Source organism: Podarcis erhardii, assembly GCF_964252035.2.
Source record: "Podarcis erhardii genome assembly, chromosome: 7".
Lineage (NCBI taxonomy): Eukaryota > Metazoa > Chordata > Lepidosauria > Squamata > Lacertidae > Podarcis > Podarcis erhardii.
The window spans coordinates 21,670,361-22,243,625 of NC_138511.1; the positions used below are offsets into that span (position 1 = coordinate 21,670,361).

Here is a 573,265-nt window from a genome sequence, read left to right on the forward strand (position 1 = left end):
GGTAAAGGGACCCCTGACCATTAGTCATGGCCGACTCTGGGGTTGCGGCGCTCATCTCGCTTTATTGGCCGAGGGAGCCGGCGTACAGCTTCTGGGTCATGTGGCCAGCATGACTAAGCCGCTTCTGGCGAACCAGAGCAGTCCACGGAAATGCTGTTTACCTTCCCGCCGGAGCAGTACCTATTTATCTACTTGCACTTTGACATGCCTTCGAACTGCTAGGTTGGCAGGAGCAGGGACCGAGCAACAGGAGCTCACTCCGTCACGGGGATTTGAACCGCTGACCTTCTGATTGGCAATTCCTAGCCTCTGTGGTTTAACCCACAGCACCACCCGCGTCCCTTGTGAATTTGGTAGGTTCCCCTTTAAATGCCAAGTGAATTCATTCTCTTCCCCAAACTCCACCAGGGAATCCCTTTGCTATCATCATAATCAGCACAAAAACCAGCTAGAGAATTTAACACATCTCCATAGGAAACTGCCATATACTGAGTCAGACCACAGGGCCCACACTGAGTGGCAGCAGCTCGCCAGGATTTCTGTTGGGGGTCTTTCCTAGAGCCCTATCTTTTGCCCAACCTGGCAAAACAATCACCAGGGCTACTGATGTGTGTAGCCTGAGGAAAGTGGGTGTGGTTGGTGAGGGGTGTGGCTTGAGGAGAGAGGGCGTGGTCTTGGGAGGGACTCAATGGCCAGCAAGAGAGACTTGGGGGCAGGTGTGCTGTGCTCCACCTCCAGAGATCGCCTGGGACTACACAAAGCTATTGCCTCTCCCTTACATTTCTTTATTTATTACAGGCTTCCTCAAACTCCAGATGTTTTGAGACTACAATTCCCATCATCCCTGACCACTGGTCCTGCTAGCTAGGGATCATGGGAGTTGTAGGCCAAAAACACCTGAAGGGCCGAGTTTGAGGAAACCTGATTTATTACATTCACACTCTAGGAGGCCTACACAATTCTCTTCCTCCCCGTGTTATCCTCATAACAACCCTGTGAGGTAGTTTAGGTTGATGGACTGGTGACTGGCCTAAGGTCACCCAGTGAGTTTCATGCCCTTGGGGTAAAGTTACCAGATTTTTTTCAATGAATCCGGGGACACTTTTTGATTTCCTACTAAATAGATGGATTTTGTTAGAGGACTGATTTGTAAATCCAGGGACTGTCCCCAGGAAACGGGGACGTCTGGTAACCTTACCTTGGGGGGATTTGAACCCTAGTCTCCCAGATTCCCAATACCTGAAGGAGCATCTCCACCCCCATTGTTCAGCCCAGACACTGAGGTCCAGCTTCGAGGGCCTTGTGCTGCTTCCCTCATTGCTAGAAGTGAGGTTACAGGGAACCAGGCAGAGGGCCTTCTTGGTAGCGGCACCTGCCCTGTGGAATGCCCTCCCATCAGATGTCAAAGAAATAAAACAACTATCTGACTTTTAGAGGGCATCCAAAGGCAGCCCTGTTTAAGGAAGTTTTTAATGTTTGATGTTTTATCGTGTTTTTAATATTCTGTTGGGAGCTGCCCAGAGTGGCTGGGAAAACCCAACCTGATGGGTGGGGTATAAATAATAAATTATTATTATCATTACATTTTAACTGCTATACCCGACTGGCTCTCATACACCCACCCACCAGTACTGTACCGATGTTACAACTGAACCACTGTACATCAAACCATAAATAACAATACTAAAAAGGCAAGCATTTAATATGTGATCAGACCAGGCTGAATCAGGAGGCTATAGAGTTACAGGAGGGGGGAGACTGAGGCGGCCCAGGGTCCTCCAGGCTAGGGATGCCTCCAGGACTTGTCCTCTCTGAGATCAGCTCCTGTGCTGTCTCCTTCCACTGAGTCCTCTGGAAAAGGCTTGCCCCCTTTGCCAGCAAGAGTTCCATCAAAGCAAAGTGCCCTTTCTCTGCAGCCAGGTGCAAGGGGGTTTTGCCCAGCCAGCCAGCGGCGTTGACGTCTGCCCCCGCGTCCAGGAGGAAGCTGACGACGGCGATGTGGCCGTGGCTGGCAGCCCGGTGAAGTGGAGTCAGGTTGAGGTGGTCCCTCCCATCGATGCTCGCAGAACCTTCCCTGACCAGGGAGGAGACAACTGGCAGGTGACCCTCAGTCGCAGCTTTGTGGAGGGCAGTGCAGCCGTAGCGGTCAGTCAGGTTCACAGCTGCTTGACTCTGGAGCAGAAGCTTGACCATCTAGCGAAAAAGAGGAAAATACAGCAAACAATGAGACGCTCACGTAAGCCCCGGACACCACTTTATCCATAAGTTTCGAGGAGTCCTGAGCTGCCATAACTGGCCTGCACGATAGGGGAGAGACTAAGGGGGAGGGAGTAGGAGGGAAGCAGACACAGAGAGACGCAGGCAGAAGAAAAAGGCTGGAATGGACTTGTAGCTTCTGCCTACATCTCTCTCTGGAAGCAGCTCAAGTAGAAGCTGCAGGTCCATTCCAGCCTTTTTCTCCTGCTTGCATCTGTCTCTTCTCTCTCTTTTTTTAAAAAAAATAATATTTATTAAAGTTTCAACAATTACAAAAAGAAAAAATAAACATACCACATTAAACAAAAACAAAACAACACACCACAATATAAAATAAAACAGAGAAATAAAACCCATTAAACAAAAACAAAAACGCAAAAAAGAAAATGTATCCGATCTCCTCATTACCATTCTTTCATTAGCTTATTTCCTTGACCTCCTCACACCTCCCTTTTTTGTATTCTAGGTCTATTATCTATTTCAGCAAATCCTTTCCCTCTTTTAAAATCTTCTCATCACCTTTTTGCTCATTCTCTAGGACAGGAAGATGAAGAAACCTTGATCTGCTTTGGTCAGTTGGGGTGAGCTCATTATCTGGTTAGATCATGAACATTGGCTGTATCTTTGTAAAGTCCAGGCAAAAAAAAATTGGTGTTTTGTGTTTCATTTTTTAAGTTTGTATTTTTTAAAATTAAAGTTTAGTTGTTATTTCTTTTTCTGAAAAAACAATCAATAAGCAAATTTAAGTTTTAGCTTCTTTGATGAATAAAAAGAATGTTTTTTCTGATTGAGTATGAGTATGTACTCAATACATGTTTGGCTTAAAAAAAAAAATCTCCCCCAAAGCCTAGATTAGCGAAATGCAAGCTTATGACTTTTCCACCATACTGTAGTGGCAAAACCAAAGTACAGGATCCTTCCCTCATAGCCATGCTTCCTCACCGCCATGTCCCCTTCAAAGATTTTACAGCCTTAGAAGGGGACAAACTCTAGCTCTCATCAGCCTCAGCCAATGTAACCAGGGATCATGGGAGTTGTAGTCCATTAACATCTGGAGGGCATATTCCAATATTTGTGGAATATTGATTTATAACCAATTATTTTTGTGGGCTGACAAAGTGAAGAATAACTCTACTTGACATGTAATACAGTGGTAACTTGGTTCTTGAACTTAATCCGGGAGTCCATTTGACTCCTGAAACGGTTTGAAAACCAAGGTGTGGCTTCCAATTGGCTGCAGGAGCTTCCTGCACTCAATCGGAAGCCACAAAAGCCATGTTGAACGTTCAGCTTCCGAAAAGCGTTCGCAAACCGGAACACTCACTTCTGGGTTTGTGGTGTTCAGGAGCCGATTTGTTCAGGAGCCAAGCCATTCGAGTACCAAGGTACCACTGTAGTTATATAAAAGTCTAAGCAGAAATTGAAATATGTACTGAAGAATATGTAATGAAGAAGGAGGAAAATGAATGATAAAATGTTAAAATATTTTAAGTATTGCAATGGAATTAGAGGAAGTAGGTAACATTGAACAGCAAGTAAAGGAGGGAAGAGAAACATCATGGAAGCAGCGTAGCAAGTCAACTTTAAAATCTGTATTAAATTTGGATTAATTTGCTAAAATCTTTGAAAAGCAATAAGAACTCATTGGCTAACATCTGGAGAACACCACAGGCTCCCCCCCCCCGTGGCTGTATAAAGACAACAAACAAACAAATAATCTAACCTCATGATGGCCGTTGTTAGCAGCAATGGAGAGTGGTGTTCTCCCTAGGCTGTCCTGAACATTCACGCTGGCTTCTTTGGCAAGCAAGAACTTCAGAGCTTCCGTTTTTCTGCTCTCGGCTGCTACGTGCAGTGGTGTGACACTCCTTCCGTTTCCTAAATTCGGGCTAACGCCCTGCGATACCAGCAGGTCCACAATGTGCAACCGGTTGTTGGCCGTTGCCCAATGCAGGGCCGACCACTGGTGACGATCGAGGCCGGCCGGGTCCGTTCCATGCCGCAAGAGGAGCTGTACCACCAGGGTGTGCCCGTTGGCAGTTGCGAAATGGAGCGGGGTGAGGCCTCCTTTGGTCGGTGCCGCCGCCACTGCACCCCGGCGCAGGAGGAGCTCTACCACTTGGCTGTGGCCGCTCCAAGCGGCGCAGTGGAGAGGCATGTAGCCGGAAGCGTCGCTGGCGTTGGCCAACGCTCCACGCTGGATGAGAAACTTCACCAACGCGGCACTACCGTTCAAGGAGGCGGCATGTAAAGGCGTCCAGCCATTCTCATCTCTGAAAGGGTGGTTTCCCATTACTTATTTGTTTTGTAAGATTTATATACTGCTTGGTTGTGAAACCAGCAACCTCGACGCAGTTTGCAAGGAGAATGAAACAAACTGTTGAAAACAACTATAGTCAAACCTCAGTTGTCAAACGTAATCCATTCTGGAAGCCCATTCGGCTTCTGAAATGTTTGGCAACTGAGGCGCGGCTTCCGATTGGCTGCAAGAGCTTCTTGCACTCAAGCGGAAGCCGCGTTGGATGTTGCCTTCCAAAAACGTTCAAAAACGGGAACACTTACTTCTGGGTTTGGGGTGTTCGGGAGCTGAAACGTACGATAACGGAAGTGTTCAGAAACCGAGGTTTGACTGTATTTAGAACATTCAAAAATTAATTGACACTAACGTTAAGCTTTCAAACTGGGTTAAAACACTCACCCACTTTCTATGTGAATAGGTTTTCCTAAGCTAAGACGTTTTTAAGCAGGTGAGGGAGCCTGCCTGGTGTCAATCATTTGACGCTCCCCCTGCAGCCCTTGTACTGCCTTCTCAAAGCTGGGTAAGTGAGGCACTGGGCTTTGGAAAGGAGGCCTAAGGGATCTGACAGAGTCCTTGAGTCCTCCTGCCTCATTCCCAAAGCCTGGTTAGTGCTTTCCCAGCTTTGGGAAGGAGGTAGGAGGGCTCTGGGACCCTGCCAGAGCCTTCTGCTTCCTTCCCAAAGCCAGTTCCTCACTTAGCCAATTTTGGGAAGACTGCATGAAGGGGTTTTTTTTGGGTGCTGGTGAATTAGGGTCTCACTCTCCCCCTCCCATGCAACAACGCAGCCTGCAGCCTGCAGGTTTCATGTCGAATTACTGTTGCGGCCTCCTTGGTTTCAGAAGTTCAGATCCTCCAAGTGTCCCTATTTTCCTGGATTTACAGCCAGTTGTCCTGGTTTCTGATTAGATCCTGGAATGTCTCATTTTTCCCTCTTTGGAAGTCCCTATTTTCATTGGAGAGATGTTGGAGGGTATGGGGTTATGAGACCCCCCCCCCCGAGCTAAGGAAAGTTTTTAAATGTTTTTAAATGCTTCATGTTTAATCACATTTTTATATATGTTGGAAGCGTATAAATATTCAGTGCTTTTTTTCTGGAGGGGAAGCAGGGGTACACATACCCCTAAAAATTTTCTGATTCTTTGTACTTTTGTCCATTTACTGTATTTATTTTTCCCGATTTGAACTATAAAGTGGTGAGTTTCTTGAGTCAAAATGAAAGTACCCCTAAACATTTTTTAGAAAAAAGCACGGACTATAAATATAAATAATATAGATATAGATACAGATACAGATATAGATATATAGATATAATACTATAGGACGTCCCTATTTTCATCAGAGAAATGTCAGAGGGTATGGAAGTTGGACCTTCCGGTTCTTAACTAATAGCGTTGCTGACTCATAGGCAGCGCTACCGCAGGCCCAGTGCTTGCACTTCCTCCAGGAGACCAGAAGGGGCAGCAGAGGGCCCTCCCCTCTCACCTCACCTGCTCTCTGTGTCGGCCCCTTGCTTCAACAGCTGCTTGACCAGGTGTGTGTGTCCATTCCGGGCCGCCCGGTGCAGCTCCTTCCAGCTCGGTTGCACAGCAGTCGGGATCAGGTGATTCTCGGGGATAAATTCGTGGCTGTGCTCCCCTGTCAGGGTCCCCTCCTCAGCATCCTCCTCCTCGCTCAGCACCATCCATTTCCTTGCTGCCTCGGCCTCGACTCTGGTGCCTCTCGGGAGGAAGGACAAGAAACCCGTTAAGATGCTCTCAATCTTGACAATACATATTGGCCATAATATAGACATGGGAATGATTGTGGAATATGGATATAAAATTTACAGCGTGTTACAGTTTAAGAGCAAATTACAGTTGTACCGCTGGATGTGAATAGGATCCGTTCGGGAGCCCCGTTCGCATCCTGAAGAAAACGCACCCCGTGTCTGTGCGTGCGCAGGTTGCGATCCGTTGCTTCCGCGCATGCGCGTGACGTCATTTTGAGCGCCTGCGCGGGTGGCAAAACCAGGAAGTAACACGTTCCATTACTTCTGGGTTGCCGCGGAGCGTAACTTGAAAACGCTCAACCTGAAGCATATTTAACCCAAGGTATGGACGCGGGTGGCGCTGTGGGTAAACCACAGAGCCTAGGGCTTGCCGATCAGAAGGTTCGAATCCCCGTGACAGGGTGAGCTCCCGTTGCTCAGTCCCTGCTCCTGCCAACCTAGCAGTTCAAAAGCACGTCAAAGTGCAAGTAGATAAATAGGTACCTCGGGTTACATACGCTTCAGGTTACATACGCTTCAGGTTACAGACTCCACTAACCCAGAAATAGTACCTCGGGTTAAGAACTTTGCTTCAAGATGACAACAGAAATCTTGCTCTGGCGGCGCGGCGGCAGCAGGAGGCCCCATTAGCTAAAGTGGTGCTTCAGGTTACGAACAGTTTCAGGTTAAGAATGAACCTCCGGAACAAATTAAGTACTTAACCCAAGGCACCACTGTAAATAGGTACCGCTCCGGCAGGAAGGTAAACGGTGTTTCCGGGCACTGCTCTGCTTCGCCATGACCCGGAAGCTGTACACCGGCTCCCTCGGCCAATAAAGCGTGATGAGCACTGCAACCCCAGAGTCGGCCATGACTGGACCTAATGGTCAGGGGTCCCTTTACCTTTACCTTTATGACTGTATATGAAAATGATGTATCGATGGGATCTAACACCAAGTAAATTGGCAAAAACGTGTCAATATAAATCAAGTAAGTGTTGGAAATGTAAAGAGAAAGAAGGTTCTTTTTATCATATGTTGTAGGAAGGTTAAAGCTTATTGGGATATGATATATAATGAATTGAAAAGGATGTTTAAAACAACGTTGGTAAAAATAAAACGCCAGAAGCTTTTCTTTTGGGAATTATAGGGATAGACCTAAACTGTATATAAACTTATTCATGTATGCGACTATAGCGGCAAGAATGTTGCTCGGCCAAAAATGGAAAGAAGCAGAAGTCCCAGCAAAGGAAGAATGGATACAAAAACTTATGGAATATGCAGAAATGGCGAAACTTACAAGAAGAATAAGAAATAATAACAAACTTTTTATAAAAGAATGGAAATGGTTTATTGAATATTTACAGATAAATTGTAAACAGATAAGAACATTGGCAGGATTATTGCAATAACCTGCAGTTTTATAAGAGTATATATTTAGAGTGCATGAATAAATGAGAAAATTAAGAAGATATTAAAAATAAATTTAAGGAACCGCAGAAAGAGGGGGAAGGAAGTCAGATTTTGAAGTGTCAAAATGACTGTAAAATCGGTGAAATGTATAAACCTGAAAAGTATAAATAATATTTTTTTTTAAAAAAAGATGCTCTCATTCTTTCTGGGAGGACTGTGGAAATGTCAGCCGTTGGTGGGGCTGAAACTAGGCGTTCAGGTGCCGACAAACTTTCCAATTTGCACTTGAGCAATTGGTTGCCAGAGCAAAGTGACCAGGAAGGGCCAGGAAGGATCCTATTGACTCTGTTAACGGAGAAATTCGAGGGCTCCCTTGGACAAAAGAAGAAGGACACCAGCCAGGAATATCAGAGCAAAACAGCAGCCAGTAGGCTTGGTCTTTATTGAAGACTGTCGTGACAGGACTCCCACCTGCCACCAGGTGAAACAAAATGGAATCCCCAAACAAAAGAGCCCCAAAACTTTTATTAGTTACTAAACTACACCCCTAGAACTACATCATGACTACATCATTGACACATCACAGAAAGGAGGGGTTGAGGGAGGAGTTGTGGAGGTAACCTGAGTGTCTTGTCACCTGGCTGGTTCCTCCTTTCCCCCTCCCCATGAGTCACTTCCAGGAGACAAAGGGGAGTTGGCAGTTTCCTGCCCCCAGAGGGAAGATCTGATCATTGTCCTTCGTTCCAGTCCATGTTGAATCCACTCCTATATGCAAGTCCTTTGTGACCTTGATGGTCTTCTGTTTGGGACCATCAAGGTTGTCATGCCAACTGGGTAGGGCTCCTGTGTATGTGCTGGTATGGTTAAGGGCTGTCCTGTATCAAACCATCCCCCTTTGATAGTCCTTCCTTCATGGCGTAAAATAAAAGTGAACCGGTGTAAATCCGATGTATGGTTGATTTACTATGAATTTATAACAGAAACGTCGCGTATGTCGTGTGTGAGTGTGTGTGTGTGTGTGTGTGTGTGTCGTGTTTGTACAAACTGAATGATGGGGGGGGGGGTCCTGCAACAACTTCCCCTGTGTAGCTTAGTCTCTGGCTGAATTGGTAGCCCTAATACAGGAGGGTGGCCCTCCAGGATTCTTTTTCTGGCCCCTGGAACTCTCCTTAAGCCACACCCCTTTCCCAAGGCCACACCCCTCCCTGCCCCTGCTTTGCATCCTCCTAGCTAGGATGTGTCCTTGAGCTCTGATAGTTATTCTTGCTTGTCTGCGGGACAGAGAGCGGTGGTGAGTGAGTGCAGGTATTACTGTAAACAAAATGTGCCCTTATCCCCTTATGGGGTATCCAAGAGCCCATCTAGAGTCCTTACGTAGGTTCCCTATGGGTAGGAGAAAATAACAGAGGCCAAGCAGAGAATATTAAGAAGCAAAGCAGCTAGTAAGCTTTATCTTTATTGATCTGTTGTAACAGGGTGCGCCCCTCACATGCAGGAGGAGGAGGAACCCAGAACAATGGCGCGCAAGGCCTTATATAGACTTTTGAAATTGCCACCCTGTAGATCAAGACCACCCCCAGAAACATCATACATACATCACAGAAGGGGTGTAACCTAAGACCACCCCCCAGATACATTATACCTACATCACAGAAAAGGCGGTCTAAAACAGAAATTTGAATGTTGTTTTTCCTGTCTACCAGGTTATCTGATTCTGCCAGGTTATCTGATTTTCTGATAGTCTGTCACCCATTAAAATGCTGATTACTCAATTCCTGAGGCAACGGGAAGGCTCCCTAACCCCCCTCCCTCCTTGCAGGGAAAACATTTGGTCAGTTTGGGAATCAAAATGGTTTCAGGTCGGTCTTCCTGTACTGATCTATGTACGTGCTTGGTTGGTACACTTACGAACATTACCATATACGGTAGCTAAGACCTCAAAATTACTATCACAGTATTAGCCTCTTATAGATGGGCAAAATTTACATCCATTGCTCCACCCACTTCTGCCTTTGGCCCCGCCCCATGCCTAGCATGTGACCTTCTGATATCCCAGGGCATCATACTGAATCTAGAAAGTGAGGGGGGGGGGGTATCATGTTTCTGTACATAGCAGCCAAGAGTGGAGGAACTGAACCTCCCTTTTGAGAACATTTATCACTTAATGGAGAGAGCGAGAGAGAAATATATTTTTCTTACCAGTCATTTCTCTTCCACGGCTGACAGGCACTCTTTTATTTATTCTGAGGTTGCTCCTGAACAAAACGTGGGCGGTTCCCTTATCCCGTGGGTTCTGAGTGCGAGGAGGCGCGCACGGCTGTTAGCTCCCCAACACTCAGCTGTCCTCATGCCCCAAGGTCGTCTCTCCTGCTTCTTGGAGGATCCTCGGAGCAGCAACTCTCAGATTTGTTTGCGCAAGCAAAGCTTCGATTGAACACACAAATGGACCATTCCTATGGAAAGGAAACCGGCTACCAGACCATATTTTAACCCCGAAAGCCTTTGCCCCCCGTTAATATCCAGCCCGTTCAGAAGCAGAGCCAGCCAGCCAGCTCCCTTCGCCTCCTTGTTTTGTTACGATCCGTGCATTCTGGAGTGTACCCAGAGCTGTTTATTTAATGACTAAATGGATTCTAAGAAGAGGGAGGGGTGGCTGACCGCTAATGGTTAATAGGATATTGGCCTGACAGACTTCTTGGCTCCCTGCCTAGGGCACATTTGTGAGCTCTTCCAAGTCGAAGTTCTGAAACTGTAGATCGGGGGGGGGGGGGGAAACCTTTCTCACATGGAGGCCCTTTAAAAAAAAAACACAAAAAAAACCTTCTCCTCATAACTGTGTGAACATCCAGTGTAGCGGGATATTGGACTGTTCAGGACAGTTAAAAGAAGGTACTTCTTCAGGTAAAGGTAAAAGGACCCCTGGATGGTTAAGTCCAGTCAAAGGCGACTATGGGGCTGCACCGCTCATCTTGCTTTCAGGCCAAGGGAGCCAGCGTTTGTCCACAGACAGTTTCCGGGTCATGTGGCCAGCATGACTAAACCACTTCTGGTGCAACAGAACACCGTGACAGAAACCAGAGCGCATGGAAACACCGTTTACTTCCCGCCACAATGGTACCTATTTATCTACTTGCACTGGCATGCTTTCGATCTGCTAGTTTGGCAGGAGCAGGGACAGATAACGGGAGCTCACCCCATCGCGGGGATTCGAACTGCCAACCTTCTGATCGGCAGGCCCAAGAGGCTCAGTGGTTTCGACCACAGCGCCACCCACATTCCACTTCTTCATGTAGCACCCAGTTAAACTACGGAACTCGCTTCCACAAGAGGCAGTGGAAGCCACCAAACTATATGGCTATAAAAGAGGACTGGACAAATTCATGGAGGGCTGGGCTAACGAAGACTAATAACCATGATGGCTATGCTCTACCTCTGTGATCAAAGGCAGTAATTGATTTTGAATGGGCTCTTCTTACGTTCCTGACTGTAACCGAATCCTGAAAAGACAGAGGTGTTATGTATACTGAGTTCTGGTGCCCAGGAGGTGGGGAGATGGCCTGCCCTGGACAGTGTTGCTTCCCCGGGACAGCGCAGGTGAGCAGCTTGGGGATGCTCCTCCCAGAATCAGCACTGTCACTAGAGGTGCCTCGCTTCCCCATGCTTTTCGAGCAGAGATGTCTTGGCCACTGTACTCCATTCTCTGCTAACTTCCAGATCGGATTACTGCAGTGCATTCTACATGAGGCTTCCGTGAGTTCCCCCCTCACAGTGCTGCATTTCCCAGCACCGTAAGTGAACTACAGTTCCCAGGTTTCATGTCTCTCTTTCTGTGTGTATATGAGAGAGAGAGAGAGAGAGAGAGAAATGCTTGAAATGTGCATTGGATGTGCTTTAAACACACTGTGGATCTGCAGGGCCACCCCTAGTCTAGCTGTAAGTAAGCAGGCTGGCAGGGGGCTGGGTGGGCAGACTAAGATTGGTGGGGCAGTGCCCTGTTTGCCCTAATGGACCATCCTTCACTGGTTCAGAAGCAAGAGGGATTAATTATAGTGTCATCCGTGGAAGGCTGGTGGATTCTTTGGAAAACCTGGACAGAGGCAGAACGGGATGGAGTATCCTGTCAATGGGCTCTGTGCTGGAACACTGAGTAGCAGGTCCTGCTTTGACTTGCTAATGTTGTAGGTAGGATGCAATCCAGTATCACGCCGCACCTGTTTCTGCCTTCTGATTTTGGTGTGGGCAGGGGCACTGAGAAGGAGGGGGCGTCAAGCCATTTCCCTGGTCTTAATGACTCTCTTGAAGCTGCTACAGTGGTGCCCCGCAAGACGAATGCCTCGCAAGACGAAAAACTCGCTAGACGAAAGAGTTTTCCATTTTTTGAGGTGCTTCGTAAGACGAATTTCCCTATGGGCTTGCTTCGCAAGACGAAACGTCTTGCGAGTTCTTGCGAGTTTTTTTCCTTTTTCTAAGCCGCTAAGCCGCTAATAGCCGCTAATAGCCGCTAAGCCGCTAATAGCGCTAATCCGCTAAGCCGCTAATAGCCGTGCTTCGCAAGACGAAAAAACCGCAAGACGAAGAGACTCGCGGAACGAATTAATTTCGTCTTGCGAGGCACCACTGTATATTCATCCCACTGGGGGAGGATGTCGGGCAGATGGGAATTGAGGCAATCAACAAAACAAGCAACTTGTTCCACCTGATTGTTGGTAAGTTGGCAACAACAAGAGCAGCAATAACTGAGCACTGGTACTCAGAATGCCAGAGGTTACCTTGTTGGGCCCCAGTGGAAAGAGGTTTATGATTTAAATCCCTGCTATTGCATCCCTGCACCTGAGCCCTGAAGCACGACCCCTCTGAGAAGATCAAGTGCTGTGAGGAATAGCAGGTCGCTGCGCAACATGCCTCGCCGAGGAGGCATGTCGGAGCATGCCAGACTGTCTGTAACAAGATCTCCTGGTGTTGTTTTGTTTCGTTCTGCTAAAGTTGGCATCTCTCTGGTCCCAGGTCACCCACCCAGAGCTTTCTGGGAGTGACAAGACATAGCCTGGCAGATCAAGTCTGGGCTACGGGGGTTGTTTCGTAGTTAGTGGTTTAACAAACAAACAAACCCTCAGCACCTTCAACAAATCACTGTTTCCCAGATTTTTAGTGGGAAGCCATGACGGTTTGAAGTGGTATGATACGACTTCAAATCTATAATGCAGACAGGGCCTGACACAGATACATAGATACATACAGATACATAGATACATACATACAGATACATAGAAGAAGCCCTCCATAAGACTCCCTTCTCAGCAGAGTTAACAAACGGCAGCAGCTCCTCTTTCTGTTGGGGATATTTCAGACAGAAATTCCCAGGTGTCAAAAAAGTTTATTTACTGTGGTCCGTGTTTTGTTAGCCCCCAAATGGAAAACGAGTGAGGTCCCAACTGAAGAAGAATGGCAACTTAAGCTGACGGAATATGCCCAGCTTGCAGACCTAACATATAGAATAAGAGAACAAGAAGAACATACGTTTGGAGAAGATTGGAAAACGTTTATTGAATATCGGGGCGTGGGGCGAATTTTGAACACTTGAAAACGTTGGCAGCATTAAGATAAATTCAACAGTGTAAATAAGTTTTGATGGCTGTACTAATGGGATACTGAATGGTTTCATTTATGTAAAATATGCAGGGATTTGTGGTATGCAAAATGAACCATGGAAAGAGAAGAAGGCAAGGCATTGATATTTTAAGGATGTTTAAATGAGTATGTAAAATTGTAAAACAGAAAAATTTAATAAAAATTACACACACACACAGTGTGACATCATAGAGCTTTAAGTGTATGGTGCGAATGGCGCCCGAGTCATCACCATGCCCCTGTTGTAAAAATAAGGACCATTTATCCAGCTGCCCACAAAACCCGGTTTCTAGATGGGTTGGCGGTGTTGGCCTATTGTGATGAAGATGGTCTTGCAGCACCAAGAAAGACCAGCACATTTATTATGGAATAAACTTGTGCATCAGAGCCCACCATCAAGTTGCATGAAGAGTTACCCACAGTTGGCAGGTGCATATACAGAACCATAGAATTGTGGACTTGGAAGGGACCCTGAGGATCATCTGTTCTGACCCCCTGCAGTGCAGGAATAGGCAGCTGTCCCTTATAGGGATCAGACCTGCAACCTTGGTGTTACCAGCACCACGCTCTAACCAACTGAGTGATATATAAAATATGTGCACCTAATTCAGGATCTTAGAGTTGAAGCCCGGTCAGAGTAGACACATTGAAGTTAACAGACAGGACCAACCGAGGTTCATGCATTTCAAAAACTTAACTGGATACGACCCCCAACAATAAGCCTCAGAGATGTCATGTGTGGGCGTGACACTCAAGGGCACATCATGTTTTGTTTAACGACAGCAGAAGAAGTAATCCCTTTCTTTTTAAGATTTAGATAACCTGGTTAAGCTTTAGATGAGCTGTCAAGAGTCTTTAATTTCTCCCGGCTTTGGTCTGGTTCGAAGCCCTTTCTGATTTTATTGTATTTAGAGCTGGTTTTTATTGCATTTTAATGTGTTGTTTTTTTTATATTGTGATACTCTTTGAGGGCTGCTTTTATGGCTGAAAAGCTGCATATAAATGACTTTATAAGTGAGCAAAAGCAATCAGTAAGATCCACATATACTGTAGTTGCTTTGGAAGATGATAATCAGGCACCCGCACAACATGACCAGTCCAATGAAGCTGATGTTGAAGAACTATTGCTTCAAAACTGGTGATCTTTGCTTCTTCCAGTACACTGCTATTAGTTCACCTGTCTTCTGTGATAGGAATTTTGAGGTCTTAGATATATGGTAATGTTCATAACCGCACATACATAGATCAGCACAGGAAGACCAACCTGAAGCCATTTTGATTCTTAAACTGAGCAAATGTTTTCTCTGCAAGGTCAAAGTGGAAAAGCCTCCCCATTGTCTTTTCCTTCACAAATCCTGTCTTAAGGGTATGTCTGTGTTTGAATAGGGTGTGAGCCTGTGACTTGGCCCAGGAACTAAATATTTATCATTACAAAAGATTGGCCAGGCTCCCCAGGCAATCCAATCAAGTAACCTGCCAGACAGGAGATAAACAAGGACAGGAGAAAAACATTCAAATTTCTGTTTAGACCGCCTTTTCTGTGATGTAGGTATGATGTATCTGAGGGGTGGTCTTAGGTTACACCCCTTCTGTGATGTATGTATGATGTTTCTGGGGGTGGTCTTGATCTATAGGGTGGCAATTTCAAAAGTCTATATAAGGCCTTGCGGCCATTTTTCTGGGTCCCTCCTCTCTCCTGCGGGTGTGGGGAGCACCCTGTTGCAACAGATCAATAAAGATCAAGCTTACTAGCTGCTTTGCTTCTCAATATTCTCTGGTTGGCCTCTGTTATTCTCTCCTACCAATAGGAAGGACTCTATATGGGCTCATGGATACCCCATAAGGGAAAAGGGCAATTTTTGTTTACACTTCCCAAGTGATGTGTAAAAATTTTCAGAGACACCCTTGATGGATTCTTTTGAGGAGCTGGAGATGGCATTTATAAGTGGTCCATGTTTCACAAGCATACAGTAAGGTTGGTAGTACAATAGTTTCGTAAACAAGCATTTTTTGGTTTCCCTGCGAATGTCCCGGTCCCCAAACACTCTGCACTTCAATTGGGAGAAAGCAGCACTCACAGAGCTCAGAGGAAAATCTCTCTTCTTGAGCTATGCCTATGGAGAGGGTGGTTGTTTTCTCCCAGTGCATGGAACCAGCTTCAGAGAAGAGATCTTATTTAGAATTGCAGCCGGGGGAAGAAAGTGTTAAAATGCCCCTTGATGTCTAAGAGACCCACATTACCTGCAAGAAACCGCCTCGCCCCTAGTTATACCACTGGTGCAACATCCACTTGAAAGGCTGACCCATGCCAAATTTTCCTTTCCAGTCCCACCCCTATTAAGGTTGGCACTGTTCCATCACCTTATGAAGGACCCGTGGAAAAGAAGCTCAAAACAGACCCAACCCATCTGTATAAAACTTGCTTCTGGGAATGCTCACAGATAGCTGGATCTTATCAGCCTTTGAATGTATTCCGCTAATCTACATTAATGATTACCCTTGTCAGCCAAGAATCCGGTTAGGTTTTCAAGGGAAGGCAAACTCACTGCTGTTTACAACTCTCCCAGCCTCATTTGCAATGCTAAAAGGCAGCTGGGAAGGTAATTAAATGATCCGTCTTCCCTCCGAGGTGCATCAGTGTTGCTGCGGGTGGGAGGTGTCAGGTATGAAAGAGGGGGAAGCTGGGCTGTTAATATTATCTCTCTGCCTTCATGAGATCCGGTCTAGTGGTGCAGCTACCACATTACTAGGTAGGTGTTAGAAGAAAAACTGCTCCCTTTCCCTTATGGGGTAATTCTGGAGCTCGTATAGAGTCCTTACGTGGGTTCCCTATTGGTAGGAGAAAACAGAGGCCAACCAGAGTATATTGAGAAGCAAAGCGGCTAGTAGCCTGATCTTTATTCAAGCAGCTGTTGCAACAGGGTCCTCACTCACCACATGCAGGAGGGAGGAGAGAACCCAGAACAATGGTGTGCAAGCCCTTATATAGACCTTTGAAATTGCCCGCCCTGTAGCCCAAGACCATCCCCAACATCATCCATACATCACAGAAGGAGGCGGTCTACAGCAAAAATCCTGTCTGCCAGGATACCTGATAATGGTCACTGATTGCATTACCTGGGCAGCCTGGCCATTCTTTTGTGATGGTTAATGTTTTAGTTCCTGAATCCAGGTCACAGGCTCACACTATTTATACACAAATACACCCTTAAGACAGAATTTGCAAGCAAATGACATTGGGAAGGCTTTCCCCATTTGCCTCCCTTTCTGCAGAGGAATATTTGAGGTCACTGGGAGAGTCAAAATGGCTTCAGGATTGCTCTCCTGTTCTATTTCAGACACATGGTTCATATACTTAGATATGTGTGCATTCATGAATATTTATTCTACATTTGAGACCTTAAAATTCTTATAACACAGGGTTCCACTAGGAACTCATTCACCCAGTCGACCCAAAAGGGGTTGAATTCGCCTCCCAGGGCATCAGCTCTGACCCTATCTGCATATTACATTTTAAGCAGTATTATAGAATCGTAGAGATGGCAGGGAACACAAAGGTGATCTAGTTCAACCCCCTGCAACACAGGAATCTTTTGTCCAATGTTGGACTCGAACCCACGACTGTGAGATTAAGAGTCTTAGGCTGCATCTAAACTAGGCTGCAACCTGACAATTTGAGTCTAGGTGTCCTGGGTGGGAGGGATGGGTATACCAGAAGAGTGATTTATACAGCACTATAAAATATAATTGACTTATACGTTTGCCTTCCACAGCTGTCAGCTGCCATTCCAAGCCGGGGAGGTGGGGGCTGGCTGAGCAAAATTGATTCAGAGCAGAGGGTTGGGGGATCGCTCTCTGTCTAAACACTAGATAAGGTTCATTACCGCTTATCCTTTTTCGAAAGCCACCTAAGGGAATGAAAGTCTTTATTACACAAGCTGGTAGCTCGTTTTTCTTCCCTCCTGAACATTTGGCTCTGAAATGTCCTTTCTTTTATTTGTATTCCGGCAAAGAGCATTCATCACACCTGCTTTTCGTTACAGAGGTGGTGCCATGGGGGGCCAGGGTGGGTAAAGGCCCCTGCCCCTCAGAGAAGCCGGTTGCCCTCTATCTTCACCCCATGGCTTGAAGGAAAAGCCCCTTTCCCATATAAACCATAACTGAATTGTAAACTATCATGGAGAATAAGGTTATCCATGGCTACTAGCCACAATGCCTAGGTTCTCCTTCCACTGTCAGAGGTGGTTTGTCTCTGAATTGCTGGGAATCACAAGTGGGGAGAGTCAGTGGCGTAGGAAGGGGGGTGCAGTGGGTGTAGGCCGCCCTGAGGTGGGTGACAAAATGGCAAAAATGTGTGTTTAATTTTTTTAAAAAAATGGGCTCATGACACTTTATATCATTGCATTTTGTACGTTTTGCAATTCTAATTACACTCATTACAAAATAGCTCAAAATTAAAAAAACACAAAACAGAAATAGGTATAGGGACCCCTGACCATTAGGTGCAGTCATGGCCGACTCTGGGGTTGTGGTGTTCATCTCGCTTTATTGGCTGAGGGAGCCGGCGTACAGCTTCCGGGTCATGTGGCCAGCATGACTAAGCCGCTTCTGGCGAACCAGAGCAGTGCATGGAAACACCATTTACCTTCCCGCCGGAGCAGTACCTATTTATCTACTTGCACTTTGACATGCCTTTGAACTGCTAGGTTGGCAGGAGCAGGGACCGGGCATTGGGAGCTTGCCCCGGGGCGGGGATTCGAACTGCCGACCTTCTGATTGGCAAGTCCCAGGCTCTGTGGTTTAACCCACAGCGCCACCCGCGTCCCTAAAAACAAACAAACATAGAAAGGTAGAAAACTTCTCATTACAAGATAACCCTGCTAGTGATGGCTTATGATAATCTTTCAGATATCATATAAATTTACTCCAGTGCTTTTGGAATACTTGATCACTCTGGTTTCGGATTTTTCCTGTCAGCTTCGCCAGTTCTGCAAAGTCCACCATCTTCATCTGCCACTCTTCTTTCGTTGGTACGGCAATGTTGCTTTCGAACTCGAGTCCTGCTTCTGAGTTTCCCTCAGGGATCTGGTTGGCCACTGTGAGAACGGGATGCTGGACCATTTGGGCCACTGGCCTGGTCCACCTGACTTTTCCTACATTATTATGCAGCCACTTCCCCCTCTGGCCTAGGCTGTCATGGCCTAGGCACTCTATGGATTCCAGTCACGCAATGAGACCAGGATAAGCTCCGGGAAGCGGTGGCATCAATCTTCTTGCAATAGCAGCTGCTCTTGACAGCCGCCGTTTGACAACATGCGTTGCCATGAATTTTATATTCCACCTCTCCCCCCTCTTTTAGAAAAAAAACCACAAACCTATATTTCACGGGAGAGGAAGAAGAAACTCTGAGGTGAATCATGTCAACGTTACATTTCACCTTCAAGAACGAAGGTGCAGAGCCGAGGTCGAATCCCTGCCATCAGATCTGATCTGTCCAAGATGGGTATTGCTCAGGCTGGGTGAAAATCAATATCAGGCTGGCGTGGGAGGCAATAACAGGTCTTTTAGTCTAGCACAGAGACAGGGAAACTTTTTCCAGTCCCAAGACTACGCTCCTTTTGTGGGCAATGTTTTGTGGGGGCAGAGGAACACAGGCAAGTTTGACTTTTGTACAGTAGGCTAGTTTCTACAAATACAGTGGTACCTCAGGTTAAGACGTTAATTCGTTCTGTAGGTCCGTTCTTAACCTGAGGTACCACTTTAGCTAATGGGGCCTCCTGCCTCCGCCACGCCTCTGCCACACGATTTCTATTCTCATCCTGAAGCAAGGTTCTTAACCTGAGGTACTATTTCTGGGTTAGCGGAGTCTGTAACCTGAAGCGTTTGTAACCCGAGGTACCACTGTACTCACAACATACCTTCTCTATTCTCCACCCAGGCAGGCAAGCAGCACTCCTCAGAGTTCAAGGAAACCTTCTGGTCAGTCAAAAAGCATCCTCTGAATTTTGCAATGCTTTTCTGAAACCAAAGGATGTGTACAAAAACACGTACATTCGTGCAAAGTGCATACAGAAAATATATCTGAGGGCAAACAGTGCATAAGAATGCCTTCTACTAGGGTCCAAATAGCTTCGGGGAAATGGAAAACAGGGCAGATTGTCACAAAGGTAGCATGCCAACCCTCCACTCTCTGCCAAGTTGCAGCAAGATTCCAGGAGATTTCCAGACTCTCACCCAGGATCTGCATTGAAAATTGCTGTAGCTAATAATAATAATAATTTATTTATTTATGTACACCCAGTTTCCCCCCCCTTTTAATTTTTTGGGGGGCCCCCAAGAGAGTGGGGCCCTAAGCTATAGCTTGTTTAGCTTATACGTAAATCTGGCACTGGGCTTTGCTTATCTGCAGCTAGCCGTGTGAAACTGCCTGGGCTTGTGATCCGAAACTGAAGGCAGCAACAGTGCTTGGCTTGCTTTTAATTAACCAAACTTTTTACTTCATGGAATTTATGAGCTTGCTCAAAGTTTAGCTCTTTACTGAATATAGAGATTATGGCGAGTTTGCCCCTCCCGGAAAACCGTAACATCGTATGAGGGGGAATGGATATGAAGATCCGCACAATTTTTCCTGTGAAACTCAAAATAATAATAAAAAATAAAAATCTCAGATCTGTGCACAAGAGGGGTGCATTTGGACATAAGATATTCATCCATTCCTAGCTGGTGTGGTGTAGCGGTTAGAGGGTCAGACTAGGACCCAGGAGACCAGGGTTCAAAAACCTCAGTCAGCCATGAAGCTCACTTTGGGCCAGTCACTGACTCTTAGCCTGGCCTACCTCACAGGGTTGTTGTGAGGATTAAAAGATGAAGGGAGCACCCTGTACCCCACCTTTTGCTCCCTGAAGAAAAAGGTGAGTTATAAATACAATACATAAAGGTAAAGGGACCCCTGACCATTAGGTCCAGTCGTGGCCGACTCTGGGGTTGTGGCGCTCATCTCGCTTTATTGGCCGAGGGAGCCGGTGTACAGCTTCCGGATCATGTGGCCAGCATGACTAAGCCGCTTCTAGCGAACTAGAACAGCGCACGGAAACGCCCTTTACCTTCCCTCCGGAGCGGTAACTATTTATCTACTTGCACTTTGACATACTTTTGTACTTCTAGGTTGGCAGGAGCAGGGACCGAGCAACAGGAGCTCACCCCGTCGCGGGGATTCGAACCGCTGACCTTCTGATCGGCAAGTTCCAGGCTCTGTGATTTAACCCACAGCGCCATCCGCGTCCCAATGCAATACATAAAACACAATAAATAGTCCGGAGGGCACTGGGTTTGAAAAGGTTGGACAACAATGTTTAATACAGGATGAGATAATTTCCTGGGAACATGGTGACCTTAAAGAGCTCATCTTTGCCACTTCCCTTCAACAGCTTTAGGTTTGCTTGGTATGGGTTGCTGTTATTTTGAAGCTCACCTTCTCACTTAAATCATCCTCTTCCAAGTCACAGCTGCTCTCTCTCTGTGTGTGAAAAAATAGAATAGTGAAAATAAAATTAGATCTGGCCGCTGACAACTTTAAAAAAAAAAAAAAAAGAATGCCAGCATTACATACTTTGAGTGTAGGAGGTGAGAAAGGAAGGCTTGAGAGCAAACAAGTCTGTGTTTGGGATTGTCTGGGAGAAGGAGGGAATTAGAAAGCGTGATGACTTTAAGAAATATGGGTGGTGGCAAAGTCTTGGGCAGTGACTGGCTGAGCTGCTGGGACATCACAAGAAGACAAGGAGATATATATATATATTCTATTTTACAATTTAGAATATTCATTTATACAACCTTAAAATATCTATGACTTCCATGAAGGCAGCCATGTTTAGGGAAGCTTTTAATGTTTGATGTATTACGGTATTTTAATATTTTGTTGGAAGCCACCCAGAGTGGCTGGGGAAGCCCAGCCAGATGGGTGGGGTATAAATAAATAAATAAATAAATAAATAAATAAATAAATAAATAATAAAAATAAATTAATTATTATTCTCTTTCCATGGTTCATTTTACATAGTATAAATTTCTGCATATTTTATATAATCTAAACCATTCAATATTCCATTATTACATCTATAAAACTTATTTACACTGTTGAAATAAATAAATAAATAAATAATAATAATAATAATAATAATAATAATTTATACCCTGCCCATCTGGCTGGGTTTCCCCAGCCACTCTGGGTTGCTCCCAACAGAATATGAAAAACACAATACAGCATTAAACATTAAAAACTTCCCTAAACAGGGCTGCCTTCAGATGTCTTCTAAAAGTCAGATAGTTGTTTATTTCCTTGACATCTGATGGGAGGGTGTCCCACAGGACGGGCGCCACTACCGAGAAGGCCCTCTGCCTGGTTCCCTGTAACCTCCCTTCTCGCACTGAGGAAACCGCCAGAAGGTCCTCGGATCTGGACCTCAGTGTCTGGGCTGAACGGTGGGGGTGGAGACGCATTATTTTAATGCTGACAACATTTTCCAGTATACACAATTCCCCCCCATATATTCAACAAACATTTTCCAATCTTCTTCAAACGAATGTTTTTCTTGTTCTCTTATTCTGTACGTTAGATCCGCAAGCTGCGCATATTCCAATCAGTTTAAGTTGCCATTCTTCTTTGGTTGGGACCTCATATTCCACCTCTAGTCCTATGATTCCTTTGCTCATTTGGGAGTATGGCAGAGTGAACAATGCAGCTATCCCCTGGAGATGAAAGTCACACACACACATGCAAACACAAACACTTTAATCCTCAAATGTGGGCGACAGAGAACAAGTGTATCCCGAAGGAACATTTTGTGCGGTCTATTTCCTGTTTATCACGCTAAGGATGCCATATGGGGTTTTTCTGTCATTCTGGACTATATTAAACACGGCAGCTGTGGAGAAAACTCACTTGGAAAATTCCCCTTGGAGGTCTGGCAACCTCATCACCCCATAGATCATAGAGTTGGAAGGGACACCAAGGGTCATCTAGTCCAACCCCTACAATGCAGGAACCCTGCGCACCTTGAACCACCAACCTTCTTGTTCACAACCAGATGTACAGACCCATTGTACCACAGGAATGCCTTGCTGCCTTCTGCTTCTAACAGTTTGGAAACCCAGAAGGTCATCTGTCAGACGAAAAGTGGGTGGTGATGTCACCTGAAGGTTTTGGAAGCCTTGGCTTCAAAGACCGACCATGAGTTGTACACCTGTGAGCGCCATCCTTGTCAGACCTGACCCGTAGTCCAGTGGTGGAGCATTTGTTGTACATACAGAAGGTCTCAGGATCAATCTTCAAGCAGAAGGTCCCTGCTTGAAACCTTGGAGAGTTGTTGCCGGCCAGTGTAGACAATACAGAGCTCAATTACTGAGCTCGATCCTGACTCTGGCTCAGCCCTTGGTCCTGCAAGCAAGGTGACAAAGTGTCTTAATGGCAAGCACGGTTTGCACCTCAAAGAGTGCCAAGCTTCAGGGAAACAGCGTCCTCCCTCCCTTTTGCCGTGGATAAGCAGAACAAAGGAAAAATAGTCTCTTACCACTTAAAGAGATTTTAATGATCACAGCGAAAGAACAAAGAGTCCATTCTCGGAGTAAAGGTGCTCCCAATTAAGGTTTTCACCCACTCCCCCCCTCGATTCACCCTCGTCTCTTCCTTTCTTGCAACTTGATCTTGCAACCACTGTGCCTTCTGTGCAGCTGCCTTATCTAATCTCCGTGACCTTGGACTGATCGGCTATGCAGCAAACCAGAATCTCTCCCGGTTTTTCTTCTCCTAGCTGTTCACCACCCTGTTCTTCCCAGCTTCTGCCTTCTGAACTATGTCCCTCTGCGAACCGCTGTTCCAAATCTATACTGTGCCACTGCTACTGATCAGGTTCATCTGTGCAGCCCTCCTCAGAGGGACCATGAAAGTCCCTCCATATATTTTCTTGTTCTCTTCACACAAGTCTGGCAGGAACACTTCCCACGCTCCCAGAAAAAGCGTCTTTTTACTCTCTCCCCTCTAAAGGTGCCTCCTGGCAGGTTTGCAAGCTGCATTCCCACCCGCAAAACTTGGCAATCTCCACCGCCATAACTTGATGCTGGAGGGGAAACAACACTGAGATGCAAAGGCAAAAAATGGAGCGAGATTCTGCAGGCATGGTGGGATCCAAGACTCCATTAGCACCCCATTCCCTGGATGCATTTCCTTCACCCCATTGTCAGCTCGACATCCTTGTTTTGTTTTGTACACTAGGCTGCTTTCTGCATGCACTCACGCATGGCAATACTTCCCTATCAGAGCACCTGCTTTGCATGCAGAAGATTCCCAGGTTCACTCTCTAGTTAGGAGTGCAGAAGACCTCTGGTCTGAAACCCTGGAGAGCTGCTGCCAGTCAGTGCAGGCACTATGGAGCTAGGTGGACTAATAGTCTGAGCCTGGAGAAGGCACCTTCCTATTTTCCTTTGAGAAGGGCCATACTTGCATGGCAGGGGATCTGTTTTGCATGCAGAAGGTCCCAGACTCAATCCCCCAAAATCTCTGGGCAGGATTGGAAATGTCCCTTGCCTGAAACCATGGTGGACCGCTGCCAGTCAGTGCGGAGAATGTCAAGCTAGTTGGACAGTGTGCTGGTCCCTGGGGATTACCCTGCAGCATGGTCCGAGTCCAGTCCGAGGGTGTGGTATGGAGGCTGTCTGTCAAGGCTGAAGCGGGGTCCAAGGCAAGGAGTCGGGTGAGGTCAGGAACTCTGGCAGAAGAGCAGGACAGGGTGCCAGCAGGAACAGGTTACCAGCGATGTTGCTCCCGTACCTTGGGACTGGGGCTGGCTGGCTTTTATCTGCCCCAAGTCATAGGGCGGCCCCGGTCCACAAGTGACTCGCCTCTCCTGGCCTGGAGGCGAGCACTCCTCCTGCGGGAACTTAGTTCCCTCCGCCTCTCTGCCCTGAGCCTCTGCAGCTCAGGAGAGGCTGGAGGGTTACCGGACCCAGAGGCAACCTCAGCTTCCTCTGATGGGGCTGAGAGTGGAGCACCTGCAGGCAATGGGTCCTCCATCACCTCAGGAGCCAGAGCAGATTCAGCTGGTGTCTGCTCCTGAGGATCCGGCACAGGTGAGGACCCTTCAGGTTCAAGCCCCAGCCACGTCTCAGCTGGTCCTGGAGGCGGGGAGTCCTGTGCAGGCTGGGATTCCTCAGGTTCAGCATCTGAATCCGATTCCCAGGCCATCACAGACAGCTTCTGTGCTGCCAAATATAGCAGTTCTTTCCAAGGATGTCAGGACAAAAGGAATGAGGAGGTGGAAGGGGAACCAAAACAGTTTTATTAACAAATAAACAGCAGACATGCAAAGCATAAAATAAAACATACCTGACAGGGCTACCCAATCTCCCTTTCAGCTGCCCAGAGCTCCAAGTAAACCAGCAAAAGAAAGACCCTGACCGTCAGTCTCCCAGCATCAAGTCCTTTGATCTGGGTAGAAGCTCTCCTGGGCCCCTCCCACCTATGGCTTTTATAGCCTGCCTTGGTGTAATCAAGTGCACCTGACATTACTCATGATTAACTCAGGACCCTGAGATGGAATTAATACAGAGCGGCTGAGAGTCTCCCACTACCTGCAGTTGGGCATCCAGCCGGCACTTGCAACACAGAAGAAGCCAAGAAACTCCCCACAGGTGTGTGAAACACAAGAATCCAGCAGACCTCAAACTGGGGATGCTAAAGGGAAAGGGACATGCCACCTAACTCCTCAAAATACAATTGTCTTCCGCATTTCCACTACAGCTTCCTATGTCCCTGTGTTCTCCCTCCTCCTCCAACCCAGTCAAGCCAGAATTATTATCAGAGTTCAAGGACACATTCCAGCCAGGCAAAAACACTCAATTCTATCTTATAATCAATTTCATTTGGATATCTATTTGGACACCCACCTGGCACTCAGTTCGTTTTGCCACAGTCTGATGATGACTTGGTAACTCTTTCATTGGTGGCACCATTGCTGTGGAATGCCCTCCCAGCTGAAATGAAAAAAGCCTCATCAGTATTGGCATTCCACCGGCCCTTAAAGACACGCCTGCTTATTTTCTTCTTTCCTGACTTGAATCTTTAGCTGTTATTCCTTCATTGCAGGGAGTTGAACTCGGTTTGGGTCCCTCCCAGCTCAACCATTCCACTATTCTGTCTCCTACTTTGTCTGTTAACTGTTACACTGTTTTTTAATGGACAGGTTTTAATTATGGAAGTTGTAAAGTAGTTTATTTTACTAGATATTTTATTTACGGGTAGCTGTATTTTCAGAACTGATTTTACCCTTGTTAGTTGGCTTTTATTTGTTTGTGAACTGCTGTGATATTTCTTCTTGACATGAAAGGCAGCAAATAAATTCTAACAGTAATAATAGTAGTAGTAATAATAGTTTAAATTTGGATTGTTGGATTATTCTTACTGTTAAGGCAAGCTGGTGTTAAGGCAAACATAACTGACCAGTTATGCAAGTGCATTTTGTAATTTTATAAGCTGTGTGACTTGGTTGCTCAGCTCAATTTTTTTACATGATCTTTTATGTGCTGTGGTCTTTTAGGTCTTGTGATTTTGTTGTTATTTTCATTGATTACAGTCTAGTAATTGTTGTAATCGTCGAGGGTGAATTTCTGTTTCTTATTTGCTGGTATTTTGAGAGTTAATGTTCTTGTGCAATATTATATTTGAAATGAATTGTTGAATGTTGCTTTATTTGATGTGCGTTTATTTTAAAGTCATGTGACTTATTTGCTTTGGATTGGATTGTTATCAGACGTGTGACCTTTGTATATTTTGCGGCTTCAACGGCTCGTACGCTGCCTTGTGTACAGCAACATGGAAAGGCAGCGTGCAAATTAAAAGTGAAATGAAAATGAAATGCTGGTCTATTTATTTTCTTTCTGCAATATGTATACTTGAGTTCATAATGGCCTGGTTTGATGGCACTGTGTTTAGTAAGTGGTGCTGATAGGGGAGGGGGGGTTGAGGAGCAGCTCTTGCCAATGATTGGCTAATGTCGGGGGAGAGCGAGAGAGTCAATGAAACTGCCTGCAAACCCTGAAGCACTGCACAGCGATCGGAGCCGGCTAACAGCAAGGAAGCATCTGATGTAGACTAAAGCCAGGGAGATGCAGCACCCTCCCATTAAACTCAGGATCTGTCCTTCTGCGCTCACTGCTGTGCATCCCTGGGATCCTTGAACAAAGCAAAGAATCTGGTCTGCTGATGTTTCTGGGGGATTTTGGAAAGAAAGAGAAAACTTTGGCAGAGAGAAATTCTGCCTTCCAGAACTGCAGAAGAGAGAGAGAGAAGGAGGAGGAATGATTCGAAGTCCAAAGATTGATTCTCGCAAAGGTGACTGCTAGATCGCTCCTTCTCAAGAGGCTGTGTGGAAGGTGATTTGAGCATCATGGGTTGTCCCAGAATAGGGCAGGGACTCCTGTAGAACGAGACATCCCAGCGGAAAGCATGCCTGCAACAACCCACGTTCAAATGTGTGGCTTCTCTTCCCAAACTTCCAGCTAGAGCATCTCTGCTGGAACAGAAGATCTGGACAAAGCCCAGGGCGAAGATCAACTTCTGTGAGAAGGAGGCTGGGGGACAACCAGACATTGGAAACGTCCACCAGGACTCTTGGGAGGTCTTCTCCACCCCATTCCATTTAATGCTTGGTGTTGGCCAATTGTGTAGAAGTGCAGCATTGCTGGATCAAACCCAAAGCCCATCAAATCCAGCAGAAGTCAGCCAGATCCTGCAAAGAAGCCTACACAGATTCTTTTGAGAAGCCTACATTAGCAACAACCTTCTCTGTTCCAAAGGCGTTCCAGGGCAGATAAGAGCAAGGGGATTTTTTTAAGAGAGAGATTTTTCGGTGGCTGGAAGCCCTGTTTGATCCCTTCAATAATGTCTGATCAGGAGATGGATGACTATGACATGGACAGCCTGTCTGACACATCGCGGATGATCAAGGGACTTCCGCCTTACAACATGGATGATCAACTGCTGCCCATGGAGCGCCGTAGCACCTGTGGCTGCTGGGCCTGGACATGCCTGGTGGCATCAATGAACTCTTTGGCCTTCCTCTTGAACTTCCTCTTGATGGCCGCCATCTTTGCCATCGTGCTCCTGCCCACCATCGTGGTGGTCTACTTTGGGTTCCAGTGCCATTCCCGGGTAAGTGACATGCGACTTGCAGATGCTTCTGGTTAGGAAGCCCAATCCCTTACCTTGCATCAGGGGGTTAGGCAACATGGTGCTCCCCTGCCCCATATAGCTGGACTAGGGATGCATGTGGCACTGTGGTCTAAACCACTGAGCCTTTTGGGTCTGCCGATCGGAAGGTCGGCAGTTCGAATCCCTGCAACGGGGTGAACTCCTGTTGCTCTGTCCCAGCTGTTGCCAACCTAGTAGTTTGAAAGTATGCCAGTGCAAGTAGATGAATAGGTACTGCTGTGGCAGGAAGGTAAGTGGCATTTGCAAGCGCTCTGGTTTCTGTCATGGTGTTCTGTTGCGCCAGAACCGGTTTAGTCATGCTGGCCACATAACCTGGAAAGCTGTCTGTGGACAAATGCTGGTTCCCTCGGCCTGAAAGCAAGATGAGCACTGCAACCCCATAGTCGCCTTTGACTGGACTTAACTGTCCAGGGGTCCTTTACCTTTACTTTTATAGCTGGACTACAACTCCCATCATCCCATACCATGGGCTCTGCCGTTTGGGGCTGATGGGAGTTGTAATATGAGAGGCACAGATTTCCCACCCCTGGCCAACTGTTCTTAGAATGGCTGATAAGATCATAGAGTTCTCAAAGCATTTTTTCCTAGGGTGGTATTTTCCTGCATTAACTTTACCTGTACATTTATAAAAGGATGGATGAAGCGGGCAGGATGTGATTACTAAATGATGAAAGATGTCACCTCTGCACTCCCAGATGCCCCATAGTCTGTGTTATTCTTTCACGTGTTCCCAGGATGAGTCTTTGCATTCAAACAAAGAGGCTCCAGAGATAGTGGGAGGCCACATACCTTACTCCCCAAAGTGGCAGCAACTTGGCCCCACTAGAGGTTTGTGGACTACAAATCCCATCACCCTCAACTCACTGGCTATAGTGGTTAGAACTGATGGAAGCTGTAGTCCATTAACATAATGGTGGGGGAAAGGACCACCTCTTTCTGTATGAACCTACCCAGACCATGAGATTGTCTTCTGAGGTCCTCCTTCATGTGCCTCCTCCTTGAGAGGTCCAGAGGGTGGCAACACGAGAACAGGGCCTTTTCTGCAATGGCTCACCATCTGTGGAATGCTCTCCCCAGGGAAGTTCACCTGGCACCTTCATTATACACCTTTAGGCACCAGGCAAAAATGTTCCTCTTTAACCAGGCCTTTGGTTAATCCTATTGACATCCTATGCCCTTTTAAAATGTGTTTTTTTGGGGGGGCGGGTATTGAGTTGCTGTTTTTATATTTATTAGGTATTTTGTGGTTTTATATCTTGAATTTATTCTGTGAACTGCTCTGAGATCACAAGGTATAGGGCAGTATAATGATGATGATGATGGTGATGTGGTGGTTTCATTTTCCTTGTATTGGCAGGTTATGGTGGGTCTTGTATAAAAAAAATAATATCTTCTGTAAAACATTTTTTGTGTGCTTTCAGTTTAGCAAGACGCTGTTTTAGTTTAGGAAGAACATGTTGGGTAACGGGAGGCATCATAGAGGCATATCGATCATGGAGAAAGCAGCATTGATGGCATTGGGCTCTTCCTTTGCCTACAACATGCTCGGAGGCAGTGCTTCTTAAAACAGGAATGGGGAACTTCAGGCCTGGGGGGGTGTGTCAAGTGTGGCCCTCCAGTCCTCTCCAGCTGGCCCTTGGAACACTCCCCAAGCTACACACCCTAGCAGCCCTGCCAGGCTGGACCTTGATAAAGCCTTCTGCTTGCCTGGATGGAGGCTAGAGAGGGGTGTGTTAGTGTGCGCAGAAATGGCAAAGATAAAAGTTATATTTGTGCCCCTGCCCACTTTTGCCCCTGGCCCTGCCCACCACTGCCATGCGGCCCTTGGAAATCTTCTAGAAGGGAATGCAGTCATCCAACCTCTGCTTTAAAATGTCCCTTCAAAGAAGGAGAGTCCCTCGCCTTCCAAGTTATCCCATTCCACTGGGATGGGATAGCTCGGAAGACAGCTCTTGCTTTCATAAAGTTCCTCCTAATATTTAGTTGGAATCGCCTTTCCTGTTACTTGAAATCCATTGGTTTGGTTCCTACCCTCTGGAGCAGTAGAAAACAAGCTTGCTCCACACGGCAGCTCTTGAGATACTTGAAGATGGCTATCATATCACCTCTCAGTCTTCTCCTCTCCAGGCTAAACATAACCAACTCCTTCAACCCTTCATCATATGGCTTGGTTTCCAGTGTGTCACATTTCATTTTGTTAACATATCATTATATGTGTCATTTTGTATGTTTATGCTGTAAACCACCCTGTGATTTTTGGATGAAGGGCCGTATATGAATTTAATAAATAATAATAAATAATATAGAAAACATTGGCTGGGGCCCATTGTGGGCTGGTAGGGCAGAGTGCAGGGAGCCCAAACAGTGGGTGGAGCCAGAGCCAATAATTGGCTGAGTCAGAGCCACTAATATGCAAAGGCAACTCATTCTAGTTCTTCATCTGCTCAAGGCAACATTGAAACTAAGGAGGTCAAACAGCACCCTCTTGGTCTGGATGCAAGTAAGAAGGCGAGCAAATGGGGGCTGGCCAAGGACAGACTGAGGTTGGTGGATCAGTTAGCCATACTAAGGGGCCAGTCTCCATTGGAAACCAATGGGCTTATGAAGTAGCTTTCATGGTCAGAGCTCTGGAAAAAAGCCAACGCCACTTCAAATTTTCAGCACCAGCTAGCAATGGACAGCGCCAATTTGCCAGTACCTTTCTCAGGATGTGGCTTTGATATTTCTCACTCTGTGGCTTTACACTCTTCTGTTCTAGCAGTTCATTAGGTTGCAGAAACCTGGCTGGACTAAAGCTCTGGCTTAGATGGGGTGTGAGAAGCTGAAACATGGCCAAGAAGAAGGGTGTGTGCACACTCACACACAAAAATTTGGCTCTGTTCTCATTTTAGAGCCACTAACACAGGTGAACTTTCACAAGGACCTTTTGTTTTATTAATTGCAAACTGATGCAAAAATCTGATGAACTAATTTAAGGCTGGGAAAATGAGAAACGGAAATGGATAGATTTGTCCATCCTTATGCTGAGCAGGATTCCCCTTTTATTGGTGAATAATGCCACTGAAATCATCAGGGCCCAGGAAAGCATTAGTAAACACACCAAATCAGTGCCGTCCTATGCATGTTGATTCGGAAGTAAATCCCCACTGGGCTGTATCAAATGAAGAGTAGAGTTGGAAAAATTAATGGACACAAAAAGAGCCTGTTGAATCAGGTCAGTGGGCCATCTAATCCAGCATTGTGTTCTCACAGTAGCCAAACAGATGTCCTGATGAGAAACCCTCCAGCAGGACCCAAACACAAGGGTCCTCTCCACTCCTGAGCTTTCCAGCATCTAGTATTCAGAAGCCTCCAACTGAGCAGGCAGAGAATAGCCATAATGGCCAGTAGCCACTGATAATAGCTTTAAAGTTGCCCATCCAGGTTGGTGGCCCTTCACTGCTTCCTGGGGGAAGCGAATTCCATAGCTTAACTACGCACTACGTGACAAAGTCCTTTCTTCCGTTTGCCCTGAAATCTAACGTTCTAGGGAGTCTATGAGTTCTAGGGAGAAAAGCTTTCCTCAATCTATGTTCTCCATGCCATGCATAATCTTATAAACGTCTATCATGTCATGGTCTAGGATGCATGTGTTGGGGTACGGCGTTTATCCTTGAATACTCTAGAATCCTTTAACATGAGAAGAGCCATAATAATAATAATAATAATAATAATAATAATAATAAGTTATTTATACCCTGCCCATCTGGCTGGGTTTCCCCAGCCACTCTGGGCAGCTCCCAAGAGAATATAAAAAACATGATAAAACATCAAACATTCAAAACTTCCCTAAACAGGGCTGCCTTCAGATGTCTTCTAAAAGTCAGAAAGTTGTTTATTTCCTTGACATCTGAAGGGAGGGCATTCCACAGGGTGGGAGCCACTACCGAGAAGGCCCTCTGCTGGATTCCCTGTAACTTGGCTTCTCACAGTGAGGGAACCACCAGAAGGCCCTCGGAGCTGGACCTCAGTGTCCAGGCAGAATGATGGGAGTCAAGACGCTCCTTCAAGTGTAGATCAGGCCAAAGGCCCATTGAGTTCAGCACACTCTTCTTGCAGTGGCCAAGCAGATGCCTCTGGGAAGCCCACAAACAGGCCCTGAGCACAACGGCAACTCTCCCCTCCTGCAGTTTCCAGCAACTGGAATTCAGAAGCGTTACTGCCTCCAACCGTGAAGCAAGTGCATAGCCATCAACTCCCAACATCATGCTTGCTGGGTCAGATGAGAGTTGTAGTTCAGCAACATCCCGAGGGCCAAAGTGTCCCTACTCCTGCTGTAGATTTATGAAAAGCAAGCGTGAAAGTTGGAGCCAGGAGATGTGGGGAGGAAAGCAAATTATTATGCATTCTTTTTTTTAAAAAAAAAAAAGCCCACGAAAATAGCTTTGCAGTAATTACCAAACCTCTGTGACAATCTGGATAAATACAGTAACGTCTCGGCTGACAGAGGATCCTTCCCAGCGCTGATTACTCACCGCAGTTTTTTATTTTATTGTCACAATATTTCTCTCCATTTCATCGCCACCCTCGATTCCCTCCCCACTTCTACCAACAGCTCTCCTGCTCTCCTGCTTTTGTCTGTGCTTGCCTTCACGCAGGCTGAAATCTCTTTAATTTCATTTTAATTAAGGCTGCTCCCTGCTAGACGCGGCCTCTGCAATTCGTCTATTCAATTAAACAGAGAAAGGAAGAGTGTGTGTGTTTGTGGGGGGGGGTATCTGACCACCAGCAGCAACCGTAGAAACAGAATCCACCCTACAGCCGCGGATCCCAGAGCGCTGTGCGGGCTTCCTTCCCAGCCTCCGCTGGACAACCTGCAATTTATTCAAATTGACAAACTAATTTCGTTCTCATTAGGTATTCCGCACATGGGCTGTGCATGGATGCACTGCTCTCTGATTCTTCCGTTAAGGGGAGAGCTGAGAATATTTGGCTTCGTTTCTCCCTTCATCATTCTGCCTTGGGGCTGCTGAGGAGCTTGCGCTTACTGACTCAAGTTTTGATAGTTCTCAGATTCCCCACCCCTTGTACAACAGTTGCGGGGGAACATCAGGCTCCTCTACAAATGTGGCCCTCCAATTTATTTCTCTCCCTCTGGCCCCTGGGATTCTCCCCCAGGCCCCTCCCTTCTCTCTAGGCCTTTTGGCGGTTCCCTCACTGCGAGAAGGGAGGTTACAGGGAAGCAGGCAGAGGGCCTTCTCGGCAGTGGCCCCCAAGCTTTGGAACACCCTCCCATCTGATGTCAAAGCGATAAATGTTATAAGACCTTCCATAGAAATCTGAAGGCAGCCCTGTATCGGGAAGCTTTTAATGTGTGATGCTCTGTTGTGTTTGTGTATATTCTGTTGGAAGCCACCCAGGGTGGCTGGCGCAACCCAGTGTCAGGGACCATGCTGAGGAGAGCTGCACTGAGGAGGAATGGGGTGTGTGACTCCCCCTCCCCCTCCCCTGCTCCTGATCAGGATCCTGAATCTCCCCAGGAGCAGGAGGACAGTATAGATTTGGAACAGCGGTTTGCAGAGGGACATAGTTCAGAAGGCAGAAGCTGGGAAGTACTGGACGGGGAACAGCTAGGAGGAGGAGAACTGGGAGAGAGAGGGTTAACAGATTCACTGTCTCTGGAAAGTATTCATCTGCTCAGCGCAAGGTCAAGAAGGGCAGAGAAGGTGGCAGCCTAGAAAGCACAGTGGTTGCGAGATCAGGTTACGAGACGCGGTAGTGATGTGGGTGACTAGGGAGGAAGTGGGTGCAACCCTTAATTGGGAGCACCTTCATTCTGAGGAATGGATTCTTTGTTCTCTCACTTTGATCATTAAAGTTTCTAACTGGTAAGAAGACTCCTTCCTCTTTGTTCTGCTTATCTACTGCCAAAGGGGGCGGGGAGAGAGCTGATTCCCTGAAGCCTGACTCCCAGTCAGATGGACTGGGTACAAAAAACTTATTATTATTATTAGCCACACCCTTCACTGGCTCTGGGAGGTTTCTGTTCCAGCTTTCCCCTCCTTCAGGTGCCCTTTGCAGCGTGACTGTGCTGGCAAAACTGGGGTCCTCTTCCAGCCTCTCACCCACCCACAAATCCTCGAGCCTCTGGAGCTGCCCTCGGCTCTTCAATGATTAAAGGCTTCCTTTCTCCTTTTATCTTTTTGGTTACTCTTGAACTGATTTAAGAGCGTCTGCGCTGAAGCAGCTTCGAGGCACTAACTTACCGTAAATAAAGTGCACAAACGAAGGCGTTCAAATGGCCTCGGTGTGCGGTTTTGTTTCGTGATCAAACCCTGGGATCAAGGGGGGGGGGGTATAAGGCAAAGCCATTTGTGTGGCCCCGTACAGCTCAAAAAGTAGGCTCTCCTACAATTTGTTGATCGGGAGATTAATTGCGCATTGATTGCTGCTGCTGATCCAGCCCTCGCCTGGGAGATGGTTGTGGTTGTTTGCTTGAGATGGCTTTGCCATCATTGAGGAGGCAGCTTGCTCAATTGGGCATCCAAGACAGTCGCTGGCTAATAAAATGAACAAATGAGATGGGTTTTGCGGCAATCAGTCCCTGCAGAGAAGGGGCTGCATGTGTTGCTTGTTTTCCACGCGAGTGGAAATTTCCTTACCATAACCAAACCATCCATTTCTGATTATACACGGGGTTTACAAAGGGAGATCTCTATTCCCCTGATTCAGTGCCATTGGAACATGAGAATCTGCCTTATTCTGAGTTGGTCTATCTAGCTCAGTATTGGCATCTTCAAATATGGGACACTCCCAGCCATACCGGGAGAGGCCGGGGATTGCACCTACAACCTTCTACATGCAAAGCAGATGCTCTGTCACTGAGTTCGGCCGTTCCCTGAAGATATGGGAACATAGGAAGCTGTTGTATATTGCAGTATCTCAGACCCTCCATGTTCCTATTTTCCAGGGACAGTCCAGGATTTACAGAAGCCATCCCGGTTTCTGATTTGATCCCGGAATGTCCCACTTTTCCTTAGGACGTCCCTATTTCCATCAAGCCAAGGAGATACGCATAGCTGTCAAAGTTTCCCTTTTTTAAAGGGAAATTCCTTTATTCTGAATAGGATTCTTCACAAGAAAAGGGAAAAGTTGACAGCTATGGAGATAAGTAACTATACAACCTTTAGGAGACATCTGAAGGCAGCCCTGTATAGTTTCATTAGGTTTTTATAGATGTTGGAAGCCACCCAGAATGCCTGTGGCAATCCAGTCAGATAGGCAGGGAATAAGAAGAAGAAGAAGAAGAAGAAGAAGAAGAAGAAGAAGAAGAAGAAGAAGTAAGGGTAAAGGGACCCCTGACCATTAGGTCCAGTCGTGACCGACTCTGGGGTTGCGGCGCTCCTCTCGCTTTACTGGCCGAGGGAGCCGGTGTACAGCTTCCGGGTCATGTGGACAGCATGACTAAGCCGCTTCTGGCGAACCAGAGCAGCACACAGAAACGCCATTTACCTTCCCGTTGGAGTGGTACCTATTTATCTACTTGCACTTTGACGTGCTTTCGAACTGCTAGGTTGGCAGGAGCAGGGACCGAGCAATGGGAGCTCACCCCGTCATGGGGATTCGAACCGCCAACCTTCTGATCGGCAAGTCCTAGGCCCTGTGGTTTAAACCACAGTGCCATATATAGGACATCCCTATTTTCATTGGAGAAATGTTGGAGGGTATGGTATCTAGCTCAGTAGCGTCCATGCTGACTGGCATGTTCAGGATTCCAAGCAGGGAACATTCCCATGCCTGTCTGGAGTTCCTGGGATGGAACTGGGTCCTGCCACATGGGAAGCAAATACTTTACCACTGAGCCGTGCGATGTGTGATGTGGAAGAGTCCTGAGTGCCAAACAGAGAGGCTTGGGGGCCATATTGGTTCCTGCCCTCTGTGTGTGTGTGTGTGTGTGTGTGTGTGTGTGTGTGTGTGTGTGTGTCTGTGCTGGATTTATGTATAAGCTAAACAAGCTATATCTTAGGGCCCCACTCACTTGGGGCCCCCCAAAAAAATTAAAGGGAAAAAACCTGGATGCACATTTCCAAAATATAAGATAAAAAATAAATAAAATAAAACCTACATACAGCAACAGCGGTAAATGGCTTTAGATACCTATTAGGTCCATAAATTACCGTATAGGATATATTCAACACCAAAAACCAGTGACAATTTGTTGTTGACGAAGGACAGCTGGACATATAAAGGGCCCCATTACCTTCAGTAGCTTAGGGCCTCATCAAACCTAAATCCGGCCCGTGTGTGTGTGTGTGTGTGTGTGTGTGTGTGTGTAGATAACTAGATAGATAGAGAGAGAGAGATAGAAAGCACCTGTCTCCCAATGTGGGCTTTAAGGCAGCTTACAACATTGAAAAACAACAATACAAAGTAATAGGAGCAAATTAGTGATAAAGAATGAATAAAATACATAGGACACATTTAGAACCAGCAATTAAAATATAGTTTGTCCTGGCAGCAGCCCATCTTTGGTGCTTTGGTTTTTTAATAATAAAAAGTTGCCAGTACTCACCAAGGCGTTGTTAGAGTAAGTGCCACACTTTAACCTTTTTGGGGAGGAGGTGCCAGTACTGAGTACCCATGAGTACCCCACACATCTTACTGGGTTGCCCCAGCCACTCTGGGCAACTTGCAACATAGATAAGAACGTAAATCCCTATACAGGATTGCCTTCAGAAGGCTCGGGGATCAGATAGCTCCATACCCTCCAACATTTCTCCAATGAAAATAGAGATGTCCTAAGGAAAAGCGGGACATTCCGGCATCAGATCAGAAACCGGGACGTCTTCTCTAAATCAGAGACATCCCTGGAAAATAGGGACATTTGGAGGGTCTGCTATCTATCTAGCTTTCCACCTACCTACCTACCTACCTACCAAATCTATTTATGCAGGGGTCAGCGAACTTTTTCAGCAGGGGGCCGGTCCACTGTCCTTCAGACCTTGTGGGGGGCTGTCCTATATTTTGGGGGGAAAAAAGAACAAATTCTTATTCCCACAAATAACCCAGAGATGCATTTTAAATAAAAGCACACACTCTACTCATGTAAAAACACACTGATTCCCGGACCATCCATAGGCTGGATTGAGAAGGCAATTGGGCCGGATCTTGCCCCGGGTCTTAGTTTGCCTACCCGTGTTTTATGTCTCAAGAGAGAAAGAGAAATATGTTGATGATGGCAAGTTTAATTTCCCTTTTCCCTTCCCTGCAGAACTTTCATACTTTTGCCTTTGGCTGAACAGGTTTGTCAGGTTTGTCAGCTGCTTTAAGAACCTGCTGTGCCTCTTTGACCTGCAGGAAAAGTGGGTGGACAGAACAACAGGACGCCATGCCTCCCTCAAAACACAATTACCTCTTCTAAAAACAGCTCCCTCTCTCTTCCCTCAAAAGAGAAAGGGAATAGCTCGATGCTGTTTCAATCTGTACAGTCTGTGTGTCCCTCACTCCCCCCCAATTTTATTTTATTTTTTTAGCTTCCTCCTTCCGGATATTTGTTAGCGCTGACATTTTCTCAGCCACAGAGGAGCAAGACTGCCTACCTCATTGGGGTTGTTTACTGTCAGTGTTCCAAGGAACGAGGAAGCTCTCCAAGATTTTATAGGTCCTAATTACCTGCCATGCAGGAGATCTCCCCATCCACCATCTCAGCACATCCGGAAAGCCAGAAAGATGTGGAGAAATGTTCAGCGGGGCTGGAGCAACTTCCTGGAGAAGAGATGGCATGATGTTTGGGGGAAATAGGAAGCTGCCTTATACAGAGTCAAACCGGGGGGTCTGTGTAGCTCAGTATTGTCTACACCGACTGATAGAAACTCTGCAGGGTTTCAGACAGGGATCGCACCTCAGAAAGGACCATTAAAGGCCACGTATTTGTGGGATGCGGGTGGCGCTGTGGGTCAAACCACAGAGCCTAGGACTTGCCAATCAGAAGGTTGGCGGTTCAAATCCCCGCGGCGGGGTGAGCTCCCGTTGCTTGGTCCCTGCTCCTGCCAACCTAGCAGTTCAAAAGCATGTCAAAATGCAAGTAGATAAATAGGTACCACTCCGGCGGGAAGGTAAACGGCATTTCCGTGCACTGCTCTGGTTCGCCAGAAGTGGCTTAGTCATGCTGGCCACATGACCCGGAAGCTGTACGCCGGCTCCCTCGGCCAGTAAAGTGAGATGAGCACCACAACCCCAGAGTCGGCCACGACTGGACCTAATGGTCAGGGGTCCCTTTACCTTTTATTTGGACTGGATAGTCTTCCTAGCTCTGCTGTGTCCTTTAGATCTAATATTTGGTCCTGATTTCTGGATTTGCCTCCCCCAGGCTCTAAATCACGGTTTCCCCCCTTTGCTCATTCTTCCTTGTCCCTTGTCTCCTCGCTCCTTACTGGGCCGTGCAAACTGTTATTCTGAATAATCTGTTTTTATTGGGTAGGGGGCATTGGCTGGAGACGAGTTTATGGAGCCAAGGGGTCAGTGGCACCCAAATGTTTGGGAACTGCTGGTTTCTTTTCTTTTAGGCTTGCCTGCTGCTGAGTTTTCCTTCTCCTTTTTATTTTTAAAAAAGCCACTGACCACTTTAGCGAGGAGGGGGGGAACGTCAACCAAAGCCCCCTCTCCATTTAGCAGCTCCGCTCTCAAAGCCTGCCTGGTTCTCTCTCGAACAGACCACCCTTCTCGAAAAGGGTTATCCAAACCTTTGCTTTTGTCCACTAAATAATGTTCTCTCTATGTGCTTTCGGGCTTTTCTTTTTTTCTGGGCCATTTTCAAAGCCGAGGGTGGTGAAGAAGGAGAAAGCTTTCCTCTCTTCCTGCATTAGGGCTCTGCCTTATGAGCAGATCCTTTCGCTGGACTAATGGCTAAAGTAGGCAGCCTTGAAAAGGAATCAGTCACGATGCCTGCAAGGCCGCCTTCTCTCCTCATCTGTCCTTTTTTTGTTCTGGCCGCCTTTCCAGACCCATTTCATTTCATTTCATTATTTAGATATTTATAGACCACGATGTTCAGGAAAAATACAGTGAGACAGCATAGAACGTGGAAAATTACAAGATGATCATTAAAAAAAAAAAATCAATTAAAAACTGGTGTTGGGGGGGGGGGAGCGGAAATCACATTTCAAAGTCCTGCCTGAGTAACACAGTTTTCCGAGAGAAGTGAAAAGGTAAGGCAAGGAGCGTTCTTGCCCAGATTCAATTGGCAGGGAGTTCCACAGGGCAACGCCTTCCACACTGGTAAAGGCCGACTGAACCTTGGGAGTGTGGGGAGTCAGAGGATCTCAATGACCAAGGTGGAGAATAAGGAATCGGGTGGTCGTTGAGGCACCGCTTGGGCCCAAGTTGTTCCAGGCTTTGTGATTAACACAAGAACCTTGAACCTGCCGAAAGTGATGACCAGCAGAGAAGTAACATGCCACCAGCAGCCTGCTCCTGGGACCAGTGTGGCCCCTACATCCTGCACTATTTGCATCTTCTGGCATGGATACAAGCAGCAGAAGTTGGATGGCCATCTGTGTTGGATGCTTTAGCTGAGACTCCTGCATTGCAGGGCATTGGAATAGATGATGCTCAAGATAATAATAATAATAATATGAATATGAATATGAATATATGAATATGAATAATTTATTGTTTGTACCCCACCCATCTGGCTGGGTTTCCCCAGTCACTCTGGGCGGCTTCCAACAAAGATTAAAAATACATTAAAATGTCACACATTAAAAACTTCCCCTCCAACCCTAGAATTCTATAATTCTACTGTCGGAATCTCCGTTTGACCGAGCTGATAAGGATCATCTTCGGAATCGCCTCCCCACGATTAATTGATGACCTGATCCTTTGATAAGGCCTCAGGCACGTCGTCCCAGCAGAGCATCAAAACAGCACGCGGAAGGATGAGTTAGTATGAGCTACATTGCTATGCTTTATTTTCTAGCTACGCAGAGAGCAAAGAAATATACATCCTCTCCTTGTGAGAGCAGAGAGCAACTGAACAAAGGAACAAAGGAAACAGGAAACCACCAACGTCACATCCCGTCTCCTTTCCCGTGAGACTGGAAGGTCTCTGGAATGTAAACAGAGTCCTGTGACTCCCAGCAGCTGCTCAAAGCACACCCGTGTGCCTTTGGGGTGGCTTGTGCTCATGATGTTATTGGGGTAGCCAGGGGTCAGCAAACTTTTTCAGCTAGGGCCCGGTCCACTGTCCCTCAGACCTTGTGGGGGGCTGGACTGTATTTTGAAAAAAAATATGAACGAATTCCTATGCCCCACAAATAACCCAGAGATGCATTTTAAATAAAAGGGCACATTCTACTCGTGTAAAAACACACTGATTCCTGGACCGTCTGCGGGCTGGATTGAGAAGACGATTGGGCTGGATCCGGCCCCCAGGCCTTAGTTTGCCTACCCATGTTATACACAATCGCACTTTTGGAACATTGGATTCTTATCTCATTATACATGACAAAGCCATTTTTCACCTTTTCACCCCTTGCTTTTTCCTGTAAGACCTATTGCAGTCGTTAAGAGTCGTCAACAGGCTCATCACAGCTATCTGCCAATCACCCATTCCCACCACCCTTGTGAGTAATACCCCTCCCCACCTTCTCACTATATAGAAGGGTCAGGTGACTTCTGTTTCAGTGTATCTGAAGAAGTGTGCATGCACACGAAAGCTCATACCAAGAACTGACTTAGTTGGTCTTTAAGGTGCTACTGGAAGGAATTTTTTTATTTTGTTTTGACTTTTGGAACTGTCTGCCTTGACCTCAGAACTGTCCCCCGGCCTCACCCTTCACTGGCTCTGTTTCATACCCTCCTTGAGTGTTTTGGCCTGACTGGAATATGCCTTTAAACCCCCACAATGCCTCTTGTTTCCAGGACAGAGAACAGAGAAGGCATTTGTAAGCATAGTGTGGAAACCAGTCTGGTATGCAAATGGAAATTTCCACTGAGAGCCAATGAGAGCCGATGTGGCACAGTGGTTAGAATGCCAGACCAGGACTTGTGAGAACAGAGTTCAAATCCCCACTCAGCCAGGAAGCTCACTGGCTGACCTGATGCAAGCCTCTCAGCCTAACCTACCTCACAGGGTTATTATGGGATTAAATAAGGAGGGTGGGGGAAAGCATGTACCCCACCTTGAACTCCTTGGAGGAAAAGGTGGGATATAAATGCAATAAGCAAGCAAACAAATTAATTAATCTGCTTGGTCACTGTGAGAACACATTGCTGGACTAGATACAGCTCTTATCAGGGTCTTATATGTTTCCTCCTACCCCCCCCCCAGCAACCTATCTAACCAAGTCATGCCCCCAACCCCCCCACTCCCACCGGATTTCCAGAAAAGCTCACAGTTTGTGCAGGGGTTTAGCTGCTGAGACATTTTCTCAAGAGAAGTCTCCTCAGGAGAACTCAGGGAAAATCCAGCTGCGAGCTGCTCTCCTCTCTTTGGGGTTAGTTTTTGCAATCTCCCAGTGCTGCAACACTCTCATCCCACCCAATAAAATATCTGAGGAGGCCAGAATCACGTCTTGTGATCGATTATGTGCCCCCCCTCCATATTTTATTGCAGTTGGCACCCTGAATAAAATCAACAAGTAACAGAGGAATTGACCGGAGCCACCAAGAAACTGTTGATGCAGGTTAGCTGAGGAAAGAAGCAGCGGAAACACGAGGAAACAGGATGTGAAATAGGCATTTGGGCCACATCTGCCACTGGTTATGAATTTGCATCATTAGTAAAGTGTCGCTGAAGCGCTGCCCCTTCTCACCAGCTGGGGGCAGACGTTCGAGTAGCTTGCCCTGCTGCTCCTACCTATCAATCAAGTCTAGCTTTGATGCAGAATTCAGAGTCTCAAGGGGAGTTCTTCTGAAGCGGGTCATGGCTGTCTACTCTTAAGGATGCTAGCTTGCCCTTTCGCATTTCAGTTTGGCTTTTTGTTCTTTGATCCTGCCCAGCACAGCTAACAAGGGGGAAAGCAGTCATCACCGCTTGGCTTTTTGAAAAGGGCTCCCTTTTGGCTGATGGCTTTCATCCTTTCCCCTTTCTAGCAAGGGCAGCTCATCATAGCTGTTGACGAAACCTCTTGCCATGATGAATGGCCTCGACGTCTGTTTCTCAAACATGCAGTGGAAAATAGTTCTCATTAGACGTTGCGGCATCAGTAAGAGAACATTGAAAGCTGCCTTGATGGACTCGTGGTCCATCATGCTAGTGTTGTCAACTCTGACGGGCTCTGACGTTTCCGAGCACAATTCAAAGTGTTGGTGCTGACCTTTAAAGTCCTAAACAGCCTCGATCCAGTATACCTGAAGGTATACTGCGTCTTCACCTCCACCTTCCTTCGCTGCGAGAAGCCAAGTTACAGGGAACCAGGCAGAGGGCCTTCTCGGTAGTGGCACCCGCCCTGTGGAACGCCCTCCCACCAGATGTCAAAGAGAAAAACAACTACCAGGCTTTTAGAAGACCATCTGAAGGCGGCCCTGTTTAGGGAAGCTTTTAATGTTTAATAGGTTATTGTATTTTAATATTCTGTTGAAAGCCGCCCAGAGTGGCTGGGGTACCCCAGCCAGATGGGCAGGGTATAAATAATATATTATTACAGTGGTACTTCGGGTTAAGAACGTAATTTGTTCTGGAGGTCTGTTCTTAACCTGAAAGTGTTCTTAACCTGAGGTACCACTTTAGCTAATGGGGCCTCCTGCTGCCACTGCACCGCCGGAGCACGATTTCTGTTCTCACCCTGAAGCAAAGTTCTTAACCCGAGGTAATATTTCTGGGTTAGCAGAGTCTGTAACCTGAAGCATATGTAACCCAAAGCGTATGTAACCTGAGGTACCACTGTATTATCATTATTATTATTATTGTTGTTGTTTTTGTTGTTGTTGTTGTTGGTTATTTTTTCTAGTAGGGCTGTTTCCCATACTATTTGGTACCATTGGTCCATGCTTACTCCTGACAGGTCTCTCCAGTGTCTAACATCTTCCAAGACAACAATGCCCATTATTATTATTATTATTATTATTATTATTATTATTATTATTATTATTAGCGCCTCCACGGTTGGAGGCAGAAATGCTTCTGAATAGCAGCTGCTGGAAACAACAGAAAGGGAGAGGGCTGTAATGCTCATGTTTTGCTTTTGGGTTTCCCACAGGCTTCTAGTTGGCCGCTGTGAGAACAGGATACTGGACTAATGGGCCATTGGCCTGACCCAGCAGGTTCCGATTGCATTCCTATGGGCAGGGGCTCCAAAAAAGGGAGAAAGTTTGAGAAATGGCTCCATTAAGTTGTTTTCATTTCCTTCTCTCTAAGCTGAAAAGGCACAAACGCCACAACCTTTCCGCACCAGGGGGTTGCTCCAACCCCTTGATCCTTTTCAGCTGCCCTTTCCAGAATTTCCCCCCTGCCTTGCAACATCCAATATCCTGGCACTGCCGACGCCTTTCAAATCAGCGCCAGCCCATTCGGCAACCTCTCCTGCGGTAGTAAAGGAGGACAAATATTGCGGCCCTTTTTCATTTGTTTTGGGACAAGACAAGAATTTCCATTTCTCGCCGGCCTCTTGGGTGACAAAAGAAACAGCAGCAGCAGCAAGCAGCCGCGTTTGGACTCAGACGGTTTTAATTTCAGGCTGAGTCATAAAGCGCCACTCATAAAGCCGGCATCTGTTTCTTTGCTCTGCGTGATTTGCAGCCGAAGGCGAAGCGAAGGCACGCTGGCCACGGAAAAGAGAGCAGGGAAGACAAAAGGTGGACAGGCTCTGATGGGCAGGGCATCAAACCTTTCAGTTAGCAAGCAGCAGAAGGCAACACATAGAGTGGTGGTAGTTGGAGAAAGGCATCCTTTTCCATTCGTGACACAGAGCAGCGTTTCCATTCCGCTGCAATCCGCCTTCTGCCAAAAAAGCCGACTGTTCACTTCATTGTTGGCTGCAGCAAAGCCATGTGATTAATTATGTAGCCTTTACATTATTCCACCCCATTCATCTCATTGCAAAGGAAACACGGTGCAAATGGGTAGCGAGGGGGAGTGCAATCCATTATGTACTATTTGCATGCTGGAACGAACAATAACAGTGGTCACCGATTGTATTTGCTGGATTGATTTCTGGTGCAGACATGGAACGAAGAAGTGAAAATCAGATGTTTATTTACTTAATGGATTTACAGCCCATATTTTCCCCCAGGGAGCTCAAGGTCGTGCACATAGCTCTCCCCCCCCCGCCTGTTTCTTCTTCATACAGCCATGCAAGGTAGGTCAGGCTGAGAGACTGTGACTGGCCCAAAGTCACCCAGTGAGCTTCATTGATGAGTGAGGATTCGAACCCTGGTCTCCCAAGTCTTGTTCCAGCACTCTATTATACCACACTGGCTCTCTGTTTCTATTGGGATTCTCCATTATCCCTTGTGGTGGCAGAATCATAGAATTTTAGGGTTGGAAGGGAGCCCAATGGTAATTTAGTCCAGGCATCCCCAACCTTTGGCCCTCCAGATGTTTTAGATTACAATTCCCATAATCCCTGACCACTGGTCCTGTTAGCTCAGGGGTCAGCAAACTTTTTCAGCAGGGGGCCAGTCCAGACCGTGTGAGGGGCCAGACTATATTTTGAAGGGGGGAAAAGGAATGAATTCCTACGCCCCACAAATAACCCAGAGATGCATATTAAATAAAAGGGCACATTCTTGTTGTTTAGTCGTGTCCGACTCTTTGTGACCCCATGGATCAGAGCACGCCAGGCACTCCTGTCTTCCACTGCCTCCTGCAGTTTGGTCAAACTCATGTTGGTAGCTTCGAGAACACTGTCCAACCATCTCGTCCTCTGTCGTCCCTTTCTCCTTGTGCCCTCCATCTTTCCCAACATCAGGATCTTTTCCAGGGAGTCTTCTCTTCTCATGAGGTGGCCAAAGTATTGGAGCCTCAGCTTCACGATCTGTCCTTCCAGTGAGCACTCAGGGCTGATTTCCTTCAGAATGGAGAGGTTTGATCTTCTTGCAGTCCATGGGAGTCTCAAGAGTCCCCTCCGGCACCATAATTCAAAAGCATCAATTCTTCGGCGATCAGCCTTCTTTATGGTCCAGCTCTCACTTCCATACATCACTACTGGGAAAACCATGGCTTTAACTATAAGGACACATTCTACTCATGTAAAAACACGCTGATTCTGCAGGCTGGATTTAGAAGGCGATTGGGCCGGATCTGGCCCCCAGGCCTTAGTTTACCCCTCCTTGTGTTAGCTAGGGATCATGGGAGTTGTAGGTCAAAACATCTGGAGGGCCACAGGTTGGGGTTGCCTGATTTAGTCCAACCCCTGCAATATAGGAATAACATCTAAACAATCCCTGACAGGTGGCCATCCAGCCTCTGTTTAAAAACCTCTAATGAAGGTGAGTCCACCACTTTCCGACCTAGACCATTCCACTATCCAACGGCTCTTGCCACCAGAAAGTTCTTTCTAATGTCTAATCAGAATCTCCTTTCTTGTCATTTGAATCTGTTGGTTGGGGTCCCACCCTCCAGAACAGCAGACCAATCTTGCTCCATCTTCCATGTGACAGCTCTTCAGATAATTTGCAGATGGCAATCATATCACCTCTCAGCCATCTCTTCTCCAGGTTAAATGCACCAACTCCTTCTCACTGCTGTGTCCACCTCACTGCCCTGACCCTGCGGGGTATCCTGACTTTTCCTCCTGGAAACTCAAACTGTTACTTGGAAAATCAAACTCAAAACTGGAGGTTTGGATAGTTTTACAGCAGGTAAAAGCACAGCAGAGAACGTTTATGTTGCTCCAACACTCAACATACCCCCTGCACTCTCTTTTAAAAAAATAAAATATCTTTATTGAATGTTCAAAAAGTACATAACCATATGTGCACCAGACATGGTGAGACACAAACAAAAAAGAGAAAAAGAGAAACAGAACCCATTCAGAAATGAAAACATTTGGGGGGGGGGAACCCCCAAAACTGTATATTTTACAAGGTTGTTACTGTACTTCACCAGATCTTAACCTATTAACAGTATTTGTAAGAATGGATTCCAAATATCTTTAAATTTGTCCATGGCAAGTGTGCGTTTTATATGCAAGTTGTTCATATGTTGCGAGTTTGTATAAGTCTTCAATCGGAGAAGGGAGCCGCATTTTTATTTTGCCAGTTAGTATCAGTCTTTTTTCTGTGGTATGGCCACAAAGAGCCCATTCGTATTGTCCTTTTGAAAGGTTGCATGTGCTGGGTATATAATTCAAGAGGATATTTTGCTCTGTAAATGTAAGGTTGTTCCGTACAGTTCTGTTGATGGTTTCAGTTACCTCCTGCCAAAAATCTGTCAATATAGGACAATGAAAAAACATAGATTTTAAAGAAGCATTATCCCTATTGCATGTCCAACAGTTAGATATCCGCACTTTACTTTTTTTGGGGGGGGGCAGCTGTTTGCAGACCCAGTATTGCCTACTACACTGACTGTCTGCAGCTGTCCAGGGTTTCATGGACCACATATAAACTCCATCTCCAACTCCTTGAAAGATTCCATTAACGGCGTCTCCCAAAAATTTTACACATCACTTGGGAAGACAGGTGAACTAATATCAGTGTACTGGAAGAAGCAAAGATCACCGGTGTCAAAGCAATGATTCTTCAACATCAACTTTGTTGGACTGGTCATGTTGTGCGGGTGCCTGATGGTCGTCTTCCCAAGCAACTACTCTATTCCGAACTTAAAAATGGAAAGTGTAATGTTGGTGGTCAACAAAAGAGGTTCAAAGACTCTCTCAAGGCAAATATAAAAAAATGTAGTATAAAAACACTGACAAATGGGAAACACTGGCCTGTGAGCGCTCCAGTTGGAGAACAGCCTTTACCAAAGGTGCCATGGGATTTGAAGACACTCGAACTCAGGACGCAAGGGAGAAACGTGTTAAGAAGAAGGTACACTTGGCAAATCCACACCATGATCAACTCCTGCCCAGAAACTAATGTCCCCACTGTGGAAGGACGTGTGGATCCAGAATTGGCCTCCAAAGTCACTTATGGACTCATTGTTAAAACCGTGTTTATGGAAGACAATCTTACTTGGCTACGAGTGATAGAAGAAGAAGGAAGGAAGAAGATTCCCCAGCCCTACCTGGAGATGCTGGGGATTGCACCCGAGACCTTCTGCATGCAATGCAGGTGTTCTATCACACAGAGACTTTAATGCCATTGCTGGACATTTCTCAAACCCTTTTGAGAAACCCCCAAGTCCCCTTGAGCAGAACTGGGAAGCCATCCAGGTGAGAGCTGTCACCTTCATCTCCCGCCGGCCTGTTCCCTGGGTAAGAGCTTGAGGAGCTGTCACCAGGCCGGGCAGACATAATGGATAATTAAACCTTTAATCTGATGACTGCTAGCTTCTCTCGGCAATTTATCAGGGCAGGCTGGCAGGCTGGAGATTGAATATACAACAGGGGAAGAAGAGGCAGAGCAGCCACATGGGAACTCAATCTGTAGGCAGTTTCATTTTGTCATTTCATTTCCCTTTATGAGATTGAAGCCGATGGATGAGCCCAAGGAGCAATGGCTCATAGAAGCTCACTTATTTCCCCCTCCTGGTTTTCTTTTTGAACGAGGAATGTTTGTCATGCTGAGAAACTCGACGCCATGATGGCAGGCTTGTGGTAGGATCCTGGAGCATTGAGGCAGGGGTGGTGAACCTCAGGTCTGGGGGTGAGGTCAAATGTGGCCCTCTGTCTGGCCCTTGAGCCTCCCTGCCCAGGCCATGCTCCTCAAGGGGCCTGATTTGACCTTTTCCAGAGGTGGTTCCTCATTGGGACATTGTCAGAGAGTCAGCCAGCAATAAATCACACAGCGTAAATAAGGTTAACTCTTTATTGAAAAAAACCAAGGCTGCTTAGGGGAGCCAAGCCTAATGAGCACAACAACTCTTATCAGTAGGTCTTGCCTCAAGGAGACAGTTATGAAGGCTGAAGACAGCTGCCTAAATTCCCTCCTCTCCCAGGTACCTTCCCAAGCAATCTGAGACTCCTGTCTCTCCTCTGCCCTCTTCATACCTCTTCTGGTCCTGGGATACCGGGGGGTGGGAGGGGAACTGGTCACAGCAGGAGGGGGAAACGCCCTGGCGTCTTCACCAGCCTGATTCATCTCTACCTCTTGGTCTCTCGCCTCTCTGGTTTCTGATTGTGGACCTCTCTTTGCCACCCAGCAAGATTCCTGGTTGGGGTGGGTGGGATGAACCCATGACTCCCAAGTTCACGCTAACCATGACATCACACTGGTTCTTCAGTACGGCTGGGAATATCCCTTGCTTGAATCCTTGGAGAGCCGTTGCCAGTTCAGCTAAACAGACTGATGATGGGCCATGGCCAAAGGTAGTCTCATGAGTTTGCTAGGACCATAGGAACCTCAGAAATTCTTGCTGGTTCAGGCCAAAGGCCCATCGAGTCCAGCATCCTGGGGTCACTGTGGATGTCCCCAGCAAATAATATTCAGAAACACCCCTAGTTCCACAGTATGTAGAGCATCAGTTTTGAGCTGGAGCAGTGGTTTGTTACAAGCTTGTTTCATTTCTAATTTCCTGCTTGGCCAAGTATAAATGCTACCTCTTGAAGCTGCCTTTTCATTGGCAAAAGTGAGGGATGGGGTTGGCTCAGGTTGCCCCTCACCATTGCTCATCCGCTGAGTCTCATCTATCCCCTCCAACATCAAACTCCATTTCTTTTCCTCCCCTCTGGCTCTAACAGTATCTGTTCAGTATTAATTAACCTAGAGAGGGCGTCGGATACAAATAACATCACCTTTTTGACATCAGGGTGGGGAGAACTGAGTGAAATGAATGCTTTGCAAATGGTGAACGGCTGAAAATTAATTTTCGGTGAGCACAGTGGTGGCTATTAGACTATTATCTGCTCAGGGGCAGAGTGTCTGCTTTGCATGTAGGAGGCCCCTGGCATCTCCTGGTAGGAGCTTATAGTTATCCTCCTCCCTATTTCCTCATGGCTGAGTGGGGATTTGTTTGTTTGCTTGTTTATTTATAGACGACATTTTTCTTCCAAGCTTAAGATGGTGTATGTGGTTCTCCTCCTCCTCATTTCATTCTCACAACAACCCTGTGAGGTAGGTTAGGCTAAGAGATGGCCCAAGGTCACCCGGTGAATTTCATGGCTGAGTGGGGATTCGAACCCTGGTCTTCCCCAGGTCATAGTCTGTCACTCTAACTTTTACGCCAAGCTGGATTTGAACCCTGGTCCTCTCAGGTCTTAAGCAACAAACCCAGAACAGCCAAGGCTGTTGGAAGTGGTACCCTTCCCCGCTTTAAATGTATGGTATGAATGTAGCCAATAGCAAGTTGTAGAAGTGGAGCACACATAATTTGTTGTGGTAATGATTTACTTATTCGTTTTGTATAATTTATACACTGCTTGACTGCAAAAAACAAAAAACCAACCAACGAACAAACCTCTACAAAAAAACAAAACAGTAAAAGTCACAGCCGCACTTCAAAAATTAAAATACTAAAACAGATTGAAATTAGCTTAACTTTCTAAGCATCTGGGAAGGCTTGTCTAAACAGGAATGTTTCCAGCAGGCGCCAAAGAGAAAGTACAGCGAAGGTGGTTAGAGAGTGCAAGGTTGCGGGTTCAATCCAGGTCACATATTCCTGCGTTGCAGGGGGTTGGACTAGATGACCCTAAGGATACCTTCTGTTATAAGAAAAAAACCCTGCTCCTTTTCCCTTGTGGGGTTTCCAAGAGCCCGTATAGAGCCCTTAAGTGGGTTCCCTATTGGTAGGAGAAAACAGAGGCCAACCAGAGCATATTGAGAAGCAAAGCGGCTAGTAAGCCTGATCTTTATTCAAGGAACTGTTGCAACAGGGTCCCCACTCAGCAGACACAGGAGGGAGGAGAGAACCCAGAACAATGGTGTGCAAGCCCTTATATAGACCTTTGAAATTGCCCGCCCTGTAGCCCAAGACCATCCCCAACATCATCCATACATCACAGAAGGAGGCGGTCTACAGCAGAAATCCTGTCTGTCAGGATACCTGATAATGGTCACTGATTGCATTACCTAGGCAGTCTGGGCATACTTTTGTGATGGTTAATAGTTTAGTTCCTGAATCCATTCTTTCATACACAAATATGCCCTGAAGACAGAATTTGCAAGCAAAAAGACAATGGGAAGGCTTTCCCCATTTGCCTCCCTTACAGCAGAGGAATCTCTGAGGTCACTGAGAGAGTCAAAATAGCTTCAGGATTGCTCTCCTGTACTATTTCAGACACGTGGTTTATATACTTACGTATGCGTTTGCCTTGCACATTTATGAATGTTTAATTTATATTTGAGACCTTAGAATTCTGATAACACTTCCAACTCTACGGTCCTATGATTCAATAGGCCGCCTAAGTAACAATGAACTGGTCCCGATTCTTTCCCCTTCCCACGATGTCAGCCTCAGCTTCTGACTCGCTCTCTCTCCACCCCCTTGCAGGTGCTCCACTCCACAGCCTCCTACTGCAAGACCATCTTGGACGACAACAGCTCCTCCGCCCTGATCATCCTCGGCTTCGTCATCATGTCTCCGCTCATCGTGGTGGCTATGGCCATCTACTGCGGCCTGGTCAGGCGTCTCCGCCTCTTCCTGTGCTTCCAGCCTTGGGCCCGGGCCACGTACAAGGGCGTGAAGTGGCGGTGGTACGAAGACGGGGGGCTGTGCGGCTGCGCCAAGGAGTGGAGCAGCCAAGTCAAGGCCTGGGTTTAAGCGCCTCACGCGCCTTGGTCTGCCTGCCAGCACACCCCTCTCTCCAGTCCTCCAAATCTCATTTTCCCCATAAGGGCGCCATGAAGAAGCAGGCAACGGCTAAACCCATCTAGAGGAAACTTCCGTGGCTTCTTCTCCTTCCACCAGGGGGCGCTGGGCCTCCCATTGATTCTGGAACTTTCCGTGAGATGGCTCATCTTGCTTTCAGCATGAACTCTGAGGTTCATCTTAGGGCGTGAGTGTGGGGGACATTTTCAGCCAGAGGGCTACATCTTCTGCCGGGCAACCTTCTGGGGTGGGCGGAGCAACAAATGGGCGGAGCAACAAATGCAAATTTTACTTTTGGAAGGCGGCCTACACATACACCTCCATTCAGGCAAGCAAGAATCAGAATTCAAGACCACATTCCAGGCCAGGCAAGAACATTTGAGGAGGATGCAAGGCTCAGTTGGTACAGTGTGTATGGCAGTGTTTATCAAGGGCTAGATAGAGAAGCCCGAAGGGCCACATGCTGACCTTGGTCCTGAGGTTCCCCACTCTCACCTTAGGGTAGTTACCACTCTCTTCACTTCAGCCCCCCCCCATGTAAGGATAACAACTTACCCTCCAACATTCCTCAGATGAAAATAGGGACATTCTATTCTATATTGGTGGGATGCGGGTGGCGCTGTGGGTTAAACCACAGAGCCTAGGACTTGCCGATCAGAAGGTTGGCAGTTCGAATCCCCATGATGGGGTGAGCTCCCATTGCTCGGTCCCTGCTCCTGCCAACCTAGCAGTTCAAAAGCACATCGAAGTGCAAGTAGATAAATAGGTACCACTCCGGCGGGAAGGTAAACACCGTTTCCGTGCGCTGCTGTGGTTCGCCAGAAGCAGCTTAGTCATGCTGGTCACATGACCCGGAAGCTGTACGCCAGCTCCCTCGGCCAATAAAGCGAGATAAGCACCACAACCCCAGAGTCGGCCACGACTGGACCTAATGGTCAGGAGTCCCTTTACCTTTACCTTATTCTACATCATATCACTGATGTAGCATTTCCTCCTGGTCAAGTACTAAAGTTATTAGAGGAAACACACCAATCTGCAGTATTTTAAGCACAGAAATCTTTGAATTTATGTACTGCATTTAGGGAAGCCTAATCAATGAATACAACTAACTGGCAATGGTACTGATGTAGAATAGAATGTCCCTATTGTCATCTGAGGAATGTGGGAGGGTATGTAGCAAGAATATTCCGCCTTGCAGGGCTGTTGTCACAATTTCTGATTTAAGTTCTATCAATGGGCTGCATCAATAGGAGTATAGCATCTAGATCAAGGGAAGTAATTGTGCCACTGTATTCTGCTCTGGTCAGACCTCACCTGGAGTACTGTGTCCAGTTCTGGGCACCACAGTTCAAGAAGGACACTGACAAACTGGAACGTGTCCAGAGGAGGGCAACCAAAATGGTCAAAGGCCTGGAAACGATGCCTTATGAGGAACGGCTAAGGGAGCTGGGCATGTTTAGCCTGGAGAAGAGGAGGTTAAGGGGTGATATGATAGCCATGTTCAAATATATAAAAGGATGTCACACAGAGGAGGGAGAAAGGTTGTTTTCTGCTGCTCCAGAAAAGCGGACACGGAGCAATGGTTCCAAACTACAAGAAAGAAGATTCCACCTAAACATTAGGAAGAACTTCCTGACAGTAAGAGCTGTTTGACAGTGGAATTTGCTGCCAAGGAGTGTGGTGGAGTCTCCTTCTTTGGAGGTCTTTAAGCAGAGGCTTGACAACCATATGTCAGGAGTGCTCTGATGGTGTTTCCTGCTTGGCAGGGGGTTGGACTCAATGGCCCTTGTGGTCTCTTCCAACTCTAGGATTCTATGATTCTATGAATGCTAAGCAATATTATTTCTAGTGCTCCTCTGGCTATGATGAACAGGACAGCTGTCTTCTGAACCCACTGCCTTTTGGAGCTCCCACAACCACTAACAGACCAGACTTTTGCTCCCATGGCAGCTACCCTTCAACTACAACCTGACAGGACCCTGACAGCTTCCCTGCCCCCTTAATGGTAGTCACCCATATTTTGAATCATTATCATATACCAAAGATCCTTATCTTTGGGTTGTACCCCATTAAATCCTGCTCAGAGTAGATCAATCAGAATCAATGTACCTACGTTATGCCACATTCACACCAGACATTTAATGACACCACTTTAAACATTAACAGCTTCCTTCAAGGAGTTCTGGGAGCTGTTTTCTATTAAGGGTGCTGAAATTCATTCAGTAAAGGTAAAAGTAAAGGGACCCCTGACCATTAGGTCCAGTCGTGGCCAACTCTGGGGATGCGGTGCTCATCTCGCTTTATTGGCCAGCATGACTAAGCCACTTCTGGTGAACCAGAGCAGCGCACGGAAACGCCGTTTACCTTCCCGCCGGAGCGGTACCTATTTATCTACTTGCACTTCGATGTGCTTTCGAACTGCTAGGTTGGCAGGAGCAGGGACCGAGCAACGGGAGCTCACCCTGTCATGGGGATTCGAACCGCTGACCTTCTGATCGGCAAGTCCTAGGCTCTGTGGTTTAACCCACAGCGCCACCCGCATCTATTTTCTATTAAGGGTGCTGAAATTCATTCAGAGACCCTCCTATTTCCCTCACAGAACTACAATTCCCAGAATTCCCTGGGAAGAGGAATTGATTGTTAAACTTCTCTGCAGAAGGTATCACTCCCATCTACATGGCTTATATGTAACTGGGACGCACCTAGTTTAAACAAACCCATCTGCTGCCACACAGGTCATATGAGTCTCAGGTTTGGGGAAGAACCAGAATATCCAAGTAGGGGTTACCAGCTGCCATTTTGGAAAAAGAGAAAGCCACTATATTTCCCACGTGCTTTGTCTTCATCACTGCCAGGCATGCTTGGTGTCAACGTAGCTACCTTCATGAGGAACAAAATGCACAATAGCTGTGAGGATGTGATTAAACCGACGTTCTTTCCCCTGAAAGTGCAGAGATCCAGTTCCAATAAACTGTGAACTGCCATGGTTTTGCAAACACTCTTCCTTGAAGGAAATGTATGCTGGTCCTGTGGGTTACCTGAGAGGCGTGGTCCAAGTCTGGTCCGTGGTCAAAGGTGCAACGTGGAGGCAGTCTGTAGTAGCTGAAGCTGGGTGCAGGGCAGGGAGTCGGGTGAAGTCAGGAACAGGCTTGCAAGCAGGGAGCCAGGGTGGGTCAGGAGCTCAGACAGGAAAGCAGGATAGGGTTCAGGCAGGAACTAGCAACCACAATGTTGCTCTTGCAACTTGAGACTGGGGCTGGCTGGCTTTTATCTGCCCCAAGTCATAGGGTGGCCCTGGTCCACAGGTGACTCGCCTCTCCTGGCCTGGAGGCGAGCGCTCCTCCTGCAGGAACTTAGTTCCCTCCGCCTCTCTGCCCTGAGCCTCTGCAGCTCAGGAGAGGCTGGAGGGTTACCGGACCCAGAGGCAACCTCAGCTTCCTCTGATGGGGCTGAGAGTGGAGCACCTGCAGGCAATGGGTCCTCCATCACCTCAGGAGCCAGAGCAGACTCAGCTGGTGCCTGCACCTGAGGATCCAGCACAGGTGAGGACCCTTCAGGCTCATGCCCCAGCCCCAGCTCATCTGGTTCTGGAGGTGGGGAATGCTGTGCAGGCTAGGATCCCTCAGGTTCAGCATCGGACTCCGAATCCCAGGCCATCACAAAATGCTTTCCTGGTAGATGTCTTAGGAGGACATCCTGTCCCAGAACCCATGAGACATGTCCTCAAGATGAATGATCCATTCACACAGGCATCAGGCCTGCAAGTGTGTCCAATGGCCGGATGGATGATGGGCATTGTAGTTCAGCCACAGTTTTAGGGCCAAAGATTCCCTATGCCCTGCTCAAAGTAGACCCAGCTTGGCAGGAGGCTTCTCCTCTATCTTCACGCTACCTTTTAACAGAAACAAATGTGCACCCAGTATTCTATGATCCATTTGCTCGCCTTCCACAAATGCATATTATGTGCAGAACCTCTGGCTCATTTAAAGCGCATTTCTTTAACCTGTTTACAGTGGGTTGGAGAGGAGCGACAATCTCAACCCTCTTCTTTGAAATGGTGTGTGAAACTCTGCTATCTGTTCTCTGTAACTCTTCCAGCTCCTGCTCCTGATGTATAAATATGTGGTTATTCTGGACTCCACCTGTACGATTTCCATGTGATACCTGATGCTCCTGCAATCTCTGCCTATATATTAAATATCATTTTTATACTAATAGATTTCCATTATTCTCTTTTTTAAAAAACACCACTTTTTTATTTGTTTTTACAAATATAAATTTAAAACCAAACCAAATACATATCCACATAAAGAGATTTCCCTGAATCTTGAGACTTCCCCATATCCCCTCCATGGGTCCTAATGTCAACATTTTCAACTGTGTATTATATCATAGTCTATATTTTATATCTATTCATATTGCCCATAGTGTTTGATACATTACAAGTGTTGTTAAAATCCTGCTAATGTTTTAATTTGCTTTCCGTGGTCTCCTAAATAAACTGTATTCCCCCCCCCCATTCTTTCTTTAAAATTTTGTCTTCTTGGTCCCTGAGCTTTCCGGTCAGTTTTGCCATTTCAGTGTAGTCTAACAGCTTAGTTTGCCATTCCTCTCTGGTAGGGACTCTTCTTTCTATCTCTGGGCTAGTAGCATCTGTGCTGCTGTTGTCACATACATAAAAAGTTTTTTCTGTTCCTTTGATATGTTGGTACTTACTTACAATTCCTAATAAGAAGGCTTCTGGGTGTGTGTGTGTGTGTGTGTGTTTTACAAAAGTTATTTCAAAGTTATTTTTCAGTTCATTATATATCATTTCCCAGAAAGCCTTTATTACTTTACATGACCACTACATATGTGATAAAAGGTATCTTCTTTTTCTTTACATTTCCAGCAGGTATTCATACTTGTTCTATGCATTTTTGCTAGCTTACTAGGAGTCAAATGCCACCGGTACATCATTTTCATATAATTTTCTTTCAGCATACAACATGCCATAAATTTCAGATCTGTTTTGCATAACCTTTCCCAATCTGCCATCTGAATATTATGCCCCAATAGATTTCCCTTATTCTCATCTCCCTCCTTCCCTTCCAGTAAATTCAGGACAACCAAGGAGGCAAGAGGATACAGACATGGCTAGAGGAAGGGCTGACAACTTTTTGAGGCTCATGGGCACATTTGGATTTTGGAGCAAGGGCCATGCGTGACACACCCCCCCCTGATCACTTTTCTCACCTCCTCAGGATCAAACCCCTGTCTTCAGAGATATATATATATATAAATAAACTAGAAAGCATATGTGTGTACATGCACATTTCGCCTTTTAAGGAATCTGGGTAAAAGTCAGACCCAGTAGAATTATTCTGAGCCCTGAAAAGCACATAGAGCTGAAACAGGAAGAGCATCACTTTCCCCACTTCCTCCTTCAGCATTATGCAGTTTTCAATGCAGCTCGTGACCAAGTGGGCAGTGAGCCCCCTTTGTGGGCACCAGGGCAAGACTTCAAGGGCACCATTATGCCCACAGATATTATGTTGACGAACCTGGGTTGAGAGAAATGTCAGCTCCCCCCTAGCAATATACCCTGATTATAGTCCATTAAGAAACTACGGTGTTAAGAAGTTTATAAATTGTGTGTGAGTGTGTGTGTGTGTGTGTGTGTGTGTGTGTGTGAGAGAGAGAGAGAGAGAGAGAGAGAGAGAGAGAGAGAGAGAAAGAAAGAAAGAAAGAAAGAAAGATGTACACCATGGGTAGGCAAACTAAAGCCCAGAGGCCCAATCGCCTTCTCAATCTGGCCCACGGATCAGTGTGTTTTTACACGAGTAGAATGTGTCCTTTTATTTAAAATGCATCTCTGAGTTCCCAAGAGGAAGCTGTTATGCTGGTGTCTCTAAGTCACCTTCAGAATCAGAATTTGCTGGCTGCATTCCATCATTTGGTGTCATTTTATAAATGTGGATGCCAGACCAGAGAACAATGTTCCTCCCAAATCTCCAAACACATAACATTGCTATTTTATCAATGCTGTGGCTTTTCCATCAGCGATAGCAAAGAAACAAGCCCTCTTCTCCAGAACAAGCCTTGTTAATAATGTCAGCGAAGATTGAATTTGCCCTTTTTTCTATTATTTCCCCAGATGAGAGGTTTTAATATCATTAACAGAAAAATGAAATTGCTGGGGAACCACCATTAACCTTCCCGCAGCACAGGAGAGGCTTTCAGGGGTGAAATAAATTTGGATTTCATTTCCCACATCAGGTAGCTAAAATGCCTTGATGACTTGGCCTTTTCCATGCCCTCTGATTCCCTGGACTGGCAATCTGCCAATGTCGCCATTAAAAAGTTGTCGTCTATGGAGCCAGGCTATGGCCCCATCTAGCTCAGTACTGTTTACACTGGCAGGCAGAAGCTCTCCAGGGTTTCAATGAGAGGACATTCCTAGCTGTACTTGGAGATTTTGGGTCTCGAACCTGGGACCTTTTGCATGCAGAGATGGTGTTCTGCAAGATGCTTTCTTAATTGCCTGCATAAGCTCCCCAGCACAGAAAAGTTTCAGCAGGTGTGCAGAGCAGTGTTTCCCCACACTTGAGTCTCCAGCTGTTTTGGGACTACAATTCCCATCATCCCTAGCTAGTAGGACCAGTGGTCAGGGATGATGGGAATTGTGATCCAAAAGCAGCTGCAGACCCAAGTTTGGGAAACACGGGTAGAGGTGAAAGCGGAAGGTGCCTGCCAATTTTTTTATTGGCAGAGCATTTCACTGGGTCGATGACATGGTCGGTGACACAGTTTCTTGTTGCTGTCAGATGAGCCTTGGCAACTCACCAATGGGACTCCTGTGGATAAGCTCAGTGTCTGAGCCAGGAATAAGGTAGGCTTCCTCAAACACAGCCCTCCGGATGTTTTGAGGCTACAATTCCCATCATCCCTGACCACTGGTCCTGCTAGCTAGGGTTCATGGGAGTTGTAGGCCAGAAACATCTGGAGGGCTGAGGCTGAGGAAGTCTGAGATAAGGGTTTGGTCCCTAAGTTACCTTGGACCTTAAGTTGCTCAGGGCTTTGTAAAATAAAGCCAAACGAGAAACCAAATTTGACAGGTTGGGCTATTCCTGAGCATAATCCAATCTAAATCTCAAGGATCAGGTCTAATTGATCCAGATGTGACCTTTCATCTGTCTTATCAAGGGGGGGGGGTTACTTGGCTGTGCTGGAGGCAGGGGACTGTTGGTTACCATGGAAATTCAATTCCCCCATTAACCTGATTGGGGAAGACAAGTGGGATTTTCCTGCCAATTGCCTCTCTGATTGAGCCATTGAGCTTTGAAATGTGAAGGGGGGAAATGCGAGGCAAGGGTCAAGCTGAAAGCTGAGTCCAAATCGCAGCAAGAGGATGTGCTTGGAATGCAGAAGGTCCCAGGTTCTCAACTGCTCACTGTGAGTTGCTGCTGAAAGAATTGCAATGAACTACCGAGCCAAGTTCAAGGTGTTGGAAGTGGTGTACATGTAGCAATGGGCTTAGGTACTAGGAAAGGGTATATTGTTTAGTTATTATTCTTCCTTGCTCACATTAGTGAGATCAGCAGAGTGCCATCCTTTGCACCTTAAACTTGGAAGCTGAGGCGAGGTTGGTTTAAACTTCAAGAAACAATAATCCAGGTTGCTTTAAGGCAGACTCGATTTTCCCTGGTATGACCCCTCTTCTCCCACTTAGAAATAACAATCATACACACATTGTTTTGTGAAGAAATAAAAGTAGTATTTACTTACATAATCTAGCAGCAATTACAGTCGCAAAATGAAGGCAGGTTATAACCACTATCTAAATCACAAAAGGACAAAATGTAAGTTCAAAAATGGTGTCTGACTTGCATTGCGCAGGCATGCGCATGTGGTCAGTTTGGAAGCATGATGAAGAAAGAGGAGGCCGCCCAGGAAGGAAGGAAGTATGCCACGTTACAGCTTCCTGCTAAGGCAGACAAAGGAAGTGATCTCACATAGTTCTCTCTAAAATAATTTACATGAAAGCTCTGTGAGCTTCAGCCCCTTCATGTGCCCATCTGGCAAAGCATGAATTGTTGGTTTGACTGCAATCATGTCTCACTGTACAAAAGCCCCATACAGCTTAGGTCCTGGATACCTGACAGGTAATCTCTTCCCTTGTATGCCCAATTGATCCCAGAGTAAGACAGAAGAAGAAGAGGAGGAGTTTGGATTTGATATCCCGCTTTATTATTACCTGAAGGAGTCTCAAAGCAGCTAACATTCTCCTTTCCCTTCCTCCCCCACAACAAACACTCTGTGAGGTGAGTGGGGCTGAGAGACTTCAGAGAAGTGTGACTGGCCCAAGGTCACCCAGCAGCTGCATGTGGAGGAGCGGAGGCGCGAACCCAGTTCACCAGATTACAAGTCCACCGCTCTTAACCACTACACCACACTGGCTCCTGAAGATGCCATTTCAGCAGGTGGTCAATTCCATGTGGTGTAGTGGCACCAACCCTCCTGTCACTCCTCAAGCAGGCACTATCTCTATTGCAGGCCAGGCCAGCGTGGCTTTTCTGTTATATCTTCTGGGGTTGATGAGGCATGTGATCCTCACCTGCCCTGAGCCTGCTCCAGCTGAGGAATCGGGCAACTCTTCCCAAAGCTAACAAGCCCCACCTGGCCTGCGAGTCCTTGCACTCATTCTATCCAAACTGACAGCTGTTCCTTCTGGAATCCTGAAGTCATGATTGGTACGTCCCATTTTCCCACTTGAGGCAAAACAGGAAGTACCACCCTCCTCTGCCACACCACTACCAGGTGCCACATTCACCACCACTTAGCCTCCTGCCCGTGGCACTGCATCAGTGCTTATCTCTGGGAAATGTGGTGTTTTCATCACCAGACATTGCAAAGGGCCTTTTCAGGGTGTTTGGCGCCATTTTGGAGTGAATCGGATGGTGTCGGACTTTTGGCAAAATCCTGACCCTGGGGTTTAGGGCATTGAGGGCTGTTTGTTTGTTTTGTCTCTGGGAAAAGTAGTGTTTTCACCACCAACCGTTGCCCAGGGCCTTTTCTGGGTGTTTGGTGCCATTTTTGAGTGAATGTCAGATTTTTTTGCGCAATGCGCCCCTCTAGTCCTCTCTACGTGGCCCTCAACTTTCTCCAGAACATCCCCTTTCTCCAGGCCAGGCCATCACAGTCCCTGCTCCACACCCTTTCATGAGATGTATGAGGTGAACTCTGATAATTTTGCTCACCTGGATGGAGGATAGAGAGGTGTCTGCATTTGTGTTAATTTAGCCTACTGTGCAAAGGTGATGTTTACATTATTGCCCTAGCCACTTTGGCCTCTGGCCACTGGCAGGTGGCCCCAGTAGATGGCCCAGAAGGGAAGATGAAAAAGCTTCCCCAACCCTGATGTAACAGAAGAAGAGTACTACCACTACTAGGCCTGCAGCTTAACTCTCAACAAGATGGCAAGGTACGTCTTGCTGCGGCTAGCTCTGCTTTAGAAAAGCCTCCTGATGGATTACTGCAGTGTGTTGTTATTCATTGGGTTGCCTTTACAAACAGTTTGTAAACTCCAGCCGGCCCAAAGTACGGCAGTGAGGTTATTAATGAGGACTGGTAGATATGCAGAACCCAAAGTTCCTTGGGGAAAGAGGTGGACTCTGAATATTGTAGGGGAAAAGGGGGGAGTCTCCTAATAACTCTCAGCACCCTTAACAAACTACAAGGCAGCAGATGGGACCCATCAGTGTTGTGGCATCTGCTGCCTCTGCCTCACTTGGCCTAATCGTGAGTCTGGCCGTACCACCGTGACAGATTTCTCCCAAAGTATTATCAAAGTGATAAAGTTTCAGAGACCAAACCAAATCCGCACAATTAATCAACTCCCAGAGGTTGTGGCTTTCTCAGAGCACGTGCAAAGACTTGTTTTGGAAGTTAACTCCTGGCTGGAGAAGGGTTCGTCGAAGAAATGCCGCAACTCCCCTGCCTGTAGCCTAAAGCAAGTTTGATACAGCTTTCTGCTGTATCGTTTTATTGAGCTCCGTCACCAAGATTAATGGGGCGCATTTGCATGCAATGCGGCGTATCATATCCAGGGTTCTCCTGCAGAGATGTGCAAACCTCAGGTCAGCTACAACAAAGCTCAAAAACGTGAAAAAAGCAAAGTAGAGACAAGTTAGTGCAGGGTTCATAAATATCCCAGAAGTGTCTGTTTGCAACATTAAAGTCCAGTGACCTTCATGAAGTCAAACGGGTGTTCAGTCTCGGCTATATATTTTCCTAACCAGACCTCTGCAAAACGGCAGGCACATATATATATATATATATCTAAGGCACTTACAGAGCTTCTTCAAAGCACACAGTAAAAAGCAGTAAACGTTTTAAAGCAAATGGGTACAAAGTGCTTCTCTGATCTGATATTGGGGCCCAATTGCTTGCAGTTAAGCAAGATGTGTTTGGCTGGAGGATCTTAGGACCAAACTCCATATTATAAGAACCTAAAAAGAGCCCCATTGGATCAGCCCAGTTGGTTGCTGGACCAGCCTATCTGGTCCAGCATCCTATTCTCACAGTAGCCAATCAGATGGCTCCAGAAAGTCACCTGGCAGGACATTAAAGCAACAGCCGTCCATCAATGTTATTCATAAGAGCCCAGGAAGAACCTGAGTCAACCAGCCTGCCTGGTCCAGCATTCTGTTCTCACATTGACCAACCAGATAACCATTATAAGAGAGCCAGCATGGTGGGTGTAGTGGTTAAGAGCGATGGACTCGTAATCTGGTGAACCGGGTTCGCTTCCCCGCTCCTCCACATGCAGCTGCTGGGTGACCTTGGACTAGTCACACTTCTCTGAAGTCTCTCAACCCCACTCACCTCACAGAGTGTTTGTTATGGGGGAGGAAGGGAAAGGAGATTGTTAGCTGCTTTGAGACTCCTTAAGGGGAGTGAAAGGTGGGATATCAAGTCCAAATTCTTTTTCTTCTTTAAAAAGCTCACCAGCAGGACCCGAGTGCAGCAGAACTCTCCCCACTTGTGATTCCTGGCTATTGGCGTTCAGAGGTGTGCTGCCTCTGACAGCGAAGGGGGAACATAGCGTCAGGCTTCAGGGAATCTGACCCCCCCTGCCTCATGGCAGGCTGCCAGTAATGGAAAAAACAAGAAACTCTTAGCAAGGTATTTTATTCAATATTCACAGAGAGAGACGTAGGAAGCAGTGTCTCAGATAATAGCGTTGCTCCAAGTCCCCCCCCCCTCCGTCTCTCCTACTGTACGTCATCCCTGCGTCTGCTGATCTGTGCTTTCTGCCTCTGAGCTTTCTGTTCTACTACTCCCAATGCTCACCTGGTCCTGGGAAGAAGAAGAAGAAGAGGAGGAGGAAGAGGAAGAGGAAGAGGAAGAATTTGAATTTGATATCCCACTTTATCACTACCTGAAAGAGCCTCAAAGCGGCTAACATTCTCCTTTCCCTTCCTCTCCCACAACAAACACTCTGTGAGGTGAGTGGGGCTGAGAGACTTCAGAGGAGTCTGACTAGCCCAAGGTCACCCAGCAGCTACATGTGGAGGAGCAGGGAATCAAACCCGGTTCACCAGATTACTAGTCTACCGCTCTTAACCACTACACCACACTGGGAGGGCAGGGGTCAGGAATACTTTCTAAGGATGCTGAGTCTGTCAGCTGTCTATCCCCTGGTGCTTCTTCTCTCCCAATATTTCCCAGCTTCTCCCTTCTGCAGCCTCTATGACCTTCCGCAAACCACTGTAGTAGATCTATACTGTCCTCTTCTCGGGAAGGTTCAGGAAGAGGGGGCGGCGGTCCCTACCATTCCTCCTCAGTCCAGTCCCTGACACATAGTCATCATAGATCAATGGCAACATTCTGAGGGATTCCTCAAGGCCAATGACTCTGCAGAACTTGGTCCTGATGCCATTTCACCGGAACAAGATCTTGGCTTTCCAGAAATAGGCACTGGTGACAAACCAGGGATGAGCAAAGTACTCGGTTGAATGTTATCCATTAACTCTGTTCTATCCCGTTTTCTCTTTGCTATGGTTATTGTTTTTATTTAAACCACGAACCAAGACAATGTACATTGACCACTAACAACAAAACATATGTTGCATATATTATTGCCAATTTATTGTGCTGTTTTTGTGACGTACAAATGGCATGAGAAGACTTGGTCTATTTACTTGTAACATTTATCACACCTATGATCCCTGTTTATAAAACCCAGTAACAAGTTGATTTAAAAAAACTGAGTGGCAGCCCTCCTTCAAGTGAAGAAGAAGAAGAAGAAGAAGAAGAAGAAGAAGAAGAAGAAGAAGAAGAAGAAGAAGATTATTATTATTATTATTTGTGGGCCTAGAGAAAAGCAGCACAGAGGTAAGGGAGAATTCTTCTTACTGCTGCTTATCTGTTCAGCGTGGAATTTGCTTCCTCCCACTGGGCTTAGCCACAAACTAAGTGTGTGTAAGTAAATGATGCAAGATGAACTCATTACACGGCTGACATAGCAGCAGCTACCTGTGATTCCTTGGTGGGACGAGACCCTTAAGCCACCAGAGAGCTTATGTAAGAGATATTTTGGTTGACGTGGCACCAAATTTAATTTTAAAATTGTTTCTAGCCAATAGCACACGAGAGCCAGCCTGGATCAGTGGGCACAACCCCCTGATTGGTTGGAATTGTTTCAAGAAGTCATTATAGTGTACAGATCAGAAAACAGAACTGTGATCAGTATATGAACAAGGAAAGTGGTCTCTGTGTGTGTGAGAGACAAATTTAATAAACTACTACTACTACCACCACTTTTCACTCTCTGAAGCCTCTTGATTCAACTGGAGCAGTTTCCTGAGTGAACATTTGGCTCAGCCCTTAAATAAACAAAGAGATTGCACAAAAATTGCTGAGGGTTGAATTATTCACTTTTCCAGCTCATGGTTTTCTAGGATGCTGAACGATGCATTTTTGACCCCTGCAGAACATGCCATTTCTAATAAGGAAAACAAAGGGCTGTATAATTTTCCTGATGCTGACATGAATGTAAAACAACAACTGGATGATTTAATCCAAATATATATTCATCGAGTTTTAGGGAAAAGATGGGATAAGGGTACATACTGAATAGCAAGAGAAGAGGTGGCAGAGAGAAAGGACGAGTGAATGGTTTTCAAAGGCATCTGGATATATGAAAATCAAGTTTTCAGCACGACCTCTCTAATGCCACCGTTGCGAAATTAGCAGCTGCTGTGACGTCAAAGGAAGGAACTTGCTTTCTGCTGTAGAGCTGCATGCCTTGAATTCACAATGACTGACTAGGCTTGTGTTGTGTTGTGTGATTGCCTTGGGATTCCTTCTCCGATTTCTACGTAAGGCAGTAAAAGTCTCTGTTGGGAGGAAAGCAACAAAAACATGCCAGGAACTACCTGAACCAGTGGAGGGTGATAGTCAGAAAGGCAACAGAGGACTCAGCTACACAGCTGCAAATAATCAAAACAAAATAAAAAAATTCCTTCCAGTAGCACCTTAAAGACCAACTAAGTTAGTTCTTGGTATGAGCTTTCGTGTGCATGCACACTTCTTCAGATACCTGCAAATAAAACGTTTTGAATGTTTGTACATTGAGTGCAATGTACAATTGTGACACTAGATGGCGACGGTGAGCTATAGCAAATTCAATGCATTTTTCAAAACGGTTTTTTTTAAAGCATTTTAACGTTTTCAGCATGTGTGTAGATTCCACCCTGTTCTTCCCTCGCTGATTCTTTCTCATGTCGTGTGTCCTTATGCTTTCCTTCCTTCCTCCTCCTTCTCCAAGCCACTTTGCTTTGGATCTTTTGTTAATCTCTTGACCTGATGACTCTATGATGGTCCCATATAAGCTTCTACTCAGAATGGCTTTGTTTGCCAGGAATAAAAAACACCTTAAGTTCCTTTATTCTTTCTTTCTCCCCCCTCCTTCCCCCAATATTATTATTAGGTTTTACAACAAATTTTAACATATTCACTGCTGATAATATAATCACAAAATAAGTTTCCAAATTGCCCCCCCCCCACGACTTCCCCCAACTTCCCTTTCTGGTTTATAATGCATTTGCTTCTCCTGCATATTATCTTATTCCCTAATATAGTAGAGTTAAAATTATAGATCATTATTATATTTTATTAGTTAATTGTAAGTGTCTAATCAAACCCTGCAAGTGAGTCCATTTCCTTACGTTGTTTCTGTATATACATCATAAAAGGTTCCCAATCTTTTTAAAAAGTCTCTATTATCCTAAGTTTCTTTGTTCTTTCAACCAGCAGTCTTGCCAGAATATTTATTTCTGCACTCTGCTGGTGTGTGTGTGTGTGTGTGTGCACGTAACCCAAAAGGTCCCTGTCTCCACCATCCTAGAGTCACCCGACCAGCATGTTGTTAGCATCCGTCTCCTATTCAAGAGACAATGGAGTGCACCTCCGGGGTGAAGTCAAACTGCTCCCTTAGCAGCACCCAAGTGACTTCCCCTGGGCTGCCCAGACTACAGGACTCCCCTCTCAGCCTTACTGATGTGGTCCAAAGGAAAGCAGAGCAATACAATGCAGGCAGCTCATCAACTGTAAAATTTTATTTTCAGTTTATGAAGCAATTCTATATCCTCCCACCAAGCTGACGAAGAATTCTACGAAACAGTAGCCAATATCCGGAATCACTGTTCAGTGTTGGACATCATATTTGCTGAATACACAAAGCTTCACAGCTTCTCTTTCATCGTACACAGTCTGGTAAAGGTAAAGGGACCCCTGACCATTCTAGGGTTGCGGCGCTCATCTCGCTTTATTGGCGGAGGGAGCCGGCGTACAGCTTCCGGGTCATGTGGCCAGCATGACTAAGCCACTTCTGGCGAACCAGAGCAGCGCCGTTTACCTTCCCACCAGAGCGGTACCTATTTATCTACTTGCACTTTGACGTGCTTTCGAACTGCTAGGTTGGCAGGAGCAGGGACCGAGCAACGGGAGCTCACCCCGCCGCAGGGATTCGAACTGCCGACCTTCTGATCTGCAAGTCCTAGGCTCTGTGGTTTAACCCACAGTGCCACCCGCGTCCCTACACAGTCTGGTACCTCACTTCATTTAAAGATTTTCAGAGACTTTGAGACTAAAGATTTCATTTTGTACTTGTGATGGTTTGAAGGAATTCTATAAAGATTGTCTGTTGCGTATGTACATGGTCATCGTGTTGCCTAGACATTGCTGACGTTCTCTTTGCAACACAGTGGTCCAAAGGAAAGAAGAGCAATACATTTGGCACCAGCTTGGCTGCCAGAGTTGCCAGAAGGAGGCTTACAAGGTGCCACCCAACCATCTTAGGTACTCCACTCCAGATTTGTGTAGGGTATACTCCTAAGCCTTTTCTTTTCCCAAATATATCCTGCAAGGCAGTAGAGGTTTAGGATCAGAGTTTTCCTTCTCCTAGATGGGCTACCTTCCCAGGTTGACAAGCACCATCTGCCCCTCACTTCCCTTTACAGCACATGCAGAAACCACCTTCTTGACCGCTGGACCCACTATTGGTCTCATCTGCTCAATCCGCCAGAGCCTGTCTTCTCATGCAAGGGAAATCCCTAACAATCAGCATGGAAGTGGAACTTTTTAGTCACTGAAAAAAGTATTCTCGCCCTTTGTGCCTTCTGGAGCCAATCAGAGTAAAAGGGAGACAGGGTCACGGGTGGCGCTGTGGGTTAAACCACAGAGCCTAGGACTTGCCGATCAGAAGGTCGGCGGTTCAAATCCCCGCGACGGGGTGAGCTCCCATTGCTTGGTCCCTGCTCCTGCCAACCTAGCAGTCCAAAAGCACATCAAAGTGCAAGTAGATAAATAGGTACCGCTCCGGCGGGAAGGTAGATGGCGTTTCCATGTGCTGCTCTGGTTCGCCAGAAGCGGCTTAGTCATGCTGGCCACATGACCCGGAAGCTGTACGCCAGCTCCCTCAGCCAATAAAGCGAGATGAGCACCACAACCCCAGAGTCGGCCACGACTGGACCTAATGGTCAGGGGTCCCTTTACCTTTACAGAGTAAAAGGAGGTGAGTCAACCACTGAGGATTGGCTCTCAGAGTCACTCTGGAGAAAGGTTGTGGGAAGAGCACCAAGGAGGAGTTGTTCTGCATGCTCCAAAGCTCAGCTTTTAGGAACACTGAAAGCACAATTTTCAGAGAATGGTGTGCAAGTTCTTTTACGTACAATGGGACTTCAAGGAAAATGCAACTTGATCCACTCAAAAATATTATACTGGAGCACTCAGAATGATTCGCCTGTGTATGTGCCCAGAAAATAGTAGAAACAGGCAGAGGTCTGCATTGATCTCTAATTATTATTATTCCATAATTATAGGATTATTGCATAATCTTAGAAGGTTGTATGTAACAGAAGGGGGCATGGCTATTACTACCATGAAGGAATGCTGCACTTCTGAATTTGCCACTACTGTAGAAATATATAGCCAAACCCCAACAGTATCAGCCTATAGACTCTTGAAATATTTGTATGGGCAAATCTGACCGGTTGCACGATGACATAGTAATACCTCATTATACATGGTGATCCCTGATTGGGTAGAAGAAGCCCCCAAAGTTTGGCAGTTTCCCTGAGCTAAAGATTTTGTGTGTATGTGTCTGTTGCCATGGAGGGAGAGGAAGGGGAATAAGATCATTAAGTCTAGAATCGAAAATTACCTAACGCTTTCACTGTTATCTCTGATGAACAGAGAACCACAAACTGGCCACCGGCCACTGTGTCCGTAGCTTTACTTAAAGAGAGAACAAAATCCAGACCTACAAAGGTCCCTTATGCAACTCTGGCTTTTAAAAAATACCCCGTTAAATATTTCATGGTTGCTGCGGGCAGCATTTCAGGGCTCTCGTCGTCGTCAGGCTTCTTCTGCGTTATGAAACATTTATCAGCCCAAGCCAGGAAGTCAACATCGCTGGCTGAGAAGCCTGAAATTATTTGCAAACTGAGATGGAGCGAGTGAAAAGATATGTAGCACATGACCCTGAGGATTATGCTAAGCAAAAGAGTGAAGCAGAGGAGGCTGATCCGTTATAGCAGATGGGGCAGTGCCCCACAAACCTCCGTCTGCCCTCATCTTGATTCCACTTGCCTGATTTCCTAGTTCCATCCGGTCCATGGGGTGGCCCTGCCTGTCAGTTTCCTCCTCCTCAGCCTCAGTGTCGCCCTTCCCAGGAGGGAGGAGGATGGGGACAAAACTAGAATCCTTTGGCTCTGCCTGCCATTGGCTCTGGCGCCACCTACTGTTGGGCTCCTTGCCTTCTGCCCTATCAGCTGTCACTGCCTTCCAGTACTGTCCTTGTTAAGTTGTGGGTGAACATATCAGACGACACAGCGATTCTTCAAACAGCTCTTGTTTATTCACAGACCCAGAACAGAACTGAACTGAAGGGTTCAGCCAGCCTGCTTATATAGAGCTCCACTACAACGCAACAATAACAACTTTCTGTAACTATCCAATCACTGAACGTCACTTTCAATTCCTTATTTGCATATATGGACCTGAGTGAAAACTATCTACAGTATCTCCTTGCTGGCCCAGGGTGAGAACTTCAGTACATAACAGTCCTGGCCCTGAAATGGCAACTAGGTGGCTGGGCAAGGGAGCTACCAGAAGAGAAATAGATGGTTATTTCAAAATAAGCAGGCAAGGATGCAGTTTCAGTTTTCAAACAAGCTTTCTGTGTCTGTTTGCCCCAGAGACCTGTCAGGAGAAAAGAAGCAAGGATACCTCTCAATAAAGATGAAATCAATCTAGACTACCCACAGGCAGAAGTGGGGGTCTGCAACAAAATGTTACAGCATGGAGTGCTCCTGTCTAGGACTTCAACCAGCCAGCCACACCCCTTCCTGAGAAAGGATTTCAACCTTCATTTTCTCATAATTTCCAACAGTTAATCAGCACCTACCAAAGGAATGTGGTATTGAAAAAGAGGAATGCTACCTACGTAGGGAATATGCTGAAAATGTGATTTCATCTACTTTAAGGAGATTTTCCAGCTTAAACTGGCCCCTCTCGTGACTGCCAACTGCACTAGGTAAAGATTGCAGCCCAGGGGGCTGAGCCGTTCACTCAAACTCGATATTAACTTTGGAAAGAATGAATGGCATGGTGGCGATTCAAGGAAACATTTGTTCTGAAATAATCATGATGGAGACTACCCGATTTCAGGTTGTTCAAGAAGATCCTTGCCTCAGGCTTACCCCAATCATATCCTACAGGCCACGGCAAATCACGAGCAACCATCCCAGCCTATTCTTCCTTCCTTGGGACAGGTAACCATTGACGTCTCACTGCCACCTGTGACACCTCTGTCCCCATTTTCTAAATGTGCCAATCCCCTTTGTCTAGCCAGGACTGTTTCTTCTTCTTCTTTGGCAATCACTCGTAGCCAAGTAAGATTGTCTTCCATATACACGGTTTTAACAGTGAGTCTGTAAGTGACTGTGGAGGTCAATTCTGGATCCACACGTCCTTCCACAGTGGGGACATAGGTTTCCGGGCGGGAGTTAATCACAGTAAAGGTTTACTAAGCATGCCTTCCTCTTAGCATGTTTCTCCCTTTCGTCCTGAGTTCGAGCGTCTTCAAAGCCCATGACACCTTTGGAAAAGGCTGTTCTCCAGTTGAAGCGCTCACAGGCCAGTGTTTCCCAGTTGTTGGTGTTTATACTACATTTTTTAAAAAAGATTCGCCTTGAGAGAATCTTTAGACCTCTTTTGTTGACCACCGGCATTACGCTTTCCATTTTCAAGCTCGGAATAGAGTAGTTGCTTTGGGAGACGATAATCAGGCATCCGCACAAGAAGAACATAATAAGAACCTGGCTGCTGGATGTGGCCATGTGGCCTATTTAAATAGTTGTTTTTACTGATTATTTTGTTGTCCTGTTCTCTTTGTAAACTGCTTTGAGGTTGTCGGCTTTCCCCACCATCTAGCAGTGTACAGTCATACCTCGAGTTGAATGCATTTCGGGTTGAGCGCATTCAAGTTGCGCTCCGCAGCAACACGGAAGTAACGGAGTGCGTTACTTCCGGGTTTCGCCACTCGCACATGCGCAGACGCTCAAAATGATGTCATGCGCATGTGCGGTAGTGGCAAAACGCGACCCGCGCATGTGCAGACGCGCCGTTGCATCTTGCGTTCCGTTTGGGAGGCAAACAGGGTCCCGTTCGCATCCCAAGGTACCACTGTATAAACGTAGTGAAATAAATAATATAAATAGTCAGGCATCCTGTTCTCACAAGTGGCCAACAAGATGCCTGTTGGAAGAAGGCAAACAGGACCCTGAACACAAAAGCCCTCTCCCCTCCTGTCATTTCCAGCAACTGGTATTCAGAAACATGATTGCCACGGACTGTGGAGGCAGAACATTAACATGGTGTCATAGTGTTTTAAATGCATGGTGTGACTGTGGACACCAATAATAATCAATTAGTGGTGGATCTATACTGCCTTGGGCTCTGAGGTCTTCAGGGGAGGTCATCCTCTCAGTTCCACCACCTTCACAGATATGTTTACTGGGGCCTTCTTAGTAGTGGCTCCCAGACTTTCGAACTCCCTCCCTAGAGAAGCTAGACTGGCTCTCTTGTTGTTGACCTTCCACTGGAAGCTGAAGACCTTTGGTTCCAACAGTCTTTGGGGAACTGACTGACTTCTTCTTCTTCTTTTCTTTTAAAGGGCTTTTAATAGTGTTGTGCTGTATTTATTATCTATATTTCAATAAATCTGGTTTTTTTATATTGTTTAAATCCCATTAGCATTCAGTTACATTCTCATCATTGCCTTTTATATGTTTTCAGCCTTGTCATTTTAATTTGTGTAAGCTTCCTTGAGTCCTGGTCTGGGGAAAAGGCAGGATACAAATAAATGGAGTAATTATTATTAGAATCATAGAGTCATAGAGTTGGAAGAGACCACAAGGGCCATCGAGTCCAACCCCCTGCCAAGCAGGAAACACCATCAGAGCACTCCTGACATATGGTTGTCAAGCCTCTGCTTAAAGACCTCCAAAGAAGGAGACTCCACCACACTCCTTGGCAGCAAATTCCACTGTCAAACAGCTCTTACTGTCAGGAAGTTCTTCCTAATGTTTAGGTGGAATCTTCTTTCTTTTAGTTTGGAACCATTGCTCTGTGTCCGCTTCTCTGGAGCAGCAGAAAACAAGCTTTCTCCTCCTCTATGTGACATCCTTTTATATATTTGAACATGGCTATCATATCACCCCTTAACCTCCTCTTCTCCAGGCTAAACATGCCCAGCTCCCTTAGCCATTCCTCATAAGGCATCGTTTCCAGGCCTTTGACCATTTTGGTTGCCCTCCTCTGGACACGTTCCAGTTTGTCAGTGTCCTTCTTGAACTGTGGTGCCCAGAACTGGACACAGTACTCCAGGTGAGGTCTGACCAGAGCAGAATACAGTGGCACTATTACTTCCCTTGATCTAGATGCTATACTCCTATTGATGCAGCCCAGAATTTCATTGGCTTTTTTAGCTGCCGCGTCACACTGTTGGCTCATGTCAAGTTTGTGGTCAACCAAGACTCCTAGATCCTTTTCATATGTACTGCTCTCAAGCCAGGTGTCACCCATCTTGTATTTGTGCCTCTCATTTTTTTTGCCCAAGTGCAATACTTTACATTTCTCCCTGTTAAAATTCATCTTGTTTGTTTTGGCCCAGTTCTCTAATCTGTCAAGGTCGTTTTGAAGTGTGATCCTGTCCTCTGGGGTGTTAGCCACCCCTCCCAGTTTGGTGTCATCTGCAAATTTGATCAGGATGCCCTTGAGTCCATCATCCAAGTCATTGATAAAGATGTTGAATAAGACCGGGCTTAAGACAGAACCCTGTGGCACCCCACTAGTCACTCTTCTCCAGGATGAAGAGGAACCATTGATGAGCACCCTTTGGGTTCGGTCAGTCAGCCAGTTACAAATCCACTGAGTGGTAGCATAGTCAAGTCCGCATTTTACCAGCTTCTTTACAAGAATATCATGGGGCACCTTGTCAAATGCCTTGCTGAAATCAAGGTAGGCTACATCCACTGCGTTCCCTTCATCTACCAGGCTTGAATTTCTGTCAAAAAACGAGATCAGGTTAGTCTGACATGACTTATTTTTCAGAAATCCATGCTGACTATTGGTGATCACAGTATTCCTTTCTAGGTGCTCACAGACTGTTTGCTTAATGATCTGCTCCAGAATCTTCCCTGGTATTGATGTCATACTGACTGGGCGGTAATTATTTGGGTCCTCTCTTTTCCCCTTTTTGAAAATAGGGACAACATTTGCCCTCCTCCAGTCTGCCGGGACTTCGCCTGTTCTCCAGGAATTCTCAAAGATGACTGCCAGTGGTTCTGAGATCACATCTGCCAGTTCTTTTAATACTCTTGGATGCAGTTCATCTGGCCCTGGAGACTTGAATACATCTAAACTAGCCAAGTATTCTTGTACTATCTCCTTAGTTATTCTGGGCTGTGTTTCCTCTGCTGAATCATTTGCTCCAAATTCTTCAGGTCGGGCATTGTTTTCTTTATTGGAGAAGACTGAGGCAAAGAAGGCATTGAGGAGTTCAGTCCTTTCTGTGTCCCCACAGGACTGCCCACACATTCTGCATCATTTGCTCTGCAAAAATCATTGAGATTAATGATCTTAGGTTAACCATGGCCAGGGATACAACCCTACAGGATTTTGTTCTTTTTTAAAAAATATGGGTTGTATCCAGCACTGGTTCTACTACTGTAAATAATGGACATGATTAATCTAGGTGCCTTGCTTCAGACCCCCCAAGTGTCCCTATTTTCCAGGGATGTCCCTGATTTAGAGAAGCCATCCCAGTTTCTGATTTGATACCGGAATGTCCCACTTTTCCTTAGGACAGGGGTAGGCAACCTAAGGCCCGTGGGCCGGATGTGGCCCAATCACCTTCTCAATCTGACCCACGGATGGTCCGGGAATCACCATGTTTTTACATGAGTAGAATGTGTGCTCTTATTTAAAATGCATCTCTGGGTTCTTTGTGGGGCATAGGAATTCACTCATTTCTTTTCCAAAATATAGTCGAGCCCACCTCAAGATCTGAGGGATGGCGGACCGGGCCATGACTGAAAAAGGTTGCTGACCCCTGCCTTAGGATGTCCCTATTTTCATTGGAGAAATGTTGGAGGATATGGAGTTATCCGACTCCCGAGCCGTCTGAAGGTAATCCTGTACAGAGACATTTTTTAATGTTTAATGTTTTATTATGTTTGTATATATGTTGGAATGAACTGATGTAGTAGTTACTGCGGGGTTTTTTTTGTTATAGCTGAACCCTAAATAAAGTATTAAAAAGTAAAAATTAAAATTAAAATGTTTATATATATGTTGGAAGCTTCCCAGAGTGTCTGGGGCAACCCAGTAAGATGTGTTGGGTATAAATAATAAAATTATCATTATGGAATCGGACGTCCCTATTTTCATCGGATAAATGTTGGAGGGTATGCTGTTTTCAATGGGTCTACCCCAAGTAGGACTTAGTTCAATACAACCCTGTATTTCCTTCCTGGGCAGGGGGGATGCTCCAGTTAATGGAAAACAAATTTGTTTTGCATTTCGGCATCGAAAAGCCACAGCAGATGTCTCGTTGACATGCTTAATGGGTTTACAAGGCAGCCTGCTTAGAAACGGAGGTCCCCCACCCTTGTCAGAAACAGCAGGTTGTTTGTAAGCCAAGGCAGGAAAGCGAGCGAGAAGAAAAGCCCCAAACAATCTGTTTTCTGGCTGCATTGAAAACAGCACATCATAAGCTCACAACAGGACCCTCCTGGCTGTTTTCTGTTTATTACATTGAAAAATGAAAGCGTAGGCCGGCTGGCCGACATTAATTTTGTCACCCCTGCAGGGAATCACCCATCTTGACTGCCTGCCTTTTGTTTGGCTTCGTTTCTCGGGGGGGGGGGGGAATAACTGGCGCCTGTCGAGTTAGCAAAAATACATCCCCATTGGCTGCTTGTGGAGGGGTGCTGGTGACTGTCTCAGCACCGCAACAAAATGGCACTGGAGCTCCATTTACAAGAGGTCATTTGGGCTATTCCAGGGGTAGGCAACCTAAGGCCTGTGGGCCGGATGCAGCCCAATCGCCTTCTCAATCCGGCCCACGGACAGTCCAGGAATCAGCGTGTTTTTACATAAGTAGAATGTGTCCTTTTATTTAAAATGCATCTCTGGGTTATTTGTGGGGCATAGGAATTCGTTCATATTTTTTTTTCAAAATATAGTCCGGCCTGACACAACGTCTGAGGGACGGTGGACCAGCCCACGACTGAAAAAGGTTGCTGACCCCTGGACTATTCTCATGCCTGGGGGTGGCAAACATGCAGCATTTATCCAGCCTGTGGCTGCCATTTTGTTATTGTTCGGGAGCCAAGCCGTCCGAGTACCGAGGTACCACTGTCTATGTATTTCTATTTGGTTGAAGAAGTGCATCGCAATGTTCAGGAAATTTTCAGTTTGCATATTGTATCCAGAATTGCGAATCATGTCAGTCTGTGTTACAGTCCAAACAGAACGGACTTCTTCCACATTCTTAAATACTATACAGCTGGTTTCGTTCCTTGTTGGCTGGTTTCAGAAGGGGTTTGGGGGAGTGCTTCTCAATATGGAGGGGTTTAGGCTAAGACCAACCACAGTTCCCACAATTCTTTGAGGGCTCTGAAAATGAGGGCTCTAGGAATATGTCCTTGACCTCTGACCACGCCTCTTGCTTGCTTGGAGAAGAGGAAACAGAGGGTGTGTGGATGCGGAAACTGCCTTAATGTACAAAGGCAAAATTTGCATCTGTTGCTCCTCCCACTTTGCCTTTGGCCCCACCCACCACTAGTGTCTGGCTCTGGAAAGGTTGCTGAAAAGGGAAATGTGGTCTTTGCGTTGGAGAACTGCTGAGACCTCCAGGTATAGGGCGGTACAGTGGTACCTCCGTTCTGGAGCCCCGTTCACATCCCGAAGCGAACGTAACCCGTGTCCGCACGTCTGCGCATGCATGGGTCGCGTTTCGGCACTTCAGGCATGTGCGTGACGTCATTTTAACGGTCTGCGCATGCGTGTGCGGCAAAACCCAGAAGTAACACGCTCCGTTACTTCTGGGTCAGCGCGGAGTGCAACCCGAAAATGCTTATCCTGAAGCGTATTCATCCCGAGGCATGACTGTACCGTATATAAATTCAATAAATAATAATAAATAAATAAAAAGTTTTCCCCACCCCTCAGTTAAATTGTGATTTCTTCCCCTGAGCTATAACCATTGGTGACTGGTGCCCATTGGGACTAGCAGGCAGAAAAATGCAGTTAAGTGAGGTAGTCACAAGAAAAACCTGCATCCCACCAGGAGAATTTCACTAATAAATAAATACATCCCTTCCCCTTTCATAATTTTTAAATGGCATTTCTTGGATGGTAGCAGGGAAAATACAGAGGAAATGTTTGGCCACACACGAACTAGAGCTTTTTACCAGTTGATACTGGAAATATAATTGCTGGACTAGGCAGGTCCTTAACCTGATCCAACACGGCTTTTATTTTCAGTCAGAAAACAGCAACCAGAGTAACCTTGGCAAAAGAATTTTGAAGTGCAGTGTAATCTATACACCCAATTAACACAACCATTTTCAGAAGCGACATTGTGGTTTTGCTGCATTTGTCCTTCAAACAAATCAAAACAAAACCACAGACAGCATCAACTGGAATATATATTCAGTATAAATATTGGTTCCTATCCCACTCTCTCTGCACTATTAGGACAGTCACATCCACAAGGGCCCTAGCCTACCCAGTCTTTGGGACTTCCACAAAGGATAGGTTTGGATCCAATGTTAGTCCTACTCAGAATAGACACATTGAACTGAACGAACCTTTGGGGTGCAGCCAATACTAGTCACTCACAGAAATTATATTCCTTAACTTCAGTGGGTCTACTCTGAGCAGGGCTAGTATCGGATGCAACCATAGGTGTGTGCATGGGGTGTTTAAAAGACCCAGAGATTGTGCCAAAGAGGAGAGATTATGGAGCAGCAACCCAGCTCCTTCAGCTGCCACAGGGAAACGGTGAGAGAGACAGAGGCAGAAGAGGGGAGGAGGGAAGCAGGGAGAGATGCAGGCAGAAAAAAAAGCTGGAATGAATCTGCAGTTTCTGCCTATGTCTATCTCTGGAAAGGATGGTGGTGTGACTGGCAATAAGGGAAGAGGCTGCTTCTAGAGACAGAATTTGGTACTTGGATTCTCTCTCTTTTTAGTTTGTATTTCTTGAAGCAAAGTTTAGTTGTTTTGTTTTTTAGTTTAGGTTCCTTCGTCCATTCGATGAATGAAAACAATGTCCTTTACGACAATTGTTGTTGTTTAGTCGTTTAGTCGTTTAGTCATGTCTGACTCTTCGTGACCCCATGGACCAGAGCACGCCAGGCACTCCTGTCTTCCACTGCCTCCCACAGTTTGGTCAGACTCACGCTGGTAGCTTCGAGAACACTGTCCCAGCCATCTCGTCCTCTGTCGTCCCCTTCTCCTTGTGCCCTCCATCTTTCCCAACATCAGGGTCTTTTCCAGGGAGTCTTCTCTTCTCATGAGGTGGCCAAAGTATTGGAGCCTCAGCTTCAGGATCTGTCCTTCCAGTGAGCACTCAGGGCTGATTTCCTTAAGAATGGATGTGTTTGATCTTCTTGCAGTCCATAGGACTCTCAAGAGTCTCCTCCAGCACCACAATTCAAAAGCATCAATTCTTCAGCAATCAGCCTTCTTTATGGTCCAACTCTCACTTCCGTACATCACTACTGGGAAAACCATAGCTTTAAGTATACAGACCTTTGTTGGCAAGGTGATGTCTCTGCTTTTTAAGATGTTGTCTTTACGACAGAGTATTCAACAAATCTTTGCCTTTAAAAAATAAATTAAATTTCCCTGGACGCTCACCCTAATAAAATGTGTTGTGCACGCCTATGGATACAACCTTCAGAACTATTTTTAACTGAAATGCATGCAAATTAAATGAAACGCACACAATGACTGAAGGAAAATGCCTTCCATTGGGTGACAGAGCTAACAATTACAAACGAGCTTGAGGAACATCAAGCGTAAAAGACGAGAAACAAAAGCCCAGCCGTCGCGGGAGACAGCTCTGTCCTGCGACGACAACAACATAACAATAGCTACTTTCACATTCCCATGTCTGGTGTCATGGATAATTTCTAGCTTCCTGATAGAGCAACTATTGCTCAGGCAACCACTGGAAACGTGTGGGCAGTTGGGGAAGAGAGGTTTTAATTTTGCCTCGGTCGTCTCACAGTGAATACAAACAGACACATTCTGTACTGTCAGTACTCTCCCAACCTGTCTCGAAAAGAGTTATTGAAAACATTGTCATTCTGCATCTCCTTAATAGCTACACTGATGGTTATGGGTTATTATTAGTGCATTTAACAAATCGTAGTGTGATGGCAGCATGATTATTCTATTTTGGGGGGCAAGGCGGACTGGGATTCTTAACGTAAGAAGCAGAACAACATTAAGAAGAGCTCTGCGGGATCATATCTCTTCTTTTTTTGAAATATTTTTTATTTGATTTTAGATACAAAAGGTTATAAGAAACTCAGATATATAACCATAAATAGAGATTTATCTGAATCTCCAGACTTCCCACCCTCCCCTCCATGGGTCCTATTGTCAACATCTTCAACTGCGTATTATTTCACAATCCATACATTGTATCTCTCCATATTGACCACAGTATTTGTCACATTACAAGTGTTGTTAAAATCCTGCTAATGTTTTCATCGGCTTATAGTGATCTCCTAAATAAATTATATTTCCCCCCCATTATTTCTTGAAGTTTTTGTCCTCTTGGTTCCTGAGCTTTCCGGTCAGCTTTGCCATTTAGGAGTATTCCAACAGTTTGATCTGCCATTCCTCTCTGGTAGGGACTTTGTCTTCTTTCCATCTTTGGGCTAGTAGCATCCGTGCGGCTGTTGTTGTGTACATAAAAAGTCCTTTCTGCTCTTTTGGGATGTTGATACCTACAATTCCTAATAAGAAAGCTTCTGGGGTTTTTTTTACAAAAGTTATTTTAAACATTTTCTTCAGTTCATTAAATATCATTTCCCAGAATGCTTTAGTTATCATACCAAACATCTAGTGCAGCATCCTGGTTCTGGGGTGACCATGTACCCTACTGTAAAGGGGAAGTGCTGTAGCTCAGTGGTAGAGCATCTGCTTTGCATGCAGAAGGTTACAGGTTCAATCCCCAGGATCTCCAGCTAGGACTGAGAATGCTTCCTACCTGAAAACCCTGGAGAGCCACTACTGGTCAGTGTGGACAGTGCTGAGCTAGATGGACTTAGTGGTTCAACACAGGCTGTAGCTCTGTGCTAGAGTCCCTGCTTTGCTTGTAGAAGGTGCACCTGAACTCCCCTGCTGCTTGCTGGGAGGGGCGGGGAGGAGATGGGATCATTGACCATCCGCATAGTGCCTGTGGCCAGGGATGCTGGGAACTGGAGTCAAAAATTTCTGGAGGGGCCACCAGTAAGGGGCAATTGTCCATCCTTGAGTGAGTAAAGCGCCATTGGGAGGACATGATGCAATATTTTAATGCATCGTGGACTCAACAAGCTGACTTGTGGTCCACCTTGGCAGGTAAAGGTGGAAGAGAGCCAGCAGTGGAGCAGTAGGCCCACCAGAGAGCGCTTTGCCTGGGGCATTGCCAAACATACCAGCAGCCCTGACAGCGGGAAGGATGTAGGCAGGCACACTGCTGCCTGTTGGGATCTCAGCCAAGCTGATAAAGCTCATTTTCCTCCGGAATCGCCCCTGACGATAATTAACGACCTGAGCCTTTGATGAGGCCTCAGGCGCATTTCTGATTCAGCAGAGAATCCAAAGCAGCACACGGAAGTGATGAGATTCATGGCTACATGCTATGCTTTATTACTAAGCTACGCAGAGAGCAAAGAAATATACATCCTCTCTCTGTGAGAGCAGAGAGCAACTGAACAACAAAGGGACAAAGGAACAGGAAACCAATAACGTCACATCCGTCTCTCGTCTCCCGTGAGACTTCCAACAGTATGGAATGTGTCTGGAATGTAAACAGAGTCCTGTGACTCTAAGCAGCAGCTCAGAGGCAAACAGAAACTAACTTCCTCCCCCTTTCTGTGAACACCGCTGGGCAGCGTGTCAGTACAATCTCAGTACAAACCCAATTTCTGTACATAGGTACAGTGTTGATCCTTCGGAACAAGCTTGGACAATAAATCAGCAGGAATTTCATTACCTGGCATGTAGGACATCGTTACGAGTCCTTTCTGAACACATTCTCTAGCATGTTGCAGCTTCAATTGCAAGTGCTTCATGCTTTGCTTACAACCTTCCAAGCCAAACATGCTTTGTTGTCCTGATAAACCTGGATTGGACATTTGACAGGAATTCTCATGTCTTTACACAACTGCAGAGCCTTGGAGAGCTAGCCCTCTGGCCTGAAGACAACACTCCACAGCTTCCCTCCTGATGTGCTCCTGGCACTGCCAGACTGTTGGGATGGGATAGGAGGAATCTGGTTCTTCAGCACCAGATGTCTGTGAAGGTCCAGGCCCTGAAAGCCCTGGTGGTCTGGGAATTCCTACTGGGAGTTCTTGTCCAGCTTCCTCAGGTGCACTGGTCTCCCTGTCTTTTGCAGTCGTCTCTGAGCCCTGGCTGAGACCCAGCCTCCAACTCTGTATTCCAGGGCACCACTGGGTACAGGAGTCGTGACGCACTGCGACTCGGTCCAGTCACTGTCTCTCAGACTTGCCTCCCTCACAGGGTTCTTATGTGGATAAAATGGCAGTGAAGCAAAACTGCACTTGGAGATTGAGAACACCAGCATGAAACGGATAAGATTTGCCAGGGCAGGAGGTAGGTTGGGGAAAAGTTTTTTGGCCACCCCCGCACATGTCCCCTTTTCTGCATTGAGGTTCAAACCAGGAGAAAAATGTGCTACAGGCAGCTGTAGGCTTTCGCTGCATTTCAAACCCCCCCCCCCCCCACAATAGATGTTATAAAAATTGAAAGATCTACAGTTCACTGGTTTTTATTTCTAGGGCGCCTTTATGCCGACGCTCGCAAATTGGCTCATTTTGTAAGCTCAGCAAGCAGATTCCCTCTCAAATAGGGTCGCCTGAACCCCATTAGACCGAAGCAGTTGCATTTCTGTCAGCCGTGCTGGTTTCGCTACGAAGCTACTCATACATTGCCGGAGGTAAGCTTTCTCTCTCTGAAATGAAGGGTGCTATTATAAATGAGATAACCCAGTTCGAGTGAGTATTTGTTCTTTTGGGGTTTTTTTTTTAATATAAAAAAACCCATCCTGTTTTTGTTGCTTAGTTCCAAACCAAAGAAAAAAAAGGAGGGGGGGAAGGAGGAGATTAGGAGCTGGTAAACATGAACTGAATTCATTTCTTGCAGGCAGAAAAATAGAAACCTAAGATTTTCTTAGGTATTTTGTGAACATGTCAGCTGTATGGGTTTGGACGATTTGCCAGTATTCTGTGAACACACCAGTTATCTGGGTTTGCACAACTGAAGTGGGTCCAAGCAAATTGGTGCAGCGAGTCCACATAAAAGCAATCCACTTTCTGAGGTTAGGAAAAGTAATGGGGAAATACATAGGAAAAGTGTGGGTGAATGAGAAGATATGTAAAACATCCCACAAGCAAATTGGGGTGAATGCTAATTGTTGTATAGCCACACTATACAAATGAGAACAAATCAGAACAAGTGCTCAATAAAGACTGGACATGGTCACATCCACACAATACACTTAAAGCACATGGCTTGAGCTGGTTGCTCCAGCTCAGCCGCATGGCTCTCACAAGCCACACAATGAGTTCCTATACCAATAATCTAGGATCTTTCACCACTTTGTAACTAAGCTGAGTTTTACTGCCTGTGCAACTTTTCTGAAGCCTATGAACCTGACCTTTGCAGAGTTTGTAAGTAAACCATTTTTTAACTTACCATCTGTGTGGTCCTTTTCCTATGCTGGGGGAAGAGGGAAGATTTGGAAAGAAACTTTCCAGGGGGAAATTTTGGAACTCATTTGGAGTGGCACGTAAAGGTCTAACAGTCTATTTCCACACTTTACTTTGCTGCATATTTAGTGACTTTAAATCTCTGCTGGGGTTCTTTCACCAAAGAGTACTGGCTCCAAACTAGGGTCTTGGCATCCAGGAATTCTCATATACGAGTTACAAAGCAACACGAGGCGCTTTGTGTGGTCCTTGATCTGCCCTGCCATGCCACATGGGAGCGCTGCTTCTCTCTGTCAGGGCACAGGTCCCCCACAAATAACTCCCACTGACCCTTGTGATTCAGTGTTTCTAAAGGACAGGTGCACATTCTTGGTTATGGGTAGAGTGGAAGATTATGGGGAGAGCTTGTGCTGTAAGGGCCTTTAGGGAAAATGGATTTACAGTGGTACATAATTTCAATTGCATTAAGCATAGACTGTGCCAACCTGACACCCTCTAAATGTTTTGGACTACAACTCCCATCAGCCTCAGCCAACTGCTGGGAGGTGTAGTGCAGAACATCTGCAGGGCGCCATGTTGGGAAAATGCTGGACTACACACACGCAGACCCCACTGAATTTGATTTTTGCTGGGAAAATCTATGTGGGAGAAGCTGGGGATCAAACTTTCATTACTCCTTTATGAGGCCAGGTCTCTTAGGACATCCTGACCAATGAACTTGACGTTCTGCCTCTTCAGCGTATGGCGCTTTTAACCCTCAGACCTGGGGGGTGGGGTGGCCCTATGGAACCTTGCTGAGCTGGCTCATGTCATTGATGCAATATTCAGGATTCAGCATCATGACTCAACCCCAGCAGGAACTGTCCATCACAGAAATTGGGGGAGGGCAGAGTGAACCTCAAGAGCTGACTGCCAGATGGTTAAGGCCCAGGACATTGCTTAAGGGATTGTCGTGGTTTGGGCAGACAACTGCTGTGGCTTTCTGGAGAAAGACCCACTGGCAGAGGAAGAAGAGTGCGGGGGGAGTGCACCGCCCCTGGCAGCGCGATCCCAGAGTGGTGCCATCGCGGCTGCGCCCTTGCCTGCCCTGGGTGCCACACCCCAGGACGTGCGCCCCTGGGATGCGCACCAGCCCCGCACCACCTGCTCTCCACAACCCCCAGTGCCGGAGCATGAAGCTCCACCACTGGAAAGACCATCAGCATTAAAAGAGGATACATATTGTTGCCGCTCGGATGCTACTAGCCCAGAGATGGAAAGAAGATAAAGCCCCTACCAGAGAGGAATGGCAAGCTAAGCTGATGGACTATGCTGAAAATGGCATGCCAGGACGCAGACTCCAGCAGAGAATGAGTGTGCCACTGTTTGCCACAGTCCTCATATAAATCCCACCCTTGTGGCTGCTTATAGAAGTGGCGACAACAGCAAAAGTTGGGAGATACATTAGCAGAGTTCTGACATCACATCTAATGCAGCCTTTGATGTTACCTGCCCCCTGATGGACTATGCTGAAATGGCAAAGCTGATTGGAAAACTCAGGAACCAAGAGGATGAAAACTTTTAAAAAAGAATGGGAAAATTTTTATAACTTATCTAGGAGATCACTGCAAGCAGATTGAAACATTAGCAGGATCTGAAACCCACCTGTAATGTAAGAAATACTATGGACAATATGGATTGATATAAAATATAGAATATGGAATAATCTATGCAGTTGCAAATGTTGACAATAGGATCCGTGGAGGGGGTGGGGGGAAGTCTCGAGATTCAGAGTAATCTCTATATATGGATATGCATTTGGAATGCTATAAATTCATATTTGTAAAATCAAATAAAAATTATTTTAAAAAAGAAAGGAGGATACATTCTGTTACAGAGACTGCATAGAGGGTACAGTAGGATGTCCTTATTTTATCCTAGAAATGTTGGCAGGTATGGAGTTATCCAGCCCCCGAGCCACCTGAAGACAGCCCTGTATAGGGAAGATGTTTTTTTAAAGCCTAATGTTTTACAGTGGTACCACAGGTTACAAACACTTCGGATAACAGACTCCACTAACCCAGAAGTATTACCTTGGGTTAAGAACTTTACCTCAGGATGAGAACAAAAATCATGTGGTAGTGGCACGGCGGCAGCAGGAGGCCCCATTAGCTAAAGTGGTATCTCAGGTTAAGAACGGTTTCAGGTTAAGAATGGACCCCTGGAACGAATTAAGTTTGTAACCAGAGGTACCACTGTATTATGTTTTTATATAGGTTGGAAGCCGCCCATAGTGCAACCCAGTCAGATGGGTGGGGTATAAATTGCAAAATTCTTCTTCTTCTTCTTGAATAGGGTGTCCCTATTTTCATCAGGGGACGCGGGTGGCGCTGTGGGTTAAACCACAGAGCCTAGGACTTGCCGATCCGCGACGGGGTGAGCTCCCATTGCTCCTGCCAACCTAGCAGTTTGAAAGCATGTCAAAGTGCAAGTAGATAAATAGGCGGGAAGGTAAATGGTGTTTCCGTGTGCTGCTCTGGTTCGCCAGAAGCGGCTTAGTGCTGGCCACATGACCCGGAAGCTGCCCGCCGACTCCCTCGGCCAGTAAAGCGAGATGAGCGCCGCAACCCCAGAGCCCGCCATGACTGGACTTAATGGTCAGGGGTCCCTTTACCTTTAACTATTTTCATCAGAGAAATGTTAGAAGGTATGCTGTAGATTCTGTCTTTGGGATGCCAGGTAGCACTGGGATTGTACCTGAACAGAAAAAAGCAGCCATTATAACCAGTTTTTGAACATCAACACAGTTACAAGTTGAAAGTGGACATGATCATCCTTGAGGAAGTCCACACCATACCTCAAGGTGGCGCTGTGGGGCCATGTCTGGGTCTCCAGCAGCCTCACTGTTGACATCTTTCTAAGGAGAAACCAAATGTCTTCTTTGCCGATGTTACCCCTACGAAGGCTAAATCCAGGGTGTGGTGTTCACAAAGTGGGCTGTCTTCCAACTGAGTTCTACTCAGAGTATAGGCCATTGAAATCAATAGGTCTAAGTTAGCCATGTCCATTAACTTCAGCAGGTCTACTCTGCGTGACGTTAACATTGGATAGCACTAATTGAGCCAACATAACCTAGTGACCCCAAGTTACCACACATACAGAGATCAAATTCAGAAACAGAGTTGTATCCAATGTTAGCCCTACTTAGAGCAGACCCATTGAAGCTTTGTGGCTGTGTTTTTGCACACCGCTTAAGGATTCTGAAATATTAAGCGGTTTAGAAATGCTTTTAAACAGACCAAAAATGTGTTGCATCCCATGCCAGTCCTACACAGAGTAGACCCACTGATGTTATCCGGCATGGCTAACCCTAAGTTCCCATAATATAAATTGGTATGGATGCTTTATTGATGTTTTGCACAATGTTTCCCAGACATTTATTGACTGCTTTCGTATGTTTCGCAAGCCACCTTGACATATTTTATTATTACTATTTATTTATTGTATCCTCGAAGGAGCTCAAGGCAGTGTGCATGGTTCATCATGGTTCAACAACCCTGTGAGGTGAGGTTAGGCTGAGAGGATTGATGCCCCAGGTCCTAGTCCAACTCTCTAAGCGCAGTATTTTATGAAAGTATGGATTATGCATAAATTGAAGCATTGTGATGGCCTGGGACTTGGGCTCGGACTCGGAACCAGAGGAGTCGCAGTCTGCACCAGATCCTTTGCCTCAGGCATCACCTGAACCAAGTCTGGGGCTTGATCCTGAAGAGTCCCAATCTGCACAGGTTCTCCTGCAACAAACACCAGCTGAGCCTGACACTGCCCTGGCTCCAGATGCGGGGATTACCTCATTGCCTTCAGCTGGGCCATCACTTACAGTTGCTCCACTACCAGTTGGGTCAGGGGAGGCTGAGGCAGCCCCTGGGTCTAGTAACCCACCAACATCTCCCAAGCTGCAGAGACTGAGGTCTAAGAGAAGGAGAGACCTGAGTACTTGCAGGAGGAGTGCTCGCCTTTGGGCGAAACAGGGAGGTGAGTCGCCGGGGGATTAGGACCGGCCATTACCCCGACAAAGATAAAAGGCTGTCGGACCCTGCCCCAGGTTACGGGAGCAGCATTGCTGTATGCAAAATCCTGTACCTGTCCTTGCCTGGTTTCTTGCCTTGATTCTTTCAGACTGACTCCTAGTGGAACCTTTGGATTCTGGACTGGACCTGGACCATGGTTCTCGGGTTACCCCTGGGCCCAGCACAAGCATACAGAACTGGATTTCTCCCGTATCTCCACTGCTGACCTCTCCGTTTGGCCACGACCCAGTTCCTTGTCATTTGTAGTCCACCCACCTTGCTGATGCCTCGCTGAACATCTCCAACTGTTCCCCCTCTCCCACTCCTGTTGAAGCTGCTCAGCAGAATTTCCACCCTCTCCAGGGCCAGATGAGGGCATGGGCAAATTGAAAGCGAAAGCTGCCAAGAATTCCCTGGAGGCCTAAACTGGTTGAGAAAACCAGCCAAGTGACATCTAGGAAGGTGACTTTTGTGTGTGTGTGACAACTGACTTCAATTTTCCACTTGCTCGTTTGTTTGTTTTTCAATCTCCTGCCTCCATCAGATTGGGGATTGTGGCGCGTGGAGCTCAGTATTGTCTGGCAGCGACTCTCCAGGATTTTAGACCGGTGTTCTCTCTCCCAGCCATACCTGGAGATGGTGGGGCTCAAACCTGGGACCTTCAGCATGCAAAGCAGGTGTTCCACCACTGAGCTACAGGCTCAAGGGCAGGCAGCAGAGCAAAGGCCTCTTAAGACCCAACTCACACAGGGAATAAGATGGGAGCCGCAGTGCCTTCTGGGGAACCTTCCAGAGGCCACATACTAGTGGTGTGTGGAGCCAGAGGCAAAAGTTGGTGGGACATCATCACATCTCCTGGTATGCCCTGCAGAGGACATTAAGGTCCACAAATGACAACATTTTGGAGGTCCCGAGTCGCAAGGTGGTTTGATTGGTCTCAACTAGGGCCAGGGCCTTTTTAGTACTGGCCCTGACTTGGTGGAACGCTCTGTCACAAGAGACTAGGGCCATGCGGGACTTGACATCTTTCCGCAGGGCCTGCAGGACAGAGCTGTTCCGCCTGGCCTTTGGTTTGGACTCAGTCTGACCCTTAGGTTTCCCTCTCCTTATGGTTTTGATCTATGGGCTACTTTTAAAATGAGGCTGCATTTTAAATTGCACTTAAACCTGTATTTTAAATTGGTTCCCCCCCCCCCTTATGATTTTACTGTAATTTTACTGGTGTTAGCTGCCCTGAGCCCAGCTCTGGCCGGGGAGGGTGGGATATAAATAAATTATTATTATTATTATTATTATTATTATTATTATTATTATTATTATTAAGCTGTGATTCCTAGAAGGCCAGGGGTTGGACTAGATGACCCTTGGGGTGCCTTCCAACTCTACGATTCTATAATTTTTTTCCTTTGCACAGTAGACTAGTCTCAACGCACACTCACACCCCTCTCTGTCTTCCATCATGACAAGCAAGATGCATTATCTGAGTTCAGGGTCACATTCCAGCCAGGAAAAAAACAACAGCACTTGGGGTGCAAGGCACGTGACTCTCCCCCCCCCAAAAAAAATCCTGGGTACTACAATTTACACCTCACAGAGCTACAATTCCCAGCACCCTTAACAAACTACAGTTCCCAGGATTCTTTGAGGCAAGTCATATGCTTCAAATGTGCATTATTATTTTTAATTTTTAAAATATTTTATTTTTTACCAACCACCAAAACACAAACAGTGAAACCCCCCAGGCGGCTGATACATTGGGTATAAAGGTAGAGGTAAAGGGACCCCTGACCATTAGGTCCAGTCGTGGCCGACTCTGGGGTTGCGGCACTCATCTCGCTTTATTGGCCGAGGGATCCGGTGTACAGCCTCCGGGTCATGTGGCCAGCATGACTAAGCCACTTCTGGCGAACAACAGCAGCACACGGAAATGCCGTTTACCTTCCCGCCGGAGCGGTACCTATTTATCTACTTGCACTTTGATGTGCTTTCGAACTGCTAGGTTGGCAGGAGCTAGGACTGAAGAATGGGAGCTCACCTCGTCGCGGGGATTCGAACCACCAACCTTCTGATCGGCAAGTCCTAGGCTATGTGGTTTAATCCACAGTGCCACCCATGTCCCTACATAGGATATACATATTCAGTAATATACATATTCACTAATAACATATTCAAATCAACCATATGTACACTTTTAACATTTTAATTGCCCCAAATTGTTCAAACCTACCCAAATAATTCAATATCTTCTCAAACCAATCCTCTTTCTCACTGACCTCAAACCCTTTCATTCTACGTAGCTTCAAATGTGCATTAAATGTATAGTGTGGATCTGTCTAGTAACATCTGAAGAACCACAGATTCCCCTCTTCCTGTGTTAGATCAAAAACTAGTCTTCGCCACTTCTCCCATCTGCTTTAAAAGCTTGCATGGGAGGAAATATCTGCATGGAAGGTTAAAAGCACCTGTCATTGCAGCTGCTGACCTGTACCTTCCCATTCTCTTGCTTCGATGGTAGATGGATGGCTCCCCTGTTATCTCCACAGGTAAGGCCGTGCCAGGGTTATCTTCTTAGGAATCCAGAGCGGGGTGAGTCGACTCCAGCTAATGGCTTGCATCAACCTGAGGCCACGGCAATTCCCCCGAGAGACAAAAGTTTACATACCATCAGTAAAAGGCATTAAAATATCCATCATTCTGCCAACACTTCTCCAACACAAGAAACAATCATTCCCCCTTCCTGGCTTTAATGGGTAACCCTGCTTTATATTTTCCCTCGTGATCCTTCCAACTCTACAATTCTATGATTTTATGCACTGAACTGCATTTGGGAGAAGAGAACAAATAATCTGGGCCTCTGTGAAGTTTGCTAAGGTTCCCTACACTGACTGTAAAGGGGGAAGTGACGCAAAAAGACTTAGGACTCACCTATCTGAATTATTATTATTATTATTATACCCCGCCCATCTGGCTGGGTTTCCCAGCCACTCTGGGCGGCTCCCAACAGAATATTAAAAACATGATAAAACATCACACATTTAAAACTTCCCTAAACAGGGATGTCTTCTAAAAGTCAGATAGTTGTTTATTTCCTTGACATCTGAAGGGAGGGTATTCCACAGGGCAAAAGTCACTACCGAGAAGGCCCTCTGCCTGGTCCCCTGTAATTTCACTTCTCACAGTGAGGGAACCGCCAGACATCCCTTGGCGCTGGACCTCAGTGTCTGGGCTGAACGATGGGGGTGGAGATGTTCCTTTACATATTCTGGGTTTTAAAGGTCAGCACCAACATTGAATTGTGTTCAGAAATGTACTGGGAGTCAATGTAGGTCTTTCAGGACCGGTGTTATATGGTCTTGATGGATCCTACAGATCCTCTTGGGTGTTAACATCAGCAGAGGGGATCCTCTGCTGCCCTCAGAATTTCAGGAGCTGGTGACCTGGGAGAGGACCTTCTCCATACCCTCCAACAGCCCACAGATCAAAATTAGGATGCTCGCTTTTTGGTCCTGAGCTCTTGCAGGAGCCAGGTGTCTTGCTCATGACCAAAAGAATAAGTGTCTTTTGGTCCGGTGCTCTGGTGTAAACCAGCTGACTCACGCTAGATTGCCGGACCAAAAAAACAGGACAGTCTGGGATCCAGTCAGAAGCTGGGATGGCTTCTGGGATATACATACATACATATATATATATATATATATATATATATATATATATATATATATAGACCCACCCTATTCCTGTGACTGTCATTTGTTCTAAACTGTTTTTCACATTGTATTTTTAAATTGCTGTAACCCCTTCTTGGGACCTTATGGTGAAGGTTCAAAATAATTATAATTTAGGGTTGCTAAATTAGCATTTAGGGTTGTATCCAATGCTAGTCCTAGTCAGAGTAGACCCATTGAAGTTTAGGGGCATGTCCAACCTTGGTTCATTAATTAGTTCAGTAATGCTTACACTGACTGGCAGCAGCTCTCCAGGGGTTTAGGCAAAAGCCATTCCAAGCTCTTTGTGAAGATGCCAAGGATTGAATCGAGGACCTTTTGCATACAAATCATATTCCCTACCCCTGAGCTATGGCCCTTTTCTCCAATGTAACCCTTGGTAACAGGCTGTGTACAGAAAAGAGTGATGCTTACACCCCAACTATCTACATCCTTTCACCTCCCCAAGGCTTCTCTGGGAAGCCAAGATCAGCTTGGAATTGTCTTCTTCTCCAGATGAAAGGAATGACTTCAGATGTCCCAGAATCTATCCAGGCTGAATCCATAGGGAAGAGTTACTTTTAAGGAAAGCCCTGCTGGATCAGGCCAAAGGCCCATCTAGTCCAGCATCCTGTTCTCACAGTGGCCAAGCAGATGTGCGTGGTAAAGGTAAAGGTAAAGGGACCCCTGACCATTAGGTCCAGTCATGACCGACTCTGGGCTTGCAGCGCTCATCTCGCTTTATTGGCCGAGGGAGCCGGCGTACAGCTTCCGGGTCATGTGGCCAGCATGACTAAGCCGCTTCTGGCAAACCAGAGCAGCGCACGGAAACGGCGTTTACCCTCCCGCCGGAGTGGTACCTATTTATCTACTTGCACTTTGACTTGCTTTCAAACTGCTAGGTTGGCAGGAGCAGGGACCGAGCAATGGGAGCTCACCCCTTCACGGGGATTCGAACCGCCGACCTTCTGACCAGCAAGTCCTAGGCTCTGTGGTTTAACCCACAGCGCTACCCGCGTCCCAGATGTACGTGGGGAAACCAGCAAACAGGGCCTGAGCACAGGAGCTTTCTTGCCTCCTGCGGTTTCCAGCAACTGGCATTCAGAAGCACCTCTGGCTCCAACGATGGAAGCAAGAACATAGCCATCACAATAGCCATTGATAGATTTGCCCTCCACAGATCCGTCCAATCCTCTTTGAAAGCTGTCCCTGTGGGAGAGAGTTCCACAGTTCAAAGATGCACTGTGTGAACAGTCTCAAAACCCTTTGGGGTTTGGAGAACCCATTTAGTCAGAGATCCTTGAGCAGGTGTCTCCTTAAGCCTTGCAGGGAAAGCGTGGGAGGAGCTGTCCAAAGAAGCACAGCCTCAGGAAGAAGGAATTTTGTTTTCTTTCCCCATCCACAATAGGATAGATTTCGGCCAAGGAAGTCGATTCCAGGAATGATATCATGAGCCAGACGGACTTATGGGAAGAGTTTGCTGGTGCAGGGGGTGGGAGTGGGTCGCATTCTGAGAGACAAATCTCTGGGGTCCGACTGATGCTGCAATGAGACATCCGTTCTGGGCAGCAGCAGCTGCCGCTTCCAGATTGTAGACCACAATGGAGCATTGTCTCCTCAAATCCTGTGTTGCATGTGCGGCGTTTGGTATGACATGATGCTGGCTGGTGGCCGTCCAAGCACAAAAGGGAGCTGGGAGTCTGAAATCGAGACAGTTCGAAAACAATACCAGCCACAACATCCGGAGAGAGAGCCCTGAGGGGGACAGGAGAGAGCAGGAGGCAAGCGAGAAGGCCTGGGATGGAGGAGAACGCATCACCAGTCGTGACTGGCAACCAGTCCAAATTGCAAGGGAGGCTGGTCCATTGGGGCTTAAAGGGAACTGCCCCACCAATCAAAACCTGGCACCTTCATGGGGTATATTTGGGCAGAGGACAGGGACCTGAGAGCCTTGGAAGCGCCCACTTTTTTGTGTGTAGGAACCAGTGAGAGCTTGTCCGCTAGGGCAAATGGGGGAAAAGAGAATGTTAGCCGCTTTGAGACTCCTTTGGGTAGTGATAAAGCAGGATATCAAATTCAAACTCCTCTTCTTCTTCTTCTTCTTCTTCTTCTTCTTCTTCTTCTTCTTCTCCTTCTTCTTCTGTTCTGTCCTAGTTGAATTACATTTTAACTCTTATATTTTATGTGTTTTAGCTTTCTGTATTTTATCCATATGGTTTTTACTTTTTCCTGGTCTGTGAAGAAGAAGACAGGAAAATAATAATAATAATAATAATAATAATAATAATAATAATAATAATAGTAAGATTTAAATTAGTCAACTGTTTAATTATTTTTACATTATTTTATTCTGCCTAATTCACACTTTGTGTAATGTTACCTGAATCAATACGCAGGCATCCTTTGAAACACGTACTTCTCCAAACTGTGTGATATGGTTCACCGAGCAAATGACATGTACAAAAATGTGTGTACCGAGGGGAGAAACTGCCTTTAAAAATGTTTTTGTGGGTGAAAACAACATGCAAAAAGGCATTAGGTGATGGGAAATTGCCTCTCCCCACCCCCATCGCAAAGATTGTAAATTAAGCAAAATTCCTTGCAAATGTGTATGGCAGGGGAAATGTATGCTAAAATACTGGTGGATTTCTTAAAATACTTAAAACAACAACACTGTCTCAGAATGTGAAGGGCTGAACTTAAGCCTAGAAAGAAATGAGAAATGGAGGGAAACCAACATTGACGAATACATCCATCCCTAATTGAGGGATTCTTCAGACATCGCCCAAGGTGAAGCAAGGTAATTCCTTCCTGAACCCAAATCTTAATAAGCACCAAAGAACATCTCACCCTTCAGGTGAAGAGGCAGTGTTGTGCAGTGGTTAGAGTACCAGGCCGGGACTGGAGGACCTGTGTTCAAATCTCTGCTCAGGCATGAAGCTCCTTGGGTGAACTTTGGACCCACCACCTAGCTTATACCACAGGGTTGTATCCAGGATAAGAAGGGTGAGAAGGAAACAATGGATACCACCTACATGTTCTGGAAGGAGCTATTCACTGAGTTCATCCTGGTTTGGGGAGGGCTAAGATAAATCTGGGTCTACCTTTTAGGGCATGGATGAGGGAAGCTGTGGTCCTCCAGATCTTACTGGACTACATCTCCCATCATCCCTGACCATTGGATATGTGGGCTGAGGCTGATGGGAATTGCTGTCCAACACCACCCAGAGGACCACAGCCTCCCCACCCTCCCTTTAGCATCTCTTTCATTTGAAGCTGTGTTTTCGTGTCCTGTTTCCAGCTAGGCCCAGGAGAGGAAGTCTAAAAATAATCCGAAATGGGCTGTTTGCATGGAACTTGAGCCCAAGAGGAAACATTTGGGGAGAGTTTCTGGGTGGAGAACATTACAACATTTCCATCCTGAGTCGGGAAGACCAGAGAACTTGCCCCATGGGGCTTTGCATTGAAGTGAACCAATCTCTCACTGCTTACGGAGGATAAAAGGCTACCAGCCATGAAGGCTAAGTCCTCCCTCCAACTGTCAGAGAAAAGGTGCCTCTGAATACCATCTGTTGGAAATCCCAAGTGGAGAGTGAGGCCCTGTGGAATTCAGGTCCTGCTTGGAGGCTTCCCATTGGGGCAACTGGTTGGCCAATGAGAGAACAGGTTGCTGGACTAGATGGGCTCTTCTTACATTCACAAGGTCTATAACTATTGCGATCGAATCATTGTTCCCAACTGCTTCTTCCATCTCTTTGGAGACCTCAAAACTCCAACTTTCCTTGCTGCTGAAAGAATGAAATACCAGTTCAAGGCATTGATGATGATGATGTATTATTTATACCTCACCCATCTGGCTAGGTTTCCCCAGCTACTCTGGGTGGCCCCCAACAGAATACAGTGGTACCTCGGGTTACGTACGCTCCAGGTTACATACACTTCAGGTTACAGACTCTGCTAACCCAGAAATAGTACCTCGGGTTAAGAACTTTGCTTCAGGATAAGAACAAAAATGGTGCTCCGGCGGCACAGCAGCAGCAGGAGGCCCCATTAGCTAAAGTGGTGCTTCAGGTTAAGAACAGTTACAGATCTCCGGAACGAATTAAGTACTTAACCCGAGGTACCACAGTATAAAAAATACAATAAAACATCAAACATTAAAAACTTCCCTAAACAGGGCTACTTTCACATGTCTTCCAAAAGTCAGATAATTGTTTATTTCCTTGACACCTGATGGGAGGTCGTTCCACAGGGCAGGCGCCTCCACTGAGAAGACCCTCTGCCTGGTTTCCTGTAGCTTCACTTCTTGCAGTGAGGGAACCGCCAGAAGGCCCTCGGAGCTGGACCTCAGTGTCCAGGCTGGATGATGGGGGTGGAGACGCTCCTTCAGGCTTTGAGGAACTTGAACTTGAGGATCCAGCAGTATTGCCAAGGTACCTCGATCCGCACACCGGGAATAGGGAGCCCAGGGCCTTCTTTTGAATCTGATCTTTTAAAGCCTGAAGACCACAGTCCCTTTGGGGCAACCTTCCAGGGGCCTCAGGCCAGTGGTGGGCGGGGCCAGAGGCAAAAGTGGGTGGAACAACGGATGCAATATTAACCTTTGTGCAGTAGGCTAGCTTCTTCACACCCACCCCTCTCCATCCTCCATCTCAGATCCACCAACATTCCTCAGATGAAAATAGGGACATTCTATTCTACATCAGTGTCCCCCCACCCACCCTATGCATCTTCCTCCGCAGAGGCCAGGGCAGGGGATGCAGAGACAGAGCAAAGCAAGCCGGAGTCAAGTCTTTCTTAGGGGCATTCAAATGACCTGGATTATTTTTTTTAATAGATTTTTTATTAAAAATTTAAACAGAAGATATTATCTTAAAACATATCATCCTTAATTTCCCCCCATTCCCCCCTCCCTCCCATAAAACAACCCACCCTCCCCACCCCACCCTGACTTCCCTCAGTTCCAATCACTGGTTTCTCTGTTGTTTAGTCGTTTAGTTGTGTCCGACTCTTTGTGACCCCATGGACCAGAGCACGCCAGGCACTCCTGTCTTCCACTGCCTCCTGCAGTTTGGTCAAACTCATGCTGGTAGCTTCGAGAACACTGTCCAACCATCTTGTCCTCTGTCATCCCCTTCTAACTGTGCCCTCCATCTTTCCCAACATCAGGGTCTTTTCCAGGGAGTCTTCTCTTCTCATGAGGTGGCCAAAGTATTGGAGTCTCAGCTTCAGGATCTGTCCTTCCAGTGAGCATTCAGGGCTGATTTCCTTCAGAATGGATGCGTTTGATCTTCTTGCAGTTCATGGGACTCTCAAGAGTCTCCTCCAGCACCATAATTCAAAAGCATCAATTCTTCGGCGATCAGCCTTCTTTATGGTCCAGCTCTCACTTCCATACATCGCTACTGGTTTCTCTATGACTGCTATTCTCTGCATGTTACAGATTTGTATAGATCCTTAATTTGTCTAGCTGTTTGTTATCAATAAAAAGTTTGTGATTGTTTATTCCAAACCTGCAAAGGAGCCCAATTCACTTTGTTGTGTCTTTAAGTACTTTGTAAAAGGTTCCCATTCATCTTTAAAGTCACAGTTATCCTCGTCCTGTAGTTTATGTGTCAGTTTTGCCAATTCTGCATAGTCCATCAGTTTCTCTTGCCATACTTCTTTCGTCGGAGTTTCCTCCTTCTTCCATCCTTGTGCTATTAAGACTCTCACCGCCGTCATCGCATACATGAAGATGTTTTTTTTTTTTAGCTTCTTTGGCTGGTCTTTCCCTACAATCCCTAACAAAAATGCTTCAGGATTTTTGACAAATGTTAGATGGAACGTTTTCTTCAATTCATTGTATATCATTTCCCAATTTTTTAAAATCACGTTACAATCCCACCACATATGATAAAAAGTCCCCTCCTTTTCCTTACACTTCCAACATATATTTGAGCTAGTTTTGTAGGTTTTCCCTAGCTGCACTGGTGTCATATACCATCTATACATCATTTTCATATAATTCTCCCTCAGCAAAGAACAATGTTTGCATAAAAACAGGAAGCTTTGTTTATTGAGTGGGGACGCGGGTGAAGGAACAGGAACCATAGCTCTAAGAAATGTGTTAGAGGGACACGCGGATCTGATCTTCCAGTAACATGTTGAAACACTGTCTTGAAGGGAAGGCCCCTTGGGAATTCAGGACTCTGTGTGACAAACTGAGAAGCTGTGATGGTCCCGGTCAGATAGGGAGTCTTGGAAGGTTGCATCTAGTTCCCAGGCTTGGGATTCCTCCTCTCTGCTATACAGAGATGGCCTTACCCTCGAGCTGCAGTTAGCAGTCGGTAGGTTTGGCGCTCAGCAGGAAATCTTCCTGCTCAAATCAGCAGCAGCTTCACGAGACCACGAGGTGGAGTGGAGTTGTGAACTCTCACCGGGCCTTTTGGCCACATCAGATTTTGCCATAGTCATGCGCAGGGACAAGGAATTCTTTAAAGGTTGCACATTCCAACCAGATTATCTGCCTTCACTGGATGAGACATCCATGGGTTATGTTCAAATTGTGAATCAGAGGAATGGGATGCTAAAACCTTTCGCTGACTCAGGAACATGTTATATACATTCCCCATCTTTGCAAAATCCATCTGGCAAACATACCCTCACTCCCACCCCGTCTAAATCAGTCCCCTTTCAAGCTTGCTGCTTTTTCCTTTTCTTTTTTCACAAATTTGTCTTAAAGACTTGGGATAAACAGCTTTTATGGAAAGAGATTCCTTCTTCAGAAGCCCAGCTCACTTAAAGTAAAGGTAAAGGGACCCCTGACCCTCATGTCCAGTCGTGACCGACTCTGGGGTTGCGGCGCTCATCTCACTTTATTGGCCGAGGGAGACGGTGTACAGCTTCTGGGTCATGTGGCCAGCATGACTAAGCCGCTTCTGGCGAACCAGAGCAGCGCACGGAAATGCCGTTTACCTTCCCGCTGGAAGGGTACCTATTTATCTACTTGTACTTCGTGCTTTCAAACTGCTAGGTTGGCAGGAGCAGGGACTGAGCAACGGGAGCTCACCCTGTCGCAGGGATTCGAACCGCCGACCTTCTGATCGGCAAGTCCTAGGCTCTGTGGTTTAACCCACATTTATTTGGATGTGATTGAAGCGTACGTACATAGCACCCTGCTACCTGTTTTAACCCATAGCCCAATTTAGTGGTTCATCACATCGGACAGTAGCCTGTAGATTATATGTTCTCCACAGCTCCTGGTTATCCATTCCAGTTGTCAGTGACTCTTTGATTCTAGCCCTTCCCTTCCCCCAGAAAAAACATTTCCAAGAAACCATGCCAGTCCACTTTGCTTAGACTAACAAGCTATCCACAGCCTTGGAGAAGCCAAGTGGGAGATGAAATGAGGAATAAACACTCCTGGTGAGATAACCTCTTTGAGATGCTTTCTTTGCAGCCATTGATGCAAAAGGTTTTCTGTGTGCACATACAAGGTTTTCGTCCCCCTCAGTAGCAACTGATTAGCCAAGCGGAGGAATGTGAGGGAGGCTGTTTTGCATAGCGGCCCCCAGAGAGAGAGAAAGAAAACTATAGAGAGGAGGGTTTTTTTCCTAGGTGCCAAGAGATATTTAACTCTTTCCTGTTTGGAGTTCGCCCTTTGGGCTAAACAGGGAGATGGAGGACTTCAACTCCCTCCTGCCCCGGCCAGCATGCCTAGTGGTCAGGGACAGTGGTAGGCAACAGGGGTTGTTAGATGACAACGGGAGAGATGGAGAAAATTTGTTCCCGTGCACCTTTTAATGGGAAATGATTTAATTCGCACTTCTTGAAATGATACATAAACCAGAATGAAGCCACTCTTCCAAACTTGCAGTTCTCTGAATTTTGCAATGCAGTTCGCGAACCAAGGTATGTGTTCAAAAATTCTTATTCTAGGGTAAAGCATGCTTGAAAATAACTGACGGAAATGCCTCACATTAAGGAAAATTGCCCTCCAATATGGGTACATTGGATAAAGCTTGCCTACAAAAATGTATAGTGTACAGTGGTACCTCAGGTTACATACGCATGAGGTTACATACGCTTCAGGTTACAGACTCCGCTAACCCAAAAATAGTACCTCAGGTTAAGAACTTTGCTTCAAGGTGAGAACAGAAATCGTGCTCCGGAGGTGCAGTGGCAGCGGGAGGCCCATTAGCTAAAGTGGTGCTTCAGGTTAAGAACAGTTTCAGGTTAAGAATGGACCTCTAGAACGAATTAAGTTCTTAACCCGAGGTACCACTGTATATGGAGAAATAGGCACTAAAATGCTGTTGAATTTTTGTGAGGACTTTTGTTTTTTAAAAATAAAAATGGCAAACTAATGTAGAAATGTGGAACAACTGAATTTAAGATGGGGGGGGGGGAGATGAGAAATGGAAGCCCCATCATGAAACAGCTATGGCTTCCCCCAAGGAATCCTGGGAAGTGTAGTTTGTTGAGTTGTTAGAAGGCCCCTGTTGCCCATCCATCAGAGTTCCCTGGGAAGAAGCAGTGACTGTTAAACCACTCTGGGAACTGTAATTCCCAGGGAACTCTGGGAATTGTAGTTCTGTGAGCTGAATAGGGGCCTCTTAAAAACTCTCAGCATCAAGCAACAGTTCCCAGGATCCTTTGGGGGTGCCACGCCCATTTAAAGTGCTATCACAGTGCTTTAAATGTATGGTGTGATTGCGGCCTGAAGGAAACCGAAATGGACAAGTTTGCCCACTCTGAGCTGTGGCGATCCTTTGAGTAGCCGTGCTTAGTTGTCTGTGTAGGATAAAGATAAGTGGTTGATCCACAGCGTACAGTTGTCACGCATTACCTGCACACTGAAAGCTCAAGACTCCCCGCAAAGTATTCTGGGAACAGTCGTTTGTTAAGGCTGTTCAGAATTGTTAGTCGGGGGGGGGGGGGGAGAACCTGCAAATCACAGGGTTCCTTGGGGGAAGTCACATGCTCGAAATGTGCATTGAATGCACTTTAACTGTACAGTGGTACCTCGGGTTACATACGCTTCAGGTTACAGACTCTGCTAACCCAGAAATATTACCTCGGGTTAAGAACTTTACTTCAGGATGAGAACAGAAATCGCACGGCGGCAGCGCGGCGGCAGCAGGAGGCCCCCATTAGCTAAAGTGGTGCTTCAGGTTAAGAACAGTTTCAGGTTAAGAACAGACCTCCAGAACGAATTAAGTTCTTAACCCGAGGTACCACTGTAAGATGTGAATGTGTGCTAAAAAAGGGACCCTTTTGTACACTCTCGCCTGCCGCGTTTTGACGCCGTGTTTGTCTCAAACTAGCAAACAATTTGCTTTGCAGCTCGAGGGGCGAAATAACTGTTTTGCTTCTCTTCCTTTCATGCCTGAGGTTCTGTTTACGGCTCCTTTAAAAAATCTCCCCCGGAGTTTCAGACATTGAACAAAAAAGTCACCGCCTGCAATCTTCCTTTTTGTGTGTGCCTGTTGTTTGTTTGATGGCTTCAAGGATGTCTGGCGAGAACACAAAAACCAAGTGCCTTGTCTTGGAAAGAGCTTTTTTCCTTTCCTTTTCTTTTCACCGTTCAGTCTCCAGACGAGTTAAGTAGCATTGGGGAAGTCTCTTTCTTTTCCTAGCCAAGAAAGCATTTAGATGCTTAGTTCTTGCAATACATAAAATCCCGATTGGATCTGAGGCGAGAGGAGAACGCTTCCAGGGAGCAACTGCTCTTTCTCAAAGGCAAGACAGTCAGAGCTGCTACTGCCATTGAAGAGGAAGGAGATTGCCACCTACTATGCTCCTGGATCTCATGGCGAGAGGAGTTAGCTTCAAGGGAGGCACTGCTATTAAGGGCAAGAGAGCCAGAACCACCCCTGACATCATCTGTAACTTTTAATCATCATCATCATCATCATCATCTGGGCGGCTTCCAACAAAGATTAAAAATACATTAAAATGTCACACATTAAAAACTTCCCTGAACAGGGCTGCCTTCAGATATCTTCTAAATGTTAGGTAGTTGTTTAATCTCTTTGACATCTGATGGGAGGGTGTTCCACAGGGCGGGCACCACCACCGAGAAGGCCCTCTGCCTGGTTCCCTGTAGCTTTGCTTCTCGCAATAAGGGAACCGCCAGAAGGCCCTCAGCGCTGGACCTCAGCATCCAGGCAGAATGATGGGGGTGGAGACGCTCCTTCAGGTATACTGGACCGAGGCCATTTAGGGCTTTAAAGGTCAGCACCAACACTTTGAATTGTGCTCAGAAACGTACTGGGAGCCCAATGTATGTCTTTCAAGACCAGTGTTATGTGGTCTCGGCGGCCGCCCCCAGTCACCAGTTTAGCTGCCGCATTCTGGATTAGTTGTAGTTTTTGGGTCAACTTCAAAGGTAGCCCCATGTAGAGCGCAGTGCAGTAGTCCAAGTGGGAGATAACCAGAACATGCACCACTCTGGCGAGACAGTCCGCGGGCAGGTAGGGTCTCAGCCTGCGTACCAGATGGAGCTAGTAGACAGCTGCCCTGGATACAGAATTGACCTGTGCCTCCATGGACAGCTGTGAGTCCAAAATGACTCCCAGGCTACGCACCTGGTCCTTCAGGGGCACAGTTTCCCCACTGAGGACCAGGGAGTCCCCCACACCAGAATTGTAATTTTAAGGACTTGTGTACGAGCTTGCTTTTTCCTCTGCCCTCCCCTTCATTGTTTCCTTGTATGCCATCACTTGTAAATTTTATAATCTAGAGGGCAGGGAGTAGTCATCTTAACACTGATTTTTCAAAAGCCCCTCTTGAGAGCCTTTTGGGCTAAAGGATGTGGTATAAATGCCATAAATAAAATAAAATAAGAAATAAAGTAAGTGGGCTTTCACTGCTGATTCTTAGCTCACAACCCTTCTCCGCTGTTGCTCCCCACCCCCGCAGCTGACCTGACTTTCCTCTGGGTTCTTTGCTGCAGCTCAGAAAGAAATGACCCCTTGGCTATGACCCGGTTCATGGGAGTTTACCAACTGCCCGCTCCTACAGCTTGCTGTGCAGTAAGACAGAAATGCCTCAAATGGTGGAGAGTGAGGAGGGATGTTATTATTATTGGGGCTAAGCCAAAACAAGGAACGCAGGTGGCGCTGTGGGTTAAACCACAAAGCCTAGGACTTGCCGATGAGAAGGTCAGCACTTCGAATCCCTGCGACAGGGTGAGCTCCCGTTACTCAGTCCCTGCTCCTGCCAACCTAGCAGTTTGAAAGCACGTCAAAGTGCAAGTAGATAAATAGGTACCACTCCGGCAGGAAGGTAAACAGCGTTTCCGTATGCTGCTCTGGTTCACCAGAAGCGGCTTAGTCATGCTGGCCACATGACCCGGAAGCTGTACGCCGGCTCACTCGGCCAGTAAAGCGAGATGAGCCTCAACCCCAGAGTCCGCCACGACTGGACCTAATGGTCAGGGGTCCCTTTACCTTTACCTTAAGCCAAGACAGGGGACATATTTCCCTGAACATTTACACATGCCCAGAGCACCAATGCCCATTTTAAGCCTATTGCTCAAGGGGAGCAATCAGAGGTGGAGATAGTCTCCTGTTCAGAGGGATGGAGAATGGCCCTCACTCTGTTTTGGCTTTGTGACATCCACATGCAGCCAAATCTGCGTTGACCACCAGGAAGTGAATCCAGAACAAGGGCAATAAAGTTGTTGTTGCTGTTATTTTTAATCACACCAAAACAGCTGAGTGGACCAGGACAAATAAGGTGGCGGTGGTGGGAGCTTTCCTTCAGAGAACATTTGAGGTGTCTCCTCTTCCCATCAAAAATGTATTCCCGGAGAACTCCTCCAAAAACAAACATCCCATTTCAGAAGAAACCCGATTTGTACCCTTTCTCTTCAGAAAGTTGAAACGACACCGTCTAAGCCAGTGACCCTCACCGTTTCTGGTGGCAGTGAGTTCCGCAAGTTAACTCACCTTCCTTGTTGTAGCTGACTCTTAACCCGCTTCCTTTGGTTATCCCCAAACACCAGTTAGGGACAAAGGGGAATAAACCCCCTTCTCTCCTCACAGAAGGGATAACCGCGGGGTGAAAGGGAAGGGAGGCCAGAAATGGGTCCAATTTTCTCTTTGGACAGGTGCCTTTCTTTAGCATTAGTCATTGCCATGAATATATGTGTGTGTATATATACACACACATATGATATATAATGACTTAACAGGCTGTGTGCCATTCATGTGCTTTTCTCTCCATAGTTTACATTCGGGGCTTGGAACGGCTAGTGTTTGCTTAGCATTTAAATGGCATCATTAATTCCAGCACTGGATTTCTCCTCCCTCCCTCTCTCTTTCTCCCTCGGCCTCTGTGTGTGTGCTGTGCAGTAAGTAACCCCTCCATCTCCATCCGTCAAACGTTGCTCATGAAAATGCCGTCACGGACAGGCCTCTGGCCAGAACCGAGCGCTGTAATGAAAACACCATTCTTCTCCGCTCAGAACCTTGCCTCCCTCCGGTGCCTGGCTGATGCATTGGCTCTGACTGAACTCGTTTTCCAGCTCAGATGGGGGGGGGGGGAACCTGCCATGACGAGCGAGAGGTGACAAGACAAAAGTTCGTAAAAACCAGGCGTAGATTAAACTTGAACCTCCCTTTCTCCTGGTGCTAGAACTTACAGGCACCCACTGGAAACAGAGTTGTTAGAACCCAAAACTAAGAATCTGTCAAAAATGTATAACTTGCTGTTGAAATGGAATACGCAGGATGAAACAGTTAAATCAGCTATGATTAAGTGGGCACAAGATATTGGTCATAACATTATGTTCGCTGACTGGGAAAGGTTGTGGACCACCGGTATGAAATTCACGGCATGTAATGCCTTGAGAGAGAATATTATGAAAATGATCTATAGGTGGTACATGACCCCAGGCAAGCTTGCAAAAATTTACCACTTATCAGATAATAAATGTTGGAAATGTAAAGAAAATGAAGGTACATTCTTTCACCTCTGGTGGACATGCCCAAGGATTAAGGCTTTCTGGGAAATGATATATAATGAAATGAAAAAGGTATTTAAATATACCTTCTTGAAGAAACCAGAGGCCTTTCTCCTGGGTATGGTTAGCCATGTGGTGTTAAAGAAGGACAGAACTTTTTTTATGTATGCTACTACAGCAGCAAGGATTCTCATCGCAAAGTATTGGAAGACACCAGATCTACCCACCCTGGAAGAATGGCAGATGAAGATGACAGACTACATGGGATTGGCAGAGATGACTGGCAGAATCCGAGACCAGGACAAAGAGACAGTGGAAGAAGATTGGAAGAAGTTTAAAGACTATCTTAATAAATATTATAAAATTAATGAAGGCTAGAAAGATATGGGTTTAAAAATTAGTGGTTTTCAGGGGCGTTGATTAAGGAAAAAGAACAGAATTATTAAAAATTATGGGAAATAAGGGAATGGATTTGCTGATAAGATAAATGAGACTAGAATACAGAAGGGGGAGGTGTGAGGAGGTCGGGGAAATTAGGTTTAAGAAAATAAGGTTTGAAATTATACTTGTTTTTGGTTTTTTGTTTGTGTATGTTTTTATTGTTGTCTGTGTTTATATGTTTTCATTGGAAATGTTAATAAATATCATTTAAAAAAAAAAAGAACTTACAGGCACCCGAGGAAGCTGAACACTGGGAGGTTCAGGGCAGACAAAAGAAAGCCCTTCTTCACACGCCGTGTGAAACTGTGGAACTCAGTCCCACAAGAGAAGCAGTGATGGCCGCCAACTTGGACAGCTTTAAAAGACAAATTCATGGAGGAGAAGGCTCTCAAAGACAACCAGCCCTGATGGCTATAATGCTGAGGCAAGAATGTATGTCAGGATTCAGCTATATTAGAAAGAAACAGCCATTTGAAGGCACTATAAACATGCAACACCAGATGGCGCCAGAGAGCAAGAAATTTTAAAACACGATTTTCCGTAAAGATTTTTTTTTCTTTTGTTATAACAATCTAATTTCTGTTTTATTTATAGCGGGGTTTTCCCCTCTGTTTAAATCCATCCCCAGTTGCTGGAAACCTATCCATTTACGTTGTCCCAGCTACTCATTTTCCTAATCTTAATTCAGTTTTCCACATTGCCACACAAATTTGTGGGTTTTTTTATTTTATAATAAATGGAAATTCATTAGCATTTTAGTGTCAATTTATCACAATTAACATTTTTTTGTATGCTGTTTTGACTAATATTCATACACCTCTGCGTGCAATCTCCCTGAATACATTGCACTTTTGCATGTTATTTCCATTAATATAATGCATGTTTATGCCCGCTTTACCCTAACGTATGCATTCCTGCACACATGACTAGAAGATGCATTGCAACATTTGGAGGAGCGTGCATTTTAAAAGATCGTTGCGTTGCACTTCACACATTGTTGCAAGACATGTGAGTTTTGGTAGGTTTGCCTTTAAAATCTGAACATAATCTAATTTCCCCCAATCTCAACATCTCAAGGGTTAACGTGTGTGTGTGTATCCAGAATACTCATTAAGGTGTGGGGTTGTTTTTTTTTTTTTTTGTCCTGTTCAAGACTTGAACAGAACAAAAGATATAGCACAGATTAATAATTATAACTCACTTCCAGGAGGTTCTTCTTCCCTCCCCCGCCACCCCAAAAGTAGCCCATCAGTAAGAGAACAATTAGAAACCTGTGAAGCCATGTAATTAAATAAGCCGTAAGTGCTTTTTCTGCAATTAGCTTCCCTGTTATTATGAGGGTGGTAGTGTCATCTGTTTTCAGAGACTTCTTATATGCTGGATGTCAGGGGTTCAGGGAGAGAGACGCAGAGTGAGGGGGAAGGATTCCAGACTGACGAGGAAGAGGATGACAATGACCCAAGATTGTCCATGAGTCCGTCCAGTGAATCGGAGGACTCCCAAAAGGGAGCCCCTCTGGTCAAGCCAAGGGGAGCTAGAGGGGGAAGCAGTCAGGAGCAGGGAAAGGAAGGGGGAACCCCCAGTGGGAGTTGGAGAGCGAGACCGGCTGCTCCGCTGGAACGGAGTGAGGGGGGAGGAGTGACCAGTGTGTCAGAAGGAGCAGAACAGGAAGCAGAGAGGGGAAGGAGATCAGGGCAAAACGTGCTGCCGGAAGGGGAGGAAAGTAGTATTGAGGGCAATGTAACGGTCGAAAGGAAGGTCAAGAGCAACGTAAGCGCGCCAAGTTCAAAATGGGAGGCGCGCGGAAATGAAGAGAGTCCTGGGGAGGAGCCTGGTCCCAAAGCCCGAAGGAGGGGGGAGGAGGCGGCAGAGGATTCAGCCTCGGGAGAGTCCCGAAGGGAGAGAACACAGGGGGGCAGAAAGACCCTGCGGAAAAGGAAAGAGAGAAAGAGGTGGACCAGTACAAGCCTCTTAAACTGGTGTCGAGGGGGGAGCGAGTCAGAGGGGACTTCAGCGGTCTAAGGGTAACAGACGTAGGGTCACGGACTTCGGATCTAAAGCTACTGATGTTCTTGAATAAAAGCTTTTGTACATAAGCTGGAGTGGACTTTGGTCTCTTGTGAGCTGGGACCACGGGTGACTCTGACAGTAAGTCCCCTCTCAAAGAACGCAAAATTTTTTTTTGCAAAGCTCACGAACGGTGGCAGCCATGAGTGCGGAGGAACAGCTGACAACACTGCGCAACGCAGTTACGGAACTCACCGCTGCAGTCATTGCATCTCAGAAGAAGAGTGATGAAGCGGAGAAGCGCTGCCAGGACCTGCAAATAAGGTGGGAGCGTGCTAGCAAGGAGGGGTTCCCAGGGTCCAGATCAGAGGGAATTGGACTTGGAAGGCGGGGGGGCAGTCTAGTCACCCACTTCGATGGGAACCTAAAGCACTACCCAAGTTTCAGAGCAGACGTCTTGTATGCACTGCATTTGCTTCGTAATGACTTTAAAGATGAAGAGGAGAAAGTGGGGTTTATTGTGTCTCATTTGCATGGGGAGGCAAGAGCTTGGTTGCGCAATTTGTGGCGCGAAGACGGCCCTGCCCGCCGCGATTCTGATGAATTTATTAAAGCGATGGATGCTTGTTTCCAGTCAACCGTGGATCTTGATCTTGCACGCAGGGAAATGCACGGGTTGCGGCAAGGGAGAGCCACTGTGCGTCAGTATCATTCGCGATTTTTCGCCTTACTGACTGTATTGGGCTGGGAGAAGCACTGCAAACCAGTGAGAGATTTGTTCTGGGAGGGTCTCAGCGGCCCCATAAAAGATGAACTTGCCAGGGGAGACAGACCTCAGACCCTGGAGGACGTCGTGCAGAGGGCTCTTGCAATAGGGGTACGCCACGAAGAACGTCCCTGGCACAATGAGGAGGGACGCCAGGCGCGTGCACCGGCAAGGACGCCTCCTTTTCTCCCCAGAGACTTCAGCCAGGCGAATCTGTAGAGCAGTCCCCAGTGCCTTTGCAACGTACAGACCCTTTACCACCCAAGCCAACAGTGCAGCTCACTGCAACACTCCAGTTGCCGAACGGAACCACCCTGGAAGTCCCCATCACGATCGATTCTGGGAGCAACGCGGACTTTGTGGGGGTGCAGTTCGTCAAGCAGCATCGCATAGCGCTTCTGCCCGCGACAACGCCTCTAAACGTAGTCACGGTTGATGGCAGGAAATTGCTGGGAGGACAAGTTGTGCAACAGACGCCTCCCATGGAGATGCGGATTGGACATCATAGAGAAGTCATCAGCTTCAATGTCACCCGCCTGTCGGACACGCCTATAGTACTAGGCATGAGTTGGCTGGAGAGACACAGTCCTGCGATAGCGTGGTACCAACGGCAGATCACCTTTTGCTCATCGTACTGTGCTCAACATTGTATCCAGTCCAGCCAGGAGGAAGGGGCGGAGCAGCAGCTGCAACTTGGCATGGCGCAGGCAGTTCCTCGCAAGTACGAGAGTTTCCTGGAGGTTTTCTGCGAGAAGGAAGCTGACCGGCTGCCGCCCCACAGACCTTACGATTGCGCGATCGACCTGTTGCCGGGGGCGCAGCTGCCGACTGCGAAGCTGTATTCCATGTCTGAGGACGAGATGCAAGAACTCAGGGAGTTCATAGAGCATAATTTGAAGCGTGGATTCATCCGGGAGTCCAAAGCAGTGGGGGGCAGTCCTGTGTTTTTTGTAAAGAAGAAAGACACGCCCCAGAAAAGACTCATTGTGGATTTCAGGGCCATAAATTCCATGACCAAGCCCAAGGCCTTCCCCATGCCCAAGATTGATGACCTCCTAGCGACCGTGCGGAAGGGGAAGATCTTCACCAAGTTGGATCTGCGTGGAGCGTATAATCTCATCCGTATCCGGGAGGGCGATGAGTGGAAGACGGCCATGTTCACGCCTCTGGGCACGTATGAATACAGAGTTATGCCGTTTGGTCTCCAAAATGGATCTCACGTCTTCCAAGCCTTTATGCATCACGTGCTGGCGGGGCTCCTCTACAAGAAGTGTGTGTGTTTCCTCGACGACATCCTGATCTTTTCGGAATCGCAGGAGGCTCATGAGAGAGACGTGAAGGAGGTCCTGCAGAGACTGCGAGAACACAGGCTCTACGCCAAGTTGGAGAAATGCCAGTTTGATGTGACGGAGGTGGATTTCCTCGGCTACAAGCTGTCTGACAAGGGGCTGGCCATGGACAGCGTCAAGGTCCGCGCCGTGTTAGACTGGAAGAGCCCACGCAATCGGAAGGAGGTCCAGAGATTTGTCGGGTTCGCCAATTTCTACCGCAAATTCATCAGGGGTTTTGCAAAGGAGACAGCAGCAATCACGGACACCCTCAGTTCCAAAAAGAAGAAGTTCGCTTGGACGGAACAGGCAGAGCGCTCTTTTAGGAAGCTTAAAAGCCTCTTCGCTTCCGAGGAGCAGCTGCTGCACGTGAATCCGGGCAGACCCATGCGAGTAGAGACCGACGCCTCAGAGCGGTGGGAGCCGTACTCCTGCAAGAAGATTCCCAAGGAGATTGGAGACCCTGTGCCTTTTACTCCCGAAAGCTCAGCAAGGCGGAGCAAAACTACACCATATGGGACAGAGAGCTGTTGGCCATCCACGCTGCCTTCAAAGCATGGCGACACTTCCTCATAGGTGCCAAGCACACAGTGCAGGTCCGCACAGATCACAAGAACTTAGAGTATTGGCGCACGGCGAAGCTCCAGAGCCAAAGACACATGCGCTGGGCTGAATTCTTCGCGGATTTCGACTTCAGGATAGAATACATCCCGGGAGAATCCAACGTTATAGCCGACGCGCTCTCCAGGAAACCGCAATATCTCGAGGAAGCAGCGCCAGTGGCAGCCAAGCACATTTTCGCACCGCAGGCGTGGACGTGCGCTACCATCGCAGTCGACCTGGACGCGGTGCGACGTGCGTTGCAAGTAGATCGATTTGCACAATCCAAGATGGAGGCGCTGCGCAGGGGTTCGCAGAGAGAAGATGAGTTCCAATTACGCGACGGGCTGTTAACTCACAAAGGTGCCCTCTACGTACCGGGCGAAGAGCTCCGCGCGAGGGTTCTGCAGCAGTTGCACGACGCCCCCAGTGCGGGCCACTTCGGCAAGGAGAAGACAATAGAACTGGTGGCCAGGGACTTTTGGTGGCCCCAGATGCGGGGAGAGATAGCGGATTACGTCGCCAGGTGTGACACTTGTCAGAGGTCCAAGCCAGTGCACCAGAAGCCAGCGGGGTTACTGGAACCACTGGAGACGCCACAGCAACCGTGGGAGAGGGTGGCGCTGGACTTCGTCACTGACCTGCCCAGCTCCAGAGGCAAGACGGCGGTGCTGGTGGTGGTGGACTTGTTCACCAAGATGGCGCACTTCATTCCTTGCGCGAAGGTGGCGACGGCGGAACAGACCGCCAAACTCTTCATCGATCACGTGTTCAAGGTGCATGGGCTGCCACAATCCGTCCTGTCCGACAGGGGGCGCCAATTTGTTTCTACCTTTTGGCGGAAGCTTCTAGGTATCCTGCATGTCAAGATCAACCTAACGTCGGCAAGGCATCCGCAGACCAACGGCCAAGCAGAGAGAGTCAACGCGATCATGCAGCAGTACCTGAGATGTTACGCCAATCAGCGCCCGGCGGCGTGGGTAGACTACCTGCCGACGGCGGAGTTTGCCTACAACAACACGAAGCACGCGTCGACGGGGGTGACGCCGTTCTTCGCGAACAATGGTCGTCATCCCAGAACCTTCCCGGGGTTCGTAACACCGGGAGAGGGGCTGATGCAAGAGGCCGACCAGTTCGCAGCAGAGCTGCAAGAGGTGCACGAGGAGCTGCGGAGACATTTGGAGCTAGCCAAACAAGCATATAAGGTGCAGGCAGACAAAAACAGGAGAGTGGGAGAGGACATCCAGGTGGGGGACTGGGTATGGTTAGCGGCCCAAGCGATGCCAGCCAGGTCGTTGGCTAAGAAGAAGCTGGGACACAAGCAGCTAGGGCCATACCAGGTGGAGGCTAGGATTAACCCTGTAGCTTTTCGACTGGCCCTCCCCGAAGGTTCCAGAGTGCACCCGGTCTTTCATATAATAATAATAATAATAATTTATTATTTGTACCCCGCCCATCTGGCTGGGTTTCCCCAGCCACTCTGGGCGGCTTCCAACAGAGATAAAAAATACACTAAAATGTCACATATTAAAAACTTCCCTGAACAGGGCTGCCTTCAGGTGTCTTCTGAATGTCAGGTAGTTGTCCATCGCCTTGACATCCGATGGGAGGGCATTCCACAGGGCGGGCGCCACCACCGAGAAGGCCCTCTGCCTGGTTCCCTGCAACTTGGCCTCTCGCAGTGAGGGAACCGCCAGAAGGCCCTCGGAGCTGGACCTCAGTGTCCGGGCAGAACGATGGGGGAGGAGACGCTCCTTCAGATATACTGGACCGAGGCCATTTAGGGCTTTAAAGGTCAGCACCAACACTTTGAATTGTGCTCGGAAACGTACTGGGAGCCAATGTAGGTCTTTCAAGACCGGTGTTATATGGTCTCGGCGGCCGCTCCCAGTCACCAGTCTAGCTGCCGCATTCTGGATTAGTTGTAGTTTCCGGGTCACCTTCAAAGGTAGCCCCACGTAGAGCGCATTGCAGTAGTCCAAGCGGGAGATAACCAGAGCATGTACCACTCTGGCGAGACAGTCCGCAGGCAGATAGGGTCTCAGCCTACGTACCAGATGGAGCTGGTAAACAGCTGCCCTGGATACAGATTTGACCTGTGCCTCCATGGACAGCTGTGAGTCCAAAATGACTCCCAGGCTGCGCACCTGGTCCTTCAGGGGCACAGTTACCCCATTCAGGACCAGGGAATCCTCCACACCTGCCCGCCTCCTGTCCCCCAAAAACAGTACTTCTGTCTTGTCAGGATTCAACCTCAATCTGTTAGCCGCCATCCATCCTCCAACCGCTTCCAGACACTCACACAGGACCTTTACCGCCTTCACTGGTTCTGATTTAAAAGAGAGGTAGAGCTGGGTATCATCTGCATACTGATGAACACCCAGCCCAAACCTCCTGATGATCCCTCCCAGCGGCTGCATGTAGATGTTGAAAAGCATGGGGGAGAGGACAGAACCCTGAGGCACCCCACAAGTGAGCGGCCAGGGGTCTGAACACTCATCCCCCACCACCACTTTCTGAACACGGCCCAGGAGGAAGGAGCGGAACCACTGTATGACAGTGCCCCCAGCTCCCAGCCCCTCAAGACGGTCCAGAAGGATGTCATGGTCGATGGTATCAAACGCCGCTGAGAGATCCAGCAGAACTAGGAAACAGCTCTCACCTTTGTCCCTAGCCCGCCGGAGATCATCAACCAGTGCGACCAAGGCAGTTTCAGTCCCATGATGAGGCCTGAATCCCGACTGGAAGGGATCCAAATGGTCCGCTTCTTCCAGGCGTGCCTGGAGTTGTTCAGCAACCACTCGCTCAATCACCTTGCCCAAGAATGGGAGGTTTGAGACTGGGCGATAATTGGCCATCGTGGCCGCATCTAAAGATGGTTTTTTAAGAAGCGGTTTAATAACCGCCTCTTTCAGCGGGTCTGGGAAGGCTCCCTCACGGAGGGAAGCATTCACCACCCCACGAAGCCCATCGCCCAGTCCTTCCCGGCTAGCTTTTATAAGCCAGGATGGGCAAGGATCCAGGAGACAGGTGGTTGGCTTCACTCGTCCAAGCAGCCTGTCCACATCCTCGGAGGTAACAGATTGAAATTGATCCCACACAACTTGACCAGACAGGACTCTAGCACTCTCCCGCCCCGGCCCTGCTCCCACGGTGGAGTCTACTTCTTCCCGAATCTGAGCGATTTTATCTGCAAAAAAATTTGCAAAATCATTGCAGGAGAACATGTGGCCCGTACTGGGCCCCGATGTTACAGGTGGTTCCGCTAAATTGCGAACCACCTGAAAGAGTCTCCTGCTGCTGTTTTCTGCAGATGCAATAGAGGCGGTGAAGAAAGTCTTCTTCGCCGTCGCTATCGCCACCTGGTAGGCTCGACGTTGAGCTCTAACCCGTGTCCGGTCAGATTCAGAATGAGTTATCCGCCACCGGCGCTCTAGCCGTCTCAACGATTGTTTCATTGCCCTCAGATCCGTGGAAAACCACGGGGCTCTCCGGGCTTCATGCAATCGGAGAGGGCGCTTCGGAGCCAAACAGTCAATAGCCCTGGTTAACTCCACATTCCAGCGGGCCACCAGGGAATCGGCTGAAAGGCCATCAACATGGGATAAAGCATCCCCAACCACTCTCTGGAAACCATTTGGATCCATTAAGTGGCGGGGGCGGACCATCCGAATCGGTCCCACCTCCCTGCAGAGGGGATGGGTCGCGGAGAAGTCCAGTTGCACCAGGAAGTGATCTGACCATGGCACTTCTTTCGTTTCGCTTTTACTTAGTGTCAGATCACCAACATCCGTAGAGGTAAACACCAGGTCCAAGGCATGTCCGCGGCTATGGGTTGGGCCAGACTTATTCAGGGACAGCCCCATGGAGGCCATGCTTTCCACGAAGTCCCGAGCGGCCCCTTGTAAGGTCGTGTTGGCATGGATGTTAAAATCCCCTAGGACGACCAAGCTAGGTGTCTCCAGGAGAACATCCGCCACGACCTGAAGCAGCTCGGGCAGGGAATCCTTGGTGCAGCGGGGAGGTCGGTACACCAAAAGGAATCCTGTACTGCCCCTATTGCCCAACTTCCAGAACATGCACTCAGAAAACTGGGTCTTCCCAATAGGACGCCTGGTGCAAACTAATGACTTCCTAAAAATCACTGCAACCCCCCCTCCCCGCCCACATGACCTGGTTTGCTGTGCGTAAGAGAAACCTGGTGGACAAGCAGCGGCAAGGACAGGCCCATCTGCTTCATCCAACCAAGTCTCTGTTACACATGCCAGGTCAAGTCCTCCATCCATGATCAAGTCATGGATGGCAGTGGTCTTATGAATCATTGACCTGGCATTGCACAGCAACACTTTCAGGTCGGTGCTCACTCCCTACAAGACCCCGCACAGGTTTCAGGAGTCTGACACAGTACCGCACGCACGCACTCAGTCACCCGAGAGGGAGGGGGCGCCCAGGGCCGAACCACTCAACGAGGTCACTGAGATCCTGGACTCGAGATGGGGGGTAGAGGGAGTAGAATACTTTCTAGCCAGAGAGGGTACCCCGGCCAGTGCCAATATTTGGGTGCCGGACTACGCTTTAGACGAACCTCTTCTGAAAGACGAGTTCCATGCACTTTTCCCGCATAGACCCATGCCAGCCGAATATTTTGATGACTGGCTCTTTACGCCCACACTTTCAGACAGTACTTTCAGGGGCTTTTCTTCCGCCGAGGAGAGAACGCCAGAATCAAGCCCGCCCAGGGGATCGAGTTCGGGGGTAGACACAGAACCCTCTTACTGGTGGGACGAGCAACCAGAGGACGACTGGCGCAAGAAATGGCTGACGGGGCCTTGGCAGGCAGCACCAGACGAAGTAGCAATGGAAGAGGGAGCCGAGAACACCTTGGGTGAAGAACCCGCATTCGAACACACATACACCGAGCTGCTAGCAGAGGACATTGAAGCAAACGAACTGTATCCTGCATCTACCTCCGAGGAGATGCGGCTCCCACGACCTGCCTCCGAGGGCCGGGAGGGGGGAAGGGGGGGCTTCGAGGGGGGGATGGATGTCAGAGGTTCAGGGAGAGAGACGCAGAGTGAGGGGGAAGGATTCCAGACTGACGAGGAAGAGGATGACAATGACCCAAGATTGTCCATGAGTCCGTCCAGTGAATCGGAGGACTCCCAAAAGGGAGCCCCTCTGGTCAAGCCAAGGGGAGCTAGAGGGGGAAGCAGTCAGGAGCAGGGAAAGGAAGGGGGAACCCCCAGTGGGAGTTGGAGAGCGAGACCGGCTGCTCCGCTGGAACGGAGTGAGGGGGGAGGAGTGACCAGTGTGTCAGAAGGAGCAGAACAGGAAGCAGAGAGGGGAAGGAGATCAGGGCAAAACGTGCTGCCGGAAGGGGAGGAAAGTAGTATTGAGGGCAATGTAACGGTCGAAAGGAAGGTCAAGAGCAACGTAAGCGCGCCAAGTTCAAAATGGGAGGCGCGCGGAAATGAAGAGAGTCCTGGGGAGGAGCCTGGTCCCAAAGCCCGAAGGAGGGGGGAGGAGGCGGCAGAGGATTCAGCCTCGGGAGAGTCCCGAAGGGAGAGAACACAGGGGGGCAGAAAGACCCTGCGGAAAAGGAAAGAGAGAAAGAGGTGGACCAGTACAAGCCTCTTAAACTGGTGTCGAGAGGGGAGCGAGTCAGAGGGGACTTCAGCGGTCTAAGGGTAACAGACGTAGGGTCACGGACTTCGGATCTAAAGCTACTGATGTTCTTGAATAAAAGCTTTTGTACATAAGCTGGAGTGGACTTTGGTCTCTTGTGAGCTGGGACCATGGGTGACTCTGACACTGGATTTCAGCCAACCCATTTCCATATACTACACAGCCTTTGCTTTAGCTCAGTGTTCCTCAACCTTGGGTCCCCAGATGTGGATGGACTACAAAGCCCATCATCCACAGACAGCTTAGCCTGATGCTCAAGGATGATGGGAGTTGTAGTCCACACTCACCTAGGGACCTTAGTTTGAAGAACATTGTTTCAGCTTGAAGTCAAGGCTCCTTGTTGGCTGCTTTGGTTCACCTTCCCATCAGCAGTCTCTGCAAATGATAGCTTTACTATCAGCTATGTTGGGCAAAGGTTTATGAATGGCCCAGAAAAACCTTTAGCCTGATTGGGGGAAGGGCCACAGCTCAGTGGTTAGAACATCTGCTTTGCATGCAGAAGGTCCCAGGTTCAAATCCCAGCATCTCCAGGTAAGGCTGAGAATGTCCCCGGCCTGAAAGCCTGGATAGCTGTTGCAGGTCAGTGTAGACCAGAGTTTCCCAAACAGGGGTTTCCAGTTGTTGGACTACAACTCCCATCATCCCTAGCTACCAGGACCAGCGGTCAGGGGTGATGGGAATTGTGGTCTCAAAACTGCTGGAGACCCAAGTTTGGGAAACCCTGGTGTAGACAATACTGAGCTAAATTGATGGTTGTTCTGACTCTGTATAAAGCCGTTTCCTTTGTTTATGTTTAAAAGTCTCTTGCGGTGTACCCCGAAAGCATGCAATATAGTCCTTTCTGGCCTTTCTCAAACTAGACCACTTCAGAGTAAATGCTGCAGACCGTGTTTTTCACATTTTCTCTGCTTGTGAAATCCTCTTCCTGTGGAAGGCCCTGCCATCAATAGGACCCCATCCTGATGCCAAAGCTCTCAAATCCATTACGTCTGCCCTGGTGCCTACATATAACAACAACAACAACGACTTATTATTCATACCCCGCCCATCTGGCTGGGCTTCCCCAGCCTCTCTGGGCGGCTTCCAACAAAATATTAAAATACAGTAATGCATCAAACATTAAAAGCTTCCCTAAACAGGGCTGCCTTCAGATGTCTTTTCAAGATAGGATAGCTGCTTATTTCCTTCACATCTGAAGGGAGGGCGTTCCACAGGGTGCGCGCCACTACCGAGAAGGCCCTCTGCCTGGTTCCCTGTAACCTCAGTTCTCATAGGGAGGGAACCACCAGAGGGCCCTCAGAGGTGGACCTCAGTGTCCGGGCTGAACGATGGGGGTGGAGATGCTCCTTCAGGTATACTGGGCTGAGGCCATTTAGGGCTTTAAAGGTCAGTACCAACACTTTGAATTGCGCTCAGAAACGTGCTGGGAGCCAATGTAGGACTCTGGCTTGGTGACTCAGCCCTCCCTCACTTGGCTGGTAGTTTTAAAGTCAATAGCTAGCATGGGCTAGAAGCAGGCAGAAGTCTGAGAGTGAGGGCCATGGTTGATTTCTGCTTGAATCCAAGGCTGTTGCTATGGGAGAAGCAAGACCTTCTGGGGTGCCAATGCTGTGAGCCCTTGAATCATAGGCTCAGGTTGTAAAAGGTAAAAAAGGTAAAGGACTCCTGGATGGTTAAGTCCAGTCAAAGGCAACTATGGGGTTGTAGCGCTCATCTCAGGCCGAGGGAGCTGGTGTTTGTCCACAGACAGCTTTCCGGGTCATGTGGCCAGCATGACTAAACCACTTCTGGTGCAACGGAAACACTGTGATGGAAACCAGAGCGCACAGAAACACCATTTACCTTCCTGCCGCAACAGTACCTGTTTATCTGCTTGCACTGGCGTGCTTTCAAACTGCTAGGTTGGCAGGAGCTGGAACAGAGCAACGGGAGCTCACCCCATCGCAGGGATTCGAACCGCCGACCTTCCGATCAGCAAGCCCAAGAGGCTCAGTGGTTTAGACCACAGCGCCACCCGCATCAGGTTGTATAGGTGTGTAAATAAACTATAGAGCATGAAGACACCACAGTCTCTGTTGTTCCTCATTCCAAGGAAACCAAACCCTGGGTAAATACTTGGAGCCCGTAAAATCTCACACCACTTTGAGATTGGAGTGGCATACAACAATATATAAAAGCTATGCTGTGAGTGATACACACACACACACACACACACACACACACACACACACACACACAGTGGTACCTTGGGTTACAGATGCTTCAGGTTACAGACTCCATTAACCCAGAAATTTTACCTCGGGTTAAGAACTTTGCTTCAGGATGAGAACAGAAATCGTGTTCTGGCGGCGCAGCAGCGGCAGGTGGCCCCATTAGCTAAAGTGGTGCTTCAGGTTAAGAACAGTTTCAGGTTAAGAACGGACCTCCAGACCAAATTAAGTACTTAACCCGAGGTACCACTGTTTGTGTGTGTGTATAGTGTCCATCCTGAATTTACCAACATTCAGCTTCTTTGTATGTTCACAAATTCTAGTGTTATGAGAGAGGGGGAAAATATTCCCTCTGTCCACTTTCACCATGCAAGGCATCTAGTCTAGCATTTCTTTCTCATAGTGGTCAACCGGATGGTCCTCTGAGAAGACCAAAAGTGGGGCCTGAGTGCTCCTGTGCTCTCCCCACTTGCGATTCCCAGCAATTGGCATTCAAAGGCACCTTTCTCTGTGAATACCCTCCCTCTGGTTATCTTCCGCCCCCCCCAAACCCTACTGCATTTATTCTCCTCGCTCCCCCTCTGGAGGCTGCATCTCCAAGCAGTTCTGGGAACCCATGGCATGAACTACTGGCCTCATAAATATTTGGAGAATAACAAGCAGCCCACAAGTAGGTGAAACTCTCTTTCCTTGCCAACCTGTGTCCTTGTGTTTTATCAGAGATCTGGCTTCTTGTTTCGCTGCTGAAGTAAACAAAAGCTCCCTTGAGATCTTCATGCTCGCAGGCTGTTTTGTAGCAAAAAAAAGAGGAGTGGGGCCCGCTCTCTCCGCAAGCTGCGTCATTTGTAAGGGGGTGGATGGAATAGCTCCTTCGCCTCATTGACATTTCCTTTGGGGGCCAAAAATGACCCAGAGAGGCTCAAGAACAACAGATGCTTATGAGCAAAAGAAGCATGAATTGTCTGGCTTTTCCTTTGTGGGTGAGGTGGGGGCACCCAAAATTTCCCCTTCCCTGCCAAGAGAATGGGAAACATTTTTCCACTATGACATGGGTGAAAGTCAAGGTTCTTGGTAAAAGGCGAAAGATTTATACGATCTGAAGAGAAACCAGAGTATCAAACAAACTAACAGGAATTAGACAAACTAACAGGAAGGATCCGAGACCGGCGGAACCAGAGGTTTACTGAAGACTGGACTAAATTTACTGAGTATTTGAAAAGTATTTGTGATGATCAGATTACGTTTGTAGGACTACAAAAAGTTCTGTGAGGAGTAATTTAAGAAATATTGTAAAAATGGAAAGGGAGAAATGATTTGTTAGAAAAGGTAAAGGCAATATTAAGAATTGCAGGAGAAATAATCAAGACGGAAGGCTATCAGAGATGCTGAAGGAAGTCCAAACAAGGACATATGTATAATAATTTGTGTGGTATGTCTTAAAAAATTTTGTATGCTAAAAATAATAAAAAATATTTTTTTAAAAAAAGAAAGTCAAGGTTCTTGGGAAGTTTGTGGTTTTGCGTTCAACATTGGTCCTACACAGAGTATACCCACTGAAATGAATGGGCACGGCGAACTTGAGCCCATTTTCACATGTAAATAACTTCTTCTGTCTCTCTAGCCCCAACGTCAGCTTTAAGAGAACCCGTTTGTGGCAGACGTTGCTTCCCGATTCGGATTCCCTTGGACCCTCTCTGGAGACATAGACTTAAATGCCCCATTCAGGGGAAGCGAAGGAAGTCACAGTAGCCTCTCTGAAGGTACTCTTATTTTTAACTTTTTGCAAGACTCCTTCCTTCTCAGCTGGGCTCCTGGTTTTGCCAAAGGAAACACAGAAACTGTGTTGCATGCATCCCTCTGGGGCTGGTTTGAAAGTGAGTGAACAGAGTCTGAAAAAGGAACTGGGCATGCCAGCCTAATAAAGAAAAGTTCCAGGGTGGCAGCAGAAAGCAAACTAAAAATGCTTTTGCAGTTCGTCAAAACTATCCAGCAATATCAAGTTATAGGAAAACTGGTGATATTAACAGTAATCCTTCTAGTTGGTTAATTGGTTCGGCAACTTCCATGCACATGATGAGGGATGCTAATTATTTCCCCCAAGAGTTAGGTAAAGGGACCCCTGACCATTAGGTCCAGTCGTGGCTGACTCTGGGGTTGCGGTGCTCATCTCACTTTACTGGCCGAGCGAGCCAGTGTATAGCTTCCGGGTCATGTGGCCAGGCCGCAGTTTTACTAGAAAACCAGAGGTTAAACTTTCCAGCCCCGGGAAGAGCGTGGGGAGTGTTTGTGCGACACACGTACACCCTGCAGTTGACACACTAATGTGTCATGACCTCTCTCCCTGGTCCTAGGTGACTCTACCCAAATCAAGAGTCCCACTCCAAGCCACATTAATAATAATAATAATAATAATAATAATAATAATAATAATAATAATAATAAAATTTATTTATATCCCGCCCTCCCCAGCGAAAGCCGGGCTCAGGGCGGCTAACAACACTAAAGTAGTACAACATTATAAAAACATTATAAAAATTAATTAAAATCAAAATTGATGGCAACCATAAAGTTTTGTAAAGATTGCCAAAGGAGGGAGTCAGGCTGCGCCCTGACCAAAGGCCTGGTGGAAGAGCTCTGTCTTGCAGGCCCTGCGGAAAGATGTCAAGTCCTGCAGGGCCCTTGTCTCTTGTGACAGAGCATTCCACCAGATTGGAGCCGCAGCCAAAAAAGCCCTGGCTCTAGTTGAGGCCAGCCTAACCTCTCTGTGGCCTGGGACCTTCAAGATGTTTTTATTTGAAGACTGTAAGTTCCTCTGTGGGGCATACCAGGAGAGGCGGTCCCGTAGGTACAAGGGTCCTAGGCCGTATAGGGCTTTGAAGGTTAAAACCAGCACCTTAAACCAGATCCTGTACTCCACCGGGAGCCAGTGCAGCTGGTATAGCACCGGATGAATGTGATCTCGCAGCGAAGACCCCGTAAGGAGTCTCGCTGCGGCATTCTGCACCCGCTGGAGTTTTTGGGTCAGTCTCAAGGGCAGCCCCACATAGAGCGAGTTACAATAATCCAGTCTGGAGGTGACCGTCGCATGGATCACAGTGGCTAGGTCAGGGCGAGAGAGGTAAGGAGCCAACTGCTTAGCTTGGCGGAGATGAAAAAATGCCGCCTTTGTAATAGCTGCAATCTGTGCCTCCACGGAGAGGGAGGTATCGAAGATTTCACCCAAACTCTTAACGGACGGTGCTGGCACTAATTGCAAGAGATGGGAGTTGCCCCCTCAATCCCATATCGTCCCGTCCCAGCCAGAGGACCTCTGTCTTTGAAGGATTTAACTTCAACCAGCTCCCACGTAACCATCCAGCCACAGCTTCCAAGCATCTGATCAGTGTGTCTGGGACCGAGTCAGGATGGCCATCCATCAACAGATAGAGTTGGGTGTCATCAGCATACTGATGGCAGCCCAGCCCAAAACTCTGGACAAGCTGGGCAAGGGGGCGCATAAAGATGTTAAAAAGCATCGGGGAGAGAATCGCACCCTGAGGCACTCCACACACCAAGGAGTGGCGCGATGACAATTCCCCCCCCCCAAGCGCCACCCTCTGTCCCCGACCAGAGAGAAACAAGCGCAGCCATTGAAGGACTGTGCCCTGGATCCCCACGTCGGCAATGCAGTGGTCCAGGAGTTTGTGATCGACCATGTCGAAAGCTGCTGACAGATCTAGAAGAATCAGCAGCCCTGACCCGCCTCGATCCAGCTGTCTACGAAGATCATCTGTTAGGGCAACCAGAGCCGTCTCGGTCCCAGGACCAGCGCGGAAGCCAGACTGGAATGGATCCAGAGCCGATGTTTCATCCAGAAACCTACCAAGCTGTTCAGCAACTGCTCTCTCAATCACCTTACCCAGGAATGGAAGATTCGAAACCGGGCGGCAATTGGATAGATCTAAGGGATCTAATGATGTTTTCTTTAAGAGCGGGCGCACCACTGCCTCCTTCAGTTCCCCTGGGAATGTCCCGGTGCCAAGGGACAAATTGATTATTGACTGGCTCTCCTTTGCACCTCACCTTGTGTGTTCCTGCCTGGTTGAAATGTGTCCTGAGAATACCTCTTGCTCGTTTGGATGGAGGATAGAGAGGGGTGTGTGAGCGTGTGTAGAAACTTGCCTCCTGTACTAAGGTGAAATTTGCATTCCTTCCTCCACCCGTCTCCTCCTCAGGTGCCGCTTGCCACTGGCATCTGGCCCTCAGAAAGTCGCCCAGAAGCAAATGCAGCAGCCCTCATGGTGGAAAACGTTCTCCCACCTGGAGTCATGGAGAAGAGTGGGGAAAGACAGAGGAAGTTCCCATCAGATCCAAAAGAAAAGAAAACAAAAGCCTTGGCCTCAGACAGCTCAAGAAGTCGAGCCTCAGACGCCCTGGAATCTTGGCTCTGATCTAATGGAGTTTCTGAAGCGTGAGGGGAACTTGGCTGTGCCTGAACAAGCGAGGCTCACCTGAGTCAGGTGCCTGCCTTTAGTGTTCAGCACCACAGCCGCACACACCCCTTGTCCCCGGAGGGGATTTACCTCATGCAGTTTCCATGACGCTCCCTGCTCGGGCCTGGGCACACAACCCATGTGCCTTGGCTTGGCTGCTGAGGAACAAGTTGGCCATTCTATTTTCATCCTGGCTGGGTCACAGCCCTGCTAAGCGGAGCAGGTGGGGGGAATGGGAGAGAGCATGGAAAGGGGACCTTTTGCCCAGCCAAGGTCACACAGGGCATAGAGAGAGTTTCTGTGGCGTTTGAGCTCTGGTTTCCCAAGGGCATTATGTGGTCAGCTTCCAGAGCCTCCCTCTTCTGAGCAGAGCAATGACCAATGAGTAATAATAATAATAATAATAATTTATTATTCATACCCAGCCCATCTGGCTGGGTTTCCCCAGCCACTCTGGGCGGCTTCCAAAAGAACACTAAAATACAATAACTTATTAAACATTAAAAGCTTCCCTAAACAGAGCTGCCTTCAGATGTCTTCTAAAAGTTTGGTAGTTATTTTTCTCTTTGACATCTGGTGGGAGGGCATTCCACAGGGCGGGTGCCACTTCCAAGAAGGCCCTGTGCCTGGTTCACTGTAACTTGGCTTCTCACAGCAAGGGAACTGCCAGAAGGCCCTTGGCCCTGGACCTCAGTGTCCGGGCAGAATGATGGAGGTGGAGACGCTCCTTCAGGTATACTGGACCGAGGAGTTGCTCCTCATTATGGCCAAGCACTTACCTGCTGTTTATCCACTCTCTTTGCATGCAGAAGGTCCCAGGTTCAATCCAAGGAATATTCACGGCTGGGGGGAAATTCATACCCCAAACCCTGGAGAGTTACCACACAACAGAGAACTAGGTGGGCCAAGGATCTGACTCAATATACTTAATTAATTTTTTCCCCACAAGATTTATATGCTGCTTGATTGTACAGTGGTACCTCGGGTTACATACGCTTCAGGTTACAGACGCTTCAGGTTACAGACTCCACTAACCCAGAAATAGTACCTCGGGTTAAGAACTTTGCTTCAGGATGAGAACAGAAATCATGCTCCGGCGGTGTGGCAACAGCGGGAGGCCCCATTAGCTAAAGTGGTGCTTCAGGTTAAGAACAGTTTCAGGTTAAGAACAGACCTCCAGACCAAATTAAGTACTTAACCCAAGGTACCACTGTGTGTGTGTGTGTGTGTGTGTGTGTGTGTGTGTGTGTGTGTGTGTGTGTGTGTATAGTGTCCATCCTGAATGTACCAACATTCAGCTTCTTTCTACGGACCTCTGGAATGAATTAAGTTCTTAACCTGAGATACCACTGTAGTAAAAACCTTGAAGCAGCATACAAAAAGATAAAACGACGAAATCAAGAAAAAAGACCACCATGCTTGAAAGTATACGGAAGTTAAAATACTAAAACCAGTTAAAATTACCTCATCTTTCTAAGCATCCAGGGGGGCTTGTCAAAACAATCTTTTTAGCAGGCGCCTAAAAGAGTAGAGTGAAGGCACTCAATTGGCAGGGGGTTCCAGTGCCGGTGCTGCCACACTAACCAATCAGATTCTTACATGTGGCATCTTCCTGTGTTTCCTATACTCAGTGGGACTGGTAGGGCAGAAAGCAGACCCAAATGATAGGCAGGGCAGGGCCAATGAATCCTAGTTTTGTCCCCATTCTCCTCCTCCCTGTCGGTGATCATTAGGACTGGTAGGGCATAAAGGCAGGAGGCCAACAGCAGGTGGCACTACAGCCAATGACTGACAGAGCCAAGTAATTCTAGTCCCCCCTCCTCTACAAGGGCAACACTGAGGCTGAGGAGGAGGAAGCTGGCAGCCAGGGCCAGCCCTTGAACTGGATGTTCGTAAGAAAGCAGGCCAGTGAGGACTGACTGAGGGCAGACTGAAATTGCTGGGGCAGTGCCCCTTCTGCCCTAACGTTCCAGCTTTCACTGCCGGCACCATAGAAATGGGAGAGCAGAGCAGGCAGGGAAAGAAAGGAAACATTAACCAGTAAACTGTGGTTGGTCCACACGTTTGGGAGCTCTGAAGACTGTTTGAGTGCTAAACCATGGTTAGGGAAACCCATGGTTTGCTGTGTTTTCTGAACTAAGCCTTTAGGCAGCATCTTAAAAAAGCAGAGACATCACCTTGCCAACAAAGGTCCATATTGTTAAAGCTAGTAGTGATCCCAATAGTGATGTATGGAAGTGAGAGCTGGACCATAAAGAAGGCTGATCGCTGAAGAATTGATGCTTTTGAATTATGGTGCTGGAGGAGACTCTTGAGAGTCCCATGGACTGCAAGAAGATCAAACCAATCCATTCTGAAGGAAATCAGCCCTGAGTGCTCACTGGAAGGACAGATCCTGACGCTGAGGCTCCAATACTTTGGCCACCTCTTGAGAAGAGAAGACTCCCTGGAAAAGACCCTGATGTTGGGAAAGATGGAGGGCACAAGGAGAAGGGGACGACAGAGGACGAGATGGTTGGACAGTGTTCTCGAAGCTCCCAGCATGAGTTTGACCAAACTGCGAGAGGCAGTGGAAGACAGGAGTGCCTGGCGTGCTCTGGTCCATGGGGTCACGAAGAGTCGGACACGACTAAACGACTAAACAACAACAACAGATCTTTTCTGCCATTATTATGATGACTTGTTGGTTCCCTGACACCCACCACCGACATTTGAGCCTCACAGCTAGCTTGGTTGCATGACATGGGGAGGCAGAGTTCAAGCAGCATTCCTGAGCCTACTTCCCAGCTGACCATCAGTCAACCAAGGCATCCGTTTACATTCTTACGGCCCCGGTGCTGAGAAACATTCTCTCAGAAACGGGGAGCCTCCTGCCAAGAATAAAGTGACACGCAGGAAACATTTCCTGTCGAGAGAGCCTCGGTGCTCATCAGCCCGGCAATTAAAACACGCAGATGTTCACAGCCTCGAGAAATTATGAGATGGGCCCTGCGACAATGAAATGCAAAACCAGCTTTGATTTTCACAAGGGGTTTCCCAGCATCAGATCGAGGTCAAGGCTGGGACTGAACAGGGCACCCTTCCCTGAGCCAACCCTGAGCCAACCCTGCTTTGGGAGGCTGGCATCCTTCCAGCCTTGCAAAGCTGCTCAGGTCTGACATCACTTTGGTGGCCAAGGCTGGGCTGGCGTGTGGCGGGCTCTCAGCCACAGTGAAGGCCTGCTCCACCACTGGACGGAAGTGCTCTGGGATCCTGCTAGAGCCCATTGGGTGCCTTCTTGCCTGCAGCTGGAAAGACAATGTGAGTGCAGGGGTGGTGGTGGGCAAATTTTGGACTGGCACATGGCGCCATAGCATACCTGCCATCCCATTTTTTCAGGCGAGAACGCAGTGGCCATTTTGAGTGCTGTGATCTTGCCCCCCCCCCCAAAAAAAAGCTCTTTTGGGGAAGACTGTGATCTCGCACAGCTCCCCCTAATGCACAGCTTTGGGTTCCATGTGGGATTTTGCCCCGAGAAAAGCACTTTTTTAAAGGCAAGAGCAAGGCGCAGGTCACGTGACTCGCCCAGGGGCACGTCCCGGAAGACGCACATCCTAGTTTTGGGTCTGAAAATGTTGGACGGTATGCCATAGTACCCAAGTCCACCACTGCTTGGGGATCCCTCTCTGGGAACCTAATGCGGAGGCAAGACTGTTGGAGGGTTAATGCTGGAAGCCCCTTCACCCTGTGCTCAGGTATTTTTCTATGTGTGTAAATAAGACCATATATCCTGTTATAAGGAAAACTGCTCCCTTTTCCCTTATGGGGTATTCCGGAGTCCGTATAGAGTCCTTAAGTGGGTTCCTTATCGGTAGAAGAAAACAGAGGCCAGCCAGAGAATATTGAGAAGCAAAGCGGCTAGTAAGCCTGATCTTTATCAAAAGAAATAAACTGTTGTAACAGGGTCCCCATTCACCGTACACAGGGGACGAGGAGAATCCTGAACAATGGTGTACAAGCCCTTATACAGACCTTTGAAACTGCCCAAGACCACCCCCTGAAACATCATACATACATCACAGAAGGAGGCGGTGTAAAACAGAAATACTGTCTGCCAGGATACCTGACAATGGTCACTGATCGCATTACCTGGGCAGCCTGGCCATCCTTTTGTGATGGTTAATGCTTTAGTTCCTGAATCCAGGTCATAGGCTCACCCTATTCATACACAAATACAGCCTTAAGAAAGGATTTGCAAACAAAAAGACAATGGGAAGGCATTCCCCATTTGCCTTCCTTGCTGCAGAGGAATATTTGAGGTCACTGGGAGAGTCAAAATGGCTTCAGGATTGCTCTCCCATACTATTTCAGGCACATGGTTCATATATTTAGATATGTGTGCATTTATGAATAAAGGTAAAGGGACCCCTGACCATTAGGTCCAGTCGTGACCGACTCTGGGGTTGCGGCGCTCATCTCGCTTTATTGGCCGAGGGAGCTGGCGTACAGCTTCTGGGTCATGTGGCCAGCATGACTAAGCCGCTTCTGGCAAACCAGAGCAGCGCACGGAAATGTTGTTTACCTTCCTGCCAGAGCAGTACCTATTTATCTACTTGCACTTTGGCGTGCTTTCGAACTGCTAGGTTGGCAGGAGCAGGGACTGAGCAACAGGAGCTCACTCCATCGCGGGGATTCAAACCCCGACCTTCTGATCAGCAAGTCCTAGGCTTTGTGGTTTAACCCACAGCGCCACCCGCATCCCTCATTTATGAATATTTACCCTATATTTGAGACCTTAAAATTCTTAAAACAATCCTAAACAGATCACAGCCTCCATTGACCTTCGTTCCAAGGAAACCAAACCCTGGATAGACGCAGGAACCCTTTTCACCATTTGAAGATTGGGATGAGCGCAACATTATATTCTCTCTAGGCGTTTGTGGGACTGCGCGAAACACACAGCCCTCCTGGAACAAGAGTTCAATGCGCGCGCACAATGCAGCTAAATCTTCCTTTGCCAAGAAGACAGAGGAATAAATAAGGAAGGCTGATCGCCAAAGAAGGAAGCAGACCCGGCAGCATCCCAAAAAAATCCCCATCTGGGAGAAAAAAACACAGTGAGCTGAGTCACTGCCGTAAGGCACAGAGCGAAGAACAAAGGATCCTGTCCCAGCTCTTTTGAAACTCCCTGATGTCTGGAGTTCGCTGCCCTCCTCTCTCAGTGTGGTTCCTGGTTTTCCAGGGTCCTGAAGGGTCTTGAGGAGGCTTCTTTCATCTTTGATTTATTCCTTATCACAGCAAAATGACAATAAAATAATATTTTTAAAAGAAAAACAGAAGGAAAAATGTAACAGTCACTTTTTGTAGGACCTGCCGATTTCATCCCCCGGGGGTTGGGTAGGGGCTAAATGAACCAGCTGCAGCTGGGCCTCATCCAGCCTGAGTAAATATTGAATCTGGCTGGCGAAAAGAGAGATTTCTAAGGTGTAGGTTGTTTAGTTGGCTAAATTGGGATGTGCCCTCATGCCCTCTGCTTTCTTGGTTTTTTAAAAAAGAAGAAGCCTTTTTTTCAGCCCTAGGATATTAAAGGCCCTTATTTGTCCATATCATGGAACCAAAGAGATTTGGAAGATATGTGAGAGATATGAGAGCCAGTGTGGTGTAGTGGTTAAGAGCGGGTTCGATTCCCTGCTCCTCCACATGCAGCTGCTGGGTGACCTTGGGCCAATCACACTTCTCTGAAGTCTCTCAGCCCCACTCACCTCACAGAGTGTTTGTTGTGGGGGAGGAAGGGAAAGGAGAATGTTAGCCGCTTTGAGACTCCTTCAGGTAGTGATAAAGCGGGATATCAAATCCAAACTCTTCTTCCTCTTCTTCTTCTTCCTCTTCTTCTTCCTCTTCCTCTTCTTCCTCTTCCTCTTCTTCCTCTTCCTCTTCTTCCTCTTCCTCTTCTTCCTCTTCGTGACATCCTGCAGCTCCCTTCCCATCCTAATCCTTGGAAGACCTGCTTATTGGCCACACGTTAGCCAATCACATTGGAAAACTGCAGTGTGGTCACCGATAAGATCTATACCACCGTATGGAATCTGCAGAGGCTGGTCCATTAGGCTGAAAGGAGCACTATCTCACCAACCCGTCTCTGACTCCACTATCACAGTCCCTCGTTGAAATTAATGGACCCAAGGTAGTTATGTCCATACTATCCACTGGGTCTGCTCTGTTACAGCCATAAAAGGATTTCAGTGGATTTTGACACTTACAGTCTACAGCTATTCTTATGGTTTTTAATTTATACATGACTCAAAGGGACTTGCAAACACAAGAGAAACACTAAAACCAATTACAATAAAGACAAGCGATAAAAAACCCCGGGGGGAAACCAACAACTATACAAATAGGCTTAGCGTATTGTTCCTGGCAAATGAGTCCACAAGGCCACTTCCGCACTAAGGAGGAGGTGGGGTTGCAGGCTTCACGGCCCCCCCCCCCACGCGTGCAGTGGCCCCACGTGATTGGGGGGATTCCCGGCCGCATCACCCCCTAGCCAGCCAATCGGCAGCCGGGGATCTCCCTCTTTGCCGCCCGCCAGCTGTTCCTGTTTATTTAAATACCCTTCAAATGAAGAGCCAAAAGCCCAGGTAGAAAGGAAAGTTTTCAGCTGGTGCCTAAAACTGGACAAAGAGGGTAGTAGGCAAACCTCCCTGGGGGGAACATCCCATAAGTTGGGAGCTGGCCCTGAAAAGGCCGTCTCTCGTGTTTCCATGGAGGAGGCGCATAGAGAATGGCTTTAGGTGATGATCCCGGGGTCTTGGTAGCTTCATATGGGGAGAGGCAGTCCTTGATGTGTTGGGGTCCTGAGCCGCATAAGGCTTTATAGGTCAAACGGAACACTTTGAACTGGGCCCAGAAACTAACAGGCAGCCAGTTGGGCCAGGATTGGCATTAGGAGCTAAGACTGTCTTGCCAGGTGAGAAACCCGGCTGCTGAATTCTGCATCAGCTGCATTTTCCGTACAGTCTTCAAAGGCAGCCCCATGTATAATGCACTGCAGTAATCTAACCTGGAGGTTACCAGAGCATAGGCTAACTCCGCACCGGTTGGGGAGTAGCTGAGCCACTTGTCTAAACTGATGGAAGGGACTTATGTCACCAAGGCAACTTGAGCCCCAAGTGATAGGGAACCAACCAAACTATATTTCTTTGGAGGGAATATAACCGCATCAAAGCCTACAATGAATGAAACCAGTCTGAAACCCTGAAGAGCTAGGGCCAGCCAGCACAGACTGCAATGTGGTACCCCTCCAGATGTTGTTGGGCCATTGGCCATTCTGGCTGGGAATGATGGGAACTGGAGTCAACAACATCTGGAGGGCACCCTGGTGGACAATTCCATCCTAGATGGTCCAATGGTCAAGAAGTTTCATTTAAAATAACTTGAAAATATGGATGAGAAGAAGATACAGCAGTAGTTATGAATCCGATCATGGTTCCTAATTTGGGAGAATTACATAAGGAGAGAGAGAAAATTCTATTGGGCCCATCTAATCCATCCATGTTCGTGGTCTGCTCACCAACTCTTCTGGGAGCAAATCCCATCGTTTCCAGAAAAGGACAGGCAGCTGCCTGTGACTCCATCTTTTCCCTTCTCTCCTCTTTTATCCCGAGTTGGCCTTCATTGTCACCACTTTACCTTTGTACACAATGCAGTGTTTGTCACAGGAAGTCTCTGTCACCAGCTTCCTCATATTTGAGGGCTGCCGGAGCACACCCAAAGGAGTAAACATCACACAGTCATCCCTCGATTTGTGCCACGTTTCCCGACATGGCCGGGTCATTTGTTGCCGTAACATCCGAGAAGGAGAACAATACCCCAGGATTAAAATCTGCCCTCCAGGCGACCTGCAGAGGCCGGATGTGCTGGTATCCTGATTCTATATCTGCACACAGAGCACTGGAGGCTCAGGAGGTCTTCCAGGGTCTTCTAACGGTGGAGTCAGAAGATGGCACATCCTCAGGCACTGGCCCTTCCAGCTTCGTCTGGTAGCAGGGCCTCTGAGGAATAGGGATGGGAGGTCCTCACCCTCAGGTCTGGAGCCCTCACAGGACAAGGAATTTGACCCCTGACTCCTGATGCTCTCTTTGCATCATCATGATCATTAATTTATCTCCTGCTTTCCCCCCCCATAACTCAAGGCGGCTCACCAAGGCACTCTACTTGCCGTTGCTGCTGCCACCAGGGCCACACAGTAGCAGGAAATGAGACATCAGTTGGGGGCGGTGGTGGGGGCACCTTCCTGTTTCACCTCAGGCACTGGAACAGAACAGGACAGGCCATATGATGGCCTGGGATTCGGACTCAGATGCTGAACCTGAGGGATCCCAGCCTGCACAGGATTCCCTGCCTCCAGAACCAGCTGAGCCAGGGCTGGGGCATGAGCCTGAAGAGTCCTCACCTGTGCTGGATCCTTAGGTGCAGACATCAGCTGAGTCTGCTCTGGCTCCTGAGGTGATGGAGGACCCATTGCCTGCAGGTGCTCCACTCTCAGTCCCATCAGGGGAAGCTGAGGTTGCCTCTGGGTCCGGTAACCCTCCAGCCTCTCCTGAGCTGCAGAGGCTCAGGGCAGAGAGGCGGAGGGAACTAAGTTCCCGCAGGAGGAGTGCTCACTTCCAGGCCAGGAGAGGCGAGTCACCTGAGGATCAGGTCCGCCCTATGTCTCAGGGCAGATAAAAGCCAGCCAGCCCCAGTTCCAAGTTGAGGGAGCAACATTGTTGGTTGCTAGTTCCTGCCTGAACCCTACCCTGCTTTTCTGCCTGAGCTCCTGACCCGCCCTGGCTCCCTGCTTGCAAGCCTGTTCCTGACTTCACCCGACTCCCTGCCCTGCACCCAGCTTCAGCTACTACGGACTGCCTCCATGTTGCACCTTTGACCACGGACTGGACTTGGCCCTCGCCTCTCGGGTAACCCACCAGACCAGCACAGGCCACCTCTGAGGGGCCTCCTTAACAAATGACACTTCCCAAGATTCTTTGGCGGAGGCCATCACTCTTCAAAGTACAGGGCCAATGGGGCCTTGTTTTAACTTCAGCCAAATTCCCGTCTCATCTCCTGGCCCCTGTTTTTTTGTTCTGAAGAGTTTGGCCCTGTTTCGGGAGCCTTTCACTGCCTATTTTATAGCCTGTCGTCCTCTTTGACCACAGGCATCTCATTTATCCCTGGGAGAGATACCAAGATTTTTTTCTTACTCTTGCAAGTTGAAAGATTTGGACATGATCCCAGGGAACAATGGTTTGGGCTGCTGAAGAGGAAAGCATCCCTGAAAGAAGCTAGTCTGCTATGTGCTTATTTCAGAATCTATCTCCAACACCCCAGACAGCTCTTGAAGACACACACCACTCCCCCCCCCTTTAAGTTACATCAAGATCATCCTTTAAATATGTTCAAACACTCAAGACTCACCTCCAAGGATCCTGGAAACTGTAGTTTGTTAAGGGTGCTGAGAGTTGCTAGGAGACCCTTATGAAACTACAGTACCCAAGATTCTTGGACCTGGGAGCCATGACTGTTAGGTGGAATAAGACTGATTTAAATGGATGGTACAGGTATAACCTTGAGAACATAAGAACATGATAGCTCAGCTGGCACGGCATGAGACTCTTACACCAGTTCTGACCTTTAAAGCCCTAAACGGCCTCAGCCCAGTATACCTGAAGGAGCGTCTCCACCCCCATCATTCACTGAGGTCCAGATCCGAGGGCCTCCTGGCGGTTCCCTCACTGAGAGAAGTGAAGTTACAGAGAACCAGGCAGAGGGCCTTCTCGCTAGTGGCACCCGCTGTGTGGAACACCCTTCCACCAGATGTCAAAGAGAACAACAACTACCAGACTTTTAAAAGACATCTGAAGGCAGCCCTGTTTAGGGAAGCTTGTAATGTTTGATGCATTACTGTATTTTATTATTTTGTTGGAAGCCGCCCAGTGTAGCTGGGGAAACCCAGCCAGATGGGCAGGGTATAAATAATAGTAATTATTATTGTTGTTGTTGTTGTTGTTGTTGTTGTTGTTGTGGGTCCAAGCCCCACATTGGGCGAAAGATTCCTACAACAGATTCTCCTTCCAACTCTATGATTATATGAGAAGAGCCCTGCTGGATCAGGCCAATGGCCCGTCTAGCCCAGCATCATTTTCTCCCAGTGGCCAACCAGATACCCATTATGGGAAGCCCACAAGCAGGATCCGAGCACAAACACCTAACTCCCCACTTGCATGTTTCTATTTACTTACTATTTTACTTACTTGGGTCAAGTTAGCCATATTGTGCTGGAGGAGACTCTTAAGAGTCCCATGGACTGCAAGAAGATCAAACCTATCCATTCTTAAGGAAATCAGCCCTGAGTGCTCACTGGAAGGACAGATCGTGAAGCTGAGGCTCCAATACTTTGGCCACCTCATGAGAAGAGAAGACTCCCTGGAAAAGACCCTGATGCTGGGAAAGATGGAGGGCACAAGGAGAAGGGGACGACAGAGGACGAGATGGTTGGACAGTGTTCTCGAAGCTACCAGCATGAGTTTGACCAAACTGCGGGAGGCAGTGGAAGACAGGAGTGCCTGGCGTGCTCTGGTCCATGGGGTCACGAAGAGTCGGACACGACTCAACGACTAAACAACAACAAGCCATATTGATTTGTATGCTGTTGGTGGATTTCTGTCATTGTCTTGTTGGGCTGTGTGTGTGATAAAATGGAGCCATACCCAGGTGAAAGTGTCTTCTTCTATTTGTCCCCATGTCAGTTTCAGTTTATTGGTTAATTTTTCTAGTAAGGCTGTTTCCCATACTATTTGGTACCATTGGTCCATGCTTACTCCTGACAGGTCTCTCCAATGTCAGGTTATGGTGTTTCTGGCTGCTGAAAGTAGGTGGGTTATGAGTTCTTTGTGGTGTAAGTGGGCATCGTTGTCTTGGAAGAACAACCATACGAGAAATAAGTAAAATAACCAAGCAAGTATTAGAAACCACTCCAGAACTGGCCTTACTAAACATCTTCCAAAAATCTTTTAAAGCCATCCAAATTGGTGGCAATCACTGCCTCCTGTGGGAGCAAAGGCCATAGTCTGATTATGCACTGTGTTCTTTTATCTTTCCTAAATCTTCCAACATTCCATTGCATGTCCCCGAGTTCTAGTGTTATGAGAGAGAGAGGAAAACTTTTCTCTATCCCCGTTCTCCATGCCATGCATAATTTTATAAATTTCTAGTAGCAGCTGCTGGGCTGAAGGAGAGAGAGGGCATGCCCCCCCTCCAATTTGGGGCCCCCAATCTAACTTTGTTATTTTGGATGTCAGTGTGTGTTGTGGTTGCTACATTCCAACGTATCTGGGGTTGCAGCCCAACTCAGAGCAGACCCACTGAAATTAATAGGCATGACCCGTTGATTTCAGTGACCCTACTCTGAGTAGAAATTCGCTGGCAACAATCCTTGGAACCCATTTTTGACAACTGCGGGGAAAGTGTTAAGGGCGATAAATTAATTCTGATTCGTACCTCGCCTCTTTGTTTTGTTTCCACGTGTAATTTTGAGTTCCATCAGAAACAAAACACAACTTTTTTTGTTTCTGGAATACTTTTATGCTTCGTTTAGATGCATGTTATTTTGATATGCCTTAAGGGCTAATTCAATAAGATTCTATTCTATCCAATGCTATTAATAGAAGGCTGTCATGTTAATTTTGCAGAAGCAAATTAGAATGTTTAGAGATAGATGCTGGAAAATAGCCAAGAAGGAAATGGTGCTTGCTGTTGGTTCAGAGCAGAAAGTTGGTAAGAAGTTCAGTTCAGTTCACAATTTAATGCAAACTAATTCACATTTCTTGTTTTTTAAAAAAGGCTGGAGGGAGGATATGCTCCTGAGAGAATTGTTTAGCTCAAATCCTGCTTGATGATGCCCTGTTCTTGCTGTAATGTTTACAGCTAACAATGCTTAATCTAACAATGTTTATTCTTAGGTTAACTATCCTTGACACTCTTTTAAAAGATCAAGTGTTCAAAATATCTTACATCCATTATGGTAATAATCCTTAAAACAACATTTTACGCTGAACTTGTAGTATCATACCCACACTGCAGACTAGAGGCTGTGCCTCTGCTCACATTGCTTGCCAACCTTACCTATCCCCCACCAATGTCAAACCCCACCCCCTTACATCTCACCAAACCCCATACCCCTCCCCTTACAGATCGCCCAAACTGCGCTCCCTTCCCCTACAGATTACCTAAACCCCCATCCCATCCCTTCACGGGTCACTCAAACCTTCACTTATTGGTGGCTATGTGAAATGCAGCGTGACAACAGCCTTACAGTTTTATTATTAAGTAACATAGGGGGACTGAGAAAATACCATCTTCATAGAATCACAGAATTTGGAAGGAGACCTTGAAGGCCATCTAGCCTAGTGAGGGAAAGCCAGTCTATTCCTCTAGGGTGTAGAGGGGAACCTGTAGCTCTTGACATGTTGTTGAACTCCAACACCCATTAGCCCCAGCCAGCACATCCAATAGTCAGGATGGGAACTATGGTCCAGCAACATCCAGAGGACCACAGGCTCCCCATACCTACTCTAGGGAATTGGTTCCATAGTCCAACTGCTCTTACTGTCAAGAAACATATCCTAATGTTCAGTTGACACCTGCCCTCCTGCAGATGAAGCCCATTATTAGATCTAGACCTGCCCCCTGAGGCAAGTAGCAAACAAGTCACAAGAACATAATAAGAACCTGCAGGAGCATGCCTGTGCTGGTCCCGAGGGTTAACCGTGCAGCGAGGTCCGAGTCCAGTCCGAGGTCGAGGGTGCGGTATGGAGGCAGTCCATCAAAAGTGAAGCTGGGTCCAAAGCAGGGAGTCAGGTGAGGTCAGGAGCTCCGGCAGAACAGCAGGACAGGGTTCAGGCAGGAACTGGCTACCAACAATATTGCTCCCACAACTTGGGACTGGGGCTGGCTGGCTTTTATCTGCCCCAAGGCATAGGGTGGCCCCGATCCTCAGGTGACTCGCCTCTCCTGGCCTGGAGGCGAGCACTCCTCCTGCGGAAACTTAGTTCCCTCTGGCTCTCTGCCCTGAGCCTCTGCAGCCCAGGAGAGGCTGGAGGGTTACCGGACCCAGAGGTAACCTCAGCTTCCTCTGACGAGGCTGAGAGTGGAGCACCTGCAGGCAATGGGTCCTCCATCACCTCAGGAGCCAGAGCAGACTTAGCTGGTGTCTGCACCTGAGGATCCAGTACAGGTGAGGACTCTTCAGGCTCAGGCCCCAGCCCTGGCTCAGCTGGTTCTGGAGGCGGGGACTCCTGTGCAGGCTGGGATTCCTCAGGTTCAGCCTCTGAGCCCGAATCCCAGGCCATCACACCTGCCCTCCTGCAGATGAAGCCCATTATTAGATCTAGACCTGCCCCCTGAGGCAAGTAGCAAACAAGTCACAAGAACATCCTAAGAACCTGCAGGAGCATCCCAATGGTCCATTTAGCTCAGCAGTCTGCTCTCACAGTGGCCAACCAGATGCCTGTGGGGAACTCTCAAGCAGAATTTGAGTGCAAGAGCCCTCTCCCATCCTCGGTTGTCCAGCAACTGGTATTCAGAAGCATTACTGCCTCCAGTCATGGAGGCAAAGCCAAGCTATCGTGTTTATTGGTAGCCCTCCATGAATTTGTCCAACCCTCTTTTAAAGCCATTCAAGTTGGTGGCTCATCGCTTTCTCCTGCGGGAGCAAGTTCCATAGTTTAACTATGTGCTGTGTGGTGAAGTAATAGTAACAGTAATTTATTACTTGTACCCCACCCATCTGGCTGGGCTTCCCCAGCCGCTCCGGGCGGCTTCCAACAAAGATTAAAAATACATTAAAATGTCACACATTAAAAATTTCCCTGAACAGGGCTGCCTTCAGATGTCTTCTAAATGTCAGGTAGTTGTTTAATCTCTTTGACATCTGGTGGGAGGGTGTTCCACAGGGCGGGCGCCACTACCGAGAAGGCCCTCTGCCTGGTTCTCTGTAGCTTTGCTTCTCTCAGTGAGGGAACCACCAGAAGGTCCTCTGCCTGGTTCTCTGTAGCTTTGCTTCTCTCAGTGAGGGAACCACCAGAAGGTCCTCGGCACTGGACCTCAGTGTCCGGGCAGAATGATGGGGGTGGAGACGCTCCTTCAGGTATACTGGACCGAGGCCATTTAGGGTTTTAAAGATCAGCACCAACACTTTGAATTGTGCTCGGAAACGTACTGGGAGCCAATGTAGGTCTTTCAAGACCGGCGTTATATGGTCTTGGCGGCTGCCCCCAGTCACCAGTCTAGCTGCCGCATTCTGGATTAGTTGTAGTTTCTGGGTCACCTTCAAAGGTAGCCCCACATAGAGTGCATTGCAGTAGTCCAAGAATTGCTTTCTTTTCTCTGTCTTCAACTGTCCAACATGTCCAACTGTCCAACATCCAATCATTGGATGTCCGCAAGACTTTTAGGTTCCCCATCGCTTCTCTAGCCTTTTCCAGCAAGGTTCCCAAGCATCCACTTTGCTCTCTTGCGGTATACCTTCCTTCTAGAAGGTAGGAAAACACAGCCTTGCCAGGCATTCGCTTGGCTGCCTGCACCTTCTTGGGAGTCAGCCTAATCTATTCAGACAACGACTCGCATCTGCGGTGAAGAAGAGGAGGACATGGATCTGTTCTGACAGCAGGGTCCTTTACATGTTCTACCCACTCAACAGGGCTTTAAAAAAAATTAAAAATCACATAGATGGGAGGAGGCGAGAGCTTCAGCGAAGCAATTCTCTAGCTGACCTGGAGAACAGAGAACCTTTCAACTGCATGACTTGAGTTCTCTTTGCTTTTCGGCTCTTGCTCATTGTTTATTTCTCTTGATTTTCCTTAGTTTTGCAATAGCCCTGCAAGCATCACAGAGCTGGACCCCAGCTCTCCTGACGATGTAGCCACCTTCATTTTTGGCAAACCATTGGTTCATCTGGCTCAGTATTTGGGGGACCATTTTCTAGCCCAAGGGCCAAATTCTCTTCTGGGCAACCTTCTGAGGGCCACATGTCAGGGGTGGGTGGAGCCAGAGCCAAAAGATATTGGGCATAATATAAAATTTTCATCTTGGGAAAGGTTATGGAGGGAAGATTTAAAATCTACAGCTGTACGTTGAAAGAAAACTATATAAAAATGATGTACCGTTGGTATCTAACACCTACTAAATAAGCAAAAATGCATAGAACTGCTTCAAATATTTGTTGGAAATGTAAAGAGAAAGAGGGCACATTCTTCCATATGTGGTGGATGTGCAAATTAACAAAAGCATTCTGGGAAATGATATATACTGAGCTGAAAAAAATGTTTAAAATAACGTTTGTGGAAAAAACCAGACGCTTTTCTATTAGGAATTTTAGGTGCAGAAATACCAAAGGAACAGAAAAGACTATTTATGTACGCGACAACGACAGCACAGATACTTTTGGCCCAAAGGTGGAAGGAAGATAAAGCCCCGACCAGAGAAGAATGGCTGATAAAGATGATGGACTACGCCAAAATGGCGAAAATGACTGGGAAGATCAGAAATCAAGAAGATAGAAACTTTACTAAGGAATAGGGAAAATAGGGATGCGGGTGGCACTGTGGGTAAAACCTCAGCGCCTAGGACTTGCCGATCGCATGGTCGGCGGTTCGAATCCCCGCGGCGGGGTGCGCTCCCGTTGCTCGGTCCCAGCGCCTGCCAACCTAGCAGTTCGAAAGCACCCCCGGGTGCAAGTAGATAAATAGGGACCGCTTACTAGCGGGAAGGTAAACGCCGTTTCCATGCGCTGCACTGGCTCGCCAGAGCAGCTTCGTCACGCTGGCCACGTGACCCGGAAGTGTCTGCGGACAGCGATGGCTCCTGGCCTCTAGAGTGAGATGAGCGCACAACCCTAGAGTCTGTCAAGACTGGCCCGTACGGGCAGGGGTACCTTTACCTTTTAGGGAAAATTTATAACTTAGCTCAGAGAACATTGTAAACAATTAAAAACTTTGGCAGGACTGTAACAACACTTGTAATGTAACAAGAACTATGGGAAGATAGGGAATTTTAAGAAAATGGAGAATACTATAAGATGCAGTGGGAAAGGGGAATTTAAATGGAACCCATGGAGGAGCAGAGGAAAGTCCAAGGATTCAGGGAACCCTTTATGTGTATGATTATGATTATTATTTGAATATAAATGTAAACTGCAAAAATCAATTAAAAAATTGTAAATTTAAAAAAGGCGGCAAGAGGCATGCTCAGAATTTAAGGGTGTGTTTCAACCAGGCAAAAAATACTATCATGGTAGAAAGTACAGTGGTACTTCGGGTTAAGAACTTCTGGAGGTCTGTTCTTAACCTGAAACTGTTCTTAACCTGAAGCACCACTTTAGCTAATGGGGCCTCCTGCTGCCGCCACGCCGCCGGAGCACAATTTCTGTTCTCATCCTGAAGCAAAGTTCTTAACCCGAGGTACTATTTCTGGGTTAGCGGAGTCTGTAACCTGAAGCTTCTGTAACCTGAGGTACCACTCTAAGGCCAGTGAAGGGTCTGTCCTGGATAATGTTCTGAGAGGTAGAGAGGCTAGGAGGATTTTGGCCGCTAGCCTGGGGCTCCCTATTCCTGACCTAAGCTGACTGGCCACATTCTTTCCCATCGTTCCCAGTTCTGTCTATAGATGCCAGGAATAATCTGGGGTTTTCTGGGCACAAAGCATGTGCTCTTCCGCTGAGCTTAGAGCCCCCTCCTTACAAATGTAGCAGCACCCATTCTCTTTCGCCGCTTCATAATCCTTTCGCTTCTCTTTAGCAACAGGCTGCGGAGGTAAAAATGAAAGCGAGGAAACGACAGAGCGATGTAAGAAGAACCCCGCTGGATCAGAACAAAGGCCCATCTAAGTCCAGCATCCTGTTCTCACAGCAGCCAGTCAGAGGCCCACAATGGGAAGCCTGCGAGCATCAATAAGCAAAGAGATCACATCCAGTTTGCCTCGCCTGTTTTCTCTAAATGTCCTTCAGATTTACAGACTCACAGAAGTCTCTGACTTCAGTCAAACTGACTGATTCACTGAGCAAGGCAGGAGAAAAGAAGCAAAGGGGAGGATAATTTATATATAGGACCAGTGCTTTTTTTCTTAAAAAATAAATAAATAGGGGTACTCTCATTTTGACTCAAGAAAATCACCATTATATAGTTCAAATCGGGGAAAATAAATACAATAAATGGACAAAAATACAAAGATTCACAAAATGTTTAGGGGTATGCGTACCCCTGTGTCCCGCCAGAAAAAAGTTCTGTGCAGTGGTACCTCAGGTTAAGAACTTAATTTGTTCTGGAGGTCGGTTCTTAACCTGAAACTGTTCGTAACCTGAGGTACCACTTTAGCTAATGGGGCCTCCCACTGCTGCCGCACGATTTCTGTTCTCATCCTGAAGCAAAGTTCTTAACCCGAGGTACTATTTCTGGGTTAGCGGAGTCTGTAACCTGAAGCGTCTGTAACCTGAAGCATCTGTAACCCAAGGTTCCACTGTATAGGACCATCACAGTATCTCACCCAGACACAATCCATACAAACTGATGATGTTGCCCTGTCAAAAGGCTCTGAAGATTCTGCCCCAAACTTTCAGAAGAGGTGTGGTCTTCCCCACTTCGTTGGAACTGAATGTGTCAATTTAGGTTTCGCTCAGTTTTCCATTTTTCCATTCTGAAGTTGAGCTCTCGACACCTCCACAACAGTTTGCAAAAATTATTATTTTTTAAGTCCTCATGAAAACTCACCAGCACTTTTAAGATAGATTTCCCCCATAATATAAACATTTTGGGATACAATTTTGCCTAAAGTGCACATTTTTGCAAAGCGATTTCCACTAAGGGGTGCCCATTCAATTGCTTTGATTGGCAGAACTGGCCCTCCTGCAGCTGCCACATAATACCCGTTCCACATCTGTAAGAACTCAATCATTTAGTGTGGCAGCATCTACTCTTTGGAACTCCCTGCCCATTGAGATCAAGCAGGAACCTTCTCTGTACTCTTTTCAGAGCCTGCTAAAATCATTCCTGCTTAGAAAATCCTACCCAGATGCTTTGAAAGTTGAGGCAATTTTTTTATTATTATTATTAATTTTTTAAAAAAGATTTTTCTTTTACAAATTTATATAAACACATTCATATCCAATATAATACGAAATTCTTTTAGACTTCCCCCCGCTCCCTCCGCAATCCTCATAATTTTAAATTTAGTTCACATTTCCTTTATAGTTGTATTGCCAGTTTATAAATCTTTACAGCTCTTTTCCCTCTTACAATACCCTTTCTCCTCACAAAGCCTCTTTAAATCCAACTAGCGTTGTCTGTTCATCACAAATGTTTTCCAGATAAATCGTAAGCTTTCTCCAGTCCTGAGTGAACTTGTGATCTTTTTGATATCTGATTTTTCCTGTCAGTTTATCTAATTCAGCAAAGTCTATCAATTTCCGTCTCCATTCTTCCAATGTTGGTAATTCTTCTTGTTTCCATTTTTGAGCCATTAAAATTCTTGCCGCAGTCACTGCATATTGAAAGAGTTTATGATCACTTCTGTTAATTTCTCTTCCTGTGATTCCTAACAAAAAGGCTTCTGGTTTCTTCACAAACGTATATTTAAACATCTTTTTCAGCTCATTATATATCATTTCCCAGAAGCCTTTTACTTTCTTACACTCCCACCACATATGGTAAAACGACCCTTCCCTTTCCCATTTCCAACATTTGTTACATGTCTTATACATTTTTGCTAGTTTAACGGGAGTGATGTACCATCTATATACCATTTTCATAATGTTTTCCTTTATCGTCATACATGCAGTGAATTTCATATTTTCCTTCCATACCTTCTCCCAATCTGCTAGCTGTATATTATAACCAAAGTCCCTGGCCCAATGTATCATAACCGATTTGACTTCTTCGTCTTTTGTTTGCCATTCCAATAGCATTTTATACATTTTTGACAATACCTTGTAGTCATTGTTTATTATCTCTTTCTGAAATCTAGACTCTCCTTCAATATATCTCCTCTCTTTACAATCCTTTTTAAACATTTCATTTGTTTGGAAGTAGTGCAACCAATCATATACATATTTTTTAACTTGTTCATATGGCTTCAATTTCCATTTCCCCCCTTCTTTAATTACAATATCTCCATAAGTCATCCAGTCCTTTCTCATGTTTGTCTTTTTGACACTCATGACCTCCAGTGGGGATAACCAATGAGGTACATTTGGTTCCAAAATATTTTGGTACCTATCCCATATTTCTATTAGGGCACCTCTAAAAATATGATTGGCAAAACTTTTATGAGCTTTCTTCTTCCCCAACCATAAGTAGGCGTGCCAACCAAACCTGTTGTCAAACCCTTCCAAGTCCAATAACTTATTATTTTTTAGTGTTATCCAGTCCTTTATCCAACAGAGACAAGATGCTTCATAATAAAGTTTCAGGTCTGGCAGGGCGAAGCCACCTCTTTCTTTCGCATCAGTTAGTAACTTAAATTGTATTCGTGGCTTTTTGCCCTGCCAGATATATTTTGAAATCATTCTTTGCCACTCTCTGAAGATCTTTGTTCCCTTGATTATTGGAATCATTTGAAATAAAAACAACATCTTTGGAAGCATGCTCATCTTAATTGAAGAAATTCTGCCCCCAAAAGATAGTTTCATCCTACTCCACACTTCGAGGTCTCTCTTAATAGTGTTCCAAGTTGTCACATAATTGTTTTGAAATAAATCAATGTTTTTTTGGGTTAACCATATTCCTAAGTATTTTACCTTCTTCGCCACTTCCATCTCTGTTTCTCTTTGCACTTCTTCTATCAAACTTTGGTCCAAATTCTTCACCATAAGTTTAGTTTTCCTCTTATTTAATACAAATCTGGCCACTCTTCCAAATTGGTCAATTTCTTTTATAACTTCTTTTAGACTACTTGTTGGATCTTCCACCGTAATTACCAGATCATCGGCAAAGGCTTTAACTTTGTATTGGTTTTGACCTACTGTTACCCCCCCTTTTTAGTTCATTTTGCCTAATTGAACTAAGCAGGACCTCCAGAACCGTAATGAATAACAGTGGTGAAAGAGGGCATCCCTGTCTTGTACCTTTCTTTATATTCACATCCTCTGTAATTACATTATTTACGATCAATTTTGCTCTCTGTTCTGAATATATTGCCTTTATGCCATTGTAAAAATCTTCTCCCACTTCCATCATTTCCAAATTTTTCAACATAAATTCCCATGAAACATTATCAAACGCTTTCTCTGCATCCACAAACATTAAAACGGCTTGTCTCTCATTACAGGCAGTCAAATATTCCAAAATATTTATTATGTTTCTTACATTGTCCTTCATATGTCTGCCAGGAAGGAAACCTGCCTGATCTTTATGGATATATTCTTGCAATATCTTCTTGAATCTTGTTGCCAAAATACCCGAGAAAATCTTATAATCTGTGTTTAGCAGAGATATCGGTCTGTAGTTCTTAACTTGTGTGAGATCAGAGTCTTGTTTTGGTATGAGGCTTCTTTCCATGTTTCTGGTATATCCTGTTGTTTCAAAATATTATTCATAACTTCTTTAAGTGGTACCGTCAGGGAGTCCCTCATTTCTTTATAATAAGTTGCTGTAAATCCATCTGGTCCTGGTGCCTTCCCTTTTTTCATCTGTTTTATAATTTCTACTATCTCCTCATTCTCTATTGGGGCATTCAGTCTGTCTTTCTTTTCTGTCGGGATCTTTTGCACCTTTTTTTCTTTCAAAAATTTCTCTATCTTCTTTATATTGTTTTTCTCTCGTTTTGCATACAGATGCTTGTAGAAATCCAAAAATCCTTTCCTGATACCTTTTGGGTTTTCTATTTCTTCTCCATCCACAATAATTTTATTAATTGTGCTTTGCTGTTTCCTTTTCTTAATTTGCCATGCAAGCCATTTTCCTGGTTTATTTGCGAATTCGAAATTCCTTTGTCTTAATCTTTTGATGTTCCATTCAACTTCTTTGTTTATGATCATGGCAAACTGTGTCTGCAGAACTTTAATATTTTGTTTTATTTTGGTATTATTTGGCTTTTTAATTAACTTTTGTTCATTGTCCATTATTTGTTTTAGGATTTCCTTCTTCCCTTTCTCTCTGTTCTTATTTTTGATCGCATTCTGTTGGATGAAAAATCCACTCATTACCGCCTTGCTTGCATCCCATACTGTGCTGATCTTTGTGCCTTTATTCATATTCTCTACAAAGTATTCCGTCAATTTTTTACGGGCTTCTTGAATGATTCTTTCATCTTCCAAAAGGTAATCTTTCAATCTCCATCTGAATGTTCTTTCTTCATACACTTTTATCTCCATTTTTATCGGATTGTGATCCGAAATTACTCTGGGTTGGATTTCTATTTGTTGGATTCTGGTGGTTAGTTCATTCGAGATCCAAATTTGATCTATTCTTGACATGGACTGATTCGGTTCCGAATAAAATGTGAACTCTTTTTCTAATGGGTGTCTGAGTCTCCAAATGTCAATTCAATTAAAATTTTGCACCAATGCGAAAAAGGTCTTCGGTAGTTTTCCTTCTTTACTGTCACTTTTTTCTCTTAATCTGTCCATTTCCGTTGATGCAATTTTAACCTGCTTTAGTATTTTAATTTCTCTATGTTTTAAAATGTACTTGATTTTACTGTCTTATCTTTTGCAAACCACTTTAAGGTTGTTGTTGTTTACAATAAAGTGATGTATTAATTTTATGAAAAATTAAATATAATATAATGCACTTTTGTAGGTTGTTTTCAGCAACATATGCATTTGTATGCACACATTAACCTAGAATTGTTTTTGTATGCCTCACTGGGCTGTAGAACTACATTGGAAATTCAGAGAAGTGTGAATTTTAAAAGATGGCTGAGTTCAGTTTGCAAATCATTTTGGAGACCGCAAGTCTGGTAGGTTTGCCTTTAATACGTAGGTTTGCCTTTAATACGTAGGTTTGCCTTTAAATCAAATTTCTCCCCCACCTCTCATTGGAGCCAAGGCCTCCAGAACTGAGTAGGGCACATTTAAGAACCAATAGCCTTTCGGGTAGTGCTGTGGTCTAAACCATTGAGCCTCTTGGGCTTGCCGATCAGAAGGTAGGCGGTTTGAATTCCCATGACGGAGTGAGCTCCCATTGCTCTGTCCCAGCTCCTGCCAACCTAGCAGTTTGAAAGCACGCCCCAAAGTGCAAGTAGATAAATAGGTACCGTTCCGGTGGGAAGGTAAATGGCGTTTCCATGTGCTGCTCTGGTTTCAGTATTCCATTGCACCAGATGGCCACATGACCCAGAAAAACTGTCTGTGGACAAACGCCGGCTCCCTTGGCCTGTAAAGTGAGATGAGTGCTGCAACCCCAGAGTCGACTGTGACTAGACTTAACTGTCAGGGGTCCTTTGCATTTTACCTTTTTTAGCCTAAGCACTGGAGGTGGAGCTAGAAACCCTGACCTCCCTGCAGCCTGTTTACTGCCTCAGTCGGTTTCGAACCTTTGCTGAAGCAACATCTTAAGTCTGCTGCTCTTGGCTGCCTCCCTCCAGCCCAACTCCTGCACTGCTTTGCTTGGAGCTGTCCATGGTCCTAAGTGGCCTCCAGAACTTTGCTGAAGCAACATATTCTACCTGCTGCTCTCAGATGCCTCCCTCCAGCATGATTCCTGCATATGGAGCTGTCTGTGGTCTTGTTCCCTCGCCTGAACTCTTTCTTCAGCTTCCTAGTCTTCCCTGAGCACTCTGCCAAGAACAGGATAACAACACAGGATGTTCACATGAATGCTCTAATACAGATATTGTTAGATTACAGCTCCCATCCTCCCTGACCATTGGCTATGCTTGCTGGGGCTGATAGGAGTTGGATGTCACCTATGACTGGGGAGTACCACATTGGCTATCCTTAATTTAGATCACAGTCGTCCAATGAAACCATTTGGTAGAAGATTCGGGGCAGAAAAGGGAAACGTCTTATTCATACAGCACGGAGTTAAACTCTGGGATTCGCTACCATGAGACGGGGTACATGGGTTTCATACACACAAGGGAACTTACTTTTTACAGTGTATGTGGTTTCCCCTTTTCTCCTCACAACAACCCTAAAAGGTAGGCTAGGCTCTGAGAGAGAGAGACTGGCCTCAGATTACCCACTAAGGGATAGGGCCAAATGCAACCAAGAGGATTCAATTGTCTCCCCCACCCCATTATTTTATGTGTTTAATTAGGGTTTAAAATCCAGGATTAGATCTGGGACAGTTGTCCTCGTAGCAGGAGCTGGCTGCAAACACTCTGGCGGGGATTTGCCTTCCTCCTCTCCCAATTAACCTCCATCTCCAGGGTCTGCCTCCATGACATCACCAGGGGCCACCCCTAGGTTTCAGGTTGGGCTCTGAAACTTCAAGGCCCAAGATGCTCCTCATCTCACAAGCCTAGCTGCACATTCCAAGACAGTGTAATCCTCACACTGGTTTAATGGCAAGCCAGTGATGTGGGAAAACTTCCTCCAGTGTTCACCCATCCAAGAAGTAGCGAGATCAAGTGTGACAACCCCAGCTGCCATCCACAAATCCAAGGCCTCATTTGTTCCAAACAATTTGCAAAAACCCTGGATCTTCTTCCAGGCTCTGCTCAATAAAGCAAAAAACAAAACCTTATTCCAGCATGTTCAAATTCCAACTCATATAGACTCTTTGGAAGTTCTGGAAGCTGTTTTGCTCTGCAGACGCAGCATAAACTTGGCACAGAGAGGCCTCCTCTGATTTGGGGTTTTGTTTTCTTCATAGGTCTGTTCCCCCCTCCCACTTCCTCCTCCTCTGTACAAAAAGCCCATGGTGTCCTTTCCAGCTCGGAATGAAATCATGTGTCGCTCGCTCGCCTGCCTTCAAGAGAAGCCAAGAAAGCATCTGTGTCTGGAGGGGATCGTAAATATCGCTGGGCACGTCCCTCCCTGCTTTTGCCAAGCTCCTCTTTCTCTCAAAAGGACACAGATGCCATCCATAAATGCACATAAATTGCTACAGGTGGCGACCGGCCAACCTTGCTGCTGGAAAGAGACAATGGGGATGTTCTGGCATAAAAGGAACAATCTACACGCACAGGCCCCCAACAGCGGCAGACACTCTCCAAGTGCTGCAGTGATGGGGGCTTCAGCAGAGATGAAATACTCCACAGTACTCCATTGTGAACCAATCAGGGACAGAGGGGAAAAACCAGTTTAGTTCACATTTAAGGGTGCAACGAACCTAATTTGCCGAACCTCCAATTGTCCTCATTTTCCATGGGCAGTTCCGGATTTACAGAAGCCGTCCTGGTTTCTGATTTGATCCTGGAATGTCCCACTTTTCCTTAGGATGTCCCTATTTCCATCAGAGAAATGTTGGTGGGTATGGAGTTATGTGTCCCCTGAGACAAGGAGATAAGTACAGTGGTACCTGTGGCTGCGAACAGGATCTGTTCCGGAGCCCCGTTCACATCCTGAAGCAAAGGCAACCCATGACTGCACGTCTGCGCGTGCGCGGGTCGCTTTTCGCTGCTTCTGTGCATGCGCGTGACATCATTTTGAGCATCTGCACATGTGCAAGCAGTGAAACCTGGAAGTAACACATTCCATTACTTCCGGGTCGCTGCGGAGCGCAACCCGAAAACACTCAACCCAGAACTACTTCAACCCGAGGTATGATTGTAACTATACAACCTTTAGATGACATCTGGAGGCAGCCATGTATAGGGAAGTTTTTTATGTTTACAGTGGTACCTTGGTTTAATAACAGCTTAGTTTATGAACAACTTGGATTAAGAATTCTGCCAACCCGGAAGTAGGCGTTTTGGTTTGTGAACTTTGCCTTGGAAGCAGAACATGTTTGGCTTCCTGTTGAGTGTGTTCCATTTGTAAATTGAGTCCCCCGCTGCTGTGGGAAAGCACGCCTTGGTTTGAGAACGCTTTGGTTTAAGAAGAAGAAGAAGAAGAGTTTGGATTTGATATCCCGCTTTATCACTACCCTAAGGAGTCTCAAAGCGGCTCACATTCTCCTTTCCCTTCCTCCCCCCACAACAAACACTCTGTGAGGTGAGTGGGGCTGAGAGACTTCAGAGAAGTGTGACTGGCCCAAGGTCACCCAGCAGCTGCATGTGGAGGAGCGGAGACGCGAACCCGGTTCCCCAGATTACGAGACTACCACTCTTAACCACTACACCACACTGGCTCTCAACGGTCTTCCGGAACGGATTAAGTTCGTAAATGAAGGTACCACTGTATTATGTTTTTATATGTGTTGGGTGCCACTCAGAGTGCCTGGGGTAACCCTGTCAGGTGGGCAGGGTAGAAATAATAAAATCATTATCATGGAATATTACATCCCTATTTTCACTGGAGTAATGTTGGAGGGTATGAATTTGCAGCTCCCGAAACAATATACAAAGGCAGGTCCTGTGGAAATAAAATAAAAAACCAACCGTGCACAGATTCACCTTAGCTCTTTACTCAGGTACCTGAGAGAGTGGTCTCCAACCCTGTGGAAGTCACAGAGTCCTCGGCACATGTAAAACGCAAGGAAGATTTTGTAGATTGTTTGACACTTTTGCTTCCCCAAATTGTGCTGGAAAAGCACAAAGCAAGTTTCAACTCACTTTCAACCTTTCCTTTAAAAAACTGTTTGCTCTGCATAGCAATCGCCTTCCTGTTCCAGGCAGTTTGCGGTTACACATGTAAGAACATTATCCGCAATATTTGTTCCTTTCACAGTTAAGTGGTCAACTCCACCTTTTGTACCAGATCACGCTGCTTCACATTTTAACTCCCCGTTTTAACTGGTTCAGTATCTTAAAATCCTCAATCCTAAACCAAATTGATTGATTTCCCTGACATAAGTTTTCAGTGTTGCACCTCCAGTCAGGAAGCTCTTTGTTCTTAAATGGTTCCTGCTCAGTTCTGGAGACCTTGGCTTCAATCAGGGCTGGGGGAGAAGTTTGATTCCATTTGCATTTTCAGGCAAACCTACCTAAATCACACTGTCTGAAATAATACATGAACGAAATGGAATATACTCGCAGTCAAGTGTGGATTTCATGCTCTTTATTCAGCTCATAGTGGTGAGGAGGAATGGAAGTTCCCCTAGAATGTCTGCTTTATATACATTATTTACACAATGGGCCCCATGTGATTGGCTAATTCCGGGATTCACCTGTAGGCCAATCAGGTTGCGGATTCACTACCACCTGGAGCTGGATTGGGTGGCTCCTGTGGATCAATCAGACTGCTGCATTCTGAATCCTATTATTCTAGGACCAATCAGACTGCTGCCTTTTGGATCCTATTCACCTCAGAACATAACACAAAACATAGCCATTCTTTGAAATCTGCATTTCTCCAAATTTTGCAGCGCAGTTCTGCAGCCATGTGATGTGTGCAAAATTGCATATACTGGGGTAAGGAATGCTTGAAAATACATCGGTCAGTGAAAATAATGTACAAAAATGCAATATGCTGTGGGAAAATGGCTTTGCAAAAAAAATGTGTATCTGTTACGGGGACGGCATAAGAAAGAAATATGCATGTTGGCAGTATAATACTGGTGAATTTTCATGAGGACTTTTTTTTAAAAAAAATGTCATGAAACTGATGTGGAAAAGTGGAAAATTGAACTTAAGGTTGGAAATGTGAGAAAGTGAGAGAAAGTGAAACTGACAGATTCACCTGTGCCCAAAATTAACCTTACCAATGGATCTTTGGGCTGGTGGATATATAGTAAATAGATATCATCTCTAGTCTTTTCTTCACTTGAATCAGACCAATAGCATTCCTGCTACTTTCTATAATCTATCTATCTATCTATCTATCTATCTATCTATCATCTATCTATCTATCTATCTATCTATCTATCTATCTATCTATCATCTATCATCTATCATCTATCTATCTATCTATCTCTATCTCTATATCTATCTATCTATCTACCTATCTATCTCTATCTATCTATCTATCTATCTATCTATCTATCTATCTATCTATCATCTATCTATCTATCTATCTATCTTTCTATCATCTATCTCTAACTATATCTATCTATCTATCATCTATCTATCTATCTATCTATCTCTATCTCTATATCTATCTATCTATCTATCTATCTATCATCTATCTATCTATCTCTATCTATCTATCTATCTATCTATCTATCTATCTATCTATCCATCTAATGTCAGCCAATTAAATAATAATAGGCTGTTTGTTCATCCGACATTCAAATTAAATGCATTTGCATATAGTCAAAGCATCAGTGTGGCTGCTCTTTTTGAAATCTGGAAGGGCCTGTGCAATCAGATGGAGGCTGTTTTGCCTAACACACCACTGGAAGGTCTGCCTGATCCAAAACTCTCCCAAAGGGATCGCTGCAGAATTGTTTCCTTGCCAGCTGTAAACATCTGTCTTAAATCTTGCACAGAGGGCAGCTGTTGAGGTCAGTCACAGCTAAACACTAAAACCCTTTGGACTTGTCAATATTGTGTCTTTTAAAGTGTTGGAGGATTAAGCTTCTCTCAGTAAGTGATTATTTTCCCTTGGCATTTTTTTGGGCTACGATCGCAGGCCGCTGGGATGGGATGGGGGAGAGGATGTGGCCTTGCAGATGTGGTCAGACTACAACTCCCGTTGTCCCTGAGCGTTGGCCATGCTGGCAATGGGCTGATGAGAGCTGGGGTCCGATCACATCTGCAAAGCCACAGGTCCCCCATGCCTGTGCTACAGGAATAATATGGTCTCCTGAAGTCCAGGGATTATCAAATATCAGAATGTAAGAAGATTGATTCTGGACCGGAGCAGAGGCCTGCCTAGTCAAGCACCCTGCTCCTCAGCCTTCATCATGTGAAGCCAGAACTGACATAAATATGCAATATTTCTCATGGAAAACAAGCAAGGTCCCAACTAAAGAAAAACGGCAACTTAAACTGATGGAATATGCACAGCTCGCTGACTTAACATACAGAATAAGAGAACAAGAAGAACATAACGTTTAGAGAAGATTGGAAAGCGTTTATTGAATATATGAGGGGAAATTGTGTGCGCTTGAAAACGTTGGCAGCATTAAGATGAATTCAGCAGTGTAAATAAGTTTTGATGGATGTAATAGTGAAATACTGAAGGGTTCCGTTTACGTAAAATATGCAGTCATTTATGATATGCAAAATGAACTGTGGAAAGAGAAGAAGGCAAGTCATTGATATTTTAAGGATGTTTAAATGAGTATTCTAAATTGTAAAAGAGAAAATTTAATAAAAATTATACATATAATAAATAAATATCCAATTTTTCTCGGCTTGTCCGGTCATCAAAGCAGGATTGTCCGCTGCTATGTTTTCAGGACCAGATTCAGCCTCCAGCAGCTACATACGAACCCTGCAATGGTGTGCAGTGAAATTTTTCGTAGAGGAACAGTTAGGGTCAGAGGCACCAGCTTCTGAGGGCAATGGGAGGTGATGTTGTGGTGAGCTGATGTTGCATGTGTGAGCATCGTACCTTCTTCCCTAAGCCAGGCAAAGCTGCCCAGGCTTTGGGAAGGAGGCTCCAGGGGAACATTTAAGGAATCACCTAGTCCCCCTAGTCCACTGACCATCCGCCGCTGGAACCCTGGATTGTTGATAACACATGATATGGGTCTGGATCCAGCCCTGGCTCCATCCTGACCCTAACAGAGTGAAATCTAGACCAGGTTTCCTCAAACCCGGCCCTCCAGATGTTTTGAGACTACAATTCCCATCACCCCTGACCACTGGTCCTGCTAGCTAAGGATCATGGGAGTTGTAGGCCCAAAACATCTGGAGGGCCAAGGTTGAGGAAGCCTGATCTAGACAAAGCAGGACCACAGTTACTTAGGGGAAAGGCTGTAGCTCATCTGCCCTGCATGCAGGTCCTAGATCAAATCCCTGGGTTCTCCAGGTAGGGCAGAGCTGGAGACAGGACTACTTCTTAATACCCATTGCTGAAAACCACAGGAGGGGGGAGAGTGCTCTTGTGCTTGAATCCTGCCTACAGGTTTCTCATGGGCATCTGGTTGGCCGCTGACAGAACAGGATGCTGAACTAGATGGGCCATTGGCCTGATCCAGCAGGCTCTCCTTTCAGCTGGGGATACCCTCTGGTACGAACAGCTTCTCCCTGTCAGTGTAGACAGTAGTGAACAAGATGGACCAATGGCTTGACTCAGTACAAGGCAGCATCCTGTGCTCCTATGTCTTAAGGGACAGGCTGTCACTCAGTGGTAGAGCCTCTGTTTTCCATGCAGAAAGCCCCAGGTTCAATCACCAGATATGGCCAGAATTGCTCCCTTCTTGAACTCCTGGGTGCCATGATGCAAAACTCTGCTGAAAGTAGTGAATTCTCTGCTCACAAGGTGGTGCACATTCCATCAACGGTGTCACTGAAAAAATCTCTGAAATTTTTTTACACATCACTTGGGAAGATAGGCAAACTAATGCTAGTGTACTGGAAGAAGCAAAGATCACCAGCGTCAAAGCAATGGTTCTTCAACATCAACTTCATTGGACTGGTCATGTTGTTCAGATGCCTGATTTGTTGTTGTTGTTTAGTCGTGTCCGACTCTTCGTGACCCCATGGACCAGAGCACGCCAGGCACTCCTGTCTTCCACTGCCTCCCGCAGTTTGGTCAGACTCATGTTTGTAGCTTCGAGAACACTGTCCAACCATCTCGTCCTCTGTCGTCCCCTTCTCCTTGTGCCCTCCATCTTTCCCAACATCAGGGTCTGTTCCAGGGAGTCTTCTCAAAGCAACTACTCTATTCTGAACTTAAAAATGGAAAGCGTAACGCTGGTGCTCAACAAAAGAGGTTTTAAAAAACTCTCTCATGCCAATCTAAAAAAAATGCAGTATAGACACCGACAACTGGGAAACACTGGCCTGTGAGCAGTCCAGTTGGAGAACAGCCTTTTCCAAAGGTGTCATGGACTTTGACGACGCTCGAACTCAGGATGAAAAGGAGAAACATGCTAAGAGGAAGGCACACTTGGCAAACCAAACCCTCACCTTGATCAACTCCCGCCTGGAAACGTATGTCCCCACTGTGGAAGGATGTGTGGATCCAGAATTGATCTCCACAGTCACTTACAGACTCACTGTTTAAAACCGTGTTTATGGAAGACAATCTTACTTGGCTATACGAGGGATTGCCAAAGAAGAAGAAGCACATTTTGTGGAATGTGTGTTTGAGTGCAAAACTGCCCACATTTCCAAGAACATAGCCATTGCCTTCCTCCTTAGGTTTGGAGAGAGCCACCTGACACTTACTTCACCCTGCTTCTTCTCATTATCGGTCTCCTAATCTGTTCCAGCTGGTGGGGGGGGGGACAGAGAAAAATCAGGCTGTCAACACACTACTCTTTCCTGGCCTCCTCACAAGCTTCTGTCTTGGGTTGTAAATATCCCCGTCTATTTTGAAATGGAAATAAAAAGCTTTTGCATTATTAATTTTTTTTCCAAAAAAAAAATGGTGCGAAGGGGAGGAATGCACTCATCACAACCTTCCATTCCGTAAATGAAACATCATAACTTAAATCAATGTATATATTTTTCCGTTGCTGGGCCCGGAGGGGCTTGTGGAAAAATGTGATCATTCTATATAGGCTGTGTGACTGCACAAGACTCTCTCAGCAGGCTGCAAGGAAGAGAAGTTTGGGTGGAACTTCGAGAATTTCTCTCCATAGGCAACAAAATAAACCTTAGGTCACTTCCTAGCCTCAGGAAAAGAGACAATTTGCTTGGCTGTTGCACCTTGGGAAGCCAAACTGAAATGTGGAGTCGATTTGGAAGCACGTAAAAATGAATCAAGGTGGAATGGAACAATAAACACGGATCTCACCATTCAAAGCTTTCTGTAGCCAATATTTCTTTCCCCCTGCACTGAGACGTTAGAACTTGAGAACAAAGGTCCACCTACCTCAGAGGTGAGAACTGTGTGCTGGACTACAGCTAGGAAGGGGGAGGCAGATTCGATTCAGCTTCCATTTAAAGGCAAACCCAAGTACCGTATTTTTTGCTCTATAAAACGCACCAGACCACAAGATGCACCTAGTTTTTGGAGGAGGAAAACAAGAAAAAAAATATTCTGAATCTCAGAAGCCAGAACAGCAAGAGGGATCGCTGTGCAGTGAAAGCAGCAATCCCTCTTGCTCTTCTGGCTTCTGGGATAGCTGCGCAGCCTGCATTCACTCCATAAGACGCACACACATTTCCCCTTACTTTTTTGGAGGAAAAAAGTGAGTCTTATAGAGCAAAAAATACGGTAATTCACACTTTCTGAAACAATATGCAAGTGGAAATGCACATTGCAAGAGGCCTGGCCTACAGGGCCTTTCGGTCCCTTCCAACCCTACATTTCTATGAAACACAGCTATCCTTTGAAATTCACACTTCTTCAAATTTTGCAGCCAAACAAATGGATGCAAAAATATACCAGGGTAAAATGTGCATATAAATTCATCCATTGGTGAAAATAACATACAAACGTCCATTGTATTAGGGGACATTGCTTTGCAAAAAAAAATGTGTGTGTATTAGGAAAAAAATGCATACAAAAATTTGTTGCTGTTGGTGGTGGTGGTGGTGCTAGGGTGGGTGAAAATTCAGAAGAAAAGCAAATTACAGCCAAGGGAAAGGGGTGGGTCCTGAAAACACCTCTTGGGTGTCAAAGGCCAGGTTAAAGAGGTGCATCTTTTTAATGAGGACTTCTTGTTGTTCCTTTGTCTTAAGGGGAGGGCTGTAGAGTATCTACTTTGCATGCAGAAAGTCCCTGCTTCAGTCTCCGACATCTCCAGGTATGGCTAGGAGCGAGTCCCTGTCTGATACCCTAGAGAGCTGCTGCCAATCAGTGTAGACCAGGGTTTCCCCAACATGGGTCCCCAGCTGTTTTTGGGGTGTGTGTTTTTTTAAAAAAAATTATTCATTTTATAACACAAATAAAGAACACAAACAGAAAAACAAACAATACAAACAAATTCTTGTCATATCCTTATTTTCCTAAACATTGTTAAGTGGGCTTCCCCAAGTCCCACCTATCTGATTTTCATTTTACTTCACCTTTAGCAGTTTACAGTGGCACCTCAGGTTACATACAATTCAGGTTACAGACTCCACTAACCCAGAAATAGTGCTTCAAGTTAAGAACTTTGCTTCAGGATGAGAACAGAAATTGTGCTCTGGCGGCGTGGCAGCAGCGGGAGGCCCCATTAGCTAAAGTGGTGCTTCAGGTTAAGAACAGACCTGCGGAACGAATTAAGTACTTAACCTGAGGTACCACTGTAGATATATCATAGTTTCTAACCATCTTTTTTATTATACTTAAATTAACTTCACATTTTATCACTTACAAATAATATCATTTTAAAATACACTATCTTCTGCTTCTAACCCTCCAGCCTATATCCACTTCCAAAGCTATTCTAAGATTTAAATATTAACATATTTTTTTCAAATATTCCTTACACTTCTTCCACCATCTCTTCTCTCTGGTCTGGGAGTCTCCCGGGCAGTTTGGCAAGTTCCATATAGTCCACCATCTTCACGTGCCATTCTTCAATAGTTGCTAAATCTTGTTTCTTCCAATTCTTCGCTAGCAATATTCTCACAGCTGTTGTGGCATACAGAAAAAAAGTAACATCCTTTTTGGGGATTTCACTCCCCCCCCCCACTATATCAAGCAAAAAGGCTACCGGTTTTTTAATAAATGTGTTTTTCAGCACTTTTTCCAGTTCATTATAAATCCTTTCCCAGAAGTCTTTTTACCTTGGGGCACGTTCACCACATTCCAGCTGTTTTTTGGACTACAACTCCCATCATCCCTAGCTAGCAGGGATGATGGGAATCATAGTCCAAAAAACAGCTGGAGACCCAAGTTGGGGAAACCCTGGTGTAGACAACACTGAGCTAGATGAACCAACTGTATAACTCGGAATAAGGCTGCTTCCAATGTTCCTAGGGAAAGACTCTTCCTTGTACAGTGGTACCTCGGGTTACAGATGTTTCAGATTACAGACGCTTCAGGTTACAGACTCCACTAACCCAGACATAGTACCTCGGGTTAAGAACTTTGCTTCAGGATGAGAACAGAAATCGCGTGGCGGCAGCGGGAGGCCCCATTAGCTAAAGTGGTACCTCAGGTTAAGAACAGTTTCAGGTTAACAATGGACCTCTAGAATGAATTAAGTTTTTAACCCGAGGTACCACTGTTCCTGTCGATTCCTTCTCTCTGTGTGCTTATCCCACCTCCATCCCAGCGACTCTGGCGTTCCTTTGCGATTCAAAAGTGGAACGTGAATTCTCTCTCTCTCTCTCTCTCTCTGTCTCTCTCCGCTTCCCCATTCTTCTTCCCCAGCTCCCTCGGAATGCCACGTCACTTTGGGTTTTGCCACTCGCCCTGAGTGGTTGGCATGGTGCGACAAGCTGGCTGCCCTCGGGCGTCCTCAAGTGGCTGGCACTCTGATCCAAAGCGATTTTGCGGACCCGCCACCCGGTGCCAAAGGCAAACAGGAGACAGGAGTGTGCAGGCCTCTGTTCACTTTTCTTTGCTAGGGAGTCACTCAAGGGGAAGCAGAACTGTAGAAGTGTCCACCTAAGATAACCCCCTTTTCAAAAACTATGCATCTTATTACTGCTTCCTTTACGAGGAACCAAAACCCAGGTGGGCTTCCTTAGTAATTTTACAATACTTCTTAACCCCTACCCTGAACCATTAAGCTCACGGAATGGGTTGTAACTAAAGACAGGGGAATATGCCAATTTCAGCTTTTCATTTTTCCACCCTTAAGATCATAATTTTGCTTTAAAAAAAAAAGGTTCGGGAAGTCTTATGGACATAGAAAGTTGTCTTCTACTGAGTCAGACCTTTGGACTATATACCTCAGTATTGTCTACACCAAGGCCACATTTGTGACTAGACATTTAATGCAGTATCTTCTTCTTTCTTCTTTGGCGACCACTCATAGCTGAGTAAGATTGTCTTCCATAAACACGCACTCCATTGTCTTTCGATAGAAACAGGTGCCAACAATACAACTTTAAACAGTTATGGCTTCCCCCCCAAAGGACCATGGGAGCTGTCCTTTGTTAAGGGTGCTGAGGGTTGTTAGAGGACCTCCATTCCTCTTGCAAAAGTTGTGTACACACTATACATTCAAAGCAAATTCTTTCCTTCAGAGAATTCTGGGCACTGTAGTTTGGTTAAGCTGTTGGCAATTGTAACTCTGTGAGGGGTAAACTACAGCTCCCAGAATTCTCTGAGGGAAAGAATGTGCTTTAAAGGTAGAGTGCATAGAATTTTCAATGTGGTTTAATGATCAACCCCTCTTCCAAGGGAACTCCAGGAATTTTGGCTCTGTGAGAGTGAACAGGTAGCCTCCTAACAATTCTCAACACTCTTAACACACTACACTTCCCAAGATCCTTTGTTGGAAGCCATGACTATTTAAAGTGGTATGATACTGCATTAAATATATAGTGCAGATGGGACCTACGCAGGCCCTCCAAGTGTCCCTATTTTCCAGGGATAGACGCAGATTTGCAAAAGCCATCCATCCCAATTTCTGATTTGATCCTGGAATGTCCCACTTTTCCTTAGGACGTCCCTACTATGCAACCTTTAGAAGACATCTGAAGGCAGCCCTGTTTAGGGAAGTTTTTTTTAATGTATAATGTTTTTATATATAGTGGAAACCACCCAGAGTGGCTGGGGCAACCCAGTTAGATGGATGGGATGATGATGATGATGATGATGATGATGATGATAATACAATAGGATGTCCCTATTTTCATCGGAGAAATGTTCAGGGTTCTCTCCTAGCCTACTTAGATACACTGAGAGTCGAACCTGTGACCTTCTATGCACAAAACAGATGCTCTGCCACTGAGCTACAGCCCTTCCCTTATGACATCGGAAGACAGGAAGTTGCCTTATAGTGAGTCAGAGGATTGGTCCACCTGGCTCAGTATTGTCTGCTCTGACTGGTAGTGTTTCAGGCAAGAGAGTCTTTTCTAGCTCTGCCTGGAGATCCCGGCAACTGAACCTGGGACCTTCTGCACGCAAAGCAGATGCTCAGTCACCACCAAGTGACGGCACTTCCCCCCAGTAAAATCAGCCATAAGGGATGTACAACGTCATTATTTGGCTTGGAGGTGTCTCGCGGCATCCGCAAGCAATTAAAAATAACTTTGGTGGACCAGCCCAAGAGTGAGATCAGAGTCAATGCTGTTCTGATGGTCTGAGGTGTCACCTTTCAAACTGGTGCCCCAGTGGCTTGTGGGGGAACTTATTTCATTATTTACGGCAGAGTTGGATTCCACGCGAAAGTGATGACAAGTGACCTGTCTGGACTTCGACACTTGCTGCCAGAAACATTGCGACCTGGTTTTCACCCTGCTGTGTCACTCCCTGGGTGATTAGTTTACAACTAGGTTGTCCATCATTAGATATATACGGACGGACGATTTATTTCGTATTTATTTCAACAATTTATACGCCAACAGAGACTCCATCTCCTTAGAGTATTGCGAAAGAATGATGTCAATCAACATTTGATGATCTCCTTCTACCGGTCCACAATAGAAAGTGTCCTTTCATACTGCATCATGGTGTGGTACGCTGGTTTGACATCAACTGATAGGAAGTGGCTACAGAGGGTGGTGAATACAGCACAAGATATTATGGGCTGTCCCGTGAACCCACTGGATGAAATAGCGGAAGAACGTTGCCTCAGGAGAGTGAGGAAAATTCTCAGGGATGATTCACACCCTGGCCAGCACTTTCTTGATCTCCTGCCCTCAGGCAGAAGATATAGAAGCATGATTAGTCGCACCAACAGGGTAAAGAACAGCTTCTATCCCTGGGCTGTTAGGCTGCTGAATGAAAAGATAACAACAGGGCAACTGACTTTCGGTTTTTGTGTGCGTGCAGCAGTAAATGAGGGGAATTAAGACTAAGAGAGCTGAGTGGGGGGTGTTTGTGTAATCTCACTGTACACAAGTTGTACAAGTGACAATAAAGTATTTCAATTTCAATACTGCTTAACGCCAGCGTCTCTTGGCTCTGCATGATAAGGTAATGGGAGATACAATAAAGATGCAATCAGTTAAAATCAACTAGAAGATCAGAAAACTTGCTTTTAATGCCTGCAGAAATCAAAGGGCCCCTACAGACAGGTCCAGATTGCCTGGAAATGGGATTGCATATCTATATAACCAATATACTGGGTATGTGCCTTAAAGGTAAAGGGACCCCTGACCATTAGGTCCAGTTGTGGCCGACTCTGAGGTTGCGGTGCTCATCTTGCTTTACTGGCCGAGGGAGCCGGCGTACAGCTTCCTGGTCATGTGGCCAGCATGACTAAGCCGCTTCTGGCGAACCAGAGCAGCGCACGAAAACGCCGTTTACCTCCCTGCCCGAGCAGTACCTATTTATCTACTTGCACTTTGACGTGCTTTCGAACTGCTAGGTTGGCAGGAGCCGGGACCGAGCAACGGGAGCTCACCCCATTGCGGAGATTCGAACCGCCAACCTTCTGATCGGCAAGTCCTGGGCTCTGTGATTTAACCCACAGCGCCACCTGCGTTGTACCCTGTTGTAAAGCGTGGAGGAGGAGAATTATGTGTGGGCCACCTTGAGCTCCTTAGAGGAGTGGTCAAATATAAGAAATAAATACCGGTACTACATGTGAGATTGCCTATTTCTCTCTCCCCTGTTTAACCCTCTCTCGATAGAGTGCTTCCTTAAATTTGTGGACTTATTTTGGCTGGTCTGAATGAATGGGCATGTGAGTCTGAGTCACTCAGATAGTATTACTGAACTCAACATTTGACCGAGCCAGCTGCAACCCTAGGCCAACTCTGCAACCTGCGATTGACTTCATATCATAACAACCAAAGGACTTGAGTGCCACGATTATTTGGTTTCCATCTTTTATGGGCTGCCTCAGACATGCCCATGAGAAGCTTGGGAAAGATTTCGGCGGCTCAATCTCTGGCACTTAGGCTGCAATGAAAAGCTGCGGTTGCCAACTTTTCCACTGGACTGAAATTGCATCTCTCCCTCTCTCCAGAGCAGGTTGCGTTGTTCTCTGTATCCCATCCAGGAATCTGGATTTGGCAACCCCTACCTGGATCAGGCCACGGATAGCTTGCAGATGGCACTGTGTGTTTGCCAGTTTATTTCCAGGGACATGCCCTGGATTGCAATCCAGTGCCTAATTTTCTAGAAATGTTCTGGTGTTGGTGTTTACTAGCAGATCCCCCAGGGACTGCCCAAACTTCCACCCTAAAGTCCAACCCATACTTGAGGGAATTTAAACACTTTAAAAAAAACAAAAACACCCTGAAACAAACCCTTTCATATTCTCAAAACCAGAAGGCTTTTAAAGTCGGTTGTTAAAATTCCTCTGGAATTTAATACCAGGAAGTTTGTGTTGACAAAAATGCCATTGGGGTGTGTGCGAAAATATGATCCGTCCGAAAGGCCTTGATATGTTTTTATGAAGGGAGGAGATAGGAAATTATGACAACTCTTTCAATGCCCAGGATGGATTTGCGTGGGCTGTGAGCAGAGTTTCTTTTAATGGGTTTTCCACTGGGGAAAAGTAACACGGAATAACAAGCCGCAGATATGGAAAGATTTCTCTCCTTTAAAAAGGAAGTCAAGGGCCTTGGGATATATTGGGAGGAAAGGCAGAAGGGAAGCGGAAGGGAGCCAGGCTTGACTTCTCCCAGGGAGATTATCAATTTTGCCCAAAATTCTACCAGCTTTTTTTCAGAAAGGGCTCCGGTGCATTAAGGCAGCTGTAGGTGGCGCTGTGGGTTAAAGCCTCAGTGCCTAGGGCTTGCCGATCGAAAGGTCGGCAGTTCGAATCCCCGCGGCGGGGTGCGCTCCCATCGTTCGGTCCCAGCGCCTGCCAACCTAGCAGTTCGAAAGCACCTCCGGGTGCAAGTAGATAAATAGGGACCGCTTACCAGCGGGAAGGTAAACGGCGTTTCCGTGTGCGGCTCTGGCTCGCCAGAGCAGCGATGTCACGCTGGCCACATGACCCGGAAGTGTCTCCGGACAGCGCTGGCCCCTGGCCTCTTAAGTGAAATGGGCGCACAACCCCAGAGTCTGTCAAGACTGGCCCGTACGGGCAGGGGTACCTTTACCTTTACCCTTATTGCAAGCAGAAACCCATCCTGTGCCCTCCCTGTGTCTCCATGCCAGGAAAGGCTTCACCTGATGAGTAACACTGACTTCCCTAGGTGCTGAAGGCATAGGAGCTTTGCCACAGGGGATAGTTGGCAACCCCAGGACCGTGATGACACGTGTAGTCTCTTGGGAAGTAAAACCCCACTGAAATCAGTGGGGATATACCTCCAAGAGAAGAAACACTCTCTCACACACACACAGGTTTCGGTTGCACCAGGTCATGTTGTAGGTTTGCCACCTTTTTTTTAACCAACCAGGTTCCTGTGTATTTAAAAGTACCTGATAGAAGTGTAGCAGGTAGAGTGGTATGAACAACACCAGGGAATTTCACCAAAAAAAATAAAAAATAAATCCCTGTGCGTCTTAAACTTTTTCAGTTGCTAAAGGCACTGGAGCTTTTCCAGAGGAAAAAGTTGGCAACCATTTGTGAACCTTTCTTGCAGAGGAACAACAGCGTTTAGCAGGTGATACTTAAAAAAAAATGTAAAGTTTTTCCTAATGCAATTTAAGTCCCCCCCCCAAAAAAAAAACCCCATTAAAACAACCCCTGAAGCACAGACATTAATTGCCTATGAATGGCATCAAATCGAGCCGCTGCTCCAGACACAGCTACAGAATCCAGGGGGGAAGTTGGCAACTCTACTCAAAGCGCAGGAACTTTTTCTCTTTTTCCTTTTTCCAAGGCTAGCATCCCAAGGTTCTGGCCAGACCATGCCTGCTTTTTAGCTGTCCGCAATTCCGCGGAGGCTGGCCTAACTTAAAAAAAAAAAAAAAAGTCAGCAGCACCCACAAGAGGAGAAGGAGGGAGGTGTTGTTCTGCAAGCCACTCCTGTCAGAAAGGATTTACGACTTGGGAAAAGAAAAGGGGAAGAGAGCGAGGGAGAGACGGAGGAAAAAACTGACTTGGATATTTCGCAAGAGAGCAGGGAGATTTTTCTCCTCTCTCTCTCTCTCTCTCTCTCTCTCTTTCTCTCTTCGCAAAGTCTGGGGAGGGTGGGCATCTCAGCTCAAGGCGAGAGTGGCACAGCAAGCACCAATCTGAATTCTCTCTGCGTGGTCCTCTTAACATGACTGCGCCCAGACTTCCCTTCTGTCTCTCCGGCGGCGTCAAGGTTCTGGGTTTAAGGTAGCTGCGCTCACAGGAGTTGCTATGAGTTCCAGAGCTCTGCTCTTCCTTCTCTGGCTTCATGTTGCGCTGGGACAAACCCTCCTTCAAAGAGGTGAGTGAGTGGCTGGCTACGGAGACAGTCTGTTTTCCTCCAGCTCTGAGTTTTGCTGCTTCTTTACTTCTTTATTATTGTTTTTTATGTTTTTATTTTAAAGAAAAAGGTGCGTTGGGTGTTCTCCAAAGTCAATATTAACTGGAGTTGCTTTCGCACACACAATTGAATTTGTGCACTTTCTCTCCTAAGAAATGCCAAGGGGAAGAAAGGGTGCATAACTTCTATTATTTATTTGTTTATTGCATTTATATACAGTACCCTCTTTTCCTCCAAGGAGACCAAAGTGGTATGCATGGTACTTCCCCCTCCTCATTTATTTTATTTTTCAATTTTTTCAATACTTTTCATGTTTATACATTTTTCAATCATTTAAACATTTCAAAACTTGACTTCCTTCCCCCTCCTTGTGCGGTTCCTTAAATTTATTTTTTAATATCCTCTGCATATCCAAATTAACTCAATTTGCTCATTTATTCTTCTACTTTAAATATATATTCTTATAAAACTGCAGGTTATTACAATGGTAGGATTATTCCCCCTCCTCATTCAATCCCCACAACAACCCTGTGAGGGAGTTTCAGCTGAGAGGCAGTGACTGGATTCCAGTGAGCTTCAGGTCTGAGTGTGGATTTGCACCCTGATCTCCCAGGTCCTGGGAATTGTAGTTCACCCCTAACAGAACTGCAATTCCCAGCACCCATAACAAACTACAGTTCCCAGAATTCTTTGGGGGAAGCAATTAACTTTCAATGTGCTGTACAGTGCTACCTTGGGTTACATACGCTTCAGGTTACAGACTCCACTAACCCAGAAATAGTGCTTCAGGTTAAGAACTTTGCTTCAGGATGAGAACAGAAATTGTGCTCATGCGGCACGGCGGCAGCGGGAGGCCCCATTAGCTAAAGTGGTGCTTCAGGTTAAGAACAGTTTCAGGTTAAGTACGGACCTCCAGAACGAATTCTTTAATCCGAGGTACCACTGTATTTGTTTATTTCATTTATATCCCATCTTTTTCTCCAAGGAGCTCAAAGTGGCATTTGTAGTTCTCCCTCTCCTCATTTGTCCCCCACAACAACCCTGTGAGGTCAGCTGGGCAGGGAGTCTGTGATTGGCTTCCAAGATTACACTCAGTGAGCTTCATGGCTTAGTGGTGGGATTTGAACCCTGGTCTCCCAAGGCCCTAGTCTGACACTCTAACCACTGCACCACACTGCCTCTTCTTGAGACAGCCTCTTCTTATTTTCCTAACGCACCCCCCCTCTCACTGCCCCTATGCTCACATTTAGGAGTGTAACGCTCTCAGAGAAACCGAGATGAAAAGATGCTGTCCGTTATTTACGCAGCGCCGGCCACATGCGCAATGTTGCAGAAAGTCACGTAGGCAAACAAACAAACAAACAACAAATCTCTGCCCCAGTGAACTTACAGTCTCTGCTTCCTTGGTTCCCACCACCAGAGGAATGCAGGCCAATGCAGTGACATGTATTTTACAACTTTGTTTTGGTGAGTGAGCATTAAGAGGGTTGTGTCTTGATGGGAGACTCAAGGATGCTTCCAGACACGTGATGCTATTTTGCAGGTGTGATTTCATCACGTCCCAGGAAATTTAGGCTGTGCCATGAAAGTTGCTTTGGTATTTCCCCACCAAAACTGAATTTATTTATTATTTTGCAATAAGGAAAGTGATGGGGAGATGTGCATTAAGGTTTCTCGAGGCAACACCGTTGAACCCCTGTGCAAATATATCTGGAATGAACGCTCGGTAAATCGCCAGCAAGTTTTGTGCAAGCGAATCGGGCTGAATTCTCAGTCAACAGGTCGTTCTGAAGCACTAAGGTGCTTTTTAACAGGCTAATAAGGCAGTTTCTGAACATTTGGCAAAGTCCCTTTCAGTTAGTCCAAGCCAAACAGTTTGCTGCTGGAAGATAAGTCCCATCTGCTGTGGAATTTGACATGGCCACATGTTGTTTTGTGGGTAAACCACCGACAGCACCACAGCTACTGGTAAACAAGACATCCCTGCTGGGATGGTTCCTGCTAGGAATTATAGCCAGTGTGGTGTAGAGGTTAGACTGCTGGACTAGGACCTGGGAGACCAGGGATCGATTCCCCACTCAGCTGGGAAGGTTGGGCCAGTCACTATCTCTCAGCCTAGTCTTCCCCACAGGGCTGTTGTGAGGATAAAATGGGGGAGAGGGAGGAACTCATTTGCACTCACTGGAGGAACGATGAGCTATAGATATATTGAATCAAAATAAATTAGGAGACATCGAGAATCATAGAATTGTAAAGTTGGAAGGGACCCCAAGGTTCACCTAATCCAACCCCCTGCGATGCCTGACTGCTTGAACGCATAAAGAGAATAATATCAATAATAATAAATGTTGTTAATAATAAATATAAGTCATAATAATGGGTTACAGCCGATGCTAGTCTTGCTGGGAGTAGACTAATTGAAATAAGAAACCTTAGTTAGTAAGGACCATTGATTTCTATGTGACTGAAGCTGATCTCAAACTGATTTTAAATAGAATGGGTTGCATTCTGGTCCTAGTCAGAGTAAACCCATTGGAATTAATAGCTATGACTCACTTAAGTCTGTTGATTTCAGAGGGCTTTGTTCAGACATTGGATACAACCCATGTAAGAATAATGTAATAATGTAATAAAAATAAAACAGAAGGAGACTCTGCAGGTGGTGGTGGGAATTGAGAACAACTCGTTGAATGTGTAAAGTTGGACAGGAAAAGTTCCTGCTAACTCTCACCATTTAGAGAGGGCTTTTTAATTTGGCATTCTATGCATTTTGTTCTCCGTGGTTCTCAAAGACTTTGAGGCCACTCAGCGCTATTTTTCTGGAAAAAGAGGTGCTGAAACTTTTCAGGAACACCTCCCTTGCTCTTTTAGAATGGCAATGGCGCCCACCTGAGAGGTGCCGGAACTGAGTTCCTGTGAGTTCCGGCTGACAAAAAGCCCTGGGGCCGCCACCCCCTTGGTGCACTGCCCCCTACCCTATAAATTATTATTCAGAATTGCAGTTTGGACAACCTGCTGAGAAAGATAACAGCACAATAAAATTCAAAACAGTCACAGTTAATTGCACACTTATTCAGAATCCAATTAAAACTGTTAATGAATTCAGCTCAACTGAGGGACTTGATCCAGTGATACATGTTTTGCAAAGTCTGATAGTCTTTTACACCTCCAATGCCCCCCTGCCACCTAGCTGCCCCCTAAATAACCCCACTGCCCCCCAGCAGGTAGTACTGCCCCCTTTGGGAAACACTTCCCCCCCCAAAAAATGTTTTATTCATTTTATAACACAACTAAACAACACAAACAGAAAAACAAACAATACAAACAAATTCTTGTCTTATCCTTCTTTTTTCTAAACATTATTAGGTGGGCTTCCCCAAGTCCCCCCATCTGATTTTCATTTTACCTCATCTTTAGTAGTTTACATATATCATAATTTTGAACCTTTTTTTTATCACGCTTACTTTTACCATAAAATCTTCACATTTTATCACTTACAAATAATAGTATTTTAAAATACACTATCTTCTGCTTCTAACCCTCCAGCCTATATCCACTTCCAAAGCTATTCTAAGATTTAAATATTCACATATTTTTTCAAATATTCCTTAAACTTCTTCCAGTCTTCTTCCACCGTCTCTTTTCTCTGGTCTGGGAGTCTCCCGGTCAGTTCGGCAAGTTCCATATCGTCCATCATCTTCATCTGCCATCCTTCGATGGTTGGCAAATCTTGTTTCTTCCAATTCTTTGCTAGTAATATTCTCGCAGCTGTTGTGGCATACAGAAAAAGTAACATCCTTTTGGGGGGATTTCACCCCCCCCCCGGGAAATACTTCTTGATAAATAAACATGTGGTCATTTAACTGGAGATAGCAAGGAATGAATTGACCTTGGGGCCTTCCTTTTCCAAAGCATGGGCTCTATCACTCAGCAAAATCCTTCAAAGGGGTCTGAAAGGTCCTCAGATTTATCAAGGACTGACCTGGAGATTGTGACCCTGATGCAAGGCAGGTCAGTTTTGCACACAAAGCAACACTGGTTCTAATATGCAGCCAGACTCTTTATGTGTTAGTGTGGAAATTCAACTTATTTTGCAACCAGTGATGTGAATCACAAGGAACTCGGTTGTGTACTTAAAGCAGACTTTGCCAATCTGGTGCGTTCCAGATATTGAGGAGTACAGTTCCCGAAATTTTTTCTGTTCTCCTGCAAATCTCGGGGGCTCCTCCTGTTAGCAACACCACTTAAATAACCCAGACAGTGCCCAGAGAGAAAAGAAATCCTGACAACGATTTACTGAGGAAGCTGAACAAAAACAATATATACTGTGAGGGGAAAGGAACAAAAAAAGGGTTTGCATTTCTTAGCTCAGGCCTCGTACATAGCTGGGAGACATTCAGAGGAAGGTTGCAGTGCAATTATTCTCCATTCAAGCAATGTGTACAGAAAAGTATATATTAGGGGAAAGTGTGCATATAAATTAGTGAAAATAGTGAGGGGGGGAATGTGCATATTTGTCAAAACTGCGTACAAAAGTGTGTTTATCTGGAGAAAATTGCAATAAAATTCTTAAGAATTGCAGTCGTCATCATTTTATTATGTATACCCAGCTTTTCCTTAACATGAAGCTTCACTTCACAGATGAGGAACCTTTCTTAGACTGAGGGCCACATTTCCTTCTGGGTAACCTTCCAAGGGCCACATGCTGGCAGTGGGTGGGGCCAGAGGCAGAAATGGGCGGAGCAACGACTGTGAAATTCTTACCTCTGTACATTCCTCTCTCTCTGTCCAAGGAAGAGTTCAAGGGCCCATTCCAGCCAGGCAAAAACCTTCAAGGAGAGTCCGGGGCAAGGCGAGAGGTGTGGCCTGAAGAGTGTGGCCGAGGAGGGGGTGTGGCCTGGGGAAGAGTCCTGAGGGCCAGCTAGAGAGGTCTGGAGGGTGTCATCTGGGAGCTAGGCCTGAGTTGCAAGGAAAGGCCAACAGAGAATGAGGAGAGGGTTAGGGTTGAATCCTGACAAGAGAGAAGTACTGTTTTGGGGGGACATGGGGTGGGCAGGTGTGAGGGACTCCCTGGCCTGAATGGGGTAACTGTGTCCCTGAAGGACCAGGTGCGCAGCCTGGGAGTCATCTTGGACTCACAGCTGTCCTTGGAGGCGCAGGTCAATTCTGGGTTCAGGGCAGCTGTCTACCAGCTCCATCTGGAATGCAGGCTGAGACCCTACCTGCCTGTGGACTGTCTCGCCAGAGTGGTGCATGCTCTGGTTATCTCCCGCTTGAACTACTGCAATGCGCTCTATGTGGGGCTACCTTTGAAGGTGACCTGGAAACTGCAACTAATCCAGAATGCGGCAGCTAGACTGGTGACTGGGAGTGGCTGCTGGGACCATATAACACGGGTCTTGAAAGACCTGCATTGGCTCCCAATACATTTCCGAGCACAATTCAAAGTGTTGGTGCTGACCTTTAAAGCCCTAAACGGCCTCGGTCCTGTATACCTGAAGGAGTGACTCCACCCCCATCCTGAAGAAGTGTGCATGCACACGAAAGCTCATACCAAGAACTTACTTAGTTGGTCTTTAAGGTGCTATTGGAAGGATTTTTTTAATTTTGTTTCCACCCCCATCATTCAGCCCAGACACTGAGGTCCAGCGCCGAGGGCCTTCTGTCAGTTCCCTTACTGCAAGAAGTGACATTACAGGGAACCAGGCAGAGGGCCTTCTCAGTATTGGCGCCCGCCCTGTGGAACACCCTCCCATCAGATGTCAAGGAAGTAAACAACTATCTGACTTTTAGAAGACGTCTGAAGGCAGCCCTGTTTAGGGAAGTTTTTAATGTTTGATGTTTTATTGTGTTTTTAATATTCTGTTGGGAGCTGCCCAGAGTGGCTGGGGAAACCCAGCCAGATGTGTGGGGTATAAATAATAATATATTATTATTATTATTATTATTATTATTATTATTATTATTATTATTATTAGGTGCCTTGGAAACCGAGCTGCTTCTGTGCTTGTTTTCTGACACCCAAGAGGGGATGGAGCTCACAGCTCTGGCGCTGTGCCGGGATTCCTCCGGCCTCTGGCTGCCCACATTGCTGTTGCATTGTTGATTGCCCTCTGCCACCCATTTGCCTGCTATTATGGAAACGCAGAGCACTGGGCTGACGCAGCTGTCTTTTGCAACAGAAACCCTTAGCCGGGCAGCAGAAGTACATTACAGAGAGGGGGAGAGAGACAAAACTGAGTTGCTGCACCAAAACTATAAGGGCTAAACAAGACTTCTGTAGCAGCAGCTACAAAATTACTCAGCACTTATGTGAGTGGAATTGACTGCAGGGTTTTTTGTTATGTAAACTTCAGCTGCTGGGGAAGCCTGAGCACCCTCAGGACTATAGGGGTGGGGGGGATGAAGAGGGCTGAATTTAACTCTTCCTTTCCTTTACATGGTCACAACAAATATTGCCTCTCCAAAGCTACTGTCTGCACTTCTTCCCACATGCTTGAAAGGCAGGCAGCAGGTCATGGAGACAATTGATAGTGTGTCTCCCTGGCAGGTAGAGAGATCTGCTCAGATTTCCTCAGGACTATTTCTGTGGTGGTTTACAGCGCTGGACTAAGTTCTGGCAGATCCCCCGCCCAGCTGGGTGACCTCGGGCCAGTTGCGATCTCTCAACCTAAACTACCTCACAGGGTTGTTGTGAGGATAAAATGGGGGAGTGGTGGGAACCATGTACACCACCCTTGAGCTGCTTGGACGAAAGGCAGGGTGAAAATGTAATAATAAAAATAATAATTAAAAAGATTACAGGAAAAAGCAACACATTCCTGCAGCTAATGTTGTGTCTGGATGTCAACTAGAGAAGCCACCCGTCTAAGGTCCACTTTTAAAGTGGTATCATACCACTATGAAAAGTCATGGCTTCCCCCCAAAGAATCCTGGGAACTGTAGTTTGTTAAGGATGCTGAGAGTTCTTAGAGCTACAATTTCCAGAGTGGCTTAACAATCAATCCCTCTGAGAATTGCAGTAGTGTAAGGGGATTGGTGGGGGGAGGTGTATCCTGACCAGCAGAAATGAGAAAACAAAGGATGAGTACAGCCCTCTGTGTCTAATTGAGCTTCGATGGGTGCCTGGATGTCTACAGCTTGTCTTTCCCCGGGCACTGGCAACCCACGCTATGTCACTGAACAAGAGTCCTGCTGGATTAGAGCAAGTCTCCATCTCCTCCCAGTGTCCTGTTTCCCACAGTGGCTTCCACGAAAGAGGCCATGAAGGCAGCCACCCTCTCCTGCTGTTGTTCTCCAGCAATCAGTATTCAGAGATAGGCTGCCTTTGAACATGCAGGATCTATTTGGCCATACCTGGCTCACAGCCAGAGGTGCACTTTTCATCCTCTTTGCTTTCCTCTGCTTGATCTCGGTCACTTTTGCCACGCATCGCAGCAGGGAGGCCCACAAGTAGATAAATTATTGTTCCATCCGCCTCGCTCTTTCAGATCAGCTGGCAGCATCGGATCAGATCTGGCTCTGCTATGAGATAGTTGTCAGCATCAAGCATCATTAGAACAGACACAGCTGCTTCTGTTTGGGGGGCTTTTTGGAAAACCCGACCGTTCCTTCTGGCAAGGCTGAAGTCCAGGACTCAGATCGTAAAGCACAGCTCCAAAAAACACCAAGAGCCAATTGGCTCCAGGCGCACTTCGCAGAGCAAAAGACCGCTTTGCCCCCTCTCTATATTATTATGGGGAATGTGACGGTTTAATTGGCAGCTAGCATCCTGGAATCATAAAGCTGCAAAGAGATGGAAAGCCAAGACATTAATGAAGTGGGCTTTTCATCCTCCAGAATATCCCCAAATTAGGCCCGTATAGCAGCTTCTAGTCAGCAAGTCTGGGCTTCCACCCTATAAAAAAGAAAAGGAAAAGGAAACTCTCCCTACTGGAGCCACAGAACAGCTCATCTCCCCCAACTGGGGTCTGTTTTGCTTACAGCATGTTTACATGGACAGATGTACCACTGCATCAGCTGCAGTGCATCTGCTTTGCATGCAGAAGGGCGGGGGTTCAATCCCTGCCATCTCCAGGTATGGACTAGGAATGGTCCCCTCTCTCAACGTCCAAAGAGCTCCTGCCTGTCTGTGTTGACAGTACTGAGCTATCTGTGTGATGTTGGCTACGACTTGCCGTGTTAACCCACAGACACCTTCGTTCAGTAGATGAATCAATTAACCCACTAAGCCTTGCGGAATTGGTCAAACGATCTTTCATCCGTCCTGGTTTTTAAAGCACGTCATTGTATTGATCGGGGAAGTGATGGAGGTTTGAGGTAGCTTTGGATACGACAGAACAGGAGCGGGCCACCTTTTATAGACAGGGGGCCACATTCCCTTCCAGACAACCTTCCAGGGGCCATTCACCGCTGGTGGGTGGGGCCAGAGGAACAAGTGGGCGGGGCAGTAAATGTCAATGAAGGCTGGTTTCTACGCACCCTTCTTTCTATCCTTGCAAGCAAGCAAGAGGCATTTAAGGACATGTCCCAAGCACTCAAGTGGGGAAATAAGGCCGTACCGTAAGCGGTGGGCCACGGGGAGAGTCCTGAGGGCCAGACAGAAAGCCCTAGAGGGCCAAACGTGGCCTGAGGTTCCTCTTCCCTCTGACAGAACACAAATTTGAATTGTTTTTGAGTCACCGCTTCAAACAGACTCTGCCTTCCAGCAGGCAGAGGTGGCTACGATAGCCCGAGGCAAGGAAGAAACAGCACCTTCTGAGGTTCCACGATGGGATATCAGGCAGTTTGTTTTCTGTTCTTCCTCCTCCTCTCCCTGCTGCTCCCTGCGGTGCTTTGTCACGTAGCTGGTATGCCTTCCTCCCCATCCTTTGATGATTAAGAGACCCAACCTGGAAAGAGGTTAATTAAATGGCTAGGTGGGGCAGCTTCCATTGCCTGAGGAGGGTGTGCCATTAACCGGGGTGGGGTGAGGAACGCCATTGCAGTGATCCCAAAACAGCTGTGCTTTTGGGTTGAGTATTAGGAAGAATTTTCTGGTGGTGAGAGCTGTTTAACAGTGGAGCAGATTCCTTCGGACGCTGGTGAACGCTCCTCCATTGGAGCTATTTTAACAGAGGTTGTATGGCCACCTGTCAGGGATTCTTTAACTGCAATTCCTGCATCACAGGGGGTTGGACTAGATGACCCTTGGTGTCTCTTCCAACTCCATGATTCTGTGAATAGGCTTTTCTTTATTCCAACTGCAAGCTCCTCACCTAGAGCAGCCTTTGTGAGCCTGGTGGCTTCCAGATGATTTGGGACCTCAATGTCCGTTAGACACTCAGGCTCCTCTGTAGATTAGAGCTGCAGAACCTGAAGAGAAACTCTTTGGAAGAGAATTTGCTCTACAGTGGTGCCCCGCAAGACGAAAAACTCGCTAGACGAAAGAGTTTTCTGTTTTTTGAGGTGCTTCGCAAGACGAATTTCCCTATGGGCTTGCTTCGCAAGACGAAAACGTCTTCCCGCTAAGCCGCTAATAGCCGCTAAGCCGCTAATAGCCGTGCTTCGCAAGATGAAAAATTCGCTAGACGAAAAAACTCACAGAACAAATTAATTTCGTCTTGCGAGGCACCACTGTAGCTGGTTTTGCCTGAATTCAGTGAGTCTGCTTTGGGCAGGGCTAGCATTCATTGGACACAAACTACTGCCTCCAACATTGCTTAGATCCTGCTTGGTTGGAGACTACGTGGGGCTGCTCTTGAAACTGACCCAGAAACTCCAGCGGGTGCAAAATGCTGCGGTGAGACTCCTTACGGGGTCCTTGCTGTGGGATCACATTCACCCGGTGCTATACCAGCTGCACTGGCTCCCGGTGGAGTACAGGATCAGGTTCAAGGTGCTGGTTTTAACCTTTAAAGCCCGATACAGCCTAGGACCCTCGTACCTACGGGACTGCCTCTCCTGGTATGTCTCATGGAGGACCTTATGGTCTTCAAATAAAAACATGGAGATCCTGGGCCACAGCCAGAGCCAGGGCTTTTTCGGCCGTGGCTCCAATCTGGTGGAACGCTCTGTCACAAGAGACTAGGGCCCTGCGGGACTTGACATCTTTCCGCAGGGCCTGCAAGACAGAGCTGTTCCACCAGGCCTTTGGCCAAGGCACAGTCTGACCCCCTCCTTCGGTAATCCACACAGAACTCTAGCCTAATGGTTGCCATTAATTTGATTTTAGAATGAGTTGATTTTAGAATGCATTTAAATTAATTGATTGTGATTTTATGTAAATTGTGTTACTTTTATTGTTGTTAGCCGCTCTGAGCCCGGCTTCAGCTGGGGAGGGCAGGATATAAATAAATTATTATTATTATTATTATTATTATTATTATTATTATTATTAGGTTGGCCACTGTGAGAACAGGATGCATGGCTTGATCCAGCAGAGCTCGTCATATGTTCTTATGAAACTGGAAAGAGAGCAAAGCCATTGCCGGTCTCTTAAGCAGAACAGATGAACAGGGCCTGCTTCCCTATATTTCCTTTGTTGCCAAGCCTGATGGAATAGCTGCTGGTATGGCCACATTCTAAACATGCAAAGGATTGCGATGATTTAAAGCTGAAACTAGCACTTTAAATTTTTCTGGCAAACTGATAGCTAGCAAATGCAGATCTTGTAAGACCAGGGCAATGCGATTTGATCTTTGGGCCTCATGTAACAACGTGCTGCCTGCATTCTTCACCAAGTTGACATTTCCAGGCTACTTTTCAAGGCAGCCCTACAAGAAAGCAGAGAGGTCTTATCTTTGAAAGGTCAGTCACACAGTCTGAAGAAAGATCGGGGTGGCTGGGCAGGCAGGGAATGCAGGCAGGTTGCAAATTGGGTCAAACTTTCAGCAATGGGTGGTGCAGAGGAATGGAATTTTGGGCTCAGGGAATGGAGGCACCCCCTGGCCTCTCTTTCCAGATCTTGGGACTCCCCACAAGCAATGCTCCCCACAAGTCTCCTCAAGTGCTTTCCACCTGGCTGGAATGTCTTTTGAACCACAAAGTCCCTCGCTTGCTAGAACGAAGGATGGAATAATGTTTGTGTGCGCGAGAAGTTGTGTAGCAGCTTCTGTCTTAAGCATGGTCTGCCATACAAGGCAAGGGCAGAGAATAAATTCAGTTCCATTCACACTGAAAACTGAATCTCTCAAATTCACACTTTCCGGAATAATATATGCACAGCCCTCCTTCGAAATTCTCACTCATCTGAATTTTGCGACCCAATTCTCCAACCGAATGATGTTTCTAAAGGTGCATCTTTCAGGGGAAGGCCTGCAGAAAAATGACAATCTTAGTGAAAATAACTGAGAGAAGTGAATTCTATCAGGGGAAATTGCTTGCAAAAAGGTGTACGTGAATCAAAGCCACCTCTAAAAATGTGTTCATTCGGCAAAATCTGCATGAAAATTGCTGTAGGAATACGGAGAACTGAATTTAAGATTGGATGAAAATGAGAAAGTGGGAGAACTGAAGCCAAAAGATCCTTCCATCCCTTGTACAAAAAAGAGTTGCATTTGTAGTTGCTCCACCCACTTTTGCCTCAGGCCCCTCCCACCATGGACGTGTGACATAACAGTGGACGTTGTCCCAAGAGGGTCACCCCCTGCTTCCACTTGTGAAAGGTTGAAGGGTATATTGCATTTCTCTTTCCCCCTTTCTTCAGGTGCATTTTTTCCCTCTCGTAGTTTCTCCATCAAATGTAATTTAAGGTCCCTGAGAGAGTCTGAGGGTTTTTTTACAGCTGCATACAACCAACCATCCATTTCACAACCGTGGTCAGTTTCCTTCATCTTCCTCCTCCCAGCACACACATTCTTGGCGTGGTAAACCTGAGTCAGTTGCAATGCCAGGGCTGAAACAATATCCCTGTTTTCCTTCTCTCCATCTCCTAGTGAGGGGTGAATCTATCCGTGTGTGTGTTTGTGTGTTTCTGGGCTTTCCGTTCTTCTAGTTGTAAGTTCCATTTTGCACACCAGCTTGCAATTTTTCTGAAAAGTCCTCATAAAAATGCAGCAGCATTTGAGTGTGAATTTCTCCCGGTATGCATAAGAAGCTACCTTATACTGAGCCAGACCATTGGATCCATTTGGTTCAGTATTATCTACACCAGGGTTACCCAACTTGGATCCCCAGCTGCTTTTGAACTACAATTCCCATAATCCCTGATGACTGGTCCTGCTAGCTAGGGATGATGGGAGTATTAGTCCAAAAACAGCGGGAGATTCCCAGGGTTTGGGAAACCCTGATCTACACTGACCAGTAGGAACTGTCCAGGGTTTCAGACAGGCGACATTCCTGGTTCTAGCTGGAGATACTGTGAATTGAACCCGGCACCCTCTGCATGCTAAGCAGATGCTCTAACACTGAACATCCTCCCCCAAATTCTTCTGTGCAGTTTCTTTTAACAGGCTCATTTTTGCAATCTATTTTTTCTAGTATAGACGTCTGCCTACACACTTTGCCCTAGAAATATGCATTTCTGTACATATTACAGTGGTACCTTGGTTTAAGAACAGCCCTGTTTACAAACTACAGTGGTGCCTCGCAAGACGAAATTAATTCGTTCCGCGAGTTGTTTCGTCTTGCGATTTTTTTCGTCTTGCGGAGCGCGGATTCCCTGGGTATTAACGGTTGTAAGAAAAAGGAAATAAACTCGCAAGACGTTTTCGTCTTGCGAAGCAAGCCCATAGGGGAAATCGTCTTGCGAAGCAACTCAAAAAACGAAAAACCCTTTCGTCTTGCGCGTTTTTCGTCTTACGAGGCATTCGTCTTGCGAGGTACCACTGTATTCGGTTTACGTACTCTGCAAAACCAGAAGTAGTGTCCTGGTTTGTGAATTTTACCTCCGTCTAAGAATGCCTCATTAGGGAAAGTGTGCCTTGGTTTAAGAACGGTTTCAGATTAAGAATGGACTTCCGGAGTGGATTAAGTTCGTAAACCGAAGTACCACTGTACTTAACTGGAGAACTGCACTGCAAAATTCAGAGAAGTGCAGAAAGGTGGCTGCTTTTTGGTTCGCTTCGCTTGCATTGTTTCAGGAAGTGTGGGTTAGGGAGGTTTGCCTTTTTTATCATCTTTTTTATTTGATTTTTCAAATACAGCTTTATAACAAAAGCAAATACATTTCCGTATACAGAGATTTCTCTGCATCTCATGACTCCCTCCCCATCGCCTCAGTGGGTCCTAATGTCAGCGTTTTCAACTGCATATTGTATCGTAATCTACATTTTATATCTACCCATATTATCCATATTATCCATCGTATTTGCTACACTACAAGGATTATAATAATCCTGCTAATGTTTTCGTCTGCTTATAGTGGTCTCCTAAACAAATTATATTAAAAAAAATCCCAATCTTTCTTGATGTTTTTGTCTTCTTGGCTCCTGAGCTTTCCAGTCAGCCTTGCCATTTCGGCGTAGTCCATTAGCTTAGTTTGCCATTCCTCTCTGGTAGGGACTCTTTCTTCTTTCCAACTCCTGGAGGTTTGCCTTTCAATAGGATCTGAATCAAATTCCCCCTCCCCCCGATCCCTACTCTTAGCCAAGAAGGTCTCTGGAGTACACCCCAGTGCAGGTAATACCTTTTGAGTGTCTTCCATGTCTGGAGGAAGGAATTACAGTGGTACCTCAGTTTATGAACGATTCGGTTTACAAACTCTGCAAAACCGAAAGTAGTGTCTCGGTTTGTGAACTTTACCTCAGACTAAGAAAGGAATCCGAACGGTGGAAGGGCACCGGTGGCAGGAGGCCTCATTAGGGAAAGCACGCCTCGGTTTAAGAACGGTTTCAGTTTAAGAATGGACTTCCGGAACGGATTAAGTTCGTAAACCAAGGTACCACTGTACTTCTATTTCTCCGAGAGCCAGTGTGGTGTAGTGGTTAAGAGCGGTGGACTCGTAATCAGGTGAACTAGGTTCGCGTCTCCGCTCCTCCACATGCAGCTGTGACCTTGGGCTAGTCACACTTCTCTGAAGTCTCTCAGCCCCACTCACCTCACAGAGTGTTTGTTGTGGGAGAGGAAGGGAAAGGAGAATGTTAGCCGCTTTGAGACTCCTTCAGGTAGTGATAAAGCGGGATATCAAATCCAAACTCCTCTTCCTCTTCTTCCTTAGAAAACTCAAGCAAAACCTAAAAGAATCCTGTTTTGACTCTGGCATTTCGACTTCCACAGTTGGCATGCAATGTTCGAAATTCGCCCGGCTCCAGGCGCATTTTGAGCCTGGCTACTGGCCACTTGGGACGTGGGTGGCGCTGTGGGTTAAACCACAGAGCCTAGGACTTGCCGATCAGAAGGTCGGCAGTTCGAATCCCCGTGACTGGGTGAGCTCCCATTCCTCGGTCCCTGCTCCTGCCAACCTAGCAGTTCGAAAGCACGTCAAAGTGCAAGTAGATAAATAGGTAACGCTCCGGCGGGAGGTAAACGGCGTTTCCATGCGCTGCTCTGATTCACCAGAAGCACCTTAGTCATGCTGGCCACATGACCCAGAAGCTGTACGCCGGCTCCCTCGGCCAATAAAGCGAGATGAGCGTCGCAACCCCAGAGTCGGTCACGACTGGACCTAATGGTCAGGGGTCCTTTTACCCTTTACCTTTATTGGCCACTTGCAACCCCCGGATGCCGCCTGACATCTTCACCATCTGGAGACGTATGCCTGGGGGTCCTTGGATCTTGACTGTTTTCACACACTAACAACACATCCTATAGTATTCTCTCCATGATATTTTATCTGCACAATCAGAACGGATTTCAGGAACCCAAAAGTCATATTGAAAAATAAGACTTTCAAACTGTCTGGCCCCAAAATGGCAACTAGATATTATTCCAGTTTGGCACCTGTAACTCTGGTTTAAGGAGCCATTTGGTGCTTAGCTTATATCTGAGTTTCTCACACTGTTGACATGTGGCCTCCAACAGAAAACAAAGTTGCCCACCCATAATCTAAAGCAGCATTTCCCAAATATTCCCTGGGTGGAATGAGAGAGTTTCAACTGGCAGAAGGTGGAATAATTTATTTATTTGTGTTTTTAAGCTGCAGAAAACAATTCACAGTATTATTAGAACTACCCCCAAATGTTGGTGACACTACCCCTTCTCAGGCAAATATAATTTGGGGGTAGGTTTTCCCATATCCCACAGCAAACCCCGCTTACAACTGGAGCAAATTGACTTTAGCTGCTTCTCTCCCGTTGACACACAGGATGAGGGAACATATTCCCAGCTCGGGACAGTCCGTGGCCCAGCCAATTTCTTGCCTCCGGCAGAGTATGTGAGAGGATATATGCCAGGAAGTTTACGGCTGGAGACTTAAATTGCCTTTCATCGCTTCCAGGCACGATTGTCTAGCACAGAGGAGGAAAGGGATTAGCAAAAGCAAGGCACCTGTGGACACGACTTCCTTCAGACTCTGTCTGTTATTCATTGACAAGGCCTCAGTGTTGGCTAAGTCATGAGAGCTATATTGTTCTGCATGGTTCTCCATGAGGCTATACCAGATCCATTTCCTTGTGAGAAGACACGTGCTGGATATGTGTGGCCCTTTTTTGTAATATTATTTTTATTTTGAATAATAGATATTTATCAGAGGTGGGAAACTTCAGTCCTGTGGGGCCAAAGGTGGCCCTTCCAAGTCCCTCGATCAGGCCCTCAGAACCCAGCTCACACCTAAATCCCATTTTGTACCCTCTCTCAAGTTTTTTCCCACCTGCCTGGTGAACTCTAGTCATGTCTCTATCCTCTTGGATAGAGGATAGAGAGGGATGAGTGAGTATGGCTGAAGAAACCAGCCTAGAGGGCAAAGGTAAAATTTGCATTCATTGCTCCACCCATTTTGTTTGGTTTTTTTTTAAAAAAAAATTTATTTGGTTGTACATATTTAAAATTATAATCACACCACAACATATGCACATATAAACGATTCCTTCAAATCTCTGGACTTCCCACCTTCCCCTCCATGGGTTCTCTTGTTAAACCTTTTCTACTGCATCTTTTTTCAATAATCCAAGTTTTTTATAACTCCACTATGTCCACAGTTCTTTTTACATTACAAGTGTTATTGCAGTGTGCTTGTGTTCTTATCTGCTTACAGTGGTCTTTAAGGTAAATTATAATTTTCCCCCATTCTTTGTTAAAGTTTTGGTCTTCCTGGATCCCAAGCTTTCCAGTCAGTTTTGCCATCTCGCCATAGTCCATCAACTTAATTTGCCATTCTTCTCTGGTAGGGATTTTATCTTCCTTCCATTTCTGAGCTAATAACATCCATGCAGCTATCGTCGCATACATAAAAAGTCTTTTCTGCTCTCTTGGAATTTCAGCACCTACAATTCCTAATAAAAAGCCTCTCTCTTTTTTTTAATAAAAGTTATTTTAAACATTTTAAAAATTCATTATATATCATTTCCCAGAATGCTTTTATGACACGTCCGCCACATATGATAAAAGGTGCCTTCTTTTTCATTACATTTCCAGCAGATATTTGTACCTGTCTTAAACATTTTTGCTAACTTACTGGGAGTTAGATACCAATGGTCCATCATTTTCATATAATTTTCTTTCAATGTACAGCATGCTGAGAATTTTAAATCAGCTTTCCATAACCTCTCCCAAGATGAGAGTTGGATATTATGCCCCAAATCCCTCACATTGCTCTGCCCATTTTGACCCATAACCCTGCCCACTGCCACCATATGGTCCCCAGAAGTTTGCCCAGAAGGGAATGTGGACCCCAGCCTGTCAGAAAGTTCCCCACTCATGTTTCAAGGGTGAGAGTTGGAGAGGAGAGAGATTTTGTCCCCCGCTTTGCCCCACTCTCTATCCCTGAGAGCTTTCATGAGGGAAAACGCTTGACGGGACTTTCTGGCTTATTGGGCTGAAGCTTAAAAGATTTTCTCTCTCCCAATGCAGTGTCCTGACTCTCTGTTGATGCAACATGGTGTCAGAAGTGGGATATGGCTTGGGGAGGGACGTGGCCAGGGAAAAGTCTTGAATGGCCAGGCAGAGAGGCCTGGAGGACCACATTCTGCCCCTAGGGCCTGAGGTTCCCCACTCAGAAACAATAATTCCCCCCCACACACCGTAAACAGTCAGAGAGTATGATGTGGCGGGGAAGGAGTTAACGTTGCCTGGAATGGCAATATGTCCAAGGGGGGAAAGGCAGATGGGATGGGAAGCCTGGCTGATTCTCTAAGGGGGAAAAGAAAGGACTAGGTAAGGAATCACAGCAGCAGCAAAGCATCCAATCACTGCAGCTGGGAATGACTTTTTTGGTAAACATTTTTTATTTCATTTTATGATGTACATGCGTAAGACAGAGAGAACAATTATAACAAGAGATGAAAATCCAAAGACCAAACCTAAAAAATATGCACGTATAATAAGTGCAGTTTCAACATGGGTTAAGTAATGGAGTCTGAGCAGTGAAAGAATAAAGAAGGAATATTTGTGTTATTTGATTGAGTACAGTTCCAGATTTTCCAGACTTGCGACGGGGGCTGCCTTGAAAACGACGGTTCCGCTCTATATGTGATAAAGCAGTCATATTTTAAAAGCATCTGGAGGTTCCAGTCCTTGTTGAAATCTAAAATTATGTGTCATTTTCTCCATTATCATTATATCCCAAAGTGAGTGGTAGCTGGGAACGATTTGACCCAGGCAGACCACTTTGCAACAGCAATGATGAAAGATTGTATTACATTTAATACAAGAATTGAGGCAACCAGGAACCTCAGATGCTTGGATATTTTTTTTCCAATCCCTAACTGAACTTCAGATTGAGTGGGTGAGGGAAAAGTTTTGATTTGAGGCCCAAAATCGAATGTGCAAAATTTAAGATTTGTTGCTCAAACAGGGCAAAGGCCCTGCGCATGTTTAGTCAGATGTAAGCCCCTTTGATCTCAACAGCTCTTACCCCCTAGTAAGATTAGAGCCTACATGTATTTTTTTCTTTATGTTCTGCTTCATTAATTCTCTTATTATGATTATAATTATGATTACCGGTATTTGTAAAATCTTTTTTTATTAAGTTTTACATTACAAATTTAAATTCAAGCATTAAACACCAATACCGTCATTTAGGATTCCCTGAATCCTCCGCCCTTCCACGGTTACTATTATCCATCTTTTTTCAGCTGCTTCACTTATTTTCTCTATTTTTCTTAAATAACCCATTTTTACCTGAATTTTTAGTACATTACAAACGTTACTCAAATCCTGCCAAAGTTTTTAGTTGTTTACAGTGTTCTCTAAGACACATTGTAAATTTCCCCCGTTCCTTCTTAAAGTTCTTCTCTCCCTGGTTTCTGATTTGCCCGGTCAATTTCGCCATTCCTGCCCCATTAATTCTCATCCTGTGCCTGTTCTAGGTCCTCGTCCCATCGCTCCAGATTTAGAAGGGGACCTTCTCTTCCTCCTGGACAGCTCCGGCAGTGTCTCCTACTACGAATTTTCACGGGTCAAGGAGTTCATTGCAGACCTCCTCAGGCCATTTGCCTTCGGCCCGCACGATGTCCAGACTGGGGTTGTCCACATCAGCACCACGCCCACGATGGAGTTCCCCTTTGACCGCTACCTCTCCACCGGGGCGGTCCAGCATGCCATTCGCAGCATCCAACAGGTGATGGGCGACACCAACACAGGCAAAGCCCTCTCCTTTGCCAAAGACATGCTTTTCAGTGGGAAGGCCGGGGCGCGGGCTGATGTCCCCAAGGTGATGGTGTGGGTGACCGACGGCTTCTCTACAGACGACATCTCCCAGCCAATGCAGCTCCTGAAGGACATGGGAGTCACGGTTTTCATCGTCAGCACGGGGCGTGGGAACTACTTGGAGCTGTCCGCCGCTGCCAGCCAGCCTCCAGAGAAGCACCTGCATTTTGTGGACGTGGACGACCTGACCATCATTACCAAGGACCTGAGAGACTCCATTGCAGGTAATTGGGAGCATGTCAAAACAAACAAATGCCGGGCCAGATCAGAACTAGATCCGTTGGGTCTTGTCTCTGGCCCGCCCAAGTCCCAGAATGCAGTACATTAAATTGACACATACACAAAGCCTCCTATAATACATAAAAGGTTAAAAGGTAAAGGACCTCTAGACGGATAAGTCCTGTCAAAGGCGACTATGGGGTTCATCTTGCTTTCAGGCCAAGGGAGCTGCCGTTTGTCCACAGACAGCTTTCCAGGTCATGTGACCAGCATAACTAAACTGCTTCTGGCACAATGGGACACCGTGATGGAAGCCAGAGCACACAGAAATGCCGTTTACCTTCCCACCTATTTATCTACTTGCACTGGTGTGCTTTCGAACCGCTAGGTTGGCAGGCGGTGGGACAGAGCAATGGGAGCTCACCCCGTCGCGGGGATTCGAACCGCCGACCTTCCAATCGGCAAGCCCAAGAGGCTCAGCAGTTTAGACCACAGTGCCATCCAGCTCCCTTGGCCTGAAAGCAAGATGAGCGCTGTAACCCCATAGTCGCCTTTGACTGGACTTAACCGTCCAGTCCTTTACCTTTTTTTATCTTGTAATACCTAACTATGAATTAAGAATGACTCTCTCAACTTCATTCCTGCAGTTCTGCTTTGAGAGAAGAATCCCATTAATGTCATCTACTTAGAGGTAAATTCCACAGGGTTATCTTCAGTTAAGTCCAACTCAGAGCAGACCCATTGAAACAGATGAACCATTATTTATTTATTTATTTATTTATTTATTTATACCCCGCCCATCTGGCTGAGTTTCCCCAGCCACTCCGGGCGGCTTCCAATCAAGTGTTAAAAACAATACAGCATTAAATATTAAAAACTTCCCTAAACAGGGAACCTAAGTTAGTCATGTCCATTAACATCAATGGGCCTACTCAGGATCAGCATCCGCTATACCCCATGGTTTCCAAACTGTGGGTTGTATCCAATGCTAGACCCATTGGAATGCCAGAGTTAGGCCATATTCACACCATACTATTATGCCACTCTCAACAGTCACCTTCATCATCATCATTTCTACCCTGCCTATCTGACTGGGTTGCCCCAGCCACTCTGGGTGGCTTCCAACATATGGCTTCCCCCAAAGGATTCTGGGAGCTGTCATTTGTTAAGGGGTGAGGAGAGCTGTTAAGAGACCCCTTTCCCTCCCCTCCCAGAGCTACAATTCCCAGAGTTCCTTGGGGAAAAGGAAGGATTGTTAAACCACTGAGGAAATTCCAATGGAAACAAAAGCAGGATTGGAAATGGCCAGTGTTTGTGTATTTGCGCCATGCCCAGAATGGAAATAAATTCAACAAACATGATCAGCAATCAATCTTGTCATTGCTTTTAGTCCGCAAACAAGGCACCCACCCACAATTTGAATTTGCTTTGAAATGAATGGGGCAGAATAGCATGACAGTGTCGCTTCCATGATCCGTTACTTGAGTTACATGATTTCAGCACAGCAGATGATGACATGAATAACCTAGCTTTTGGCAGAAGACAAATTGCAGCAGAATGGAAACTGGGCGCTGAGCGCAGGGCAGAACAGGAAAACGATGCCTTCTTAAATCCCTGTCTCTTAAGAGGTCCATCTTTCGAGAAGGGAATCCAGCGTGCTCCAGATCACAAGCCTCGTTCCCCAAGCAAAGGCCGAAACCCCTTGATTCAGCTTGCTTGCATGTCTATTACCCACAAGGCACCTCTTTGCTTCTTTATTGCTTTCACTCTGGCCATTTTCCCCGCAGCTGCAGGCAGTTCTTGGGGCTGCTAATGGTTTGGAAACTCACGAGGGTTACTATGGAGCTGGGAAAGCTTCCACCCATTCCTTGGCAACTTTGCACTCCTTAATCTTAGGGGATGGTTTTTATTTCATGTATTTTTATTTTATTTTTAAGTCCCTTCTGCATCTTGAATAGTTGCTTAGCACTAAAGTCTTTCCTCAGCCTTGTTTTGCTCCACAGCTCTGGCACAAATTCATTTTGCCAGGAATAATAATAATAATAATAATAATAATAATAATAATAATAATAATATTTTTATACCCCTCCCATCTGACTGAGTTTCCACAGCCACTCTGAGCGGCTCCCAACAGAATATTAATAATGATGATGATAAAACGACAAAACATCAAACATTAAAAACTTTCCTAAACAGGGCTGCCTTCAGATATCTTCTAAAAGTAAGGTAGTTGTTTATTTCCTTGACATCTAATGGGAGGGCGTTCCACAGGGTGGGTGCCACCACCAAGAAAGCCCTCTGCCTGGTTCCCTGTAACTTCACTTCTAGCTGTGAGGGAACCACTAGAAGGCCCTTGGAGCTGGACCTCAGTGTTCGGGCTGAACAATGGGGGTAGAGATGCTCCTTCAGGTATACTGGGCCAAGGCCGTTTAGGGCTTTAAAGATCAGCACCAACACTTTGAATTGTGCTCAGAAACATACTGGGAGCCAATGTAGGTCTTTCAGAATTGTTATATGGTCCTGGCGGCCACTCCCAGTCACCAGTCTAGCTGCCACATTCTGGATTAATTGCAGTTTCTGGGTTATCTTCAAAGGTAGCCCCACATAGAGTGCATTGCAGTAGTCCAAGCAGGCGATAACCAGAACATGCCCCACTCTGGCAGGACATTGCGCAGGCAGGTAGGGTCTCAGCCAGCGTACCAGATGGAGCTGGTGGACAGCTGCCCTGGACACAGAATTGACCTGTGCCTCCAAGGACAGCTGTGAGTCAGTCATGGGCCAATTGGGGCCCACTAATCTTTGCCTCTCCAACCGTGTCGCTGGATGATGATGTCACTGGGTGATGACAGCCAATGTGACATCAGCTGATGGGCAGGACTCACTCCTGCTTGACCAGCAAGTTTGGACTCTCCTCTCATCAGCTGGGTAGTGGAGGGTCTAAATCCTGCTGGGTACTGTGGGAAAAGCACTTGGGAGTTAGACCCCTCCATCCGTCCCTTGGGTCAAATCTAACAGATGAGCAGGAGTGCCCACTGATTAGTCAGCCAGCCAGCTGACATCATGTGGCCCTCCAAGTCTCCCTCTCTGGCCCTCAGATCTGTACCCAGGCCGCACACCCTTCCCCTCGGCTCCCCACACCCTCCTTGCCCCACACCTCCAGTATGGCTTTCATGAGTGTCCCGGAATTCTGCTCCTTCTTGCATTCAAAGCACTTATAAACCGTTTGAGATTTAAACATCTCTCAGCAGCGTACAGCATAAAAAGAAGGAACGGCGTCGTTAACACAGAATGACAGCAAAAATACCAGCAAAGTAAAATCATGCAAGAATAAAATGAATTGGAATTTAAAAGGATTAAAAAAAAAAAAAAATCTCTTGCTTGTTTGGATGTAGGATAGAGATGGGAGGGGGGGGTGTTAGTCTGTATGAAAAGCAGCTTAGTGCCCAAAGGTAATAATCAGATTTCTTGCTCCCCCCCGCTCCGCCTTGGATGGAGAAAGGTTCCAGGAGACTGTTCTCTGTCCATTCAACCACTCTGTTCAAAAAAGGTCAGGCCTTAGGAGGTTAACAATCTCCACTGCCATGGAAACCTCTGTGGCCCTTGACTCCTTTGCGGCACATGGCTGCGGCCTTCAGAGCAATGCGGGGAGCTTCCATTTTTCACCCTAAGGCCATTCGCCATCTTGCACCCACTGGCACCCATCAGGACTCTTCTGAGCAGATAAAGCCAAATTGGTGCCCTCCAATGTTTGGTCTCCCGAACCCCCTGGAGGGCACTAGGTTGGCGAAGGCTGCTGCAAAGCCACAGATCAGAATGATGACCAGCTTCTGAGCTGCGGGACTGGGAGGGCATCCGAACCACCCAGACTTGGCTGCCTGGGAGGACGCCCAGAAGTTGCACTATGATATCATAGGAGGCCTTTTTTTCAAAGGCCCCCTTTGTCAAGAGGCACAAGACGGGCATTGTTCCGCCGAGCTGGGATGGTTTCTCCTTGAATTCCCCGCATCTGCCAGCAGCTGGTTGGCATTGCCCGCAGGGCTGGCTCAGCTCAAGCCAAAGCAATGCTTCCTGGCTGCCCATCCCTCCCTGCCCCGCCTCCATGGACTCCCTTAACCTGGAAGAGGAAGAAAGGAAGAATTCTCCTCGGCTGCATGTGATCTGCGCAAAGCCGAAAGGGCAGCTTGTGCTTTTCAGAGACAGACACATCATGGGGTTTTAGCCTTCGATCAGAGCTGGATTTCGGAGAGCACAACCAGTTTGCCCGTACTGGGTGCTGAGCTGAGATGGCGCTGTAACAATGACAACAATGGAAGGCAAGAGGCAGGGGGCACCAAATTTTGGCGTCGCAAAGCGAGCTGCTGAAATTTTCAAGCCCAAACTCCGTCATTGCTTCCAATCCAGGGTGCAGGATTCCCCCAATACTTTCTTTTTGCTGTCCCACAGGTGCAAAGAAAGAGAGGGAATGACAGGGCAGGCATAGAATACAGAGGGTTGTTGAACTCACAGGCTGAGATATTATTATTTTGAGATCTGGGCAGTGGTGCCCTTTGGGGCTGGTAGGATGGAAAGCAGGGAGCATGACAGTAGGTGGCGCCAGAGCCAATAAAAGGCAGAGCCTACTGGTTCTAGTGTTGTCCCTCTCATCCTCTTCGCTGCTGAGTTCCACAAGGGGCAGCACTGAGACTGGACAACATCTTGGACGGGTTGTAAGAAGGCAGGCGGGTGAGGTGCTGGCTTGGTGGTGCAGAACCTTTAATAATAATAATTTTAAAAAAATTATTTATATCCTGCCCTCCCCAGCTGAAGCCAGGCTCAGAGCGTCTAACAGTAAAAGTAACACAGTTTACAGAAAATCACAATTAATTGGAATACATTCTAAAATCAGCCTGAGGGCCACATCTCCTTCCAGGGGCCACATGCCAGTGTGCAGAGGGCCAGAGGCAAAAGTGGCAAAGCAACCAATATTGCAGCTGTCAGTCAACCTGAACAACTGTGAACGAGGTGCCCTTGACGAGGTATTAGATCAGATCTATGCCTTAGATTCGTTGAAAGCATGTGGCTTCTCCCAAAGACTCCTGGGAACTGGATTCTAGGGATTGGAGCTCCAGGCATTTGCAGGTTTCTAAAGGAGCCATGGGACGCGGGTGGCGCTGTGGGTTAAACCACAGAGCCTAGGGCTTGCCGATCAAAAGGCTGGCGGTTCGAATCCCTGTGACGGGGTGAGCTCCCGTTGCTCGGCCCCTGCTCCTGCCAACCTAGCAGTTTGAAAGCACGTCAAAGTGCAAGTAGATAAATAGGTACCGCTCTGGCGGGAAGGTAAACGGCGTTTCCGTGCGCTGCTCTGGTTCACCAGAAGCGGCTTTGTCATGCTGGCCACATGACCCGGAAGCTGTGCGCCGGCTCCCTCGGCCAGTAAAGTGAGAGGAGCGCCACAACCCCAGAGTCGGCCATGACTGGACCTAATGGTCAGGGGTCCCTTTACCTTTTTAAAGGAGCCATTTCCTCAGTTTGTGAAGACTGGCTGCAAGCAGGCAAGCAGGCTGCTCACATTGTGTCCGGGGCACCTGCCAAGGTTTGATCACCAAGTTGACAGGGAGCCAGGGCGAGTGTCATGCCGAGAATGAGGTGCAGCAGGAAGGCATGGTCTGAGGCTCACATGCCAATTGCACGTTTGACAACCTGGATTCCACACACTCCCACACACTTGTAGCTGCTTCTTCTCAAGCTGAGTGATGACACCTTTCTTCCCTGGGACTGTCTGTGTCTGCAGCAACAGACCAGGCCGAGCGAACACAGGCGGCAACGGTGCAATCTCTGGTTTGTTTGTTTTTTTAATAGATTTTTTTAAAATAAATATTTATTAAAGTTTTTAAATATAAATGCACAAATAATAAACAATCTTACTTCTGTCACAAACATAGTTTCATCACTTCTTTGGACTCCCTCGCGTCTCCCGCTCCCATTTACATCGTTAAAAGTTTTTTCCAAACAAATTATCAACTTGTTTACAATCTCATATCCACTCATTCAAATATAATCTAGCAATTCTTCCCAAAAATTTTATATTTTCTTTAATCTCACTTATCATCAAATTTAAATCTAATTTAGTGGTGGCCAATTTTTTGTAATCTAGCATCCTTCTTAACATTCAACCAAATTACAATGTTTTTGTAGATACATCTTAAATTTCTTCCAGTCTTCCTCCATCTTCTCTTCTCCCAGGTCTTGTTTTTTTTAATAGATTTTTATTAAGATTTTAAAGGTTACAGAAAAAAGTAAAAATATAAGTAACAATCAGAAAAAAGCAACAACAACAGAACAATACATAAAAAACAAACATCATCAAAAAACAAAAAGAAAAAAAGAAAACAAATCAAACCTTTACATAACTTACTTTCCTTTGCTTACTTCCTTGACCTCCTCACACCTCCCTTTTTTGTATTCTAATTCAATTAGATATTTCAGCAAACCCTTTCCAGCTTTGTTTTTATCCTAATAATTTATCTTGGTATACTGTAATTTTACATTCTCTTCTTTCACCGATTCATTTTTACTTAATCCTTTATATCATTTCTGCTAAAACCACATAATTTTATTCCAACACTTTCTAACATTCCTTAATTTTACAATGTTTCTGAAGATAGACTTTAAATTTCTTCCAATCTTCTTCCACAAACTCTTCTCCTTGGTCTCGGATTCTGCCAGTCAACGGTGCAATCTCTGTTCCCCTTTCTTTTATAGCAGGGGAGCCCTCTTCATGCTGAGAGCCACCTTCCTTTCTGGGCAACCTTCCGTGGGGGGCGGGGGATGCCAGTGGTGGGTGTGGCCAGAGGCCAAAGTGGGCAGAGCAATAAATGCAAATGTGGGTTTTAAAAACATGGTAAACTACCGTATTTTTCGCTCTATAAGACACAACCAGACCACAAGATGCACCTAGTTTTTGGAGGAGGAAAACAAGAAAAAAAATATTCTGAATCTCAGAAGCCAGAACAACAAGAGGGATCGCTGCGCAGTGAAAGCAGCAATCCCTCCTGCACTTCTGGCTTCTGGGATAGCTGCGCAGCCTGCATTCGCTCCATAAGACGCACACACATTTCCCCTTACTTTTTAGGAGGGAAAAGTGAGTCTTATAGAACAAAAAATACAGTAGTTTCTACACACACGGTCCTTCACTCCTCCTTATTCTTCAGCCAGGCAAGCGAGGGACAGGATCAGAGTTCTAGCCAGGAGAAAACACTCAAGGAAGTTGCAAAGCATGTTTGGTGAGGGGGCGTGGCCTGGGGAGAAAATGGGTGTGTCTGGCGAGGGGTGTGTGGCCTGGAGAGAGGGGCGTGGCTGGTGAGGAGCCATGGCCTGGGTCAATATTAACTCAGCGGCAAGAGGGAGGGAATCTGAAAGCCATATAGAATGTCGAGAAGAAAATGCCCTAGAGTTCGGTTTTTTAAGATGCTTTGGAAACAGCTACTTCAAGGGGAGAGAGCTGCTCACTAGCTCAAAGAGGAGAAAGGGCACAAGTAAGCTTTAAGACAATGAGGGTTTGAAGCAGAAAGAGAGAGAACTCTTTCAGGCAGTGGTGGTGAACCTCAGTTGTTGTTGTTGTTTAGTTGTTTAGTCGTGTACAACTCTTTGTGACCCCCTGGACCAGAGCACGCCAGGCACTTCTGTCTTCCACTGCCTCCCGCAGTTTGGTCAAACTCATGCTGGTAGCTTCGAGAACACTGTCCAACCATCTCGTCCTCTGTCGTCCTCTTCTCCTTGTGCCCTCCATCTTTCCCAACATCAGGGTCTTTTCCAGGGAGTCTTCTCTTCTCAAGAGGTGGCCAAAGTATTGGAGCCTCAGCTTCAGGATCTGTCCTTCCAGTGAGCACTCAGGGCTGATTTCCTTAAGAATGGATAGGTTTGATCTTCTTGCAGTCCATGGGACTCTCAAGAGTCTCCCCCCAGCACCATAATTCAAAAGCATTATGGTGCTTTTGAATTATGGTGAGCCTCAGTCTGAGGGGCCAAATCCGGCCATCGGGACTCTCCCCAAGCCACACTCTTCACTGGCCTGGCTCAGCACCCTCCTTGGGTGTTTTTGCTTAACTGGAATGCATGCTTGAACTCTGATCATGCCTCTCGCTTGTTTGGACAAAGGTTAGAGAAGGGTGTGTTTAGAAACTAGCCTATTAAAAACTTATATTCATCGCTCCATTCCTATTGCCTCTGGCCCCTTCTACCACTTCCACACTTTTCAGTGCAATTCCCTGACGCATCCCTTCCAACAAAAAATAAGGCAATTCCCCCACCCACCCACCCAAAGCATTTTTTTATTTTGATCTTTTTTGCACAAGAGCACCAAACCCACTTTAACTGAGCAACCTGCATTTATTTGCCTGTAGGCAGTTGACTCTCATCTGCAATGCAACCACAGTGTGGGTGTACCCATGTTGCAGATGGGAGGACTTAGGCTAAGAGAGAGGAGAGGGACAGGGAGAATTTATGCATCGCCTACAGCTAGCTAGGAAGCAATTAAGATCCGATTTCCAAATCTCAGCTACAAAAATGAATGAAGCTTTCAACGTTCTCAGGTTTGTCAGAGGGCTTGCATCTGTCTGGACGCTTTGGGCGGGGAGCGACGTGGTCCTGCGCGGTTCTAGCAACCTGGTGGCCCTCTGGGGTAATGTCTGTACAGTTTCAAGGCCTGCCAAGCATGCTAGAGAGCTTTCCGTGCCTTGACAGGGCCTGGCTTGGGATGGGCTGCAGCCTGTCTCTGTACAGTAGCGAGCAGAAAACTGGCCAGGCCAAACGCAAGGAGCTCACACGCCCCTGGCCTGCCTGGTGCCTGATTTTTATTTTTTAACTGAAGGCAAAGCAGGCTTAAAGCTTCCTCCAGAGCTGCAGCAAGCCCCTTCCTCCCTCTTATCGATTTCCCTCTTTCACTGACAGCCATCAACAGGCCTGCTTAGGAGCCTGGTAGCTAAGGGGGGTGGGGTGAACAGAATATGTCCTTTAAGGGGCACCATAGGGCAGGAGTTTGAAGCATGAAACTGGGTCTCCATTCAGCAGAATAAGAAAGACATCCCACCTGCCACTATGGCAGGGCTGCCTTACCATGTATGGCATAATAAACATTGCTTTGTTGTATCCAATGCTAGACCTTCCCAAAGTAGACCCATTGAAGTGAATGGGCATGCCTAACAGAGCTCCATTCATTCAAATGGGTCTACACGGAATGGAACATCCCATTGCCACCTAAAACAGGGGTGAGGGACCTTTTTCACCCCTGCGGATCAGGTCCTTTTCTCTCCCACCTCACCTCTCGAAGGCCGAGTGTCACTGGTGGGCTGGGCTGCCCACCAGTCAATCAGCTGGTGTCGCACTGATGTCAGCCGACCTTTTCGGCACATTAAAGTCTGGTTTGCTGGACTCTCCTGGTGCCGCCCTCATAACCAGGAAGGGATTTAACCTGGGGGTTAATCAAGGTCTTGCTTGGGTCTGCAGGGAGATGTTCATGCAATTGAATAGGAGCCAAGGATGAACATCTGGCCGTTCACTCCAGGAGTTGGGAACATCTAACCCTCCAGATGTTGCTGAGCTGCTGTTCCCCATAAGCCCCTGCTATCGAGGTCCAAGGCCAGAGGGATGCTGGGAGTTGGAGTCCAGGAACATCTGGAGGACCACTGGCTCCCCAACCCAGTGTAGTGTAGTGTAGTGTAGTGTAGTGGTTAAGGGCGGTGGACTTGTAATCTGGTGAACTGGGTTTGATTCCCCGCTCCTCCACATGCAGCTGCTGGGTGACCTTGGGCCAGTCACACTTCTCTGAAGTCTCTCAGCCCCACTCACCTCACAGAGTGTTTGTTGTGGGGGAGGAAGGGAAAGGAGAATGTTAGCTGCTTTGAGACTCCTTCGGGTAGTGATAAAGCGGGATATCAAATCCAAACTCCTCTTCAAACCTATCCTAGACCCAAGACTGAAATGGCAGTGATTTAGGAGTAGCTCACAGCCCCGAGAATAGACCCTAAAATCCAATTCTTGGGCCCAAGCTTAAGATCTGCAAACCCTGCCCCCTGGAATATCCCCAGGCGTTTATTTATTTTTATTTCATTTGTTGAATTTGCATATTGGGCATTCTCTCCCTAATAAGAAGGGAAGAGACCCACCAATTTCTAACCTTCAAATTGCTCACACTGATGTAGATGATGTTGTCTCTGCTTCCACCTGCTGGTCTTGGGGGAGAGATGCAGAGAGCAGAAACACACTTGGGGGGGGGGGCATGTTTGACTCAACCTGAGCCTACCCTCCTCCTTAATAAGTACTTTTAATCTAAACATAATATCAAGTTGTGGGGCTGTCTGCAGCACTAGTCCTATTCAGAGCGGACCTACTGAAGTTCATTGCTATATCGGGGTCTGGAAATGTAATTGAATTGGTTTCTTTAATGCAGTGGGTCTCGCAATATTTTTTTCTCTGGGTCACACTTTAAGAATAAAAATTTGCTCACTCCACACCAACGTTTTTATTGATAAGAAATACATTGGAAAACAGAAAGAAACGACTCCCAGCAGTGCTTGATTTATAACAGAATACAACTACAGTACTTTACAATATGATCATGGGACATCGATAAAGTATAAAGCAATGCAGTTACATAAGAACACAAATCATTCCCAAAATATAATTATAATCAAGCCTCTTACATGTGCACTTTAGTATGTATACAAACTCAAGGAGATGTGTGAGCTTGATTTTGCTGGGTAATTTCATTTATATTAGGTCTAATTTGAAACAAGCATCTCCTCATCAACAGAAAGAAACCTTTCTTTTTTCTGATCTTAATAATAGTAGTAATAAGTATAATAATTTATTAATTGCATGCCACCCACCTGACTGTTGCCCCAGGCGGCTCCCAACAAATTATAAACCAAAGTAAAACATCAAACCTTGAAAACTTCCCTATACAGAGCTGCCTTCAGAAGTCTTCTAAAAGTCAGATAGTTGCTTATTTCCTTGATACCTGTCAGTTTGAAAATCCCTGTTCACAACAATATATCATGGGAAACTGCAGAAGAATAGCCAATGTGTGGGTGCTGTTTCTGGTTGTAAATCCAAACAAGATTATTTTGATACTATAGTATCAGTGTAGTAACCCTGAAATGTTTAAAAGTTTCTTTGATTGTCCTTCAATTTTTCCACCACACTTTCCATCCTCTCCTTTGAGAACCACTGGTTTAATGGCACAGTTAATTGGTTGAACAAATGGTGGCTGAGAGGAGCAAGTCAGTTTTCTTTTGCCTAGTTGTCTAATCATATTATTTCAATACTCTCTTGTTGATTTTCATTTGTCACATTTTACAGCTTGTTTTGAGGGTGTTTTCTTTCCTTGTTTGCCATGAATTTCCCTTGCTTTCGCAGCCGATTCTTACATGCAATGTTTCTTTTCGTACAAAAGAAGATGCTGTACTTAATTGTGATACACGAAATGTAGAAACCATCTGATATTTTTGGATGTTTGCTGTTTATTTAAGATACCTTAGCCTATGTTGCAAACTGCTCAGAGTTTTGTTTAAACAGAAGCAGTGTGTAAATCGTCTAGATAGGAAAATACAGTGGTACCTCGGGTTAAGAACTTAATTTGTTCCGGAGGTCTGTTCTTAACCTGAAACTGTTCTTAACCTGAAGCACCACTTTAGCTAATGGGGCCTCCTGCTGCTGCCGCTGCGCCGCCGCTGCATGATTTCTGTTCTCATCCTGAAGCAAAGTTCTTAACCCAAGGTACTATTTCTGGATTAGCTGAGTCTGTAACCTGAAGCGTATGTAACCTGAAGCATACGTAACCCGAGGTACCACTGTAAATCATTTCATAGACATGTCTAACCCAGAGAAACTGGAATGGATATATTCACCCTTCCCTACCTAAGAAAAAAACATTGATCAATGAATCACTGTGCCTTTCTCCACTCCAGGTGTCATCCAAGCCAAGCGTCTACGTGCGACCGATATCTCAACAAGCAGCTTCCGCCTCATTTGGCCCAAGTTTTTGACCCGGGAGACGGGTTATTATGTCCTGGAGTATGCCCCGACCGGAGACCCCAGGCGGAAACTGACCAAGCAGCTGACAGGTGACCACACCAGCTTCCTGGTGAGCCACCTGGAGCCCCAAACCACGTACGAGGTCGCCCTCATTCCCGAGTCCAACGAGAGATACATGCCACCCCAAACCACCAGGGTCACCACCTTGGAAGGTAAGACAAAGAAGGTCTGGAGGGGGCGGGCACAATGGAAAGCCATCCTAGCTCAGCCAGGGGCCAACTGAGAGGCAGAAGTTCTCTGGCCATTTTGACTGCTTGGCTCCTTGTTCTCCTGTCTGTCTTCACTGTGGTCATGCAGTGTGGCATAATGGTTAGAGCAGTGGTTCCCAACCTTTTTTTGGCCATGCCCCACCTAAGCGTCTCTAAAATCCTGATGCACCCGTCCCCCTGATATATATTCTTCTTATTCAAAAAGTGAACTCCTATTCATGTGGTAAAGGTAAAGGGACCCCTGACCATTAGGTCCAGTCATGGCCGGCTCTGGGGTTGCGGCACTCATATCGTTTTTTTGGCTGAGGGAGCCAGCGTACAGCTTCCAGGTCATGTGGCCAGCATGACTAAGCCGCTTCTGGAGAACCAGAGCAGCGTATGGAAACGCCGTTTCCCTTCCCGCCACAGCAGTACCTATTTATCTACTTGCACTTTGACGTGCTTTCGAACTGCTAGGTGGCCAGGAGCAGGGACCAAGCAACGGGAGCTCACCCCGTCGTGGGGATTTGAACCACTGACCTTCTGATCGGCAAGTCCTAGGCTCTGTGGTTTAACCCACAGCGCCACATGGAGGGAGCCTAAAAGGCCATTAACTGTTAATAACTCATTATTGAATTGCCCCCCCTTAAAAATCAAATTGCCCCCTTACGGGGCGTGCGCCCCACATTGGTAACCATGAGTAAGAGTGTCCAGCTAGGACCTGGGAGACCAGGGTTCTAATACCAACTCGGCCACAAAGTTTGCTGGTCACTGCCTCTCGGCCTAGCCTACCTCACCTTTGTACAGTAGGCTGGTTTCCACACAGAGAGAGACCCCTTTCTTTCCTCCATCCAGGCAGCCAGGCATTACCTCCTATCCCTGAACTATGAAAGCTGGTCTTTCGAAGAACAACTGCTTAAGAACTCGTGCCCATGTTTGATTCCCTTCCTTTTTTCCTTCCTTGTCGGTGGTTGTTGTTGTTTAGGTAGTAAGTCTGCAGGAAAGGTCTGCCTCGTTTTAATTGCATATCAGCTAGGGCTGCCATATTTCAAGAAGTCAAAAATCCAGACACAGTTGCTCAGCTTTTCTGAGCAACCGTCCAAAGTCATTCAGCTATTTTAGGGTGACCGGCAGCAGCGGACGGCAGGGTGGCGAGTGGGCTTATGAAATCGCAGTCTGGGAGACGACCAGGAAGCAATCGCTGCACAGCGCTTCCTCCTGGGAACAGATGGTATCCCAGACATTTGTTATTAAATTAAAAATTCTCCCTGGGCATCAATTTTGCTCCCACCCCACCCCAGACATTACTGGAATTTTCCTGTTTATATAGCCACCCTATGTAAGCCAATCTGGGAGCCTTTGGGGCTGAAGAGCAGGGTTCAAATGCTCTGAATAAACGTTGTTGTTGTTTAATCGTTTAGTCGTGTCCGACTCTTCATGACCCCATGGACCAGAGCACGCCAGGCACTTCTGTCTTCCACTGCCTCCCACAGTTTGGTCAAACTCATGTTTGTGGCTTCGAGAACACTGTCCAACCATCTCGTCCTCTGTCGTCCCCTTCTTCTTGTCCCCTCCATCTTTCCCAACATCAGGGTCTTTTCCAGGGAGTCTTCCCTTCTCATGAGGGGGCCAAAGTATTAGAGTCTCAGCTTCACAATCTGTCCTTCCAGTGAGCACTCAGGGCTGATTTCCTTAAGAAACGTTTGATCTTCTTGCAGTCCATGGGACTCTCAAGAGTCTCCTCCAGCACCATAATTCAAAAGCATCAATTCTTCAGCGATCAGCCTTCTTTATGGTCCAGCTCTCACTTCCATACATCACTACTGGGAAAACCATAGCTTTAACTCTGAATAAATAGTAATTAATAAAATAAATTGTCAGAGTTCAAGGATATATTCTAGCCAGGTAAAAATTGTCAAGTAGGAGCAAAAGAGAATCAGTGAGGGTGTGCAGTCTGGGGAGATTTTCAAGGGCTACTCAGAGAAGCCTGTTGGACACATTTGGCCTCCAGGCATGAGGTTTCCTCCTGCCCCAAAACTAGATGGTCACATTATCTGATGGGACATAAGGCCCTTCCAATGTTCCTATGGGATTAAAAAAAAATAGCTTCAATTCATCCTTCCCAATGTTTGCTGACCCACGCAATAGATATGGAAGCGATTGGTCATGTTTTCCTTTCATTCACTGCAATGACAGCTCCAGGATTTTAAGGGCCGAGAAATAATTACCTCTGCTTCTACCGGGATAAGCAAGTTTTCATGTCAGGCACCTAATTCTTGCCATTGGTGAAACTCCTCTCAGTAGGGAAAAAAAAACCCCAGGAAGCAGATGGTGAGATGAAGTTTGGCACGGCTCAGTCTCTGCATTGTGTTGGAAACGGCTCTTAAGGGGGTTATTATGGGATGCTAGTGCCATTCCACTTTGGTGAAGCTCTTACACTTTGTTCGCTTATGTCACAGCTGGGATAGATAAAAGGAAGGCCTTCTTCATGCAGCCAAGAGCCTAAGTATGGAATTTGCTCCCATGAGAGGCAGTGAAGGCCAATAACTTTTGGATGGCATTAAAAGAGGGATAGAGAAATTCACGGAGGAGGAGGAGGCTGTTGGTGGCAGCCAGCCACAATGGCTATGATCTGCCTCAACTTTCATTTATACCTAGTTTGGGAAATAAGTTAATAATAATAATAATTTTATTAATCATGCCCCGCCTATCTGGCTGGTTTCCCCAGCCCCTCTGGGGCAGCTTCCAACATGTACAAAAACATAATTAAACATCAAACATTGAAAACTTCCCGATACAGGGCTGCCTTCAGGTGTCTTCTGAAAGTTGTGTAGTTCTTAATCTCCTTGACATCTGGTGGGAGGGCGTTCCACAGGGAAGGCGCCACTACCAAGAAGGCAACTGCTGAAAAGTTGTCACAGGAACCCCAATATCAGGAGTCCTTGCTGCAGGTTCATATTCTACGCTGTCATAGATTCCCTGAATTCTTCGCTCCTAGAAGCTGTCAGCATGCAGCAGTGGCCACACCCTGGAAATGGCTTTGACTGGCTGGCTAAACCAGATGAGGGCACCCTATGGGTCTCAAACCCAAGGCTTGGTGAGTTAGAGATCTTGACTGTCTGAGAAGACAGACTCTGGGGGATTGAGCAAACAAGACCAATAGTGGGTCCAACGGTCAAGAAGGTGTTTTCTGCACATGCTGTAGAGCAGTGGTTCTCAACGTGTGGGTCCCCCAGATGTTGTTGGACTACAACTCCCATCATCCCTGAGCTCTGGCCTTGCTAGCTAGGGGTGATGGGAGTTGTAGTTCAAGAACATCTGGGGACCCACAGGTTGAGAAAGGCTGCTGTAGAGGGAAGTGAAGGGCAGATGGGGCTCATCAACCTGGGAAGGGAGCCCATCTGAGAGAAGGAAGACTCAGGTTCTAAACCTCCACTGCCTTGCGGGATATCTTTGGGAGAAGAAAAGTCTAAGGAGTAAACCTTACACAAATCCAGAGTGGAGTCCCTAAGATGGTTGGATGGTGCCTTGTATAATACAGTGGTACCTCGGGTTAAGTACTTACCGGTAATTTTTTCCTGAGGTCTGTACTTAACCTGAAACTGTTCTTAACCTGAAGCACCACTTTAGCTAATGGGGCCTCCCGCTGCTGCTGCATGGTTTCTGTTCTCATCCTGAAGCAAAGTTCTTAACCTGAGGTAATATTTCTGGGTTAGCAGAGTCTGTAACCTGAAGTGTATGTAACCTGAAGCGTATGTAACCCGAGGTACCACTGTAATAATAATAATAATAATAATAATAATAATAATAATAATAATTTATTACTTATACCCTGCCCATCTGGCCAGGCCTCCCCAACCACTCTGGGTGGCTCATTCTGCCCAGAGTGTATACCTCATTCCAGCCAAGCAGATGCCAAACATATTACTCTGCTTTCCTTTGGTCTACATCACTGAGGCTGAGGGGAAAGGCTTGTTTTCTGGGCAGCCCAGGAGCCCCTTACACTGCCCAGGCTTGTGCCCTGCTGGGGTCACTAATGCAGGTTTGACTTCACCCCCGGAGGCGCACTCCATTGTCTCTCGAGACAAGACAGGTGCCGAGAACAATAGGCAGGGAGTGGCCGAGGTTTGAGCCCTACTTCTGTTGTTGTTGTTGTTGTTGTTGTTGTTGTTGTTGTTGTTGTTGTTGTTGTTCGGAATAAAATCTTATTCAATTGATACTACAGATATGGCCATGATTGCCCTGCTCCCATCTGAACTGAGGGAGTGTGTCAGAAGTTGCCTTGCACCAGATTTATCTGTGCCTGTCAGGCATGGAGAGTCCTCCCCTCCCTTCAATAACTTCACAGATCAGAACTAACGAGCAGTTGATAGGTTTTAAAAAAGTAAAGGGACCCCTGACTATTAGGTCCAGTTGTGACCGACTCTAGGGTTGCGGCACTCATCTCGCTTTATTGGCCGAGGGAGCCGGCGTATAGCTTCCGAGTCATGTGGCCAGCATGACTAAGCCGCTTCTGGTGAACCAGAGCAGCACACAGAAACGCCGTTTACCTTCCCGCCAGCGTGGTAGCTATTTATCTACTTGCACTTTGAGGTGCTTTCGAACTGCTAGGTTGGCAGGAGCAGGGACCGAGCAACGGGAGCTCACCCCGTCGCGGGGATTCGAACTGCCGACCTTCTGATCGGCAAGTCCTAGGCTCTGTGGTTTAACCCACAGCACCACCCGTGTTCTTTTATTGCAGCATCATTTTGCGAGCACAAATACATAGCTCTCCACAAAGAGGGCAGTTGGCTAGTCTAATCCGACTTCCAACTTCCGCAGCATTTTGGGCTCCAATGAAAAGTTCCTCCCTCCCTCTGACTCCTTTGCTCTATGATACATTTGGACCACTGAGTCCGTGGTGAGTTGGGGGGTCCCCCACGCTCTCAAGAGACGTCTCAACTAGCTGCCCCCTCCCTTCTGGTTCTGTTGTCATTATCTCATAACTGGGTAACTCCTCTCTTCTTCTTTTCGTTAGAACGTTTATTAATTTTCCAATAAAAGGCATCCAATTAACATATCAAATCATAATCCAATAAAAATAAAAAACTAAAATAAAAAAGTTCAAATTATCTTCTGAATTGTAATTTTTAATTTTACAACTTCCCACAGTCTGAACCTTGAGCATGTCCAAATCTCAGTCTCATCAATATTTCCATATTTCTGTATCTCGATTTTATCTCTCCAAACTTCTTTGGCTCTGCGATCCTCAATCATGTCAGAAATCAGATAACCTTTCGTCCGTTGAGTGCAGATTTGTTTGTGTAATGTACCATTACAACTGTTTTTTTACCTGAATTATTGGCACGGCTGGGGTCTGGTCTTGTGGGAGTCAGCCATTTCCCACCACCAGAAATAGGAACTCCTCTCTAAGCTGCTCAGCTTCTGTCTCTCTCTCTCTGCTTCTGAACATGCTGTGGACAAGGAGGGGGCCAGCTCTCCATCAGAGAGAAGCTGGTCTTCATTCCCCAGTCCTCGTCTTCAGACCATTCCCTGACACTGCCCCCTTTTCAGTCTGTCTACCTTCTCTCCACAGAGCCCATCAGCCCAGCAAGAGTCCTCATCTCAGACTCCAGGCCCCACAGCATCCGGGTCAGCTGGGCCCCTACTCCGGACAGCGTGTCCGCCTATCAGGTCCTATACGGGCCCCTGCCTGGGAACGCAGTCAAGCTGGTGGAGGTCGATGGGAGCCTCAACTCCACCATCTTGGATGACCTGACTGCCAACACCACCTACTTGGTGACTGTGTCTGCCATTTATAAATCGGGCAAGGAGAAAGCGCTGTCGGCCAAGGCATGCACGGCAGAAGGTGAGGCGGTACCCACGCCCTCCACAGGGACAAAATTTGGAGACAAGGGAGGAAGGGTAGTGCTGCCGAATTAAACTTGTGGCACAGGTGCATTTTCTACATGCTCGGAGGCCCCAAACCAAAGAGAATGTGTCTCAAGATGCTGAAGAAATGTGGATTTTCCCCTTTCCAAAATAGCCCAACGTGTTCTGTTTAATATGTGGCCACCAAGGCCATATAACACCAGTCCTGAAAGACCTACATTGGTTCCCAGTATGTTTCCAAGCACAATTCAAAGTGTTGGTGCTGACCTTTAAAGCCCTAAATGGCCTCGGCCCAGTATACCTGAAGGAGCGTCTCCACCCCCATTGTTCTGCCCAGACACTGAGGTCCAGCGCCAAGGGCCTTCTGGTGGTTCCCTCACTGCAAGAAGCGAAGTTACAGGGAACCAGGCAGAGGGCCTTCTCGGTAGTGGCACCCACCCTGTGGAACGCCCTCCCATCAGATGTCAAGGAAATAAACAACTATCTGACTTTTAGAAGACATCTGAAGACAGCCCTGTTTAGGGAGGTTTTTAATGTTTGAATTTTTATTGTGTTTTTAATATTCTGTTGGGAGCCACCCAGAGTGACTGGGGAAACACAGCCAGACGGGTGGGTTATAAATAAATTAATAATAATAATTATTGTTGTTGTTGTTGATATTGACAGATCTGCTTGTCCCACGGCAAAATGGGTGTGGTTTATGAGAAGGGGCGGAGCTTTGGGGACCTGGCTGCCAATAGCATACAGTTATTTCTGTTGACATTTGCTGATGGAAATGCACTGTCTTTATGCTCTCTTTCTTCCCGCTGAGCAGAGAACTCCAGGATAAAGCACCTGCGCTTTGAAGACTTGAGCCCCACCACCGTGAAGGCCTCATGGGAGCCTGCCGACGGCAGCGTCCTGGGCTACCGGGTGAGGTGCCGGCGGCAGGCTGGTTCTTCGACTCTCCTCAGCGTCTCGCCGCAGATCCACAGCGTGCTGCTGTCAGACCTGGCGGAGGGCAGCACCAACAAAGTGTGTGTCAAGCCTGTGTACAGGAACCAGCAAGGGAAAGGGGTGTGCCGGATGGTCCACAAGCAGCCGGGTAAGCTGTGGGGAGACTGTGACACCTTCCAGCGTGGATGGCCTTGCCTTAGAAGGGGATAAGATGGGTCCATGGAGGAGAAGGCTGGCAGCATCTACCAGTTGTAGATGCCATTGTTGGAGGCAGTTATGCCTCTGATCACCCGTGCCTGAGGAGTCACGATTTATTCATTCATCCCGTAAAATTCACACACCCCAATTTGCTTGGAACTTTGTGATATCAGTATATTAGGTTTGATTTTGGTATGGAAATCTGTTCCTATGTGCTTAGCTCTAGAGATCCCCATTTACTTAATTTTATTTGGCATCTGTTACTATACTTTGTTATGGGATGCGGGTGATGCTGTGGTCTAAACCACAGAGCCTAGGGCTTGCCGATCAGAAGGTCAGCAGTTCGAATCCCCGCAATGGGGTGAGCTCCCGTTGCTCGGTCCCTGCTCCTGCCAACCTAGCAGTTCGAAAGCACCTCAAAGTGCAAGTAGATAAATAGGTACCATGCTGGCGGGAAGGTAAACGGCATTTCCGTGTGCTGCTCTGGTTCACCAGAAGCGGCTTAGTCTTGCTGGCCACATGACTCAGAAGCTGTCTGCGGACAAATGCTGGCTCCCTCGGCCAATAAAGCGAGATGAGCGCCGCAACCCGAGTCGTCTGCGACTGGACCTAATGGTCAGGGGTCACTTTACCTTTAGCTTTACTATACTTTGTTACACACATACATAGGTATAGATGTACATACATGTTTCACAAAGAGAACAAAACAATAAAATTATCAGTAAAATAATAATAATAGTTTTATAATTTATACCCCACCCATCTGGCTGGGTTTCCCCAGCCGCTCTGGGAGGCTTCCAGCATATATAATAAAATGTAATAACATGTCAAGCATTAAAAACTTCCTGGTACATGGCTGCCTTCGGATGTCTTCTAAAAGTTCTGTATTTCTTTATCTCTGTGACATCGACAGGGAGGGCGCCACTGCCAAGCAGGCCCTAAAAACCATAAAGCAAAAGATAGAATCAGCAATGAACTAAAAACAGATTAAAGAGTACATCCGTATTCTACATAGTCTGCATAGGTTGGTCTAAGCAAAAACGTTCTGGGCAGGCACTGAAAAGAGGACAGGGGATGTGCCAGCTTGGCGTCAATAAGTAGGGAGTTCCAGAGTGTGGGTGCTGCCACACTAAAAGATTGCTTTCTTACAAAAGTGGAAAAGGTATTACGTGGCAGTGACAGTTCCGCCTGTCAGCATGACAGAAGTCAGGGACCATGGGAGTTGTAGCTTAACATCTGGAGGGCTACAGGTTGCCTACCCCTGTAGGCCAGAAGAGCCAAACAACTACCTTTCCTTTTTCATTTTACAAAAGGTTTTGGGCCTTATCGCCTGCCTGTCCCTTTTGCTCGCCCCAGGCGAAAGGCCGAATAGCTGTTTTGCATGTTTATTGACTGCCAGAACTAACCTCCTGCGCTTTCTCCCCCGTTTCCAGCTTCGGCAGTGGGAAGCTACAGGCACAGACAGAGAGCGTGAGTGTTAAGAGACTCGAGGAGCACCTCTGCAGAGCAGAGGGAAAGACTGGACAAGGAGGAAGGCCGGAGGAACCCGTACGAGGTGGTCACCCTCCCAAGCCTGCTCAAGCCCCCCCCCCCCCCGAAGCACTCTGGCTCCCTCCCCCCTGCAGCCATCTTGCCTACAAGTTCCCAAGCTCCGGTTTGGTGTTCAGAAAAAGGGCTCCACCTGGAAGATGAGATTCTGCTGCGGGGATGAGCCAAAAAAAAGAGACTGGGACTCAGAATTCCTCTTTCCTTACTGTATTCTATTTATTTGTGTTTTAGTATGTGCTGTAGCTGGGGAAGAATGTCACAGGACACCCATCCCCTCCCCTTTAAGCCAACACTTGCTATATGATGTGCTCCTTAACTGATACAGCTGCAATTCAGTCAGAGGCACACAGGGTAGAGGTGCGAGGAAGATAAAAATGGATTCCACGGGGACCTAGTTAAGGCCAGAGTTAATTAAGGATGGGAGAAGGCATCGTTTTCCATTCCGCCCTGTATTCATTGCAAGCAGCACTGTTTTCCTTTTGCCGCGGTTGGCCTTCCTCCAAACTCTACATCATTCATCTCACTGTCTGCTGTGCCGAAATCCCGCAACTTCCCTAATTCACGTAATTAATCATTACATAGGTTACATTGCCGTTACTTTATCCCACTCTGTTCATTTCAGTGCAATGGAAACACAATGCAAATGGGGGAAATGTAATCAATTTCATACAATTTGCAGACTGAAAGCAGCAGCAACAGCGAATGCCTGATAGTATTTGCGGGATCAATTTCCATTCTGGCCACGGGATGGATAAGAAGATGTCAGGCCTCCAAGGCAGATGTAAACCCTCATAGCATGTATTCCACAAGAACTCTTTGGAGAGGACGACCTGGATTTTCCCTGCATCAAAAATGTCCCCTTCCTTATTCTTCCTTGTAAGCCGGAAAGCATTTCACTCTTTTGCACAACTCTTCCATGTGTTGTTTTGCTAATGTGGTAGAGATTGCCTCTCTGTCTCCTTATAATGCATCCCTTTGGAAGTCAGTGAATTAAACAAGAGAACAAATGATCTGTTTGATTTGGAAGGCATTTACAATTGGGACCTAAGCTAAGTGTCTGCTGGTGTCCCCCCCCCACTCTAGCTTTCAAATCCAGTGTTTGACTCTTAGGGAAAATATATTTTGGAACAGCATGGTCCATGAAAAATGATTAGTCCAGGGCTCTTGGATGGTGGCAGACAGGGGCAAGGAGACAGAACAGGGCCAGCCCAGATTACAGTAAAATCCCAGATGAATAAATTGCTGCACTCTAGTGCCACCACTGCAGGTGGCCACAGGGTGGTATTGCAGGTACTGAATTATTACGATTATGATTTGGGTACAGTGGTACCTCTGGTTGCAAACGGGATCCGTTCCAAAGGCCTGTTCGCAACATGAAAAGCCCGCAACCTGAAGCGCCGTATCTGCGCAGGTGCGCAGCGTGTGCGCATGCGCAAAGAGCGATTTAGTGCTACTGTGCATGCACGAGCAGCGAAACCCATAAGTAACCCTTTCCGGTTCTTCCGGGTCGCCACGGGACGCAACCTGAAAAAACGTAACATGAAGCAAAACATGAGGTATGACTGTATTTATTACCCATCCTTTGTCTAAGGTCCCAGGGCAGGTTAAAGCATTAAAACACATTATTAAAAAACACTTTAAACAACTTACAATCACAGAAATAAGGTGGGTCCTAAAAATATACACCTCAGGTGACAAAAGCCAGGGTAAACACGTGCAGCTTCAGCATTTGCCAGGAGATGTATAATGAATGTTCTATGGGGAGGGAGTTCCACAGGTTAGGAGCTGCCACTGAGAAGGCCCTTTCCCAAACCACGGACACCCCTGAGCCTCTGAGGGCAGAACTGCCAAAAGGGCCCCCTCTGGCCATCTCAGCACCTGAGGGTCTGCAGAAGTTGTTCTTTTAGAGATTTAACAGGGATCAGGTGATATGAAGTACCAGTAGTTCCAATAGTCCTATAAAGCTTCTGCTTTCAGCCTTGTTCTTCAGTGTGCTCAGACAGAGGCTGGACAGCTGGGCTATCCTATCTGCTCAGTCATTCATCTAATGAGTGATTTGCCCATTCCCCTGTTCTGTGGCGTTACTACTTGCCGAGTAAGGGGCTGTGGGTACCTGTTTCTCTCCTGACCATCGCTTCTCAGTGGAATGGGTATAAAATATAAGACAACTGGTCAGACTATTTCAGGTCATTATTTTGTTTGCACTCTTTTGGGCTGGAAGGTTCGTCATCCAAGTCGCCTTTCCAGTGGTTCAGGATGAGATCAATGCGTGTGAAATCCCAGTGAAATGGAGGACTGGCTTCTCAACTCAACAAATGTGAGGTGGAAAGGGAACAACCACAATTATTCAACCAGAAATCTCAACTTTGGATGAAACTCGGCTGACCTGTTAGCCCTGAAAATAATTGACTTGCACAGTGCTGCTACAAAGACACCTTGGGGGGGTCTCAAAAGGCACATTAAAAGCTGGCTTGCTCATTTGTTTATTTATCTGGAGAAACTGTACCCCGCTCTTCAGCCAAAAAGGCTCCCAGAGCAATTGCATACAATCAAAACAAGGCAGTCCTTACCTGCAGGCTTACAAGCTTAATAAACACACACACACATACACCTCAACATAGAAGGGGAAAGGGACAAGAAGGGAGGAGGAAAATGAAAATGAAAAGCTCTGGCAACCATTTCTGAACAGTTCTCATAGAATTGTAGAGTTGGAAGGGACCCTGGGGATCATCTAGCCAAGGGATCAGCAAACTTTTTCAGCAAACTGTCCCTCAGACCTTGGGGGGGCTGGACTATATTGGGGGGGGGGATGAATGAATTCCTATGCCCCACAAATAACCCAGAGATGCATTTTAAATAAAAGGACACATTCTACTAATGTAAAAACACGCTGACTCCCGGACCGTCCACGGGTTGGATTTAGAAGGCGAATGGGCCGGATCCGGTCCCCAGGCCTTAGTTTGCCTACCCATGAACTAGCCCAATCCCCAGAAATGCAGCTGTCCCATGTGGGGATCAAACCTGTGACCTTGGTGTTCTCAGCACCATGCTCCAACCAACTGAGCTATCCAGCAGTAGTCAAGTTGTTCCCATACTGACCAGTCTGTACAGTTCAGGGGCAGGAGGTGCCTGGTATAGAAGGAGCTCCATGAAAGCTGATGAAATGAGCCTTCTGCTTCCTATCTCTCCCACAGAGGCAGCCTGATGGCATGGCTGCCCCCAAGTGACAGGGAAGGGGAGGAGAGGCCCGATGGGTCTGGCCCGTTGATGCAGAGTCGATGCAGAGTGTGACTCTTCTGGTATCACCCTCATAACCAAGGCTACATAAACACTAACCGCTTTGCTGCACAAAAATGTAGCTTTGCGCAATCCAAAATCATTTGTGCTTGACCTCAACCTGCTGCTTTTAATCAAAAATTGGTCATCCCGCCAAAGTGGGTGTGGTTGCTGAGGTCAGGCCAAGGCATTAGCTGGTTCCCCCAAAGATTAATTTTGTTTGCCTATCCCAACTGGTGGGCCTCTAAATATTTTGGACTCCCACCAGCCAGCATGGCCAATGGTCAGGGATGATGGGAACTATAATCCAAAACTGCACCATTCAACACAGTCCCCTCCAGGAGCTGCAGACTGCAACGCCCATCCTCCCTAACTGTGGACTATGTTGTCTGGGGCTGATGGGAGTTGTAGTCCTCAACTTCTGGAAGACACTTCATTGGTCCAAGGCACCTGGAGGGCACCAGTTTGGGGAAGGTTGACTTGCCCACTCACCGCTGGACCTCCACCAGCGACAAGGAAGAGAGAATCAAGATCCTCACCCAACAATGCAGGTTTATGAAGACTGATCTTTATCCATGGGACTCCAGGTGGGTGGAGCAGGGCTGCTGCTGGAACTCTTTGGAGGCTGTTGCCAACTCGTGCCTGTAGTCATAGATGGACTGTACATCCTGGCTGTTTCTCAACAGTTCGTTATTCTTGCGGGCTTCGTAGTGGAACTGAGAGTTCCGCATCTCATACCTTGAGACGGGGTGGCGGGGGGGGGGGAGAGAATTGGGTTTCTTAGTCTGATCACAAATTGAGGTTTCCTGAGGTTAATACAGGCAAAGTCTCAGAGTCTGGCTGATGGTCAGGGAGGCAACCATGCAGGTGGGAGGCATGGAAAGGAAGCCCAGATCATTATACCCGTCGGGTGTCAAAGGAAGCCACACAAGTCCAAGCCACAACAGTTGGAACAATAAACCCACAGAACCAAAGTTCCAGGAAAGGCCTGGTACTTTGATGTAGGGAGGACCAGAAATGAAAAAGGCTCCTCATTTGCATAGCCCCGCCTATGAAGCAAGTGGGAGGAGCAACCCATTGTCCACCACGGAAAGAGAAAAATGGAAGGGATCACAGAGGCTCTGGCTACACGTCTCATGGGTTCTTAAAAAATAAATCAATCTATGCTTATATTCTCACTCCATCATCATATGCATCTAATCTCTCTAATTCAGACAAGAGAAAGAACAGGGGCAATTAGCTACGAAAGTAAATAAGGATAGCATAAACTGGACATGGGAAATGGTGGCTCGTGGCTCCAAAATCTCCACCAGATTTCTCTGCCTGCCTCTTGGGTGGCCTTACAATTCATCAAAGGCAAAACCTGACTTAGATGCTGCTAGGCTTTATGTGACTTACGCCAGCCATCACCTAGGAATTCTAAGAAACCAAAGAATCAGTGCAGTTTTGAAAACAGAGGTTCAAATCAGTAAATCAGTGGAGTTTTGAAAAGTTCAGTCTGCTGTCTTAATTCAAAATGGCACCCAATTGTATCCAGGCATAGAAGAAAACCTGCTTCTCAGGAACCATCACACACAATTTCGATTACAATATCTTAAGTGGTGTCCAAATGCATACTGTAGTGACCAAAACAAATACACTGCAATCTGTATGGTAGCTATAACAATGAACCTCAGTCAATACCCAAAAAATAAGTTGTTCTGAAATGAAGAACCAGTTAGAACCTTTATAGCTCCAAGTTGCTTTCCTGCAAAACGGGAAGCCACAATAAAACTGTCCTCCACGGCAATTGCAGCAGAGAGCAAACCAATAGCTGCTGCCCAGTGATCTACCTGCCAGATTCCCTGCTTTTAGACTCCCCACACCTTAGAAGAAGAAGAAGAAGAAGAAGAAGAAGAAGAAGAAGAAGAAGCGGAGGAGTTTGGATTTGATATCCCGCCTTTCACTCCCTTTAAGGAGTCTCAAAGCGGCTAACATTCTCCTTTCCCTTCCTCCCCCACAACAAACACTCTGTGAGGTGAGTGGGGCTGAGAGACTTCAGAGAAGTGTGACTGGCCCAAGGTCACCCAGCAGCTGCATGTGGAGGAGCGTAGACGCGAACCTGGTTCCCCAGATTACGAGACTACCGCTCTTAATCACTACACCACACTGGCTCTCAGCCCCACAGCCCCACCCCACAGCTTGACAACCCCCACTTACCATTTAGGCTTGGGACCTCGGGTCCGTTCCAATTCCTGCTGCCTCTTCTGCTCTAACAACCACGCCTCTTCCATACGCAGACTCTCAAGCCGGAGGCGAGCCAGCTCTCGCTGGTACGGAGACATCTCAACCAGGGCTCTGCCGACATCACCTTCAGCAATAGTCTGCAGGAACCTGTGGAGCCAGTGAGGCCTTGTTATGGTTTCTGCAAGGCCTCCCTCCAAGCAGCCTTGAAAGCATTTGGCACAGATTTGCCAGGCGAGTGACTCTTTTCAAGCCTGCTTTCAAAGCCATCTCCTAAAAGCAGTGAGGCGGGGATATTTTGCAGGGTGAATTGTTTGTTTCTTGTGGACGATAAATGACTACTGCAAGCTAGTGGTTTTTCTTGGGGTTGCCAGACCCTCCAAGTGTCCCTATTTTCCAGGGACATCGCTGATTTAGAGAAGCTGTCTCAGTTTCCTGGAATGTCCCACTTTTCCTTAGGATGTCCCTATTTTCATTGGAGAAATGTTGGGAGGATATGGGCTGCTGGGGGGTAGTCAAATGTTTTCAGGCCTAACAACCTATTTGCTATGCTGTCTGCAGGGTTGAAAAGACGTGAGTATTTCACAAATCAAGGAATTCCCCAGGGGACTTTCCTTTCATTAACATCATGGCTCTCTAGGGATCTCTCTCTTTGGCCCTTGGGACTATCACTGGCCTTGCTTCACACCCCAGGTGTTTTTGCCTAGCTGGAATGTGTCTGTGAACTCTGATAATGCCTCTTGTTTATATGGATAGAGAATGTAGGCACAGCCAAACTTGGCCCTCCAGATGTTTTAGAACTACAACTCCCATCATCCCTAGCTAGCAGGACCAGTGGTCAGGGATGATGGGAATCGTAGTCTCAAAAATATCTGGCAGGCCGAGTTTGGCCATGCCTGGAATAGAGTGAGTGTGTATGTTTAGAAATCAGCCTGCAGTATGAAGGTAACATTGGCATACATTGCTCCACCCACTTTTGCCACTGGCCCCACCTAGAACTGCCATGTGGCCCCCAGAAACTTGCCCAGAAGGGAATGCAGCCCTCGAACTGAAAAAGGTTCCCCAGCCCTGGTTATATAGCTAGATAATTCCCCCTCTGAACCTCTCAGGGAGCAGGGACATAGAGATGGGCCTCAGATGACAAGCACAGAGTCCGGGTCAGTTTGTATACAGAGAGGCGGTCCTTAAGGTATTGAGGTCCTAAGGCAGGCTGACTGCAGATGCTGACTGCTGCTACCATCAGCCAGGATGGGCAACAGTAAGGGATGATGGGAAATGTAGTCCAGCAATACCTGGATGGCCACATGTTTCCTCATCCTTCCTTTAGAGCATCATAATCTAGACTATCACAAGAGCAGAATGGAGAATTGTTGGGGGGTGAAGCCGACTGGGCGTCATGGCAAAGATTTCCACTTACCGTTCATTGAGCTCCTGGGCTGTGGGTGAGGAAATGGCAGCAGACGGCAAGCTGTAAGGAGTCCAAGGATTGCTCCGAGCTCCCCTCTCGATTGCCTTGCTGGGAATCCAGGATCTGGAGGCTAATGTCCCTGGCCTGTATATCCTTGACCGTGACCGCCTACTTGACCCACTTTTGCTACCATTTTCCCCGGACTTGCCAAGCTGAGGCGGGGGCTGCGCACAGGCATTCGCCTTGGCTGAGTTGGGTCTCCAGGCGGGCTTTGGAGACTGAGATCGAGATCGGAGCCAGCGGGTGCGTTTGTTAGCAGGCGAGAGCGAATGCTCACGGTTGCTCCCAGAGGAACCGAGACTGAGCGAACGGCCTCTGTCGAGGGAGGAAGAGGTCCTTTTCAGCAAGGATGCTCTAACTGGGGTCTTCGGAGGCAACAAAGACTTGACACCGATCACATGAGGGGCACCGAGTTTCAGAGGGAAAACGAAATCCGCTGAGGGGTGCAAAGAGTTTTGACTTGCAATCTCGCTCCCCAGCAGCCCTGCCAGCCGGTTCACTGGGGACGTGGTAAAGGTTGGAAGGCCCAGACTCGTCAGGGCTGAATACTCTCCTAAGGATTTGACCAAGTGTTTTGGCTTCAGGAACCACTCCGTTTCCACCGGGGTCTTGGCTGGGCCTCCAACGCCTGACTCCATATAGCTCCCAGCAGGAGCCGCTGGCCACCTGGAACTGAAAGGACCTGAGTCAGCTGCAGGGTGCAGGTCAACGGTGCGTTCATGATTTGGGTGTGAGCGGAGACTGGAAGCCAAGCTATCCACTTGGAGCTGAAGCTTCCGCAAGCTTTCTTCCAAGTTGTCAATGCTGGGGATCTCCCCCTTGCGGTGAGATGAGTAACTGCCTAGGTGGAAGGAAAAACCATTTATTTAGAAGAAGCAACAACCAAGAAACGGTCAGCAGAGCAAACCTGACACTGCCCCAAAACACCTGGTTTGCATAACACCTAAGCCATGGTTTATAAAACACGGTTTAGTTAACCACAGTTAAAAATTATTGTCCAAACCCAATGGCTTAACTATGGTTTACTAACTGTGGTTAACTGGCATTCATTAACTAAAGTTTGTAGTTAATTTACCCATTTTTATTCAACAATGTGAGAGGGGAAATAATTTTTGATCACAGTTTTGCTTGTAAAGGAATATGTGTGACACTACATGTTAATTTCATAGATGTTTTGTTGCATCATTACATCAGAGGTGAGCAGGTTACAAATTGGTTTAAAGAGGTATGGCAGATTGCACTATTACAAAAATTGACAAATAATTCAAGACTTGCATGAGGACAAATAAAAAATCACTGCAATTTGGGTTAACTTTATAGATTTTATGAGTGTAGTCGAACATGGTAATCTTCTGGCATCAGCTCTTCATATTGTGTGGTTGACATAACATTCCTAACTTCTGCTTCTTTGGTGAACTAGGCTCACCTATGGAAAAAATAACATCTCTTATACCTCTAGGTGGTGCTATAGTTATGTAAATATTCTGAATTAAGGTTTCATTATTTTTGTTACTTCAATCCATCTCAAAGCATTTTTTTATTTTAAAATTTTACACTATGGTTTGGTTTGGTTTCATTTTCTATGTGTATCGTGATTTAGTATATAATATTATTAGTTTGATTAGTTTCTCATATTCTTTTTTATTTATTTTATAAGCTACACTGGCTTAACAACAAATATGGTGTATGTTACTACTAGGGAATTCCCAAATAAGTTTTTCCCAGCTCCTATTTTTGATATATGATGTATTGTTAAGAATTTAATAAAAATATTTAAAAATACAGTACAGTAAATATATTAAAAAGTTAGTGTGAACTCTAACGTAGCCCCAAACAAAATAATCAATGCATAAGAGAGATCAGCAAGCTTGAGGGAACCCCAGTACAGTGGTACCTCGGGTTAAGTACTTAATTCGTTCCGGAGGTCCGTTCTTAACCTGAAACTGTTCTTAACCTGAAGCACCACTTTAGCCAATGGGGCCTCCTGCTGCTGCCGCGCCACTGGAGCACAATTTCTTTTCTCATCCAGAAGCAAAGTTCTTAACCTGAAGCACTATTTCTGGGTTAGCAGATTCTGTAACCTGAAGCGTATGTAGCGTATGTATGAAGCATTTTCAATCCGAGGTACCACTATATTTGTGGAAGCAAGGCGGGGAGGGACTTTAGCAGGGGAAACCCTGAGGGATGATGACCCAAAAACAGTTAAAAGGAAGACTGTGAATTTTCATTGGCAAAGAACTGAGTTCATCTAACTCACTATTGTCTATAGACTAGCAGCAGCTTTCCAGGGCTCTCTCTCCCAGACCTACCAGCAGATGCCACTGGGAACTGAACCTGGGACTTTCTGCATGCAAGGCAGATGCTCTTCCAATGAGCTATGGCCTTCTCTCCTATCAGGCTAGAAGAATAAACTCCACCCCCTTGACTTTTACAAAGCAGGCTGGCAAGAGATGGACCCCCACCTCAGTTTGTCCTCAGCACAGCTCTGTGGTTAGGTTAAGAGATGATGACTAGCTCATGCTCATCCAATGCCCTTCATGGCTGAGTGGGGGATTTGAACCTGAGTCCTAGTCCAGTCTTCTTACCATTTTCTCCTTCAACCGGTGATGATCTTCCCTGCTTATCAGGAGCCTGGTATCTCCCTAGGCTTGAGAAGCTAAAGTTCTGTGTAGTGTTGGTTCTTTGGCTGTTGCTAAGGCACACTTTTGGCACCTCCCTTTAAAAGAAAAAACAAACACTGTTCACCAACAAAGTTCACCAACATTTCCTGTCATTCTCTTGTCACCGTAAAGAAACTACTATTTGTATTAGTTTTTATAGTGCCTCACATACTTGCCCCATCTCCATGGGGTACAACTGAAAAAGCCAGCCCATGAGTCCCCAGCCGATGGACTACTAAAAGGGTTTACCTACAGATCTTTAACACAGTGGCAGGAGGATATGGTATTTCATTTACCTTGGACCTAGTTCATTTAGAGCTTTAAATGACAACATAAGCACCTTAAATCTGGCCCTGGATATCCGTATTTAGACCATCCCAATTTAAATTCTGAGTAGACATACACAGGACTGCATCACAAGCCTTGGTGTACTCTGTAGGTTGTAGCCAGTGTTAGTCCTACTCTGATTAGACCCAGTGAAATTAATGGAAACGGCTCATTTTGGTCTATTAATTTCAATGTGTCTACCCTGTGTAGGACTTAGTTGGCAGCAACTGGGATTTACTTCTAAGTAGATGACATACACGGGATTCCACTCTCAAATCGGAACTGAAAGAATGGGATTTACTTTTAAGTAGATGCCATACACGGGATTCCACTCTCAAATAGGAACAGAAAGAATGGAGCTGAGAGGTCAATTCCCAGAAATTCCCCTTAGATTTAAAACCTCAAATTGGGATAATGTATCCCTCCTCCCTAAACCAAGTCCCAGCTTCTTTTTTTTAAAGGGGGGGTGTCTTTGCTTGTAATTTTGAGAACTTAAGGGCATGTGTTTGAGTTTGCTTTTCCCTCTGCCCTCCTATTCCTATTTTCCTCATGTGTCATGACTTTTTAAGACTGAGGGCCAAAAACAGACCCAGGAGCTGATTTGTAATACATCCTGAGAGCCTTTTTTTTGGCAAATGCAGTAAATATACATAAGAAAACAAAACATACCCGCCTCCATTTCTCCTATTTATTTATTTAAATACATAAATAAAACATACAATAAATAAAAGATAGCCTTCCCAGAATCGCCCGTCCCTGTCCCAGCACCTGAGGGTGACTCCACTGCCCCGCACCCGCAAAGCTCCAGCCTCCGCCATGCGCGCCCTTCTCTGCAAAGCATCACTTGGCATCCTCCTTAGCGACAGCCTCAACATTCCCGTTGCTAAGGAGAAGGACCGCCTCCTTCTTTGCTACAGGTTGAATTCCCCTCCCTCCCTCCGCCCTTCTTTTCAGATCACCCAATCGTATCACTGCTCTCCACGGGAAGGGTGGGTTCACAGTGCTGGGAGCCAATAAAAGACGAGAAGAGTCAAAGGCACATGATTTGGGAGTCCCGCCTTCTGCTTCTGCCCAATAAGCATTCCTGAAAGGGAGAACCCGCAGAGATAGTAAAAGTATAGAGCAGGCATCCCCAAACTCAGCCTTCGATGGGCTACAATTCCCATCATCCCTGACCACTGGTCCTATTAGCTAGGTATGATGGGAGTTGTAGGCCAAAAACATCTGGAGGGCCGAGTTTCGGGGTGCCTGGTATAGAGTGACATGTTGAATAAATTGCTACGTTGCTGTTTAGTCGTTTAGTCGTGTCCGACTCTTCATGACCCCATGGACCAGAGCACGCCAGGCACTCCTGTCTTCCACTGCCTCCCGCAGTTTGGTCAAGCTCATGCTGGTAGCTTCGAGAACACTGTCCAACCATCTCGTCCTCTGTCGCCCCCTTCTCCTTGTGCCCTCCATCTTTCCCAGCATCAGGGTCTTTTCCAGGGAGTCTTCTCTTCTCATGAGGGGGCCAAATTATTGGAGCCTCAGCTTCAGGATCTGTCCTTCCAGTGAGCACTCAGGGCTGATTTCCTTCAGAATGGATAGGTTTGATCTTCTTGCAGTCCATGGGACTCTCAAGAGTCTCCTCCAGCACCATAATTCAAAAGCATCAATTCTTCGGCAATCAGCCTTCTTGATGGTCCAGCTCTCACTTCCATACATCACTACTGGGGGAAAAAATGCTATAGATATATCTATATTTCTCTCTCTCTCTCTCTCTCTCTCTCTCAGAAAAACCTGGTGGGGTACACATTCTCCATCCCTCCCCTAGCCGTTGCTAGATTCCAAGTCCCACCAGCATGGCCAATGGCAAAGGATCCATGGGAGTTGTAGTCCAGCAAATACTCACAGGACTTCCGCTTCTGCGTCCTTGGCTCTAAAACGACACTGTACGGATGAAGCAGGAACGAGCCTGTCTGTCCCCCAACTCTATGGTTCCTCACGCTCTTTTTTTTTTTGTGCGCGTGTGTTTCCCACCAATGGCAACGCGCCGAAAACCGGAAGGGGCGGCGACGGCGCCTGCGCAGTGTGAGCGGCGCTGGGTCCGCGTGTGCGCCGCTGCTTGCTGCCTGCCGGCTGGGCTGCAAAAAGCAGAGCGGCGCTCATGTCGTGGCTCTTCGGGCTGAACCGCGGCGGCGGCGGCGGCGATGCGGGCCTGGGAGCTCCCCCCGGGGCCCCGCCGCTGCCGCCTTCCCCGGCGGGGGCCTCTGGGGAAGGGCCGGGCGAAGGGGGCCGCCCCAAGGACAAATGGAGCAACTTCGACCCCACCGGCCTGGAGCGCGCGGCCAAGGCTGCCAGGGAGCTGGACGCCTCCCGTGAGTCGGAGGAGGGAGGGGAGGAAAGCCAGGGCGCGGGCAGGCCTAGGCCCTACTCAGGAGTAGACCCGCTGAAGTTAATGGAGGCACGGCTAACTGGGGGCCATTGATTTCAGTGGGTCTGCTATGAATAGGACTTAGTGGGATGCATACACAAGAAACCCTTTTAATACGTGGAGCATGAATGCTTGAGCGCGTGGTGGGCAGGTGCTGGGAGTGTATGGGCTCCAGATGGAGCAGGGAGCTGACTGTAGTGTAGAAGGAAGGTCATGTGTAGTAGTAATAATAATAGTAATAATTATTTATTTATACCCCGCCCATCTGGCTGAGTTTCCCCCAGCCACTCTGGGCAGCTCCCAATGAGATGTTAAAAACAGTACAGTGGTACCTCAGGTTAAGTACTTAATTCGTTTCGGAGGTCCGTTCTTAACCTGAAACTGTTCTTAACCTGAAGCACCACTTTAGCTAATGGGGCCTCCTGCTGCTGCCGCTCCGCCGGAGCACGATTTCTGTTCTCATCCTGAAGCAAAGTTCTTAACCTTGAAGCACTTATTTCTGGGTTAGTGGAGTCTGTAACCTGAAGCGTATGTAACCCGAGGTACCACTGTACAGCAATAAATATTAAAAACTTCCCTAAACAGGGCTGCCTTCAGATGTCTTTTAAAGATAAGATAACTGCTTATTTCCTTCACATCTGAAGGGAGGGTGTTCCACAGGGTGGACGCCACTACCGAGAAGGCCCTCAGCGCTGGATCTCAGTGTCCAGGCTGAACGATGGGGGTGGAGACGCTCCTTCAGGTATACAGGACCAAGGCCGTTTAGGGCTTTAAAGGTCAGCACCTTTGTAAGGGGTGGTGATAGGGCTGGTTGGATCTACAGGGCTGGAGCGCTTTGAAAAGCAGGGTGTGAGGCAACAAGTGTGTGTGTAAAGGGTTAACTGGATCTAAAGGATGCTCACCCCCCAAAAAATCCCTTCTTTAAAACGCTAGGGAGGCAAGAGCCACATGTGACCTGCATCCGCAAGGTCCTCTCTCGTGTGCCGCAGAAGTTCGGTTTTTACAGGATAGAAGTGGGAAAGACATAAACCAGGCTCCAGAAACTACTTCAAAATGCCAGGAATATGAGTCTGAGGGCACATTTCTGAAGCGGCGTTTGTGCCCTCATGTTTCAAACTCTGGAGAGCCGTGTTGCAGTTTCCCCAACAGTGGTTGCATCAGTGCTCAGCCGAGGGAGGGTTGCCCTTTGACCTTGCAACAGTCATGTGACTCCAGCAGGCTCTGTAAATGTTCAGCAGCTCTAAGATCTCTTTGTTACAGCAGAGGGGCTACGTCGCCCCAGAGTTATTGTTGTTATTATTTTATTTATTTACTTTCACCCTTCATAGGATCAGAGGGCAGTTCACCATATAAAAACACAAAAGCACGTAGCATAGTAACAAACAAAAACCCAAAAGGTTGTATAGAAGAGAATGAGGCCCTCAGGTCAAAAATTTTCTGAAACTCCTGATTTATAGGTTTGGTCCATACTTAGTCATGCTTAGAGTAGGCCTATTGAAGTCAGTGGGGCCTGGGAGAAACCTGCTCCGTCTTAACCACAATTATATTTGAGAATTATTTATTCCTTGTTATTTGTGCTGCCTGAAAACTCTGCCTCAATGTCTGAACTGCAGATGAGAGACAGTGTTACAACTCCGCTCACCTGAAGCCCAAATAGTTGACCATTTGCAGTACCTACCTTGAAGGGGCAGCGCAAGCTTCGCAGAGGAGCTTTTGTTCCTAAGAGAAGACTGTGAGTTAGGCTCAAATTAGGCTGTATCTGCACCTTACATTTAAAGAGCATCATGCCACTTTAAACAGTTGTGACTTCCCCAAAAGAATCCTAGGAGTTGTCGTTCATTAACGGTGCTGAAAATTGTTAGGAGACCCCCTATTCCCCCTCACAGAGCTACTATTCCCAATGTTCCCAGGGAAGAGGGATTGATTAAACCACTATGGGAACTGTAGCTGCTTGGTGGGGGGGGGGTCTCCTAACAACTCTCATCTCCTGTGGGAAGCCATGCCTGCTTGATCCAGTGTTGATACTCCTTTTAAATGTATAGAGCAGGTGGCTTGTAGGAATTGAACTGTTGAGGGTGGGGGGTCAGAACCCTTGCTGTGCTCACACTAGGCTGTGGTCACCCAGCTCTTGTACAGAAGGATGCCAGGTGGTGGGGGGTCAATTTCTTTACAGCTTAAACGGACTAACTGGGACATACTCTTTTCTAGGACATGCGAAAGAGGCCCTCCACATGGCCCAGATGCAGGAACAGACCCTCCAGTTAGAACAGCAGTCCAAACTGAAGGTAAGCCCAGTTCTGGAAACCAAATTGCACTGTGTGATTGCCTTTACCTTTTGTTGTTGTTTCTTTGTGACGTCGTATCTCCGTGCTGGAGGCCATGCTCCCAGATTCTGTGTCTGGCATCTTCAGTACCAAAGATCACAGCATGGCTATGGAAGACCTTTGCTTTAGCAGACAATAATAATAATAATAATTTATTATTTGTACCCCGCCCATCTGGCTGGCTTTCCCCAGCCACTCTGGGCAGCTTCCACAAAGACCAAAAATACACTAAGATGTCACACATTAAAAACTTCCCAAAACAGGGCTTAGTTGCAGGGCGTCTGTTGATGTGCAGAAGATCCTGGGTCTAATCCCTGGCATCTCCAAGTAGGGTTAGGAAAGATCTGAAACCCTGGAAAGCTGCTGCCATTCAGCATAGACAATCCTGATTCAGTATAAGTCAGCTTCCTACGATTCGACCCTCAATCGCTTTAAATTTTGGCGGAAGGGCCATAGCTCAGTCTACGGTTTAGTCCCCGCATCTTCAGGTAGGAATGAGAGAGACTCCTGGCTGAGATCTGGGAAGATGCTGCGGGTCAGCGTATTCAATGCTTGAGTAGATGGACAAAATAGACCAGGCATAGGCAAACTCGGCCCTCCAGATGTTTTGGGGCTACAACTCCCATCATTCCTGACCGCTGGACCTGTTAGCTAGGGATGGTGGGAGTTGTAGTCCCAAAACATCTGGAGGGCCGAGTTTGCCTATGCCTGAACTAGACCAATAGGGGAAGGGCTATAGCTCAGCAAAAAAGCACCATGTTGCATGAAAAATGCCTCAGGTTCAGTCCCGGACATTTCCAGGTAGAGCTGGGAACATGCCCTGTCCAAAGTGCTGGAGAGCGGCTAGCAGTTAGTGCAGACTATACTTGGTGTAAGGCAGCTTATCCTGTTCTTGCAGAAACCTTCAGAGCTTTTGCCAATGAGAAAAGACAGCACACAGTCTGGTTGAGGATAAAGCATTTTTCATTTATTTCGCTCAGCTTTTGCAGAATATTTTTATCTCATGTTGCTTACTCTGCCACCAGTATTTTTGTTTCGTTTTTAAGTTGGCTTCATTCGTTTTTTTGTTTTTTGAAAGGTTTTTTTTTTTTAGTGGATTAAATGCGTTAATGTATTTTATTATTTCTGCCTGTGTTTGTCGATTTGGCACACTCGTATCCTGCTGTCGAAAAGCCTTGCATGGCAATTACCTAAAGCAAGACAGCCCCTACCCTCACCCCGGCTTAACAGACTAAAAACTACACAACACTAAAGGAAAAAGGAATGAAAAGGAAATAACCTTTGTCCTAATTCTTAAAAGTTAAAACAGTAGTTATTTAGTTATTTTAATGACTGGGTGGAATGGATATAGTTCAGGGACAGGAGGAATCTGATAGGACTGGACTTTTTCCACTGTGGCAGCCTGCTGGAATTCCATATTATCATTTATATGATATATAAATGAGGTTCCTTCAGCATTTCAAAAGGAAAGGCGGCGGTGATGACAATGTATTAACTTAAGATAATTGGCACCTATATAGGGTGCTCCAGTTTTCAAAGCCCTTCTGGTGCATTATTTGGTTGTAATTCTTACAACAACCTTGTAAGGTAGATCAGTATTATCTCCCCATACTGCAAATGGAGTGACTAAGAGAAAGCGAGAGCACTTTTCCTATGACCACCTAGAAGAGCAGGTGTGGAGAAACCTTTGACCCATCAGACCTTTTTTGCTAAACCACAACTTCCATCATCCCCAGCCATTGAATAGGCTTGCTGGGGTTGATGGGAGTTGTAGTCCAGCGACATCTGGAGGGCCAGAGGTTCCCCACACCTGACCTAGAGAATTCATGGCAGAGGCAAGATTTGAACAGGGAACTTCCTGATTTACAGCTCGTTAGCCTCCAAAATTATCCCTTTTTTCCAGTGAGGCACTCCTCCCCAACTGGAAAACTCAAAGAATCCTTGGGGTCTTTTCAGAGGTTTGTCATTGACTAGGACCATAATAGTAGACAAGGTTCCATGAACAGGCAGTTCATCTCCTACTGATCTTTCTCTTACTATCCTAAGGAATATGAGGCTGCCCTAGAGCAGCTGAAGAACGAGCAGATCCGCGTGCAAGCTGAGGAAAGGAGGAAGACGCTTACCGAAGAGACAAGGCAGCAGCAAGCGGTACAAGGCTGGCTCTTGTTTTTTATTTCTTTAGCAGCATGGATAAACTTTTATATTTGTGTGTGTGTGTGTGTAAAATCAATGTGTAATATATTTATACACATGTTTGTTAAAAAATACAGTATCGTTAACTAAAATGGAAAAGCAGATGGGAGTAAAAAAAAAACATTGACAGGTATTTTATTTTATGATGTAATGGCTGTGAAGTCGGGGTTTTTGTACTTAACAAAATTAATTCATATTAATTCATATTGCTATTTTAATTTCATTGTAAAGGTTTGAAAAATTATATATAATTTCATAATTAAAGTTTGAAAATTTATTTTACCTTCATAAAAAACATTTGAAAATTATATATATTCCATTGTTCCAGAGGTTACTTCGCAAAGCCCTGTTTGCTTGGTTCATTGTGTTCTTGTGTATGGAATTGATTTTCCATGTATGTTTTTTTTTTTTCCCTGCCACCATGAAGAGAGCGCAGTACCAAGACAAGCTGGCCAGGCAACGCTACGAAGACCAACTGCGACAGCAGGTCAGTCCCGTCTGTCTCCTGAAAATTTCCTCCCATTTTTCCGTTTGTGCTTAGACTGCCATGAGTTGCAGGGACAAAATCAAAGCTTTCATTGCCGGAAAAGGGGGAGGGTCTAGAATTCGTAATTGAAATATGTCTCTAGAGCTAGCAACCCTGAACCCATCTACTTCTCCTTTGAAAACATTGTACAAATAGGGTTCTCTGCCATTTATCAGCATTCTTTGAGTCATTCAGTCACTCACGCAGAGATGCGGCAGACAGCCTCCTTTCTGAATGCAGTGTTATTTGCAGGATTTAGATGCTGTTTCTCGGGAAGACTTCACAAAGAAGTTTCACCAGATTACGAAAGGAAAGCATCAGTTTTTTGTTTTTTTTTAAAGAAAGTTGCAAAAAATGGAAAAGATAAGTTGTTTGTTAAGAAAAAAGCTTTTACTGTTGTTGCTTCTCAGGGAAGGACAGTCCTTCAGGTGGCAGTTGGGTGAAGAGAGAGGCCACGATGGGAACTGGTTAGCAACAGTTCCTGCTCCCATTAGCCTTTAGTCCAGGGATAGGGGAACCCTTGCCCCTCCAGATGTTGCTGGATTCAAACTCCCATCATCCCTGACTCCAGGAGCCATGCCAGCAGGGGCTGATGGGAGATGGAGTTCAACAACACCTGGAGAGCAACAGGTTAGGAACATATGAAGCCCCCTTTTGCAGAGTAATGCCTGTCTACACTGACTGGCAGCAGCTCTCCAGGATTTCAGAAAGGAGCTCTCTACCAGCCCTACTTAGGCATAGTGTGGATTGAACCTGGACCCGTCAGCATGCAAAGCAGATGCTCTACTACTGAGCTGTGTCCCTCCCCGCCCACTTTAAATGGAATCCATTTAGCGCCATTCCCTCCTTCAGTCTTTGAAACGACACTAAAGGCTCCCATCTTAATTCAGAAAATATGTGCTTCTGCTGTCAAGAGTTTGGGTAGCCCTGGATTCACATTTTCCACTGACTTTTCAACTCCTGTGACAAACTTAGAACACACGAACAAGTGCGTATAAACGTAGACTCGCCATGCACAAATTTAACAACACTTGGAATTCATTTTTTATAAACACTGTATTAGGTTAGCAACCCTTTTCAGCTGTGGGCCGGTCCACCGTCCCTCAGACCTTGTTGGGGGGCCGGACTATATTTTGAAAAAAAAGATGAACGAATTCCTATGCCCCACAAATAACCCAGAGATGCATTTTAAATAGAAGCACACATTCTACTCATGTAAAAACACACTGATTCCCGGACCGTCAGCAGGCTAGATTGAGAAGATGATTGGGCCAGATCCAGCCCCCGGGCCTTAGTTTGCCTACCCCTGGGTTACGTTTAGGTAAACTGCAATAACAATCATGTAATGTTTATAAGTCCGTCCCCTCCTTTTTTCACATTTTATTTTACCTTGTGCCCTTATAACTTTGTACTTCTTATTTCTCAATATAGAATATAAAAGAAAACCTCTTGGTTGACCCCATTTTGTGATTTCTCTCCCTCCCTTCAGCAACTCCTAAATGAAGAGAACTTGAGGAAGCAGGAGGAATCGGTTCAGAAGCAGGAGGCAATGAGGCGTGGTAAGTGTCAAATCTTAGGAGTGGGTCCCCTTTTGCGGCTACCAGTCACAATGGCTATATGCTTCCATATGCTAGCTGCTGGAAACCACAGGCGAGGAGACTGCTCTTGTGCTCAGGTCCTGTTTGTGGGCTTCCAATTAAAGGCGTCCAGCTAGCTACTGCAAGAACAGGATTCTGAACTAGAGGGGCAGGGCTAGCCTTTCATTCTGATGATGCTGGAAGCAAAGCAATAGACTCCTAGAGCCACACAAAGCGACACACCATTTGCTCTTTCAGTTACGGTTTGGGGGCAAGGGTGTGCCACCCACATTTTCTGAGCCACGAAGAGCAAAGAGCCTCCCACAGGCCCAAGGAAGGCAAAGCTGTTTCCTTTTTCTTTTCCAGGTCGGGGTGGGGGTGGGGAGGGACAGCTCACACAGGCTAGTAGTTGAAAAACCACCTTTAGCATCCTTGGTGGATGAAGGCAGAGTCCCCAGATGCTAACGGTGCCTCTGTCTGCCATTCTTCCAGCTACCGTGGAGCGGGAGATGGAGCTCCGGCACAAGAATGAGATGCTGCGGATCGAGGCCGAGGCACGCGCCCGTGCAAAGGCCGAGCGAGAGAACGCCGACCTCATCCGGGAGCAGATCCGGTTAAAAGCAGCCGAGCATCGCCAGACGGTGCTTGATTCCCTCAAGTACGTTTGAACAAACCCATTTCATTCCGTTCCATGCAGGCCTGTGGTTTTGCAACTCCGCCTTCTTTCCTCTCCAGACTCCCCTCCTTCCTCTTCCTGCTCCTCCCCATCTCCCATAATTGGGAGCTGCCCCCTTCTTCACCGTCAGACTCTTTACAGTCATACCTCAGATCCCGAACGCCTTGCGAGTCGAACGGTTTGACTCCCTAACACCGCAAACCCGGAAGTGAGTGTTCCGGTTTGCAAACGTTCTTTGGAACTAAAACATCTGACGGGGCTTCCGCGGCTTCTGGTTGGCTGCAGGAGCTTCTTGCAGCCAATCGGAAGCTGCGCCTTGGTTTCCGAACATTTTGGAAGTCGAACCGACTTCCGGAATGGATTCCGTTCGACTTCTGAGGTACCACTGTATTCACTATTATTGATTAATTAAATTTGTATACTGCCCTGTACTCACAAGTCTTGGGGCAGTTCACAACATAAAATCACAAGATAAAAACACAAGATACGTAATAAAAAATAAATAAATGTACAACCCAAGATTCAAACCCTTGACTGAAATGAACTAATCAAGCCACCGAGTTTATTTATTTATTTGATATATTTATATTCCACCTTTCTCTCAAGCTTGGATTCAAGGCGGCCTACAGCATTTAGGAACACTGGCTATAAAATGCAGAGTAATGAAAAAGAGCTAGTTGAGAACAATAATCAAAGTAGAGTACGACGTATCTGATACCAGGGATTAAAATGTAATTTGCCCTGATAGCAGCCCAGAGACCAGCATCGTCTGAACCTTAGTTTCCCATAGGACTGTCTGAACAGGAAGCTCTTAGGTTGCCAGTGGAAAAAATGACAAAGAAGGAGCCAGTCTTAACTGTTCTCGGGAGGAAATTCCATGTTCTGGGAGCGGCCACAGAAAAGGCCCTGTCTTGTGTCATCACCAACCGTGCTCCTGGTGTCGATGGGGCCGAGAGGAGGTGCTCATTTGAGGATCAGTTCCAGCTTGCGGCCTGATGTGAGGGTGATGGTAGCTCTCTTTGCCTCCTTCTTGACATCTCTTGCTCGTTTGTCTCCCTAGGACTGCTGGGACGTTGTTTGGAGAAGGGTTTCGTGCCTTTGTGACTGACTGGGACAAAGTAACAGCTACGGTGAGCCAGGGTCTGGTGGGCAGAGGCACTGTGCAAAGGTGCAAATACTTGGTTTCTCTCTCCGTGGCCTGGGAGTGGGAGGTGACCAGGGAGCTGCTGAAGTAGAGAGAGAAGGGAAGCAGAAAGAAATGGGGAGGGGACGTAGCTTACTGGCAGAGCACCCGCTTTCCATGCAAAAGGTCCCAGATTCAATCCCCGCAGCATCTCTCTAAGTAGGGTTGGGGAAAGCTTCTCTGAAACCCTGGAGAGCTGCTGCTGGCCAGTGTAGACAGTACTGAGTTAGAGGGTATAATAAGGTACAAGAACACTCATATCAATATACTTCACTGGGAATACTTTGAAACGTTTATCTAGTTAAGTTCAGTGTAACAAACTTTATTCCTTCTTCTTTATCTCTCTGTTTAGTTTTTGTTTTGCATTGTCTTTGTATGATTGCAAAACAATTTCATGGTGGGTGGGATACAAAATGCCTTTATTTTAGAATATATACCATTTATTGGAACATATAAACACACACACACACAAATGCACAAGATATGACAGTTTTGCACAGAAGGTAGGCCATGGCTGGCCCTCCCATTGTAAGAAGAGTAAAATCTTCACGCAGAGAAATAAACAGTCCATCTGTTCTCAACCAAAGTCTTTCCCACTTCTTCCTTTGGCTTTTCTTTAACTCATCACACAGCATTAATTCCAAGCTTTAGCATAGGCTAATGCAATATAACAGTTTCACCAAAACATTGAAACACACGCAATTAAAATGTGCAATAAAAGCCAGCCCGTTGCAACAGCGCAAGGGTTTAGAACAGCAATTAAAACAATTAAAGCAGGAGGATTTATGTTGGGAGATCAGGGGGATGCTTGTCTGAACAGGTGCATCTTCAAGAGCAGATGGGATGTCAGTAATGTATTTTCAGCCGGGAGAGCTTAAAGAGCCTGTTTAAAAAGATGTAAAAGGCTAGGACAGTCACAGGATCAAGTGTTTCCTTAGCGGATGTATAGTTCTGGGTTTTTCCTAGCATGCTGCCCTTACGGTGGAATGAAGTCAGCCTTTCCAAAAGGGGCCTTGAGTCTTCCTTGAGACGACATTCTTTATTTTATATCCTGCCTTTCTCACAGTGCAGAACCCAAGGCGGTTTGCGGTATAAATTAAAACGAATACAGCTAAAGGCACATCATACATATTTTAAAAGCAATAAAATAAGTAACTCTCTGAACAATAATAACCATTGGAGCAGCACCCAGGTAAGGCCTAACAATGAGGGCCTGACTCTACCAGGCCTCAGGTATTGGCCTGATCAGAGCCAGAGTAAAATTATCTTTTTACAGATGGTCACTGATAAGTCTTGGACAGAAAACATACCTTGCCTGCCGTCTTAGCATTTATTAAACCACAAACCTCACATATTGGACTGATCAAAGCAGGCATTAGCCTGAGAGCATAGGAGCCAACTCCTAGGGGCCGAGGGGTTTTCATCCCCCCTAATATATTTGAGGGGGCCAGCGCCTCCCCAAAGTTGATGGGCGTTGCTATTCAAATAGTGTGTGTGCACTGCATCATGTGATTGATTATGTGGGGTGGAGCTTACCTGGCCCCCTCCCCCAATATTTTATTCAGCTTGGCACCCCTGCCTTAGAGTAATATACAGTCTACAGGATAGACATTAAGTGCTACTTGAGAATGTGGGCCCAGACCTCCAGGCTCGGGATAAGGTGGGGCGGAGGACGGTTTTGAACTGGCTCCAAGCAGCCCCTGTTTCATCAGATATTACACTGGCGGGAGCTCTATATTTTTGGGAGCGCTAATCCAATGCTGGCTGGTGAGACATAGGAAGAGAATTGTGTAGCAAGCAGCTCTTCCCGGGGTTTTATATAGGAATAGAAAAAGGCTCCCAAAATCCTTCCATGCGTGTTGGAAGTTATTTGCCTTTACAAGGGCATTGGAAGCCATTGGTTTGCCTAGTCCAGCATTGCCAACACTGACTGGCAATGGCTAGGGTTTCTGGCCCAGAGTTTTTCCTAGCCCTAGCTCTGGAGATGCCAGAGATTTTATTTGATTTTTTGATTTTTTTTTGAGATGCCAGAGATTGAACCTGGGCTCTTCAGCACACAAATCAGATGCTCTACCAACTGAGCTGTCCACTTTCCATTCACACTTCCTCCAACAAGTTCAAAACAACGTGCAGTCGTACCTTGGAAGTTGAATGGAATGTGTTCTGGAAGTCCGTCCAACTTCCAAAACGTTCAGAAACCAAAGCGTGGCTTCTGATTGGCTGCAGGAAACTCCTGCAGCCAATTGGAAGCTGCGGAAGCCCCGTCGGACGTTCGGGTTGCAAAGAACATTCGCAAATTGGAACACTCACTTCCTGGTTTGCAGCGCTCAGGAGCCAAAACGTCTGAGTACCAAAGCGTTCGGGAGCCACGGTATGACTGTACTTGGTTGTCTTCCCCAGCTCCCTCTCTTCTCAAGAACCCTGAAAGGTAGGTGAGGTGGACTCTGACTCCCAATAAGTCATTTGATGAGTTTCATGGCCGAGGGGGGGAAATTTGAGCTTGGGTTTCCATGGCTGCAGTCCAGCAATCTTAACTGTTATACCACACTGGTGGTCTCCAACAAACCTTCTTTACACTGGGGCAAAAAAAAGGTTTGTTAGAGCTTGTATTTTGCCTTGCAGATGGGACACTGAGAGAAGCATTCAGAGATATGACACTCTTAAACAGGCTTCCTCAACCTCGGCCCTCCAAATGTTTTGAGACTACAGTTCCCATCATCCCTGACCACTGGTCCTGCTAGCTAGGGATCACGGGAGTTGTAGGCCAAAAACATCTGGAGGGCCGAGTTTGAGGAAGCCTGCTCTTAAAGATGGGAGATCATTGGGGTGGAGAGACATGGTGCGATCTGATTTTTCTATCCCTCCCTGCATTGGGTTTTTGATACAAATCGTAATTGCATTTTAGGCACACTAGGTAGCGCCTTTGCCGTTTTAGTGGCGCGATCCACCTGAACGCAGTCACTACTCTTCCCCCCCCCCTTTTTTTTTTTGCCACTGCCAGCCTGGTAGTGGAGCTCAAATCGTGCCTTTCGGCTTGCAACTGATCATCAGCTGCTGCTGCAGTGGGAAAACTGTTGAAGCAACGCTTTTCCCCTCTCTCCCCAATGCCAAAAATATAGCCCTTGTGTAACACTTCGGGCATTAAATGGAACAGGCATCTCTTGAGGCTGCTGGTGTTTTGGATACCAGCTCCTCCTCGCCTCCAGCTCCTTCCCAGCCTGTTTTTGCCGAAAGCCGACGGGCAAGGGAGAGAAGGGGGCCTGCCGCAGTTGCCATGCAACCGCCAGAGGATTTTCCGCAGCTGCTTCTTGGCCCAGGAGATGGTCCCTGGCTATTGTCTGTTTCCAGGTGGAATGAGAAATCCCTTGTGGTGGGAAGACTCAAGCAGCCTAACCCCAGAAAAGGCCAAGAACGGCCTCAGCAGTTTGCTGGGAAATGCACCGTGAATCTCTTGTGTCTCCCCCAAAGGTTGCAAGATTCTCAGGGCAGGTCCCCTCTTGCTTATGTGACTTTGCCAGGCAGGAGTGGGGAGCCTCAGGCCCGGGGGGCAGATGTCGCCCTCCAGGCCTCTCTGTCAGGCCCTGGTAACTCTCCCCCAAGCCACACCCCTCGCTGGCGCTTTTTTCACAACCAGAGTGCTTATTAAGCCTGGCGGGAATGCAGCCTGGTAACGCTGATAAGGCCTCTTGCACATTCGCAAAGCTAAGCAGGGTCCGGTATGGTTTCAAAGTAGATGGGGGACCGTGTGTTGAGATCCCTGCGTTGCTGGGGGTTGGACTTGATGACCCTTGGGGTCCGTTCCAACTCTACAATTCTGTGATTCTTTTTAAAAAATACAATTTTTATTAAGTTTCCAGAATTTCACAAAAAAATCAGATCATGTAATTACATCTTCGTTCATAGATAGACTTCCCACCCATACCTCTGCAGTGTTTTTGTTCAAACCCTTTTCTACTGCATTGTATTTCAAGCTCTTTATCAAAAAACAAGTCCCTCTAATACAATTATTTTGTCATTTTTGTTCCCCTGCTTTTATCTCAAATCATGCCTGTGATTTCATTTGACTACAATATTTTTTCTAATAGTCCACAAATGGCCTCCACTCTTCTCTAGAAAGTTCATCATTTTGATCAATTAATTTTGTTGTTAGCTTTGCCATTTCTGCTCCGCCCACTTTTGCTTCTGCCCCCCCCACTGCTATGTCATTCCCTCCCCCAAAGGCTGTCCATCACTGCTTTGCTGCCTGTGATTTAGCAACTTGTTTCTAGCCACACCCTCTTTTCCCAGGCCACACCCCTTTCTCACATTTGGTTCATACCCTCCTTGAGAGTTTTTGCCTGGCTGGAATGTGTTGTTGAACTCTGAGCATTTCTCTTGCTTGCCTGGATAGAGGATAGGGAGGCCTATGTTGTTCTGCTGTGCAAAGCTAAAACATAAGCTCATTGTTCTGCCCAGTTTTTGACTTGGGCCCTGCCTGCCAGTGGCATGTGGCGGGAGGTTGCCCAGAAAGGAATGGCAGTCGCTACAGAACACAAGTAGGGGGAACAGAATGCTGGACTACATGTGTCAGTCGCCTGATCCAGCAGATCTCTTCTTATTTTCTTAATGCAGTCCTCGACCAGGGGGGCGAAAAAGCATGCATGTCAACTTTATATACTGTCTTCCAATCCGTAATGTGCAAGTTGGAAGCACGTCGATACTGACAACAATAAAACAGCAGTATGAAAATCCCCCAATTAATCCGCAGTAACATATAGAACAGGGGTCAGCAAACTTTTTCAGCAGGGGGCCGGTCCACTGTCCCTCAGACCTTGTGGGGGGCCAGACTTATATTTTGGAGGGGGTGGGAGAACAAATTCCTATGCTCCACAAATAACGCAGAGATGCATTTTAAATAAAAGGACACATTCTACTCATGTGAAAACACCAGGCAGGCCCCACAAATAACCCAGAGATGCATTTTAAATAAAAACACACATTCTACTCATGTGAAAAAACCAGGCAGACCCCACAAATAACCCAGAGGTGCATTTTAAATAAAAACACACATTCTACTCATGTAAAAACATGCTGATTCCCAGACCGTCCGCGGGCCGGATTTAGAAGGCGATTGGGCTGGATCCGGCCCCCGGGCCTTAGTTTGCCTACCCATGGTATAGAACAACGCAACACACTGTTCATAACTGGCAAGGACAGATCAGTGTCGAAAGCCGTCCGTTAATCACCTCTGCAACTTATTTCTTTGGAACCATGCGATGAAAAGTATTCCTAAGCAGGCAAAGAGACACAAGTTTCGAGATAATTAAACAGCAGCAATCCCTTTTCCGTTTCACCAAATATGGCGGCCAGCTTCTTCCTCCTTAGTCTAAGCATTGCCCTTGTGGAAACCAGCAGCGGGGAGGAGGATGGGGACAGAACTAGAATGAGTTGGCTCAGCCCTGTCGTTGGCTCTGGCGCCATCTTACTGTTGGGCTCCCTGCTTTCTGCTTCTGAATATCAGATGTGGGAAACTGCAGGAGTAGAGAATATTGTGCTTCAGTCCTGCTTTCAGGCTTCCCAAGGGCCTCTGGCTGGCCACTGCGGGAACAGGACGCTGGACTAAATGGGCCATTGGCTTAATCCAGCTCTTCATATGTTCAGCCTGGCCATTGGGGGGTGGATGGGATTTGGAGCCCATCAAATCACAGTGCCGTTTTGAGCAACTTTGCTGTACTGTTGCTCCCCGCCTCCCCTCTTTTCCGTACCTCCTCTTGATCCGGTGTGTATTTTCCTTTAACAAGTGCCGCCGGGCATCAGGAACCTTGGCAAGAGGAGAGAGTTTTATGTAGCGGCAGCCAGCCTGAGACTCTTTGATGGCATCGGAACTGCCCATAGCGAAACAAGGGAGGTCAGACACCCCATCGAGCCCAGCCTTGCAACCCCTGTGACAGCCGTACCCTGGAGGCGGGTTGAGGAGAGAGGGGACACGGGTTCATTTTGAGCGTGTTGTAGAAGAGAAATCGCCTCTGGTGGGCGCGAGGAAGGAAGCGGGAGACCGTGTTCCGCATCGTGCCTGCGACTCTGGTGAAGTTATTCTGCATAACTCAACAGGCACTGCGAACATCCTGCCAACTGGGACCCTCTGCCTGCAGCTGTAATTTGTTGATGCTTGTGTTAAAAGGGAAGAGAGGAGAGGGAGGGAGAGAGAAGCTCTTAGCGACATCAAAATGGCCCATTAATCAACCCTGGCCTCCCTTTGTTTTTATTATGATTCCTTCAGCTTGAGCAGAGAAGCAAAGAGCGTCTGCAGCAGAGGAGCCTGGCAGGTTTTTGTCCTCCTAAAGGACAGGAACTGAGATGGGGAGGGGGGGTTAAGGGGCCTTGCGGCATGCGTGTCTTGGAAGCAGAAAGGGGGGAGCAAGAGCTGTGATGAGTCACCCGCGCAAGAGACCCTGAAGCCTATCATTTTTGTGTGCGCGCACACACACACCAGCAATTTAAGATTGGCTGGCTAAGATTGGAAGTCTGAGGATCCTGGCGTTTTGTCTTTGTCTCAGGTTTCTAGTCCTCACTGTTGCGGTGCAAAAACATACAACCTAAGAGGTTTCTTCAGGGCAAGACTTCCACCATTTCAAACAGAACTACCTAAGGAGAGCTTTTTCAAACAGCCTAATAGTTTCTTGTCGCATTGCAGGGAGAAAGGTGGGATGGAATTATTATTATTATTATTATTATAATTATTAATTAATTAATTAATTAATACTATATCATTTATTGGACTTATTAGTCACATTTTAAACAAAATATAAACTCAGAGCGACTTGAAACATAGAATAGGTGTTATCTATTGGGTGGTATCAAACTTCTGCCCAGCCCAGCATAGATCCATTGAAGTTCATGGACCTAAGTGAATTATGCCTATTAATTCCAGTGAGTCAACTTTGGGGGGGGGGTGCAAGGCAAACTCCAGAATTCCCCACCCCACCCCAAAAGGAAGGCTCTCATTTAGTTTGTTTGAAATTCAGATTTGTACTCTCACTGTATACAAGTTGTATAAGTGACAATAAAGTATTTCAATTTCAATTTTCAATTTCAATTTGTCTATATCTGCCCATGCCGCCCCCCAAAAAGTCTGATTTAAAACATTTTTTAAAAAAAAAACAACAACCATCAGGCAGGTTGGGGGGGGGTGTTTGCTTTTTTGTAAATTAACCTTGAACAAAACCGGCAAATCTTCTTTTCCTTCCTTCCTTCCTTCCTTCCTTCGACAGGTGGCCGGCCTGACCCTCCTGGCTGTTGGCATTTACAGCGCCAAGAACGCAACTGCAGTTGCTGGCCGGTACATTGAGGCCCGCCTGGGCAAGCCGTCATTGGTGAGGGAAACCTCTCGTTTCACCATCCTGGAAGCTCTCAAGCATCCCATTAAGGTAATCCCTTCTAACGTACTGCACAACTCCTCTCATGAGGGGCTAGAATAGCCAGGTGGATTCAGCGACATCATAATCAAACACATTTGTACTTAACTTATTTGTGGCATTTATATTCCACCTTTTCCCCCCAAAGAGTTTGTCGAGTTCGTGGCCATGCCCTGCCACTACAGTTACAGACAAGAATGCGCCTGAATACCACTTGCTGGAGCCCTCAGGAGGGGAGAATGAACTTGTCCGTGTGGTCCTGCTTGCAGGTTTTCCCCCACACAGTTGGTTGTCCAAGATGCTAGACTACTGGCTTGATCCAGCAGGACTGTTATGTTCTCAGTTTTCAAGCCCAGGGAGATTCTGAATTTATAAACAGAAGGGATTTTACGGGCTGAAACCAATGCACCTGTTATTTAGTTCAAAATATGCATGGAGACTTCACTCTGGATTTGTGTAGGTTTACTCCGTAGCCTTTCTTCTCCTGAAGATGTCCCTCAAGACAGCAGGTACATACCGTATTTTTTGCTCCACAAGACACACTTTTTTCCTCCTAAAAGGTAAGCTGAAATGTCCGTGCGTCTTATGGAGCGAATGTGTGGTCGATCACTGGCTCCCTCTCTGTCCCTGCCACCTTGCCCAGGCCTCCATTGCTGAATGTTCTGCAGACAGAGGCTGTTTGTTTCCCTGGCAACATGTGACTGGCTGATTAGATTATCTGTGTGGAAACTGTAGAAACGGCTCCCTTTCCTTTCCTAAAGAAGCTGCAGAACTGTGAGTTGAACCCCATAAAAACAGGATTGTTTCCCTTTGCAAAGTAAGCTCAATAACTTAGAGCTAATCCTCAAAAAACCAGGGCTTTTCCCCTTTGCAAAAGAAGCTGCACAACTTTGAGCTGAAAAAAACTTTGAGCAAAAACTTTGAGCAAAAAAACAGGGCTTTCCTCCTCTAAAACCTAGGTGCATCTTATGGAGTGAAAAATATGGTACCTCCTTCTGGCAACTCCTGCAGCCAAGCTGGTGCCAAATGTATTGCTCTGTTTCCCTTTGGTCCACATCAACAAGGCCAAGAACGGGGTCTTGTTGTTTGGGCAGCCCAGGACCTCCATACACAGCACTCCACGTTTGCGCCCCAGAAAGGTCATTTTGGTGCTGCTAATGCTGCAAAAACAACATGGGAGGCAGCAGCTACAAGTTACCGGTCATTACAGCCGCAGCAGGTGCTGTGATCCTCAAGCGGCTTGACTTCACCCTCGGAGACTCAACATAGAATCATAGAACTGTAGAATTGGAAGGGATCCTTAGGATCATCTAGTCCAGGCATAGGCAAACTCCAGCCCTCTAGATGTCTGGGACTACAATTCCCATCATCCCTGACCACTGGTCCTGTTAGCTAGGGATGATGGGAGTTGTAGTCCCTAACATCTGGAGGGCAGGAGTTTGCCTATGCCTGATCTAGTCCAAACCCCTGCCATGCAGGAATAGGCAGCTGTCCCATTTGGGGATTGAACCTGCAACCTTGGCATTATCAGCATTCTCTCTGGAGACAGACAGATGCCAAAAACAACATATATGGAAATTAGTCCTGTCCTGCCACAAATACCTTTCGGTATTCATATCGCCTATAGATATGTTGACAATAAAAACTGAAGGGGGAGGAGCTTAAGATACCATTTACCTGATTGCCACCTAGTGGCCGGAAGGTGAAATGTTATAAACTGAAGGGGGAGGAGCTTAAGATACCATTTACGTGATTGCCACCTAGTGGCCAAAAGGTGAAATGTTATAAACTGAAGGGGGAGGAGCTTAAGATACCGTTTACGAGATTGCCACCTAGTGACCAAAAGGTGAAGTGTTTCGGGGGGGGCGGAGTTGGAACTGAGCATGCTGCATAACAGAAACTTAAGAAATTAAAAGCGGGTATTGGTGTAGCCTGCATGCGTTACAAAATTCACGGGGCAAATAAGATGTATTCTACCGCCATTGTCGGAGGTAGTGTGACTCCGAAGACCAGTTGCTGGTGCAAACGGCCAACCAGATGCCCCGTTTGGAAGCCTGCGAGCAGCAGCAACTGTCCCCACCTGCAGTGACCAGTAGCTGGTATTCAGAAGCATCTTGCCTCTGGCAGTGGCGGTAGAGCAAAACTATCATAGCTCATGGCCACTGGCAGCCTTCCGTCCCATGAATTTGGCTAATCCTCTTTTAAAGCCATCTTGGTTTGGGGCAGTGTGTCCCCACTGGTGGGAAATAGGCTTCTCCCATGCCCTTTGTCCATCACCCATCACAACAGGTAACCTGACTGCCTTCACTTTCTTTCCTAGCTTAGCAAGCGGCTCACCAGCAAAGCCCAGGATGCCCTCGAAGGAGTCATTCTCAGTGTGAGTAAAAAATAATAATAATTAAATTAAAAAAGACTATTTGTATAAAGAAGGGATGGCTAACCTGTGGTTCTCCAGACATTCCTGGGCTACAGCTCCCATAAGCCTCAGCTAACACATCCAATTGCTGGGGATGGATTAGGTGGGCCGTTGGCCTGATCCAACAGGGATGCTTTTGTGTTACATTTTTTGGTCCCTGCCCAGAGCGGTGTGATGGGGAAGAGGTGCCAAATTCCAATAGTACCTCGGTTTTGGCCGAATTCGAGCCACATCTGCCAAAGGGCCATTGGGAGTGCGCACTAAAGGCTTAAATTTTCCTGTGCCTGCCATCAGCTAATTCGCCAAATGGTGCGAATTTCCCCCAATGTGCCGCAGAATGAAGGTTTCCCCACCCCAGTAAGTTCTCAGCCAGGACGAGATTTGAACCTCGGCTTTCCGCTTCAACTGTGCCAACTTCTGAAAGAGGAGTTGGTCGTCTCCTTCTGCTCCCCTTGAAGATTGCAAAAGCAGCTTCCTCGGGGTCAAAAAAGCGTTTCCCAGCTTTGTTCATTGCCAAGACTGTTGGAGAGAAACGTCGCTCGAGAGGGGTTGAGTGAGTCTTTACTCCGAGCCAAGAATCCACATGTGGGGAACCTTTGCTCACCTCCGCACAGCAGCCAGTGAAAAAAATCCCTGAGTCAGCATTCGCAAGCTTTTTTTCCTCCTATGCCAGCACCTTAATGGGCTAATAATTTCTGCCTGGGTGCCGCTTGTTGTGGATAATTGTGGGAATAACACCACAGTACGACGACTCTCTTTTCCTAGCAAAAAAGCATGCTAGTCAAAGTTGAGGCTGCTCTTTGCTCTCACTAAAGATAAAGGTAAAGGGACCTCTGACCGTTAGGTCCATTCGTGACCGACTCTGGGGTTGCGGCGCTCATCTCGCTTTATTGGCCGAGGGAGCCGGCGTACAGCTTCTGGGTCATGTGGCCAGCATGACTAAGCCGCTTCTGGCGAACCAGAGCAGCGCACAGAAACGCCGTTTACCTTCCCGCCGTAGCGGTACCTATTTATCTACTTGCACTTTGACGTGCTTTCGAACGGAAAGGTTGGCAGGAGCAGGGACCGAGCAACGGGAGCTCACCCCGTCGCAGGGATTTGAACCGCAGACCTTCTAATCGGCAAGTCCTAGGCTCTGTGGTTTAACCCACAGTGCCACCTTCGTCCCCTTGCTCTCACTAAAGGTAAAGGTACCCCTTTACCAGGTACGGGCCAGTCGTGACCGACTCTGGGGTTGTGCGCCCATCTCACTTAAGAGGCCGGGAGCCAGCGCTGTCCGAAGACACTTCCGGGTCACGTGGCCAGCATGACGAAGCTGCTCTGGCGAGCCTGCACCAGCGCAGCACACGGAAACGCCGTTTACCTTCCCGCTATGAAGCGGTACCTATTTATCTACTTGCACTTAAGGGTGCTTTCAAACTGCTAGGTGGGCAGGAGCTGGGACCGAACGACTGGAGCTCACCCCACCGCGGGGATTCGAACCGCCGACCATACAATCGGCAAGTCCTAGGCGCTGAGGTTTTACCCACAGCGCCACCCGCATCTCCTTGCTCTCACTAATGGCACCTTATTCAGGAATTTTGCCATTCCTCCAAAAAGAGCTGTTTGTCTACGCTTAAAAGCAAGGGTGGGGCACTGGGTCGGGCTGTTATCTCCCCCACTGCTTGTGAGCCACTTTTGGCAGAAGGCCATCAGGTGTCTGACCGGATTGTATGGATCACTTTGCTATAGGGCTTCTCAACTGATTGTTGAGTCTCGCAGAGCACTTTGCAAGAAGCTCCACAGGATCCGACCACAGTCAGCTGACTGCACAGGGGCTTGGCGAGACCCTCCAGTCATCTGTTTTGTCAGAATTTGCACAGGGTTTGTGCCTACAACCCCCGTTCTGGCTGATCTGGTGTCAGGTGTAGCGGGGCAGGCAGCCTGCAGTTTGGTCAAAACGACCTTGCGGGCCAAATACGGACTGATTGAGCCTGCCATCTGGCGGTTCCCCACCCCTGGCTAAAAGAGCCTTGGGCGTTCCTTTTGCCAAAAAGCTCCAAGGATGCTTTGCGGGAGCATCACACACAGGAGCCCTCTCCTGCCACACATCAGCGTACACCTGGGCTGTTCAAACCACCCACAAGCAAGCCTGCGCATTCACAGGAGCGAGTAAATGTAAACGAGGCCATAGGCAAGAGCATGTCATCTGTTCCCAGCATGCACTGGGAGCTGCTCATCCCACACGCTAGCAAGCAGCGAAATGAAAGCACATTCATTTATTTTTTATTTCTTAAAAACCGTGTGCCCCTCGATTGTAAAGAAAACTGCAAGGTTGTTTACGGAAAGAACAAAACGATGCAGTTGCTGGGGAAAACAACTATTTAAAACTTTTTTTTTCCAAAGTTAAAAACAGTTATAAACTACACACAGATCAAAACACGTGTCACCCTAACGTTTTTGCGCAGTATGGTGGTGACACCTGCCTGGTATCAGTAGGCAGGGAGTTCTAAAGCAAAGATGCTGATGCTCTGAAAGAATGATTTCTTACAAATGCGGTGTCATGCAGCTGCAATAACAGCGCCAGATCCACAGATCAAAATGGTCGAGTGGGCAGATATGGGGGAAAGCACTCTCACAGGTCCCAAGTTGCTCAGGGCTTTACCTATTAATGGTAGCAGCTTGGTAGCAACGAGTATTCTGTGTGGGTCTCTGAGCACAGCTATTCCATGCCGACCAGGTCTCACTCCTGCCGGCAGTCGTGCTGCAACATTCTGCACAAGCGGCAGCTTGCGAGTCAAGCACAAGGGAAGCCCCACGCTGCTTCTGGCATGCATCACAAGAACACACGCATGAGCAAGCACCAAAGATGGTTTCCTCCATGCCCTGATTGCAGCCCAGAGGCATCGTGACGGAAACAGGATACTGGGCTGGCTGGAAGTTTGGTCTGAGTCCGAGGGCTCGTGCGTGGGTAGAGTCCCTGACCCACCTGCTGTTTATTCCGTGTCTTGTTAGTTCAAGCTTGCCCTTTTTTCCTTTTTTTTTTTTTTTTTGCAGCCAAAGCTGGAGGAGCGAGTGAGAGACATTGCCATTGCGACACGGAACACGCGGAACAACAAAAGCTTGTACAGGAACATCCTCATGTACGGCCCCCCTGGGACGGGGAAGACTCTCTTTGCCAAGGTAGCCCCATTGGCATCATCGCGATGTGATCACTGCCAGCAGTTCAATTGACAGCCTCTCGGGTCACCACTCATGAAGGCAGGGGAGAGCTCTTCGCATCAGGGCACACTTATAAATTCTGCTCTGGTCGGCATCAGACCGGAGGGTTGGGGCCCTCTGGTCGGCTTAAAGTTGAGGGTCGGGGGCTTAAGGCTAGTCCTAGTCACTGAGCCTTTGATAGGACCACCTGAGTATGTTTCTGTGATCTTTATTCATGAGGGCTAGGATGCTTTTTAATTTTTTTGTAAATGATACTTTTGGAATTTGGGGTTTTGCAATAGATTCTACAGAGCTGTGTAAACACCATAGGGCGAATGTTTATTATTATTAATACTATTATTTATTAAATTCGTATACTGCCCTATACCTGCAGGTCTCAGGGTGGTTTGCAAGACAAGATCACAATATAAAAACACAGACTACATAATCAAAATAAAAACAAAAACAGTCCAATAACTCCCCCCGCCCCAACACATTTTTAAAGGGCATTGGGTGTCAATGTTTATCATTGCTTGATTGTCTTTCTCGCTCCTCTAGTTGCTGAGCCTTTGATGGAGCCCCTGAGTATGTTTCTGTGTTGTTTAGAAATGAGGACTAGGAACCTGCTTTTTTAAAGTATTTTTTAAAAAAATTCTTGGGAAGATAGTTTGCGTACAAGATTCTACAGTTATGTAAATAAAAAGGTAAAGGACCCCTGACAGTTAATTTCAGTCGTGAACGACTCTGGGGTTGCAGCGCTCATCTTGCTCTATAGGCTGAGAGAGCCGGCATTTGTCCACAGACATTTTTTCTGGGTCATGTGGCCAGCATGACTAAGCCGCTTCTGGCGAAACCAGAGCAGCTCACGGAAACGCCATTTACCTTCCCACCAGAGTGGTACCTATTTATCTACTTGCACTTTGACGTGCTTTCAAACTGCTAGGTTGACAGGAGCAGGGACCGAGCAACGGGAGCTCACCCCATCGCAGGGATTCGAACCACCAACCTTCCGATTGGCAAGCCCTAGGCTCAGTGGTTTAGACCACAGCACCACCCGCGTCCCTTTATGTAAATACCACAGGGCAAATGTTGATTGTTATTTGATTTCTCCCCCCCCTTCCCCCCCTCCAGAAATTAGCCATGCATTCTGGCATGGATTACGCCATCATGACTGGTGGTGACGTCGCCCCCATGGGGCGGGAAGGAGTTACTGCCATGCACAAGGTCTTTGACTGGGCAAATACAAGCCGGAGAGGGTAAGTTTGGATCTGTTTCCCACGACTTTCTTGGATCGAGAGTTACACACACACACACACACACACACACACACGATGTCACTTTCCTCTCAGTACACAATCTGTTGCAGTTTTCAGTTGCTTCATTTAATCTCGGTGTGGTCTGGGCGGCTTCCAACAGAATATTAAAAACACAATAAAACATCAAACATTAAAAATCACCAAGCAGTGATTGCAGAACTGTTCATGGGCCAGATCCGGAGGGCAATTGGGCCTGATTCGGCCCGCGGGCCTTAGTTTGCCGACCCCTGCCTTATACCGAGTCAGACCAATGTTCCATTTAGCTTGGTTCTGTCTACACTGACTGGCAGCAACTGTCCAGGGTTTCAGGCAGAGACTCTCTCCCAGCCCCACCTGGAGATACCATTCGGGATTGAACCCGGACTCTTCTGCGCACGCAGCGGATGCACTGCCCCTGAGCCATGGCGCTTCCCCGAAACTTAAAGCCTACTGTGCAGAGGTTAAGCTGACCTTCTTGGCCCCGCCCACTTTTGCCTCTGGCCCCGCCTGCTGCTCGCATGAAAGAGATTCTACATTCCTGCTGTTGTGGTGCCCAGCATGTTCTCTACAATACAGTGGTACCTCGGGTTACGTATGCTTCAGGTTACAGACTCCACTAGCCCAGAAATAGTGCTTCAGGTTAAGAACTTTGCTTCAGGATGAGAACAGAAATTGTGCTCCGACGGCGCGGCAGCAGCAGGAGGCCCCATTAGCTAAAGTGGTGCTTCAGGTTAAGAACAGTTTCAGGTTAAGAACAGACCTCCAGAACAAATTAAGTACTTAACCCGAGGTACCACTGTAAAGGGAAAGCAAATACCTTCCGCAGTGATGGTGCTGTTTGGCTTTTCGTCTCTCCTCTCCTGCACCTCCAAGCGTCTCCCAGAGACCCATTAAAACCGAATAAGAGGAACCGGGGGTCCGGCGCTGTGTGCCTATGCCGTCCTATTTTGTGGGGGGTGCCGAAGGAGGGAGGTTCGGGGATGGCGCTGAGCGTGGCTAATTGATGATGTATGTGTCCCTTGATTGGCTCCGACAGACATTCGCTCCCTTTGTCCAAACTGATACGCAGCCACATTCATCACCAGAATGTTTCTATTTTCCACCTTTTTCTTTCCTTAAAAAGAAAGGGGGGGAGAGACAGAGAATGGAAAGCCACCCATGAAATGAAATATTTAGAGCACGGCAAAACAAACTTCCTTTTGCAGAGGGTTTTTCGTGGCCCACCTTTTTGCGGGGGGAAACGGCAAGAAGAGCTGAAACGCTGCATGTGTTTAAAAATGCATTGGCGGTCCATGTTAAATTATTCACCGGCCGGGGGGGAGAGAGAGAGAAAGCCAGCAGAATTGCAGATCCCAGAATGTGACAAAGCAGCCTCTCATAGCTCCCTGAGTGACTTCTGAAACCCTCCTCCCCTTTGGTACTTTACAAGCCAAACCCTAGAGCTATGGTGTGTTTTCATGCTATTCCATCCTTAAGGAGTCTTTTTAAAAATAAAAAAAGCATTGTGGTTTGTATGCCAGGGAGCATAGTAACACAGAAAAACATATCCATGGTTTTATCAGTCTAGTTCACACCTGGCCATTGGACATGCTGGCTGATGGGAGGAGTTTGTTTTGGACTACAACTCCCATCATCCATGCCTATCGGCTGCGCTGGCAGATGCTGACGAGAGGAGCTGTTGCTACTGTTGTAGTCGCTTTATTTATTTATTTGAATTGTTTGCGTGCATTGTTGCCGCTGCTGCCGCTGCTGTTGTTATTTAATCTCAAAAGCTGTTGACAACCCAGTTTAAAGCACCAAGTTAAAAAATTGCACAATATCAGAACGAAACCTTAACAGACGAAGCTTGCGTATATAATGTGTCTTTAAAGCAGCATAACGGACAAGAAAGCAAAATTCTCTCTTAAACCATATCATGGATAAAAATCGAAGGCTTTCATGCAGTCCTCAGAGCTGACCCATGGAAATTAGCGAACCTAAGTTACTCATGTGTGTGTTAAATTTTAACGGGCCTACTCTGAGTAGGACTGACTAACGTAGGTCACAACCCAAAAGCAATAGATGCCACAAAACGTACTCTGAGCAGATGCGTTGAAATGAATGAACTTGTCTAACTTAGGTCCTCTGGTGGGCACACTCCAAGGAAGTCTTGGTTAGGCACAATCCCATATTTGTTATTTTTTTACACCGAAGCGTCTTGGGTGAACTTTGGATTGGTGATGGCCCAACTCTGCAAGGATGGTGGGCCCATTTGCTTGACCCACTGCTCCTACCAGGCTCACCCAGGTTTTTCATTTTTTTTTTAACAGCCTCTTGTTGTTTGTGGACGAAGCTGATGCGTTCCTGCGGAAGAGGTCGACGGCAAGTACTTCACACTCCCTTCTCTCTCTCTTGCGTGTTGTACGCATGCTATCGTTTAGTTGTTACGGAGTATTTATAAACTGCTTTTCATTGAATGTTTCGCAAATGTAGGGTGGGGAACCACGAAATAAAATAATTAAAATATGGCTATACAGAAAACACACACACATTTAGTTAGTTTCGTTATTCCCTGCTTGGGATTCTGGAATATTCCGTGAAAAGCAGGTTATAAATACTTGATAATAGCAAACTGAAGGAGTATGTGTTTTCCGTATTTTTTTATTTTAATGCATGATTAATTTAATTGTGATTTCTCCTCCTTGCAGGAAAAAATCAGCGAAGACCTACGAGCCACGTTGAATGCCTTCCTGCACAGGACGGGGCAGCACAGCAACAAGTAAGATTAAGGGGAAACATAAGAGCCATCTTCCAATGTCTGAAGGTGTGTCATGCAGGAGATGAAACAGACTCTTTGTGTTGTGCCAACATTTGTCCTACATTTGTCCTAGATCCATAGACTTGCAAGGTCGCCTTACCTTCCATATACAGTGGTACCTCGGGTTACATACGCTTCAGGTTACATATGCTTCAGGTTACAGACTCCACTAACCCAGAAATAGTGCTTCAGGTTAAGAACTTTGCTTCAGGATGAGAACAGAAATCGGGCCGCGGCGGCACAGCAGCAGCAGGAGGCCCCATTAGCTAAAGTGGCGCTTCAGGTTAAGAACAGTTTCAGGTTAAGAACGGACCTCCGGAACAAATTAAGTACTTAACCCGAGGTACCACTGTATAGCTCCGCCCACTTTTGCCTCTGGCTCCGCCCATGTGGCCCCTGGAAGGTTGTCAAGAATGGAATCTGGCCCTCAGGCTGAACAAAGTTTCCCCCATACCATAGACATATGCATTACTCTTGGATTTTGAGCCTTCTCTGGGCATAGCCAACCCATTTTGTTTTAAAATAAATAAATGATGAAATGGGATATTATCTCAGCATTGCTTTCCACTGCAGAATTCCTTATTGCCCGCAGGCCTGTCTAATTATACATTTGGCTTCACTCTAGTTATCCTGTTTTGATGGTTCTACTCTCCCCCCCCCCCAAAAAAAAAGCAAATTTGATTGGTGCATATCTTCATTCAGGGAATAGTTCTGGGTTCCCTCTTAAAAAAACAATGTTCTGCAGAGCCTGTAAGGAATTGACTCCAGTCACTCAACGCCACAGTAACGTATGCGAATCCACCAATAATGAGCCCCCCGGGAGACAGTTAACTGGCAATTCTGCCTTCTGTCAGGAAAATCTGTGCTTTTAAGTAGCCAATTTTACGCTTCTAGCAAACCCTTCAGGAATGCCGAGTCCTGGACGTTCAGAGTTACTGTTTCCAAGAGCAACTGGTTGGGTCCAAGATGGCTGCCCTCTCATCCTCTTCCAAAATGCCTGCTAGTTCTCCTATTCAAAGTGCCCCCAGAAGCGCAAACGGGAGACGCCTCTCACTCAAGCTTTTTTATGCTTCTGAAGTTTGGTTAAGGTAAAAAGGTAGGACGGTTAAGTCAGAGGCAGCTATGGGGTTGCGGCGCTCACTCGCTTTTAGGCCAAGGGAGCCAGCGTTTGTCCGCAGACAGCTTTCCGGGTCATGTGGCCAGCATGACTAAACCATTTCTGGCACAATGGGACACCGTGATGGAAACCAGAGCATGCGGAAATGCCATTAACCTTCCCGCCACAGTGGTACCTATTTATCTACTTGCACTGGTGTGCTTTCAAACTGCTAGATTGGCAGATTTGGTTAAACCACCACTTGACCCCTGTAATTCTTGTTTTTGTTTTGCTCTGTGCATTTTTACTTTCGTTTGAGAAGTGAATGTGAGGTGGTCTGGGGAAATATGAATTTTAAACGTGATAGAGAGATTCGGTCAGAAAAATAGTAGTGTAAGAAGCTGTGTCAGACAGGCTTGTGTACACACCATGTATTTAAAGCACATGACATTCCCCACCCCCAAGGATCCTGGGAACTGTAGTTCGTTAAGAGTGCTAGGAATTGTAGCTCTGTGAGGCATAAACTACAATTCCCAGGATTCTTTGGGGTTGGGAGTCATGTGCTTTAAATGTACGGTTGTATACGCCTCCCTAGTCAGACATGGCCCATCTAGCTCAGTATTGTTCTTTCCTCTCAGATGTTGTTGGACTCCAACTCCCATCAGCCCCAGCCAGCATGGCCAACAGTCAAGGATGATGGGAATTGTAGTCTAGTGACATCTAGAGTTGGAGAAAGCCAGTCTATGTTGATAGACAGCATCTTCCTAGAGTTTGTGGTCAGGGTCTTCCTCAGCCCTGCGTGGGGATTTGAACCCCGATCCACGGCCCTCCTGGTACCTGCTGTTGAAACCAGCCACTCTGAGGTTCTTCATTTCAGGGCCTGCGCTAGGAGTGTGCTAAATGTGAAGCGAAACAGCTCCAAGACAGTCTAAATAGTTTTCTTGCTCTTATACTTTGCCTTAGGCTTGGAAACATTAATTAATAATACTACAGATTCTGCTTATTTTGGTTAGGAGGGGAAAGGGAGGACGTTTCCAGTTTGTACCAAATGTGCACATCCCTAATAAACTCTTTCTTTATTGGCCGCTGTGTAAGCCAAGCTATATTTGTGTCCATCTTGCCACGGATTAAATGGAACAAAATTTACAGTAAATCAGTATAATGCAGTTTATACACCTTATAATACGCCTTGTAAAATAAGGTATCACTATAAAAAGGCAGAAGAGAAGATTTTTGTCGGGTTAAAGCCATTGAAATGAAAGGAGGAGAAATAAAAACTCAACAGAGCTGCCTTTGAACTGTAATAATGCTTCTTGCTTGCCGTGTGTGTGTGTGTGTGTGTGTGTGTGTGTGTGTTCTCTTCCACTCCAAGTAGATCCCTTGAAGCTAATGCATACGACTAACATAGAAATATTAATTTTGTCTGCTTTGAGTAGAACTTAGCTGGATGCAGCACTAAGATTTCTGCACGAGTTGTGCATCGGGAAGGGTCAAGTCCATGGCTCCACCAACTTTTGGCTCTGCCCTTGCCCAGCCCTGTTATGTGGCCCCCACAATGTTGCCTAGAGGGGAATGTGGACCTCGGGTTGGGGGGGGAAAGTTCCCTACCCCTGAAGTAAATAAATACCTTCTGGGGTTTATTGTCATTATCGGAAATATTCTGTTAAATATTGTGCATGTTAAAAGGATTTTATTTAAATACTGTATTTTTCCGTGTACAAGACAATGCCCCCCCATTTTTTTTAGTCAAAAATTGGGGGTCGTCTTATATGCAGATTTATACAGTAAGTCTTGGGTGAGCTGGCAGCTCCTGAGTCACTTGAGTGCCAGAACAACTTTTTTTTGGCAATTTTCAAAAGAAAGAAAAAGCGATTTTGGGCGATTTCCTCCAAAAGCTGAACAACTTTAAAATACTGATTTCTTAATTTTGGGGTCCCCAAAGTAGGGGTCACCATATATGTGGGGTAATGTTATACACAGAAAAATACGGTAACGGGTAAGAAATTACCCCCTTTTTGTCATTGTTGTCTGGGAAAGCATTTAGGGCTCCGGGTCATTGTATCTGTCCCTCTGGGATCTCATCAGGGCTGCATAGCCGCAAGCCAGGAATGGGGCAATCTAGAAAATTAGCCAGTTTCCGAATGAATGTGGAGATGGTGGCTCCCCCACCCCACCCCACCCCGGCGTTTTCTCCCCCGCTGACCCCAGGGGGGGCCATCTCTGAACAGATGGCGAGAGTGTCGCTGCCAGTGCCCATTAGGAAAACAGGCTGATTCAAATCATAATGCGCCATTAAATCAGGGCTTATTGTCAGTCGGCAAGAGAGAGGGCCGGAGGGGGTTGCGGGCAGAAGAGAGGCGGCAGGCGCTGGCTGTGAAGCAAAAGGATGCTTAAAGCAGTGCGTGAAGTTTTGGGAAGGAGCTGGGAGAGTTTTGAGAGAAGTAAAGGAGGCAAGGGGCAGAAGAGGGTATGCCTTAGTCTGCGGTGCTAAACACACAAGTCCTGGGAAGTGAGACCCATGGGATATAAAATAATGAGTAGATAGGCGTAGGATTGTTGCTTTTAAGCTTCACCAGCATATACTCATTCTGTGTGTGTGTGCGTGTGTGCGCGCGCGCACGTGCACTTTTTTGGGGGGGGGACCACTTTGAGGGGGTTTTTTTACCTGATACGTATCCAGAGGTACCACTGTATGTGACTATATAAATTCTTTTTAAATGCGATTCAACATATATCAAAATATATCATTCTATAGACCAACATGTCATATAAACGAAACATATTACAGTGGTGCCTCGCAAGACGAAATTAATCCATTCCGTTAGGCTCTTCGTCTAGCAGTTTTTTCGTCTTGCAAAGCAAGCCCATTGACAGCTTAGCGGTTTAGCGGCTTTTAGCGATCAGCTGTTAAGCGGCTTATCAGCGGAACAGCTGATAAGCGGCTTAGCGGCTTAGGAAAAGGGGGGGAAAAAGGGGAAAAAACCCGCAGGAACTCACAAGACATTTCGTCTTGCGAAGCAAGCCCATAGGGAAATTCGTTTTGCGAAGTGCCTCCAAAACGGAAAACCCTTTCGTCTAGCGGGTTTTCCGTCTTGCGAGGCGTTCGTCTTCCGGGGCACCACTGTATGAGAAATTAAAGTCCAGCAGATTCATCAGGAAATACAATCTATTCAGTTCTTATATTGGCAATATTCACGGTGTGGAATTCTTATATCAATCTTGTAGTGTTCCACGTCAAGATGCTTTTAAGAATTCTAGCGTTCCTTGTCTGCAGGTACTTCGTCTGATTTCTGTTGTTACCAGTTTTGTATTTATGTGGCAAAGGGTATGGTAGTGTTTTGAATGAGTTTTGCGGCTTTTCTACCAGCAAGTGGTGTATAAATTTTATGAAATATATAAAAAATACTTTGATTCTGCAGAAAAGCGGAATGTGGTATTTATTGGTTAAGAATGAGGGAGAAATTCAGTTTGATTTGCATTAGTGTGCTGCCAAAACTTTCTGCAGTGGGAGGAGGAGGGTGTGTGTGTGTGTGTGTGTGTGTGCGTGCGCGCGCATTTATTAGGGACTGCCTTTTAAAGGGGGTGGGGGAGGTTCTTCTGAGAGCAGTTTTTGGAAGCACCTCAAACCCTCTGTTAGACCTTCCTGCAGCCTTGTATAATCGAGGGGACAGGCACTTCCCAGAGGAGTTCGCTGCAGCCACATGAATTGCATCCTGACATTTTTATGCCTCTATGAGGATGTTATGGGTTGCACCCAACCAAGTCCCATTCAAATCAGTGGACCTAAGTTCGTGAACTTCAGTGGATCTAATCTGAGTAGGGCTGGCATTGGATACAAGCAGTGGCGTAGCGTGGGGGGGTGCAGGGGGGGCCGGCCGCACCGGGCGCAACATCTGGGGGTTACGGTTAGGGGGCGCAAATCCACGGGTTGGGGGGCGCAAATTACTTTCCTTGCCCCGGGTGCTGACAACCCACGCTACGCCACTGAATACAAGCCTACACACACACACACACACACACACAATGCATGCCTTTCTGTATTGAACAAATGAGCACTGAATGGTTTTATGGTGTTTGGGGGATGCACACTTGATCACTATTCCCACCCTCCCTGCGTGCACAACTCTGTTTGAAGTGGAAGGGTTTGCGCATGTGGAGGGGGAATCCCAATAGAACTGCCTTGCTTTATAAGAGAGGGAAAAAATTATGGTTCTCTCCTCTCCTCTCCCCAGGTTCATGCTCGTCTTAGCCAGCAACCAACCGGAGCAGTTTGACTGGGCCATCAATGACCGGATAGATGAAATGGTTAATTTTAAGCTGCCAGAGCTGGAAGAGAGAGAGCGTCTGGTCCGGATGTATTTTGATAAGCACGTCCTGAAGCCGGCCACTGAGGGAAAGCAGTCAGTATATTTATTTATTTATAATTAATTACCATATTTTTCCGTGTATAGGGTTTTTCCTCCCTTAAAAATAATGTCAAAAATTAGGCGTCTTATACATCTCCCCCCTTTTTCTTAAATCTGAGTACCTTGAGTTACAAACGCCTCAGGTTACAAACGCTTCAGGTTACAAACTCCGCTAACCTGGAAGAGTTATCTCAGGTTAAGAACTTTGCTTCAGGATGAGAACGGAAATCGTGTGCTGGCGTCGCAGCGGCAGCAAGAGGCCCCATTAACTAAAGTGGTGCCTCTAGTTAAGAACAATTTCAAGTTAGGAACGGACCTCCGGAAGAAATTAAGTTCATAACTAGAGGTACCACCATACTGGCATGAAGTCAGGACAGGGTAGGTGAGCAAAAGGGAACGACAGCAGTGGCTGCAGAGCAGCATTTTGTCACAGGCCTAGCTTTGAAGGTTGGCTAATGTTACTACTGGGCCCTGCTGCTCCCAAATATATCCTATTTGGGTTATGAAATCTGTTGAGAACATGAGTCACTTGTCATCGTTTGCAACTGAATAGCGGAAGCAGAATTGACAAGAGGATTCCCCCTGTATCGGGCAAAGATCTCTTGCAACAGGGAGCGCATCTTAAACCTTTTCCGGTCCACTTCATTCAAGATCCCGCAGGAGTGGGAGGAGGGGTTGCCTTGTCAAGCTTGTCTCCTGCAATCGCTTGGTCTACCCAGGCAGATTTTCATTTGTACAGGGCCGGAGTTGGCTTGGCATCAACCGTCCCTGTCTGGGTAGCTACAGCCTCTTGTGGGAGCGAATTCCATCGTTCTAACTCTGCATGAAGAAAAACTTACTTTTGTCTGCCCTGTATCAAAAAGCAAGATGATAAAATCGAGTTCCCCGTGAATTCAGCTGGAGGACAGCTGCTTGGCATGCAGAAGGTTCCGGACTCAAACCCCAGCCACATCCCCGGGAGAGCTGCTCCCATCCAGTATAGGCAATACCTAGGAAGGTGGACCAGTGAGCCTGAGTTGGTATAAAGCTTCTTGGCGGTTCCTCTTTTGTTAATCCTCACAACAGCCCTTAAGGCGGATCAGTCTGAGGGAATGACGAGCCAAGTCATCGCAGACTGAGCAGGGGTTTGAACGTGGGTCCTAACCGAACTGCTTCACTGGCTAGCAAATCATATACCCGTATTTTTCGCCCCACAGGGCGCACCTATTTTTGGGGGGGGGGAATAAAGGAAAAGTCGCGCCGGGCTCCCAAGGCTTGCGGAGAGCTGCCCGAAGCCCGGGGCACACTCCGTTGCGTTCCCCGGGTTTTGGGCTGCTGTCCGCAAGCCTTGGGAGCCCAGCGGGAACTCCCGCGGGCTCCCAAGGCTTGCAGATAGCTTCCTGAAGCCTGGAGAGCGAGAGGGGTTGTTGTGCTCCGACCCCTCTTGCTCTCCAGGCTTCAGTGAAAGCCTGCATTCGCCCCATAGGACGCACACACATTTCCCCTTCATTTTGGAGGGGGAAAAGTGCATCCTATGGAGCGAAACATATGGTAATAGTTTTATTTACTGGATAAAGGGTTGCATCCAGCGCTGGCCCTACTCAAGAGCGCTTTCATAAATTAATCAAAGTGATTTAATTTTGCCCATTAATTTCAGCGGGTGAACTCTTTTGATGGGTGCGTAGTTGAATACAACTTATAAACCTTAGACCGGGGTTTTCCAAACTTGGGTCTCCAGCTGTTTTGGGACTACAATTCCTATCATCCCTGACCACTGGTCCAGCTAGCTAAGGACGGTGGGAGTTGTAGTCCAAAAACAGCTGGGTACCCAGGTTTGGGAAACGCTGCCTTAGACCCTACCTACGGTGTTTCCCGGCAGCTTGCAATAAATATAACATGGCAGTGTTGATGCGAACTGGTGTGCTTTTTCCTGTCCAGGCGTCTGAAGCTCGCCCAGTTTGACTATGGGAAGAAGTGTTCAGAGATCGCCAAGCTGACCGAAGGCATGTCTGGCCGAGAGATCTCTCAGCTCGCCGTGGCCTGGCAGGTAAGTCCAGCATCCTATGAAAGAGCCGGTCCTTCGACCACAGTCTTGCCTGCTCAGACCAGTCTGCTTGGTTTCAGCTAGCTCTGGCTGAGCTCAGCACTGGGGAACCTTTGGCCCTCTAGATGTTGCTGAACATGCTCTTTCTTCCCTGTAACCATAACCCCACATACACCTGGGATCAGGGGAAATTGCTTCTGGTAGTCCACTTCGCAAAATGGAATGGAGTGGGGAGAGCTGGGTTCGCTGCCTTGACCTTGGAGGAAAAGCAAAATATAATTGCAGTAAATGCATGGATTCAACACAGGAATGGGCTAAGCACACAGACAGCTTTGCTTTTTTGTTGTTGCTAACTCGTTGCCTGGAGGGAGACTAGAGACGGAGTATTTATTTATTTTATTTTGCTGTTTATTAAATTTGTATACCACCCTTCACCCCTAGATCTCAGGGCAGCTCACAACAGAAAAACACAATGTGTGGGTGGGGAAATATATATACATGATCAAAACATGATCAAAATACATGATCAAAACAAAAACAAACGCATAGCCTCCACACACATTTAAAAGGGTATCGGGTGTTAAGCAGCAAAAGGCCTGGTTGAAGAGTAATGTTTTCGTCTGGTGTCTGTAGAACCCCGGTAAGACTGATGAAAACGTTCCGTGCGGTTTATAAATACCTTTTGAAAAATATAGCAAGCCTTAGGCAGGGCTGGTGCTGCCACACCTCATCCAAAATATTGCAGGTTTTCTGTTGGAGATTTCTGTAAGGTGTGCGAGCTTGCAAATTTGCTTTGCGCAAGCTTCAGTTGGTCTTTTTTAAAAAAGAAAGAAAACACTGCCTTGGCACATCCAGCCCCTTGGGACCGATTAAGGCAGCCGCAATAAAATTGCCCATTGACTCCTTTTTCCAAAGAGCCTCGGGTTGCATAATGCCTCCTGAAAACTCTGCTTTCCATCTCTTGTCATATGCTGAAGACAGCACCTTTTTACTCTGGCCTTAGACATGTGAGAGAGGAGTTTGTGTATATCTATATTCTTTATTTTTAATATTTTGTTATTAGTTTGCAGATTATTATGGAACCACAGGGGCAAGTAAACAATAACAAAAATTCAGCATGGATATAATGACTGGGCATACCAATGTACCTGAACATATTAAATAATAACACCCAATCTAAGACCAGAACAACCATATTATCTCTAAAAATAAATCCCCACCAATCTGGATATTTATTTATTTCATTCATATCCTGCCTTTTTTCATCCAAGGAGCTCAAGGTGGTTCTCCCCCTCCTCATTTAATCCCCACAACAACCCTGTGAGGTAGGTTAGACTGAGAGAGACGGTGGGTTCAGGCTGTACTTTCAAGTTAATGGTATAATTTGTGTGTTTTATGTTGTAGGTCACTTAGAGATTTTTAAAATATTAAGTGGTTTACAACAATTACGAAATATCAGCAAAAAAAGGACAATGTGGGCCAGATAAAACTGTATAATTAATTTTGAAAAATACATTAATAAAACAGCAGCTTAAACTTCAGTAAATAAGACATGACACTACAACATTTAGCATTCTCCCGGGGCAAATTTGTTTTTAAATAACCGCTTGTGTTGTCGGGGGTCAAACACCAGCCACCCCACAGATACGCACAGAGCTTGTGAGATTTCACACGCTTTCAAGCAAAACTTTGCAGTCGTAAGGACTGCTTTTGAAAAGAAGAGAGAGCTGACATTTTCTACAAGTTCATTTCTTTGCCCCGTGTTACATTATGTTACACTGCAAGAGAGAGAGCACTTGTGAGATTTCACATGCTTTCAAGCGGTCATAAGGACTGTGAATGTCGTTTTGAAAAGAAAAAGAGAGCCGAAACTCTTCATAAGTGCAATTTTGTGCAGTTTTCGCTTCTATGGAATTGCAACACACACAGCTGACTAGTGCTGAGATGAAATCCCTCCCAAATTCATCACCCCATTCACAACCGTGGGGAGAATGGGGTACTATTGGTGCTGGCGGGGAGCTCACAAAGAGTTTCTTATGTGGTGACAGGAATTCTTGCCCCCAGTGGGGGTGTCTCTGGCAGCACTGTTGTTATCCTCTGGGGGCGGGGGGAGAGACACAGCCAGCCATCATCAGGAACTGTGGCAATTATATATATAGAATTTTGGGGCACCCCTTAAGAACCTAAGATGAGCCCTGCCGGATCAGACCAAAGGCCCATTTCATCCTCCATCCTCTTTTACAAGAGCCAAGACCCCACAAGCAGAACCTGAGCACCATGGCACTTTTTGAGGGGTTGTTGTTGTTTAGTCGTGTCCAACTCTTCGTGACCCCATGGACCAGAGCACACCAGGCACTCCTGTCTTCCACTGCCTCCCGCAGTTTGGTCAAACTCATGCTGGTAGCTTCGAGAACACTGTCCAACCATCTTGTTCTCTGTCGTCCCCTTCTCCTTGTGACCTCCATCTTTCCCAACATCAGGGTCTTTTCCAGGGAGTCTTCTCTTCTCATGAGGTGGCCAAAGTCTTGGAGCCTCAGCTTCAGGATCTGTCCTTTTGAGGGGAGGGGAGCCTAAATCCATAGGGGGAGGGAAATCAACCCCTGAAATTTGGTCTTAACCCAAACCCATAAGGTGCTGGGTTGGGGAGCCTAAGCCCTCCAGACATTGAGGGACTACAAAGCCCATCATCCCCGCCTTTTGGGTCCAGGCACATCTCGAGGGCCACAAGTTCCCCCAGCCCTTCATCCTAGGCCTAGCTAGGGATTGAATTTAGAGGGGGAACCAAGGCTGTTCTTTGCCTCTTCTGAGAACGCTGGACATTGACGCCCGCCAGCTTGTGACGCGATTGGGTGGCGCAGAGTTACTTTGTCACCTTCCTAGGTCCTTTTCCCTCCTTGTGAGCGTGCTTGCGTTCCCTGATCTTGACAAACAGCAGCTGTGGCGAGCCAGGTGCGGCTGTGCGCATCCTTCAAACAGCCTTGACGCAAGTGGATGCCTCGTGGAAGGTGTTTTAGAATTCCTTCCCCTGCCTCAGTCTCTCTCACTCTCTCACTGCCTGCCTGCCTGCCTGCCTTGGTCTGTTTCCGACAGCCTTGGGGCGGGGAAGGAAGGGCACTGCGGTGCTTTAAAAGAAAAGAGTCTAACCAGGAATGAAAGTTCACAACCTGTTTTTTTAGCCAGCACCTCAGGACAGCGAAAGCCATGATTTCTGCCTCCTGGAGCCAAACGATTTAATGAAGCAATTTCTCAAACCTTCCCTTGGTCAGAGCACCTTCAATGTAATCCCAAAGTGGGGGGGGGGAGGCTTAATTGCTGCTAACGACTGCTGCTTAATTCACCTCCAATTCGTATTTTCAATTAGTTTGCCTCGGCACCATCCACATTGCAGCATTCTCTCTCCCCACCTCATTTTGCAGGCTTAGAAAACCTCTCTGGCAGACTACAGTTTGGTCCTACTCTATGTAGGTTCATAAAAGGGCAGCCAGAATTCTCAAGGGACGGGGCGGCACTTCTGTACGTTGCAGCATCTGGGACTTTTTAGTTTAGAGAAAAGGCAAGTGATGTGAAATAAGTTCACTGAAATATGCATATTATGGAGAAAATGGGTAGAGAAAGGTTTTTCTTCCTCTCGTAACGCTAGACTTCGTCGCCATCCAACGAAGCTGAATTTTGGGATGAAATAAAGTAACTTATCTATGCATCCCATGGTAGGGTTACCATATGTCCTCTTTTTACGGGACACGTCCTCTTTTTCAAGGGTGTAATCATAGCAATCCATAGTTAAAAGTAGAAGTCGGCAGATGTGTTCTCTTTTTTGCTCTTCAGAATATGGCAACCCTACCAGTTAAAGTTTTCCTTAGGCATCTCAGCCGCTTTGAGAACAGGACAGTGGATTAGGTGGGACCTTGGCCTGATCCAGCAGGTTCTTTTTATGTTTATGTTCTTTGGCAACTAGGGAAGTGGGTGGTGCTGTGGATTAAACCACAGAGCCTAGGGCTTGCCGATCAGAAGGTCAGCAGTTCGAATCCCCGCGACGGGGTGAGCTCCCGTTGCTCGGTCCCTGCTCCTGCCAACCTAGCAGTTCGAAAGCACGTCAAAGTGCAAGTAGATAAATAGGTACCGCTCCGGCGGGAAGGTAAACAGCATTTCCATGCGCTGCTCTGGTTTGCCAGAAGCGGTTTAGTCATGCTGGCCACATGACCCGGAAGCTGTACGCCGGCTCCCTCGGCCAGTAAAGCGAGATGAGCGTCGCAACCCCAGAGTCGGCCATGTCTGGACCTAATGGTCAGGGGTCCCTTTACCCGTTACCTTTACCTCTTTGGCAACTAATTCCTACTCAGAGTAAGCCCATACGAAACAAAGGAACATGACAGACTTGGGTCCATTGATTTCAGGCAATCTGCTCTGAGCAGGGGCTTAGTTTGAGGCAACCCATTGAAACGGATTGATTTCAGTGGATCTGCTTTGAGTAGGACTTAATTGGGTACTGTGCCCGCCCATCAAAGCTGGCCCATGGAAAGGGTTGAAAGAGACATGGATGGGTGGCACTGCAGAGCCACTTCCCTGCTGTGAACCCTCGGGGGGGGCGGGGGGCTGCTGATAACAAAATGCATAGGATGTTGCCGTTGTTTCATTGCACGACGTGTCAACCAGACCAGGAAATCTCGTATGATTTATTTATGATTCCTTTTTTCTATTCCGCCCTCCCTCCCAGAGGAGCCCTGTGCGGGGAAGGCTCAGAGTGTTCAAACAATGCAATTTTAAAATAAAAAGGTAATTTAAAACATTTCAGAACCATTTAGAACCGTTTGACACACGTCAGACGCATCTTAAGAAAGCTGCCGCGTGCCTTCACAGTTGCACCATTACAAAGTTGCTCTGTACAGTATTTTGCAATACCTTTTCCAGATACCTGCCCATGGGAGCACAAGCCACAAGCAGGACCTCAGCAGAGCAGCAGCTCTCCCCTCCTGCCACGCTGACTTTGCTTCTTCCTCCACCATGGGCAATATTTCTGAATATCAGTTACCAAAAGTCACAAGTGGGGAGAGTTGCTTTTGCACTCAAGCAGGCTTCCCATTGGTATCTGGTTGGTTAGATGAGCTGATGGCCTCATCCAACAGGCTTCTTGCTGCTCAATTTGCATACTTCATGCAGGCCTAAATGTTCTGCAGTTGCAGAATATCTCTCTCTCGCATAAATAGTGCAGAATGATGTTCTTTGGGAAAAACATTTACTCATGGAAGAGCAGTGGTTGAGGAATTGGAAGCCAATGGGGCTATTGTTCTGTGTTCCCACAGTTCCTCTGTGCCACACAAAATCCAGCTTCCTGAAAACACAGCTTTTATGGTTGTTTCTAAGTTTCTAGCCCTCATTATTAGGAAGATAGAAATAGAAGGGAGGGGAGTGTGGAAATGACAGGATAAGAAGTCCCAGAGCCTTTTTATCTCAGTGAGAAGTCCAGCCTGGTGAGTGGTGCGGTGTTTGCATCTTAAAAAACGGTGAAAAAGCCCGGTGTGTTCAATTTCAAGGAGTTAAAGCTCCTCCTGGAAGGGGCATCTGCTTTCTCCCACTCCTTTCCTGACAGTCGGGGCCCCAGGCAGATCTATTTTTAGAAAGTCATTGAGAGAACCAGCCAAGCGTGCATCGCACGGCCCCAGCTGGAGTCTTCACAATAAAAATTTGCAGGCGGTCTGGCCGGGGGGGATGAAGGTTGCACCCTTGTGCACACACACACCCTGCAAAAAACACAGCAAAGGGAAAGCACTTGGCGGCCATTGAACAAACACTGGATCCTTCCTGGCGCTGAGCCCCGTCTCGCCAGGGAGCACCTGCATTTTGCAGCTCCATTAGTGACGGGCACCTGGGCAAGCTTTGAGCATGCCAAGCCATCAGTGGCTGCCTGCCCCGGGCATCTTGCATTGTGAAGTGCTCTTTTGAGGCAGCGGCTCCCAAGCATCATTGGGCTGTCACTCCTCTAGGTGACAAATCCAGGATGTAGAATTCTACAAAATGTTGCATTGCAGAGTGCCCGTAGCCCAGGTTCCCCCTGGCCATACCCTCTCATGGGCTACTCCATTCCATTCTTTCCCCCCCCCAGGCTACTCCATTCCATTCCTCCTCCCTCTCCCAGGCTACTCTATTCCATTCCTCCTTCCTCTCCCAGGCTACTCCATTCCTCTCCCCTCTCCCAGACTACTCCATTCCATTCCTCCCTAGTTTTCTCAGATTTTTTTCCTCCCCCCTCCCAACAGTTGGTATGAATGTCAAGCCCGCTGAATGCCTACAGACCTCAAAGGGATTTTTCTGGGGTTCCCACCCTTTAAGGCTCTCTTTGAAAAATGGTTTCAATTTGTACTTCTCCAAACCACCTCCCGCTTGCGTTTCATCTACACCAGGATCCATACACTTGAGGAGGAGTTCGCTGTTAGTGTGCAGCAGAGTGGGAAGTGGTTTTCAGCCTGAGAGCCACATGCCAGTGGTGGGAGGGGCCAGAGGGAAATGTGGGCGGAGCAATGGATGTAAATGTTGCCTTTGTGCGCTGCGCAACTCGAACCCCTCTCTCCATCCGGCATCCAGGCAAGCAAGAGTCACAAGGATACATTTTAGAGAGGCATGAACACTCAAGGGAGCATGCAAAAGCTAGGCCACTGTGGGGTGCGGCCTGCGGAAGAGATCCGAGGGCCAGACCGAGAAGCCTGCAGGGCCACCCCCCTGCTCTGTGTTGGGGGAATGGCAGCTTTGCAAGTCAGCAGTGAAGGATCCTGGGGCAGAAATGAGGCTCACTTAAAAGCAGGGCTGTCGAAGAACCAATTTACCCATGCCATGCAGAAAACGTCTTTCCCCACCTTGCGGTGCCAGTCAAGGAATGACCAAACCACGTTTATTTCCCTCTCCTCCTCTTCTTCAGGCCGCAGCGTATGCCTCCGAGGACGGCGTCCTCACGGAAGCCATGATCGACGCCCGGGTGGCCGATGCCGTTCAGCAACACAAGCAGAAGATGGAGTGGTTAAAAGCTGAGGGGGTGGAGCCGGGCAAGAGCCAACCGTTGCCTCTCACGATGGGGAAGGGCCTATGAGGAAGCTTTGGGGGCGGGAGAGGGAAGGACAGGAGACAAAGGGGAGGACGCAACAGACCATTGCGACGTGTGGAGCAAAAGATGCTGGGGAAACCGACTCTCGCCTTGCAGCCACGGTCCACCTGGAATCATGTCGAAAGTGAACACAACGTCGCGCTGGTGAAAGGGAGGGCCAATCTTTGGAGTCTGCTTTCTTGGGGTTTTTATATATACATATATATATACCTCAGGGTGACACCTTGAATAACCATGTGTGTGTATCAACCAATACATTAAAAAAAGAGTTCTTTTTGCCAAACGGCACCCCACCTCAGCACCTTGTGCTTCTTTGTATCTGTTTCTTCTGAACACAACCGCCGTGAACCATCATAAGCAGTCTTGGTTTAGATCCTGCTTGGGAAACAAAAGAGGCATTTTCACTCAATAGATTTTTATTTTTTGGTCTTTTCGTTGTAGATTAAGTCTTGGAGGAAATTCATGGAGCCACGGCAGCTATATTTCTCCCTCCTCTGTTGGAGGCAGTAAATAGAAGACATCTGAAGGCAGCCCTGTTTAGGGAAGCTTTTAATGTTTGATGCAATGCTGTATTTTAATATTTTGTTGGAAGCCGCCCAGAGTGGCTGGGGAAGCCCAGCCAGTTGGGCGTGGTATAAATAATATATTATTATTATTATTATTATTATTATTATTATTATTATTATTACCTCTGAATGCCAGTTGCATTCAGAGATCAGCTTTCGTGTCTTGTATGAGAGCTTCCCGTTTGGGGCATCTAGCTGGCCACTGTAAGTGCTGGACTAGAAAGGACACTGGCCTGATCTAGCAGGGCCTTTTCTTCTGTTCTTAGCTTTCTAGCCAGGAGCCCTGGATGCAAACCAGCCAAAGTGGCCACACAGTTAATCTAGCTCAGTTTTATTTACAACAACTGGCAGGATTTTCCAGCCCTACCTAGAGGCCTTGTGATTCTGCGTGGGGCCTTCTGCACACTGATTTGCAGCTCCCTCCCCCCAAATTTTAGGATCGCAGCACCAATACATAGGAAGCAATCTTCTGCCGGGTCAGACGCTTGTTCCCAGTAGCTCAGCATTACCTACACTGACTGGCAGCACCTACCTGGAGATCCTGGGGGAGTTGAACCTGGGACCTTTTTTTCTTTTGCATGAAAGCTGCGGCTTGTACAGTGGTACCTCTGGATGCGAAGGGGATCCGTTCTGGAGCCCCGTTCGCATCCTGAGCAGAACGCAACCTGCGTCTGCGCGGGTCGCGATTTGCCGCTTCAGCGCATGCTCATGACATCATTTTGAGCGTCTGCACATGCGCGAGCGGCGAAACCCGGAAGTAACCTGTTCTGTTACTTCCGAGTCGCCTCGGAACACAAGCTGAAAAAACTCAGCCTGAAGTGTCTAACCTAAGGTATGACTGTATTCTGGGACACGGGTGGCGCTGTGGGTTAAACCACAGAGCTTAGGACTTGCCAATCAGAAGGTCGGCGGTTCGAATCCCCATGATGGGGTGAGCTCCCGTTGTTCGGTCCCTGCTCCTGCCAACCTAGCAGTTCGAAAGCACGTCAAAGTGCAAGTAGATAAATAGGAACCGCTCCGGCGGGAAGGTAAACTGTGTTTCTGTGCGCTGCTCTGGTTTGCCAAAAGTGGCTCAGTCATGCTGGCCACATGACCCGGAAGCTGTATGCCTCAGCCAATAAAGCGAGATGAGCACCGCAATCCCAGAGCCGGCCACAACTGGACTTAATGGTCAGGGGTCCCTTTACCTTTACCTTATGACTATTATGAAGCTGTCATACCAGTTCAGACCACCTAGCTCAGTATTGCCTTTGCTAACTTAAGAGTGGCTCTCTGGCTATTAGTTTTCAAAGAGGTAATCATTCATAGTCTTTCCTGTGCGTAATGGCTGTACGGAACTGCCACGTTCAGTGTGCCTCAATGCCAGAGAACAACAGAAGAAGGTGGTTGCCCTCATGTCCTTTTGGGTTTAACAAAGGCATCTGTTTGGCCTCTGAAAAAGAAGATTCTGGACTAAATGGAGCTTTCAGCAGGGCTCTTAGCATTGATTTCTTGAAGCTGCGGACATGTCCCTTTGATGTGAGGGCACTTAATCATTCCCCTCTGGACTAACAGCCTCATAGGCAGCTGTTTATGTGTTGCAGGGCAGGTTAAGAAAACAACAACTACCTCTTAATTTGGAGTTGAACGCAGGCTGACCCAAGAGTTCCTGGGGGAGGAAAGCATGTTCCTTCCTTTCTGCCCATGCCATGCAACTTTTTATGTTTACCTTCCTTACCTCTCTGCCTCCCACACACACCTGGCATCAGATTTTAGACTACTACACTAAGTGACAGGGTTCTCTGCTCTGGCCACTTTGCTGAGAAGTGCTGGACAGCTCTGAGGAAATTGGCCTTGACAGGAGCTCTGGAAGGAAGCGAGGAGGACAGCTGAGCGCAAGTGGAAATAACTCATTTGGCACCTTTCTTGCATAATCACAAAAAGTAAAAAAGTTCCACTCTCTTCTCCACAGCACAGAGCCTGCTGTTCTGGTTCTAACATTCTAAGAAGGGATCTAAACTAGATCATACATGACCGATATATCCAACCCTTGCTTAAAAACCTCCAAGGAAGGAGAGTTCACCACCTCTTGTGGGAGTCTGTTCCAGTCAAACAGTACTTACCTTTCTTTCTGATATTTAGTCAGAATCTCCTTTCTTGTGACTTGAATCCGTTAGTTTGGGTCCTAGCTTCCATGAGGCAACCCTTCAGATATTTGAATCAGCCCTGAGTGCTCACTGGAAGCACAGATCCTGAAGCTGAGACTCCAATATTTTGGCCACCTCATGAGAAGAGAAGACTCCTTGGAAAAGACCCTGATGTTCGGAAAGATGGAGGGCACAAGGAGAAGGGGACGACAGAGGACGAGATGGTTGGACAGTGTTCTCGAAGCTACCAGCATGAGTGTCCAAACTGTGGGAGGCAGTGGAAGACAGGAGTGCCTGGCGTGCTCTGGTCCATGGGGTCACGAAGAGTTGGACACGACTAAACAACAACAACATCATATCATCTCAGTCTTCTCCAGGCTAAAGAAACCCAACTCCAGACCTTTTTTCATCTTGGTCACCCTCCTCTGCACATGTTCCAGATTGTCAACATCCTTCTTAAGTTGTGGAGCCCAGATCTGAACACAGGACTCTAGGTGTGGGCCGGCCGAAGCAGAATAGAGCAGCACTATTGCTGGTGGCGCTGTGGGTTAAATCACAGAGCCTAGGACTTGCCGATCAAAAGGTCAGCGGTTCGAATCCCCTCGACAGGGTGAGCTCCCGTTGCTCGGTCCCTGCTCCTGTCAACTTAGCAGTTCGAAAGCACGTCAAAGTGCAAGTAGATAAATAGGTACTGCTCCAGCAGGAAGGTAAACGGCATTTCCATGCTCTGCTCTGGTTCGCCAGAAGCGGCTTAGTCATGCTGGCCACATGACCTGGAAGCTGTATGCCGGCTCCCTCAGCCAGTAAAGTGAGATGAGCGCCGCAACCCCAGAGTTGGCCACGACTGGACCTAATGGTCAGGGGTCCCTTTACCCTTTACCTTTATTGCTTCCCTTGATCAAAACACTAAACTTCTAACGATGTAGCCTAGAATAGCATTAGCCTCTCTTGCTGCTGCATCACACTGTTGACTTATGTTATGCTAATGGTCTACTAAGAACCCTAGATCCTTTTTGCATGTATTACTGGCAAGCCATGTGTTCCCCAAATTACATTTGTGCAGTTGGTTCTTCCTACCTAAGTGGGTCCAGTTCCTACATAATGCAGAATGTACCTCCTGATTCCATGGTGTCCGTATGAGGCTCTCACCTGCAGTGATCAAATGGAAAGATAACATGAGATTAACTTTCACGGCTCTGTGTACCAAACGCAGCACCTTGAACTTAGCTCAGTAGCTCATTGGCACCATCTACCTTGGTCAAGGTGAGACATCGCCACAGATTCTTGCTCCTCTGGCCGTCAACTAATATTTTCAGGGGGCCCTCACCCCCCAAAAAATAATGCACCAAGCATCTCTCCAACGAGGCGTCACTTGGCACCTTAGAAATAGGCCAGTGTTGACCTGGCTTTGTGTTTCTGGCTTCCTGGCACCTGCTACAGCAACAGATTGCCCATCTTTTATACCTGCCAGCGTTATCCCGAGCAAAATACAAGCCTGTGATTGATGGCAAAGCCGAGAGGTGGCATGAGAGAAAGAGAACCAATTAGTCTGTCTCCACGATGTGATGCTATCCCATGTCAAAGGTACATTGAGCTGGTATTGGTGGTGACTGCTTGTGATGGATAATCTCATTTCCCTCACCTCTTCCCCACATTCAACCAGCTGGCAGGGAATACAGTTATAATAGGCTTTCTCTACAAGCTCGTAAGTCAAATCATGTCTCCAGATTCAAAGAGTTCTTTTTTTCTCCAGTCCTGGATTGCTTCCATCCTGCTACCAGGCCTGCTTATTTGGTAGTCAATTTAGCACCCCGTTTTTTAAAAAAAAACTGAATCCAAGAAGGAAAAAAACACACCAAGAAATTAGACCTGCTTGGATAATTTCCGATCCAGCTAAACTGGAGGGAAGGAATGTTAAAGCTACAATCCTTCAGTGCCTGGAAGAGGCAGCCTTTGCTGGGCAAAAATGTAGACTCCCAATATTTTAGTAAGCAGAGAAGGCAAACAGGAATTTGAAAGGTATTCGGCCTGGGGGCCACATTCCATCATAGGCAACCTTCCAGGGGCCGCATTCTAGTGGGGGTGGGGCCAGGGGGGAAGTGGGTGGAGCAATGGATGTGACCTCAATGTTATAAGCTAAATTTCAACCACACACAATTTGGAGAGATCCATACACACAGAGTAGGGACTCTCCCCCCCTCCCCCCTCCACCTGGCCACCTCCTTCCTTTACACCTGGGAGGGGGGGAAATCACCTCCCTTTACACCTCACCTTTCCCTTCACAGCTCTCTCAAACCTCTTTTAAGGAAGGGGGGAGGCGCTTCGGAGAGTGGTGTGGCAAACAGCTCTTTGAAAATGCCTTCGCCGCTTGCCTGGGTTGCCTGCTACTGCTTGCTCTCTCACCTGCCATTCTGCCATCATGCTGGAGTAGAGGTGGCTGCGTCGTGGCGGCCGCATGAACTGCTGCATGACGACAGCCTTGGCTTTATATATATATAGGCAGATAGCGTACTAGAAGAGCATCAAGCAGCACTTTACACAAGCTTCCTCTGGATCGTCGGGGATCACAGTTGCTCAGCCTCACTTATACACACACAAGTTCCTGTGTTTTTAATCCTGCCACTAATACCCACTTCCCTCAGGAGGCTTCGCGACCTCTTAGGAACGTGGCTAGGCTTGAAGTTGGACTTGAGATGAACACCACTACCAGAGGCAGGATAAATTTACAAGTGGGCTGATTAAGGGGATCTTTATACACAAAGGGAAAAACTAATGTCCATATTGGGGACTTAGATGGCACTTTCCACATACTCAAGAGCCACTGCTACTGACTCTAGCCTCTGAATGCCTAGTGCCTTAAACTAATACTCCACCTCAGCCAATTAAGTTCTACACCTCCTCTCTCCAACCAGGCATTGATGTTCACGGATGCCCTCCTGCCAAGCAAAAGCAATAGTGTGCTGGAGGTTGGGTGAGGGGTCTGGCCTGGGGAGACGGAGGGCAGCCCAGGGAGAGTTATGGGGGCCAGATGGAGAGGTTTGCAGGGCCACATTCAACCCTCGTCTCAGAGCATTGGAGTTTTCTCACCTGCTCACTGCAAGAGCTGCATCCTCCTAGTGGCAGCAGGATGCAGGTGGCACTGTGAGCTAAACCACTGATTCTCTTGGGCTTGCTGATCAGAAGGTCAGTGGTTTGAATCCCTGTGACATGGTGAGCTCCCGTTGCTCTGGCCCAGCTTCTGCCAACCTAGCAGTTATAAAGCATGCCAGTGCAAGTAGATAAATAGGCACCACTTTGGCAGGAAGGTAAAGGTTTCCATGCGCTCTGGTTTCCATCATGGTGTCCCGTTGTGCCAGAAGTGGTTTAGTCATGCTGGTCACCTGACCCAGAAAGCTGTCTGTGGACAAACGCCAGCTCCCTCAGCCTGAAATGAGCACCGCAACCCCATAGTCACCTTTGACTGGACTTAACCATCCAGGGGTCCTTTACCTTTTTACCTACCTCCTAGTGGTGCACCAATGAAACTGCTAGCACATTTGCGAAGCTAAGCAGGGTCTGGTGGGGTTGCAGATTGGATGGGGGACCGTGTGCGTTGAGATTCTTGCATTGCAGCGGGTTGGGCTAGATGACCTTTGGGGGTCCCTTCCAGCTCTATGATTCTGTAGGCCTGAATGTACAAAAGAAATTCTTCACACAGCACCTAGTTAAACTATGGAACTCACTCCCACAGGAGGTAGTGATGGCCACCAACCTATGCTCTTCCTGCACAGTCAGAGGCGGTATGTTTCTGAATACCAGTTGCTGGAAACCACAGGTGGGGAAATGTGCTCGTGCGCTCAGGTCCTGCTTGTGTGTTCATTTTTAGAGCATCTGGTGGGTTGCACTAGATCAGAGGTCAGCAAACTTTTTCAGCAGGGGGCCGGTCCACTGCCCCTCAGACCTTGGGGGGGGGGCGGACTATATTTTGAAAAACAAAATGAATTCCTATGCCCCACAAATAACCCAGAGATGCATTTTAAATAAAAGCACACACTCTACTCATGTAAAAACACCAGGCAGGCCCCACAAATAACCCAGAGTTGCATTTTAAATAAAAGGACACATTCGACTCATGTGAAAACACGCTGATTTCTGGACCGTTCGCGGGCCGGATTCAGAAGGCGATTGGGCTGCATCCGGCCCCCGGGCCTTAGTTTGCCTACCCATGCACTAGATCCATCGGGACTCTCCTGCCGAAATCACCTTCCATCATCCCCTTTTTGATCCGCTCCTCGCTCTCGTTGCATCAGAGCACTTTTAATGTGACGGGCGTTTTCTTAATCCTCTTCGAGGAAAGCCAGTTCCTTCGAGGCTGCCTTCAGAATGAAAATATATGTACTTCTTTATTACTATCCTTGGAACCAAGATCCTCTCCAAGCAACATTAAGGAGAGCTCACAGCCTAGGCAGGCAAAAGGGGCGAGTTGGCACAAAGGCCCTTCCCTGGCCGCCAGGGAGCCGGCACAACCATCGCCTGCCCGTTCAGGTTGCCAAATTGTGACGCTGTGGAACAATCCTATACCTTGAAATCTCCCAAGAATAGCAGCAGGCAAATTGGTGGTGGTTTCGCCTGCCCATTCCCTCCACAGCCAATGCACCTGGAGAAGGGTAGCCACACAGATCTGTATAATATTTGCATGTATTGATGTGTATGCGGAAGCACTAGCCATCATGTAAACAGAAGGGCAGTAAATCTTGGGGGAAGGCATCCTTTTTCTGTGCTGAAGAAACAGGCACTCTCACCTGCTCCCCCCCCCCACACGTACACCTGGCCAGCTCCTCCCACCATTTGGCCCCCAGAAGCTTGCCCAGTAGGGAATGTGGCCCTCAACTATTTTTAAAAACAAGGGTGCTGTTCGAAGTAAGCCCTGCAGATGGAACCAAGAGGGAAGCAGGTCTTCAGACATGTTCCCACCTTCTCCTTCCAACCTGTTGCTCCACCCTGCCCTTGTGTTCTCTGTCTTTCTGTTGCTGAAGCTTTTTGATGTTATTTTGTGTGTGTGTGTGTGTCCCCTGTGATCAAGAACTTCTGGGCTGCTCTGAAAGCAGCATTCACCCCAAGGCGAGGCGAAGGAACTCTCTCCTGCAGAAGCAGAGAAGCATTTTTCTGCAGGGCCTCTTGCAAGAACATAAGAAAAGCCAATGGGCCATCTAGTCCAGCATCCTGTTCTTACAGAGGCCAACCAGATGCCTCTGTCGGAAAGCCCAAAGCACCACTCCATTCTCCCCAACCTGCATTTTCCAGCAACTGGTGTTCAGAAGCATAGCTGTCTCCCGTCATGGACCAGGCAGAGCACGGCCATTGCGGCTGGCAGCCCTTGAAAGTGTTACGTCTCCATGAACTTATCTCATCTGCTTCTAAAACCAAATCCAAGTTGGTGGCGCTCCTGCAGCAGCGAGTTCCATGGTTGAACTATGTGCTACATGAAGAAGTCCTTTCTTTATCTGACCAGAAACTTCCAACTTTCAGCTTCACTAGGTTTCCACAAGTTCTGTCATGAGGAGAGTGGGAGAAAAACTTCTCAGTTTCTTCAAGCCATGGTGCCGGCCTGTTTTTACCTCTAGAGCAGCAATTTTAATGAGAAAGGTTCGTGGGGATGTTAGGTGGATTTTTTCCCAGAGGAGCAAGCCCTTATCTGACAGAATGCCTGGTTTTAATAAATATTCTAATTCTGTGATGTGTTTTATTTTGTAATGTGTTTTATTTCGTCTTATGCCTCTGTCTATCTTTTTTGGGGGTAAAGCCTTCGGCTACAAAAAAACCCAATATTTTTATTCATACCCTTGCCATACATAATGTTGCAAACTTCTATGGTGCCCTCTCAGTGGCATTTAAAGTGAGCTTTGAAATTCCAGCGGTGTACCCTGTGCAACACCAGAAATTTGGCGCAACCCCCAACCTCTCACCTTCCATTGTTTATCACTGTCACAGTGTCCTCTCGGCTTGGCACCAAGTGTGGGAGAACCAGTTCTGCACCCCTAAATCCGCTTCTGGCCCTCCTTCCCTCGTCTTTTCTCTAAACAGAAGAGCCTCAAATATTGTAAGGTTTCTTCACAGGAGTTGTTCCACCCCCTTGATATCTGTTTTCCCCGTTCCAAACCTTTCCCAGCTTTTTCCCCCAAGGCGGCTTCTCAGCAAAATACCGTCCTTGCCGTTGTTCCCTGACAACTATATTCAGTGGCAATCTGTGACATAGGCTAAGCTGAGAAAGACTGTCTGGCTTGTGAGGTCACCCAATCAGGTTCATAGTTTAGCAGGAGGATTTGAACCCCAGTCCCCCAGTTTACAGTCCCGACACTCTAACCACTTACACCCCCCTGGTAATAATGTATAGATAAATATACATATAGGATATCAAGAGACGAAACAAAAATGTAGCTTTTGTGCAACGGGTCGCATATAATTCTACTCTGAGCAGATGGATCAGAGTTAATGGGCATGGCTAACATGGGTCCATTCATTTCAATGGGTCTAAATTTGTCCTGGATACAACCCCAAACCTTTGGAGTAGCTTTCCACATCACACACACATTCACAAATCCGCTCTCTGACAGGAACCATCGAATCAAATGAGCCGTCAGATTCATGGGGTTAACTTTGGCAGTAGATTTCTCGTGTTTCGTTTTGTTTTTCCTTTTAATCACAGACATTGCAATCAAACAATAGAGTAATCACAGACATTGTCAATATTTTTTTCAGAAGGAGGGTCTGTCCAATTTCCTCCCTCCCCTCTCATTATTTTTTTGGGGTAACATTTAACAAGGGGGCAGCTTCTCTCTCTTTTTTTTCAAAACACAAAGCCTGCAACATTTTAAATCATAATAACAATGGTGGGTTTTCCCTCTCCTTTCTTTGCCGTGTCTACTTGAAAGTGAGAAGGGTGGAGAATTGGGTTTCTGGCGCAGGGCCCTGATCCTAAACAGATTTCACTCGGAAAGTCCTTTGTACTGGACGGACCTTACTTCCAAGTAAAGCAAGTGCACAATTTAGATGACGAGAGTTAAATGTGCTTAAACCAGAGCAGCCACCGGGTATATTTAATATTTATTTGGCATTCCCCTTATCAGGTGTTTGTCTTCAGCAGACCAGGTACTTTGAGGCAACGAGAAGATTTATTTTTACCAAATGTATCAGCCCGCTAGTCCTGATTGGTACATCTCTGTCCTCTGGAAATATGCAAAGAATGAGAGGGTGGACTCTTCAGAAGCAAAACAGCCCCAGGCAGAGAGACCCATTGGATAATTTTCTTTTAAAAATAAAATAAAAGCAAGCCCCTTTCGCTCTTCCTATTGCTCTGGTTCAATCCTGCAACCTCCCAAAGTCTTTCCTAGGTTACTCATCCCCACACCCAACCACACAGAAACCAGCTCCGGTCCTACTTCCATGGCAAACCTCAGATTTCGTGCATTAACACTGCCTCCATCCCTTCGTGGCAAGAGTGTGCACACTTGTTGCTTCGGAGGGCATTTGTGTACAACAGCCGCAAGCACAGGCACACAGACCGTACACTCATTGAGCACCACGTGCAAATAACTAGGGGTACACAGCTCGCACAATCTCTGTTCGCAGATTGTACACAGTTTGGACGTAAGGTACAAATACCCCTCAGTTGGAAAGCCGTCGTTAGCATTTGCCAGGACACACGTAAAGCCATTCAAATCAAAGGCTTAAGCACACTCAACTCTGTGTCAGATCAGGGTCTTCCGCTCCCCTCCCCACCCCCCCAAAAAACCCCAATTCCCCAAATCAGCACAGAGACAACATTCTCAATATTGCCTGGCGAGGATGTTCCTTGTTTTAACACGGGTATTCATCCGCACTAACGCATGCATGCAATTCCGTTTGGATTATTATTGATTTTTTTTCTTTTCTGTATAATTGTAAGCCACCTAGAGTCTATATTTTTTTATATATATAAAAAGAAAGAAAAGTTAAGCGGGATATCGTTTCAAATTTTAAAAATAAATAAACGGTCGAAACAGTTGGCTGGTGGGACATCCAGCATTTGGAAAAAGGAAAAGACGACAGATGCAAATGGCTTTGTCTGCATTCAAAGTGGGGGGAGTTTGTGCCTGGCAGACAGGAATTCAACAGGTGCAGCTGCTTCCGCTTCCTCTCTCCCCCCCCCCCCAGCAATGATGGATGAGTCAGCACCTGTTTGATATCTGCCTGCCACATAGCTCTTGCAGGTATGGCCACAACTTTAATGTCTGGCGGTGGAATTTCTGCCTCGTAACAAAGTCCCGTGCCCCTTTATGAGCCAGAGCAGTCAAGAGACCACCCCTTGGTTGGATGAGGCCACCTGACACACAAAATGGACCAAGCCTTTCCCCATAAATACACATTAAAAAAATAAATCAATCAGTCTTCATATGAATCCTGGTTGGTGAGTTAATAAACAGGCAGCAATGGAACTGGGAGTTATCTCCGCATGCATGAAAATGGCAGGTGCCCACTTCATGCATCCAAAAGAAGACATGAGGGCATAAAGTGTCAGAGGACCAGCACCGTTCCTAAAGTCCTCACCAACTCCACCTCTCACCTTCCTGTATTGAGCAAGGAATCTGGCTGAATGAGCTCAGAAGCCGCCTTGCAATTGAGCAACTGACTGAGGATGCCGGGAGCCCTGTGCCACCAAGGAATGAACAGATCTGTCCATTTCCCCCCTTTCTCCCCGGTTTTGGACACCCAAAGATTTATATTTTTAGGACCCAACTTATTCTCTGCGGCTGGAAGCTGCTTTAAACACGTTTTAAACATTGCATTCCCATTGTTGAAACCCGCCCTGCAGCCTTAGAAGGTGAAGAGCAGGTTGTTACTATTACTATTCTTAGGAATAATGAGAATTAATAATTTCACTTCGCCCAATTTCTGCTTTTTCCAAGCCTAAATTAAGTTCTCCAAATTTTCTGCTCCTGTTTACAATTGCGATTATTATTTTTAAATCCTCACGGAAATCTGTAAGTCTATAATCTATAAGTCTATAAGTGGCTGGGGAAACCCAGCCAGATGGGCAGGGTATAAATAATAAAATTATTATTATTATTATTATTATGAATAGATGGGCAGGGTATAAATAATAAATAGTAAAATTATTATTATTATTATTATGAAGAAGAAGAAGAAGAAGAAGAGAAGAGTTTGGATTTGATATCCCACTTTATCACTACCCGAAGGAGTCTCAAAGCGGCTAACATTCTCCTTTCCCTTCCTCCCCCCCAACAAACACTCTGTGAGGTGAGTGGGGCTGAGAGACTTCAAAGAAGTGTGACTGGCCCAAGGTCACCCAGCAGCTGTATGTGGAGGAGCGGAGACGCGAACCCGGTTCACCAGATTACGAGTCCACCGCTCTTAACCACTATACCATGCTGGCTCTTGGGTCTTTCCAAAATTCATACGCAATTTCCCCTGAAATTTGCACGCAAATTTCCTTGAAATAATGCATTTTGGTGGGTTCTTTAAAAACAAAAACACTAATATTTGCATTTTGATGCAGGCTTTCCCCTAATGTACACATTTTGTTATGCACTGGAGAACTGCATTGCAACTTTTCAGAATTCCGAAAGGCAGCTGTGTCTTGGTTTGCATCCTGTTTTGGGAAGTCCGAATCAGGTAGGTTTGCATTAAAATCCTAAATGAAGCCAATTTCGCCCCTGCCCTTCATTTTCTCTCTCTTACACATACACCCTCTACACACTTGGTGCCTCACATGTCCTTTTGAGTGCATGAAAAGGTCTACGGCCAACTCACACGACGATGGTTTGTTCCTTCAACATCCTTAAGCCACGGCAGAGTTAAGCCTTGGAGGTAGCTGGTCTTAGAAATGCTACAATAGTTAGAGATGGGAGTCCCTGACTGTCTGGTCCAGGCGTAGTCACAATCTCCAGCTCCCATCAGCCTCAGCCAGCATTGCCAATCAGGGATGATGGGAGTTGTGGTCCAGAAACATCTACGCTTGTTGGCTACGCCTGGACTCGGGGCCCCATTTCCCATCCAAACAGAAGATTCCAGCTATGGTAAGCTGAGAATCACCATGATCTAAAACAGGGATGGGGACTCCATGGCCCTCCAGGTGTTGTCAGACTGATGGGAGTTGTAGTTGGACAACCTCTGGCGAGCTACAGGTTTCCCCACCCCTGGCCAAGAAGACCTTCTGAATCTGGCCAGCAAATCTCTACTTAAAACAGGCACGGAAGAACTTTGGGCCCTCCGGGTGTTGCGGAACTACAACTCCCATCATCCCTGGCTCTTGGCCATGCTTGCAAGGGCTGCTGGGAGAGTTGAGAGTTCAGCAACATCTGGAGGACCCAAGGTTCCCCACCCCTGAGTGAAAAGGACAGCGTGATGGCGAAAACCCTTCTCTTCTTGTGACCCTGAAGAGTGGCTGCCAGTCAGTGCAGACAATACTGGGCTGGATGGACAAAGAGCCTGACTTTGTATAGAGCAGCGCTCTCCATTCTCAAGAAACATATTCTAGCATTGTAGGGAGTTGGACTAGATGCCCCTTGGGCAGGCATAGGCAAACTCAGCCCTCCAGATGTTTTGGGACTACAACTCCCATCATCCCTAGCTATCAGGACCAGTGGTCAGGGATGGTGGGAGTTGTAGTCCCAAAGCATCTGGAGGCCCGAGTTTGCCTATGCCTGCCCAAGGGGGTCTCTTCCAACCCTACAATTCTACGATTCTACATTCACAACACACACACACATATACAGGGCTCAATGGTTTCACCATGAGACCGATGGCTGGCTGAACTCTCATTTCACTGCCATGCACCCTGTCATGTGTTCTGGACAAGTGGTTAAGTTATTACAAACACCAACAAATGCCGTTTGGGAATCGACGCGTTTTGAGCTCCTAACGCATTAGCGACGCAACATTTATCAAGGGATAAATCATTCTCAAGGCAGGGTGATGTGAACAGTTGACAGAGACACCCGGGGGGGGGGGCTGACATGGTCAGAGATAAGCGTCAACAGGCCCTCAAACACATTCCCCAAAAGCCGGTGTCCTTCCGCCTGGCTTCTAACAACTTTTTTTTCCACGGCAAACCAGCATCGGTCGCTTCTTCCGAGCTAGTAAAAAAATCCGACAGGATGAACTACAGATCCCATTAATTTAAGAAACAGAACAAAATTGTAAAAATGGGGAGGGAGAGGGTGTCGTGACACTAAGCTAGCAACTTGATTCCAAAGGAACCAAGACGGGGCGCCATCTATTGTGTGCAACAGAGCTACCGGGCGTTATGAACTTCAAGCCAAATCTGCAACTGGAAACGAGACACGTTCTGCATCAGGGAAGGGTTTGGGGGGTGGCGGCGGCGGCAGGGCGGGGGGGTGGGACATGGACACACTTTAGGCTAAACATTACATCTTCTGTCCAAACTCACCTACGAAGACTTTGAACAACAACAGATTTCCGGAAAAGAAGAAGAAGAAACCCCCCCAAAACAAATAAATAACAAACAAAACGCAAAAAGGGTACATCAGCGTTGTAGGACACATCATCGAGGAGCTTGGTGGGCTGCGGAAGTACAATGCAAATTCTCTTTCCCGTTTTGTGTTTGGTTTTTTGTTTACATATATACAGGAGTCCACCAATAAAATGGTAACCACAGTGCAACGTCCCGGGAGCCTCGCAGCCGGGACAGGATTGGATTGTGCATTCTCTGGGTGTGCCAGGCTGACACACACCGATAAGGGTAACTAAACGCAAGTCCTTAAAGTGGCGTCCATTGAGGAACGGGCGGGGCCCCTCGACAGACGGCAAAAAGGCCAAGTTCTACAACCCCTTGACAGTCTTGGGTTTCTTAGAGGTGTCTGGGGCTGGGGTGCCCGTTATGGTACAACTTCTGTTTGATGTGCACCATGTTCCCGGTCGGTTCGTCGTACTGCCGGTGGTGACGTTTCCTGAACTCCTTGAAGTTACAAAATTTTGGAATCCAAGACCAAGTGGTGTCTGTCAACAGAAAGAGAGAGAGAGAGAGAGAGAGAGACTTCAGCAAAAGCTTAGGTAAAGGTAAAGGGACCCCTGACCATTAGGTCCAGTCGTGGCCAACTCTGGGGTTGAAGTGCTCATCTCACTTTATTGGCTGAGGGAGCCGGCGTACAGCTTCCGGGTCATGTGGCCAGCATGACTAAGCCGCTTCTGGCGAACCAGAGCAGTGCACGGAAACGCCATTTACCTTCCCGCCGGAGTGGTACCTATTTATCTACTTGCACTTTGACATGCTTTTGAACTGCTAGGTTGGCAGGAGCAGGGACCGAGCAACGGGAGCTCACCCCGTCGCGGGGATTCAAACCACCGACCTTCTGATCAGCAAGTCCTAGGCTCTGTGGTTTAACCCACAGCGCCACTCACGTTCAAAAGCTTAGCCATGCTTAAAAACCCAGCCCACGATTGTTGAATTTGGTGGTAAACTTTGAGAAGCATTTCTTGTTTATGACTACTTTTGTAAGTTTGTAATAGGGTTTTTTCCCCCAGCTGGAACTATTATTAATTATTATTATTATTTATTATTATTATTATTATTATTATTATTATTATTATTATTATTTATTACTTATACCCCACTCATCTGGCCGGGCTTCCCCAGCCACTCTGGGCGGCTTCCAACAGAATATTAAAAACATGATAAAACATCAAACATTAAAAACTTCCCTAAACAGGGCTGCACTCTAGAAAGAGTGAAGAAATTCCTTGCTGATATACATCAAATTATCCACTGATCTACCAATAGATCCCGATCTATGATTTACCTATCATGATTTATGGAGTTTTGGGCTTTGAAACTCTCCTTTAATTTATATGCAAATTTAATCAATTAGCTCAATTTAATTCCTACAATTAGTTAAGATTTATTTAATCAGGCAGCCATCCTACTTTGAACTACAGAGTCCCCAAAGAGAGGAAATACATCTCCAAAAATCAAACCCATGGGTTTGAATAAAATTTTAATGGACTAATGTACATGTTTGCATGCTAGACTCTCTCAATGTAGAACACCAGAGATCTGCACTTGTGGCTGATTTGCTACTGGTCCAAGTTACAGGTGCTACTATGGGCATAAAAAAGCCCTTAACAGCTTGGGACCAGTTTATTTCTGATTTGCTGCACTCTTGATGGGGTTATATTCCCTCTGTACGTAGCGAGTTCTCCTGGATCCTTTGCTGTCCCTTGAGGCTCAGCTGGCCTCAGTGCCACCAAAGCCTTCCATCAGCTCCGGCTGGTGGCCCAGCTGCATCCCTCTCTGGGCAGGGATAGCCTAATTTCTGTTGTCTATGCTCTGGTAACCTCTAGGTTAGATTACAGCAATGCACTATACATGGGGATGCCTCGGAAGATGGTGCAGAGACTTCAGCTGGTGCAGAATTAGGCAGCTGGGTTGCTCAATGCGGCAAGACGGTTTGAACATATAACGCTAATCCTGGCCCGACTGCACTAGATGGCAGTTAGTTTCCAGGCCCAATTCAAAGTGCTGGTTTTCACCTATAAAGCCTTAGATGGCTCAGGACCACAAGCACTGCCTCTCCCCATATGAGCTGCCCCAGACCCCGAGATCATCTTCTGAGGCCCTTTTTCATGCGCCTCCTCTGCTAGAGGTCTGGAGAGTGGCAACAAGTGAACGGGGCCTTTTCTGCAGTGGCTCCCCATTAGCGGAATGCACTCCCCAAGGAGGCTTGCCTGGTGCCTTAATTAGACATCTTTAGGTGGCAAGAAAACAAAACCTTATAACCTCCAGCCCTTAACTTTCTGTGGCATTTCAGAAGTGGGTGGAGTGTTTTTCTTTCCCCACTTTGTCTTAATGTATCTACGTGGTGTTTGGGGGGGGGGCAGTTGTTTGGTTGTAAGCTGCTTTGGATGGAAGTTGTTTTGCGTTGCCCTGGGCAAAGTCAAAGGGCTAACAAATTTAATTAATAAATAATAATAAGTTTTTTTGTTTTTTTTAAAAAAATCGCTTGCTGTGACATTGGGTAGTTGTTGCTTTTAATTAAAACCAAACAGGCAGGCAACACAGAGCAGGGTCACATTCTATGATTCTGCGCCAAACATAATTTTACACGCTTCTCCCATGTTTTCCCTTCTCCGCCCCCCACCATCTTTTCTCTAAATCTAAAAGCCCCAATAAAATAAAATAAATACCGGTGCCATAAATTTGTTGACTCATGGTTCAAACACTCAGGGCTACATCCAATACAAATTCTGCTCACCCACGTGAAATAAATGGACATGAATAACTTTGGCCCACTACTGTATTTTTCGCTCTATAAGACGCACCAGACCACAAGACGCACCTGGTTTTTGGAGGAGGAAAACAAGAAAAAAAATATTCTGAATCTCAGAAGCCAGAACAGCAAGAGGGATCTCTGCGCAGTGAAAGCAGCAATCCCTCTTGCTGTTCTGGCTTCTGGGATAGCTGCGCAGTCTGCATTCGCTCCATAAGACGCACACACATTTCCCCTTACTTTTTAGGAGGGAAAAAGTGAGTCTTATAGAACAAAAAATACGGTAATTTCAACGGGTCAACTCTGAGTAGGGCTTTGCTGGAGGAGACAACCCTTCATTTCTGCTGGACATCTTTTAGCTCAGAAACTGGAAAGGTGGTGTTCACCTGGCTTTCCTTTCAACATAAGCACATTTTCACATCTTTGAGGACTAGAAACGTGATCCTCAAAATGGGGACGAAAGCTTGAGGAGCAGAAACGAGGTACCCAGAAACCATGAGGAACCTGCTCCCTCTGGGGAACGTGAAAACACCTCCCCTTGGCGCATCGCCAGCGACAGCGAACCCCTCTGGCAACAGGCCGGTGAGCACTCACTTACCATACCGTCGGCTTGTCCGCCAGGCCCGTACGGCGTAGTGAAGCACTCCATCCATCCACACCAGAAACCAGCTTATGCAGAATCCCAGCAAGAGTCCCAGCATCAGGTCGATTTCCTGCTTGGTGACATTGTCAGTCACAAAGTAGTTCTCCGACGAATCCACCACGGACTGGTCTCCGTCGTAGGGGATGACGTAATGAACATGGTGCCTGTGAGGTTAGGGAGGGAGAGAGAGAAAAGGAGGAAAGCATCAAAGATTGGAGGGCAAAAAAGGAGAAAAGATGGATTTGCAGCCATTAGGGATTCCGCCCAGGTCCTAGGCCGGTGCCATCAGGTGGAATCCTTGAGCCCTTGTCTGGGCTCTTGCAATGAAACAGCCCAAAGCTGATCGGTAGGATACTGGATCTGGTGGGGCATCATTTAAAAACATCAATGCGTGTTAAGTTCACCCCCTCTGCAGGCTCACTAGCTCCGCTGTCACTGGCCAATACTGCCTCGGATACCTAAACAGGGCTAAAAGGTAAAGGGACCCTTAACATTTAAGTCCAGTAGCGAACGACTCTGGGGTTGTGGCGCTCATCTCGCTTTACAGGCTGAGAGAGCCAGTGTTTGTCCACTTCTGCAAACAGTTTTTCCGGGTCATGTGGCCAGCATGACTAAGCTGCTTCTGGCGAACCAGAGCAGCGCACAGAAACGCCATTTACCTTCCCGCTGGAGTGGTACCTATTTATCTACTTGCACTACGTGCTTTCATACTGCTAGGTTGGCAGAAGCTGGGACAGAGCAACGGGAGCTCGCCCCATCATGGGGCCTCGAACTGCCGACCTTCTGATCAGCAAGCCCAAGTGGCACAGTAGTTTAAACCACAGTGCCACCTGCTACCTACATCTAAAGCATTATGAAACAGTCATAGCTTCTCCCAAAGGATCCTGGGAGCTGTAGTTTGTTTAGGGTTCGGGGATGTGTTAGGAGACCCCTGTTCTCCTCACAGAACTATAATTCCCAGACTGGTTTAGCCATCAGTCTCTCTTCCCAGGGAACTAAGGGGTTTGTAGTTTTGTGAAGGGGAATAGGGGTCTCCTAACAACAATGACTTGCTTTGGTCCGTTAATTTCAACAGGTTTGGGGTGTGTGTGTGACAGAGAGAGAGAAACAGAGAGAGAGAATCCAAATAGCACCATCCACAACCAACTGAACGATGTGGAGCTGATCCAGCATATTTCCCTGCATGAAGCATTTCAGTTCAAGGAGGCTTGCACCGGTAAATGTCCAATTGGATGGTGTCCCCTTAGCAGAGCTGGTCACAGGGCTCAAAGTAGTTACAGTGGTACCTCTGGTTAAGAACTTAATTCGTTCTGGAGGTCCGTTCTTAACCTGAAACTGTTCTTAACCTGAGACACCACTTTAGCTAATGGGGCCTCCCGCTGCCACCGCACGATTTCTGTTCTCATCCTGAGGTAAAGTTCTTAACCCGAGGTAATATTTCTGGGTTAGCAGAGTCTGAAACCTGAAGTGTCTGTAACTTGAAGTGTCTGTAACCCGAGGTACCACTGTATCTTTATTTTATTTACTGAATGACTTAGTTGTGGCATATCTTCCTATACACATGAAAATGTAAAATGTCACACTGCAGTTCTTGTGGCTGACAGAAGGTGGCCGCTGCAACTGCAGCATGCTGAATAGCAGGCATGCAGGCAAGTATTTTGTGAAACATGCCTGCTGCGAGGTTTAATGGAAGTAGGGAGGCGAGTTGTGGTGGGATATGTGAGAGGGGCTGTGAATGGAGGGTGTGTTGTCCCATGTGGGGGAAGGGCAGCAGGCAAAAGAGTGAGAAGGGTTGATAAGCACAGCAAGCAGGGGTGGCAGCCCTTTGTGTGTATCTCAAAGCCACCTAACCAGGTAAAATACAAACAGGGAAACATAAAAGCCAGAAAAACATAATGTACAATACAAATCCATTAAATGGATCATAGAATCATAGAGTTGGAAGGGACCATGAGTGTCATCTAGTCCAACCCCCTGCAACGCAGGAATATTTTGCCCAACGTGGGACTTGAACCCACAACCTTGAAATTAAGAGTCTCATGCTCTACCAACTGAGGTATATGGATTGCTCTATATCAGGGGTAGGCAACCCGGGGGCCTTCTCAATCCGGCTCGCGATCAATCGCCTTCTCAATCCGGCCCACGAATGGTCTGGGAATCAGCGTGTTTTCACATGAGTACAATGTGTCCTTTTATTTAAAATGCATCTCTGGGTTATTTGTGGGGCATAGGAATTCGTTCACACCCCCCCCCCCAAAAAAAAATATAGTCATGCCCACCACATGGTCTGAGGGACGGTGGACCGGCCCACGGCTGAAAAAGGTTGCTGACCCCTGCTCTATATCATCCAACAACCTCCCACCCACTAAAATATGAGCAGCGCAGAGTAGGAGAAGCTAACTTAACTACAGTACTTTAGGTAAATTACTGGGGAGGGGGGTGAAGAGAGGAGGCCATTTTAATGCTACCCCTTGCAGGTTTTGCAAGGTTACAGGGGAGGCTGCAATTTGGCAGTGGGGTGGGAGGGATTCAGGGGGTGGGGCTCATGGGTACCATTAAAGGGACCCTGCCCTTTCCCTCCTCCCCAATAAATTGGGCCAAATGGTTCAGGATGAGGCCATAGCTCCAGGACAGAGAATCTGCCTTGCACACAGAACGTCCCAGTTTCAATCCCTAATGTAGGGTTACCAGATGCCCCCGGTTCCCGGGGACAGTCTACGGATTTGCAAATCTGTCCCAGGATAAATTCCGTTCCCAGAATGTCCCCCGATTTGCAAATTTGTCCCTAGGAAACGTGGCAGCGGCAGCCTCAGCAGTCCGGAGCCAGCTTGGTAGCACAGTTGGCTCTGGCTGGCTTCAGGAGCTGCTCGCTGCCCACTGCTGTGGCGCCCGCCATTTTTCCTTGCTGGAACTTCCGGCGAGGAAAAATGGCGGGTGCCACGGCAGCAAGCAGCTCCTGAAGCCAGCCAGAGCTAACTGTGCTACCAGGCTGGCTCCGGACTGCTGACTGCTGCTGCCGCCACCACTGCCAAAGAGGAACTGGGGACGTCCAGCGGTACAAATCTCCTGCCCCCTTTGTTTTGACTGATCGGGGGAGGCTTGGGAGTTGCAGGCGGGCGGCTGTTGCCCCATTTTTTAAAAACTCTGTGCATTTATGTTTCACAGGGTGTGAAAGAAGGGCTTTGCTCATTGCCTGGCAGAGAAACCACGCGCCTTGCACCCCTCCTGGGCAATGGCCCACAACTCCTGAGCCTCCCCCGATCTGTCAAAACAAAGGGGGATCTGTCAAAACTGTGCATTTATGTTTTACAGGGTGCGAAAGAAGGGCTCTTCACCTTTATACAACATGCATGTGTGTCTTTTGCCTCACCATCCCCACAACTGACTCCCTGTTGCTACTCAGCTTCAAAGAAAAAGAAAAGTGTCCCTGAATTCATTGAAAAAAATCTGGTAACCATACCCTAATGGCATCAGCAGGTAGAGCTGGGAAGGTCCCTTATCCGAAACCCTAGAGAGCTGCTGCCAGTCTGTGCAGGCCACATTGTGATCTGACTCAGCACAATCCCTGGCATCTCCCGGTAGGGCTGTTTGAAAGCCTGGACAGCAGCTGCCAGTCAGTGCGGACGACACCAAGCTGGATGCACCAATCAGCTGACTCCGCATCAGGCGCCTTCCTAAATCCCTGCGCCTAAGTGCCTTGTAAACGGTGTCCAGAAACGCTCCGCTGAAGCAGCTTTGTCACCTTGCGTCATGCCACAGCCGCCTCGACCGCAAGCCCCGTTTGGAGGCTCAGGTACGGCTGGGAGGCGTGCTGTTTTCCCTTCCCAGCTGCCGACCCTTCCCCAGTTCCCTTTCTTCTGCGCTCCCGGCCTCTTCCCTCTGTTCACCCAGCCCCTGGGACCACCCTGGCGGAGCACCTCGCTCTGGCAGCCGGACAGCCAGGCTGCAACAGAGAAGAAGGACGCTCAGCATCCCCCACATCCCCCTCGGCAACGCAACAGCCCGCATCGAGCCACTGCAGAGTCAAACTTGGTCACTGCAGCAGCAGCAGCAGCAGCAGCAGCGAAAGAGCACATCTCCCGATTACTTCCAAGCACAGCGGCAGGAAAGCACTCCCTCGACTCTCGCTCCCTGTTTTGTCAGGGACAGGCGCCGCTCCTCTTTGCGCCCACGGTGGTGAGATGTTAGGGGGGGGGTCCCTTAAAATAATGGAAAGTGTTTCCGCATCTCCATATGGGCATAGAGTTTCTGTATCAAGTCACAACCTTGCCCAGATGTCAAAGAAGTTAAGTTTCGGTGGAGTGGGTGTGCGTTTGCAAACCCTCCAAGTCTTCCTGTTTTCCAGGGACAGACCCAAATTTAGAGAAGCCGTCCCAGTTTCTGATTTGATCCTGGAATATCCCGCTTTTCCTTTGGATGTCCCTGTTTTCATTAGAGAAATGTTGGAGAGTAAGGAGTTATGTGACCCCCCGAGCCAAGGGGGTATACAAGCTTTAGAAGAACATCTGAAGGCAGCCCTGTATGGGGAAGTGTTTTTTTAATGTTTAATGTTTTATTATGTTTTATTATGTTTACAGTGGTACCTCAGGTTAATACCTTAATTCTTTCTGGAGGTCTGTTCTTAACCTAAAACTGTTCTTAACCTGAGGTACCACTTTAGCTAATGGGGTCTCCCACTGCTGCCGCGCCGCCACCACGTGATTTCTGTTCTCAACCTGAAGCAAAGTTTTTAACCCGAGGTACGATTTCTGAGTTAGCAGAGTCTGTAACCTGAAGCATATGGAACCTGAAGCGTCTGTAACCCAAGGTACCACTGTATTATGTTTATTATGTTGGAAGAATGGCTGGGGCAACCCAGTCAGGTGGGCAGGGTATAAATAATAAAACTATTATTGTTATTATTGTTATTGTTATTATTGAATAAAGGTAAGGTAAAGGTACCCCTGCCCGTACGGGCCAGTCGTGTCCGACTCTAGGGTTGTGCGCTCATCTTACTTAAGAGGCCGGGAGCCAGCACTGTCCGCAGACACTTCCGGGTCACGTGGCCAGCGTGACGAAACTGCTCTGGCGAGCCGGCACCAGCACAGCACACGGAAACGCCGTTTACCTTCCCGCTATAAAGCGGTACCTATTTATCTACTTGCACTTAGGGGTGCTTTCAAACTGCTAGGTGGGCAGGAGCTGGGACCGAACGATGGGAGCTCACCCCGCTGCGGGGATTTGAACCGCCGACCATGTGATCGGCAAGTCCTAGGCACTGAGGTTTTACCCACAGCGCCACCCGCATCCCTATTTTCATCAGAGAAATGTCGGAGGGTATGCATTTACCCAGAGGGCTCCTCCAGACAACCCGTTTCTTGAGCCTTCATCCCAATTTGCTCTCCCAAAGCTTACACGGAGGTTATCTGTGCTTATGGTGGTTACAGAGTGGTTCGATGTGGGGATACTTCTTCGTTTCCAATCAGTGTCTGTCCTGTAACTTCCTGCTGAAATAATTGTTCTGGCTTATTTCTCATTTTAAGAGCCTAAAAAAAGAGCCCGCTGGATCAGACCAGTGACCCATCTTGTCCAGCATTCTGTTCTCACAGCACTGGCAGACTTTGGGCTCTGAAATTTCAGTGGCACCTTGTGCTGCCCTAAAATCCTGTGCCCCCTGCCTCTCTCGCTCCATTCCACAGCACGGTTGTGGCACCCCCTGCAGCATGGCACCCAATGTGCCCGTACCAGTCACGCCACCCTAAACTGCCTTTGCTCACAGTGGCCAACCAGATGCAACCATCGGAAGACCAAAGCAACTCTCCAGCAACTAATATTCAGAGGCAAGCTCCCTCTTCTGGTGGAGAATGAACATAGCCACTGAGGCTCATAGCCACTGATAGCCTTGTCCTCCATGAACCTGCCTAATCCTCTTCTAAAGCCATCCAAGAATAAGAATAAGGCCTGGTAGCAGTGGTGTAGCATGGGTTGTCAGTACCCGGGGTGATGCGGAGGGAGGGAAATGGGCAGAGTATGCAGGCACTGCAGAGATAAGAAAAGAAGAGTCGTTCCATTATCTGGAGAAGTCACTTCCTTGTCTGCATGGATAAGCATGCAGCTGTACTGAAAGTTTGCGCCCCCTAACAATATTGCGCCCGGGGCCCCACCAATACATTACACCACTGCCTGGTAGATCGAGCCAATGGCACACGTAGTCCAGCTTCTTATTCTCACAGTGGTCAACCCAGATGTCTGTGGGAAACCCACAAGCAGGATCGGAGCGCAAGAGCGTTCTTCCTCCCTGTGGTTTCCAGCAACTGGTATTCAGAAGTATATTCCGACTGTGGAGGCAGAGCATGGCCATCATGGCTTGTAGCCCTTGATAGCTTTGTCCTCCGCAAATTTGTCTCTCCCTCTTTTGAAGCCACCTAAGTCGGTGGCCGTCGCTGCCTCCTGTGGCAGAGAGTTCCATAGTTTAACAATGCATTTTTGCCAAGCCGCGATGCAAGAGTGCTCCCCTGGATGGCAATCACGCAGTTATACAGAGGAAGCATCGCAGAACAAGTAGTAGAGCAGAACGCTGTGCAGACAGTCCTGAACAAATCTACTGCTAATACGCTATTATCGCGGCAGTGGCATGTTGCAGAATACGCCCACATTAAAAACCCCAGAACTGGAAAGACACTATGCCTGCTCCTTATCAAGCCTTCTTTCTGATTTGCTTGCAGGGTCTTCCTATTAATCACGCCTTCCTCTCACCCTTTTCTGCATAGAATAATAGAATTGTGGAGTTGTGTGAGACCCTGTGGGTCATCTATTCCAACCCCCTGCGACACACTTTCCTAACCACATAAAGCTGTTTGTTTGTTTTTAAGTGGATTGGTTGCGCCAGCGGGCGCTTTGTTCCACTGTGAATCGAGTGAACTTCCATTTCCACGGTGGCCTCAGCAGTTCACTCCTCCTAGGCCAGGGGTCAGCAAACCTTTTCAGCAGGGGGCCGGTCCACTGTCCCTCAGACCTTGTAGGGGGCCAGACTATTTTTTTTAAAAAAAGAACAAATTCCTATGCCCCACAAATAACCCAGAGATGTATTTTAAATAGAAGGACACATTCTACTCATGTATTTTGAGGGTCAGCTGTTCTATAGCAAAGACCAACTCCATTCTGGGATTCAATGTTCTATGAAACCTCTCTCTCTCTCTCTCCTAATAGAAAAAGGGAATTGTCAGGTGAACTAAGGCAACGCCCCCTGCTTCAGAGGCCGGCTCAGGACAGGCAATTGGTGAGTCAATGAACAGAGGCAAGAATGGGGAACCTGTGGCCTTTCTGGTTGCTGCTGGGATTTCAGCTCCCACCAACCCCAGGCAGCAAAGCCAACAGTCAGGGACGATGGGAGTTGTAGTCCACATGTGGGAGCTTCCCATCCCTGGAATAATGCCCAGGTGGAATAAAGCCTGCTTCTGTATGTGTGGAAATGGAATTGGGGGTCTTTGGTGTGGAGCATAACAGATCCACCGCTTTCATTTGTGAAATCAACCTCCAGGCACCTTCCAAAGTGGCGGGGGCACTTCTGGTGTTGCAATTCAGTTCCAGAACAGCTGCTTTGAATTCAGAAGGTCCCAGGACCACCCCTTTGCCTTCTGAGACCTTAGCAGGACTTCTTGCACATTTTCAAGCATAAGGACTAGATACTTAGGCTTTTTTCAAAAAAAAAAAAATGAAAGCTGGGATTCCCAACAACAAGAATAAATAGGATTCAGAAGAAAGAAGAAGAAGAAGAGTTTGGATTTGATATCCCGCTTTATCACTGCCCGAAGGAGTCTCAAAGCAGCTATATATTCTCCTTTCCCTTCCTTCCCCACAACAAACACTCTGTGAGGTGAGTGGGGCTGAGAGACTTCAGAGAAGTGTGACTAGCCCAAGGTCACCCAGCAGCTGCATGTGGAGGAGCGGGGAATCAAACCCGGTTCACCAGATTATGAGTCTATCGCTCTTAACCACTACACCACGCTGGCTCTCACACTGCCTTCTATCAGTTCAAGCCACTAGCCTATCTAGAACAGTACTGTCCACACTGACTGGCAGTAGCTCTTTGGGGTTTTAGGCAGTGGTTTCCCCCAGCCCTACTTGGAGATGCCAGGAATTGAACCCAGGACCTTCTGAATGAGAAGCGGATGCTCTGCCGCTGAGCTACAGTTCTTTCTCTACAGCGTGCCAAAGTCCTTGGAGAACCCCCTCATTTCTGATGACCCTTGGAGCCCCTTCCAATTCTATGATTGTATGATTCTATTCACAGGGACTGATACATTTTGCCCGGGGAGCTATTAATGGAACAGAGACACTGGTGGGTGGACAGGGGTGGGGGGAGAGGTACAGTCCTGGCTCACACCAAGGGAATCTGATTATGGAAGGTGGAGTTTGCCAGCTTGCATTGGCAACCAAATACTTCCTTATGAGCAGGGAGCCCAAGTCACAAATTCTCCCAGCCAGTTTCCTATTTGCTTAAATTAGCATCGTTAGTGAGAACTGGATCCATTATTACAGGGGCGGCAATGGTACTTCTTGCTTCTGCAAAGCCTACCCATTCACTGCTCTCTTTGGCATGAGTTGGTGGGGGAAGAACCGCAGCTCAATGGAACAATCACCTGCTCTGCATGCAGAAGGTCACAGGTTCAATCCCCAACGTCTCCAGGTAGGAGAGACAGACCTCTGCCTCAAACTCTATACAGTGGTACCTCAGGTTACAGACACTTCAGGTTACAGAGTCCGCTAACCCAGAAATAGTACCTCGGGTTAAGAACTTTGCTGCAGGATGAGAACAGAAATTGTGCAGCAGTGGGAGGCCCCATTAGCTAAAGTGGTGCTTCAGGTTAAGAACACTTTCAGGTTAAGAATGGATCTCCAGAACGAATTAAGTTCTTAACCCGAGGTACCACTGTAGAGAGTACAGACAACACTGAGCTCACTACACCAATGGTCTGGCTCGCAATCAGGCAGTTTCCTTCGTTTCCAATAGCCCTTTAGTGAGCTTTGCAGAGCCTTCCTCATCAGGAACAAGTTCCACTGCGTTTAATCCTTCCCAGAAAGTGTGTTTCAAATTGCAGTCTTCATTCCCCTTTCTACAAACGTACTCAGAGCAACGTTAGATCTCCATAGCACACGGCGCTTTAACCGGTGATATTAAAAACACAAGAAGCTGCTTACATGAGCTTCATCTAGGTCTAATTTTTTGGTTTAACCCAATTGATTCACAGTTGTCGCCAAACTGATTCCCAGAAAGTTCTATCTGAATATGAAAGTTATCCATCGGCAGAAGCCCAGTTGAAAAACCAAGAGAGGGAATGTCAGCATTTTACTTGGGCTACCCCATCTGGAAAACAAATCAGCTCCATCCAATCAGATCAAGGAGGTGGCGGGTTGATGCTTATTTGAAAAGCAGAGATTTCTGCATGGCAAGGGGTTGAACTAGATGATTCCCATTCTATGATTTTGCATGAAAAGGAATATTTGACAAAATGCCGCAACCCTGCAGTGGACCATGTCGTAAGAACATTAGAAGACTGTGGGTGATGGATCAGGCCAAAGGCCCACCTGGCCAACCAGGTGTCTGTATGGGAAGCCCAAAAGCAGGACCTGAGAGCAACAGCAACGGTCCCCACTTGCAATCCCTAGCAACTGAGGTTCAGAAGCATATTGCCTCCATCGGTGGAAGGAGAACATAGCCATTAGGGATAGTAGCCAATGACAGTCTCATTCCCCGTGAATTTGTCTAGTCCCCTTTTAAAGCCATCCAGGCTGACCACATAGCACCTACATTGGCTCCCAGTATGTTTCTGGGCACAATTCAAAGTGTTGGTGCTGACCTTTAAAGCCCTAAACGGCCTCAGCCCAGTATACCTGAAGGAGCGTCTCCACCCGCATCGTTCTGCCCGGACACTGAGGTCCAGCGCCGAAGGCCTTCTGGCGGTTCCCTCACTGCAAGAAGCAAAGTTACAGGGAACCAGGCAGAGGGCCTTCCTGGTGGTGGCGCCTGCCCTGTGGAACGCCCTCCCACCAGATGTCAAGGAAATCAACAACTATCTGACTTTTAGAAGACATCTGAAGGCAGCCCTGTTTAGGGAAATTTTTAATATCTGATGAATTATTGTGTTTTAATATTTTGCTGGAAGCCACCCATAGTGGCTGGGGAAACCCAGCCAGATGGGCAGGGTATGAATAACAAATTATTATTATTATTATTATTATTATTATTATTATTATTATTATTATTATTACCACCACAGCCTCCTGGGGCAGTGAGTTCCATAGTTTAAGCACTGTGGAAAGAAGTCTTTCCTTCCACTGGTCCTGAATCGTCCAACATTCAGCTTCACCAGATGTCCACTGTTTCTCGAGTTACGAGACAGGGAGAAAAGCTTTTCTCTGTCTGTTCTTGTGCTTCTGTCATGCCTCCACTTTTGGCTAAAGTAATTTCCAAAAAGCCCCAAACCTTTTCTCACAGGGGGAGTCGCCCCACCTCCTTGATCACCCTGGTCTTCCTCTTCTGAACCTTTATAATATCCTTTTCTGAGGCAACCAAGTCGTTCAAACGACAAATGCGACAAATGCGTCCATTGACAACAAGGTTGGAGGGGGAGGGAGCAAAATGCACAACGCAGGAGAAAGCCATCGGGGGGGCGGGGGCAGACATCCTCTCTGCCAGCATCCCAAAAGACGAGGTGAATTAAAAGGCAATAGAAGTTTCCATTGCTTTTTAAAAGGGCCGATCGATGGGATAATTTTCCTAAGTTGATCGCTGCTGATAGCAGCAAAAGCCAGCGCATTAAGACAGGCTGGGCACTGCCCGCCTTCTCCCTGCGCCAGGCTGCTAACAAGGTCATTGGAAAGACCCCCACAAGGCTGTTCATGCTCCATCGTGTTATGTGGCGATTACACGAATCCATTAGTGGCTGCGCTTATTCGCAAGGGGCTTCCCGGAGTCACCCTGCTTGCAGATCTCGTCCTGCCTCTCTCTCTCTCTCTCTCTCTCTCTCTCTCTCTCTCTCACACACACACACACACACACACACTGGAGAAAAATAACAATGACAACAATTCCATAACTGGACATCTGCAGCTCTCTGCAGCCAGACAATTCAAGCATCTGTCCTACCCGGAATGGAGTATCCGGTGAGGAATTTGGCACGCAAAGAACCTCGGTTGCTTTCCCTCTCTAAATAAGTTTCTAGTCCTTGTGGCTTCCAATTTTGGGCACCTGTATCTTGCTTGCCTGGATAGAGGATGGAGAGGGGTGTGTTCAAGCTTATTGGACAAAGGCAACGTTTGCATTTGTTGCTCCGCCCACTTTTGAGACGGGTGGACCAATGGTGAGGCAGGTGCCTAGATCCGCACGCCCCCTTACTCTGGGATCTGACTCCTTATTCACCATTGAGCCCTGATTAGCCACCTTGAACTTTTAAGAAAGGCAGGACATAAGAGTTTTAAAGAAATCAGTGCCCTCTGTGCCCATCTGGCAGCAAGAGGTCGCTGCCATCTTTCCTACTACTTGGAATTGAACCAGGGAAAATTCACATCCAAAACTGACTCCATGGCCACTGCCTCTCTCCCCTGTGCAGAAAGATGCCTTATAACAAGCCACACCGTTGGCCCATCAGGCCCCATACTGTCTACACTGACTGGCAGTGTTGCTCTCAGGGGTGCAACCCCCTCCTTTGATGAGGAAGGACTGTAATGCAGTAGTTCGAGCAACTAAGCATAGAGAAGGTCCCAGCATCTCCAAACAGGTCTGAGAAAGGCTTTCTCTGAAACGCTACAGAGCTGCTGACAATCTGTGCAGGCAATACTGAGCTCAATGGCACAATGGTCTGACTCAGTATAGTTACAGGTCTCAGGCTGGGAAGTGCCCCTCTCTGAAAGGCAATGAAAGGCATTTATTAGTCGATTTCCCAAGGTTTAAGGTGGCTTGAGTTTATCGTTTAAAACAAAACTTAAATAATACAGAAAACACAGATTTAACAGAAACAGCCAAATAGACTAACCAGCCAAGCCAAAAGCTAGACAGAAGAGATGGAAGTGGGTTATTGTTTCAATGTTTTGTTTTTAATTATTTACTTGTTTTCATCCTGTACAGTGGTACCTCAGGTTAAGTACTTAATTCGTTCTGGAGGTCCGTACTTAACCTGAAGCACCACTTTAGCTAATGGGGCCTCCTGCTGCCACCACACGGCCGCCATGCGATTTCTGTTCTCATCCTGAAGCAAAGTTCTTAACCCAAGGTACTATTTCTGGGTTAGCGGAGTCTGTAACCTGAAGCGTATGCAACCTGTAGTGTATGTAACCCGAGGTACCACTGTATTTTGTTCTGTGAACCGCCCTGAGATCTCAGGACGAAGGGTGGTCTGTAAATCGAATCGATAAATGAAAGTAAATAAATAAAATAAAAAACCCTGGAGAGAGACATTGCCAGTCCGTGCAGGCAATACCAAACTCAAGGCACCGGTCCTCTGACTCTGCACAAGGCCGCTTCCTACGTCCCTAGAAGCAGCCGAGCCTTTTGCAAACCCGGCAGCACGCTGGCGTTTGTTGCTCGCGGTGAACATGCCCCTCCATGTCACTCTGAGAAGAAGATGCTCCCATCACAGGTGACTCTGAGGACCAGCAGATCGTTATTGCAGCCACTTTGCCAGATTTCCCCAGGAGCAGGGATCCAAATTCGATATTATTATTTTTCCAGAGTGCAAGAATGTGGAGAGAGAGAGAGACAAACCACCCAGATCGGCTGGTAGGCCTCTCTCCTGACACACGGGTGAGCATAACGCCGACTGACAACGCAAGATGGGGAACGCAGAAACGGTCTTGAATTCATTAGCTGGGGGAAAGTGTGTCACTCTATAGAGCCGGGCCGGGAAGACAAGAGACGAAATCAGACAAGGCTCCACACACTTCCCTGCTTCTAATTCACTCCCTTGTCATCGCTCCTGCCCACCCTCCGGGTTTGGTCGTTTCTGGTTCTCGGCAAACGTCTTGATGCCGCCCCGAGAGAATAGGCAGGCCTCCGCGTGCGGCGCTTGACACAAGGCTAGCCCGGCTGAGCCCTGAGCCAGGCAAAATCCACACTCCGGCACTGAGCGACAGTATAAGCCCTTAAAAACAGACTGAGGTTCTAGTCCTCATGGTTCTGAATTCAGGGCAAACGTCGATCGTCTGGGAAGATCATACCCTCCAACATTCCTCTGACGAAAATAGGGGTGTCCTAAATAATAATAATTATACCCCACCCATTTGACTGGGTTGCCCCAACCACTCTGGGCGGCTTCCAACATACATTGTTACCTCGGGTTACATACGCTTCAGGTTACATAAACTTCAGGTTACAGACTCTGCTAACCCAGAAATAGTGCTTCAGGTTAAGAACATTGCTTCAGGATGAGAACAGAAATCGTTCTCCAGCGGCGCGGCAGCAGTGGGAGGCCCCATTAGCTAAAGTGGTGTCTCAGGTTAAGAACAGTTTCAGGTTAAGTACAGACCTCTGGAACGAATTAAGTACTTAACCCGATGTACCACTGTATATCAAAGCATAATCAAGCATCAAACATTAAAAAAACTTCCCTAGACAGGCAGTGTTCAAAATTCCCATTACTCTAGGCGCATTTTGCGACAAGGAATTTCATTAGCACAAGCAGTTTCTGAGCTCTGGGCACCTAAGATTTCAGATTAAAACCGCGGAGTGGAAGAAAAGGAGGAGCTTTTTTGCCTCCCCACTTCCAGCTACTCTCTGAAGACTAGAGAAGAGACTCTTTGAAGAATATTAGGGGAGTGGCCAGAGGAAGGACTAGACCATGCGAAAAATGAACATAATATTTTAGCTGCAGTTCATTCATCTTTAGCTTTGTATTATTGTTACAAAAAAAAGCACGCCTAGGCATTCCGTTGTTGCATCCCTAACCTGGGTTTAAGGTGCCGTTTAGCTCCTAGCTTTTCATAGCTCAGTTTCTAACAGGCAGTAAACAGGGCTGCCTTCAGATGTCCTCTAAAGGTTCTATAGCTATTTATCTCCTTGGCTCAGGGGTTGCATATCTCCATCCTTACCAACCTTTCTCCGATGACAACAGGGACACCCTAAGATTCCGGGATCAAATCAGAAACCGGGACGGCTTCTGTAAATCTGGGACCGTCCCTGGAAAATAGGGACACTTGGAGGGTCTGGAAGAAGCCTGGAACTCAGCTGCAAATATAATGTTTAAATGCATTATACAAACGTGACGCTAGATGGCGATGGTTAGCTTATGGCAAATTCAATATATATTTTAAAAGGGTTTTTTTAAAGCATTTTCACAGCGTTTTTTATTTGTGTCTAGATTCCACCCTAGAGGACTTGCCGATCGGAAGGTCAGCAGTTCGAATCCCCGCGATTGGGTGAGCTCCCATTGCTCGGTCCCTGCTCCTGCCAACCTAGCAGTTCAAAAGCACATCAAGTGCAAGTAGATAAATAGGTACCACTCTGGCGGGAAGGTAAACGGCGTTTCCGTGCGCTGCTCTGGTTCACCAGAAGCGGCTTAGTCATGCTGGCCACATGACCCGGAAGCTGTACACCGGCTCCCTTGGCCAGTAAAGCGAGATGAGTGCCGCAAGCCCAGAGTCGGTCACGACTGGACCTAACGGCCAGGGGTCCCTTTACCTTTACCTTTAGATTCCGCCCTAGTCAGTAATGACTGTTAGCACTTCAGAGGCAGCCCTTCCTAGACAGATTGGAAATTGAACCTGCCGTCTTCTGCCTGCCAGGCAGCTGCTCCAATCCTGATCTGCAGTCCTTTCCTGGAGACAAAGGAGCATAGGAAGTTGCCTTATCCCGAGTCAGAACACTGGCCCAGCAAACTTAGTATCACCTACACTGAACGGCAGTGGCTCTCCAGGGTTGTAAGTTGGGGGCAATCCTTGCTGTCCTGGGAGGTGCCAGGAATTGAACCTTCTGCAGGCATAGCAGGTGTCCTACCACTTCCCTTCTTTAATCCCCCAATCGGCCGTGAAGCTCCCTGGGCAACCTTGGGCCAGTCACTGCCTCTCAACCCAGCCTACCTCGTAGGACTGTTGTTATAGGGATTAAAGGAGGAACGGGAAGAACTTTGGAGGACATGCAATACATTTACAGATGCTTCAGGTTGCAATTTTTGGGGGGTTACAGACATGCCGAAACCCAGAAGTACTGGAACAGGTTACTTCTGGGTTTCGGCGGTCATGCATGCGCAGAAGCACTAAATCACACTTTGCGCATGCGCAGAAGCGCCGAATCGCAACCCGCACGTGCGGAGACACGGAGTTGTGGGTTGCGAACGTGCCTCCCACACAGATCACGTTCGCAACCCGAGCGTCCACTATACAGTGGTACCTCAGGTTACAGACGCTTCAGTTTACAGACTCCGCTACCCAGAAATAATACCTCGGGTTAAGAACTTTGCTTCAGGGTGAGAACAGAAATCGCACAGCAGCAGCGCAGCAGGCCCCATTAGCTAAAGTGGTGCTTCAGGTTAAGAACAGTTTCAGGTTAAGAACTGACCTCCGGAACAAATTAAGTTCTTAACCCGAGGTACCACTGTAACGAATGAAAGAGCCTGGGAACGGGGGAAGAAACTTCACCAACTTCTAGGCCAGACTTCACCAACCTAGTGCCCACCAGCCAGGTGTTTTGGGCAGGCAGTGAGGGCGCCAGGCATAGACCCCATCCGAAAATCCAGTACGGAGGCTGCCTAGGCCAGGATTTGTGGAGCTGCACATTGACTCCATCTCCCCAGCAGGGCTAGGGATTTTCGTTTATTCAACAAAATCTATATACCATGACTGTAAAACAGCAACCACAGCAACGAACAAACCGCTAAATGGTTTACGAAAGCTTTAGAATCATTGATTAAAATGACCAGCGCAAAACCAAATATTTAGAACGATCCAGAAGATGGTGAAAATCAGCAGAGATGGAGATAAAACATCTACATGTCTGGACAGACTTCCCTAAATAAAAATGTTTTTTAAGCCAGCACCAAAAAGAAGATTGAAAGGTGACCATGAAGGGACAGGAAAACCCTAAGAATTTCTATTTCTCTCAGTTTCTAATATCTTATACTCATCTTTCCACAACCCCACATCTGTTTGCATTCTGATGCGATTTTCTCACCTTTTTTCGCATGCAGTTCTTGCCCAATATTCATATTGTTGCAAAGCAATTTTCCCTTACGTAATGCATGCCCAGATGAATTTTTACGAATATATGCATTTTTATGCACACCTTATCCTAATAAGATGCAATTTTGGTACACATTCATCAGCTTGACCTGCATAGCAAACTTCAGAGAAGCACAGATTTCAAAGGTTGGGGCACTTTGGTTCTTGTATTTTTTCCAAAAAGTGCATGTAAATTCACCTCTCAATGGGAACTCAGTCAGATTTCTCCCCCACCCCTAAAACACGGGCAAGGGTCAAGGATGACAGGAGTTGTGGCCCTTTCAATATTGCTGGACTACAACTCCCATTTTCCTCCATCAATAGTCATGCTGGCTTAGGGCTGATGGTAGTCGGAGTCCACCAACCTTCAGAAGGCAATATGACTCTCATCCGACACCTAGACCTCCCCATACAGACTGTGGGAGCCTTCTCCTACGAGGGATGCAAAAGCCACAAGGTTGTTTGGTTCTTTCGGGGAGAGATATTCCAAAGGGGTGGGAAACGGGGTGCTTATGAATGACGCACCATTTGCCAACAGATCAAAACAAACCTCGCTAGCTGGAAAAGTAGTCGTGAAAATGATGTATAATTGGTTCCTAACTCCTACAAAAATAGCAAAAAATGTATAGGACTGCTACAAATATCTATTGGCAGTGTAAAGAGAAGGAAGGAACATTCTACCACATTTGGTGGGCGTGCAAGATGACAAAAGCATATTGGGAAATGATTTATAATGAGTTGAAGAAAATGTTTTAAAAACCAGAAGCCTTTTTATTAGGAATTTTAGGTCCAGAAATACCAAAGGTCCAGAAATACCAAAGGAATAGAAAAGTCAGTTTATGCACGCTACGGCAGCTGCACAGATGCTGGATGGAAGGAAGATAGTGTACCTACTGAAGAAGAATGGTTAACAAAGATGATGGACTATGCTGAAATGGCAAAAATGACCGGGAAGATCAGAAACCAAGAAGATGATAAATTTAATAAAGAATGGGGAAAATTTATAAGTTACTTGAAAGAACGTTGTAAACAATTAAAAACACTGGCAGGATTTAAAAACACTTGCAATGTACGAAGAACTATGGTAAGAACTGAGTGTTAAGGAAATACAGTGGTACCTTGGGTTACATACGCTTCAGGTTACAGATACTTCAGGTTACAGACTCCGTTAACCCAGAAATATTACCTCGGGTTAAGAACTTTGCTTCAGGATGAGAACAGAAATCATGCTCCGGTGGTGCAGCAGCAGGAGGCCCCATTAGCTAAAGTGGTGCCTCTAGTTAAGAACAGTTTCAGGTTAAGAACGGACCTCCAGAACGAGTTAAGTTCTTAACCCGAGGTACAACTGTATGGAGAACATTATACAATGCAGTTGAGAAAGAATAACTATGGAACCCGTGGAGGGAAGTCAAGGGATTCGGAGAACCCTATGTATTTGTGATGATTGATTTACGTGTGATTCTAATTGTTAAATGTAAAAACTGAATAAATATCTATATATTTAAAGGAACAGTAGTCACGTCAGATGTGCGCATTGACATCTGTGTGCAAATGCCGGCTTTGGGTTTCAGAGGGTTTCAGAGGGTTTGGGGGAGAGCTCTCCTCAATGGCTGCTTAGCGGGGGTCTCACTGTATGTCCCCCCTCCCTCAGTCAGCAGGCCTACCTCCTCCATGCCGCCACAGTCGCCAGCTGCTGCTCCCCCTTCTGCTTGCTCCTGATGCCACCCACACACTGGCCGGATGACAAGGCGGCAAACAAACAGATGGAGGACGCTTCTGTTGAGCCCCCACCACCATCGCCCCATCGCTGCCATTCACCTGCCCACCCAATGGGAGCCAGAGGAGGAAGAGCAAGCAGGCAGGGACTGCAGTCCCAGAAGGGTTCCTGTTTTCCAAGGACAGTCCCAGATTTGCAGAAACCGTCCCGGTTTCTGATCCCAGAATGTCCCACCATTTTCGTCAGAGAAATGTCAAAGGGTATAGAGTCATGTAGCCAAAGAGATAAGATATAATAAAAACTTGAGAAAACAACTGAAGGCAGCCCTGTATAGGGAAGTTTTAAAATGTTTTGTTATGTTTTTATATACAGTGGTACCTCGGGTTACATACGCTTCAGGTTACAGACTCTGCTAACCCAGAAATAGTACCTCCGGTTAAGAACTTTGCTTCAGCATGAGAACAGAAATCGTGCTCTGGCGGCGCGCCGGCAGCCCCCATTAGCTAAAGTGGTGCTTCAGGTTAAGAACAGTTTCAGGTTAAGAACAGACCTCCAGAACGAATTAAGTTCTTAACCTGAGGTACCACAGTATGCTGGAAGCTGCCAGAATGGCTGGGCCTTCCCAGTGCGATGGGCAGGGTATAAATAAAATGATGATGTTGATGATGGAATAGGACGTCCCCATTTTCATCAGAGAAATGTTGAACGCGCCAGCCCAGCTCAAAGGATTGCCTCAGTTTTCCAAGCGTTTCACAAAAGGTTCCATTCCCGCTCCCCCAGCAAAATCTGCTGCTTTTGTTTGTTTGTTTTGGCAACCTTCTTCGGCTTTGAGACTAGCTGTTCATTTGCAATGTGAGATGTAACTGGCGCCGCCTCGTTTCTCTGCTCAAGGATCACAATCTGCTCTCGAGTTGCTTTGTAGCCAGAGGCAGAGCATATGCCCATGCTGCCCAGAGTGGGCACGCTCCCGAGGGGGGCATGGCACAGAGGGTGAACTCCCAGGCGCGGGATAGCCGCTTGGGTGCCCGGCGCGGCGTGCGTGCCCTGCAGCCAGGGGTGGAGCGAGCCACCAATGGCGGACATTTGGCGCACCGCCTGCCCACAACTCCCAAGCCGTCAAAACGAAGGGGGAAGGCCGTTGGCAAGGTGGCGCAGCTCCGCCCCTTCCCCCGATGGCTCGGGGTAGGCTTGGGAGCCGCGGGCAGGTGGCGCGCCGAATGACCCCCCCTCAGTGAGGGCACCCGGGGCGGCCCATCCCCACCGCCCCCCTTCCCACACCTCTGTTTGTTTCCAAAGGTTGCTATTCTGCAGCGGCGGCAGCAGCAAATCTCAGACCCAGGACAGGGGTGGAAATTTGGCCCTCTGGGCTTCTCTGTTCGCCCCTGGAACTCTGCCCAGGCCACACTCCTCCCCAGCCCTGCTATGCTCCTTCCTTGAATGTTTCAGCGCTTGAACACTGACCATCTCGGCTGCAAGTCCTGGAAGACCTGCAGGCCTTTCCCCACCTGGCCTGGGAGGGCGGGGCCCAGACTGACTCCAGCTACAAAAAACGGAGGCTGCTGAACAGACTCTTGGGCTGGGGTATTGTTTAGGGAGGGTTGTTGGGGGTTTTTTCTTGGGTTACCGATATTAAAATTTTTTGCATCTTTATGTTTGGCTCTTGCTATGTTTTCTGTGGAAACTGTTTAATTTGGTGCACCTTTCAGTGTGTTTTATTTATTGCTTATGGCTCCTTTTGCAATCGTGTAATTCTTTTCATAAGGGACGCGGGTGGCGCTGTGGGTTAAACCACGGAGCCTATGACTTGCTGATCAGAAGATCGGCAGTTCAAATCCCCGCAACAGGGTGAGCTCCCGTTGCTCGGTCCCTGCTCCTGCCAACCTAGCAGTTCGAAAGCACGTCAAAGTGCAAGTAGATAAATAGGTACTGCTCCGGCGGGAAGGTAAACAGCGTTTCCATGCACTGCTCTGGTTCGCCAGAAGCAGCTTAGTCATGCTGGCCACATGACCCGGAAGCTGTACGCCGGGTCCCTTGGCCAATAAAGCGAGATGAGAATCGGTCATGACTGGACCTAATGGTCAGGGGTCCCTTTACCTTTACCTAATTCTTTTCATATTGCAAGCCACTTGGAGCACGGTTTTAACTATGAAAAGTGGCATACAAATGAAATTTTGAGGCTAGAGAGAGGTGTGAGTGCAAATGTGTGTAACAACATAATAATAATAATAATAATAATAATAATAATAATAATAATAATAATAGCAGCAGCAGTATACTGCCCTTCATATGTAGTTCTCAGGGCACTTCACAACATAAAAATACAAGGTAAAAAAGAAAAATACATAATAAAGAACAAAAACAAACCAGTAAGCTACTTTACAAGGGTAAAATTTACATGCCTTGCTTTGTCCACATTTGCTTCTAGCTCTGCTTACCACTGACATGTGGCCCTTGAAAGGCTGTGCAGCATGGAATGTGGCCCTGGGAAACGTTCCCCATACTTGCCAAATGGAGGGTTGTCACAGAAGCACAGATTTGTAGAGTTGGAAAGGACCACGAGTGTCATCTAGTCCAACCCCCTGCAATGCAGGAATCTTTCGACCATCATGGGACTCAAACCCACAACCCATGCTCTACCAACCAAGGTGTGTTCCATCGCTGAGAAAAGCAGGCATGTATGAAGACACTGCTGTGTCGTTAGGAACGCAGAAAGAGGCCTTATATTGGGTCAGACTAATTGTCTCTCTACCTTAGTGTTGCGAATTTGAACAAGACTTGGCTAGGTTTGATGTGGTTCTCCCTAGCAGGGGTGGAAGGACCTGTCAATTTCACTTCTCCCCAGTAGGGGTAGAAGGATCTTGCCCATTGGGATCCTCTCCCTTTCTCATTTTTCCAGTCTAAATGCAGTTCTCTACATTTCTGCAGCAATTTGCATTTTTTTAAAAAGAAATCCTCATTTAAAAAGTATTGAGCATCCGAGAACAAATTTATCCTGGGTACAGTTTTGTATACATTTTTGCAGGCAATTTCTCATAATATATTGTATTTTCGTATGTTTATTGCCACTAATACATTCCTATCTATGCATGCTTTGCCCTAAAAGATGCATTTCGGGTTAACCTTGTTTGGCTGGCGAGCTGCATTGCAAAATTCAGGAAAGTGCCTCTTTCTTTAGAGTGGCTATGTTTTGATTCTCATGTTGTTTTAGAAAGTGTGCAACTGATAGATTCAGCTTTTAATGCAAATTGAATCTAATTTCCATCTTTTTCTTCACCTGCTTCTAACCTAGGGGCAGGGAACTTTTATTTTATTTTATTTTATTTTATCCTGCGGGCCCTGCGGGATCTGATTTCTTTCCACAGGGCCTGTAAGGCAGAGTTGTTCCGCCTGGCCTTTGGCTTAGAATCAGTTTGATTCCCTCCCCCTCTTTCTTTTTCCTTCTCCCCCTGTGAAGAGGCTGCAAGATTAAAATCCTTAATCTTGTTTTTTAAATTGTATTTTAATCAACTTGTTTTTATTATTGGTTGTTAGCTGCCGTGAGCCCGGTCTTGGCTGGGGAGGCCAGGGTATAAATAAAAATTATTATTATTATTATTATTATTATTATCCCACCATTTCCTCCAAAGCACTCAAGGCAACATGCGCAGCCCTCCTTCCTGGCATCCTATCCTCACAACAGCCCTGTAAGGTAGGCTAGGTCACCCCCTGTTGAGTGGGGACCTGAACCCTGGTCTCCCAGGCCCTAGTCTGACCCTCTAACCGCTACACACCATGCTGGCTCTCTTTGTAGCTTGAGGGCCACAGTAGCTCACGGAGAATCTCCTGTAGGTGGGAGCAGGTCCACAGGGAAAGTGGGCGAAGCAGTGGGCAGGCACAGTATGGTGCAATCCTGCCACACACAAGTCAGATGTTTGCACACACAACACAACATCCGAAACAAACATCTCTCTATCCAGCATCATCGTACAGTGGTACCTCAGGTTATCAACTTGATGCGTTCTGGAGGTCCGTTCTTAACCCAAAACCGTTCTTAACCTGAGGCGCGCTTTCACTAATGGGGCCTCCTGCTGCCGCCGCGTCGCCGGAGCATGATTTCCTTTCTCATCCTAGGGCAAAGTTCGCAATCCAGAGCAATTACTTCTGGGTTAGCAGAGTCTGCAACCCGAAGCGTTTGTAACCCGAAGCATTTGTAACCTGCGGTACCATTGTACTTCAGTGCCACAATTCAGCCAGGCCAAAGCACTCAAAGTAGCGCTGGAGAGGGTTGTCACCTGGGGGCCAAACAGAGTCCTGGAGGGCCGCATTCGCCCTCCCTCCCTCCCTCCCTCTCTCAGTTGGAAGAAATGGAGAGAAGTGAAATCGACAGATCCATCCCGGGAACAAAGTTATTTTATCCCCCATACAGTGGTACCTCGGGTTACATACGCTTTAGGTTACAGACTCCGCTAACTCAGAAATATTACCTCAGGTTAAGAACTTTGCTTCAGGATGAGAACAGAAATGGTGCTTCAGGTTAAGAACAGTTTCAGGTTAAGTACAGACCTCCGGAACGAATTAAGTACTTAACCCCAGGTACCACTGTATTATGCACCATATCATACTCAAAATCATGTGCCTGTGTGTGTGTGTTTGTGTATAAACTACAGTCTACATGTGCACAGGGTAGGGGTAGGTGTGCAATCCATAACTGATTGTGAGAGGCAGTATGGTCCAATGAGTAGAGCTTGGAAAAGCAGGCACTAGATGGGGGGGGGGAACTGTCACTCTCCATATGTCGTTGGACTCCATCTCCCATCAGCCTTAGCTAGAACAGCCATGGATCACGGATGATGGGAGGAGGAGTCCAGTAACATCTGGAAGGACATGAGCTCCTCATTCCTGCGCTAGACCAACCTGAAACCTGCAGTTAATTGTGGAAGCATCACAGCAGGATTTAGGCAAAATGGTGCACCACTTTAACAAGCCACACAGATATTTAAGACACTAGCCTGGAATTTTCTTTCTATCCTGCTTTTGGCAGGGTCTCTCTCTGTCTCTCTCTCTCACACACACACCCCAGATCTGAAGTTCCTCACCCCTATGTAACCTGATCCTCTTTTAAACTGGAAACGCCAGGGATTGACTTTCTGTTCTCTGAGCGATGAGCCTTTCCCCCAGGTTTTAAAGAGCAAGGAGCCCACATCACAGGACCATAAGTCCATCATAAGCTATTGGTCCATCTAGCTCAGCATTGTCTACACAGGCCGGCAGCAGCTCTCCAGGGTTTCAGACAGGAGGCTCTCCCAGCTGAGATTTGCCAGAGCTCCTGGTCTGACCTGAATTCTCCATCTGACCGGCTGGGGGTGGGGGGAGCTCGACTCGGCAAGTGGGAGAGAGCCCCTTTAGTAAACATATATATTTAATAAATACATATGTGTACTAAAAGGGCTGTACATGCAGTTTGCAAGCTATAGCCCCACAGGAGCCATCTGCGAATTACATGCTCCTCATTCTCAATTAACCTCCATCTCCAGGGCCTACCACTGTGAGTTACCCCTAGGTCTCAAGTTTGGGCCCTGAAATCTCAAAGTCTGCGATGCTCTTGGCCTGCCTGGCAGATCTACTTGGAGATTCCACTGGGTTCTGAGCCTGGGACCTTCTACATGCCAAGCACGTGCTCTGTCACGGAGCAGCCCTTCCTCACCCCTTTGGATCCTGATCTCCACATACATCTGTATGCCTGCCTCCCCCCCCCCTCTCTCTCTCGTAACACAGATCAAAACGCCTGCAATGATTTGTTACACGAGGCCTGTGTGTGTGTGTGTGGTTTTCTTTGGCTCTTTCAAAGAAATTAATTGACAATTCCGGTTTGAGGGAAGTCAGAATTGGCTTGAAAGACAAGTTTTCCTCCTAAAGGCTTGCGAGCGACATCCATAAAGGTAGTAGAAAAGGGGAAGGCACTTGGCTCTCAGTGGGAGAGCTATTCCAGGAGACTACGGGGAAACAATGGAGATTTAAAAACATAAAATAAAACAGTGTGTCCTCCTAAGAAAGCACAGATGGTTAGAGCAGGTCACCTCTACATGGTAACAGGTAAAGGCAAGGAACCGGGGGTCTTTCCCCCTTTAAGCTGCCCTCACACACCCCAAACATACACACCCAGAAGGGTGACAGAATATGTATTTCTCATCATGATTTATTTTTTGGAAATAGTTGGTGCTCTCAAAGAGCTTCAAGTCTACTCAGCTTATGGGAATGCTCTGAACATTTTTTTTCAAATACTGTTTTACCTATTTAGAGAAACCGCTTCATAGAATCACAGAATTGTAGAGCTGGAGGGGAACCCAAAGGTCATCCAGTCCAACCCCCGGCAATGCAGGAATGTGACAGATGGCCACCATCTAACTTTATCCATCAATAAAGTGCTCCAAGCGTCGTACAAAGAAAGCAACCTTCTACGATCACTTCTTCCTCACGGTATGGATGGCCCTTCACTATTTATTTTTTTTAAACGCAGCACGTGATCGTCCGGACTTTGAGTTGCATCCAATGCCAGTCCTACTCAGAGTAGACCCACTGAAGTTCATGGGCACGACTAACTTAGGTGTGCTGACTTCAAGGGCTCCGCTTTACTGAGTAGGGACTTAGGCCCCATCCACCCTCTCAGCATCGTGATGCTTCACCAGTGTTTCCCAACCCTGGGTCTCCAGCTGTTTTTGGACTACAACTCCCATCATCCCTGACCACTGGTTCTGCTAGTGACAAGCTCCCCTCCCCGTTTGCCTCCCAGAACTAGCAGAGGACTGAAATGAGCAGAGCAGCAGCAGGCTGCACGCAGGCGCAGTCTCAGATTGTTTGGGGGTAACCCTGGAGTGGAGAGGACTTAAGACAGCTGATGGGAGGCAGGGACCTTCAGTCTCAGCAACTGCTTCATGGGGGCAAGATCTAATGCAGGCATAGGCAAACTCCGGCCTTCCAGATGTTTGGGACTACAATTCCCATCATCCCTAGCTCGTAGGACCCAGTGGTCAGGGATGATGGGAATTGTAGTCCCAAGCATCTGGAGGGCCAGAGCTTGCCTGTGCCTGATCTAATGAGTTGCTGTGCTCATTAGGCCTGCACAGATCCTGCTTTTGCTAATAAAGGGTTAACTCCAACATGCCTGATGTGATTTATTGCTGGCTCGCTCCTGACACCGCTGGAGATTGAGCCTGGGATCTTCTCCAGGCAAGGCAGATGCTCTACCTCTAAGCTCCCATTGAGACCACAAAGCCCGTGTTTAAGACAAATAATAACTGTAGGAAATGTAAAGAAAAAGAAGGAACATTTTATCATATGTGGTGGGAATGTAAGAAAGTAAAAAACTTCTGGGAAATGATATACTGTACAATAGTACATCGGGTTACATATGCTTCAGGTTACAGACGCTTCAGGTTACAGACTCCACCAACCCAGAAATAGTGCTTCAGGTTAAGAACTTTGCTTCAGGATGAGAACAGAAATTGTGCTCTGGCGGTGCGGCGGCAGCGGGAGGCCCCATTAGCTAAAGTGGTGCTTCAGGTTAAGAACAGTTTCAGGTTAAGTACGGACCTCTGGAATGAATTAAGTACTTAACCTGAGGCACTAATGTATAATGAGATGAAAAAGATGCTGAAATATACATTTTTTTTAAATAAAGAAGCATTTTTACTTGGTATTATAAGTGAGGATATTAATAGACAAGATGTTAAATTGTTTTTATATGCAACAACAGCGGCAAGAGTATTGTTAGCCCAGAAATGGAAGCAAGAAGAGATCCGACGAAAGAAGAATGGCAGACAAAATTAATGGACTACGCAGAATTAGATAAAATGACAGGAAGGTTTCAAACCTGCGGGACCAGAGATTCACAGAAGATTGGAAGAAATATACGAACTATCTGAAGAGCAACTGTAATCAACAAATTACACTAGTAGGACTACAAGAAGTTTTGTAAAGAGAAATATATGAAACATTGTAAAGTCGAGAAAGAATAGAGATATTAGTTATGAGATTTAAATGTAATAGTGAAAGTAAGAAATGTATATTAAGTGAATAGATTGGAAAAATTCTCAGATGTGATTGATGGAAGTCCAAAAACTGTATAAGATGTAAAAGTATGTCTGCCGTATTTTTCTCTCTATAAGATGCACCAGACCATAAGATGCACCTAGTTTTTGGAGGATGAAAACAAGAAAAAAAATATTCTGAATCTCAGAAGCCAGAACAGCAAGAGGGATTGCTGCGCAGCGAAAGCAGCGATCCCTCTTCCTGGCTTCTGGGATAGCTGCGCAGCCTGCATTCTCCCCATAAGACGCACACACATTTCCCCTTACTTTTTAGGAGGGAAAAATGAGTCTTATAGAGCAAAAAATATGGTAATTATTGTTGAAAATAGTATGTTAAAAAAAAACATAATAAAAATTTATATATGTATAAAAAAAGAGACCACGAAGCCTGGAGTCCAAAATGACCTTACCGCACCCCTGAAGCTGGCAAACCTACCAGGGCTGGATCATGTCATCAATTACCATTGGGTAGCAACACCCAGCCTGGTAGCTGAGGTCAGAAACCGGGGATCCTCTTGATTCCCCTTCAGATACACAGCTGAACTGTGTCCAGGCCAAGTGAAATTGACTGTGTGACCGTTTACTAATTTGGGGGAGGGGGAAAGGCTTTGGGGCAACCGGGACACATTTTTGGCTCTTGCGGGAAACATTACGGCAATTGGCCCAGAGAAGGAGGGCGAGGAACGGGCCAGGTATTATTTTCCTAGCCAACTGGCCAGCTTTGGAAAGAAAGGACATGCAAGCAGCCAATTCACACAACCAAGCTGGCAAGCGGAGGATTTGGGTGTTGGGCAGAGCGGTCCTCGGGGAAGCCGAATGATATATGGGCCTCCTCTTCACCCTACATCTCAAAATTGAGACACAGTGACTACAACTCTGGCCAGGCCAAGCAGCTGGACTTGTAAGTAGGCAGGCAGGCAGTTCCACGTTTGGCCTCGCCTCCGAAAGGTTATCGTGGAGTTTTGGCAGTCAAAATGATTCAGGGGATGGAGGACTCTCCTATGAGGAAAGGCTTCAACACTGGGGACTTTATAGTTTAGAGAAAAGGTGACATGACAGAAGGTTATAAAATAATGTGTGGCAGGGTGACCGTGGGCAGAGGAAAGTTTTCCTCCTGCTCTTATAACACTGGGCACCCAACAGAGATGAACGTTAGAAGATTCGGGACAGGTAGCCAAAAGCACTTCTTCATAGTTAAACTGTGGAACTCACTGCCACAGGAAACAGTGATGGCCACCGACTCGGGTGGCTTTAAAAGAGGACAGGGCAAATTCACAGAGGCTACCGACCATGACAGCTATGCTCTGCCTCCACATTCACGCCTGGACCTAATGGTCAGGGGTCCCTTTACCTTTACCTGGGACGCGGGTGGTGCTGTGGGTTAAACCACAGAGCCTAGGGCTTGCCGATCAGAAAGTCGGTGGTTTGAATCCCCGCGACGGGGTGAGCTCCAGTTGCTCGGTCCCAGATCCTGCCAACCTAGCAGCTCGAAAGCACGTCAAAGTGCAAGTAGATGAATAGGTACCGCTCCAGCAGGAAGGTAAACGGCATTTCCAGCGCTGCTCTGGTTCACCAGAAGCAGCTTAGTCATGCTGGCCATATGACCTGGAAGCTGTACGCCAGCTCCCTCAGCCAATAAAGTGAGATGAGCGCCGCAACCCCAGAGTCGGCCACAACTGGACCTAATGGTCAGGGGACCTTTACCTTACCGGCCACGATGGCTATGCTCTGCCTCCACATTCAGAGGCAGCAATGCCAGTTGTTTGAAACTATAGGGAGAGGGCTCTTGTCTTTGGGTTTTGCCTTTGGGCTTGCCATAATGGGCATCTGGTTTTCCACTGTGAGAACAGGTTGCTGGACTGGTTGAGCCACTGGCCTGATCTAAAGGGACCCCTGACCATTAGGTCCAGTTGTGACCGACTCTGGGTTTGCGGCGCTCATCTCGCTTTACTGGCCGAGGGAGCTGGCTTACAGCTTCCAGGTCATGTGGCCAGCATAACTAAGCCACTTCTGGCGAACCAGAGCAGCGCCCGGAAACGCCGTTTACCTTCCCGCCGGAGTGGTACCTATTTATCTACTTGCACTTTGACGTGCTTTCGAACTCCTAGGTTGGCGGGAGCAGGGACTGAGCAACGGGAGCTCACTCCGTCACAGGGATTTGAACTGCCGACCTTCTGATCGGCAAGTCCTAGGCTCTGTGGTTTAACCCACAGCGCCACCCACGTCCCTGGCCTGATCTAGCAGGGTCTTATTTTCTTATTTGCCTTGAAGGACTAGCCTCCACTGACCTCCACTAAAGGTTTTCCTGCTCTGGCTACTAGAAGCCCTTTGAGTGGAGAGCGCGGTGATTTGAACCCATGTTCTCTCACGCAACAAGTTTGTGCCTCTAGACGCCAAGCACCTGTACCCCATGCTGTCAGTTTTCTACTGGTCACCATTGCCTGCTTAGTTGTTTCCGGGCCCCATTAGAAGGGTTAGTTTTGTCCTTTAAGGCCCTTATATTGAGGGTGAAGGACCTTTACTCATGCTCAGCACTTGAAACAGAAGGAGGAGGTCCTCTCTCTCTCATCCTTGCCCCACCTGAGGCCTTGTCAGAGGGCAGACGACAACCGCAAAGAGCGAGTTTCCGACCACAGCCCAAAGCAATTGAGCAAAGTCCAGTTTAATTGCTCACGGCAGGCAAGGAGACATTTGTTTGTTTGTTTGAAAGATCCCCCCCCCCCCACGTGCTAACCAATGACCAATAGATAATCACCACAAGCCCACTGGCACGATGGTCCACACGTGGAACGCGATAACAAAGTGAGATTTATGACTGACATTACAGCCCTGAATCAATTGACGTGGAAGCAATTCTCATTCTCTCTCTCTCATTATTTCCACCCAGTGATCTGTCAAGCTAAAGGTGTCTCTTGTCTAAAGCGAATCTCAAATTATTATTATTATTATTATTATTATTATTATTATTATTATTATTATTATTCTGTTCATGTCTTTCAAGGGAAGGGGTCAAAATCTGTTTACCGCTCACACTCTGTATTTGATGGCCTCCGTGGGCTGCTTAGGGAGTAAGGCCTATATATAATGAGGGGGTAGTTGGTGTAGTGGTTAGAGTGCTGGACTAGGGCGTGGGAGACCAGGGTTCGAATCCCCACCCAGCTAAGAAGCTCACTGGGTGACCTTGGGCCAGTGATTACCTCTCTCGGACTTTTTTACCTCACAAGATTGTTGTGAGGATTAAATGAGGAGGGAGAAAGCCCTGCATGCTACCGGGAGCTTCTTGTAGAAAAAGGTGGGATATCAATGCATAACAAATTAATTTGATCAATCAAGTAGCACATAAAAACGTGGATATTTTTAAAATGAAATAAATGCAGACATCTCTGGTTCAGGTCCCACAAATCCGCCCACTGTACCACACTGCCTCTCCTGCAAAAAAGGACACGGGGTCCGTGGCTCTGCTCTCATTCAACTTCCTGAGATAACTCCGCCATGCTGCTTCCCTTGAGGAAGGCTGCTATTTGCTGCAAAACTTTGTCCACTCCATACATTTAAAGCACATGGTTCTCTGCCAAAGCATCATGGGAACTGTAGTTTGTTAAAGGTGCCAGGAGGTGCAAAGGTAAACTGCAGTTCCCAGAGCTCTTTGGAGAAATGTATGGCATGGACACAGCACAGCCAGAGTCCAAACTTTACATGATGCGCGTCGGAGTGCCAACTTGAATAAAATATTTTTTGGGGGGGAGAGGTAAGCCCTGCCACACATAATCGGGAATGGCAGTGCTGATCAACAGGGACCAAACCCCCTTAAATATTTTATTGGGGGGGCCCAAAGTGACCTCGGCCCCTACGAATTGGCTCCTTGGCGGCACGCATGAATGTTCCTTTTCTCCGAAGCGAAAGGAGCACAATGCGCCTGACACACAGCTCTGTAAACCACCTCCTCACTTAGGTTTATTTGCGGTGCATTTTTCATCGCTCACCTTAAGTTAACCATGACATGACAAGAAGGCTGAATGATCACCACAGCATCACACGCTCTCCTTTTCGAGCCCAAGAGTTCCCCCCAAAGAATCCTGGACACTGCAGCTTCCAAAGGCTGTTAGGGGTATACTACAGTTCCCGAGGGGTGCACTACAGTTCCCAGGATTCTTTGACGGAAGCTTTCAATGTGTTTGAAATGTACAGCGTTGCTTCAGAAGGCAGAGCTAGAACAAATGGGTGGAAGTGACAGGTTTTGGCTAAACGGTTGGAGGCCAAATTTCAGTCACCATACCCAACATACGTTTAAAGTACATGGTGTCCCCACCAAAGAACCCTGGGAACTGTAGTTCTGCAGGGTCAAACACCATTTCTTTGGGGGGAAGTTATGTGCTTTCAATCTATGGTTTGTACGTAGCTGTAGAGAGTCTTGTAGGGAATGTACTTCGCCCCTCCGGCTTCAGCAGGAAAATCGGAGACCAGGGTAACCCCAATCAGGGGTGACCGGTGCCCGTTGCAACTGTTTGGGCGGAAGGCTGGGAGCTGAACAGTAGGTGGCACCAGAGCCCACAAGAGGCCAAACCAACGCAGTCCAGCTTCATTGCCATCCTTCTCTTCCCTGCTGAGCTCTACAAGGGACAACCCTGAGAATTAGAAGGAAGAAGCTAGACTGGATCTTAGTAAGATGGCAGGCAGGTGGGGCTAGCTAAAGTTGGCAGGGCAGGGCCCCCTTTGCGCTAGTGCACCAGCCTCCACTGTCCCAGCCAGGGAATGCCCACTAGCTCAATGAGGGATCATTCCAGTTATCGAACGGCTCTCACCACCTCCTAAGATTCAGCCACACACTGCCCTCTGGCAACTTGAGCCCATTAGAGTCGTACCTGTGCCCTGTGGCAGCAAAGGCCCAGCCTTTGTCCTCCTCAAGGCCACAGTGCAGCATACAGAAGGCTGCACGTGCCTGCATCTGAAAGGGAGGGCTTGGAGAGACCCTTGCAAGCTACTGCCAGTCAGCGTAGACAACACTGTGTTACATACGCCAACAGTCTGATATGGTATAATGCAAAGGACACGGGTGGCGCTGTGGGTTAAACCACAGAGCCTAGGACTTGCCGATGAGAAGGTTGGCGGTTCAAATTCCTGTGAAGGTAAACGGCATTTCCGTGCGCTGCTCTGGTTCGCCAGAAGCGGCTTAGTCATGCTGGCCACATGACTCGGAAGCTGTATGCCGGCTCCCTCAGCCAATAAAGCGAGATGAGCACCGCAACCCCAGAGTCGGCCACGAATGGACCTAATGGTCAGGGGTCCCTTTACCTTTATGTTCCTATGCTGTTGTTTCATCGGGGAGGGGCCTTGGGTACAATAGGCACCATCTCCAAGGAGGTCTGAGAGAGACCCCCATCGGAAACCCTGGAGGGCTGGCTGCTGGTGGTCAGTGTAGGCAGCACTGAGCTAGATATGTCAATGGTCCGATGCAGTACAAAGGCAGCTTCCTGTTCGAAAAAAGCTCATGTCTTAGAAACACGAGGACTAGGATCTTACTTATCTTTAAAGAAAGGGATCGTAGGTTTGAGGCAGAGACCTGCTTTGGCCCCAGGTTTCACTCCCAGCATCTCCAGGTAAGGATTCCCATCTGAAACCCTGGACTGCTGCTGCCAATCAGAGCAGACAATACTGAGCTACTTAGAGTCCCAGGGGTCAGCAAACTTTTTCAGCAGGGGGCCGGTCCACTGTCCCTCAGACCTTGTGGGGGGCTGGACTATATGGGGGGGGGGGATGAACGAATTCCTATGCTCCACAAATAACCCAGAGATGCATTTTAAATAAAAGCACACATTCTACTCATGTAAGAACACCAGGCAGGCCCCACAAACAACCCAGAGATGCATTTTAAATAAAAGGACACATTCTACTCATGTAAAACACACTGATTCCCGGACCGTCCGTGGGCCAGATTTAGAAGGCGATTGGGCCGGATCTGGCCCCTGGGCCTTAGTTTGCCTATCCATGAATTAGACCAACCAATCTGACTCATAAGCCATTTTCCTGTGTTCCTATGCATCAACACTTTAGGTATGCAAGTCCCCCTCAACTCTTCCCCAAACCCAGTTCCTTCAGCCTAAGACCCGTTGGCCGTACCCTTGATGAGCAAAGGCTTTTGCCTTCCGAATCTTGCTAGGCTTCAACTTTCATCTCCTCTAGCCAGCATGACCAATGGTTAGAGATGACGGGAGTTGGCACCTAGCGGCACTTGGCGATGGGAAACAGAGGCTTCTGGCCTCCTCTGGAACCCATTTCACTTCACCTCTCTCTGCTCTGAAAGGGCATCGCCTGCATTTGAATTCTTAAAAACAGAAGCTCGTCCCGACACCTCCTCCAACACCACCATCAAAGAAAGACACCACTAAAAATGTGAGGAAACTGTAGATCTTGAAAGGAAAGCTCCAAAATGGGAGCAGAGAGAGAGCCTAGGAGCCAAGATGCTCAGCTGATGCCAAGAGCTTATAAAACACAGCCAAAGGCTGTAGCTCATTGGTAGAGCAGCGGCCTTGCATACAAAAGGTCCCAGGTTCAAATCCCCCCAGGTAGAGCTGGGAGAAGCCTCTGTTTGAAGCCCTGGAGAGATGCTGCCAGTCAGTGTACACAGTACTGAACGAATGGTGTGACTCAGGATAAGGCTGCTTCGTACATTCCTGAGCAGCTCCCGATTCTAACTTCTCAGATATCCACAAAACACCTTTAGGAAGTGACACGGTCTTTGAACTATGGGGGGGACACCAAGTGTTTTCAAGGGAAATTCAGCCTCTCTTTCACCACCACTGCCACCCCATTTGTGCGCCTGCTCTTATAAATCAGGCTTGTCGAGTCAGATCAAAGATCCACCGGGTCCCTACGTCCTGTCTTCCAAGAGCGGGAAGTCAAGATGTCACTGGGGAACTCAGAACCAAAAAAAACCGCAAAGGGGACAGCCTTCCCTGATTGGCCGCCCCCCGTAATTCGGCGCTGGAGGGTAGACTGCTGCTGGCAATGCAGGTTCCGTTTCCTCCTCAAAAGTAAACAGCTGCCGATTTATTCTCAACGAATCTGCTTGATGTCCCCCTCGTGGGTTTTGTGGTTTTTTTTAAGTCGTCTAAGCTGCCAGCCATCACCACAAACCTTGCAGAGGTATATCTATATGTATATATTTGCACATCGGTGGATAGGTTAAATGATGAGAAACTCAGCAATGGGCACCCTAGCAGCTGAATCTCACCTGAGGTAAACTCGCCAGGTAAGCCCCCCCCCCCAACAACACCACCCTTTCCAGACTGCAGTACAGACACTGCCATCGCGACCTACTTCACAGGGTTGTCGTGAGGAAAAACTACAAGGGAGCGTACGGCAGAATGGCTAAGGGTGATTCCTGTGACCGTTTGAAACATTCAAGAGATCCCTGATGACATTCACTTTCCAAGGCAACGGATTCCCTGGAATTTGGCAAAATACCCAAACAGTACATCCCTCATCCTTCCTTGTTCTGCGTGGCCACATTTCTCTCTGCCTCTCTCTTTCTCACCCCCACCCCTGCACTCCCAATGGGAGGTGAGAAATGCAGTGTACAAACTCCCCCCCCCAAAAAAAATGGGATGGGATGGTGCATGGCCGCTGGCCTTACCTTCCACAGTTGCAGTGACAGACTCTGTCTTCACCTCTCAAATGCGGTAAGATATAATTGTGAAATCGGTCCAAAAGTGCGTTCATATCCATCAAGCACGCAATTGCCTGTTTCAATAATAATAATAATAATCACACAACCCCATAAGGCTAGAAGTGTCGGAATAAAACATTCTCTCGTGTTTGATTGCTAATATATATTAAAGGAAACCTAGGCCTATGAAAGAATGACTTGCCCTCAGAATTATATATTACACACACACATACATACATTGAAATGGGGCACACAGATCAGACGTTCCACAACCGCACCTAAGAATTTGGGGAAGGGGAAGACGAGAGAGAAGGAAATAAGAGGAAATCGAAGTGTCTCCTTACCATAACAATTGAGGCCCCCAAGATCATAAATATCATGGTGTTTGTATTCATGGACATCAACTGGAAATGGACAGCCGCTGTGTCACTACCCCCCAGCCCACCCCCCACCCCCTTGCCCAGAATGAAAAAGGAGAGAAAGGGGTGCCAGCTTTTCCTATAGAGGTCAGAGATGGTCAGGTACAAAGTCTTCAAACCGATCTGCAGTCCTGAAGGGGGGGCAGGCTCCTGGCCCCCCCAATTTCCAAGCATACACAAATGCACTCCTCTATTTTCTTATCCAAGCTGAACCTTCTGGCTGGTTTGTTGGTCTGTTTGGGTCTTTTGCTTTCCACCCCGCTCTCCTCCAACTCCTCCTCCTCTTCTTCTTCTTCCTCGGATTAGTCCAACATATATCGATAGAGAGAAAAGATCGGCAGGTAGGCAGAAGAGAAAGATTCCTAGGGCAAATCATGCGATCCACTCAAGCCGTCCAAGCGAAAGGTCGACCACATCACAGCGGTGCACCGCCAACACCAGGCAGAGGAATTGATCCAGCCCCAAAAAATAATAATTTGTGGGGGGGTTTTGTTTTTTGTTAAGAAAAGCAAAACACGAAACCAAGTAAGAAATGAAAAAAAAAATACCCAACATGCAGAGAGAAAGAGAGGAGGGGGGTGGAAAGGAATGATAAAGAGTAGATTCTGCTTCTGGGGCCATCAGATGACACTCTGGGGCTTCAAGGCAACCTCTGCTCAAAATAAGGACCCATCCTTTTTTTTTTTTTTTTTTTTGGAGGGGGGAAGGTATGGGTGAGCAATTGGTGCAAAGAAGACTGGGAGAGGGAAGGCTGTTAAAAATTGCTTCCCCTTTCTGCTCTCTTTTCTCTCTCTCTCTCTCTCTCTCTCCTCCACTCCCCCCCCCCCCCCCCTTAGCAGGGGGGAAAATGGAAGAAGGCGGCTGGCAAGATGAGATGTTGGTGGGCACGGGGTGGCGTCATGTTGGAGTCTTTTAAAAAGATAGTCGCCTGGTCTTGTTCCATTTGCTGGGGAGGAGACCCATCGCTGGGGAGGAAAGGCACGCGCACACGCGAGAGAGCGCGCGCGCGCGCACACACACACACAGAGAGAGAGAGAGAGAGAGAGAGATAGAGAGAGAGAGAGACCCCAGGCTCTGCTGCTGTGTTTTTTCCTCCCGGGGGGGGGGATGGAGAGGAGGAATCAAAAACCCCACAAAACGTGACCTGAGGATGGATTTTGGCAGCTTCTCTTTCTCCACCCACCCCTTTCCCCCTCCCTCCTTCCCTCTCTCTCTCTCTCTCTCTCTCTTGGTGACATTGAAGCTGGAATAAATACCTCCTGCACCATCTAAGTTAGATGCATTTTTGTTTAAAATGTGCGGTTTTTTAAGAGAGAGAGAATTAAAAAAAAAAAAAAGACAACAAGCTAGTGCTTTTGCAGTCAGCATGAACGATTCCCACCCCCACCCCACCCCCCAAAATCAGGCTCTTAAAATCATCATCATCATAATTAACCATAATCATAATCGTAGCCCTCCTTTCCCCAGCCCACCCACCCACCCACCCACCGCACCAAGCCAGCCCCGCCCCGGGACTTTAAGATGTGGGACGGCAGGGTGGGTGGCACCCTCCTTTTGGGTTGGGGGGTGCTCTCGCCGCTTGCAAGAAGGGGCTTGCAACTGGGTCTTGTCGATTTCATCCTAGGAAATTAGCAAGGTGGTTTTTTTGCTCCCCCTGCTCGCGCGCACTCTCTCTCTCTCTCCCCTTCCCACCCACCCGCTTGCATAGAGAAAGGATTTTTTTACCTATTTGAGGTGGCGCCGCTCCATCTTAAAGGCTCGTTGCTTAAGGAGGGAGGGGGGGTGGGTGGGTGGGAGGAGGGACAGAGGTGGGGGGGAGAGAGGAAAGGGGGGAAAGAAACCCTCCACGCTGCAGATCCTGTGCTCTCTCTCTGTGTGTTTACTAACCTCCCTCCCTCTCTCTCTGCACAAATTTCCCCACTCTCCCTTCCTTTAATCAAAATGGTGCTTGATCAAATTTGGAATCCTTCTCCCTGCTCTCTCTCGCTCTCTCTCCGCTCTGCCTTTTTTTTTTTTCCAGGATCTCTAGCATGGTATTAGCACACACACAAAATAAAGGGGGAGAAAAAGCCATCACACCTCTCCTATTTTGCCCTGGAAATCCCCGGTGGAAAAGAGGCTCCGTTCATCTCTCTCTCTCTCTCTCCCTCCCTCTCTCTCGCACAGATCTTCACTGACACCTCTTACCTGGGGATGGTAGTGACCCTCCCCCCGCCGCCCACTCCACACACCCACAAAAGTGATTTTCACCATCAGGAAGGGCTGGTTTTGTGTGCTGCTGCTGTTGTGAAAGGGTGCAGAATTAGAAAAGGAAGGAAATTTGAGTCGGGGGGGGGGGGAGAGATGGTTGGAGGAAGGGAGGGGGTCTCGTTTATGGGTGGAGAGTATCTTTCTTCCTGCCAGAGGAGAGCTCTCCATTGCAAAAGTTACGACCCAAGTGCAAAAGGACACGAAGCACACCTCCGCTCCTTAGGCAGGGACCTGAGCGACCTCTCCCCATAAGGCTGAGAAATTGAGATTACCAGATGTAGGAACTGCTGCTCTAATGGGCGTCCTCTGCTGGACGCTTTCGGTACGCTCAGAGATCAGGCTCACTAGAAACGAGCTTGCTAGGCTAGATAGAGATGGGAGCATATCTCGCCGGTCTGGGTTCCTTTCAATCATCCCCCACCCTTCCCACAACCGATCCAATATTAAGTTCAGGTTACTTCATTTGCACATTAGGCGCTGTGGGTTAAACCTCAGTGCCTAGGACTTGCCAATCGTATGGTCGGCGGTTCGAATCCCCGCGACGGGGTGAGCTCCCGTTGCTCGGTCCCTGCTCCTGTCAACCTAGCAGTTCGAAAGCACATCAAAGCACAAGTAGATAAATAGGTACCACTCCAGCGGGAAGGTAAATGGCGTTTCTGTGTGCTGCTCTGGTTTGCCAGAAGCGGCTTAGTCATGCTGGCCACATGACCCGGAAGCTGTATGCCGGCTCCCTCAGCCAGTAAAGCGAGATGAGCGCCGCAACCCCAGAGTCGGCCACGACTGGACCCTTTACCTTTACCTTTAGGCTTTAAAGGAAAAAACAAAGATCCACACACAAAAATTGGCTTGCAACCGAACGCTAGTCCTTGAAATTAGCAGGTGCGAGTCGCGACTCATTTAGGCCCCATTCATTTCAGTGGGTCTTCTCTGAGTCGTCCAAAACCCAGCAATGCAGGGATCGCAGCTCAGTGACTCCTGACCGATGGCTGTCCAACCTCTGCTGAAAACATCCAGCAAAGGAGATTCGGCCACCTTCCAAGGGAGTCTGTTCCACTGTCAAAGCATCAGAAAGTTCCTCTTAAATGTTTAGTCGGAAGAAATGGAGAGAAGCAAAACTGACAGATCCTTCCCTGGAACCAAGTTATTTTATCCCCCCATATTAAGCACCATATGATATGCAAAATCATATGCCTGTTTGTGCGTATAAACTACAGTAAGGTTACCAGACATCCCCTTTCCCCAGGGACAGACCCCGGATTTACAAATCAGTCCCCTGACAAAATCCATCTATTTAGGAGGATGTTGAAAAGTGTCCCCAGATTCATTGAAAAAAATCTGGTAACCTTAAACTACAGTCTACATGTGCACAGGGTAGGGGGAAGTGTGCAATCCATAGCTGATCTTGAGAGGCAGTATGGTCCAATGAGTAGTGCTTGGGAAAGAAGGCACTAGATGGGGGAGGGGAACTGTCACTCTTCATATGTTGTTGGACTCCATGTCCCATCAGCCTTAGCTAGCACAGCCATTGATCATGGATGATGGGAGGAGGAGTCCAGTAACATCTGGAAGGACATTGAGCTCCTCATTCCTGCACTAGGCGAACCTGAAACCTGCAGTTAATTGTGGAGGCATCACAGCAGGACTTGGGCAAAATGGTGCACCACTTTAACAAGCCACACAGATATTTAAGACAATGGCCTGGAATTTTCTTTCTATCCTGCTTTTGGCAGGGTCTCACTCTCTCTCTCTCTCTCTCTCACACACACACACATCCCTGGAGTTATTTGTGCTTCAATTTGAGGACAACATTTAATTTTAATGATGCATCTGTATTTTGGGCTCTTTGCAATACCCTGTAATAGGCAATTGGGGTTCCCCCACTTCTCCCTACATAGAGATTAAAACGAATTCAGGTGACAAATAAATTCCATGATGTGGCTGGAAGACATACATTTCCCTGTGATGAAATTATTATTCAAGGGAAAAATAGGAACACACACACATATACACACATGTTTTCCAAAAGCAAAACTATTGGAAGCCAAACAGGCGGGTGCCTCCCAGAGAGAAAATTTTCATTTCAATTTCAAAATCTTTTTGTTCGGAGCTATGTGCCCATGATTGCCACGGGCCTTACGCCAACCCACGTAAAGCATCCTTAGGATTTGCAGCTTAACACAGCAATCCTGGGCAAGATCATTTGCCAGTGAAGTCCCGCTGTGTTTAATGCTACTTACTCCCAGGTAAGATGCCGGAATAGGGTGGCAGTCTCTGCATAGCAGGCCCAACCTAACCCTAGAGAGCTTAAGTGTATTGCCAGTGCTGGCCCTACCCAGAGTAGACCCACTGACCATGGCTAACTCAGTTTAAGTGGGTTTCTTCGGAGTGTTGCTTACACAAGCCAGAGGCCTCAAATATCTGAAATATCTGTCTGCATCCGTACTGACCTTCTTAAGACTGGTAGAGGAGGTTCTCTTGGTAGCGCTGCCACCCACAGAGGTTTGGGGATTGGGAACACAGGATATGGGCTTCTCTGCAGTAGCCCCCAGGTTGTGGCACTCTGAACCCACAGAGGCGCACCTTGCATCTACCATGAGCTGAAGACACACCTCTTTGACACTTAAGGTTGTGTGTGTGTGTGTGAAAGAAAAACACCTCTTCTGCTGAATTTATTGGGCTGCGTTATTTTGATTATGTATTTTGTTTCTATACAATGTTTTTTATGTTGTTACTGCCCAGAGACCCACGAGTATAAAGCAGTATAAAATTTTAATAACTAATAATAAAAAACGTCAATCCTACTCAAGAGCTGAGTCATCAAAATTAATGGACAGGACTAATTTAGGTGCATTGCTTCCAAAGGCTGTGCACTTAGTGGAAGAAAACCCAAATTGTTCTGTTCCATTTTGAACCGTTTTATTTGTTTCGACGATTATTGGTATTTATTTGTTTTGTTTAAAAGCATTTTTTAAACCACCTAATAGATTTTAAAATCTCCAAGTGGTGTAGGCTACATGCAATAGAAAAGCAAGATCCATTTCAACAACAACAACACAAAAATATAGCCTAAAAATCAATAAAACAGGATAGAAAACTGGAGAGTCAAGGGGCTCACTCACATAAATCAGTGTCCAGTCCTATGGGTCAAGGAAAGTCTGGACAAAAAGATAAGTCTTTACAATATGTCGGAAGCACCAGATGGTTGTCGTTTCATGTATGGCAAGGGGAAGGACATGTCACAGAATGTTTTCATCTTTTTTTTATATACCTCAATACTGCATTGTTGAAGCCTGCCTTGGGTCACTATGGTGAAGTGGGTTGGGGTAATAAATATTACCCAGATATTACCCAGATATTACCCAGATACCCAGCTCTACCTCTCTTTCAAATCAGAACCAGTGAAGGCAGTGAAGGTCCTGTGTGAGTGCCTGGAGGCGGTTGGAGGATGGATGGCGGCTAATGGATTGAAATTGAACCCTGACAAGACAGAAGTACTGTTTTTGGGGGACAGGGGGCGGGCTGGTGTGGAGGACTCCCTGGTCCTGAATAGGGTAACTGTGCCCCTGAAGGACCAGGTGCGCAGCCTGGGAGTCATTTTGGACTCACAGCAGTCCATGGAGGTGCAGGTCAATTCTGTATCCAGGGCAGCTGTCTACCAACTCCACCTGGTACGCAGGCTGAGACCCTACCTCCCCACGGACTGTCTCGCCAGAGTGGTGCATGCTCTATTTATCTCCCGCTTGGACTACTGTAATGCGCTCTACGTGGGGCTACCTTTGAAGGTGACTCGGAAACTACAGCTAATCCAGAATGCGGCAGCTAAACTGGTGACGGCCGCCGAGACCACATAACACCGGTCTTGAAAGACCTACATTGGCTCTCAGTACGTTTCCGAGCACAATTCAAAGTGCTGGTGTTGACCTTTAAAGCCCTAAACGGCCTCGGTCCAGTATACCTGAAGGAGTGTCTCCACCCCCATCATTCTGCCCGGACGCTGAGGTCCAGCGCCGAGGGCCTTCTGGTGGTTCCCTCATTGCGAGAAGCAAAGCTACAGGGAACCAGGCAGAGGGCCTTCTCGGTAGTGGTGCCCGCCCTGTGGAACACCCTCCCATCAGATGTCAAAGCGAGAAATAACTACCTGACATTCAGAAGACATCTTAAGGCAGCCCTGTTCAGGGAAGTTTTTAATCTGTGATATTTTAGTGTATTTTTGGTTTCTATGGAAGCCGCCCAGAGTGGCTGGGGAAACCCAGCCAGATGGGTGGGGTACAAATAATAAATTATTATTATTATTATTATTATTATTATTATTATTATTACAGATAAATACAAACACAAACCTCAACAGCTATCAGGAATTTTGGTCAAGCCTCTTCAAATTGCTGTTGAGTGAAAGTCTTGGAAAAGACAGAGAAGTAAGCTGTAGGTCAGGAACCCCTTTCTGCCACCTCCTGTCCTTAAACTACGAGCACAGATCATGTGCTCGTAGCAGCTTGAGCAGGCTTGCCAAAAGCCACTGGTCCAGAGCCCAAATTAGGAAAGAACAGCGGAGATCAAGGATGCTCAGTCATTAGAAGCAGAAATATATCACTAGCTGGCAACAGGAATCATTCGGAGCCAGGATTCGGTGTGTAAATTGGAAAGTTAAAAACACAACACTCTCAAAAACTGGATCCAGAAAATTAAGACTCTGCTCAGACCACACTCCCCTATTCTTCAGCCTGTATACATATATATTTAAATAGTACCTTTTCTATTTCTCTTAATTCAGGAGCCCAAGAAATTGTCCAATATCAGGTCAGGCTAAAGATGGGTCAAATCTGTCAGGTTCATTTTCTCTCCTTTTCCATTGTTTCCAAACTTAGGTTCAGTTTTAAACCAAATGTCCCGATGGAAATTCACCAGCATTTGCATGCAATTTTCTCCCAATATATGCCCTATTTTCACTACTATGTGCAGTTTTATGCATGAACAGATGTTCTTTGGAGACACTGTTTGGTTGGAAAACTGCACCCGCAACCTTAGGGGAAGCACACGCTTTGAACTGCGGTTCTGTTTTGGTCCACTTGTTTCAGGAACGAGGGAGTTCCACATGAAAATGTGAACCCAACCAAATTTCTCCCCCAACCCCTAGGAGAGGTTATCTGCTCATCAAGTCCTGTGCTTTTTACCCTAGCAGAATCTCTCCATGGATCTCAACAAGCGCAGGCCTTTCCCATCACCCAATGGAGGCCGATTCAGTGGGGAGAACAGGGCATTGCTCCACTAAGCTCAGCCTGCTCTCAGTCAGCCTACCTTAAAAGGTTGTTGTGAAGTGGCAACCAGTTAATACAAGTGAGGGGCTCTGCAAATGCCCAGTATTATTAATTGTTGTTCTTATCATTGGCAACTTGTGTCCCTTCAGAAACCCAGGCTGAAAATTCTGTGTACCATACAAACTACTATAAAGTTTCCAAGTGCCATCTGTCTTTCTGTCTGTCTGTCTGTCTGTCTGTCTACCTACCTACCGTATTTTTTGCTCTACAAGACTCACTTTTTCCCTCCTAAAAAGTAAGGGGAAATGTGTGTGTGTCTTATGGAGCGAATGCAGGCTGCACAGCTATCCCAGAAGCCAGAACAGCAAGAGGGATTGCTGCTTTCACTGCGCAGCGGTCCCTCTTGCTGTTCTGGCTTCTGAGATTCAGAATATTTTTTTTCTTGTTTTCCTCCTCCAAAAACCACAGTCTTGTGGTCTGGTGCGTTTTATAGAGCGAAAAATACGGTATCTATCTATCTGGCCCATTGTGGGATTCCCTTCCCCCTGCCACACACAGCATAATCCATTAAGTTTGTGGAGTGTTGCCATGTTCTTGTAACAAATTAGGACAGCTCATCACTTTATGCTCATGCCTGCCATTCTCAAAATTTATCTTGAAAGGTATTTGTTGCTGTTGGAAGGATTCCCGATCTTGAAATGTCCCAAGGTCAGAACGGATCTTGATAAGGTACCTTTGGGTGGCAGAATTCACGGTGAATTAAGCATAATAGTAATTCCAAAGGCTGCAAACCCCGAGCAAACAAATGAGTTTTAGTCAAACACTAAATGGTATTTAAAACAGCCAAATTCTTTCCTTTCAGTGTGTCTCCATTCTAGCTGTATTCAAACTACGTCAGTTTGGGTAAAGCAGGAGTTGGAGAAACATTGAGGGATTTGTTTTGAATCAACTCGTTTTAACAAGGAGAAAAAGCAGAGATGGGTACAACACAAAAGCTAATACCAAAAAAGGACATATTTCAGTTTCCTTCTCACTGTACTCAAGTCTTGTTTTAAACTGTCACGCCCCCTCCTTGCTACATTACTCAAACCTCTGCCATTGTTGAAAATTGCCACATTTCCCATTTCCCTCCGTCCCTGCTGTTGTTTAAAACAGTCACCTGTTTTCCTTACAGTGTAACTCCCTTCTCACTGTACTCAAACTTCTGCCTCTTCCATTCCTCATTGCCTTGTGTGAAGATACAGGATGCAGAACCCTCAAATACGCCACTTTATGAAGGTACTTTTCTCAAACACCTGCCATTGTTTAAAACCACCAATTTCCCAGACTTCCGGGTTAGCGCCATAGGCAATGGCGGAATTCCTCTGATCCAGAGGAACCCGCTCCGCGAAAATCGGGTCTTGCCGCGGCGGCGAAGGCGGAGACCCTTTAAAAATCCCAGGCGGAGGAAGCCTGGGAACGTGGGATTCGGCTGACACCAGGATCCAAAGCGACGTGGGGTGAGTGGCGCGGTGTTTTGAATCGACCGCTATTTTTTCGGAGTGAAGCTGCACAGCCGTTGCCGGAGAGCGCTTTTTCCTGTGGACAATTGGACTCTAAAACAAGTACCCGTGAGTAGAACGGAAAATTGGGCTAAGAAACATTTTAATTTGGCACTCAAGCGGGAAGGTTCTAAACAGGAAGTCCGCCTTCCGCTTTTGTAAATAGCCTGAAGCAAAAATTGTGCAAGCTAAAGTCCGGAAAGCTGTTCATAAAGGTCTAAAATTCCTCCTGTTTTAACCATCTAAACCCCTCTTGAAAGCAGGAGTAAAGAGGGGGAATTTTGACTGTTTAAGCCTGCAGGAGAGAGAGTAAAGAAAGATAAATTTCCACCGTCTCAAACCTGGGAACAGGGTGTCAGAGACAGATTTTTGGTGAAGTTCATTGACTGTGAAAGGAACATCTTTTGACAGATAGCTAAAGAAGAGAAACAAATTATCTCCAATGTTTCCTTTTGCATTTAAAAGAAACTAAAAACTCGAAAAATGAAAGTAACTTTCTTTTGTTGGATCTGCTTTCAAAAGATGGATACAAATAGAAATTGTCTCCTCTAGAGGGAGTTTGTTAAATTGTTACTGGAGTCGACCTGGGGACTTTCCAGCTGTGGTGATTAGGATCCTGGGAACAGACTGTGACCTTGAACAAAAATGTGTTTGGAAGAAGTTTTGGTGCTTGCTTTTTGCAAGACAAGCGCATTGTTGGAGCAGATGCATGAGAAGATGGATTTGATGACTGTTGCAGTCAAAATTTTGGACAAACAGTGAATTCTTATACAGAAATCATCCATGAGCCAACTCAAGAACCTGATTTGATAGAGCAAGTGCAAATGCAGAAGATAAGGGAGGAGGTTGCTGTTGAACCCTAAGTAAAGCCCGAGGCCCTACAGGAGCATAAGCCGTTGTTGTTGAAGGTTGAATCTGGAGTGGGCCAGGGGGGGTCTGGAGCTGTGGGGGTCCTTAAGTTTGGAGGGACTTTGAAACATGCTTTTAAATATTTTCTGGACTATACTGTTGACTGTGGGGAATGGGACTGTGGGGAATGGGCCGATCTGCTGAGGAGAGACGGAAATATTTTCAAGTTGGAACATCCCCGAGACCTACTCCTCAATGAGAAAGGAAAGAAATTAAGAAAGAGATCAACAAAAGATAAGGTAAAGTGCAAGTACAAACAAGAAGAAGATCTGCAGAAGGGACATGGAAGAGACTTTAGAGCCTCGGACACAAGATGACCAGGTTGATGGACTAGAAGAAATGGACAATAAGGACTGACATAACCCGAGACCAGGAAAAAGAGACGCTGGATGAAGATTGGAAGAAAGTTTTTAAAGATTTATTTGGGGAATTAGTGAAAAATTAATGAGTATTAGGAAAAATGTTGGAATGAAACTATTTGGCTTTAGTAGAAATGATATAAGGAGTTATGTATAAATAAGTATTAAGTTTTAAGCTTTAAGGTATTTTATGGTAAGATAAGGTTAAAATAAATTAAGGTAAACTGAATGACAGAATATAGTGAAAGATGGAAAGGATTTGTTGAGTTAATTAATAGGTTAGACTGTTAAGATAAATTACCTAATAAAAATTGAGAAAGATGGAAAGAATTTGCTGAAACAAATAATTAAACTAGAGTACAAAAAGGGAGGTGTGAGGAGGTCAATGAAACAAGTAATTGGAAGATTAAGATATGGAATATTGGATTTGTTTTCTTTTTTTTCTTTTTTTATGGATATTGTTGTATGTTTTTTCTCTTTCTTTTTCTTTTTTATGTATTGTATTGTACGTTTCGTTAAATTTTTTGCTGTCTTTTTTTCTTCCTTTTTGTATTTTTAAACTTCTAATAAATATCATTTAAAAAATAAAATAAAATAAAACCACCAATTTCCCCATCAGTTTCTCCCTCATCTCACTCTCATGCAGTGGTCGCTCTTGTGCAACCTGTCTTCAGTCTTGCTCCCCTACTGCACCTCAGCTTCATGCATTTCTAGGATTGCGATGTGGCACTACAATTCCTCCGACAGTGGCTGTGCGACGAAAACCTTCATGTTTACGTATATAGGAAGATATATTAGACATCTCTATATGAACACAAGGAACAGGACAGAAATGGCGCAGTTTATATTTATTGGACACTTCCAATTTTCATTCCTAATATTATACAGATATTAATTGTCCCATTCATACCTTTGCATATCCCAGCCGTTCAGTTCTGTTGCATTAAAAGAAAAGCATCTCCCCTTCACTGCTGCCCCGCCCAACATCCAACAACTGAAATAAGATATTTACGGTGGAAAATATAAATGATATCATCTGCATATATTCTCTTTATAATTAAAACCCTACTTATAACAATTAAAGAAGGGCATCCAAGAGAGGGAGGCGGGAAGAGTTAAACAAAACCTTGATTTCTTTTTCGTTAAAAAAAATCTCTTAAATAAAGCAGCGTTTCATGTAAAGAATTTCTTTCATTTTACACACAAAGTTCATCTGTGTTTCTGCGTGGAAACATCCCACAAACAATTTAAAAAATAACAAAAAACGAACACACGCGCGGGTTGGGTTGGGGAGAGAAATTAAACAGCAACAATGAAAGAGGTTGTTAAGTCGACTTCTCCGAGAGGAAGGGAGAAAACAGTCCAGTAGATTCAGAACTAACACATGCTTCTTTCATCCGCAAGTAAGGCCTAAGAGGAAGAGGCGGGTGTGCTTTTAATAAAAGCAGACCGTGTGCAGAAAAGTCCTTCCACTTTTCTCTTCAAATTCTTGTAACAGCTCGTCTATTTCATTTTCCATGTCTTCCGTATGCTGTATCTGGAAGCAAACAGGCAAGAGGGGAAGGGTTAGGGCTCAAGTATTTATTTTGAAAGGAGGGTTGTGCTGCTCTGTTCTCTTACAAAAAAGAGAAGTGCAAACAAAAAGAAAAAAACCCAATGGAAAGCACCCATCGAAGAAGAGTTCTGCCACCACCTGCCTTAAAAGAAGCACTTTTCCTGTGCACCAGGAGGGCAGACACCTCTTCTGAAACAATGTCTGCTACAAGAAGACCATGTGCTATCATCTCAAACAGGTGCAGGGAAACCTTTGGCCTTCCAGGTGTTGCTGAACTAAAATGCCCACTGTCCTGGGCCAATGGCCATGGTGGATGAGGCTGATGGGAGTTGTAGTTCAGCGACACCTGGAAGGCCAAAGGCTCTCCACCCTGGATCTAATAAGGAACAGGGATGGAGAACTCGATGATGCTCCAGATGTTGTTGGGCTTGGGGCCAACCCCAGCCAATGGTCAGGATGCAGTTATGGGAACAACTGGAAGGCCCCAGGACTCCCACCTCTGCTCTAAGCCTGGGATAGTCAACATGGTGCCCTTCAGATGTTTATGCAGAGATTGGATGGTCATCTGCCATGAATGCTCTAGCTGAGATTCCTGCATTGCAGGGAGTTGGACTAGATGACCCTTACGAGCACCTTGCAACTCTTACAATTCCATGATCTCCCATCGGCCCCAGCCAGCAGGGCCAAAGGTTGGGAGTTATGGGAACTGCATTCCAAAACACGTGGAAGGCACTGCGTCAGCTAACCCCATGCCTAAGAAAGCCGCATAAGCTTCGCGAAAGGAACAGACCCTAGGACCGTCCCCCAAGCCAGCGTTCTTCAACCGTGGGCCCCAACACCGGTTAAGCAGACTGGGGTGATGGAAGTTCTGAAACATCTGGAAATATATACTTTTTATATATTCTAACAGCCTCTGGACCTGCTTCGAAACACACACACGCAAATCACACACCACCGGGAGTGAAAGCAGCCTTTCCTCATTTGGCCCAAACAAAGTGCCTCCAGACTTGACAAGCGGACAAGGAGCTCAAGCCTTTCTTTCATTTTCCTCGACGCTCCATTCAGATGCAGGCAGAGTGGCCTAGTTTCCGCAGGAGTGGGACCCCGTGGAGAGGACAGTTCTATTCCCAAGTCTGCCCTGGGCTGACCCACTTTAAAAACAAAAAACAAACCCAACACAGAAGTGAGCTGGTTTCTTTTCTTCTCTTTGAAGCAGAGAAGATGCCTCAGCTCCGTTCAAGGTTCGGGGTTTCGCCTTAATTCCCTACATGCTCACAATGGCAGGCTGGGCAGGTAAAAAGCCACGGTGGCTGCAAATACAACGCTCTTTGCTCAAATTGCGCACAGAGCAAGCAACACCCTGGAACGGAGCATAGTGCGTCAATGGCCAACGGGCAGTGGAAGGAAGGGACTTCCATGCTTGCCTCCTAGATTCTACAGCAAGGGTGGGGAACTGGGGGCCAAACACAGCCCTTCAAGCTGCCTCTCTCCCTGGGCACCCTTCCTAGTGGCTCTGCTCGGCACCCTTCCTTGAGTGTTTTGGCCTGGATAGAAAGCGCCCTTGAAACCGTGACAATGCCTCTTGCTTACTAGGGCAGAGGATAGAGAGGCAAGAGCCGCTGCTTTGGTGTTCCAGCTGCTTTCACCCTCTGGCTCGGTCCAGTATACCTGAAGGAGTGTCTCCACCCCCATTGTTCTGCCCGGACACTGAGGTCTAGTGCTGAGGGCCTTCTGGTGGTTCCCTCATTGTGAGAAGCCAAGTTACAGGGAACCAGGCAGAGGGCCTTCTCGGTGGTGGTGCCCGCCCTGTGGAACGCCCTCCCACCAGATGTCAAAGAGAACAAGAACTACCAAACTTTTAGAAGACATCTGAAGGCAGCCCTGTTTAGGGAAGCTTTTAATGTTTAATGGGTTATTATATTTTAATATTCTGTTGGAAGTCGCCCAGAGTGGCTGGGGAAACCCAGCCAGATGGGCGGGGTATAAATAATAAATTATTATTATTATCTGGCTGCGGCCGCCCCTGGCAATTGGCCCTCAGAAGGTTGCCCAGGAAGGAAGGCTGCTTGTGTTATGATTTTGTGCACATGTGCCGATATAGCGCTCTTTCTCACACACACATGGCTGCCAAAGGTAAGAACTGGCTGTGCGATCTGAACTTCCCAAGCAGATGCTGGGGATGAATGGGAGGGAGGTGTAGCCTCTGGCTTCAGATTACGCTGGAACAGAGACCTTCAACCTTTCCAGAGCTGGCACAAATACATTGGGGAAGGGGCATTGCTTCAGCATTTGCATGGTAGAAGTGCTTCCGTTGCAACCTGCCTTGGATCATGGCAGCGGTCCACTGGTGGTTCCTAACTCACCAGCAGAAGGCCACTGTCCTGGAGGGATAGGGCCGGCTGCTGCAAGGCTGCTGGTCCAGGTGGGTGTCTTTATGGATAGCGAGGAATGGAACAGCCATCTTCAGGGGCAGTGTTACCTCTGAGCAGCAAGAAGGGAAGCGTTTCACTTTCACCCCCAGCTTGTGAGCTTCACAGAGGTTTATTAGGAGCAGAAGCAGGGGTTCAAAATCACCACAGGAGAAAGGCATCCTCTGGTACCCCAAAGAGGAGATTGGAGTAAAAAGGCTAAAATCAAAATCAAAATACTTACACATTGACATAGTTCACAGATAAGGAAAGCTCCCAGCGTAGCCTCTTCATGATTATCCTGAATGTCCACGTTGATCACATGTACAGGCTGGCAAGTCTCCTGTTCTCTAGAATTTAAGTCTGAGGGGCAAAAACAAAGAAAAGTGGTTTTGGGTGCAGGTCGAAATCAAGCCTTCAAACTGGCAGTAGGCAACCCGTGTCTCCTCTGGATGTTGTTGGGAATCTGATTCCTATCAGCCCCAGCCGGTGTTGGCCAACCGTCAGGGCTGATGGGGAGTTGGGGGTCCAACAACGTCTGGGGGGTGCCAGGTTGGCAAGGGCAACATCAGGGGAAGGAAAGGAGCAACATTTGCATGTCTTGGGCAACTGGAATTAAAATAATGCAAAGCCTCTTAAGGAGTGCAGGAGTCCGCACTCTGCCTGTCTAGTAACTTGACTGCCAGTGGCTCTCCACGAATGCAGGCAAGCTCTTTCCCACTGCTTGCTGCCCAAACTATTTTAAACAGGAGGTGTTGGGAATCTGAACCCTGGACAAAGTAGGGCCTCTGCCACTGAGCTAAGGCCTCTTTCCCCAGGCTCTTTGAAGAAACACTCCTTGCGTTGGGTCTGACAGCAGCACAGACATTGGTGGAATCCCAATTTTGAGGCTTCTAATCTGGTGGTCAATTGGCTGGTTCTTTTTAATGAAAGGATTGGGAAACCAAATGTGGCCCTCTATAAACTCTGGCCCTTGGGCCCCAAGCAACACCCTGCTCCAAACTCTCCTGGAGTGCTTCTGCCTGGCTGGAAGATGTCCTTGAGTTGCGCTGAACACCTCTTATTCATCCAGGTAAATAGAGAAGAGCGAGCGTAGAAACCAGCCTACTATTTTTTTAAAAAGGTAACACACTGACATTCATTGCTCGGCCCACGTTTGTCTCAAGCCTTGCCTATCACTTGCATGCAGCCCCCAGAAGGGCGCTGAGAAGGGAATGTGGGCCTAGATTTGTGTTGTACTGCATCTCTCTTAATATAACTGCATTTTCTCTTGTTCCGCCAACAGAACCCACAGCAGGACAGGAGATTTGCTTATTTTTAAGACCGGTGTGCAGACAATGCCGTCACGTACACGGATCCGGCACGGCCATAGAGACACCGTTTCCCAGGCAGCGTTAAGGAGCCTCGAGATGCTGACCTGCAAATGTAAAGCTCAGAAATTGGTCCACCTCCCCGTCCCTGAACAGTGTTTCCTGCAGATCAGGCCAAGCAAAGCGAGGCAGTCCAGCTTAAAAATCTCATCATCTGTTCATAGCGGGGACTGCCAGCGGGGATTCGGGCTCTCTCCTGTGCCACTTATGTGAAGAATTGCATTCAGAAGAGAGAGGGAAGAGGGTAAGGGAGGTGGAAATTAGCAAGCAGACGGCCTTCGCCTTCCCCAACTGCTGCAAAATGAACCCTCTGTCTCAAGGAGGACAGCTCCCCCCGAAGCAAAGAGTGAAGATTTCATTCATCTCTCGGCACGGCGGCTCATTAAGGAAACCGGCGAAGGCTCCAAGACGGCTCCCTGTAATGCACTCTGAGCTCTGCGGCAACTGAGTGGACAGCCCTGGAGTGAAGGCAGAGTCTGGCCGGTGAGGAACCCACCTTGCCCTCGGGCATTTTTTATTTATGAGACACCATGGTGTCCGCTCGGCTGCTTCCTAAATTTGAAGAAGATCTGCCACATCCTAGCAGGGGGTGAGGTGAAGCCAGGGAGCTGGAGAGACGCTGAGCGGCAGATCTGCCAACACCACCAACCAGGCTGGGTTTTTTTGTTTTTAAGGCTTAGCCAGAGCTGTATAAATGCCTAGTTTAAATTTAAAAAGCGAGGAAGAGCCACATTTAACAGCAAGTCCGATGCCATGCTGCTGCTTACGGACCTGCCTTACCATAACCTAGAAGGGGCTCCTGAAACAAAAGGCACTGTTCTGTTTTTGTGCAGGGCTTTGTGTGCCCTTGAATCAGAAAATGGCCTTCATCGTCAGGGACCTGTCCAGTTCCTTAACCTAGCCGGGAGCCTCAATAAGAGCCTGGCTGGTGGATCAGGCCAAAGGCCTAACTAGTCTAGCACCTGTTCTGATTTTGGCCAACCACAGGAGCCTCTATGGCAATAGGTCCCCAGCTGTTGTTGGACCACAACTCCCATCATTCCCAGCCACTGGTCCTGCTAGCCAGGGATGATGGGAGTTGTAGTCCAGCAATAGCTGGAGACCCAAGTTTGAGAAACACTGTTCTATGGGAAGCCCGCAAGTGCAACAGTGTCTCTTCCCGCTTGTGATTCAGAAAAGGCCATCCTTTTCTCCTCCCCCTTGCGAGGGCTGCTTGCTGGCCTCACGCTCTTTGTATGGACAGTGCTGGGTAGCTTACCAGTCACTGTGGGCACGTCCTCCCCCTCTGTACTGTGCCTCCAAATGCCAGTTACCTGCAGGGCACTTCTTATGAGTGACAGCGAGGGAGGGCAATTACCTTCCTGCAGCCATCTCATTGGCCACTGTGGGATATAAGAAGGTGGAACTAGACAGACCTTTGGAGCCAGTGAGGCCCTTCTGATGTACTCAGGGAGAGGGCAAACGAATGTGCAGGGACAATAATGGGCCCATTCCATTGTGAGGAAGGCCCAGACCTAGGATGGCCACATGGCCTACTTTCCAGACGACAGTCCTCTATTTGAAGAGCAGCCTGTCCCATGCGTGGTTTGTAAAGGGAGAAGTGGGGCCCTTGAAGCTTCTCATCAATGGAGACTGGATGCAAATCTGTGCTCTCGCCTGTCTCCTGTTTTGGGGATATGCAAGCTGCCATTGGGACTTCACCCAGCAAATAAGACTGCTGGACCAAGGAGGCCTACCTCCATATCCTTGCTCAGCCACAAAAGTCAATGAGTCAAGAGCTGGCCAATAATCTGCTCTCAAGCCCAACCCCAGGCTGATGCAAGGGTGAAACAGAAATAATCCAATGCATAGATTCCCAGGCCTCTTTGGAGGAACAGCAGGATAGCAGAGCAGAATAAATGCTGCACTAACAGGAATGCAGCGTCACTGCAGAAACCTAATTGGATTTGCATTCCGTTGCTCCCGCAGCAGAACTGTGATTGTGGGGGGGAAGGTGCTTCCTAGGTGTGTAGTTCCCAGGAAGGATTCTCTCTTCAAAACCTTTGTTGAACCACAGAACACACAACCCCATCCGAGTTTGAGCCCAGATTGTTTCCATCATATTTTTACGCCATCCCTTCTTCAGAGAGTTCAGGGGAATGGTAGGCAGTCTCCGCTGCCCACTCTCAACGCTGTTTGGAATCACAAAGAGGCTTTGAGTTGGAAAGGTCTTTAAAGGTAGACGAGACCAACCCCGACTGATGGACGTTCTGCAACACAAGTACAGACGGCCACTCAGCCTCTGTGAAAAATTTGCCCTCCAGCAAATGCATCTTCACGACAACCCCTGCAAAGTGGGCCAGAAAGAAAAAGAGCGACTGATTGCAGGTCACACCGCAAGCTTGAGAAGTGAGAAGATTTGAACCAAAGTCTCTGCGGTCCTAGTCCAGTACGCCAACAGCTAAGGAGCGGTGGTGAACGTTCTTTAGCTCGGGGGCCAATTCCCTTACAAGGAGCATTCCGGAGGCCAGAGGCAAATCACACAAACACTCCTCTCTCTCTCTATTCAGGCAAGCTAGAGGGATGAACAGTTCAAGGACACATTCCAGTTATGTTAGAAGAATTCCAGGAGGGCTGTGGCCCAGAGAGTGCCCAAGGGGCCAGATACAAAAGTCCAGGGGGCCATATTCATCTCCCACACCCCTGGCACCATAGCATACTGGTCCTTGCCATTAAAGCAAACAACTTTCAGCTCCTTACCTTCTACTACTTGATCATAGACCCTTTCTTCGCACGTCAAGATCAAATCAAAGACGTCTTTACAGTTCTGGAATCTCTCCGGCCGTGGCTTGATCCGCTTGTTTCTGTCCAACATGTGCAAAATCCCGTTCTGTGTATAGCTGATGTTACCAGGGTTAAGGAACTTACAAGTCAAAAAGGTTGCTGTCGTTGGGGTTGATTTTAGTGGTTACATTTTGTTTGTTTGGGAATCACTTAAGACAGTTGGGTGGGGGATAAGGTAAATTTGGAACAAGCGATCCCATCAGATTTCCCCTTGCCCTCCCAAGTTTAACTCTTTGAACGTACAAGACAATCCCTTGCACTCCTCCTAGGATATGAAATCTCTATGTGGTAAAATAAGGCTTAGAGATCAAAGAAGCCAAGAAACGGTTTAGCTGATTAAAATGACAAGTGTGTGGATTGAATTCGCACACAAGTAAAACATTTCTCACACAAGAAACACAACATCATTTTTTTTTCTGATAATGCATGCTGTAGCAGCCGGCTTCATGGAAAGAGAACCCCCACCTATCTGACATAGAAGGGGAAAAGCCCTCTTTTTTATGACGATGCTTGCTACCTCAATTTTTTTTATAAGCGCTTCTGTTGTAAAATAAAATAAAAAAGCTTCATTTTGCTTTTAAAATCTCCCTGGCACTCTTGGTAGTCACAAGGACTAGAAACTTGCTTTCTTGCAAACCAACCTGAAATAGTCAGGAACCTGAGATTTCACACATATCGACTTGGTCCAATGCGCTGTCTATAGCTGGAAATGGGGGACCTGAAAATCTTAAAACATCCATCCCCAAACCTGTGTCCTTGTGACGTTGTGGTCTACGAGACCATCAGGCCCATCCATCAAGGCCAGTGACTGGGGATTATGCAGAGATGAAATCCAGTATCTGCAGCAGCCCCTGGTTTCTGATCCCTGAATTAAACAGTGATGACCCAAATAGAATCACATCCAAGTCCATATAACTACATTCACTTGTTATCCGATCACAACCACTTTTGTCCCAACCTCCTCCTTTGCCAACTCCTGAGCAGCAGGCATCTATCTTTCCACTAATGCCCCCCACCCCCCAGTAAAGTGTATCAAATGGAGTTTAAAGATTATCAAATGTGCCAGCCAGCTGTGAAAAAGGCTGTCTAAAAAGTCAAATTCTATTGCCAATTACTTTTTTCTTTTGCAGGTAGGCGTTAGACTACAGCTTTAGCTAACAGAACCACAGATACAACACTAAGCATACTTCCATGACGGGAGAAGGGCTCAGTGGTTAGAGCATCTGTCTTGCATTGCAAAACGCCTCAAAGTCCCAGGTTCAATCCTTGGCATCTCTAGATCGTGCTGGGACAGACTCTGGGCTGATATCCTGGACAACTTCTGCCAAGTGTGTAGGCAATACTTAGCAAAACAGACCACAGGTCTTGCTTGGGATAAGGCAGCTGCCCGTGATTCTGTTTGGGCAAACGTCGTACTGAACCTGTTGAACTCACTAAAGACAAGCACGCAGAGCTTCAAATAAGCTCAGCTTTCAAAATCAGTACCCAAACATTCCATCACACTCCAGCGTGAGCAAGACTGCAATTCACAATACCAGTGTAGTACAGTGGTTAGTGTGTTGGACTAGGACCTGGGAGACCAGGGTTCGGAAACCCCCTCAGCCACAAAGCTCACTGAGTGTCTGTGGGCTAGTCAGTGCCTCTCTGCCTAAGCTACCTCCCAGGGTTGTTGTGGGTTTCAAATGAGGAAAGGGAGATCTATTTACACCGCCTCGAGCTCCTTAAGAGAAAAATATGGGAAAGAAATGCAACCAATAGATGTGTTTATATTTAGCCTCAAAGGACACAGTGGAATTTATTTCTGGATCTATCTATCTATTTGTAAAATGTTGAATCATCACAGGTCCACTCTGATAGCATCCCCTAAATGTGCCCCTTTGATTTTTCCACTTAGCTGTTGCCGTTGTTTACACTGTAAGCTCCTCGGGGCAGGGGACTCAATATTGTAAAGCTACAGCAGAGAACCACACCAGACTTTCCCTTTTGACCTGTGTTTCGGTCAAGCCATACCCACCTACCCTAGACTGGAAAATACCGCATGCACCAACTTGAGAGGTTAGCTCTTGCTTCTACCAGATGTGGTAACGTATCCTTTACTGTTCTTGGTAGGACTTGCAAAAAGGAAAAGCTGCCCTCTATATAGATCAGGCTTCCTAAACCTTGGCCCTCCAGATGTTTTTGGCCTACAACTGCCATCATCCCTAGCTAGCAAGACTAGTGGGTCAGGGATGATGGGAATTGTAGCCTCAAAACATCTGGAGGGCCAAGGTTGAGGAAGCCTGATATAGATGATGCCAGATGGATGGCATCAAGGAACAGGATCCTACAGTTCCTCCAGGGCTCAAGCCCTCTCTTCTGTCTCCTGCACGGCACCTGGAAGGCATTCACTGTGCAATCCTATCCTGGTCCCCTTAATGTAAGAACAGCCCTGCTAGATCAGGCCAAAGGCCCGCATAGTCTAGCCTCCCGTTCTCACAGTGGTTATCCACATGCCTATGAGAAGCCTGAAAGCAAGACCTGAGTGCCAACAGTGCTTGAACCTAGGATTCCCAGTATGCTGCCTCCGACAGTGGAGGTAGAACAGAGACATTGTGTTTAGTAGCCATTGATGGCCTTCATGTGTGGCTCCACGGCCGGGGCAGCTCATCCAAAGCTCTCTGGCTACTCCTGGACTACAACTCCCATCACCCCTCACCACTGGCTCTGCCGGCTGGGGCTGATGAGAGCTGGAGTCCCTCAATTTCTGAAGGGCCGCAGGCTAGTCACAGCCCTACCTGAACATTTTCTAACAGCTGCGTTTGCAGCAGAGTATGTTGCAGGACAGTTCGCATGCAACACGTAAAGTAAAGTAAAGTAAAGTAAAGTAAAGTAAAGTAAAGTAAAGTAAAGTAAAGTAAAGTAAAGTAAAGTAAAGTAAAGTAAAGTAAAGTAAAGTAAAGTAAAGTAAAGTAAAGTAAAGTAAAGTAAAGTAAAGTAAAGTAAAGTAAAGTAAAGTAAAGTAAAGTAAAGTAAAGTAAAATAAAATAAAATAAAATAAAATAAAATAAAATAAAAAACAAAACAAAACAAAACAAAACAAAACAAAACAAAACAAAACAAAACAAAACTATGGTTTGACGCGCACGGGCACTTTGCTGGCAACTGTGCAGAACGGGGGAAGAAACAAGCCAGGGTCTGGCTCACTGTGATAATGCAAGCCTGCACTTGCGGTCCATCTCCTCCAAATCAATCATGAGCCGCAAGCCAATAACACATCGTGGTTTACTTTTCATGAGTTGTTTACAGCAGGGATGGGGAACCTTTGCTCCTCCACCCCAGGCTCCCGCTCCCCAATGTTTTAGACAACAGCTCCCATCAGCCCCAGCCAGCATGGCCAAAGGTCAGGAATGATGGGAGTTGCAGTCCAAACAGATCTGAAAGGCCACGGGTTCCAAATCCCTGGTTTAGAGGGAAACAAACCACAAGCCTGGGTTTGAACATGGCAAGAAGCCAGGCTCCCAGGTTATTTCCTCCCCTGAATCGCCCAGTTAGGAGCAGCAGAGGGGCAAAGTGGTTGTGAGGGTTGCAAACCATAGTTTTATTTTAAACCCTTGCTTCACTTTGTGTATAAATCGAGCCAAGGCCACCACTGTGTTGTTCAAAGTAGCCTCTGGGGGAAGGGGAGAAACTCACCCTTGTCCCATCCTGTCTATGGAGAATCTGCCCTGTGGGCCAGTGCCACAGTCCGGTTCTCCCAGAGCAAAGAGGTTTGCAATGTAGCGATTATCATTCCCCAATGGTGAAAGTTTGCCAAGTTTCACATGCAGCTAAGATTTCACCACCACCACCATTCCAGCAACCCGCAGCGCAGACACCACTTCTTTGGGCTGCCTTGTGGGTTAAGAGTTTACGCTCAACAGAAACCTACAGCGCATCCCAGCTCCTTAAGTGTAGCTGTATGACGCACCTGTACACAAAACATCTTGTCTGTCTCGTTCACCGTTTCAGAGCAGGGGCATGGATAAGAGTCATCTCGTGGTCAGAAGAGAAGAACCGAGTCCTTGTCTTTTCACTGCTGCATCCCTTCTGGAACATGTTTATCTTCCTTCTCTTATCTTCTCCCAGAGATTTGAGGGCAACTAGTACTGTACAGAACTATCTGGGAATGTTTTGCCTGTGTTATCCCACCACTACCCCATCTTCTATTGATGCAGCAAAATCTCTTGTTTTTCAAAGCAAACCCTCTGTGTTATTTTAGTAGGAAGTTAATTCCCATCCAGTTCAGCTCGCTCAAGAGATAAATCAGCGCAGAATTCCCTTAGATGCTCCAGTTTTTGAGAAATGACAGTGGTGGGGAAGGAATGTCAAGTAACTACTTCAAATTGTTAAAAACATGTTTAATCTAAATTGATTCTAGCAAATTGTTACTACTGATAATAATAAATCGTTAATAATAAATCTATGATGTTCTTTCAAACAGTCATATGTCAGTTTTCTGTTTGGATTAAGTCAGGCATTCTGCATTTGCCAAGTGAAAGTGAAACTCAAAATTTAGCATCCCAATTCTTGTTTTTCTTTCATTTATTGATGGGGATCACATTTCTAGTCATACAATCACAGAACTGTAGAGTTGGAAGGGGGCACAAGGGTCATCTAGTCCAACCCTCTGCAATGCAGGAATCTTTTGCGCAACATGGGGCTCAAACCCATGACCCTGATATTAAGAGTCTCATGTTCTAGTGAATGAACCTTAAGACTGTGAAGATGAACTCAAAGCCTTATCAGCAATGCCTGTGAAAATCTCAAAAACAACAACACAAGTGAATGCTAGACAGGAGCTCCAGTGGTGAGAAGTCTGAGTTACTGCTATGACTAGTAAAGCTGAAATAAATTATATAAGATCAGAAAACATGTTTTATAAGGAGAAGGCATCAAAATGAATCAATTAAGGCTTTTAAGGGAGGCTGTAAACTAAGAGCCTTTTAAAAACAATTTTCACTCTGCAAAGGGAGGCTGAATATTCCCTTCCAGTGCAACTAAGGGCTGTCAATCTAGCACATGAAACCTGTCATATTATGGTGTATAATAGATAATTAGTGATAACCTGATCTCCTAATCTTTCTAAACTCCTGCTTATTAGGAGAGTGTGCCAACTCTTTTTCAGACCCTGATGTTGCACTTTGGAAAACAGCCCAAATTGCTCCTAACCTATTCGGAGGATGCCCAAATCAGCTTAGGGTTTCCAGCCAAGTCCTGATTCCAGGGGGTGAATCATGCCTCCCCCCAATTCACTATTTTGGGGTAATTTTAAAAGAAGTTTTAAACCTCCCCCCTTTTTGATGGAATTGGATGAAATGTGCAGGCACAGTAAGTAGCCCCACCTGAGTGGGCAGGGGCTGACAAACAAACGAATAGGTCCACAGTCTTGTGGGCAAGTACATGAAAAGTTTATTTTCTTCCTTGTGGCTTTGTGAGAAATGCCTCTTGCTATGTAAAAGGTATATACAGTGGTACCTTGGGTTAAGTACTTAATTCGTTCCGGAGGTTCGTTCTTAACCTGAAACTGTTCTTAACCTGAAGTACCACTTTAGCTAATGGGGCCTCCTGCTGCTGCCACACCGCCGGAGCACGATTTCTGTTCTCATCCTGAAACAAAGTTCTTAACCCGAGGTAATATTTCTGGGTTAACGGAGTCTGTAACCTGAAGCATCTGTAACCTGAAGCGTCTGTAACCCGAGGTGCCACTGTATTGGGAGAGGTGCCAATACAGGAAAGTAGCCTGCAAAATTTCAGAAAGATGGGTCCAAGGGCTAGGGAGTTACGACAGAGGAGAAAAAGAAGCGTTCTGGGTAACTTCGGGACACTCTGGAGACTGTCCTAAGCTCAGACAAACCTTCAACCTGCTTGAAGTAGCTCACTTGGGAGCCATCTAAATATGGCCTTGCCTCTTACCACTCTGCAAGAGTACTGGCACCCACGGCACCCTCAGTTCAGAAGGAAGCTGATCAGTCAGATAACTGATCCATCCAGCTCTTCAGGTGCTGGCAAGCATATAGAGCCTGCCTACAATACCAGCTTCACCATGCCACTAGTGAAGTGTCAAGACTAGGACCTGAGAGTCTAGGGTTCAAAGCCCCACTTAGCCATGATGAAGCTCACTGGGCTGCAGGCACCTTCTCTGCACAACCTACCTCACAGGGTTGTTGTGAGGATAAGGAGAGAGGCATGTATGCCACCATGAGCTTCTCGAAGGAAAAAACGTGGGATGTTCATGTTGTTATTTTGCTTTGCTGCGGAGAAGGAAATCCTTGTGGCACCCCCCAGCTTCTTCCTATATACTTAAAAAAACCAAAAACAACCCATAATGCTTCTGGGTCCAAGATGATAATGCTTAACACCAAGAGCCCTGCTAAAAGCAGACCAAGGATCTCCCAGCCCAACCCTGCCGGCGGTGTCCTGCCAGGTTTCCAAGCAGCCCACAACCAAAACATGAATGTGATTGGCTGCCAGTTGTGGTGTGGCCCTACAGGTATATACCGCTGCTGAGCCTGGAGGCTCCATTCCATTGGGGTACTCTCAAAATGCTTGGCCTAGTCATAGCTGTATAGTTAAAGCTATGGTTTTCCCAGTAGTGATGTATGGAAGTGAGAGCTGGACCATAAAGAAGGCTGATCGCGGAAGAATTGATGCTTTTGAATTCTGGTGCTGGAGGAGACTCTTGAGAGTCCCATGGACTGCAAGAAGATCAAACCTCTCCATTCTGAAGGAAATCAGCCCTGAGTGCTCACTGGAAGGACAGATCCTGAAGCTGAGGCTCCAATACTTTGGCCACCTCATGAGAAGAGAAGACTCCCTGGAAAAGACCCTGATGTAGGGAAAGATGGAGGGCACAAGAAGGGGATGGCAGAGGACGAGATGGTTGGATAGTGTTCTCGAAGCTACCAACATGAGTTTGACCAAACTGCGGGAGGCAGTGGAAGACAGGAGTGCCTGGCGTGCTCTGGTCCAGGGGGTCACAAAGAGTCGGACACAACTAAACAACAACAAAGTCACAGCTGTGTCTTAAACCCCCCCCCCCCTTTAAAGGGCATTCTGGCAAGTAGCCGCCCCTTACATTGTGGATGTGACACTAGGAACATTGCAGCATTCTCTGTGCCCCTCTCCCATCCCAAGCAAGCAAGGAACAGAGGCAATCCTATGGCAGCGATGGGGAAGCTTCAGTCCTCCAGATGTCTCTGGGCTACCAACTCCCATCATCCCTGACTGTTAGCCGTGCTGGATGGACATGATAGAAGTTGGAGTCCAACATCTGGAGGTTCCTCATCCTCGTCCTGCCGCAAGCAAGGCAGCCCCCTTTCACTGGGACAGCCATCAACTGTCTAGCTGCCACAAGAGTATTTCTTCTTCACACTAGGAACAAAATCCTCCTCTCGTGGAAATCTTTTAACCCCAGCTGGCCATTACAAGAATCCAGTTAATTGGGAAATAAAGCCCAGTGTTGCTTTTCTCCTCCTCCTCCCTTTCCTGTTGTGACTTTTAAGATTGGACGCCTAAGGACTGAGACTGTCTTATCACTGGCATTTGTAAGCAGCTCGGGGGGTGGGGGTGGCTTTGGCTGAACAGCGAAGTAAACATAAAAAAAAAAGCTTTCAGTAAAATAAAATGGCAAGGGACCATTGCGGCATACACCTCACTTGCTTTGCATAATTAATTATAAGTTAATCAGGAAGGGTATTTTTGTTAAGTTATTCATGACCCCAAACTAGCGCATGGTTGGGTAGACGTAGGAATGCATTTCACAGGGCATGCACTGAAGTTGTTGTTCCTGCTCCACGGAGAGCTAACTGGCAGTAAGGTGAACACTACGGTTAAGATTAACTGAGAAACGACTGCCAAATATATTTTCCCCATCTTTGGGATGGGCAAAAGCTGCCAAAGGCTTAAAATGGATTTCCTGCAGCGACATAGGAAGCTATTTGGCCACAGAAATGATTACAGGGGGCTGCATCCAACATTCTCTGCCCACTAATGCAAGACCCCTTTGTACTATGGATGGCAGTTTTAAAGCTGGCACAACAAAGGTATCCAACACAAGAAGTTGTGCTGGCAGAAGCTTGTTGTGCAATCCATAGTGCAACCGTCTAGGGCAGGCATGGCCAAACTTGGCCCTCCAGCTATTTTGGGACTACTACTCCCAGCATCCCTAGCTAATAGGACCAGTGGTCAGTGATGATGGGAATTGTAGTCCCAAAACAGCTGGAGGGCTAAGTTTGGCCATGCCTGGTCTAGACGTTTGCACTGTGGTCTAGGGGAATGTACTCATGTTTCCCATTGCACAACCAGTTATACCAGTGCAATGAGTATACCACTAAGTGGCTTAAACCTAGTGCTATAGTGAACGTATCCCAGGGTTTCCACAAGTGTGGGTTGCTAGGGCTTGCAGGGGAAGGGAAGGCACTCAGTTGGGTGCCAAGGGTGGATACTACAATACTGGCAACTGAGGACTGGTTCGACCTGAAATATGAAACTCACTTTTAAATCTGTTTTTATTACTGTATACTTCTTCCTCCTCACTTTGCTCCCCTCCCCTTAAAGAAACAACTGAAAAGACAGTGGTGGCACCCCCAGTGCAATTCACGTTATTTCATGATGCCTTCACCAAGATGAAACTAACTTAAGAAAATCTGTTCACTTTCATTTCTCCTTGCCAATGTTTTCCCTATCTCCTCTCCCATCATCATCATCTGCCCCACGGTTGAGAGTTAGGATTGTCGTCTCCTTGGGGCAGGGATCTGCCTTTGCTTCCCTTTCCTCAACTCACCAGTTGAAAACAGAAAGGCTGCAGAACCATTTGTGGTTCAAGACCTCCTGATCTCTCTAGCTTTTCCTCAAAGCTTTTAAGACTCTCCCCAATCCTAACTTCTCTCCACCAAGTGCAGATGCTGTAAAGCTTCCTCATTGGAGGACAACTCGACATTATAAATCTAACGCAGATTTTTCTCTCTCTCAAGGAATGCTGCTGGTTCGGGAGTTTGTAAAGGGAAGGTGGGGTTTGACGTTTCGGTTGGAGAGAGTATTAACTGTAATGCTATGCTTTAGGACATAACATGTCTAAGCTCCCACCTTCATCGAGGTGCAGTAAACTATTGAGACCACTGGTGAAATCAAAAAGCTTCTTAAGCAAGTGGCATTTCAGCTAGGTTTATTTGTAGGTTTAATCTGATAGATGCACAATTGTCAAGCCCAATTAGTTACCGGGCAGCAGAAGCCCAGTTGAAAAAACATCAGCATTTTACTTGGGCCAGCTGGCAACCCTATCAGGAAAATAGAAGAGCTCCACAGGGATCGAAGAGGAGGCAGGCTGACATTTCCAAAGTTTTAAATGAAAATGAATCTTCAGCTAAATGCTACTACCCTGCAGTAAACTGTATCATAAGAATGTAAGAGGAGCATGGCTGTTAGATCAGTCCAAAGGCCACCTAAAATACCACCCTGTTCTTACAATGGCCAACTGGATGCCTACATGTGAAGACCCATAGCAGGACCTGAGCAAATCTCCCCACAGCAACTCTCCCCACCTGTGATTCCAAGCAACCCGTATTCAGCTTACTGCCTCCGACAGTGGAAGTAGGACACAGCCATTGTAGATGGTAGCCACCGACAGTCTTCTCCGTAAATTTGTTTAATCTGCATTTAACGCCATCCAAATTGGTCAAAGGGACACGGGTGGCGCTGTGGGTTAAACCACAGAGACTTGCCGATCAGAAGGTCAGCAGTTCGAATCCCCGCGATGGGGTGAGCTCCCGTTGCTCGGTCCCTGCTCCTGCCAACCTAGCAGTTCAAAAGCATGTCAAAGCACAAGTAGATAAATAGGTACCGCTGTGGCAGGAAGGTAAACGGCGTTTCCGTGCGCTGCTCTGGTTCGCCAGAAGCAGCTTAGTCATGCTGGCTACATGACCCGGAAGCTGTACGCCGGCTCCCTCGGCCAATAAAGCGAGATGAGCGCCGCAACCCCAGAGTTGGTCACGACTGGACCTAATGGTCAGGGGTCCCTTTACCTTTAAATTGGTCAGTGCTACATGTTGTGGGAATGGAATCCATAGTTCAACTATACGCTCCATGAATAAGTACTTTCTTTTCACCTTTCCTGAATTTTCCAACATTCCAGCCTTGCTGGATGATCCCAAGTTGTAGGACCGAGAGGGAGAACTGGGGTCTATCCAATGAAGCTGAAACATCATGTAACTCCAGGCAGGCAGAAGGAAGATCATGGGCCTTCAGGGCTATTTTTTCTTTTCTGCAAATGCTGGATCAGAACTTACGTGTACTTACTCCACCTCATTCCCCTCTGTGCTCACCAAACAGAATTCCATCTGACCCTGTACATGGATACCTACAGTTCAGGATGCTAAATATATCTACTGAAGATGACTGTGACCCACAAAAATATGTCAGGTGTGGGCAACCTCTGGTCCTCAAGAAGCTGCTGAACTACAACTCCCATAATCCCTGGCCATCGACCATACTTGCTAGGGCTGATGGGAACTGTGGTTCAACATCTGGAGGGCCAGAGGTCCCCCATACCTGGCTTATGCCATAATAAATTTGCAAGTCTTTTAAAAGTGCTTTTACCAGTTTTGCTGCAGCAGACCAAGACAGCTGCCCACCTGGAATATGTTCGGAAGTGAGAATGCAGACAGAATCACTTATAACTAGTCTACGTTAAGAGATCCCAAATAGCAATGGACTGAGGGAATTCAGACCAGGGAAGAGAAAACAGAGGGAACCATACAAGACTGAAGCCAGCCCACCCAACTGAACTCAAGTGTTTCCAGCTGGACAAAGACAGTCCAATAATTAAATGCTGCATCACTTTCTGCAGTCACACATTATGGCCACAAAATAAAAGGGATGCAAGCAACTGGCTTCATAAATAAGGTAGATTTGTGGCAGAAAACAGAACAGTGACTGGGCACAATTCTGAGGAAGTTGACATGCATAAGTCCCATTGGACTGAATGGGATGTTAAGTCAGAACTAATTTTCCCTGGCATAAAACCAATTGTATTTATTTTATGTAAGTAAAAATAGATGGTGGCCAAGAAGCACAAGCATGGTGCAGTAGATCAGCTCCATGTTTGCATGGGATAGAATTTGAACAGGCACATGTTACAGGACATGCTATATGTCACAGAGCAGGTGGAAAGCAGGGGAAGAGCCTTCTCAGTGATAGCCCCCTATTGTGGAATACTCTCCTCAGGCACCGTCTCCAATGAGGCACTCCCTACAGGCAAAGACCATTTGATTTTTAACTCGGCTCCAGCAATTGCTTGCTCTTGATAACGCCTATTTAAGGCTGCATTGCTGCTATTTTATTCTACCTGTCAGGGGCTCAGGAGCAGAGGCACAGGAGGGGGAGGAAATGGAGAGCGAGGGGGAGGAATCCGAGGGGAGCGTAGGAGATGACAGTGGTCCGAGGGATTCCATGAGCCTCTCCAGCGAATCGGAAGATTCACAGAAGGGGGCGCCAGTGGCCAGGGGTAGGGGGTTCCCAAGGGGAACGCCCCAGGAGCAAGGGGGCAGCAGGGACTCCCAGAGCAGTAGTTGGAAATCAGGACCAGCTTCCCCACCAGAGCAGAGTGGGGGGGAAGAGTCCCAAGCATTGGGGCCAGTGCATTCCCCACCAGGGAGAGAAGACGAGGCAGAGCTGACCACGCCTCCATCGGAGAGTCGGACAACGGAGGGGAGGTCAGATCCGGCCAGTATCCCGGCAGAGGGAAGCAGTGACAGAAGTAGTGTAACGGTTAGGAGAAAGGTCACTGGGTTGGCGCGAGAGGCAAGTTCAAATGTACAGGAGCGCGGGACAGCAGAGAATGAGGATTGGGAACCGGGTCCTAAAGCCCGCCGGAGGCAGGGGGAGGAGCTAAGCGACTCAGCCTCGGAAGAGTCCAGAAAGGGCAATGCCCCAGCGGGCAGGAGGACCCAGAGGAGGAGAGAGCAGTGGAAAAGGTGGAGCAGGGCTAGGATCTTAAACTGGTGTCAGAGGGGAGGAGACTAGACAGGACTTCGCCGATCTAGAGTTTAAGACGTAGGGCTGCACGCTGCGGCTTTGAAATGGAAACTGAACTTCAATAAAGACTTTTGTACATTACGACAGCCTAGCGTTGGTCCTCTGTGAGCTGGGACCTAGAGGCAGCCCTGACACTACCCTTTAATTTTGATTTTATTGGTGCTTGCTCTTTCTAAAGTGCCACCTGAAAAAGTCCAAGAAACTAAAGAAAGATTTGGGTCCAGGCGCTGAGCATCTATTCCACCACATGCTGTGAAAATCAGCGGCTGATGTAAAATTTTTCGTGAGGTCTAGCAGAGAAGTATGTTGCAGATGCCACAATCTGAACTCTCCCAATAACAATGATAAGCAGGAGACTTGTAAGGGACCTAGCAAGCTGCCTTATACAGAGCCAGACCACTGGGTCCATCTAGTTAAGCACTGTGTGCAATGACTGGCAGCAGCTCTCCAGGGTTTCAGACAGGGGTCTCTCTCGACACTAACTGGAGATGTCAGGGATTGAACCTGGGACCTCCTGCATGTAAAGCAGATGCTCTACCACTTGCAGACAGAACAGGGAAGCCTCCAAGGAACTGAGACTTTTAAAGAATACATATAGGAAATGGAGGGATTTATAAGTAAGGAGGAGCACAATAAAGAGGTCCAAAGCTGTAAGGATGGTATCAGGGAAGCTAAATGAGAAGAGGCTTTTAAGGGACACTCAGAACGACAAAAAGAACTTCTCGGGCCATGTTTAGAGCAAAAAAAACAAGGCAGGATAATGACAGCCACTTAGGGTTGGTGGAGAAGTGTTAAGAGTTGATTGGAAGAAATTTAAAGTTTATCTACAGAAACATTGTAAAATTAAGGAATGTTAGAAGGATGTTGGAATGAAGTAATGTGGTTTTAGCAGAAATGATATAAAGGATTAAGTAAAAATGGATTGTTAATTGGTGAAAGAACAGAATGTAAAATTATAGTATATTAAGTTAAATCATTAGGATAAAAATAAAGATGGAAAGGATTTGCTGAAATATCTAATTGAATTAGAATACAAAAAAGGGAGGTGTGAGGAGGTCAAGGAAATAAGCAAAGGAAGAAAGTTATGTAAAGGACTGATTTGTTTTTTTTTTTAATTATCTGCATCTTCTTTTTGTGTTTTTTTCCCTTTGTTCTTGTATTGTTCTGTATTTTTATTTTTATTTTTTTCTCTGTTTAAATATGTTCTTTATTTTTTCTTTTTGTAACCTTTAAAATCTCAATAAAAATCTATTGGGGGAAAAAAAGAGAGAAGTGTTAAGAGTTGACAGAGAGGAGGAACCATTCAATCCTATTTTGGTCTTCTCCCAAAAAGGGAACAAAGTCTGACCAGGAAAAGCAGAACTAACGATGCAAGGAGGGATGTGCAACTCAGGATTGCTAAGGAGGTAGCTAGAGAACACCTAACTACTTTAAAGGAGTTCAGGTCTCCAGGGCCAGAGGAATCCTATCCCAGGTTGCTGAAGGGGCTTGCAACAAGATTTTATTTCAGGGTACAACAGCTGTCAGGTGACTAGAAATGAATGTTGTCCCTATATATCTTCAGAAGGAGAGGAAAGGGGGGGGGGGTTAAATCTGGGAAGCTAGAGAAAAATCAACTCAACGTCAGTAACAGGCAAAATTCTAGAACAGATTAAACTGTCTGTATGTGAGCAACTAGAAAAGAATGGATTACCGGGAGCCAGGGCAAGCTTTATAAAGACTGAGTTGCGCCAAATTAACCTTATCTTTTTTTCCCTTCCTTTTTTTTTTTGATAGAGTTACTAAGGTTTATAGATAAGGAGAAGGCTAATGACAGTAGTTTATCTTGATTTCAGTGAAGGATTTCACAAGGTCTTCCATGACATCCTTGATGATATACTAACAATACTACTGTTAGGTGGATCCCAATGAGTGATCATGAATAGTTCTGAATCAATCTGTCAAGGGTACCAACGGAACTCTAGGTTGCACCCAACATTACCCCTACTCAGAGAAGACTCATTAAAATTAATGGACGTGGCTAACTTACTCCAGGATGCACCTCAACAGAGATTAAAATGTTAAAACCTGCATTTAGATATGAAGGATCTGTGGCACATCTATCAGGTAGAAGAGATCTGGAAGGGCAGTCATACATGTGAATAGGATCGAGGGGCATCTAAGGCCAAAAGTGAAAAACACAAGCCAGCAATGTGCAATCCAAAGCAGCTTAATGCAATCTCAGATTGCAGAAGTGGTATCCGGGTCACAAGTAGTAACAGTCGAGACAGCATCTGTAGTACTAAGGTGTCCAGAAGAAGAAAAAAGCAAAAATGGTGAGGGGGCCTGGAAACTATGAAGAACAGTTGAGGAGAGCTGGGGTGCTTAGCCTGGTGAAGTTGGAGAAAATATTTGAAGTGCTTTCACACTGAGGATGGGAGAGACTGGTTTCTCTGTTGCTCTGAGGACTCGAATGCTTAGGTCTGCTGAAGTGACCCTGTTACAGGTGCCACATGAGATCCATTCCACACTCGGAAGAAATCCACCTTTCAGTGTGGCAGCACCCAAACTTTGGAATTCCTTGCCTATTGACATCAGACAGGCACCTTTGCAGTACTTTTTGGCTCCTGCTTAAAACATTCTTGTTTACACAAGCCTATCCAGACATAGAGAAGTTATATGCGTTTTTATCACATTTTAGTGCCTGTTGGTTTTAGTCATATTATGAATGCTTTTAAGTACAGTGGGACCTCAGTTTTCGAACGTCTCAGCTGACGAACATTTCGGTTAACGAGTGCCGCAAACCCGGAAGTAAATGCTTCAGTTTTCAAACACGCCTCGGAAGTTGAACATGCCATGCAGCTTCCGCTGAGTGCAAGATTCTGAGGCCTAGCTGTCAGCTGTTGAGTTTTCGGTTTTCGAACGTTTCAGAACTCTAACGGTCTTCCGGAATGGATTATGTTCAAAACCTGAGATACCACTGTACTTGATTTCAACTGTTTTTAATTAGTGAGAATGTTGATGCTTCTCAACTAGAGCCAGGGCTTTTTCGGCTGCGGCTCCAACCTGGTGGAACGCTCTGTCACAAGAGACAAGGGCCCTGCAGGACTTGACATCTTTCCGCAGGGCCTGCAAGACAGAGCTGTTCCACCAGGCCTTTGATCAGGGCGCAGCCTGACTCCCTCCTTTGGCAATCTTTACAAAACTTTAGTTTATGGTTGCCATCAATTTTGATTTTAATTAATTTTTATAATGTTTTTATAATGTTGCACTACTTTAGTGTTGTTAGCTGCCCTGAGCCCGGCTTCGGCTGGGGAGGGTGGGATATAAATAAATTTATTATTATTATTATCATTATTATCATTATTATTATTATTATTAATAATAATAATAATACCTGGTGGAACGCTCTGTCACAAGAGACAAGGGCCCTGCAGGACTTGACATCTTTCCGCAGGGCCTGCAAGACAGAGCTGTTCCACCAGGCCTTGGGTCAGGGCGCAGCCTGACTCGCTCCTTTGGCAATCTTTTCAGAACTTTAGTTTATGGTTGCAATCAATTTTGATTTTAATTAATTTTTATAATGTTTTTAGAATGTTGCACTACGTTAGTGTTATTAGCTGCCCTGAGCCTGGCTTCGGCTGGGGAGGGCGGGATATAAATAAAATTTATTATTATATTTTTATTATTTTATTTTTGCAAACTGTTTAGATATGCTGGGAAGCATATCTTGGCTTAAAAGTTAAGGAGAAATTTCTTAATGGGATGAGCAGTACAATGATAGAACAGAGCACCATGGAAAGGGGAGGGAGGCTCTCAACCAGAAGCATTTGAGCTGAGGATGGATGACGAACCTGCCAGAGATGCTATAGCTGCAGGGAGTTGGAAGAGAAGACCACTTAGGTCCCTTCTTGCTAGCAGGTGTTCTTCACTTCTCTCTCGACAGAAGCTGAAGCACAGAAGTTACCCCACATAAGAGGAAGCTGCCTTATACCAGGTCTGTGTAACTGTTCCATCTAGCCTTGCATTACCTAGTTTGGGTGTGGGGAACCTTTGACCTTGCAGATGTTGCTGAACTGCAAGGCTGCTTCAGCCCAAGCAGACATGGTCAATGACTACAGATGATGGGAGCCTGTAATCCAGCAACATCAGGGGGGCCAAACGTTCCCCACACCTGGTCAAATTTGTCTGGCAATGGCTCTCCAGCATCTCTAGATCATGAAGGGCGTTTTCTCATTACCTGGCGCCCAAACCTTTCAACAGGAGATGCATGCAGGCTACTATAGAGATGTGGGTTTCATGCCTGAACTGCCTGGGCTGAGTGTGGAGAAGGGGAGAAACAGAGTTCATGGCAGAAGTGAGATTTGAACTCGGGTACTTCCCATACTCCCCTAACACTGGGAACCTCAGAATCCTGACCACCAGGTTTTGTGCTGGTGCAGAACACAAAGGTCTGGCTGAAGTGCTTTGGAAGCAATGTAATTGGCCCAGCTCTTCCCCCACGTCCGTAACTGAAGTTGAGTTTGTAATGATCCATCACCACCATCACTTGTTAAGATCTACCAGAGAGAAAGTATGCAGATGGGGGGGGGGGTGTTGTTGCTGAAGCCCGTCCCCTTTTAAAGGAGACCTGCCAGATCTCCTCTACTAGCCCTTTGAAGGAGAGCAAGAATTACTTCACTGGGTTTTGAATTATAAGCTGCTGGGGGTATGAAGTGATATGGCCTCCTTTAATTTTACTCCTTTGTTTTGATTCTGCATTGCATTTTATCACTTTGTTAGCCATCTTCTGGCCCAGGGATTGCCCTCTAAGCAGGGTACAAGCTGAGGATGAAAAAGCCTGAAACACTGATGCAGCCAAGATCACACAATGGATCAGGAAGTCCCTACGAATAACATACGTGTGTGTGTGTCTAACATAAGGCAGCTGCCTTATACTAAGTCCATCTAGCTCAATATTGCCTACATTGACTGTCAGCATCTCTCCAGGCAGAGGTCTCTCCCAGAGCTACCTAAAAATGGCTGGTATTGAATGTGGGATTCTTGTATGCAAAGCAGATGCACTACCAGTGAGCTGTGGCCCTTCCTCAATCCAAGAGGTCTCCTGCAGCACCCCACCTCTCCCTCCTGCCATGTGCAATTTGGGAAAATCAGCCTCTTACAAAGGCAATGGTTAGAATTACAGGATAAAGTGAGTGAAATGCCTTGAACACTTGAACTCGCCATATAAACTGCAGTAGCATGGAAGTACAAAGTGCTACCCTTCCATCGTCATCAACAGCGCTCAAGGGGGTCTACACATTATTATTTTTGCACAGATACTGTCAGGACACACTGAAGCCAACCAGAATGGGCCACACTGCTGGAATTGCAAATCCAGTGCATAACAAAGTAACTTTTACCCATTTAAACTAGCTTACTGCAGTGTGCACGCACATGAATATGTGTGAGAGACTTACGTAAACGTAATTTAAAAAGCACCTGTTTCCACAAGCATTACTTCCAACCCAAGTTGAAAACTGTTTTCCATGAGCTAAAGTTATGGCCAATCATATTATTTTAATATTTTGGTGGCTGGGCCAGAGAGAGAGGGAGATAAAAAAAAATTCCCTACATATTCTATAATTCTAAACTTTTAAAAATAATTAATCAGCTAATCTTTTATGTTCTGAATTTTAGGGGGGGGGAATCTAGCCTAAAAGTTTCCCCAATTACACAGATCCCATTCAGCCAAATGGTTTATGAAGCACTTCTAATATAGCTGAAAAACCAAATCCATGGGCATAGCCTAATTCAACTGTCTTTTAAGCACAGTGATGCTATACATCAAGTATTTTAAGCAAATGCTTCATGCCTGGGCAGTGTTAGAAAGGTTACGGAGGGTGAAATCAATATTGCTTTTTAAAATCAGAAAGGGAACTCACTGACTGCAAAATTTAAAATCAGCAGACTGATCAACTAAAGCTTTTAATTCACCTGTGCAGGACAGTTTAAAGTGATGGAGTTAAGTCTGTGATTCTTGTTTTTGTGGTGCTGATTTGGCTCTGGAGGAAATGACGAGCAACGAAGATACCTCGCCTTCTTACCAAAGACTCATGAAGCTATGTTTTACTACATTTTTAAGTTCTTACACACAGAAGCTCCTTCAGTCTCTCAAGAAGAAACATGTACTGGTGTTTTAGTAGCACGGAAGCTTCACTAAAAGCTGCTCAACTCCACAGAATGGTACACCCAGTGTGGTGTGTTGGCCAGATTTGGAGCAGCACCTAGGAGACTGTTCAGATCCCCACTCAGCCATGAAGCTCACTGGGTGACTTTGAGCCAGTCACTGTTTCTCAGCATATCCTACCTCACATGGCTGTCGTGAGGATAACGTGAGGAGGAAGAGAAATATGTATGCCACCTTCAGCTCCTCAGGGGGTGGGTGGGATCCAAAGGAAATAATAAAAAGAAATGCTTAATAGGTTAAGTGCTACCAGCTATGCTCTTGTCAGATGACCATCTGCTGCAATGACAAATGGGCTTTGTGTGAATCAGTGCTAATGGGCTGCAGAACTGAATCCCTAAATAGTTTTTTCACTAAAGGTGTTCTGTCTGGGTTGCTGGCTCTGTAATCTGCACTGGCGGGATTTGGATGAGCCTTGCTCACCCATAGCCCTTTCCAGCAGGGATGGGAACTTTTGGCCCGACAGCCGGCTCTTTATCCCTGACTACTGCCCATGCTGGCTGAGTCAAGTTGGAAGTCCAACAACATTTGGAGGGCCACTCGTTTCCCCAACCCCACCTTGAAGCTTCGTCAACAACTGCCTTTTACCATTTCCTCCTATCCATCCAAATATGCTTCCATTTTTTCATGTTCTAACAGGCTGCGCCATCTTCCAGTGTAGGAACTGTCCTATACAGTGGTACCTCGGGTTACATATGCTTCAGGTTACAGACTCTGCTAACCCAGAAATAGTACCTTGGGTTAAGAACTTCGCTTCAGGATGAGAACAGAAATCGTGCTCCGGCAGCGCAGCGGCAGCAGGAGGCCCCATTAGCTAAAGTGGTGCTTCAGGTTAAGAACAGTTTCAGGTTAAGAACGGACCTCCGGGACGAATTAAGTACTTAACCCGAGGTACCACTGTACTGAAATCAGATTGCTGGTCTATGTAGCCCAGCACTTGGGAATCCTCCTGACAGGGAATTGCTCTCTGTGGGGTCTTTCCCATATCTCCAGCTCAAGATCCTTTCCCTAGAAAGATACCAAAGATGGAATCTGGCACCTTCTGCAGGTAAAGTGTGTGGTCTACCACTGAGCTATGGCCACTCTTCATCCTCCCAAGTACACATGGAGCTGCCTACATTTCCACACCTTCTCAAAAGAGGAATAGGGTGCAGCCCTGCATGTATGACCGTGCGTTGTGCATCTCAGCCAAAGTCATCTCAGCCAAAACAACGACTATCTTCCATTTCCTTTAAACACCAAATGGGGTTCATTCCCCACCACTGCCCTATAAAGGGTAGAAAAAAGTTGTTGTTTTTTAAACATACATGTTGCCATTCTAAGCAGCTGTTTCTTTTTCTTTTTTTTACCTTGGTTTCCTGATGTAAGTCGCTGTAGCGCTTTTTTTCTGCCTGGTTGGGATGGCTGCTTCCTTGACTGACCAGATGGACTGGAGGGGTGGGTGGGAGGTGGGGGGGGGGAAGATGGGTAGCAGAAGCCTTTCCACAAACGTCCACCGTGTACCCTAGTTTCCATGCTCTGCTAGGGCAGGGAGACCCCCTTCTGGTGCCGAGACACAGACCTGTTTCCACACACCATGGAGGCGCAGACACAAAACATTTGCCCATTTATACACAGAGGAGCTGCTCTTTTCAGACACGGAAGGCCGGAAGGAGAAGCCCTCACCTACCTGAAAATGAGCAGAACTGGGGAAGCAGGAGTTGCTGGAACTCTAACTCCCATCATCCTTGGCTATTGGCTGATGGGAGTTAAAGTCCAGTAATGGCTGGAGGGCCACAGGTTCCCCGTTCCTGAGCTATAGCTTCTGGATGACGGTTCCCATCCACACTTCTTTTGAGATACCCCACGCAACTTGCCCATCTTAAGATGGGCTCTCCCATCTAAAAAGCAGAGCTCCTCAGTAGCCATTCTTCTCTGCCCAAGTATCCTGCAGCAACTATTTTATTAGAACTATTCATCTCATTTCCCCCACCCCACCAGGCCAGACGTAGATCTGCCCCCAAAATGACAGCAAGTGGGGGTGGGGGGTAGAGAACTGGTAATTTACAGTGAGTGGAAGATTGCTCTTGCCTTCTCAACTGCAATCCAGAGGAGGACTGCCTTCTGAACAAGAGGTCAGAGCCCCTAAAAACTTTTTGGTGCCTTTCATAGACCCTTAGGGCCTCAAATGCAACTGGCTGCTCCACTTCCCCCACCCCACCCCATCGCAAGGAGTGCTTGGTGGCCACAGTTCTGCCTCTCAATGCAGCGCTGAACTAAGAAAAAAGCAACTCCAGGAGCGTGGACAGGGGGCCAATTGTATTTCTTTTTTAATTGGTATGTTCTCAGTACAACAAATCATTTTAACAAGAAAGGCAACCATCACATAGATCCTCAAAATGTCTATGGTAAAGTCTTCCCCATTTTCTAACAGAATCGCTAGTGCCCCACTGAGATGGTCACCAACTCAGGAAAAAAGTATATTTAAAACAAAAACCAGCCCAACCATATGAGGTATGTTATGGGACCAGTCCTTTTTCGTAGCGCTTCTCGGGTGCTAATTCTCACTGAGGTCTTAACTGTGTCTGGACAGTATTAACAGAGGCTTGTTGACAAAGGTTTGAATGATGCAGTGGTCCCCCGCCCCAAATCCCTGCACACAGAATGCCAAGAAGGGGCACTAATCTCACCTTCTCCAAAACCAGCTACATTTCCATGTACAGGGCAGGAATGGGGAAACTGTGGCTCTCCCGATGTTGTTGGACCACAACTCCTATCACTCTTTTGGGGTGCCATAAAGTTTCCCATCCCTGGCTAATTTGGGGCAATTTAATTTGGGGGGCAGATAACCAACATGGGGAATGATAGGAGGACTGTGTGTGATGTGGAGGAAAAACAAGGCTACAGAAATATTCGTCTCTTCTGTCACAGTACTAGCACTCAGGTCACCCACTGAAACTGAGTAGCAGCAGAAGTAAGACAGGTAGAAGAAAAAGCACATCTTTCAAACAATGCAGTTTACTTGGGGGTGTGACAACCGCCAGTGACTCAGGTGGCCAAGAAGAGCAAATTCATGGAGGATTTGTCTGCCATTAGCCATGACAGTTAAAGAGAGACACTCAACTGTTCAGAACCAGTATTACCTCTAGTGGGACATGCTCAGCTTGTGACCTGGAGCCATCTAGGCACCATGGCAGACAAAGCGTGGTGCTTGATGGACCCATGGTCCATCGAAGGGATTATATTCCATCAATGGATTCTGCATAATCCACCTCCCAGCTTACAGTAGAAGGGACCAGACACAGTTCTGCGACCTCAGTGAGAACTATACCTACAAGAGAAGCTCAAGGGCTACAGGCTCCCAGTTCAATCCCCACCGCAGTCCTTCCAAGTTTCCTCAAGCCCTGGCACATACAGCATTACTGGTGATGGGGAAATCCTTTTATAAAACAAAACACCCCCTAAATGAAAAGCTCCAGGTGTGGTGTATGCGGCCCCCAAAGAGAAACGTGGCGATGTGGGTTTAAGGAAAGCCTGAAACAAAATGAAAACCGTAACTACTGGGAGCTGTAGGGTCTCAGGTTTAATGGTGTCCCACCAGTTAACACACGCACACAGAGCCAATACTCTGCCCAAAAACATGTGGATTTATGGACCCCCTGATGTCTCCCTCAAGTCTTCTGACAATCACTTTAACGATCTAAAGCAAGACTAGGAGACAAAATGAGGGCCGGATACTGCCAGACTGTTCTCTGTACTGACCTTGTGGGTATTTTGTTATCAATATCCTCTCAACTCAGCAGCCTGGGACCAGCTTTATGCTAGTTTTTAAGCATCTACTTCTGGATGTCATCTTCTTTTAACCTCTTTGAGCCTTCTGAGAGTGTAAACAGTGCTGTCCCTCTTGGCCAATCCCTTTCATTACTTCCTATTCAAGCTCCAGAGAAAAAGGAAGTAGCAGGAACTACTGGCCCCAGGTTTCAAGCGAGGCAGACTTTCCTGGCTATCCTCAGCTGCTAAGGTATCTGGAAAGGTTACTTTTAAATTCCACTTCTCAAAAGATGTGTGTTTCATATCTAGTATTAGAAAGGTTCCAGGGCTGCTACAACCTAAACCTTTGGCTGGTAATGAACTCATTAAAGCCCCTTTATTTCCAAAGTGTATGCAGTTTTCTTGTTTTTGTTTTTAAAATTCGGCCACGTAATATTTGAGATGAAGGGGAAACCCCATTAGACCAAACACACCTTTGAAAGTGTGTCATTCTTGTTACAAATGCCATTAGTTAATCCTAGGAAAGGAGCAGGCATGCTTTTGCTTAAGCAGGGTTAATTTCCACCCCCTCCCCAAGGTTGACAAAAACACCACCCCAGTAAATCCAGGATACCAATGGATCCTGAACACTTTTGAGATGCTCCAGAAAGAACATCTAAGTCTATATGCTAGAGTTGAATATGGATGAGTGTACTGAAGAGTTGCAGGACCTGCATTTTAGCTGCTCTGAAAGGGGTGGTGACACCTAATCACACACCTCCGTCTTGGTCAAGGTACAGGCTGGTCTACTTTTATAGTTCTTACCTGCTTCCTTGCCTGAACTGTAGTCCACAGCCAGTTCATTGCAAAGAACAAATCTTTGCCAGGCTGTGTGGGAAAGGTGCCAGACCCTCACACTGTTTCTAAGGATGCATTCACACCACTCGTTGTACTGCTCCAATCCATTCACAGTAGGGCTCACACATCCAATGGGAGGTATATTTTAAACCTGTTAGTGCAGGAAAGATGCTACACTAGCTCTGATCATCCTAGGGAAACCCACATTGAACTGAATTATTCTAGGACAAAATGGTTCTACTGTAGATCTCTCTGAAGGACAATGTCCAAAGTGCTTTTTCCAGTACAACTGTGGGGCAGGGGGGGGGGACCAAGATGCTTAGCATCTGAGCAGTTCTATATAAAGAAGATTTTGTAGTGGTGGTCTCTGGCAGTCAGTGGCTGAGCTACCCCTGATGTCCCAGAGAGGTGGGAAAGGCAGGAGGGTCAACAGGAGCCTGGGGATCAGGGCTGGCCAAAGGGGGAAGGGGGATTTGGGGAATGAATCAGGAGATGGGAATGGTTTTGAGGGAAAGTCTGGGAGAGGACAGAAAACTAAGAGGGAGAATGGCCAGAAAGGAAAGCAGCTGTGTACGGTCAGGAATTGGGATATCAAGCCAAAACCTCCAGCTGTCAGGTTCCTAGTGAATTTCATGACTATAGAGCTATTGCCGTTTGAGTAGCCAGTTATGGGGGGCAACCCAACATAGTCATCCAGAGCACAGAAGTGCAAATCACATCCCAAGAAAGTGTCAAATCTCCTCTACCGCATGCACCACTACTTAATGGACTGGGGGTTGGAAGGTAAAGAGAGCATTTAAAGGGATGTGGTAAGAGCCCTTCAATCATGTGAAGCACCTGCCTAGAACTGGAAAAATACCAAGACCTTGCCACAGTCAAGTAGCAGCATATTCCTTATGCAAACGTGCGAAGAACAGCTTTCGGAAAGGTGAACAGCAGGGTTTTGAAAGGGGCATTCCACAGGGATACAGTTCTTTGTCTTTCCTAAGCAGGTCACTGTACATCTGATCGTATGTCGTTTTGAAATCATAAACGTTTGGCTTGTCCGGCGCTGGTCCTGGCAATTTCACGTGAGTCCCCGTCCCAAAGGATCGAACAATGAAGCCACGCTTACTGAAAGACAAAAAGGGAAAAAAAGAGGGAAGCTTAATTATTCTGGATGGATTCATGTTTACATGCCAAAACAATACATAGTAAAGAGCAACTACACAACCCTCTGGAATCCAACAGGTGCCTAGTATCTTGATGCTTAGGAAGCTACTGAAGGTATATTTGTTAAATAAACCTTTCCCTGAATCACTTATGGAATATTAACTGCAGAAATTTAAGAATTAGTTTTATTGTTTAAGTGTCTACATCTTTTGTGCTTTACCTCATTTTATCTTATTATGCACTGATTCAATAGCTTCTGGCTATGACGCAATTTATTAATCTGAAAGATAAATAAGAGAAACTCTGGAAAATACTGAGGCTACTGCACCACTAGAAGGTTTAATTCACAGGTTCATTCTACATTTGAAGTGCTCCAGCCCACTTTTAATGGTCCCAGGGCAGGTTACAAAATTGTCACCACTGAAAATCAAGTAAAATTTTACATTGATAACATAAAATAAGACCACAGCCCACCAATGACAGAAGGAAAACAGCAGGACAGGGCAATAACCAACGGCCTGGGCACAGAGGTGCACTTACTGCAAAGAAAGCATACAGAGATGGTCATTCCACAATCTGAGAGCCCGCCTCAGAGAAGACCCTCTCAAGCATTACCACTTCTTGATCCCTTATGGCAGAATAAGCAATCTAGAAGTCTGTGCTGGTTATTCAGGTTCTGAATACGACAGCTTCTGATTTTGCTACTTATTCCCAACATAATTAGCTATTTTTAACTTTGTTGCTCTCATAAGAGCAACCAAGACAAGAATTTCACTCAATGAGAGAGAAAATGACACAAGCAGAGAGATCTTGGGTAACTTTTCTATGGCTTCACATACTTTTTTAAAAAATACTCTTAATCACAGCTCTTTCAGACGACTGGCCGATTTTAAAGCACTCATCAATTAAGCCATTAAGCAGAAAGCAATTCTGACCCTCAAAGACAAGTCTTCCTCAAGGGCCTGGATTTGCCATTTCAGAAAGAACATGTGACGTTTCAAAAGAGAACCCAGCAATCTCCGAAATAAAGTCAGCTGTGCAGTGAATGCCGAGCACTATTTTTAGTTACTTTTCTCCTTCTACATGAGCAAACTGGATTGCAGAAGTACCAGCACAGAACATTTCCCTATTGCAGATCATGCTGGGGGGGTGGCGGCTGGGGGGGGGCACTTTAAACAAGAGACCCACTTGTTTAAATGAACAGAAGGCTGTTTTTTCCCCACCAGGGAACAAAACGAAAGAATTTCTCTCCCTAAAAATATTTCTGCAATTCTGAAGCTAGCAGCTTGTCAACTTGGTTGGGAAGCGGATGTAGAGCCACGTAAGGCAATGAGAGGGAAAAGAATTATGGTTGATGCAGGGAGTGGATGCTCCTATTATTACTGTATCTTCATCCTGAACCACAATGTTCTTTAATACACACATATCAACAAATCCATTTCTCATGAGCAATCAAGCCCCCTTTGCATGCCAAGAAGAAGGGGAACTGGAAGCAGTAAAAAAAATAAAATGGCTGACTAGTAACACTTCTGGACTGATTGATGTGTCATAGAACTCCATGTGCATTGCTGCCTGGATAGTTGTTGTCAGCAAAAGGGGTGGGTGTCAGAAGATAGTAAAGTAAAACAGAGCAGCCTACTTTATTATCTAGCTGCTACTTGGTTAGGAAGTCAAGTGTTTCGCTTGGTTTACCAGCCAGTCATTATTTAGCGTTACCACCAATTCCTTCCCCCACATTCTGCAGCATGCAGATAGGGAAAGAGGCACAGGGCTATATCCAAATTTCACTCAGAGCAGACCCACTGGACTTCCTGTGTTAGCCATGCCTATTCATTTCAATGGGTCTACTCCGAGTATGACTAACAGAGGATACAAGCCAGGGTCTTCTCTTATCCTGTATTGGAAATTAGACCTCTAGATAGGAATCTGTGCAACGGTGGGTGTTCTGTTCGCCAGTGGGCTGGGACCAACCCAGGCAAGCCACTTGGCGGGTCCTTGGCCTTAGATCATAAATATATTTCTGATTCAGTGATATTCTCAGTGTTGAGAAAATCTAAATGACAGCCAGAAAGTGAGCTTTCCCACAGTCCTAAAACCAGATCATGGGTTCCCAGAATTTCTAAGGTGCTTGTTATAAGTCACAACAAGATGGTGGTTACAGGCCAAGCAACTTTAGGCGAAAAATTAGGAAAGGGCACTAGACTTACTGCATCTGGTTTGTCTCCATGGCCTTGCCATTCCAGAATCTCTGCTTTGGCCTCCCAACCTTGCTACATTAATTTCAAACCTGCATTTAAGCAGCTCTGTAATTTTTTAATGGGGGGAGCAGGGAATGCCGCAAGACCAGCTGCTTGCTCACAAGTAGTTCAACCAGTATTCAGCAAAGGGGCACAAGGGCCTAGCTGAAAAGAGGCTCCCAGCTCCTCCTCCTGGCCTATAAGCCTCAGGGGGAATTAGGGAAAGGAGGCAGTGGAGAGTCCTGAAGAAGGTGGAGGCATAATCTTGAGGGAGGATAAAGTAGGTTAGGCTATCTCTTCACGCACTCAATGAGACATAGAGAGAGGAAGGACCAGCTGCCCTAAGTCAGGGGTGGAGAATCTCAGGCCTGGGGGCAGAATGTGGCCCTCAAGGCCTCTGATCTAAGGAACTCTCCCTAGACCACACACCCTCAATGGCCCTGCTTCACCCCCTCCTGTTTTTGCCTGGCAGAGATTTGCCCTTGAACTCCAATAACGCCTCCTGCTTGTCTGGATGGAGGCTACAGAAGGGTATTGTGTAAAAATCAGCCTACTGTGTACAAAGGTTGTATTTGCTTCTGTTGCCCCACCCCCTTTGGCTTGAGGTCCTGCTCATCCATGGCAGGTGACCCCTTGAAAAGCTGTCCAGCAGGGAACATGGCCCTCTGGCTGAATAAAGATTCTTCACCACCCACTCTAACCTCCGAAGGGTCTGAGACGCTTTGACTGTGACACTTAGGTTTTATTAAATGCTTTAAAAACACAAAGCAAAGCTATGAACAGGAAGCTGAAGAACGCTGGACCACAAGCCTGAATCAGAATTATGACGTCTGTGTTTTGTGCTCAGTTATTAGTGCACAACAGGAGCTCTCAACTTCTTCCACTCACAATACTATAGCCTGGAGTCGGTTTTCAGCACATCACCTGGCATTAGCTGTTATGAATTTTCTCCCCATTGCTGCAAGGCAGGCAACCCTTTGACATGCCACTTCCTCTCAACAGAAACTGGCTTTCAACAAAGAGATCATTTGAAGTTAGCTGAAGTCAGTTGCCCCACACTGGAGTGCTGTTATGAAACATGCACAAGGGTTCAAACTTCCTCCCTGCTAAGCAACTCACAAACCGCTTTGGACCAATCACCAAGTGCTTTTCCTACTGCTTCAATCATCAAGTGGAAATATTTAACCACTCAAGACCAGCAGCACTGCAAGGAAATTCGTTCTGCCCTTATTTTGTGGGGAACGTGTTTCTAGACGCTTTCTCACCAAGGGGAACAAACCGGAACCACTTTTGTTCTTTCATGTGTACTTAAAATTTGTTTAGCCCTTATGATTGCAGGGATAATTTCTGAAAACATCCCAAGCGTAAACCAGTGAATCATTAAACGAATGACTTAGAACATGAGTAACTACTGTTGGTAAAGGTTTTTTTATTATCGCCGCCGCCTGTGTCACTTCTAGGAAATTATTAGCCTCACTCGAAGCTGGAAAATAAGTGGTTTGGAATTGTGTTAATGCCACTCGGTGGGAGAGCCACAATGCAGAGGTTGCATAAATGCTTACCAAACAGTGTTACACAAGTGCCATTGCTCATGGAAGTGCTCTCCTGCACACAGATAATTGCCACTTGGACACGTAACACATTCCCAACAGGGAGCTCTAACACCGGCGGAATAACCAAGTGTAAGCAGTCAAACATAAATGATTGGATGCACACTGCGAAAGAAAATAAACTGCACTTTTGAATTCAGGGCACATTCGTAACCTCAATCTATAACAAATAAATGGAGGTTGCTGTTATTTTGCTGTGTATGTCCACTTCTCTCTTTTGCTTTTATTTCCAGATTTAATGGACATTGGTACAGCCTTGTAAACAAGCCAAAAAAAAAAAAAAAAGTCTACTAGCCTGTTGTGAACTGGCAAAGGAGGGAGGCCTCCACCCCTGCTCTGCCAGCCCAGTGACCTGCCTCCATGGAACTGTTTCACCTGTGGGTATCAGGCTAGCACTTCAATACAAGGCTGCCCCAAATAGGTGCTACAGAGGAAATTTTTGTCAGGCTCAAGCTTCTCAAATTAGGTGGTAAGTTGAAGAATGTCCCTCTATCTAGTCACCCTCTATTCTCCCACTTTTAGTCAGCTTCCCACCAAACTGTTTTTAACATGGTAGTAGAACCACTAATGCAACCCATCTCACGTCAGGGTGAGACCCCTCTGTGGGTCTTAACCACTGCAATGGTATCTCAGGTTAAGTACTTAATTCGTTCCAGAGGTCCGTACTTAACCTGAAACTGTTCTTAACCTGAAGCACCACTTTAGCCAAGGGGGCCTCCTGCTGCTGCCGCGCTGCCGGAGCACAATTTCTGTTCTCATCCTGAAGCAAAGTTCTTAACCTGAAGCACTATTTCTGGGTTAGTGGAGTCTGTAACCTGAAGCGTATGTAACCTGAGGTACCACTGTACTTGAAAGAATGGTTACCAGATGCTGGAGACAATGAGATACAGTATCAAATAAATGAGCTACATCCCCAGGGATAGGGAACCTGTGGTCCTCCAGATGTTGCTGGACTACAACTTCCATCATCCCTAACCATTGGCCATGCTGGATGGGATTGATGGAAGTTTTATTAGTCCAACACCTGGAGGGCCACATGTTCCCTATTCCTATCATAGTGTTGTGTAGAAAGCACTGAAATATCACCTAGATGTGGTTCCTACTTCAGCTAGTTTTTAAGAGAGTGAATTTCTAATCCATGTTGCTACAAATATTACGCAATGTCTGCTAAAATCTCAGAGGCTAGAGAGATGGCTGAATAAGACCCCAGGGGTTGAAAGCAGGGCTTCTGCTCACCATGACCAGCAAAACCAGACGTAAGAGAAATTTTCTGAAGTTACTCAATAAATGTGCATGTAAGCCACTCAGAGGGCCTTTTACGCTAAAGAGCAGGGTCCAAATACTATAAATAAATACTGCAAACAGCACAGAATGTTGAACTTTTAGTGCAGGCAGCATGAAAGGAAAAAGGTGATATTCTGCAGTGAGGATACCTGCCTGTTGTCTGAGATCAAACAAAGTAAGATAAAAGCAGACATTCTGGCACTGCTGATTCAATATTTCCAAGCCTCTTACCCATGGTTAGAACAGGAGCAACTGCCAGACATTAACACTCCTTTCCTTTCCATCTCACCAAAGTCCACACCTTCACCTACAGCGTTAACGTGTAATGTTGTGTCTACAATGAAGTTAGCCAGTGTGTACATCCACTTTAAATCCCACACCTCAAACTCAGATTTAAAGCTAACCATGGTTAGCGTCCAACATATCCACAATCATAATTACACCACCAATGCTGAAGAGGGAAGAGAAGAGGCCACCTCTTAACTATGGCTAAGAGACAAGGATATTTCCACCTGCGCTAGGCCCATGTGGTGGTTTTCTAGTCAATTAAGTTGACTAGGCACATAAGCTACCATCCACCTTGGGCCTGCCCATAAAAAGCAAGTCTAGAGTAAGAGACTAGGGCGATGTCTGCTGTTTACAGGAACTCTTCTTATCATGATACTTTTGTGGGTGAGCTGAGTTTTGTTTGGACCCTGGGTGAGAACCCGGAGGCTGAGAGGGAGATTGTGTCGGAAGGAAAATGAAACGATATAGATTTTTATATATTAGTAACTTTGTATTAATGTACAAAGTTTCAGATGTAACTGTGTATTTTTGTAATATTTTTGTTTCAAGTTGTCTGTTGTCGCTTCAGTTTTTTGTACACCACTTAAGAAAATTTAAAAAATATTAAGTGTCACAGGAATGGTGTACATATAAACAAACAACTAAAATCTGCAGATCATTTTAAGATACTTTGTGATGCACTTACCTTGAGAGAAGCCCACTACAAAGGAGTCAATGCCTTGCGCTTTTGATGCCCAAGTGGTGTGCTTGGCACAAAAGAACTCTCATTGTGTTCAATCCCACTTTACTCCAGGATTTGTTTGCTCTTTTGCTCAAGCTGACTTTCATCTTGAACGCTCACTACAACTCAATGGCAAGCGCCATTCACTTATCAATCAACAAGGCTACTTATTCCCTTTACTAAAAGACGGTATTCCACATCAACACAAGCCAAAATTCCGCAACCTGTTCCAAGCACGTATGCGCTATCCTTCTAAATTCTAAACTGTAATTTACAGTGGTGCCCCGCAAGACGAACGCCTCGCAAGACGGAAAACCCGCTAGACGAAAGGGTTTTCCGTTTTGGAGGCGCTTCGCAAAACGAATTTCCCTATGGGCTTGCTTCGCAAGACGAAAATGTCTTGTGAGTTCCTGCGGGGTTTTTTCCCTCCCCCCCCTTTCCCTAAGCCACTTATCAGCTGATCCGCTAAAAGCCGCTAAACCGCTAATAGCGCTAATCCGCTAACGAAGAGCCTCACGGAACGGATTAATTTCGTCTTGCGAGGCACCACTGTATTCTCCTTGTTATAGGAAAGGGCAAAAAGAACTACACTAAAACCCCACCCCTCTGTCTACTTAAGACTCTTACTCACTAGCTTTGTGGTAATTCAACCAGATGCTGTCCATACACTACCAGCATAGTCACAGAATAAGGGCCACTAGATACTTTGCTATTACAAAAAAAAGCAGTGATTCCCAAAAAACTAAATATTATACTCTGTGTTTTAGCAGAATCAGACAGATAGGCCTAAAAGACTGCTGCATCCACAGGAAACTGCCTTATAAAAAGCAATCTCAGTATTTTCTACCCTGACTAAAAACAGTTTTCCCAGAATCTGAGAGAGGGATGTTTCCTAGCCACACCTAGGAATGCCAGAAACTGGGACCTTTCATGTGCAACACAAGAGCTCTTCCACATAGTTACCAGCCCTTATTTGTGACTATCAGAGACCTTTTATGTTGCTGGAAATAAGAGTCTCTCCTTGCAGGTCCAGGAAAGGGTTTTTTTGGGGGGGTGGAATTGGGGTGAGATATAAAAAACAATTTCCTAGACTCCCGTGTTTTGGCACCTTTCTGACTTGGCTGCCAATATTTCCCAAGTTCGCTGCAAGCTTCAAGTCACTCATTTTGGAAACTGTACATGACAATCAGTGAAATTGAGCTGAAGTAACCTAAAGCAGAGCCAGACAGAGTGTTCAAATTTTAAAGCACCAGCTTTTGAGGCAATCCAATGAGAGGGATTTCCCACCACTCCTACCAGAAAGGGGCATGCAGCTGCTGCAGTACCAAAAATGGAAAATGAATGAATTTGGCTGCTTTTAATACTTATAATTTCATTTTCCCTCTGCTGGCTTTTTTTGCTGACCGTGTGAAAGGGGAAGAAGATGCAGGGAAGAAAGAAGGCAAAGTTAATTAATGTATGCACTCTCCCACATGACATCTGCCGAGGCCTGGACCAAATAAAGAATTATACATGGCAATTAATCTCAAGCTTTAAAAACTAGGGCCTATCTTCTAAATTTAATGCAGCAGTGTCACTAACAACCGCCCTGTTCGATTGTTGACATTAGGCCAAAACCATGGCTGGCTTAGCACAGGTACTCCCAACCTACGGCCCTCCAGATGTTTTGGCCTACAACTCCCATGATCCCTAGCTAACAGGATCAGTAGTCAGGGATGATGGGAATTGTAGTCCAAAACACCTGGAGGGCCGAAGGTTGGGGATGTCTGGCTTAGCACAATTGCAGGCTCTCAGAGAGACTGTGGCTACTCTGCTCCTCACCAATGAGTTGTCCAAGCCAGGCTTAATGAGTTGTCCAAACCTGGGCTTATGGTTTTGCTCTCCAGGACAAACTACAAGCCGTAACTCCTAGGACCAACCTTGGTTATAGCTCACAGTTAGTCCTGGGAGAGTGTGCAGAACCATGTCCTGGTTTGGATGCAGCAGCAGAATGACCAGAAAGAAGGAAATCCTCTCCCAGAGGCTCTGCCAAGCTAATGGTTTGGCGTAGCATGTCAAGCAAACCAGACCAATATTTGTATCTGCAGGCACAAGAGGAAGGCCACTTAGTACTCTGGCAGATGGCAGGGGCCTAAAGACCATAGGGATAATACATAATTGCCCCCTCAACAAGAGAAGCAACAGGGAAACATAAGCCTGACCCCACAACAGAATGTAAAAGCTTATCTCTCATTTTTTGCTGGCACTGCCAAGTATATCCCACATCCAAGTCCTTTCACCCTCTACTCCCTTCCCCCCTCCCATTTTATTAGTTCACAAGCCTGGTGGCAGAGCCATGTTTCAATTTACATACAGAATTGTGCATTGAATTTTTAATTGCTGAGACTTGCTTTAGTATACTGAGAAGCAGTATTTCAAAATATACTAGCTGACAGCTACCAGAAACTAGAAAACTGGCTTGGGCAAGCAAGCGGAAGCTCAAGAGTTTCTGATTTACAGCACATTCCCCAGCATGTGTCTTGGAATGCATTCCCACCATGCATTTAGAGCATGCCCCTCCCAATTCTGGGAACTGTAGCTTGTTAAGGATGCTGGGAACTGTAGCTCTGGGAGGAATAAACTACAGTTCCCAGGCTGTAGTGGGAGTGCTTTAAATACAGTGAGTGTACACAGCCTTGGTCTTTATAACTCAGCGGGCATGCAGTACTCTGCTAAGCAAAGCAAGAGACTTCTGTTGTGAAAGAGCTCTGCTGCTTTTTAAATCTTTTGCACTGAACAAGACCCAGTGAAGCAGAGACCAAACGTGATTCCAGATAGGAGCCTAACAGGCTATTCAGATAACACAAATTGGTCGCTGGCAATTGGTTGTTTTTAAAACATCAGATTTTTCACAAAAGGGCTAATCTGGGTTAAATGGAAGAAAACACAGGCTGGCGTTTTGATGCTGACAATGTCACATGGACACCGAAAAATCTGCACATGTGAGCAGCACAGATCCCACAACACATCCACCCAACTGGAAGCACCCCAAGTCAACAAACTGCTTGGCACTCATCTTTGAAAAGTACAATTATCCCCTATTTACCTCTGCCTTGCCAGAGGCTGCCCTCAGGGAAAAGGTGTGAAGTGAACTCTCAATTAGCTGTTTGCCTTTCCTGCAGAACAGTAATAGGCAGAGCCTAGTAAAAGTGCCAATGCCATATAAGAGACTGGATTGCGGATTTCCCAGTGCAGTTGACAGTACTGTCTTCGAGAATACATTATATAGCAGTTAAAACATAACTGGATCATTTGACAGGAATGCAGCGTTGCCTTCCTTTGCTATACTGTATTAATTTCTCCTGAAGATGGCATTTTAAACAAGAATATAGCACCACAGCATTCAACTGATACAAAATATGAGCACCTATATGACTCTGCCTGCTGACCATATGCTATTGGGATTGATCTCATACCTCTTTGCTTTAGCAAAAAACAACAAAAAGCCAGGACAATGCAATTTCCTTCTTTACTAAAGAAGGCATTTTAGTAGTGCCCAGAGATATTCTGGAGCTGAAACCCTGTTGCATTGCATCAGTTTTCGTGAACCAGCTTAAGTCACCCAGGTCCACCCCAGTGACTGAACCCCTTGTAGTGGGAGAGAGAGACTGATAGGAGTCTTCTGTACCACAGTATGTACCCTGCGGAGGAAGACAATCAATAAAAACCCTAGATTTTAGTGAGGTTTTTTCTCTTCCCCTCACTCCATCCTTTAGCCTAGCACAGAGGTAGCTAACGTAGTGCCTTCCAGATGTTACTGGACTCACAACAGCTACAGTCCAGAAAGGCCAAAGGTCAGGGATGTTGGGAGCTGGAGTCCAGCAGCATCCAGATAGTACTACAGTGATTAATCCCTGGGTTAGGAACAGAGACCAGTGAAACAGAGCTACAGGGGTTGAACTCTTACTCAAGACTCTCAAAGCACCAGTCACTGCTCGTGTCCCAACAGCAGATGATCACACTCAAAGCCCAGCAATGCTCTTCATCCACCAGATCCCAACTGAGTTTATTATAGCACAACACCCAAAACTGATTCAACCGACCTAGAACTGAGAGCAATCATTCCTCATGGAAGGCTCATTTGCTCCCCCCTCCACACAACACACACTCATTCACACTCCTAACCACACCACAGTACATAATGCAGTCCTGTTCTACAAACTGAGAATGCCATCCAGAGAGAACACTGCGTCTCATTCCAAATGTAAATTATGGGACTAATTATAGGACGTGAGAGATGAGTCAGGCTTCACCGAGAATGGTTTACAGATGGACATCTGCTGCGACAACTGAAAACACACATTGCAGAAAGTTTATCTGATGATGTTTCGCCTTTGGTGTTAGATTTTAAGCAGCCGCCACTAACAATAAGGCCTGTGTTATCCAGGAGCAGCAGATTGCACACTGCAAATCTGGAGCCGCACACCAAAGGTTAGGTGGTTTCAGAAGAATAGCAAAGGATATGCATGAGAAACAATCTGCACACAACAGCAAAATTCACTGAGAAATTAACAAGTTAGAATTGATGTTTGGGAGACCAATGGAAGTTCTCAGCAAAGACATCTGCAGAACAGCACTTAATTTACTGAGCTGCCTAGAAATCTCAGACTGATAGGCGCCATCTTCTGTATCTGGTATTCCCCAGAATCATAGAATTGTAGTGCTGGAAGGGACCCCAAGAGTCATCTAGCCCAACGCCCTGCAAGGCAGGAATCCTGCTTACCTTCCTTTAGGATGGGGAACTTCAGGTCGGGCCTCTCTGTCTAGCCCTAGGGGCTTTCTCCCCAGGCAACATCCCTCATTGGCCTTGCTTCACACCTTCCTTGAGTGTTTTTGCCTGTATGGTATGTGTCCTTGAATTCTGGTAATGCTTCACAGTGTTCAGGATGGAAGGCAGAAAGGGATGTGTGAGTGTGTACAGAAACTAGCCTACTGCAGAGTGGTAAAGTTTATATTTGTCATTTTGCCCACTTTTGCCTCTCGCCCCATCCACTACTATGATGTGGCCCTTGGAAGTTGGCTCAAAAGGGAATGTGGCCTTTGGGCTGCAATTGGTTTCCCCCAAACCCACCCCTGCCTTAGGGCTTCCCACACATCAGAAGCAGACCAGTGTCTTTGAAGACAGGCCTGTCTGAGTAGGTGGGTGGAGAGCATAGAACACCTTTGCATCACCCATTGCTTTGTCCCCTAATAGAAGAGTTCCACTAACGATGAGCCTAGCTGTGAGAAAAACAGCCAACCTCCTTTCCTTCCTGCAGGCCCTTTTTGTGCTATAAACTACACCTCCCCAACTCCTCGCCAATTTTATATTTGAAGCAATCTGCTTTTTAGATACATGGCCCCTTGGCTCCTGTGGGTGTGTTCACAAGTGTCTTGTATGCTCTCTTGCTGCATTTGAAGCTGAGGGCCCCGTTTCAGGAGAAATCAACAATTTAATTGGAGCTGAAGACAACCAAGATGACTTGGTGCCCTTTAAAAAATTTCTTCTTCCTAGGAAGCAAAGACTGCAATTCATGTCCATCTGTGCAGAAGGAAATATTCACATCTGCAAGCAACTGTAGGCATAGAAGCATGCCGACAGTGGAAGTCGGCACTGAAGTAACATCAGAACTAGTTACTTCAGGTGCATAACAAACAGCATATAAAAGAAGTACTATAATTCACATTTCAAACACGCACAAAGTAGTCAGTCAAGCAATCTATATATGTGTGGGTGTCAATGATTCACCTGGTAAACTATTGGCTGTTTATCCCCCAAAACATTTTTGTTAGATCTGGCATAACAGACACAGTGGTTCAATTCAGACACCATGCCAAACCATGGTTAAAGAAGCTTAATCATGGTGCTGCTCACCATCCAAGTTTTGTCACAGGCCACCAAGATTTGCAGTGGATTTACAAAACATGGCTTTGCATAATGTCTGAGTTGGCAACTATTTTCAGCCATCTCCTCTATCTCCCTGGGACACTATATTATGGGAGGGAGCGGGTGGCACGGTGGTCTAAACCACTGAGCCTCTTGGGCTTGCTGCTTGGAAGGTCGGCAGTTCGAATCCACGTGATGGGGTGAGCTCCCATTGCTCTGTCCCAGCTTCTGTCAACCTAGCAGTTTGAAAACATACCAGTGCAAGTGGATAAATAGGTACCACTGCGGTGGGAAGATAAATGGTGTTTCCGTGCGCTCTGGCTTCCGTCAGGGTGTTCCGTTGCGCCAGAAGCAGTTTAGTCATGCTGGTCACATGACCCGGAAAGCTGTCTGTGGACAAATGACATTTCCCTTGGCCTGAAGCGAGATGAGCGCCACACCCCACAGTCTCTTTGACTGGACTTAAACCATCCAGGGGTCCTTTACCTTTACCTTACTTATATTATGGAGGTGAGTGTGAACAAATGAAGTGCTGAAGGTGGAAATGAAAAGCAGACAATGAAATGTAAGCCTTGGTTTGCCTGTGGCCCATTTGGAAACTCAAACCATGGCTTAGGTTTAAAAATAAAGTAGGCATAAATAACAATTTAGCACAATGTAGAAACTGAGCCAGAAGATCCATAATTTAAAGGTCTAGATATACTGATAAATGTTCACTGTTTATGCAGGCGTGGTGATTACAGATGTAGTGTGAGTCCAGGGCTGGCTACTTGCTCAAATCCCCACTCAGCCACAAACTCACTGGGTGCTACTGAGCTAGTCAATATCAATGTATCTCACAGGGTTGTTAAGATAAAAATGGGGAAGGAATCTTTGAAGAGCCAGGACACAAATCAATAATCAATCAACAAATGACACACAGAGAATAAATGGCACATTAAAACATGCAAGTCCCTTCTGTGTCAGAGAATGCTTAGAGTGTGAACATTAGAGGGTTGTGTGTGCAACAGGCTAGTGAAGCAACCTGTTCACCTGATGAAATATAGACACAGTCAAAGCCACAAATAGCTATGCAAAGCTTTCAGAGGCAAATCAGATGCAACAGTGTGTTATGTGTATAACTCATTGTTATCTTATTCTTCCAAGCTGCCTGTCATAGCAAGTGAGTGAGGAAAGAATTGTTCAGGCCCTATGTGAAAGATATTGTCCTGAGACTCACCACAGTGGGCCCTGCAGAACTTCCAAAGCCCTCCCCCCAAAAGTAGCTGCTAAGTGTGCAGAGTACCCCAATTCCATGTCCGAAAGGAAAACCAGGATTCCACTGAAGGGGGAAGAATTGCAACCAAACAGCATGGAGGGAAACAGGGTCCAAGAACAATCAAGACTTGAGTGGAAAAGAAGCATTCTCCATTTACACAATAACTCTTCCTACACCTTCGTCTCACACTTCACTCCCTGCTCTCTCTCTCTCTCTCTCTCTCTCTCTCTCTCTCACTCACACACACACACACACACACACACCCCTACCTCTGCCTCTACACAAATCCCAAGGGAGGAATGAAGAGATCAGAAAGCAGGGAAAATTTTGATGTGGGAAAAGGGACACCCTCTAGATACTGGGAACAATGGGGCATTGGATATGTATGCACTCCCTACACCAATGGTTTTCCTGACTGCACAGTCCTACCCTTTGGCTCACCAAGGCAGTGTCTATTAAACAATACATTTGTAAATAGACATTTGTGGGGAGTGTTTATGTGCATGTACATGTGAGACAAGATAGATTTCTGAGCAAAAATATCCTTGAATTTGCACAGGTCTCCAATGATTCTCGCCCAATGAAGAAGCTGGGATTTGGAAGACACATCAGAAAAGGAAAAAAGAGCCACCAGTTAGTCTGCAGCAGTAACATTCAAAATAATGCTGTGGCAATTTAAAAGCTAACTTGATTATGTTCTGAGCTACTGTAGGCGATCACCTAGTGGTCCATGTTGGAAATGAACAGAGGGATCTGGGTTCAATTCCATAGTCAGTCATGAAACTCGCTGGGTAACCATGGCCAGTTAGAATATCCCAGCTTAACCCACCTGCCTGGGTTGTTCTGAGGAATAGTGAGAGAATATCCATGTATGCCATCTTCCTTGGCAGAGCAGGATTTTTTTAAAAAAGAATGAGAAAGAGTCAATAATTCAAGCCCACTTTCTTCAAGCATCTGACAAATTAAGGAGCTACAGAAACTAAAGCAAAGAAATTAGGCTGGAAGGCACAACAGCAATAACCAGGATTTTAAGTGAGAGCTTGCTGCATAAAACTAGGGATGTGACAAATCCCTGCAATACCAGTGTAGACAAACTCGTGTGGCAATAAACACAACCTACTCACGTCCACCCAGAATGGAGTTTAAGACATTTATAGAAATCTTCTGATATTAAGTAATCTTACATCATCTGCTTAAAAGGGCACCAGCTTGAAATTTTGGGACATGATTCATCTTATACAAAACTCTTACATTTTGCTTTGAAGCCGTTTTAAGAAGCACAGAACACCCTGTACATGGAAGGTGCTTCTAATGTTTATTTGGACTGCAAGAAAAGCACATGTTCTCAAATCAGATAAGTAGGTGGTGGGTGAAGTGACAACTACTCATCGCTATGAATTCTGATGGATGAATCTCTCACTGAAGTATATAAGCAGCCCAATCCACTGGCACTTGAAAGCTAGGGAATTGGATTCAAGGCTATTTAACTTCCGTGAAAGATGTGGAACAAAATAGGCTTGACTCAAAGCAGTCAGGTTTAACTGGCTTGTTCACTGGGACAATCTTGTAAGTAACAAGCCTGGTCTCTATAGGAAGCAAGGAATTCCATGCAGGCGAGAGGACACACTGGCAGGCAGAGAAGAAATAGAATGCTCCATCATTCCTTCTGCAGCCTGCTTGATTTCCATGTTAGAGACAGAAAAGAGCCCTCTGCCTGTACCCAGCACAAAATCCAAGTGGGCTGGCATTGGAGTAATGGTGCAATCTATCTTTCTTCTGCCAGCCTACTTAGCAGAAGACAAAGCTTTGAACCCTGAGTTGCCATGTTGTCTGCAAAGGAGGAGTCATCCCTTTCTCCATGGCTAGCAGAGAAATGCAGGCTTCGCAGATGGGATGTGTAGGCCAGTAGCTTATAAAGGTTTAATTACAAGGCTGCATTTAGTACTAGACACCACAATGAAATGTAAAGCCCATCTCTCATATAAACCACCAACTTGAAAAACCAAGTTTGGGTTCAATGTAGACCACCCCTCTTCTGGCGCACTGATCCTGTCAAACTATTGCTGTGTTGTGCCAATCATATACTGCACGGTTTGAGAAACAGCGCTAACTATAGCTAACTATAGTTAAGGATCATTATAGTGTTGGACTAGGACCAAGACAACTCAGTCGTAAATCTGGGTGTAGGTGACTATGGCTCAGTCACGTATTCAGCCTAACCTTCCTCACAGAGGTTGTGAAGGAAAAAAGCGATCAGAGAGAACAATGGACACTGTCTCACTGAGTTTTTGGAAAAAGTGCAGGATTCAAGTGTAACAAAAGGTGTTGCCCCAACTCAGAGATCACACCGCCTATGGTCAGAGCAAACCAGGAAATGGTGAATGTCTGAGTCTGTACCCACTGAGTAAACAGCCTGATTGAATGCAGGCCCACAGGGAATTTTAAAAATTCATGCAAGATTAGGTATTAATGGTTAACTATGATTTGTTAATCTCCAGGTTCAGAGACAGTGCATCTCTGAACACCAGTTGTTGAAGAACAGACATGCCCTCTTGTCTTGTATTGCCCAGAGCCATCTGGTTGGTCACTGTGGGCAGAAGGATCCTTGCTAAATAGACCTTTGGCGTTTTGTAAGTTCTTATCACCTAAAAGCCACGGGGAGGGGGGTGGATACTGGTACTTACACTGTACTGTGAGCAAATGGCTGAAAAAGGTCAGCTAGTGCTGGTAAACAAGCAATCATTCTCTCACCGAAAGAGCCAGCTTCCTCTTCAAGGAGAAAACCCCGCCCTCATCCTAACACCCATAACTGGCTTGAACTGTGCAGCTGTTCTTTGGTGAAATGGGAGGAGATGAAGGCAGATAAATGGTCTGAAGAGGACTTTATAACAGTAATCCTAAGCAGACCCATTAAACCATGGTGATGAGCAGTAGGCTGTCCGGTTGCCTAAGCAAGGCCCCAAGAGAAGTTATACAGAAGCTGGCTTTTGTTTTTCCTTTCAGGCCAGAAATGACTAACACTTTCTGCGTGAGCAGATAAGACTCTATTACAAAGCTCCCTTGAACAAAGTGAGACTTCTGAGTAAGCATACAGAGGATGATGCTATCTGCAAGCAATGCTAAGAACTCAAAACTTCTTTTTCCAACAGGACAGTTCACTTTATGAATGATGTGAAATATGAGCCTCCTGATAGTCAGTGGTAATACTGGTGCTTGTCTCCTGGGATATCCTCCAGCTAGCAGGAAGCCTGGGGGCAGCCAGCTTCAACTGTCTCTACAGAACAGAGCTGTCTGGCCTCATCTAATACAGGGTACAGAGGTCAGCTAAGCATAAATATTAGCTAAGAGACTTGTATGGGATGGCTGTAGCACCCCCACAGAGGGAGAGGAGTCTTCTTCAGGTGGCAACAGAAAATGCCAACCCCTTGGTGATAGTATCAGCCATTGTACAGAATGAACTAGTAGGTCTAGCACTGGACAAAAACTTCCATATTCTACCTCACCAAATCCAAACTCCACCTCTGTGAATTTTCACATGCTTCAAAGAGAAGCCATATTTCCTTTTAACAGCTGCCCTTCATAAGGGTTTTCACACCAATCTTAGGGGACTTTTGGAAGGAGGTGGCACTAATATGGGGAAGCTCATCCACCCAAATCATTTTTGGATTCTAGCTGCCAAATACACAGTCACTATGCAGAGGAGGCCAGTAATCAAATCTGGTTAGATGCAGCAAAAAGACAAGACGGTTTGTAAATTGATGAGGACACCCATCAGGAGCAAAGAGTGCTTACAGGAAATGGTATGTGATAAGAGGAGACAGGAGGCTCAGCCACACATCTCTCCAAAAGATCAGGATCTTATCCTAAACATCAACAGCTGTCAGCACTCACCTGGAGTTTAGGATTGGAGGGGTTTAAGCACTTCAGAATACTCAAAAAGAATATACACACATTTATTGGATTAAATATTATCAACCCTAAAATTTGGAGTCACTCAAAACCACATGACCATCAGTTCTGGGGTCATTTAATCAAACATAAAACATCACTCTTTCTTCAATTAAGTGTCTTAGATGTTCACTGGTACCTACTTAACTAACTACAAACATAATATTCATTAGCTACCCAGATGCAAGCTATTGAACAAATGCTCAAGCAGCAAAAGGGTAGACACCCTCCCTCTCCAATGATCCCTAGCTAGCAGGACCAGTGGTCAAAGATGATGGGAATTGTAGTCTCAAAACATCTGGAGGGCCAAGGTTGAGGACGCCTGATATATGCTTACCCATGGAGTAGCAAAATTTCTAATTTGCATCTGTTGTAGTTAAGCATGGCTGAAGATACCATGCTGAAGATACCAAAGTTGTTTGAGAGTAAATCAATCAAATTTAAGACACTGGGCTCTGGGACACATGTCCTTTGATGCCAACTAGAATCTGGAATAGGTACAGGATATGTGTGGGGTTTGTAAAGTGCCCCCTTGCATTCCCCACATCCACTGTATGAAACCTGAATATGTCCAAATATTTTAATATGTAAGCTGTGAAAACTTCTAAACACTTAATCCTCAAGAGCAAAGCTAACAATGCTAAGAAATATGCATTACATGGCCCCATGAGTCAATGCCTTACAGCCAGTTCCTTGTTGAGAGTTGCTCCCCCACCCCTGGTACTTCCACATTGTCTGGGGAGTAGTACTTACCGTATTTTTTCCCTCTATAACACGCAGATTTTTTCTCCTAAAAAGGAAGGGGAAATGTCTGTGCATGTTATAGAGCGAATGTGTGGTCCCTGGAGGCGAAAAATCAAGCAAAAATCAAATCGCGGTGCTTCACAGAGAAGGGAAAACTGAAAAGAGGAAGCGGCTGCTTTCCTGCATTCTGCCTCAGGGTCTTACTGCCCACCCTTCTCTGTTTCGTTGCTGTGTTTGCTGAAACGGAACAAAGAGCAGGGAAAGCCCCTCCCCTCCAGGCAAGCAGAGGGGAATTCCTCCAGGCAAGCAGAGGGGAGAGAGAGGGGGGAAGGGAGAGAGAGAGGGGGGAGGGAGGGAGGGAGAGAGACAGCGCGAGCGCGCTGGCTTGGGTGGGGGGAAACTTTTGCCTTTCTTTCCTCCCTCCCGTTAAATCCCTCTCCTGCATTCTTAGCCAGCTGCTTCTCTGCACACCCCTCTCATGTCCCTTATTTGTTTTTCCTTCGCTCCCCACTTAAAATGTGGTTACAAAGCATAGATCCACAGGGATTCTCAGGATCTTTGCATTGGGTCACCCCAAATTCACCATCAGATCACATAGCATGTCCATGGCTACAGCCTGCACCAAAAAAATCACGCACCCACTGTTGCCTGGGGCTGAAATGGTGCAAAAACGTGGTTACAAAGCATGGATCCACAGGGATTCTCAGGATCTTTGCATTGGGTCACCCCAAATTCACCATCAGATCACATAGCATGTCCATGGCTACAGCCTGCACCAAAAAAATCACGCACCCACTGTTGCCTGGGGCTGAAATGGTGCAAAAACGTGGTTACAAAGCATGGATCCACAGGGATTCTCAGGATCTTTGCATTGGGTCACCCCAAATTCACCATCAAATCACATAGCATGTCCATGGCTACAGCCTGCACCAAAAAAATCACGCACCCACTGTTGCCTGGGGCTGCAATGGTGCAAAAACGTGGTTACAAAGCATGGATCCACAGGAATTCTCAGGATTTTTGCATTGGGTCACCCCAAATTCACCATCAGATCACATGTCTGTGGCCACAACATGAGGCCCAAAAATGATACATCCACTGTTTCATTCAGAATGTTTTTCCCCTTGTTTTCCTCCTCTAAAAACGATGTGCGTGTTATGGTCAGGTGCGTGTTATAGAGCGAAAAATACGGTAATGAGTCAGACTAGCAAGTCTCCATATCATTAAGCATTTCCAGAAGTGTTCCTCAAACACAAAGCAATTATCCCATGAAAACACACATTTTGCCTCCAGCCCACAGGTAGGTTGCTTGCTGCTGGGTATCCCTCAGGTGCTTGTGTTTGTGTCTGTTTAGAAATGCTTGAGTGTGGTGCGACCACACTTGGATTTTGTAAGGATTGTGTGTTTGGAGGACAGAAGTGTTCAGAGTTATGGCTCAGAAAGTGTGCTAAGAAAAATCCTTGGTTTGAGCCTACTCTCTATCAGTCGCTCACTGAGATCCTTAGGCAAGACCAGGGGTCAGCAACCTTTTTCAGCCGTGGGCTGGTCCACCGCCCCTCAGACCATGTGGTGGGCCTGACTATATTTATTTGGGGGGGGGGAATGAACGAATTTCTATGCCCCACAAATAACCCAGAGATGCATTTTGAATAAAAGGACACATTCTACTCATGTAAAAACATGCTGATTCCCCGTGGGCCGGATTGAGAAGGTGATTGAGCTGCATCTGGCCCATGGGCCTTAGGTTGCCTACCCCTGGGCAAGACACTCTCACCCCTCCTCAGCTCACGCAAAAAAAATGTGATGATATTCACCAAACTCTAGGGTTGTTGTAAGGATTGTGGAGATAACAAGTGGGACTTAGGACAAAATGAAGTGGTGTCTCTTCATCCCTTAAGCAGGAGTGCGCCTATTTAGGGTCGCTGACAACCAACCAGTCAAGCTGCCCTTCTCTTGGATATTCCATTCCATTCTACTCCACCCTTCCTTTTCCTATGGATTCTCTAGGCTGTTTACACACCTGAGAATGTAAGGGTTCCTCCCAAGGATAGATACTTCCCTCCCATTTCTCAGTTGTCCTCTTTTAGCTACATATCTCCAGGTACACATCACCCCCACAATTCACTATCAAGAGCATTGTTGAACATTTGTAAAAAAATATAAATATAACAGTTATGACAAGAACATAGGGTGGGAAAAGGCATGATGAAAACACATCGGTCCTACCTAGGAACCTTAAGTGAATCTGAAGGGTGGAAAAAAAGAGAATGACAGCAAGTAGAGAGCCCTCAAATAAGGGTCCAAGAGCAGCATCTTTTCCTTCTGCAGCCCTTCAACCAGAGTGGGGAGGGGAATCTATATCACACTAAGGTCACAGTTCCTTTACTTCAAGATTCCCATGCTGGCATCGGAGGAGGAAGTAAAAATGAGACAGAAAAGGAAACTGCCACATCCTTTAAAGATTGTATCAACACTATCTCTTCTCTTTCCCTCACTCTCATTTTACATAAAGCTTATCAAGAACTGTGACGCTGCCACAGCCTCAAATAAAATAAAATGAGTTTTATTGAAGGGCAGTATAAAAACCCTGTAACAAAAAATATATTAAATCATGTCAATGACAATTATGAAATCCCACCCCTCAATATTTGCATAGTCTTATAATGCAACAGCCTTGTTTTCAAAATCTCCCAAGGATTGTCATGATACATAAACCCCACCCCACAAAATAAGCATAAAGCAGTTTTGTTCTACTTGCCAGATTGCTGTGTTTTGGTTCTGTTTTAATTTTGGTTTATGTATAATGTATTGCACAACACATCCTGGAGTACATATTTTTTTACAAACAGAAGTCAAGACTTGGCTCCACTGTGATCAGATCAGCCCCTACCCCCTTGTGTCAGAGAACATCAGATATGGCTCTTCCCCAATAGGCAGAGGTTCAAGGGCAGCATCAGTGAAGAACCAGGATGAAGAAATGAGTAATCCCACCACCACAGGAACCTCATGTTACTTCCATTCTTGATACCAGATTTTAAAATGCTTTGTTATTGTGTGAAAATATATTTGTAAGACAGTCTTGAGAGCCTCTCAGGGGTATAAAGTGGGATAAACGTACTCTTCATCCAGGCCGTTAAGAGATATGTTTTAAAAGACCCCGCTCTATTCTTATTCTTGTTAAGTGTTGTAAACATTTTCAGTATTGCATGTTTACACTGCTGCAACCCACACCCAGGACTTTATGGTGGATGGCAGGTAAGGAACCTAAATAATAACATAAGGGAAGCCTGCTGGATCAGGCCAATGGTCCATTAGTCCAGCGCCCTGTTCTCAGTGTCCAAGCAGATGCCCCAAAGGGAAACCCTCAAGCAGGGCCAGAGCACAAGAGCACTCTCCCCTCCTGCTACTGGCATTCAGAAGCATTACTGCCTCCAGCAATGGAGGCAGACCACGGCCGCCATGACCAGAAGCCATTGACACAGCTCTCCTCCATGAACTTGCCTAAGTCTCTTTTAAAGCCAATTAACAGTAAGCAATAATCGTTTTAACCGAATCTGAGAGTGGCATCTTCACACTATTGGAACTCGCCCCGTGACCTTACAGGGAAGGGCAGTTAAGAAATATAATAATTACAATAATAATAATAATAATCCACCGCCCGGCTTCTTGACAAAATTGGGAGTTCGATCTACGTCACGGAGCCCCTTGCCGTAAATTATTCCACCCAATGTGGAAGAGTTTTCCTTGACGTTATCTCCCGCTTTCAAGAGAATTGGGGGGACTGTAAGGGTTAAGTGACGTCACTGTGACGACGACGAGGATGAGGAGGCCCCACCTTGATCCAATGTGGCGTCAAACACCCCCCCCCACCTCACTTCAAACGGGAAACCAGGGAACGGAATTGGAGAGGGGTGAGGTAGCTGAGCGAGGCCTACCCAGGCCCAGAGTTGCTTTACCTGAGGATATTGTGGGCCTCCATGCTGCGGTTTTGGTTGCTGGAGCAAACCACAGCCACCCGGAGCGGCGAGGAGGGCATGGCTGGACGCCCGGCGGCGAGGAAGGGGCCGGGGCGGGGGCCTGGGGAGGGGAAGGGTCGAAGAGGGAAAGGCGGCGGGTGACGGCAGCGAAGGGCCCGCGGTGAGGTTCCCAGGCGGTGGTGGCGGCGGCGGCGGCAGCGGCGCTTCCCTTCTCGTCTCTCTCACTCTCACATACACAAAATGGCGTCCACTGGGACCGGAAGAGGCGGGGCTGGCCGACGTGTCCGGCTCTATGAGCCGCGCCCCGCCTGCTTTCGCTGCGACCTTTTTCGCCTTCCCTTTCCAATCATAGAGAAGCGGAAGTGAGGGGCAGAGTGTCTGGTCAAGCGGATTTTTTACCTCCCCAACCTCTTTCTCGTAGTTTCCCATGACGACGACGACAATGAGCGGGAAGTTGGGTATTTATGCGCCCCTGCGGAGTGATATTTGCATATCTCTATGGAAACGGATAGAAGGGCAAAGGGCCGAGCGAGAACTTTTGAAAAGGGGCGGCGAGCAGCAGCCGCCGCCGCCGCCGCCTCAGTTTTAACTGTCATTGCTTCCCCCAATGACTTCTGGGAATTGTAGTTGAGGAGGCTCATGGAACAAATTCCCTGGTAGAGAGTCCTTCTGTTCTCAGGACTACATTTCCCAGTTTGCTTTGCCCTCCACTCAGGAAACCTGGGAAATGTAATCCTCAGAAAGGCAAAAACATATCTGAGGGACTCTCAGAGGAAATGGCAGTTAAAGCCCGATTAACTCTGAGGTAGAAATGTGTGGCCTTTCCAAAACTGAAAGGGATATTAAAACTTTTACGCCTTATCACAAAGGATGCTGGGATCTGTATTTTTTTTATTTTGGTTTTGTTTAACAACATTTATATAGCACTTAAGCAAAAGCTTTAAGTGCTTTACAATAAATATTAAAATTATCAATTAAAAAGTTAAAAATTAGGCATTAAAAATATAGTTGGATGGTGGTGTTGGAAATTCTCGATAGCGATCCCTCTCTTTTGAGGAACCTTTGCAGAAGACAGTTACAGATAGGTAGCCGTGTTGGTCTGTCATGGTCAAAACAAAATAAAAAAATTCCTTCCAGTAGCACCTTAAAGACCAACTGAGTTAGTTCTAGGTATGAGAAGTGTGCATGCACACGAAAGCTCATACCTAGAACTAACTCAGTTGGTCTTTAAGGTGCTACTGGAAGGAATTTTTTTATTTTGTCTTTGCAGAAGAGTTTCCCAAGATCCTTAAAAATGTAAAGGACCCCTGACAGTAAAATCGAGTCGCATTATCTACTGGCACTATTTTGGCATGTTTTTGAACTGCTAGGTTGGCACGGCTCAGTGGTTTACACCACAGTGCCACCCGTATCCCTTGCCAAGACCCTTAGGGAAGGGTTACAGCCCAGGGTTGCCATGACGGCAGTATCCCAAAGCTAGTGATGTCACAATGCAGGGCCCTGGTGATGTTATAAGAGAGTGCCTGTGGTGTCACAAGGCTTCCAACTCTGGAAAAGCACACAAAATATTGCAAGAGTTAAGGCAGAGCCCAGAAGGTGAAGGAAGGTGAAGGAAGGCAGAAAAAAGGGATATTCTTGGAAAAATTGGATTTGTTCTTCTCCCCCTCTTGATTTTCATTGAGAAGAATTGAAAACTGGGAGAATTAAAAAGAAAAAACCCTCACGCCCCCTGCTTTTTTCAGAGTAATGAGTGAAAGCTATTCTTTCACTGTCTCAAAAGCCGCTTCAGAACAAAATACAGTACAAACATAATTATCATAACATGAAGGTCACACTCATAAACAAAGAGAAAGAGACTGGAGAACTGAACACCCTTTGTACTTTTATTAAAGTTACAATCTTGCAGATCAGCTTTATAATCACCATAATAAGTATACACCTTTCTTAAAAGCACTTTCGGTGGATTGCACCCGCACCAAATTCTTGGTAGTCCTCACTGGTAATCCACATGGGTACAAAAGAGTCCAGGTGAGTTAGAATGGATCCTCCCAGCCAGGCAGCGCACATTGTATCTGGAGGTGCTATGATTCGCAACGGAACCCCCTGTGGGACTTGGTGTTCTATCTCTTTAAAAATCCTCTCATCTAGACCCTGGAAAAGTGATGATCCGCCTGAGAGGACCAGGTTCCCATAGAGGAGGCTGCAAATATCTCTGTCACACTTTCTAATGCTCTTGGTGATCATGGCTTGGATGCCCAGCGCCTCAACACCGATGATCTTTGGCACGAAAAGGATTTCTGGTGCTTGGCAGAGGTGAAGATTGAGTGTGATGGTGTTTCCATCTGGCAACTTGAAGACCTCAGCTTTTCTTTCTGCTTCCTGCTTGGGATCCAAGGCCACATAGCAAGACTTCTCTTTGATGCTCTGCACCATGATTTTCTTGCTCCTGCTTAAGGAAGGCTGGCTGTTTTCCAAAAGGAGGCTGGCGAGGTAATTGGTAATGTCCCTCCCCGCCACATCAAGTCTGGACACTCCGTGGGGTAGGCAATATCCTTCATAGATGGGGACAGTATGAGTTACTCCATCTCCGCTGTCCATCACCAACCCAGTGGTGCGTGCGGACGCGTAAAGGGCCAGTGTGGCTTGGACCGAGAGGTACAAAGCTGGAACCTGAAAGTGTTCAAACATCATCTCTGTTGTTCTCTCCCGATTCAACAGTGGATTCAGTGGTGGTTCAGAGAGCAGCACAGGCCTCTCGTTGGCTTTCACTTTAAGCTCCTGTTTATAGATGTATTTCCAGAGTTTCTCCATGTCGTCCCAAGAAGTAATCACGCCACGCTCAACAGGATAATTCAGCAACACGGCACCATTCTTAGAGAAAGCCTTCTCCCCAATGTAGTAATCCTCCGTGTTCTGTTTAATGTGTCCAACAACGGATGTAATAAGCGATCGTGGTTCAGACTCACCTGAGATCCCAGCTTTGCATGACCCAGATCCATTATCAATTATCACGGCTGGCGTTTGGAGCAGCTTGAGATCCAACATTGCACTGTTGGCAAAAGAACCCAAATACTAAGAGTTCAGTGATTTCCATGAGGCATCGCTAAAAGATGCTGCAACGTCTGACCGTAGAACATTCTAGAATTCTGGCGTCACAAACAGGCAAAGCTGCTTGAAATTCCAGCTCTGTTTACACCCTGAACTCATACCTCTCAAGTGTCCCGATTTAACCAGGACATCCCAAATTGACAGAAGCCGCCCCAGCTTCTGATCCCAATCACAGATACCCATTATTGGCTCCTGTGCTCCAGCCACACCAGAGCGTGGGACCAAAAGGCAGGCTTTTTTCAGTTCTGGTGCGAGTCAGTTGGCTCAAACCAGATTGCAAGACCAAGAAACAGAAGGAAAAGTTACCTTCATGACTTTCCTGTAGGCTCCTCCAGTCTGCACCACGCCTCCCAAAGCAGCACAGGCCTGGGAGACCTTCCAGTAGGCCAAATTTTCATCAAAAAATGTTGGCAGGAATGTGAACTTATCTTGTACTTGTCTCACTTAAATTACTTGGGGCCCTTACTTTATCATGGGCGCTCCTTCGTGCGTTTTGCAGGTATATTCTGCAATGTGCCATTGACACAATAAGCATGTTGCTGGGAGACCTATACATTCGCACATAATTCCACTGTATTACAGTGGTGCCTCGCAAGACGAAATTAATCCGTTCCGTGAGGCTCTTCGTATAGCGGTTTTTTCGTCTTGCGAAGCAAGCCCATTGACAGCTTAGCGGATTAGCGCTATTAGCGGTTTAGCGGCTTTTAGCGGATCAGCTGATAAGCGGCTTAGGACTTAGGAAAAGGGGGGGGAGGGGAAAAAACCCCGCAGGAACTCGCAAGACATTTTCGTCTTGCGAAGCAAGCCCATAGGGAAATTCATTTTGCGAAGCGCCTCCAAAACGGAAAACCCTTTCGTCTAGCGGGTTTTCCGTCTTGCGAGGCGTTCGTCTTGTGGGCACCACTGTAGTTGTTCTGCGGTGCTTCTCCAGTGTTACCATAATATTGCTGTCTAGAAGGGAACTTCTCATGGTGGTCTCCTCAGGAAGGCTTGCCTGGCTCCTTCATTACATTATCTCTAGATGCGAGGCAAAAGCATTCCTCTTCTCCCAGGCCTTTGGCTAATTAAACAATCTATGGATCTTTAAACTGTGGTGGGGTTATTGTTTTTGTTTGTTATTATGCTATGTATTCTGTATTTTTATGTTGTTAACCACCCTGTAATGAATGGATGAAGGGGGTGTAAAAGTAAATATTAATAATTAATATCATCATCATCATCATCATCATTTATTACTTATACCGCACCCATCTGGCTGTGTTTCCCCAGCCACTCTGGGCGGCTTCCAACAGGAGATTAAAAATACAGTGGTACCTCTGGATGCGAACGGGATCCGTTCCGGAGCCCCGTTTGCAGCCTGAAGCGAACACAACCCGCATCTGCGCGTGTCGCAATTCGCCGCTTCCGCACATGCACATGACATCATTTTGAGCAGCGAAACCCGGAAGTAACATGTTCCCTTACTTCCAGGTCGCCGCGGAGCGTAACCTGAAAACGCTCAACCTGAAGCGTATTTAACCTGAGGTATGACTGTACATTAAAACATCAGTCATTAAAAAACTTCCCTAAATAGCGCTGCCTTCGGATGTCTTCTAAACATCAGATAGTTGTTTATTCCTTTGACATCGGATGGGAGGGCATTCCACACGGCGGGTGCCACTACTGAGAAGGCCCTCTGCCTGGTTCCCTGTAACTTTGCTTCTCGGAGGGAGGGAACCGCCAGAAGGCCCTCGGCGCTGGACCTCAGTGTCCGGGTAGAACGCTGGGAATGGAGACGCTCTTTCAGGTATACAACAACAACAACAATAGCTCAACAAAAGCAGAACATAAACAACAACAACAACTCAACAAAAGCAGAACGTACACAAACACAAAACCACATTTGTGGTATTAAAAGTTACAGGATTTCAGAAGTTATGGGACGTGCATTTCTGGAAACAAAGGAGTATGTACAACCTGAAACATGTACGGCATTGAAAGCAGAGTCATTTAAAACTGTCCCAATGTCATCATGAGCACAAATAATCATGAACGCCCAGTAAAAAGGATGGATGGGTGGGTTTCAAGCTTCTTCCAAATAATCCTGGGTATGCTAGTTAAGTCAGGTGGCACATGGCAGGACAGTCTCAAACAAAGATGTGCTCTGCCAAACCCACACTCACCAGCATGTTCACGCTCGTGTCTCAGGAATGCCTACATGGGCTTGGTCATGTTCACAGAATGGAAGATGGCAGCATCCCTAAGGATGTGCTCTATAGGGCTTCAGGCCTGTGCTACAAAGATGTCTGTGAATGTCACGTGAAGGCTGGCAGTCAACCCTGCCTAAAGACAGACAGGTCGTCCACCCATAGCAGTGAATAGAGGAGAGATGCCTGCTGGGAGGAGCGCAGGAAAAAGAAGCACCGTGGTAGTGAAGCCTTATTTACCTAGGGATCCATTAGCCTCGCCATCCCCTGGACCATGGAGGGAACAAAAGTACCAGGAAAGCAACTTCTTCTTTGGAGAAAAGAGTTTATTGCAATCTGTGCACAGAGACAACCAGCAGGATTCCTCCTGAAAGACTGGCTGTAAAGCAAAACACTTCAGCAGACGTTCTTATACTTTTCTGAACACTCTTCCCCCTCCCATACCCTTTCCAGATTTGCCCAATCAGCTGGCAAATGTTCAACTTATTCCCTTATATGGCACATCTATATTGCTTGCTAAACACACTTTTAGTGCTTGCTAAACATTCCTCATACGTGCCTTTCTGCTAGCTAAGCACTCCCCCCTCCCCTTCTGCTTACACGTGTCTTTTCTTATTTTTGCATTAGTAAGCATAAGGCAGGAAGAAGGGGCCTCCTGGCCTCCTTATGAAGTCTGGTTAAATCTGCAAACAGCAGCTAAAATGTTTTTGCAAGCTAAGAAATGGACTTTTGACCTGCCAGACAGATTTAGCAAGCAGTCACTGGTGATGTGCTAACTGTCTGGCCAAATTTGCAGAAGTAAGATTAGCACAGGATTAGCACAGGATTTTACTGCAGATAGTATTTGAGAGCAACCTTTCTTAGGTACAAAGTACAGAGCTTAGGTGCAGATTTCTTAGGTACGAGGTACAGAGAATATTGAGAGAAACCTTTCTCATCCCCTGCATATGTGTCTTGCATTTCTAAAACATTTCTAAAACATTTCTAAAACCGATAGCTCAAACAGGAAACAGCTCCCAGTCTGCAGAGCTGAAAACAGGAAGCAGCTTCAGAGCTGACACATTTGCGGTTTCTGCTAGCTGCCTGACCACAACTGCAGCCCGTTTGCTTCTTTTATAATATTCTGTTAACCTTTCCTTCTCCCTTCACTAGATCTGCAGCAGCACAACTGGACGCCTTCATCTGCCCCAGCTGCAACAAAACATGTCTCTCCTGGATCAGTCTCTATAGCCACAGCAGGCGCTGCAACCTTCCAGCAGTTTCTTTCACCCCCAGAGGTGCACCCCTCCATTTTCTCCTTGCACTTACAAGATCCCAGGCTGCAGAGGTTCAGGATAAGAGTTTTCCTTCTCCTAGATGGGCTACATTCCCAGGTTGATGAGCCCCATCTGCCCCTCACTTCCCTCTACGGACGATTGTAGACAAGCTGTACAGTGGTACCTCGGGTTAAGAACTTAATTCGTTCCAGAGGTCCGTTCTTAACCTGAAACTGTTCTTAACCTGAGGTACCACTTTAGCTAATGGGGCCTCCGGCTGCTGCCGGCGCACGATTTCTGTTCTCATCCTGAGGTAAAGTTCTTAACCCGGGGTACTATTTCTGGGTTAGCGGAGTCTGTAACCTCAAGCGTCTGTAACCCGAGGTACCACTGTATATAAATTGTTTAAGTAAATAAAATAATAAAAGACTCACCTATCAGTTATTCTACATTATTTTAAATTCTATATGTACACACAGAGAGAAGTTTTTGAAACAGAGGTTAGATGGCCATCTGTCCGCATTACAGGGGGTTGGACTAGATGACCCTTGGGTCCCATTCTAATTTACAACTCTATGGTACGTGGTGTGTGTGTGTGTGAGAGAGAGAGAGAGAGGGGGGGGGAGAGAGAGAGAGAGAGAGAGAGAGAGAGAGAGAATTACAGTTTTGAAGGAGATGGGTTTGGGGGGAAGAACCTTTGGCTATCACAGCACTGTATCACATTGTGGAAACCTATAAGAGTAATGTTTTTTTCTTTCATTTTTGAAACGAACTATGTGAAGGAAGCCTTGGGGGACTTTTAGCATCACAGTGCGGGACGTATGGAAGCAGTCAGTACAAAGGGGTTTTTGTGTGCCTTCCCCCCCCCCCCCCCGATTAAACAGTCATCACTGTATCACCGTCAGAAACTCCTGGAAATGGTCAATATTTTTTAAAGAGTGATTTTTTAAAAATTGAGCATCTTTTTTTTTTTTTGCCGGGTGGGGCATATGGCCTGCAGGCTGTGATTTAGCTACCCCTAAATCCTGCCAACCTAGCAGTTTGAAAGCACGTCAAAGTGCAAGTAGATAAATAGGTATCACTTCAGCGGGAAGGTAAATGGCGTTTCCATGTGCTGCTCTGGTTTCGCCAGAAGCGGCTTAGTCATGCTGGCCACATAACCCGGAAAAACTGTCTGCAGACAAACGTTGGCTCCCTCAGCTGGGAAAGCCAGCTCACTGGAAGGACAGATCGTGAAGCTGAGGCTCCAATACTTTGGCCACCTCATGAGAAGAGAAGACTCCCTGGAAAAGACCCTAATGTTGGGAAAGATGGAGGGCACAAGGAGAAGGGGACGACAGAGGACAAGATGGTTGGACAGGGTTCTCGAAGCTACGAACATGAGTTTGCCCAAACTGCGGGAGGCAGTGGAAGACAGGAGTGCCTGGCGTGCTCTGGTCCATGGGATCACGAAGAGTCGGACACGTCTAAACGACTAAACAACAACAACAACAACAACAACAAAATTAAAATCAAAGCTATCTCTGTTCCTTTCTCCTCAAATTATACATTGCTTCCCCCCCCCCAATTCCTCAGTAGAGTGTCGTGATGATTTCTTCTCTCCCCAGACTCTGCCTGCATTATTTAAGTGCCTTTGCTAACACCAAAAGGAAGAAAAAGCCCATCAAAGATATTCAGGGACATCCTTCCTTTAATGCAATCAGCCGGCCGTGCGGGCAGCTGAGGAATGGCCGTAATTAGATTGCAGTGGAACGCGAAGAGCTGGCCATCTGGGGAAGGACAGTGACTACGTTAACCTAATTAAGGGTTTCCATCAAAAACTGACGTGCAAAGCAGCTTTGGTGTGGTTTGAGGGAGAATTCCTGTGTCTCCTTCCCCCAGCTCCGCTTCCATCTCTCCTTTCTGTGCAGAAAGTTGCCCAAGAAAAAAGAATTCAAAGAGCTGCAGCAAAGTTTTCAGAAACTGGTGGAACGCTGTGAGTAAATTATTTGGCTTGGACAAGGATGGGGCACCGTAGGGCAGGGGGCCAAATGCGGCCCCCAGGCCTCTCTACCTGGCCCTGGGAATTCTCCCCTAGCCACCCCCCTCAATGCCCCCCACCTAGCAAGTATTCTTGTCCAGCTGGGATGCGTCACTAAGCTCTCATTCTCTCTTTTTAAATTTCTTTATTGATACTGTTGTAAATAAAAATTGCCCTTTTCCCTTATGGGGTATCCAAGAGCCCACATAGAGTCCTTACATAGGTTCTCTATTGGTAGGAGAGAATAACAGAGGCCAACCAGAGAATATTGAGAAGCAAAGCAGCTGGTAAGCTTGATCTTTATTGATCTGTTGCAACAGGGTGCTCCCCTCACCCGCAGGAGAGAGGAGGGACCCAGAAAAATGGCGTGCAAGGCCTTATAAAGACTTTTGAAATTGCTACCCTGTAGATCAAGACCACCCCCAGAAACATACATCACAGAAGAGGTGGTCTAAAACAGAAATTTGAATATTGTTTTTCTCCTGTTGTTGTTTGTCTTCTGTCTGGCAGGTTACTTGATTGGATTGCCTGGGGAGCCCCGCCATTCTTTTGTTGTGATAAATACTTAGTTCCTGTGCCAGGTCACAGGCTCACACCCTATTCATATCTTAAACGTGTCCTTAAGACAGGATTTGTGAGGAAAGAGACAATGGGGAGGTTTCCCACTTTGACCTTGCAGAGAAAACATTTGGTCAGTTTAGGAATCAAAATGGTTTCAGGTCGGTCTTCCTGTACTCATCTATGTATGTGCTTGGTTGGTACACTTATGAACATTACCATATATCTAAGACCTCAAAATTCCTATCACAATATCTATTCAAAGATATACAAAAAGGCATACAGTCATACCTCGGGTTACAGACATTTCAGGTACAGATAGGTAGCCGTGTTGGTCTGCCATAGTCAAAACAAAAAATTCCTTCCAGTAGCACCTTAAAGACCAACTAAGTGGTCTTAGTTGGTCTTTAAGGTGCTACTGGAAGGAATTTTTTGTTTAGACATTTCAGGTTGCATTTTTTCGGGTTATGGACCCGCCGAAACCCGGAAGTACTGGAACAGGTTACTTCTGGGTTTCGGTGGTTGTGCATGTGCAGAAGCGCTAAATCACGCTTTGCACACGCGCCGAAGCGTCGAATCGCAACCCACACGTGCACAGACGCGCTGCTGCGGGCTGCGAACGTGCATCCCACACGGATCATGTTCGCAATCCGAGCGTCCACTGTACCCATTACAAAGTATCTTTTTATAATACACTGAGATAAAACTCTAGGTGGCTTCCAACATATTGTTACGGAAATTACAGGGGGGGGGCACATCTTTAAAGTTAAATAATACAAATATTATGCCTGAATATATCCTTCCAACTTGACAGCTCAGGGAAGTCACCTAGCTTTAAAAATAATATAAAATCATCTCCTTTCCCAGTTCCCCCCATTCCAAAGCTATTTTCTCCTTGCAAAAGGACTCCAGGAAGTTCTAGGAGGTGACAATTGCTGGGCTCATTGTTAGCCAAAGGAAGCCAAATCTCATCACCTGAGGCTCCAGACATGCAAAGGAACTTCTATTGTACTTTTGGGTGGTGGGTACTTAAGACATATTTGTCTATGCTAATCTTATACCTGAGTCTTGCCCTGCCATGTCTGCTTATGCTAATCTTGTACCAAGGACTTGTCTGGACATGTTTGCCAAGATTAACCCCTCCCCTTCGAACTGTATTCTGGGATGTGGAGGGAAAGTTTTAAAAGTCTTTGTCACCCCATCCTCGGGGTTCAAAATTTGCTCTTTGAACCTATTGCGCAATAAACTTTGGTCTACAGCTATTTGCTCCGGTTGGCTGGACTCCTTCCTTTATTCCGCAGGGACCCGCGGGCTCTGCCCAACGAGCTGGGTGACTGAGCAGCCTCACACCCAGATTTTTCCTTAACAATATATAAAAACATTAAACATTTAAAAAACAAAAAAACCTTCCCTGTACAGGACTGCCTTCGGGTGTCTTCTAAATGTTGTGTAGTTACTGTATTTTTTGCTCTATAAGACTCACATTTTCCCTCCTAAAAAGTAAGGGGAAATGTGTGTGCGTCTTATGGAGCGAATGCAGGATGCGCAGCTATCCCAGAAGCCAGAACAGCAAGAGGGATTGCTGCTTTCACTGCGCAGTGATCCCTCTTGCTGTTCTGGCGTCTGAGATTCAGAATATTTTTTTTCTTGTTTTCCTCCTCCAAAAACTAGGTGCGTCTTATGGTCTGGTACATCATATAGAACGAAAAATACGGTACTTATCTCCTTGGTTTGTGGGTCACATAAAGTGACCGATTAAAATAGGAATGTCTTACCATGCCCTTCAACATTTCTCTGATGAAAATAGGGACGTTCTGGGTTCAAATCAGAAACCGGGATGGCTTCTGTAAATCCGGGGCTGTCTCTGGAAAATAGGGACACTTGGAGAGTCTGATAGCGGGGATGGTGAGAGGAATGGCCGGGGGAGAGGAGAGGTAGCTGGGAGAGAGTCCTGTGGGCCAAAGGGAAAGATCTTGGGGGGGGGGCGTTCCCCATCCCTTGTACAGTACAGTGGTATCTTGGGTTAAGTACTTAATTCGTTCCGGAGGTCCTTTCTTAACCTGAAACTGTTCTTAACCTGAAGCAGCACTTTAGCTAATGGGGCCTCCTGCTGCCACTGCGCGGCCGCCATGAGATTTCTGTTCTCATCCTGAAGCAAAATTCTTAACCCGAGGTACTATTTCTGGGTTAGCGGAGTCTGTAACCTGAAGCGTATTTAACCTGAAGTGTATGTAACCCGGGGTACCACTGTATAAGGTGACTCACCAACATAAGGGGAGCCAGAAGATACTTCTGAATCAAGTCTTCTTGGCTGCTTCTATGTTTCCAAATACCGTAGTTGCAAAGAGAGCCTGTTCGCGTCGATTCCCCAGCTGGAAAAGGTTTGTATACAGATGGTTAAGAGGCCAGGTGACCACTAGATGGCAGTCTGGTGCTACAAACAGGGGGAGATAAACAAGCTACATTCACTTCTATTACACACACACTCTCTCTCTCTCTCTCTCTCTCTCTCTCTCTCTCTCTCTCTCTCATAAACAGAGTGCTTTTTTTCTGGGGGGACGCAGGGGGATGCATATCCCTAAACATTTTGTGAGTCTTTGTACCTTTGTCCATTTACTGTATTTTCCCCAAATTGAACTATAAAATGGTGATTTTCTTGAATCAAAATGAGAGTACCCCTAAACATGTTTTTAGAAAAAAAGTACTGGTAATACAGTGGTACCTCTGGTTAAGTACTTAATTCGTTCCGGAGGTCCGTTCTTAACCTGAAACTGTTTGTAACCTGAAGCACCACTTTAGCTAATGGGGCCTCCCGCTGCCGGAGCACGATTTCTGTTCTCATCCTGAAGCAAAGTTCTTAACCTGAAGCACTATTTCTGGGTTAGTGGAGTCTGTAACCTGAAGCGTATGTAACCCAAGGTACCACTGTAATATACAATACAATACAATACAATACAATACAATACAATACAATACAATACAATATACTGGAATTGTCTGTCACTACTTCAGTAAAGCCAGACTTAAATTGTCAAAGCAGAAAAATATGTGAGTAGAGGAGGGGAAATAATGGGCTTCATAACCACTCTAGTAGTAGCAGTAACATCAATTAATTGGCTAAAAACTGCAACGAATAGCTGTATCCAATCTCAATTATACTTAGAGTAGACCCATGAAAATTTGTGTGCATGACTAATTTAGATCCGTTAATTTCAGTGGGTCTGCTATGGGTCAGATTTAATTGGATGTGACCCAATAATACATGTTTCCCTTAGCTAAACACAGATAATCAATATTTTAGTAGAGATTTTCTGATCACAAATCAAAGTACAGGCAGGGAAGAAGTATATATCTTTCCTGTGGAAATTGGGTACATGCTGAAGCAGTTTTAGCAAGTAATCAATCGTAAGTAGCAGCATATAATAAAGCATGCGAGTCCTTTCTGGAGAAAATAGGAGGCCAGAAAGTCTGATTAGGGAATATCATCTTCCCACAATTGTAGTCTTCAATTGTGGATCCTTGGCAGTTAAATCCTGCAGTAATAATGCTTGCAGGATACTTGATGCTAGCCCAGAGGCTGAGAAATTAATCAACCCAGTTCATAATAATAATAATAATAATAATAATAATAATAATATCATCTTTATTGTTCATCTGCTAATCATAATAATACTGATACTGCAAGTAATATTAATAATAATACAAATTGTTCTGGATGACTTTTTGTATTTTCTGCTCACACATCAGTGATCGGTAATGGTGTGGAAGTCAAGATAATGTAATTGGGAGGGAAATCTATTGGCTGGGGAGAGATCATGCAAGGTAGGACCCCCCCCCCTTGCATAATTATAAAACAGAGGGCAAAACAAAATCCATGGCTTTCTGGCAGCTGGCAAGACATTTTCTATGACACCCAGAGAAACCATTCAGACACCATTTCATCCTTCTTTAGGCCAGGCTGCGGCCGCATTGAAACACCACAGACCGCAATCCGTTTGCAAAGTCTATCTCCAGCCTGTGGGATCGCTCTTGAGGAAAAATCAATCTGCTATTAAAAGTGTCTTCTCAAAATTAAAAATAGAAAAGCCCCGATCTGGAAGGGAAAACCCAGTGTTGAGAACCACTTGTTTGGAGTGCAGATCAACTGAGTTTTTCGGAAGGTGTGTGTGCTGAAACAGGCTTCACCAAGCTGGTGCCCACCAGATGTTTTAGACTGCAACTCCCATCAGCCCCAGCCAGCTGTGCATCTTTTGTGGGGGGGGGTGTCGATGGGGACTATTTATAACTTCTAATGGTTATAGGGAGCACATGACTCCCTTGTTACAACAGCTCAGCTGGTCTGTTTCTGGACACAGTTGAAAGTGCTGGTTATGACCTATAAAGTCTTATGTGGCTTAGGTCCAAGCTATCTGAAAGACCATATTCCCTCATACAAACCTGCCCAGGTTTTGAGATCTTCAGGGGAAGCTCTTCTCTCAGTCCCTCCACCCTCGCAAGTACACTTGATGTGGATGTAGAAAGGGCCTTCTAAGTGGCTGCCCCCAGATTTGGAACTTCCGCCCTAGAGAAGTTAGACTGACTCTCCTTGCCTTGTTGCCCTTTTGCCACAGGTGAAGACTTAACTTGTTCCACCAGGCTTTGGGGAACCAGCTGTCTTTAAGGAAAGGGCTGGTGCTGCGAAGTGTTCATTGTAACTACCTGTATGTTTTAATAGATCTTTTCCGTATTGACATTGTTTTGATTCTAGTCAATGCTTAATTGTGTTGCTTTGAACGTATGCTTTATATTTGACTTTCATCAGCAATGTTTTATTCTGGGTTGTTATATTTGACGTCTTAATGTGCTGTAAATTGCTTTGAGATATTTTTCTCTTTCTTAAGAATATAAAACAGTATAGAAATGGGATAAATAATAATTAATTATTGTTTTCCCCCTCTATGTTTTTAGCTGTTTCTATTTTATCTGTAAGCCACCTTGAGTCCCACTCTGGGGGAAAGGTGGAACATCAACACCATCATCATCAACAACAACAACTTCATTATGATGAAGTCATGTATGATGAAGCCATTATGATGAAGCCATGTAACAAATCACTCCTGGCTTGCAGTTTTTGATGCAATGCCACCAACAAGAGGGGTATCACTCTCTTTCTAACTTCTATTTCTCTACTCAATATTTTGCAAAGCGATTTGCCTGTCTGTCTTCTGTGCATTCAAACACCTCTCAAGATATCGCCGGCCAATTTGGAACGGCGGTTCTTGAGATGGAGCAGCGAGTTTCGGTCCACATTTCGATACCTTAGGACACTGTTTTGAACCGAGATGGTGTGCCTGGGAACCGACATGAAAGGAGGGGAGCACTGCAGGCAGAAAGGGTGTGATATTTTCATTTGCGAATGAGCAGAAAGTGTGCACATCCTCCGGCGTCTGAGATGAAGGCCGCAAAAAGAGCAGCTGGCCCTGTGTCTGCCGCCCCCAGCCAGTTTCACTGATCCCAAGCCAGCATCTAATGGCGCAATAATGGCCTTGTCATTGTCACCGTTATGCTATTAGAGGGGGCAGTTGGGATCAGAGGATTGGCTGGGGGCAGCCCACAGGGCAGAGGCTGCCAGTTGCCATACCCTCCTCTTGGAAGTGCAGAGCGATTGATTCTCTTCTGAGTCCGTGGAGAAGGGGGGGGGGGTATCAATCTAAGCCAGCCAGCAAATTAATCAGTTGCCGCCTAATGTACTCTTGACTCCTGGCTCAGTTAGCGCAACTGAAGGTCAGACTATTGCTGCAAGACTCATTTCTCCTTACGGAGCTTAAGAGAGGAGCAGCAGGAGGGGGAGGTCCCACCAGTCTAAACACCTACACAAATTGGCATTTTGTTGGAGAATAGAGGGAAAAGCTGCATCGAGAGCGAAAATGTATTATTAGAGAATCATAGTGTTGGAAGGGACCACAAGGGTCATCTAGTCCAACCCCCTGCAATGCAGGAATCTTTTTGCCCAACGTGGGGCTCGAACCCACAACTCTGAGATTAAGAGTCTCATGCTCTGCCAACTAAGCTACCCCAGCTTCTCAGTCATTGCATTTACTACTACTACTACTACGAGGGACGTGGGTGGCGCTGTGGGTTAAACCACAGAGCCTAGGAATTGCTGATCAGGAGGTCGGCGGTTCGAATCCCCGCGATGGGGTGAGCTCCCGTTGCTCGGTCCCTGCTCCTGCCAACCTAGCAGTTCGAAAGCACGTCAAAGTGCAAGTAGATAAATAGGTGGGAAGGTAAACGACGTTTACCTTCCTCTGGTGGGAAGGTAAACGACGTTTCCGTGCACTGCTCTGGTTCGCCAGAAGCGGCTTAGTCATGCTGGCCACATGACCTGGAAGCTATACGCCGGCTCCCTCGGCCAATAAAGTGAGATGAGCGCCGCAACCCCAGAGTCGGCCACGACTGGACCTAATGGTCAGGGGTCCCTTTACCCTTTACCTTTACTACTACTGTGTTTTGCTCCAAGGACTGCAAAGTGGCACAAAATGTTTCTCCCCTTTTCTGTTTCATCCCCTATTCTGTTTCATCCCCACAACAACCCTGTGAGGTAGGCTGCTTTGAGATGCTATGGCTGTATACATTGCCTTTAAGCATGTTTGAAGCACATCTCCCGCCACCAAAGAATTCTAGGCTACCACACTGCCAGATGAACAATAACAACAAAAACTTAGAAGGTGCGGTTGGTTGCGGAATTCAAAAAGATCGCTGCCCTTTCCTATCATGTTCTAGGCTGGATTCTGCAGGAGGGCTTTTTGGATGGGGTAAATCTAGCGGAAGTACAGTGGCACCTCAGGTTACATACGCTTCAGGTTACAGACTCCGCTAACCTGGAAATAGTGCTTCAGGTTAAGAACTTTGCTTCAGGATGAGAACAGAAATCGTGCTCCGGCAGCGTGGCGGCAGCAGGAGGCCCCATTAGCTAAAGTGGTGCTTCAGGTTAAGAACAGTTTCAGGTTAAGAACGGACCTCTGGAACGAATTAAGTACTTAACCCGAGGTACCACTGTACAGGCTAATTTTCAGAAAGCAAGACCATGGCCAGCTCGCTGAGAAGCAAGATACACATTCTAGCAGGACGCAAGGCTCCCCAAAGCAGCCAGTGTGGAATGTTGCTGCAGCAATCGTCTGGAGCAGACAGAGAGCTTCAGCCAGTGCTGGGAGTCCTTTTTTCATCCTGGGGGCCACATGAGCAACCTACCAGGGGCTACAGTCGCCTAGTGAGCAGAGCCAGAGGCAAAAGTGGACAGAGCAATGAACATTAGCTTTGTGTGGCAGGCTAGTTTCCACACACCCCTTTATCCAGGCCTCATCTGAGCCCTTCTTTGTGTGCCTCCTTCACCAGAGGTCCAGATGGCGGCATCACAAGAACGGGGCCTTTTCTGCGGTGGCTCCTTGCTTGTGGAATGCTCTCTCCAAGGAGGCTTACCTGGCGCCTTTGTTACATATCTTTAGGCACCAGGCAAAAACTTCTTTTCCCAGGCCTTTGGCTGATTAAGCAATCTATGGCCCATTGAACTGCTGAGCGGGTATTGTTTTTGTTTGTTACTATGGCATGTGCTGTTGTCGTGGTGTAAGCCGCCCTGTGAACCTAGGATGAAGGGTGGTATAGAATTTTTAAAAATAAAATAAAATAGCGGCATTTTCAGATTTCAAGCGAATATTTCAGCCAGGCAAAAACAGGGTACGAAGCAAGAGTGGTGAGGGGCATGGCCTGGAGAGAAGGGGTGTGGCCTGGAGAGAAGGGCATGGCCTGGAGAGAAGGGGCGTGGCTTGGAGAGAGCACTAAGGGCCAGATAGATAAACCTGGAGGCCCACTGGTTGGCATTTGAATCTCTGCTCTCTGTTAAGGAGACTGTTTGGGCTTAAAGGGACCAGAACCCTTTCCTGCAAGCCGTGGTTGAGTCCAGAAGGCTCCTACTGGTGAACCTTTCCCAAGGAACCCTCATTTAAAAGGTTTCACTATAGTTTCCCAGTGCTAAAGCAAATGCACTTTGCACCAGCTCAGGAACACTTTGATCTTTCCTTGCTTCCAGCGTTCTGTACAGCCCTGCGCTGGGAACTGGATGCAAGGGGGCGGCTGAGCCATAGGAAGTCCTGGCACATGTTAAGGCCACAGAGGTGGGGTTTCCCCCTCTCCTTTCTTCTCTAAGTCATGCTCTTTTGCATTCCGTTTCATCCTTCTCTCTCCTCTGTTGCTATAAAAGGCTTCACCTGCAATCAGTGACTCAGCAGAAATGAGCCCTGCATGCTAAACATCCAACAGCCTGATCTGGGAAGCCAAAGCCGCCACCTGGAGCATCCGTCAACACGCAAAACAGGGAAAGGAAGATTCATGTACACAATCATTCCCCTCACCCCACCCCCATCAAACTGACTCAGCACATATACAGTGGTACCTCGGGTTACAGACGCTTCAGGTTACAGACGCTTCAGGTTACAGACTCTGCTAACCCAGAAATATTACCTCGGGTTAAGAAGTTTGCTTCAGGATGAGAACAGAAATCGTGCTCTGGCGGCACGGCGTCAGCAGGAGGCCCCATTAGCTAAAGTGGTGCTTCAGGTTAAGAACAGTTTCAGGTTAAGAATGGACCTCCGGAACAAATTAAGTACTTAACTTGAGGTACCACTATATAGGTAAAGATGATGGATTGGGGAAGGGCCATAGCTAAGTGGTTAGAGCATCTGCTTTGGGTGCAGAAGGCCCCAAGATCAATCCCTGGTTTCTCCGTGTAGGTCTGGGAGTGGCTCCTTCTCTGAAAACCCTGGGGAGCTGCTGCCAGTCAGAGTAAGGTAAAGGTCCATTAGGTCCAGTCGTGGCCAACTCTGGGGTTGCGGCACTCTTCTCGCTTTATTGGCCAAGGGAGCCGGTGTACAGCTTCCAGTTCAGGTGGCCAGCATGACTAAGCCACTTCTGGTGAACCAGAGCAGCGCACAGAAACGCCATTTACCTTCCCGCCAGAGCGGTACCTGTTTATCTACTTGCACTTTGATGTGCTTTTGAACTGCTAGGTTGGCAGGAGCAGGGACCGAGCAATGGGAGCTCACCCCATCGCGGGGTTTTGAACCGCCGACCTTCTGATCTGCAAGTCCTAGGCTCTGTGGCCACCCGCGTCCCTTGCCAGTTAGAGTAGGCAATACTAATCTAGATGGACCAACGACCTGGCTTGGTATAAGGTAGCCTTCTACCTTCCTTTGGCTGAAAGGAAGGGCAGTAGCTCAGTGACAGGTCATCTGCTTTCCATGCAGAGGGTCACAGGTTCAATCCCTGGCGTCTCCAGGTAGGGCCGGGAGAAATGGGGCAAACCTGCCATTGATTCTGAACCTTCTGCCCCCATTCCTGTGTGTTTATTCTTCCACTTTCCTCTCCCTGCCCTGGGGATCAAGGCGCCACCTTTATTTACAGTCCTTTGGGGAAGAGAAGTGGTGTGATCACCACATTCTATTCCTGCCGCACACACGTTCCTGTGTGTTCCAAATATAGCCCTCTATTATCTGAAATGCCTCTGATTGTGTCCAGGGGTGTGAGCAAATGCATTTCTTTGTGTGCAGCGAAGAAGAGGTTCTGTCCTCTCTCTTCTTGACTGCCTGACTTCACTGAAGGACTGTCCTGAAGTCTTCTGGATCCAGAAGCTGTTAGCAGAGGGGAGAGGAGTCTGCAAAAGTCAACATGTCTCTCTTGCGGACTGATCTGGCCATAGAAACTGGTGTTGGATACAGGCAGGTATATAAGGAAGCCAACCCCCCCCCCACGAGAAAAGATTATACAAATCCTCTTTGTTGACCACCCCAATAGGGGCCACCAGCTTCATCCTAAAGGTGGGGCAGGGGGTGCCCCACACCACTGTGAAAAGCCCTTGGAGGTGTCAGCACGGCCTTGCAGAGCCAGGCAGAGGCCCGGGCCATGTAGATAATGTGCCCCCCTTTTTTTACCCTGGGGATAACTGAAGTCTTATAAATAAGTAAGTATATAAACAATTTTCACAAAATTATTTATATACTTACCTATTTATAAATCGCATCCCCTGCAATTGTGAATATGCTGACCCCTTTGGAACTGGAGGCCTGGGCCAAGTGGCCCATATGCGCCCCCCCCCCCCGTCTGGGCCTGGGTGTCAGATGAAACCCCCTGCCTGAAACCCACAACCGTGGTGATGCTGAGCTAGGGGGTCCAAGGGGGCCTCACTCTGCCCACAGCAGCTGTCCTTGTCTCTACATCTTTAGACCGTCTGGACTGGGGGAGGGCAGCCACCATATTATGGAATCTTCCCCTGTGCCAAGCCCACCCCCTCCCTCATAACAGTAGACTTTGTGGACATCCCACAAAACAGAAAGTTAGAAAATTCAGGACCAATAAAAGAAAGCCCTACAAACTGTGGAACTCCCTGCCACAGTAGGCAGTGAACGCCACCAACCTGGATGGTTCGAACAGAGGATTATGAGGGGGTTGGACTAGACAACCTGAAGTTACATAACTTTGGGTCCCCTTCCAATGCTACAAGTATATGGATTCTATGAAATCTATGGTGCGACCACATAGGGAAGGCTGTGTACAATTCTGGTAGCCTCATATCAAACAGGCTACATTAGAGTTGGAGAAGGTTTAGAAAGGAGCAACCCCAATGATCAAGGGGTCGAAGGCACTCCCCAATGAAGAAAGGCTGCAGTGTTTGGGACTGGTCTAGGGAGCCTCATAAGAAGGGCCCAGCTGGAACAGGTCAAAGGTTCTCCACCGTGGCCAGAAATACATTTCCGGCAAGCAAGACAGGGAGGAAACATCCACCCCCTATTGTGTGCGCCACAATGGCTGTCATTTTATGGTACATTGCCCCTGAGCCTGGAGGCTCTATTTGGCTCCTTACTGCCCTCAACATGTTTCTTTCAGTCAAATCCTTTACAGTGGTACCTCGGTTTACATACGCTTCAGGTTACAGACTCCGCTAACCCAGAAATAGTACCTTGGGTTAAGAACTTTGCTTCAGGATGAGAACAGAAATCGTGTAGCGGCGGCGCAGCAACAGCAGGAGGCCCCAAGAGCTAAAGTGGTGCTTCAGGTTAAGAACAGTTTCAGGTTAAGAACGGACCTCCGGAACGAATTAAGTACGTAACCTGAGGTACCACTGTATTCCTCAAGCCAAAGAGGACCCCACAACACAACGAACGCCAGTTTATATGCAGTGGTTAGACTGCCAGACTAAGAACCGGGGAGAGCAGCATTCAAGTCTCCACTAGGCCACAAAGCTAAAGGTGTGGCCTTGTAAATGAGCCTCACTCTCTCAGTCCGACCTACCTTGCAAGGCTGTTCGAGAGGATAAAAAGGAGGAGAGCCAGCCTGTCCTGATATCCTTGGTGGAAGGATGGGAGACAGAAATGCAAGTAATCACTAGCCTGAAGTCTGGCTACTGCCAGCTTTATTTATTGCTGATTCAACTCAGGTGTTTCCCCTCCTTCTCCCCTAAATAAAAACACTGTCCATTGAGCACAACCATCTCCCTTCTCCCCAGTGCTCTGTTTCCAAGCCTCTGCAGTGTTATCTTGCCAATAAATCAAATTACCCCCATTTAAAAGGAGGAAGGAAACTGCTGCATCCTAAATGGATCGTTCTCCTGCCTCCCGTTTTTAAGCTCAAGGTCGGTCATATTGATCTTGGCGCCTCTTCTTATCCCTTTGAAAAGAAGGAGAGGGAGTTATTTTAAGTCTCCCCATAGGCCAGAACAAATCTGAGGGTTGATAAAGAAGAATTGTCCTGGCTGCATTTTCTTAAGAGCTGCAATTTCCAGGGAGTGGGAAGGGCAGGGGATTGCTTTTAGGGATATTAATGTCCTTTGTAAAAGGAGAGAGTGGGGAGGAGAGGTGAAGAGAGTCTGATTCACCTGTGCAGAGGTTGTGATACCTTCTGAGTTTTTTGGGATGGGGCCGTGTGTGTTAAAACTCCACACACAAACTTAGCGTGGGCTCAGTTGTTTCATTTATTTATTATTTTAAAATAGATTTTATTAAGGTTTATAGGGAAACATACAAGACTTAATATATTTTCCCTTTTTAAAAAACCAAACCGATACTTTTATCTATATACAATAAAAACACAAAGGGGGGAGAAAGAAAGAAAGAAAGAAAGAAAGAAAGAAAGAAAGAGAGAGAGAGAGAGAGAGAAGAAGGAAGGAAGGAAGGAAGGAAGGAAGGAAGGAAGGAAGGACTCCAATTCTTCATCTATCTGCGAGAGGCTCAGTTGTTTTAAGACGAAACCCTTGCCCATCTGAACATAAAAAACACTGAAACAAGTCTAGATCGTTGTTCAGAGGCCTACACAGATACCATATTCCTATTTATTGCTCTTGTAAGGGTCTCCTAACAACTCTCAGCACCGCTAACCACAGCTCCCAGAATCCTTTGGGGGGAAGCCATGACAGTTTAAAAGTGCTTTGAATCTAATGATGTGGATTTGGCCTTTGGAGCTGTGTAACCCCATAACCTCCCACACTGAGACCCAAGGGTTTTTGTGTGAGGGTGCGAGCCGGGAGAGAAGGGTTTGGGCAACCCAGGATTTCCTCAGAAGGCAGATGTGCTGTTTTGTGTGGATTCCGGCGGCCAGCATGGCACAGGATATAAGCTCTTCACATAACCATCTGCTTAGCTGGGTCCCCTGTCACATGTGACACCATCTGCCAAACCTGCCAGGCAGGGAGGCGGGGAAGGGAAGAGACACTATTTATATCCACCACCAGCTCAAGGCAACAGCAGCAAATGGACAGCGAGAAAAACTCAATGGGATACCCTTTTCACAATCCCACTAGCATCGATCTGCCCAATTTGGTACCCTAGAACCACATAAATGTCTTCTGACATTTATTTTCCTCCACTTTCTTACATAGTAGGTTCCGCCATGCTGGCAGCTTCTTAAACATCAGCACCAAGGTGATCCGGGGCTCATTGGCAAATGTATGTTTGAATATTGCTTTGATTGTACAGATTCCAATTTCACCTGAGGAAACCTTTATTGCATGGGTAGGCAAACTAAGGCCCAGTGGCCGGATCCAGCCCAATTGCCTTCTAAATCTGGCCCGGGAATCAGCATGTTTTTACATGAGTAGAATGTGTCCTTTTATTTAAAATGCATCTCTGGGTTATTTGTGGGGCATAGAAATTCGTTGAAATATAGTCCGGCCCCCCACAAGATCTGAGGGACAGTGGACTAGCCACCTGCTGAAAAAGTTTGCTGACCCCTGTCATTGCAATGCTCCATTTTAAACAAACAAACTTCTCAGCATCTTGAAATCTAGTCTGGCAAGGTAAAGCATTAGATCCAGCCCTTTTCCTCGGCATGCTAGCTTTTCACATGCAGAGGTGCACATGGGAGAATTCAGTCATGTGATTCTGCACCTGTCCACACCCGCAAAACGAAGGGCTGTAATCCAAGGAGGTCTGTGTCATTTGGTTCTTTGGAACAAGGAAGACAGCTTCCAGTGGAGTCTTCTGAGAGTGGGAAGAGCAGAGGCGTGAAAAGGAGGCATTCTGATCCTGTATTGGCAGTGGTGGCTGGTGCCTCTTGGAACCGATAGGGTGGAAAGCAGGGAGCCCAACAGCAGGTGGCGCCAGAGACAATGACAGGCAGCTCCAATTACAGATAGGTAGCCGTGTTGGTCTGCCATAGTCAAAACAAAACAAATTCCTTCCAGTAGCACCTTAAAGACCAACTAAGTCAGTTCTTGGTATGAGCTTTCGTGTGCATGCACACTTCTTCAGCTCCAAGTTATTCTAGTTCTGTCCCCATCTTCCTCCCTGGTGTGTTTTACAAGGGCAGCATTGAGACTAAGGAAGAGTGCCTCCACCCTCTGGCCTGGATATCAGAAGGCAGGCAGGTGGGCGCTGGCTGCGGTTGGTGAGGCAGTGCCCCGCTCAACTTAAATAGTCCAGCCTCTACTATGTATTGGGCAAACCCACATAGTATCCGATTGGCTACTGCTTCTGTGCTTGTCTTATCCTTGCAAGCAACTGTACCTGGAAAAGAGAGCCAAACATCTCTCCAGTAGGCTCCACATGTACTACCCATTTAAAACATCACCATGCCCCTTTAAACAGTCCTGGCTTCCTCCCAAAGAATCCTGGGAGCTGTAGTTCGTTAAGGGTGCTTAGAATTGTTAGGAGACCCCTATTCCCCTCCCAGTGCTACCATTCCAGGGGTGTTTAACAGGCAACCGCTCTTCCCAAGGAACCTTGGAAATGGAAGTGCTGGGAGAGGAATAGGGGTCTCCTAGCAACATTCAGACTACAGTTCCCAGGGTGCTTTGTGGGCAGAGGAGTAATGCTGCTTTAAAGCTTGGATGTATTAATCAACACAGACGGACTAGCGACCTGATCTTCATGCAAGAAACAACACACTGAGACATATACTTGTTTTTATTAACCTTTATTTGCTCCTGACAGAAGGTAATGGGAGCCACTGAGAATCGAGCTCGCTCCTTATTTGCATAGCTCCACCCTGAATTCCATTTCTTGGTCACGCCACAAGGTGACAAAGAGATAGGATCCAGAAACTGATTTTTAATACATATGTAATTGTGTGTAAGCCACTTTGCGTGTTTGCTCCCAAAAGCATTCATAATAATGTGTTTTTTTATTATTTAAAAAAATGACAAAAGAAATCAGCTGGGAACACGGCATATAGCCTTGGGCTAGTTATTCTCTATGGGGCACAGCTCCCATCTGTTAACATGGGGGGAACTAGCAGAAACGGTTTTTAAAACAATCTACACACATTGGTATTGCTGTAGAAATGCCGAGCGACTAGACACAGATTGTGCTAACCAAAAAAAGAGAAAACCACAGCTACCATTCAAAGGTCCTCAAACGGATCTCCTACGATGAGATCTGGCAATTGCTTTTTTTTTTTTTTTTGTGGTGGTGGTGGTGGTGGTGGGAAATCACCAACAAACCAAATTAAACCAATTAAAAGTAATTTAACAGCTCGTTAACTAAAATGCCTTTACAGCTACTGTAAAAGAGACAACAGCAAAGTATTTGTTATCCCGTAAAACTGATGGAGTGGAAACCAGCAGGGTGTCTGTGTGTGTGTGTGTGTGTGTGTGTGTGTAGGACAGAGCACAAAGGGAGGGGGGACACTTAAGGCACAAGATAGTTAATACCAAAGCATGGCAACAACTGGGGTGTTACAGAAGCAGTAAGCAAGAAGGGCTGATAGCCAGCTGGCTAAACAGTTGACAACAGTTAGTGGACCACAGTGATGGGAGGTGCCTTTGCCAAAGGACAGCTTCGGTGCATTGGTGACAGGGAAAATCACCCACTGAAGTCAATTTTACATCATGCTTATTAAAGGTTCTCCTCACTCCGGTGACTAGTGTCCATCGGGCTGAAATGCAGGAGGCCAACAGTAGGGGGAGCCAAAGGCAATGGCAGGCAAGTTTTGCCCTATTTTCCTCTCTGGTGAGTTTTCCAAGCGGTAAGAGGAAGGCCACCAGCCAGGGACTGATTGTAAGAAGGCAGGGAGGTGGGAACGGCCTGGCGGAGGGTAGCCAGGGGTGAGTGGGGCACTGCCTCATTTGCCCCAAAGAGCCAGCATCCACACACGTTTCCACCTTTCAGACTCCGGGGCCTTTAAATGAGCCCTGCCCTTCCTCCTCAAGGCCAGACAAGGACAGGGAACCGAACCCACAACCTCGTGCTCCACCGACTGAGCTATCCCAATGGGAACCAAGTCAGGCTCCACGCCTATTTAGCCACCAAACCAGTTTTAAGGATCTGCTCCTTGCGAACAAAGCCCCAAATAACTCTGGAGCTGATTAACTGAAAAATCACCTTCTTCTTCACTGCCTGGTAAGGGCACTGCTAATGGAGTCCAGTTATTTATCACCATGGCCTGATGCTTAGTTGAAAGCGGGCACAGGAGGAGGGATTTTTCACTGGTGGCGCATACCTTGGCGGTCCCCAAACTTGTCCCGATAGAGATTTCTAGGGTCCACCCTGTTCTTCCAATTACCAATTGTTTTAACTGATTTTAATACTGTATTTCCGTATTGTTGTGACCTGCAGAAGAACCTTATGGTGGGTAGATAGATAAAGAAACACATCGGTTGGTGTGCGGCGCTAGTCCAACAATATCTGGAGGGCCACAGATTTCCTATCCTTGCCCTAGAGCGACCATTTAATAGAACAGTAGCGCTGGAAGAGACACTGAAGGACATCTAGTCCGACCCCTGGCGATGCAGGACTTTCAACTAAAACTGGCAGAAAATTCACATATGTTACTGCCACCCAAACAAGGAAGTCTGATCAAATGAGCATCTATGCTCCCCATTTCACCACTGTGTTACGTTTTCCCATCACAGAAACAGAAAATGATATCTAAGCACCTGAGCGAGATGAAAGTTTTTCCTCCCTTGAAACCAATCCAGAGAAAATTCAGCAGACAGAGCAACAGGACGGTTGACTATTACCAATCTTATTCAAAGCAGGTGTGGGAACCTCTGGCTCGCCAGGCGTCTCTGAACTACAACTCCCATCTTCCCTGGCTATGGTCACACTTGCAAGGAAGGATGGGAGCTTTAGTCCAGCAATGTCTGTAGGGCCACAAGTTCCCCACATCTGCTTTAATGCAAAGTCTGACCTCAGGGACAGTCAACCTGGTGCCCACTGACTGATGTTGGGCTACAACTCCCATCAGTCCCTGCAAGCATGGTCAATAGCCAGGGATGGTGGGAATTGTAGTTCAGCGACACCTGCAGGGCCCAAGCCAGCAGATGATGCAAGCTAAAACTCAGGGAGATCCAGAAGTCATCATCTTAGCCACCCCTAGTCTAACTCATTTATGCTAAAATTCGTTTGAAACCTGAATTTCGTCTCTGGGAAACTAGTTTCAAGGAAGCCTCCATCTCCCTCTAAAGTTATTTGAGAATGGTTAGACACAGAACAATGTTTGACAACAATTTGAAACGAATGACTTCAAATTCATTCCCCCCCCCCCATATATAAAACCTGAAAACCACTTTCCCCCCTTCTTTTTAAAAAGAATCTACTTCTTTGTGCTGAAGGTCAAAGGTTTGGGGACATACCTAGAGCCACCCACATATGTGCTCATTGCTACACGCTGTCCCCCATCTAAGCAGGCGTTGGATTACGACAGCATAGAAAAAGTTACTTCGAGATCGTTTTTTTAAAACACTGCATTTTCAAAACTTCAAAAATTCAGACGGCAGATTCTCACGTTTGAGTTCTGGGGTTTTCTGCTTCAACAATTCAGCTCAACTCCTGGGGAAGAGAGGTGCCTGGTTCTCCTTACTTGAGGCATCAGTTCCATCTACGGTCCAGATGCAGGCTAACAAGTCCCAGGCATGATGGATGAGAAGATGCATATTCTGGACCGGTCCAGGTGTGTGTCTAAGCTAAAGCTGATGCAATGGAGGCAACCCTACTTTGCTTCAACAGGGCCAGGTGCCGTGGAGAGATGCTTCTATACTTTTTCTGAAGGTGTCCAACTTCCCCCACTTCTCCAACCAGCTGGTGGAGGGAACCACTGCTTAGCTCGGAGAGGACTCTGCGCACGCTCAGGGCACTTTGCACACTTTGCATTTATTCCTGCACTTCCTACACCACCTGAGCTTTGGCATTCAGAACAGACTTCTGAACAAGGAAGAAACAGAGGCTGCATACACAAAGTGCCTTTGAAGCATACCCCACTCCAGGAAACCTGGGAACTGCAGTTTACCCTGAACAGCACTACAATTCCCAGCACCCATAACAAACTACAGTTCCCAGGATTCTTTGGGGAGGGGGAAAAATGAATGCACAGCCAGAGGTTGCTTTGTTCCATCACAGCTGCTCCCAGCATCATCTTCAGCTAGCCCTTATATTTCTGCTCACCCACCCAAGGGATTCCCCTTGGTCCTAGCTTCCCCTCTTATTCCCCTCCTGCTCCCAGAGCAGACATTAGTCTCTTTCCTAATAGCCAGCAGCCCCACAGACATGGTCCCTATCTCTGGGATCTCCAAGACTGGAGGCATTTTGCACCGCTTCTCACCAAAAAGGGCTGCTCCCAAAAAAATGGAGATGCCTCTTTAAAATACAACATCTGTACGTTGTGCAGGCAGGCAAGGTGAGTGAAGTCAGTGAGGGGTTAACAGAGCATGTGGGACTTTACCTGCAAATTTCTCAAAGAACCAGAAAAGGCAGTGAATGGGGAGCTCACACTACTGAAAGGAGGGCGACCTGGAGCAAGTGGACTTCCTATTAGGTGGTGACTGACCCACAATCCAAGTCAAGTCGTTACTTGATGGTGCAGTTGTCACGTGATGTGCGCAGGTGTGGAGATGAGCCCTGGGCAACTGCGTGAGGGCTTCCCCCAGAGGTCTCTAGCCAGAGAGGACCAGAACCACTGTTTCATAAAGTAGGGGAGGGAGCCTCCCTCTCCTTGACCCCCAACAGAAAGGGGAGGTCCAGTGCAGTCTGCCATCACCCTCATAGTAAAGGTAAAGGGACCCCTGACTATTGGGTCCAGTCGTGGCCGACTCTGGGGTTGTGGCACTCATCTCGCTTTATTGGCTGAGGGAGCCAGCGTACAGCTTCCAGGTCATGTGGCCAGCAGGACTAAGCCGCTTCTGGCGAACTAGAACAGCGCACGGAAACGCCCTTTACCTTCCCTCCGGAGCGGTACCTATTTATCTACTTGCACTTTGATGTGCTTTCGAAATGCTAGGTTGGCAGGAGCAGGGACCGAGCAACGGGAGCTCACCCCGTCACGGGGATTTGAACTGCCAACCTTTTGATCAGCAAGTCCTAGGCTCTGTGGTTTAACCCACAGCGCCATCCACATCCCTATCACCCTCATAACCACTTCACAAATCTTAGGGTGCTTCCAGACCATCACTCTCTTTGAGCGGGGTCCAATCACATACCAGCAAATTCAGGTTCTCGAAATGCAGGAAGCTGACTCTTGGTCCATATAACCCAGTATTCGCAACACCAACCAGCAGCAGTGACCCAGGGTTTTAGACACAGGAGACATTCCCAGCCCTTCCTGGAGACATCAGGATTGAACCTGCGACCTTCTGCATGCAAAGCAGATGCTGTACCATTGAGCTACCTACCGCCTGGTCAATTATAGCGGGGAAGTCTTGCGCAGCAACCTGCTTCCCCCAAAAGACTGGAGTTTTTGGAATAAGGAAAGTAACAGTGAAAACGCACTGGAAGGGCAACGCTTCCTTTGAGGCGTTGTGTAACCACCCTGCAAACAAATCAGGATGAATGCAACATAAACAGGTAATCTAGAAGGGCCCCATGTCGGTTCATCCTATGAGTTTTCATTGATTAAATGGTCAGCCAATTAAATTTGCATAAATATGCCCAGGAAATATGCCCAGCAGTTGGGGGGGGGGAGAAAGAATGTAATGTCTCTTGTTGGAAGAAGCATTTCCAGATGTGTGAGAAGAGGGGGAATATTAGAAATTAACCTAAATATATCTATTTTTTAAAGTGTGGCATTAATCCAAAGAAGGCACCCTTTTAACTGAGCTAAAAGGATTTTGAAAAGAAGTGCTTCCCCAATCAGGCCAAGACCCTTTGCAGCCCTAATTTGCAACTGGATCTGGTCGCCAGTTAAAGTCCAGACTTGCTCCCAAGTAAATATGATGGGGGATCCCACCTGCACAGCCCCTTCCTCCTGGGCAGGCTTACTCAGAAAGCAATTGGGGGGGGGCTTTATAGCCAAGCAAACCTGAAAGAATACTAGAATTGCAGAACTGGAAGTCACCCCAGAGTCATCTAGTCCAACCCCCTGCAATGTAAGAATCTCCACACACAGGTCCCCCATCCGATTTGAAACCAATCTGAAAGGGGGGTGGGCTTCGGATGCTACACCCCGTTATGGCTTACTCCCGTGATTACATAAAGTAATTCGGAGCAGGGATCATAGCTGTGCGTCCTCGGCATGATGCGCACGCTCAAAGGTTGCTCGCTGGGGCTCTCTTTCCCCGTCCACCCGAGGGCAGCCGGGGTCTCACTGCGCGCTCCTCGGGGCTTAACCCCCGCCTCAGTTTCCCCTCTTGGCGGCGGGCGCGGCGGAGGGCGTGAGGTTCTCGGTGAGATAGGCGACCAGGAGGCAGATGAAGACGAGCATGACGCAGATGGAGCCCCCGACGGCCGTCATGGCGACCACGATCTCCCGCATGCCGGCCGGCTCCACGGTGAACTCCACGCATTCCGGAGGCCACCGGGGAGGAGGAGCAGAATCAGGATCGGTGCCGTTGGCGGCGGCGGCGGCGGCGAAGAGGGGCTGCAAGCAGAGGCGGTAGCGGACGCTGCCGTGCGCGTCCTGCAGCAGGTAGTCGCGGCAAGCGGCGCCCAGCTGGACGCGGTCGCACTGGAAACGCGTGTAGGCGCCTTCCCACGAGCACGAGAGCGAGAAGCCGCGCAGCAGGCCGACCTCGGCCGAGGAGGTGGGAGCTTCGGCTCCCTCGTCGTCGCCGTCTTCTTCCCCCTCGGCCAGCAAGGGAGGCCAGCCCCACTGCAGGAGGACGCTGCCGTTGAGGAGCACGTTGGCCAGCAGGGCGCGCCCGGGCGAGCGGTGCGCTGTGCAGCTCCGCGGCGCGCACTGGAAGCCCCGCGCCCGGCTGCGGAAACACAGGCGCCCGCCCGGCGCCCCCGAGGCTCCTCCGCCGCCGTCGGGGCCTTCGCTCAGCACCTTGTACGGGCACCACGGGTCTCCCTCCGCACCCGCGTCCTCGGCGCCTCCGAGCGGCGGGTCCCCGTGCGCGCCGCGCGCCTCCGAGGCTCCCCAAGCCGCCGGGACGCCTCCCGGCCGCGGCGCCCGGCCCAGGCCAAGCAGGGCGAGCAGCAGGAGCCGGAGAAGCATGGCTGGCGCCGGGGCATGGAGGAGCAGGAGCAGGTGCAGCGCGGGGGAAAGGGCTTTCCCGGGCCGGGATCCGGCGCGCTCTAGCGGGGCTTGGGCGCAAAGGGAAGCCCCGGCCGGAGGCAGGCCGAGGCGGGACCCCGGCGACCTCGGCTTTCCCGGGCAAACGGCAGGGACATTTTCAAAGTGCCAACTTGAAGAGGGCGAGGCGGCCGCGCTGGCGCCGGCGGTGGCGCCTCCTTTCGGGGGGGATCCGGGAGGTTCGGGCGCCGCCCAGCGGCCCTCCTCCTCGCGGCGGCGCGCTTAACTCTCGCTGGGTCTGGGTGGTGGAATCGGAGAGAAGAGGGGGTGCGCGTGGGAACCATTAAAAGTGCATTTTGGATAGAGGCAGTGTGGTGTAGTAGGTAGAGTGCCACCCCTGCCAGACCGGGGTTCGAATCCATCCTTGGCTCTGAAGCGTTGGGCCAGCCCCTCGCTCTCTGCTTAACCTGCCTCACAGGGTTGTTGCGGGGAACGCCGCGCAGCTTGTTGTTGTTCAGTCGTTTAGTCGTGTCCGACTCTTCGTGACCCCCTGGACCAGAGCACGCCAGGCACTCCTGTCTTCCACTGCCTCCCGCAGTTTGGTCAGACTCATGTTTGTGGCTTCGAGAACACTGTCCAACCATCTCATCCTCTGTCGTCCCCTTCTCCTTGTGCCCTCCATCTTTCCCAACATCAGGGTCTTTTCCAAGGAGTCTTCTCTTCTCATGAGGTGGCCAAAGTATTGGAGTCTCAGCTTCAGGATCTGTCCTTCCAGTGAGCACTCAGGGCTGATTTCCTTCAGAATGGATCGGTTTGATCTTCTTGTAGTCCGTGGGACTCTCAAGAGTCTCCCCCCAGCACTATAATTCAAAAGCATCAATTCTTCGGCGATCAGCCTTCTTGATGGTCCAGCTCTCACTTCCATACATCACTACTGGGAAAACCATAGCTGGAACTACAGTGGTACCTCGGGTTACATACTCTTCAGGATACATACGCTTCAGCTTACACACTCCGCTAACCCAGAAATAGTACCTCGTGTTAAGAACTTTGCTTCAGGATGAGAACAGAAATCGTGCTCCAGCAGCGCGGCGGCGGCAGGAGGCCCCATTAGCTAAAGTGGTGCTTCAGGTTAAGAACAGTTTCAGGTTAAGAACGGACCTCCGGAACAAATTAAGTACTTAACCTGAGGTACTACTGTATATGGACCTTTGTTGGCAAGGTGATGTCTCTGCTTTTCTGCAAAGTCAGTGAGGTCATATCCAGAGCTGGTTCCAGAACAGAGCCGCTGAAGCTGGTTTGATTTATGTCACAGAATCAATCAATCACATGATGGGGGGGGGGGCAAACACACCTTTTGAATGACAATGCCCATGAACTTGGGAGTGGGGGAGCAATCCCTGAAATATTTCAGGGAGTGAGTTAAGAGACCTCGGCCCCAGGAGGTGGCTTCTATGCAAGGTTTATATATCCCCCGCAGAACACTACAACTTCAGGACTTCTTATGAAACTGAATGTCGGCAGACAAAAAAGAAAGTGCTTATTCACAAAGTGCGTAGTTTAACCTGTGGAGCTCACTCCCACAGGAAGCCATGTTGGCCCCTAACTTGGATTAGACCAATTCATGGAGAAGGCAGCAATTCTTCTGAATACTGGCTGCTGGAAACCACAGGAGGGGAGAGGGCTCTTGTGTTCAGATCCAGCTTGCAGGCTTCCCAGAGGCTTCTGGTTGGGCATATACTGTATTTTTCGCTCCATAAGACGCACCTGACCATAAGACGCACACAGAGGAGGAAAACAAGAAAAAAAATATTCTGAACGAAACAGTGGATGTATGATTTTTGTGGTTCATGCTGTGGCCACAGACATGTGATCTGATGGTGAATTTGGGGTGACCCAATGCAAAAATCCTGAGGATCCATGTGGATCCGTACTTTGTAACCATGTTTTTGTGCCATTGTGGCCCCACAAAACAGTGGATGTGTGGGGGTTTTTGGTGCAGGCTGTAGCCATGGACATGCTATGTGATCTGATGGTGAATTTGGGGTTACCCAATGTAAAAATCCTGAGGATCCATGGGCTTTTACCTCCCCACTCCCAGGCAGCCTCCACTAGCGTCCCTTATCCCTCTCCCCGATTGGCAAACAATCAGCGGCTTTGTTTCAACACCAACTTCGCACTTTCAAAAAAAAAGAGCATGATCTGCTTTTTGCCCCTGGGCAATTTGGCTTCAGGAACAATGCATTCACTCCATAAGACGCACAGACATTTTCCCTTACTTTTTAGGAAGAAAAAAGTGTGTCTTATGGATCGAAAAATACAGTATGAGAACAGGATGTTGGACTAGATCAGGATGTTTGGCCTGATCCAGTAGGCTCTTCTTAGGTTCCTATCCACTCCTAGAGGGGTCTTGTCAACCTGGAAAGGGAGCCCATCTAGGAGATACATTTGGGAGAAGGATCAGGCTAAGGAGTGAACCCTCTCCAAATCTGGAGTCCTTAACATGGTTGGATGGTGCCTTGTATGCCTCCTTCTGGCAACTCCTACAGCCAAGCTGGTGCCAAATGTATTGCTCTTCTTTCCTTTGGACCACATCAAAAAGGCCAAGAATGGGGTCTTGTCATTTGGGCAGCCCAGGACCTCCATACACACTGCCCTGGCTTGCATCTCAAGGAAGCCACTTTGGTGCTGCTAACATAGTGGTTTGGCTTCACTCCTGGAGTGTCAGGAGTTCAGCCTACACTCGAGTAGGACCCTGACAGAGACACATGCCTGACTGGCATGTTCCCTCCCTCCTGGTTGATCATTCGGGAGCTTCAAAAGCTTTCTTCAGCCCAAACATCACAGCGACCGATGCCAACCGACACCGGCACACTTAGGGATCTGCAGAGTTTGCACAACTTGCAACTCAGCAACTCAGTATATTGGCTAATCTACTTTATTTACATATAAACACACACGGATCACTGCAACATGGCTCCCTCTCTCTCTAGCATCAGACAGCAAAAAGAAAAATCATTCCCCATTCTCGAGACAGAAAGATGCCCGCAACAACATCTGCTCCTAGGGTCAGGACGCCTGAAGGGTTTTCCACTATGGAATCCACTATGTCTTACCATAATCTTAAAATCATCTTTCTGCAACCAACTCCATTCTAGTTGCATAAATGGGGTTTGGGGGGGGTGAGGGGTAATGTAATGCATTTGGAAGACCTTGTTGCATGTCTAAAAAGGGGTGCGTTTGGCTTGCCAGGTCACCGTCTGAACAGAGTCGTTTCCCCTCTTGCTTCCTATTCCTATTTAACGCCCATTTAGAGAGGGAGAGAATTCAGCAGCAGCAGCAGAAGAAGAAGAAATTGCCCAAGCAAAATATCGCACCTTGCAGCGGCTGCTTTGACAAATGTCTGTGCTTCCCTTTCAACCGCCACTTGGCTGCTCCGAGTGACCTGCTACTCCCAGGGAACATTGAGCTCCCTGCAAAAAGGCTCATTAATAAAAGATCGCTGGGGACACGGGGCCGTCTCGCTTGCAAATGAAGCCAAATTTAGAATACAATCTGTCTAATGGGCCACAGCAGATTTGCTGGGTCAAGCCAACAGTTCGTGCAGCAGGGTGTTTCCTGCCTCCCGCGCTGAAACTGCTCAAAAGAGAGGGGTCGTGGTTCAAATGGCAGGATACGTGCTTGGCGTGCAGAAGGCACCTGCTTGAATCCTTGGCGTCGCCTGCTGAAACACTGGCAGGGAATGGAAAAAAACCACTCTCTCCCTGAGGTCCACAGTAGACTGAATGTGACCCTCGATATTTCTCCATCTGTCCCTCCAAGCTCTTCTCCAGGTCATAACCCTTCCCAGCCCTGCTTTGCACGCAAAGTATTTTTAATTTTTTAAATCTGGCTGCAATGTCTCCTTGATAATGCCTCTTGCATTTCTGGATGGAGACTAGAGAAGGGGCAAGGGATGTAGCTCAGTAGTAGAGCACCTGTCTTGAACACAGAATAGGTAAAGGTAAAGGGACCCCTAATGATTAGGTCCAGTCATGGCCGACTCTGGGGTTGTGGCGCTCATCTCGCTTTATTGGCCGAGGGAGCCGGCGTACAGCTTCCGGGTCATGTGGCCAGCATGACAAAGCCACTTCTGGCGAACCAGAGCAGCGCACAGAAACACCGTTTACCTTCCTGCTGGAGTGGTACCTATTTATCTACTTGCACTTTGATGTGCCTTTGAACTGCTCGGTGGGCAGGAGCAGGGACCGAGCAACGGGAGCTCACCCCGCCGAAGGGATTCGAACCGCCGACCTTCTGATCGGGAAGTCCTAGGCTCTGTGGTTTAACCCACCTTCGTCCCTGCACACAGAATACCTCAGGGTCAATCCCCAGGACCTCCAAATAACGCTGGGAGAGACTCCTGCCTGAAACTCTGGAGAGCTGCTGCCATTTGGTGTAGGCCAGGGGTCAGCAAACCTTTTCAGCAGGGGGCCGGTCCAATGTCCCTCAGACCTTGTGGGTGGCCGGACTATATTGGGGGGGGGGGAATGAACGAATTCCTATGCCCCACAAATAACCCAGAGATGCATTTTAAATAAAAGCACACATTCTACTCATGTAAAAACATGCTGATTCCTGGACTGTCCGGGGGCCAGATTTAGAAGGCAATTGGGCTGGATCCTGGGCCTTAGTTTGCCCACCCCTGGTGTAGGCGGTACTGAGGTAGATAGCCCTGTGGTCTGGCACAGTATAAAGCTCCTGTGTGTTTGCATGTCTATAGAAACCAGCCTAGTTTGCCAAGATAACATTTGCATTCCTTGCCCAATTCTGGCATGTGGCCCTTGGGAGTTTGGCTAGAAGGAAATGCTGGCAAAGATTCCTTAACCCTGGATTGGACAATGCTGGGCTGGATGGGCCAATTGCCTTACTTTGTCTAAGGCACCTTCTTAAATTTCAAAGCAGCCATGCACAGTGGAGGCTGGTCCATCAGGGCGAAGGGGCCGGATCCGGCCCAATCACCTTCAAAACCCAGCCAGCAGACAGTTCAGGAATCAGCGTGTTTTTACATGAGTAGAATGTGTGCTTCTATTTAAAATGCATCTCTGGATTATTTGTGGGGCATAGGTATTCCTTCATATTTCCCCCCCAAAATATAGTCTGGCCCCCCACAAGTTCTGAGGCACAGAACTGCTGACCCCTGACCTACACCTTGGAGAACTTAGCAGGGAGGAGGATGGAGACACAACTATTGTATCTTGACTCCGCCTCCTGTTGGCTCCAGCTCCGCCCACTGTTTGGGCTCCCGACATTCCGCTCGGCCAGCTCCAAAGGGCACCAGCTCCCCAACACTTAGGGTGAAATTGCCAGTGGCTAAGGAGCCACAAGGTAGATTTTCTAAATGCAACCAGTTTGATCTGGAAATCAGTGATGTTCCAGAGCTGTTCTTCGCTGCATTGCAGGGGGTTGGACTAAATGACTCTTGAGGGAAGAATGGATAAACAAGGTGATGATGGATTATGCAGAATTGGCAAAATTAACAGCTAAACTAAGAGAACCTAATGACAAAGGTTTTGTGGAAGTGTGAAAACCCTTTTCAGATTATTTAAAGAAATATTCTATGATGAACACACGAGCAGGATTTGAACGATGAGCAACAGAAGGGATTAAAGATTGCAGTATAGTAGTTTTGTTAAGGTTTAAGACATAGAAGACTGGATGCAGCAGAGGGAGAGAAACAGAGACCATGGAAAAGAGGGTGGGAAGTAAAAAGGGGGGGAAAGGTTTTTTTTTATGCATTGAAATGTATGTGTGGAATTTTGGAAAACTTCAGGAAAAAAACGACCTTGGAGTAACACACTATGATTCGATGGGGGAACACTGTTCATGAATTGCACACCTGCCAGAGGCTCCTTTTGCTTCTTCCTTTGTGCAAAAACCTCTCTTTTGATGCCCATTTTAAATGTGTCTATGCCCTAGCCCCAGAGCGGGGAAGCTTTTTCAGTCTAGGGGCCATGCTGCCACATGTGCAACCTCAAATCTATGCTTCCAGGTGTCATAAGAAAGCTGCAGAGATAGTGCAGGATAGTGCGCATCCCGGAAATGATCTCATTCAGCTTCTGCCTTCTGGAAGAAGGTACAGGGCTATAAAGACTAGGACTAGCCGCCTGAGAAACAGTTTCTATCCAAATGCGATTTTGGTTTTAAACGCAGTGTAAGGCACCAGTAGTCTCTGGGATGCGGGTGGCGTTGTGGGTTAAACCACAGAGCCTAGGACTTGCTGATCAGAAGGTCGGCGGTTCGAATCCCCGCAATGGGGTGAGCTCCCGTTGCTCGGTCCCACCTCCTGCCAACCTAGCAGTTCGAAAGAACGTCAAAGTGCAAGTAGATAAATAGGTACCGCTCCGGCGGGAAGGTAAATGGCGTTTCCGTGTGCTGCTCTGGTTCGCCAGAAGCGGCTTAGTCATGCTGGCCACATGACCCGGAAGCTGTACGCCGGCTCCCTCAGCCAATAAAGCGAGATGAGCGCCGCAACCGCAGAGTCAGCCACAACTGGACCTAATGGTCAGGGGTCCCTTTACCTTTAAGGTAGTCTCTATGGGAGTATATTGTATTTAATTATGGGGTATCAGAGTTTTTAGCAGGTTAACCAGGCTGGGCTAGCAGGTGTGTTGGTTTTTGAATGTCTGAGGTAGATTTTTCAATTTTGTTGTTCTTTATGGGACAATGACAATCGTATCAAGGACCACCTGGCAAAGGTTGGCAGGGCCAGAAGGAAAAGTGGGTGGAACAACTGACAGGGCACTAACTCTGTCTGTAGAGTAGGCTGTATTCCAGCTGTGCCAAATTCTGAAGTTCCTACACTCCATCCAGGGAAAGCCTTATCGCCATTCAAGGACACTTCCAGATCAGGAGCTGTGCCAGCGAGGAAGAAGGTCTGCGAAGAAAGGATGTCACTTGGGGAGGACTGCTGCTTGGAGAGGGTCCTGCGGGGGCCAGTTGACAGGCCTGGAGGGCCACATTAGGCCCGTGGTCCTCAGGTATCTCACCCCTGCCTGAGCAGACCCTGCTCAAGATTGCTCACTGCTGAGATGCGCCTGGACTCATCAAAGCAAGATCGCAAAACATCCTGCAGAAAACTAAGGGTTATGGGTTATTGCTTTTCTGCTTCTTCCCTCCGGGTAAGAGAAAAGGCTAATTAGATTAGAGGTACTGTTCCGTCCCATTTTTAGAAAGGACACCGCCGCTGATATTTTTAAAGAAGGGACAGAGAAGCGCAAATGGTGACAAATAGATAATAATTGGCAGTGTTGGAAAGCGAAGGGGAGGGGGCGAACTACAGCTCATAGTAGCATCATGCCCATCTTTGACTCTGCTGCTCTGTTCCCAGGGCAAACCTCAGCGTCCAAGAGGGCAACATCCCCAAAAACAAAGGAAACTCACCATTTCAAAGAGAAGACAAAAAAAGGTGCTAATTTGCACATGCTGATTTATAGGCCCAGGTGCAATATATTTTGGACAGTCGTTTGGCTATGAGTTTGGATGCCTCTTAAAACGCCATAACCACATTTTGCATGATGGTTCCAGAGATTGAGGAGGAGCGGTTTTGTAGATGTTTGGAATAATTGCAATCATTTTAAAGGGGAAACGATACGTCTCATCATGGTGGGAACAACCAGGTGGCTTGGGCACCTGTTTTAGTCCGAAATAAGGCACCAGGTTGAAGAAGACTGATCTACGCTGACTGGCGACCGCACTTTAGGATTCCAGACATGTCTCGCTGAGCCTGAGCTGGGGTTGAACCCAGGACTTTCTGCATACAAAGCAGATCTGAGGGGCTCTGGGCTCCCCATGCCTGCTGTAACTGGGGAATGAACCAAGGACTTTCCACAAATGAGGCCTGGGGTCTCCCGTTGACCCCTGGCTGTTCCCCGTGGTCCCATCCATGAATATGATAGTTATTAAGTTTTCCTGCTACTTTCTTTTGAGAAGTGTTCAGGGTGGTGTATGTACTGAATTCCCCTTTTCCTTACAACAACTCTGTAAGGTAGGCCTTCAGAGAGATGGTAACTAAGTTGAGGGTCACACGGTGAAGTTCATGCCTGAGGAGGGAGTTGGTCTGCCCTACCACCTGCTAGGCCACGGGTGTGTCCATTGCCCAAGAGCTAAGCGTATTAATTATTCCATGAATTATCCCAGCTTTTTTTCCTCCAAAGAGCTGAAGTTCACCTGCATGGTTCACCTGCCTCCCCATTTGATCCACACAACAACCCCGCAAGGTAGGATAGGCTGGGGGAAGGTGACTGGCCCAAGGTCACACACCTAATGAGTTTGGGGGATTTGTTGTTGTTTTTTATAATAATATTTATTGAGGTTTCCAAAAACATCCAAAATATAAAAGAAAAAAGAAAGAAAAAAAAAAGAAAAAAGAAGAAACATTTGCATTTAGGCCTTACTTTCATTAACATCCTTCCAGGACTTCCCCACCCCACCCCCTCTTGTATTCCATTTCCATTAAATTAATTCAACAAGTTCTTACCCCAAATTTTAAGCTTATTTATCCTTGACCCAATGTTCAAACCGTAAAAATATTTCCCCCCCCCCAAAGATCGACCCCTGTTCCCTTCCACGAATTCCCCTCTTTAGTACGCAAAGCAGAACAAAGTAAAAAAAATAAAGAACAAAGTATAATTTTACACCCTTTGGATTCCGAATTTCCTCCCCCCTTTCCCGGTTTCAATCCCCAATGTCCATCAAGTCTGCTCTCAGCCTGGAGACCCCACATCCCTGTCCAAATCTCACTCAGCTCCACTTTGCCGTCTTTTTGATAGTCTTTGCCATCTTTTTGATAGTCTTTGGTTTCAAACACCCAATCTTATAAAAACTCTATCTCAAGAAGGTCCATTTTTTCCATCCAGATCTCTATGTTCAGGAGTAAAACTCAAATTTTGTTTCTTAGTCCTTTTGAATCTGAATGTCCCAAATGTTCCCACTTCCAGCTTTGTCCAATTCTTGTTGTTCTCTTCCTCACTTTCCTCTGGTTTCTTTTCCTGTTCTGCTGCAAAGACGTTCTAATTCCAAAAGCTTCTAGTTCCTCTACAGAGGCTTTATTTATTCAGGAATAAAAACTTGCGTCAAGTCCCTTCCATTCTTCAATAGATATATCTATTGTCTCCTTTAGTGTCAAGACCTCTGTAGACAAAATATTGTTTCATTTTTGCAGCTTTCCCAGGAGATAAAAAGTCCTATTCAATTCCATGAGTATTTTTCCACTTGCATCGATTCTTGTAGTGTCCCAGAGCCCCCTCTAGAGGGATTATAGTAACTCAGTTTCCTTCCAGATCACACTCCAAAGTCAAATTAACTTGTTATCCTTTGTTTTCAACAATTTATATCCAAATTGTAACGAATCTAACTGGCAAAGTCATCGTAACAAAGTTCTCTTTTTATTCTCCAGCTTTGACAGCTACTTTGACAGCTGTCAAAATCTCTATATCTCCTCACCAGGCACTCTCACGGATCGCTCTGAGTTTGGGGGATTTGAACCCTGGTCCTCCCAGGTCTGACGCTAACCATTACACCACACTGGCTCTTGCTGAGCTGAGCTTCTAAAATAGCAACATGGGAGATGTAGAAACTTGGAACTTACAGCAGGGGTGTCAAAGCCACAACCCACAGGCCAAAATAGGTCCACTGAGCCATTTTTTGTGGCCTGCTAGTCCCCAGACAGGGACGCAGGTGGCGCTGTGGGTAAAACCTCAGTGCCTAGGACTTGCCGATCGTATGGTCGGCGGTTCGAATCCCCGCGGCGGGGTGAGCTCCCGTCTTTCGGTCCCAGCTCCTGCCCACCTAGCAGTTCGAAAGCACCCCTAAGTGCATGTAGATAAAGAGGTACTGCTTTATAGCGGGAAGGTAAACGGCGTTTCCGTGTACTGCACTGGTACAGGCTCGCCAGAGCCAGTGGCGTAGCGTGGGGGGTGCAGGGGGGGCCGGCCGCACCGGGCGCAACTTCTGGGGTTAGGGCAAATCCACAGGTTAGGGGGCGTAAATCCACGGGTTAGGGGGCGTTCCTTTCTGTGCCAATGGCAACTTGCCACCTCTGCAAAAGCCCAAACTTCTTGAGATAGTGTTAGCCACCTGCTGTTTACCAACACACTTGTACTAAGGCTTTTTAAAAAACAGATCAGCTGCCTAATTAATTGGGGTCAGCTTTGTTGTCAATTAAAAGTCTATTTAAATTGAACCTGTGGCCCTTCAGATCAGCCTTTCTCAACCTTGAGGCCCAGATGTTTTTGGACTACAACTCCCATCATCCCTATCTAGCTGAACCAGCGGTCAGGAATGATGGGAGTTGTAGTCCAACAGCACTTGGGGAACCAAGCTTCAGAAAGGCTGCTGTAGCGTTTACATTTTAGTTTTGATACTACTAATAATTCTGGACTTTGCCTGGGACAAGCAGCACAGCTCATTTATTCCATCAAGGAGATTGGCGGAAGGAAGACAGGAGCAAAGGTTCAGGCGGAAAATCCACCCCCATTACTCATTTCTCAGAGGAGGCTTTGGCAGAGAAATGGCCGTGTCGAAACCAAGAGCATGTCAGCTCAGATCAGAATCCCGGCTGGTGATGAAAAGGGCTGCATCCCCGGAGTGAGTTGGGGATGTCGTTTGACTGCTACATGGCCCGGCAGACGAATTAGCTTCTGATTAATCTGTTTGGAAAGAGCTATTCATGGCAGGCAGCGAGGGACGGCGATGCATTAAATCAAAGTTTGCGAGGGAAGAGCACAAAAGCGAGCAGAAATCCCTGTGTCATCAGCTACACAGCTCCAAACTCTTGGACTTTTGAGCTGACATTTGCACCTGGCATCCTGGCTGCTACCAGCTGAGTCTGGTACATTAAGTGTGACTGTGGCCCCACCCAGCTCCCCACCTGCCTGCATCCTTCCTTACACCATAAATGAAAGCCCTGTTGGATCAGGATAAGGGCCCATTCGGCCCAGCATCCTGTTCTCACAGCCAAATGTTTGGTACAGTGGTGGTGATCAGCTGTGTAATTGAGTTCACACAAAACTGAGCTGTGTCCCCGATCCAGCCACTTCTATCACTGCTTACACCTGAAGTCACATTTGACGTCAGATGCAAGGCATGTGCACATTGTTTGGAGGGCAAGCAGGCCCTCAAGGCAAAACGGGGCTCATTTGGGCCAAATTTGGCCCACAGGCCAGAGGTTCCCTACCCTGGCTATTAATAACACTGAATTTATAAGATAAAAAACTGCTGACTGGTGATAATCATGAACTACTTTCCCAGGTTCAATGCCTGGCATCTCCCAGCAGGGCTGGCAATGCCCCTTGTCCGAAACCCTGGAGAGTTGTTGCCAGTCAGTGTAGGGAATACAGGGCTAGATGGTCTAATAGGTTCGACACAGCTGAAAGCAGCTTCCTATGGCACTCAAGCACTGAAAGCATTTTTTTCGTGCTTTAATCTTTTTGTAAACCACTTTGAAGCTGCTGCTTTTACAATCAAGGGGTGTATATGTAATAAATAAATAAGGTTCACACGATAAACCTGCATTTCAGCAGTGGGTCTTGATGATGGGTGTTCTCTGTCTTCCAAAACACAGGCAACATTGCCTTCCGCCCCCGCCCCCCCCCATAACTTACCTGTAACAAAACAGACCAGGATGTAAAAAAAGAATCTCATTCTCAAAAGACTTCCTTGTTTTTTAATATAAAGATGAACAGATTTTGCATTAAAGAGCAATGGGGTCAAGTCCAAGACAAAGGGTAGGAGGAGGATACGAACTGTCCAAGGCTAACAGAGGCCATACACTATCAGCCCCTCCTCATGGCCCAAATCTTAACAATTCTGAAACGGGGGGAAAGTGTGCGTGTGGCAGGAGGGACAGAACCATCAAAAGAGAAACGGCAAGTTATTTTTCTGTTTTGAGCTCCCTTCTGCTTTAGAAGAAACATCCAGAGAGCAAAATCTGCCTTGCAAGCTGCCCTGGACCTTGCTAACTGGTCACGTTGATACACCTGTGATTTACTGGAAGCAGAGATCGGGCTCTAGCTCCTCTTGAATGTTACAGACAGAAGATTCCCAGCCACATCACAGTGGTGTTCTGGCCCAGCTCTTCCATTTGAGGCTCTTTCCTCTGGTATCCTCCATCGAGCCGGCATGAAATTTAGTAGTCTCTTTCCACTCGGCCTCTGGGTTCCTGGGCCAGTTCCAGATCATCAGCATCATCTACTTCACCTCCATGATCTTCCTGTTATTGGGCAGGGGGGGAAAGTGCTTAGTTTTTGTTTGTTTCTGAGGGGGAATCGGGAAGTGAGACCAAGGATACATCTGTACCAAACATTTATATAATAATAATAATAATAATAATAATAATAATAATAATAATAATAATTTATTTATACCCCACCCATCTGGCTGGGGCCCCCCAGCCACTCTGGGCTGCTTCCAACAAAACACTAAAATACAATAACCCATTAAACATTAAAAAGCTTCCCTAAACAGGGCTGCCTTTAGATGTCTTTTAAAAGTTTGGTAGTTATTTTTCTCTTTGACATCTGGTGGGAGGGTGTTCCACAGGGCGGGTACCACTACCGAGAAAGCCCTCTGCCTGGTTCCCTGTAACTTGGCTTCTCGCAGGGAGGGAACCGCCAGAAGGCCTTTGGCGCTGGACCTCAGTGGCCGGGCAGAACGAAGGGGGTGGAGACGCTCCTTCAGGTATACTGGACCAAGGCCGTTTAGGGCTTTAAAGGTCAGCACCAAAACTTTGAATTGTGCTCGGAAACGTACTGGGAGCCAGTGTAGGTCTTTCAAGACCAGGGTTATATGGTCTTGGTGGCCGCTCCCAGGCACCAGTCTAGCTGCCACATTCTGGATTAATTGTAGTTTCCGGGTCACCTTCAAAGGTAGCCCCACATAGAGCGCATTGCAATAGTCCAAGCGGGAGATAACCAGAGCATGCACCACTCTGGCGAGACAGTCCGCAGGCAGGTAGGGTCTCAGCCTGCGTACCAGATGGAGGTGGTAGACAGCTGCCCTGGACACAGAATTGACCTGTGCCTCCATGGACAGCTGTGAGTCCAGAATGACTCCCAGGCTGCACACCTGGCCCTTCAGGGGCACAGTTACCCCATTCAGGACCAGGGAGTCTTCTATTTATGATTTAAATTTGTATTAAAAAACCCAAAGGAATAGGCTGTCTGCCGGCTTCCCGTCCTTGCAGTGGCCAACCAGAGGCTTGTTGGAAGTCTGCAAGCAGTGCATGAGAGCAACAGCCCTCTTCTCACCTGCGATTCCAGACAGCAGAGGTAGGGCATAGCCATTGTGGCTAGCAGCCACTGACAGCCATGAATTCCTCTTAAGTTTCCTATTCCCTTTCTCTGCACAGTGCATATTTTTAAAATATCCCTCTACCTCGCACCTACGGGACCGTCTCTCCTGGTATGTCCCACAGAGGAACTTACAGTCTTCAAACAAAAACATCTTGAAGGTCCCAGGCCACAGAGAGGTTAGGCTGGCCTCAACCAGAGCCAGGGCTTTTTCGGCTGTGGCCCCGATCTGGTGGAACGCTCTGTCACAAGAGACTAGGGCCCTGCGGGACCTGACATCTTTCCCCAGGGCCTGCAAGACAGAGCTGTTCCACCAGGCCTTTGGCCAAGGCACAGTCTGACCCCCTCCTTTGGTAATCCTCACAGAACTCTAGCCCAATGGTTGCCATTAATCTGATTGGAATTAATGTTATAATGAAATGATTTTAGAATGTTTTATCATTTTACTGTTGTTAGCCACTCTGAGCCCGGCTTCGGCTGGGGAGGGCGGGATATAAATAAAATTTATTATTATTATTACCACCATCTGCTCCCCTGCCCCCACCTGCCTCTCCCTTCTAAACTAAAAACCTCCAACGATTATAACCCAAATGACAGAAAAACAGTCGAGTTGGAAGGGACTCCAATGGTCATCTAGACTAGACCAACCCTCCCTGCAATGCAGGAATTGCAGCTATAGTACCCCTGGCAGATGACCACCCTGTTTAAAAGCCTCCCAGGAATATTGGCGACCCGCCGAGAGCCAAGTGTTCAATTTCAGGCAGTTGCTTGACCTGGGGAGTACGGTCAGGTGCACATCTATGCACAAGTTGGCTCCGCCCTCAAGCCGCCTCTCTAGGAGTTTCTGCTGTGCATCGCTGCACCACAAGCCAGGCTCAGTCTCGGTGGTATTTCCTCCACCTCATCATGATGAAATGTGCCCTTTGCAGCCCTGTGAACCTTCTCCCATTATGTTTTAAGGAAAGGAGCGTGGACTTTGAAAAGCTATTTTAAGCGTCTGGGTGTTGCTTCTTTTCTGTAAACATTGTCACTTTGTTCTGAGGCAGGAGGGGAAGGGGAGGGGAGGGGTGACTTGGTGAGAAAGACAAAGGAAAACTGTCCTCAGATGAACCTAATCAGTGTCCTTGCATCTCCTGGGGTAGAGATGGAAGAAGGCACCATTTTCCATTCCGCCATCTCGTGGTTTCCGTTCTGCTGTGATTCATCTTTTGCAAAAAAAGGAAACCCACACAGCGTGCCTTGCTGTCCGCAATGGCAAAACAGCGCAACTTACGTAATTAATGAAGGAAATTATATTGTCCTTGCGTTACTCCAGCCCGTTCATTATGATACAAAAAAGGGGACACAATGCAAATGGTTGGTGTGCGTGTTGAAAGAACTCGGCATCGTTTGCAGGCTGAAAGCAACAATGGTGGATACTGATCGAAATCTGCCGAATTGATTTCCGTCCCAGACATTGAAACGAATAAGGGAACATCGAGGATTTCCCACTTCCATGCTGTTTTCATCAGAATTCTCCAACATCCCCACTCCTGATTCCATATCCCAATTTGCTTAGGCATGGGCGGCTGGGCTTGCTCCGCTGTTTTTTGAAACAGTGCCAGGTGGCTGTTTTTGATATGCTAATGGGAGGCAGCTCTGCAAGGGCAGCAGAAGAGGAGCTGAATGTCTTAAGAGAAAGGGAAGGTGGTGAGAGGCTACACACGCACCCACCCCGCAAGGAAGATGCTAGGAGTAGCCATTGTGGTGTGCAAGCCAGGCATTTCAAATAGTGCAGACTCTAGGACACCTGCTTTGCATGCAGAAGGTTCCTGGTTCAATCCCTGGCCTCTCTAGTCGTTTTATTTTTTAAACAAGGATCTGGCAGCTGGAAAAGATGTCTCAAGGTTCTGGAAACCTAGAGGGCAGCTGCCAGTCAGAGCAGACCTGCTAAGCTAGTCCAACCTCAAGCTGACCCCCTTATCTGTCTTCTGTCTCATTTACAACCAGACCAGGAGTACCTGCATCTCGTAACACTATAGCCAGGCAGCATCCAATGAAGCTGAACTATGGGAGGTTCAGGGTGGACCAGAGGAGGAGCACATTATTAAGGCATCTGGTCGGCCACTGTGAGAACAGGATGCTGGACTGCTAGATGGTCCAGGAGCCACACTCTTCTTCCATTCTTATATAATCCCTGTTTGGGTGCTTGGCAGCAGAGACAGGAAGTGTCAGAGTCATAGAAAGCTCATTTCTGGGTGGCAGAAGAGCTGTTGCTCCTTCAGCAGATGTCTGCAATGAAGGCTGCAATCCTAGTCTTACCCAGGAGTCAACATCACTGAATATCAGCGGCAACGGGTGCTCATGGTGACCGGTAGGGCAGAAGGCAGGGAGCCTAACAGTAGGTGGCGCCAGAGCCAATGACAAGCAGCGCCGACTTACGGTAATTTTCGCTTTGCCCCCATCCTTCCTGCTAAGTTCTAGGGGCATCAATGAGACGGAGGAGGAGGAGGAGGAGGAAGCTGATGGGCATTTGCCGTCACCTGGACTGGTTGTAAGGGAGAAGACAGACAGGTGCAACCCCCATTTGCCCCAATGGGCTGTCCTCCCCTGCAACATGGCAGATTTAATTCGGGATAAACACCCACAGAATGCCACTGTGATCTGTTGCCGTTGCTTTCCCTTTTTAAGAGCAGGAAAAGAAAGTCGTGAGAGTGCATGGCAAATATAAAAAATTCAAAAGCCGCTTCCTAAGTGCCTTGTATTTGGGGGACAGTGGGGGAAGGAGAGTACCTGTCTTTGGGAACAGCAGGGGCGTGCATTTTGGAAAGTAGGTCAGGGAACTGCCTCGGCTTGTTAGCTGGGCAGATTAATTGGGGTGGAAGAGAAGGAATGCCTGATGTTGCTGCTGCTGCCAGAGAAACACTTTTGCATTTTGTGCAGATCATGGGCTGGGATGGAGGTGGCACTGCGTGAGTGGCACAGTGATCGCCAGTCTAACTATCGTGTATGCATGGCAGTTGGGAATGTAGAAAGCTGCCTTATACCAAGTCAGACCACTGGGACGTCTAGCTCAGTACTGTCTACACTGACCGGCAGTGGCTGTCCGTGGTTTCAGGGGGATGACATTCCCAGCCCCACCTGGAGATGCTGAGGAATGGACGTTCTGCATGCAAAGCGGATGCTCTGCTATCGAGCCACAGCTCTTCTCTTAAGACATGTGAAGCTACCGCTGGGATAGCTCACTCAGTAGATCATGAGGCTCTTAATCTCAGGGTTGTGGGTTCGAGTCCCACCTTGGGTAAAAGATTCCTGCATTGCAGGGGGTTGGACTGGATGATCCTCATGGTCCCTTCCAGCTCTTATGATTCTATGCTTTATACAGAGCCAGACCACTGGTCCATCTAGCTCAATATTATCTACCCTGACTGGAAGCTTTCCAGGGTTTCAGGTAGGGATCTTTCTCAATCCTCACTGGAGATGCCTGCGATTGAACCTGGGACCGTCCACATGCAAAGCAAATGGCCCATTTGGGGAGCTATGGCTCTTCCCTTAACAATGAAGCAACATTCTAGTCCTCATGGTCGGAATAAAAGGGTGGTTTTAAAAGGGGCATATGAAGCTGCCTTACATGGAGTCAGCCCATTGGCCCATCTAGTTCAGTATTCTTGTCTGGGAAATGGACCCAGAACCTTTTGCATGCAGAGCTCCTTGAGAAGAGGGATTGCTTGTTAAACTACTCTGGGAACTGTAGTTCTGTGAGGGGAGCAGGGGACTCCTAGTGACTCTCATCCCCCTTAAACTACAGTTCCCAGGATGCCATGGCTGTTAAAGTGGAATCAGAGGGCATTAAATGAGGCAGGACATCACCATCATGATATGCCACTGCTGAAAGACTTGTGCTGACTGGCCTTCAGCTACCAGGCTAAGTTCAAGGCGCTAGTCCCTAATGTGCTTGGGACCAGGATACCTGAACACTCTGCAGATGAAGGCCTCTTCCAAGTGATGCCATCTTATCAAGAGGTTCATACCACACACAACACAGGAATTGGGCCTTTTGTGTGGTGGCCCCATCATTTGAAACTCCCTCCCATTAAATACTAGGCATGCACCGTCTTTTGGGCACCTGCTGGCTTTCAAGTCAAGCTCCGTCCCAGTCTGCTGCTGTATTGGAATTGTTCTTAAGATGCTCGACTGCTTCTGTGTCTGCCACCCTGGGCTCTTTCAGGAGATTGGCAACCAAAGTGACCAAAAGGGGGTGGAGAAACAGAGAGAAGTTTTTTTTTCTCCCTGGAATTGCCAGACATCCAATGAAGCTGAATGTTGGAAGATTCAGGACAAATCAAAGAAAGTCCTTGATGCAGTGCGGTGTTAAACTGTGGAACTCGCTCCTGCAGGAGGCAGTGACTGTTGGCATATTAAGTTCCACCTTAAGGAACAGGCATGATTGTGAGTGTATCTGAAGAAGTGTGCATGCACAAGAAAGCTCATACCTAGAACTAACTTAGTTGGTCTTTAAGGTGCTACTGGAAGGAATTTTTTGTTTAGGCATGATTGTGGTGTGTCACATGTCTTGTATGCTGGGGACTTCCGTTTGTGTATAGCTTTTACTTATGCTGTCTTGCTTTGGACACGAAGGAGATGGGACATGTTTTCCTTTTGTCCTGATGTACGCTGAATAAAGGGACATGGGTGGCGCTGTGGGTTAAACCACAGAGCCTAGGCCTTGCCAATCAGAGGGTTGGCAGTTTGAATCAATCCCTGTTGCTCCGTCCCTGCTCCTGCCAACCTAGCAGTTTAAAAGCACGTCAAAGTGCAAGTAGATAACTAGGTACCTCTCTGGCGGGAAGGTAAACAGCGTTTCCGTGCGCCGCTCTGGCTCAGCAGAAGTGGCTTAGTCATGCTGGCCACATGACCCGGAAGTGGTACGCCGGCTCCCTCGGCCAATAAAGCAAGATGAGCGCCGCAACCCCAGAGTCGGCCACGACTCGACCTAATGGTCAGGGGTCCCTTTACCTTTATGCTGAATAAACTGCTTGTAAATATGCTCACACAACTTCTCCTGCCACTTCTGTTGTGTAGTGTTTACTCTGCTGAGTAGCGTGCCCTAGCTTCTGAAGCTCAGGTCACAGATGCTGCATCAAGGACTGGACATCGCCCGGCACACTGGCCGGTGGGCTGTAGTCAGATGGGGGCCTGCCAATTGCCCCCGTTCCCTTGGTCGCATGCCAACAGTGACAGCTACCAACTTGGACGGCTGGAAAAGGAGATCCGACAACGGAGAAGGCAGGCAGCGGGGGGCTGGCTGGGGGAAGCCCGAGATTAGTGGGTCACCCTCCACTACTCCTTAGTTAACTGGTTAACCAACTGATTACTAAGCAGAGCAATCCCTAGGACTCCCCCAGGCACCCTTTGATACTGAGCTTCCATTATTATTTTCCTTTACTGGGGCACCTCATTTTCAGCTGGCGCACGTCCTGTAACTTCCTGCTGAAATCTGTAACTTTTTAGACCAGGAAACCTGCCTTAAATGTAAAAAAGATGCCTGGGAATTTTGAACAGCATTAGCATTTGTCTTTAAGGCATATTCTCAAGAGAAGTTTGAGAGTTGGGGAGGGACAGAGAAAAGAGAAGAACCTGTGTTTCATACAAGATCTTGCTCCTGGTCTTCCTGATAATCATCCATTGGGTCATCTGCGATTTTCTTTGGTCTACCAGCATCCTGGAAAGGAAAGGCACAAAGAGGGTTTTTTTAAGGAAATTGTAGATCTGCTCTGAGTCAGCCTGGTGTAGTGGCTAGGACTGGCAAGACCTGGGTTGTTGTTGTTACGCGAATCTAATGCACCATTGAATCTAATGTGCACCTCAGTTTTCAAAACTTTGAAACCAAAAAAGTATTTGCTGGTGCCACCAAATCTAAAGCGCATCCTAATTTTCACAACGTAATTTGGCCAAAAAAGGTGCACATTACATTCGAGTAAATACGGCATTGTTGTTATTTTTTTACTATATTACCTCTCTCTGGAATGCACACAGTAAATATTTTGGATTAAGGAGTTGTCAGGATCCTGCCTAATCATGACTCCAGGGAGAAACTCCTCAGTGGGAAAGGCAAGAGACCCCTTCAAAGAGCCTCACTATAATTGGAAATCAGAAAGAACTACCTATAGTCGTTAAGGCAGCCAACAAGGTTGTATCCTACATTAGTCAAGAGCAGACCCACTGAAATTAATCAGCATGACTAACTTAGGTCCATTAATTTCTTTCTATATATATATATACACAGTGTGTATAAAATATATACAGAGAGAGAGAGAGACAGAGAGAGAATTATAAACACAAATCCAATAGAGTCAATGGTCTGAAAAAAGGATACAGTGGTACTTTGGTTCTCAAACGCCTTGGTACTCAAACAACTTCGAACGCAAACACTGCAAACCCTTGGAAGTAAGTGTTCTGGTTTGCAAACTTTTTTTGAAAGCCGAATATGCTCAGTTTTGAGTGTTATGCTGATGATTTGAGTGCCACACTTCCGTTTTGAGTGTTAGTTGAGGTCTGTCTGTTTTTGCTATTTATTTTGCATTTTAGATTTTGCAGCTCTTTTTGTTTTTGTGACTGTGTGGAATCCAGTTCAGCTACTGATTGGCTGTGTGACTGCAGTACATTGTTTATTGCTTTCATTTTGTGGACAAATGGTCTCTTTAGATAGTAAAATTCATATTAAATTGCTAGAACGGATTAATCCACTTTGCATTACTTTCTATGGGAAAGCACGCCTTGGTTTTGAAACGGACTTCCAGAACAGATTAAGTTTGAGAACCAAGGTACCACTGTATTTCCAAAATCGTTACATGTGACTAACTTAGATCCAGTAATTTCAAGGTGCCAATTCTGGGTAGGCCTTACTTTGATAACAACAAGCATCTAGTCCCCATGAATATATCACCTGGGCCTCTCAAAAGCCTCCAACTATACCCTAAACCATGGGTAGGCAAACTAAGGCCCGGGGGCCGGATCCGGCCCAATCGCCTTCTAAATCCAGCCTGTGGCCCGTCTGGGAATCAGTGTGTTTTTACATGAGTAGAATGTGTCCTTTTATTGAAAATGCATCTCTGAGTTATTTGTGGGGCATAGGTATTCCTTCATTATTTTTTCTTCAAAATATAGTCCGGCCCCCCACCAGGTCTGAGGGTCAGTGGACCGGCCCTCTGCTGAAAAAGGTTTGCTGATCCCTGCCCTAAACCCTACAGTGACCCCTGAATCCTCTGCTCAGGACTTCAAAAGTAGAATCAGACCCTAGAAAGGTCAGAGACAGCATAGGATTGCAAGGCCTATTCGGGTGTCAGAAAAGGACCCCCTCTCTCACACGCTCAGACGCATAATTCTTCCCCCTTTCTCTTTCTCTGTCCCCCTCTCCCTCCCTCCGCACCCCACACCTATCAAGCTAGTTCCAAAAACTAACATCTGCAGCACTCAGATCCACCCAAGTCTACAGCCAAACCCATCTAGAGAGGGACACACTTTCTGCTCGGATGCCACTGTGTGAGTGTACTTTTTAAAGACACAAAACAAACCAAGCCTGCCTACCTACCTACCAATTTTTGTTTTAGATTTTGACAGGTAAAATGCAGCCTTGGAGAAACAGGAGACACAGAGAAGGCTTGGCAGCTTGTCAAAACAAGGTAGGGGATCTCGTCTCTCGGATAATAACCCACAGGCGAGTGAGGGGGAAGGAGGAGGAAGGTCTGAGAGAGCCTGAACAGCCAGTTGCTTGCTCTGCTGAAGAGGCCAGACCAGCCTGAGCAGCTTTAAAGGGTATCAGGTGGGAACAGCTCTGCTGAGGTCCCGTAACACTGCATCGTTAAGATTAACCACGGTTTATCACGTCTGTGCACCATGGCGAGCTGCAGTTGATCGAAAACAGAGCCACAAACTTCCAAGCTCATCTTTGCGGCTGCGCTGGAGAAAAGAGCAGGAGGTGGAGCTCAAGGGTTGCTGAGGTGCATCTCCCACCCAAACAAACCATGGTTTACTGTGTTGTCATCTAAGCTGCCTCCAGTTCCAGACACTCTTTACAGCTCCAGGGTCAAACTCCAAACAAGAAACACAAGTTTTACCTTCTGAATCTTTCCCTTTGTTGCATCTTTAGCTGGCCCGTTGGTGTGGCCAAGTGGAACAGCCTGACCTAGTTTCTCTTCAAAGTCTGGGCGTTCCAGCTCTGCCTCCTCGAACTCATCTTCCCCTTGATTATTGGGGTCTTTGGCAGGGTCAGCAGCATCAGGCACCTGAGCAGGAAAGCAAGGAATGAGGGACCCACACAGAGTTGTCTCCAATGCTAGTCCTATTCAGTTAAACTGTGGAACTCACTCCCACAGGAGGCAGTGTTGACCATCAACTTGGATGACTTTTAAAGAGGATGGGACAAATTCATCGGAGGAGGTGGCTACACTCTGCCTTCACAATCGGAAGCCCTATACGGCCTAGGACCCTCGTACCTACGGGACCGCCTCTCCTGGTATGTCCCACGGTGGACCTTATGGTCTTCAAATAAAAACATCTTGGAGATCCCGGGCCAGAGGGAGGTTAGGCTGGCCTCAACCAGAGCCAGGGCTTTCTCAGCCGTGGCCCCGATCTGGTGGAACACTCTGTCTCAAGAGACTAGGGCCCTGTGGGACTTGACATCTTTCCGCAGGGCCTGCAAGACAGAGCTGTTCCACCAGGCCTTTGGCCAAGGCACAGTCTGACCCCCTTCTTCTGAAATCCTCATAGAACTCTAGCCCAATGGTTGCCATTAATTTGACTCTCAGTTGATTTTAGAATGAATTGATTTTGGAATGTATTTCAATTAATTGATTGTGATTTTATGTAAACGTCTCATCGTACTAAAAAAGAAGCATTATCAAATGAAACTGAATGGTGGGCTTGGACAGCTACAGCAGCAAGAATGTTGATTGTACAAAATTGGAAGACTGGAGAAATACCAACTAAAGAACAATGGCAAGAGAAGTTGATGAACTCTGCAGAACTGGCAAAAATGACAGCTAGACTAAGAGAAAAAGACAAGAGAGACTTTGAAAAAGATTGGGAACCGTTCATATTATATTTGCGGAAACAAAGAAAGTCAATAGACTTGACGGCAGGATTTAAGTAAACATTCACATTATCAGCCTTAGAAAATGTTTAGAAGATACGGAAATATGATGGTGTAGAAAGATGCAGTAGAAAAAGTTTAGTAATAGGACGGAGGGGAAGGTGGGAAGTCCAGAGATTCGGAGGAATCTCCAAATGTGTATGTGTATGGTTGTATTGTTATAACTTTATACTTTTAAAATCAAATAAAAATTATTTCAACAAAATAATATATGGAGATATGCAACAAAGGTGTCGGGCGAGCTTTCCTGGGGAGAGCATTCCACAAGTGGGGTGCCACCACATGTTGTTTCCCGACTATCTGAAAATCTCATTTTCCTCTCTTCTTACCACTGGTTCCTGGATGACTGCATCCTTCTGGGGCTGAGAATTGCCTCCTTTCTCAATCATGCCAGCATCTGAACAAAAGTAAAAAGAAAGGAAAAGGTGAAAGTGTCAAACCTCTTAACAATGCCCGTCTCCAGTCTAGTCAGCTCCTGTATGTGGAGGAACCATCCATCTTGTTTGTTGCCCTGTACCTGACAAAACATCATCTCTTCGGAAGACGTGGCTTCAAATCCCACTTCTCCCAACTGTGCTTTGTAAGATTGATTACAGCATCAAGCAGACGGTTTGCATTCCCAACCGATTTTTGTCCTGCTTCTAAAACCTGCGACTCCAAAGCCTATGAAAATGGGAGCAGCACAACCCCCAAAGTGGCAGGATCCCTGCCCCAAAGAATATACAATCTCAAGCTCAAGAGTAGGGAAGGGCAAAGTGTATTTCAGCTTCTCTTGGTTTCTCACTTTTCCAATCTTGCATTTGTGTTTTATAAATGCATTTATATATATTTTCCCAGCAAAACCTACAATAAAAACCCCCCAGTAAAGAACAAACTAAGAAATATGGCTCTTGTATTACTCCCCCCCACCCCCCGTTGTGTGTCCAGTCTCTCAGTTGCTGAACAACAAGAACTCAGAGGAGGATTCTTTCCGTAGGTGTTAATATTTAAATTAGTACAATATATATACTAATCCCGTTGCTCGGTCCCAGCGCCTGCCAACCTAGCAGTTTGAAAGCACCCCCGGGTGCAAGTAGATAAACAGGGACCGCTTACTAGCGGGAAGGTAAACGGCGTTTCCGTGTGCTGCGCTGGCTCGCCAGATGCAGCTTGTCATGCTGGCCACGTGACCCGGAAGTGTCTTCAGACAGCGCTGGCCCCCGGCCTCTAGAGTGAGATGGGCGCACAACCCCAGAGTTGGACACAACTGGCCCGTACGGGCAGGGGTACCCTTACCTTTACAAATACTAATTGGTGGCTTGATCCCAGAAGCATCCTTTGAGGGTTTTTTTTTGTTTGTTTTACAATCAAGCAATGTATAAATCTTATGAAATGAAATAAAATGTGTGCTGGTTCCAATTCCTTTTAGAAAGGCAGGGGGATTAAATTTGGAGTACCTCCCAGAGTGAGGTGAGTCTGTCTCCCTCATTATTAACATTCAGGAGAGATTTTTGACCTAGGCATTTGATGACGGAGAGAGACTGTTCCCAACAACCTTGGAAATTATTTATTAGCTATGCTAAAGCATGACCATTGTTTTTCTTTCTTTCATTCTTTTTAAAACAGATGTTTGGAATGCTTTTCAATAGGTTTTTATTTTATTTTAATGGTATTGTTTCTCTACTTTTAGTTGGCTCCTTTGGGAGGAAGGACAGCCTAGAAATTTAATAAATAATAATGTTAATTGACATGCTTTTTGGCCGGGGCAGGGTGGCAGGGGTTTTCCTTCAGGTGAGAGCAGGACTTGCAAGGTATCCATGGACACCACCCAGCCACAGAGCCAGTGAAGATGGCTGCTTGTGGGCCTAGCGATGCTGTGGCAGGATGAAGCGCAGCATGGATGCTCCCTCTATCGTCATGGCAACAAGTAGCTTTCGTTCAGAGAAGTGGAGGGGACGGCATGATGGGAAGATCCCAGGGGGAACCAACGGAGTCCCCGGCCCTGCCAATTGGTTACTGGGCCCCTGGCAGACAAACAACCTCCCCGCCCAGCTTTTATCACCCCACTTCCATGACTATTGTATTTCTACAGAGATTTGTACAAGGCACAATGCCAAACCCACACAAATGACCCCATTATCCTAAAGGATCTCTCTCTCACACACATGTGCTTTGAGTTCTGAATGTTTTTTGTTGGTTGTTGTTATTTTTTAATGGCCTTTAAGTGATTTCATTTTCATTTTATATTCAGTTTTAACATTGTGATATTTGCTGCGCTTGACTCCTTTGGGAAGGAGGGCAGGATAGGAACTGGAATGAATGAATGAATGAATGCTTTATGGCTCTCCTGCTTTTGTTCCACACAAAGTGTGTCTGTGTATCTATCTATCTATCTATCTATCTATCTATCTATCTACAGTGGTGCCCCGCAAGACGAACGCCTCGCAAGACAGAAAACCCGCTAGACGAAAGGGTTTTCCGTTTTGGAGGCGCTTCGCAAAACGAATTTCCCTATGGGCTTGCTTCGCAAGACGAAAATGTCTTGCGAGTTCCTGCGGGTTTTTTCCCCTCCCCCCCTTTTCCTAAGCCCTAAACCGCTTATCAGCTGATCGGCTGATAAGCCGCTTATCAGCTGATCCGCTAAAAGCCGCTAAACCGCTAATAGCGCTAATCCGCTAAGCTGTCAATGGGCTTGCTTCACAAGACGAAAAAACCGCTATACGAAGAGCCTCACGGAACGGATTAATTTCGTCTTGCGAGGCACCACTGTATTTATCATCTATCTATCTATCTAGTGGCTGGACAAGACTTTATATCAGAGATGTAGCTGGACCACAGACTTTCTGGTACTGATGGGAGTTTGGCAAAACTGGAGGGCCACAGATTGCCCATCTTTGTATTTCATTGACAGGAGTTCATTTCCCACTCCCAACTCACCACCCCAAAACATGCATGTGCAGAAGGCTGTGCCCTGTGACATCACGTGGAGCAATCCCAGAATCCTCCTCTGCCCGCCCACATAACAGCCCCCTTAAGATCACGACAAGTTCCAGAACCCATACCCATATGGAGTTCCTCGTCATCCGTTCCTCCTTTTCCCGCTTCCCAACTGGCTCGCAGCTTCCCCGCCCCTCTCTGTGGATTGGCCAGCGCTTGATTGACATCGGCTATCACTTGCTCTTGCCCGGGTCGGCTGCCCAGGTGGAGGCTTTGTGGGTAACGAGGAGCCTGTTCTTCATCCACCTGGGCATTGACCTTGTTGACTATGTCTTGCCAGCTGCAGCAGAAAGAAAGAAAGAAAGAAAGAAAGAAAGAAAGAAAGAAAGAAAGAAAGAAAGAAAGAAAGAGTCAGGAGAATTTCTGAGGAATTGCCTCTTCCACCTTTTTGTAAAGTTGGAACAGGGACACATAGCAAGGTGCCTTATACTGAGGACCCATCTGCACTATAGATTTAAAGCAGTATCATACCACTTTAAACCATCATGGCTTCCCCCAAAGAATCCTAGGAATGACAGCTTGTTCAGGACACTGAGAGTTGTTAAGAGACTCCTGTTCACAGAGCTCCCATTCCCAGAGTTCGCTGGGAAGAGGTATTGATGGCTAAACCACACTGAGAATTCTGCCAGTCTTGTGCCCTCCAGTTGTTGTTTTTCAAAACCTTACAATTGGTCAGGGATGAATGGGGATTTCTAGTCCAACAACAACATCCAGAGGGCACCAGGTTGGGCAAAGCTGGGCAGTGCTCTGTGAAAGTGATGGCCGTTGTGAAGAAAATTGATGTCCCTATGGTTCTTTTCCAGCCTTTGCCTGCGCTTCAGGAAGAGAGAGAGCGCCAAATATATTCTTATCCTCCTCGGCTTCCACTTATCACCTGCTGTTTTCATATTTCCATATAACCTTGAAGAAAAACAACACCTACTTAGCTCGGACTTCTCCCACAGAGTCTGATGGATTACTGAATAATTAGAGGCAAGCACAAGGAAGCAGCCTTCGAAATAAACAGCTTAAGGCTTCCTTAATGAGAAGTGCTGAGCAGGCTCTGCTACCAAAAGACCAGAAGCTTGCAACGCCCTGCACAGATTGTCAGTTTTTTATACCTAACCAGAAACACTCACACAGCATTCTCAAACAAGTTCTGGTTGCCTCATCTCAAAAAGGATATCGCAGAGTCAGAAAACGGGGAACCAAAATGCTGACAGGGGTGGAGCAACTCCCTATGAGGACAGGTTACAATATTTGGGGTTTTTAAGATCAGAGAAAAGGCAGTGTGATGTGATGGAAGCAGATGAAATGATGCCTGGGCATGGAGAAAGTAGACAGGGGAAACGTTTTTCTCGGTCTCTTATTAACACTGGAAGAGGTGAAGAGCCAATTAAACAGAAGGCTGGAAGATTCAGGATAGACAAAGGACTTTTCACACAGTGTGCAAGTTGCGTTCTGGGATTCATTCCAACGGAAAGCCACCAACCTGGATGACTTTAAAAGAAAATGATGCAAATTCGCAAAGGATAAGGCTAGCAGTGGTTACTAGCCATGATGGCTCTGCTCTGCCTTCAAGGACAGAGGCAGAGAGTTTTTTAATACCAGCTGCTGGAAACTGCAGGAGGGGATATTCGCAGTCACACTCAATTCCTGCTTGAAAGCTTCCCACAGGCACCTAGTAGGCCACCGTGACAATAGGATACTGCACTAGATGGCTTATCGACCTGATCCAGTAAGACTTCTTAAGTCATGGACTGGTTGGATGCAGGGGAATGGTGGGAGGAACCAGCTGGGGAACCACCAATGGAAGAAGGCTCAGATCTATATGGCCTAGGACCCTCATGCCTACGGGAACGTCTCTCCTGGTATGTCCCACAGAGGAACTTATGGTCTTCAAACAAAAACATCTTGAAGGTCCCAGGCCACAGAGAGGTTAGGCTGACCTCAGCCAGAGCCAGGGCTTTTTCGGCTGTGGCCCCAATCTGGTGGAACGCTCTGTCACAAAAGACTAGGGCCCTGCGGGACTTGACATCTTTCCGCAGGGCCTGCAAGACAGAGCTGTTCCACCAGGCCTTTGGCCAAGGCACAGTCTGACCCCCCTCCTTTGGTAATCCTCACAGAACTCTAGCCCAATGGTCGCCATGAATTTGATTTTGAATTGATTTTAAAATGAATTGATTTTAGAATGTTGTGTTACTTCTATTGTTGTTAGCCGCTCTGAGCCCGGCTTTGGCTGGGGAGGGCGGGATATAAATAAAATTTTATTACTATTATTATTTATTAACTTTGGGAGCGGTGGTCAGAGGGAGACGACTGGGGAGAGGTGGTGTCGGAAGCTGAGGATGTAACAGGACTTTAGGATCTGGGAGAGTCTGTGGCAGAGGGAAGTTCAAAATCAGAGTCAGAAGCTGAAGCAGGAGGGCGAGAGGAGAGAGGCCAAGAGGCAGAGATGAGTCAGGCTGGGGAAGAGACACGAGTGTCTCCCGCTCTTGCTGCAACAAGCTCCCCTCCCCTCTGATCTCCCAGAACTAGAAGAGGCATGAAATGGGTAGAGAAACTGACGACACATAGGCACAGTCTCTGATTGCTTGGGGGGAAACACTGTGACTTAGGCAGCTGTGGGGAGGTGGGGACTTTCAGTCTCAGCAACTGATTCATGGAGTAAGACCTCCCAGGGAGGAGCTGCTGTGCTCATTAGGCCTGACACTCCTGTGTTGGTCATGTTTTTGCTGACAAAGAGTTAACTCCAACTTGCACTGTGTGATTTACTGCTGGCTCACTCGGTGACCGTGAACCCCAACCCACAAAGGCTACAAACCTCTGCACGGCATGATCCCACTGGCTCCCCACAGAGGGCTGCTTTTCCAAATCCTGGGCTTCCTCTGAGGCAGGCACGAGTCTGAAACTGTTCGCCATGTCTTCAGAATGAACGTTTTCCTCACTCTCCCCCAGCCTGCTCTGAGCAGCTTTTTGATCCTACCGAGAGAAAAAGCAAAAGGGGGACACATACCCTGAAAGCAGAGCTGGAGAGACAGTGTGGTAGAGTGGCTTGAGTGCGATGACTAGGCCTGGGGAGACCCAGTGGAAGAGTATTTTGAGGGGAGAAAGGGCACTTCCACAATTCACTGTGGACTCGGGGCTTTCCTGAACCACAAAACAAGCATCACTGGCTGATTCCTAGGCTGCTTTTAAAGGCGTATCTTTTCACCTCAGATTTTAATCCAGATTTACCATTTCCTATGGGTTGTTTCCCCCCTTCTTTTTCCTTAATGGATTTTCCATAGAAAATCACACTGCCAGAGTGGGAAATATGGGAAGCAGGGTTCGTTCCAGCAGTTTTGATAATAACCAGCTCCATCAAACCACCTCCTAGCCACAACTGTTTGTACACCAGCTGAGGTAAGAACTACTGTTTAAGAGTTAGTGCCTGAGTTTGCTTCTCTCCTCTTCCCTCCCTGTCCCTTTTACCTTGAGTTTCGTGGATGTTGCTGTTTTAAGATTGTTAAGTCTGTGAGCAGGGACTGCCTTGCTTCAAATGGATTATATGTAGGCCTCTCTGGGAGCTTTGGGGTACAAATGTTCTCAATAAATGCAAATTTGAAAGTTGAAGAGGGATAATATGGGGTGGTGTTTTGATGAAGACAGCATTGTGTGAATGCTGCAATAAAAAATGCATGGATGAGCAGCCGCAAGTCCACTATAAACTGTCACGTGGACTAGTCCCAATTCTCGCCCAGCAGAATGGGTACGCTGAACCTAAAGATTTTTTTATTCATTCATTACATTTATAGCTCATCTTTTCCCACCAAGGAGATTAAGATGGTATTTATGATTCTCTCTTTTCCCATTTTATCCTCACAACAACCATGCAAGGTAGGTTAGGCTGAGAGACAGGGACTGGCTCATGGTCACCCAGCCCCTGAGTGGAGGATTTGAATTTGGATAAACCAATTTCTAGCCCAACACTCTAACCATTGCACCACCCTGGACCTACAAAGTAGCACTAATATTGGGCTGCATGCACTGCTAGTCCTACTCAGAACAAACCCATCAGAGTTAACAGACATGACGCCTGTTAATTCCAGTGGGGTCCACTCTGAGTAAAATTCTGAGTTGGAGGCAACTGAGTATTCTTTTATTATTATTATTATTATTATTAATAATAATTTGCTGTATACTTAATACATACATACATACATACATACATACATACATACATAGAAGAATACAGTTGTATGAATAATACAAATTTCCTTGACTAATATATACAGAAAAATAATTAATATAAAAAAATTGCAAAATTGCAAAAATAAAAAGTATATAGTGAAGAGAAAAAAAGATAGGAAAAATAAAAATATCAAATAAAAAAGAGAAAAAGAAAGAAAAGAATTGACTTCCTTCTACCACTATACTGTTCCTTTAATCTTATATCTTTGGTTGTCTGTAATCATTTTAAACTTTGCAGAGAGACAATTTGTTTACCTGTGGAATTTTTAGTCTAGACTAAGCCAGTCATAATTTGGGGAACCAACCTTCTTCATATAATTTGTAAAGACATCCCATTCTCTCCTGATTTTTTCACTTGGTTGATTTCTGTTAATTTCGCCAGTTCGAGATATTCACTTAATTTTATTAACCATTCCTCCTTTGCTGGAACTGTGTTACTTTTCTAATGTTTTGCAGTCACTATCCTGGCACCCGTTATTGCGTACAAAAAGACTCTCTTATTGTCCTTTGGGATGTCTGTTGTAAAAATACCTAGTAAGAATAGCTCTGGTTTTTTGAAGAAAGTGTATCTTAACATTTAAAAAAAAAAATCTATATTATTTTAGTATTCTTACCTGGTTCCCATTTTGCACGCTATTCACCATCCTCGTGAAGCGGACTATGGGGTTATCCCTTTGCCCCGCCTGAGGCCAGGACGGAGGCGGCAGGTGGGCTTCGTGGGGCGGGGCCACCTGGCCAAACGGCACATTGCCCTGAGGCCTGCCGTTGCCTTCATGCAAGGTGGCTTCTCCCTCCTGCTTGATGCTAGAGGCCGGAGCAACAGGGGAACTCCCTGCTGGAACTGCAGCTTGCCCCAAGGGACTCTGAGGTGGTTTTGCTTCATTTCCTAGTGAGGCCTAGACGAGGGGAAAAAATCCAGGAAAGACAAGCTTAGAAAGGAAGAGGTTCCTCAGAAACTGCACTTCATCCAGAACAAGTGGGATCTGCAACAAAATGTTGCAGTATGGAGTGCTTTCCGCCAGTCCGTGAGTCGCGCCCTTATCTAGAACATGCCATTCCGTTCCCCTTCCTTGGTTTTTTCAGCATTCCATGCTCACTTAGCATGCTCTACCTTCACTGGACATTTTCCCTTTTGACACCCCATTCCCAGAGATAATAATGATGACAGTTCAAAAACTGGGGTTCCTCTAGGCCTGCGGATACTATCTCCCTATGGCATTTGCATGGTGCCATTCTGCCTACATAAGAATCCAGCCTCGGTGAATGAGTTTGATATTGGTATACAGCAGGGGTGGGGAAACCGAGGGCCACACTCCCTTCCAGGGGCCACATGCCAGCTGTAGGCAAGTCAACGAATGTGAATGTCACCTCTGTACAGTAGCTCTGTTTCTACAAACACTCTTCCACCCCTCTCCATCCAGACAAGCAAGGCGCAGAATGAGTGCAAGAGCAAATTCCAGACCGGCAAAGGCAGTTGTGGCCTGTGGAGAGGAGGTGTTGCCTGGAGAGAGTCTCGAGGGCCAGGCAGAGAGGCCTGGAGGGCCACATTTACCCACTTGGACTACTGCAATGCGCTCTACGTGAGGCTACCTTTGCAGGTGACCCGGAAACTACAATTAATCCAGAAGGTGGCAGAATGCGACTGGGAGTGGCCGCCAAGACCACATCACACCGGTCCTGCAAGGCCTACATTAGCTTCCAGTATGTTCCTGAGCACAATTCAAAGTGTTGGTGCTGACCTTTAAAGCCCTAAACAGCCTTGGCATAGTATACCTGAAGGTGCGTTGCCACCCCTATCGTTCTGCCTGGACACTGAGGTCCAGCGCCGAGGGCCTTCTGGCAGTTCCCTGAGAGAAGTGAGGTTATAGGGAACCAGGCAGAGGGGCTGTAGAACGCCCTCCCATCAGATGTCAAGGAAATAAACAACTACAGTGGTACCTCGAGTTACATACGCTTCAGGTTACAGACTCTGATACCCAGAAACAGAACCTCGGGTTAAGAACTTTGCTTTCAGAACTTTCAGAACAGAAATCGTGCTCCGGTGGCGTGGCGGCAGCTGGAGGCCCCATTAGCTAAAGTGGTGCTTCAGGTTAAGAACAGTTTCAGGTTAAGAACAGACCTCCGGAACGAATTAAGTACTTAACCTGAGGTACCACTGTATCTGACTTTTAGAAGACATATGAAGGCAACCCCGTTTAGGGAAGTTTTCAATGTTTGATGTTTGATCGTGTTTTTGGTATTCTGTTAGGAGCTGCCTAGAGTGCTGGGGAAACCCAGCCAAATGGGAGGGGTACAATTATTATTATTATTATTATTATTATTATTATTATTATTATTACCACTACCCTACTCGAGTGTGAAGCTCTTTCCCCTGGGTCTAAGGTTTGGAAAGTGAGAGAGGAGGGAGAGGGACATTGAGAAATCCTACCTTTGGCCTAACAATCTGCAACATGCCAAGTCCTGGTCCTGGGGGCTGCTCATTCTTCAGCTGCGCTTTGCCCCCCACCACTTCCTTAAAGCTCGGCATCTTTTGAAGGGTCTCCTTGAGCTGCCTGAACTCTTCCATCTGGACCTGGAGGCAGACCAAAGGAGAAAGGGCCCCCAAAGGAGTTAGAACAATCGCTTTTGGACAGAAGAGACCATCCGTTTCTCTCCAGTGAGGATGTTTTTAGCTAAGGCTCTTCTGGGCAGGTCAATCAGGGCAGGAATCAGGACCCCGGACAGCTCCCAATGGGCTCCCAACAAGGGCAGAATATGAATTCAATTCATCATCTTCACAAGATGCTGAGCAGCAACGGGGATGGCAGGGGGTAAACAGAGAGGTCATGCCTCCTTTGTCCCCCACATTTCTGAACACCTGCACTTAACATATGCTGTTATTTTCTTTCCAGCACACCTAGAAATATACCTTGCCTCTTCTCTGCCCCTCTCCCCAATTTTCTTCCCTGGTGCCATCAGGAAAAAAGGGGGAAGCTAGGCAGTTTACAGTCACTGGTAACTTGTATGAACACTTCACCCTCGAAAAAAATCCAAAAGATGGGGCACCGTCTTCACAACGAGAGAGGCGGTAATAATGTCAGGGAGGCCACTGTGGCTGAGCGCTATGAATCACTGAGTGAATATGTACCGTATTTTTCGCTCTACAAGACGCACTTTTCCCCTCCTAAAAAGTAAGGGGAAATGTGTGTGCGTCTTATGGAGCGAATGCAGGCTACGCAGCTTTCGCTGAAGCCAGAAGAGTGAGAGAGATCGGTGCGCACCGATCCCTCTTGCTCTCCTGGCTTCAGGGATAGCCGCCGGAAGCCTCCTGAGCACAGCGGGAGCGCTTCTGCTGTGCTCAAGAGGCTTCGCATTGCTTTCGCTGAAGCCAGGAGAACAAGAGGGATTGATCCCTCTTGCTCTCCTGGCTTCGCTTTGCTGGAGAGCCACTGCGCAGCTTTCCCTCTCTGCGCAGCACCCCTTCAGTGAAGCAGGAGGAGAAATGGAAGGGGCTCCGTTTCTCCTGCCACTTAGGTGAAGGGGCACTGCACAGAGAGGGAAAGATGCACAGCACCCCTTCAGCGAAGCAGGAGGAGAAATGGAGCCCCTTCCATTTCTCCTCCCGCTTTGCTGGAGAGGCACTGAGCAGAGAGGGAGAGAACGTTTTTTTCCTTGTTCTCCTCCTCTACAACTAGGTGCGTCTTATAGAGCAAAAAATATGGTATATTCCATCTATATCCCAGCTTTCCCTCCAAGGGGAGCAAAATGGTGTGCATTGCTTTCTCCCTTCCCATTTTATTCTCACAATGGCCCAGTGAGGTAAGTTAGACTGAGAGACAGTGAGCAGTTCAAGGTACTCACTGAGCTTCATGCCCAAGTGGGGATTTGAACCCTGCCTGCTCACATCCTGGTCCAGTGCTCTAACCACTACACCGTGCTGCCCATCCCCAGAGCCTACCTGAGCACTGAGAAGCTGTGAGTGAACATCCTGGTGAGCTTTGCGAAGCAACTTGCTCTCCTCCCTGAGCTTGTAAACTGTATCTGCAAGTGGGGGGGGGGGGAAGATAAATGACAATAATCACACGTTGCTCCAGTTAAATACCAATACAGTGGTACCTCGGGTTACAGACGCTTCAGGTAACAAACGCTTCAGCTTACAGACTCCGCTAACCCAGAAATAGTATCTCAGGTTAAGAACTTTGCTTCAGGATAAGAACAGAAATCACGCCACAGCGGCGCAATGACAGTGGGAGGCCCCATTAGCTAAAGTGGTGCTTCAGGTTAAGAACAGTTTCAGGTTAAGAACAGACCTCCAGAACAAATTAAGTTCTTAACCTGAGGTACCACTGTATTTAGGTTTCTTTTTTTTAAAAAAAATAATTTTTATTCAATTTTTAAAACACATAATTAAAAGACAAACACATCACAAAACACAAACAAACATAAACAAATCAAACATAAATAAATTCATAGTCTTATTTTCTTGTAACTTCTTTCAATCGACTTCCCCATACCTCCCTTTCGCTGCATCCTTATTTTAGAAAGAATTTTTTTTAGCAACCCTTTAGTCAATTTATCCATTTAGTTCCCTTCATTAAATTCCCATAAATTTGTTGGTTACAGCTGTAATTCTCTGCTTCTTACCCCTTGACATCTTAACACTCATCAATTTTACAACAGTTTTTAAGATATATTTTAAATTTCTTCCAGTCTTCTTCCACTGCCTCTTTCCCCTGGTCACGAATTCTGCCGGTCATCTCTGCCAGTCCCATGAAGTCAATCACCTTTGTCTGCCATTCTTCCAGAGTAGGTAGTTCTTGCATCTTCCAATACTTTGCCAGAAGAATTCTTGCTGCAGTAGTAGCATACATAAAGAAAGTCCTATCCTTCTTTGGCACCAATTGGCCAACCATGCCCAGGAGAAAAGCCTCTGGTTTCTTAGTAAATGTCCATTTAAGGACTTTCTTAATTTCATTATAAATCATTTCCCAGAATGCTTTCACCCTCGGGCAGGTCCACCATAGGTGATAGAAGGTACCTTCATTCTCATTACATTTCCAACATTTATTATTGGGCAAATGGTAAATTTTTGCAAGCTTGACTGGGGTCATTATATTTTCTTTTAAGGCATTACAGGCCGTGAACTTAACACCAGTGGTCCATAACTGTTCCCAGTCAGCAAACATAATATCATGACCAATATCCTGTGCCCATTTAATCATAGCTGATTTCACCGTTTCCTCCTGTGTATTCCATTTAAGCAGCAAATTATACATTCTTGACAGATTCTTAGTATTGGGTTCTAACAGTTCCGTTTCTAACTTTGACCTCTCCTTCTGAAATCCTATTTTCCTGTCCTCACTGTATTTAGGTTTCCAAGCTAACTGCAGAGTTGCAGTTATGGCAGTTGATTTATCAATCACCTTCTCAAGGCAATTTACGCATAAAATAGCTAAAAACACAAAAGCAACAGGGACACTTAAAAGAAAAGTCCTAAGAGATGGACACTCATGGCAAAGACTCATTTATTCAGCCGGGAGAGCTTGCTGGAGCAAAAACAAGTTCAACTGTTCTGTGAAAGTGAAGTGGACACCTGTTGTATTTTGACAGGGATGCTATTCTGCAGAAGAAGGTCAGCTAAAAGCCCTGCTCCAAGTTACTTCAGAGCGGGCTTTGGAGGCCTTGCTGGAGAAGCTCTCACAGCTACTGTGTGGATAAACGATAAGGTGGTCTCTCAAGCAAGGTGGTCCTGAGCTAAATAGGAACTCGCTTGTTAGTTCTAACGCCTTGAATTTGGCCCAGCAGCAAACGGGCAGCCAGTGCGAGTCCTGTAAGCAAGGCGTTATATGCAATTCCCACAAGTGACCTATAGCCGTCATCTTCTGCATGAGCTGCAGCCAGATCAGGGATAGCCCTACGCAGAGTGGATTGTAGTACTCCAGCTTGTGAGATCACCAAGGCATGGACAATCGTGGTCAAGCTTTCCCGATCTGAGAATGGCTGTAGCTGCCTTAGAAACTGAAGTTGAAAGAGGTCATCCAGTCCTGCCCACTGCAGAATACAATGAAGGAACCTGCCAGGTGTCAATAGGCAGGGAGTTCCAAAGTGTAAGGAAAGGTAAAGGGACCCCTTACCATTAGGTTCAGTCGTGGCCGACTCTGGGGTTGCGGCACTCATCTCGCTTTATTGGCCGAGGGAGCTGGCGTACAGCTTCCGGGTCATGTGGCCAGCAGGACTAAGCCGCTTCTGGCGAACCAGAGCAGTGCATGGAAACGCCATTTACCTTCCCGCTGGAGCGGTACCTATTTATCTACTTGCACTTTGGCGTGCTTTTGAACTGCTAGGTTGGCAGGAGCAGGGACTGAGCAACGGGAGCTCACCCCGTAACGGGGATTCGAACCGCCGACCTTCTGATCAGCAAGTCCTAGGCTCTGTGGTTTAACCCACAGCGCCACCCACATGCTACCACACTAACAGAAGGGCTATTGTGTGGCGCCTGAAGACGGCCCTTGATGATGGGAAAGGGGTGATGGAGCGAATGGGTGGGTGACCCTATCTCTGGAGTCAAAGGAGGAGACCCAAATCTCTGCTGCTGACTTCTCCCATCCTCTCTGCAAATGCAAGATCCCACACTCACCTTGCAAACCTCCCACCTCGCTTTCCTTCTCCCTCTGCAGCTGGGAGTACTTCTGGTTGTGGGTCTCTGTTATCTTGCGATGTTCCAGTTTCAGCCCATTGTGTTGCATCTGCAGGTCGAGAAGCTGCTTCTTGACATCTTCGTGCTGATTCTAATCCAAGGAAAAATAAAAATTAAAACTGAGACAGGGCAGGAGCGGCAGGGGGAGAGACTCCTGTGTGACACACTCACGTCTTCCCCCATTCGGAACCTTTCCAAATCAGTAACAAGGAATCAGTCCCTCTGTCTACAGTGTTCAGAAATGAGTGCCAATGGTTTGTTTGTTTCATAAAATGTATGTGCCACTTGATTGTAAACAAATCTCTCAAAGCACTCATACAGTCAAAATGGTACCATCCATGCCATATATATAGTAGGAATCCTTAGGTTTGGAAGAAACCCCAAGGTTTGTAGGAATACAGTAAGATCCTCAAGGTTGTGGGGACTCATGTCTGGTACGGAGTGAGCAGAAGGCTGACAGGCAGGTGGCAAGAAAAAAAAGAGGAAAGCAGGAAAGGCCAGAATGGAATGGAGTGTCCTGAACTGGAATACTCCGTGCTGCAACATTCTGTGGCAGCTCCCACTTGTATGTTTCTAATTTTACCTCCAAAGGCTCTCTAATCACATTAGGGCTTAAAGCTGTATCGTGATTTGTTCAGATTCTTAAAAAAAATAAATAAATAAATAAAACAATTTCAGCATAACAAATTATCAGTCTAAATAATCAATTACATTATTCCCCCCCATTCCTCCCTCCCCCCCCCCCAGGACTTCCCTCAGCTCCCCTCTCTGGTTTCTTTGCACAAATTGTTCTCTGCATGTTATAAAATTGTACATATCCTTGCCTTATCTATCACGTGTTCAACTAATAAATTTGTGGATGTTTATTCAAAACCTGCCAAGGAGTCTAGATCATTTTGTTGTCTTTTTAAGTAATTTGTAAAAAGTTCCCATTCTTCCTTGTAGTCACAATTGTCCTTATCGCGCGGTTTGTACGTCAATTTGGCCAAAGTGATTTATTCAGATTCAATCACTTCACCAATCAGTTGTTTGATTTTTAACTGGCTGATAAGCCTTCTCAGCAACAGCAGCTTTTAAGTTGACTGATTGATAGATTCATGTTGACTGACTGATAGATTCAAGTTGACTGATTGATAAGATTCAAGTTGATTAACTGCAGTGGAGCTTCATTTGTACCAACGGGGTAAACTTTTATAGTACGCGCCTATGCTGGTTTTCTCCCCAGACTCCACGGAGTTTAACAAGGCTTATTCCCAGGACAGAAAGACATACTGTACCGTCATCCAAACTACTGGGACCATTAGGCAAGACTCAGTGATATGGCTGCCTTGGAAGACAGCGGTTCGTTCCCGCTGCCACCATTTCTTCCCTTCTCTTCTCCCAAGCATTCCCTTTCCCAACCCTGGCCAGCTAGCCTCAAAAACTGGGGTGGCTGTGAAGAATTAGCCATTGTCTATAAGGGGCCAGGGGTTCACCTGAGCACCCATCGATCTACATATATAATTGGTGCTGCCAAGCCAAGCAGAGCACGATCGCTGCAAGTTACTATGGGAACACCGAAGGAGGTGAATTCTGGGTCAGTGGCACCGTGCGAAAGGGTTTTCCCCGGTGTTTTTTAGAGGTCCCTAGCTTGGGAAAGGGCAGAGAAAGACAGGGCTATAAACTCACATGGGGGTTCTCAGTTCAGTCATAGAAAGAAAGGCTGAGCTATTCCGGAAACAATCGAAGTACTCCCCAGCTGAATAATGGGGTTTTCACCACGATTTTCCACTTGTCAGTCTTGCTTTAAACATATTTGCTGTTTTTGTGTTTTTAGTTTTGTTACAGGTAAGTCGCCTTGAGGCAGTGGTTTGGAAGGCAACTAATAAAGCAAAGGCAATAGTAATAATAATGATACTCTTTTGTTTTAACACATCTTAATATTGTATTTTTATATTGTTGCAATCCTCCCTGGGGCTTTGCGATGAAGGGCAGGTAAAAAATCACCACCACCATCTTCAGTCTTACATTGGTTACTTTTTTTAAAAAAAGAAACTAGAATCCCTGTAGGCAATTAATGCGCTGTGAAAGTCCAAATTAAAGAGTGTGTACTCAGAATCTATTAACAGTGAAAGCATAACAAATCTGGGTTAAGTGACCCAGAAGGAAACTAACAAAGACAGACTTTTTTCCACCACTCCCTCTCTCGGGCTTTTTAAACCTTGTATGTGAGTTTTTTAAAAAACACATTGGGAAAAGTTCATGATTGGAGTTTCACTGAACTTTTGTCCTTTCAAACAGATTTTTTATGTTTGTTTGTTTTTAAAGTTTTTATTTTATTGGTAGTTTTAAATGAGTCTTTTATACGCTTTTGCACATTTAAAACTTATACAGTGCTTTTGTAAAAAAGAAAGTGGTTTACAAAAAAGATAAAACAATAAAATTGTGAATTAACTAAATTTAACAACAATAATAAATCCTGCTAAACAATAATAAATTCTGCTAAATGTGAACCAATAGCCACAATATGGGCCTGGTTTATCTCACAGAATCTAAAGCTTCCATCCGATACTACTCTAAATAGACCCACTGAAGATTATCTAAACTATATTTTGTGTTTGTGTGTGCTGCACGATTGTAAGAAAAGCTCTAAGCTGTTTATAAAAAATATCACATGAAACATTAAAATGTTTGATTTAAAAAGTAAAATAATAAAGGCAATTTCAAACATCCAAAAGATGATTAAAATCAACAGTAGCTAATATAAATATATATATGTAACTTTTACTGGATAGCCTTGCCTAAATAAACACATAAATAGGCACTGAATTATATAATCATAGACTTAGAAGGGAGGAAGCAGGAGAGACTGGACAAATAAGAGAGCATTTTTCCCCCTTCCTTGTTTGCCTTTTGTAAGGTTTCAAGGTTTTTGTGTGGTGTTTTGGGTTCAAAATTCTGTGGCTGGAAACACATTAAAATATTACCCATAGAAATCAATGTAAATCGGCAACTCATTATGCAGATGCAAGCCTAACAAACAACTTCCTGAGAGCATGTTGCGTTTGGATAGCGAGACCTTTGTGTACAAATGTTAGGGCCAGTTTCTCAAGCAGTCATTCTGGACACCCTCCCCAGAGTACATAGGGACCGCTCTAGATTGGGTTGTTCTCTTTGAGTGGATAAATTCTGCCACATGCCATTTACACAATGATGGTGGATTAATACCAGACCATCCAGACAACATTCCACATTGTTCTGTGATGCTTTCACCACACTCCACTATTAGTAGTAGTAGTAGTATTAGAGAGGAGCGTGGGAACGCAATGCTTAGAGATGATGGAGTTGTTGTCTGGAGGGCAGCAGGTTCTCCCACCCCTAGAAATGGCTGAGATTCCTGTGCCAAAAAGAATCAGGGTCCATTTACCTTCAGGATCTTATGCTGAGAACTCAGGGCTCCATATCTGTTCATGGAATCTTGCTGCAAGGAAAAAGTGACAAGCACAACTGTCAGTAACCAAAATGACCAAAAGCGGTTAATAATAATAATAATAATAAAAATAATAATTTTTATTTATACCCCGCCCTCCCCGGCCAGAGCTGGGCTCAGGGCAGCTAACAACAGTAAAAATTACAGTAAAACATAAGAAAGGTAAAGGTAAAGGGACCCCTGACCATTAGGTCCAGTCGTGGCCGACTCTGGGGTTGCGGCGCTCATCTTGCTTTATTGGCTGAGGGAGCCGGCGTACAGCTTCCAGGTCATGTGGCCAGCATGACTAAGCCGCTTCTGGCGAACCAGAGCAGCACACGGAAACGCTGTTTACCTTCCTGCCTGAGCGGTACCTATTTATTTACTTGCACTTTGACGTGCTTTTGAACTGCTAGGTTGGCAGGAGCAGGGACTGAGCAATGGGAGCTCACCCCGTCGCTGGGATTCGAACCACTGACCTTCTGATCGGCAATTCCTAGGCTCTGTGGTTTAACCCACAGCACCACCCATGTCGAAAAACAACCAATTTTATTACCCAGCACAGCGGTGGCGGTCTTCTTGGTGGTGGCACACCAGTGCAGAACACACTCTCTCCCCTCCTCAAAGAGTGACTGGCTCCTATTCTGTCTAGTCTGAGGTGCCAATTAAAAACCCACCACTTCGTCCAGGTCTTTGATGACAAGGGAGCTGTGAGGAAGCAAGGCCAGCTGCAGTGGCATACCCTGGGCTTTTTTTTTTTCCCAGCCAGAACTTGCCGGCACCTCTCAGGTGGGAACCATGGCCATTCTAAGAGAACGAGGGAGGTGTTCAGGGCAAGTTCTGGAACAATTTTTTTTCTGTAAAATTTACACTGGGCATATTGCTGCAAGGAACGATTGGGAGTGGAAGTTACAATGTGGAGAATTTAAATTTTGTCCTACATTATTAGATTTGAGGGTTTACTGAATATATGGGTGAAAATTGTGTTCATTTAAAAATGCTGGTAGCATTCAGATAAATTCAACAGTGTAAATAAGTTCTGATGGACGTAAACAATGGTTTACTGAATGGCTTGTAAAATATGCAGGGATGTGTGGCATGCAAAAAGAACCACAGAAAGAGAAGAAGGGAAGTCATTGATTTAAGGTTGTTTAAATGAATATTTTGAAATGTAAATCAGAAAATCTGTGTGTGTGCAAGGGACGTGAGTGGTGCTGTGGGTTAAACCACAAAGCCTAGGGCTTGCCGATCAGAAGGTAGGCTGTTCAAATCCCCGCAACGGGGTGAACTTCCGTTGCTTGGTCCCTGCTCCTGCCAACCTAGCAGTTTGAAAGCATGAAGTGCAAGTAGATAAATAGGTACCGCTCCAGCGGGAAGGTAAACGGCGTTTCCGTGCACTGCTCTGGTTCGCCAGAAGCAGTATAGTCATGCTAGCCACATGACCCAGAAGCTGTACACCAGCTCCCTCGACCAGTAAAGCGAGATGAGCGCTGCAACCCCAGAGTCATCTGTGACTGGACCTAATGGTCAGGGATCCCTTTACACACACACACACACACACACACACACATATATATATATATATATATATATATATTCCAGTGCAACAAAAAACCATGTACAGTGAATATTATTAATAAAGGATAGTAAATATTATTTTTAAAGGATCAATCATATTGATAAAGGATATTATTCCTTTTTTCCTTTTTATGTGTGTGCCCCCTTCCCCCTCCCTTTCACCCCTCTCTCTCTTATTCCTCCAACCCTCTCTCATCCCTTCTGTCTCCACCCTGTCTCTCCCTTCCCTCTCCCTCCCCCCTTTTACCCCTCTCCCCCTCCCTTTCCCTCCCTCTCATCCCCTTCTACCCCTCCCCACCCCACCTCCCTCTCGCACGCACAGAGGAATCTAATTTCACCCACCTTTTCTTTGTTGAGGGCTTCTTGAGCTTCTAACTTGTAGACTAAAAAATCTGAGGGATTTAAGAGAGAGAACAATCAGGGAAATTAGTGAGACGGAATTTACTAGAATCTGGTTTACATTTGAAGGAGGAAGCTGTTTAAAGGCCTGTGAACCTAATAGGAAGGAATGTGCCCACTATTAAAAATTTTTTTTAAAGAAATCCCTGGAAAAGCAACTAACTAGAAATCCAAAGTTTAAAAATGCAGAAGCCTATCCTCCATCGTATTTCAGAAAAGAATTCAAAGTGGAACCCGTGTCTGAAAGGAGCACCAGTGGAAACACTCTGTGTTGCTGACAATAACAACAATTGTTTGTACTCACATACACAGCAAACACACATATATATTAGGCAGCCTAGCGTGATTTTAGTCTAAGAAGAAGAAGAATCATACTATACAGTGCTGTATAATCCAGCATGACTGATGGCCCGGGATGCTGGGAGTTCTAGTACAAGATTTCCCATCCCTGCTGTCTAAAAACCCTCAATTACAACCAAAAATCCTTCACAACTTCTTCTCCAATCGTTAAGTGGCGATTAGCCACCCAGCGCACATGGCACAGAAGGCCACATCTTTATCCAAGATAATTAGAGATCACTTGCAGCCCTCTCAGAAACGCTCCCAAGAAGAACAACTGCTATATTGATCTTCTGCAAAAGCTCTGAGACACAAGAGTCGAGTCAGCCTTTTAATAAATGCTTATTTCTTTTCTAGTGGGGCAATGCGGCTGAGAGCTGGGGCACCAGCACAAAACCCCAGAGGTTTGGGAATGAAGGCCGCAGCAGGGGAAATGATGGTAGCTCAGTGATGTAGCCTTTGAACGGCACACAGGAGGTTCCAGGTTCGATCCCCGCCACCTCCAAGTAAGGAATGTCTGCTGCCCGACACCCTGCTGCCTGTCTGTGCGGACAACACTGAGCTAGATGGTCTGCCAACTTTGGTATGGCAAAATACAGGACAAGGTGGGGGAATTGCATACCCCGTTAAGTGTCCCAAACCAGGACATCTTGTTTTTTATTGTGAGAGCACGGTGGCCATTTTGGTTGCTACGATCTCACACAATTTCGCAGTGAAATTTCCCCTCCCCCAAATGTGTTTTTTTCAGGGCTGCAATTTCGTGCAGTGCCCCCAAACACGCATTTGTGGGTGCTGTGTGTGAAAAAGTGCTTTTTTGGACTGGGAAGCGAGACGCTCATGGCAACCAAAATGGCCGCCTTGCTCTCACGGCAAAAAACGGCAAGATGGTGTCCCAGATTTTGGCTTCAAAGTGTTGAAGGGTATGGGAGAGAGAATCAGCAAAACAGAAATACAGGACAAACTGCCTTCTGTACTGAATCAATATAGGACATAACATTTTACATTGAAACACGGGACAATCCTTTATTATACAGGACAGAAGGAAACCTTACCATGGGACAATGGTCAGACTCAGCATGGGGAGCATCCATGTTCCTGACAAGGCTCATAGCTTAGTGCTACAGCATCCATTTTGCTAGGGCTGCCATACATCCAGGAAATGTAATTTTGTTCCCAAAAAAAACCTCAACAATTTTTTTCAGATTTTCACTTTAAAAACTATTAAGCACTGATTGAATTAAAAGACACACACACATACACACACTAATCTAGTAGAACTGATAATTACAATAAAAACAGTGCCAAGCCTTTTATGAAAAGCAGGGAGTTCCCCAAAGCCTGTTGGAACAAGAAGAGTTTTCACCTGCCGGCGGAAAGACAAGAAGGAGGGAGCCAATCTAGCTTCCTGAGGGAGGAGTTCCAACATTTGGGAGCAGCCACCAAAAAGGCTCTTTCCAAAGCAGCGTATTCTGATGTTTTGAGCAAACACCTCTTCGAATTTACTTCAGGCAAAAAACCCACAACCTTACCTTCTTTTGTTTTCTTGTGTTCCCCTCGTTCTTTCTGCAAGGATCGTTCTAGCCGTGATCTGTGTTCATAAACAACTGAGGGGGAGAGAAGGAGAAGGAAAAACAAATATGAAGCAGCAAAACTTCGCAACACCCGCCCTCTACCCAAGTGATTTTCAGACAAGGATTTAAAAACAAATAAATAAACCTGGGTTCTGTGCCAAAGCTCAGGTTGTCAGCATAAAGGATGCATATGGAACAAGCCTGCTTGGTGTCTCTGTGTTATTTATACTGCCATTTCCCCCGCTTTATCTACTATATATTTTAAATACAGTGGTACCTTGGGTTACATACGTTCAGGTTACAGACTCCGCTAACCCAGAAATAGTACCTCGGGTTAAGAACTTTGCTTCAGGATGAGAACAGAAATTGCGCAGCAGCGGCACGACAGCAGCAGGAGACCCCATTAGCTAAAGTGGTGCTTCAGGTTAAGAACAGTTACAGGTTAAGAACGGACCTCCGGAACAAATTAAGTACGTAACCAGAGGTACCACTGTAGTTGTTTGTTCACTAGGCATTTGACAACTCACTGGGATATCGTAACCGTATTTTTGCATGGCGGTTCCTGAGATTGTGGATAACCTTCCCTTTGCTTCTAGTCTGTAAACATTGTAAATGTTCCTTGTTTTATTTTTCCATCCCGATTTTGTTGCATTATAGCTCTAAAGTTGCCCCTCATGTGGCAACACTGGGAAAGCACAGCAGAACAACTAACAGAGCAGAATGACGTGCGGACGGCCTGGTATAAATCAACCACTGATGCACTATTGTTGCGGCTATGACACATTGCAGCCAACACACTGGGGTACGGGGTCATTCTGGAGGGTCCCCATATTCAAAGGCTGCCCTGATCTTCCTGCCATTCAAAGAAAGAGCGAAACAATATACTACTTTATTTATTCGTTTAAAGAGGGGAGGGTGGGGAGGAATAAATGTTGCTCACAACACATCCAACCAAAATGGCATTCTTTCAGGTCATAAATGTCTCAAGGCAAGGACATTTGTGTGTCTCCCTGCCCCCCACCCCCCCACCCCACAAAAATCACAGCCAGAGGCCCAGGAAATACAAGAACACTCAGCGTGATGGAGGCAAACAAGCCAAACCTAGCATGCTAGAGGAAGGGTGGGCAAAATATGAACAAAAATAGTTTAAAATCTGCATTTGATGTGACAGATGAGTTCCTTCTCTCTCCCTCTCCTTTTTTCTTTCTTTCTTTGATCAAGAAAGAACAAGTACAAGGCTCCAGTTGATTTCTCGCTGCTGAGTGAAAAGGACCTCCAGGCATCCCTTTCAACCTTCATGGATGTTTAACAATGACTTTTAATGCACTTTTAAAGGCACTTGGAACCCTACCGAGCAGCGGGCTTTCTGGTGAGGGGGGTGGGGAAATGCCAAGCCCAAGGATCTCGTTCTCTGATGAAGCCTCGATAAGACACAGAGCTCTGTTTTGGACTAAGTTACATGGGGGAGAGGCGGACCCATTTCTATGGTGATCCAACTGACAGCTATACACTGCAATTGCACCCGTATTCTGGAGTTCCAAGTGGCAACAAGGGAGATGCTTCTTTTGGGTTGCAAAACTGGACCAGGGAAGGCATATATACATGACTGAAGTGAACAGGTACGAAGGGCAGGCACAAAGCGGAAGCAGCAGTACGCTAAGGACTAGGAACCTGCGCCGTTTATAATGCAGAAGCTGAGATTCTCAGGAAGTTGCCTTTATCGCAGCCAAATTCTGTGGCTTTTTTGCATTCCACCACACATGCATATCGCACCAATTTCACGTGTGCCTGAGGGCACTTTCTGTAATGTCACCCTCTAGGATTTGAGGGAGGGGAATCACCACTGTCCTTTCTCTGTCTGTCCACCTATCTGTGCCCCAAATAGGAGAGAGGTATATATTTGTTTCTGCCCCCTCAGAGGTGCCTCAGAACGGACCTGCCTTGCACGGAAGGATGTATTTTGAGCCGCATACCACAGAGTCTCGCCAGGCACAACGTGACAGGATATGAACAAGTCCTCTGAGAATTTATTCCAGCTCACACTAAAGATTTCTTACGCCCAACGAGCCGTCCGCATGATATAACCACCTGCCTTTCACTCTCCTCTCTGGATTTCACAAACTCTCCTTCAATGTAAAGATAGTTAGACTCTCAAGCTAAGCTGAAATCACTCCCAGGGTTTCCCCTCAGAGTATTCTCTTCTATGTACAGCTAAAAAAGAGCCACAGACATTTGGGTGGGGGTCAGTGAAATGTGCAAAGGGTGTTTAGTTTTTGAAAAGTTGAGGGGGGGGGGAATTCTGAGGAATTAACTCTTGTGAGAAATTTCGGCCTCTATAATATTTGATGCAACAAACACTCTTGTTAGTTTAGAGTTAAGACTCTTGGACTAAAGGAAGCCACAAGGATAGAGAGGAACACTAGGAGAAGCCAAGTTCTGAGCCCATCGCTCCCTTCCACTAGATTAAAACATAATGGGCAGGATCCACAGCTACACCTGAAATTTCCCACTATAACCACAGGTGGTGAAATGCAGCAGGAGGTTGTTGTTACCAAATATCCTCCATGGAAGGCTGAAGCTCCAAAATATATTTTTGCTTTTAACTGGGGTGGGTGTAAGCTGAGAAGTTTTGGAGCGGTTCTAGGCTAGATCTTGAAAAGGCACAGCGATGACATTGTCTGTTTAGCTAGACAGTTTATCCAAGATGATTTTCGTGGCAACAGAACCCTAATCCAATGCAGAAGAGGAGGGTAATAGTTCGCTGACAGTGGCTTTTTGGGCTAGGATACCGGGTGGTAAAAGGGACTCGGGTAGCGCTATGGGTTAAACCACAGAGCCTAGGACTTGCCGATCAGAAGGTCGGCGGTTCAAATCCCCGCTACGGGGTGAGCTCCCATTGCTCAGTCCCTGCTCCTGCCAACCTAGCAGTTCAAAAGCACGTCAAAGTGCAAGTAGATAAATAGGTACCGCTCCGGCGGGAAGGTAAACGGCGTTTCTGTGCGCTGCTCTGGTTCACCAGAAGCGGCTTAGTCATGCTGGCCACATGACCCGGAAGCTGTACGCTGGCTTCCTCGCCCAATAAAGTGAGATGAGCGCCGCAACCCCAGAGTCAGTCATGACTGGACCTAATGGTCAGGGGTCCCTTTACCTTTACCTTTACCGGGTGGTAAACCTACAGCCTGGAGACCAGTTTTCCCAAACCACACCTGCCTGTGCATCCCCTTAGTGGAGTTCAATACTGCTGGGGTAGGCAGGTGTGGAGGACTCCCTGGTCCTGAATGGGGTAACTGTGCCCCTGAAGGACCAGGTGCGCAGCCTGGGAGTCATCTTGGACTCACAGCTTTCCATGGAGGCACAGGTCAACTCTGTGTCCAGGGCAGCTGTCTACCAGCTCCATCTGGCACGCAGGCTGAGACCCTATCTGCCTGTGGACTGTCTCACCAGAGTGGTACATGCTCTGGTTATTTCCCACTTGGACTACTGCAATGCGCTCTACGTGGGGCTACCTTTTAAGGTGACCTGGAAACTACAACTAATCCAGAATGCGGCAGCTAATCTGGTGACTGGGAGTGCCTACTAAGACCATATAACACTGGTCCTGAAAGACCTACCTTACATTGGCTCCCAGTATGTTTCCAAGCACAATTCAAAGTGTTGCTGCTGACCTTTAAAGCAGTAAACAGCCTCGGCCCAGTATACCTGAAGGAGCGTCTCCACCACCATTGTTCTGCCCGGACACTGAGGTCCAGCTCAGAGGGCCTTCTGGCAGTTCCCTCCCTGCAAGAAGTGAGGTTACAGGGAACCAGACAGAGGGCCTTCTCAGTAGTGATGCCCGACCTCTGGAAGACCCTCCCATGAGATGTCAAGGAAATAAACAATTATCTGACTTTTAGAAGACATCTGAAGGCAGCCCTGTTTAGGGAAGTTTTTAATGTTTGATCTTTTATCATCATAGTCATTTATCATCATAGTCATTATTATTATTCTGTTGGAAGCCGCCCAGAATGGCTGGGGAAACCAGCCTGATGGGCGGGATGATAATAATAATAATAATAATAATAATAATAATAATAATAATAATATACTGTTCAATACTGCTGAATGTGCCAATGAAGCAGACCCCTTGAGCCAGCAGGATTGAACCCTCTGCTCATCAGCTTGTGAGTGGAAAGTTCAATCCTCCTATGTGGTGCTTCATTAACGCCCCCCCCCCCGGTCAACTTTGACAGGGGGGCAGGGACTGCCCAACTCTCAGTCAGCCAGCATCATCATGACATGAGATGATGATTGAGAGGTGGGGGCCCGGCCAGTTGCCAAAGTTGGCCCATGGCATGGGGAGATAAAGATCTGACCCTCTGGGCCAAACAAGTCTCCCATCCCCTGGTTTAAATTGCATAAAGAATATGACATTGATGGTAGGAAAATTATCTGGAAAAGGATGAAGACTTGATTGCTGGGAAGTATTATTCCCCTAATATAAGTGACATGTATATTAGCTTGCAAACAGAAAACACGATAACAGGAGGGGGCTTAAATAATATGCATAACTTGGAGAGCCAGTGTGGTGTAGTGGTTAAGAGCGATAGATTCATAATCTGGGAAACCGGGTTCGCGTCTCCGCTCCTCCACATGCAGCTGCTGGGTGACCTTGGGCCAGTCACACTTCTCTGAAGTCTCTCAGCCTCACTCACCTCACAGAGTGTTTGTTGGGGGGGAGGAAGGGAAAGGAGAATGTTAGCCGCTTTGAGATTCCTTCGGGTAGTGATAAAGCGGGATATCAAATCCAAACTCTTCTTCTTCTACAAAACCCATTAGAAATAAAATACAACCCATCCTCTCTGCCTGTAGACCTCTGGACTACAACTTCCATCATCCCTGACTACTGTCCAGGCTGGCTGAGGCTGATGGGAAATGAAGTCTAGCAACATCTATCAGTCCATGGATTCACCATCACGGCAGTAATAGATAGATCCAAGCAGTGGCGTAGCGTGGGTTGTCAGCACCCGGGGCAAGGCAAGTAATTTGCGCCCCCTAAGCCGTGGATTTGCGCCCCCTAACCCGTGGATTTGCCCTAACCCCAGATGTTGCGCCCGGTGCGGCCGGCCCCCCCTGCACCCCCCACGCTACGCCACTGGATCCAAGGCAGAGAGAATGGGCTGGACTCAATTCCCACCAGGCTTTGTCAACTGCTAGGGATAGTAGCTAATGCTATTCCTACTCAAGATAGGGTTGCCATATTTCAAGAAGTAAAAAATCTGGAAATGTTGTTGAGCTTTTTTGGGGCAAAGTTTTTAAGGAAATTCACCAAAAAATCAACACTTCCGACATAGGTTGCTGCCATGTGCCCAGGTTTTCCGATTTTTGGAAATTCCGCCCAGACGCTATTTCCGATGGATGAATCCTGGATAGATCTGGGAAATCCCAGGCATATGGCAGCCCTATACTCAGAATTACTCTCTTATCACAACACCCTGTGAGGTTGACTAGGCTCAGAGTCAGTGACAGGCCCCACACCACCCCGCTGGCTTTAACAGTGGACTGGGGATCTGAGACTGATCTCCTGGGTCCTGGTCCAACACTCTAAACCAGCGGATCTCAACCTGTGGGTCCCCAGATATTGTTGGACTACAACTCCCATCATCCCCGAGCCCTGGCCTTGCTAGCTAGGGGTGATGGGAGTTGTAGTTCAACAACATCTGGGGACCCACAGGTTGAGAAAGGCTGCTCTAAACCAAGTATGAGGAGCCTTTGCCCCTTCAGACATTGCTGAACCACAACTCAATCTCCCCTGACCATTGGCTATTCTAGCTAAGGCTGATGGGAGTTGTAGTTCAGCAACATCTGAGGGACCAAAGTTTTCACCCCATGCCTGCTCTGACTACTACCCCACACTGCCCTGTCTTTCTAGGCACCAACGCAGATGACTGAACGGAGCAAAAATAAGGTTGTGAGGAGGGGGCAGGAGGCTCCAAGAGGCAGAGAACTGCAGAACTATGAGCTGAGCTGGCTGCTGTCCCATCCAGCCATTACGAGCAGCTACTAAAACGCCTCTTTAAAAAATCCCCCAGGAGCAATAACTTGCAGAGAGAGCTTCTTCTCTTTGTTAACGTTTCCAGCAAGGCAGATGTGCCAGCAGGCTTCAGCGTGGAGAAATAACCATTCCCGCAGGCTTTCCGCAGAATTTAAGAACATTCCTCTCTCTCTCTCTTGTTGTCTGTTTGCCATTTTGGAAGTGATCTCTAAGGGAAGAGAGGGGGGAAATACACTTTGCCAACCAGCTAAGAGCTGATTTACACACTAGGAAAAGGAAAAAAAAGGGGTGATGTATCTATCCCTGGAGTGAACCAATTCAAAATTCGAGGAAACATCGGAAGCTGCCTTATATTGAGTCAAACCCTTGGTTCATTCAGAGTAATGTTGTCTACACTGACTGGCAGCACCTCTTTAGGATTTCAGGGGGGAGGGGATCGAACCTGGGACCTTCTGCGTACAAACCAGGCACTCTGCCACTGAGCCACACAGGGGTGGGGGGCACATGCCAGTTCCCATCCTGTTAAGATGCAGCAATGATGGTCAAGGGAGTTTTGACAGAAGGGGATTAAACCCAGTCATGGAACAATCTCTTAGGGAAAAATAGTTCCCTCTTGTACATGTGTGTGTGTGTGAGAGAGAGAGAGACGGGAGAATGCCCTCTGCAATTTTTAAAAGCCCTTGCCTTTTAAGATATGCCTGTATATCCTTTGCATGCTGCCCGATAGGACCTGGAATAAATGGTACTGTTTCAGGGTACCTGAGTAACCCAGCATACATTTCAAGCATGTGACTTCCCCCAAAGAATCCTGGGAGCTGTAGTTTGTTAAGGGTGCTCAGAACTGCTTCTCTGTGGTGGCTAAAGTATCAATCCCAGGATCCTTTGGGGGGGAGGAAGCCATGGGCTTTAAATGTGCCCCAGTCATGCCTGCCTCCAGATCTGCCCGCCCCCTGCTTGCATTAAAAATGTTCAGTGTTCATGGAGATTTTTAAAAGGCTGAGGAGGTGTTTTGGGGTTTTTTGCACCCTTAGGTCTGTTTGCTTTTAAAGGGTCATGTGTTAGAGGGTGTCTCGAACATCTACCAATTTCACTCTTCTCCCAAGTCTGCTGAGATTCCCCTTATATTTCTCAACAGCTCTGTTTTGATTGGCACTCAGCAGCTGAGTTTGCTATTAAAGGGAGATTTTATCCGTATGTGACTTATGCACACACAGAGAGAAACCATTTGTGCTTCTTTCTTCTTTCATGCTTCTAAGATTTTTGCCCCCAACCGCAGCTCAAACATTTTTCGAGCTCGTCTCTGCCAAGGCGTTTCGTCAAGCTTGGTCTGGACGATGGGATTAGAAGACCTTTGAGGGTCTCTCTCTCCTGCTCCACAGTTCTATTCTAGAAAAGTGTAGCCAGCTGGGAAAGCAGAGCGGGCATCTCTAGCCGTAATTACCAGAACTGGCGCTCGGCCAGAATGCCAGAGCTCACGGCCGGGCCCCAAGCAAAGCATGCAGGAAAAACATTTAGAAACCCTTTGGATATCAGATGGAGGGCTGGAAAGGAATGCAGGAAGTTGTCTTACACCAAGCCAGACCTTTGGCCCATGGAGCTCAGTACTGTCAGCACGGGCTGGCAGCAGCTCCCTAGGCTTTCGGGCCTCTTTACCTCCGCCTTACCTAGAGATGCCAGGGATTGATTGACAGACTGCCTTTCTGCCCCAGCCTTTTCGCCAAGGAAGAAGAAGAAGAGTTTGGATTTGATATCCCGCTTTATCACTACCTGAAGGAGTCTCAAAGCGGCTAACATTCTCCTTTCCCTTCCTCCCCCACAACAAACACTCTGTGAGGTGAGTGGGGCTGAGAGACTTCAGAGAAGTGTGACTAGCCCAAGGTCACAGCTGCATGTAGAGGAGCGGAGACGCGAACCCGGTTCACCAGATTACGAATCTACCGCTCTTAACCACTACACCACACTGGCTCTCAAGCTGGTGGGTGTGGTTCTCTCCCCACCCTCACTGAATCCCCACAACAACTCTGCGAGGAAGGTTAGGCTGAGAGGCAGTGACCAGCTGAAGGTCACCTGGCCTAGTGGGAACTTGAACCCTGGTCTCCCATGTCTTAATGTGACGCTCTAACCACTACACCACCCAGCATCTTCTGCATGCAATGCAGGTGCTCTGTCACTAAATTATGGCCCTTCCTTCAAAGGAGCAATCTGGCATGGGTGAAAGGGCCAGAATTGGGGTTTGGGGTTTTTTCTTCTCTGCAATGGCCCAGAAGGAGGCATTTCCCTAGGCATTCTGGGGAAAGTAATACAGGAACAATCACCAAGGCGGCGGTTGAAATCAGAGCTGTTGAGGCCAGAGAACTGAGGGAAACCCTCCCCAATTAGCAAATGTGGACACCAAAGGGTCCCTCTCTAGGCTGCTGTTTGGTCCTGGGTTTTTGGTAGGTGTATCTGCAACATGTCATTAAAAACGCCGCCTCAGTCAGACTGTTACAAGCAGCACAGTCCTGTGGAATACCCTGCTAGCAAGAAATTCAGTGGGCATTTTCTGTGCCAAACGCCTGCTGCTGAAAACCCTTCTCTTCTGCCAGGCTTCTGCCGGCTATTAAGCATACGTCCTTCCACTATGGTTTAATTGGTTTCTGTTTTTAACTTTCTAAATGGTTTTTTGTCATTTGGTTTTACATTTTTTATCACGGTAGCGCTACAATATTATTTGTTATGCCGCAGCAGTATACAAATATTTAAAAAATAAATGTGACCGCCACACATTGCTCTCATCTGGAGGGGCAACCCTTGTGCTAAAGCACAACAAAAAACGGGACAGCAACACAGAGAGAGGGGGGGGGAGGGAGGGAGGGAAATGTTACAGGGCATAACCAGGAAGTTACAGGACATGCACAGATTGGAAACGCAACAGCCTGCCCATCCCAAAACCATTGCAGGAGCAAAACAATATCGCCTATAAGCAACGTGATACAGGCACAGTAAAAAAAAACTTCCGGCTTCTGCCCAACTAAGTCTTCCTCAGAGTAGACCCAGTGAAATTAATTGTTCCGTTACCACAAGCACTTTTGCTTCCCCGATGGGATTATCTTCCCCCCCCCATACGCTGTCCTGGGGTTCTCCCAACCCTCCAGAGCGGATTGGGGAAGAGGCACTGGGCGAAAGCTCTTGCTCTGGCTTCCGCAAGTGCATCTGATTAGACCAATCCCACGTTCCTATTTATATCTGCCCTTTATGAAGAATCATGAGGACCAGCACCTTGCTTTGTTTTTAAAGGAAGCGGCAGACCCTGAAAACGGGGGGAGTGGGGAGGTAAGTAAGGAACCAGTCTCCCAGGCCTGCACTACACGCATTTGGCAAAGCCCAAAACAGCAAAGCGTGGAATACTGTATTGGCCTGAATATAAGCCTCACTTTTTCTCCAAATTCCAACTGTGAAAAGTTAAACAGCGGCTTATATTCGCGACCTTACGGTATGCAGTCAGGAGCCTGGGGCAAACAGCGCCAGGAGTGCACAAGGCAGCACCCACCCCACGCGTAGTCCCCCATCCTCTCCCCCAAGGCCAGGAAGGGGGAGAGCGAGGAAGAGAAAAGGCCGCTGACAATTTTAAAGGTGCAGCTTATATTCGGGTGCAGCTTATATTCGGGCCAATACGGCATATTCCTTGCAGAAATCAGAAATCAATCCCTGCCTTCCCTTTCCCACACCAGGAAAACTGTTGCCAAACAGATCAGGCCTGGATGATAACCCTGCCAAGAGGCAGGCAGGAAGGGCGGAATCTGCCAAGCAGCTGGATCCAGTCCCAGAGACCACCAGTTACTCGTCAATCCGGGAGCAGCAAGGAGGGGACATTTTGCTATAAAATAAGAATGCCTCTCCATTGGACATGAGCTCCGAGTTCAGTAACTGCAAGTTTCTGAAGAATGCCTGCATGCGAGTTGGAGGCAGGGAAGAGATAATGAAAAACAAACAGTGTGCTACTTCTGGTGTGTTTAAAGCTCCTTCCTGAACTCTCCAGCTGGTCCGTCCAGACTAATAGCCAGCGCATGGTGCCAGGAGAAGCTATTTGCCTTTTGATCCCAGGGGGGCGAGCTCTGGAGTTGACATCAGCAGAACAGCAATGCTGTGCGTTGTCTGTGTTGTGATTCTGCATCCCTGGTGACCTCAGGTTTTTCAAGCAGCCTGGTCTCTCAAACCCAGAAGAGCATAATGAGCAATCCCCCTAAATTGGATTTCCCTGACCTGGTCCCCTCCAGAAGTTCTGGATGGCATATAACTCTCATCAGCCCCCAGGTGGCAGGGCCAATAGCCATTCAATGAGTCTGGTATCATGAACAGAAATAACAGGGGAAGTCTATGGCGCCAGGGTCATTCCAGTGGCATTTCCCGACCTCCTCACGGGTCTTCCCTGATGTTTTCCTTTGGCGTTTCCCTGCTGGGCAGCCAAACCCACCAATGATCTCTAAGGCATCAGAGTGGAGCCCAAGTTTAGTGCTTGGTTCCATGTTATTTGCTTCCAGGAAAAAGCAACTTGGAAATGAGAGCCGAAGTTACACGACTTTCTGCTATATTTCTGGAAGTGGTTTTTATGTCTTGCGAAAGCCCAGGTGTGATGCGGAAATCAGCAGCTGGGCAAATGGTATCAACTGCCCTTTGACCACAGCCTAAGACTATTAACCCTGGAATCTAAAATCATCTAGATGCACCAGGTTTGTCACCAAATATGGTGATAAACTTAGATAGCTCAAAGCTTACCCACCACCAACGGTTAGACATATCCATGTAGGGCAGGACTATCGGTGAAGAGGCATGATGATCGTTTGATGGAGCTTCCAGGTCCACCAGAGCTGGGGAACCTGTGGTCCTACAGATGTTGCTGGGTGACAGCTCCCAGCATCCTAAGGACAGGCCTTCTAGCTGTGGCTGATGGGAGGTGGAGTCCAACATCTGTGGGTCCACAGGTTCCCTACCATAGATGTATATAGACACTTCTGAGCACCAGAAGGTGGGACACAAAACAGGAAAGAGGAACCTGCACTGGCTGCCTATTAGCCACCAAGTCAGTTTTAAGGTTCTGCTATTTGCATGCAAAGCCTTAAATAAATCTGGACCAGGTTCCCTGAGAAACCATGCTCCCTTCCACTGTTCAGTGAGGGCACTGTGATCAGCAAATGCGATCTGGTTAGTTTTGCCATGGCCTGTTGATTATCAACTCGCTGAAACGCAGAGGCAGGCTTGTTTAGTGCACCACTGTTGCAGAACACCCTCCCTGCTGAAATGCAAGAGATCCCATCAGTATTGGCATTCTGCCGGCTCCTGAAGACACACCTGTCTAGGAAAGCAATCCCTTGAACTGGAACTTCTGATCTTGTTGTTTTAGCCGTTTTCATTGTCATGCTTTTTATGTAATTGTCACGGCTTGTGTAATTTTAAATTAGGAGTGTTTTTAAGGTTTATGTGGACTTGTTTTATTGCATGCTTTAATTATGTGCGGATTTTATAGTTGTAAATGGCTCAGAAGCCATTTTGGCCTATAAATGGCACATGAATTGATAAACAAAAACAACAACACCAAGCACCCAGTGACCTCAGACTAGCTTCTGCACGACTAACCAGGAATAGACTGCCTGTGGTTCTCCAGATGTTCTTGAATTCCAACTCCCAGCCCCAGCTGATGTTCAGGAGTAGATCTGGAGGCCCCCAGGGCTCTGTTCCCCTGGACTGCATGGACCAGTTACTTTAGATATTAAATTGTATGCATGTGTGCTGCACATGAGGGGAAAGGACCAGAGCCAACTAATTCTAGTTCAGTCCCCATCCTCTTCCCTGCCAAGTCCCACAAGGGGCACCACTGAGCCTGAAGAGGAGGAAGCTGGTAGGCACGGCCACCCCCTGGACTGGATGCAAGGAAGCAGGCAGGCCAGGGAGACCTGGCTGAGGACAGACTGAGGTTGGTAGGGCAGCACCCCATCTGTCCTAAGGGACCAGCAGGAAACGCAACTGCAAACAAAGCAAGCCAAAGACCCCCTTCTCACCTTGCAGTTGGGCCGAAAGCACCTCCTGTTGCTGCTTGTATTTCAAAGCCAAGGCTTCTGCGGACTTCACCTTCTGCTGGAGGTGGTTGTACAGGAAAGCTCCGGATGCCAGGCAGGCCACGGCCACTAGGCAAAACCCAGTTTGCAAGAGGCCCTTTTGCCTCCTGGTGCACAGCCCAGTCCCCATCCCGGGAGCTTCCTTGCCAAAGGATTTATTTTTTCACTTTTCTTCGCCGCTGTACCATCTGGTCCGAGTTTTCGTGAGCACCCAAGAACAGCAACTTGCCCTCTTTCCGAATGGCAAGTCCGTTGAAATAACAATAATAATAATGGTCTTTCTTTAAATTCTCCCAGATGGATCCTTCCTTTTCCTCTTCTCTTTACAGGACCAGGCTGGCTTAACAATCCTCATAGTCTGAGTCAGTGAGAAGGAATAGAGGCTGGGGCAAAGGGCAAGCTCATCTCTTTCCAGCTAGAAACTGCTGGGGTTCAAAAGAAGCCCCAACAATTAAAAAAAACACCCTACCAGAGATTGCACCGTTTTATTCCATCTCCTTCCGCTGTTTCCTTTCTTCTCGAGTCCAGGTGTGCGCGCGTGCACAGGAGAAAACTTTTTCTTAAACTTCCTTTTTCCTTGTGCTGTAGGAAGCGGGGGGTTGGGGTTGGGGAGCGCAAAGCAGAAAAAGCAGGATCACAGATACGGATCACCAAAGTTTCTAGGCGCACGGAGGACTTTCCCAGGTTTAAGGAACTTCCTTTCCCGCCCAGCCCCCTCGCCCAGCCCAGCAGCTACACGCACAACACTAGGGGGCAGTTTATTATCGCAAGCTACCCTCTCCCTCCCCTGAAAAACTTGCAAACAATCTTAACACGGAGAGAGGAAGCCGAAGCAGGATCCCCAAGGGAAGCGTGGAAACGGACCAGGAAACTGACCGCAGGATTTGCAGGCGGCTGCAAAAACATTGACTCCGTTCTGGTCTCCTTTCCTCCGGACTCTCCCTCCTCCAACTTGAAACGGGGTGGCGGTGGTGGGAAGGATCGGCTGGGGAGCTGGAGGAAGGATCCGAAAGGAGGAGGAGGAGGAGAAGGACAATTTTGCGATATGCAGAGAGAGAGAGAGAGAGAGATTGAGAGAGGTGGTTGGCGGCGGTGGAAGGAGGATGCGGAGCTGGGCGGAGCTGAACTAGGAAGGAAAGGGGGCGGCGGTGGGAGCATCAGGGGAAAGGGGAGGGGGTGGAGAGGCGGGGGAGGGGAGGGAGAGGCGGGGGAGGAGCCGGAGGAATAAGATCCCAGGGATCGCCAAAGAGCAGGGTTGCAATGGAGTGGGATGTGCTTTGCGCGCGGGGCGCGCGAGACTGTCAAACCCATTGCGCGCTCACTCGGAAGCAAGCCCCGCTGACCAGCCCCCGGGGATCGCTGCTGAAATCCGGCTCAGTGGCGCGGTTAGGGGATCGCAGATCCCTTGCGCCCTTCCTAACCTTGGCTGTGCCGGCTCCCCAAGATCCCTGGAAACTGCCTCTTGTTCTGTGTTGGTGGGAACTGTAGCAATGCGAGGGATAAACTATAGGTCCCTGGGTTAGTGAGCTGGGAGAGTCTGTGGCAGAGAGCAGTTCAGAATCAGAGGCAGAAGCAGTGAGGATGGAGGCCAAGAGGCAGAGATGAGGAAGGCTGGTGAAGAGTCAGGGGTGTCTCTCCCACCTGCTGCCACAAGATCCCTCCTCACTTGTCTTCCAGAATCAGAAGAGGGCTGAAATGGGCGGAGCAACAGCAGGCTTTCATGCAGGCCCAGTCTCCGATTGCCTGGGGAAAGCCCTGGAAAGGAAAGCACTTACAGTGGTACCTCGGGTTACATACGCTTCAGGTTACAGACTCCGCTAACCCAGAAATAGTGCTTCCGGTTAAGAACTTTGCTTCAGGATGAGAACAGAAATCGTGCTCCGGCAGTGCGGCAGCAGCGGGAGGCCCCATTAGCTAAAGTGGTGCTTCAGGTTAAGAACAGTTTCAGGTTAATACGGTCCTCCGGAACGAATTAAGTACTTAACCCGAGATACCACTGTAGATGGCTGTGAGGAGGTGGGGACGTTCAGTCTCAGCAAATTATTTTCATGGAGGAAATCAGGAATGAGCTACTCTGCTCATTAGGCCTCACACTCAGCCAAATCTGCAAAGATCGTGTTTTTTGCTAATAAAGAGTTAACTCCAACTTAGAATAGTGTGATTTGCTGCTGGCTCACTCTTGGACACTGCCTGCCCTCTCCTTAGTCCCAGGGTTTCCCCTTGTAGAACTTGGCAAGGAGGAGGCGGCCAAAAATGGTATTACTTGGCTCTGCCCGTCATTGGCTCTGGTGTCACCTACTGCTGGACTCCCTGCCTTCCACCCAAGGATGGGCAGCTGCTGCAGGGATGTTCTGCCTCTGAGCAAAGAGCTTACAGTTCCCTTTTCCCCTGCAAGGCTTTATTTAGCCCCAAAAGCTCTCTATACATCAGGCATAGGCAAACTCAGCCCTCCAGATGTTTTGGAACTACAACTCCCATCTTCCTGTTAGCTAGGAATGATGGGAGTTGTAGTCCCAAAACATCTGGAGGGCCGAGTTTGCCTATGCCTGCTATACACCCTCAGATGAACTCTTAAGGTAATTGCCATCTTGGAGAATCCTCAGTGCCCATCAGGCTTATTACAGACATGACTCGTGGAGCTGCTACTTTGGATATGATACTTAACTACTTAATTGGGGGAACCTCAGGTCAGCAGTCCCGTGTGGCCCTCCAGGCCTCTTTCTGCGGCCCTCAAGACGCTCCCCAGGCCACACCCTTTTCACCTTCCTTGAGCGTCCTTACCTGGCTGGAATGTACCCTTGAACTCTTGCTTGCCTAGACAGAAGTAAATTTACCTTTGTGGCTCCACCTCCTCCTTTTGCTTCTGGCTCTGTCCACCCCTGGCATGTGGCCCCCAGAAGACTTCCTGGAAGGGAATGTGGTCCTTGGTTTGAAAAAAAGGTTCTCCACTCCTATGCTACATAATAAACATTACTATTGTTAATTATTTTGATGACACACATGTCATGGGAATCAAGAGCGGCCAGATTTGAGGCACCGTAACTTTTGCATAATGGGACGTGGGAGACGCTGTGGGTTAAACCACAGAGCCTAGGACTTGCCGATCAGAAGGTTGGCAGTTCGAATCCCCGTGACGGGGTGAGCTCCCGTTGCTCAGTCCCTGCTCCCGCCAACCTAGCAGTTCGAAAGCACGTCAAAGTGCAAGTAGATAAATAGGTACCGCTCCAGTGGGAAGGTAAACGGTGTTTCCGTGCACTGCTCTGGTTCGCCAGAAGCAGCTTAGTCATGCTGGCCACATGACCTGGAAGCTGTACGCCGGCTCCCTTGGCCAATAAAGCGAGATGAGCACCGCGACCCCAGAGTTGGCCACAACTGGACCTAATGGTCAGGGGTCCCTTTACCTTTAACATTTGCATAGGGCCCAGTGTTCCGATATTCTCCCACCCTCCACCCCCACCTCTTTCTCATGGGGTCTTTGCAACAGTCCAAGTTCCTTTGCAATAGGATCGATACCGACGCAGACCTGAAACCAGCCTCTCTGCAAGAAAAGAGAGAGACAATCAATATTTCAGAATGGCCATGAGGTGGGTCCAGATAGGCATATTTATAGCTAGACTGTTGCATTTTGCTTTTAAAAAAATATATCCCAGTCTCTCCATCCCCTTTTCAAAGCCAGAAGATGGAGCATTTCTCTGTGAGATGGAAATTCTTGCTGCGTCTGGCCAAATGGGCACTCTGGCTAATAGGCTAGAAGCAGAGAGTGGAGAGGCTGTTTGGGCCACCCACGCAGCTAAGAATAGCTTGGAGCTGGAGGGAGGAAAACCCATCTAGACCCAAGTTCCTTTTGCAGAAGGCCTCTGAGACAGAGATGGAGGGACCTGTTTGTTTCCGTTTCTCTCGTTTCCTCAACCTTTTCATTCAGCTCTTCACATCTACAGTGGTACCTCAGGTTACATACACTTCAGGTTACATATGCTTCAGGTTACATACACTTCAGGTTACACACTCCGCTAACCCAGAAATAGTACCTCAGGTTAAGAACTTTACCTCAGGATGAGAACAGAAATCGCACGACGGTAGCGCAACAGCAGCGGGAGGCCCCATTAACTAAAGTGGTGCTTCAGGTTAAGAACAGTTTCAGGTTAAGAACGGACCTCCGAAACGAATTAAGTACTTAACCTGAGGGACTTCCGGTCGGCGCCAGCGTCTTAATGGCGGTCTTTGCCTCGAGCTCCGAGGCAGGACTGCTTCACGAGTTCGGGTCTGACCCGCTACGGCGAGCGGGGGACCCCTAAAATCACAGGCGCAGAAGCCTGTGGACAAGGAGATTCGGTGGGCACCTTTGCACCCCCCGGTATCGCAAAGGAGTCTTTTTAAAGGCTCCGGAGCGGCATCGGGTGTGAGTGCGGTGCTGAGGATCGCAACCCAGCTCGTGGAGTGAAGCCGCGTCGCCATTGACGGAGAGCGCCGATTCCTTCCTGAAATTACCGATTGGCAACAAACCTGTGAGTAGGAATTATAAAATATTGAAAACGGACTATTTTTAAGAAGATTTGGCCGAAAACGGGAAAGGCAAAAATTAAGGAAGTCAGCCTCCCGGAACTGCACGATTAACGCAGCAATGAAAAAAACTTGCTGTATTTAAAAGAAACGTCTTGTTTGAACTTTGCTAAACCCCGACATTGAAAGGACCTTCCCCCCACGAAGCGGGAGTAGGGGGGAAGGAAAAATTGGCTCAATTTAAACCGCTAGAAGAAGTAAATTGTGAATGGAAACTCTCCGCTGCCGATACCTTTGATCAGGCTGCCTGAACGGAGAGCGCTTGAAACGAACTGTCAAAAAGAGAGGACTGTGGATACAAAGTAAGAATATATCTGGAACATAATAACGGGACCTTACTTAGTAGATCCAGATTCTTAAATTGCAACAAAGTAAGACTTTGGGTTGAATTTTATTTTCTTTGGGACATTGTATGGCTACTTGCTTCACTGTTTCTTTGTTATTCCGGCTTGGATACAATTTCCCCCTCTAGAGGACTAAAAGAGAGACTGCAGCATTGAATGTAAAGAACTGGGATTTTCCACTTGTAACTTTCCTGTGAGAACGACCTTGAGTTATGAGCACGCCACTTGATGAAATATCAACAAGAAGTAAAACAAAGCAAGCTCAAAAGCAGGCTCAGAAAAGAACCTCTATATCAGGAGCAGCAGCTGGACAAGAGAGAGTAACAACAGCATCAATGGATTCTATGACACAGGCACTGCTCAAAATAAATCAATCTTTGGAAGTACTCACTAAGCAATCTACAGAAAACTCCAAGAAGTTGACAGAATTAACAACAAGACTCGACTTGAACACAACGACTATATCGTCTAACACAGAGTCTATAAATCGTTTGATACAAGAAAGTACCGAAACAAGGAAAATAGCTGAATCTGCTAAAATTACTGCCGAGGAAGTCAAGGGAAAATATGTACCTATTGCAAAGAAGGTACATGAACATGATGCAACCTTAGCTCTTATGGAACTGGAGAGGAAAGGCAAAAATTTGAAATTGAGATTGGTACCAGAGGAGGAAGAGGGCAACCTTGGGGAATTTCTCACAGATAAATTTCAGGAATTTTGGACTGATGAACTAGAAGGAGAAGAAGATGAATTCGTAATAACTACAGCCTTCCGGATTGGCAGAAAGCAAGGCAAGAAACCAAGGGATTGCCTAATCACCTTAAGATCCAAGGAAGAAAGAGATAAAATATTGAACCTACATTTCCAGAAGGCATTGATTATCAAGAATTCTCAAATACAGATTTATAAAGATATTCCTAAATATTTTTTGGAGGTGAGGACTCAATTTAAAGATTTAGTGGATTTGCTGAAAAAAAACAATACTCCATTCAGATGGGAGTTCCCACAAGGGTTGTCCTTTAACTTCAAAGGGAAGAAAATTAAAATAAAAACAATTCAAGATAAGGAACACTTTTTGGAGAGAAACTTTGAGGATTTTCAAAAAGGAACTGTGACTGAGGGAGAAATACCAGATATTGCAAATTTATCATTTGGACTGAACCCAGCACCGACTGATCAGGAACAAGAACTTGGAGCGGTTGGTGGAAAAGACACCCAGTAACAAAAATGTCTCTGCAACTCCTGAGTTGGAACTGCAACGGCCTTAACCATCCCCGAAAAAGGACCCAAGTCTTTCATATACTAAAGAAGGAGCAATTGGACATAATATGTTTGCAAGAAACTCATATTGCCAGAATACATAGAAAACTCTTGATAAATAAAAGATTAGGACTGGAATTTATATCTTCAGATAAAGTTAAGAAAAGAGGAGTCGTGATCTATGTTAAGGAAAAATGGGAACCAAAAATGATCTTTAAAGATGAACAAGGAAGGTTTCTGGCAGTGGAAATTCAAATACAAGGAGAAAAAATTTTGATTGTAGGAATTTATGCACCTAATGAGGGGAAGGCTGAATTCTTCAAGAAGTTGCATGAGACATTAACGGACTTTATGGACCATAAAATAATAATAATGGGCGATATGAATGGAGTCGTCTCCACAAATATGGATAAAGCTCAAAGACAAGTAATCTCTAAGGATGGGAGACTACCAAAGACCTTTTTTGAACTGACGGACACAATGGACTTGATTGACATTTGGAGAACAAGGAACCCTCTGGAAAGGGAGGGGACCTTCTTCTCTGAAGCAAAAATGACATGGACCAGGATTGACCAAATATGGATTTCTAGCAATCTGGCACCAAGGGTTAAAAATACAGAAATCTGCCCAAAAACCTGCTCTGATCACAATGCAGTAAAGATGGAAATGAAATTGACAACAGCTGGAACTTTCAGATGGAGAATGAATGACACCCTTTTTAGAGATGAAGAAATTCTAAAAAAGGCCCAAAAAACTCTGAAAGATTACTTTGAAATAAACCTTAGAACAGATCTGGAAAGAAGAATAATATGGGACGCAAGTAAGGCTGTCATGCGTGGTTTTCTAATTCAACAAAATTTGATAAAGAGGAAACAACAAAATGAGAAGAAATAAAAAATCTGGAATCAGATGAAAGAAGGAGAGAAGAAACTGAGGTCAAAACCAAAATCCCAGGAGATTTTAAGAGAAATAAAATATTACCAGACCCAATACATGGAACTGATGAACCAAGAAATAGAATGGAAAATAAAACAAATGAGGCAAAAAACTTTTGAATCAGCAGACAAATGTGGGAAATTGCTGTCATGGCAATTGAAAAAGAGGCAAAAGTTGAATACTGTGACGTCCCTTGAAGTAGAGGGGAAATTTGTAAACAAACCAAATGAAATCAGTAATTGTTTCCAAAGTTTCTTCAAGAAATTATACGCACAAGGGCCGAAAGATGAACAAGAGATAGAAGAATTCATTAAAAAATATGGACTATCAAAGATCTCGGAAAAAAATTAAAGGACTTTAAATGAAAAAATTACGAACCAGGAAATTGAGGGTGCCATCCAGAATATGCAATTGGGAAAATCACCAGGGCCAGATGGACTGACGGCGAGATACTACAAAGCAATGAAGGAATGGTTAATACAACCATTGAAAGAAGTGTGTAACCAAATCTTGGAGGGGAAAAAGGCTCCCGAATCGTGGAAAGAAGCATTCATCTCACTTATACCGAAGACAGAAACTGAGAAACATCAAGTTAAGAACTACCGCCCTATATCACTCTTAAATGTGGATTATAAAATTTTTGCAGACATTTTAGCAAAAAGATTTAAAAAAGTGTTGGTAGAGGAGATTCAGAAAGACCAAACAGGCTTTCTCCCAGGGAGACATATGTCAGAGAATGTAAGGAATATTATAGACATTTTGGAACTATTGGAGACTGATATAAATAGAAAAGCAGTATTGATTTTTGTGGACGCGGAGAAAGCCTTTGACAATATTTCTTGGAGTTTTATGAGGAAGAATCTCCATGGGATGGGGGTAGGCCAAAGTTTTGAAAACGGTATAGGTGCAATATATTCAGAGCAAAAAGCTAAATTAATTGTGAATGGTGTAGTTATGGATGAAATCCCAATAGAAAAAGGGACACGACAGGGTTGCCCAATATCCCCTCTATTATTTATATCGGTCCTGGAGGTGTTGTTGAATATGATTAGAAGGGATCAGCTGGTTGAAGGAATACACCTCGGAGCTAAACAATATAAGTTAAGAGCATTTGCAGACGACCTAGTTTTGACATTACAACAGCCAGAAGTCAGTACAAAAAGAGTTTTAGAATTAATTGAAATATTTGGTCAAGTGGCTGGTTTTAAACTAAATAAGCAAAAGACAAAGGTACTGGAAAAAATCTAACGATGGGGGAAAAAGATAGCTTTCAAAGGGAAACTGGTTTGGAGATAACAAAAAAGGTGAAATATCTGGGGGTGAATTTAACATCCAAAAATATGAACCTGTTTAAAGACAATTATGAGAAATGTTGGTTAGAAGTGAAGAAAGATCTTGACACATGGTCTAGATTGAGATTATCCTTGTTAGGCCGAATTGCTGTTATTAAGATGAATGTATTGCCGAGATTGTTGTTTCTGTTCCAGACATTGCAAATTATAGACAAAGTGGATTGTTTCAAGAAGTGGCAGAAAGATATATCTAAATTTGTCTGGCAGGGCAAAAAACCCAGAATAAAATTTAAGATTTTAACTGATGCAAAAGAAAGGGGGGGTTTTGCGCTGCCGGACTTAAGACTCTATTATGAAGCAGCAGCTTTTTGCTGGTTGAAGCAATGGCTGCTTCTTGAAGACACAGATATTTTAGACTTGGAAGGGTATGATAACAATTTTGGCTGGCATGCATATCTATGGTATGACAAGGCAAAGATCTACAAAGGCTTTAAAAATCATATTGTCAGGAAAGCTTTATATAATGTTTGGAATCGATATAAGGATTTGTTGGAAAATAAAACACCCAGATGGTTGTCACCAATGGAAGCTAGAGCGGTAAAAAAACTTAACATGGACTCTAATTGGCCAAAATATAGTGAAATTATAGAATATGATGGTGAAAAAGTTAAATTACAGAGCTTTGAGAAATTAAAATCCAAAGTTCGAGACTGGTTACATTACTATCAGATAAATGAAACTTTTAAGCAGGACAAGAAACTAGGATTTCAGAAAGAGAGGTCAAAATTGGAAACAGAGCTGTTAGAGACCAATACTAAGAATTTGTCTAAAATGTATAACTTGTTGCTGAAATGGAATACACAGGATGAAACAGTTAAATCAGCAATGATTAAATGGGCACAAGACTTAGGTCATGATATTATGTTTGCTGACTGGGAACAGTTATGGACCACAGGACTTAAATTTACGGCATGTAGTGCCTTGAAAGAAAACATAATGAAAATGATCTATAGATGGTACATGACTCCAGTCAAGCTTGCAAAGATATATCATTTGCCCAGTAACAAATGCTGGAAATGTAATGAATGTGAAGGAACTTTTTATCATCTTTGGTGGACCTGCCCAAGGGTTAAAGCCTACTGGGAAATGATCTATAATGAAATTAAGAAAGTCCTTAAGTGGACATTTGTAAAAAAACCGGAGGCTTTTCTCTTGGGCATGGTCGGCCAATTGGTACCAAAAAAAGATAAGATCTTTTTTATGTATGCAACTACAGCAGCAAGAATACTTCTAGCAAAGTATTGGAAGATGCAAGAATTACCTACTCTGGAAGAATGGCAGACGAAGGTGACTGAATTTATGGGACTGGCAGAGATGACCGGCAGAATTTGTGATCAGAGGAAGGAGACGGTGGAAGAGGACTGGAAAAAATTTAAATCATATCTTAAGAACTGTTGCAAAATTTTGGACTGATAAAATGTCAAGGGTTAAGAAATAGAGAATTATAGTTGGAAATATTTAAGTTAAGAAAATCATGAAGGAAATCAAATTTTGAAAAGGAATGAAGGATTGCTAAAAATTTTGGACACAGGGGTGCAGTGAAGGGGAGGCATGGGGAAGTCATGTATTGTTTGTTTGTTTGTTTAATTTTGTGTTTTTTGTTTTATGAAAATCAATAAAAATTATTAAAAAAAAAAAAATTAAGTACTTAACCTGAGGTACCACTGTATTATTATTATTATTATTATTATTATTATTATTATTATTATTATTATCTGTTACATTTCTATGCTAGCCTTTACTCCAGAGAACTCAAGGTGGGGTGTGAGATTCTCCCCTCCCTGCTTGACCCTCACAACAACCCTGAAAGGTAGGTCAGGCTGAGAGGCAGCGACTGGCTTAAAGTCACCCAATGCGCTTCATGGCTGAGCGAGAATTTGAACTCGGGTCTCCTCGTCCGGTACTCTTAACTGTTACATCACACTGGCTCTCCCTTTGTTGCAGCGATTTCTGGTTTTCGCTTCTTAAACCTACATGAAAATTGGTGAGTGTTTTAGTGCAAGTTTCTCCCAATATGCACACATTTCCATACTTGTTTATTTTACAAAATTGTACATATACTGGTTGATTGTTGTAAAACCTCTGAGGAAATTTTAAAATAATCGATAAAAACTGTTAAAACCAATTAAAGGCCATTTAAAGACAATTAACATTTTTAAAATGAGATTAAAACTTGTCAACATCTGCGTCTCTTAGCTTTTGAACTCCAGATTAATTTTGAGATAACCTGGTCAACACATGTTCTGCACATTTCTTCCTCAAGAATATTTCTTCTCTAAGCCAATGCTTTTGATGCACTCAAGCATGGAATACTAATATGTCATCTGAATAGTGACATTTAGGAATTCTACAATTCTAGGAATTTGTGTGCTTTTTTATTTTTTATGTTTCCCCTTTCTTTTCTTTCTTTTTTTCTATGTGTTTTTTTATATAGCGGTGTGTTCATATGTGTATGACAATCACTGATATTTTAAGGGATGTGGGGGGAATTCAATTCAGTGGGCCAATCTGTTCATTTCAATTTCTGCCCATCTCTCTGTTTTTCTACTCTTAACTCCAGCTGTCCATATTTTCACGTCAATTTGCAAATTTATTTTTCAAAGTCCTCATGAAAACCAACAGGCGTTTTAGTACAAACTTCTGCCAATCTACACATTTGTGTATTCAATTCTGCCACACACATGCATCATTGCAAAGCAATCTTCCCCAAATAGAATGTATATTATTTTCACCATTTATATGCATTTTAAGGCGTACTTTACCCCAGTACAGTGCAGCTCTTTTACACTCATAACTTAGGCTGGAGTCGTTGGCACTGCAAAATTCAGAGAAGTACTGGACTGTCTTCCTGTTCCCTTATTGTTTGGAAAGTACAGATTAGGTAGACTTGCTTTAAAATGCCAACTGTTTCCAATTTCCCCTCCAACGCAAGGAACGATGGCCGCTGAGATAGTGGGATCCTTCCTAGAGGCAAAAGATTCCTGTACATCCGGTGGGGTTGGACTAGATGACCCTCCGGATCCCTTCCAATTCTAGAATTATAATGTCACGGCAAAGCACACCCAAACACCATTCCAAGCTCACCTGCAGCTTCTTAAGAAAAGTCAGCAGAGGTCCAGTCTGAGTCATCAAACAAGAAGCCATTTCTCTCTTAAGATATGCAAGGGCACTTCTCAGCTGCTTTATAACCCAGCACAGACATTCTGCATTTTTATTAGGAGCAAGGAAAATTCCCAGCTCCTGATGGTAATGAAGAACAGGTTTGAGGAAAAAACAAAGTCAGATCCAGGCTCTTTGCAGAGGCCGCAGGACCTGTGTTTTCTCCCAGGAGGTGGGGAGATGGCATGCTTGGGCAGCTGCTGAGACCAAAATTACCCCTGCAATGTTGAGCAGGGGCACTGCTGACTCCGGGAGCCTGCTGCTGCTGAAAACATAAAGAGCTCCAGTAAATTAGCAAAAATGTATAAAAAAGGGTTAAATGTATGTTGGAAACGTAAGGAAAAAGAAGGCACTTTTTATCATATGTGGTGGACATGTAAGGTAGTAATAGAAATTTTGGGAAATGATTTATAATGAGTTGATAAAAATGTTTAAAGTAACTTTTTCTTAAAAAACAAAACAAAACAAAGCTTTTCTTTTAGGAATTCTAGGTGCCGGAATCCCAATGAAGAAGCAGAAGAGTTTGGAATTGATATCCCGCTTTATCATTACCCTAAGGAGTCTCAAAGCAGCTAACAATCTCCTTTCCCTTCCTCCCCCACAACAAACACTCTGTGAGGTGAGTGGGGCTGAGAGACTTCAGAGAAGTGTGACTGGCCCAAGGTCACCCAGCAGCTGCATGTGGAGGAGCAGAGACACAAACCCGGTTCACCAGATTACGAGTCCACTGCTCTTAACCACTACACCACACTGACTCTCAAGGGAGCAGAAAAGGCTGTTTATGTATGCGACCACAGCTGCACAGATGTTATTGGCCCGGAGATGGAAAGAAGATATAGTCCCTTCCAGAGAAGTTGATGGATTATGCCGAATTGGCAAAAAATGACTGGAAGAATCAGAAATCAGGAAGACCAGAATTTTCGCAAGGAATGGGGGAAATTTATAATTTATCTTAAAAACCGTTGTAAGCAGTTAAAACCGTTAGCAGGACTGGATTTAACACTTGAGTTTAATGGTGAATTTTGGACCTAATGGAGATGTAAAAGAATTGGATTATCATAAAAGATGCAGGAGAGAATGATTAATAATAGGACCCACAAAGGGAAGGAGGGAAGTCCAGGAGATTCTTTGGAATCTTGTTTTTATGTTGTATGTTGGATATGTGGTTGTAAAACTTGGATCTGAAAACCAAATAAACATTTTTATTTTGTTTTAAAGAGTACAGAAAGAGCTGATGTATCAGGCCAAATGCTATTCAACTCCTGCTCTCTTTTGGGCTCCAGGAAGCACACAGCTGCCCCCCCCCCCATTACTCATAAGAAGAGCGCCGCCGAATCAGGCCAGTGGCCCATTTAGTCCAGCCTCCTGTTCTCACAGAGGTCAAACCTAGTTAAAGCTATGGTTTCCCCAGTAGTGATGTATGGAAGTGAGAGCTGGACCATAAAGAAGGCTGATCGCTGAAGAATTGATGCTTTTGAATTATGGTGCTGGAGGAGACTCTTGAGAGTCCCATGGTCTGCAAGAAGATCAAACCTCTCCATTCTGAAGGAAATCAGCCCTGAGGGACAGATCCTGAAGCTGAGACTCCAATACTTTGGCCACCTCATGAGAAGAGAAGACTCCCTGGAAAAGCCCTGATGTTGGGAAAGATGGAGGGCACAAGGAGAAGGGGACGACAGAGGACGAGATGGTTGGACAGTGTTCTCAAAGCTACCAGCATGAGTTTGGCCAAACTGCGGGAGGCAGTGGAAGACAGGAGTGCCTGGCGTGCTCTGGTCCAGGGGGTCACGAAGAGTCGGACATGACTAAACGACTAAACAACAGCAACAAGAATGCTTCCTGTCCTCGAAAGGTCATCGCTGATCGATGCAGGAAGCTGCCTACACTGAGTCAAGGCCTTTAGATCCCCAGGTCAGTACTGTCGGCACTGGCTTGCAGTAGTTCTCTGGGGTTTCGGGCAAAGAACATTCCCAGCCTGACCTAAAGATGCTGCCAATGATCGGACCATGGGCGTTGCAAGGGGCTTAGCTGCCCACCCCCAAATCAAGTAAACAAATAAAAATACTTAACTAAAAGTAGAAATAATCAGAATATCTGAAATAGAAATGCTCATGGAGGTCGCTTAAATAATGTCACTGCGCATTCTAGCGACAACCCGACCAATCGCGCGGCAGGTAGCTCCATTCTGGAACAAGACAGGTGGGTCTCCTGCCGCCCTCCCAACATAAATTCTGGACGTACCCATGGGGCAGACCTGGGATTGGCTGAACACAATTCAGGTGCTTTGCTGCTTAGGTGCAGCTGGCAAGCCAGATGCAAAAGCGGGGGCAAGAGTTGCTGCCACGTTAATGGTTGTGTTCAAGAGGGAATTTAAGCAGCTGCACACCTGTGGAAATTCCTTATTCTACCAATTAAAGGTGCAGGAGCCCCTCAATTCCTGCTGTTAAAGGTGCAGGAGCGCTGATACACTTTTCCACCTGACCATCCTTCTCCCGAGAGAGAGGGAGGAATTACAAACTAAGTTCTTCCCTTTCTCCACAGCAGAGGCCGGTCCAAATGGGGCACCTCTCCTCACCCAGTCCACAGCTGCCTGCCTATCAGCTTCTACTTCCTTAGTCTCAGTGTTGTCCTCAGCTGCAAAGAGGATGGGGACAAACCTACAATACCTGGCTCCACTTGGCTATGGCTATCCTTCTGCCTGCCTTTGACTCTGGCTCCACCTCCTGTTTGGCTCCCTGCGTTTTTGCCCTCAGCTTCTGCACTATCCCCATTGAGGGCAGAGAATGCAGATTCGCTTTAGGCCGCCCGACAGCTCAGTTGGTAGAGCACAAGGCTCTTAACCACAGGGTCATGGGTTAGAGCCCCACCTTGGGCAAAGAATTCCTGCATTGCAAGGGGTTGTTTTAGACGACCCTCGTGGCCCCTTCCAACTCTGCAATTCTATGATATGAAGGATTCTACGCTATCAAGGAAAAACAAACAGCATCTTACAGCAGCCCCTAGTGGTTATGAGAGCGACATTCACCGTTCCGGCAAAGGAGGCAGTTTGCCAAATTGCACAACGCTGTGCCTGCTCTGTTTTCAGCCTTGGTTGTAATATGGCACAGTCCTCCATGAGACTGTCGACCCAAATCTGGGCTCTACCACTTCCGAGTGACCTGGAAAACGAGGAGGAGGAGTTTAGATTTGATATCCCGCTTTATCACTACCCGAAGGAGTCTCAAAGCGGCTAACATTCTCCTTTCCCTTCCTCCCCCACAACAAACACTCTGTGAGGTGAGTGGGGCTGAGAGACTTCAGAGAAGTGTGACTGGCCCAAGGTCACCCAGCAGCTGCATGTGGAGGAGCGGAGACGCGAACCTGGTTCACCTGATTACAAGTCTACCGCTCTTAACCACTACACCACACTGGCTCTCATCTTCAAAGCAGCTGGGGTGGGTGTGCCCTATATAGAAAGCTAGCTTCCCAAGGATCCTGCCCAAGCTCCTCCCTGACACGCTCCTCTTTTGTGTGCATCATGCCATGTGTTTATCTCTAGCTATTATTGATTGCAACACATCTTTGGAATGCTTTTATATCCTTGTTTTTAACCATTGATTTTTCTACCCAGAATTTTAACATTCTGCTTTGTATTTTTGTAAACCACTTAGAGGCTTGGCTTTCTGTTTTGTTTTGTTTTTACAACTGTTGTAAACAAAATCTGCCCTTATTCCCTTATGGGGGACACAAGAGCCCTTATAAAGTCCTTTGTAGGTTCTCAATCAGTAGGAGAAAATAACAGAGGCCAACCAGAGAATATTGAGAAGCAAAGCAGCTAGTAAGCCTGATCTTTATTGAACTGTTGCAACAGGGTGCTCCCCTCACATGCAGGAGAAAGGAAGAGGACCCAGAACCAAGGTGTTCCTGCCCTTATATAGACATTTTTAATTGCCTTCCCTGGAGCTCAAGACCACCCCTCCATACATCATACATACATCATCACAGAAGGGGTGTAACCCAAGACCACCCCCCACAAACATCATACCTACATCACAGAAAAGGCGATCTACAACAGAAATTTGAGTGTTGTTTTTCCTGTCTGCCAGGTTATCTGATAATGCCTTATCTGATTACCTTTCCTGGTAGTCTGCCCATTCCTTTGAGATGGTGATTACCCAATTCCTGAGACAATGGGAAGGTTCCCTCACCCCCTCCCTCCTTGCAGAGAAAACATTTGGTCAGTTTGGGAGTCAAAATAGTTTCAGGACGGTCTTCCTGCGCTGCTCCAGACATGTGGTCCACATATCTATGTACGTGCTTGGTTGGTACACTTATGAACATTTATTATATATAAAGGTAAAGGTAAAGGGACCCCTTACCATTAGGTCCAGTCGTGTCCGACTCTGGGGTTGTGGCGCTCATCTCGCTTTACTGGCCGAGGGAGCCGGCGTACAGCTTCTGGGTCATGTGGCCAGCATGACTAAGCCGCTTCTAGCGAACCAGAGCACTGCACAGAAACACAGTTTACCTTCCCGCCAGAGCGGTACTATTTATCTACTTGCACTTTGACGTGCTTTCGAACTGCTAGGTTGGCAGGACCAGGGATCGAACAACGGGAGCTCACCCCGTCGTGGGGATTCGAACCACCGACCTTCTGATCAGCAAGTCCTAGGCTCTGTGGTTTAACCCACAGCGCCACCTGCGTCTTATATATATATAAGACCTTAAATTTTTATTACACAACCAAATGGTACATAAATTTTCTGAAATGCATAATGCGCACAGTATTTCCTGAATTATTGCATGCACCCACACAGGACAGGGTTTCTAAATATTGAGGCCTGGTGCCCCAAGCACACAGCTGACTTCTTAGAAATATCTGGCCGGTGACTTGTGGAAATGATACGTGTGAGTCCATTGTTCCTCAGCCTGACCCAGCAGTCCCCTTTTTGTGTGTTTGCTTGTTTAACTGGCTGCGATTCTAATTTTGTCTTTCTCCTGAGCTTTTTTTTAAAAAAATAGAGGCAATGAACACAACTATGTACTTGGCAAATATTTACACTTTGCCTTGATAAATGAGGCAGTTAAACTGCAAGCGAATGATGCAGAGGTGATAAATATTTTTTTTTCCTGCGGGCCTTATTGTTTGATTGCTCCTCTACCCTCCCACTCTGTGGGATAAACCCAGCGATGATTGTTCTTCCCTCCCCAATATTTGGACTGGGATAATACTCGTCTGGTTTTGTTGTTGTTTAGTCGTTTAGTCCTTTCCGACTCTTCATGACCCCATGGACCAGAGCACGCCAGGCACTCCTGTCTTCCACTGCCTCCCGGAGTTTGGCCAAACTCATGCTGGGAGCTTCGAGAACACCGTCCAACCATCCCGTCCTCTGTTGTCCCCTTCTCTTTGTGCCCTCCATCATTCCCAACATCAGGGTCTTTTCCAGGGAGTCTTCTCTTCTCAAGAGGTGGCCAAAGTATTGGAGCCTCAGCGTCAGGATCTGTCCTTCCAGTGAGCACTCAGGGCTGATTTCCTTCAGAATGGAGAGGTTTGATCTTCTTGCAGTCCATGGGACTCTCAAGAGTCTCCTCCAGCACCATAATTCAAAAGCATCAATTATTTGGTGATCAGCCTTCTTGATGGTCCAGCTCTCACTTCCATACATCACTACTGGGGAAACCATAGCTTTAACTATACGGACCTTTGTTGGCAAGGTGATGTCTCTGCTTTTTAAGATGCTGTCTAGGTTTGTCATTGCTTTTCTCCCAAGCAGGCGTCTTTTAATTTCGTGACTACTGTCACCATCTGCAGTGATCATGGAGCCCAAGAAAGTAAAATCTCTCACTGCCTTAAACTCGGTCTTTGCTGGATCTCGTGCTGATACCTAGGCCCTTTCTCTGGAGGCTTCAACACCTTCCAGAGCTCCTGCGGTCGACCTGTTCATTGAGCATGCATCCTGGCCTTCCATAAACCACAGGTTTTCAACCAGTGGATCGGGACCCACAGGTGGGTGGCCAGGCTATCCCAAGCATGTCAAGGTGAAGCTGTTGCTGCTGAGACTGACCAAACCCAAAGAGTGCTACATGCGGGGGCCTGTTCTCTAGTTCCTAGTCTGTTTCTGTTTTTAGGCTTCTCCCAGAATAGAAATATGCTGAGGACTAGAATGCAGAAGCTGCAGTGGGTACCTCAGTTGTGCATCATGGTAAAGGGACCCCTGACCATTAGGTCCTCCAGTCGTGACCGACTCTGGGGTTGCGGCGCTCATCTCGCTTTATTGGCTGAGGGAGCTGGTGTACAGCTTCCAGGTCATGTGGCTTGACTAAGCCACTTCTGGCGAACCAGAGCAGTGCATGGAAATGCCGTTTACCTTCCCGCTGAAGCGGTACCTATTTATCTACTTGCACTTTGACGTGCTTTCAAACTGCTAGGTTGGCAGGAGCAGGGACCAGGCAATGGGAGCTCACCCCGTCGCGGGGATTCGAACTGACGACCTTCTGATCGGCAAGTCCTAGGCTCTGTGGTTTAACCCACAGCGCCACCCGCGTCCCTGTGCATCATGAGTCTTTACTAAAATAAAATAGGAAGTTTCCAATAGCATCTCAACCTTTTGGCTAAGAACAAATGTAAAAAAAATAAATCAAGAGCTTTTCATTTAGTAGTCATCCTATGGAAACCCTAAAGGTAAAGGTAAAGGTACCCCTGCCCGTACGGGCCAGTCTTGACAGACTCTGGGGTTGGTGCGCCCATCTCACTCTATAGGCCGGGGGCCAGCGCTGTCCGGAGACACTTCCGGGTCACGTGGCCAGCGTGACAAGCTGCATCTGGCGAGCCAGCGCAGCACACGGAAACACCGTTTACCTTCCCGCCAGTAAGCGGTCCCTATTTATCTACTTGCACCCGGGGGTGCTTTCGAACTGCTAGGTTGGCAGGCGCTGGGACCGAGCAGCGGGAGCGCACCCCGCCGGGGGGATTCGAACTGCCGACCTTTCGATCGGCAAGCCCTAGGCGCTGAGGCTTTTACCCACAGCGCCACCCGCGTCCCAACATGGAAACCCTATGTAGGATTAATTTTTAGGATTAATAATGCACCTTGGAGCATAAATCATGGAATTGCAGAGATGTAAGGCACCACAAGAGTCATCTAGCCTAACCCTTTGCAATGCAGGAATCTCTTGCCCTACCAGAGACCCTGAGCTCAGCGTGGTGCTGATAACACTATGGTTTGCAGGATCAATTATTGTATGGAGCAGCTACAGATTCTTGCATTTCAGGGGGTTGGACTAGATGATCCTCAGGGTCCCTTCCAGCTCTATGATTCTTGGAGAGAGTCCTGAGGGCCCCGGTAGAGAGGTCCAGGGGCTGAATTTGGCTCACAGGGTGGAGTTCACCACCTCTGGGGTAAACACAGGCAGGAGGCCAACACTGTTCCAAGGCAGGGGTGCCAATGTTTTTTAACTGGCCTGAAACTCTCTGTCTCTCTCTCTCCCACACACACAGAGCAGGTAAATGTTTTATTTGAGTGGGTGGATTAGTAGCATAAAAATTAATCCTGTGCATTTTCTGTTTGCTGGGCTATAATAATAATAATAATTTATAATAATAATTTATTACTTATACCCCGCCCATCTGCCTGGGTTTCCCCAGCCACTCTGGGCGGCTTTCAACAGAATATTAAACTACAATACTATTAAAAGCACAGCGGCTGGGCCAGTAAAAAACAGTGGCAATCCCCAAAAGCATCAAACACACACTCAGCACCTCTAGATATTGTCTTCTTGCACCCAAAGGTCAGTTTTCTCTGAACGCCCGGAAAGTAATGCACAAGTTAAAGCACTGCGTATATCATCTGGGAAGTTTTAGGGGAGTCGCATTTTGGATGTGGTGTTTTCCACAGAGCTCTGAGCACCGTGCGCATCCCGGACAGTGTGGCTCCCACCGTGGGATGTTCATGTGCAGAAGACGCATGGGGTTCTATGCGGCAAAAGACTTTCCACGCTGTCGAGCGACGCTCAAGTTGAGGCGTGGTGCTGCGTCTCCCTCTTGTGGCCAAATGGGGCACTGAGGTCCTTAACCGACCAAGAGACTTAAAAATGACTTTAAAAGACTTTATAAAGACTTAAAAAAGCAACGGCGAAGCCCGGGGGTGGGGGTTTGGATTAACCATTTTGCAAAGTTTTCTGCAGCTCGAGTGTGGGCCCAGAGGAAGGACATTTGCTGCCACACATGTGGGAAAATATGTCAATTTCTTAGTCTTAATTTCAGCTCTTCACCTTTTCACAACCACTTAATTAATCAAATAAATAAATTTACATAAGATATCTATGCAGGTTTTGACACCTCCCTGAGCTCCTCCAGATGACCTGTTCATTGAAGGCCATTCATCCTGGCCTTTAATTTCCACAGGCCTTTGCTGAGCATTCAGTGAGGATTTACGACAATCAGCATTTATCCTCACTCACTTGCAAGGTTTCTACATGTCTTCCCATTAATTGTTCGTTCCTTCTGTGTTTTCCAATGTATTTCCTGTCACTTTCCAAACTGCAAACTGCCCAATTCTTTTTTAAAAATACAGTTGTCGCTCCAGGGTGGCAGAATGCTTTAATCCCGCACAAACATAAATTTCCAGTCTGGAGGTGACCTGTGTGTGAGAACAACATAAGCATGGCCATAGACACCTGTAAAGCACCTGTGAAGGATTGCTTGCCAAGCCATTGTTAACAACATGGCATCAGTTTACCTGTGAGACTGCTTTATCCCATATATGCCATGTAATACCTGTCCCACATCTGGAATAAATTAATATTTAAGTGTGGCGGCACCTAAACTTTGGAACTCCCTGCCTATTGATAATAATGCAGGCGCCTTCACTTTGCACTTTTCATCACCTATTTAAAAATATTTTGTGTAGATATGGTAAAGGTAAAGGTAAAGGGACCCCTGACCATTAGGTCCAGTCGTGGCTGACTCTGGGGTTGCAGCGCTCATCTCGCTTTACTGGCCGAGGGAGCCGGCGTACAGCTTCCAGGTCATGCGGCCACCATGACTAAGCCGCTTCTGGCGAACCAGAGCAGCGCACGGAAACACCGTTTACCTTCCTGCCAGAGTGGTACCTATTTATCTACTTGCACTTTGACATGCTTTCGAACTGCTAGGTTGGCAGGAGCAGGGGCCGAGCAACGGGAGCTCACCCCATCGCGGGGATTCGAACCACCGTCTGATCGGCAAGTCCTAGGCTCTGTGGTTTAACCCACAGTGCCACCCGCTTCCCTTGTGCGTAGATAAGCCTACCCATTTATCAAGAATGCAGGTGTGTTTTTAGCTTATTGCTGGTTTTAATTTTCTGGATGTTTTGATCATTTCTACAAATAATGTAATCGCTTTGTGCTTTTTGTAAAGCGCTTTGTGGGTGGGCCCTGGTGATTTTTCCTCTCTGCGCACCTTCTGACCACTGAGTCCTGGAGGCATTCTCACCTACCTGCAGATGCAGACCCTCTCCTTGCCACCTGGATGCAAATTTCAGGTCAGCCCCAGGGGTCTGGAAACCCTAACCTGGCCCATAGACTTACAAAGTTTTCTCAAAAAAAAAAAGCATTCAGTGTACATTCAGTCTTCATTCCCTTATAGTAATGGCATAATTGGTGGATTTGGGGAGGGGCTTCCCTCACTCCAGCAAACAGTCCAGATGCTCTGGACTGTTGTTGTCGACATCCATCTGTCTTGAGAGAAAATGGAGTTCACTTTTGGGCTGAAGTCAAACTGCTGCAGAATCACAGCACTTGTAACTGCTGCCTCCCACATTGCTTTTGTTGTGTTCGCAGCACTGATCTGACCTCCCCGAGGCACAAGCCTGGGCAGTGTGTAGGGAGGTCCTGGGCCGCCCAGATGACAAGACTATGGGGTTCATCTCGCTTTCAGACCAAGGGAGCCGGCTTTTGTCCACAGACAGTTTTCCGGGTCATGTGGCCAGCAGGACTAAACCACTTCTGGCACAACGGGACACTGTGATGGAAGCCAGAGCGCACAGAAACGCTGTTTACCTTGTAGCCGCAGCAGTACCTATTTATCTACTTGCACTGGTATGCTTTCAAACTGCTAGGTTGGCAGGAGCTGGGACAGAGCAACAGGAACAGCCGCTGCTCTGGTTCGCCAGAAGCGGCTTAGTCATGCTGGCCACATGACCTGGAAGCTGTACGCCGGTTCCCTCGGCCAATAAAGCGAGATGAGTGCTGCAACCCCAGAGGCGGTCACTACTGGACCTAATGGTCAGGGGTCCCTTTACCTTAACTTTACTAGGCTGCAGGAATTGCCACAAGGAGGCCTACAAGGTGCCATCCAGCCATCTTAGGGACTCCACTCTGGATTTGTCTAGGGTATACCCCTAAGCCTTTTCTTCTCCCAGAGATATCCTGCAAGGCAGTGGGTATGTTCTGGACTACAACTTCCATTATCCCTGACTCTTGGCCGTGCCAGCTGAGGCTTATCGGAGTGGTAGTCCACAACATCTGCCTTACTTCCTTGTTCATTGTAAGTCATCTCTGGATGAGTTGTATTCAGTGTTACTCCTACACAGAGCATACCCAGTTCAATGGATAGGCATGACCAACTCAAGGCCATTGATTTCAATGCATCTACTTTGAGTAGAACTTAGGAGTGTCTCCACCCGCATCGTTCTGCCCGGACACCAGTGGCGTAGCGTGGGTTGTCAGCACCCGGGGCAAGGCAAGTAATTTGCGCCCCCTAACCCGTGGATTTGCGCCCCCTAACCCTAACCCCCAGATGTTGTGCCCGGTGCGGCCGCCCCCCCTGCACCCCCCACGCTACGCCACTGTCGGACACTGAGGTCCAGTGCCGAGGGCCTTCTGGCGGGTCCCTCGCTGCGAGAAGCCAAGTTACAGGGAACCAGGCAGAGGGCCTTCTTGGTAGTGGCACCTGCCCTGTGGATCGCCCTCCCAGCAGATGTCAAAGAGAAAAACAACTACCAGACTTTTAGATGACATCTGAAGGCAGCCTTGTTTAGGGAAGCTTTTAATGTTTAATAGGTTATTGTATTTTAATATTCTGTTGGAAGCTGCCCAGAGTGGCTGGGGAAACCAGCCAGATGGGCGGGGTATAAATATATTATTATTATTATTATTATTATTATTATTATTATTATTATTATTTACAACCCCCTCTTTCCATTTCCCCTTGTCTCCTGTTTCTCCCCCCTGACATTTTCACTTCTCTTCTGATTACCTCCCTCTTATTCCTCTCTGTTCACAGACTCAATTCCCCTTTTCTTTTCTCCGTCATTTCCATGTTTCTTTAAAAAGAAAACAAGTTTGCTTAAAGCGCTTTTTAAAACCCCGTAGTTCAGCTAAAGAAAGGCACTCAGAGCAGCTTCCAGAGAGGCTCCCTGCTTTCAGGCTTACAGTTGGAAAAGGCAAAACACAAAAGGAAAAGGGAGGGAAGTGGGGGTGGTGGCAGCTAAGCTCAGACACCTGTTCTTAGTTACAAAGTTCTCATTTCATTTTCATTTCATTTGATTTATTAGACTTATTAATCGCTTGTCACCCGAAAGGTCTCCAAGCGAAACTTACAGCAAAAGCAAAAATAAAAAAAGAAAGATATACAATGCATATTACCTTAGAGGGGGAAAGTGGGGAGAATAATATAATACAGTAATACAGTAATATTTCATATAACACCCATTTTAAAAAAATACTCAAATAATAAACAAAGCAATAATCAGACCCATTAATTAACAAATAAGCAAAACCTCAACCTCTTCCAGTCCAAAAATCATTTACATCAGACCAACAATTTCCTCCCTTTAACCTCCCCACCCCACCCAGAGGTCTGGTGTCAAGACCAACTGTGGCAAATAAGAAGCGAATGGGTCCAGCATATCTCCTCTCCCTTCATGGAGGAGCAGTAGCAAAGAAAAGCAGGAAGATTACAACAAAAGTTTTATCTGTTTTGCTGCTGACTTGGCTACTGCTCCTAACCTGCTGCTAGTGGGGTTGCAGTTATGGAACTAAATAAGAAAATTCCTTCCAGTGGCACCTTAGAGACCAATTAAGTTTGTTATTAGGAACGTGGGTGGTGCTGTGGTCTAAACCACAGAGCCTAGGGCTTGCCAATCAGGTTGGCGGTTCGAATCCCTGCGACGGGGTGAGCTCCCGTTGTTCGGTCCCAGATCCTGCCCACCTAGCAGTTCGAAAGCACTTCAAAGTGCAAGTCGATAAATAGGTACCGCTCTGGCGGGAAGGGAAACGGCGTTTCCGTGCGCTGCTCTTGTTCGCCAGAAGCGGCTTAGTCATGCTGGCCACATGACCCGGAAGCTGTCTGCGGACAAACGCCGGCTCCCTCGGCCTATAGAGTGAGATGAGCGCCGCAACCCCAGAGTCGTCCGCAACTGGACCTAATGGTCAGGGGTAGCTTTACCTTTTTAAGTTTGTTATTGGTATGAGCTTTCGTGTGCATGCACACTTATTCAGATACACGAAAGCTCATTCCAATAACAAACTTAGTTGGTCTCTAAGGTGCTACTGGAAGGAATTTTTAAATTTTGTTTCGACTACGGCAGACCAACACGGCTACCTACCTGTAAGTAGAGTTATGGAACTGCTAGCGGTGGTATCTGAGAGAAATGAAATGCAGACAGCACAGATGGTGATATTAAAGGTAAGGGGACCTCTATAATAATAATATCATTCCATGGTGATATTATTATTATTAAATTAACAAAATATTTATTTCTTGCATTTATATTCCACCTTAGATGGTGCACGTCCTTCTCCCTCTGCTCATTAAATCCCACAACAACCTGATGAGGTAGGTCAGAGGGGTTGTTGGCACCCCGGTTAACACACAATACACCTGTTTGGCTGTGCGCCGTCTGCTATCCACTTAAATCACAGCATCTTTGACAGCTAGCCATCCAACCTCTGCTTAAAAACCTCAAATAATGGAGCGTCCACAAGAGACAGTCGTGTTCCACTGTCGAACAGCTTTTACTGTCAGAAATTTTTTCTTTCTGTTTAGTCCGAATCTCCTTTCTTGCAACTTGAAGCACATTAGTTTTTTCCCCAAACAATCCCGGGAACTGTGGTTTGTGAAGGGTGCTGGGAATGGTAGCTCGGCGAGGGAGTAAACTACAGTTCCCAGAATTATTTCAGGGGAAATAAGCTGTTTTCTGATGCCACGGGACTTGTTGCGGTTGGTTTCTAATGCTTCTCGCAACCAAGCATGGGATATTTTTTATTTCCCCCGCTTACACAACAAAACAACCCCACGAGATGGCGCTTGTCCTTGGGCATTCCCAAACCTTTCCACACCACCGACAGGGAAGGGAGTTTAGAAGGGGGAAAAATTAAACACCCCCGGGCTGGTTCGTGCTAGCAACCAGAGCGTGGCGCGGTGCCTGCTGGGAAATGGAGTTTTTGGAACCTCAAGATGCCTGCTTTGCTTGGAGAAGGAGAACTACAATTCCCGGAAGCCTTTGCGCCCTCAGGCGGTCATAGGGACGCCCAAAAGATCCAGGGAAAGGGGTGTGTGGGTGCGTGTGCAGGTACTGGTTGCTTTTTGAGCTTGCTGCAAAGGAAGGAACAGGAAGCTCAAAAGAGGGGGGGCGGGGAGGAGCAGCAGCAGAGGCAGAGGCTGCCGGACTCAAGAGGGAACTGCTTAGCAGCTTTGGGGGTAGAAAGCATCTCCGAGAAGAGAGTGGATCAGGCGCTGCCTCGGGAGAGAAACTTTGCAGTAAGTTTGGATTCCGGGGGAGAGGGATCTGCAGGGCTGCTCGGAGCTCGGAGGGGAGGGAGGGAGTTGCCAGATGACCACAGATAAACAACTTGCCGTGGCTCCTGTGCTCTTAAAAGCCGCCCTTGAAACAAGCAGAGCGGCAGCTGCGATGGCTTGGCGTGCCACATCCACGACAGATCCCCGCCGCAGCCCCTCCTGGCAGGTGGACAAAGGGAGCCTAAAAGGTGGGCTTTTGCGCGCGGCTTCCCTGCAAAACGGGCACAGCTGCGGGAGGCCGGTGCATAAGTTGGCAACTCCTCTCTGGTGGTAGGGAGCTACCAGGGGCGTTTTGTGGGACTCTCTTTTATTTCCTATATCTTCCCACCCGGCTGCAAATGTGTAAATGTGCTCAGTGGGTGGAGGACTGGCTTGAAGCTATTTCCAAGGGTTGGTTAGGCGAGGAAGGGTCTTTTAGAGGAAAGGGATTAGGTGACCTAAATATCTATCTATCTATTGCTTTGGAGGGATTTTATTGGCAGAGTTTGCTAAACAGGACAGCTGGGTTCCCCAATCCAAGCAGAACCTGCAAGGCTTAAAAAATAAGAAAATATTGGTGGCTATTGATAGGGTGTTTGGCCAGCAAAAGGGGTGTTTGGCCAGCAAAAGGGGGTAAGATGAGGTTTAAGCAGGACATTTCTTGAGCATGGATAGCCAGGGTCAGGAATCTCCTCTTGCTGTGGGCTGAGAAGGTTCTCTGCATGATTTTCCCCCTATCCAGAATTTAGAAGAAGAAGAAATCTCCCAGAGTGGGGCTGGCAATCTGCCTTCAAACTGAGACATGGGTTGTACAGACCTTTAACTTGGTACCATAGTTATTTACGCTTTTTTCCTGTGGATTTGCTGCTGTTTCCACCTGCTTTGTGCCTCATTGGTATGGGAGATTTATACCAGAAAAGGTTAAGATGCTGTTGGTACCTGTTGATTGTGTGGGACATCCGTGTGGTTTTGGAAAGAAGCTGGGGTTTTCTCTCTCCTTCCCAGAGTGGAGGAGAATGTTGAGGATGCCTGGGCAACCCTTAGAGAGCAATCCTAACAAATATCTATTTGGATTTAAGTCCCATTGAATTCAGTGGGACTTTACTCCCAGGCTAAGTGGGTTTAGGATTGCAGCTTTATGGGATAATCATAAATTGATGCTATTCCGCGGATGACCTCTACCAGCATCTCTATGTGCCTCTCTTTAACTATATGTTTATTTAAAAGCGTTTATAAGTCGCTTAAATATAACCCCCCCAAGTTTCTCTGCAACTTGAAAGCAATAAGAAATACAATCAAAGCAAAAAACAAAGCATGAAACCAGTAAAGCAGTAATGAAATGGGACTTAAGAGCAAACAAATTAAAATGTACCTAAATTTATTTTTAAAATGCATGCATTTAAAATTTCTAGATGGTTGGCTTTGTGATGCTTGCTTTGCTTTTTTTCCACCTTCCCAAAATGTTCATAATTGTTATTTCAGTTATGAATCACTTTTCATGAAACACCCCAAAGTAATGAACAAAATGTGTGTTGGATGGGGTGGGGAAGGAAATCAGCAATATAAAGATGCAGGGTTGTAGTCCTACACAGAGCAGACCCATCAAAATTAATGAATCTAAGTTAGCCATGTCTCTTAACCCCAGTGGGTCTACTCTGAGTAGGGCTAGCATTGGATACTACCGATTTTATATATATATATATATGTATAAAAAATCAGATTCAAAACTGGTACGAATAAAGAATGGATAAAATAAAATATGTCCACTTAAAAAGTTGTTGGAAAATGAAATTTTATTGCATGTTGCTGTTCTTGTACATTCCTTTTAAAGCACCTTAGGTTTTTTCAATGGAGAAGGTACTATAATTTTTTTAAAAATTAATTGGGAATAATTATAATATCTGATTCTATATTACCTGGTACTTTTTGCAGAGTGAAATAAGAAGGGGGGGTCCTCGCCACAATTTAGTCCTACTCAGAGTAGACCTATTGAAGTTCATGGACGGAGCAGAATTTGGGCCATTAATTTCAGGCTGTCAGCTCTGAGTGAAATGTGGCTGGATGCAACCCCCAAGGGCCTTACAATCTTAAGTATTAGATGGAGGAGTGCAGGGAATGGTTTGCAGGGTGTGTGTGTAAGGGAGAAATGAAGGTGACAAATGACTTCTCGGAGAGAGCGAAGATGCGAGCTGCTTTTTTCTGCCAGGCCAGGCTTCTTCCATCCAACCTGGGATTTCTCTCTCTGACTTGGAAAGGCTGTTTGGGGTCCTTTGGCAGGGAAAGATCTGCTTCATCACTTGTTCTCGGTCCCTTTAACAGGTCAGGGATTGAATCTTGGGACTTGCTTCTTTCAACAATCCTTCTCAGGAGATTTTTCACCCCAGTCAGTATCTGAATTTATTCAAAATAGTTATTTGTGTGTGTGTATGTGCATGGGCATTAAACCACAGAGCCTAGGACTTGCCAATCAGAAGGTCGGCAGTTCTAGTCCCCAGGATGGGGTGAGCTCCCATTACTTAGTCTCTGCTCCTGCCAACCTAGCAGTTCGAAAGCATGTCAAAGTGCAAGTAGATAAATAGGTACCACTCCAGCGGGAAGGTAAATGGCGTTTCCGTGTGCTGCTCTGATTCTCCAGAAGCGGCTTAGTCATGCTGGCCACATGACCCGGAAGCTGTACGCCGGCTCCCTCGGCCAGTAAAGCAAGATGAGCACCGCAACCCCAGAGTCGTCCGCTACTGGACCTAATGGTCAGGGGTGCCTTTACCTTTATGTGCATGGGCATGCACACACAATTGTGTGAACTTTTATTTTTGGTTACTGCTGTAGCGAGAGAAAATCTGTATCACATTTTGCAACACATTTTTGGGAGAAGAAAAGGCTTAGGAGTGAACCCTACACAAATCCAGAGTGGAGTCACTAAGACTGGCACTTTGTACGCCTACTTTCGGCAACTCCTGCAGTCAAGCGGGGGCCAAACGTCTTGCTCTGCTTTCCTTTGGACCACATCAGCAAGGCCAAGAGGGGAGTCCTGTTGTCTGGGCAGCCCAGGACCGCCATGGAATGCATACTGCCCAGGTTTGTGCCCTGGGGAGGTCACCTCAGTGCTACTAACACAGTGTTTTGACTTCACCCTCAGATGCGCACTCCATTGTCTCTTGAGACAGACAGAGGCCAAAAACAAGCCAATTGTTTCGTATATAGTTTTTAATGTGCTGTGAAAAATCTCTTTAAGCACACACACACACACCAGTTTTAGGCCACAGGGCTGTGTTCTTCCCATGTCAGCGCAGAGGTCGCAGAAGGGTGGATCACCAGCTTTGCCTGCAGAGGGTCCCAGGTTTGATCCCCTGGGGCATTGCCAGGTTGGGCTGAAATCCTGGGGATCTTCTGTCCATCCCTGCGGACCTGGGATTGATAACCCTCAGGTCTGGAACCCAACTGCGGCCCTCCAGGTCTATTCTGTGTTCCCTGGAACTCTCCACACCCTCTTTGAGTGTTTTTGTCTGGCTGGAGTGGGTCCTTGAACTCTGCGCATGCCTCATGGCTTGCCCACATGGAGGACAGGAAGGGGTGTGTGTGTGTGTATGTCTGGAAACCAGCCTTCTGAACAAAGCGGGCATTTACATTCATTGCTCCACCTGCTCTCGCCTTCCTCACACCACTAGCATCTGGCCCCTGGAAGCCTTCTCAGATGTTAACACGGCCCCTGTGCTGCAGAAAGTTTCCCTGTCCCCGGAGTTGACAGGGGAGAACTTAGACGGCCCCGAAAGAACAAACAGTGGTTTGTCTTTCCCTCTGAGAGTTTCCTAAGAGCCACCTTGCCTCCTTCCGAAATATTTCGGGCAGCCAGTCATTGGGAATAAACGCTTTCTGTACAGTTGGGTGCTCACTCGCCAGTCAGTGTCGCTAAACCCCAATCCTTTTTATCTCCTTTTTGTTTACACACACACACACACACACACACACACACACGATCTCGGTATTGAGACAGTTCGCTACTCAATTCGTTCTGCTTCCTGGCAGTTGTTGCCCTGCGGGTCTGAGACCATCAGGGCAGATTAGGCTTAACTCCTGCTGATCTGCTCTTGCTTCGGGAGAAGGGCCCGGTCCTTGCGAATCGGGGGGGGAGGCATAGGCTGCCCTGACCTCGTGTCTGAATGCGGCCCTCTGGGCATATCTGTCTGGCCCTCGGGACCCTCCCCAGGCCCCGCTCCTCACAGTCCTTCACTCCCACCCATCTCAAGCAGTGTTGCCTGGCTGGAATGTATTCTAGAAAAATGGGGAGTGATCGGCTGTTGTTTTCTTCCTGGGCCCAGGAGCAACCGTAGCACAACCTGAACCCTTCATAGAACCTGTTGTTGTTGTTGTTAATTCAATTTATATACTGTCCTTTATCAAAAGATCTGAGGGCGTTGGACAACATTAAGGACACATTACAAAGCATCAATGAGAAAAGCGTAATAGAAACAGTAAAAAGCATGGTGACAGATAGCCTAATAGAATAATCATCATACTAACAGCGCTCTTTTGCAGGCCATAGATTATTTAATAGCCATTAGCCTGAGTAAAGAGGAATGTTTTTGCCTGGAGTCCAAAGACATGTAATGATGGCGCCAGGCAAGCCTCCCTGGGGAGAGTATTCCACAATTGGGGAGCCACCACAGAAAAGGCCCCTTCTCGCGTTGCTGCCCTCCAAACTTCTCAGGGAGAGGGGACACAGAGAAGGGCCGCAGATGACAAGCACAGGGCCTGGGTCCGTTTGTGTGGGGAGAAGCTGTCCTTAAGGTATTGAGGTCCTGAGGCGTGTTAAGTCCCAGTCTCTTCCTTAGCTCCATCTTAAAGCCATGGACTAAATGCAGGTTTCAATAGCAAGCCAGCTTCTCCCCCGTTCCCCTTAACTTCCAGCCTGATGTGGAACTGTGGTGAACTCGAAAGCTTTCTTGCAAGTTCATAGCATCGTGGTTGATCCTTAAATGCTCACCTGTGGATTTTGGGTTTTTTAAATTTTTAAAATGCTTTATTGTTCATTTTCCATCTATACACAACACATAATTATCTTCATTTCAATCAGTCCAATAAGAATGTCCATGTTCACAAAAAACGCATACAAATTCAATTATGCGTTTTCTACACAAACCTATGACTTCCCATCCTCTCCGTATTTCTTTTATAATAAACATCTTACTTTAATTCATCATTATTTTTAAAAATTCTCTTTTTCTATTTTGATATCGTTTTCTTTCATACATGTTAGTTACAGAAATCATTCAAAGGCAACCACTGTGCTTAGATTACAACTACTTTTCAAATAAATCTTGAAATTATTCCATTCTAAAATGAACTTTTCGGGTTTTCTAATCAACCGATGTGATTTCTGTGGCTTCTCCCAACCCCCTCCGCCTGCCACCTGTTACTTGAGATCCTTTAACTTGTGATGGGTTACCTTTCCCAGATCACATTCCCTTCTGGGAAACCTTCCAAGGGCCACATGCCAGTGGCAGGGGCCGGAATTAAAAATGGGCAGAGAAACGAATTTCCATTTTACCTTTGCCAATGGGACTATTTTCCACACACACACACACACACACACACACACACACACACACCACTCTGTAGCCTCTCTCCAGGCAAGCAGGAAGCATGCTCAGAGTTTAAGGACATGTTCCAGTCAGGCAAAAATGCTCAAGGAGATTGTGAAGCAGGGCTGGTGAGGAGAGATAGTTTGGAGGGGTAGAAGATAGACAGACCTAGAGGGCTACATTTCTGGGCTTCAAGTTCCCCATCCCTTCTGTAACTGGACACACTGCCGCTGAATCTGGGACCTTCTCTGTGTACCATAAGTTCTCTACCCATTTAATGGAGACCTTTTCTGGGTGGTGTCAGAAGCTCAGATACATCAGCTAGGCACCAAGTGTCTCCTTAAACCAAGGTTTCAGTTGCCAACACGGAATGTCTAGTTGCCATTTTGGGGCAAGAGGGCTCTAAAGTCTTAGGTTTCAAACGATGCACCAAACTGTGATCAATTCTCAGTTAAACATCTGGCTAGTTCAGTTGACAGCCTTGAGCTAGGTTAAGCGCTTTGAGAACTTAAAGAAGGAAAGTCACTTTGATCCAGGGACAGCCCACATCTGTATTGGCCTATTCCAACCTCTTTTTCTTAGTGGTGACTGCTTCTTCTCAGGCTGCCCAGAAAAAAGTGTTTTGGTTCCAGAAATTCATTCTTATGGTGCGGATAAAATATAACTGGTAGAATTCTACAGAATGGGGTATTAGTGTGTGAAAGCAGTCAAAATCCAAGGATCCCCAGACATGCACCTCCAGATATGGAGATGCCAGGCTCTGTTCAGGCACTCAGGCATCTTTGCTTTGTTGTAAGTGGTTGAAAGCCAGGTGCAAAATTTGCCTGGCTAATTTTGAACATTGTTCGTGGGAGCCGATATTTTTCACACGCTGCTGGCTGAGTTGCCTCTTCCTTGACCCTATCCTTCGTTTGTTGTGTCAGGTGCTATAGAGAGAGGAAGTGCCTTATCTGAGCGGCCGAGCATCCTTGAAAGTTGCGGTTTATGATCTGAAGGCCCTTTTGCATCAGTTGCTAACCCAGTCTTAGATATTAAGCCCTCTCCTTTTAGGAAAAGGTTGTTGTTTAGTCATTTAGTCGTGTCCGACTCTTTGTGACCCCATGGACCAGAGCACGTCAGGCACTCCTGTCTTCCACTGCCTCCCGCAGTTTGGTCAAACTCATGCTGGGAGCTTTGAGAACACTGTCCAACCATCTCGTCCTCTGTCGTCCCCTCCTCCTTGTGCCCTCCATCTTTCCCAACATCAGGGTCTTTTCCAAGGAGTCTTCTCTTCTCATGAGGTGGTCAAAGTATTGGAGCCACAGCTTCAGGATCTGTCCTTCCAGTGAGCATTCAGGGCTGATTTCCTTCAGAATGGAGAGGTTTGATCTTCTTGCAGTCCATGGGACTCTCAAGAGTCTCCTCCAGCACCATAATTCAAAAGCATCCATTCTTCGGTGATCAGCCTTCTTTATGGTCCAGCTCTCCCTTCCATACATCACTATTTAGGAAAATAGGAAGCTGCCGTTTCCCTTTGGTCTGTCTATCTACTAGCATCTACCCAGTCAGTAGCTGTCCAGGATTTCAGACTCGGGGGACATTCGCAGCCTTACCTGGAGATGCTGGGGATTGAACATGAGATCTTCTGCATGCAAAGTTAACACTCTAACAACCGAGCAACATCTCTTCCCCAAAGATGATAAGGAATTGCAAGCAGTGGGCTGGTAGAGCAGTGACAGAGTGTTCCATCCTGCGTCTGATCATGCTGGTAAAAGATGATTGCAGGCTACTTACTTACTGCCTTATTTGCAAGGCTGTTTTCCTCTATCCATTTATTACAACTTCTGCCACCAACCCATACTTTTTAAAACAAAGCAAAAAACTTGACCCTTCTCCCCAAAGTTTACAGCTGCTACATCTTCTCTGTACATTTGTAGAGGTGCAGGAAGCATGTCGGATGGGGGCCTGGCTTTGGTCAGTTGTCCAACAAGGTTGATTTGATGTGACAGGGAGCATGGAGCTCAAGGTGGACTACATGGTTCTCTCCCCAACAGCACTCCCTTTTTAAAAATCCTCACAACAACCTTGCAAGGTAGGTTGGGCTGAGAAAAATGGTGAGTGGCAGCCAAGGTCACCCAGTAAGCTTCATGACCGAGTGACGATTTGAACCTCAGTCTCTCAGATCCTGGTCCTGCATTCTTAACCACTATACTTGGCTGGACGTGAAATTTGCTTTACTGGTTTGCAAGAATCAATGGTTTGGTGTTTTCATCAAGGACATGCCTTTGTCACAGAAGTATATGGAGTAGATGTGTTTGCTGTTAGTTGCCCTGCTTTTTCCTAAGGGATACTTTTGCCCTTTACTTTGTTTTCTTGAGGTCCAGGCTCAGGAGACGCCTTCGTAACAAAACAATTATGAAGTTTGGTGCTGATGCTGCAAAATGTTAACCCTGGGGGCACAGTGCTTTTTTCACCGTGAACCTGGCTGGGTCGTCTTTGAGGCACTATGTTGGATAGGGTCCCTCCAAGAGCAAAGCACAGCGGATCGAGAAGTTATTAAATTGCCAAATCAGTGTTTTAAGGAGTCAAATGCGCTGACATGTTTAAAAGAGGGTGGGAGGGAGAGAGGCATTCTCTTTGTCTCTCCCACTTTCCTTGTTAAAAGAATGCATTCATATCCCAAAGCAAAAGTTCAGGGCTTGACAAAAGCTTTGTCACTGATTTGACTTCCTTCCAAAAGCTCTGATGCTTGACCTAAAACGATATTGATCCCTTCTGCTTGTTTTGACGGTGTCAGCTGCTGGGTGTATGACAGCCAGGGTGGAAGCACAGGAGCTGGGGTACTGCTGTCCACAGTCCAGCTCCCTGCAATTATTGACTTTGATTTGTAAAAAGAACCAAGTTCCTAGCCCATATGATGGCAGAGATGAGCTTGAAAAGTGGGTGATCAGAGAAGACTTCATCTGCTTGCTGGTGGCAGAAGCTTAGGTTGTCTGCGTGACTCTGTGCCTCGCACAAGGAGAATAAAGAACGCAAGCTAGCAAAAATGAAAGCAGAAAGAGACTTTCCAACCTCAGAGGATTGGGAGTTTGGGGCAGCTGTGATAGCTCTGTTTTTCAGGGCCCAGGTAGTGAGCTGGTGGCTTTTGAAACTCCAGAGGTGGTTACCAAGAGGAAACAACCACATCCCAGCTTTCTCTTTTATCTGGAACATTCTTCTGATTACCCAGGGGGTGACTTCCCTCCCCCCCCCCCGCAACTTGCCACAGGCGACCAGGCCAGTGGCTAATTGCAAGGCTGGGTGGCAAAGCCTAGAAGGGGAGGTGGGGAATGAAAGATTATGAGAAAGATTATGAGAATGCAAGGACATATTCTAGCCAATCAAAAACATGGCAGTGAGGGATTGTGGCCTGAAGAGAATCCTGAGGGCCGGACAGAGGGCTGCAGGGCCACATTCAGCCTCTGGGCCAGAGGTTCCCCATGCTTCCTGTGTATACGCAGAGATGTGCTTTTCTTGTTTTCTGCTGCTCCAGAGGGTAGGAACCAGACCAATCGATACGAATTACAAGAAAGGAGATTCCAGCTAACCATTAGGAGTACCTTTCTAGACCGTAAGAGCTTTTCGACTGTGGAATGGATTCCCTCAGAAGGTTGTAGACTCTCCCTCATTGGAGGTTTTCCAACAGTCTTTAGCTGTAATTCCTGTACAGTGGTACCTCGGGTTAAGTACTTAATTCGTTCCGGAGGTCCGTTCTTAACCTGAAACTGTTCTTAACCTGAAGCACCACTTTAGCTAATGGGGCCTCCTGCTGCTGCCGTGCCGCCGGAGCACGATTTCTGTTCTCATTTTGAAGCAAACATTTTAACCCGAGGTACTATTTCTGGGTTAGCAGAGTCTGTAACCTGAAGCGTATGTAACCCGAGGTACCACTGTATTGCCGTGGGTTGATGACCCTTGGGGGTCCCTTCCAAACCACAGTTCTGTGGGTTTTTAATCTGCACAGCGTCACTTCACAGTGCAAGGCATGCTTGTTGATGGGAGGGAGTGATGCTCAATGGGTGTGCTTAAAAGGTGGTGGTGTTGCCAGGACAGTGGTACCCGGAAGTGGTGAGCTTTCCTTATTGAGCTGTACAAAATGAATCCAAAAGCAGCTAGATTGCAAGGCTGGCTGGCTGGCAATAAGGGATGCACCTCTATTGGCTGTGAGTCCTGGAAGGCCTTTCCCCACTTGGCCTGGGAGGGCAGAGCCTGGACTGACTCCAGCTGCAAAAGCTGAGGTTGCTGAACAGACTTTTGGGCTGGGGAGTTGCTGTTGGTTTTTTGTATCATTATTTTAGCTTCTGTTATGATTTATGTGGAAATTGTTCAGATTGGTCATATATTTTTAATGTTTTGCTTACTGTTTATGACTACAGTGGACGCTCGGGTTGCGAACGTGATCCGTGCGGGAAGCACGTTCGCAGCCCACAGTGCTGTGCCTGCGCAGCTGCGGAGTCACAATTCAGCACTTCTGCGCATTAGCAAAGCATGATTTAGCACTTCTGCGCAAGCGCCAAAACCCGAAAGTAACCCATTCTGGTACTTCTGGGTTCGGGCCGGTGCGCAACCCGTAGCATCTGTAACCCGAGGTATAACTGTACTTTTCTTGTAGTTATGTGGGGTTTTTAGGTAAGCTGCCTTGAGCATGGTTTGAACTGTGGAAAGTTGGCATGCAAATAAAATGATGTCTGTCTTCTTCATTCAGTTGACTTTGGCGAGCCTTCGGGAGAAAAGGTTTGCAGCAACTGTAAGCCGTCAGTCCTGCTTGGGACTGCCAGAGACACTTCTTTATTTTATTTTGAGGAACATTTCTCTGGTGCCCTGTATTAGATGCCCTGTATTTTTTGAGTTTCCCAGTGTAGCTAGAATTCCGTTTTAATTGCAGAGGCTTTTTTTACAATCAGGAGTGGACATCTGTGGAAAAAAATAAGTTAATGATTTGCGGGATGTGTGTGTGTGTGAAATTGGAGTGTACCTTGTGTGCATTGGATGGGTTTTCTGAAGGACATAGGAAGACCCAATGGCCCATCTAGTTCAGCTACTTGTTCTTACAGTGGTTCATGAGATGCTTCTGCAAAGCCTATAGCCAAGACCTGAGCTCAACAGCAACTCTCCCTGCTTATGATTCACTGTCGACTGGTAATCAGAGGCCTCCTTCCTCCAACAGTAGTGGGAGAAGATGGTCATTGTGGCTAGTGGATTCATATCCTCTATGAATCTGTCTGATTGCTTTTCTAAGACACCTGTGTTTGTGGCCATCTTGCTGGGAGCAAATCCCACAGTTCTCTCTGCTGTGTGAAAAATTCCATTCTGAACCTTTATCTCCTTTTTCAGGCCCACGCCTCATTTTATACACCTCTATCAGGTGTTCCCCCTGCATTCACTTTATTTGACTTCTCCCCCCCCCCCCAAAAAAGTTGTACCGTTTCTTCACTGGTGAGTTCCAAACCGTTGATCATTTCAGTTACCCTTTTCTGAACCTTCTCCAGCTTTTTCTCTCTTGCTAGTATGTCCCCAGCCAAATCAGCAACTTTTGTGTTTTGTTATTTTTGCTGGTGCGACATTATTTTGAGGGGCAAGGGAAATGCGGCCTCATTGCCAAATCTGGCCTTGGACAGACATGTGTCCTTCTGCCAGCTACTTGTTCCTGAGCTTTGTCAACAATGCAAGGCCCTGTTGACTTAGCCTGCGTAGTGCTGGAAGCGACGGGATCTGCTAATATTTATGCGAATGTACCTCTTTCTGCATTTCGGCCACAGGTCAGAGGTTTGCACCCTGGACTAGATAACCACCATGGTCTCTTCTGGCACTCTGATTCTATGAAGGGTGCATTGGTGCCCCCCCCCCACTCAGCTCTCGCCTGTGGCTGTTAGAAGCTGTCAGCATGCGACAGCGGCCATCCCATCCCCCAGGGAATGACTTGGACTGGCCAGCTAAACCAGGTGAGAGTAGCTGGTGGGTGAGACCAATAGTGGGTCCAATGGTGAAGAAGGTAGTTTCTGCATGTGATGTAGAGGGAAATAAAGGACAGATAAGGCTTGTCTAGGAGAAGGGAAACTTTGACCCTAAAGCTCCGCTCCCTTGCGGGTTGTCTTTGGGAGAAGAAAAGGCTAAGGAGCAAACCCTACACAAATCTGGAGTCCCTAAGATAGTTGGACACCTTCTTCCAGCAACTCCTGCAGCCAAGCTAGTGCTCTTCTTTCCCTTGGGACCACACCATCAAGAATGAGAGGAGTGGGTCTTGTCATCTGGGTAGCCCAGGAGTTGCAAGTCAAGGCCCTGAGTTCATACTGAGTCAAGCCATTGGTCCATCTAGCTTAGTTTCACTTCACCCCCAGAGGTGCACTCCATTCTCTCTTGAGACAGGAGGGGCGTTCGGAGGGCAAAAAGAAATTTAAAAAATGCATTGGTGTTTGCCCTTCCCTTGAAAACTGAAGGTGTAAAGTCCTTGCTTTCCAGCTGTCTGTTTACCCTCTAAACATGGTTGTCCAACTCGATTGTTAAAAGACCTAAAAATGCAGCCTCAGGTGTTGGCATATGAGCGTCTCCTTCCCTCCCCCTCTCTTTTGTACTATTTACTGGCAACAAAAGGTGACCTCATACCTGCCAAGGGTGTCTGCTTTGTTCTGTAAAGGTTAGGAGAATGCAAGATGGGTAACTACAGGGGAAGAAAATGGCAGGTGGTGTTCATGGCCCTAACTCCGTGGTTAGATCATCCGCTTCACATGCAGAAGGTCTCAATTTCATTCCCCAACAACTCCCAGGTAGGGCTGGAAATGCCCCCCCCCCCCCCCCGAGAGCTAGTGCTGGTCACTAAGCTAGATGGACCAATGGCCTGACTCAGTATGAACTTCCTATGTTCCTAAAACCCAGTTAAAATGGTTGGGTTGCTGTTGTTTTTTAACAGACCCGCCAGCTACTAACCAGTCAGTTGCATTGACTGGTTTAAAATGGCTCTGCTGTAAAAGCCTTTGGGCCTCTCCTGCCCTCCCTGCTCACATCCTTTATTTTACGGTGTTTTTATTTACATCTCACAACAATGCAGGGCAGTTCAGCATCTCCATATCAAGCCAAAGGGACATTTCACCTGCAGAGGAGCAACTAAGGGCAGTAGCTCAGGGGCAAAGCATTTGCCTTGCATGCAGAGGGTCCCGGGTTCAATCCCTGGCGTCTCCAGGTATGGTGGGGAGAATCTCCTGCCTGAAACACTGGCTAGCCTCTGCCTATCAGTGTAGGTAGTACCAAGCTTGATGGACCATAGTGGCCTGATCCTGTGGAAGCAGCTTCCAGGATTCCTGCATTGCCGGGGATTGGACAAGATGACCCTTGGGGTCCTTTCCAATTTTATGATTCTATGCTCCATCCTTAACTAAAGTGAAATCCACACCACGCATTTTAAGCACATGGCTTCCCCCAGAGAACCCTGGGAATTGTAGTTTAAGGGTGCTGGGAGTTATAGCTTGCAAGGGTGAATGGTGGTTCTCATGATTCTTAGGGGGAAACCCTGTGCTTTAAATATGTGGCCTAGATGTACCCTAAGGGCGAGTCCAGGTGGTCACTCTTTTGTGCGTGGTGTTCAATCACATACTGGCAAATTCAGTTTATGCAATTAAAGTTGATTCACGCTCTTGCGTGGCAAGCCCACTCCCCCCCCCATACCCTGGTCCGTTTGCAGTAAGGAAAGTGGTGGGGAAAGCTTTGGGTAGCGTGGAGGTAACAATTGCTCGACATCGCATCATCGAATGATGGTTGAAAAAGACCTGCTATGGCATTACATTTTTTTTATACTGTGTTGATCATACCTTGCTGCTGCAGCTATATTTTTTTTTAAAAGGAGGTTTATTGAGCATAGTAAAACAACAATTTTACAGGGAAAGAATAGATTTTGAACCGGTGAACAACTGTAACAAAAATGGTTTTATACAGAGGGAAACTGGAGGAGCTGTCAGAAGCCTAAGAACCAAAGTAACTTTTTAAAACAGGATGATTGCAAGGAAATAAATCATTGCCTGGATGGCTTAGGAGCTGGGTGAGCTACAAACTGGAACCAAACTCTCTGCAAAATATATGGCTTATCCCTGTCTAAGGCCACTCACAGAATTCCCGAAAGGCTGTGTGGTGAGAGGAAAGTACTCTGCCTGTACTCAGGTCGTATATTTTTTTTCTTTGCATATTACTACATTTATATTACCGTGGTACCTCGGCTGTTTTGGGACTACAATTCCCATCATCCTTGACCGCTGCTCCTGTTAGCTAGGGATGATGGGAGTTGCAGTCCCAAAACAGCTGAAGGGCCAAATTTGGCCATCACTGTCTAAAGGGTCAGTTTCATTTAGCCCTTAAATGAAGGCTAATGTGTCCCTGAATGATTATATTCATTTACAGTGGTACCTCGGGTTAAGTACTTAATTCGTTCCGGAGGTCTGTTCTTAACCTGAAACTGTTCTTAACCTGAAGCACCACTTTAGCTAATGGGGCCTCCTGCTGCCGCCGCGCCGCCAGAGCACGATTTCTGTTCTTATCCTGAAACAAAGTTCTTAACCTGAAGCACTATTTCTGGGTTAGCAGAGTCTGTAACCTGAAGCGTCTGTAACCCGAGGTACCACTGTACTGTATCTATCTGCGGAACTTGCACTCTTCCAGGTGCCACTTAATTCCCTTTCCGTGTTTGTAAAAAACCAGCCTATTAGGGTGGCAGCACCTAAACTCTGGAACTCCCTGCCTATTGACATCACTGTGCTCTTTTTGGCGCATGCGAAAAACGTTTTTGTCCCTACAAGCCTACGCAGACATGTGGAATGTGGGTGCCTGTTTCAATCTGTCGTTTTGTATAGCGCCGATTTTATCCTTTGATTGTTGCATAGGGTCGTTTCTGCTGCTCATCTTGCCGTTTTAGTCTCTTTCCAAACTGCTTTGGGCGGCTTCCCTCCCCAATCAGGCGGTGTATAAATTTTGTGGAATGCGTGAAATGAAAACAGGCCTCTTTTGGGAAGCGGGTGGGAGGGGCCAAGTGCCCAAGAGGCGTGGCTAGAGGAGAGGGAAGGGGTGGGGCCATAAGACAAGCACCACCCTCCATCCTGATCTCTCCTCTTCAACCGCTGCTTTAAAAAGGCAAGCTGTGGGTGCAAAACAGAGAAGCGGTCTGCCAGGAAAGGGGCCTGGATAATCGAGCTCTTCCATCTATGGTCTTTGAAGGGAGCGTGTGCCTCCTCGCTGGGTCCAGCCTCCTTTGCAAAAAAAAAAAAAAAAAGCGAAGGCTGGTTGGCTTGCATGTGTGTGTGTGTGTTTCTGTTTAAAGGGCAAGTGACTGCTGCGTTTCTCCTCCTCTTCCCCCTTGCCTCCAGTCATTCAGCTAAAAAAAGGGGAGGAGAAGCATCTGTATTATGATTCCCCCCCTCTTAAAGCAGCTTCTCCTCCTGGAAAAAGGAGGGCTCCCCACCCCTCACCCCTCACCCCAAGCTCCCTTCTTGCAATTGCCGAACGGATTTTGATGCATCCGTGACACTTCTCTTTCTGACAAGCAGCAGCAAACAGGAGGAAGGAGAGAGCTTGCTTGAAAGGTCTGGGGATCCGGAAAAGACAGGGTGGCTTGGGCGGGTGCCAGCGACCAGCCGGGAGGACTCGGCGGAGCCTTTAAAATTGCATTGAGGGTCTCTCACACCTCCAGCCTCTCTGTTTATCTCACGACACCTTTGTTGGGTCTAGCCCAGAAATCTGGCAGCTCTTAATGCAGCCCCAGGAAAATAATCCGATTTTGAGGGGCTGGACGGCGTCTGATAGCAGCTGCTGAGCGTTCTCTGGAGACATCGAAACCGCCACCTCTGGACCTCGAAACCACCATCTCACCCACCCGTTCTGTTGCAACCTGCTTGTGTCAGCCTTGGCTGTAAGCTTCCAGAAGAACACTCTGGTACCCAAATGGTAGTATAAACAAAAGCTCAGGATGTCGCTACCCATTCTCTAGTTACTGTACTTGGAAATTGCATCTTTTTTCCCCTCCCTATTTTTTTTTTTAAAGAAGTGCAATTTTTTTGTTTTTCACGTGGGCCTCTTAAAGGATGTTGTTGCTGTTTTTTCTTTCTTGATTTGTTCCCATAATTTCCTGCCCCTTTGCAGTTCCAGTCCTGCAAGGATTTTGGGGAGATACTTTTCGGAGAATGGGGTGCAAAATGGATGCACTATGAATGGGGATTTTGCAGCTGCTTCCTTGGGCGTGAATTGTGGTGCCATTGGAGAGACCATAGAGATAAACTCTAAACCATCGGCGAGGAGACAATTTAAATATAGGCGCCATAGTGAAGCAGCACCTGCTGTCCTGCTAACAGATAAACTTCCAGATGTTATTGCTTCAGATTTTTCCTAGTACTCCACTGAAGATACCTCCCGACTCATCGTGCAGGTGAGAACGTACGTATCTCATGATTCCACAGGAGCTCAGGGGTGAAGCCTGGAATGCCGCTCCTAGGGAATCTCAGCCTTCATTTTTAAAAGCATCCGTCAAGTTTCTAGCCCTTATTGTTGCAGAGGGCAATGGCAGGTACAATCTTGAAAGCAGGAAATTTTTCGTTTTGTTTCATTTATTTGATTCACAGCATTTACATGCCACTCGATTGTAACAAAGCCTCTAAGCAGTTTACAAAAACTTTTTAAAAACTGAAGTGGTTAGAAAAAGACAGTTTTTTTATTAAAAAAACAGGTGTTAATTAAAATTGGCAAATTAAAACCCATGCCCACATTCTACCTGTCTGGAGAGCCTCGCCTGAACAAAAATGTTTTAGGTAAGCACTGGAAAGAGTTCATTGAAGACGTCTGCCTAATGTCAATAGGCAGGGAGTTCCAAAGTGCATGTGCAGCCATACTAAAAATCACTGTCACTTCCTGGTGTGCATACCTTCTTCTCCCCCACCCCAACTCAACTCATGTCCATCATGACTAGCAAAAACATAATTAGCTACACCAGGTAAGAGATATAAGTTGCTTTAATTTGTGCAGTTTATGCTGGTGTTAATTTTGCATTGATTCCCAGTACTGCTGTATGTGAGGAGAGCTGGCTGACCTTTGTGCCCTTGGGATGGTGTTGAAATGCAGGTTGCTTGGACCTGAGCAAGGTCAGTGGTGGTCAAGAATGCCAAGAGTCGTAGTACAACAACATCTGGAAGGCACTGTGTTGTTCATCGCTGGCAGATGGCTTTGAAGGACCTTTCCAGAGGTGCCTTTTATTTTTGTTGCTGCGACGGGTGAAACATCTTCAGGTCCGTGACTTTACTCTCTCTCCCATTTCCCTGCCATTTCTCTGTTAAAAATCCAGCATGTGACTTGACCGATAAAATATTCTGGGATGTCCCAATTCTTGCTCATCTGGCTCGGTGTCACTTGGCAGCAGTTCTCTAGGACAGGGCCAGTGTTAGAAACTCAGATATATAAGCTAGGTGCCAAATGGCTTCTTAAACCAGGGTTGCAGTCGCCAAAACAGAATGCCTAGTTGCCATTTGGGGCCAGACGGCTCAAAAGCTGTATTTCTCAATACGGCTTCTTTGTTCCTGAACTTCATTCTGATTGTGCAGTTAAAATATAACAGGTAGAATTCTACAGGGTGTGTTGCTAGTATGTGAAAACGGTCAAGATCCAAGGATCCAGGTGGAGGAGACATCAGGTGCCATCCTGATGCCCGGGCATCAGGTCGCAAGTGGCCAATAAAGGTAAAGGGACCCCTGACCATTAGGTCCAGTCACGGACGACTCTGGGGTTGCGGCGCTCATCTTGCTTTAATGGCCGAGGGAGCCGGTGTACAGCTTCCGGGTCATGTGGCCAGCAGGACTAAGCCGCTTCTGGCGAACCAGAGCAGCACACGGAAATGCCGTTTACCTTCCCGTCGGAGGGGTACCTATTTATCTACTTGCACTTTGATGTGCTTTCAAACTGCTAGGTTGGCAGGAGCAGGGACCAAACAACAGGAGCTCACTCCATCATGGAGATTCGAACTGCCGACCTTCTGATTGGCAAGTCCTAGGCTCTGTGGTTTAACCCACAGCGCCACCCGCGTCCCTAAGTGGCCAATAGCCAGGTGCAAAATTTGCCGGGCAAATTTTGAATGCTAGGCAGGGAGAGGCAACCTCAGGCCTCGGGGACCAGTGTGGCCCCCAGGCCTCTCTATCTGGCCCTCGGAACTGAGACCACACCCTTTGCGGTCCCTGCTTTGCACCCTGAATGTTTTTGCCTGGCTGGAATGTGTCCTTGAGCTGTGATCATGACTTTTGCCTGGGTGAGAGGATGTGTATGTGTGTAGAAATTAGCCTACAGTCAAAATCTACATTTGTTGCTCCTCCCACTTTGCCCTCTGGCCCTGCCCATCACTGAGAACATGGACCTTGTGCTAAAAAGAGGTCCCTCCCTCCCCACTCCTGCCCTAGGTTGTCAGGTAGAGTCCTTGCCCGTCACCTGTTATCTCAGGGATAGGAAACTTCTGACTCTCCAGACGTCGTTGGACTTCATCAACCTCAGCCAGCGTGGCTAACGGGAGCTGTCGTCTCTACAGTTATCTGGTCCCTCACTCTTCTGCTCCCTGAGATGCTGAGGATCTTCAGGAGAGACTTAAAAGCATCCCTGTTCACCGAGGCATTTGATGGCTCAAGCACACTCTCCCTGGCAACTCTGACATCATTATTAATGGTGAGGACAGGTGGCTGTTTTTAGTTGCATCCCGTGCTAGGCCTACACAAGGTAGACCCACCGAAGGGAGTGAACGCGGCCAAGTTAGGTCTGTTACTTTCAGTGGATGTCCTTGCTGCAGGACTTAGCTGGACAGAACCCAGTGTTTTTGTTTTTAGTTGTGTTTTGCTGCCTTGGGCTACTTGAGAAGGTAGGTCTGATGAAGGTGATGTCACTTTCTGCGGCTGGAGAACGTTCCTGGTACAGTTGGCCTGAGTCTTGCGGACAGTCAGTTTTATTTGGGGTGTCCTCTTGACGAAGAATTGAGAGGGAAGGTCTGAGGAAGGGATATGGAGGGCGGGTGGTTGAGCTTTGCTCTGTCTTCGTAGTGTGGGGGTGCCTCCAGCTGGGTTGCAATTGTAAGGCTCCTGCTGAACAAAAAGGCCATGAACATGGTGCCTTTATCCTCTTCTCTCCCTTCAACCCTCCCCCCCCCCGGCCTCCACCCCAGCTTGGCTTTCCCAAGTGCATAGTTCAGTCATGGAATTTGATCCCGCAGGAGGCCTGATGGTTATCATATACGAGAGGCCCCATCTTTATTGCCATTCTGCCGACTCCTGAAGACACAGCTGCTTAGGCAAGCATTCCCCTTGCACCAAACCTCTGGTTTAATTGACTTTTCAATCGCTCGTTTTATTCTCTATAGGCGGCTTGCACTTGGGTTATGTTCTGGGGATAGTGTCTAAAGCCCAAATTGCATATGGTCGAAAAATGTCGGATTCAGTTGTGGGTGGGGTTGCCAAAGTGTTTTTTTCCCCGAAAGCCTGCCCCCTTCCTGGCCCCCTTTAAATTTTTAAATTTTCTTGCCAAGCACGTAAAGCTTGCGTACAAGTTAAATGCGCATAACTTTCGAGGTACCTGTATAGTGGTACCTCTGGTTACGAACTTAATTCGTTCTGGAGGTCCATTCTTAACCTGAAACCGTTCTAAACCTGAGGTACCACTTTAGCCAGTGGGGCCTCCCGCTGCCACTGGGCCGCCGGCATACGATTTCTGTTCTCATCCTGAAGTAAAGTTCTTAACACGAGGTACTACTTCTGGGTTAGCAGAGTCTGTAACCCGAAGTGTTTGTAACCCGAGGTACCACTGTGTTCCAATTCAGGATGTTTTAAAGCCCTGGTGGATTTGTCGTTGCATATTTTAAATTTCAGTTTCAAACTGGTTTTTAACATTGTGTTTGACGCAGCGCGTAATTAAACTGCAGAACTCGCTGCCACAGGAAGTGGTGGTGTCCACCAGGTTGGATGGCCTTAAAAGAGGGTTGGACAGGTTCATGGAGGAGGCTATCCAAGGCTACTAGCCATAATGGCTATGCTCAGCCTCCACAGCCAGAGGAAGTATGCCTCTGAATACCAGTTGCTAGGAACCACAAGAGGGGAGAATTGCTTTCATGCTCAGATCCTGCTTGTGGGCTTCCCACTGGCATCTGGTCAGCCACCTGCCCTGTGACCTTAGGGCAGGTAGAAATAATAACTGCTACTACTGCTCTATTTTACCGTCTTCTTTCTGGTAGTCCATGGCATGGGTAGGCAAACTAAGGCCTGGGGGCCAGATCCGGCCCAATTGCCTTCTAAATCTGGCCCACGGACGGTCCGGGAATCAGCATGTTTTTACATGAGTAGAATGTGTCCTTTTATTTAAAATGCGTCTCTGGGTTATTTGTGGGGCCTGCCTAGTGTTTTTACATGAGTAGAATGTGTGCCTTTATTTAAAATGCATCTCTGGGTTATTTGTGGGGCATAGGAATTAATTCCTTTTTTCCTCCAAATTATAGTCTGCCCCCCCCCCAAGGTCTGAGGGACAGTGGACCGGCCCCATGCTGAAAAAGTTTGCTGACCATGGGGATGGTCCATGGGGATGGGGCAGGAACACCAAAGCTGCGTTTCCAGTAGAGTATGCGTGTGGAATCTTTGTTCCCTCCAGAAGTTGCTGAGCTACAATTCCCAACATTCCTTGCCATTGGTCATGCTGACTAGAGGAGATGGAAACTGGAGTTTAGCAGCATCAGGAGGTGGAACCAGAGTTTCCCCACACCTGCAATGGAGTACACAGTGTAGGTTTGGGTATGGAAAGGGGGTTCCTACTGGTCTCTAGCTCTTGTTTTTGTTATTTAAGAACAGGTTTTAAAAGCAAGCTTCTAGCCCTCATGGCTGTGTTGAGAATTCAGCTTTTGCTTTGAAGTTTGATTGTTTGAGCATGGAACTCTAAATCACTTTACCTTCAGGTACACAGAGGGTTGTTTAAGCCTGTTGCATCAGTATGTACAAAATTTGACGTCAGCGTGGGGAAACCTTTGGCTCTACAGTTATTGCGGAACTACAACTCCCATGAACCCCCAGCAAGTATAGCCAATGGCCTTGGAACATGGGAGCTGTTGTTCAGCGACATCGAGAGGGCCAAAGGTTCCTCGCATCTGCTCTACATTGAACACTCTTTCCTTTTCCTTCCCAAATCCACCCAAGTGTTTACAAATAGCAGTTGGCACTTTATTGACATCAGGCCAGAGTCTGGGTGCTTCGAGGTCACTCACACTCAGCCTCGCCCTCCTTGCAAGATTGTTGTGATGATAAAATAGGGGGGGGTCAGTGTGAGTAGAGAACCACATCCATTTCCTTAAGTTCCTTGGAAAATAAACAGAATATAATTGTAATAATTTTTATGGCGCTCTCCCCAAGGAGTCTAGCCTAATGCTGAAAATAATAAATACCTTGTTTTATTTCCCCCAGGCTTTTAGTCTGTGATGGAAACTGCTTTTAATTGCTGGTGTTTATTCACCTCCTTATTTTATTTTTGGGTTTTCGTTGTTTTGTGAATCACTCCCAAAATGTGTGCTCCTCCCTCCCCAACCTCTTTTTTTTTTTTTTTTACATTGACATAAATGGATAACATAAAACCACGTGAGTAATTTAGGGAGACAAGACTGTCCCCATTCAGCTCTTTATCTTGCAGCTATGAATATTTGCATGGTGCAGGAAAAGTGACTAGGGAGAAGTTTTCCTCCTTCGCTCATAATACTGGGAACTCGGAGCCATCCAGTGAAGCTCAGTGTTGGAAGATTGAGGGCAAGCAACAGAAAGTACTTCTTTGCACATAGTTAAATTGTGGGATTCACTCTCCTCTTGTGATGGTCCCCTTGGGTGGCTTTAAAAGGGGGTTAGATACCGCATTTTCTGTTCCATAAGATGCACTTTTTTCCTCCTAAAAAGTAAGGGGAAATGTGTGTGTGTCTTATGGAGTGAATGGCGCTGCGCAGAGAGGGCCACCTGAACCTCCCTGGGTTGTTGTGAGGTTGTTCTGTGATAGTAGCCCCCTGAGCAACTTGACAAACAGACAGGAGAACATTATTCTTGTTTTCCCTCTTCAGTCAGTCTTGGATTCCATCAGTGCCCAAACCATGTGCCTCTGTCTTTCCAAACGGCCAGATGATCCCATTTTTTTTTCTGGGGCTTTCTGTGAGAGAATGAAATCCAGGCACTAATGCCTGTTAAAATGCTTCTACTGTTCACTTGCAAAATCAAGCTTTTGAAAAGAGGCTTTACAGAAATAAAAGATTCAGAATATATTTTTTTTTCTTGTTTTCCTCCTCTAAAAACTAGGTGCGTCTTATACTCGGGTGCGTCTTATATAGCGAAAAATACGGTAAATTCACAGAGGATATGACCATCAGTAGCTTCTAGTCATGATGGCTCTCTGTTCTACCTCTCCAGTGTCAGAGACAACAAACAGACAGTTACTGAGAATAACAAGCGAGGGCAGTTGCCGTTGTGCTTGGGCCCTGCTTGTGGGCTTCTCATAGTCATCTGGTTGGCCGCTGCGAGAATAGGATGCTGGACTAGATGGGCCGCTGGCTGGATCCAGCAGGACTTGGTCTAATGCGGAGGAAAAAGTTGGGAAATGTACAAAACGGGCAGCTTCAAAAAAGTGATGGTGGTGGTGGAGAGGAATGCACAACGGTTTCTTTAACCATAACCTTGTCAAGCATTGGCAGAGCTCTGAAGTGACTGGAAGCCTCAGCCAGCTGGCCAGCTGGCACAATGCATTTCCTGGGTTATGTTTGACAAAAACAGCAGGAGAGAGTGTGTGTGCCTGAGAGGGAGAGAGGGGTGGGGGTGGGGGGAGTTTCAGGCTAGCTGTGAACAGAATTAACTCCATGTGTTTTAACAAAGTGATAGCTGGAATGTTTAGAAAAAGAGTGTGTGTGTGTGTGTGTGTGTGTGTGTGTGTGTGTGTGTGTTTTGGTGGGGAGATCTGGGCCATCTCCTTGCCTATTTCTCACTTCTCCGCCCCAAAGCCGGGTTATGTAAGGCTTCATTTGGCATTCAAGGGACATCACCAGACAGAGGGAAGGAGAAAATGCCCATTTTTCGTCTTCAAATTAAGTGCCCAGGAGATGTCTGGATTCCATGATTCCATGAGGAATTCTCAGATAATGTTGGAACGCTACCAGCCTCATATCCCAAGTTGCTCAGGAATTCTATGGAACAAAGAAACAATTTTTTAAAAAAAATCAGTGGGTAAAATCAGGGCAGTTAGGAAGGTTAAGTCTGCTATCTTGATTCAGAATGGCATCCAATTGCATCCAAACATAGGTGACAACTTCCTCCTTGACCTCTGGGGAAGTCATGCAAAATGTGGTTACGATATGCTAGTAAAGGTAAAGGGTAAAGGGACCCCTGACCATTAGGTCCAGTTGTGACCGACTCTGGGGTTGCGACGCTCATCTCGCTTTATTGGCCGAGGGAGCCAGTGTACAGCTTCTGGGTCATGTGGCCAGCATGACTAAGCCGCTTCTGGCGAACCAGAGCAGCGCACGGAAACGCTGTTTACCTTCCCGCCAGAGCGGTACCTATTTATCTACTTGCACTTTGACGTGCTTTAGAACTGCTAGGTTGGCAGGAGCAGGGACCGAGCAACGGGAGCTCACCCCATCACAGGGATTTGAACCGCCGACCTTCTGATTGGCAAGCCCACAGCACAACCCGCGTCCCTCTATGCTAAGAGGTGCCAAATGCATAGTAAACAAATGTCCCAAAATTTAATGTAGATAGGATTCTGCCTTATACTCATCGGGTTCCAGACAAGGGTCGTTCCTGGGACCTCCTGTGTGCTGATCTATCCCTGAGCTACAGCTCTCTGCTGTCGGCCTCTAATATAACTACATCAGCAGAGAATTTGGCCTGGTTTGCAGAAAGTCACCTGGTGCCGTCTAGATGTTTTGGACTACAATTCCCATCCTCCAGCTAGCCAGCATACATGTTGCGCCCTGTGGCTGCTGGGAGCTGCAGTCAAAAACTTGATGGCGCAATTCCCCTGTGAGGAAATGTTTGCACATTTTGGGACTTTTCAGTTTGAAGAAAAAATGAGGAAGAGGTGACATGATAGAAGTTCATAATATGATGTATGGCATGAGGAAAGGGTTTTCCCCTCTCTCGCAACACTAGAATGCATGCACATGCAGTGAAGGTTAAACTATGGAACTCAATCTCAGGCTCTCAAACTCTTTCTTTCTTTTCTTTCTTTTTAAAAAGCATGCTTTATAGCAATCTGAAGATTTTGAAAATTCTCCTTGACTTGGGATCTTCTGATAAAAGAGTGGTATATAAATTGATGGATTGAATAATATAATGTGTTTTTATATCTTCTGTGTCAGATCTAAGCTCCCACACCCAGGCCTGGGCACCCTGCGTGATGTAATGGGAAAGAACCAGGGTTTTCTCTGGTTGTGTCGAAATGCCATCTGCCATTCTTCCTGGCCCTCCCCCCTCCTCTCCCCTCATCGCAGACATTCAGCCTCCTCTACTATCAAAGAACAATGCGTGGGAATTTTTTTGCAAAAACGCTACGTATCACATTGGTGCTAATAATAATATTTTCAATTGAAAATGTCAACTTATTTTTAGCCCCTTCCAAACATCGTACAATGCACTGACCTCCCTGCCCGCTCCCTTTCTAAATATGATGTCTAGGTTACATATCCACTCCTATTTTTTTGTAACTGTCTACTAATCCCTTTTAATTGAGACTGACAGACATAATCCCCTTAAGGCAAGGATTTTAATTGTTCTTTCAGTTGAAAGAGCTCCTCCTACCCCCCCCCCCTTTCGTAATCGGTCTGCCTGTGATGTCTGAAGCACGACACGTTTCGTTGTGATGCGGTTGGATCCCAGAATAGCCATGCTGGTATATTTAAAATTTTCTTCCTCTCATGTTGAATACAATGTGAGAAAGTATCTATCTATTTTTAACTGTCTGGTTTCTTTAGCTGTTCCTTTGGCTCCCGAGACGTCTTTTGACTTATTTAGCCAGTGTGGTTAGAATCCAGCACTCTATCCCAGAGACACTAACCTACCTCCCAGAGTTGTTGTGAGGATAAGATGAGAAGGGTTGTGGGCGGGGCGGGGCGGGGAGCATATATGCCACCTTGAACTCCTCGGATAGAAATCAAATAAATTTATTATATGAACACGTTGCAGTGGGATTCTTTTCTAGCTACTTGTTAAGAGTTTTGACTTCAGACTGAGGAGACCTGCGTTTAAATCTCCCGTCGGCTCCGAAAATCTGGTAGAGCTCATGGTTTTGCACACAGAACGGTGTGGAAACCTCTCAGATCTTGAGAGCCGTATTCCTCTCTGGGCCACCTTCTGGGGGCCACATGCCAGAGGTGGGCAGGGCCAGAGGCAAAAGTGGGTGGAGCAACAAATGTAAATGTTGCTTTTTGTACAGGAGGGTACTTCTACACACACAGGTGCATGCACCTCCCTATCCAGGCAACCATGATCCGAGTTCAAGGGCACATTCCAGCCTGGCAAAAACACACAAGGGGGGAGCAAAGCAAGTCTGGTGAGTGGTGTGTCTGAGTGACAGATGGTGCAGGTCAGAAAGAGAGAGCTACTAGCTACACCCCCAAATCTCCTTGAAGGGTTCATTGATTTTTTAAAAAGTGTATATGGCCACATTCACACCATACTTTTAGAGCTCTATGGTACCACTTTAAACTATCATGGCTTCCCTCAAGGAATTCTAAGAGCTGTAGGGTTTTTTTTTAAAGGGGGGTTCTAACAACTACCAGCAGCTCTGGTTGGACACGGTAAGAAGACTCCATGGAGTGCTGGACCGATCCAACAGGACTCTCCTTATGTAACGTCATATTCCCCTGTTGCTAGGCAACCGCAAAGCACATCTTCCAGGGCCAACGAAAGCATCCACCATCCATGGCTGTATCTAGACTCCACCACATGTGGAGGTGGGACATCTCTCTAGGTGGGTGCCTTTTCACCTGAAGTGTAGAAGTCATGCGCTTAAACTCCAGGGAAGATGCCCTTTCTTAACCATGAGAGGACATTATCTATGGAGCAAGAGGCCTAGGGGAGCCATGGAATCGCTTTTCTGGGCGGCTTTCGAGAAAAGGTTAGGAAGCCGGGCTTGAGACGGAATGTCTTTCGCTTTCTTTTTTCTCCTCTTCTAAGAACCTTGTAGTCTCTGAACGCACAGGCGTTTGCCAAAGGACTCGCCAAAATAACTGTCGCTCAGCACTGAAACTGAGTTCTGATATCTGCTCATCAATGGTGGTTTTTTTTACTAGAATAACCTAAAAGGAGCCTTTGCTAGATCAAGCCAAAGGTCCATTTAGACCCCCCCCCATCCTGTTCTCACAGCAGCCAACCTGAGGCCTACGCAGAAAGCCCGTGAAGCAGGGACCTGCAATGTTCTGTGGTATCTTTCGTTTTGATAACTGGCATACCATTAGTGGTATCTAACGTTTTGATAGCTCCAGAGACAGAAAACATCCACACCATACATTTAAAGCACTGTGGTACCACTTTAAACAGTTGTGGTTTACCACAAAGAATCCTGGGAGCTGGTGTTTGTTTGTTTGTAAAGGGTGGTGAGAGTTGTTGGGAAGACCCCCTATTCCCCCTTCACAGAGCTAGTCCTACGCAGAGTAGATCCACTGAAGTCAAGCCTGAGAGTTGACCCGCTGATATTGATGGGGCCAAGTTAGCTGAGTCCATTATCTTCAATGAATCTGCTCTGAGCAGGGCTAGCACTGGACGCAACATACAAAGAAAGGGCTGTGCTGTTAATCTTTCCAGCATTTCCCACACAATTTTGACAGGCATCAAATATTAAGGCCACATTCGCACCAGAGAACTGTGGCACCACTTTAAACAGCCTTGGCTACACCTCAAAGAATTCTGGGAATTATAGTTTAAGGGTGCTGAGGGTTGTTAGGCGACCCAGTTCCCCTCACAGAGCTACAATTCCCGTAGCTCCCTGTTGACTGCTGAACCACTTTTAAGAGCTGTTCACTTTCTGAGGGGTATAGGGGGTCCCCTGACAACTCTCAGTACCTTTAACTACAACTCCCAGAATCCTTTTGGGGGAAGGCATGACTGTTTAAAGTAGTATGATTAGTCCCCTTTATACTGTACATTTAAAGAACTATCATACCACTTTACAAAGTCAAGGCTTCCCCCAAATCATCCTGAGAACTGCAGTCTGTTGAACCACTCAGGGAATTACTGTGATATGATTCTGCTTTAAATATATAGTACAAATGGGGCCTCAGTTGGAGACAACCCTGTGTTTTTGCCCAGAAATTAAAGCTGCTGTTTTCAATGAGGCTTGCTTGCTAAGTAAGTGTGCTTTGTGTTGCAGACTTTTTTGCATGTATAAAATTGGAGTGTTTTGTCAAAAGCTTATTTATTTTGTACTATTGTTACATTCATTATTACATCTTACATCCCTCTCTTTACTACAGTGAGCTCAAGGCAGCGTATATGGTTCCCCCCTCCCCATTTTATCCTCACAACAGCCCTGTGAGGTGGGTTAGATTAAGGGGCAGTGACTGGCCCAATATTGGCCTTGTGAGCTTCATGGCTGCCTGGAGAATTTGGACCCTGGTCTCCCAGTTCCTAGTCCATTCAAAGTGTGAGTGGCAGAGCTGGACATGTCATCCTGTGTTAAATATTTGTGAATATTTGTTTGAGCTATATAACATAAAAGGGGAGTATGTCTGTTCGAAGCCAATAGGAGACTGGCTTTAGCTCTGAATGCGACAGCAGCTTTGATCTTAAAATAAATAAATTTGTGACCTTTCCTAATTTATTTCAGAGTCCTTGAACCAATGAATTTCCCATTGCTTTTAATTCATGGCGCTCTACTTGTGTGTTTAAAAGAGCATCCATTTTCAACTTCATCTGTCATGGGCTGCCCTTGACTTGTTAAGTGTTTGATGGTGTGTTTGAGATGTGGCTTTGTGTTCTTTTCATTAATGCAAATGGGGTGAGAAGCGTTCATTGTCTCCTGTGCAAGTATTTTTAGTTCCTGATCTAATTTTAGGCCTTGTCATCAGAAAGAGAAGAGAGAGGGACTGTGTCAGAAATTCATATGTGCTTTTTTTAAAAGCTTCCTTCTGTTTTGAAACTTCTCTGTAAAAGGGTGGGTGGAGGGGGTGATCAGAACTGTGTGTGAGGGCTGCTGCTTCCTGGGTTGCCCAAGTGTCATCTGAGATTTATATTGACCACATAAACCTGAAACCAGCAGTTTGGGGCCTACTGGTGATCTTCTTATCCTCTTAGTCATTCTGTTCCCCTTGACTGGTTTTAAATGAAGCAAATTTCAGAGGAGGAGGAGGAGACTGTCCATAGCTACTAGCCACATTGGCTGTGTTCTGCCTCCACTATCAGATACACTGTGCACCTGAAAACCAGTTTCTGAGAATTGCAAGTGTGGAGAATTGCTGTTGCACTCAGGTCCTTTTAACATGCTTCCCATTGGGGCTTCTGTCTGGCCACTGTGAGAACAGGATGCTGGACTAGTTAGTCCACTTGACTTGATCTTATGACATCTGGAGAATGATGCCCCTGTTAGAATACATGAGAGCAAAGAAGAACAATATATGCCCACTTGGTGCATAGTAAGGTAAAGATAAAGGGACCCCTGACCATTAGGTCCAGTTATGGCCAACTCTGGGGTTGCGGCACTCATCTCGCTTTATTGGCCAAGGGAGCCGGTGTACAGCTTCCGATTCAGGTGGCCAGCATGACTAAGCCACTTCTGGCGAACTAGAGCAGTGCACGGAAATGCCGTTTACCTTCCCGCTGGAGCAGTACCTATTTATCTACTTGCACTTCGATGTGCTTTCGAACTGCTAGGTTGGCAGGAGCAGGGACCGAGCAACGGGAGCTCACCCCGTCGTGGGGATTCGAACTGCAGACCTTCTGATTGGCAAGTCCTAGGCTCTGTGGTTTAACCCAGTGTTTCCCAACCTTTTTTGGGCAAAGGCACACTTGTTTCATGAAAAAAATCTCGAGGCACACCACCATTAGAAAATGTTTAAAAAATTAACTCTGTGCCTATATTGACTATATATAAAGTAACTCTCTTTAATAGGAATCAAATAAACACAAAGAAAGTATTTTATAATTACTTTATTATGAAATAGTAAGTACCGTATTTTTCGTCCCATAGGACGCTCCGTCCCATAGGACGCACCTACTTTTTTGAGGGGGGAAATAAAGGAAAAAATTTTTTCCTTTATTTCCCCCCAAAAAAACCAGGTCCGGGAACAGTGGGATGGCGGTGCTGCGCCTCCCCGCTGTCCCCCGAGCTTGTGGGGCTGGCCCATGTCTGCCTGGCGCGAGGGGCGCTCTGCTTCAGGGCGCCCCGCGCGTCCGGCGGCAGGCTACAGTCCGCAGCATGGGGAACCCTCTGTTTCAGGGCGCCCCATGCGCCCCCCGGGTGCGCAAGGCTTGCCAACACGAGCGCGGAGCACGGGGCGTCCTCCGAAGGGTGCCCCGTGCTCCGCGCTGCAGGCTGCTGCCCGCAAGCCTTGCGCTCCCGGGGGGAGATCCCCCGGGTGCGCAAGGCTTGCGGACACCTGCGCGGAGCACGGGGCGTCCTCTGGAGGGCGCCCCGTGCTCCGCGCTGCAGGCTGCTGCCCGCAAGCCTTGCGCTCCCGGGGGGAGATCCCCCGGGTGCGCAAGGCTTGCGGACACCTGCGTGGAGCACGGGGCGTCCTCCGGAGGGCGCCCCGTGCTCCGCGCTGCAGGCTGCTGCCCGCAAGCCTTGCGCTCCCGGGGGGAGATCCCCCGGGTGCGCAAGGCTTGCGGACACCAGCGCGGAGCACGGGGCGTCCTCCGGAGGGCGCCCCGTGCTCCGCGCTGCAGGCTGCTGCCCGCAAGCCTTGCGCTCCCGGGGGGAGATCCCCCGGGTGCGCAAGGCTTGCGGACACCTGCGCGGAGCACGGGGCGTCCTCCGGAGGGCGCCCCGTGCTCCGCGCTGCAGGCTGCTGCCCGCAAGCCTTGCGCTCCCGGGGGGAGATCCCCCGGGTGCGCAAGGCTTGCGGACACCTGCGCGGAGCACGGGGCGTCCTCTGGAGGGCGCCCCGTGCTCCGCGCTGCAGGCTGCTGCCCGCAAGCCTTGCGCTCCCGGGGGGAGATCCCCCGGGTGCGCAAGGCTTGCGGACACCAGCGCGGAGCACGGGGCGTCCTCCGGAGGGCGCCCCGTGCTCCGCGCTGCAGGCTGCTGCCCGCAAGCCTTGCGCTCCCGGGGGGAGATCCCCCGGGTGCGCAAGGCTTGCGGACACCTGCGTGGAGCACGGGGCGTCCTCCGGAGGGCGCCCCGTGCTCCGCGCTGCAGGCTGCTGCCCGCAAGCCTTGCGCTCCCTGCGTGGAGCACGGGGCGTCCGACTCGCCTCCCTCCCACGGCACACCAGCCGACGTCCCGCGTCGCCTCCCCGCTGTCCCCCGAGCTTGTGGGGCTGGCCCATGTCTGCCTGGCGCGAGGGGCGCTCTGCTTCAGGGCGCCCCGCGCGTCCGGCGGCAGGCTACAGTCCGCAGCATGGGGAACCCTCTGTTTCAGGGCGCCCCATGCGCCCCCCGGGTGCGCAAGGCTTGCCAACACGAGCGCGGAGCACGGGGCGTCCTCCGAAGGGTGCCCCATGCTCCGCGCTGCAGGCTGCTGCCCGCAAGCCTTGCGCTCCCGGGGGGAGATCCCCCGGGTGCGCAAGGCTTGCGGACACCTGCGCGGAGCACGGGGCGTCCTCTGGAGGGCGCCCCGTGCTCCGCGCTGCAGGCTGCTGCCCGCAAGCCTTGCGCTCCCGGGGGGAGATCCCCCGGGTGCGCAAGGCTTGCGGACACCTGCGTGGAGCACGGGGCGTCCTCCGGAGGGCGCCCCGTGCTCCGCGCTGCAGGCTGCTGCCCGCAAGCCTTGCGCTCCCGGGGGGAGATCCCCCGGGTGCGCAAGGCTTGCGGACACCAGCGCGGAGCACGGGGCGTCCTCCGGAGGGCGCCCCGTGCTCCGCGCTGCAGGCTGCTGCCCGCAAGCCTTGCGCTCCCGGGGGGAGATCCCCCGGGTGCGCAAGGCTTGCGGACACCTGCGCGGAGCACGGGGCGTCCTCCGGAGGGCGCCCCGTGCTCCGCGCTGCAGGCTGCTGCCCGCAAGCCTTGCGCTCCCGGGGGGAGATCCCCCGGGTGCGCAAGGCTTGCGGACACCTGCGCGGAGCACGGGGCGTCCTCTGGAGGGCGCCCCGTGCTCCGCGCTGCAGGCTGCTGCCCGCAAGCCTTGCGCTCCCGGGGGGAGATCCCCCGGGTGCGCAAGGCTTGCGGACACCAGCGCGGAGCACGGGGCGTCCTCCGGAGGGCGCCCCGTGCTCCGCGCTGCAGGCTGCTGCCCGCAAGCCTTGCGCTCCCGGGGGGAGATCCCCCGGGTGCGCAAGGCTTGCGGACACCTGCGTGGAGCACGGGGCGTCCTCCGGAGGGCGCCCCGTGCTCCGCGCTGCAGGCTGCTGCCCGCAAGCCTTGCGCTCCCTGCGTGGAGCACGGGGCGTCCGACTCGCCTCCCTCCCACGGCACACCAGCCGACGTCCCGCGTCGCCTCCCCGCTGTCCCCCGAGCTTGTGGGGCTGGCCCATGTCTGCCTGGCGCGAGGGGCGCTCTGCTTCAGGGCGCCCCGCGCGTCCGGCGGCAGGCTACAGTCCGCAGCATGGGGAACCCTCTGTTTCAGGGCGCCCCATGCGCCCCCCGGGTGCGCAAGGCTTGCCAACACGAGCGCGGAGCACGGGGCGTCCTCCGAAGGGTGCCCCGTGCTCCGCGCTGCAGGCTGCTGCCCGCAAGCCTTGCGCTCCCGGGGGGAGATCCCCCGGGTGCGCAAGGCTTGCGGACACCTGCGCGGAGCACGGGGCGTCCTCTGGAGGGCGCCCCGTGCTCCGCGCTGCAGGCTGCTGCCCGCAAGCCTTGCGCTCCCGGGGGGAGATCCCCCGGGTGCGCAAGGCTTGCGGACACCTGCGTGGAGCACGGGGCGTCCTCCGGAGGGCGCCCCGTGCTCCGCGCTGCAGGCTGCTGCCCGCAAGCCTTGCGCTCCCGGGGGGAGATCCCCCGGGTGCGCAAGGCTTGCGGACACCAGCGCGGAGCACGGGGCGTCCTCCGGAGGGCGCCCCGTGCTCCGCGCTGCAGGCTGCTGCCCGCAAGCCTTGCGCTCCCGGGGGGAGATCCCCCGGGTGCGCAAGGCTTGCGGACACCTGCGCGGAGCACGGGGCGTCCTCTGGAGGGCGCCCCGTGCTCCGCGCTGCAGGCTGCTGCCCGCAAGCCTTGCGCTCCCGGGGGGAGATCCCCCGGGTGCGCAAGGCTTGCGGACACCAGCGCGGAGCACGGGGCGTCCTCCGGAGGGCGCCCCGTGCTCCGCGCTGCAGGCTGCTGCCCGCAAGCCTTGCGCTCCCGGGGGGAGATCCCCCGGGTGCGCAAGGCTTGCGGACACCTGCGTGGAGCACGGGGCGTCCTCCGGAGGGCGCCCCGTGCTCCGCGCTGCAGGCTGCTGCCCGCAAGCCTTGCGCTCCCTGCGTGGAGCACGGGGCGTCCGACTCGCCTCCCTCCCACGGCACACCAGCCGACGTCCCGCGTCGCCTCCCCGCTGTCCCCCGAGCTTGTGGGGCTGGCCCATGTCTGCCTGGCGCGAGGGGCGCTCTGCTTCAGGGCGCCCCGCGCGTCCGGCGGCAGGCTACAGTCCGCAGCATGGGGAACCCTCTGTTTCAGGGCGCCCCATGCGCCCCCCGGGTGCGCAAGGCTTGCCAACACGAGCGCGGAGCACGGGGCGTCCTCCGAAGGGTGCCCCGTGCTCCGCGCTGCAGGCTGCTGCCCGCAAGCCTTGCGCTCCCGGGGGGAGATCCCCCGGGTGCGCAAGGCTTGCGGACACCTGCGCGGAGCACGGGGCGTCCTCTGGAGGGCGCCCCGTGCTCCGCGCTGCAGGCTGCTGCCCGCAAGCCTTGCGCTCCCGGGGGGAGATCCCCCGGGTGCGCAAGGCTTGCGGACACCTGCGTGGAGCACGGGGCGTCCTCCGGAGGGCGCCCCGTGCTCCGCGCTGCAGGCTGCTGCCCGCAAGCCTTGCGCTCCCGGGGGGAGATCCCCCGGGTGCGCAAGGCTTGCGGACACCAGCGCGGAGCACGGGGCGTCCTCCGGAGGGCGCCCCGTGCTCCGCGCTGCAGGCTGCTGCCCGCAAGCCTTGCGCTCCCGGGGGGAGATCCCCCGGGTGCGCAAGGCTTGCGGACACCTGCGCGGAGCACGGGGCGTCCTCCGGAGGGCGCCCCGTGCTCCGCGCTGCAGGCTGCTGCCCGCAAGCCTTGCGCTCCCGGGGGGAGATCCCCCGGGTGCGCAAGGCTTGCGGACACCTGCGCGGAGCACGGGGCGTCCTCTGGAGGGCGCCCCGTGCTCCGCGCTGCAGGCTGCTGCCCGCAAGCCTTGCGCTCCCGGGGGGAGATCCCCCGGGTGCGCAAGGCTTGCGGACACCAGCGCGGAGCACGGGGCGTCCTCCGGAGGGCGCCCCGTGCTCCGCGCTGCAGGCTGCTGCCCGCAAGCCTTGCGCTCCCGGGGGGAGATCCCCCGGGTGCGCAAGGCTTGCGGACACCTGCGCGGAGCACGGGGCGTCCTCCGGAGGGCGCCCCGTGCTCCGCGCTGCAGGCTGCTGCCCGCAAGCCTTGCGCTCCCTGCGTGGAGCACGGGGCGTCCGACTCGCCTCCCTCCCACGGCACACCAGCCGACGTCCCGCGGCACACTAGTGTGCCGCGGAACACCGGTTGGGAAACACTGGTTTAACCCACAGCGCCACCCATGTCCCACCACGTGTCTTATGCCACTTGGTACATAAGAGGCACCAATTGGCCTTCCAGATGTTGCTGAACCACAATTCCCTATTGCCCTTGTTTGCCGGGCCAGATGGGAGTTGTAGTTCAGCAAATCCCAGAAGACGATAGTTTCACCCACACACCTGGTGCATAGCAGCCACACTGCCTCAATCTTCCCAGCATGCTTTTTGAACCCATGCGTGGTTTTTTTTCCATCTCCCCACTCCCCAGGTTTCATCAATGCTTTGCCCTCTGTGCTGTGAGCCGGCCGTCCGGCCGTCAACTTGAGGTTGCCTGCGCCGGGCGATGGACTTTGACCCCTACGCAAGCATGCAGGTTGGAATGCGGGTGGTCCGTGGGGTGGACTGGAAATGGAGCAACCAAGACAACGGCGAAGGGAATGTCGGGACGGTGGTAGAGATCGGTCGGCAGGGCAGCCCAACCACCCCAGATAAGACCGTGGTGGTCCAGTGGGACCAAGGTACTCGCACCAACTACCGGACTGGGTTTCAGGGAGCGTACGATCTTCTTCTGTACGATAATGCACAAATAGGTAAGTAAATAACACAGGAAGCTGCCTTATAATGAATTAAGCCACTTGTCCATCTGTGTCAGTACTATCTACACCAGTGGGCCTCCAACTTTTTTCCTCTGGGCCACATTTTCAGAATAAAAATTTCCTTGCCCTGATTTTTTTTTATTGATAAGAAATACATTGGAAAACAAAAAGTAGCAGCTCCTGGCAGGCTTTGATTTGTAATGGAACACAGGTACTTTATCATATGATAACGGGACATCCAGAAAGTAAAAAACAAGGCAGATACATAAGAACATGAATCATTCCCAACATGTAATATTGATTGCCCTTGAACCTTTCTGCCACACTTGCCATCCTCTCCTGCCACACGCTTTTGAGAACCGCTGGTCTACACTGACTTGCTCTCCAGAGTTTCAGGCAGGTGACATTTCCACCTCTCCCTGGAGATGCCGGGATTGGGACCTGGGACTTTCTGCACTCAAGGCAGATGCTCTTGCACAGAGCTGCGGCCTTTTCTCGGAACCTAGGAATCTGCATCGCTGAGCCACACCAAGCATTCATCCAGCATTGTCTGCACCAGTCAGAGTAAAGAACCTGTGGCCTTCCCCTGGTTGTTGGACTGTTGTAACTCCCAACTGTCCTCTGGCAATGTTGCTGGCTGGTGACTTGAAAAGCCACAGTTTACCCACCGGCTGATCTACACTGGCTGGCTTTGGAGAATTGAATGATTTGAGGATCCTGGGTGCCCATGCATTATTTCAGACACCTCTAACATAGGGTTACCAGACATCCCCCGTTTCCAGGGGACAGTCCCCGGATTTGCGAATAAGTCCCTGGACAAATTCCATCCCCAGAATGTCCCCAGATGTCATCTAATGTCCCTAGGAAACGCAGAAGCGGCAGTCTCAGCAGCCCGGAGCAGTTGGCTCTGGCTGGCTTCCGGGCTGCCTCCCCCTCCCTGACCCCAGCAACTAAGCTGTGAAGGGAGGCTTCATGCTGCCTATCAGAACAGCCTCCCAACTCCTACTTGCATGCAAGCGAGAGCGGGGCGGGGATCTCTCAGCTGTGAAGGGAGGCTTCACGCTGCCTATCCGAGCTTGCGTGCAAGCAGGAGGAGGCAGGGATATCTCAGTTAGGCAATAGGAAGCCTTGCTTCCCAGCTGAGGGATCCCACCCCCTCCTGCTTGCACGCAAGTAGGAAGGGGATTGGGGCTGTTTTGATGGGAAGGGAGGCATCGTGCTGCCCGAGCCTTGCCGCCGCCACTCTCCGCCCTCCTTCTCCACCTTCCTGCCTGACCCACTGTGCACCGCTTCCCCACCACCGAAGAACTAACAACTCAGGGGCTGCCCAGGTTCATGGAGAAAGGAGATAGAAGCCTCGGAGGAAGGGGAAACATGGCGGTTGAGGTCAAGGCGGTGGCCGCCCCTCTGCCACCGCCATCGCTGCAGCATCAATGTCCCAAACATGTAGTATGTATATATGTATGTAATTAAAGTGTCCCCAGATTCATTGAAAAAAATCTGATAACCTTACTCTAACACACACACTCTCCTGCTTACTGAAAGCCACACGTGTTAATAACCTTTCTTCCATAAGGGAGTTTCTCTAACCCCTTTGATCTCTTTGGTTGCTGAAGCTGCTGATGGCGACTCTCGCCTCTTTCTTTCTCTCTCAATTAGGCGTCCGCCACCCCAACATCATCTGCGACTGCTGCAAGAAACACGGGATCCGCGGGATGCGGTGGAAATGCAAGGTCTGCTTCGATTACGACTTGTGTATGCAGTGCTACATGAACAACAAGCATGACCTCTCCCACGCCTTTGAGCGCTACGAGACTGCTCACTCGCAGCCGTAAGTGATAGAATCAGAGATTTGGTTACAGATAGGTAGCCGTGTTGGTCTGCCATGGTCAAAACAAAATAAAAAAATTCCTTCCAGTAGCACCTTAAAGACCAACTGAGTTAGTTCTAGGTATGAGCTTTCGTGTGCATGCACACTTCTTCAGATACACTGGAAGTAGCACCTTAAAGACCAACTGAGTTAGTTCTAGGTATGAGCTTTCGTGTGCATGCACACTTCTTCAGATACACTTCCAGTGTATCTGAAGAAGTGTGCATGCACACGAAAGCTCATACCTAGAACTAACTCAGTTGGTCTTTAAGGTGCTACTGGAAGGAATTTTTTTATTTTGTTTTAATCAGAGATTTGTTGGGTTGGAAAGGGGTGGCAAGGGTCATCTAGTCCAACACCCTGACACTTGCACATACCCCCAGTGTACATTGTCTGTAAGCAAAAGAAATGTTAATATATAGAGAGATAGATAACAAGAGGGTGACGTGTTCTTTCTTTTTAGGGCTCGATTCTATCCGTACTTGTTTTGCTTCAAGGGGTGGGAAACTGGAAACTGGCAAGCCAAGTATGGCATGTGGTATGATGCTGGAAATCCCTTGGGCACATGTCCAGTGATATACTGTATTTTTTGCTCTATAAGACGCACCAGACCACAAGACGCACCTAGTTTTTGGAGGAGGAAAACAAGAAAAAAAATATTCTGAATCTCAGAAGCCAGAACAGCAAGAGGGATCTCTGCACAGTGAAAGCAGCAATCCCTCTTGCTGTTCTGGCTTCTGGGATATCTGTGCAGCCTGCATTTGCTCCATAAGACGCACACACATTTCCCCTTAATTTTTAGGAGGGAAAAAGTGAGTCTTATAGAGCAAAAAATACGGTATATTACTTTTGGTTTAAGTTGTTGTCCTCCTCAATTTTGTAGCTATCAGATCCTTGATATATGCAGTTTGCTCATGTACTTTTAAGTGATATTCCTTTAGTATGGGGATTAATGGAAGAACAAGAAAACTGTATTTTGCTCTACATCTCTAAGAGACTTATACTTGGAGCCTGGAAGGATAAACACCTATTGTCTAATATGCAGCAGTCTGAGGACCCTGCAGCCTTGGCTACATCTTGAACATATTTCTTATAAACACCAGTTTTATGTGGATACCTGTTGGGACATTTGTACGGCTTCTATCCAGTGGCATGTGGTGAAGTTTTTCATAGGGGAACAGTTAGGGCCAGAGGTACCAGCTTAGCTTGCGAGGGCGATTTGGGGTGGGTGGGTGATGTCGTGCCCGTGAGCATTGCTCCTCCTTCCCTAAGCCGGGCAGAAACCGAAATGGAAAAGATTTGTCCCTCCCCAGGTGTGATGCTCTTGCTTTTAAGAGAACCGAGCTTCTCCAAAACTGGAGCAAGTAGAAAAAGGATGGGGGGTTGCTTAAGCAAAGGGCTTCCAGGGCTTTTTTCAGTAGACGATTGCAATGGTAACTAGGCAACCTACCCTGTTCCCTTTAAAAAAACACACCCCTCCTCTAATGTTGCTTCCTAAATTGTAGAGGAGCTGCCAGTGCCACTGTGTGAAGTCCTCGGAGGAGAATGAAACTCGGGGGTGACTAATAGTGACTTTTAAGCTTTCTATGCGTGGGGCAGGAGAGTCGGATTTGGGCGTGGGGCGTGGGATGAAAGAGAGTCAGGGGGCAGGTGCTCAGTGCCGTTGACAGGTTGTCTTCGGAGGGAGGCGTGCAAAATGTCTGGGGGGAAAGGAGGGAGATGGGAGTTATGCGTCCCTAGTTAGGGGCAGGTACCCACTTCCTCCAGCCTCTCACCCCCATGTCTCACTCCCATTCCCCCTCTTGTTCCACCTCAGCCCGCTACCCCACTCCTGAGCCCAGCAACGCCTCAGGACTCATGATAGCCACTGTGGTTAGTAGCTATCGAGATTCTGGTTTCCTTTAAGCCCAGGTTCCCTGTTACGTCTGAACCACAAATCTTTAGCTTTTGTGGGTTTGACAAGCCAGGGTAATAAGGGACAATCTCTCCACACACACACACACACACACACACACACACACACACACACACACACATTATCCTGGCTTGTGATATGATGTTATGCAAGAGTTCTCTGGTCCTGGAGGGGGAAATGTAGAAGTTTGGCTTAACACAAGCCAGGATCTGTGTCTCAAAGCTGCTTCCACACCGGGGGGGGGGGGGCGGTGCAGAAAGACAAAAGAGGAGCGCCAAGGGAGGATTGTGCGGCTGTGACACTCATCTGTGACTTCGTAAACCATGCTTTATGAGGCTGTGGACAGACAGTGCGTCACTTTCCCACTGGGGCTTCCAAGGTGAAAAGGAGGAGAAATCACTTGAAGCGCCTAAGTTTGGAATCTCTGGTGACTTTTTTTGTGCACAATCATAAATCCAGCGCATGGTTTCTTGGTTTCATTCAGATAATGGATACCTTCCTGTTGAAAATCCCAACAAGGCCTGCAGAATGTATTGATTCCTTGCAGTGTTGGTTGCCTCCAAGGTGAAAACACTGTGAAGTCTCTCTCTCTCTCTTTCGTGTCTTACAATGAGTAAGAGGTCTGGAAAGCAGTTTTGACGAAGAACAGTTGTGAAAAGCGGGATAAAGTTAGCACCAGGCAGTAAAGATTCAGGGCAGTTGCGATAGCTGCCTTCAGAGACGCCAAAAGTGAAGCAGAATTGTTCTCTGTTACCACATGTGGCAAGGGCTTTTAACATGTTGGCTAGACCGCTATTCAGGGTTGTATGTTCTGGGATTTGAATCGGCCTCGGACCATTTGGCCCATCTCCCGTTCTCTTGGTTCATGTAGGGTGCAGGCCCCAAACATTGTTCGGGGGGGGGGGCAAGGAGGAGATCCTTATAGCTGCTTCTTTCAGAATTGTAGAATTGTAGAGTTGAAAGGGACCGCAAGGGTCATCTAGTCCAGCCCCCTGCAATTCAGGAAACTCAGCTAGATCATACATGACAGGTGGCTTAAAACCTCTGCTTAAAAGCCTCCAAGGAAGAAGAGTCCACTGCCTCTCATGGGAGTCTCTTCCACTGTACAACAGCTCTTACTGTCAGAATTATTGAGATCGTTTGCAGGAGTATTGTTGGTTGTTCCACAAGTTGGCAAGGCTCATCTAGTAACAGCAAGAAACTGAACCTTTAGTTTCATTAACTCTTTATTGTGGAACGCCCTGCCATCGGAGATTCAGCAGGCGCCTTCTGTCTCAGATTTTAAATGCCTGCTGAAAACTTCTCTATCCCACCAGGGCTATGCAGGCAATTCAGAACGTATCTGTCAGGGAACTGACATCAGAACGAGAGGTGGAGGCAAGGCTCCAGAGCGATGCAGGAGAGGGGACCAGCAGGGGGGAAGGAATTGAACGTAACACCGGTAGAGAAGGGAGGGAAATGGAGCGCGGACACGCCTCTGCCTTCCCCTTACTTGCGCAAACGAGTTCCGCGCAGGGAGAGTAGGAGGAGACTTGGCGTCAAACAGCTCTTATGCTGGAAGAGGTTCAAGAAACGCCCACTGACGGATTCTGCAAGTGACTGACCGGCCACGGAGTGTGAGCTGTTAGCCAAAGCATGGTTGGCCAGGCAATCTAACCAAAACTGAAGGCAACTTACGCACAAGTAACCCCTTACAACCATTACAGTATCTTTTGACAATAGGTAGCTGATGTCTGCTTTTAGTTTTTTATATGATTTTTCATTGTATGGTTTTATACACTGTCGCCTTAAACACCTTTTTTTAATGAATAGCGGTATATAAATATTTTTATAAGTAAAATATAGGCCAGGGCACTTGCAAGACAATTCCACATGTGCGAGAACCCAATGAAACTGTTGAAGGAGGCAAACTATAAGGCTCTCAATAGAGGCGGGAAATAACTGAAGGCATCAAAGAAAAAAAATCAAAAGGCAGAGAAATTAGTAAGATCGGTACCATAACTGAGGAATACTGATATTTAATTAAGAAGGCACCTGGGTGTGAGAACGGCCTTGTCCTTGCATTTGAGGGTTTTCAAAAGTGTAAATCATTTCTAAGTGGCCATGCCGGTGGGAGCTCTCAATTCAGTCCGAAGGATCCAGATAACAGCTCAAGGCTGCACGACTTGAAAGGCTAACAAGCCGGATAATTTTTGAATCCTTGTTTTGAGGCCCCTTTAGAGGAGGAGAGGTTTTTTTTATCCTTGCATGCTGAAGGGATTACATTTGGAAGTAACCCTGGGGCCAGATGAACATCATCACTAAAAGTTCAAACCGGTGATGCCGCTTGGCGATTTGCACATCCAGTATTTTTGACCTATTGTTTGCTGAACAAATAGCTATATCATTAAGGAGGACCTCGGTCCAAAGGTGTTTGGTTACGTTTAAGGCTGTTGATTTTATCTGTTTTGTTTTGATTCTTGTGTCTTTTATGAGCCATAAAAAGCGGCTTGTGGTCATTTGGTTGTTCCGCCTCATTCTGATTTGAAACCTTTTTGCTTTGGATGTTATTAATTGTTTTTAACTGGTATTATATTTTAAAAAGATACTTCTCATATACTATATAGACATATCATAACTGCAAAGTCTACCAAACTAAAGCCAGGAGCAAAATCGTGGCTGTGGGCAGATGGAAGAGGCTGTTGTCTGAAGCCCAAGAGAGTACCTGCTTGTTGCTGTAGAAAATATTGAGCTGGATGGATGAATGATGCAACTTGGTATATAGAAGAATGGTGTAGAATCCTAAGAGCTGGAAGGGACCACGAGGGTCATCTTGTCCTTGCAATGCAGGAATTTTTAGCCCAACATGGGTCTTGAACCCACAACCCTGAGATTAAGAGCCTCGTGATCTGCTGACTCAGCTGTCCTATGGGAAGGGCTGTAGCTCTGCCTTGCATGCAGAAGGTTCCGAAGGTTGAACCCCGGGCATCTCCAGCTAGGGCTTTGAGAGACTCCTGCCATGAATCCTGGAGAGGTACTGCAAATGTAAATCATCCTTCTATATATAGATACTTCCCACAAGGAATCCTGGGAGCTAGCTTGTCAAGGGTGCTTGGATTTGTAGCTCTTTGAGGGGTGAACTACAGTTCCCAGGATTCTTGGGGGGGCACATGCTTTGAGCATATGGTATGGATGTGACCACAGTATCCCTAGGTTCTTTGGAGCAATGCTGTTGTGCTCCCTGCAAGAAGAATTCCATCCCCGGTTTCTGCAATTGAGATGAGCCTTTGTTTTAATTTTAACCTGCTAGGTGGCAAGGTGCTGGATACTAGAGGCAGATTGCTTGCTCATGAGAAGTAAGTACAGTGGTACCTCGGGTTACATACACTTCAGCTTACAGACGCTTCAGGTTACAGACTCCGCTAACCCAGAAAAAGTACCTTGGGTTAAGAACTTTGCTTCAGGATGAGAACAGAAATCGTGCTCCGGCGGTGTGGCGGCAGCAGGAGGCCCCATTAGCTAAAGTGGTGCTTCAGGTTAAGAACAGTTTCAGGTTAAGAACGGACCTCCAGAACGAATTAAGTACCGGTACTTAACCTGAGGTACCACTGTACAGTATTTTAATTTAATGCAGACCATTTCCACTGTGGGGGATCAGAGATGGTACAGAGAGGTACCAGTGGGGAATTCCTCCCCGCCCCAAGAAAATAGCAGCTTCAAGGAGGGACTTTCCTCTGGAGAGGAAAATGTGAAATTTCCCCTCTGTGCTGGCTCCAATCCGGTTAATTGAGAGCAATTTGCATTTTGCAAACCTACAACCTAGATGTGAAGACATAGCTAATGTCACAGAAACCAGGGGGGGAAATCTGTTCTCTTTTTTCCATTCTGAAGAGCCAATGCACCTTTCTCCAAATTGCTTGCTCAACGTATAGCAGCAAACTTTTTCTTCTCCCAACAAGATCAATAGTTGCATTTCTATCTCTTTTTTTCAACCGTTCTAGGCAAAGCACAAATGATGCCCCTGGAGACACTGATGCCGATTTTCCAGAGACGATAAAAAGTTTTATTATCTATGGCAAAGCTAGGCTTGCATCCATCTAAGTCTGAAATTGGACCCCACACCCCCTCTTTTCCCCTGAAGACATTGCAAGTTCAGCTAATGTCAACCTAACTTTTTGCTGCGCAGTTTTTACAATCTCTTTATTCCTTTTGCTGACTGATATTGCTCAGGCACTCTCTCTTCTTCTTTATTTATTTAACAGTTTGTAAATCGCTAACTGTAAAATCATCTGTGTTGTTTCTATAAAATAAAATATATGTTAAAATGATTGGTGAAAGTTCAGATTACAAGTATGGTGAGCAGTTTATGTAAAAAAAATATGGGGGGTTGTATGCAACAAAGTTCTACTTAGAGTAAACTCATTGACATTAATGACCATAATGTCCATTACTTTCAGCAGGTCTACTCTGAGTAGCATTAGTATAGGATACAACCCTTACATTACAAGGCAAAGATGCATGTCAACTTTGCATATCTGGGTAGGCTTGTTTGAACAAGCGCTAAAATATTGATTGCTTACAAGCGCAGAACAGACATTATGTGGCACTTGCTATCAATATGTTTAAAAATCACGTTTTTCTTCCTGTACCTCCTCACCTACAAAACAGGCATCATAAATAATTGCCAAGAGAAATGCAATTCAGTGGTTGGAAACAGAAGGGACTGCACATGATAAAGAGACCGCTACAAAAAATAAAACCCTCTGATAGGAGACTAACTAAAAGAAAAATTCAGAGATCTGGAAACAAGCTGGCTGCTCATACCTCAAAGGATACATTTCCCAGCTAATCAAATAGTTTTATCTCAAGCAAAAAGACCTTTAAAGCCCATTGTGCAATTAATTTATCATTCCATATACACACCCAGGAAACGATTTTCCAATACAGTCGTACCTCGGCACCCAAACGCCTTGGGAGTCGCATGTTCCGGTTCCTGAACAATAAAAAACCAGGAGTGTTCCGGTTCTCGAATGTTCTTTTGGAAGCTGAACATCTGACAGGGCTTCCGCGGCTTCTGATTGGCTGCAGGAGCTTCCTGCAGCCAATCAAAAGACATGCTTTGGAAGTCGAACGTTTCGAATTCGAATGGACTTCCGGAATGGATTCTGTTCGACTTCTGATGTACGACTGTATGTATAAAAAATATTTGTAACCAGATGTCAGGAAATTTAACCTCACTAAAAACTAAATAGGAAATGGACCTACATTGTGAAATTTGTCATGAAAACTAGCAAAACATTTTTTGGGTAGGGGGAACCCTTTAAATTGGTGGCCACTATAATAAAATAAGCATTAAAACCCTACACAGATGCCAGTATGCCCATGTGAAATGTCATGGGATAAATCCTCAAATTAGTCCGATGTGCTGGAGAGGTTCTAAACAGATTGGGATCATAATGTGGCAGGTGGTGGGACTGCAAATGTACACAGAGTTTTTGGAAGCAGGTTTTTACAAGGGTTTCCACTATTACAAGACACATATTGCATCCTGATTCTTAAGCTTGCTCTCCTAAATTATAAGGATTTTAATGTTCAAAGACTTGTAATCTTCCTCACAGCTGTAAATAGACCTCTATTAACCCAACACTGGAAAATGGCTAGGATATACAGCACACTGCCCTTATGGAAAAAAATTGCAGAACATCTTGGATCATTAAAAAAATACGGAAAGTAAAGATTACTTTTAAACTGTTTGGAACAACTCTTTACCTGGGCTTCTGACACACGAGATGGTATATTTTGGGACCCCCATTACTTTTGTGATTGGTGGTGGTTTAAAACTGTTTTTAATACTGTGTTTTAATGTAATAACCTGCCCTTTACCTTAGGGTAAAGGGTGGGTAAATAATAAGCAATAATAAGTTAAGAAGATGCATTCTTGTTGGTATTTGTCTGTCTTGAGAGACAATGGAGTGCGCCTCCGGGGGTGAAGTCAAACCACTGTGTTCGCAGCAACTAAGTGACCCCTTGGGGCACAAGGCTGGGCAGTGTGTGTGGAGGTCCTGGGCTGCCCGGAGGACAAGACCCCCCTCTTGGCTTCACAGATGTGGTCTAAAGAAAAGCAGAAAAATACGTTTGGCACCAGCTTGACTGCAGGAAACCCACAAGGCGCCATCCAACCATTTTAGGGACTCCACGCCAGATTTGTGTAGGGTTTACTTAGGCTTTTCCTTCTCCCAAATATGTCCCACAAGGCAGAGTTTTCCTTCTCCTAGATGGGCTATCTTTCCAGGTCGCTGGACGCTGCCTGAACCCTTCTGAAGAAGTGTGCATGCACATGAAAGCTCATACCAAGAACAAACTTAGTTGGTCTCTAAGGTGCTACTAGACTATTTTTAAATTTTTGTATACAGTCATACCTCGGGTTGAAGTAGCTTCGGGATAAGTATTTTCGGGTTGCGCGCTGCGGTGACCCGGAAGTAACAGTGCGTTTCTTTCGGGTTTCGCCGCTCACGCATGCGCAGACGGTCAAAATGACATCACATGCATGTGCGGAAGCGGTGAATCACAACCCACACAGATGTGGGTTGTGGTTGTTTCTGGATGCGAACGGGGCTCCGGAACGGGTCCCGTTTGCATCCAGAGGTACCACTGTATATATTTCTACTGTGACAGACCAACACGGCTACCTACCTGAATCTTGAACTTTTCCAGACAGAGCAAGGTATGTAACCTGTAATCCCTCCAATGACTGGAGCTGATGGGAGTTATAGTCCACCGACATTTGAAGGTCCAGAGCTCCCCCGCCCCTGCGAAAGAGAATTAATGACACTTTCCCTGCTACGTGCTGTTCTTTCCCGCCTGCAGGAGCCAAGGGACTTCCTTCCCTAATTTTACAATGGCATCGTGGCTGGAGACCAGGCCAGATCAATCAGTTAGAAACGGCTGGACTCTGGGCAGAGAACTCCCCAAGTGAGAACTCTCTCGCCTTTTGTTTTGTTTCCTTCTCTGAAATTTGGCCGGCCTCATCGCTGCCTCGGTGATGATAATTGAGGAACGCGAACCCAGCCGGGCCTGTCGACCTGATTCCCAGGCGGAAACGTAGCCAGTGTTGCATGTTGTGACACTTCTTGAGTATGTGCCTGGTAGGACTTTATTTTAAAAAGCAATGCATTGAGAAACAGCATCTGAGCTGGTGAGGTGGAGACTTTTGCTTGTGTCAAGCCCGTTTTGCCAGCAGAAATCAGCATGCCAAAGAATCTGTTCTGCCGCTCTGGGCTTCTTCAGCAGGAAGGGTGGGATATTAGTCAAGATAATAAGAATAATAATGCAAATAAACAAACAAACAAGTAAGTAAATAAATAAGAGGGTCTGAAAGACTCTGAAGTTGGTGTGATCTTGATCTTTTAATGTAAGGTAAAGGTAAAGAGACCCCTGACCATTAGGTCCAGTCGTGGCCGACTCTGGGGTTGCGGCGCTTATCTCGCTTTATTGGCCAAGGGAGCTGGCGTTCCAGGTCATGTGGCCAGCATGACTAAGCTGCTTCTGGCGAACCAGAGCAGCGCACGGAAACGCCGTTTACCTTCACGCCGGAGCGGTACCTATTTATCTACTTGCACTTTGATGTGCTTTCGAACTGCTAGGTTGGAGGAGCAGGGACCGAGCAACAGGAGCTCACCCCGTCACGGGGATTTGAACTGCCAACCTTCTGATCAGCAAATCCTAGGCTCTGTGGTTTAACCCACAGCACCACCCACGTCCTTTTTAATCTTTTAATGTAGTTCCTTACCTTCTTTTTTCTTGGCTTAGAGCGGAGATCAGGAACATCAAGTTTGAAAGCGGCCCTCGAGGCCTTTCTCTCTGGTCCTCAGGACTGTTGCAAGGTTGCACTCCTCACTGGGCCCTTCTTTACATCCTCCTGGAGTGTTTTTGCCAGGCTAGACTTTGCCCTTGAATACCGATGATTCCTCTTTCTTGTCTGAATGGAGCTGTGTGCTCAACGGTGTCTTAGTGCAGCTATGTTGGGTAGGGTGGGGTGTGAGACAAGGACCGTGGAATGGCAGAGTTAAAAGTATAGAAGCATTAGTGCGGGAGTATTGGAGAAGCATTACTGAACAACTGATAAAGCGGGGTGGCCCAGGGTAAATCCATTTCAAATGTGCTGCTCATGGGTGAATGCAAGGCTGCTGCATACGTGCGTGATAGAACAGCGGTCTTGATGAGACCCAGTTCTGTTGCTCTTCTGCTGTGTGTTTCTCATTGGCCACGGAGGTGTGGAGAGGAGCGTGGATTCAACAAGGATCTGCCACAGATTGCATTGGGACCTTCACATTGCCTTGGCTCCAAGATCAGTGGGTGGAGGCTTATTCAGTCTGCCTGCTTGAGATGATCCTTTTATTCTCTCTTGTGGCTGGGCTGAGCCTCCTGGCTCCAAGGTCCCTCTCTTGCCCTTCCTTCTTTCTCTCACTCTCCTTTGACTGTTAAATCTGAATACAGCTTACAGGACTGCATCGGGTGGATTGCCAAATTCTATCCCCCCCCCCCCCGGCATGGATACCAGACGTTTCCATTGAGGCATCGTCTCCAGAAAGTCAAGGTTATTGGGTTTTTTTGCTCCATATGGCAATGTGTTGATTAGGAAGCTCTCAGCTGGCTCAAGTAATAAAACCTGGCTACCTTGGGAGCCAAGGGACGCGGGTGGTGCTGTGGGTAAAACCTCAGCGCCTAGGACTTGCCGATCGCATGGTCGGCGGTTCGAATCCCCGCGGTGGGGTGCGCTCCTGTCGTTCGGTCCCAGCGCCTGCCAACCTAGCAGTTCGAAAGCACCTCCGGGTGCAAGTAGATAAATAGGGACCGCTTACCAGTGGGAAGGTAAACGGCGTTCCGTGTGCTGCGCTGGCTCGCCAGATGCAGCTTGTCACACTGGCCACATGACCCGGAAGTGTCTGCGGACAGCGCTGGCTCCCGGCCTCTAGAGTGAGATGAGCGCACAACCCTAGAGTCTGTTAAGACTGGCCCGTACGGGCAGGGGTACCTTTACCTTTACCTTACCTTGGGAGCCAAGGGGACTCAGGTTGCAGAGGCAAGAGGAAGGGAGTTATGGCCTGTGTTGACTGCTAGATCAGGGGTGGGCACCCTTTTTGATGCCCCCTTGCAATGGGCTGTGTTCAGCAGTTGGTGACCATACTCCCAGAGCCGGCAGCATGTGGAGCCATTCATTCCCCCCTCTGGTTTCTCTCTCTCTCTCTTCCTCTCTTGCACTCTCACACTTGCTCCTGATTTGTGATGGAGATGAAAGTTTGGAGGCATCCCTGCAAACACAGTCATGCTCTCCTCAGCCTGCCAAGCAGCGTTTCGGCCTGGGAGGAAGGTGTTTTTACTTGGAGAGGAAGGGGCACAGGGGTGGACCCTCCCTGAGTTACACTCTCCACCCAGTTACAGATAGGTAGCCGTGTTGGTCTGCCATAGTCAAAACAAAATAAAAAAAATCCTTCCAGTAGCACCTTAAAGACCAACTAAGTTAGTTCTTGGTATGAGCTTTCGTGTATCTGAAGAAGTGTGCATGCACACGAAAGCTCATACCAAGAACTAACTTAGTTGGTCTTTAAGGTGCTACTGGAAGGAATTTTTTTATTTTGTTTTGACTCTCCACCCAGGCATCAAAGTTCAGTAGAGAGGAGAGAAAAATTTAGTGGGGAGGTATCTGCAGGTGGTCTTCCATTGTCCTTCAAGTGCTGTCTGTATCCTGTGACAGCTACAGGAATGCAGAACGTGATAGTTAAAACCGTAAAATTCGCTCCCACAAGATGTTGTGATGGCCGCCGGTTTAGATGGTTTTGAAAGAGGCGTGGGGCAATTTCACGGAGCAATAGAGCTGTGTTTGAGTACCTCCACTCTCAGAGGCAGAAATGCTTCTGAATACCAGTTGCTGGAAACCACAGGAAGGGAGAGTTCTTTTGTGCTCCTCCAGGCTTGCTTGCAGGCTTTTGGTTGCACACTTTGAGAACAGGATGCTGGACTAGATGGACCACTGGCCTGATCCTGCAGCCAGGCTCTTCTGATGTCCTTATTTGTCCCGACAAGCTTGCACAGAAGCAGGACAGGGCTACTTTTTCTTCCAAGCCCCCGAGAACCAAACATTAACCTTGAACTGAACCGTCTCTGCTATCTACCCAGCCACGAAGAAGCCAAGTGATGCAGCAGGAGCCAAGCGCCTCCTGGATTTTAATCTAATTCGAGTTGTTTTGCTTCCAAATACCGGATAACAACCAAGGCTATTAAAGAGTGCCGCAGACCTCACCCCCCGGGGGGTGCATTTAATCGCTGCAATATTGCTTTTAATAACCATTTTAATTAAGGCCTTCATTTTCGAGATTGGTGCTGACCCAGGGATTCCAGCTCTGTCAAATTTCCAGCTGGCCCTTTTGCTGGTCGAGGATTTAGGAGGAAATTGCTGTGAATAAAACGGCATTGACTGAGGCAGGCAGGGACCCTCCAGGACAAATTTTGATTGAGGGGAATGGGTAGGCTTGAGGTGTTTTTCCTCTTGACTGTGAATTCTTCTGTGCAATTTGTTTCTCCACTTGCTTAGGGGGATGCTGTGTCAGAGGAGAAAATATCTTTGGGCAAGGAAGGGCTGAATTAAAAAAACAACAACCCAAATTGCACACAGAATTATGTCTAGTAGCATGCCCTACTTTACAGAGGACGGTCCCCTGGTTTTGAACCAGTCCAATACCACAATGACACTATACATTTAAAGAACTATGATGCCATTTTAAAATAAGTTGGAGGGGATTGTGTATGTCCCTGAACTTCTTGGAGGAAAAATGTATCAGTTGCTTCCAATTGCAGAATCCTTTTCGTTTCTTTCTTTTTTTGATTGCTGAATTGATGTGACCCCGGTACAGAATTTTAGTACTGGAGACTGGCTGAGCAGGATTGCCCTCCCTCCTCGCTCTTGGCTCCTATCACGTTACAATCTGGATCACGGAAAGCTGCTGGAAAGACACCGATTAGCCATCGTGTGTGCAAATAAGCCTGCCCCCTGGTCTTCTCCCCTAAGCACCTTTCCCTAGGCATGCCACGCCACCGAAGCAATCCATTAATGAGCCAAGGTGAGAGCCAAAGGTTAATTTTAGTGGCACAGTGGGCCGGGTGGCTGCTGGTTCCCAGGCTGCGTCAGGGGTTTATCCGCCCAAGTCTCTGCCGTCTGCTGCCGGGTATTAAGCAACAGGCTAAGTCAGGGGCTTGGAAGTGTTATGCCTCTTCCTCCCCCATTACAGAAACCACGCAAATGTGGAAGCGGTTTCATTATGGCGGCGGGAGAGTTTTTTGCTTCCTCAACCCCCAGCTGGAATTCTTGAAGGGCTTGGCTCGAAGTTTCTGCTTAATCAAATGCACTTGGTTTGATTTTGGGACGCGAGGAATACCGATCCCGTTATGGGCATTGGGAGCTGCTTCAACCGGATGTCAGATCCCATCTTCACCATTGTGTGGGTACCACGCAAAGACGTATCTTTGTTGCTTGCCCTGAGCCTCTTGTAGTTTTTGGCTTGACTTTCTGGGGAGGAGGAAGCGTTGGGTTGTAAGTCTCAGTAGTGCAAGCATTGTTTTGTTTCGGGAAGAAACATAAAGGTTTGTGTCCTGTGCTATCCTGCCATTGAAATTATTGGTCATGGTTGACTTAGGTCCGTTAATTTTTGTGGGTTAACTCTCAGTGAAACCTAGTGTGTTGTGCTTTGAGTGCACATTTTAAGAATATGAATTCAGCTTAGTTATGCTCAGACTAGACCCAGGTGAGTCATGTCCATTAGTTTCAGAGGATACACTTTGCATAGGACTGTCATTGGATTCAACCTGAAACCTTTGCCTCTTGGCTGAATCTGATAGTGTGGCATGACTGAGACCCGGCCAAACAAGGCTGGTAAGGGGAGTGCCTCCAAGGAGGTCCAACTATTCATTCTCATCTCCCCCAGTGCTGCATACTCTGACCGGCAGCACCTCTCCAGGGTCTTGGGGAGAGAAAGGTTGTTTTCCATTAACTGCTTTCTGAGGTCCATCTAAGCAAGGAAACCTGAAACTGTTGTTGCTGTTGTATCCTTGATTTTTAACAATGTGTGTCAATGATTCTCCTTTTTATACTACCTGACTTTCTGTTTGCTGTTCCAAATGTTTCAGTTACTCTGATTTTTTTAATATACATTTCGCCGAGAGTTGTTGTAAGCAGAGAAGCAACATGTAAATTTTATGTTGGTCTAAATAATCATTCTTGATTGTTTTGATTGATTGTTTAATTTCTGTACCGCTTAATATATTAAAAAATATCTCTAAGTGGTGTGCAGAAAACGGAAGCAGCAACCAGCAACTTGAACAAAACATTGTGAATATACATATTATGTTGTGAAGTAAAACATGGCAGGGCGTTACAGGCGTTACAGGTGAAGAGGTTGTTAATGCATTTCTTCATTTAAGATAAATTTATATTTATTGAGACAAGTTCTGAGTGATTTACACCCAGCCCATGTCGCCGTGTCTAGGAGTTCTGTGGTGTTGTTTTCAATCCCCCCTTAACAAAAGAAAATGTCACTCATGATTGTGTATGAAAATGGTTTTGGTTTCATGCAGCTAGATGATACACAATGAATGGACGTAAGTTAGTCTTGTTAATTAGCTTCAGTGGGTCTACTCTGAGCTCCTATAAATTGTGGTTCTACATCAGGGATGGGCAACCTGTGGTCCTCCAGGTGTTGTTGGACTCCAACTCCCATCAGCCCCAGGCAGCATGGCCAATGGTCAGGGATGATGGGAGTCATAGTCCAGCAGCACCTGGGAGAACTAAAGGCTTCCGGGAGCTGGGAGCATCATCAAGAAAGGAGGCTTCTTGCCATGTCTCTGCATGAGTGGCTGCTCTGATTTAAAACAGGGCTGGGGGAACCTTATATTGAGATAGATATTTGACCCCTACTGTATTTTGTGTCTCTGTGTGTGTTTCAACAGTTGTCTTACTGTGATTTTTATATTTACCTGTAAGCTTCCTTGGAAGGGCACGTGAGCAGGGCAGTTTATTGTTGGCTGCAGAAAGAAAATCTACTACTGTTGTTGTTATTAAAAATATAAATCCAGATTTAGGGGGGCTGTGAGAAATGGGATGGCATTTTGATGAGAATGGTGTTGTGTGGACAATGTGATAAGTTAGCGCAATAAGAATAAGAATAATTTATACCCTGTCCATCTGGCCGGGCCTTCCCAGCCACTCGGGGCAGCTCCCAGCAGAATATTAAAAACACGATGAAACATCAGACATTAAAAACTTCCCTGAACAGGGCTGCCTTCAGAAGTCTTCTAAAAGTCAGATGATTGTTTATTTCCTTGACATCTGATGGGACAGCGTTCCACAGGGTGGGCGCCACTACCGAGAAGGCCCTCTGCCTGGTTCCGTGTAACCTCACTTCTCGCAGGGAGGAAACTTTCAGAAGGCCCTTGGAGCGGGACCTCAGTGTCCGGGCTGAATTATGGGGGTGGAGACGCTCCTTCAGGTATACTGGGCCAAGGCCATTTAGGGCTTTAAAGGTCAGCACCAACACTTTGAATTGTGCTCGGAAACGTACTGGGAGCCAGTGTAGGTCTTTCAGGACCGGTGTTATATGAGCAGCCCAGATTTCACAATAAACTGCCCTGTGGAAAGGCTATGTTCTCTTCACAGGGAAGGAGGCTATACATATATATTCTGCTGTGCCAGTCATTCGCTCTGACTCCGCCTGCTATTTGGGCTCCCTCCATTCTGCCCTACTGGTCCCAATGGGCACCAGTCACCACTGCTCTAACCACTGCACTCTGAGCCCTATAGATGTAGATATAAATACACACACACACACACACACACACACACACACACACACACACACAATTTAATAAATAATTCCACCCTACACCCACCCACCCTTTCAACAAATTATATTTCCAGGACAGCAGACATAAATGTCAGTAAAACAAGAAAAAAGGCAAAGACCTGGAACATACGAAAAAAAGGGAAACTGCCTTCTACTGAGTCAGACCACTGGTCCATCTAGCTCAGTATTGTCTACCCTGATTGGCAGCAGCTCTTCAGGATCGCAGATGGGTCTTTTTCCCAGACCTACCTGGAGATGCCATAGGAGATTGAACCTGGGATCTTCTGAATGCAAAGCAGATGCTCTGCACTGGGCTGTAGCCCTTCCCCAATGTAATGCTAAGCTAAAGCGTGGCTAACATGGTTGCTGTGCTCCTCCTCTGGCCCTACTACTGCCGTGCTACCCAGAGCTAAACTATGGTTTGGCTTAGCGTTGTGTCCCAAACCAGGTTCTTGGTTTCTCTTCCCCCTACGTGAAAAGCATGAACAGTAAGCTAGGAATAATCCTCGGATACAGCATGTGATTTGGCTGGAGCGAGACAAACTTTAGCCTTTTGGTTAGCATGCAACACTAAGCCCAAGCCATGGGTAAGGGAAGATAACCAAGGAGCTTATAATGGGAAATATATACTTGGGTAGGCTGACTACTAAATAACAGGGGCCTTTAATTGAGGGAAATATGGTTCCCAATGTGGAAAAGGACTACCTGTACTGTGTATGGGTGTACAGGCACTTGTCTGCATCGGCGGCGCTCCCAACTGTCTGTGTTGCACCTCCAAACTGGCTTTATTTCACCTCCCAACTGTGTCTGTGTTGCACCTCCAAACTGGCTTTATTTCACCTCCCAACTGTCTGTGTTTCACCTCCAAACTAGCTTTGTTTCACCTCCAAACTGGCTTTGTTTCACCTCCCAACTGGCTTTGTTTCATCTCCAAACTGGCTTTGTTTGAATGAGCAGCAGGGGAATGACATGGTGTGTTTTTTTCTTTCCCTCTTGCAGAGTCACTGTGAGCCCACGACAGAACTTGCCACGCATCGCGTTAAAGGGGACTTTCCAGGGCGCGAAAGTGGTTCGGGGCCCCGACTGGGAATGGGGTAACCAGGACGGTGAGGTGCTTTTTGCCTTTTAGGGGAGTGGGTTTGGCTCCTTGTGATGTGGGCAGAGAAATTCTATATTCAAGACAAGAAACGAGAGGCTCTGTCCCTTGTGGATCTGTAGAGAGGGCCTTGGGCAAATATATTTCCCTTGATCTGCATGGTGGCTTGCGCTCAGCCAAGTTTTACTCAGCATAGACCTGCTGAAAATCAATGGGCCTCAGTATGTCATGTCCATCGATTTGAATGGGTCCGCTCTGAATGAGCGAAAGTTGCACTAGTTCTGTGGAGCCCTGCAAAATAAAACAAAAATAACAAACCCTTGAAACTTTGGGCTCTCGCACACTTCCCGTTTGCCCCACCTCTTTCCCCTGGGAAAACCCACGGTTTAGCACTCAGTTAGAGCAAACTACATTTGCGTTTTCCATGGATTACTGCCTTCCAGGTGAAAGCAGCAAGGGCAAAGGCAAGACTGCACTTACCCATGTCTAGAAAGCACGAGACAAGCAGAAAACTGTTTGGTCTTGTGCTTTCTAGGCATGCGAGAAGCGGAACACACCCTGTTGCCTTCAACCCAAAGGGCATAATTTAGATGCAAATAATAATAGCACAGTTAATACAGGCGCTGAAGGGGAGAGAAACTGGAAGTTGACAATATCAGTATGATGGGGGGTGTCAACACAACCATGCGTGCGGCAGGTACAGTTTGGCCTGCAAGGTCTTTGTTTGTGTGTTGGATGCTTTTAGAATTGTTGTACTTGTTTGCACCCTGTTATTATTTATTCAGTTTAAATAACTCCCTTTATCAGAAGTTCCCAGGGCAGTGTACAACATTACAGAACATCAATAATAAAAACATAATTAAAAAAAACATAATAACAGACTGCCTAATAATAAAATCATCATCGTAATAACAGTCCATTCCCCCCACATTTTCACAGGCCATAGATTATTTAGTAGCCATAGGCCTGGGTAAAGAGGATTTGAATTATTAAATTAAATAACAAACCAAACAAATGGTGCACATAGCTTTAGACATAACCTGAAAATAAATGAAGAAAATTATGTCAGGATACATTTTCTACTCTGCGTAGGACTAGTATTGGAGACTACTGCCCTAAATTTCGTAAACCCGGTATGTGTGATTGATTAAATCTAAGGACCCAAGTTACAGGGTTGAATTATTTCCTCTGCTTAAGGGGGGCAACCCTTTAAGAAGTGAGTAGCATGTCAGGAAAAAGACCACACTTTGTCTCTGAAACCTTCTTGCAACTGCTTGCAGTGGGACAATCTAAGTGAAGGCTGCTCAGTGGGCTTTAGAAGAACAGCAGGAAAGTCCCAGTGGATCAGGCTGAAGGTCTATCCAGTCCAATATCCTATTCTTGCCCATTATGGGAATCTCACCAGCAAGGCCAGAGTGCTTGTGAATCAATCCCCACTCCCAGCAAACAGTTTCGCTTGGATCAGGACCTGGTAAACGGTATAAAAACAGACAGGGTGTCGTATCCAACAAGATCATATTCATAAAAATAAATGGACTTGAGTCAGTCATGCCCATTGATCTCAGTAGGTCTACTCTTGAGTATGGCTTGGTTGGTTTAACACCCAAATGCGTTAATATTTGCACGACTTAGGCCACTTCCGCACCACACATTCAAATCACTGCGATACCACTTTAACCGTCCCGGCTTCTCCCAAAGAATCTTGGGAGTTGTAGTTGGTTAAGCGTGCTCTGAGCTGTTAGGCGACCCCTATTTCCCTTACAGACCCGCACTTCTCACAAGTGGTTTGGCAATTAATCCCTCTTCTCAGGGATGGCTGTGGGCAGGATTCCTGAATTTCAGGGATTGGATGAGATGATCCTTGGTGTTTCCTTCCAACTCATACAATTCTGTGATTTTATTATTCTAACTCTGGGAATTGTAGTTCTGCGAGTCGTGTAACAGCTCTCCACACCCTTACACTATAGCTCCCGGGATTCTTTGGAGGGAGCATAAGCCATGACTATTAAAGAAATGGAGCAGTTCAAACATATTTTGTGAATGCAGCCCGTGTTTGTTTTGCTGTGCAGTTGGAATTTTGAGAATCCTCTGCCACACAAGGAGGCTGGATTCGAACAGGTTCCCTTTGTGTATGTGGCCTTATTACTCCACTCCCCGCACCTCTGAAGGCAGGCGACCTGACAGGACTGGAGACGTGCAGCTACTGGGTCAGACAGGCTCCACTCTTGACCTCTTAAGCTCCTCTTCTCCGGCGAGGGATTCTTCCTCCCTGCCATTTCCCAGGGAACTTCTTTCTAATCTTTGGGGCTTTGTTGCTGTTAGAGCCACGGAAGGTCATGATCTGCAGATGGCTTCACATAAGCCGTCCTGGCAAAGAGCTTGAGATGAAAACCTGTGCGTGTGTGCTATGGATGGGGGAGAATGGCTGAATTGGCACGTTTCAACTGTGCCCTGTTCTTATCCCTGCGGACAGGTGGCGAAGGCAAAGCCGGGCGTGTGGTCGACATCCGCGGCTGGGATGTGGAAACCGGGCGGAGCGTCGCCAGCGTGACGTGGGCCGACGGCACCACAAACGTGTACCGAGTCGGGCACAAGGGGAAAGTGGACCTGAAGTGCGTTGCAGAAGTGACGGGGGGCTTTTACTACAAGGAACATCTCCCCAGATTAGGTACGTGTGTGAAACCCTCTCAGGGAAGGGGGCGGGAAGAGATTTACCCATCGAGTACGTGCAGTGTAATTTGCACTGCGGTCGTGCTCAATGCTGGTCTCTAATAGCACACTTTTTGGGGTTTTTTGCATCAACTTAGGGATGTGTTGGGGAAACAAGCTTTCTTAAAAAGCAAAAACAAAACCCACGCACTGATTTAGGAGCTGAAGAGAAAATCAGGCTGTTTTTCCTTCTACTTCCCGTGCTCGAGCTGTGAGTGCCATTCATTTTGTAGCCCAAATGGCACCACGTGCAGGTTTTGGGGAATCCAGGGTTTGCAGGAAAAAGTACTGAAAAGAGGAGGCCCTCCCTAAAAAATTAAAATAACACCCTCTCAAATAAACATGGATTGCTGAGTGATTTCCGAGTGGGTCAGAGAGGAGGGAGTGGAATTGGAACAGCAGCAGCTCCTACATGCAGCATTTTTTTGCCTCTGGTTTTGCTTTTAGAGATTGCCCATCTACCCCCGGATTTAGTTTGTTGTCTGAACACACTCAAGATGCAAAATTGTGCATTCCGCTGTCGGCAGCTGCTCTTTCTCTCCTTTTCTCCAGGTAAGCCGGCCGAGTTGCAGAAGAAAGAGAGCACTGAAAGACACCCATTCCAGCATGGGGACAAAGTGAAATGCCTCTTGGATATCGACATCTTACGAGAGATGCAGGAAGGGCATGGGGGATGGAACCCGAAAATGGCTGAGGTAGGGGACCGCATTAAAAAAAAAAAAGAATTGGGGGGGGGCTTTAAACCTAGGAGGAGGTCCAAAAACAACTCCAGGAGGATTGAGCATGCTCAGTGGCCACAGAATTGTGATTGACTGTTGGTTGGCGAAGAATGGAACAGAATCCTAGAAAGGGAAGTCTCCATGCTGCAACATTTTGTTGCAGTTCTCATTTGTGCTATCAATTTTTAAAATAATATATTTTCTACTGCTGCAGGAGGTTGCATTCAGCTAAGTCAGTGCAGTATAGTGGTTAGAGTCCTGGATTGGATCTAGGAGGAGACAAGGGTTCATATCCCCACTCAACCATGAAACCCGCTGGGTGGACTTGGTCTAGTCAATCTCTCTCAGCCTAACCTATCTATAGACTGTAAATGCGAAGAAGAAGAAGAAGAAGAAGAAGAAGAAGAAGAAGAAGAAGAAGAAGAAGAAGTTGCACATGGGGTAGACCCATTGAAAGCATTGGACCCAAGTTAATTTCAGTGGGCCTGATCTGAGTAGGATTAACATTGCATACAACTGAAGGAGTGATCCGATTTGTTCTCCTGTTAGTGTGCTACCAAAGCTTACTGATCCCGTTGTGCATGCGGGTGTAAGAGAAAATTATATGTGCTTGTATGAGAATATTAATGTTTCATGTTACTTTTTAATGGAATAATATGCAAGCGAGACTCAATGTACAAGGGGGTTACATTCAAAATCCAAGTCGTGTATAGTCAAAATACATTGGGTTCAATGGCAGGCAGGATTGCCAAAGTCTTTTTCCCCAGAAACGTGCCCCCCTTTCACCCCCTTGGTGGTGGTGGTGGTGGTGGTGGTTGGTGGTGGTGGTGGTTGTTGTTGTTTTGTCGAGTGTTTAAAGGTGAATGCACACAAGTTAAATGCAGGTAAGTCGCTTGGAGACTTTGATCACCATTCGCCAGCAAAAGATAAATCTTAAGAAATAATAGTAACTGTGTGAACTTCTGTTTTAAACTTCTGTCGCTTTGATCCATGAATATTATTCTGGCCATGGACTTTAGCAATGAATATTTCAGCAGTTTGAAAATGTATGTGTGAGCGAGGAGGGGCTAGTGGCTTGCTGCAGGGGAGGCATCCGATGGTGAAAGCTCGCATTTCTTGCTTTCAAATGGCAACCTTTAATTTTCTCTCTCCTCTCCATCTCCCCGCTCCTCCCCAATACTTCTCCGTTCCTTTTCTTCCAAAGTTCATTGGCCAAACAGGAACTGTCCACAGAATCACAGACAGAGGAGACGTCAGAGTCCAGTTCAATAGCGATACCCGTTGGACGTTCCATCCAGGTGCCCTGACCAAGGTGAGTGCAGCTGACAAATCCTGGCGATGGATCTAAAAAAGTGTGCCGTAGTTCATAGACGGATGGGGGGGAAAGGAGAGGGAATGGAAGGGGAGCCTATTAGCAGGAGAATAACATTTTTTGGCTCATTTATTATTGGGGTGTGTGTGCTGCAACATGTCACTGATGCAATAGTAGTACATCAATGGTGGATTTGTACTGGACCGTCCACATGTCCTTTTGCTTTATTAGTTGTTCCATGATGCTTCCCCAAATGTTATTGCCCCTGCAGATCTTTGTTTTGTCCCAGCAAGGGTATATCTCAGTGAGTTATCAAGAACTGGTCATTGTCACATTCGTGGATAATTGTCGGCAAATCCTTCTCCCTCCCCAAGTGACACATGTGAAGCTGTGTAGAGATACACCGATAAGATGTTGGCAGTCGCTGAATTCTGACGTTCAGCATTTGCTTGCTGTTGTGTCGAAGGAGTAGGGAGAAAGGCGATCTGCTTTCTCTCTGGCTGTCCTTGGCTCCAGCACAAGTCCCGACAAGCAACTCCTTTTGTCAGTGGCAGTTCTGAGTGCCTTGCTCTTGATAAGGGGTAGATCCAAAGCACTCTCTCCCACCTCCCGCAAACAAGATCCAGGAATGTCGTAAGTGACAATGTCCTGGCCAGGGCAGCTCCTGCCACACAGCTTGAGTCTTGATGGCAGATTCCTAGTGAGAGGGTGCTCGATGGCATTACCCTCCTCCCTTGCCAATGTCAGTGGCAGTTGTGGCTGTCTCACCCTCCCCACCAGAAGCCCTTTGTTAATCAAAGTGAAGTTTAATCAGTTGCTCAATTAAAGGAACAAGAAACACATGATTGAAGGAAAAAGCTGGCTACCTGTTGTTTTTTTAAGCAATGGGAGAGCAGTCCCTTCCTGTCTGAACAAGGGCAGTCTCTATTTTGCTTTAGTTTCTATTGAGTATATTGCTCAAGAACTTGGATGGAGGGGGGCCACGACCCCCCTATCTGTTGCTGTAAACTCCAGCTCCCACGACCCATCATTAGCTCTGACCATTAGTCATGCTGGCTGGAGCTGGCTGATGCTGGGAATCCAACAGCATCTGGAGGGCCAAATCTTGTTCCCAATCCCTGGTCTTTAAGAGAACCGAAACACATGTCTGTTTAAAGCACACAGCGTAAAGAGAAAACAGGGGGTCCCCTCACGCAGGAATCAACTAACTTCACTTCCTTTAATTTAAAGGGCATATGTTTGTCTGAAATGCAGGGGGTGGGGGAAACCCACATACAGGGATCTATAAACAATGTTAAGAAATGGTAGATACTAGGAGCCTCTCACCTGGCGTTCCTTGGGAATTATAAGAAACCACCAGATCTGTGCAGTTTTGAAAACGGTGATTGAAACTGAGGTAGCTTTGAAAGGTTCAGTGAGTCCGCCATCTTGAATCAAAATGGCGTCCACAAAAACCCCACTGTAGATTGCTGTGAGTGGCAGGGCTTGGGGTTGAAAACGTCTGGAGGGCCTGCGACTGGGTTAAAAGGCCCTACGAATGTTTGCCAAAATCTTACCCAGTGATGGTCACCGCCACCATCCTGCATCTCCGCGGTTAATGCTTGATGGATTTAGCTGTCTATAAAATATAATAGCAATAATTAATAATAATACTTATATAATTATTTGTACTCCATCCATCTATCTGGGTTGCCCTAGCCGCTCTGGGCAGCTGTGTATATTATATTATTTTATAATATAAAATCTATTATATATCTCTCTCTCTCTCTCTCTCTCTTTCCTATGATTCCTTTCTCCTCCACGCACCGAAAAGAAAAAAGCTTCTGATTTTCTTTTTCCTTGTAGCTCAACACCTTTTGGGTTGATGATGTTGTCCGGGTGATAGATGATATGGAAAGAATCAAGCAGTTGCAAGCTGGTCACGGGGAGTGGACTGATGAAATGACCCCTGTGAGTGTCCTTCTATTCCAAGACAGCGCAGTTACTTAAAACAATCCAGTCCATGCTTTCCCCTCTCCCCTCTCCCCTCTCCCCTCTCCCCTCTCCCCTGGTGTGTTAAAATTCGAACGCAGCTTTCCGAAATTTTAACAGCTGCCACCATGTTTTAAACAAGAGCAGTGAGGGCTGATGGACCAGTAGGGGAAGGGCTCGCTGGTAGATCATCCGCTTTGCATGCAGAAGGTCCCAAATTCAGTCCCTGGCATCACTGGGAGAGGCAGCTGTCTGAATCCCTGGAGAGCTGCTGCCAGACAGTGCAGACAGTACTGAGCTAGATGGACCAATGGTCTTGATTCTGCATCAGGCAACTTCCTGTGTTTCTAACATCAGCTCTGCCCACTGATTGGCATCTGCCCAAGCTGACCCGGCAAAGGGGTCTTCAATCCCATCTTGCCCACTACAAAATCTTTGCCTTATTATGTCCCCCGGCCAGTGTGGTATAGTGATTAGAGCAGTGGTGGCCAAACCTGGCCTTTCAGCTGTTTTTGGACTACAACTCTCATCATCCCTAGCCAACAGAACTAGTGGCCAGGGATGATGGGAATTGTAGTCCCAAAACAGCTGGAGGGCCAAGTTTTGCCACCACGGGGTTAGAGGGTCAGGCTAACACCTGGGAGATCAGGGTTCAAATTCCCACTCAGCCATGAAGCCAGTCACTTGGGCCAGTCATTGCTTCTCAGCCTATCCTACCTCACAGGGTTGTTGTGGGGATTAAAGGAGGAGGTGGGGGGAACCTCATATGCCAGCTTGAGCACCTTGGAGAAAATAGGTGGGATATAAATGAAATGAAATAAATAAAACACTGTTTCCCAGCCGACACACAAGAAGAGGCATTCAGTGTTCACTTCCTGCACGCAAAATATTTTTGGATGCAACATTTTAGTTTGTTAATTCAGGAGACATGTTAATATTTCCTCAGAGGTATGTCCCATTTTGTTCAGTGAGGCTTACTCCCTAGTGAATGGGTTTCTTTTTTTTCTTTTTTTAGGATTGCAGTCTGATTTGATTAATTGGTTTGATAAATCAATTTTTAAAAAAACTTCCAAAGTGTACACTGCATACAATTTCTTTACTTTGTTCAGCAAGGCTTGCTCCCTAGTCAACAGTCTCATGGACAAGTGAACAATATATACATTTTGTTAAGTAAATGAATCATAAAATTTCAATGTGTGGTTGCTGTTTTTAAAAAAAGGATTACAGCCTTGCTCAAATGATTAGAATAAATCCATTTTAAAAAAATCTCCAAAGCCTTCATTAGGACATCTAAAATCAAAGAATGATTTCTCCCCCCTCTCTCTTTTCATTTGCATGCAGGATTTTGAGTTGTGTACAGATTCACTGCATCCATTTTTAATTGATTGGATCGCTGATTCATTCAGTAAGACATTTTAAAAACCTGGTAACAGCCCTAAAGGGGGAAGCATTCAAAAATATGACCGGTATCTCACATTCAACCTGCAAATTGTGACTTGTTCCACCCTTCTTGAGCACAGCTAGTATATTATTCTATAGCGCTTCATGGTTTTGTTTTGTTTCTGAGAAGGAGCTGAATGACACACATACCCTTTTTAAAAGTGCCTGACTTCTTGCATTAAGGCTTTGCTGTCTTGGAATCCCATGTCCCAGGTGTGGGGAACCTTTGGCCCCTCCATATTGCTGAACTGCCAGCTCCCATCATCCCTCTGACCATTGGTCATGCTTGCGAGGGCTGATGGGAGTTGTAGTTCAGCAGCAACTGAAGGTTTCCCACACCTGCTATATATTGCTCAGTGGCTATGGAATTTTGACTTGACAGTTGTGGGGAGGGGCGATCGAATGGTGTATCCTGGAAAGGGCCATGGCTGGCTGGCCGGCCAGTGAAATGGATGGCACATTCTTCAAAAGGACATGGCTGGCTGGAAACAGGAGGACTCCACAATGTAATGTTCTGCTGCTTTTCTTACTTAGACGGAACAAAAAGGATGAATAACAACGAGGAGTTTTCCCCCCACCCCTCACGTTTCAATTTTCCCTTTCCCTCTGCAGACCCTGGGGCACATTGGCAAGGTGATCAAAGTGTTTGGAGATGGGGACTTGCGGGTGTCTTTTGCAGGCCAGTCCTGGACCTTCAACCCCGCTTGCCTGACGGCCTACCAGAGGGAGGAGGATGCAAACCTCATGACCACCGAAGATGCCAAGGAATCTAAAAGTGAGGAGTCTGAAAGGAAAGCAGTAGCCAGCTTAGGAGGGATGGGGAAAGCCTTTTAATAATCTGTACAGTGGTACCTCGGGTTACATACGCTTCAGGTTACATACGATTCAGGTTACAGACTCCTCTAACCCAGAAATAGTGCCTCGGTTTAAGAACTTTGCTTCAGGATGAGAACAGAAATCGTGCTCTGGTGGCGTGGCAGCAGCAGGAGGCCCATAGGCTAAAGTGGTGCTTCAGGTTAAGAACAGTTTCACATTAAGAACAGACCTCCGGAATGAATTAAGTTCGTAAACCAGAGGTACCACTGTACTTTTCTGTCTATAAGACGCCCCCTAATTGAGGGGCTCAAATTTAAGAAAATGGGGGGAGATGGCACAGAGTTGTTGAGCTTTTTTTGGGGAGGGAATATCCACGGTTGTTGAGCAATTGGGCGGGGGGGGGGGAGGGGATGTGGAACCGAGTATCACTCACCCAACTGGCAAACGCTTACAATTGCAAGCGACACACGCCAAATTGCCAAAACGGAAGCCAATCCAAAGCAGCCCTTGCCGCATGGAAAAGTACGTTAATTGGAGGACTATTTCCCATCTCTCCAAACAGGCACGCTGCTCTCTGTGCTGGGAAGGCTGCTGACCCAAAAGATGGAAGCGGACAGCCCGGGGCGCCTGGTCATAGAGGCTGCACATGGAAATGCATCCAAGGTCCGGGAACTGGTTCAGAAATATCCCGACAAGGCAAGTCATCTCTGGCAACGGGGCAGATATTGTATTTTTTAAATATCTTAAAACTTTGTGTGCGTGTGTGTTCAAAGTATTTATTTATTAAAAAATAATCGCTGGGTTACAGCCAACGCTAGCCCTACTCATAGCAGAACCCTTTGAAATCTGAGTAGCTCCTAGGTTCAGAAGCGGCAATGCCTCTGCGTTACCATTCACTCAAAACGGCAGGAGGAGGAAAGAGGTCTTTTCCATTCGCAAAATTTATGTACCACTTTATTGTGTTAAAAAAAAGAGAGAGTTTTGAAGAAGTTTACAAAAAGGATAAAGCAATAAAAATTATTGGTGAAAACAATTAAAACAACTGTTTAGAACGTGGGTACGCAAACTAAGGCCTGGGGGCCAGATCCGGCCCAATTGCCTTCTAAATCTGGCCCGCGGACAGTCCGGGAATCAGCGTGTTTTTACATGAGTAGAATGTGTGCTTTTATTTAAAATGCATCTCTGGGTTATTTGTGGGGCATAGGAATTCGTTGTTATTTTTTCCAAAATATAGTCCGGCCCCCCACAAGGTCTGAGCGACAGTGGACTGGCCCCCTACTGAAAAAGTTTGCTGACCCCTGGACATAAAAAAAACGACAACCCAATAGTGGGTTGTATCCAGTTATCAGGTGTAAATGCAAGCAACAGTAAGAACCTAAGTAGAGCCCTGCAGGTAGATTAGACTAAAGGTCCATCTGGTCCAGCATCTTTTTCTCACAGATGCCAGCCTTCAGGGGAGCCTGCAAATGCCGCAGCAACACTCTCCCCAGTTGATTCCCAGGAACTGGTATTCAGGGGAACTCGCGAGAACTTTTTAGCAAAGCGGCACCAGCAATTTAGAACACCGTTCCCCTTGAAACCAGACAGACACCTGCACTTCTGCTATTTTGTCACCTGCAGTAAACTGTTTCATTTTGACGAGTTTTTCTTTTTTAAAAAAAGAAAAAAAAATTAATTAAATGTTAGAGAATTAATTTCATTCAGTGTCAGTCACCCCGTTCTGTAAATTTATTGGTCTTCATAATTTCGTTATTTTTATGTTGTTGTTGCTTTGAGTTGGCTGTTTATCAACCTTCTTGTTGAATAAGTGAAATGATGACCCTACCTTTTCTCATCAGGTTGACGTCAAAAACCAAGGCAGGACAGCCTTGCAAGTGGCCTCTTACCTGGGACAGGTGGAAGTGGTGAAGATCCTGTTGCAGGCCCATGCCAACATCAACCTGTGGGACGAGGAAGGAGACACGGCTCTGCATTATGCAGCATTTGGGTAGGTGGTGACCCCTGAGAACAGCTGTCGCTCAATGTGTGCACTCGGCCTTCTTTGTCCAATGGAAGTATGTCCACCATGTGGCACTGCCTGCCTTCTTACTTACAAGCAATCAGGGCGTAGCTCTGTCTGTCTTTGCTCTTGCTCTGCCTCCCATTGGTCTACCTGCCTTCCTCCCTGTCAACTTCAGAGGGAACCAGCCACCACTGACTTAAAACCCCTGGACTTAACCTGAGGAATAAATGTTTGTAATATGAATCTAGGAACAGCTCCAAAAAGTTCTTCTAAGTCCTCCTTGCCAATCACAGCAGGCCTAGTTCTAATAATAGCCTGTTCTATTTATATACACCCTATCTTCTTCAAATCGGAAAAAGCCTAAATATGGCAGTACAATTTATTTATTTGAAACTGCTTTTGTAGGGTGACAGTCCTACTCAGAGTAGACCCACTGAAGTTAATAGGTGCAACCAACATGGGTTCAGCCATTTCAGTGGGTCTGCTCCAAGGAGTACTTCAATGTACGCTTTTTTTCTTGCATTGTAAAATTGCTTTGAGACAGCTTCCTATGTCTTAAGGCAGAGGTTTTCAAAGGGTGTGGCAGGAGGGAATAGCAAACGTGGCAGGAAGATTCAAGGACAATCAAAGAAACATTTAAACATTTCAGTGTTTCTACACTGATACTATGGTATCAAAATAATTCTTTTTAATTTGCAGAATATGGATAGATATATTTTCAAAATGAGAGCAAGGGCATTGGCTACTCTTTTACAGTTCTCCATGACATACTGTTGTGAACAGGGATTTTCAACTCTGACAAATAGGAGAGATCAGAAAAGAGAGAGGCTTCTTCGTGTTGATAAGGAGATAAGGAGTTTGTTTCAGATTAGACCTAATATAAATGAGCAAAAACAAGCTTACACCTCTTCTTGAGTTTGTATACATATTTAAGGTACAGACTCATTTAGAATTATACTTTGGGAATGATTCGTGTTCTTGTTTTATACTTTCTAGATGCCCCATGTTCATATTATAAAGTAGTCGTGTTCTGTGTTATAAATCATGACTGCTAGATTTCTTGTTTTCCAATGTATTCCTTATCAATTTAAAAAAATTAGTGCGGTGGGAGCAAATTTTTATTCTGAAACCGTGACCCAGAGAAAAAAGTTTGAGAACCACCGTCTTTTTATATATTTTTATTTATGATTTTCAGTTTCATACATTTCAATTATTATACAATCCTTTTAACATTTAAAACCTGTCTTCCTTCCCTCTCTTTCTGCGATTCCTTAAATTTATTCTTAATATTTTCTGCATATCCAAATTAGTTTGCTCATTTATTCATCAACATTAAATATATACTCTTATAAAACTGCAGGTTATTACAATAATCCTGCCAATGTTCTTATCTGTTTACAGTCTGTCTGTAAATATTCCACAAACCATTTCCATTGTTTTATAAAACATTTGTTATCTTGATTTCTTATTTTTCCGGTAAGTTTTGCCATTTCTGCATCTTCCATAAGTTTTTGTATCCATCTGAGAACCACTGTCTTAAGGGAAGGGCTGTATCTCAGAGCAAGAGTGTTTGAAGGTCCCGCATTCATTCCCAGCATTTCCCAGGGGGAGATGCCTGCTTGAAACCCTGGAGAGCTGCTGCCTGTCAGTGCAGACAATATTGAACCATATGGAACATGGCTCAGCAGAAGGCAGCTTTTGGTGTTCCTCAACGTCTGTACTCTGACACTCTTTCCTCTTGACTTTTCACCCCTCTCGCTGTCCAGGAACCAAGCAGATGTGGCCCGCTTCCTGGTCAGCAAAGGGGCCAACGCCGATCTCCAGAACAACACCAAGTGCACAGCCCTGTACATTGCCGTCAACAAAGGCTTCACGGAGGTCGTGCAGGCCCTGTGCGAGCACAACTGCGACGTCAACCTGCCGGTGGGTTTTGTTTCGGTTTTTTTAATCTTTGCATTTGCATTCTGACTCATGGAATCATAGAATTATATTGAGTTGGAAGGGACCCTGGTGCAGGAAATTTGCAGCTGCCCCACGTGGGGATTGAACCTGTGACCTTGGTGTTATCAGCACCATGCTCTAGCCAACTGAGCTGGTTGGGGGGGAGGCATGTTGTGCTGTGGAATCTTTGTGCCCATCGGTGAAGTGGAGATGATCTGAGCAGCTAACAGGCAAGGGCGTTATGGATTGAAAGTGGTGGGCACCTGCAGTGATAGTGGCTACCTTAGAGGACATCAACAGGGGTTTAGGCAAATTGACGGAAGGGAAGGCTGTCATTGGCTGCTGCTCAGGGCATTAATGGTGTCCCTGAATACTGCCAGGAATCTTGGAGTGTGGGAAGAGCTGTTGTGCCCGGGTCCTGCTTGCAGACTTCCAATTGGCGACTGCTGACAGCAGGATGCAAGACTTAGATGGGCCTTTGACTGGATCCAGCAGCCGGGGAATCTTCTTGTGTTCTTATTCATTGTACTCTTCCTGGGTGGCTTTGAAAAGGGGTGATGGGTAAATTCACAGAGGATCAGTCTATCAGCGGCTGCTAGCCACGATGTCTCTGTTCTTCCCTCCCCTCTTGGAGACACCTGACAGAGATTTTGTGTACCGTACTGCCTGTCCCCCTCAAGGATTCGTACGGCGACACCCCCCTCCATTACGCCATCACAGCCGACTTCAAGTGCATCATCGAGGCCCTCACCGAAGTCCCCAACATCGATTTCACCATCCAGAACCAACAAGGATTCAATCTGTTGCAGCATTCGGCTCTGAAGGGGAACAAGCTGTAAGCAAAAGAGTAGAATGAACTTAAGCAATTTTAAATTTTTTTTTATACATTTTCCACAATTCTTATATACGTACGTAAAATGTTACCCATCGCAAGTCGCTTAAGCATAGTGACAATGGGGAGCTGTGAACAAACTGCGTTAGGTAACATTTTTCCTCAAAGCGATATGTGGACTTATTTTGTCATGCTTTAAATTACGGCCGTACCTCAGAAGTCGAACGAAATCTGTTCTGGAAATCTGTTTGACTTCTAAAACATTCGGGAACCAAGGCACAGCTTCCGATTGGCTGCAGGAAGTGCAGGGGTGGGGTGGTCTCTGAGCTCTGACAAAACCTCTTCCTTGCCTGGAGGGAGGATAGAGAGTGTATTCAGCACAGGTAAAATTGGCATTTGCTGCCCCGCCCATTTTTGCCTCTGGCCCCGCCCACCACTGCCATGTGGGCATCTAGGAAGGTTGTTCAGAGGGGAATGCAGCCACTCAGGAAAGGTTTCCCCCATTAAGGCTGCTGAGCCACAGCAGTTCCTAAATCAGTGTTCCCCGAACCTGGGTCTCCAGCTGTTTTTGAACTACAGTTCCAATCATCCCTGACCACTGGTCCAGCTAGCTAGAGATGATGGGAGTTATAGTCCAGAAACAGCTAGAGACCCAAGTTTGGGAAACAATGTTTAAAATAATATTCCTCCTCCTTTAAGACTCGAGCGTAGGGAATATTTTCTATTCCGGATGTTGCTGAACTACAACTCCAATCAGCCCCAGAAAACATGACTGATAATCAGGGGTTATGAGAGTTGTCATTCAGCAACATCCAGAGAGCCAAAGGTTCCCTCATGCTTGTTTTAGCTCACCTGTGGTAAACCCAAAACCTCCCTTCTCCTCTCTTAATTTCAGTTCCTGGGAAGATCAGTGCACATTCTCTTGCTCTTCTGCCTCTCATTTTTCTGCTTGTTGGACTGTGTCACTTCCAGCAGCCACCATTTAGGCCACTAGTTAGGCCACCATTTAGTAACCACTGAGTTGGCAATGCATGCTTGCCCTGTGAGACATCCGATGCCCTAGACACGCTCCCTCTTTTTTCTTTTCTTCTTCCCCTCCCACCCCGCTTGGCTCTGATCTTTCCCACCTCCCAGAGCCATCAAGAAGATCCTGGCAAGAGCCCGGCAGCTGGTTGACGCTAAGAAGGAAGATGGCTTCACCGCCCTGCATCTCGCCGCCTTGAACAACCACAAGGAGGTGGCGGAGATCTTAATCAAAGAGGTAAGCAGCAAGGAAATCGATATAAGGGCGTAATAAGAGCCCTGCCGGATCAGCCCAGTGGCCCATCTTAGTCCAGCAACCTGATCTCACAGTGGCCAACCGGATGAAACTTTCAAGCTGGACCTGAGAGCCTTCTCCTTGAATTTGTCTCATCCTTTTAAAGCTATCCAATTTGGCAGCCCACACTACATCTTGCGGGGGGTGAATTCCTGAGCTCCGAATTCCCCAGCATTCAGCCTCATTGGGTGACTCTGAGCTCTAGTATTATGGGGTGGCGGTAGAGGTGGAACTTAGCCATCATAAGTTGGGCCTTTCCTTATCATCTCATTCATCGTTCTCCTGGGCCGCTTTAAAAGGAGAGAGTGATCTTGCAATTCAAGCCTTCTGGGCTTTCCAGTGGGGCATTTCATTAACCGCTGTAAGAACAGGACGCTGAACTAGATGGGCCTTTGGCCTGATCCACCAGCCAGGCTCCTCTTACGAGTAGCAACGAGGGAGAGCTGTTGTCTTCAAGGACTTCCCACTGGTCAGCCACTGGCGAGAACAGGAGGCTATAGACTAGATGAGCCTTTGGCCTGATCCAGGTTCCGTCTCACACATGCAAGCAGCAACCCATATTCCCCCGCTGGGGCCAGAGTCCAGAGCCTGCTTTCTTGCAGCACTGTAGGTCCGGAAAGACAAACAATCAGAGCTGAGCGATGTGGAGAAGGAGCCAAGTTTTGCAAAATGGAACCATGGTGTTGTCTTGGCAAGCTGAGCGCCGCTGCTGTCGTCTTTCTTCCACCCTCAACCCGACCAGCATGCCCACGGCCTCTGCATACCCCGTTCCCTTTTTCAGGGCCGTTGCGACATCAACCTCAAGAACAACCGCAACCAGACCCCGCTGCACTTGGCCGTCACGCAAGGCCACATGGAGATGGTGCAGCTGCTGGTGAGCGAGGGCTGCGATGTCAACGCGGAGGACGAGGACGGCGACACGGCCATGCACATCGTCCTGGAAAGGGAGCACCTGATGTCCATCATGGCCAAGGAGCAAGAGGAGGGAGAGGAAAGCCTCTTGTCTAAGGTATGTATGTGAGAGAGAAAGGGAGATTCTGAACCAATCTCCTAGAACCAGTTGCCTAGATCTTAGATGGGTTTTACTGTATTGCATCTTTCGAAAAGGAGAACATAGGAGGTTCTTCCCCAAGTCCAGCCAGTGGTCCCTCAAGCTCAGTGTTGTCTACACTGGCTGGCAGCAGCTTTCCCCCAGCCCTCCCTGGAAACGGGTTGAACCTGGGTCCTTCTGCCTGCAAGGCAGACGCTCTCACTGAGCTATAGCCCTTCCCTTAAGAGACAGGAACACAGGAAGCTGCTGTGTATTGAATCAAACCATTGGTTTGGCTCAGTATTGTCTACACAGACCAGCTGCAGCTCTTCAGGGTTTTCAGACAGAGAGTCTCTCCTTCCTCTGCCTGGAGATTCCAGGGATTGAACCTGCCTGCGTCTGCAAGGCAGATGCTCTGCCACTGAGCTACAGCCCATTAGATGTAGGAAGCTGCATTATTCTGAATGAGACCATTGGCCCATTTTGCTCAGTGTTGTCTACACTGACTGGCAGCAGCTGTCCTGGATTTCAGACTGGGGATAATTCACAGCCGTACCTGGAAATTGAATCTGCAACCTTCAACACGCCAGGCTTGATTGCTCTGCCACTGAGCTACAGCTCTTCCCCAATGCAGAGGACCGATTAACATGTAAGAGGGATGGTCACTCTGTATGAAATGCAAGTTGTGGTCCAGCAGGATCTGAAAGGCCGCAGATCTACATCCTAATTGCGTCTACATTATTAATTAGGATCTACATCCTAATTGCGTCTAAATTGTGTTTTAGATACAAATGGCTGCGTTGTCTTTTTTTTTTTTGTGGGTGTCTTCTTCAGCATGTCATTGATACAACAATTGTGTATTTGCGGTGGATATCAACTGGACCCATCCACATACTATTCTTGCAGCCTGGAGGGGGCAACTCTTGCACTATAGCACAACAAAAGTAGGACCCCCCCCCCAAAAAAAAACCAACAACATTTGTGGTGTAAAAAGTTGCAGGATTTCAGCAGTAAGTGACAGGGCATACACTGATTGGAAATAAAGGCAGCATGTCCTCCTCAAAACTTTTTCAGATGCAAAATATATAGTAGATTGGTATATTTATTTTATGTTTTTTATGGAAGCTACTTTCTTAGGATACTTTCCCTAAAAGGGGGCTAATGAGTATTTTAATTCTTTGACAACTATAACATGTATAACAAATGTTTAAAACCAATTTTTATTTTTTTTACTTCTCCACTGCTCATTTTAGCTCCAGGCCTCTGGCTTCCTTGGAAATCTTGAGCTGAACGTGGGGGCGGCCATCGCGTGCTACTTGGCTCAAGAAGGCGCCGACGTCAATTACGCCAACCACAGGGGGAAGTCCCCCCTTGACCTCGTTTCGGACGGAAGTATAGCGCAGCTCATCAAGAACTTCTCCCAAAAATTCAGGTAGGACCAGCCCCATCCTCTCCCGGTTTGACTTCTCTCCTTGACTTCAGCAGGTCATCGTTCCAGGGCCCCCTCTTCTCATTTCATTGTTGAAATGTTCTATGCCAGCTGTGACCCAACACATTGCCCGCAAAGTATATGTCCTCAAAAATTCGTGATGCACAAAACACTGCTCTTCCTTCTCCATTCTTGTTTGCACTGTTCAGCCCCACCCCCTTGACTTGCCCGTGAACACTAGGACTGGACACCCGCTCTCCCTCCTGTTCTGGCAAAGGGTGGACCAAAAACTTCTCTCTGGGAGCAAGCGCGACAGTGGCTGATTTAAGCGCCTTCCCCTTCCATTGATGGGATGGAGTTAACACACTTTGTGGCCCTCTCCCTCCCTTTCTGCCATAGGAGCCAACTCCCAAGGGCCATAGAGCTCCTGCCCCCACAATAACATATTTGAGGGGGCTGCCCCCCCTGCAAAATTGATGGGCTTTTCCATTCGAATGATGTGCGTGCTCTGTGTCATGTGATTGATTATGCGGGGCAGGGCTCACCTGGCCCCCACGATATTTTTTTCAGGTTGGCACCCCTGCTTTCTGCACTTGTAGAGGCGGCAGCCATTTTGTGTCAGGCCGCGCCCCCACGGCAGCCATCTTGTTTTGTGCTGTGCCGCCACAGCGGCCATTTTGTGGCTGGCGCCCGCAGCGCTCTCTCTCGGCATTCATTATTGCGGATGCTCGCCCAGCTTTAGACCTGACGCCTAGTTCTTCTCTGTGTCTCTTCCGCTTTTGGCATCTGCAGGGAGCAGCAGGACCCTTCAGAGAACTCCACGGTGGTGTGCAGCCAGAGGCGAGTGCACACGACCCCCAACACCATGACCAACCTCAGTGTGGCAAAGGTGGCAGCTCCCTCCGAGTGCCTGGTCTGCTCTGAGCTGGCCCTGCTCATCCACTTCTCCCCTTGTCAGCACAGCATCGTGTGTGAAGGTATAAAGGGAGCACATCATCTTTGATCCCTGAGGGCATGCCTTTTCTTTTCCTGTTTGCACTTCCTCCCTGGGGTGCTGTAAAGCAAAATTGCACCAAAATGGGGAGAGGCCCAGGGTTCAAATCCCTGCCTCTCAGCCCTATCCTCCCTTGCAGGGTTGGTGTGAGGATAAAATGGGGAGAGGGGGAAACCACGTAGGCCCCCTTGAGCTCCTTGGAGGAAAAAGGCGGGGTGTGAACATAATAAATAAATAAACCGGCGCCTGTTCCAACCATTTCTCCCTCTCCTCGTCCTTAGAGTGTTCCAGAAGAATGAAGAAATGCATCAAATGCCAAATGACAATTACCAAGAAGCTAAAGCAAGGTGAGGACAGTTCGTTGTAAACTCTTACGTTAAGGTGTGTTGAATTTTTCAAATCCCAAATTCAAGGAAAGAGGGGTGCTGAAAAGGTGTAACGTGACTTGGGAATTCAAAATATATTTTGGTTAAATTAATATAATTTAGCTTTTCTTGGTAAGCAAAATGTGTGTAAAATTGCATAGAAATCATTCAAAATGATTGCCACTTACTTGCAGTTATAATATATTCAATATTATTATCATTTGTTATTATTTAGCATCACCTGACATTTTCAGAGGGTAAAATTTGGTTTTCTGAGAGCAGTTCATGTGCTTTTTAATCAGATGTGGATTCACCAAGCTTAGATGTTGCCCAGTCACAAAAATAGTAGCAGATCTGATTTCCCTCCTACCCAGAAGCAAATTTTTAAGATCCCTTCACTGAAGAAATTAAGTCCTGCTCCCTAAAACGACAAATGCAAAGCATAGAGAATATGGACGTGGGAAGAGGGAAAGGCCTGTAGTTCAGTGGCAGAGCATCTCCTTTTCATGCTGGGCTGGGATAGCTCAGTCAGTAGAGCATGAGACTCTTTGTCTCAGGGTTTTGGGTTTGAGTTCCACGTCGAGCGAAAGATTCCTGCACTGCAGGGGGGTTGGGCTAGATGACCCTCGCGGTCCCTTCCAAGTCTACAATCCTATGATTCTACACAGAAGGCCACAAGCTCAATCCCCGGCGTCTCCGGATCAGGCTAGGAAATCTAAACTTGTCTGCAGTTGCAGAGAGCTGCTGGCACAGCCCATGCAGACAGCACTGAACCCTGACTTTCTCTTCCTCTCTTCCCTCGAACAGACAGCACGGAGGTGGAGTGTGTTTCTGGTTCGGAATCCACCGGCCAACAGAAGCTGATGGAAGACCTCCAGAACCGCTACCGGCAGATGGAGGAGCGGATCACCTGCCCCATTTGCATCGACAGCCAAATCAAACTGATCTTCCAGTGCGGGCACGGGTCATGCCAGGAGTGCAGTGCCGCCCTTTCCGTCTGCCCCATTTGCCGGCAGACCATCCGGGAAAGGATACACATCTTTGTTTGAAGACGGCTCGCTCTTCCTTCTCTGCCCTGCCGCAAACCCACCCTCCCCCTTAATTTCTTTGTCCAACCCCCCCCTTTTGGATGAGAATCGCAACCGGCCTGTTTCTTAATAGCCACGAAGGAATGTGAGAGAGGCAGTTGGTGATGGGAGAATCATGAGATTTGGGGCCCCCTGAATCCCAAGGCCCAACATGGCTTGCTTTTGTCGTTCCCCCTCCCCTTTTTAAGACTAACTAGAATAAGCGTGGCCATGGGCCAAGAGGCGGACTGGACGCAACTGAGGGGTGCTGTGTACGGAAGCCTGCGAGGGCCAAAAACGGTGGTCTGCAGCGAGAAAGACCTCTTGGTGTAGCGCGTGAACTCTTTTTCCTTCTTCGTAGCCTTATCCAGCTTCTGAAGGGACAAAAATACACGATCTTCCAAAAAAGAGAGAGAGAAAGAAAAGACAAGCACATTTCTTTCAGTTCCGTGGAGCGTGGGAAACGGGGGGGGGGGGGGAAGGAAAGCAATATTCTTGCACTTTAAAAAATGGTGGAGGGTAAATTGGGTTCCTCCTTTCCTGGAGAGAGGGGCAGGCCTCATTGGAGAGAGGACGCTCACAACCAAATATTCCACACGTTCCCCTCCCCGCCGCTGCCTTCCAGTTTAGAGAATCCTCTATTTTAACAAAGCCATGATCCAATATGATAAATGGTGATGGACAGAGATTGTTTGTGTGTGTGTATGAGAGAGAGAGAGAGAGAGAGAGAGAGAGAGAGAGAGAGAGAGAGAGAGGGTGAGGGTGCAGGTACTGGCTAAACCCCCCCCCCAAAACACTGAAACAGAAATATTCTTCTATGTTGAAGTGCAAATGTTTTTATTTCTTCAAAATGCCCAAAATGCCACACGCAGGTGTTTTCCGATGAGAGAGTTCTATTAAAAGTCGAGAAATTAAAATGAAAAATGAATTGACAAACAATTTCCCCCCTCCTTCCCACCCTTGATTTAAGACATTTTTCATATCCCACCCCCCGGCCATGCCTAGTGCAAATGATTCAGGTGTTTAACACTGTCCTTGTGATTAAAGGGAGCCAAATCTAGGGTTTGGTGTGAACGGAACGTTGACAAGCCACAGCAAACGCAACAGTCCCTTTCCAGAGAAAGAAGGATAATTTATTATGCTTTGGGTAGGTTGGGGTGGGGGCTGAGAATGAAAGCCAACTAGTTGCTCTAAGCCACAGTTCAGTTGTGTGTTGGGAAACCATGGTTTGCTGCAACGTACCAAATTGAGTCAGCCATGCTCGTCCAAACTCTTAATGCGACTGTGAGTGTTTTTGCTTTCAGGGTCAAGCGGATCCTGACACAGGTCTGGTGGAAATGTGCAAGGCATTTGTTGAACCTTGTTTCAAAACTTCCCAGGGACTCTCTTTGCCAGGCTTGCCTTGCTGTTGGTCTCTGCGTGTTGCAGAGGATTTTAGCAATGGGGGGGGGGGACTACTGTTTTTTTATTATGTATTTTAGTTGGAGCCCAAAAGGTGCGCTCTCCTGATTTTTCCAGGTCGTTCTGAGACAGTCCCTGAACCCTGGAGCTTGCAATCTGAAATACATTACACACAAGGAAAAAGGACTGGTGAGGGAGGAGGAAACACAAGGCACCAATGCCAAAAATTACTATGGTGGCCGGCTGGGATAGAATCTGCTCAGGTAGCTTGATTGGACACTTGCCGTGAGGACAAAGTTGAAGGAGGTCCAAAGATAGCTGGTGTCTCAGCAGAGGTAATGGAATAGCTGTGTTTCCCTTCTCTCCCTCTGCAGCCCAGTGTACATGCCCTCATCTCATGCACCTTTTGGGCTTCTTGTACACACCACACAAGCAGAATTACGTAGTCCAAAACACCCCAAAATCCCTTAACGGCTGTATGTTTCACAAGCAGAGTAGGAGTGTTACACAGTGGTACCTCTGGTTAAGAACTTAATTCGTTCCAGAGGTCCGTTCTTAACCTGAAACTGTTCTTAACCTGAAGCACCACTTTAGCTAATGGAGCCTCCTGCCGTGTGATTTCTGTTCTCATCCTGAGGTAAAGTTCTCAACCTGAGGAACTACTTCCGGGTTAGCAGAGTCTGTAACCTAAAGTGTCTGTAACCCGAGGTGTCTGTAACCTGAGGTACCATTGTATGTATTTTGATGAAAGGGGGCCTGCAGTAAAATGTGGTAGCGCAGGGTGCTCATTTCCTGGTGCCAGCCAGCCAGCCAGCCAGCCACCTGTCCATGCCCTCTTTGGGGACACTTCATTCACAAGAGGTTCCCCTATGGGGGCGTTAATACATACTCTTATTCTGTGGAACTAACCACAAGGCAATAGGTTTGGAGGTATGGGACCTTACATGGCTATTAACGAAGCAGAGGATCCTGAGCCATACCCTCTGCCTCCAGAATGGCACAATGAACCATGGTTGGCATGACGTCCAGGTTTAACAAACACCAGTGCCTTTGCTCCTTTTGAAGCACTCCGGACAATATCAGTGAGATGGGTTGACTTGGACAGATGGCAAGGTGAGTGTTTTGTCTTATTTTCCCTACCACTGTGTATGGCATTTGGCTGCAGAATTCAGCTGCCTAGATGTTATTGGGTTTGTGAGTTGTTGTTTTTAAGTTTCTAGCCCTCATGACTGAAATCTCAGAAAGGTGGCTAGTTAAGGTTTTCTGCGCTTTTGGTGGCGATGAGAGGCTTCTGTAGCCTGAGCAGCTCCTTGAGCCACCCGACAACGAGCAAAAAGCAAAACAAGGCAAAATCAGGAAGTGTTAATTATATTGTATGGAATTTGCCGTCGTGAGGTAGCTTTGAAAGGGGGCCAGGAGGACGGCTCACCACAATGAGCCTGGATAGCTCAGTTGGTTAGAGCGTGGTGATAATAATGCCAAGGTTGCAGGTTCAGTCCCTGCAGGGAGCACTGCATATTCCTTCACTGCAGGGGGTTGGACTAGAATCAGGTTGGCAAGGTTTACCTCGCCTGGGCCGGATCACTCCAGTGGAGATCCCTCCATGGGCCGGAACGTGCACATGCCCCCGCGATTTCCGACATCTGCGTCTGTGCAGACACGGTTTCCTGTGTCTCTGCAGACATGATTTCCAGCGCCGTGGAAGCGATTTCCAGCACTGTGGAAGCGAGTCCCTGTGCCACGCTGCGACAGTTTAGCGCAGCATGTGGGGACTTGCCGAGTGGGTCGCTCATTTCGGGTGCGGCTCATGGGCCAGTTAAACAACCCCCGTGGGCTGCTTGTGGCCCATGGGGCTTAGGTTGCCGACCCCTAGACTAGATGATCCTCAGGATCCCTCCTAATTTGATGATTCTATTACAGTATTTATTTGCCATTTACATGCTAAAAAGGTTTACTGCTGCTACATCATCATAATATCTAATAAATTACACATTTTCAGTAACATAAGTAAACGGTGACTCTTCAACCTTAGCATTTGACACCTGAGAGACATACATTTTCAGCACCTGTTCTCTTCCTGTGACTGCAATTTGTTTTAATCTGAATTTTAAATGGTTGCAAGCAACCCTGGGGCCTTTTTGGCGTAGGGTGCGTAATAAATGTGATTATGGCAGAGCGCAAGAACGCCCCTGTTGTCCGCGATCATATTGGGAGAGCATCACCGAACAGGTAATGCAGCGGAACGATGTGTGGACGGGGCTGTATGAATCTGGCATTGCAGGGGGTTGGACTAGATGACCCTCGGAGAGCCCCTCCTATGAATCTGGTCAAATCCGCCACCAATTTGTCAATGACACGCTGCACAAAAAGACATTGGTCCGGGGAAGCCCTCGGGTGTCGACTGCATCTAGTTTTGCAATCTCTTCTCTTTGCTGTCTCCATCCCTGGCCAAACCTGCAGCAAATTGTTCTTCCATCACTTAGCCCAATGCTAAGACGTGCGGCTTGAGTGAACAAGCGCAGAGTGTTCGGAGACCACGGACAAGTAGTTCCCTTTCTCTGCCCAGCTGTGAAGGGCAGCGAAGTCAGGGTTAGCCTGCTGTGAAGAGGAAGGCAGGGAGAATATCCTCCCTGCTCGGTTTTTGAAGAACGGAAAAACCCGTGGTGCGATCAAGCAGGTCCTGCCCTGGCAGGCTCATTACAAAGCCCCGGGAACTCGATGTTTTGTGGGTTGGATGATTCCGGCTCTCGCTGCGTTTTCAAGTTTGCCAAAGGTTTCTTCTTTTAATGTCAAGGTGGACCGCATCTGGATTTTGGGGGAGCCTGGCTTATTTATCCAGTCAAGAGCAGGCTCCCGGGGCAGCCTACAAATATCATTGATAAGTCTTACAAAGCCTTAGAATCGGAAAAGCTTGTTTCCTCCTCTGGGCACAGCCCAGTCTCTTCTTATGTTTGGCTTTCCTAGGGGAAAGTCGTGCAGCGGCATCCCTTCGGAAGCACAAAATGCCACCTTTGAATAGTGACCACCTGCATTTCCTCCAGATAGGTGTTTGTTGGCTTTATTTTGCTGAAACAGATTTGAGAGTTCTGCCAACCTCTGGGTGAGCTGGCTTCCCGCCCTTTGCATTGTGATGAGCCGAGGAGGAGGAGGAGGAAAGTCGTGGCCTACCTTGGAGGAATAAGTAGCAAAGAAGGGAGTGAGGGTGCTAGCTTGGACCCAATTCCCAGGTAAATGGAAGGGATGTTGGAGAAGTTCAATGAAAAAGAGATGCTGGAGCAGAAATTCCCAATGTTCAGAATTGAGTCAGTGGTTAGAATGTCAGATTAGGACCTGGGAGACCAGGGTTCTAATCCTCACTACTCTACCTATAAAGTAGCTTCTTAAAGACCACCAACCTTTTCCTTAGGAGGAAATATTTTTTGTGAATTGAGAGAAATGTATGCGAGTCTAATTGTGTCCTGCCTGGGCAGTTTTAAAATGGGTTTGGAATATATATATATAGGGACGTGGGTGGCACTGTGGGTTAAACCACAGAGCCTAGGACTTCCTGATCAGAAGGTCGGCGGTTTGAATCCCCGTGACGGGGTGAGCTCCCGTTGCTTGGTCCCTGCTCCTGCCAACCTAGCAGTTCGAAAGCACGTCAAAGTGCAAGTAGATAAATAGGTACCACTCCGGCGGGAAGATAAACGGCGTTTCCGTGCGCTGCTCTGGTTCACCAGAAGCGGCTTAGTCATGCTGGCCACATGACCTGGAAGCTGTACGCCGGCTCCCTCAGCCAATAAAGCAAGATGAGCACCACAACCCCAGAGTTGGCCACGACTCGACCTATATATATCAGCATTTCTCTCTCGATTACTGCTAGCCATGATGACTAAATGGAACCTCCAGCATCAGAGGCAGTATATGGGTAAATAGCATGTGCTGCCAATGAATAATATGAGTACATTGCTGCCTTCATGCCTTGGCTTGTGAATGTTTTCTGGGAACATCATTCTAGCAGAAAGGATGCTGTGCTGGATGGACCTTTGAAGAAAAGCAAACCTCAGTGGTTGTGCATCTCTCTTGAATGCAGAAGGTTCCAGGTATCTCCAGGTAGGGCTAGCGATGATTGAACGAATCATGTAAACAAAGATTAAATACATTTTAATGGTGAGTAGGTCTGCCAGCAACTATTAACAGCTAAGTATATGGCTAAGAGTGGAACCTCCTTGTACAGGAGCAGGATACCTCTGAATGCCAGTTCTTAGGGAGAAACACCAGGGGGCAGCAGACTCTTGCCTCCTTGCCTGCAAATGAGCTGCTGGAGGTGTGTTAGATAGCTGTGGTTGCAAACAGGGCAGTGAATCAAAGACATAAACTGTTGCTGTTCCCCACAAGCAGCTGGTTTAAGTCTCAATGTTTTTCTCTGTAATTTCTGTCTGCATTTCCGTTCTAATCTCAGATATATTTTCGAGCTTGCTGCTATTGACGAGAGAGAGAAAGAGATTTGTTTGTGAGTTGTGGATCTGCATAATTGTCTGGGACATCTTGTCCCGCAAACAATTTTTAAAATTCTTGGAATTCTCTTGACGGAAGACGTTTTCTCCATTGCTCCTTAGATTTTTGTTCTTTATCTTTTGCAGCCCTTCCAGCCATATGCTTTCCTTGTGCATTCATTATGATTTGTCTTCGCAGTGGTGTCAGGGGCAGTTTCAGGGCTGCTTTCCACCTGCAAAGGTTTTGAGCATAGCTGTCAAGTGTCCCTTATTTGAAGGGACAGTCCCTTATTCCAGCGCCATGTCCTGCTGCTGTCCCTTATTGATAGATGTCCCTTAAATGTCCCTTAAATGATGTCCCTTAAATTTCAAAGAAAGCAGCTTCTCTCCCTCCCTCCCTGCCGGCCAGGGAGGAGGGAGGCTCCAACTGTGTTGCTTGGCTGTGTTGCTCACCCAATAAGAAGTCTAAGAACGACTGGGGGGTGGAGCTTGCATGCCTTGTGTGTGGCTAGTTAATGCAAGCTGAGGGGGGTTTTGAATGCTGGACGCCATTTTGTTGCACGTGCTGCTGCAAACTTTGCAGTGCAAAGCCAGGCCGGGGAGCCATCTTAAGTTGAGGCTGCATAGGCCTTGTGGTGCATGTGATTCAGATTCTATTCAGTTGAACCTCTGGTTACAAAGTTAGTTGGACAGTGTTCTCGAAGCTACCAGCATGAGTTTGACCAGACTGCAGGAGGACAGGAAGACTGGAGTGCCTGGAACAGGTGAAGCTGCAGGTCCCTTATTTTGGCTGCTGGTCCCTTATTTTCAAATCTGTAAATTGACAGCTATGGTTTTGAGGTCAACACACCGCTTCGTTTCCAATCAGTGCGCGTGATGTGACTTCTGCTGAAATCCTCTAACTTTTTGTACCACAATTTTTCCAGGGGTTCTTGTTCCCCTGCCCCCACTTTTGTTGTCCTGTAGTGAAATAGTGTGGCAACATTCAGGAAGTATTGCAGAACCAACTAATAAAGCAGAATTATGTGAGGACTGTCCAGTATATATCCACAACGAATGCACTGTTATTGCCTCCATGACATGTTCCCTCAGTTTCCAATATTAAGTTTCATTTCCACATCAGTTTGCAGATTGATCGACTTCCTTAGTCCTCGCGCAAACCCATCAGTGTGTTAATGCAACTTTCTCCTGACGTACACACAATTTTGTCTGCATTGTTGGCTGATGTGCTCATTTTGAGCATGCAGTGTCCCCTAAAAATAACACATTTTTTGTATGTTGTGTTCAGTGGCGTATGCATTTTTGAATGCACATTTTACCATGGGGTGCACGGTTTTTAAAAAAAACGTTACTTGGCATTGCAAAATTCGGAGAAGTTCAAATTTTGAAGAAGTGCTGCATTTCAGTTGGTTTATTGTTTCAGAAAGTGTGACTTAAGTAGGTTGACCTGTACAGGGGAACTGACTCAAATTCCATCCACAAATGACCACAATGTCCAGGCCTTTCTCTTATAACTCCATATGACCTTCCCTTCCCACCGCCTTTTCTATCTCGCTTCTTGACACAGGACTGAAAAAGACATGCGAGGTTGCAAGGAATATTTTCCCCTCTCCTTGGGCCAAAATTAAATTGAGCTGGATTCAACAATCATTGAGAACCGGCCAAGTCAAACAGCCAGATGTGAAAATTGAAAGAAGGGGGGGAAAGGCAGAAACTCTCATTAAAGAGAAGGGAGAATTAAGAATAGCCTGTTGTGCAGCTTATGTAATATCATTTACCATGGCTGTGTGTCAAAGCATCTAAACACAGCCAGCCTCTCTTTATAAAAAAAAAATGGAGAAAGTAACAGCATGGTTCAGTTAAGGACAGGGCTATTTTCCATCTTTTGGGGCAAGCCCCGGCCTGGTATAGAATCAGGGGATAGAATGCAGTGCAAAGTGTTATCAATTTTCATTTTTAAAGAAAGCCCGCAAGTTCCTAGACCTCATTATGGTTAGGAAGATGGGCCTAACCCCTACTTACGATCTGAAGCTGTAAACTTTTGACCTGGCGATTCTACCACCTCTCTCTGAAGCATGCTTAGGCCAGATCTAAGTTTCTTTTGTTTTCAGTGAACTTGCTTATATTATAGGCTTTAAAAAGAAAAAACGCCCATGATTCTTTAGCAGCTTAATTGCCCGAGCCTGCAAAACACCGTGCACGTATGATGTTGCTGCTTGTGACTTGGCCGAAACGGCCTCGTGATTTGGATCAAAAGGCCTTTGGGGCCACATCAGCCCTACGTGATGAATGTTGTGCACGAGTGCTTCAGGTTTTGAACTCATCTCCTGTGTCCAGAAGGGACGCGGGTGGCACTGTGGGTAAAACCTCAGTGCCTAGGACTTGCTGATCACAAGGTCGGCGGTTCGAATCCCCGCGGCGGGGTGAGCTCCCGTCGTTCGGTCCCAGCTCCTGCCCACCTAGCAGTTCGAAAGCACCCCTAAGTGCAAGTAGATAAATAGGTACCGCTCCAGCAGGAAGGTAAACGGTGTTTCCGTGTGCGGCGCTGGTGCCGGCTCGCCAGAGCAGCTTCGTCATGCTGGCCACGTGACCCAGAAGTGTCTCCGGACAGCGCTGGCTCCCGGCCTCTAGAGTGAGATGAGCGCACAACCCTAGAGTCGGACACGACTGGCCCGTACGGGCAGGGGTACCTTTACCTTTTACCTGTGCCCAGATCGCAGACTTAACCTTGATGTGGCTTGCCCAGACTTTGAACCCCGCTCAGGCATCTCTGCCCTCTGGGGCTACAAGCTGCACCTCATTCAAGTCTCATCATGCCACCCTTTTGATTTTTATCAATTCCCTGCAAGGGGGGAGAATTGGGGCTTATTTTCCCAGGCGCCCACCTCTCCTTCTCAATCGCAAAACCTATGCAAGCTCCCCCCAAAGTCCCTTTCTCCATCTGATTTTTCCCCTGGCACACACACCTCCCAGCTGCAATGCCCGCTGCTCGGACACCAGAGGTTTTCTTTGGCTATCGTGCCTTCAGAGCAAACATCTCGTTTCTCCTGACTTTTTTTTTTATATAAAAAAAGAGCCAGCCTCCCTCAACTTCATATTAGGAGCTGTGTCTGTCTCCGCCTCAAAGCACGAGGGGAACGACAGAGCTTTGCTTTCCAAGAAAGTGCTCTCTGGCTTGAAAGAAAACCGTTCCACCCTCGCCTTGGCGCGAGCATGACCCTAAACTGCCCAGGGATAGCAAGCCGTTTCCCTTGCTCCAGGGAAACTGCAGCCTTTTCTGCTTGTCTCAGATTGAAGGAGGCTCCAAGGGAGAGAACTGGGTAATGGTTTCTTATATCTCCTCATTGCTTCCTATAATCCTCTTTTTTTTTTAATAAAATATTTATTTGTTTTTCCAAATACAAAAAAAAACATACACCAAAAACATTACACCGAATAAAAACAAAAAATCCAGTTTTCAGACTCATTTTTACAGAACCTTCTTTCTTGACCTCCTCACGCCTCCCTTTTTTGTGTTCCTCTTTGTCCAATCAGATACAGCAAATCCTTACCCTTCTTCAAAACTCATTTCTAATTGTTATAATCACTTCTATTATGTCTCCAATCTTTCCTCTTTATAATTGAATACCTTTAACATATTATTTACTTTGACGTAATATAACCTTATTTTTTCACCCTTTTTCTATTACATTTTTTGCATATTTTTTAACACTGTACCACTGATGCCATATTATTTCATATCCAACATCATTTTAGCATTCATACACTTTACAATGTTTCTGCAGATAATTCTTGAACTTCTTCCAGTCCTCTTCCACCGCTTCTTCTCCCAGGTCTCGGATTCTGCCAGTCATTTCTGCCAATTCCATATAGTCTATTACTTGCATCTGCCATTCTTCCAAGGTGGGCAAATCTTGTGTCTTCCAGTACTTTGCGATGAGTATTCTTGCTGCTGTTGTCGCATACATAAAAAACGTTCTATCTTTCTTTAACACCAATTGGCCGACTATGCCCAAGAGAAAGGCCTCTGGTTTCTTAGGGAAGGTATATTTAAATACCTTTTTCAGTTCATTATATATCATCTCCCAGAAAGCCTTAATCTTCGGGCACGTCCACCAAAGATGAAAAAATGTACCCTCAGTTTCTTTACATTTCCAACACTTGTTATCAGGCAGGTGATAAATTTTTGCAAGCTTGACTGGGGTCATGTACCTATAATCCTCTTTTTAATTTTTTACCCTGCTCTGGGGTGGCACCAGTTTAGGGCTCATGACTGATGGAGTAGAGAAAGGAAGGCAGATCAGCGAGTAGAGCCTTACATGCAGAAGGTCCCGGGTTCAATCTCTGCCATCTGCAGGTATACAAGAAGCTTGCTTTATAACGGGTCAGGCCATCTTGCTCTGTACTTCCCGCACTGGCTGGCAGCAGCTCTCCAGGGTTTCAGGCAGGGCTCTCTCCCAGCCCTACCTGGTGATGCCAGGTATCAAATCTGGGACCTTCTGGGTGCAAGGCAAATGCTCTTCCACAGAGCTACAAGCATTCCCTGGCCAGGCTGGGAGAGTCCTATCTGAAACCCTGGACAGCTGCTGCCAGTCAGTGCAGACAGCACAGAGCTGGATGGACCCAGCGGTCTGACAGTGGCAGAGAGCAGCTTCCTATGCCTCAGCCCCTCCCTGCAAGCAGCTTGGAGGCACCATTTGCAAGACCCACCAGGTCTCAGAACGACACTCTGCTCTTCCAGGGCATCAGCTGGAAGTTAAAATGAGTTTGGTGGTTCCCCTCAAACCAAGAGCTTGCTCCCAGCAGCTCAGGGCAACGCACAAATCTCGCTCCCTGCTGTTTCTTGTGCACACAACGACCCTGTGAGGTAGGCAAGGCTGTAAGATGGTCACTGGCCTAGAGTCGCCCATTGAGCTTCGTCAAGGCAAACCCAAAGGTTAGGTAGAGGCAACTGCAGTCAAGTATAGGTGCTACACAGCAATGGTGGTTTCCCTGCTTCCACCAAACTTCCTCCAGAGTCCCCTTCTGTCAGAGGACAGAGCTATGTGCACACCCTGGCCTCACCTGCCCCCCTCATACCTATGCTGCAGCAGTGAAGGGCACTGCCCCCTTGCTAAGAGTGACATATGTTTCCTCTCCCTGTCCACTTTGCTTTATATGCATGCATTTTTGTGTGTGGGGGGGGTGCCATCTTGACCTTGGCTTCAAGCAACAGACTGGCTAGCCCTGAACCTCCTGGCTGAGCAAAAATCTGAACTCAACTCTCCCTGGTCCTCATTCGGACATTCTAACCACTATACCACACTGTCACTCGGCACCACCCCAAAATTATTTCCTTTCAGTTCTCCATATTTCTACTTTGCTTTGTGGATTTTTAACCTTGTATTGTCACCTTGTTGCGTAACCCCCCCCCCCGGGACCTTCTGGTAAAAGGTGGGGCTGAAATCGAAGAGATCAAAATCTGCATCCGTATTTTGGACGGTTGTTCAATTTCTGTGCATTTGGACACCTCTTAAGGTGAACCACATTTTCCTGAGATCGAGGAGCCAGTTACCACCGACGTTTAGAAACAATGGGAAGCCATTTTGAAACAAGATGGCGGACCCAACCTTTTACAACCACATTGGTTTTATCCAAATTTTGCGTGATGCTTCTTGAGATCATGGAGCTGGTTTTCTGCTACGTTTGGAAGAGAGGGCTGTCGATGGCTACTAGACATGATGTTTACGTTCTGCCTCTTCAGCTGGAGGCTGCAATGCTTCTGAATACCAGTGTCTGGAAACCCCAGGAGGGGAGAATCCTCAAATCCTGCTTGCTGCTTTGCCACAAGCTTCTTGTCAGCCACTGTGAGAACAGGTCTCTGGACGAGATGAGCCACTGGCCTGATCCAGCAGGCTCTTCTTGAGTTCTTAACTGGTCGCCATTTTGAATCAAGATGGCGGATTAAACCTTTCCAAATCCCACTGATTTTAAGCAAAACTCCACAGTTTTTGTTCTGTTTCTTAGAACTCCCGAGTCACACTGGGCATGAGGCTTCTATATAATAAGAATAGTAAGAATAGCAGCGGTTGCTGGCATTGCCCTAGATCTCCTTGTTTTCTTTCTTTGATCCAGTGTTGTTTACCAGCTTGTGAAAGCAGAGCAACCAGATGAAACTGATGCTCCTACTGGTCTCTGCCCACCCTGCCTTCCTAGAAGATGCCGGTCAATGAACAACACATTTCGTAACATGGAACATCCCCCCTATGAAATATTCCAAAGGGAAACTTCTGAATCTGGATTCTGCTTCTGCTTTCCATCCCACCATTTTCTCCTCCCCTCCTATACTCCCCCCCCCCTTTTTTTGGGAGCAGGGTGTCATTGCATAAATCGCCTCCCTGCTCCAGCTGCTGAGACACAGCTGTCTGAGCTGCCTCTCTCTCTTTCTCTCTTTCGCTTCCCTGAGCACAGCTGTTGGGCTGTCCAGTGGTGCCCCCCCTTTCTCCCTCCTCTGTTAACAGAAAATCACAGAGTAATATGAAACGGCTTGGCAGGAGCTGGTTTTATTTTTTATTAAAAAAAGAAAAACCACTTGGCTCATCAAACCAAAGTTTAATGTAAAGTCTACTCCTCTCTTCCCTCCTGCCCCCCACTCAACACTCCCCTCCAAATAGTTTTGTCAATTTCCAGCAAAGTTTGCCACTGCTGCAGACACTGCGTGCATTGATTTCTCTCTCTTCCTTCCTGCTGTGTTGCATTGTTGTTTTTTAAATTAAAGCCAGGCATGGAGCATATGGAAAAGTTTTCCGCCGGCTTTTCCCGTGGTTTTCTACCAACGGAGAAGCAGAGAAGCCCTAAATGGCCTTGCGTCTTGAGTTTCTTATGCATTATTCCGCTCCTGGGTCTACTGGCTGCTCGGGAAGGTTTGCTTGAGACGAAAGCAAGAGAGACTGAGGTAAGATGCGGCAAATTTTCTTCCAAATATTGTGTGCTGTTTTAATATCCTGCCTTCCACCCCACCCCAAATTGGCTCAAGGCGGTTGTTTCATCCTAACGACAGCCCTGTGGGGTAGGTTAGACGGACCCAAGATTGTCCCACTGGACAGGGATTTGAACTCAGGTCTGTTGCATTTCACCCTTTATTTTTCTTTGCTGTGTGGTCATATTCTATGGAATGGGAAGTTAAATATATGCTCATCTGTTACATTATATCTCATGGTGTTGTGGATTTGTTTGTTTTTTTGCAAGGAGGTCAAAGATTTGAACTCGGGTCCTGCATCCCTGTCCACTGGGCAGAAGAGACAGCAAAGAGTTCAAGTATTGCCTCTTCAAATTTCATTTTTAGATTCCTGGCATGGCAGAAAAAGCTTTTGGTGGGGTTAACAGTGCATGCTTAACTAGAAGTAAGGCCCGCCGATTTAATTTATTACTCCACACACCTCTCAATTTTTTAATGGTTCCAACTACCTTGCAAGGTAGGTTACGTCGACAGACAGCAGCTGGCCCAAGATTGCCAACTGAGCTTTCAGGGCTGAGTGATGGGTTGAACTTCAGTTTCCGCCGTGAATTAATTAGTCTAATCTTTTAAAGCCTTCCAGACTGATGACTATCAAAAATTCCACAGTTTAAAGGTACATTGTGTGAAGAAGTCCTTGCTTTTTGTCTGTCCTCAATCTTTTAACATCCAGCTCCTTGGGATGGCCCCAAAATCTAGTATTATGGAAGAAGGAATGGAGAAGCCTCTCCTAAACCAATTTCATCATACTTTGCAACATTTTTATACCCCTCTATCCTGCCCCTCTATCTTGCACACCTCTCCTTGTCGCAAAGTCCAAATGCTGCAACCGTTGCTCATGGCGTGTGTGTGTGTGTGTGTGTGTCCACCCCCTTGATCCTTTTGGCTTCCTTTTTCAGAAGCTTTTCCATCTCTGCAAGATCCCTTTTTTTTGTGGGGAAGGGACCAAAAATGGAAGTTTCACACACTTCTTTCTTTCTTTCTTTCTTTCTTTCTTTCTTTCTTTCCTAAAGATTTGGGTGTGAGATCAGACTTTTGACCTACTTACAGAGGCATTGGAAAAGCACATGTCTGTGTGCCCTATATAAGTTTCAGGACAGATCCTAAGCTAGAGAAGAGTCTTGTTTCAATACGGCATTTCCCCTTCCTCGCTTCCGCAAGGGGTAGGACGTTTCAGAGCTGCCTGCTTTTGTGAAGAGAGTGCAGAATTGGGAGGGAACTGAAGGATCATCCAGTCCAACCCCAGCCACAATGCGTTGCTAATCAAGCCCGTTTATTACAACTACACAAAGGAGGCAAACAGACAAGGAGCTCAAGATAGCTTGCTCTCACTTCCCCACCCTCCATTTTTGCCTGACACCAACCCTGCAGAGCAGGGCAGGGCTGAGAAGGAGCAACTGGCCCAAGATCACCCAGTGGGCTTTGTAGCCAAGTGGGGATTTGAACAGTGAAGGCTGTACTGCCCCACCAACCTCAGCCTGCCCTTGGGCAGCTCCTGACTGATATTTACTTCCATCCAATCCAGGGGTTGCCCCTGGCTACCAGCTTCCTGCCCCTTGGTCTTGCCCCTTGTACAACTCAACAGGGAGGAAGAGGCTGGGGACAAATGTAGACTTAGTTGGCTCAGCCAATAGTTGCTATGGCGCCACCTAGTGTTGGCCTCCCTACCTTCCAACCTACCAGCCTCCAGTGGGCACCAACCACCCCTGGATTTCAAGCCTGGTATTTAGAGACAAGGGACGCGGGTGGCGCTGTGGGTTAAACCACAGAGCCTAGGACTTGCTGATCAGAAGGTCGGCGGTTCAAATCCCCGCGATGGGGTGAGCTCCCGTTGCTCGGTCCCTGCTCCTGCCAACCTAGCAGTTTGAAAGCACATCAAAGTGCAAGTAGAAAAATAGGTACTGCTCTGGCGGGAAGGTAAATGGTGTTTCCGTTGCACTGCTCTGGTTTCACCAGAAGCGGCTTAGTCATGCTGGCCACATGACCCGGAAGCTGTATGCCAGCTCCCTCGGCCAATAAAGTGAGATGAGCGCTGCAACCCCAAAGTCGGCCACGACTGGACCTAATGGTCAGGGGTCCCTTTACCTTTACCTTATTTAGAGACAGGCTGACAGCCTTGATGCTTAATATTTCCAGCTCCAGGCTCCTGAAAAAAGGATCCTGAAACACAAGAGTCTCTGAGGCTGCAACCAGAGAGCTGGCAGCCCTAAAAAAAAGCCCATTTGTGCTTGGCTGCCTTCACTTTAAGGAACCAGCCAGCTTTTTCCCTGGCTCACAGACCTTTCCTGGAAAAAACATGTGAGGCTGGGAGTTGGTTGGCATCATGTGGCAGAAGAGGCTGATGGGGCAGAAGGCAGGGAGCCCAACAGCAGGTGGCGCCAGAGCCAGTGAGGGGCAGAGCCTACTTAATTCGAGTTTTGTCCCTGAGACTAAAGAGGAGGAGGACGTTGGTAGGCAGGGCCACCCCCTGGACTTGGTGTAATAAAAAAGGCAGACAGAATGAGGTTGGTGGGGCAGTGCCCCTTTTTCCCTAATGGACCATCCTCCACGGTGTGCAGCTCATCAGGGCTGTTCAGACCAAGAGCTGCACACCTAGTGAAAGGTCTTTTGAGTCCAACATCTCAACTAAGCCAGCTTGGCCTCAGCTCCAAGACCAACCATTCCTGACAAGAGCTAGGGGGGAATCTAAGGCAAGATCTGGCAGTTCCTTGTTTCTTTCCCTGTTGAGATCCAGAGCCCATTTCTCATGCTAGTTTAACATTCAGGATTCCCTTTGCCCTGCAGAAGAGAGGAATACAAGAAGCTGGCTTTGTAGCAAGCCGTTGGTCCACCTAGCTACACTGACCGGCAGCAGCTCTCCAGGGTTTCAGATTGGAGTCAGTTTACAAAAATGAAATGCTGGTCGGAGTTAGTTTTGCCCTCAAACCGCCTTGTTCTCTAGACTGTCACCTTGTGGCAGAATGGCGACATTAGCTTTTTCATAAAAGAAAGAGGCGTCCCTTATAGTCTTCTTTTAGCCTCCCAATTGAATGTCCTTTCTATTCTTATATCCATGGCAGGGCATGTACATGGTTCTCCCTCCATTTTATCCTCACAACAATCCTGTGAGGTAGAGTAGGGTGAGAGACTGTGGCGGGCCCTCGAATGTGGAAGTAAGAAGGCTTTGTTTTCCTTTTCAGCTCTGTGTTCATCACAGGCCTCACGGTTTCCATTCAGTTCATCTTCCACCAAAAGCCAGGTTTTAGTCTCACTGTCCACTGTGGCAAAATCACATGGCTTCCATAATTAATAGTGTAAATGATGTTATTCCACCCCCATTCATTCAATGCAAAGGATGCACATTGCAAATTGAGCAGTGAGGGGCCGAGTAATAAATTACGTATTGTTTGCAGATGGAACAACATGTTGTTTGCAGACCGAGCAAAAATGGCGGATTCTGATTGTATTTCCTGAATTGATTTCCTTTCTGGCCACGGAACAATTTTTCTGTTTCAGTTTTCATCCGAACTCTGTGACATTCCTACCCACAGTCTTCCCAGTGTGAATCATGGCTGAGTTGGGTCCATCACTCTAACCGCTACACCACACTGCCTCTCACGTAACGGGGACCCAACCCAGAGGCTTTGGTGCAGAGCTGACGTGCTGAGCTCTCCTCCTGACCTGCTTGGCTTGGCTTTTTTAAGGCAGATCCTGCTCTTCACGGTTTTCCTCCTGGAATTCCCCCTGCTCTCCGAGATGGCAAATTTCCACCCCATCCCCATAGCCGGAAGAAACGCTACACGCTCACGCCAGGTCACCTGAAGTGGGACCACTTCAATCTCACATACAAGTAAGGCCAGGATTTGTAGAAATACTAATAGTTTTGGGGGTGGGGTCAAATACTTAATTTTTGCAATGGATTTTATCTGTTAAATTACATCTACGCCCGTTGTTTTTACATATGCATTCTTCTGCATACCTCAAATACTCATTTTTTCCCACTTTTTGTTGGGCTCTGCAAACTGCGTCAGAGGCATGGGAATTTCAAAGTATAACCGCATTTTGATTTAGCTAACACTGGAGGAAGTGCAAATTAGGGTTTGTTTGGGGAAAATACGTTGCAATGTAAATTTCTCTCCCCTTTCCTGGTTTGAATACTGGTTTCTGGGAAGGGGTGGAATTGATAAAAGGGAGGGCTCTGTCTTCCATCCACACAGGCAATGCTGACTGTCCATTCGGACAAGGAAGCCTAGTGGGAGGGGAAATGGAATAGAGTGTGCTGGAAAGGGGCATGGCTGGCTGCAGTTCTGAAGTCTTGGAGGGCCACGGTTTCCCAGTTCTGGTCTAGGCTGCAAACCAAGGTTTCAAACAGAAGGTGTTGGGATTTAATCTGGCACCCTTTGCAGGGATCTGTAATTTTTATTTATGATTTTCAATTTTATACATTTGAATCATTTTACAGTCATTTTAACATTTCAAAACTTGACTTCCTTCCCCCTCTTTCTTTGGTTCCTTAAATTTATTTTTATATTTTCTGCATATTCCAAATTAACTTAACTTACTCATTTATTCATCTATTTAAATATACATTCTTATAAAACTGCAGGTTATTACAATAACCCTGCCTGTGTCCTTATCTGTTTACAGTTTATTTGCAAATATCCAATAAACCATTTCCATTCTTTTATTAAAAAGTTTATTTTGATTTTGTATTTTTCCGGTAAATTTTGCCATTTCTGCATATTCCGTAAGTTTTTGTTATCCATTCTTCTTTTGTTGGGACGACTTCTTCTTTCCATTTTTGGGCAAGTAACATTCTTGCCGCTGTCGTCGCGTACATGAATAGATTTCTATACAGTTTGGGTAGTTTTTTCCCTATAATTCTCAACCTCCAGATACGATGTGATCTTCCAAGTCTGGGTGGGGCTGGGCAGCCATTTCTGGTCGCAATCCCTCTGGTCTCTATTAGCTCAAACAGTTCCAAAGCTGCCTCTTATTTTCATTCCATTTCCATTTCCTTCCAGGATCCTGTCTTTTCCTAGGAACATCATCAATGAGAGCCAGACAAGGAAGGGCCTGTCTGCTGCTTTCCGCATGTGGAGCGAAGTCTCCCCCTTCAGCTTCCGAGAGGTGCCGCCAAGGGCAACCAGTGACCTAAAAATTGGTAGGGGTTCCTCTTATAGTAGGGGCGTGGGTGGCGCTGTGGGTTAAACCACAGAGACTAGGACTTGCCGATCAGAAGGTTGGCGGTTCAAATCCCCACAACGGGGTGAGCTCCCGTTGCTCAGTCCCTGCTCCTGCCAACCTAGCAGTTCAAAAGCACCCCAAAAAGTGCAAGTAGATAAATAGGTACCGCTCCGGCGGGAAGGTAAATGGCGTTTCCGTGCGCTGCTCTGGTTCGCCAGAAGCAGCTTAGTCATGCTGGCCATATGACCTGGAAGCTGTACGCCAGCTCCCTCGGCCAATAAAGTGAGATGAGCGCCGCAACCCCAGAGTCGGCCACGACTGGACCTAATGGTCAGGGGTCCCTTTACCTTTTACCTCTTATACTGCTGGTTTCAGAAGAAAACTCTGAAAGTGTGATGGGGTGTGTGAAAACCCACAGCAACCCCGCTGAGGACTGAACATGCTCACTGGTTACAGAATGCTTTATGTCAGGATGGAGGGAGGAAAAGGAAGATGGAATGGAGTGCCCTAGCAGAGGGAATGGCTGGCTGGAACATACAAGGTGTGACCCGAAAGTTCGGTGAATGTTCACAGAAATCGGACAGCGAGAAATATTCGAACCTTACAGGCCTTCAAAGTAGGCCCCCTCGGATACAATGCACTGTTGACAACGTTCGTAGAACTGTTGGAAACTATTGGAGAAATTCCCTTTTTGTACTGCTTTCAGTTCCCTCATCACAGCTGCTCAGATGTGTGAAATATTGGAAAATCTGTGCCCTTTCAGTGCAGATTTCAGTTTTGGGGAAAAAAAGAAATCCGGTGGGGTCGGATCGGAAGAATATGGAGGGTGGGAGAACTCAGTAACATCAGTAACGATTTCACGTGGACTATGCAAATCTTCCGCCATCATTCAGACGGACAAACTCAATAGGTCACGAACTCTGTCAACATTTGCTGCCGTTCTGCTTGTCAGCGGTCTGCCTGACTGAGGGTCACCTTCAAAAGTTTGCCGCCCATCACGGAAATGCTTAAATGCTTAAAGTTATAGCTTCATTTCGTACACAATTGTAAGCATTTTGTGGGTTTCTGAGGATTATTGTATGTTTGAATACTTCTCGCTGTCCGATTTCTGTGACGATTCACCGAAATTTCCGGTCACACCTTGTAGAACAGCACTGCAACATTTTGTTGAAGTTACCACTTTGATATGGGGAAAGGGCACAGCTCAGTGGTTTTGCACTAGGAAGGTCCCAGGGTCTATCTTGGGGATTCTCCAGGTATGGCAGGGAAGACTCCCTGTCTCAAACCCTAGAGAGCCATTGGCGGTCTGTGTGGATGATGTTGAGACAAATGGACCAATGGTCTGACTCAGACCATTAGCGCTTACTCTGGTTCCCACTGCAAGTGTTAGAAACCAAGGGCACAAGACACCAGCCACAGTCCGTATCCATCCTGTAGTTTCTTGAGAAATGCTCCTGTTTGATGTGCTTTCCCTCAAACCAGCTTCTACAATTTTAAGATGTGTGTACTACCTCAGTATTGGGCAGCCATCTTGTCCGTTCAGCCCGTCTTAGTGAGGACAGTGATGTTTGCTTCCTTGCACATATATTTCCACGACCCTAGGACATTTGGAATCATCGCAGAAGAAACAAGAAGTATGGACCTCGGCACTCGCTGAAAAATTATCTAAGGAAGTCAAGGCATTACCCAGAAAGATAACTTTATGGCTTCCTTTTGTTACACGTGCAATGGGCTATCACTCAATGTTTTCCCACAAAGAAACTGCATTTGGAGGGTGCAGTGGGAAGAGGGCATTGTTGGATGTGGGGGATTTCATTTACTTTGAAAAATCAATAAATATTTCCCCTTTTCCTTTTTAAAATTAAACTGTTGGGCAGGTGGGGGCCGAGGGCAGACTAAGGCTGGTGGGAAACTGCCTCCTTGGCCCTAATGGACCAGCTTCCACCATTATTAAGTGATCCCATTTCATCATTTTCCAGGCTTCTATTCCATAAACCATACAGACTGCTTGGAGTCCAGTATCCACCACTGCTTTGATGGGACAACGGGAGAGCTTGCCCACGCCTTTTTCCCTCAGACAGGCGAGATCCATTTTGATGACCATGAATACTGGATCGTGGGCAACACGAGATTCAGCTGGAAAAAGGGTAAGGGAATCATGGGTCTCAATTCTTGAGGCCGACGTCATCGTGGGTAACATTTGGTGCCATTTTGCTGCCTTTCCTCATGGGATTTACACATAGTTCTTCATGTGTGTGATTTTGCAGGTGCTTTCTGGGTTTCTTTCTTTCTTTTTTATAAAAACAAGTTTCTAGTCCCTTTGGTCCTGAAAAATATGTTTTCTTTCCCTGAAAAAATTCTGGACACTGAAGTTTTATCAGGGGTTTCTGGGACTACATTGCCCATAGTTATTGAGAGAAAGGGTGTGCTTTGAATGTGCTGTGAATATACTGTGTGAACTCAGCCTTGTCGCGTACATTATGCAAATATACTCAGTCATAATAAATGCATATACAGGTCACAGGATTTCTCAATCACTCAGAGGCCGCCTACAATCCTTCAGAATGCAACCCCCTGCAAAAGATCCTAGGAACTGTAGTTTATTGTAGCTCTGTGAGAGGCAAATTAACGTTGCCAGGATTCTTGGGGGCAGGGGACATTGGAATATGCTTTAAGCCTATAATGCGTACACAGCCTCGCTTTCTTTTCAGCACAGATATTTTTAAAATATCGATTTATTTTTATTCTTGTTTGGGGAGGCCTGTCAGGCTCCTTACACTGTTTGGCTGGGAGTGGGAACTGTTAAAAACAAAAGGCTGCCTGCAATCCTCTTGAGTGGTTTGCTAGACAATTAAGATGTGCCCAGACTCTTCCCATGAGGAGCATCAAAGCTTTCTGATGCGTTGACCTTCGTTGGGGTTGACTTTGATTAGACAGCTCCCCCCCCCCCTTTCTGGTTCCACGTCTGTCTTGCCAGACATCAGGGGGAGAAAAAGGTCTGCAACGTGAGCTGACGAAGGAGTTCTGCACACAGAATGTTCCGGATTTAGGGGTAGCCGGTCCAGATTCAGTTTTCGGTGACTCAGTGGGGCTGCTGCAACCACAGTTGCACAAACCATTCCCAGCCCAGCATAGATCCAGGCAGTTGTGCTATCAGTGGGGAGAGGTTTTGCCTTGTTCCTTCCCTTGATTTCTCGTCCAAAAGAAAAGAAAAAGGGGGGAAGGGCTGTTTACATTTTTGTTCACTTGAATCACCAGATTTCCTGCAGACGTGGACATTTTGTGGGCAGCAGATGCCTCCATTACGGACCGGGTTGCTCTTTTAAAAGGCTCCGCTTGACATTAAATGCTAAGCAGATGGGTCTTTAATAGGGACGGCAAGTGGCTGCAACAATTGTTGTCCCCACCCTGGTCCAGCCACCTTTATTTTTTCAAACCTCTCAATTTTTTTAACCCTACTACAGTCCTCACAGTGTGACCAGATGGAGAATTTATGAGCATTCGGACACATACCAGAACTTCAGGCCCTCCAAGTGTCCCTATTTTCCAGGGTTTCCGATTTGATCCTGAAATGTCCTGCTTTTCCTTAGGATGTCCCTATTTTCATTGGAAATGTTGGAGGGTATCCGATCCCTAAGCCATCTGAACGCAGCCCCGCATAGGGAAGTTTTTAAAAATGTTTAATATTTTATTATGTTTTTATATATGTTGGAAGCTGCTCAGAGTGCTGCGGCAACCCAGTAAGATGTGTGGGGTATAAATTATAATTATGGAATTTGGACGTCCCTATTTTCATCAGAGAAATGTTGGTGGGTATGGGACTTTAGATTGGCACACTTGACGCAGATCGAATAGTGTGGCGAATCTGCTTTTGTTTTTAAAAATCAACTATGGCTGTTAAGAAAACTACAGTGATACGTGTTAAAAATTCGCAGTGGGTGAATGATTAATGGGGAGACACGTACAGTGGTACCTCGGGTTACAGACTCTTCAGCTTACAGACTCTGCTAACCCAGAAATAGTACCTCAGGTTAAGAACTTTACTTCAGGATGAGAACAGAAATCACGTGGCGGCAGTGGGAGGCCCCATTAGCTAAAGTGGTACCTCAGGTTAAGAACAGTTTCAGGTTAAGAATGGACCTCCAGAACAAATTAAGTCCTTAACCCGAGGTACCACTGTAAAAGTAAATTGGGATGAGTGCTCAGGTGGATGCCATTGCCATTATAAGAGGTGTTCATGGTGAGTTCCAGCACCTCTTTTTCTAGAAAAACAGTACTGTTTGCAACCGCCCTGTAAACAAATGAGAGTGAACGTGCAATAGAGCCTGGACATAGTCTAACCGCCTCATAAGATTGGTGCAAGCAGGTCAGGATGAATGCTGGAGACAGGGCTGGAAGAGAAATATGGATCAGACTGCATTTAAAGGTGAACTTTCCTAATTCACACCGTTATTGCTAAGAGCTCTCAGAGCTATTGGGAAGCCCCTCTTGCCTTCCCAGAGCTACAATTCCCAGAGTTCCCTGGAAAGAGAGATTGCCTTGGGAATTGTAGTTCTGTGAGGGGAGATTTCTCCTCACAACTCTCCGCATCCCTTAACAAATGACAGTTCCCAGAATTATTTGGGGGGAAGCCATGACTGTTGAAAGTAGTATCACAGTGCTTTAAACTTATGGTGTGGTGGCCTTAAATTTTATCTGTTGGAAAAGTGAGGCTAACCTTTGCCCTTGTCCTTATTGCTTGCTTTGTTTTATGGTTCAACTTCC

The 573,265-nt window shown here is 47.0% G+C and overlaps 12 protein-coding genes and 4 long non-coding RNA genes across 21 annotated transcripts in view; 7 read left to right on the top strand and 9 right to left on the bottom strand.

Annotated features, from left to right (window-relative positions):
• Positions 1-1,684: 1,684 nt before the first annotated feature.
• On the bottom strand, positions 1,685-10,324 carry ANKRD65 (ankyrin repeat domain 65). Its single transcript, XM_081871173.1, has 4 exons — positions 9,914-10,324; positions 6,043-6,271; positions 3,980-4,529; positions 1,685-2,193 (listed from the first exon to the last, which is right to left on the bottom strand). Exons 1-4 carry the CDS (start codon positions 9,918-9,920, stop codon positions 1,726-1,728), a joined length of 1,254 nt encoding a protein of 417 aa, XP_081727299.1. The 5' UTR covers positions 9,921-10,324; the 3' UTR covers positions 1,685-1,725.
• Positions 10,325-26,431: 16,107 nt separating this feature from the next.
• TMEM278 (transmembrane protein 278) lies at positions 26,432-50,995 on the top strand. The gene is made up of 2 exons (XM_081871417.1): positions 26,432-27,542; positions 50,116-50,995. Exons 1-2 carry the CDS (start codon positions 27,273-27,275, stop codon positions 50,383-50,385), a joined length of 540 nt encoding a protein of 179 aa, XP_081727543.1. The 5' UTR covers positions 26,432-27,272; the 3' UTR covers positions 50,386-50,995.
• Positions 50,996-68,618: 17,623 nt separating this feature from the next.
• Positions 68,619-136,637, top strand: LOC309347081. Its single transcript, XR_014158830.1, has 3 exons — positions 68,619-68,753; positions 130,421-130,505; positions 135,530-136,637. It is a non-coding gene; the product is annotated as an uncharacterized lncRNA (long non-coding RNA).
• A 14,056-nt stretch (positions 136,638-150,693) lies between these two features.
• Positions 150,694-151,275, bottom strand: LOC309346632. Its single transcript, XR_014158711.1, has 2 exons — positions 151,045-151,275; positions 150,694-150,830 (listed from the first exon to the last, which is right to left on the bottom strand). It is a non-coding gene; the product is annotated as an uncharacterized lncRNA (long non-coding RNA).
• A 6,512-nt stretch (positions 151,276-157,787) lies between these two features.
• VWA1 (von Willebrand factor A domain containing 1) lies at positions 157,788-198,996 on the top strand. Its single transcript, XM_081871091.1, has 6 exons — positions 157,788-158,192; positions 176,615-177,178; positions 189,119-189,397; positions 195,009-195,281; positions 196,119-196,388; positions 197,872-198,996. Exons 1-6 carry the CDS (start codon positions 158,123-158,125, stop codon positions 197,910-197,912), a joined length of 1,497 nt encoding a protein of 498 aa, XP_081727217.1. The 5' UTR covers positions 157,788-158,122; the 3' UTR covers positions 197,913-198,996.
• LOC309346847 (uncharacterized protein) lies at positions 197,154-209,006 on the bottom strand. 3 transcript variants are annotated; one of them, XM_081871103.1, is made up of 6 exons: positions 208,735-209,003; positions 207,539-207,669; positions 204,903-205,794; positions 203,462-203,635; positions 201,802-202,000; positions 197,154-197,376 (listed from the first exon to the last, which is right to left on the bottom strand). In XM_081871103.1, the coding sequence occupies exons 1-5, from the start codon at positions 208,779-208,781 to the stop codon at positions 201,832-201,834; spliced, it is 1,413 nt and encodes a 470-aa protein (XP_081727229.1). In that variant the 5' UTR covers positions 208,782-209,003; the 3' UTR covers positions 197,154-197,376; positions 201,802-201,831. The 3 variants fall into 3 exon arrangements, with proteins under 3 accessions (XP_081727229.1, XP_081727228.1, XP_081727230.1); XM_081871102.1 differs by having other exon boundaries at positions 208,709-208,828; XM_081871104.1 differs by lacking the exon at positions 207,539-207,669 and having other exon boundaries at positions 208,709-209,006.
• A 1,026-nt stretch (positions 209,007-210,032) lies between these two features.
• On the top strand, positions 210,033-250,830 carry LOC309346818 (ATPase family AAA domain-containing protein 3). The gene is made up of 16 exons (XM_081871037.1): positions 210,033-210,297; positions 212,562-212,638; positions 214,724-214,825; positions 215,298-215,357; positions 216,886-216,955; positions 217,466-217,631; positions 218,710-218,779; positions 226,083-226,238; positions 228,547-228,603; positions 231,679-231,804; positions 232,954-233,078; positions 235,427-235,478; positions 235,805-235,875; positions 241,243-241,410; positions 243,334-243,442; positions 250,350-250,830. The coding sequence occupies exons 1-16, from the start codon at positions 210,087-210,089 to the stop codon at positions 250,515-250,517; spliced, it is 1,788 nt and encodes a 595-aa protein (XP_081727163.1). The 5' UTR covers positions 210,033-210,086; the 3' UTR covers positions 250,518-250,830.
• Positions 250,831-262,388: 11,558 nt separating this feature from the next.
• TMEM240 (transmembrane protein 240) lies at positions 262,389-304,308 on the bottom strand. Of its 2 annotated transcripts, none has more exons than XM_081871368.1 (4): positions 303,913-304,308; positions 301,736-301,842; positions 268,087-268,295; positions 262,389-265,221 (listed from the first exon to the last, which is right to left on the bottom strand). In XM_081871368.1, exons 2-4 carry the CDS (start codon positions 301,825-301,827, stop codon positions 265,073-265,075), a joined length of 450 nt encoding a protein of 149 aa, XP_081727494.1. In that variant the 5' UTR covers positions 301,828-301,842; positions 303,913-304,308; the 3' UTR covers positions 262,389-265,072. The 2 variants fall into 2 exon arrangements, with proteins under 2 accessions (XP_081727494.1, XP_081727493.1); XM_081871367.1 differs by lacking the exon at positions 303,913-304,308 and adding an exon at positions 302,113-303,009 and having other exon boundaries at positions 262,390-265,221.
• Positions 304,309-313,334: 9,026 nt separating this feature from the next.
• On the bottom strand, positions 313,335-367,003 carry SSU72 (SSU72 homolog, RNA polymerase II CTD phosphatase). Its single transcript, XM_081871399.1, has 5 exons — positions 366,601-367,003; positions 344,467-344,610; positions 320,574-320,713; positions 316,709-316,827; positions 313,335-314,038 (listed from the first exon to the last, which is right to left on the bottom strand). The coding sequence occupies exons 1-5, from the start codon at positions 366,678-366,680 to the stop codon at positions 313,937-313,939; spliced, it is 585 nt and encodes a 194-aa protein (XP_081727525.1). The 5' UTR covers positions 366,681-367,003; the 3' UTR covers positions 313,335-313,936.
• A 1,483-nt stretch (positions 367,004-368,486) lies between these two features.
• LOC309347575 (actin-related protein T2-like) lies at positions 368,487-369,769 on the bottom strand. Its single transcript, XM_081872241.1, has one exon. The coding sequence runs from the start codon at positions 369,664-369,666 to the stop codon at positions 368,566-368,568; it is 1,101 nt and encodes a 366-aa protein (XP_081728367.1). The 5' UTR covers positions 369,667-369,769; the 3' UTR covers positions 368,487-368,565.
• A 24,713-nt stretch (positions 369,770-394,482) lies between these two features.
• FNDC10 (fibronectin type III domain containing 10) lies at positions 394,483-397,436 on the bottom strand. The gene has a single exon (XM_081871562.1). The coding sequence runs from the start codon at positions 396,636-396,638 to the stop codon at positions 395,817-395,819; it is 822 nt and encodes a 273-aa protein (XP_081727688.1). The 5' UTR covers positions 396,639-397,436; the 3' UTR covers positions 394,483-395,816.
• Positions 397,437-408,337: 10,901 nt separating this feature from the next.
• On the bottom strand, positions 408,338-453,553 carry LOC309346817 (uncharacterized protein). 2 transcript variants are annotated; one of them, XM_081871035.1, is made up of 15 exons: positions 453,313-453,552; positions 452,380-453,018; positions 440,272-440,346; positions 438,347-438,396; positions 436,385-436,438; positions 432,919-433,069; positions 430,240-430,322; positions 428,731-428,874; positions 426,917-427,198; positions 424,894-425,051; positions 422,156-422,370; positions 419,444-419,511; positions 418,081-418,248; positions 415,614-415,685; positions 408,338-408,906 (listed from the first exon to the last, which is right to left on the bottom strand). In XM_081871035.1, the coding sequence occupies exons 2-15, from the start codon at positions 452,564-452,566 to the stop codon at positions 408,823-408,825; spliced, it is 1,791 nt and encodes a 596-aa protein (XP_081727161.1). In that variant the 5' UTR covers positions 452,567-453,018; positions 453,313-453,552; the 3' UTR covers positions 408,338-408,822. The 2 variants fall into 2 exon arrangements, with proteins under 2 accessions (XP_081727161.1, XP_081727162.1); XM_081871036.1 differs by having other exon boundaries at positions 415,601-415,685; positions 452,380-453,553.
• Positions 425,062-425,684, top strand: LOC309347124. Its single transcript, XR_014158873.1, has 2 exons — positions 425,062-425,271; positions 425,360-425,684. It is a non-coding gene; the product is annotated as an uncharacterized lncRNA (long non-coding RNA).
• Positions 453,554-477,618: 24,065 nt separating the features above from the next.
• On the top strand, positions 477,619-550,895 carry MIB2 (MIB E3 ubiquitin protein ligase 2). The gene is made up of 19 exons (XM_081871460.1): positions 477,619-477,768; positions 511,441-511,762; positions 513,428-513,599; positions 530,424-530,530; positions 532,994-533,188; positions 533,782-533,924; positions 535,153-535,260; positions 537,106-537,210; positions 539,284-539,446; positions 540,050-540,183; positions 541,326-541,474; positions 543,256-543,412; positions 544,111-544,265; positions 545,397-545,523; positions 546,362-546,589; positions 547,864-548,042; positions 548,832-549,016; positions 549,315-549,380; positions 550,206-550,895. The coding sequence occupies exons 2-19, from the start codon at positions 511,516-511,518 to the stop codon at positions 550,445-550,447; spliced, it is 2,862 nt and encodes a 953-aa protein (XP_081727586.1). The 5' UTR covers positions 477,619-477,768; positions 511,441-511,515; the 3' UTR covers positions 550,448-550,895.
• A 644-nt stretch (positions 550,896-551,539) lies between these two features.
• MMP23B (matrix metallopeptidase 23B) overlaps positions 551,540-573,265 on the top strand; it is a 30,148-nt gene continuing 8,422 nt past the window's right edge. Inside the window, exons 1-6 of one of the 2 annotated variants that reach the window (XM_081871216.1) lie at positions 551,540-552,201; positions 552,789-552,979; positions 563,099-563,275; positions 567,019-567,164; positions 568,339-568,478; positions 570,481-570,648. In XM_081871216.1, the coding sequence (XP_081727342.1) occupies positions 563,105-563,275; positions 567,019-567,164; positions 568,339-568,478; positions 570,481-570,648 (625 nt within the window). In that variant the 5' untranslated portion in view covers positions 551,540-552,201; positions 552,789-552,979; positions 563,099-563,104. Of the gene's footprint in view, positions 552,202-552,788; positions 552,980-559,535; positions 559,662-563,098; positions 563,276-567,018; positions 567,165-568,338; positions 568,479-570,480; positions 570,649-573,265 lie in introns of those variants that run through there. The other variant, XM_081871217.1, reaches the window with a different exon arrangement.
• On the bottom strand, positions 556,587-561,006 carry LOC309347091. Its single transcript, XR_014158841.1, has 3 exons — positions 560,554-561,006; positions 559,045-559,692; positions 556,587-558,668 (listed from the first exon to the last, which is right to left on the bottom strand). It is a non-coding gene; the product is annotated as an uncharacterized lncRNA (long non-coding RNA).

What these genes read in the sequence shown, in the direction of transcription:
- ANKRD65 (XM_081871173.1), bottom strand. An exon ending in GGGGCCGACACAGAGAGCAG is followed by an intron (nt 4,530 to 6,042) that starts GTGAGGTGAGAG and finishes CCACCCTTTCAG; the next exon opens with AGATGAGAATGGCTGGACGC. An exon ending in CTAACAACGGCCATCATGAG is followed by an intron (nt 2,194 to 3,979) that starts GTTAGATTATTT and finishes CTTTTTCGCTAG; the next exon opens with ATGGTCAAGCTTCTGCTCCA.
- TMEM278 (XM_081871417.1), top strand. Translation starts at nt 27,273, where the DNA reads ATGTCTGATCAGGAGATGGATGACTATGACATGGACAGCCTGTCTGAC. An exon ending in GGTTCCAGTGCCATTCCCGG is followed by an intron (nt 27,543 to 50,115) that starts GTAAGTGACATG and finishes ACCCCCTTGCAG; the next exon opens with GTGCTCCACTCCACAGCCTC.
- VWA1 (XM_081871091.1), top strand. Translation starts at nt 158,123, where the DNA reads ATGAGTTCCAGAGCTCTGCTCTTCCTTCTCTGGCTTCATGTTGCGCTG. An exon ending in ACAAACCCTCCTTCAAAGAG is followed by an intron (nt 158,193 to 176,614) that starts GTGAGTGAGTGG and finishes TGCCTGTTCTAG; the next exon opens with GTCCTCGTCCCATCGCTCCA. An exon ending in CAAGGCATGCACGGCAGAAG is followed by an intron (nt 195,282 to 196,118) that starts GTGAGGCGGTAC and finishes CCCGCTGAGCAG; the next exon opens with AGAACTCCAGGATAAAGCAC.
- LOC309346847 (XM_081871102.1), bottom strand. Translation starts at nt 208,815, where the DNA reads ATGTTGAGGCTGTCGCTAAGGAGGATGCCAAGTGATGCTTTGCAGAGA. An exon ending in GGCAGTGGAGTCACCCTCAG is followed by an intron (nt 207,670 to 208,708) that starts GTGCTGGGACAG and finishes TTTCTTTTAAAG; the next exon opens with GGAGGTGCCAAAAGTGTGCC. An exon ending in ACCGGTTGAAGGAGAAAATG is followed by an intron (nt 205,795 to 207,538) that starts GTAAGAAGACTG and finishes CCTTCCACCTAG; the next exon opens with GCAGTTACTCATCTCACCGC.
- LOC309346818 (XM_081871037.1), top strand. Translation starts at nt 210,087, where the DNA reads ATGTCGTGGCTCTTCGGGCTGAACCGCGGCGGCGGCGGCGGCGATGCG. An exon ending in TCGAAGGAGTCATTCTCAGT is followed by an intron (nt 228,604 to 231,678) that starts GTGAGTAAAAAA and finishes TTTTTTTTGCAG; the next exon opens with CCAAAGCTGGAGGAGCGAGT. An exon ending in CCGGCCACTGAGGGAAAGCA is followed by an intron (nt 241,411 to 243,333) that starts GTCAGTATATTT and finishes TTTCCTGTCCAG; the next exon opens with GCGTCTGAAGCTCGCCCAGT.
- TMEM240 (XM_081871367.1), bottom strand. Translation starts at nt 302,361, where the DNA reads ATGCTTGGAAATTGGGGGGGCCAGGAGCCTGCCCCCCCTTCAGGACTG. An exon ending in TGGGGGCCTCAATTGTTATG is followed by an intron (nt 301,843 to 302,112) that starts GTAAGGAGACAC and finishes TTATTGAAACAG; the next exon opens with GCAATTGCGTGCTTGATGGA. An exon ending in TGTCACTGCAACTGTGGAAG is followed by an intron (nt 268,296 to 301,735) that starts GTAAGGCCAGCG and finishes CTAACCTCACAG; the next exon opens with GCACCATGTTCATTACGTCA.
- SSU72 (XM_081871399.1), bottom strand. Translation starts at nt 366,680, where the DNA reads ATGCCCTCCTCGCCGCTCCGGGTGGCTGTGGTTTGCTCCAGCAACCAA. An exon ending in CTTAGGAAAGACAAAGAACT is followed by an intron (nt 320,714 to 344,466) that starts GTATCCCTGTGG and finishes TGGTAACATCAG; the next exon opens with CTATACACAGAACGGGATTT. An exon ending in CTATGATCAAGTAGTAGAAG is followed by an intron (nt 316,828 to 320,573) that starts GTAAGGAGCTGA and finishes TTTGCCCCTCAG; the next exon opens with ACTTAAATTCTAGAGAACAG.
- LOC309347575 (XM_081872241.1), bottom strand. Translation starts at nt 369,666, where the DNA reads ATGTTGGATCTCAAGCTGCTCCAAACGCCAGCCGTGATAATTGATAAT.
- FNDC10 (XM_081871562.1), bottom strand. Translation starts at nt 396,638, where the DNA reads ATGCTTCTCCGGCTCCTGCTGCTCGCCCTGCTTGGCCTGGGCCGGGCG.
- LOC309346817 (XM_081871035.1), bottom strand. Translation starts at nt 452,566, where the DNA reads ATGGGGACTGGGCTGTGCACCAGGAGGCAAAAGGGCCTCTTGCAAACT. An exon ending in GCTTTCGGCCCAACTGCAAG is followed by an intron (nt 440,347 to 452,379) that starts GTGAGAAGGGGG and finishes TCTCCCCCTCAG; the next exon opens with TTGTTTATGAACACAGATCA. An exon ending in CAAAGGGAAAGATTCAGAAG is followed by an intron (nt 415,686 to 418,080) that starts GTAAAACTTGTG and finishes TTTCCTTTCCAG; the next exon opens with GATGCTGGTAGACCAAAGAA.
- MIB2 (XM_081871460.1), top strand. Translation starts at nt 511,516, where the DNA reads ATGGACTTTGACCCCTACGCAAGCATGCAGGTTGGAATGCGGGTGGTC. An exon ending in GCTCTGAAGGGGAACAAGCT is followed by an intron (nt 544,266 to 545,396) that starts GTAAGCAAAAGA and finishes CCCACCTCCCAG; the next exon opens with AGCCATCAAGAAGATCCTGG. An exon ending in AACTTCTCCCAAAAATTCAG is followed by an intron (nt 548,043 to 548,831) that starts GTAGGACCAGCC and finishes TGGCATCTGCAG; the next exon opens with GGAGCAGCAGGACCCTTCAG.